The sequence below is a fragment of the Mauremys mutica genome, chromosome 9 (genome assembly GCF_020497125.1).
Source record: "Mauremys mutica isolate MM-2020 ecotype Southern chromosome 9, ASM2049712v1, whole genome shotgun sequence".
Classification (NCBI taxonomy): domain Eukaryota; kingdom Metazoa; phylum Chordata; order Testudines; family Geoemydidae; genus Mauremys; species Mauremys mutica.
The window spans coordinates 41546549-42119598 of record NC_059080.1 but is presented as its reverse complement, the minus strand read 5'-3'; the positions used below and the strand labels follow the sequence as shown (position 1 = coordinate 42119598).

At 48.0% G+C, this 573050-nt stretch overlaps 11 protein-coding genes and 1 long non-coding RNA gene across 31 annotated transcripts; 8 read left to right on the top strand and 4 right to left on the bottom strand.

Annotated features, from left to right (window-relative positions):
• The first annotated feature begins 2434 nt into the window (after window positions 1-2434).
• On the top strand, window positions 2435-15471 carry RBMX2 (RNA binding motif protein X-linked 2). 2 transcript variants are annotated; one of them, XM_045031246.1, is made up of 7 exons: window positions 2435-2577; window positions 3212-3327; window positions 6948-6999; window positions 8273-8402; window positions 10652-10810; window positions 12689-12752; window positions 13928-15471. In XM_045031246.1, the coding sequence occupies exons 1-7, from the start codon at window positions 2573-2575 to the stop codon at window positions 14389-14391; spliced, it is 990 nt and encodes a 329-aa protein (XP_044887181.1). In that variant the 5' UTR covers window positions 2435-2572; the 3' UTR covers window positions 14392-15471. The 2 variants fall into 2 exon arrangements, with proteins under 2 accessions (XP_044887181.1, XP_044887182.1); XM_045031247.1 differs by lacking the exon at window positions 12689-12752 and having other exon boundaries at window positions 10652-10832.
• An 8105-nt stretch (window positions 15472-23576) lies between these two features.
• On the top strand, window positions 23577-43866 carry SLC25A14 (solute carrier family 25 member 14). The gene is made up of 9 exons (XM_045030034.1): window positions 23577-23873; window positions 31513-31660; window positions 32722-32816; window positions 34362-34447; window positions 35446-35541; window positions 38021-38145; window positions 39246-39381; window positions 39933-40013; window positions 43392-43866. The coding sequence occupies exons 1-9, from the start codon at window positions 23810-23812 to the stop codon at window positions 43431-43433; spliced, it is 873 nt and encodes a 290-aa protein (XP_044885969.1). The 5' UTR covers window positions 23577-23809; the 3' UTR covers window positions 43434-43866.
• Window positions 43867-104093: 60227 nt separating this feature from the next.
• On the bottom strand, window positions 104094-105080 carry GPR119 (G protein-coupled receptor 119). The gene has a single exon (XM_045030587.1). It carries the CDS (start codon window positions 105078-105080, stop codon window positions 104094-104096), a length of 987 nt encoding a protein of 328 aa, XP_044886522.1.
• A 20775-nt stretch (window positions 105081-125855) lies between these two features.
• ENOX2 (ecto-NOX disulfide-thiol exchanger 2) lies at window positions 125856-268226 on the top strand. 7 transcript variants are annotated; one of them, XM_045029819.1, is made up of 15 exons: window positions 125856-126057; window positions 170423-170566; window positions 175686-175820; window positions 182925-183080; window positions 187806-188012; window positions 198387-198620; window positions 207001-207213; window positions 209251-209357; window positions 227178-227292; window positions 231457-231638; window positions 239259-239366; window positions 247667-247723; window positions 257574-257682; window positions 261547-261632; window positions 266779-268226. In XM_045029819.1, the coding sequence occupies exons 1-15, from the start codon at window positions 126021-126023 to the stop codon at window positions 266908-266910; spliced, it is 2022 nt and encodes a 673-aa protein (XP_044885754.1). In that variant the 5' UTR covers window positions 125856-126020; the 3' UTR covers window positions 266911-268226. The 7 variants fall into 7 exon arrangements, 6 of the variants coding, with proteins under 6 accessions (XP_044885754.1, XP_044885758.1, XP_044885753.1 ...); XM_045029818.1 differs by lacking the exon at window positions 125856-126057 and adding an exon at window positions 126081-126202 and having other exon boundaries at window positions 175689-175820; XM_045029817.1 differs by lacking the exon at window positions 125856-126057 and adding an exon at window positions 126081-126202.
• Window positions 268227-288571: 20345 nt separating this feature from the next.
• ARHGAP36 (Rho GTPase activating protein 36) lies at window positions 288572-355935 on the top strand. Of its 4 annotated transcripts, XM_045029194.1 has the most exons (12): window positions 288572-288753; window positions 307076-307293; window positions 308665-308821; window positions 315404-315466; window positions 318892-319148; window positions 321598-321793; window positions 324491-324546; window positions 328193-328343; window positions 337613-337761; window positions 339769-339945; window positions 348493-348590; window positions 354228-355935. In XM_045029194.1, the coding sequence occupies exons 3-12, from the start codon at window positions 308686-308688 to the stop codon at window positions 354487-354489; spliced, it is 1545 nt and encodes a 514-aa protein (XP_044885129.1). In that variant the 5' UTR covers window positions 288572-288753; window positions 307076-307293; window positions 308665-308685; the 3' UTR covers window positions 354490-355935. The 4 variants fall into 4 exon arrangements, with proteins under 4 accessions (XP_044885129.1, XP_044885130.1, XP_044885131.1 ...); XM_045029195.1 differs by lacking the exon at window positions 307076-307293 and having other exon boundaries at window positions 288572-288722; XM_045029196.1 differs by lacking the exon at window positions 307076-307293 and having other exon boundaries at window positions 354231-355935.
• A 16426-nt stretch (window positions 355936-372361) lies between these two features.
• Window positions 372362-393097, top strand: LOC123377540. Its single transcript, XM_045030586.1, has 8 exons — window positions 372362-372563; window positions 387127-387175; window positions 387421-387475; window positions 389195-389296; window positions 390911-391404; window positions 391468-391790; window positions 392115-392556; window positions 393075-393097. Exons 1-8 carry the CDS (start codon window positions 372417-372419, stop codon window positions 393095-393097), a joined length of 1635 nt encoding a protein of 544 aa, XP_044886521.1. The 5' UTR covers window positions 372362-372416.
• A 6130-nt stretch (window positions 393098-399227) lies between these two features.
• On the bottom strand, window positions 399228-412270 carry LOC123378065. The gene is made up of 3 exons (XR_006582448.1): window positions 412150-412270; window positions 409594-411492; window positions 399228-401286 (listed from the first exon to the last, which is right to left on the bottom strand). It is a non-coding gene; the product is annotated as an uncharacterized LOC123378065 (long non-coding RNA).
• A 94-nt stretch (window positions 412271-412364) lies between these two features.
• Window positions 412365-433570, top strand: LOC123378046 (caltractin-like). Of its 5 annotated transcripts, none has more exons than XM_045031507.1 (5): window positions 412365-412469; window positions 417741-417899; window positions 423808-423936; window positions 424524-424661; window positions 430563-431507. In XM_045031507.1, exons 1-5 carry the CDS (start codon window positions 412413-412415, stop codon window positions 430647-430649), a joined length of 570 nt encoding a protein of 189 aa, XP_044887442.1. In that variant the 5' UTR covers window positions 412365-412412; the 3' UTR covers window positions 430650-431507. The 5 variants fall into 5 exon arrangements, with proteins under 5 accessions (XP_044887442.1, XP_044887441.1, XP_044887443.1 ...); XM_045031506.1 differs by lacking the exon at window positions 430563-431507 and adding an exon at window positions 430193-430518; XM_045031508.1 differs by lacking the exons at window positions 412365-412469; window positions 430563-431507 and adding exons at window positions 413084-413358; window positions 430193-430522.
• Window positions 433571-434980: 1410 nt separating this feature from the next.
• LOC123376954 (glutamine amidotransferase-like class 1 domain-containing protein 3A, mitochondrial) lies at window positions 434981-444233 on the bottom strand. The gene is made up of 4 exons (XM_045029249.1): window positions 444067-444233; window positions 439714-439885; window positions 437939-438140; window positions 434981-435958 (listed from the first exon to the last, which is right to left on the bottom strand). Exons 1-4 carry the CDS (start codon window positions 444172-444174, stop codon window positions 435766-435768), a joined length of 675 nt encoding a protein of 224 aa, XP_044885184.1. The 5' UTR covers window positions 444175-444233; the 3' UTR covers window positions 434981-435765.
• A 3712-nt stretch (window positions 444234-447945) lies between these two features.
• LOC123377539 lies at window positions 447946-462929 on the top strand. Its single transcript, XM_045030585.1, has 9 exons — window positions 447946-447965; window positions 449244-449386; window positions 452398-454083; window positions 454681-454780; window positions 455480-455628; window positions 455803-455915; window positions 458423-458512; window positions 459624-459746; window positions 460321-462929. Exons 1-9 carry the CDS (start codon window positions 447946-447948, stop codon window positions 460522-460524), a joined length of 2628 nt encoding a protein of 875 aa, XP_044886520.1. The 3' UTR covers window positions 460525-462929.
• A 69077-nt stretch (window positions 462930-532006) lies between these two features.
• LOC123376982 (cis-aconitate decarboxylase-like) lies at window positions 532007-571856 on the top strand. 3 transcript variants are annotated; one of them, XM_045029318.1, is made up of 6 exons: window positions 532007-532210; window positions 565361-565415; window positions 567682-567869; window positions 568509-568598; window positions 568974-569179; window positions 570445-571856. In XM_045029318.1, exons 1-6 carry the CDS (start codon window positions 532091-532093, stop codon window positions 571361-571363), a joined length of 1578 nt encoding a protein of 525 aa, XP_044885253.1. In that variant the 5' UTR covers window positions 532007-532090; the 3' UTR covers window positions 571364-571856. The 3 variants fall into 3 exon arrangements, with proteins under 3 accessions (XP_044885253.1, XP_044885252.1, XP_044885254.1); XM_045029317.1 differs by having other exon boundaries at window positions 568506-568598; XM_045029319.1 differs by lacking the exon at window positions 532007-532210 and adding an exon at window positions 564699-564767 and having other exon boundaries at window positions 568506-568598.
• Window positions 548264-564325, bottom strand: LOC123376981. Of its 4 annotated transcripts, none has more exons than XM_045029315.1 (11): window positions 564285-564318; window positions 559508-559671; window positions 557531-558985; window positions 556417-556509; window positions 555270-555374; window positions 554812-554921; window positions 553613-553807; window positions 552024-552186; window positions 550981-551146; window positions 550691-550785; window positions 548264-550019 (listed from the first exon to the last, which is right to left on the bottom strand). In XM_045029315.1, exons 2-11 carry the CDS (start codon window positions 559662-559664, stop codon window positions 549934-549936), a joined length of 2625 nt encoding a protein of 874 aa, XP_044885250.1. In that variant the 5' UTR covers window positions 559665-559671; window positions 564285-564318; the 3' UTR covers window positions 548264-549933. The 4 variants fall into 4 exon arrangements, with proteins under 4 accessions (XP_044885250.1, XP_044885247.1, XP_044885249.1 ...); XM_045029312.1 differs by lacking the exon at window positions 564285-564318 and adding an exon at window positions 563255-563295 and having other exon boundaries at window positions 559508-559675; XM_045029314.1 differs by lacking the exon at window positions 564285-564318 and adding an exon at window positions 562239-562359 and having other exon boundaries at window positions 559508-559675.
• Window positions 571857-573050: the final 1194 nt, after the last annotated feature.

Genomic DNA, 573050 nt, shown 5'->3' with positions numbered 1-573050 from the left:
GGCGGCGGTGGAGCATCCGCCGAAATGCCGCCGAATTTCTGCAGCGTTTCGGTGGCGACGCCTCTCAATGACGTTGCTTGTTGGCAGCAAGTGGCATCATCGAGAGGCGTTGCTGCCGAATTTCTGTGGCGTTTCGGCGGTGATGCCTCTCGATGACGCCACTTGCCACCGACAAGTGACGTCATCAAGAGGCGTTGCCGCTGAAACGCTGCAGAAATTCGGCAGCATTTCGGCGGATGCTCCACTGCCAGCCAGGACGCGGGTGCATTTAGATGCCCCTGCGGGCGCCGGACCCCTGCCCTAAGAGACTGTCAAACAAGGGGGGGCAGGGGATTCCTGCTAAAAACTCTCTCCAGCTATAGGAAAAAGGAATGGGACCAATGTTAAAATGAAAGCCTTACTTGATACTTTACATTTCAAATGCTTTAACTGTTTTTCCTTTTCTGGATCTTTAATAAAAAGTTACAAGGCTGTTTAATGGCATGTTTGCCCATACATTAAGCAGGCTGATGTCTCAGTATATCAAACCCCAAACTGTGTTTAACGTTGCTTAATGTTGGACAATGACAGGTCATGTCAACACCTCTGACTCTCTGGGCCTATATATTCCATCTAAGGGGTTCTCAACCTTTCCTGATTACTGTACCCCTTTCAGGAGTCTGAAACCCAAGCCTTGCTGCCCAGGGCTTGAAGCATGTAATTGAGCTTTGCGTGGAGACTGGGACAATTGCCCTACTTGCTACCCCCTAACTCTAGCCCTCTGCTTGCATCATCCCTAAACCCATCCTGCAACACCCCTGGGAGTCATAACCCCCAGGTGGAGAAACACTGATCTAGATGAGTTGATGTACCCCCTAGAAAACCCTGTGTATCCCCAGGGGAACGCATATCCCTGGTTGATGTTGAGATGAGTTCCTGTCTGCATCCTGAAAAACTTGCCCATACCGGTATTGCCCTGGCCTCTTCTTTTGTCATTCAGTGTTGAACGCATTCTAAACCAATATGCATTTCCTCACCTTTTGGGGGCGAAGCCAGACTTTAAGGCACCTGCTCCCCTACATGGTGTTAACTTCGCTTGTGCCAATCAGAAACGAACACAAACAGGTTTTGGGCCCCGTCCCCAATGACACTTCTATGATGTCATAGTGGGTACTTTATGGCCTGCCTGCCATGTGCAGGCAGGGAGAGGAGAAAGAAAAACGAATCCTGTGTATACCCGTGTATCCTGTGTATCCCCGTAACCGAGCCTGATCACCTCGAAGCCTCTCTCTCAGCTCACGTGTTTCAAACAGAGCTTCTACGTTTGCCGATCGTTATGCGTTGGTTTGTATTTGTAAGTATCAGTTATTACTAAATGCTGCATCTTTGTTTATAAATATTGTTAGTAGATATTTTAGTCATTGTGTGTTTTAAGTTTCATTAACTCTATTAGCTAATCATACACTGCTCCCTTACCCCTTGTAATTATCCCCAATAAAACTTTTAAATTGATTAAGTTTAGTGTGTGTGTGTCTGCAGTTTGCATCGTGACCCACACTCTCCTTGCATCCCTTACCAATATAGTCTGTTGCCACATGCAGCCTGGTAAATAACAGGCCTGCATTTTCTTTTGCCCCTGAGTCCGTGGCAATCTACAGTTGAGAACCACTGATCTAAATTAACACAAGGGGGAGGGGGAGAGAGTTCCTGGCTGGTCCCAGTCTTTATGATTGGAGGGGAGAGATCTCAGCTAGTTTGGGTCTCTGGTGGGAGGACAGGGGATGGGGGACAAGGTCTCACTGCGCTGGTTTCTCTAGTGGGAGGGAAGGAGAGGGGAGGGGGAAGGTCAGTCATGGCAATGCAAAGGGGTGGGGGAACCCAGGCCTCTCAGCTCCCTCCTTAGGAAAATTCTAGTTGTGCCCCTGTGGCTGGGCATCCAGTACCACAGGGGTGTGTAGGAGTGAGAGTGAAGCAGGGGTACCACTGCCTCCCCACTTCCCACAGGCACCCAGCACCCACCTCCTGCCTCCCCAGCACCCACCTCCTGCACAATCTCCTCTGCCTCCCCCAGGATCTCCCCCACCCTGAGCCACCTGCCTCCCAGCCAGACATCCACCATCCCCCCACACCCTCCCGATACCCAGCCCCCGCAATCCGCTCGCTCCCCTCCAGGGGCACAGCCCTGTGGGCCCCCTGCCGCGCGGCGCAGGCTTCGGACAGTGCCGCCTCCTTGTGCCATGGGACATGGCCCAGCGGGACGCGCTGCCCACAGGCGCTGCGCGCTCAGCCCTTGTCGGCGCCATGATCTCTGGGCAGCGATGCCTGGCCCTGGGCGGCCCCTGGGGACGCAGCGCTCCCAGCGCGCTGAGGAGCCTGGCCGGGCTCAGGGTCACCCGCCCCCTTTTCGCTCCGCCCCCCGCAACTCCAGCAGCTCCCCTCCCCCACCCAGCAAGCGGCGACGAACAAGGGAGCGCGCAGCTCGGCCCAGGGGCGGGGCTTACCGCGGGGACTCGAGTGCGCGCTGTCTCACGTCCCTGGCGGGCTTCCCGAGAAGTGCGCGTGCGCGAGAGCTTGGGGCCTTGTAGTTGTCACGATGAAGTAGGTTGGGGGGGGCGTTCTTCCGTTGGGGCTACGGGGGCCTGTTTGTGGGGGCTACATGGAGTAGGGAGCTGCGTCGGGGGTACAGGGGGGTTGTTTGTGTGGGGTATGTGGGGGTGGGAGACTGCGTAGGGGGTGCAGGGGGGCTGTTTGGAGTATGTGGGGGTGGGAGGCTGCGTAGGGGATGCAGGGGGGCTGTTTGGAGTATGTGGGGGTGGGAGGCTGCGTAGGGGATGCAGGGGGGCTGTTTGGAGTATGTGGGGGTGGGAGGCTGCGTAGGGGTACAGGGGCTGTTCGTGGGGGCTGCATAGGGGATATGGGGGCTGTTTGTGTGGGGTATGTGGGGATGGGAGGCTGTGTAGAGATACAGGGGCTGCATGGAGATATCTGGGTGCAGGGAGCTGCATGGGGATATGGGGACTGTTTGTGGGGAGAGGCGGGAGGCTGCATAGGGAGTATGGGGGCTGTTTGGGGGTGGCTGCATGGGGATATGTGGGGGGCAGGGAGCTGCATAGGGAATACAGGGGGTGTTTGTGGGTGGGCTGTATAAGGGGGTGGAGGGGCTGTGTTTGTAGGGAGGCACTGGACAGGGCGATGTCCATACCTTGGTAACTGTTTGGCCTTTGCCCTGCAGCCCCCTGACGAAGGTGAAACTGATCAATGAGCTGAACCAACGGGAGGCTGAGCTGGGCGTACAGGAGAAGGTGTCATGGCATGCAGAGTACAGTGATAGCGCCTGGATCTTCGTGGGTATGTGCTTGGTACAGCAATCTTGGTGCTAGTTCCCCCAGGTCCTGTATCATGACCCCTGTGAGTCAGCTCTGGAGGCTGAGCACCGAGTGAAGTCTATTTCACTGTTGCTTTGTGTTGTAACAATGTCAGTCTCTGTTGAGAGGCACTGAGAGAACGTGTGGGTGCAAGGACTCACAGGGTCTTCCTCTCTGATAAATTGCATGATCTATCCCCTGAGCAATCTTGATATGCTTTTGACCCAAAGAGGATCAGGAATAAGGAGCTCTGGGATTTCTTTCTTTCCCAAGACTTCAAGACTCTTTCCTAGCTCTCCCAGGGTCAGGTTATGGACTTCAAATTTGGACATGCTGTCATGATGGACATGTTCCCCTGCTGCTGTGAAAGTGTAATCTCTTCTGTTCCTCTAGCTCTGGATTCCTGATCTTGAACCACTTCTCTTATCCACATGTTGTTAAGTGACACTGTTTTTTCTTCATCCATTCAGCATGCATTGGTTAGTAAAAGGCTGTTGTTCAGTTTGTTTTTTTCTATTTGAGATAAAATAGCATTTCCCCATTCTGTTCTTTTTGCAGTATAGCCAGTCTCTGCTGCAGGTTGTTCTTTCTGCTCCCTCAGAAGGTGTAATAACCTCCAACTCTCTGCACATCTGTCAATCTGTGTCATGCAGACAGCTTGGCTTCCTTAATACTTGCTTTCCACAAGAGGAACTTCCGCTCAGCTACCTGTATGTCCTGCAGATACCTCTCTACGCATTGTTAACTCTTAGGACAGTGAGGACACATACCCCAAGGCCCTGATTTTTCAGAGTGGGCGCACCTGTGGCTCCCATTGACTTAAGTTAGAGTTGTGGATGTTCAGTTTATCTGTAAACTGCACCCTGCATAACTGAAGATGAGTATACAAGTCCCTTAAGCAACCACAGTCCCAGCTGCTTAACTAGCCTGTGCATCCTCCACACATACCCTGAGTGCTCCAGTCCAAGTACCCTCTCTTCTGGCTGGCAAATTATTTTACTACCCTCATTAGCAGTGTACACCCTATCATCTCTCTGCTAACGTCATGCCCTGTAGTTGAATGGATTGTTAAAGGCTTCAGTGTAACTAGCTCTGTGGGTAAGGTTATAAGGTCACTTTCAGTTTAACTCCCAGGTCTCACTTATGAATAATTTTCCGAGGAAGTTTAATTGTTATCTAGTTCTCCCCCATCCGTTTATTGTGTCCATCTGTTGTCTCTTGTCTTGTGTTAAACTGGGGGCTGTGACTGTCTTTTTTGTCCTGTGTCTGTAGAGTACCTGTCACAGTGGGGTCCTGGTCTATGACTGGGATCCTGACACACTGCTATAATACAAATATTATTACTATTAATAATGAAAATAACACTTTCAATGGAAAATATGTTTGTACTGTGACCAGTGTGGGAATGTTGGTAATATTTTTATGATTCTAATATGCCTCTTAGTTTCACTCTTCTCTCAGGCCTTGTCTACACTGCCACTTTACAGCGCTGAAACTTTCTCCCTCGAGTGATGCAAGTTTCAGCGCTGTAAAGTGACAGCATAGACAGTGCACCAGCACTGGTGGGATCCGTGCTTCCCTCATGGTGGTGTTTTTTTCACAGCACTGGGAGAGCTGTCTCCCAGCACTGGTGCCACAACTGCACATCCACGTTAAAGCACGCTTTACCATTGGTAGTGAAGACGTACCCTCAGTGATGCATGCCCTGAGTGGAAAGAGCAGGAGACTTCAGGTGTTTTGTCATGTAACTGTCTGGGGTGTCATGAATGGGTTGTTCAGGACTGGCTGGGACCAACTCATATCAGTTGACTGAGACAGTGGAAACCCCAGTTACTGAACAGTTGACAGCTATCAATGTGGGAGGCTCCCAGCTTAACTGGGAAGACAATGTGGAGAAGTGACAGTAGGTGGTAAGAAGTACTGGGCTCAGAAAGAGACAGCGGGCTCTCCTGGACCTAAGACAAAGGGATAGACAGAGAAAGGAAACCAAGATGGCTTCTAGCAGCATGGCTCAAGGGAAACATGGCATTGGCCAGTATGGACCATGTCATAACCTTTGCTTCTCTTTGCTAACCTACAGACTTCCTGATGATGTGTTCCAGTTGACTAATAAACCCTATTCTGTTTTGAAAGGTAGCCTAGTGTCACTACAAATACTTCCTGAAACGCATTGATCCCTGAAGAGGGGAAAAGTCTCTTGAACCAGAGTCTGGTTCAGTTGGATTTGCTGGGCAACACTCATTTCGGGGGGGGGGGGGGCGTGTGTGTGTGTGGAGAGTGGGAGGGAAACAGGACTGCTGGAGCCCAGAGGTTTGAGTCTGGGAGGTGTTGAGGCCATGTGGCCTATCCTTGAGGAAGAGTGCGACCCCTTGGGAGTCTAGCACACTGAAGGGATACCTCCCAAAACATGTTTAAAAGTAGCACAGATCCACTGACTATTATGTTTTGTTCTCTACTCTTTCCCTTTGTATCCTTGTCTTCTCAGGGCACTTAAACACACAGTGCAGTGTCTTTTTCCTACACTAGAACAATGGCATTGCTCATATGCATTCTGTGCCCTACACTCTGCTATAACAGCAGCAATAAAGCTACAAGCAGGGTGTGCAGAGAGAGGAACGTTGCAGGAGGGCAGAAGGAAAGGTCCATAAAATCCTCCTAAACGTGATGAGGAAAGCAAAAACATGTAGCCGCTTCTAAAGTCCTGGGTGTACTATTAAAGGGGGCTCACTCAGAAAATTGAAGTATTTTAAATTAGTTTCAAAGCAATTCAGGCTGTCAGTGTCCCTTTCAAAAGGAACATTAGGCTCTCTTGGCCTTCAGGTAACTCAAATGTCTGAAGTTCACACACTGTGTGGATAAATTCCCAATGAGGAATAGTTTTATTGGGGGCTTGTGAGGATGAAATGTCACATTACTCGCTAAATAATTTGCCTAACTGCTTGTAGTGCTATTGAAGAAACAAAAGCTTGTGAGGATAGTGCTGTAACTATGTATCTAGAGTGGTGAAGATTAATGCCTAAAGAAATCTGCAGAATACAATTCTTCTATTCCTTAGTGTTACAATAAGGGGATTTCCTTTTTCCTAACTGTTTTTTCTAAAAAAACAAACTAAATGCAAAACTTGCATCATCAGGAACATTGAGGATACAAAATCAAACACACCCATCAGGAAATGCAAAGTTAAATCTGTCAACTCAATCTTAGCTTGTCCATGTTGCATATACTGGACCAAATTCTCAAGTGCTCAGATTTTCAAAAGAATTAAAAGTGTTGGGTGTTGAGTTCTTCTAAAAATCTGATTCTCTGTATAATGAGGTTAATCCAAATTTCTCCATGTGTCTAGTGCTAATTTCTAGACAGATGTCTAAATTAAGATTGTTTTATGCATTTAAGAAAGTTCTGTAGAACTTCTTCAGTATTATGAAATTGTTCTGACTAAATCAAATGACTTAAATATTTGATGAATTGTTGCCTAGAGTATGGGAACCAGAGGAGAGGCATATTGGGTTGAGGGGATCGGCATGGTAATCCGCAAGACCAGGAGGAAAGGCTGTACTGCAGTCCTATTCAGTTGAGCAGCATAACCTGTTTCCTTCTCCCCAGGAGGTCTCCCCTATGAGTTGACAGAAGGTGATATCATCTGCGTGTTTTCACAGTAAGTGGAATTTCATTTTTCATTCTCAGTAGTTTAGCAGGGTTGCAGCATGAGGCCAAATGGTTGGTGTTATGCCTTGGTACAGTAACTCCTCACTTAAAGTCGTCCCGGTTAACGTTGTTTCGTTGTTACATTGCTGATCAATTCGAGAACATGCTTGTTTAAAGTTGCGCAGTGCTCCTTATATTGTTGTTTGGCAGCTGCCTGCTTTGTCCACTGCTTGTAGGAAGAGCAGCCTCTTGCAGCTAGCTGGTGGGGGCTTGGACCCAGGGTAGACTTGCAGCCCCCCTATCAGCTCTCCGCTCCCCTAAGTTCCCTGTGCAGCAGCCGCCCAGCAGGATACCAGTTACCGGCAGTTCAGCTGTCCCTCCCCCCACTACCATGTGCTGCTCCTGCCCTCTGCCTTGGAGCTGTTCCTGGGAGCCTCCTTGCTGTGCAGGGGAGGGAGTAAGAGGGGGGCTAATGTCAGGGTGTCCCTCTCCCCCCTACTCCTGCCCCCCACTTACCCCTTCTCCATATAGAGCAGGGTGGGGACATAACAGGGCTCAGGATGGAGAGCTTGCTGGCCGCAGCTGCTGTCTCAACTTCTTGATCTTTTTAAAGGCAGTGTCCTTAGAGTGGTGTCAGCGTACTTAAAGGGGCAATGCGCATCTCTCTCCCCCACACAGGGTGTGTCTCTCTGTCTGCAATGCTGTCTCCCCTCCCTCCATTTGTGCTGCCTTGTAGAATGTGAGGCTACATTAACGTGTTAATCCTTGAGGGCTCAGCTGAATGCTAGTTCATCATTTAGCAGTAAGGCATTTCCCAGGAAGTATCCCACCCTCTTACACCCTCTAACTTCACCACCTCAACCAAGCTTCACAATCATCATTGCTGTGAACAGTATTAAATTGTTTGTTTAAAATATATACTCTCTCTGTGTGTGTGTATGTGTATGTATATATAATGTAGTTTTTTTGTCTGGTGAAAAAAATTTCCCTGGAACCTAACCCCTCATTTACATTAATTCTTATGGGGAAATTAGATTTGCTTAACATCATTTTGCTTAAAGTCACATTTTTCAGGAACATAACTACAACGTTAAGCGAGGTATCACTGTACTGCATGACACGGGGTCTCTCAGAGACACCCCTTCCCCCCCCCCCCCCAATATCATTGCAGGATGAATCTCGAGGGCTGGTGACTTTTCCTATTAGGTTTTCCATGGAATTGTCATTTCCCTTGCCTTTGGTACTAAGACAAAGCATTTGTGACTACACTTTTTTCTTTCTAGATATGGAGAAATTGTGAACATTAATCTGGTGCGAGATAAAAAGACTGGAAAATCGAAAGGTTTCTGTTTTATTTGCTACGAAGATCAGAGAAGCACCATACTTGCTGTTGACAACTTTAATGGGATCAAGGTCGGTATGTCAAAGAACAGAGACCTGCCTTTAAATAAAGTCCTGTCTGTGCCCAGATTGGCTGCTAGTATAAGGCTGTTATTTGCCATGACATTAGGGCACCCAGAGCTCCAGTTCACCATTCTTTCCATGTCCAAGGGTCCACAGTTAGAAGCATTTGTGGCTCCCATTGTGTCTTCAGAGGGAATTACAGTAGTATATTAGTGCCACAAGAGCAGAGATGTCCAGTATGGCACATGGGCTGGATCCAACCTTCAGAGCCCTTTCCTCTAGTGTGCAGCATCTTCTATAACTCGCAAAGGGATCTGGTCTCCAGCTACCCACCTAGGGCAGCTCAGGTATGGAGCAGGAGATGGAGTGATAGAATTGTGAAGGGAGCCTGTGTCTGATCCCAGGCACTTATGCCTCTCCCCACCTTAGCATCAGCCCTTTGTACAGCTGGCCTCACAACGCCCTACAATGTGACGTTGAAGGAGGATCCTGTCCAGTCTCTCTGCTCCTGCTGTGGAAGCAGGCTCCTTCCTCCTCCTTACCACATTGAAGCCTCCCAGTACTGGGGTCAGAGGTGGCTTCTTTTCTGCCCATCCCCCCGCTCCCTCACCGCTGCTGCTGGGACCCACAAGGGAGGTGGCAGCTTCTAAGTTATAGGGAACAGATCTGGGGGTGAGGAGAGAAATGTCCCAAAGAGGTAGGGTGGGGGGGGGAGGGGTGCTCAATAGTGTATATAACTGGAGGAGAATTGTTCACAAAAAGGTGTCATGGCAAAGTGGTCATGAGAAATGCCAGGAGTGGAGGAGTCAGTTTGTCTCTAAATGCCGCATTGATGTTCACTGACTAAAGAGGCTCATTTTGCAGGCAGACAATACTGCAAAACGGGCCCTGTGCCCTTAGCTCTTGAACCTTTCACTCGCCCCGGAATGTGTTTGATACCCTTGTGCTAGAGTTCTGGCAGAGAAAGCACTTCCATATTTAACCCCTGTTTTTAGGCTTGAACTCTTCAGCAAAAGATCTTTTTGCTCTCCAAGGAGAATGCTGTTCACACCTGATAAGATCTTTCTGACCATCTTATCAACATGCGGAATAAAGTGTGCCTCCAAAAAATCACAGTGAAGCAGGAGCTTCCCCAGGCCACAGTTCCAAGCAGCTGGTTCCATCAGCAGAAGTACAGTGCTCAGTGCTCTGACGACACTAATGTTGCTGTTCCCTGATCACTGTGACTGTCCTTAAGCAGAGGAGCTCTCAATCTCCTTGATAAACTTCCTCCTTATGTCCTTTCTCTGTCTGCTAGTGTTTCTGAAGCTTTTGTGAGCCAGCTGCAGCCAACACCCCCTCTATCAATGGGCACATTGGACTCCTGTTGGCACCCACTGCCTCATACAACTTTGTTGGCCTTGGTCCTAGTGAGAGTCATGAGGTTTCTTTCTTTCTGGTCATGGAGCTACTCATTTTCCAGTCCCAGCACCATACCTGCTCTGAGTGTCACTGCTTCACAAAAACTGCTATATCCTGGGCCTTGGAACTGACATGTGGTTCTGTCAGTCTTACAGACTCTCTTTGAGGGCTAGGAACGTGCAGGTTCTCCCTCTCTGCTTCTTGTTTCTCCCTAACGTATATATTGGTTCTCTTCCAACTCCAGGGATTAGGACTCACCTCCCCATTTTACGCTTCTTGGTAGCCTCTTGGGTAGCACGTCAGGAAACCCCTCTGATGTGACTGTCCCAGGAGTGTTCCCCTGGCTTTTGGGCTGTGGCTGGGTACTCTTCTTCGCAAAGCCCTCTTACTCACAGTGCTGAGGGGTCACTTGTTATTTTGCCAATGTATTAGTGATAACGTTTTTGGTACATAGAAGTATTTTACCCAGTGTGGAAGGCCATGGAAGGTGGCATGTCTCCCACAGTCATCTGATGCTGTGGTAGGGAGGAGTGCAGGGACAGGGAGAGCTCATGTCTGCCCCTGCTTGGATAGGGGATGTTTCAAACTATGGCTGGACTGATCTGGCCTTCTGGTGTCTGAATGGCTCTACTTTGAGTCCTGGGGCAGGGCATGTTCTCTGTGACCGGGGTTTGTAACAGAACCCCTTCTAATGTAATCACAAAGAGGGAGCCTGGTCATGCATTATGAAAGCAGGAGGTCTTGAGCCCAGGCTTGGAGCCCAAGTCCTGTGGCTTTCGCCTGTGTGCTGTGTACTTTCTGTAGCCTTGTCGGCTTATTGGCAGCTTTACTAATGATCCAGCCTTTCCTTTGTATAGATAAAAGGAAGGACAATTCGGGTGGACCATGTCGCTAACTATCGCCCTCCAAAGGACTCTGAGGATATAGATGATGTAACAAAAGTCCTACGTGAGAGAGGATGTGGGGCTAAAACTTCTCCACCTACTTCATCTGACTCTTCCTCAGAAGACAGTGAGGTACCAGTGAAAAAGCATAAAGGTGAAGCATGTTCGTACCAGAATCCTAATCCTGGAAACACACCACGCAAGAACTCCTCAATCCCGCAAGGCATCGAGCTGCACAAACAAGCAGTTGCCAATGGGAACAGTATGGGGATACATAGTTTTGGTGTCTAGGTTGTCCTTTGCCATCCTGCTAGGGGAATCCATTGTCCTGCATTCTGCTGGCTGTGGATCTCTTCCTCCCTCCCTTTCTCCTCCCTCTTCCAGGACCTGCATGCTCTGCTTTATCAGATGGATCCTTTATGCACAGAGCTCTCTCAGCTGAAGCTCCTGGCTGGCTGCAGGGCTACACCTGAAAGTGGTGGGGTTACCCTTTGTTTGGAGGGAAGGGAGTTGGCTTCCTGATTTTAAAGCTTAGAAGTACTTGCCTGTATCATTTCAACATATCATGTGGGCCTTACACGGGTTGCCTGGCACAATCAGATTGTGCAGAATCTAAACTTCTTTAAGTTAGAAGACGGCACAACCATATCCAGTGGTAGGAAGCTATCATTTTTACTCTGTTTTTGATGAGATTATAAATTTGATTGATAAAGGTAATAGTGTTCATGTAATATGCATAGAATTCTGTAAGGCATTTGATTTGGTACCATGACATTTTGATTTAAAAAAAATAGATATAAAATGAACATGGTACGCATTAAATGGATTAAAAGATGGCTAACTGATAGGTCTCCAAACATATTTGGAGATGAGGAATAATCATTGAGCAGGTGTGTTTCTAAAAATCCCTGTAAGGATCAGTTCTTGGCCCTATGGTATTTAAAAAATTTTATCAATGACCTGGAAGAAAATATCAAATCATCACTGATAATGTTTGCAGATGATACAAATTGCGGGAGTGGTAAATAATGAAGAGGACAGGTCACTGATTCAGTGATATGGATCGATTAGTAAACTCGGCACAAGCAAACAATATGTGTTTTAATATATCTAAATGTATGTATCTAGGAACAAAGCATGCAGGCCATATTTACATAATAGGGGCCTCTATCCTGTGAAGCAGTGACTCCAGAGAGATTTGGGGAGCATGATGGATAATCAGTTGAACTTGACCTCTCAGTGTGATGCTGTGGCCTAAAAAGCTAATGCGATCATAAAATATATAAACAGGATACTCAAGTAGGAATAGAGAGGTTACTTTACCTCTGTGTGGCCCTAGTGTGACCACTGCTGGAATCCTGTGTCCAATTCTGGTGCCCACAATTCAAAAGGGATATTAATAAATTGGAGAGGGTTCAGAGAAGAGCCATGAATTAGAAAACATGCCTTATAGTGATAGACTCAAGGAACTCAAACTATTTAGCTTAACAGAGAGAAGGCTAAGGGGTGACTTGATTAGTCTATAACAGTGGTTCTCAGTCTTTTGTACTGGTGACCCCTTTCACGCAGTAAGCTTCTGAGTGTGGCCCCACTTATAAATTAAAAACACTTTTTAATATATTTAACACCATTATAAATGCTGGAGGCAAATCGGGGCTTGGGGTGGAGGCTGACAGCTCATGACCCACCATGTAATAACCTCACAGCCCCCTGAGGGATCCCGACCCCCAGTTTGAGAACCCGTGGTCTATAAGTACCTACACAGGGAAGAAATATTTGATAATGGGCTCTTCAGTGTAGCAAATGAAGGTCTAACAAGATCCAGTGGCTGAAAGTTGAAGCTAGACAAATTCCTATTGGAAATAAAGGTGTAAATTTTTAATAGTGAGGGTAATTAACCATTGGAACAATTGACCAAAGATTGTGATGGATTCTGTATCACTGGAAACTTAAATTAAGACTGGATGGGTGTGTGTTTGTTTGTTTGTTTTAATGCTCTGATTCAAACAGGAATCCTTTCAGAGAAGTTCCTTGGCCTGTGTTATACAGGAAGTCAGATGGCATGATCACAATAGTAAGTTCTGGTCTTGGAATCTATGAAAGCCTTTAAATCAAGACCAGATGCTTTTCTAAAAAAGGTGCTCTTGTTCAAACAAGTAATGGGCTTGAAACAGTTTACTGGGTGAGGCTCTCTGGCCTGCGTTATACAGCAGGTCAGACTAGATGATCATAGTAGTCCCTTCTGTCCTTAAAATCTATGATATTGAAAAAGTAAGGCAAGGGTTGTTTTTTTTTTTTTAAGCCTTCATGGTTTCAGGGAACTTTAAAAATGTTTACCGAGTTAGCTGATATTCCTGCCTGAGTGTGCAGAGAGCCTGAAACAATGGCTTAGATGTGAGCTCTTTGGCTCTCCATTAATCTCTTTTGAAATGTCAGCTTTAAAGCCCAGTACTAATGCTTCAGTGTGAACATTAACTATTTAACTGCTAATCGATTTAGAGGATGGAACAGGGAGGTCTGTAAGAAGGAAATCCAGAGGGAACACAGAAGAGAGTCAGGAAAAGGATGGCAAAGGAAGAGAACTGCAGGGCAGGCACAGCATTGGATGTAACAGGGAGCAGATTTCCCATTGAGTGGTGCTGAATGTGGCAATAAAACTGAATACATAAAGTATAGTTACTACCTAATGGATCTATTCTCTCTCTCTCTGCCCACTGACACCAGGGAGATTGGCTATGGATGCATGATGGGGTGGCTGTATAGTATTCTGGCCCATGTCTCATAATTAAACATGGAATCTAGCCTTCTCCTTGGAGTCAAGCATCTCTGTCTTAAAGACACCCACTGGGTGGATATCTTAATTCTTATTAAAGAAAACCAGTACAAATATGTTAAGGATGGACTGCGGTAATCACTCACTCAGATACTTGGTATAGCAGATGATACCATGTCAAATCAAAATGTGCCTGCAAAGCTTAGCTGGGATGCTTGGGGGTGTGTGGTGGGGTGGGCAGTGTGAAATCAGGGAATGGTGGGAGAGCTTCTTGATTAGGGGTGCTGACAGCATGGAGTGGTGGGAACGGTGGGTGAGGCCAGCATGGGAGGCTAAGAGCCTCTTGTGGTCAGGAGCTGGAAATGTTGGAAGGAAAACATTCTAGGGTGAATGGAATGGGAGCTGCTGTAGCATGCGGGGTTGAGGCTGAGGCAGTGCTTGCTGGAGTCTCTCAAAGGGATCAATCTGTATTTCAGATAAAGAGAAGAGAAAAAGAGAGCAGAAGGAGAAGAGGAGGGGCCTGCAAGGTGTGAAGAGGGCCCTCCCTGCAGGAGAGCCGCCTGCCACAGCCTGGATTAAAAAGGAAAAGGAAGACTCTGCCTATGACCAATATGCTAACCCAAGGCAGCAGTCCCGGAATGGGTCTGGGCGAAAGCATGCAAGTAGGACTTATCTGGAAGAGGAACCTGAGCAAGAGCAATGTCGCAAGAGAGCTGTGGAGAGACGAGGGGACAAGGGGCACCAGGAGCAAAAGGGTCTGAGCAGTGCCTGGAAGGAGGAAAAGGCAGAAGACAAGAACAGAAAGGGCGAAAGCCGCAGCAGCAGACAAGAGGAATGTCTAGGGAGCACTAGATCAAGAGAGCGATGGGAGAGAAGCACCAGGGACCAGCATGCCAGGGAAAGAGAGCTGTCTAGCTCTCGGGACTCCAGCCGCTATTGACCTGCCTGTCCTGTGGCTGCAGACTGAGCAGTACTCCAGGCCACTGGTGCTCCCTGTGGAGGAATACTGTGGATAGCTAGTAATTGGAAGGGGGAGGAAAATCCCACCTGTTGAATCCATTTCTAAGCTTGCCTCAAAGCCTCTCTCCTACTAAACTCCAAGCATTTATGCCTCTGTGAGTGCAGTGAAATAGCACTGTATTTTCCTCCATCAGCTTTATATCTCTGCTCCTTGTTCCTGCAGTCCTTCCTCAAGGACCAGAGAGCCAGACACCCTCCTGCTGTTGTCTTAGCTGGTGGAAGTGGCTGAGGTCTAGGACACACACTCAAGTTGCAATCTACAGTAAATGCCCTGTGTTGTTAATAATAGTGAGATGCCTCCCAGGTAATGAGCTTTGTCTGGCTACTTCATTGCTGGCCCCTGTAGTTCTCGGAAACAACCTGTGTCATCAGTTCTCTTGGTGAGGGTTCCTTGCCTAGACTGACACAAGGGTGAATGTGTCTTCAGTAGTCCATATAACCTGGATTTATGTCAACTGAGGAATTCTAATGTGGCCATTTGCTACTGCCATGAATTCCCAAGTGTTGCATTGTGGAGTCAGGATAGCTTATTGTTTTAAATGTCATTTAATGCTTACCTCCTCCTCCAGGTCCATGGCTGTTTTACTATTCTAGGAATAATAAAACTACTTTGACCAAACGGCCTGCTTCAGATCATCCCTGAGAGAGAGAGAGAGTGTGACCAATCTGGGGCTGCTTATCAATACTTTGTTTTCTATGTGTGTCCGATTGCTGTAAGGGGATTTGCTGTATGAATACAAGGGGTTAATTTAAGAAGAGGCTGACTACCTCCAATCCTGTGCTGAGTCTGTCAGAGGGGCAGGGCTGCCCCAGTCTGGGGAATTGAGAATAAAAAACTTTGGCTGGTTTTACAAAGACTGTCTCTCAAGGATTGGGGAACAGATGGTAGGGGCCTGCCCAGGACTCTAGGTAAGATAGACATGTATGTAGCATAGTTTTAAAAAAAGTCTATGCTTTGTTCCTACGGTTAAGATTAAACAATACTTTTGATTTAAAATGAGAATGTTTTGGGTCACTGTATTCTGTGCTGGTCACAAGCTCCCGAAGGGAGGAACTGCAGGTGCCAAGTGAGACCTGCTGGGTAAGCCCAGTTGATGCAGAGTGTGGTATACCATCGGCATGGCCTAGGATTGGGAGAACTGTCATAGTCCACCTCAAGGAAGATAAACATCTGTGACTTCAGGAGGGTGTCTTCAGAGATCAGAGAGGGGTCAGAGGTGCAGCTCGTGCTGTAACTATGACAGTTTGTACAAAGCGCTGTCCTACTCCTGCTGGAAGATACTATTCTAACTTTGTATGTTTTTATTTTAAGGGTCTGGAAGCAGTCTAAGCGCTACCTTTAAACCCTTCAGGGAAGAGGCCCAATACAGCTAAGACAGCTTGTATTCCTTGGAGAGCAGGGAGAGAAATGTAGTCTGCCTCATGGTAAAACCTGCCATGGTCCACATAGCCTGTTGCTGAGCAGTGTCCTAATGTCTAGATGCCAGAAGGGACCATTATGGCCATCCAGTCTGGCCACCTGTATAACACAGCCCAGAGAATATCACCCAGCTGTTCCTGTATGCTAGGGTCCAAGTAAACGAGTACGGCCACCTTACTTTTCCAAGCTGTGCTAGCACACAATGCCATCTATAGTGGATTGTGCATTCTCTGAGCTCCACTCAGTGGTGTCCAAATATATTCATGGACTCTGCTGCCTTTTGTGGGTTTGGTTTCCCCTCACCCAAGCTCGTACCATGCTGAGCTTCTTAAGCTTCACTCCCCCTTTGGAGGCAATAGATACCCCATTAGGGTCTGCTAGTGTCATAAATATAGGTGGAAAGGTAGCAACCTTTATGTATGCAGTAGCATAAAATCCCTCCTTGACAGCTGTACTGGATTGCTTTAGCTGTAAGGGGTTAAACAATTCAAATAACCTAGTTGGCACCTGACCACAAGGACCAATGAGGAAAGAAGATACTTTCAAATCTGGGGTGGGAGAAGGATTTGTTCTCTTTTTGTTCCCTCTCCAGATGGACTAAGAGAGAAGCCAAGCAGGTACAACATCTGAAAATATACCTGGAATAATCCATCTAAAACCACAAAAATTGTAAGTAGGGCAAGGAAATGCATTAGGTCAGGGGTCGGCAACCTTTCAGAAGTGCTGTGCCGAGTCTTCAGTTATTCACTCTGATTTAAGGTTTCGTGTGCCGATAATACATTTTAACGTTTTTAGAAGGTCTCTATTAGTTTGTAATATATAACTAAACTATTGTTTTATGTAAAGTAAATAAGGTTTTTAAAATGGTTAAGAAGCTTCATTTAAAGTTAATTTAAAATGCAGAGCCCCCCCCCTCCCCCCCAGACGGGTGGCCAGGACCCCGGCAGTGTGAGTGCCACTGAAAATCAGCTCATGTGCCGCCTTCGGCACGTGTGCCATAGGTTGCCTACCCCTGCATTAGGTTATCTTTTGTTTTAGCTTGTGAATTTTCCTATGCTACAGAGGTAGATTTATTTCTGTTTTTGTGAAGCTGAGCCAGAGGGGAATCCTCTGTGTTTTAAATCTTTTATTTACCCTATAAAGTTACCTTCCATCCTGATTTTGCAGGTGTGATTCTGTTTTTTTCGTTATTTATAAAGTTCTTCTTTTAAGAACCTGATTGATTTTCAGTGTCCCGAAGACAAAGTGTCTGATCTGTGCTCACATTGCTAAGGCAATTGGTTGGTATATTATTCTCAAGCCTCCCCAGGAAAGGGGGTGAAGGGGCTTGGGGATATTCTAGGGGAATAGGGATTCCAAGTGACCTTTCCCTGAATTTTTGTGTAAATCACTTGGTGGTGGCAGGAATACTGTCCAAGAACAAGGAAAGGAATTTGTGCCTTGGGGAAGTTTTAATCTAAGATGGTAGAATATAAAATTAGGGGCTCTTTCATGCGGGTCCCCACACCTGTACCCCAGAATTCAGGGGGGCACCCTGACAGCTAGGTTCCTGGAAGTAGGGGGAGGGGATGTCACCCAAGCCCAGCACTTGTGGTGCTGAAAGAAGCTGTCACTCTCAGAAGATTGTGCAGAGCTGCACATTGTGATCATCCCTCTCCTTTCTTACATGCTTTAAGCAGTGAAATAGTTTATACTCTAATGGCAACATTTGTTATCAAGGAGTATCTTAGATAGTCTCCATCAAGATGAGTTCTGTCTCATGCTGCCAGGGCCCGGGCAGCGCACGGTCCTCTGCTGACCCTGCATGTAATGGCAAAGTTCTATCACTTCAAGCCTCGTCAGTTATAATTCTGAACAGTCCCTCTGCATAGTGGTCCAGTTTCCAGCACTATGGGATCCTGCCAACTTCTGTGAGCTAACATCACAATGGACAATGGCCAGCTGGAGCCACCAGCATTGTTCACCCAGGCAGTAAGGAAAGGATTAACAGGCCCTTTACGGGTCTTAATGCTGTGACTGAGTTTGAAATGTTTCACAATACATGACTAGAAATTTTTTTAAATTATCTAGATATTTTGCTATAGCAAATGGCAGCTAAAAATTTCTGTTATCTTCACTCAATTTGAAACAGTGAAAAGAATAAACTTCAGATTGAATAAGCTGTTTTAAACTAAAACTTATATTGAGAAAATATCAATCCATTCAGGTGAATAATGGCCCATAGATGTGGTTGGTTGGTATTTTCATGTTGACCAATACATGCTGGCTAGCATATATATTGTAGTACGTATTATCTGCACAATATACACACTAGAATGCATTGAACACAAATATTTTATAGCAGTTATGTAATCTAAATTGGTCTATACCTTTACTATAATTCTGTTAAGTATCTCATAATACCTTGCATGAGTTGAAGTAAGCTTGGGTTAAGTAGATACAAAAGCTGTCTGGATCAGGGCCTATGATTATTGTACCATAGCAACAGGTAGGGATTTTCACAGGCCTGTACCGGAGTGTCCTAAAGGAACAGGATGGATATGATTGTTCTACCTTAGTATAAATCTAGGAGGTGCCTTCATGCTCATTGGGACCTGGAATGCATGTGTTCAGAATAAAGAGATGAGGGGTACACCATGGTACCAGAAAGATAAGGTAGAAAGCTGAATAGTTAAATCTAGTTTCAGATGACATATAACCAAGGCCGGTGCAAGGATATTTTGCGCCCTAGGCTAAACTTCCACCTTGCCACCCCACCATCGCTTATTAAAAACTTTCAAAAATGAATACTGCATAATGTGGCATTGTTCATTAGAATTAACACACGTTCGGCTTGAAAATGTATTAATTTAATTATTTAATCTACATATTTAATGAAAATAAATGAATAACCTGACAGTGCTGACATTGTTATTGTTTTCACTTTGCACAACATAGCATGGAATCTTAAAATAAATCATACATTATACACAATACACTGTCACAGAATAACATGTTATAATTTAGTATTTATTTTTCCATGGGGAAGGGAAGCAGACTGGGTTCACGTCAGTGGGGGATTGGGTTTGTCTGGGGAGCAGAAGGGAAGCAGACTGGATTTGGTCAATGATGGTTCGAGTTTGGCCGGGAAGAGAAGGAAGCAGACTGGGTTCATGTCAGTGGGGGATTGTGTTTGTCTGGGGAGCAGAAGGGAAGCAGACTGGATTTGGTCAATGATGGTTCGAGTTTGGCCGGGAAGAGAAGGAAGCAGACTGGGTTCATGTCAGTGGGGGATTGGGTTTGTCTGGGGAGCAGAAGGGAAGCAGACTGGATTTGGTCAATGATGGTTCGAGTTTGGCCGGGAAGAGAAGGAAGCAGACTGGGTTCACGTCAGTGGGGGATTGGTTTTGTTTGGGGAGCGGAAGGGAAGCAGACCGGGTTCGGTCACTGGGGGTTCAGGTTTGTCTGGGGAGTGCAAGGGGAGCAGACCGGGTTCGGTTACTGGGAGAATTGGGTTTGGCTGGGGAGCAGAAGGGAAGCAGACTGGATTTGGTCAGTGATGGTTCGAGTTTGGCCGGGAGGAGAAGGAAGCAGACCGGGTTTGGGTCAGTGGGGGTTCAGGTTTGCCTGGGGAGTGCAAGGGGAGCAGACCGGGTTCGGTCACTGGGAGGATCGGGTTTGGCTGAGGAAGGGAAGGGAGGCAGACTGGGTTGAGTCAGTGGCGTATCAGGTTAGGTGGGGAGTGCAAGGGGAGCAGAGCGGGTTCAGTCACTGGGAGGATCGGGTTTGGCTGGGGAGGGGAAGGGAAGTGGACCGGGTTTGGGTGTGGAAGGGGGCGGTGAGTGGGGTAGGATTCAAAGAGCCACAAGGTGAAATGGGCACTAACTTCTCCAGTCCCTGGTATGCAGCAGCAGCGGGCCAAGTGCACTTGGAACAGGGCAATGGGAGCATGTGGCCTGCTTTGCCTTCACGAGTCCGTCCTGCGCCCGGGCTGGAGAGCTGAATGCTGGGCTCTCGCTCCACTGGGGGGCAGGCAGGACTGTGAAAGCAGAGAGTGTGCAGCCCTCATGCCAAAGCAGGGTCGGGATGGGAGGGTAGAAAGCTGGGGCGCAGGGAGGTGGGTTTCAGCGGCTTAGCTGCCCCTCCATGCAAGAGAGCCCGCAGAGCTGCCAGCCAGGGCCTCCCTCCCTTCTCTCCCCAGGGAGCAGAGCCTCTGCCCTGGAAATCCTGCAGCCCACTCTCCGAGGAGCATGCCATGTGCAAGCCGGCCCCGATTGCACCACTCTGACAGCACAGCTCAGCCCCAGCGGGGGGTTTAACACTTCCCTCCGCAAGCTGCTCCACTCTCTGGCTGCTGCTGTGCAATCTACAAGACAGAAGCTAGTACTGTAATAATGTACCTACCAACACAGCAATCTGTACAATTATCGATTCACAATCAAAGGACTTCGCTGGCTTCCTAAATGGCAGGCATTGGAGAGCACTTAATTGGGAGTGTGGTTCTTATCACACATGTCCTCCCTATAGTCTGCGATCTAATCAAAGGACTTCCCTAATCACTGACTGTCTAAGGGTATGGCTACACTTGCAGCTGTACAGCGCTGGGAGTTAAAGCTGTCTTCGTACAGCTGTGTAGGGAAAGCGCTGCAGTCTGTCCACACTGACAGCTACCAGTGCACTGTTGTGGCCACATTTGCAGCAGTGTTGGGAGTGGTGCATTATGGGCAGCTATCCCAGCGTTCAAGTGGCTGCAACATGCTTTTCAAAAGAGGGGGGTGGGGTGGAGTGTGACGGGGAGAGAGAGAGAGAGAGTGGATTTTTGGAGCTGACACTGTGTCAGCTCCCTGCCTTTCAAGTTCTGACCCCTTCCCCCACCTCTCTCTCATTCACTAAATGCAAATGCCCTCTTTGTTTTTTTCCTCACAGACCAGATAAGCAGCTGCTCCAAAACGGACCCCCCCCCCACGCCCGCCCGCCCACCCACCGTGCTGCTTCTCTCCTCAAGCAAACACTAGCTGTGAACATTCCAAAGGGATCCCCCTGCCTGCCTCATTCACTGCAAACAGGAGCTGTATTTGTTTTTTAGATAAGCAGCTCCAGGAGCCCCGAGTTCACAACAAAACAAACAGAGGCATCACAACACAACAAAGAGTATAATTTTTACTTAAAAGCATTATGGGAAGGTTCCGGAGGTCAGTTACAGCGTAGTAAGATTAATCACTGTTTACACTGGCACCCCAGCGCTGCAGCACCAGCGCTGTTCTCTTTATTCCTCTTGTCGAGGTGGAGTACATGCTGCGCTGTAGCCAGGGAGATACAGCGCTGTATGTGCCTTGCCAGTGTGGACAGGGAGTGAGTTACAGCGCTGTAAAGCCACAACCAGTGCTGTAACTCTCAAGTGTAGCCAAGGCCTAAATAGCAGAAGAGCAATTCATTGGGAGCATGGTTCTTATCTACATCCTCCCTACAGTCTGCAATCTGCAGCCTACGTCTTGATTGCTATCTGGTCCTATTTTTAGGCACCATTTTTTTGGCACCCCCCAAATCTCGGCACCCTAGGCGGCCACCTAGTTTGCCTAGTGCTTGCACCAGCCCTGCATATAACGTATCTTTTATCTGTAAACAGGTAGGGTATTAAAAGATGGCTTGAAAGGTGTAACTTTGGGAGCACACCTGCTGCATAAGGTGAATGTAACAATGCTGTACAAGTTGCATTAATGGAGATAGGTTCAATGTGATACCATTTTCCTGTAGTATATTCTTATTGGCTTATAGCAATAAACCTGACATTGGTTGTTTGGTCTCTTCAGACCAGTGGGGTACAAGAGTCTGGTAGAGGGCAAATATACTGGTCACTGGGTCAGCAGTTTTCTGTTCCCTGAGTGACCAGAACAGAGGGTTGCACTAGAGTAATCAGGAACCTGCTAGAACTAATTAAGACACCTGGAGCCAATTAAGAAACTGCTAGAATCAATTAGGATAGGCTAGCTAATCAGGGCACCTGAGTTTAAAAAGGGCCTCACTTCAGTTTGTGGTCAAGCATTTCACTATAACATTTATCAACACTTTGTTTTTGAGATAATTAAAAAAAAAACTATTTTTTTCAATCTTCCCTCATAGGTCATGTTTTCTAGGTCATTAATCATTTTGATTGTTCTTCTCTGGAGTCTCTCCAATTTGTCCACATCTTTCCTGAAAGGTGGAACCCAGAACTGAACATGATACTCCTCTTTTGGAGGCCTAATCAGAGCAGAGCAATTACTTCTCATGTCTTGCTTACAACACTCCTGCTAATACATCCCAGAATGTTTGCTTTTTTTGCAACAGCGTTACAGTGTTGACTCATATTTAGCTTGTGATCCACTATGACCCCCAGATCCCTTTCCGCAGTACTCCTTCCTAGGCAGTCATTTCCCATTTTGTATGTGTGCAGCTGATTGTTCCTTCCTAAAGGGAGTACTTTGCATGTGTGCTTCTTGAATTTCATCTTATTTACTTCAGGACCAAAGGCGAAATGGTCTAAGCCACATGCAGCCCTCTGAAGTATTCCACACTCATGGGTGCCACACCATCTAGAATGGCAGCAAGTCCTGCTTCTGTTGGCCCTGTGCCCCTTGCAGAATGGGTTCCTACAGTACTCTTGTGCCAATGTACTGCCAGTCAGGGCTGGTTTTAGGCCTATTTGACCAATTCCCCCGAATCGGGCCCCGTGCCCAGTGAGAATCCCTTCCCTGGCTAGAGGTGCCTTTTTAATTTTTACTCACCCGGCAGCGCCCCCGGGTCTTTGGTGGCACTTCGACAATGGGTACTTCGCTCACTCCAGGTCTTCGGTGGCACTTTGGCAGTGGGTCCTTCAGTGCCACCGAAGACCTGGAGTGAGTGAAGGACCTGCCGCCGAAGTGCCGCCAAAGACTCGGAGCACTGCCCGGTGAGTACAAACCCCATGGCTTTTTAAGTCATTCCTGCTGGGGCCCCATCAAAACTGTTTGAATTGAGCCCCGCACGTTCAAAAGCCGGCCCTGCTGCCAGTCTCACATCACTGCAGTAGCGATCTGTCTCCCAGGGCCATGTCCCCCCCGACTTGATTCACATTTGGCACCTTTCTTAGGTGGGTTTGGCTTCAGCCAGCCGGGCGCAGAGGTAGGGCCAGACATTAGAGCGGGCCTAGACAGGCCGGGCCGATCCCTGCTGCCTGGGGCGAAGAGGTTCCCTGGCTGCACCAGCTACTGCGGCAACACAAACCCGGCGAGACACCGGTCAGGGGCGGGGCGGACCTGCCCTGCGCAGGCGGGGAGCGCGCCCTTCCGGGCCGTCGCTGTGCGAGGGGCGGGATTTCTCCCCTTTCCCTCACGCGCAAAGGCGGCTTCACGCGACACTCGCCCTCAGTTTCCGGAGCCAGGACTCCCCGGATTCGGAGCACCAGCGCAGGCAGCCCGGGGACCACCCGAGCCGTCTGGACGGAGGACGAAGGGGGGTCCACCGTCATGCCGAGCGCGTTGCCAGGACAACTGCCCATAACAAACCTGATTGGGTCAAAAAAGTAAAACCCGCCCCAGCACTGGGGGAGCGGGATTAGGGTCCGTGCGTCACCACGCTGGGCGGGGATTGGCGTCCGTGCGTCACCACGCTGGGCCAAGGGACACCGTCCAATCGAAAGAGGCGGCTCCCGCGTGGCCCTGCTGCAACAAGCCCGACGCCGCTGATCTCCGGCCCGCGGTCGCTCACGTCACTGCTCGGCGGCGTCGCTCGCGCGGCTGTGCGTCCAGAAGGCACGACCGAAGGACGCCCTATCCCCGCCCCCAGCTTCTCTCGCGGGAACCCCGCCCAGGGCACGCGCCGAGTCTGTTCTCCCTAGCCTGTTACCGGTCTGTTTCAGGCGCGCGCCGTTGTGACGTGAAGTCCCGTGTCCGCCCCGTCCCGGGCCCCGCTCCGCCATGCGATGTCCGCGCTGAACTGGAAACCCTTCGTGTACGGCGGGCTGGCCTCCTTGGTGGCCGAGTTCGGTGAGGCGCGGGGCGCGCCTCTGGGCTGTACCCCGGGGGTTTGCCGGGGGCGGGGAGCTGCGCCCCTCCCGGCGGGCGAGGCGCTGAGCTGGACTCCCGGGGCCGCGCTGCGGGGGAGAGTGTGAGCGGACCAGGGGAGTGGCGTTGGGACTGTAGGGCTGCACGCTTCGGAGAGGGTGTTTGCAGAGAGACGCTACAAGACCGATCTGAGCCTGGTCTGGCAAACCCGCCTTCCCGCGGCAGACTGCAGGAGCAGATCTCTGTAGCTCGCCCCAGAGACAGTTGCTGCTTTTACAGATCCAGACTAACACGGTGTTACCGAAATGTCGGTCCGCCTAGCTGAGAGCCAATGACAGCCAGACAGGGATGAGGAGAGGTTGCTTTATTCTGGAGAAGGAAGGAGAGTTCTGTACCTTGGTACAAAAAACTACTCCATACAAAAACCAAGACTCTTTTATACACACTCACACACAGGCTTTGGTTGTGTTAGCATTTGATTGGTGATTAGCAGACCCTGCACTTCTACAATCTGCTCAGCAAAAACCGGCTTAGGACCAGCTTCAACTGCCTTAAGACCGATAAGGGGAGACAGTTCAAAAGTTCAGGCTACTGTGTCTGTGAGGTGTCCAATATCCCCTAATGGTTGCCAGCTTTTATAAGGTTACTAGCTGTTAGGGGGTCGCTGCTGACTATCACAGTCCCCCCTTCGGGCGTGATAATCCAAATTGTCAGGCCCGTTATGCAATTTGCGATTAAGTTGGAGGGAGAGATGTTGTTTTTTTTACAGACAGTAGAGCCCTTAGTAACAGCACTACACAAACATTTTGCACATTGCAACATTACCCAAACGACACAGAGAAAGAAAAGGAAAAAAAAAATTTATTTGACAATTTTATGGAAAAGGCCAGTAAACCATGACCCAAGGTCTGGGAGGCGGTTTTTAAAATTAAGGGTATGATTAAGAGATCCAGTGTGGAAAACAACAGCTGGATCCTTGATGGCCTGCAAATCCTTTTTAATTAAATCAGAGCGATTAATATAAAAACAGCATTTTTTCCCAATGCGAGCACAGGCCCCCCCCCCCCACTTTAGCATTTATGGTATTTAGCACATGCCTATTTTGCAGTGTTACTTCTGCTATGTTACGGATTTTTTTGTTGTAACTTTTGGAAAGTGTTTAAGGAGGCATTAGCTGCCTTTTCAAGTTCTGCAGAAATGTTTACCACTGCCCTTTCCAGTTCCGCTACCCCCAGTTCAGGAATAAGTTTACGTATAAAGGAATGAAATTCCATTTGCCTGATTACTAGGGTTTTCTGGCACGTTTAACCCGAGCCCCTTTTAAGGGTGTGAAGAGCTTGTGAGAATAAGTCCCCAGGTTGAAGATTTGGCGTGAGTCCAGTGTGGTGTTTACTTGAACGTTTGGTAATACTTTGGCCACACCACACCGGCCATGCCAACCCGGCGGGAGGGCTTTATAAGCATTATGGCCACAAATAAAATACAGACCGGGGCTCTGTAAATAAAGGGTGAGGGAGCTTCCTGCTACTCGGTGGCGCCAATTTACGCTAACATTTTGATGTTTGGAGTTGCCAAATACCCGGCCCCGGCACCGCCAATGGGATGCATTTAAATGTCCCATGGCGTGGGTGTTTAAGATACCCCTACAGTATGTAACAGCAAACAAGTGTGATGTAAAACTTATTAGCGCCCCCTGGCATTTAGAAATTTTTACAAGGGATGAGTGAGGTGATAAAATGCCAGAGGAGACATTCATATAATATGCATGAGTTTCATTTATGGGACCCAAGGGAAGGAATGAAGGAAACCACTTCTCTTGATAACGTTCGCCTGTCAATTTTGCAATATAGGCCTTTTGAAACTGGCAGGGGGGTTTCTGGGTGTTTACACCAATTTTTAAGGGGTAAAAGGTTTCATTTTTAACACTAAACCTAAGGGTTTGATTGCAGGCTTTTAAGGGGATGTAACCCAGTTCCTCCCAGGTCCCGTCAACAGCCTTAAAACATAGGGCCAGCTTATACCCAAACCCAAGAATATTGAAGAGAGGGACCCCTTGGACCTTCCAACTATGATGCCAAATCTTAGATGTTTTTCCATACTTATTGGACTGGTATTTTTCTTTTCACCACCACTCAGCTTTCCGCACCACTTGTAGGGAGAGAGTTTTAGAGAGGTTTAAAGGTACAGCCCACAGTTCTATTCCTTCCTTAGAACGAGTTCGGTGACACAACCAACAGTCAGACAAGTGTTCCAACGTGGCCAGTTGCTGAAGAGGTTTAGCCGCTGGGTGCGGGTTAGCTTGTATAAGGGGCAGGCTTAGAAATAATAGCCACTGCAGCACCGTCTGAGAACCCATAGTTACAAAGTCTCAGGATTTTGTTCATCGGAACAAAAGCTTTAGTCCCTCGAGAGGTTTAGCTTTCCAGGTATCGTCTGCTTCTGGCTTTTCCGGGTTGCGGTGGGAAGAGCTGGTGGTGTTCCCTCAAAGTCCAATGTTGTTTGCTTTTGGCCCTGGCCTAGGAGCTAGCTTGATTCGGGTGTGGTGGATTGCAGTGTGGGAGGTAAGAAGGACTTGAAAAGGGCCAGCCCACCAGGGTTGGAGAGGCTTGATTTTCCACTCTTTTACATAGACCCAATCCCCTGGCTGGATCCAGTGAGCAGGTACATCAGCGGGTAAGGACTGAAATTGGGCTGCATACCTGTGAAGAGACATGAGAGTATTTTGGAGGGAAACAACGTATCTGGTTAACTTTTTGTCCCCCCAAGTGGCTAAATCAGTCACAGGTCCTGGGTTAGCAAATCCGGTATATGGCCTGCCAAATAAAAGTTCAAAAGGTGAGAAACCAAGCCAACTCCTAGGGGCAGTTCGAACTGCCAAGAGGGCCAAAGGCAGAGCCTGAAGCCATTTTAACCCAGTTTGTGTACATATTTTGGAGAGCTTAAGCTTTAAAGTTTGGTTTATTTTTTCCACTTGCCCAGAAGATGGTGGTCTTCAAGGAGTATGTAGAAGCCAGGTGATACCTAGGGCCTTTGCAATGTATTGAATAACCTGGGCAGTGAAATGAGTCCCTTGATTAGAGTTAATAGACCTAGGAGGACCAAACCTAGGAATAACATGGTTTAATAAGGTTTTTCCCACTTTCAAGGCAGTTGCTTGTTTAGTCGGGAATGCTTCGGTCCAGCCCGTTAGTTATTCCAGTGCAGGGGCTCCTCGGCATTATGGGTTATTTGCTTATAAAGGGGCTTTGCCATTTCTTCAAAAGCTGGAATCCAAGAACGGCAAAATCCTGCAAGGCCTAAAAATCCCCGCATTTCACGTTTAGTCTCTGGCCGTGGGATGTTAAGGATTGACTGGATACGGGCACTAGATAGAGCTTGATGTTCCAGGGTGAGTACATGACCGAGGTAGGTTACCTGGTTCTTGGCAAACTGAAGCTTAGAAGGGGACACTTTATGTCCCTTATCTGCCAAGCAATTTAGCAAGTAAATAGTGTTTGTTTTGCATGTTACCTGATCAGGAGAACAAACCAGCATGTTATTCACATACAAGAGATAAGTGGACCCACCAGGTAGCTTAATATTAGCTAAATCGCATGTCAGGATAGAGGAGAAAATGGTTGGAAATTCAACATATCCTTGTGGTAGCCGAGTTCAGGTTAGCTGTTCTGCCCTCCCGGTCTCTGGATTCGTTCATGTAAATGCAAAGATATCCCAGCTGTCTTGATTTAGGGGAATACTGAAAAAGGCATTACACAAGTCTATTACTGAATAGCAAGCAGTACCTGCTGGAATGGCAGTCAGGATAGTGTGAGGGTTAGGTACCATGTTGTGTCTAGCCTGAACGACTTTATTTACTGCACGCAAGTTCTGGACAAATCGGTATACCGGTTTTCCCTCTGGATCCGTGTCAGGTTTTCTGACTGGCAGAATGGGGGTGTAGAAAGGAGACTTGGTGCGAACTAGCACTCCCAACCGCAGGAATGTGGTGATAAGGTTCCGGAGGCCTAGCAGAGCTTCTTGGGGGATGGGGTACTGACAAATTTGAGGAATTACAATGCCTGGCTTTAAGGTTATAAGGTCCGGAGAGTGCCCAAGTCTGTTTTTAAAGTGCCTCATAGGGAGGCTTTTACCTCCTGTCTGAGTTGCTCAGGTAGGATTGGGTTTGCAGGCAGGATCGAGTCCTCTGAAGCCTGGGTCAGAACAGCACACAGCTGGGGAAGCTGGTTTTGAGGTAACCGGAGGACAATCCTGTTATCTGAAAAAAAAGATCTGAGCATGCAATTTACACAACAAGTCTCTGCCCAAGAGGTTAACTGGGGAATCCGGAGCTAGCAAAAAGGCATGGGAGGCGGAGACACCAGAAATTTCCACAGTAGCCTCCTGCAACACAGAACAGTCAAATGGCTTTCCGCCTATACCCATTACCGGACTACTTTTATTCATGAGGCTTCCCTTCTTCGGCTTGACAGTAACAGTGGAGAGGGCAGCCCCAGAGTCCAGAAGACAAGAATAAACGGTTCCTCCCAAAGTTAGACGGACCTGGGGGTCATTGGAGGAACAAACATAAGTGGTAAAATTATTTGAATAGGTGACAGAAGAACCCCCTGGTTGCTGTTATTCCTTACTGTCGTTAACATCTGTTTTCCCCACAGTCATCTGGTGTTGCGGTGGGTCTGGGCGGCGGGGCTGCTGCCCAGTGGTTCAGTATGGGCACTCCCTCTTCCAATGACCAAGCTGCTTACAATAGTTACACATATCTTTGGCATGTCCTGGGGCCCCCTCCGTCCGTTTTAGGTTGCCTTTTGGGGGGTTCCCTCCACCCTCCCTGTTTTTCATTCCCAGCATTTACAAGAGCCGCCAGCATTCTCACCTGCTTTGTTTCTTGTACCTTCTCTCTTGTGTTATATACACGGGTGGCAACGCTTACCAGTTCCTCCAGGGATTTCCCTTCAGCGCCCTCAAGTCGCTGTAACCGCTTTTTGATGTCCGGGGCTGACTGAGAAATAAAGATAAGCCGGACCGTGGACTGTGCGTCCGCGGTCTTGGGGTCTAGGTTAGTATAGGTACAAAATGCTTTACAAAGTTTCTCATAAAAATCGGAAGGGTGCTCCTCTTTCCCTTGCACAGTATTATGAACTTTTGACCAATCCAGAGTTCTCTTGCCTGCCTGTTTGATACCTATTAAAATGCAGTCCCGGAATCTCTTTAAATTTGCCTGGTGGGCCGGATCATTCGGGTTCCATTGGGCCGGATTAGCAAGGGTTATAAAGTCACGGGAATGGCCGCCGGCATCCGCGGCAGCCCGGACACCCTGAAGGACCCGCTCCTTCTCCTCTGTGCATAACAAACAATCCAAAAGTTGGCCCACATCGTGCCAATTGGGATTATGAGACTGGAAAATGGTACGGAATCGCCTATGGACGACATCCGGGTCGTCCCTGAAGCAAGGCGTAGTGGTTTGCCAATTCATAAGGTCCGCTGTGGTAAACGGAACATGAACGTGATGATCCACGACATTCCCTTCTGTCGTTGGAACTGGGATGATCCGGAGTGGTGCTTGAATTAAATTGCCCATGGGTTTCTTCCCATAAACTGACCCCAATCTAGTGTGGGATGGACTACCCAAGAGGCTAAAAGACACTAACCCACTACTCGTCATCCTGCCAGTAGCCGGTTCGTCTACTCGAGCTGTAGTGTCCTCAATTTTCCTGCGTGGGGGTTTCTGTGGTAGGGCTGCTATCTCTGAACCCACAGCTGCAGAGGAAGGTATTGAGCCCGTCCCACTTGGTAGTGCTGCTGCTACCGGTGGCCGAGGTCGAGGACAGTATATGGGGGGGGGGATTTTCTTCCCAAAAATCGGCCTTTTTAGGGGCAGAAGGTTTTGGGTATAGAGGGGCTTGAATCTGTATTTTCTTTAAGTGACGATGAGCTTCATCGTCCCACAAGAACCAATAATCCATTTGTCCTGGTGCCTGGTTTTCCAGCACCAGGCGCAGAAGAGTTAAGTGAGTCGGAATGTCAAAAGATCCGAACTCGGGCCAATCGGTACCCAGGGCTGGCCAATCCTGGGTACAAAGCTGCAATAAGCGCCTCTTTGACATTCCTTTCTGAACACCGGGTAAAGGCCATTTATTTAACATGTAATCCAAAGGGCTATCCTTAGAGGGTTTCCGCTGAGACCCACCCATCCCCTTTTCTGGCACTTAAATAGAGAATTAAACAGAAAGAAGGAGGGAATAATGGTCTAATCCAAAAAATCCAAGCCAGCAATCTCTGTTTACACTGACTGCTACAGGGGACGGAACAGAAGGATCTTAATACGACCTCAGGGCTTCCTCGCACGCTATGGCTTCCACCCTGAGGAATTACGAACAAGTAGCTCAGTTCCGCCCACGCACCTAACACCCAAAGATATATAAGACAGAAATACAGTAACCAGGTAACCAGAATATAGCCAGAACCTGGGAAGTGTTTCCTTATCCTATTAGGGCTCACCTTATCGGAGCATGAACCCCAGGGGCTGCGGTGAAGTGAGGAAGAGGGGCTAAGCACCCCGGTGGCGCCGCTCCTAGTTCGCCGCAGCCGTCCGGAGTCCGATGTCCGAGCTAGGAGGGTCCCATCTGGGTCGCCAGAAACTGTTACCGAAATGTCGGGTCCGCCTAGCTGAGAGCCAATGACAGCCAGACAAGGATAAGGAAAGGTTGCTTTATTCTGCAGAAGAAAGGAGAGTTCTGTACCTTGGTACAAAAAACTCTACTCCATACAAAAACCAAGAATCTTTTATACACGCTCACACACAGGCTTCGGTTGTTTTAGCATTTGATTGGTGGTTAGCAGACCCTGCACTTCTGCAATCCGCTCAGCAAAAACCGGCTTAGGACCAGCTTCAACTGCCTTAAAGACCGTAAGGGAAGACAGTTCAAAAGTTCAGGCTACTGTGTCTGTGAGGTGTCCAATTTCCCCTAACGGTTGCCAGCTTTTATAAGGCTACTAGCTGTTAGGGGGTCGCTGCTGACTATCACAACGGCTAACCCCTCTAATACTTAAGATACCACATGCACTTGTGTGGGGAGATGTTTGGCAGCAGAGACCTCTATGTCATAGCAGACAAAGGCAGAACAAGCTCTAGTGGCTGAAAACTAGATAAACTCGGACCGGAAATGCGGGGCACATTTTTACAGTAAAGGCAATTAGCCATGGGGCCAACTTTCCAAAGATGAATTCCCTACCACAGTTTTTCAGTCAAGGCTGGATCTTTCTTTTTAGAAAGAGCTGCTCTAGTTTACCCACATGTTGTTAGTTTCAATACAGGAATCATTGGGTGAAATTCTCTAGCCTGTGTTGTGCAAGAAGCCAGTCTGACCATCACAATGATTGGTTCTGGTCTTGTAATATAAAGTACCTGTCCTTGTCCCAGTGGCACAGAGGAGGTGGGATGGGAGGCAGACTCTCTGTGTGACTTTACTCTGTGCAGCCTGAGCTCTTTAAAGCAAGAGACTTGTTTGAGGGGCTGGCCCTCCGGGCGCCAGAGACCTGACGGGTCCTAGTCTGTTTCCTGGGGTGCTGTTCCCCCTCACCTTGCAGGGACTGCAGCCTGACTGGAGCCTTTCTCCATTTGTAGGGACCTTTCCTGTGGACCTCACCAAAACGCGCCTCCAAGTGCAAGGTCAAAGCATTGATGCTCGTTTCCGAGAGATCAAGTACCGGGGCATGTTCCATGCCTTGTTCCGCATCTATAAGGAGGAGGGGATTCTGGCTCTCTATTCTGGGTAAGGTCTGATGCCTCTTTTTCCCAGCAAAAGGCTCTCTGCTTGATATCCTATGTGTGCAGAGTCTCCTACCCCACGCACCTTGCCCTGCTGGATCCTTTGGGGAGAGGACTACAGTCTGACCTGTGGCCATGTGCTCTCCCTTTTCCCACACTGAGCCACTGCCACATCTTTTTTACTGAATGTTGGTTAAAAAGCCTGGGAACGCAGCCTGTCACTGCAAGTCTAGGTGGAACTCGTTCTAGTCCTTGGACTCTCCAGCGGCTAGTCTGTTTGGTCAGTGTCCCAAGATGATGTATGGGTCTCAAATATCCAAATAAAGACCCAGGAAGTCCCAGAGAAGAGGGGGAGGGAGGCAGGCCAGCCCAGCCTCTTTGCTCTTTCTTCAAAAGCCTGCTAGGCTGCTATAGTCTAAACGTATTTGGGTCTGGCTCTTTTGGAGGTGTATTGCCAGTCCATCCCCATACCATGCCAAGTATGTGCAAAGTCATACTTCTCAGACAGCACTTTGCCTCTCTCACTGGTGTTAGGCGTGAGTGTGATAGCTGGCCACCTCTTGGGAGCTGCTGTCCATATAACAGTGACATAAAGGTGGGGAAGTAGGGGGTAACTCTGTCTCCTTGCTGAGTGTCTTGTAAAAGCCCCTTAGAAGCAGTTTTGTGTCAGGCACTAGAATGCGGACAAGCAAGTCTCCTTTTCTTCATATTCAGACGGGTTGAGTTTGGCACTCAATAAGCTTTGAACTAATAATTCTCCCATGAGCCACTTGCAGTGCAGGCAGGGTCTGTATGAGCCCATCCTGCTGAAGGGCTTATCCCTTACCATGCAGCATCCTCTGCTATTCTGGTCTTGGCCTGTTCTCAAAATCCATGGAGGTATTGTGATGCTGAGCTCCCTTGTCAGTGCACAGGAGCCCACAACAGGTGTGCATATTACATGAGCTGTACATACTGGATCCTGTATCTGAGGGGGAGTGAGCTATGCTGGAGCCTGCAGGGGCACAGTGGTGCTGACAGGCTGTGCAGCATGTAACCAGATCTTGTGTTTATTTGCCCTTGCAGGATTGCTCCTGCGTTGCTGAGACAGGCATCTTATGGCACCATAAAGATTGGCATTTACCAGAGCCTGAAGCGGCTGTTTGTAGATCGCTTAGAAGGTCAGTGTCAGTGAAGTCTCATGTTGGGGTGCCTGTGGAACTGTCACAAAGAGCACAATGTGAAATCTTCAGGCCAGCCCCCGGCCATTCCATATCTTGGTTCTTTCCCTTCTCTACCCGGCCCAGCTACCGAATCCCAAAGAAGCTGAGGTGTGTTCCGTTTCCTGCTGTCCCAACAATGGGGATAATTTGATTTTTTTTTTTAAATGTAATGAAAGCTGATAGAGGTCTCAATGTGCTGGTTGCTACTCAGACTCGTGTGAGAGGCAGGCCCTGTCCCCAAGTGCTCCCCATCTAAACAGAACAAAGGGTGGGGAAAGGAAGAATTATCCCCATTTTGCAGTTGCAGAATTGAGGCCTGGATCACACCTCGCCTTCCTCAAAGTATCTGATTCTTATTTATCATTGCAGTTTCCCAGCTGCCTTCAGGACAAAGCCGACTGCCCCCGCACAGCAGCAGTTTAAGGCTTGGTTAACTAACCTTTCCCATCTCCCTGCCAGAGGCTTTGAGCCCCAGTGCCATTGCTCAGAGATTATCATCCCCTTAGCTCTGTGTCTTCTCCCTTCTTCCAGAGCTGGGCATGTGTTAACAGTCCTGAGATGTGCTTTCCTGGCTGCTCTGGGGCAGGCCACGGGATCTCCACTCTCCCCACCTATACACTGAAGCAGTAAAAATCTAATGCTGTTTCTCTCAAGGAGCTCTGAGCGTTTGACAAACCCTGATGGATTTGACTCGCAGTCCCCACCTCAAGAGGTGGGCCCCTGAGTTACTGATGAGGAAGGACTTGCCCACAGCCATGCAGCAAGCCTGGGATAGAATGCAGTCCCAGATGCTGCCCTAACTAACAAATGATGGTCCTTCCCTGCATCTGACTCCATGGAATGTGAATTGGGTCACAAGTTGTCTGTTTCCATTTGCTGCTGCAGCACTTCCAGCTTGGTTACTGAGTCCTAAATGTTTGTTTCCCTGCAGGGCTGGGGCTGCCAGTGGCCTGGTCTCCTCTGGAGAGTGCTGCGGTCAGTACCATTGCCCTTTTCCAGCATAACCACTGCTCTAACTCTGGGCCTGGAGGCTTTTCCTTCTGAACTAATTGCTCCTAACCCACTCTGTGTGGGCTGTCCAGTCTCTGCCCTGTGTGTGTTTCGGATGCAGCCACTAAGGATTCCAGCTCAAAGCTCTACAGCACTGGATGACCCAAAAATCATTTGCAAATCCAGTGCCTTTGGGGAGGTTGAAATTACAGATAATTGTGTCTGCCAAGCACCTCATTTCTAATCTACTTCTGTCCTGATCTGCCAGGCTCTGAGTTGAGAGACTGTCTTCTCCTCTGCGGAATACTGCTGAAGCCCCAACATCCCTGCCACTGCCTTCGGGCCCTGGCAGCTAGGGGACAGGTTGGTTGGTCTCTGCACCCCACAGCTTTGCTCTCTGCATTGGCAGCTGGATTTTCCATCCTTTCCTTCCCAAAGCTTTTCAGTTTCTCTGGTAGGTCCCTGCATCACTATCTCTGGGCTCTGACCTTCTTTCCCCCTGCCTGATTGCAGATGAGACGCTGCTAATCAACATGATCTGTGGGGTGGTTTCAGGGGTGATCTCGTCCACGCTGGCTAACCCGACAGATGTGCTGAAGGTAAGAGGTGGCTGTTTTGTGGGACCATCCCTGCTGGGCCAGGTCCTGATATGATTAAACTGATTCTTTCCTTTTAAGCAGCATGTCTTCCAGCTGGAGCAGACTGCCCTCCAAGCCACTGGCCAGGCTTTGGCTTGGGGATAGAAAGAAAGCACTGTGCAGGAAGGAGATGGAAAATGCAGCTGCTGAGTTCTGTAGTGAAAGATGCTCTGGAGCCGAAGCACTGGGTGAACTGCGCAAAGGGCTAATAATATAATATATGGAGATATACCTGTCTCATAGAACTGGAAGGGACCCTGAAAGGTCATCAAGTTCAGCCCCCTGCCTTCACTAGCAGGACTAAGTACTGATTTTTGCCCTAGATATCTAAGTGGCCCTCTCAAGGATTGAACTCACAACCCTGGGTTTAGCAGGCCAATACTCAAATCACTGAGCTGTCTTTCCCCACAAGAAGGCTAAGAGTGCTGGCCAGTAGCCAGGCATGCCACAAGCCTTCTCCCCTCTTCCCCATGGCCACTACACGCAGCTCTGGTGAGGCACCTCCATTCTGATCTGTAGCCCCCCATTACTCCAGTCCTGCAGAGTGACTGCAGAGCCCAGGCTGGCCTGTTCTTTGTCCTGGTGCTAGGTCCAGGGGGCCTCATCTGGGGGAATCTCTCTTGGTTGAATTCACATGGAGCTCAGCCTCTGTTTAAAAAAAGAAATGGCCTCCCTGGCTTTGTTCTTTGTCTGACTTCTGAGCACTGAGGTCTATTAGCTAGTCCTGTAAGGTCCTGCCCTCTCCAGTCCATTGTCATTTTCATGGTGCTGCGACCTGCTAGCCACTCCTCCAAATTCACTTTCCTGGCCTCTGAATAACTCTTCCACTTGGCAGTTGGATGTTGCTCTACTATACTTGGCTATTTTTCCCTTCCTAGATGGGAGCTGAATCTGTATGTTGACATAACTCTCTGCTTGGCAGCCACTGCTACGTGATAGAATCTGTCCCTTCATTTCAGATTCGAATGCAGGCTCAAGGCAGTTTATTCCAGGGGGGCATGATTGGCAGCTTCATCGATATCTACCAGCAGGAAGGCACGCGGGGGCTCTGGAGGGTAAGCACCCACTGCTGAGAGTCCTTTCTACTCAAGCAGCAGAAGAGTAAGCTGCTTCCTCAGCTGCCATTTGCTGACTAAAGCCAGGTGGTGAGTTCACCTTCTGATCCTGGTGTGCTGCTATCCCTTGGCGTAAGTGAAGCATCTGGAGAGTGAACGGGACAAGGACAGGAGCAGCCTTGCTGTTTTATCTGCTGTCCATGGGGAAACTGTGGCTAGGGTCACTCTGTGTATGTGCTGGATTGGGACACAAGCAGGATGTGAATGGGGCAGGTCCCCTCATGCACAGAGTGCAGTCTTTTCCAAAACCTGCCCCTTTCCCAGAATGTACAGCTGCAGAATAGTTAACATGTGGAGCAGGATCAGGCAGTTTGCTTCTCTCTGCAGGACTCCTTGTTCTTTCCCCTAACTCACCTCTTGGAGAGTGACTCAGCCTGGGTATCTCTGAGTGGGTTTTGAGCACACCCTTGCAAGGTTAGTGGGGAAGAGTCTGCAGAGCTCAGCAGAATAGCTCGTAGCCTCCTCATAGAATCCTGAGGCTGAGCATGCCGTCAGGAGGAGGAATTCTCAATGTCAGCGAGTGTTTCCCTTGAATGTCCTCACCAGAACACTTCAATATAAAGACACAAATTGTTTTAAGGCAAGAAAATCCACAATTAATGTTCTACACCAACTTCAGCTCTGCCTCGTGTCCAGCCTGAGACCCCATATCCCTTGTTGCCTGGAATCTGCCCTGTGTGTATGAATGACAGCAGGATGGCAGCTTCCTGGGGACTGCTGGAAGGGCAGATTGTGAAGAAAGGATCTTGAGCTTAAAGGTGTTAAGATTCTTTAGAGCCCACTTGTTACTGTTAGTGCGTTGAGGAGTTAGCTGCACTGCTTGGGGTTTGTGATAAGATACTTGGGCCTGCTTTTACTATAGTGACCTCGCCATAGAAATCCTTCCATGAACTTCAATCAGCAAACCCAAACTGGAGAGAGCTCCAGTACTGGGATTCCCAAGTCAGATGGCTTTCCCAAATGGAGCGTTCCCCTTTATCTCTTCCTTGCATTCAGTACAATCCTTCAGAGGGAAGATACATCCCTAAGTCTCTCACTTACTCCAGAGCCTCCTCGGCTGGAAGGGAGGGACAGGGTAAGGAGTATCTCCACTGCTGGTTTTGGCTCAGTAGTTACCGTTAAGATTATTCCTGCTCTCTAGACAAACGCACACGAGAGGGAAGAGAGGATAGAAAAGAAAGGAAAACATCTGTCTCACGGACACGTGCTGCAGGCAGGATACAGTACACAGTCAGGTCAGTCACAAGTGGGTGCGTGCTAGCCCTGGCCCCAGCTCACTCTCCTGGTCTAAGAGCTGGCAAGCCCTGGCCACCTCCTGCCATCTCTCCTTTGTGCTGAGGTGAGCCTGCTTGTGCTGCCTCAGCCTGTCATACTGGAGCTGGCCAAGTTTGGAAATAGTTACACAGAAGCCAAAGAAGATAGGGAAGAGGATAGACATGAAACAGCTCGTGAGGGATGGGCAGTGGGATTCTTAAATCAACCTCCCTCAGGTCATTGCAGTTTGGTGTGGTCTGAGAGCTGCATCTCCTCATTGGCCTGTTTGCCAGCTGGATGTACTGAAGAATTCCCCCAGCATCCGCAGGCCAAAGAGTTTTCCTTTGGGTGAGATAGTGGCCTCCAGGACATTGATGCCCTTACACTTCTCTGCAGTGCCCAGAAGGGGAAGCCATCACTGTCCCATCTACTTTGCCAGTCCATTGCCCATGGTTTTTCTCTGACCCAGGAATTTCTCATCCATTGTTGTGAAAATGGGTCACCTGTTTGGAGTCCTTGAGGGTTGCTTTGCAGTCAGTTCAGGTGGCTCTTTCCAACTTACTCCTGTTTCCTTCAGCTGTTTTATAACCTGTTCTCAGGCCAGAGCGACCTTCTGCCAGCTCAGCCCAGCTTTTGCAAGTTTAATGAAACATGGACTCCCAGATCATAGGCCTTGGTGCAACAGAAACTGGGGTCCTAGCACCTCCCTGCCATGCTATGGCCCCTGCATAGCTGCATCTTGTTTCTGGTTAATCTCTGCTGGCATCTAGTTTTGTTAGGTGCTGCCCAGTGGGAGAAGTTGAGTGATTTGAGAGCTTCAGCTGGGGTCTCTTGGGGCAGGTGAGGAGCCTGATCCAGCCAGGCTACAGGCCAGGGGGCAGAGTGGCAGGACACACAATTCATGTCGCTAGTAAAGTGATGCCAGGCTGGAGGGAGCATAACTCTTTAAAACCAGGAAAGGGAGTCATGCCCAAAGGGAGGAGGGCTCTGGGAGTAAAACCAAGATAAAGCAGGATTCCCTTATCCAAGGGTAAGTGCAGCTGGTGAACTAGGGGAGGCAGCCAGAAGGCCTGGTCAGTGGGCTGCAGGGCTGACTGCCATGGGAGTGTCTAGGAGGGAAGGGGGCCCTGCCTCCAGTGGTAAATTGAGTGCTTGTGTTTGGTAGGGTGTAGTCCCCACGGCGCAGAGAGCTGCCATTGTGGTTGGAGTGGAGCTGCCAGTGTATGACATCACCAAGAAGCACCTGATCCTCTCAGGGTTCATGGGGGATACGATCCTTGCCCACTTCATGTGAGTACCTGCAATCCCCTCTGCTCTCTTTGGATCCAGTGAGGCTAGGCATTGCCAGTCAGACCTGCTGGAGAAGGGCAGGATGTAATTGTGCAGTGCAGCCTGTGGTGTTAACTCTTGACCAGTTCCTGGTTATGCTGAATACAATGCCAGCAGCTTGGCTAGATCCTACTCAAGGGGCAAGGCCTGCAGCTCTGCAGTGGCATCCACTTCTTGGGGGGGGGGGGTCTACAGAGAGCAGTTCAGCTGCCTGGCATGTGGGCAGTAGGGGGTGCAGGTCTCCTAGCTAGAATCCCAGTGGGACTTACAGGAGGAGAGGTGAATGGGGTTGGGGGACAGGAATTCTGCAGAGCATGTGAAATAAGCTGCTGCATTCCTAGCTACTTTATTCCCCATTCCTCCTCTGCCCTGGCTTCTGATTCTAGGCTGTTGCTGCAGAGTGGTTCAGTGGGATGATTCTTTTGTCAGGGTTTCTTAGCTGGGGGTGGTATGGGGCACCCACTGAGTTTGCACCACATGGCTGGAGGGAGGAAGTCACCAGGGTACAGTGAGAGCAAGCACAAGGGAGGGGAGTAGCAACATGGTTGCTTTTGCCTTGCTCTGTCCCGCTGCCATTCTCAGTGTGGGTCTTCTGCTCTTGCAGCACTCACTCTGCAGAAGCATCCCCAACACCAACTCTGAACCCCCGTCCTTGAATTCAGCCCCCGCAGGTTTCCCAAACCCACCTGCCATGACTGCAGTGCCACAGTCCTTGGCAGATCTCCATGGGTCGTGGCAAGAAACTGCAGCTTGTCCCTGAGTCCAGGTTTAGGAGAGGCTTGAAACATCCCCAAACCCCATGGGGCATTACAACCTCTGGAGCTTGGATTTAGGAGGTGGTTGCTATGATAAATGTGCTTCTCCTGCCCTAGTGATGGTGTGTGCATCTTGCTTGCACCATGGGTTTCTGGATGGCAACAGACAGCATGAGAGCAGATTGAGCAAAAAAAAATTAGTTGCACTATGTTCTTGTGGAGAGTGCTCTCTCTGTGCCCTCAGGTCTGCCTGAGGCATGTCACTGGCCTGGCCCAGAGCAGCCTCTAATGCTCTGATGCATTTAGTTCCAGTTTTACATGTGGGCTGGCCGGAGCCATTGCCTCCAACCCAGTGGACGTGGTGCGAACGCGGATGATGAACCAGAGGGCAATAGTGGGGAGTGTGGAGCTCTATAAAGGCACGCTGGATGGTCTAGTAAAGGTAAGAAGCCAGATAGTGTTGGGCAAGTGGGGTCACAGCCAGTTGAGCCTGAACAGGTTCTGATGTCACATGTGACTCTGATCTCTGCAGCAAAAGGCACCAACCACAGAGCATCCTTCTCAGGGAGTGTCTTGCAGTGCAACAAACATGGACTTGAGGAGCTGCCCCCTGGGCCTGCTCCTGTGAAATGGGACTCTGGGAGTAGCGGGAGAGACAGTCAGAGCAGGGACTGCCCATGATCTTATTAATAGATTCCAAGGCCAGAAGGGACCATTTGTCCTTTAGTCTGAACTGCCCTGAACTAATTCTTAGAGCAGCACTTTGAGAAGAACATCTTGCCTTGCACCAGCCCAGTTAAACTGGAGTTGTTCTGTATTGGAGGATGCTACATTGTATGCGGGGAGGGGAGACCACATCTGTCTCTTCAGGAATGGGCAAGAGCAACTAAGACACTACTGGAGTCATTGTAGCAGAAAGCACCCTGTTTCATTGTGCACTTGATCAGGAGCTTGGGGAGCATCTCATGGTCACTTTGTCTCTCTCTTCTCCAGACATGGAAGAGTGAGGGCTTCTTTGCACTCTATAAAGGGTTCTGGCCCAACTGGCTCCGGCTTGGCCCTTGGAATATCATTGTATCCTTTAAAGAGTGACTGGGTGACAGTGTGGGTGCAGCTATCTGGAGAAAGGCGAGGACGTAAAGAACTACGCAAGGCAGAAATGGTTCTCGCTCTAGACAGGTACCATTGTCCCCATTAACCAAATCAAGTCATGGCTCTGTCTTCCCTGCAGTGGCCCACTCAGATGTACTACCTGCCCTTCATGGACAGTGATCGTGCAGGATACAGTGCAGCTGCAACCTACTGTATGGCCAAGAAACCAGCAGGGGGCACATTGTAGCTTGTAATGTAGTCTGCTGAGTGGCTACTCCTTTGTCCCGGTTGTGTCACAAGAGCAGGGAGTTCTGCTATGGCTTCATAATTGTAAGGAACCCTTCATTAGAGTGAGCACCCTGAACTGCTTTGTTTGAGGGTCCCCATATCTGTTCTGACCCCTTTGGAGCTGGCAGTCTCTGGGCAGGCCCCTGCTTTTGGGATGAAGTCTGGGGAAAGCCTTGGGATGCATGGGGCAGGTGATCGGAACAGGCACTGTTTGCAGATAAATGTTTGCAGTTATCCTGTACCTCAAGCCCTGTACAGCCTTGTACTGGACCCTTTTTCCTTTTCTGAAAAATGTGTCCTCCCAGTGTGGGAAGCACATGTGCTGGAGAGGCAGAGGCGGCCAGCTGAGCCCTCTATCCTGTCCCAGCTGTTTGGGAGGGTTAGAGACTTCCCTCTGCTGGGCTTCCCTGGGGTTCGACAACTCCCCTTTCCCATGTGCAGGCTGTTTCTAGTCCTAGTGCCCCCTCAAGGAAGGCTTCTGGCGGTATTTTCCTCTTGGAAGTGGCAGTGTGGCCGTGCCATGTGTTGGCATTTAGCTGGATTGCGGTAACCCCTAACACTACTGTAGGAGAAATTGCACCAGACTTTGCCTTGCAGATTTTCTGTCCTTCTGTGAGCATGTGGTAGGGAATGGGGTCAACAGGACTAACCTGTTCCAGGAAGTGTACTCTAGAGAACTCCTACCTGCTGGGTGCAGCCCTACACCATTCAGACATAGCTGCCAAAATAACACAGTCAGCCACAGCAGTTTGCTTACCAATCATGTGACCAGTAGAGCTGAAAATCTCCATGCACTTTCCTACCATACAAACCTGTCCTCAGCTGCTTCCGCCGCTGCCTCACTGGTGGGCTTTGCAGCATGCCTTGGAACCTCAGCACATTAGGCCTATTGGGGCCTTGTCAGAGAGTGATCGCAAGAAAAGAGGCCCTAACAGAGAGCACTCACCCAGCCCAAGAGTCTCTGTTGGTGGCAGCATGGAATGGGCAGAGGGGTGTCTCAAGTAGGCAGCTCCCAAGCAATTCAGGGCCTTATAGGCCAAAACACATGTTAAACTCAATAGGCAGCCAGTGCAGATCATGGAGGGTGGTATCGTGAGCTGCCACTAGTGGCACTGCTTAGCACATGGGCCTGCATTGTGCACAGGGGCGGCTCTAGGTTTTTGGCCGCCCCAAGCAGTCATGCCCGGGAGGCGCCCCCGAGCCGCGGGAGCAGCGGACCTCCCGCGGGCATGACTGCAGAGGGTCCACTGGTCGCGCGGCTCGGCTGGACCTCCCGCAGCTGCGGGCGGTTCGCAGGTCCGGCGGCTCCGGTTGAGCTGCCGCAGTCATGCCTGCGGGAGGTCCAGCCGAGCCGCGGGACCAGCGAACCGTCCGCAGTCATGCCTGCGGCAGGTCCGCTGCTCCCGGGGCTCCGGTGGACCTCCCGCAGGCATGACTGCGGCAGGTCCGCCGGCCCAGCCTGCCGCCCCCCCGGGAAAGGGCCGCCCCAGGCGGGTGCTTGCCCCGCTGGGCTCTGGAGCCGGCCCTGATTGTGCACCAGCAGTTTCCAGGTAGATGAAGGTGCAGCCCCATGGTAAATTGAACTGCAGCAATTCAAGCTTAAGAAGACAATGGCCTAGATCACAATAGCAAGGTCCGTATTTGAGAGAAATCCCATCTCCTGGCCAGCTGTAGGTGGGTAAAAGCTACCCCAGTCACTGCTGCATTGGGACCCTCCAGCAGCAGATGAGCATCCACCATAGCCCCCATTCCATAGACAAGTAACAAATCTTCAGCAATCATCCTCGATCACAGGGGAGATACTGGTCTTGCCATAACTGTGGGTTGCTTCCTCCCAGCAACACCTGTCTGGATTGAGCTTCAGCCAGCTAGCTTTCATCCGTACCCCAGTCTCCTCCAGATGTTGGCCCGGTATTCAAGCAGCAGTGACAGATGAAGGTGGGCGTAATCAGCAAGCTAAAAGCACTGCAGTTTATGGCTCCTTGTTAACACACCCATTGTGGCTATTAGGAATGTCTGCACAGCCCAGCCCACCCCACCCCCTGGCTTCAGAGCCCAAGCTCCAGCCCAAGCCACAACTTCCAAGCGCTGTCTGTGCAGCTCCTTTTAGAGCTAGCATGAGCCCCACAAGCGCATGTGTGTCCATCCATGCTGGGAGGATCACTGCCATGGGCTGTGTAGATGCAGCCTTAGATACCTGGCTGGAAACCTGTGGAACTCCTTCACCACCCTCCAAGCGGTTAGTGTTAGAACTCAGAGGAGGAGGAATGGGGCATCCCAGCTTGGTTGCCTCTGCAGGATTTAATACCAGTAGCACTGTTTCTTACTGTACTTGTGCAGTGGGAAGGGGTAGTGGTGCCATTGGCAGAGAGGCACCACTGGGCCTGTGAATCTGCCCCACGAAACAGCATCTAGCCAAGCCCTGTGCCCTGGCTGGCTAGGGGTAAGGGGTGATGTATGGCAGCTCTTTGCAGTTAAGTAGCCCAATGAGAAGGTTACCTGCAGGCTTCTCACATCCTGCTTTAATTGCCCAAGCACCTATAGCTTCATACAGAATGTGGTTTCGTGTAGGTTGAGGAAACGCTTGTTGTGTCTGTGGAGGAATGTGTGACCACTCTGCAGTGGGGCTCCTTTCCACAAGGGGAGTGTGTGCCCGTAGAGTTCTGTAAAGGGACTAGTGGTGTGGGAGGTGGGCACCCTAACAGACATTACAGATTAACCCTAGAAACACCAGTGCAAGGCTTCCAGTGACCCAAACCCTTCAGTGGCTTCTACTGGGGCTCACAGGCTCTCAGAATGCCCCAGGAAGCCCTGGTTCCAGGGAGTTGTCTGCAGCTCCCACCTATGGGATATCTCGGAGACAGCTGGCCCTGTGTGGAGTGTGGGGGAGCTCCTTGGAGGGACTGACACTGGAGCTCAGTGATGATTTCCATGCTGGTTGTGAGGGTGGAGCTGCTCTGGCTTCCCTGCTGCATGTAGACTTTGGTCAGCAGCAACTGGAGTCATCAGGAGCTTGTGTGGGGTGGGGGGCTGCATGAGCATGTTGGCCCTGTTCCTTGACATGCCCCCCAGTTTTTTATCACATATGAGCAGTTGAAGCGACTTCCGTTCTAGGGCTGCCTCCAGTCCACGAGCACAGCCTCCAAGACGTGCAGTTGGGAATGAGCAGCCTGAAGTTGCCACCCCTTTTTTTCCACTCATTTCATCTCCCTGTGTCTTGATGTCTTGGCATGCATGGATTGGGACCCGCAGTCCACTGAACATCTGGTCCTTGGAGCACGTCCTGCCTGCAGTGGAGAGGAGGCCAGAGGAAGAGGTTGTGTGTTCTAGGGGAAGTATTAACTGTACCAGTGTCTGGGCCTGAAGCGGTGTCTTCTGTGAAGACTAGTGTGGTGCTGTGGCCTTGCAGTACAGGTGTGGTATGTGCTGGTTGGGCAGGTGCGCGTTGCTGTGCCCTGCCTGACGGGCGGGACAGAAGATGGAGCTGGGAGTGGTGGTGGCCATGTTTTCCTGCAGACCTGTAACCTCATTAAACTATTTATTGATAGGGCTGTCTGAGTTTGTTGCTTTTGTGTGGGTGTGAGTCCCACAGCAGATGGCCTGTCTCTGCCCTTGGAGAGGAAAAGGAGCAACCATTTAGTGCAGCTACAATGTTTGATTTTCTTAGAATATACGCTGCACTTTTTATAGCACCTTCCAGTGATGGGCCCCAGCCCCCCTTTAACTTGGGAAACAGGCCCCAAATGCCTGGAGTTTTGCCCAGACTCATACAGTATGAGTCCAGGAATGTCAGACATGGAACCTGAGACTCCTGACTCCCTGTCTGCTACTTTACCTACTAAATAAGTGGTCCCCAAACTGTGGGGTGCACCCCCCTAAGGGCAGGGAGGAATGTATGGGGCAGGGAGGGAGTGCCACCCAGCCTTGCTCTGCCTCCCCAAACCAGCTCTTACTCATAGACTTTAAGGTCAGAAGGGACCATTATGATCATCTAGTCTGACCACCTGCACAATGCAGGCCACAGAATCTCACCCCTTCTGACCTTAAAGTCTATGAGTAAGAGCTGGTTTGGGGAGGCAGAGCAAGGCTGGGTGGCACTCCCTCCCTGCCCCATACACCCCAGGCATGGTGATCAGTTAAACCCTGAGCATGTGGGCAAGACTCACCAGCCAGCACCCAGGAAAGAATTCTCTGTAGTAACTCAGATCCCAACCCATCTAATATCCCATCACAGACCACTGGGCATACTTACCTGCTGATAATCAAAGATCAGTTGCCAAATTAATTGCCAAAATTAGGCTATCCCATCATACCATCCCCTCCATAAACTTACCAAGCTTAGTCTTAAAGCCAGATATGTCTTTTGCCCCCACTACTCCCCTTGGAAGGCTGTTCCAGAATTTCACTCCTCTAATGGTTAGAAACCTTCGTCTAATTTCAAGTCTAAACTTCCTAGTGTCCAGTTTATATCCATTTCTTCTTGTGTCCACATTGGTACTAAGCTTAAATAATTCCTCTCCCTCCCTAATATTTATCCCTCTGATATATTTATAAAGAGCAATCATATGCCCCCTCAACCTTCTTTTGGTTAGGCTAAACAAGCCAAGCTCTTTCAGTCTCCTTTCATAAGACAGATTTTCCATTCCTCGGATCATCCTAATAGCCCTTCTCTGTACCTGTTCCAGTTTGAATTCATCCTTCTTAAACATGGGAGACCAGAACTGCACACAGTATTCCAGATGAGGTCTCACCAGTGCCTTGTATAACGGTACTAACACCTCTTTATCTTTGCTGGAAATACTTCGCCTGATGCATCCTAAAACTGCATTAGCTTTTTTAACGGCCATATCACATTGGCGGCTCATAGTCATCCTGTGATCAACCAATACTCCGAGGTCCTTCTCCTCCTCTGTTACTTCCAACTGATGTGTCCCCAATTTATAAATAAAATTCTTGTTATTACTCCCTAAATGCATGCCCTTGCACTTTTCACTATTAAATTTCGTCCTATTACTATTACTCCAGTTTACAAGGTCATCCAGATCTTCCTGTAGGATATCCCGGTCCTTCTCTGTGTTAGCAATACCTCCCAGCTTTGTGTCATCCGCAAACTCCAGCTGCAGCTTTACTTCGCCCCCAGCCCAGGTCTGCCCTCATTCTTGTCCGCCCCCATACCTGCTCCCCTTCTAGTCCCAGCTCTTCCCTATCCCCAATTCTGCCCCCAGCTCTGCTATCCACCCAAGTTTCTGCTGAGCCAACTGTGCAGTCATGGGGAGGAGGTGTGTGTGTGGCGGGGGGGCAGATTCCATTACTGGTAAGGGGGGGTGGGGAGATGACTGGAAAAGTTTGGGCACCACTGTGCTAGATTGTGCTGCCTCTAATACTGAGTCATTCTGAAATACTGGCAAGAAAGCACTTGAGACAAAGCAGAGCAGAATAACATGGAAGATCTCCATGCTCAAAACATCCAGGCTGGGGCAGATCAGGAATATTGAAAGGACATGGGGTTTTCACTCCCTGTGGTTCAGTAAACCTGGATAAATCTAGGAGAGATGTACATATTCTTGTCGCACATTTGATCATTGCTTTCTGGTTCTGGGAGCTGCAAAGTGTGATTCATCACTGAAAATGGCTCTCCCTTCTTAAGCAGATATTGTGTGTGTATCAGTGGATCTGCTCATTGTGGTGTCAAAAGTAAGATGTTACTGTTCTGATTCCTTGAAGGCCATAAGAGCCTGGTTCAATAAGTCTTGGTCAGATGCACGTTGGCATACCCCTCAGGACAACAGGTCTGCACAGGCATCAGTGAGGGTAGGAGTTGCCTGTGGAACCTTTATGCTGCATGGGAGGAAAGCCAAGCTTTCAGCACTCCCACATGAAAGCTCTGTCTTTTATTTACATACTGGGTCCACTTGCACAGGATTCACTGTGGGTATGTCTTGTACCTATTAGGTTCTGGGAAGTGGATGGGCGGAAGTGGGCCTGCCCACTGCTTAAGGATCCTCCCCCCCCCCCCAGCCTAAGGGGAGGATCTACAGGACCTCAAAACCCAACTGATGTCGGGGGACAACTAATAAAAGAACAGGGACAGGAGTGCGGTCAAAGGGTCATAAGAAGGGAGCCTGACGGGGACACCGAGCAGAGAACCCCGGACAGCGCCCACTGCTCCTCGAAGGCGTCAAGGGAGCCAGCGGACGCCGCCCAGAGGAACTCCGCCCGGAGACGTGAACGGACTAAGGATCGGAAACAAGCCCCACAGTCGCAGGAGTCTCCACTGGCCAACCGCCTCTCCCTGGTCACGTAGATGGCCATTTTTGCCAGGGCGAGGAGGAGGTTGACCAGGAGGTCCCGCGACTTCGTGGGGCCACGGATAGGGAGTGCATAGAGAAGGAGGTGAGGGGAAAAGTGCAGCCAGAAACATGGGTATGTCTTGTAGTGGGGTGGTCACCCGCTCCTGCCCTGAAGGGCTTGAAATCAGACCTGGGAGAGGGCTGAGACTGTGAGAGAGCTGCTGCTAGGAAAGTAGCAAGCCTAGGCTGAGTGGGGAAAACAGCCTCAGCTGGGGTCCATGACCCAATCAGGCCAAAGCTGGCTTAATAAGGGCCCAGCTGGTCTTTATAAGAGGGCAGTGGGCCAGGAGCAGATAGACCTAGTTGCCTGAGGTCTAAAGGGTACTGGAGTGAAACAGAGCTGGGGAAAAGCCAGAGGAGCTTGGGAGCTCTGGGCCAGCAAGTCCCCAGCCTGCAGGATCTTGTACAAGGCCCCTGCAGGTACTGGATTGCAGGGAGAGGCAGCAGGTCAAAACCTCCCTTGCCTATGATGTCTGGCTTATACAGATTGCAGTTGGACCCAGTGAAAGGGGACTAGATGGTGACTGGCAGTAGCCCATAGGCTGTGGCAAGGTGGGGATAGAGGGTTGGGGGTTTCCCTGGGTGGGGAGACCCTGAGACTGGGGGAGTATTGCCAGAGGGTAGCAACCCAAAGACAAGGGGCACTGGGTCCTGGGAGGGCGGTCTGCAGAGGGCGCTCTGTGCTGGAAAGAGCTAATTCCCTGAGATGACCAGCAGGAGGCGCAGCAGGGGTGAGTCTCTCACTGCCACAGTCTACACAGCAATTAAATGCCTGGGTTAGCTGACTCAGGCTTGTGGGGATGTAAAATTACTGTGTAGACATTCGGGCTTGGGTTGAAGACAGACCTCTGGGATCTCTTGCCGGGTCTAAGAGCTTGGTTTCTAGTCTGAGCCCTAACATCTACCCAGCAATTTTTAGCCCTTCCCCATGAGCCTGAGTCAGCTGATCTAGGCCAGCTGCAGCCATGCTGTGGTCTCTGATTCCAGTGTAGACCTATCCTGAGACCCCTCCAAGCCTGTGACGTACACTGGCTCATTGAGATTTAAACTGAATTGTAAAGGTGATTCTCAAAGGGGGAAAACATCACTTTTTTGCTTCTCTTTCATAGCTGCATAGAGTTAGACCACATGGGCCCATAAACTGCTGTGCCCTCCTAACTGTATAATGTACCCATTCCTGCATAGATATGATAGATGCTGCACCCTGAAGGTACCTATACAATAATTCCCCTAGTCACACACCTCAGCGGGTGAAAAACAGATCTCATCTCATAATCACAGCTTGGCCACAACTCCAGAGTAATCCAGACATGTTCTCAAACAAACCTTTACCAAGCAAACCCAACCACCATATAATATAGGTCCACCTAACACACTGACCGCACATGCAGTGTATCCAAATAATTTCCACTGGTTACTACCATCTTCTGGGGAATAGAGGGAAGATGGTGTGGACAACCTTGTCTTCCCCGCCCCCGCTTTTTTCCCTTGTCTTTTAATAGTGTTAGATGGAATCCTGTGCATGAGAGTGACTGGGTTGGGATGGAAGGTGAAGAGCTTGTATATTTCAGCTGCTGTGGGGTTGGCAGAATAAGGGGGTGTGTGTTAACTCTCTTTCAGAAATGCTGCAACATGTCTATTAAGGTTGCATGGGCAACCTAAACTGCACTTCTGGTTTCAGAAGTTTTTTTGCTCTACTCAACGTGTGTAAGGGGATGACTATCACCAAGCAGCCATAACTCTGAATTAATGGAGCAATTTTCATTGAATTGCCTAGGGGTTTTTTTTGTTTGTTTTTGTTTTTTTTTTAAAGCAGGAAAAGGTATGTTGGTGGTAGGAGTTAGTCATTTAGGCATTTGTATATCATTTGTATACCCAGCCAGCTGACACCACACCAGCCCACACCTCCCTACCTCCAGTTCACCAACATTTCTATTGCCATTACTGCCATACCCCAACTCATCTGCGAAGGACAGCTGAATTACAGCAAGACACGGTGTTAGTGGTCGAGTTTCACAAGGGTTTGAGGGTGAAGTTTGTGGCAGAGCCAGAGAGAGAAGTCACCTGAGGGCTTGGCTACACTTGAGAGTTGCAGCGCTGGTGGAGGCTTTCCAGCACTGCAACTTAGTAAGTGTCCACACCCATAGGCGGCAAGTTTGTATAATTTTTGGTGGGGCCCAAAATGGTGCCTCCCTCCCCCCGCTCCCGCCCTGTAAGCCGATATAAAATGAAGCTACAACGCGTCAGTGCCACAAGATTACAAGGGTCAATTAAAAGTGGAAAGTCAGAAGCAGCACTTGCCTGCTTCAATATACAGTATTATATTTTGTTGCATCTGTTGTGATGAAGTGGGAATGTTCTTAATATTTTCTCTGAATACTGTGTGGGTGCCTCAGCTTCCTCTGCAAGGTGCCAACTGAAGGTGTTGGGGACAAAGATCAGGTGGCCTCCTTGTCTGGAATCGAGACACAAAGGCCAGAGGAGGGAGTGTCAGTTTGGAGCTGGCTGGAGAAATGGGGAGAGACCCAGAACCTGGGTCTGGGCTCCCCACCCCCCAAGATGGACCTGACTGAGGGGTCCTGTTTTCTGTACCCACAAGCTCTGTTCTAGACTGTGAGCCTGTCATCTAATAAACCTTCTGTTTTACAGTCTGGCTGTGAGTCACATCTGACTGCGGAGTTGGGGTGCAGGGATCTCTGGCTGCCCCAGGACCCCGCCTGGGCGGACTCACTGCGGAAAGCACACAGGGTGGAAGAGCATGCTGAATGCTCTGAGGTCAGACCCAGGAAGGTGTAAGCTTCTTGCCCTGGAGACAGTATGCTTAGAGAGGAGGCTCCCCCAGAGTCCTGACTGGCTTTGAAGGAGTGGTTCCAGAGCATCCCAGCATCCCCTTTCACACCATGCGCTTCCTGGAAGTCTGCACAGGCACTGACACTCCCTCCTCTGGCCTTTGTCAAGAAGGCTAACAGCATTTTGGGCTGTATAAGTAGGGGCACTGCCAGCAGATCGAGAGACATGATCATTCTCCTCTATTCAACATTGGTGAGGCCTCATCTAGAGTACTACGTGCAGTTTTGGGCCCCACATTGCAAAGAAGGATGTGGAAAAATTGGAGAGTCCAGTGGAGGGCAACAAAAATGATTAGGGGGCTGGAGCACATGACTTCTGAGGAGAGGCTGAGGGAACTGGGATTGTTTAGTCTGCAGAAGAGAAGAATGAGGGGGGATTTGATAGCTGCTTTTAACTACCTGAAAGAGGGTTCCAAAGAGGATGGATCTAGACTGTTCTCAGTGGTAGCAGAGGACTGAACAAAGAGTAATGGTCTCAAGTTGCAGTGGGGGAGGTTTAGGTTGGATATTAAGAAAAACTTTTTCACTAAGAGGGTGGTGAAGCACTGGAATGGGTTACCTAGGGGGGTGGTGGAATCTCCTTCCTTAGAGGTTTTTAAGGCCCGGCTTGACAAAGCCCTGGCTGGGATGATTTAGTTGGGAATTGGTCTTGCTTTGAGCAGGAGGTTGGACTAGATACCTCCTGAGGTCCCTTCAAACCCTGATATTCTATGATACTCTAAATTGACCACCAAATTTAAGTAGCATGTTTTTCCCGTCAGGTGAGGACTCTGGGGCAGGGCTGGGGATAAGGAACTTGGGGTGCAGACAGGCTGCCCCAGGGCTATGGCCAGAGAGGACTCCCCTTCACCCTCCCTGGCAGCAGCAAGCTCCAGGGGAGGGACCCCTCCTCTCCCCCCCAGTCACTGCACATGCTCCTAGGGTCCCTCTCAGGTCCAGAAAGCCCACTCGCCTTCCCTATGGTGGGTACCGAGGGGGGAGGTTGCCATCACGTATGGCCTCCCCTGCTGCCACCCCTCACCATAGCCTCACTGGGGATGGGGCTGCCCCTTGCCCAGCATGGTGCAGGAGTGGGGGGTGCAGGGTGGTGGCTGGGGAGGGGCAGAGTATCACAAAATTCACCCAAGCCCCAGCTGCTTAGGTCTAGGAAGCTCCCCTCCCCAGTGGTGTAGCCAGGTTCTAACATCAGGGGGAGCGAACATGTAAAAAAAGGTGCCAGCCAACATATCCAATTACTAATCAGGTAGTAGGGTTTACAGTGCTATAACAAGAGATTATGCTATTATCATTATCCAGTCAGCTTGCACGCTACTATTTTGAATTAGTGATAATTCAGAGAGAGAGAAAGAAGAAAGCTGAATTTAGAGAACAATTATTAACCAGATTCCTGGTTATCCACCAGCCACTTTGCTCCAGCCCATGGCACAAAGCACCATAAACGCAGTAGAATCTGGCCAAGAGACTATTCACCTCAAATTGGCATCAGCTACACTCCCCCCTCCCCCGCCCCCAGTCCCCACTATTCAGGATGTAGCTGAGTGAAAAGGTGGCATTGCGGAAGCATTTAGCAGGCAATTGAAAACTCCTATAGAGCACTGCATAGTCCCTGAGAACATTGCTGAGTTCTGAGCACTGGGGCTGCAGCTAGTCAGCAGTGAGACTGAGGAGACACAACTGGCACCTTAAAGCACCTTTACCTCCACCCCCTTCACAAGCTGCACTAAGCACCATTTCACAGCCCCAGGTGCAACACTGAGGGAGGGTAAGAGGTGGGGGGGGGCAATAACCCAAAGTTGCTCCTTTGCCTCCTGGCCCTGCTGATCCCTCAGCCCCCTCCGCTGAAGAGAGACCAGGAGAAAAAAACAACCCCCCTCCCCTTTTCCTTCCCTCTCCACGGGCACCGGCTGGGCTTCAGAGCCCCCTTGCCTGCCTTGCTCTGCACGGGGCTGCTGCTCCTCAGTCCCCCGCCGCACTTGGGGGGGCTGCCCTGCGGCCCCTCCCGGCAGATCCCACCCTGGCCGGCTCAGGGAACTGGGCTGCTGCGAGCGGATGGGCGCCTCCTCCTCCTCCTCACCCCCGGGGAGCCCAGCAACCAGCCGACCTGCCTGCAGCCCCCTGGAGGAGGGCGGTGCAGAGCCCAGAGCCAGCTGGCAGCCACATGCAAAACCGGTCCGGACTCCAAGTCCGGAGCCCAGTGCTGGCTGCCTGGAAAGGTGCTGATTTTGTAAAATGTGCTCAAAAGGGAGCGGCTGCTTCCCCCCTTCCACCCCACTATGCTACTGGGTGGGCGGGGATGCTCCGGGGCTGGGGGTGGTGGTAGTGGCAGCCAGGGGCCGGTGCCTGCTCCAGGCAGGGCCAGGGGAGAAATCCAGCTCCAGTTATTGGTGGAGCACAGCCCCCAGCCCTGAATATTCCTGGGGCTGGGGCTCCTGGAGCCCATATAACCCGGCGCCTATGTCCACACCTGCAAGGCACATCCAGCACTGCAACTCCCTGGCTGCAACGCTGGCTGAACACCTGGTCTGCTTGGGGAATAACGAGTGCAGCGCTGGTGATGCAGTGCTGCTCGTCAGGTGTGGCCACACACCAGTGCTGTTATTGGCCTCCAGGGTATTAGGAAATATCCTAGAATGCTTTTAACTAAATTACTCTATTTGTTTTGTTATGCTGCTTCTCTTTGTTTTGTTGTGAACTTGGGGCTCCTGGAGCTGCTTCTCTAAAAAACAAACACAGCTCTTGTTTGCTGTGATCAATCTGTAACTGACTGTGAACAATCAATTGAGATAAACCCCTGCCTGCCTCATTCACAGGGGTTGAGTGTTTGCTTGACGACAGAAAGGGGGGGGGGAGGGGGAGAAAGGGAGTCCGTGCTGCTTATCTGGTCTGCAGGCTGTTTGCAGTTAAGACTAAGGGGTCGGGAAAATTTTCTGATTTTGCAAGGCAGGGAGCTAGTGTCAGCTCCAAAAATCCACTCTCTCTCTCTCTCTCCCCCGCTCCCTGTCACACTATACCCCACCCCGCTCTTTTGAAAAGCACGTTGCTGCCACTTGAACGCTGGGATAGCTGCCCATAATGCATCACTCCCAACAGTGCTGCAAATGCTGCAAATGTGGCCACACACCAGCGCTGGTAGCTGTGAGTGTGGCCACAAACCAGCGCTTTCCCTACACAGCTGTACGACCAGTGCTGTAACTCCCAGCGCTGCAGCTCTCAAGTGTAGCCAAGCCAAGTGAGACACGGAACACACAATCCTTTGGCCCCTCCTCATTCCCTGTACCAAACATTAGACCAGCTACTGCTGATTCTGCTGTGTCCACACCAAACCTCCCCACAAAATTAAAATATTAAACACCACTCGTAGCATGAGATATTGTATCTTTACTGCACAAGTGGACAAAGGCTCCGACTAGAAGCAGCAGCAGTGGTGGGGTGTTCCCTGGGGCATTAACATCAACACGTTCCCTCACTAAACAAGCTACATAGAAACCTTGTTATGTTTTTTTTCTTTATTGGTGCATATGCACTGTAATGCCTCCAGATTGCACATTAAATGCCATTCATGGTTTGGGTCCCTCAAAGGCTTAGGACAGTGGCGCTCAAACTTTTTTACTGGTGACCCCCTTCACATAGCAAGCGTCTGAGTGCGACCACCCTTATAAATTAAAAATACTTTTTAATATATTTAACACCGTTATAAATGCTGGAGGCAAAGCAGGGTTTGGGGTGGAGGTTGACAGCTTGCAACCCCCCATGTAATAACCTCACGACCCCCTAAGGGGTCCTGACCCCCGGTTTGAGAACCTCTGCCTTAGGAGGTGCCAGGCACCACCTGGGGTAAAAATTGAGCCCCTTTTGACTTCCATCACAGCAATAGGTTAACCTCTCATTCCGCACACACAGAAATCAAAACACACCTAGCAACATTTTGAAAAATGGCTGTTTTTTCAGGGCTGATATCTTAGGAACCTGTGGCTCAAATGACCCCAGATTTGAGTCACTAACTGTACTCTGCATGGCACAGCAAGATTCAAGAAAATCTGTAGAAGCAGCAGGCGTTTCAAGCACTTGCAAGCGTCCTTTAAACGGAGATAGAAGAACAAGGGAGAGAAACACTTCCATCTGCAGCATTGGAGATTCTTGAGGGGTGGGAAGTGGCCCATCCATCTCAATGTGAGGGTCTCAGCTGAATGAGAACACCCATGGAGATGAATGCAGTCTGAAACAATAGCCCCGAGATGTGTGAACTGCTTTATTTATCTCAGTGAGTTTCCCTTCCAGCTCCAGAGTGCTTTACAGCCTACTGAATGATATGCATGAAGTTTGTCTGTTCTCAGCTCCCCACCCAAAGGGGCAGGACTTCCCCAGATCCTGGCTCACATGTGGGCAGGGAGGGGGCCTTAGGCCTGGGCTACACTAGCGGGGGGGGAGGGGTCGAACTTCAGCATATGCAACTTCAGCAACTTCAGCAACTCCGCTTACTCCTGCCGAGGCGGAGTATGGGCATCGATTTGCAGATCGGTTTATCATGTCCAGACAAGACGCAATAAATCGATCCTCAATACATCGAACACTACCCGCCGATCTGGTGGGTAGTATAGACATACCCTCACAAAAGGGCCAGTCTCCCCTCCCCCCCCCGAATCTGCCTTACATGAGAGAGGGGGGTCCAACCCCTGTAGATTGGTATGGACCCTCAGATCCTGGCAAACATGGGGGCAGCAAAAGGTGCTCAGACACCCCAGAGGATCAAGCTCTGTATATCCCAGCTCATATGAGGGGCAAGGAAGGCTTAGACCCCTCTACAGGGGCAAGACCCAGCCCCCCTCAGCTCTGGCACACATCTGTGAAGGGAGAATTTGAGCCTGACAGGTGCTTCTGCCCAGTGATGAGCTGCCAAAATATTAACAACAGGTTCCCTCCTCACCCTACGAGGGGGTCATGGCCACCCTATGAGGGGGTCATGGCTGCCCCCCCCGGGACTCCTGCTCCATCCAACCCCCCACATTCTTTGATGCCCCCCCGGGACCCCTGCCCCATCCATCTCCCTTCCCTGACCCCTGACTACCCCCTGCTGCCCCATCCAACCCCTCCTTTCATTCCTGATTGCCCCCCAGGACCCCTGCCCCATCCAACCATTCCTTCTCCCTGTCCCCTGACCACCCCTGGAATCCCTGCCCCTGACTGCCCCCTGCCACCCCATCATAGAATCATAGAATCTCAGGGTTGGAAGGGACCTCAGGAGGTCATCTAGTCCAACCCCCTGCTCAAAGCAGGACCAAACCCAACTAAATCATCCCAGCCAGGGCTTTGTCAAGCCTGACCTTAAAAACCTCTAAGGAAGGAGATTCCACCGCCTCCCTAGGTAACCCATTCCAGTTCTTCACCACCCTACTAGTGAAAAAGTTTTTCCTAATGTCCAACCTAAACCTCCCCCTCTGCAACTTGAGACCATTACTCCTTGTTCTGTCATCTTCTACCACTGAGAACAGTCTAGATCCATCCTCTTTGGAACCCCCTTTCAGGTAGTTGAAAGCAGCTATCAAATCCCCCCTCATTCTTCTCTTCTGCAGACTAAACAATCCCAGTTCCCTCAGCCTCTCCTCATAAGTCATGTGCTCCAGCCCCCTAATCATTTTTGTTGCCCTCCGCTGGACTCTCTCCAATTTATCCACATCCTTCTTTGCAATGTGGGGCCCAAAACTGGACACAGTACTCCAAATGAGGCCTCACCAGTGCTGAGTAGAGGGGAATGATCACATCCCTCGATCTGCTGGAAATGCCCCTACTTATACAACCCAAAATGCCATTAGCCTTCTTGGCAACAAGGACACACTGTTGACTCATATTCAGCTTTTCGTCCACCGTAACCCCTAGGTCCTTTTCTGCAGAACTGCTGCCCAGCCATTCGGTCCCTAGTCTGTAGCAGTGCATGGGATTCTTCCGTCCTAAGTGCAGGACTCTGCACTTGTCCTTGTTGAACCTCATCATATTTCTTTTGGCCCAATCCTCTAATTTGTCTAGGTCCCTCTGTATCCTATCCCTACCCTCCAGCGTATCAACCACTCCTCCCAGTTTAGTGTCATCTGCAAACTTGCTAAGGGTGCAGTCCACACCATCCTCCAGATCGTTAATGAAGATATTGAACAAAACCGGCCCCAGCACCGACCCTTGGGGCACTCCACTTGATACCGGCTGCCAACTAGACATGGAACCATTGATCACTACCCGTTGAGCCCGACCATCTAGCCAGTTTTCTATCCACCTTACCGTCCATTCATCCAGCCCATACTTCTTTAACTTGCTGGCAAGAATACTGTGGGAGACTGTATCAAAAGCTTTGCTAAAGTCCAGAAATAGCACATCCACTGCTTTCCCCTCGTCCACAGAGCCGGTTATCTCATCATAGAAAGCAATTAGGTTAGTCAGGCATGACTTGCCCTTGGTGAATCCATGCTGACTGTTCCTGATCACTTTCCCCTCCTTTAAGTGGTTCAGGATTGATTCCTTGAGGACCTGTTCCATGATTTTTCCAGGGACTGAGGTGAGACTGACTGGCCTGTAGTTCCCTGGATCTTCCTTCTTCCCTTTTTTAAAGATGGGCACTACATTAGCTTTTTTCCAGTCATCCGGGACCTCCCCCGATCGCCATGATTTTTCAAAGATAATGGCCAATGGCTCTGCAATCTCATCGGCCAACTCCTTTAGCACCCTTGGATGCAGCGCATCCGGCCCCATGGACTTGTGCTCGTCCAGCTTTCCTAAATAGTCCCGGACTACTTCTTTCTCCACAGAGAGCTGGTCACCTCCTCCCCATACCGTGCTGCAGAGTGCAGCTGTCTGGGAGCTGACCTTGTCTGTGAAGACAGAGGCAAAAAAAGCATTTAGTACACTAGCTTTCTCCACATCCTCTGTCACTAGGTTCCCTCCCTCATTCAGCAAGGGGCCCACACTTTCCTTGACTTTCTTCCTGTTGCTAACATACCTAAAAAAACCCTTCTTGTTACTCCTAACATCTCCGGCTAGCTGCAACTCCAAGTGTGATTTAGCCTTCCTAATTTCACACCTGCATGCCTGAGCAATACTTTTATACTCCTCCCTGGTTATTTATATATATATCCAACCCCTGCTCCTTCCTGACTGCCCCACCAGGACCCTTGCCCCCATTCAATCCCCCTGTTCTCTGCCCTCTGACCGCCCCACCCCTATCCACCCCCCCACGACCCAGAAACTCCCCTGCCCTCTTCCAACACCCGCTCCCTGCCCCCTTACCACGCTGCCTGGAGCCGTTCGGCCGGGACCAGCACCAGCACCAGGACCAGCACTGTGGGGCCCGACCCGGGCCGGAGTCACAACCGTGGGGCCGGGCCCAGTGCCAGCGCCGCGGGGGCCAGGACCGGCCGGGCCCAGGGCTGGAGCCGTGGGGGCCGGGCTGGAGCCGCGAGGCCGGGACCAGCACTGGCGCCGCAGGGGCAGAGCCGGAGCCATGGGGCCGAAGCTGGGGGCGCTCGGCTGGGGCCGGGACAGGACGGGGCTAGGGGCGCTCAGCCGGGACTGGGCTGGGGCTGCTCGGCCGGGACCAGGAGCCAGGCCGGAGGGAGCCACAGGCACTCGGCTGGGGCCAGGACCGGGTTGGGGATGGCGGTGCTCGGCCGGGGAGTGTCAGGCTGGAGGGAGCCGCTCTCCGGGACCAGGAGCTGTGCTGGAGGGAGCCGCTGAGCCAGCCGCACCCCAGCTTACCTGCCTGCTGCTTGTTCAGGCTTCCCGCGAACATCTGATTCCCGGGAAGCAGGGGAGGGGGAGGAGAAGGGGGGCGGAGCAGGAGAGGAGGGGGAAGTGAGCTTGGGCCGGAGCTTTTGTTAAATAAAGCCCTTATAGAACCGGTTGTCCTGGAACAACCGGTTCTAAAAGGCCTGCTAAATTTAACAACCAGTTAGAATCATAGAATCCTACGAACCGGTGCGAACCGGCTCAAGCTCACCACTGCTTCTGTCCCATTCTCTTCCAGTCCCCCTGCTACTCACCCCCACATCCCCCTTCCCAGTGTTCTACCCCTGCGTTCCCCCTAATGGCCATGCCTCCCTCATCTGAGCCCTCAGTCTCTCATCTACCACCCATCCCTATTTATCCCCCCTCCCCATAACCCCCTCTCCTCACTGCAGTCCCAAACTCCCTCCCCCAATTCCCCCACTCCTCTGCTCCTGAATATCCCTCTTCTCCCAGGAAGCTGTCACATGACTATTTCCTCGCACAAATAGTTTCCATTACATCTCCCCCCCCCAAATAAAAGTCTCATCCATGACTCTCAGACTGTAGGAATCTCCAGCTGCTCCGGCCTGGTCTCTATTGAAAAGCTAGGTCAACCCAGCTACCTCGCTCCCCGGTGTGAAAAATCCACACCCCCGAGCAGCATTGTTAAGCCAACCTAGCCCCAAGTGTAGCTAGCAGGGGCAGACAGCTCTCACTTCTCTAGCTCTGCTGGACCCAGACCCAGCAATCCAAGGTACACTTGTAAACCAGCACAGGCATTTATCCACCCCCAGCCAAAGCCCTCCCCTTCCCCTGGCACACTGTAGGCTCCACTAACCCACATGGCATTATATGCACTGGTGTCCAAATGAGGGTGTAGGCAGCACCATCTCACCTGTCAGCCAAATGCACATTCCACTTCCTGCATGTACCCCCAGGGGTCAGCAATCTATGGAATGCAAGCTGATTTTCAGTTGCACTCTGCTGCCAGCCTGGGGTTCCATCTGCCAGCCCTGCTCAGCCTGCTGCTGGCCTGGGGTTCCAGGCACCGGCCCCCTGCCAGCCAGGGTCCCAGCCGCCAGCCCGGGGGGCTGCGCTGCTGGTCTGCGGTCCTGGCCGCTGGCCCCACTCAGCTTGCTGCTGGTCTGGGGTTCTGGCCACTGGCCCCTTATGAGCTGGGGTCCCGGCAGCCAGTCTCACTCAGCCCGCTGCTGGCCTGGGGTCCTGGCCACCAGCCCAGGGCTCTGCTCCTGGCCTTGGTCTGGCACTCTGCAGCTGCCCCCAGCTGTGGCCCACTGGCCCCAGCTTGGGGCAGTGAGGGGTGCAGACAGGGACAAGAGGGGGCACAGCTCAGCACCCCCACCTTAAAAATTGTTCCAACGCCACTGGGATATTTTTGCTGTCCTGATTTGCTGTTTATACCATGCTACGTGGAACAGCGCACTGCATTTGACGTGGTGTGTGCCATCTGCTGCGATTTTTTTCCCCGCTGTAAGTTGAGGGGTACATTTGACAAAATGCCACCTCCTAAGAAAGCACACTTAGATGTCCATTCATTTCAGCCTTCTTGGACAAACACATTTGGATTTATTCAAAAGAAGGCCCGTGCTGTTTGTGCTTTCTGTTGTGAAAGTGTTATTTGTCGCACATCAGGTGTTCAATGACATTTTGAAACGAAGCACAAGAAAAACTTCCTTGACAAAGCAGACTAGACTGAATTGATCAAAAAGGCAGTAGCAGGATATGAGAAGCAAAGCAGTGTTTTTAAATGCTTAAGTGTAAGTAGAAATCAAGCTACAGAAGGAAGTTACAAGATTGCACAGTGCACTGCAATAACCAGAAAGCCATTTATAGATGGGGAATATATAAAAGAAGTTTTTCTCAGATGTTCGGAGGTTTTGTTCAATGATTTGCCAAATAAAGATACGATCATATTTATGTAACCCTTCTGCCGGGCCGAAACGATAGCAGCAAGGGCCGGGTTCAATACATAGAGGTCCCTTCCCCTCAACATAATGCAAAACCAGCTCGAGCCCCCACCCAGTGACCTGGGAAAATCTTACACACACCCGTGGGCGCCTCGAGGAGGCAATACTTCCCCTCTCACAAGCACAGAGTCTTGGTGTAGCATAAAAGGTTTAATTACATGATAAACAACAAGCATTAAATTGGGAAAATACCTCAGCTAGAGTTCATAGGTCAAACCGTCAGCAAAGACCCACCCCAGCAAATTGGGCCATGTCCTTCTCTCTGGGCCCTTGAGTCCAGCAACCCCCAAATCACCCACAGTCCCAAAAGTCCCACAATCCCAAGTCTCTGTCCCGGGTCAGTGCAGCCCCAGAGTTCGAGAGTCTATCTGCAGAGGTCCCCCTCCCCAGCCTGGGTAGAAAGGGGCACCTTACGTGGTTTCGGGGCCATGCCCTGCCTCTTCGTGGGGTTCTGCTTCCACTAGTCATCCCCGCAAACAGCTCAGCTCCGCTTGCTCTGTGGGCTGCTCCGCTCTGCCAGCTGCTCTGGTCCACCAGCTGTCCTGTGATCCACTCCAGCCGTCCTCTTGAGTTGCTTGGTTTCACTCACCCAGTGGGTGCACCAACTGCTCCACTCTGCTCTGCGGTATTGCTTCAGGCTCCCCCACTCATTAGCACAGTACTCAGTGCTCTCAGCTCAGCAAGTCCAGCTCTTCAGTGATTTCAGCTCTTAGAGATTCCAGCTCATAGTAGGGGAGCCCCAGTGCCAGTGAGTTCAGCTCAGTAACCTGTATCTAGACTCTTAAGGGAATCAAAAATTAACTCTGACATTCCACAGTGGAGAGAGGCATAGGTGGAACTGGTGCTTCTGGCTCACACAAGGAGCCTGCACCACCAAGTACAGATATCTGTCCCCAGCCTCTCTCTCTCCTGACTAGGTTTTGGAACCCATGTCCCTTGTCTAGCAAGTGCTATTTAGTTGATAATGAAACCCTCTATCATAAGACAGTTTTGTAGTTCCTCATTTACTTAATCGGGGTGACAACATTTTATTGCTCCTGCCCCAATAACAACGAAATTGGGGCTCCCATAGCTGTGAAAATAACCATCCCAGGCTGCTGTGCGGTATGCTAAGTGGGGTGGGAGTGCCAATGCAAATAACTGAAATGCTAATGCGAATACTTGAAACTTCTTTCTGCACTCCCCATAATCTACCACCAGATGTCAGGGTAGAGCTCATCCGGACTCTGCTTACATTTAGAATAAAAGAACTGCGTGTCTCTGCCAGAATAGTTGAGAGATGTGTAAGCGAAATGGCAGAAACTTTAACGAAAAGCAGACGACTGCATTAAAAGACACAGCAGTGTTTAGCATTGCAGTTGATGAGAATGTGGATATAAATGACATTCCATATTTGGCAGTTGTTGCAAGATATTGTGCGTCTGATGAAATCCAAGAGGAACTTTGTTGCCTAAAACCCCTGCATGGCACAACAAAGGGGGAAGATATAGTGGAAAGTTTACCATTTGTAAACCATTTTGAAGAACGATTAGTTGACATCAGAAAAATATTTTGTGTGACAACAGATGGTGCTCCTGCCATGGTCAGAAAACAAAAGGGATTTGTAAAGTTACTTGAAGATCAAATTGGCCGCCCAACAGTCAAATTTCACTGTATCATCCATCAAGAAAACCTGTATGCTAAAATTTCTAATTCAGAGCTTAAAAAAGTGATGAATACAATGGTGTGAATTGTGAATTTCCTCATTGCTCTTCCACTTCACAGCAACATTCGATGGCTAAGTCGTGGCAAGGTATTGGTGTGCTTTGTAAACTGTTTTGATACAATCAAGACAAAAAGCACAAAACTACCCCGAACTGGATGATGACAAATGGCTGTGTAAGCTCATGTTTCTAACTGATAACACCGCTCACCTAAACGAACCCAACCTCTGTCTCCAGGGTGCAGGGCAAATGATTCTGGATCTTCATGAAGATAGGAAGGCATTTGTTGTAAAACTAGCAGTTTTTTCTTGGGATGTTCAAACTTCCACTTTCCACTACTTCCCACACATAAAAGAGCTATCGACACGTTGCACTGTCAGTGTCGATGAGATTGGAATGTACATGGAAGAACTGGAATCAGAATTTTCTGACAGATTTCAAGATTTCCAGCGATTTGGCCCAATGCTTTTTTTTCTAATTAAACCTGAAAAGTTCAACAAAAGCGACTTGGATTTGTTTGTATTTCAGTGGATGGGCGCTGAAGATTTTGAAATGCAGCTCATTCATTTAAAAAGCTCAGAATTGTGGGCATCAAAGTTTGGAGATCTGCAGTGGGCACTTGAAGCTACTGAGAGAGATCATGGGGCCTCTATTCTGACCTGCTGTACATCCCTGCCGGTGAAATTTAACTGTTTGAAGAAAATTGTATTTGCAATGCCTTCAGCGTTTGGATCCACATACCTGTGTGAACAGGTATTTTCACACATGAAATCTGTCCTCTGTCCCTCTCGGAGTTGGTTAACAACTGATCACTCAGAAGCCTGTGTGCATCTAAAAGTATCCAAATACGTGCCACACATTGGAAAACTCAGCAAGGAAAAGCAAGGGCAAGGATCACACTAAACTGATAAGATCTGCATTTTAATTTAATTTTAAATGAAGCTTCTTAAACATTTTAAAAACCTTATTTACTTTACATACAACAATAGTTTAGTTATATAATATAGACGTATAGCGAGAGACCTTCTAAAAACGTTAAAATGTATTACCGGCACGTGAAACCTTATTTTAGAGTGAATAAATGAAGACTTGGCACACCACTTCTGAAAGGCTGCTGACCCCTGATCTACCCTGTGCATTTATCTTCTGCCAGCTGCGCTCACATCAATGCGGGTACTGGGCCCCAGGGTAATGGAGAAGGTGCGGCTCCCAAAATCACATTGGGCACAGACACCCCATTGAAATCCGTATTGTTGGGTGGGAATAAAGTCCAGCTTGTCCCACTTTGAGAATGCTGAATCTCCAGAATGCTCTGGCATGATGGACCCTGCTGGTGCCTCACACTTTGGTGTCCGTGACCCTCCCTCAGCCAAGGCCTGCATTATGAATGAGTGCTGTCCTTTCTGGTGCCTGTGTCCATGTGCACTTTGGGGTTGGGGGTTGGTGGGAGATTGCTCTCCACATCCACAATTACTCTGGGGACATCTGCATCCAAAGAAGTGTTTTTTTTACCCACAAAAGCTTATGCCCAAATAAATCTGTTAGTTGTTAAGGTGCCACCAGACTCCTTGTTATTTTTCTGGATACAGACTAACACAGCTACCCCCGATATCTGGAGACATCAGTAACCTGCACCATCTGTGGGTGAACCGCAGAAATAATTGCCATAGAAACCTCCCTACCACAGCACTGGCTGCTGACTTGTCAGCATCAGACTGATTAGTCACTGACTTGCAGCAGTCTTGGGTTGCCAGCCTCCAGATGACAATAGCAACCTGCCTCTGGACTGGTAGAGTGTCTCTCACTGCGTGTCCTGGCTGTGAAGGAGCCAAGGCGAGCTCCAGGAAGGCGATCTTTCTCACGCAGCAGTTCCAGAGCGGCTGCTGGCCATCCCAGGGCTGCGTGACAATGTAGTCTCACAGTGCTGTTCTTTTGGCCCTACTCCAGACCCACTGGTCAGCATAGGGCAATTCCACAGCTATTAAACCTGCATCAATTGTCTCCATTGTGCCATGTCTGCATGCAGTCTGCATGAGTGCCTTTGCAAGGCATGCTGCTGCCTTCTCAGGGCGACAGCCCTCCACCGTGTCTCATGCCCTGTATCTGTCTCCTGGCTTCAAAGTGAGAGTCGCATTCATGCCATTGGCTTGAACAGGTCATTATCCTGAGCTGGATCCCGGCCTTGCCACCAGTTGGAACAGAGGCTGCAAACAGAAATCTAGAGTGTGCCATGCCAAAAATGGTTTATCTACTGAATTCATGGGCTAAGAGCACTCCAGGAAGGACAGACACGTTCTCCCACAATACACTGCAGAAGAATAAATAGAGCAGCACAGTTTAATGCAATACTAAGAACCAGGGAATGGGCCCCCAGCACCTAAGGGTATGTCTACACTACAAGACTATTTCGAATCAACTTAAGTCGAATTTGTGGAATTGACATTATGAAGTTGAATTTGTGTATCCACACTAAATACACTAATTCGACTGTGTGAGTCCACAGTAACGGGGCCAGCGTCGACTTTGGAAGCGGTGCACTGTGGGAAGCTATCCCACAGTTCCCGCACTCCCCGCTGCCCATTGGAATTCTGGGATTTCCCCCCAATGCATGCTGGGGGAAAAAATGTGTCGAGGGTGGTTTTGGGTAACTGTCATCATTGAACTGTCAATCACGCCCTCCCTCCCTCCTTGAAAGTGCCTGCAGGCAATCTGTTTGTGCACTTTTCTGCTCAGTGACAGCGCGGGCGCCACAGCACTGCGAGCACGGATCCCGCTGCAGTTATGGCCGTTGTCAAGTCCTCGCACCTTATCGTCCACCTCTTCCACAGTCAACTGCTGAGAAATAGGGCTACTTTTCAATGGTGCTGCGAGCAGTGGTGGACCATGGGGGACGTTTTACCAACATCAACGTCGGGTGGCCAGGCAAAGTTCATGATGCGCGTGTTTTCAGGAACTCTGGTCTGTTTAGACGCCTGCAGGAAGGTAGTTTCTTCCCGGACCACAAAATAACTCTTGGGAATGTGCAGATGCCTATAGTGATCGTCGGGGACCCAGCCTACCCACTAATGCCCTGGCTCGTGAAGCCCTATGCAGGCGCCTTGCACAGCGACAAGGAACTCTTCAAGTACCAGCGAGCAGCGTGACCTGTGACTGTTCAGTTTCTTTACAGAGAAGCTGAACCTGCCCCTGTTTCTTTACCAAGTTACTGTTGACTAGCATCTGCAGTTACATACCCCGTCCACCCCGCTTCCCCCACTTCCAACACACGTTTAAAAATAAAATACATGTTCCACTGTAATTTTACAAAGGTTTCTTTATTGATGACTTTGCGTTAAAGGGTTGAAACTGGGACGCGGACTGTGCTGGGTAGGGTGTGCGGTGATGTAAAGACCGCCTCTAAACTCGAGGAATGACAGGCTCCTGCTCCCAGAGCAGTCTGCAGTGCCGGACTGGTTGTTTCAATGGAGCCTGCCATCCCTCCTTTTTGGGACTCTGTGTGCGGGGGCTATGTGGCCTTTTGGCGGGGGAGGACGGATACAGATTCCTCTGCTGCGTGGCTCTGTGGTCCAGGACAGGGACCGTTGCATGAGATCTGTAACCCCCCTCCCCCGCTACAAAGTCACGTACCCTCCCCACCCACACAGAACCTGCAAACCACCTCCCATACCGACCAGGGTGCCTACTGACTGCACTGTGTGTGTGACCTGCTGCTGATCCTGCCCCCGTGTCTGTACCCTGGTAAAGGTGATTGTCCTGTCCAATTACCAACCCCCTTCCCCCCCTTCAAACACAGTCTCCTCTAAAAGAACATGACGGAAACAGTAATTAACAGAAAAGTATTTTTTATTATCAACTAGACAGTTAGGGGATGAAACTGAGACGGGGGCTTGGGTGAGGTGGGAAGGAAAGGACTTCTCAAAATTTAGGGTATGAGAGCTTTTGGGTACTTGAGCACTCTGCTGGGGTGCAGTGACAGTTTTCACGGCCCCTGGTGCCCCTCCTTCTGGTTATTTTGGGTGAGGGGGGTATGGGACTTTGTGGCGGGGGAGGGCGGTTGCAGATACACTGCAGGGGGGCTCTGTCCTCCTGCCTGAAGTCCTGCAGAACATGCACAAGGCGCCGGAGCGTGTCCGTTTGCTCCCTCATTAGTCCAAGCAGCGTTTGAGTCGCCTGCTTGTCTTCCTCACGCCACCTCTCCTCCCGTTCGCTGTATGAGCGCTGGTACAGAGAGAGGGTCTCCCTCCACTGGCTCTGCTGGTCCGCCTCGTCTCGGGAGCACCCCATAAGTTCAGCGAACATCTCGTCCCGTGTCTTTTTCTTTTGCTGCCTAATCTTTGCCAGCCTCTGTGAGGGGGATGCTGTGGCAGGTCTGGAGACAGTCGAAGCTGTGTGATGGGAAAAAGGGAGTGAATTCCTTGCAAAGATACATTTTTGCAAACAATGAACACAGTCTAGTCTGTCTCTGTGAATTCTGGGTTGAGATCCCAGTGCCTGATGGGGCAAAAACCATTTTCGCGGGTGGTTCTGGGTAAATGTCGTCAGTCATCCCTTCCTGCGGGAAAGCAACGACAGACAATCATTTCGAGCCCGTTTTCCCTGGATTGCCCTGGCAGACGCCACAGCGTGGCAACCATGGAGCCTGTTTTGCCTTTTGTGCCTGTCACCGTATGTGTACTAGATGCCGCTGACAGAGGCGGTCCAGCAGCGCTACACAGCAGCATGCTTTTGCTTTTGCATGACAGCAGAGATGGTTACCAGCCATACTGTACTATCTGCCATACCATAAATTGGTAATAAGATGATCATGGTTACCAGTCCTTTTGCACTGCACTATTTGCTGCTGTCATAAGTGCCCCTGGCTGAGATCAGCCAGGGGTGCAAAAGCCAAAATTGGGAATGACTCCCTGAATCAATCTCTCCTTTTTGGTATCTAAAAATAGAATCAGTCCTGCCTAGAATATGGGCAAGTGTACTAGAGAACCACTGTACCATAGAACCAGAGAGCACAGCTGCTCTGTGTCAGATCCTGCAGAAATTATGAGCTGTATGCTATTCACAGGGGGTGCTCCTGCAACAACCCCACCTGTTCATTCCGTTCTTCCCCCAGCCTTCCTGGGTTACCATAGCATTGTCCCCCCACTTGTGTGATGAAGTAATAAAGAATGCAGGAATAAGACACAGTGACTTGTTAGTGAGAAATGAGTGGAAGGCAGCCTCCAGCTGCTATGATAGTCCAGACAGGACATTAAGGAGTGTGGAGGAGAGGAGCCCAGCATCCTTCTGCTAGTCCAGGGGCAATTGAATCTTTTCTTTATACATGAAAGGTGGGGGCTGATGGAGCTCAGCCCCCTGTTGCTATGATGAGAACAGTTACCAGCCATACTGCACCATCTACCAGGAAAAATTAGGAGCAGGCGCCCTTGATTGATCTCACTGATGCTAGTCGGCATGGTTACCAGTCCTTTTGCACTGCCCCATGTGCCAATAGGCTGATGATGACGATGGATATCAGTCATATTGTACCGTCAGCCACCTATGGCGGGGGCGGGGAGCAAAGATATTGGTGTTCAGTGCTGCAGCATCGCATCTATCTGCAGCATTCAGTAAAGATAGGGTGACATGTAAAAGAGTCAACAGAGGATTGTTTTCCCTTTCACTTCTGGGGGTGGGTGGGGGTTTTTCGTAAATTGCCGAGCTATGCCCTGACCCACCATGGACACTGTGTTTGACCCTAGAAGCATTTGGAGCTCAGCCAAGACTGCAAATGCTTTTCGGAGACAGCAGGAACTGTGGGATACCTTGCATCCTCAGTCCCCCCTCCCTCCATGAGCGTCCATTTGATTCTTTGGCTTTCCGTTACGCTTGTCACGCAGCAGCGTGCTGAGTCTCTGCTACGCCGTCTGTCCGGAGATTTTTTAAAAATACTTTGGACCAGGCGTAACATTACAGTAATTCCCCTAATTAGATGCAGGAGTCTCCGAGGGAGATCACCCTGAGGACGGTCACTGAAGGAGATAGAGAGCGCATGCTGCGTGAAAGCCAGCACAAACCAGGGGCCTATGCAGCCGTGCTCGGGGAGGCAATGCTCCCTGAGTACCTCATGAAAGCCTGGCGCGGAAAAGTGTGCTACCACGGAGCACCCAATAAGGCAGCTCTCCCCAGGAACCTCCTGCGGAGGCTTTTCGATTACCTCCAGGAGAGCTTCGTGGAGATCTCCCAGGAGGATTTCTGTTCTATCCCCATATATATAGAGAGAGACCTCCTTTTCACATACTTCAGATTCCTGTTATATTAAGAATAAAAATGTACATGTTTCAAGCACTTACCGACTGCTCCTTCCCCTGATTCAGGGTCCGGGTTAACGGCCGGGGAGGGTTGGTAGGGGATCTCCGTGACGGTGATGAAGAGATCCTGGCTGTCGGGGAAACCAGCGTTGTAAGCGCTGTCGCCTGCCTCGTCCTCCACAAACCCTTAACGCTGCTAAATTCGAATTAAAGTCCTAGTGTAGACCAGGCCTAAGACAAGTGTGAACAGCACCACTGTGGACACAGTAACTCAAGTACAGCCTCGCAGTATGGACACTCACACCTGGAATAGGCTAATCCAGGAGCCCAGACCCAGGCGCTGATCATCTGGGTTAACTCAGCAGTGTAGATATACCCTAAAGGCTGCCCAACACTGTCACATATGCTTCTAGAACGTTGAGTGCACCAAGACGTAAACATCTGAAAAGCAGGAAATCCAGAGCTAAGATACACACTAGCTCTGCTCCGCGACCTTAACTCTGCCCCTTGGAGCTGGCATGAGCTAGTTGTCAGTGTGCTTCAGGTAGGACTGCGTCATAATACGCATAATAAGGAGTGACTAAGTAAATGTACCATTTTTGTGGTCCGATGTGGCCCACAGAATTCTCTGTGTCATCTGCATGCACTCAACCACCCTGTGCTGTGTTGGGGTAGCTTCATAGACTGGGGCAGGGGTCACTTTCTGCAGGTTGTCACATATCACATCGCATTGTTGGGGTCTCTGCACCCAGCGGGATCACAAACCCCTGGTTTCTGTTCTGAGTTACGTGGGTCGTGCGAGTACAAAGGTCTGTTCTTCCTGTAGGGATTTGTAACCATCTGGTAAGGCACATGACTGTGCACTCCAGGGCAGAGATAAGTGTGGGCGATGTTCCATAGAACAAGGGTGAAGGGGTGGGAACACTGGCGTCTTGGGTGGGGTGTGCAGCTGACATTCACAGAGCCTGCCCTAAATGTGACTTTTGCCTTGGTGAGGGCACAACCGGACAATTTCTCCTCCTGATTCCACAGTGCTCCAAGGTAGAGAGCTAAGATGTCTGTCAGGGTTGGGTTCAGGCTATCACCTTATATCATGGAGACTAAATTGGCCCATAGCTTAGAGGAAGCCTAGTGACAAAAGCATGAAAAGAGTCAGGAGAGCTGTGTTCTCAGTTTTGTCAAGAACAGTCATAGCGGGACCCCTGGGAAGTCAGTGCCAGTCTCTGCACATGGGTTTTGTTATCTGTAAACCAGGGATAATAAAAGAAACCAAAAAGGCTTAGCAGCAATATCTCCTCTGTGCCAGGGCTAGGCCAGAGCCTGCTCAAAAGAAGAGGAAGTGGAGACAAAGAAGGAGCCACCAAGAGCAGGAAATAGGTTAGAGGCCTGTGGAGGCCAAGAATTAATTAATAAAGGTTTGAAGGGATCTTAATGTATGTTAGCTAATTAGCAGAAGTTAAGATGTGCAGAGTGAATTGTGTGAAGAGTCGTTACGACCTTGTGAATTGCAGTCTTGTTTTCTGTTCTAGTATTGCAGACAAATAAGATAACGAATAGGCTTATGTATAAACAAATGCAAATGTTTACTTTTACTGTCTCCAGGTTTGCTAGCCACTGTCTGTTAAGAAGGTATAAAAATTGTTATGATTGTTTACTAATTGAGAGAGATCCGTCCAGGACAAGGGGCAACCCAGTTCCTGACACTCTCTCCCTCTTGTGTTCACTAGAGAAATAATAAAGTATTTGTTTTTGCTGCACCCAAACATAAAAGCGAGAACTGAGTTTTTCTTCGACAGGCCCATCCTGCTATTAAAGAGCAGTTCCCATATTGCTATGGTAATCAGACTCCCTCACTGAGATAATGGCCAGTGTACCTCTAGGTGTGTATTAATAGCTTCCTGTGCTGGTTTATCTCAGCCAGGCTCAGTGGAAATGCCCCTGAAGTATGATGACTCCTCCCTGCAGGAGCCTCTCTGGGTTGCTTGAATAAGTGATTAAGTGCCTGTGACACATGAAAGTTATGGGCACATATCTGCTTACCATGGGGGCTGGATACTTGCCCGGGTGTGAAGCTCTAGTTCAGGGGTCGCCAACCTTTCAGAAGTGGTGTGCCGAGTTTTCATTTATTCACTCTAATTTAAGGTTTCACATGCCAGTAATGCATTTTAACGTTTTTAGAAGGTCTCTTTCTACAAGTCTATAATATATAACTAAACTATGGTTGTATGTAAAGTAAATAAGGTTTTTAAAATGGTTAAGAAGCTTTATTTAAAATTAAATTAAAATGCAGAGCCCCCTGGACCGGTGGCCAGGACCCAGGCAGTGTGAGTGCCACTGAAAATCAGCTCACGTGCTGCCTTCGGCACCCGTGCCATAGGTTGCCTGCCCCGGCTCTAGTCCCTCCTTAGCTGGTGCAGTAATGCACAACAGAGGGTACCAATACAGTGACATACAGGCCAGCAGTAGTCATACTGACCCTCGGTGCTGTTATGTGCTATGGGTTTGTCCCTGCCAGCAGGTATATGGGATCTTGGGGGACAATTACCGCACGGGTGGGGTGCAAAATAAACTTTATTAAGAAAATGCAAAAACAGGGAAAATTTAATAGTGAGGGGTGTGGGGTTTGTTAAGGTAGACAATTGGGGAGGGGTTTCTTTTGGTGAACAGTATAGGGGGTTTCCAATAGTGGGGTACAATACAGTTGGTAAACAATTAACACTGAGGTATAAATGTAACAGGTAGCTAACAATTTCTATGTAGAAAGGTGTGTCACAGCAGCATATAACCAACTAACAGTTATGGAAAAATGTTAAATAACAAACAATTTTAGGTAAAAATGTGTCACAGTGGTGTAAATGTAGAATGTGAGGTGTATCAGAGAGGAAAAAGTAACCAATGGGGTTTTATGCTAGATTGGGATGGGGGAAGAGGAGCACGTGGTGGAGCAGAAGGAGATTTAAACTTAGAGAGACACAGAGAACAGACAGACTGTAAGGAGTCAGAGGGACACAAAGAAGCTGGGGGGCGGGGTTGCAGTGGAAAGACAGACTTAACCACAATTATGCAAAACACAGCAAAATCTTATCTATGATCTAAGTTAACCAAGACTACACAAATTAGCAAGTAACAAAACACAATGCAACAATTCTCTAAGCCTAACTTACAGAGTATAATGCTAAACCTAACTTAACCTAATGAGTGCACCTTATACTAGGGGTGGTTCTCCAAGGGTGTGGCTGCAGCAGTGAAGCAACTGCAAGTGAGCTGCCCAGGATAGAATCCAGGGAGGCACAGGTTTATTTCTAGCAGCAAAGGAGCTGCAGAACCAGAAACAGATTACAGATGCAGACCAAGGAGTTAACTTGGGTCTGTCTGTTGGGTAAAGAAAAGCCAGCAGCTAGAACAGGGAGGGTCTGCAAGAGAGAGTTCTTACCAATCCCCAGGACAACAGCAGAGGCAGAAGCAGGTACAGCAGCAGCAGCAGAGGACGCAGAGAGGACTCAATTTGCTCACAATAATCAGGAGATCTCCAGGCAAAATTCGTTGTTCATGGGAGGGGAGTTTAAAAACGGGGGTACGCTCAAAAACAAACGAGAGCGGGGAGAGGGCCTCCCAAAGACCCCTAGCTGATCAGACCAGGTGGCAAAGCAAGGACCTTCTCCAAGGTCTGCTTAGAAAATGTCTGGTTATATAGGCAGACTTAGGCAGTTTCCCGCCAGTAACTTTGATTGGTCCCCCTTGTTAGAGGGGAGGAGAGAAAGCAGGGAAAAGTCTTCAGGTGTGCACAGACGTGTCTGGGCTAGTTCTAAGTCACAGGCATGACTTACATGCTCAGCTATGTGGCCATATAAGGTCTTGCATTCTTGGGCAGCGCCCCCTACACCGAGCCCAGGTCTGAACAAAGGAGGCAGGGGCCCACCCCCACCTGAGCAGAGCAATGGCTCCGGTTAGTCTGCAAAGGCCATTCCACTGAGCAGGGCCAGGCTATGACTTTTGCTAGCCCCATGGCCGGGAGGGGCGGCCACACAGAGAGGAAAACAAAAAGGAATGCAGCAGGGAGGCAGCTGTAACAGACAGGGATGTGTAGTTAGTGTCATACATACAAGTGGTAAATGCACTCAGAGACCAGGCTAAGGACCATCAGCACCGCAGGGCCTGGGTTTATGAGACACTGTAACTGTGTCACAGGATGACACCAGCCCTTTAAGAGACAGCAGGGCCAGTGCACCTGTGCCACATTAGCTGACCCAGGTTGGGTTTAAAAGAGGGCACTGGGGCCTAGGGGAAGACTCAGTGAGAGAGATCTGGGCAATCAGAGTTAGGAAGTGGGGCCATGGTCTGAGCAGTGGCTGAGTCCAGAGGTGATGGGTGCCACCTGTTGCATCGCAGAGGTCACATAAATTCAAAGCCATTCTCTAGATTTATGCCTACAACTTAAATTTTCTCAAACTTCAAAAACAAAAAACAAATAGGCTCTAAAAAACAGGGGTTAGTAATGGGGAGGGGTAATATCATTTACAATCCAATTAGGGAGGGCAATACATGCTAAAAAAAAATTCCACAACACAGGGCGCAGCCTGCAAAATAAACCCCAAAATCCAATCAATACCACAGTTTTTAGCAGGAGTCCCAAATTTTTTCCTGCCAGTGTGCAATTCTTTGCTTCTTTACCAGGGTCAGTTCTCAATGTCTTTTTAGTCAGGAATTTCTAGACATTGGCAATATCAATAATGTAAGTGTTTTTTCTCCTGTTCCACCACCATCGTGGTTCAAGTTCTACGGGGGAAATTATCAGGACATCATCCTATACATTCAGGCAAAGCAAAAATTATCTCAATCAATTAAATCATTCAGGGAGGATCAAACAAAAAGAATCCTGGCATAGCAAACAAGCAGTTGTCCTCCAGGGGCTCAGGGTGTGTACATCTTGTTGCTTTCTCAGTCATTCCATCCACCATTGCAGCAGTCATCTCTAATACTGACACTGTTGCAGTTTCTTCAGTCCTACTGTTTGCAGCCTCAAATCCCGAATGAGCAGTGGTAATATCTTGGACTAGTTCAGGAAATAGTTTTCCAGGCACTGCTTCTAAAGGCTTTAAAGTTTCAGCTGAGGTTTCCATAGATGTTACAGTTTCTGCAATGATTTGTTCTTCAATTGCTGCAGCTGTAACAGGCACAAATGTTTTTTGAGCCCCAGAGCTTCCAATACTAAAAATGGGTGAGCCAGTATCTGCCAGCTGCACAGCTAAATTCTCTTGCTCCTCTTCGTCTCCCTTTCCACACACAGGCAGTTCTTGAGGACACATGTCGCTCTGTAGAGGGGCCCCATTTACAACTGCCCCTGGGCATTCTGATACTAGATTAGATGGCGCATCTCCTACATCATTCTGCATGGGGGCCTCAGCTGCAACCGCTTCAGTGGGCGCTGATTCCAAGGTAAACACAGTATCTTCTACCTCTGTCGTCCCAGGTGCCTCAGTTACCCCACTCTGCATTGCATCCCCAATAAAAGCTTCCTGAGTGATTTGCCGCCCATCGGATCCCTGAAGCCGAGCAGTTCGGGTGGGCTTGCACAAAGTAATGTCCATAGCAAAGGCAGTTTGGGGAGGGCCAGTGGATCCAAACCCTCGAGACCCGCGGTCAATCTGGGTCGGTCGGGGCACACATCCCTTGAAAGGTATTAACTGAGCAAGACGTGTACCAGCAGTTATAGTCACAGGGGGACAAAGGGCGCGTACCATTATCCCAATATTCCCCGTATAGTCGGCATCAATAAGGCCAGGCAAAACAAAAATACCTTGTTTCGATGTCGACGAATGGCCAATCAAAAGGGCACTCAGTCCAAATCCTAATGGACCATCGGTGTTGGAAGGAAGAACTTGAACCTCGTCAGTGTCCAAAACTACATCTGTCGCTGTGGCCAAGGCCACTCCGGCACTGCCACGGGTTGCTCCGGTGAGGTGTTCCAGGCAGCCGGGTTGGCGGGTGGAGGCACTTGTGTCGTCGCGCTCCTCCAAGGGGCGCTCCGTGATCCGTTTCCCGGCAGCGGTGTTCCATCCTTCGTGTAACGCGCCCAACAGTCGGCGGCGCGATGTCCAAACTTATCACATCGTGTGCAAGCGCCAGTTGCAGCTTCGGGTGACACATCAGAGGCCCGCTGCCCATTTTGCATAGGGCAGTTCCGCCGGAAATGCCCGGGTTTTCCACAACCAAAACAGGGGCCGGCTGGCCGGGTCGGTCTTCTAGCCCGCTGTGCCACCTTCAGTTCTACCTATTGGCATGAAAAGGAGACAGGTGGGGTACAACACTGCAGGAGAAAGGTGAGTTATTGACCCACCGGGGGGTGGCCCTCAGGCTTCAGCCCTGGGGTAGTCGGGCAGCAGGCTCCAGCAGCAGAACTTCAGGAGTCTGGCCATGGGGCTTTGGGTGGCGACCCCTGGAACTGTGCTGACCACTGGCTCCGGCTATGTGGCCCCGACCTCTGGCTGCAGGGCTTTCGGCTCTGGCCCCCAGCTACAGCCATACCGTGGTGGGTGCTGGCCCCCAGCTCTGGTCCCGGGCTCTGGCTGCTTGGTGATGGGAGCCCGCCCTGCATGCTGATCCTTGGCTTCAGCCGCACAGCAGCGGGCTCCGAACCTTGGTTCCAGCCCCGGCTCTGACCACATAGTGGTGGGTGCTGACCGCCTATTCTGGCCATGTGGCCCTGGCGCTGACCCACAACCCCATCTGCATGGTAGCTGGTGCCGACCTTTGGCAGCAAGAGCTGGCCCTGGGTGCCGACCCCTGGCCCTGGCTGCGCAGCAGCGGGTGCTGGCTCCAGCCATGCGGTGGTGGATGCTGACTTCCGGCTCTGACTGCCGACACTGACCCCCAGCTCCGGCCACATGCTCTGGTCCTTGGCCACACTACAGGGGACGCCAACCCCTGGCTCCAACTGCTTGGTGGTGGGACTCACCACCACCACCCATTGCCTTGGGTGCCTCCCTTGGCCCCCCTCCATCCCCCCCTCACCCCTGCTGCCTCCCCCTCTGGCCCCCCCATCCAGGGCTTAATTTGTCCTGGGGCTTGCTGAGAAAAGTGATATTAACAAACATGCAAGTATCACTCCTCACAGCAGACTTACTATATAGTTGGGAGGCTATGAGTAATACTTGTATGTTACTAAGTGTGCTGTGAAAAGTGATATTAATGAACATACAAATATCACTTTTCACAGCATTATTTTTATTTTTGAGTCTGCAAAAAAACCTACATAAATAAATTACAATGATTTGGATGTGTACATGTGCATATTTATTTATTTTTCCTAAGGTTAATTAAGTATTTTAGGAAAAAGTGTCAGTGTGGCTGCCAGCAAGAATTGGCCTCACTTTGAGGCCACCAAAAAATTTGTGAGAACGCCTGCACTAGGACAACCCCTTTGTATTAAGTCCGGGAAGCTTACTAATTGAATGCAGGGATCTTTTCAGGTCAACTTTTAACTTGAACAGTATTTTTCCAATAAGGACACTTGCTTACTCTTAACTAACAAACAATTTATTTATTCATCCAGAAGCACATTCATATACAATCAACAGTTCACAACTGAAATGTAGACACAACCAATTAGGTGTACTATACACAATATAGCCTTGCAAGCGATTATCACAGGCCGGAGCTGAGACTTGGCACTTATATCCAGGAACAATGCAAATTACCTAGATTTCTTATTACATTTACTTATGATAATAAATTCTCAGTTCCAAACACATTTATCACACTTCTGAGGATGCACTTGTCTTTAAGCCACCTTTTAAGAGTGTGGTTACTTCTCTTTGCTTCTTGTGTAGGCCGTTGGTTCAACAATAATGTTTTCATACTATCTCTTTTTGTGGATTCTGCAGTGATGCTGACGTCCAAAGCATGATGTACGTTTGTGAGCAGATAGGGCAGACAAAGTCATCTCTTTGCTTGGATTGGTCCAAAATGGATAAGTTTAGAATATTAAAACAATTGCTTAAAACAATTAATTTCAGTTTCTTTTAGGCCAATTTGCTTGGACTTATAAAGGAGTTAAAAATCCATGGTTAGGTGAGGTCTCACTAGAGAATGTAGATTCAGCAAGGTAACCTACAATTATTGATACTGAAGAATAGAATGGGAAATACAATCTTTGAAATGAAATCTCATCACTTCTTATCCTCTTAACCCTGGGATGGGAGAGAATCCTTTTCACACAGCTGTTCTGGGCATCTGTCAAGGGTTCTTCAGCTTCTTGCTGGGTTTAGTCAACTCAGTTGACACACGGTGACTTCAATTTACACACCTTAGTGTCAGGGCTCATAGGAGGGGGCCACCCTCTTATACCTACTGCATGTGCCAAGTGAGTGCCTTGATTTTAGCTCTTTCAATTTCTTTGATTCATTTCAAGATTTGTATTTCCCTACTATCAGTTGGGAAGTCCCCTCACCCCCCTTTAAGCAACTTCTCTTAATGTCCCTAAATTATACCATGGTTTTTATGTTTTAATATTTCTTCTTCCTTGTGCCAAACAATTCCTATTCTTCTAGAGTGCAAAAATTATTTACAATGAAAACCAACTCCTTAGCACTAGAAAAGGTTCAGAAAAGAGCAACTAAAATGATTAGGGGTTTAGAGAGGGTCCCATATGAGGAAAGATTAAAGAGGCTAGGACTCTTCAGTTTGGAAAAGAGAAGACTAAGGGGGGACATGATAGAGGTATATAAAATCGTGAGTGATGTTGAGAAAGTGGATAAGGAAAAGTTATTTACTTATTCCCATAATACAAGAACTAGGGGTCACCAAATGAAATTAATAGGCAGCAGGTTTAAAACAAATAAAAGGAAGTTCTTCTTCACGCAGCGCACAGTCAACTTGTGGAACTCCTTACCTGAGGAGGTTGTGAAGGCTAGGACTATAACAATGTTTAAAAGGGGACTGGATAAATTCATGGTGGCTAAGTCCATAAATGGCTATTAGCCAGGATGGGTAAGAATGGTGTCCCTAGCCTCTGTTCGTCAGAGGATGGAGATGGATGGCAGGAGAGAGATCACTTGATCATTGCCTGTTAGGTTCACTCCCTCAGGGGCACCTGGCATTGGCCACTGTCGGTAGACAGATACTGGGCTAGATGGACCTTTGGTCTGACCCGGTACGGCCTTTCTTATGTTCTTATGTTCTTATAAGCTTCTAAATTTGGAGGATGTACTCCATATATTCTTTGATTATACTTAAGCATTTCACATTATTTAGGACTTACAGTAGAACAAAATAGATTATTCACACACAGACCTGACTCACAAAGCAAAAAATAAGTCCAGTAAAAGTTATTACCTCCCCCACCCTGTTTCTCTAAGACAGAAAAATGTGACACTTCTGATTTGGGGTGAAAGACAGTATATCCATAATATACTTGATTAATATATTGATTTACAAGGAAAACAGTGTGTAGTTTATAATGTGGGGTGAAAGCATGTGCCTTGGCTTTCTTGGCGTAACAGGCAGTTTGCCTGTCATTTTTAGTTTGCTTAACTTGCAGCTTCCCCATCTTTTGATCCAGTCAAGATACAGTGGGCTACTTTGCACAGGAAAGCAGGGTGTGACTCTTGCTTGGTAACTTGGGAGTTCTTTTTAGCTAGGTTGGGAGGGAGAAAGAGGTGTTATCTGTAAGCAGATTATGAGGGATTCTTACATAGGCGATTAACAGACCTGAAGAAGAGCTCTGTGTGGCTTGAAAGCTTGTCTCTCTCGCCAACAGAAGTCCAATAAAAGATATTACCTCACCCACCTTGTGTCTCTAATACTCTCATTTAGGCGTTTTAGTTTCTATTCTTGGGGAATGTCCAATTTGGCTGATCTGTGGGTCCTTAGACAAGGTGTCTCACATGATGCGAACCATTTTCCTATCTTCATAAGTGGATTCTATTCTGGGATAAACAGAGGTGGATAGTTTTTTTTCTAATTTTTGAGGGCAAGAAGGGATCATTAGTTATTAATCATTCAAGGCATATCTAGTCTATGTATCCCTTACTGCTCTCCCATTCTTTCATCCTGGGCTCCGGCAGGCTCCCACTGGAATCAGTCATTGCAGTGCAGCAGACAAATGGAAATACTCGTTCACTCAAGCTTTATCCCTGTTCACTGCAGACTCTTGGAGACCAGTCCACCAATTTTTGTGTCAGCTGCAAACTCTATCATCGATTGTGTATTTTCTTCCATATTATTGATTTATTGATTCCAAGGCCAGAAGGGACCATTGTGATCATCTTAGGGCGACCATATTTGCCAAAGAGAAAATGAGACACCCCCTGCTGCTTGTCCAAGCCCCCTCTCCCTCCGGCAAGGCTGTCACCCCCTCACTGGAACCCTGCGGGGGGCCTCCTCAGGAGGCTGTCACCCTGTGGCTGGAAACCTGCTGCCCCCTCCCATGCTGGAACATTGCCTTCCCCCCCTCCCGGCGGGGGCTGGTATCTCTGCTCCCCCCCACACATTCCTCCACATTGCACCTCACTTTTTTGACAAAAGTGGGCATTTGTCCTGTTTGTTCTTGCCAACTGATCGAGTCAGCAAGAGCAAACAGTGCAAATCCCCCCTTTTGAGGAAAAAAAAAAGTCAGGGTGGCCAGGACAGGGCTTAAAACAAGGACTGTCCCAGCCAAAACAGGATGTATGGTCACCCTAGATCATCTAGTCTGACATCCCGTATAACGCAGGCCATGAAACTTTCCCAAAATCATTCCTAGAGCAGATGTGTTAGAAGAAACAGCCAATCTTGACTTAAAAGTTGTCAGTGACAGACAATCCACCACGACCCTTGGTAAACTGTTCCAATGGTCAGTTACCCTCACAATTTAAAATTTACACCTTATTCCCAGTTTCAATTTATCTAGCTTCAACTTCCAGCCATTGGATTGTGTTAGACCTTCCTCTGCTAGATAGTAAATATTTATTCCCTATATAGATATTTATGGACTGGGATCAAGTCACCCCCTAACCTTCTCTTTGATAAGCTAAATAGATTGAGTTCCATGAGTCTATCACTAGAAGACAGGTTTTCTATTCCTCTAATCATTCTTGTGGCTCTTCTCTGAACCTCTCTAAGGGCTTATGTACACTTAAAATGCTAGAGCGGTGCTGCTCCAGCGGTACTGCTGTACAGCTTCAGTGAAGACACTACCTACACCGATGGGATAGCTTCTCCTGTTGGCACAGGTACTCCACCTCTCCCATTGACCTAGTGCTGTCTATAGTGGGGGATTGGGTTGGTTTAATTGCGTCGCTCAGGTGTGTGGATTTTTCACACCCCTGAGTGACGTAGTTCTACCGACTTAATTTCCTAGTGTAGACCAGACCTAATTCATCAACATTCTTCTTAAATTGTGGGCACTGGAACTGGACACAGTATTCCAGCAGCAGTTACACCAGTGTCAAATGCAGAGTTAAAATAACCTTTTTACTGCTACTTGAGATTCCCCTGCTAAGGATATTGAAAAGCACTGAGCCAAGAACAGATCCCTGTAGGACTGTGCTTGCAATACCCCTATTGATGATGAATCCCCATTTACAATTGCACGCATGATCACTTGGTTTGTTAGCTTTAATCCATTTGAAATGTGCTATTTTGATTTATGATGTTTTGATCAGACTATCATGTTACTTGCAGAAGTCTATCAGATCTACACAGATACTGTCATGCAAACTTGGGATCTCATAAAAACGGATACAAAGTTTGTTTGACAGGCCTATTTTCCATAAAAACATATTGATTCGCATTAATTAGACTACCATCCTTTACTTCATTATTTGCTTTGCATGGGATTTGCCTACAGTTACTCTGGTAATCCTGTTTCCTGTTTGTAAATATCAGCACACCATTAGCTTCCCCTTGGTGTTTTGGAACTTCCCCAGTTTTCCATGATTTATTTAAAAAGCAACACAGGTGGTTCAGAATGCTCCTTGGCCAATTCTTTTTAATACTCTTGGGTGCAATATATCAAATTGTACAGATTCTAAAAATCTTTAATAGCTGCTGTTTGATGTCTTTCCTAAGTGATTGTCAGATATAAAGAATTATTACTGTAAAATGTGTATACATCATCCTGCTTCTTTCCAACTACAGAACATAAGTATTCATGCCTTTTCTGTGTCATTGATCATTTTAACATCTTCATGCTACATTGGACCTATAACATTGCTAGGATTCCTTTTGTTCCTGATGTATTTTTAAAAATTCCTCCTTATAATCCTTAACCTTAGCATCCATAGGTATTTTGAATGACACTATTAGTTTCCCTTGTCAGGTCTTCGTAGTCCCTTCATTTTAATTTATTGTCATTTCTATCAACATCCTGTGGCACTTTCTCAGGATGCTCAGGACTGTGAGTCACCTTGTTACACCCCTGCTTCTGTGAGAGGGAGACTTGCTGGTGCTGAACTGGGTGACACCCAAACATCTCCTTATGGCTCTGCCAGCCCTTACATTACCTTGCAGGTTAACATTTGTTGCACTCCAGTCCCTGACACCTTCCCCCCCGCCAAACGTCCCCCTGTAGCGTCCAGTTCCTGTCACTGGACTCTCACAATAACTACCATGTTCACTGTTCCCAAGGGAACAGAATATGCACAGCTTGACAGATACAGGTCCTTTATATCACCACAGCACAGAGATATAGTAAAATAATCTGAAGTTTATTATCAAAGATTAAGATTTAAGAGATACTGAGTATGGATAATGGGTACCTCTAAAACAAAAGCACAATATGCTTCTTAGAGTCTAAACTTACCTTTAACAGGCTGAAATCCTTGGCTAGACTAGAGCACCTTCTCACCCAAAGCTGGCTTTTCACATCACCCAGCTGGGATCCACCGTTCATGGATGTAAAAGCACTGTCCTTTTTCTCCCTCAGTGATGGACAATAGGGTGCTGTCCCTGTGCCCCTCCCCTGGTTATAGTTTAATAAACCTTGAAGTGCACCTATAAACCAGCGGTTCTCAAATGTCTTTCCCTGCAACCCCCTTCTGACAACGAAAATTACGACTCGAACCCAGTGCCCATTGTTACTCTGGTGTCAGGGGCAGAGGAATTGAGTGGGGGCCCCAGGGCCCCAGGAAGCTAAGTTGCTCAGGCTTCGGCACCAGCCCTGCACTGCAGGGCCCAGGCTTTGGCTTTTTGCTTTGGTCCACAGTGGAGTCTATTGCTGACCCTGGCGACCCCATAGAAACAAACTCGCAATCTACTTTGCGGTGGCTTGAGAACTGCTGCTCTAGACAAAGCTCTTTTCCCTGCTCTTCTTTTCCTGTTAACTTCCCATCCCCCTGTTGATTTGTATCTAAATAGACTTCCACTGTTTCGGCTTACAATGCTTAATCTACATATGAAGAGATAATATACATCCCTTTGTCTGACAAAGCCTGCCTGTGTACCTTGCTTGGGATGCAGATTTTAACACATCTTTTCAGTACATTGATGGAACTTTTAACATATACTCAGTGCATACGTTTCACAATGATAGTAATGACCAGCAGGACCCCAGCTTGCCCTGAAGATCGTTCTTTATGGCTAAATACAGTGACAGCTGTGGGGGGGGGGGGCGGGTGTAGTGAGTTTGTCAGGCCTATCAGGAGCTGCTGACACAGTGACCCCTTTGCCTGCTGGCAGGGCCTTGGAGTCACATGTCCATCTCCTAGGGTTACCAGACGTTGGGTTTCCCTGGACACAGCCTCTTTTTTGAGCCTCCGTCTCTGTCCAGGAGGATTTTTCAAATAGCAGGCAATGTCCAGGTTTTTGCAGAGCAGAAAAGCTGTAGGTCAGGGGGTTGGAGTTGCAGCTGCAAGGTGGGGGTGTTTAGGGCTCTGGGAGGTGGGTGGGGGCTTGGGGCTTCTGACCCTCGGAGTGTCAGGACTTGGGTGGGAGCTCAGGGCTTCTGCCCTACAGGAGCATCGTGGCTCAGAGCTTTAGACCTGGGGGGAGCGCTAGGGCTCGGACCTTCAGCCTTGTGGCTCCATTCCCAGCATCAGCCCTGCAGGGGGTGCCAGGGCCCAGGGCTTTAGCTACAGGGGGAGCACCAGGGCTCCCTGTGGTTCTGCTCCTGGTTTTAGCCCCAGTAGCTAAAGCTCTGAGCCCTGGTGCACTCCCCTACCCCAGCTGAAACTGGGAGCTGAGCCGTGGGGAGCCCCGAGCTCTGACGCCCCCCAGGTGTGTCCTGGGGCCTCCTGGGCTATGTGCCTGTGAAATCCCAGTGGCGCCAGATGGGGGCACCCAGAGCAGCACCTACAGAGCTGAAATAAAGCAGGAAAACTTGGTTAGCATCTCAGGTGGCTTCTGGCCAGCCTGGGCTCACAGGGAACACTCCAGGGTGTGGGTTATTAGGGCAGGCTGAGAAAGGGGTGGTGTCCAAGGTGGATCTTGGGGCTGCCCTGCCCTCCTCATTACTTCTGTGGGGTTTATAGGTCCCACATGACATGCTCTAGTCTGATCGGACAGGACAGCACAGAGGTTAGGCTGGAGCATTGCATGCTGGGAGCTGTAGTCTCCCCCGCTGCAGCTGTGCAATGAAGAGGAGAAGCTGGAAGTGGTTCCACTTCATGCAGACAGGTGTGGATGGCCTGGCAGGATCCCAAGCCCTAAATGTGCAAACCCCACGAGTCAATTAAAAACGAAAAGGAGACCTGAAAGTCTAAGGTTCGCTCCCAGAAAAGCAGCCCACCGCCAGTCCTAGTGAAAGGAACTGGCGGCCAGAAGTCATGGTCCACAAGTGAGTAGGAACCTGCACAAACAGGAGTCACCACTGCTGCAGGCACAGATGCTGACTTTTATTTTTCCCCAGGGATGCTCCACCCTCGCTCAGCCCTGAGGCCCTGACCCCACTCTGCCCCTTGCCCTGAGGCCCCGTCCTCATCCCACCTCTTCCCACCCCTGTTCTGCCCCTTCTCCTGAGGCCCCCGCTCACCCACTGCTCTCTGCTCTTCCCCAAGCCCCTTCCCAGCTGCTGAACAGCTGATTGGCACCACCGCTTAACAGCTGTGGCTATTTTTTTTCCATGGGTACTCTGGGACTGGAGCACCCACGGAGTCAGTGCCTATGGGTGCAGGTACTGGAAGCATTCCCGTGGGACACCAGTGTGCTGCCGGGATGTGGGTGAGGGAGGCTGTCTCTACACAGGCACTCAGGTGCCAGAAGTAGGTGCAGGCAGGACACCCCCTTCCCTCTCTCACTGGGCTGCTCACTTTCTTCCCCTCTTGAGCCTGATAAAACTAACACAGTCTTGACTGGAGAGACGAAGTGGCTGAGGTAATCTCTTTTTTTGGACCAATTTCTGTTGGTGAGAGAGAGAAGCTTTCAAGCTTACACAGAGCTCCTCTGATGGGCTGGGAAAGGTACCAAGAGTATCACAGCTAAGGACAAGGCAGAACAGATAGTTTAGCATAAGTAGTTAGCACATATTCTAAGAGACCATTCAAGAGCAGGCCTATATCAGTCTGTAACAAACAGACTCCATCCATTCAGTGCCTATCCCCAAGTCATTGCATGGCTGAGTTCTCAGAGAGAAGGGCATGGCTGTGCGCAGAACTCCACCCTTCCGCTCTGTCAGAGCTCTTGCTCTCCAATCTGCATCTGGCAAAGCAATGGCTTCCATCACACAGCTCTCCCCTTCCAGTGATCCTTCATCTTGTGTCTCATCTTAATCAGTCCACAGCAGTGTTCTCTTCTCTCCCATGTCAGCCTGCGATCTGGTCCAGAGACCTAAGGCATCTGCACAGGCACAAGAACATGCTTTTATACAATCTAATTTGCGACTGCTAAACTTCTGCTTTAAAGAGACCCAGTAACAGATGCATCTCCTATTCCTGATGAGAACACCCAGCTAATTGCTCCAGGATGTTGTCTCCCACCCACAATCAGACAAAGAAAGTGGTTCTTTGGGTACTTTCCCCCTTTCCGTGATAGGTTAGATATGGGGAACTTGACTTGTAACAGGATTACATTACCCTGCTGTCATAAACAGATAGTTAAGGGTTAATGTCTCTTTTACCTGTAAAGGGTTAAGAAGCTCAGTAAACCTGGCTGACACCTGACCAGAGGACCAATAGGAGAACAAGATACTTTCAAATCGTGGTGGGGGGAAGTCTTTTGTTTGTGCTCTTTGTTTTGGGGGTTGTTCACTCTCGGGTTTGAGAGGGACGGGACATCAATCCAGGCTCTCCAAACCAGTCTGAATCAGTCTTTCATGTTTCAAACTTGTAAGTAGCACAGGCAAGGCATGTTAGTCTTATGATTGTTTTCTCAACCTGTAAATGTTTCTTTTTGCTGGAAAGATTTTTACCTCTGTTTGCTGTAACTTTGAACCTGAGGCTAGAGGGGGTTTCCTCTGGGCTATATGAATCTAAGTACCCTGTAAAGCATTTTCCATCCTGATTTTACAGAGATAATTTTTACCTTTTCTTCCTTTAATTAAAAACTTTCTTTTTTAAGAACCTGATTGATTTTTCTTTGTTTTAAGATCCAAGGGGATTGGGTCTGAACTCACCAGGAATTGGTGAGGGGGGATGGTTAATTTCTCCTTGGTTTAAGATCCAAGGGGTTTGGATCTGTGTTTCCCAGGGAAGGTTTTGGGGGGACAGAAAGTGTGTCAGACACTGATTTCTGACTGGTGGCAGCGTTACCAGATCTAAGCTAGGAATTAATCTTAGAAGGGTCCATGCAGGTCCCCACATCTGTACCCTAAAGTTCAGAGTGGGGGAGGAACCTTGTCATGGTGGTAGAAGTGGGATTTTTTTAAGAACCAAAAGCCAGTAGGAATTTTGTTCTCTCCTTTCTAGCTGCTTAGAAAGCAGCCTGAGGGCAGAGGTGTTAAGTTTTTTTTAACAAGGGTCTTTGTTAAGAGAAGGCTTCAAGCTGTGAGCAAACATACAGCAAAAGGAATTTACAAGCTGAATTGTTTTCTTTCTTTCTACCTCTCGGATATAGCTAGTTAGAAAGTCTCTGTTAACCAAGCAGCCCTGAGCTGAGTGCATCCCAGTCAGTGAGCTGCAGAGGGGTGTGGCCAGCACAAGAAAGCAGGAAAATGAGTAACAGTGAAACAGTTAACAAACTCGAGCTGGCTAGGATGGACGCAGAAGAAAAAGCCAAAGAAGCTAACCACAGAAAAGCTATAAAAATAAAACAAAACAAAAAAAGATAAAAATAAAAAAAAAGATGGAAATAAAAAAAAAAGAAGAAGAAAAAGCCAAAAAGGCTGACCACCGGAGGGCTTTGGAGCTCCAGAGAGAGGCCCACTAGCAGGCCCTGAAATTAGAAAAGGCTAAGCAGGATGGAACAGCCAACCCTAACAACCCTTCTCCAGGTACTGTTCCCCATCCCAGGAAATTCCCCACCTACAAGGCAGGTGATGATACTGAGGCCTTCTTAGAAAATTTTGAAAGGGCCTGCCTTGGGTACAGCATCTCTACAGACCAATACATGATAGAGCTGAGGCCACAGCTCAGTGGACCCTTAGCAGAGGTGGCGGCTGAAATGCCTAAGGCACAAATGAACGATTATAAACTTTTTCAAACCAAGGCCAGAATCAGAATGGGGCTAACACCTGAGCATGCCCGTCAGCGGTTCAGAGCCCTAAGGTGGAAACCCGATGTGTCATTTACCCGACACGCCTACCACATTGAAAAGAATTGGGAGGCCTGGATATCAGGAGCAAGTGCTAAATCTCTGGAAGCTCTGTCCTTTCTAATGCAAATGGAACAGTTCTTAGAGGGTGTTCCTGAGGAAATAGAAAGGTACATCCTAGATGGGAAACCCAAAAATGTAACCGAGGCGGCGGAGATTGGAGCCAAATGGGTGGAAGTGGCAAAAAAGAAAAAAACTACTAGCAAGGGGAGCGAATATCAGAGGGGGCAAACCAAAAATAAACCCTATCACCGGGGGCAACCCAAGACACCACCTACAACCCAAGGAAAGCCCCAGGCCCCCTATTGTCCCACCTCACCAGTCTCCAGCAACCCACCTCGACCCAGTGACCAGTCAGCTGGGCGATGTTTTAAATGTAGTGAACTGGGACATATAAAGGCCAACTGCCCCAAGAACCCCAACCGAGTACAGTTCATTACACCACCATCACACCAAAGATCCCCAGGCCCAGATGCCTCTCAAATACCCTCGGAGCAAAGGGAAACCTTGAGAGTGGGCGGAAAAGAGGTTATCGCGTGGAGAGACACTGGGGCACAAGTGTCAGCTATCCACCAATCCTTAGTGGACCCCAAATTCATCAACTCAGAGGCCCAAGTGACGATTCACCCATTCATGTCAAAATCTTTAAACTTGCCTACAGCTGAGTTGCCTGTCCAGTACAAGGGCTGGTCAGGAATGTGGACTTTTGCAGTCTATGACAATTATCCCATCCCCAAGCTACTGGGAGAAGACTTGGCCAACCATGTAAAGCTGGCCAAGAGGGTGGGAATGGTCACACGCAGCCAGGCCAAGCAAGCTTCCACACCCATCCCTGTTCCTGAGCTGTCCACCAGGGCCCCGTCTGTGTTACCAGAGACCCAGACCGAGGTGGTGGAACCGGATTCCCTGCCAACAACTGAAACAGCCATAGTGCATCCAGTCCCAGAACCGGAACTGGAAAAGCAACCAGCACCAGAACCGTTGCCAGCACTGACTCCAGCGCTTGCAAGCCCATCTACAACTCCAATGCCAAAGGGCACCAGCGGGCCTGAACTGGCAGAAGCAGCAGACAACCCTACCCAAGAGGCTCAGCCAGAGCCTGAAATATCACCTAGTGCACCAGCGGAGAGCGGTTCACAGTCAACGGAAACAACCTCATCACCTACATCGCTTCCACAGGGACCAAGCCCAAGTCCACAGTCTAAGGAGGAACTGGTGTCTCCAGCCTCAAGGGAACAGTTCCAGGCTGAGCAGGAAGCAGATGACAGCCTTCAGAAAGCTTGGGTGGCCGCACGGAGTACCCCACCGCCTCTCAGCTCTTCTAACCGATCCTGGTTTGTTGTAGAACAAGGACTTTTATACAAGGAGACTCTTTCTGGTGGACACCAGGAAGACTGGCATCCTCAAAAACAGTTGGTAGTTCCAACTAAGTACCGGGTAAAGCTCTTAAACTTAGCCCACGATCATCCCAGTGGCCATTCTGGGTTGAACAGAACCAAAGACAGGTTGGGGAAGTCCTTCCACTGGGAGGGAATGGGCAAGGACATTGCTAATTATGTCCGGTCTTGTGAGGTGTGCCAAAGAGTGGGAAAGCCCCAAGACCAGGTCAAAGCCCCTCTCCAGCCACTTCCCATAATTGAGGTCCCATTTCAGCGAGTAGCTGTGGATATTCTGGGTCCTTTCCCAAAAAAGACCCCCAGAGGAAAGCAGTACATACTGACTTTCATGGATTTTGCTACCCGATGGCCGGAAGCAGTAGCTCTAAGCAACACCAGGGCTAAAACTGTGTGCCAAGCCTTAGCAGACATTTTTGCCAGGGTAGATTGGCCCTCCGACATCCTCACAGATTCGGGAACTAATTTCCTGGCAGGGACCATGAAAAATCTGTGGGAAGTTCATGGGGTAAATCACTTGGTTGCCACCCCTTACCACCATCAAACCAATGGCATGGTGGAGAGGTTTAATGGAACTTTGGGGGCCATGATATGTAAATTCATAAATAAACACTCCAATGATTGGGATCTAGTGTTACAGCAGTTACTTTTTGCCTACAGGGCTGTACCACACCCCAGTTTAGGGTTTTCACCATTCGAACTTGTGTATGGCCACGAGGTTAAGGGGCCATTACAGTTGGTGAAGCAGCAATGGGAGGGGTTTACGCCTTCTCCAGGAACTAACATTCTGGACTTTGTAAGCAACCTACAAAGCACCCTCCGACATTCTTTAGCCCTTGCTAAAAAAAACCTAAAGGATGCCCAGGAAGAGCAAAAGGCTTGGTATGATAAACATACCAGAGAGCGTTCCTTCAAAGTAGGGGACCAGGTTATGGTCTTGAAGGCGCAACAGGCCCATAAGATGGAAACGTCATGGGAAGGGCCATTCACGGTCCAAGAGTGCCTGGAAGCTGTTAACTATCTCATAGTATTCCCCACCTCAACCCTAAAACCTAAAGTATACCATGTTAACTCTCTAAAGCCCTTTTATTCCAAAGAAGTAAAGGTTTGTCAGTTTACAGCCCAGCGAGGAGATGACGCTAAGTGGCCTGAAGGTGTCTACTACAAAGGAAAAAGTAACGGTGGCGTGAAAGAGGTAAACCTCTCCACAACACTCAAACGTCTGCAGCGGCAACAGATCAAGAAGCCGTGCACTAGCTTCACCCCAATGTTCTCAGCCACCCCAGGATGGACTGAACGGGCATACCACTCCATTAACACAGGTAATGCTCACCCAATTTGAACCCCACCCTACCGGGTGTCTCCTCATGCCCAAGCTGCTATAAAATGGGAAATCCAAAACATGCTACAAATGGGTATAATCCACCCCTCTAACAGTGCATGGGCCTCTCTCGTGGTTCTAGTTCCCAAACCAGATGGGAAAATACGCTTTTGCGTGGACTACCGTAAGCTAAATGCTGTAACTCGTCCCGACAACTATCCAATGCCACGCACCGATGAGCTATTGGAAAAATTGGAACGTGCCCAGTTTATCTCTACATTAGACTTAACCAAGGGGTAATGGCAAGTACTGCTAGATGAACCCACCAAAAAAAGGTCAGCCTTCATCACCCATGCAGGGGTGTATGAATTTAATGTGCTTCCCTTCGGGCTGCGAAATGCACCCGCCACCTTCCAAAGACTTGTAGATGGTCTCCTCGCAGGATTGGAAGAGTCTGCAGTTGCCTATCTCGATAATGTGGCCATTTTTTCTGATTCATGGGCAAAACACCTGAAACTTGGAAAAAGTCTTCGAGTGCATCAAGCAGGCAAAACTAACTGTTAAGGCTAAAAAGTGTCAAATAGGCCAAAACAAAGTAACTTACCTTGGACACCAGGTGGGTCAAGAAACGATAACTCCCCTACAGGCCAAGGTGGATGCTATCCAAAAGTGGCCTGTCCCAAAGTCAAAGAAACAGGTCCAATCCTTCTTAGGCTTGGCCGGATATTACAGGCGATTTGTACCCCACTACAGCCAAATTGCTGCCCCACTAACAGACCTAACCAGGAAGACACAGCCAAACGTGGTTAAGTGGACTAATGAGTGTCAAAAGGCCTTTACCCAGCTTAAGGCAACACTCATGTCTGACCCTGTGCTAAGGGCCCCAGACTTTGACAAACCATTCCTAGTAACCACAGATGCATCTGAGCGTGGTGTAGGAGCAGTTTTAATGCAGGAAGAACTGGATCAAAACTTCCATCCTGTCGTGTTTCTCAGCAAGAAACTGTCTGAGAGGGAAAACCACTGGTCCATCAGTGAAAAAGAATGCTACGCCATTGTGTATGCCCTGGAAAAGCTATGCCCGTACTTTTGGGGACGGCATTTCCAGCTACAACCGACCATGCTGCGCTAAAGTGGCTTCATACTGCCAAGGAAAACAACAAAAAACTTCTTCAATGGAATTTAGCTCTCCAAAATTTTGATTTCAAAATTCAACACATTTCAGGAGCTTCTAACAAAGTAGCTGATGCACTCTCCCGTAAAAGTTTCCCAGAATCAACTGGTTAAAAATTGTCCTTAAAATGTGGAAAATCTTGTAGTTTTACATAATTAGTAGTATATGTAAAGGTGCATGTGTTTTATTAATCTGTTTATTCTAAAGTTCTAAAAGAAAATCACCACCAATGTGGTTCCACACTGTCTGAGATTTGGGGGGCGTGTCATAAACAGATAGTTAAGGGTTAATGTCTCTTTTTTACCTGTAAAGGGTTAAGAAGCTCAGTAAACCTGGCTGACACCTGACCAGAGGACCAATAGGGGAACAAGATACTTTCAAATCTTGGTGGAGGGAAGTCTTTTATTTGTGCTCTTTGTTTTGGGGGTTGTTCGCTCTCGGATCTGAGAGGGACGGGACATCAATCCAGGCTCTCCAAATCAGTCTGAATCAGTCTTTCATGTTTCAAACTTGTAAGTAGCACAGGCAAGGCGTGTTAGTCATATGTTTGTTTTCTCAACCTGTAAATGTTTCTTTTTGCTGGAAAGATTTTTACTTCTGTTTGCTGTAACTTTAAACCTGAGGCTAGAGGGGGTTTCCTCTGGGCTATATAAATCTAAGTACCCTGTAAAGCATTTTCCATCCTGATTTTACAAAGATAATTTTTACCTTTTCTTCCTTTAATTAAAAGCTTTCTTTTTTAAGAACCTAATTAATTTTTCTTTGTTTTAAGATCCAAGGGGATTGGGTCTGAACTCACCAGGGATTGGTGAGGGGGATGGTTAATTTCTCCTTGGTTTAAGATCCAAGGGGTTTGGATCTGTGTTCCCCAGGGAAGGTTTTGGGGGGACAGAAAGTGTGTCAGAGACTGATTTCTGACTGGTGGCAGCGTTACCAGATCTAAGCTAGGAATTAAGCTTAGAAGGGTCCATGCAGGTCCCCACATTTGTACCCTAAAGTTCAGAGTGGGGGAGGAACCTTGACACCTGCAAGGGCAGCTCCATCTTGATCTACATTGTCCAGTGTGTATTTACATGTCCCCCAGCACACAATTCGGTGACTGGGCACATATGCCCACCTGCACAAATTTGTTATTTAAATTGTGCATGAGTATGCTTCTGAACACTTGACTCCCTTTTCCCAAATTTCACTCCAGCTCCCTTGTGCTGAGGAGAGGACAAGAAGCAATGGGCTTAAATTACAGCAAGGGAGGTTTAGGTTGGACATTAGGAAATAGTTCCTAACTGGCAAGGTGGTTAAGCACTCAAATAAATTGCCTAGGGAGGTTGTGGAATCTCCATCACTGGAGATTTTTAAGATCAGGTTAGACAAATACCTGTCAGGAATGGTCTATCTAGATAATACTTAGTCCTGCCATGAGTGCAGGGGACTGGACTAGATGACCTCTTGAGGTCCCTTCCAGTCCTATGATTCTATGATTCAGTTCCCTTCTTTCCTTTGACCCCACATTCCTTTGAGTACGGTTCACATAATTTTCCATGACTCCTAATCACCTACAAAGAGCAGCATTCTCCTGAATTAACATAGTGGAAATATTTCAGCAAGAATCAAGTCCATTTTTTAGCAGCATCTCCCCCAACCCCCATTGCCTATGCTGTGTGAGGAGTTTAGTTCATTCTCTCATTATCCACCACAGATATCCTGGCAACTGAAATGTCAAAAGCCAAGTGCAGTTGTGACGGAGATGACTGTGTCAGTTGCCCTTCTGTAAGTGAGTGTGAGTGGGCTTGATTCACCCAGATTGCAGGTCAACTGAACTGTTATCCCCGCAGGCACAGGCTGTAAGTCAGCTCTCATAGGTAGCAGTTCAGAGTAATTTCCAGTCATTATGGAAGATATGCTGAGGAAATGAATTGCCTAACCTAGCTTATGCACTAGCAGAATTAATGTGCCGCAGGAATTCCCCAGTGCAGAAAGTGTAACTATGGTAACCTTCGAGATCAATCCCTTGTTTTCTGAATTGTTGTCCCTCTGTAAAAGGTAATGCCCAACAGGCCTTTCTCTTGCAAATTTCCATGTTCTTCCACATCTTTCCCTAGAAGTGCCACCTATTGGTGCGTTGCCATGCCAACTGACTACAGATTTTGTTCTATCGACAGAGTGCGGTTTCCAGTCCCTGCCTCTCCTCTGGGATTCTCCATGGGATGAGATGCTCCAGCCTTCCATTTTCTCTTAATTTTTCCTTTAACTTCCAAATCCAAAATTACAAAACACTCTCTTGGAATGAGTCCTGGCTGGTGTCTGTGTCCATCAGGAAAAAAACAAGCCAACAGAGGGATCTGAAGTGAGGGGGGAGTTTCCCTCCCAACTCTGCCTGACCCTAAACCCATGGCAACTCCCTCCACAGCTCCTGGGGCTGAGGAGGTGCTGGTATGCTGCTGTAGGCTGATAGAGGGGTGCAGGACAGGGCCATGGGGAAAGCTTGTTCTGTGACTCTACATCCATGACTGAGAAATGGGCTTTATGAACACCCCTCTCCCCTGGACCAATCTGCTGGGAAGTGGGGAAGGGGCTGAACATGGGGCTGTGGGAAGCCTGCTGTTTCAGTGTTAACATGGGCACTCTTAGGGGAGAGCTCGGTCTGGGGTGGACGTGTGCCCTTTGGTATTACTTCATTTATTTCCTTTGCAATGTGACTGAGGAAGGGAGTGGGGCAGACTCAGCGCTAGGGTAAGCAGGCCCGGCTGCCCATTGACTTTGATGGTTACCCAGGTCTACCCTTGCACAGTATGTCTGCTGCAGAATGCAAAAAACTGGAGGGGAGATTAAACTATAATAAGACAGTGATCAATATAATTGGTGTATACTTAGTGCAGAAACAAAACACTGGTGCAATGGTCTGCATAGACTTGTAGCTCTTATTTGGATATCTGCTGTTTAGAATTTGGCTTTTCACGGCCATTTGGTAATGGAAACTTTCTTGTGTAGATTTGATGGGCATGTTTGTTGGCATATGAAAGAACATCTGCAAAGAATAACATCAGTTGAGACCCATATTCATTACCTTAGCCCTGGTCTACACTACGAGTTTAGGTCGAATTTCGCAGCGTTAAATTGATTTAACCCTGCACCTGTCCACACAATGAAGCCATTTTTGTGGACTTAAAGGGCTCTTAAAATCGATTTCTGTACTCCTCCCCGACGAGGTGATTAGCGGTGGGGGGAGAGGTGAAGCGATCATCCCAGAGAGATATGGGTGTGTGTTGTGGGGGTTTAGTTGGGTTTGTGCTGCACGTTAACCTGAAAACCGTAGCCTCTACTTTTAAATGACCAACCCATTTTAAATGGCCAACCCAACGGGTGCTTGGTATGGGAAATGAGGGCGCTGCTGTTTGAAACCATTCCCACATGTTATGAAGGTTAAAGAAGCCAAAAGACTGTGGTTTACCATGTCTGCCTGGATGCCAAATTCTGTTGTCCACCAGCCCTGCGTGCGTGATCTCTCACACCAAACCAACAGGCCCTCAATATAAGAGGCAAAATGCGACCTTGTAAAGAAAGCACACGTGCTATGTGTTGTTAACAGCTTGGTTCACCGTGAAAGAGTCTACCCATTGTTCTCTAAAATGTGTCTTTTTAAATACTGCTCTCCCTTTTCCTCCCGCAGCTGCAAATGTTTCAACGCTCCCCGTATCATCTCCGGGGAGATTAGAAGGTGAAAAAAACGCACTTGTGATGAAATGTTCTCTGAGCTCATGCAGTCCTCCCACACTGAAAGAGCCCAGCAGAATGCGTGGAGGCAAACAATGTCAGAGTGCAGGACATCACAAAATGAACGTGAGGACAGGTGACGGGAGCAAGAGGAGAGCTGGGGGGATCAAGATGACAGGTGGTGTCAGCGTGATGAGAGGAGGCAGGAAGCAATGCTGAGGCTACTGGAGGATCAAACTGATATTCTCCGGCGTATTGTTGAGGTGCAAGAAAGGCAGCAGGAGCAAAGACCACCGCTGCAGCCCCTGTGTAACCAACCGCCCTCCTTCCCATGTTCCATAGCCTCCTGATCCAGACGCCCAAGAACGCGGTCGGGGGGCCTCCAAGCAGCCAACCACTCCACCCCAGAGGACTGCCCAAGCAACAGAAAGCTGGCATTCAATAAGTTTTGAAGTGCAGTGTGGCCTTGTCCTTCTCTCCTCCCCTCCTCCCACACCCCACCTGGTGCTTCCCTCCTCCCCCACCCCTCCCAGGCTACCTTGGCAGTTATCCCCCCATTTGTGTGATGAATTAATAAAGAATGCATGAATTTGAAACAACAATGACTTTATTGCCTCTGCAAGTGGTGATCAAAGGCGGGAGGGGAGGGCAGTTGGCTTACAGGGAAGTAGAGTGAACCAAGGGGGCGGGTTTTCATCAAGGAGAAACAAACAGAATTTTCACACCGTAGCCTGGCCAGTCATGAAACTGGTTTTCAAAGCTTCTCTGATGCGCAGTGCACCCTGTTGTGCTCTTCTATCCGCCCTGGTGTCCGGCTGTGCATAATCAGCGGCCAGGCGATTTGCCTCAACCTCCCACCGCACCATAAACGTCTCCCCCTTACTCTCACAGATATAGTGGAGCACCCAGCAAGCAGTAATGATGGGAATATTGGTTTCGCTGAGGTCTAACCAAGTCAGTAAACTGCGCCAGCATGCTTTTAAACGTCCAAATGCACATTCTACCACCATTCTGCACTTGCTTAGCCTATACTTGAACAGCTCCTGACTACTGTCCAGGCTGCCTGTGTATGGCTTCATGAGCCATGGCATTAAGGGGTAGGCTGGGTCCCCAGGGATAACTATGGGCATTTCAACATCCCCAACGGTTATTTTCTGGTCCCTTGCTGCAGCCGTTCACACAGACCAGAGTTCCTAAAGATGTGAGCGTCATGTACCTTTCCCGGCCATCCCACGTTTTATGTTGGTGAAACGTCCCTTGTGATCCACCAGTGCTTGCAGCACCATTGAAAAGTACCCCTTGCGGTTTATGTACTGGATGCCTTGGTGCTCCGGTGCCAAGATAGGGATATGCGTTCCATCTATCGCCTCACCACAGTTAGGGAATCCCATTGCAGCAAAGCCATCCACTATGACCTGCACATTTCCCAGAGTCACTACCCTTGATAGCAGCAGCTCAGTGATTGCATTGGCTACTTAGATCACAGCCGCTCCCACAGTATATTTGTCCACTCCAAATTGATTCCCGACTGACCAGTAGCTGTCTGGCGTTGCAAGCTTCCAGAGGGCTATTGCCACTCGCTTGTGAACTGTGAGGGCTGCTCTCATCTTGGTATTCTTGCACTTCAGGGCAGGGGAAAGCAAGTCACAAAGTTCCATGAAAGTGCCCTTATGCATGTGTGGAAGCAGGGAAATAATTAACAAGAATTTGAAGGGGATTTTAATGCATGTCAGTCAGTTAGCAAGAGTCAGGCCATACTGTAACCCTAATGACGTGAGACTTGTAGAAGCAAGGATAGTGCGAGGCGAGAGGACAAGAACTGTGTACAAAGTTATTACGACCTTGTAACTGATAACCAAATATGCAGGCTTGCTTTTCTTAGGAGTGAGACAAATAAGATAGCAGAATGGCTTATGTATAAACAAAATGTAGTGTTGCTCTTTATTGTCTGTATTATTGTTAGTTATTGTCTGTAACAAAAGTATAAAGGCTTGCTGTAATTGTTTACCAGTTGAGAGACCTGTCCAGGACTGGGGCGACCCTGTGTCCTATGGCACTCTCTCCCTCCATTGTAATTACTGGAGAAATAATAAAGTATTTGATTTTGCTGCACCCAAACAAAAAGCGAGAACTGAGTTTTTCTCCGACACATGCGAAAGTTTCGCAGCCACTGAGAATTATCCCAGACCTGCAACACTATGCGGTCCCACCAGTCTGTGCTTGTTTCCCAGGCCCAGAATCGGCGTTCCATGGCATGAACCTGCCCCATTGCCACCATGATGTCCAAATTGCCAGGGCCCACGCTTTGAGAGAAGTCTGTGTCCATGTCCTCATCACTCTTGTCACCACGCTGCCATCGCCTCCTCACCTGCTTTTGAAGTTTCTGGTGCTGCATATACTGCAGGATAATGTGCGTGGTGTTTACAGTGCTCATAACTGCCATGGTAATCTGAGCGGACTCCATGTTTGCAGTATTATGGTGTCTGCAGGAGAGCAGAGTGGCAGCGGAAGCGGTCATTCGATGACGATGGTTTGCAGCCCTACTGCACCGTCTGCTGCTAGAGCAGGAGAGCAGAGTGGCAGCAGAAGCGATTGTTTGATGATGACAGTTTGCAGTCCTACTGCACCGTCTGCTGCCAACAGCACCCAGGACACAACAGCAGTGGCTGAACTGAGCGGGCTGCACACTTGCTGTGGTATGGCATCTGCGCAGAAAAAAGGTGCGAAACGATTGTCTGCCGTTGCTTTCATGGAGGGAGGGGTGACTAACGACATGGCTTACAGGGTTGGCTTACAGGGAATTAAAATCAACAAAGGAGGTGGGTTTGCATCAAGGAGAAACACATACAGCTGTCATACCAAAGCCTAGCCAGTCATGAAACTGGTTTTCAAAACCTCCGTGATGCGCAGTGCGCCTTGCTGTGCTCTTCTAATCGCAAACAGCCTAGTCAGCAAACAGTGCCAGCGAGCTTTTAAACGTCCAAAGGCACATTCTACCACCATTCTTCACTTGCTCAGCCTATAGTTGAACTGCTCCTTACTAGTGTCCAGGCTTCATGAGCCATCGGAGCAAGGGGTAGGCTGGGGTAGGTGCGACCGCGCGGTGCTGTGGGCTGGGAGAGCAGCCTGAGGCAGAAGCCTCCAGTTCGCATGATATTCCAGGCAGGACTGAATCTTAAAGAATTCAGACGAAACTTAAAGAAGAGAATGACCTGGAGTCACTCCCATTTATGTCCAGGTGCCCCTGACTGACCTCACTGAGGTCAGCCAGGAGCACCCAGGAGACGACGGCTAGCAGTCGTATTGCACTATCTGCTGTCGCAAAGGCAATGAGCTGCTCTGTGTAGCAATGACGGTGAGCTGAGCGGGCTCCATTTTTCCCAATACATTTATTGCCCTGTGTTTTCTTCTGGGAGGCTGTCAGAGTCAATGGCTGCTGCAAGCAAACTGTAACTTGGTGCCCAGGGAGAATGGAGGACAGGCTGTCATGTCTACCTAGGGGCTTGAGCATGGATGGCAGGTATCATAGGCTGGGAGAAGCTGTGCCTCCCCAAACAGCCAGGCATGCCCCCCCTCACTTCCCCCTTTCCCACTCTGCGGCTCCTGTCCCCCTGTGTGATGGCCCCAGCTTGGGCTGGGGCCATGCCTCCCACCCTCCCGGCATTTGGGGGCTGGGGAGGCTGGGGCCATGCTATCCACCTGCCCTCCTAGTGCTCTGGGGCTGGGGGCACTAGCCTGGGGCAGGGGCCGGGGGCCGCAGTGGAGGGGCTCTGAGCTTCAGCATGGGGGGGCCTGAAAGGGGCGGGGCCTCGGGCAGAAGGAGCGGGACTGGGGGCTAGCCTCCCCCAGCTGGCAGTTCCCATGTCGCCCATGGGCTTGAGGGGGATGCCAAGCATAGGTAAGAGACTATGCATATAGGTCTCTGTCTTATGTTTAAATCCACTTTTGGAGCAAAATAAATCATGCTTTATTTTGGAGAAACTGTTCCTGTGTCACTGTATACTAGTAGACCATGTCTACGGGGACTCCAAGAGGGGCATGGATGAGTCAAGGCCCTAGGCCCCAGGCCCCACGTTGGTCCATTCTGTGGTACAGCCTGGGCAAACCTAGCCCTCTCAGCACAATCCCTTCCAGGATCCCCTGGGTGCTGAGCCCCAGCTCTGCCCCATTATGTGACTGTGCCTATGTGGGCAGCATAGCCTAGGAAAGCAAGAGCTTGGGCTGAATACCAGTCAGTGAGTCACGGGTGGGTGGGCAGCTGTCTCCACAGGGAATGGCTGGAGGTCTGGCAGTGAAGCTGGTGCAGAACACTGGCAGTCAGACAAAAGGGAAATGTCTGCCCTGGTGGGGAGAGAAGCTAAAAGGGAGCCAGTGCCTTCTCCAGCTTGCTTTTGCCACCACGATTCACTGGGTCCAGGATCCCACACAGGAGCTGGGGTTCATGTTGTGTGTCTCCAGCGGGATTAGTTGTGTTGTCTCACACCTAGTCTCCTACTGCCATTTCCTAGCCAGGGTTCTAGTCTCTCGGCGGTCCCTGTGGATTGTCTCACTTCCTCATGGGGGTTTGCAGTGCCCCCCCAGTTAGTATCACCTGCAGATTTCATTACTGAGCAGCTGGGTTCTTTCTCCAGATCACGAATGCAGATGTTAAGCATGACTAGTGCAGCAGTGTAGCTGGGGTGGGAGCAGGGGAGCGGCCGCTCCCCCACTGAGCACAAGTGGCGCCTTGTCAATTTCTTGGCGCCTTTTTACTCACCCGGGGGAGCGATTAAAAATAAAAGGCGCCACCTGCTGTGGCACTTTTATTTTACTCACGCGGCGGCGCTCCAGGTCTTTGACGGCACTTCGGCGGTGGGACCTTCACTCACTCTGGGTCTTCGGCGGCATTTTGGCGGCGGGACCTTCAGTGCTGCCGAAGACACCTGGAGTGAATGAAGGGCCCACCGCCGAAGTGCCACCGAAGACACCCGGAGCGAGTGAAGGGCCTGCTGCCAAAGTGCTGCCAAAGACACCCAGAGCGAGTGAAGGGCCTGCCGCCGAAGTGCTACTGAAGACACCTGGAGCAAGTGAAGGGCCCGCCGCCGAAGTGCTGCCAAAGACACCCAGAGCGAGAGAAGGGCCTGCCACCGAAGTGCCACCGAAGACACCCGGAGCGAGTGAAGGGCCTGCCACCAAAGTGCAGCTGAAGACACCTGGAGCAAGTGAAGGGCCCACCGCCGAAGACCAAGAGCGCCACCAGGTGAGTAAAAGTGCCACAGCGGGTGGCGCCTTTTTTTTTTTATTGCTTCCCCTGTTCCCTCCAACTGGCTACACCACTGGACTAGTGCTAACCTGATCTCCAGGGCCTGGCTTGGGAGTGAGGCATAAGAGTGTTGGCTCTCTGAAGGGAAGACAGACCCTCAGGGAGGAGCATAGGGTTGCCAATTTTCTACTTGCACAAAACCGAACACCTTTGCCCCACCCCTGCCATGCCCCTCCTCTGAGGCCCGCCCCTGCCCCACCCCTTCTCTGAGGCCCCTCCCCCCGCTCACTCCATCCCCCCCTTACCTCTGTTGCTCGCTCTCCCGACCCTCACTAGCTCATTTTCACTGGGCTGGCTCAGTGTGTTGGGGTGCAGGAGGCTCTGGCTGGGGATGCAGGCTCCGGGGTGGGGCCAGAAATGAGGAGTACAGGGTGTGGGAGAGGGCTCCAGGTTAGGGCAGGGAGCTGGGGTGTAGGAGGGGGTGAGGGGTCCGGCTGGGTGTGCGGGCTCTGGGGCAGGGCCAGGGATGAGGGGTTTGGGGTGCAGTAGGGGGCTGCGGGCTGCGGGGTGGAGCTGAAGGGTTTGGAGTATTGGAGGAGGCTTCAGGCTGAGGTGGGGTGTTGGGGTGTTGGAGGGGGTATGGGCTTTGGGCTGGGGGTGCGGGTTCCAGGGTGCAGCCAGAAATGAGGGGGTCAGGGTGAGGGAGGGGGCTCCAGGCTGGGGCAGGGGGGTTGGGGTGTGGCAAGGAGTTAAGGGCTCTGGCTGGGGGTGCGGGCTCTGGTGTGGGGCCGAGGATTAGGGATTTGGGATGCAGAGAGGGGGTCTGGGCTGGGGCCGAGGGATTTGGAGTGTGGGACCGGGCTCTGGGCTGGGGCAGGGGGTTGGGGTGTGGGAGGGGTGAGGGCTCCGGCTGGGGGTGCGGGCTCTGGGGTCAGGGTGAGGATGAGGGGTTTGAAGTGCAGGAGGGGGCTCCAGGCTGGGACCAAGGGGTTTGGAGGGTAGGAAGGGGATCAGGGATGGGGCAGGGGGTTGGGCCGTGGGAGGGGGCCAGGGGTGCAGGTGGCACTTACCTTAAGCAGCTCCTGGAAGCAGCAGCAGGTCCCCCCTCTGGCTCCTAAGAGGAGGTCCATCCAGGCGGCTCTGCGCGGTGCCCCGGACGCAGACGCCACCCCAGCAGCTCCCATTGGCTGTGGTTCTCAGCCAATGGGAGCTGAAGAGCAGCGTTTGAGGCAGGGGCAGTGTGCGGAGCCCCTGGCTGCCCCTACGCATAGGAGCTGGAGAGGGGACATGCTGCTGCTTCAAGGAGCCGTGCGGAGCCACAGCAGGCAGGGAACCTGCCTTAGCCCAACTGCACTGACAACCGGATTTTTAACGTCCCTGGAGCTGCTAGGGTCCCTTTTCGACCAGGCATTCTGGTCGAAAAGCAGACACCTGGCAACCCTAGGCTGGGCCTGACTGAAACTCGTCTGGAGACTGAAGAGCTGAGTTTTTTCTTGACAGACTTTGTGCTGGCGGTAATATGCTGGACCCCAGAAAGGGGAATGTTTTGAGTATCTGGCCCATGCGGACATCTTAAGGGCGCCTGAGCTAAGGCAGGCCTCAAAAGAACAACACTTGGCCAGAAGGGGGTGCTACAGGGCAGGCACACCCTTTGACAAGCCCACAAGCCAGAGCTTGGTATAGATTAGAGGCTCCCAAACTTTTCTTATTGCGTACCCCCTTCCAGCTCTACCAGCTTCCCGCATACCCCTAGCCATAGGTGTGTGCACGGGGTGTGCTGGGTGTGCCTAGGCACACCCTAATGCAGGGGTAGGCAAATGGCTCCACTCTCCCGGCGCAGCAAGCTCAACCAATCTCTGGAGCTGGGTCTCTCCCACGGCCCTGCCTAGAGCAGGCCCTGGCCCCCGCGGGTCTCCCCCCCCCCCACGGGTTTCCCCCCCTGCCCCACCGCGTCCCTGCCTGGAAGAAAGCAGCGGCTCTGGGCAGCAACTGCTGTCAGCTGCCCCAGGGTCCTAGTGCCCCTCATCTCCTAACGGCAGGGCAGGCTGCCCTTACCCTGCCCTTCCGCCCTAGCCCTGAGCCTCTCCAACGCCCCAAACCCTCATCCCCAGCCCTCATCCTCCAGCACCCTAATCCTCTGCCCCAGCCCTGAGCCCGCTCCTGCATCGTGAACCCCTCATCCCCAGCCCCACAGCCCTCACCCCTGCACCCCCTCCTATCCCCAAACTTCCTCCCAGAGCGTGCACCCCCTCCCCCTTCCCACACACCCTCTCCTGCACCCAAACTCCCTCCCAGAGCCTGCACCCCCTCCCTCTGCACCCTCTCCCACCCCCAAGCTCCCTCCCAGAGGCTGCACCCCTCACCCCCCCTACGCCCCCACCCCCTGCCCCTGCCCGGAGCCTGCACCCAGCACCCAAACTCCATCCCAGAGCCTGCACCCTGAACCCCTTCTGCATCCTAATCCCCAGCCCAGGACCTGCACCCCAGACCTCCTCCCCCCACCCAAACTCCCTCCCAGAGCCTTAGGAAGGTGGGGGACGGAGTTGGGGGGCTTGGGTTCTGGGCACCACCAAAATTTCTACAAACCTGCCACCCATGCATGGGGCAGCATGGACTCTGCGCGGAGCAAAACATGCTGCTAGGAGCCTCATGGTAAGGGGTCTGGGGCTGGGGGGGGGGGTTGGATAACGGGTTGGGGCAGTCAGGGTACAGGGATCAGGGTGGGTAGGATAGCGGGTGGGATCCTGGGGGGGTGGTTAGGGGTGGAGGGGTCTCTGGAGGGGGCAGTCAGGGAGCGGGGGGGGCTGTTGGATGGGGCATGGGCGTCCCGGGGGCCTGTCTGGGTGCGGGGGTGTGGATAAGGGTCAGGGCAGTCAGGGGACAGGTAGGGGGTAGGGTCCTAGGGGGCAGTTAGGGGACAATGAGCAGGGAGGCTTAGATAGGGGGTGGGGTCCTGCGGGGCAGTTAGGGGCAGGGGTCCCAGGAGGGGGTAGTCAGGGGACAAGGAGCAGGGGGGGTTGGGAGTTCTGAGGGGGGCAGTCAGGGGGTGGGAAGTAAGAAGGAGTGGATGGGGTGGGTGGGGACAGGGCTAGGGCGGGGCTCCCTGGGTGCACACCCTAATGAAATGTGCTGCGCACTCCTATGCCCCTAGCCTTCTCATCACTGATACTTTGTGTCTTCTTCTTAATGCTACCTGTCTTTAGCCATCTGCCCCATTTCACTGTTACGTACAGATATAGTTACAGAGCAATGTATATAACAAAAAAAACCCCACAAAACCCTGACTCAGTTCTGAGCTCACTTAGACTGGACAATTGGTGGGTAACTGAGCCCGCACTGTAAGGTGATTGGAGGTGACAGCTCTGTACGTCAGTGTCTCTGTGTTCTCATTGGTACATCTTGAAGTAAATTAACTACTGTATTTTATGTAACAAATTCCCACAGAGTTTTAAACCTTCGTCCAAATAGCCTATTGTGAAAATGTGATAAATAAAATAATAAATAAATAAAACCCTCTGTGATGGGTTGGGTCACAGAAACCCCTTTGGGACTGCCACCTGATGTGCCTAGACTACCTCGGAGCCTGTTTTCCCTGCCAGCTTGGGACTTCAGTGCCCTGCCTGATTTGAGCCAGACATGCTTGCCTGCTGCAATCCAAGTCTGAACCATGTCCCCCACAAGCTGCAGGCTTAACTGAAAACAGCTTAAGAACTGTTCCTGGATCCAGCACTCAGATACTCAGCTCCCAATGGGGTCCAAACCCCAAATAAATCCATTTTACCCTGTATAATAGAGAGATATGCACAGCTGTTTGCCCCTCCAGGTATTAATACATACTCTGGGTTAAGTAAAAAGTGATTTTATTAAATACAAAAAGTAGGATTTAAGTGGTTCCAAGTAATTACAGACAGAACAAAGTAAATTACCAAACAAAATAAAATAAAACATGCAAATCTAAGCCTAATACAGTAGGAAACAATGGAGGTAAACCTCAGAGATGTTCCAATAAGCTTCTTTTGACAGACTAGCCTCCTTCTAGTCTGGGCCCGATCCTTTCCCAGGTACAGTCCTTGTTCCAGCTCAGGTGGTAGCTAGGGGATTTCTCATGACTGCAACCTCTTTTGTTCTGTTCCACCCCCTTGTATATCTTTTGCACAAGGCGGGAATCCTTTGTCCCTCTCTGGGTTCCCACTCCTCCTTCTCAATGGAAAAGCACCAGGCTAAAGCTGGATTTCAGTTCAGGTGACATGATCACATGTCACTGTAAGACTTCATTACCCACTATCCAGCGCACAGGTACACAGAAAGACTTACAAGTAAACAGAGCCATTACAACCAATTGTCCTGGTCAATGGGAGCCATCAAGATTCCAAGCCACCATTAATGGCTCACACTTTGCATAATTACCTTAGGACCTCAGAGTTATATTTTATATTTCTAGTTTCACATACAAGAACGATACAGTTATACAAATAGGATGACCACACTCAGTAGATGATAAGCTTTGTAATGATACCTTACAAGAGACCTTTTGCATGAAGCATATTCCAGTTACATTATATTCACACTCATTAGCATATTTTCATAACATCATATGGAGTGCACTGTCACACCCTCCATTACACAATTTCTCCTGTGCAGCCTCCCAGAGATGTCTCACATACCCCCAGGGGTACACGTACCACCGTTTGGGAATCCCTGGTATAGATTCTCTGCTCCAGCCCCCTCCCTCTATTCATGTGGGAATGATACATTTTAAAAATGTCCAGGTTTGCTTGCAGAGGATTATTCTGCGCTGGGCCAGGCCTTCTCAGCCATGTTCTGTGACCTGTCCCTGCCCACACAGTCCTCACTGACCCCTCCCCAGCATATTATGCATGCCGGCTTTGGTGATGCAGGGGCGGGAAAAGGAGCGAATGGCCCAAGTGAGCGGTTCCCCCTGGCCTCCCAAACATGCAGTTTGGGTTTGAGCTTCTCTTTACTGTGTCTTCCCTTCCAGGCAGGTGCTAGCTAATGGTGCCAGGTTTACTGGCCCGCCTCACTCAGCTGCCACCCACTGCCTAGAGGGCAGGAGGAAACATATACAATCCCTGCGAAAGCACACCTGCCTGTGCCAGACTGAGCACCAAGCAGTGGGTCTTCGCTGTGTGTGCTTTTTGTGATTCTCTGGGTAAAGAGCACGGCTGCACCTAGCTGTTTTCTCTTGTCATCATTTAATTTTCCTCTGGGTGATCTGAAATAACCTCAGCTCTGGAGAGCAGGCTACAGCACCTGCAGGAGACTTAGGGTCACCCAAGGAATTAGCTAGGAAGCAGCCATGACAAGGGAGGTGTGTCAGTGGTGGAAAGGGGTCCTGAGCTGATGATGCAAGGCTGCTGTGACAAAGGACTGTTCTGAGCTGGGCTGGGCCAGATTCAGAGGACAGAGGATCCTCTTGCCCAGTGTGGGGATGCTGCACCATGGGCTGCACTAGCTTGGGGAACCTCGCTTTACAAAGAGCCAGAAGAACTTCAGAGGAGGTGACCAGCCTGATAGTGGGAGCGGAGATCTGCTGCAGGGCCCAGAGCTCATTTAACCAGAGAAATGGTACCTGGGGGGGTTGGCAAGGGGGACGCTCGCTTGAAGAGTATGTCTGCACAGCAGCTGGAGGAGTAATGTCTAGCTCAGACATACATCCACGTGATAGTTCTGCTCAAGCTAGTATGCTAGAAATAGCATGATAGTGTGCCAGCTGCCCGAATACGTACCTAGGGTCTCAGACTGTGTTGTACTTGGGTGGCTCACCCGAGCCACCACCTGGGCTGCTGCAACCATGCTACTATTTTTAGAGTGTTAGCTCGGGCAGAGCTCATGCAGGTCTGCCTATCGCAGCTGGGAATTACACTTCCAGCTTCAGTGTAGACAAACCCTAAATCTGGGAAGGGAGGGAGGAGGGCTGTTTTCACAGGACTCTGGAAGTAAAACCAAGAGCCGACAGACTTAACCTTAACTAAGGCCAAGTATGGGCATTGAACTAGGGGAAGTGTCCAGAGGGCATAGCTGGATGGACACGGAGCTGATTGCCAGGGAGTGGTTCCTGGCAAACTCAGAGCTATGGACCAAGGCTGTTTGCATAAGTGGCCATTGATTTTGGTGCCCAACTTGAGACATGCCAGATCAGTGGGTGCTTCTGAACTGTGGTTGCAACATTTACATTAGAGCTGAATTTGGCCTTGCTAGTGTCTGCAAAATGGAGCCCAAGAGCATGGCCCAGACTGCCCAGCAAGTTCCTCCCAGCTCAGTACCCTCCGAGCCTGTGACGCTACCAGGGGAGGAAGAGGAGAAAAGCCCAAATCTCCTTTCCTTACCGTATCACTCCTGGAACTGTGGGTGGGATATGGCATGAATTGGCGCTGGACCCCTGTTGGGAACCCAAGGGCCACTCTCCATGTGGAAGAGAGGGAAAACTTTCCTCTTCACGCACAAGCACAGCTGGTAGATCTGCAGCCGCACCTCCTTCTGCCAGTAGGCGTAGATCAGCGGGTTCAGCAGAGAATTGCAGAGTCCCAGCAGCCATAGGTACCTTTCAATGACATCATATGGGAGGCATTTCTGGCACACGGTCTTCACAATGCTAGCTATGAAGAAAGGGGACCAAGACAGCACAAAGCACCCAATGAGAATAGCCACAGTCCTCACGGCTTTCATGTCACTGGTGTTATGAGGCGAAGGACTGTTCCCCGACAGCCCAACCTGCGCCACTTCTCGGATGTGCTGTACGTGCAGAGAGGCAATTTTCAGGATGTCACAATACAGGTAAATGAAAATGAACAAAGCTGGGAAGAACCCGATACAGAAGATGGTGAGCATGTATGTGGGCCGGAAGACCCCAAAGAAAGTGCACTTCCCTTCATAGGTCTGCTGAAAGCCCTGCACTAGTACTGGTAGAAAGCCAATAAAGCAGGCAGCCAGCCAGAGACCCACAATGCAGGCACCAACTACCAGGCCACTCATGATTCGGAAATACTGGAAAGGTTGTTTAATGGCCAAGTATCTGTCAAAAGTCACCATAATCATGGTGAGTATGGAGGCAGCTGAAGGGGAGATGATGAAGGCCATCCTCAGGATGCAGAACATCTTCGATGGGGGGTGACTGTGTGTGGAAAGCTCGTCTGTGACCAGTCCGGTGATTGTGATGCCAACCAAAAAGTCTGCAACCGCGAGGTTAAAGACAAAATACAGCCCTGTGCAGCCGTTCTTCTGGATCAGCCGAAACAAAGCAACAGCAACAAGTATGTTTGTAGCAATAATGAGAGAGGCCAAAACAGCAAGAACCACTCCAAATGCAAAGCCATCCATAGCTAATCTCTCACCAGGGCATGGCAGGTCCAGCCTTACTGACTTGACTCCATGGTATTCCCTGGGCTTGCTACTGGAACCATTGATCAGCTAGGAATCCTGGGGAAAAACATGTCCTGGAGAAACGTCAGACAGCCACTGTGCAATGGTCCTGGGCTCAGCTAAAAGAGCTGACTTGGAAAGCTCAGTGGATGTGGGTGTACTTGTCTCCTTTCTGGTTAGGAAGCCCATAAGGTTGAACCGTGCCTATGTATTCTCAGCTGTCAGCGGACAGGAACTACAAGGTGCATGCTGCCAGCAGCAGCCAGTGACCAGGTCTAGTCCCTCCCTTTCAGGAACCCAGTTACCAGACAACTCCAGAGTAGGGAGGGGAAAATGCTCTCGCTGCTTTCCAGGCTGCTCTGACAACATGCAGGGTGGCTCAGCATCCCATCTGCATGCATAGCATCACCCCAGGGGTTGGCGGACTGCAGCAGGCTGTGCAGAGTCCACGCTGCATCTGACGAGAGCAATCATAGTGAACGATCCCGCCAGGAGCTCCAGACAGGCAATGCCAATGCTGTTTTCCATCCAGGACAATCACCCAATACTTTGTAGTTATTGTCGCACATCCCAGCTCATAATTCAGACATCCTGTGTGCCCCCTCCTGGCCCCACACATCCAGGATGCCTCCACATGCTGCTGCTGTTTCTTCTCCAATGTCTTTAAGGTCTGTCTGTTCCTTTCTCCACTCACAGCTAAAGCTGCTGGAATCAACGGGTGCTGGGAGATGACCAAACAATTGTTATTACAATTCATTGTTTTTACATCACCCAGACATGGGCTGGGCACTTTCCAGCCCCCTCAGAAAGCCACGGCCCCCTGCCCCAAAGAACTGGCCAGCTGCATTTGGGGGAAAGGAACAAGGTGTGGAAGGACAAAGGCTGCATCATCAGGGTAACAATGTTAGGCACATGAAGATCTTTGTGAAACAAGAACTGGATTCTGCTGCCCAGCTCCCTGGAACCAGACTTTGGGGTTGTCATGGTTCCCAAGGTAACTGCACCTCTGACCGCTTCATGGCCTCCGTAAGGACACCCCCACTGTCGTCTCAGGCCATCGCCTTTCTCAGGCTCCTGGCGGGATCTCTCAGCTTCTCCCTCCAGAATGGGGCCTTAGGTTGCAGACTTCCTCATTTCAATGTGATGAACTCAGCAGGGCTGGCTTCAGTTCAGCACCTGCCGTCCTGTTCTGCCAGGGGCAATGACAGGGTAAACCAATGGCCAGCCAGAAGCTGTTGAAGCCCCAGGCTGCAGAGACCAGCCATGCTAAGACCCCAGTGAGTACCTGGATGTCTGCTGAGGCCCATGGGGCGGGGGAGGAAGGAGTTGCCATAAATCTCGCCTGCTGAATACCTCAAGAAGATGGAGGACATGCAGACTTCAGACTGGGAAGGCAGGGTAGGAAGCATCCCATGGGAACCAGATATTGGTCTGGTTGTGGTACCAGGAACAGTGTCAGTGTGTTTCAGAGGGATACCTGCTGACCCAGTGGTGGGACCACTTGCCACTGATAGGGCTGGGATCCAGTGGAGTAGGGAGGACCTGGGTCCCCATACCCCAGCTGCCAACTGCACCACTGGGTGGTGGTCTGCTCCCCTTTGGGCCACAAGGGGGGCAAGCTTATTGCTGACATGCCCCAGCCAGGAGGCTGTGGGACCCTGAGGGCTGCTTGCCCCATCCTATTGATTCTGGGCCCTAGGCCATGCTATCCTGCTCCGAAGGGCCTAGGGTTACTCCCTGGCTGGTATTTGACTGGCCTGGCTGGTTTTTTTAGATAGATTTGCCAGTTGCAAGAAAAATAATTTAATCTGCTGGGTTTTTTTCATGTGGATCTAAAGATTTTCATTATCGTCACAATACACAGGGATATCTAATGTTAAAAGTTTCTGTGTTCAGCTAAAGATGCTGCAGTGTTCCCACTTCTGCAGTTTAAGTGAGAACAGATCAAAACTTGAAAATACAGTAGCCGTCTGCCAACACTCAAATGCATGGTGCATGTGTGTGAGGGAGAGGGTTTGAGTGATGTGAGAGTGAGGAGATGTGCAATGTTATCAATCTTATCTCTATGTTATCTCGCTAGATACTGTAAGTGGCTGTTGAAGGGGGGCTTGTGGAGTTGCTTTGTGGTTGGGGATTGGGATTGCGGCAGGCTTGCCTTGTGGGGGGTGTGCCATTTTTTTGCATTTCAAAGGTGATAACCCTACAAGGGCCACCCTGTTGACTTGGGCCACTGGGCCATGCTGTCTTGCACAGGAGGGTAGCCACCTGATGCTGTCCCATCACCCTGTGACAGGGTGTACTTACCCCACGACATGGCCCTATGGGGCAAAGATCTCTGCTATTCATCATGACACCAGACAAGGCGTGGGGGGAGGGGGAGGCAGAGATGGAGACAGTGAGATCTCGCTGGTGGCTTCTGCACCAGCACCCAGGGGCAGGCTACATGATATCTCACCACTTAACAATGGCCATTAACACAGTGAGCACTGAGCAAACCAAGGCTCCTAGATACCAGTAACATCTAATGTCAGGGCACAGAGGCAGCCAAGGGCTATACAATCTGTCACTGTTTGGCTTTGGCTGGAGAGCACTTTCCATAAGGTTAATGAGTAACCGGGACAGAACTGGAATGAGTGACTGGCATAGGAGGAAAGGCTCCCATTGAGGTGTCTTTGGAGTGCGCCACAGTGTTTGGTGGGACAGCACTGAATGGGGGAGTCTCAGCCACACTCCCCGAGATGGGGAAAGCCAGAATCCATGCTCCATACCCCAGCACTGTATCCGGGTTAGCCAGGGTGCTTGAGCCTGGACATAACTCTCAACCTTCATGTCTGCCAGAGTGTGACAAATGACCAAAATGTGGATCCACTGTTCTTGTGTGCATCGCCCCCTCATTTTTACATGACCATGTTGTTTAACTATGATGCTTGTTTCAGGGAAAGTTTTCCTGCTGTGTGAATTAAATAACTAAGATTTTAAAAGAGAACAAATTCCCTTATGCATGACCATGAGAAACCCCGCTTGGTTCATCAAGAGGGTTTGAGCCTTGGTCTGTTAGTCCCCCAGAACTGACCTGGGCCACCTGAGCTAGAGGAATACCAGCAGAAGACAGTTGGGATCACATTCTTTTCTAGCGCCTTACTTCATTACCTGCTAGACAGCAGTAGGAAGCAGGGGGCCAGGAGTCCTGAGTTCTGTTCCTGGATCCAGGAGGGAGTTCACTCGTACCAACCCCATGTAATGGGGGGAGGCAGCCAGGAAAGAGTTCTCTGGTAGGCTGTTTAAAAAGTCGGGGGTCTCTGAAGCTGCTCACAGCTCGGGATAAACAAAACGCTCCGGATAATGTAAAACCTCTGGAACCAGTCACCTCTCCAATCACTTGGTCTGTGTGCTTTCCCCACTCTCCACCTGCATTTACTCTTTCTAGGCTATGTTTACACTTAGAGCGAGAAGTGTGATTCCCAGCATGCACTGATGCACAGATATACTTCCACTAGCGCTCACTAGCTAGTGAGCTAAAAACACTAATATAGCTGTGATGGTAGAATGGACAGTGGTGAGTAGCAGCATGGGTTAGCCACCCCGAGTACAAATCCACCTGAACCCTGTGTGTACATACAGGCCCATGTGGCGGCCTGTATTGCTGCAGTTACACTACTATTGCTAGCTTGATGAGAACTGGCAGTAGTATGTTTACGCAAGCTGGGAATCACATGCCTAGTTCATAGGGTAGCCATAGCTGTAGACTGTATTGTGGTCTTCTAGGTAGGGACTGCATCTTCCTATGCTCTGTATGGTGCCCAGAGGGCAGGCCTGTAATGCTGTTCATAACAATAGTCCCTGCAGTGATGTATGAGCATGCAGAGTAAAGGCACATGAGAAGTGGCATTTATCAAACAGTCACAGTCAGAGTCAGGGCCTCCTAGAGGGGGGTGCACAAGTGGGGCAATTTGCTCCAGGCCTCGGGCCCCACAGGGGCCCCCACGAGAGTTTTTCAGGGCCCCTGGAGCGGGGTCCTTCACTCACTCTGGGAGCCCCGGAAAACTCTCGTGGGGCCCAGGACCCTGGAGCTTCTTCTGCTCCAGGTCTTCGGCGGCAATTCGGCGGCAGGGGGTCCTTCCACTCCGGGACCCGCTGCCAAAGTGCCCCAAAGACCAGTAGTGTAGCTAGCGGGGTGCAGGGGAAGCAGCCGCTTCCCCTCAGCACATTTTCAACAAGTGGCACCTGCGGCAGCACGGCCGGAGGAGCCATGCGGGGGGCGGCAGGCGCGGCCGGAGGAGCGAGGGGGCCGGCTCCTCAGCCATCACGCCCCATGCTCAGCGCGGCCCAAGCATCGCCACAGCCACCTCCTGCAGCGGCTCAGGGCTCAGCGGCCAAGCGCTCCCCGCCCGTTGCTAATGCGGTGGGCGGGGGGAGGTGAAAGGGCCCCTGGGCCTTTAAGGCCGCCTGGCTGGCGAGCCCCACATGGAACGCACCGAGCGCCGGGAGCAGGCCGGGGACGGGCGACGGCGCAGGACGGAAGGTGAGCGGCGGGGGTCCAGTGCCTTGCACTAGGGGGTCCGGGCGAGGGACTCCCTGGGGCCAGGCCTGCAGGGCAGGGGCGCAGGCCGCACTGTCTGGATGGGGGGCCCTGGCACGGTGCAGGAGCCTGGAGCCTGGGGCAGGGGGGACGGGACCCCACGGGTGGGGCCAGGTGGTGCAGCCTGGCGGGGGACACCTGCAGAGCACGCTGGGCAGGAAAGACTGTCCTGGGACTTTGAGCAGGGGGTTGGACTAGATGACCTCCTGAGGTCCCTTCCAACCCTGAGATTCTATGATTCTATGATTCTATGACTGCGGGGGGACAGGGAAGCCCGCAGGAGTCCTGAGCGGGGCCCGGGGTTAATCTGCGGGGGAAATGGGAGGAGCCAAGGGGGCGTGGCCAGAGGGGGGCACCTTTTTTATGTTTGCTCCCCCTACACTTAGAACCTGGCTACGCCACTGCCGAAGACCTGTGGCGGGGGGTCCTTCTGTCCCGGGACCCACCGCCGGGTCTTCGGCGGCAATTCGGCGGTGGGTCCCAGAGCTAAAGGACCCCCCACCGCCGAATTGCCACCGAAGGGGGGGCCCCCCGCCGCTGAAGACCCCAGGCCCCCTGAATCCTCTGGTGGCCCTGGTCAGAGTCAAAGAGTTTAAGGCCAGAAGGGACCACCAGTTCATGTAGTCTGACCTGTACATCACAGGCCACCACCACCACCCAGCATCCGCACACTGACCCACCAGCCAAAATGAGGCCAAAGTATCACAGCCCACAGGAGATATGACTATTATGGGCCACTAGCAGAGAATAGCAGGACTGAGGTGCACCAGTGCAGTAGCAGGGAAATGATTAAGTGAGAAGCGCCAAAGAGTCCTGTGGCACCTTATAGACTAACAGATGTATTGGAGCATGAGCTTTCGTGGGTGAATGCTCCAATACTTCTGTTAGTCTATAAGGTGCTACAGGACTCTTTGTCACTTTTTACAGATCCAGACTAACATGGCTACCCCTCTGATACTTGATTAAGTGAGAGATACCCAAATAATTCTGGTCAGTGACCTGCACCCACACAGTGCAGCGTAAGAAGACACCCACTCAGGTCACTGCCAATCTGACTTGGGGGAAAATTCCTTCCCTGCCCTGCTTATGGTGATGCTGAGCATGTGAGCAAGAACCAGCCAGCCAAGCACCTGAGAGAGAATGCTCAGTGCCACCTCAGAGCCCTGGCTCACCCTGTCCAATGTCCCATCTCCAGCTGTGGTCACCCCTGATGCTTCAGAGGAAGGAGATAAACAAAACCAGAATACATTGTGGGGGAGAATCCTGTCCTGACCCCTGCAGATGCGGCTGAAACCCTGAAACATGAGCTTTTAGGATCGTAAGACATAAACTGGAAATGAGCCCCAGGGCTGCTGTGCCCTGCTCCCTGCCATCACAAGCAATCCCATCATACAGCCAAACTCAGAAATTTGTCCCGCTCTCTCTTAAAACGAATTGAGTTGTTTGGCTCCACAATTCCTAGTGGGAGATTGTTCCAGAACCTCACTTCTCTGATGGTTGGAAACGTTCTTCTAATTCCCAGCTGAATTTCTTCATGCCAGTTTATACCCATTTGTTCTTGTGCCAACATTGTCCTTTAGCTTAAATAGCTCTTCTCCCTCCCTGGTATTTACCCCCCACTGTATTTATGGTGACATTTTCCAGGGTACCCAGGGTTGTGAGGCACCTCACTATCACCTGCCCTTAGCATGAGTCTGTGCCTGCTGTGGGTCAGCTCTCTGACTACACCAGCCTCTGGCAACACAAGCCCTCCCCTCCAGGTCATTTACAAACCCACACAATGTAACTTTCTATGCTGACCAACCCCCTTTTCCATTTCCTACAGGCTCTCTACTTACTCCTATAGCCTTTCTGAGGCTGGGTCTGGAGCCTTTCCCTATGAGTTTTCCCTTTGCTTGAGATGCAAATTTCAGATCATTTTTGTGTAGTTCAATTTGAAGACCTTCTAAGCCTCTGCCACTCTTAAGTCCTTGAGCTCTTCAGTCCAGTTGAGTTATTTAACTAATTTCCCAGAGTCTGTCCTTTCGAAACAAAGAACTATACTAGACAACCTGCGTTTGATTCCTCATCCATTTAATTGAAACCAAATCAATTCGTAATCACTCAATCCAAGGTTATTTCCTATGACCAGCGTTTCTATGATGTCCTCACTGCTTACTAAAACCAAGCTGAAAATTGCATCAACCAATGAACAAAAAACTGTCACCTATCACATCCAGGAATATCTGGGCCCTATGGGTATTAGATCTCAACCTATCTCTGGAAAGTTAGTCTCCCATTGGAATACAATGCCCCAAAATATTTATCTCTAATAATATTAAAGAGATCTCTATCCATATCCAAGTCTGACTCTAGAAGTCTATGGCAGACCCCTAACACTATCCCAGGAGAACCTTTTATAATCCTTCTCCAAAGTGATTTTGACTCAAACGGATTCAGTTTTGTTCATATTATTACATCGTATTTCTTTATGGTTTACTGCTTCATTGATGTGCAATGCTACCCCACCACCTTCACCTTTATTCCCATCTCTCCTAAACAGCACTTATCCTTCCATAGCTGAGTTCCAGTCATGAGTGCTATTCCACCATATTTCTGCAATCCCTATAATATCTGGTTTGACCTCCTGCACCAGTAGTTCCAGTTCCTACATTTTATTGCCCAGACACTTGCATTCATGTACAGTCATTTCAGTTGTTTCCCTTGGACCTTCACCCAGTTTTTCTAGCAGGATTAGATATAATCCTTCACTAACCGAAACACCTTCCTGACTATTACTCCAATCAATATTTGTATTTTCTTTCTCCTTGCTGTCCATACTCTTACCTTGTGGTGTTCCATTATCCCTTTTTATATCTTCTTTTAGCTGATTTTTCCTCCTCCTGCATATTGAACCCAGGTGTAGAGATTTCATGAGTCTCTCCCAACCTTCTCCCCTCAACTCGTAGTTTAAAGTCCTTCTTATCAATCAGGACAGCCTTGATCCCAAAAGGTTAATACCCCAGGTACTCAAGTGGAGTCCATCAGTCGAGAAGAGTCGTCTTTCTGTGAATGCCTCCCAATGGTCTATCATGCCAAAACCTTCCTTATAGCACCAATCCTTGAGCCATCTGTTGATTATCTTGTCATGCCTTCACCCTTCATCTCTAAGGACAGAAGTATTCCACTGAAAATCACTTGAGCTTCCACTTCTTTAAGTGTCTCACCCAGCCACGCATAGTCATCCTTGACCCATTCCAGGGAGAATCTAGAAGTGTAATTTATCCCAACATGCAGCACAATCAGGGGATTTCCCCCCACTCCCATCAGGATCCTTTTCAGCTTCACATCCACATCTCCTACCCTTGCTCCTGGCAGACAGCACACACTTCTGTTTTCTGTATCTGGTCTGGTGATAGGCCTATCAGTTCTTTGGAGTGTGTAGTCCCTGATCCCATAGACCTGTCTCTTCCTGGTGCTGGTATGCATCTGTTTTATGTTCTCTCTCTCAGACCCCTGTACACAGGGCCGGCTTTAGGAAGTGCAGGGCCCAATTCAAACAGTTTCGATGGGGCCCTGGCAGTGATGACTTAAAAAAAAAACACATGTAAAAAAACTCGTGGGGCTTGTATTCACTGGGCGGTGCTCTTAGTTTTTGGCGGCACTTCGGCGGTGGGTCCTTCACTCGCTCCAGGTCTTCAGCGGCACTGAAGGACCTGCTGCCGAAGTGTCGCCGAAGACCCAGAGTAAGCGAACCTGCCGCTGAAGTACTGTCGAAGACCTGGAGAGAGTGAAGGACCCGCCGCTGAAGTGCTGCTGAAGACCCAAAGCGCCGCCAGGTGAGTAAAAATTAAAAAGGCGCCTCTAGCCAGGGAAGGGATTCTCACTGGGCGAGGGGCCCTCTTAGGCGTGGGGCCCGATTCGGGGGAATTGGTGGAATAGGCCTAAAGCTGGCCCTGCCTGTACATAATTTTTATTTTCCCTTAGGGTCTGGTCCCCAGCTACCTCCATTATCGCTTTATCTCTTCTGGAGAGACTGGCTTCTCTTCTTTACTTCCCCATCACCCCATCTTCTGCCTGTTTCTCCTCCTCATTCCCCAGTGCAGCAAACCTGTTACTCAACTTGATTGCACCACCACTAGCTAGTCTTTCACTGACTTATCCTCACAGTCACATTCTTCCACAGATCACCCTCCTCTTCTGGCAGTCCTCCCTCTGGACCCCTTTGTTTGGCAGGTGTCTGCGAACCTTGAGTTGTGAGTGCCATCTTCTCTCTCCTCTTCTGCATTATATATTCAAATTCCCATCTGCATTCCAGCATCACCTCCTGAACCACCTTTGTCATGAGCTATGCCCTGAACCACCTTTGTCATGAGCTCAGACATTTCATGCATAAGTAGCTTTTATCATATACCCACTCAAGGATGATGTATATCCCACAGCTTCTGCATCTGACCATCTTCGTTGTACCTCTTTTCCTTGGGTCACTTCTAGATCTGCCTCAGTAGCCATCATCCTCTTCTCTTCCTAGACTCTCTGGGTGCCACATGGGTGGCATGTAAACTAGGTAATGCTATGTCTGTGTACACTGCCAAGTGCAAATAGGTCTCATTAGTTAGGGCCCATTCCTGTGGAGACACTTTGACCTGGAATCAGCTGCCCTTAATGGTATTTAAAATAAAACAAAATTAAAAAATAATATTTCAACTATTTCATTATCTGATTATGCATTACTACTACTGACATGTTATGAAATAATATAACCATGAAACATCATAAAATATAATTTACCTACATCCCCTTTGTGAATCTAGTCCCAAATTACTTCTGACAATCCTTGTGAAAAATAGATTGGACTTTGCAAAGAACAGTGGATATTTGTAGAGCCAGTGAAAACTGTGCTTCCCAAAGGAATCTTTTAGCAAGCAGTGAGAGAAATGAAAGGCATCTAATCCAAAATGTACCAGGAGAAAATTAAAGGGAGAACAAACTGCCAAGAGATACCAGATGTGTTGATGATAAATGGAGGGCATTGCAGCACGCAGGGATCCAGCACCTCTGGTAAGAAACCGATTCTTATATCCTGGCCCAATCTCATTTGAAACAGGTTGTAGTTGCAATCAGTTAAAAGGCCAGTCATATGAGAGGTTTCAATATCCAATTACTTCTATGTTTACAGTTCTACCTTTTTTAAAAAACAAGTGCATCAGCAGTCCTGTGCATCACACCTATATTACAATGATCTAAATATGGAAACCTCTATGTCAGTGCTAAGTTTTATTAAATTATGGCAAACAACTAACTGATAAAAAGACAACTTTGATATGCAGGACCTTTCACCAGCCATAAAAATGTACTAAATAAGAAAGCTCTGTGATTCAGAGGTTCAAAAAGATTGAGACTGATTAATAACTTGTATGTGTGTGTCACGACAAAATCAACACCTGGATAAAAATAATCACTGAAAATTATGTTTGACTGTCAATAGAAGTGAGGCTTTCAGGCTCCATGTATGCATGTCCTGGCTGAAGCACCCTGGCTATCCCAGATACAGCTTTTGTACTGAGCATGGATCCTGGCTTTCCTCATCTCGGGGAGTGTGGCTGAAACTCCCCCATTCTGCACTGACCCACCATGCACTGTGAAGCACTCCAAAGACACCTCAATGGGAGGCTTTCCTCCTATGTCATTCACTCATTCCAGCTCTCTCTCGGTTACTCATCAACCTTATGGAATATACAAAAACCTGTAGGAGAACACTTCAACCTCCCTGGCCACACAATAGCAGATCTTAAGGTGGCCATCCTCCAGCAAAAAAACTTTAGGACCAGACTTCTAAGAGAAACTGCTGAGCTTCAGTTCATTTGCAAATTTGACACCATCAGTTTAGGATTAAACAAAGACTATGAATGGCTTGCCAACTACAGAACCAGTTTCTCCTCCCTTGGTTTTCACACCTCAACTGCTAGAACAGGGCCTCATCCTCCCTGATTGATCTAACCTCGTTATCTCTAGCTTGCTTCTTGCTTGCTTATATTTACCTGCCCCTGGAAATTTCCACTCTTGCATCCCACGAAGTGGGCATTCACCCACGAAAGCTCATGCTGCAAAACGTCTGTTAGTCTATAAGGTGCCACAGGATTCTTTGCAACCTTATGGAAAGTGCTCTCCAGCCAAAGCCAAACAGTGACAGATTGTATAGCCCTTGGCTGCCTCTGTGCCCTGACATTAGATGTTACTGGTATCTAGGAGTATTGGTTTGCTCAGTGCTCCCTGTGTTAATGGCTATTGTTAAGTGGTGAGATATCATGTAGCCTGGAGTAAACAGCCCTAGAAAGCTCTCGTTTTCTTTTTTGTAAAAGCTCTTATTTAATTCACATAGAAAATAAATCTTTAAAAACAGGTTTTTTAATTAAAAGCCATTATAATTGGAAAACTGTTTTGCAACAAAGCCCAGGTGTTCCACATTTGGGTTGTTTGTTCTACATTTCATTGGCTTGTGTTACCCTGGTAGGTGTGCAAACTGAGAGGGTCACCTCTTCCTTGTCTTTCTTCCCTTCAGTTACTCTCTTTACAGCACTGCTGCATGATCGCCTTTGCCCTGGTTGAGACTCAAATTACTTCTCCTTGAAGCTATTCTGCAGAGTTTTTTCCCTTGTGCTTCTTTTTTATTTTTCTGTTACTCTCTTCCTGCAGAGATACACTGTGTTCATTTCTAACTCTTCTGTCTGACCAGGCTGGTAGTATCTTAACATTCAACCAGTCATGGGTACCAGGGGACCCCCAACACCATGAGTCATGTGCCCCTTGGTGAGCTTAGCACATGGGGAATCACACGCTTCCAGCATGCAGGAATTCACAACCAAATGGTCTCACCAGGGGAAGTGACTCTCTTGCAGCCTTGAAATTGGGTGTCTTTTTTTGTAAAAGATCTGTTCTAGCTCAGCTACAAATTATTGGGCTCAATGCATGACTCAGTGGGTGAAATCTAAGGCCTGTTTTGTGTTCTTCAAACTGGATGATCATTAGAGCTACTCAGAAAATGAAATTTCCATCCCATGGGAAATTCTGACATTTCAAAACTTGTTTTTCTTCCGAATCAGAAAGAAAATAGAAAATTTCATTATTTTTTTTTGTGGAATGGAAATTCCAAAACTTTTTGATTCTGAAACATCAGAATGACCTTATTAGCACATTTTTTGTAATAATGTCAGAATGAAACATTTCAATCTGGTTGACCAGGTGGTGGCCATTTCTAATTTAGTTTTCAGTACATCAGTTAATCAGGCTGGTGAGAAAGAGGAGGACTTACACATGGTAACAAAATAAATAAACCTAAATAAATAAAAGCTCCCAAGAAGGACTAGGATGGGAGATAAGGTGGAGGAGGGAACAAACGCGCCCCCTCCCCAGTCCAGAAAGAGGCATTCCACTCTCTGGGAACATTTCTCAGTGAGGACAGCACCCTTTAGCTAGCTGCCTACCACCAGTGAGAAAGAGGGCTTCAACACCCCCAGAGGGAGATACTGGGTCAAGACTCTCACAGTTTATCTCTGGTCAAACCCATACAGCTGATCACACCCTGGACCAGATCTTCAGCCTAGATGTCAAGATCAAGGAGATCGCAATTAGAGCTGGTTGGGAATTCTTCAGTGAAATGTTTTTCCATCAGAGAACACCGATTTGTCAAAACTGAAACTTTTCACAGGAAAGGATTGGTTCTGGCCAATATTTCTACTGAAAAATATTTTGGAACAACATTTCAGAAATAGTTGAAATGTTTCATTTTGACATTTTCAAAATAAAAAACTGTTTTTTTCTGGTTTGAAACAATTATTTATTTAGAATTTTTAGCTAATTATAGTTAATATATAGCTGTATTAAATTTAAAATGGTTGAAATCAAAATGGTATGTTTCAAAATTATAAAAATTAAACATTTCAGTAGATCTGAACCATTTAAAAGAAATTATTTAACTTTTTTTTTTTTTTTTAAGATTTCAACTCTTTGTCCCAATTAGGAAAACAACGATTTTTCAGTATCTTAAAATGTTCACAGGCTGGGAAAACCATTTCCTGCCCAGTTGTAATCAATCACACCTCAGCCATTGTCATGGACAGACTATCACCTCATTAATGCCATGGTCAGAGCCTTGCCAGCCCCCAAGGAAACAAAGACCAATATTTCTGATTCTACCAGGAAGGCTCATGGGCTCCACCAAATTTCAAAGCTTGCTAAAGGAGAGCAGCACCCAGTGACAGGATGAGGAGTCAAGGACTTAGTGAATCATTACCTTTCTACATCGGCCTTGGCCACTGACATGTCAGCCCCCATATGACCCTTTCGTCCCCAAAGCCCACACAGATCCCCTGGCTTTTCTGGCTCCTGGAGCTGGATAAAGAGGTGCAGAAACTCGAGCACTGATAGAGAAAAATGAAGGTGGAAACAGACAAGATGAAACAACAAATTCCTCCAAGCCTATGTTGAGGTTTGTTGCAGGCTGGAAGAACCTTCTTATCTGCCTCCACTGAAGCTGTTAAATCATGCCCTGAGGAGCTATCCATGGTGGTAAACCAGGTACCTCTTCAATCCGGAATGTCTACAACCTGCCTCAAAATTGAGCACCGGACACCCTGAATGTACTGAACTCTGGGAATACAGAGGTATGGGGGAGCTGTTGATTGGTGGGTGCAGAGCAGATCCAGGCTATTTGAGAAGGCATCTGAAATGTACATAACCTTTTTCAATGCAGAAGAATGATTTGGTACAATTGTAGCATAACCTGGATTTTCAAATTAAGAATAGAAATTAGTCTGTTGGGATCCAGATAGGAAGTTCCTATCACTTACTTAAAAAGATAAAACAGCCTGTCTATAAGCCTCTTGTTACAAAATTAAAAGTACAATGGCAATATCAATAATGCCTTGTTTATATTCAATGCCTTTTATCTTGAGATAGCCCAAAGAACTTAAATTACTCATAAATAAAGTCTATATAGGAGTTTCTCCACCCCACTTAAGAGGGATGTGGCAACTGTTTAACAGTGTACTGCAATATTACAGAACAGTTTTTTGGATGGGCAGTGAAGAAGACTGTTATTTGAACTGAAACTGCAAAGGAAATTTAGTCATCAGACTACAATTGTCATCTGAAATTTGACCAGAGAACCTTAGTTGAACTGAACTGTAAAGACAAAGGTCTTAATTAAATATAATTACAGTATATAGTATAAGCAGCAAAGAATCCTGTGGCATCTTATAGACTAACAGACGTTTTGCAGCATGAGCTTTCGTGGGTGAATACCCACTTCTTCGGATGCAAGAAGTGGGTATTCACCCACGAAAGCTCATGCTGCAAAACGTCTGTTAGTCTATAAGGTGCCACAGGATTCTTTGCTGCTTCTACAGAACCAGACTAACACGGCTACCCCTCTGATACTTGACAGTATATAGTATAAGTAGATTCTATGGGGAAAACATACAAGATATTAAAGGAAAAATGAGAAGTTCTGGTGGCACTTTAGCGACTAATACATGTATTTGGGCATAAGTTTTCATGGGCGAAAACCCACTTCATCAGATGCATGGAGTGGAACATACAGTAGGGAGGTATAAATACACAGCATATGAAAAGATGGGAGTTGCCTTACCAAGTGGAGGGTCAGTGCTAATGAGCCAATTCAATTTAAGTTGGAAGTAGGCAATTCTCAACAGTTGACAAGAAGGAGTGGAAATCACTTTTGTAGTGTTAATTAGGCCAGTGTAAAGAAGGTGGCCCATTTGAAACAGTTGACAAGAAGGTCTGAGTATTTAGCAAGGGGAAATTAGTTTTTGTAAAAATGAGGAGTACTTGTGGCACCTTAGAGACTAACAAATTGATTTAGTTTCTGTAGTGACCCATCCACTCCCAGTCTCTTTTCAGGCCTAATTTGATGGTGTCCAGTTTGCAAATTAATTCCAGTTCTGCAGTTTCTCATTGGAGTCTGTTTTTGAAGTTTTTTGTTGAAGAACTGCCACTTTTAAGTCTGTTATTGAGTGACCAGGGAGATTGAAGTGTTCTCCTACTGGTTTTTGAATGTTATAATTCCTGATGTCAGATTTGTGTCCATTTATTCTTTAGCATAGAGCAGTGGTTCTCAAACTTTTGTACTGGTGACCCCTTTCACATAGCAAGCCTCTTAGTGTGACCCCCCCATATAAATTAAAAATACTTTTTAATATATTTAACACCATTATAAATATTGGAGGCAAAGCAGGGTGTGGGGTTGAGGCTGACAGCTCGCAACCCTCCATGTAATAACCTGGTAAACCCCCTGAGGGGTCCCGACCCCCAGTTTATGAACCCCTGGCATAGAGACTGTCCGGTTTGGCCAATGTACATGGCAGAGGGGCATTGCTGGCACATGATGGCATATATCACATTGGTAGATGTGCAGGTGAATGAGCCCCTGATGGTGTAGCTGATGTGGTTAGGTCCTATGATGGTGTCCCTTGAATAGATATGCAGACATAGTTGGCACCAGGGTTTGTTGCAGGGTTTTGTTCCAGGTTTAGTGTTTTTGTTGTGTAGTTGCTGGTATTTGCTTCAGGTTGGGGGGCTGTCTATAAGCAAGGACTGGCCTGTCTCCCAAGATCTGAGAGTGAGGGATTGTCCTTCAGGATAGGTTGTAGGTCCTTGATGATGTGCTGGAGAGGTTTTAGTTGGGGGCTGTAGGTGATGGCTAGTGGCGTTCTGTTACTTTCTTTGTTGGACCTGTCTTGTAGTAGGTGACTTCTGGGTACCTACTACAAGACAGGCCCCCCACTTGGTACGACAACTCCCATCTTTTCACATGCTGTGTATTTATACCTCCCTACTGTATGTTCCACTCCATGCACCTGATGAAGTGGGTTTTAGCCCATGAAAACTTATGCCCAAATTTGTTAGTCTCTAAAGTGCCACAAGGACTCCTCATTTTTGCTGATATAAACATGGCTACCACTCTAAACCTGGGCATTAAAGGGTTATTTTATCTAGTAGCAGGGCCGGCTCTAAGTTTTTGCCGCCCCAAGCAAAAAAATTTTTGGCTGCCCCCTCCCCCAGCCCTGAGCTCCCCCTGCCAACCAGTGCCCCCCCACCCGCACCCCCTGCCGCTCCAGCACTGGGCTCTCCCCCAAATGTGGGTTCCGCTACCAGCACATGGCAGCTGAGCCCTGGCCCAGCTGCGACTCTGTCCCCATGCGGGTGGAGCTGCTGGGCAGCGCGGAGCGGGAGTACTTCCAGGTGGCGGTGCAAAGAACACGTCTCCCTCCCTGGGCTTCGCGGCGCTGCTGGTTGCCAAAGTGGATCAGTTCGTGCTCACCCCCCGACATGCTGGCGGCCGAGGACCTGGAAAGTCCCCCGGACCTGCTGCTCTTCAGCCTCACGGTGCCCGGCGGGCGGGAAGGTGAGGATCTCCGGCTGTGGGTCTACCTGCTCAGCACCGACGAGCCCAACCGGCCGCTCACCTCCTCACACACTCCGGGAGCCCCTCTCGCCGCCGCCCGGGCTCAGCTCCCTCCTCAGCTCCTCACACACTCTGGGCAGGGCCACCAAGAGGATTCAGGGGGCCTGAGGCAAAGCAATTTCGGAGGCCCCTTCCATAAAAAAAAGTTGCAATACTATAGTAACATGTATTTGGAAATGTAAAAAATAACTAGTGAAATACATTCAAAAATTAATTTGTAATAATTTGAAAATACACTAAATACATTATTTAAAAACATTAAATGCTTTAATGGTATGTCTACATTTGCAATTACATAATGGGCTGTTGCTGGGTGATGGTGATGGTTGGTGTCAACGGGCTGTCGCTGCCTGGGGGTGGTGCTGCTGTTGCCCAGGACTGGGTGGGGAGCTGGGCTCTGGGTTGGGGGGTGTCCGGCTCACAGGGGCTGGGCTCAGGGCTGTGGGGAGATGGGGTTGGGGGGTGTCTGGCTCAGAGGGGCTGGGCTTGGAGCTGGGTGTCAGGGCTGTGGGAGATGAGGTCGGGAGGGGTGCCTGGCTCAGAGGGGCTGGGCTCAGAGCTGGGGGTCAGGGCTGTGGGGAGGATGGGGCCAGGGGGTGTCCGGCTCAGAGGGGCTGGTCTCGGAGCTGGGGGTCAGGGTTGTGGGGGGGATGGGGTTGGGAGGGTGCCCAGCTCAGAGGGGCTGGGCTCGGAGCTGGGGGTTGGGGCTGTGGGGGATGGGGTCAGGGGGGTACCCAGCTCAGAGGGGCTGGGCTAGGAGCTGGGGGTCAGGGCTGGGGGGGATGGGGTCGGGGGGTGCCCAGCTCAGAGGGGCTGGACTCGGAGCTGGGGGTCAGGGCTGGGGGGGGATGGGGATGGGGTTGGGGGGTGCTCAGCTCAGAGGGGCTGGGCTCAGAGCTGGGGGTCAGGGCTGGGGGGGATGGGGTTGGGGGGTGCCCGGCTCACAGGAGCTGGGCTCGGAGCTGGGGGTCAGGGCTGGGGGGGGATGGGGTCGGGGGGTGCCCAGCTCCGGCCCCAGCCCCTTACCATGCCACTTACCCCCTCTCCCGGACAGCGCTGCAGCAATGTGGTGTCTCCAGCAGGGACTGAGTTCCCGCCGCTCAGCTGCAGCTCGCAGCCCCGCCCCCTTACCAGCTGAGACAGCGGGGGATGAGGGAAGACGGAGGCAGGGGGAGCCTCCGACATCTCGTGGGGGCCCCTGTGGGGCTTGGGGCCTGGGGAAAATTGGCCCACTTGCCCACCCCCAGGCGGCCCTGACTCTGGGAGCCCTTCTCGCCGCCGCCGCAGCCCAGACTTGGGTCCAGGGGACCCCATCTCCCTTCCTCCCTCCCCAGCTCCTCATACACTCTGGGAGCCCCTCTCACTGCTGCCGCAGCCCGGGCTCGGCTCCAGGGCACCCCGCCTCCCTCCTTCCCTCCCTCCCTCCCCGGCTCCTCACACACTCTGGGAGCCCCTCTCGCCGCTGCCGCAGGGAGGGAGGGAGGCGGCGCCCGGGATGCAGGGAGGGAGGAGGGGTCCTGCTGCTGCTGCCTCTCTGAGTCTCCCCAGGGCGGCGCGGCATTTCCTCGAGTGGGCTGTGCAGGGCACTGCCAGGCTGGGCAGGGGGCGTGGATCCTGGCTCGCGCACTGACAGGGCGAGTGGCTGCGCCAGGGCCGGCTCCCGGCAATGCCGCCCCAAGCAAAAAAAAAAAAAGGAGGGGGCGGAGTGCCGCCCCTTAGAAAGTGCCGCCCCAAGCACATGCTTGGAGGGCTGGTGCCTAGAGCTGGCCCTGTCTAGTAGAGAGAAATATAACAAGAATCAATAGCTGGAAGTTAAAGCCAGACAAATTCAAATTAGAAATAAGACATATTTTTAATAGAGAAGGTAATCAACCATTGAAACTAACTACCAAGGGAAGTGATGGATTCTCCATCTCTTGGTGTCTTAAAATCAAGACTGGATGTTTTCCTGGAAGCTATCCTTTAGAGAAACACAAGTTACTGGGCTCAGTGTAGGAGTAGGGGTGCCCCCACTACACTTGGTTTTAGGGGAATTGTGGGGTCTCAGTCATTAACTAATTTTGGGGGAGGGGACACATCAGCGGGAATAAGGACAGAAAGGAGAGGGCTCAGGGGTGGGGTTTATTCCTGAGGACTGTGGGGGGAGGAGGAGGAAGAGATCTGGGGAAGGAGAGGGTGAGCATTTGGGAGAGGGGGTGTATGTGTGAAGGGGAGATGGTCTAAACTAGTTGAGGGATCAAGGCTGCAATTTCCTAAGAAAGAAAACACAAGTTTCCCTCAGGGATTGGAGCCCGGGAGGGGGGGGGGGGGAGGTCTCACTGGTGTGGGGAAGAAGGCAGAGCTTGGTGTGCTGGGGGGTACTCTAACAAGGCATCCCCCTCCCACTTCCCTGTCCCATCCCAGCAAACTCTGAGTAGTGCTGAGCAGTGTTCAGCTGAGTCTCTGGTATCAGGAACCTGGGTTGGGAGCTGCCTCAGGTCATGAACTTTGGAGAGGTCGGAGCTGCACAGAGAAATGGCACCCTGGCCTGTGCCTCCCTCCTGAGTGAGGCCCCTTGACATTTTGAAAGTATAGGTTTGGTCTGCACGCTGAAAAGGTCAGACTCCCCCAGACTAGAGCGTATCTTTCAGAAAGCCTCCCAGGGAGGGATTTTTACAGGAGCCTACGTGATTTAGGAGCACAAGTCTTTCAATGAGAGTTGCACCTTAATTACTTAGTCCCTTGCTTGGCTTCAGGCACAGAAATATTCTTCCTGGGAGTTCAGAAGCACCATTGCTATCCTCTTCTTCTTCTTCATCATAATCATCATCTGTCCTTGTGTCACTGTGAGTGTCGTCACATGGCTTGAAACTTTTTAGAAGTTTTGCAGGCTGTGACCAATCTGACCTCTTCACCTGTTGCAAGGTTCTCATCAATCTGGTTCGTCTTCTCAATCTGCACACCAAAAAGATTTTGTGGCATGTTAAATACCACAAGAGGGGGCTCATGTTCATCTTCTGGACCAATGTCTTCATTTGGTGAATCCGCAGTTGACTTGGCAAGGATGAATTCGCATTTAGCAAAGCATTTTTTGATGGTGTGTGGCTGTTTCACTCCAGGCTTGATGAACCCAATATATTGTATCCAAGAGTGAAACCATTTTCAAAAGCATTGAACTGGAAGTTACATCAGATCCATTTGATGAAGAATAAATTGAATTTGCCTTTTCTGAAATTTCAGTTTTAGGGCTTGAATTACTCCAGCATCCATAGGGTCTAACTAAGGTTGCCAGGTGTCTAGTTTTTGACTAAAAGTCCAGTTGATGTACTGACTGGACACCAAAAGTCTGATTACCATGGGTGGGGGGAGGGAGGTCCTGGGTCATCAACCCACGGCAGCCCCTGCTGAGGCAGGGCTATCCTATCTGCATCTTGTGGGCAGTCACGCAGCAGGCTCAGTGTCAGGCTGCAGCTCCCATACCAGCCCTGGAGCACAGGGAACCCAGCTGGGAGTGGGAGGGAAGTGAAGAGGATTGAGTGAGAAGGAGTGAGCATGTGGCGGGGCCTTGGAGGGAAGAGATGGGGAAGGGAGGGTCTGGTTTTCAGAAGGTAGGCAACCCTAGCTGCAAAGCAGAGTTTGATGTTCGTGAATTTGAGGGGGGCATGGGGCATTATCCACAAACAACAGAATTTTACATCCCTCTAGTAGCAATCTGCAATCAAATCTTTGCAACTGTTTTTCAAAAAGCTCAGAGTTCATCCATGCTTTCTTGTTGAATTCATATTCCATGGGCAACTCGATAGTCAACTTGCCAAAGCAGTGTGGGTGTTGGGATTCCTTTTCTTTATCTCCAGTCATATTGGTGCATAGAACGAGGGTGCTTCAGCAGGACTGCTGAATGCTCAGCACTTTTGAACTCAAAACCAGTTTAATATTTTTCAAATTTTGTAGAAACATTCTACTTTGACATGCAGAGTAAACCCAGTAACTTTAAGGTGAAACCAATTTTGCAAGCCAAGGATATAGCCCTAAAGTAGGGCATTATAAGTGCAGCTCATTGGAACTGTAACCAGGGACAGACTGCCTTCTGCCGCCTCATAATTTATTATTATTAGCATTAGACTATGATGATAATCAAATTAACATAAAGAATGTAATGAAGAACTGTAAGATGCCATGCACCTGACTTGAAGGGTGAGTAAAACTGGTAGGCTGTTATAAAGTATTACTGGCACAAAAGCACGCCTCCAGGTCGAGACGGTGCTCTAATGCCATGCCGGGGGGCAGAAGCAATGGGAGTTCAGCCCTATCTGGCATGCCCTGATGTTGGGTGCTTAGGAGGCCCCTGACAAAGGGGTGCTAGAACAATCTGTACAGTAAGGTGCTGAGAGCCATTGACCCAAACTGTAAACCCTACACAGATGGAAACACTGGAGCACCCCTGGCTCCAGCCCCTATGCCCTGACTGTTCTTCGGATACTCTGGCTGCTATGGGAACCTTCACTGAGGCTAGATCTGCGGCCGTCGCCATGGTTTCCAGGCACGCCCTGGTCACGCGAAGCTACGATGGTTCTGTCAGAGGCTTTGTACGTCCCTCTGTAACGGGCCCGCGGCGCCCCCGACGGGCGCTCTCCGCTCAGACACCCCGGCTCAGGCCGGGCGGTGCCTTGTGGGCTGCGGGAGATGCGCGGGCCCGTTGGGACTTGCAGGGCGGGCTGGTCTGCTGAGGCCTAGCGGCGCGCGGGGCCAAGCGTAGTGCCGCTCTCTACACAGTCCGCTCCTGGGTACAGCCACTACAGCCTACGTTACCCAGAAGGCCTCGCGTCCGGAGTCCTGACGGCCAATCAGAGAACGAGTGCCGCCTCAAGAAACTACCATGCCCAACATGCCTCAGGGCTCACAGCGCGCCCCCGGTGAGCGGTGGCCAATGGGAGGCGGCGCACGCCGCTTTGGGGCGGGACTGTGTCTGCGGCCTGTGCGGGGCGCAGGCCGAGGAGCTGCCGGGCGTGCTGCGGATGTATAAGGAGTATCGGGGTGGCGCGGCCCGGCGGGCAGCAGGTGAGGGACTAGCTGGAGCGGAGGGGCCTGGAGGGAGCTGCCCCGTCCCGGGTATCAGCGGGGTGTATGTGTCCCGGGGGCGCGAGGCTCCGGACCGGGTTCCCCTTGCTCGGGGGTGGGGTGGGGTGAGTGAGGCCCAGGGGAGGGTGCTTGGCCGGAGCATCGCCCCACTGCCCGTGCTGGGTGGGCGCGCACGCTCGGCCCACTCAGGCTGGGTGAGAGCCGGGAAGAGAGGCCTTGCCTGGGGCCTCGTGCCCGAAGCGATGGGCTGGAGTCACTGCTCGGACAGCTGAGGCGGAGGCGTGTCCCTGAGTCTGGATAGCTCCGAGCAGGGTGAGATACCCCCGGCTGTGAGCCGTGTGTTCATTGCACAGCCCATTGCTGGCAGCTGGGGTCAGACCTGGGGGTGCACTCCTGCTGCTTGCCGATGGAAAGGGGCCTCTCTCTCATCATGCTGCTGCTTTTATGGGAGAGGCCCCCCTCCTTCCTAACTCCAGGTGCAGAGGGGGGCAATGCCACAACACAGGGCTGCAGGGGAACCTAAGTTGTGGTGTGTGCTTGGGATTCAAGACTCTCTCAGTTCAGCTGTATATACCTGCTTTTCCTTTACACCTGTACCCAAAATGCCCAGCAAGCATATCCTATGTGCACCACCCAAATGGGTATTCATTCAGGCTTTTTTTCTGTGGGTGTGGGTGTGGTGTTCCTTGTGTTTTGCAGGCCTACGTGCCCCTCAGGCCTACCTAGCTATGTAACTCTTCTTGCTGTGCCCAAATAAACTTTACAGATTTGGCAGCTTGTCCCAGAACTCTCAACTCTCTCAAAATCCCCTTCTTGTAATAAAGATCCATTTTTTCAGAGTGCAGTGTGAATTTGTTTCCAGCAAGAGAGCTTCTGATAAGACACTGAAAGTAGTGTGCACGTTCACTAGCTAGCTATTTTGTGTCTTTAACATAATTGAATGGTGTATGTGGGTCACTTTGTTTGGCAAAAGTTTAGATATTTTAGACCAGAAATTAAAATTCCAGGACAGTTGAGAATTATCAGACTTCCTTTGGTATTTCTATAATAGATAATATTAAGTTATGGGGTATTAGTTGGTGTCAACTATAGACCATGAAATCACTCTAGGGAACAGAATGACCACTTCCTTACACACCCATCTACAGTGTGCTTGAGTGGGTGAAGAAAGCTGTGTAATGATGGGAGACTTCAGTTTGAGTGATGTGCTGGAGGTCTCATGCTGCCAATACTAAAACATCCTTGGAATTTGTCAATGTTATAGATGAAAATTTCCCAATTCAAAAAGTGTTGCAGGCCACAGTGGAGAATTCTTTTAGACCTTGTCTTAACAGATAAGAATGGCCATCCAGGGTCAGACCAATGCTCTGTCTAGGCCAAGGTCCTGTCTTCTGATGGTGGCTAGTGCCAGGTGCTTCAGAAGGAATGAACAGGGCAATTATCAATAAAGAGGAACTGATCACAGAATTAAAAATTAACAGTATCTTAGATACAAGTGATCATGACTTTATTCTGCTTGCACATTATAGATGTGATCAAGTCTAGACCAGTTATATATTGGGTGTGTTTCCAGTTGGGCCCCCACAGGGATTGGTTATTGGCCTTATGCTATTTAACATTTTTAACCTTTTACCTGGAAGAAAATGTGAAATCATCACTGATAAAGTTTGCAGGTGATCCAAAAATTTAGGGAGTAGTAAATAATGAAGAGAATAGGTAATAGGATATCTCCATAAATTTATTTATCTCCTAGAACTGGAAGGGACCCTGAAAGGTCATTGAAGTCCAGCCCCCTGCCTTCACTAGCAGGACCAAGTACTGATTTTTGCCCCAGATCCCTAAGCGGCCCCCTCAAGGATTGAACTCACAATCCTGGGTTTAGCAGGCCAATGCTCAAACCACTGAGCTATCCCTCCTCCCACTGATACAGAATAATCTGGATTGCCTGGTAAAGTGGGCGCAAGCAAGCAGTGTGCATTTTAAAACGGCTAAACGTGCACAACTCAGAACAAATAATATAGGCTGTATTTACGGAATGGGGGACTCTATCCTGGGAAGCAGTGACTGCGAAAAAGATCTGAGCATCATGGTGGATAATCAGTTGAACATGAGCTCCCAATGTTACACTGTCTGAAAGTGCTAATGTACTCCTTTGATGCTTAAATGGGGATCCTGAGTAGGAGTAGAGGGGTTATTTTACCTCTGTATTTGGCAATGGTGTGACCATTGCTGGAATCCCATGTCCAGTTTTGGTACCCGCAATTCAAGAAGGATATTGACCAATCAGAGAAGAACCATGAGAATTAAAACGGATTGGAAAACATACCTTATAGTGATAAACTCAGAGAGCTCAATCCACTTAGCTTAATAAAGAGAAGGGAAGGAGTGACTTGATTACAGTCTATAAATATGTATATGGGGAACAAATATTTAATAGACTCTTCAATCTATTAGAGAAAGGTATAACACACTTCACTGGCTGGAAGTTGAAGCTAGACAAATTCAGACTGGAAATAAGGTGTAAATTTTTAAGTGAACATAATTAACCATTGGAATAGCTGACCAAGGGTCGTGGTGGAATCTCCATCACTGACAATTTTTAACTACAGATTGGATGTTTTTCTAAAAGATCTGCTGTGGAGGTTATTTTGGGAGGTGTCTACGGTCTGTGCTGTACAGGAGGGCAGTCTCGATGATCACAACGGTCCTTTATGGTGTTGGAATTCGTGTATGTATAAAGTACAGTAAAGGAGATGGAAACTCACAATTTTGATTGAACAGGATGAGATGTGACCAGGTCGCTTCTCTACTGAGTTTCCGTTATTCGAGAACAGTGGTTCTCTTTTTTTGTCGGCGGACCACTTGAAAATTGTTGAAGGTCTCGGTGGACCACTTAATGATCTTTCCAAATGTTGTTTGTACCGTTAGTTAACTATTGTAAAGGGCTTTGGATAAAAGTGCTATAGTAAAAAAAACACCTTAATAATAATTTTTTTTTGTTCTACAAATAAAAGCACATAACTCATATTTTAATATCAGTGTTCTTACCTATCTAATATAATGGACGTGTCCTCTCCCCTGCTGCGGCAGCCCCCAAGCTGGGGCAGGGAAGGGTCTCTCCCCTGCCACAGCAGCCACAGAGCTGAGGCTGTGAAGGAAGGCTGTCTCTCCCCAGCAGCCACAGCCCTGGAGCTGGGGAAAGTCGCCTCTTTCTCTGGCTGCCGCAGCCCTTCATGTCCCAAATTCCCCCCCCCCCCACTTCTCACCCCACTGCCCCCTCCCACTTACCTCCTATTCCCCCCCAAGGCCACCATCTCACCTTACATGTGTGTCTTCTCCAGGGTCCAGGCACCTAATTAGTGGAGCCACGCCTAATTAGTGGAGCAGGGTGGCCCCGAGCTGGGCACAGATCACTTAGGAAGGCTCAGGGAGTAGGTTCCCTGTGCTCAGCCTGAGTTAGGGACATTGCTTCTGCCCCTCCCCCTGCTGAGGGGTCCACTAGGGCTCCGGAGCTCTGGGGAGAAACTTTGTTGCTGTGAGTTCCCTGCCAGGGGCCCAGGGTGGCCTGGCAGTATGTGTTCCCTGCTCCTGCAGCCCCAGCTCCATGGGAGCTGGTGGGATTGACCCTGGACCAGGGAGGTGGAGGTGGGGCTGGAAGGTTCCTGCACCCAGAGGCAACGCATGGGCTGGTCATGTGCCTCAACCTTCCACCGAACTTTTAAATTGTGCCCCTCTCCCACCCTCCCCCCCCCTTGTCAACAGTTACATGTTGCCTCTGGAGATAGGGAAGTATTAATGCCATTTTCCTCTGGTAAGATCTCATCTGGTCACCCATTTTTCAAGAAAGATGAATTCCAGCTGGAACAGGTGCAGGAAAGGGCTTCTGAGATGATCAGTGGAATGGAGGGTCTATCTTATAAGAGGAGACTATAGTAGCTTGATGTGTGAAGCCTAACAAAATGGAGGCTGAGAGGGGATATGATTGCTTTCTATGAATACATCATCGTGTAAATGCCAGAGAGGGAGAAGAATTATTTAAGCCAAAGGACAATGTTGGCCCAAGAACAAATGGGTATAAACTGGCTGTGAATAAGTTTAGTCTGGAAATTAGAAGGTTTCTAACTATCAGAGGAGTGAGGTTCTGGAATGAGTGAGCCTCCCAATAGGAGTGGTGGTGGGGAAACCACATATCCTCTTATTAAGCTTGATAAACTTCTGAACAGAATTATATGGCAGGGTTACCAGTCATAGCAGGGGCTGGACTCAGTGATCCAGGAGGTCCCATCTTTTCATGTGCTGTGTACCTGCTACTGTATTTTCCACTCCATGCAACTGATGAAGTGGGTTCTAGCCCACAAAAGCTTATGCCCTAATAAATGTGTTAGTCTCTAAGGTGCCACAAGGACTCCTTGTTGTTTTTGCTGATACAGACTACCACTCTGAAACCTGTTATTTAAATAAACTTTATCAGAAACTGAATTTTAAAAGTTAGTTAGCAAAAAAAAATTCAAGTAGACTGTCCTACATTGCTTTTGTCTAAAGACAGTAGTTACATGTAGTAGAATTTGTAAATAAAGTACATAATTTATAAATAAAATATAGAAATCTAAATAACATACTCACGTAATATATTCACGTAACTAAGTTGTGTAAGTTAGATCGATTTACTGCGGTAGTGTAGAGCAGTCCTCAGTGTATGAGAATATTTGTGCATAGAAGAGAACCCTTGCTTGCCTCACTTGTATAGTTATTTTAAAAATTGTACCATATCTTGTGTGTTTAAAAGGGTGCACTGTAAGTATATGCAGGAAAAGTCTCTAACAGTTATATTGTGCCCTTACAAACTTTATCAAAACATGTAGGGTAGATGCCTATGCAAGATATTTGTCCTAGAAAAGCCTCTGTGGAATTTAATCCCTAATTCTGTTTACAAAATACACTGAGTGGAGCTAGCTTGCATGTGGTCATTTATATGTAGAGAATTGTCATCACTGTGATCAAATAACTGTGACATATAGGATTTCCTCCACGAAGTGCATCTGTTCAAAGCAGGTGAGTCCCATATTGGGCCATTTAGAATGCAGCAGAATATGCAGTCTGCCGTTATTGTGCCTTTGTAACTCTTCTGAAGTAACTTCAGTATGTATTGAAGTGAAGATTTCTTTAATATGGTTGACCTGAACAAGATACCTTTAATTTGTAATTTTCTGGTAAGTAATACTGACTCTAGAGTTCAGTCCTCCAATAAATAGGGAGGACCGTGATTGAATTCCTAGTTCTCTTCTCCCCCCCCCCCCCCAGTTATTCTCAGGAGAGGCATTTACTTCCCCTTCTGTCATGGATGTTTATGATGCAGATGGTAAAGTATGCTTCTGGATAAGGAGACCTATCAGCAAAAAACACATTTCCAGTGTGTATGGTAGAGATTCTGTAAGTGTTTAGTGTTGCAACCTTCCAAGGGATATTAAGAGAAAAAGTCATTTAATGCCTGGCTGTTCAATTTTTGTTTAAAATGATACCTGGGGTCTCAGGCCAAGAGTGTTTTTACTGTTGCTCAAGATTAATGATTTTTATACATGCTACTAGAGTCTAGGTCATGTAATCTTTTCCCTCCTGAACTCAATTTTTGGGTGAAATTTTCTGACTTCTGTTGGAGTGAGAGAAGGAGAGGACTGAGGCATACAAGTGCATTTTTATTAAATTATCAACCCATTTTACATATGCAAAGCTTAAAATACACTTAAGAAACTTATCACTTAACAACCTGGCTTACTGTGAAGGAGTCAAATCCTTTTAGGCCCCAGCAGAACATCAGCTTCTCCAAATAAGACAAAAGCCTGTGTATATATAGGTAACCTTTCTACAAGGCCTAACAAACTCCGGGTGTGTTATTGGACCAACTTGTGGGGCAGGGAAATTAGTTCTGTAGTTGAGGACTCTTTAATTTTATATAAAAATACTCTGCCCCCATCCCCTAGATCAGTGGTTCCCAGACTTTAACAACCTGTGAACCCCTTTCACCAAAATGTCAAGTGTCGCAAACCCCCTCCTAAAAATGAATCTTTCTAGGGATTTTCTCCTTTACCTGAGTATAAATTATAAAAGCAGTGATCTTGGAAATATAAAATTTGTTTTTATGACTTGCTTATTACACACTATTTATTATTTATCATTACAGTATTTTTATTACATTATGAAAATGGCAACACTCTTCCAAGATCTCACTTTCGTAGCTTGTATCACTTTGAATAAGCCTGTTATAAGACAAGACTCCTATGTTTCATCAAGGAGTATCAGATCTGAAAGAGCATGAAGGTATTTAAGAAGCCAACTCAAAGCATTCAGGTCTTGAGCAGTCCAGGCAAACAATGCACATTACAACAAAGCTTAAACTTGTTCTTCATAATAATTTAAAAAACAAGACTAGCTGCCTATTTAATTTTAAAAACAGCCAAAAATATTCACCTCCCTTTCTTATAAGAAGTCTTGAAGTGTGATAGATTTGCTTGCTTTGATCTGCGTAGCTCTTGGAAGTCCAGGAGCTCTGGGCTGCTTGCCCCGTGCTGCCCGGGGTCCCTAGGAACAGCTCTGTCCGCCATTAGGGATTTTTTTCCTGAGAACCCCCTGTAACATTTTGCAAACCCCCAGGGGTTCACGGACCCCAGTTTGGGAACCACTGCCCTAGATGTATAGATCAAAAGGCTGAGCAACCTGAGCATTCCAGGTGATACCAACTTTGGGTTAGGAGGAGAGAGGTGGCCTCTGAGAGTCTGCTCAGTGATAAAACTCTCATGTAGCTCATTGGAACAGGATCAGGCCCTAAGGTAGCTAGGACACAAACTATGTGTGGCTTAAAAATCAAAGCCAACATCTTGAATTTCCCTCAGCCATGTATTGCAAGCTGGCATGGTCTTAAAGCACAACCCAAGTGTTGTGCTGTCCATGGGAAACACCCCAAGTGAGTGGACAGCCATAGTGTGCACCAGCTGAAGTTTCCAAATGGTCTTCAGCAGTAGCTCTAAGAACACATCCCAGCAACCCATGCCGAGGAGGGAAGAGGGAGAGCATGGATGAATGTCAACCGCACATTCAAAAGAAGAGGTCATAATGTCCTCAACAAATAAATGTAAATCGGGCTGGGGAAAACATTCTTGGATCCTATTGCCAATTTACCAGTTTGGCACTTCTGAATATCAAGACTGACTTCCAGTCAAGAACACTCTCTCTCTCCCTTCCCCCCCCCCAAAAAAAACACCCCAGCTACAGATTTATCAAGACCATTTAGCAAGAGTTGTGTTGCTTTTGATATTGCATTTCTGCTAAGAGGTCCGTCATCACAGATTCCCACACGTGGGGCTGTGCTCCAGTGCTGGAGTTCTTTCAGTTCAGCTTTCTAAAGTTGTTGTTTCCAGCAGGGGCTGTCTTATGCCAACTCCTGCTATGGAACACCAGCATCTCCTGTTGCTTCAGCAGCCAGTTTCTTTCTTTCACTGGCAGGTGAAGGAGCTCTCTAGCATTAGTGTTCCTGCTAATTCAGGCCCTATAGCTGTCTGTCTCTTAACACCTCATTAGTTTCTTCTGCCACAGGATTTTATTTTAATTGTCTGCTACTTTGAATCCTAGTTTAATTTAAAAGAGGAAAATAATCAGCAATGTTAGCAGTTGGTGGTGTTGCTTCTTTGCTGGCATTGGAAAACTTGTGCCTTGAGCAGCTTTCTATATCTGTTAGCACATCAGTTCTCTTTTCTTGTTCCTTGGCACCGTGTGAGGTGGTTGACTCATTAGGACTGTACTTTAGCTTGCATGGATGACCCCTGTTTTCTCTTTCAGGTCTGGAAAAGACAAAGCCCATAAGCTTTAAGAAGTGTTCTAAATGTGGTTGGACCATGTCCGTCAAAGACTGGCATGACTGCTGTATCCTGTACCTAGGAATGAAGTGTGATAGGCTTGGCTGTTGGTCTGCCTCTCAGATATCAATGTAAGCAGTTAAGTCTTGGATGGGGTGCCTGAAAGCTCTTCTGGCTTCCTCTCATGCTTCCTGTAAATTCACTGAGATGGTAGCTGAGAAGTTCCTGAAGACTTCAGCCCTTGAATCAACTGGAGTTCATATGAAGTCTTTGTTGGTTTGGTGAGAGGTCCTGGAGCTCCACTTTGACATCTTTTTAAAATAAGTCAGTGAGAGCTAGGATGTTGGTGACACCAGTAGTTGAGACTTCAGTGCACTTTGTGCCTCAGAAGTGATCTGCAAAACTTTTTTGAGTTCATGCTTTCTTTTTCTTATGGTTCATGAAGATCCACTGCTGCTTTTTATTTATTCTGTCAAAACCCATGTCTTCATGACCTTTAAAACTGAAAATAGTGTCTCTGACCCCCCCTCTTCACTGAAAAACACAAATGAAAGGGATTTAAAATCTGCCCTCTGCTGACATGCAGAATTGTTTCAAACAGCATTCCCCTCTCCATCATACTCTTTACGTATATATTGCTATAGCCTTTGTTTAAAGTTGTTACATTGTTTAGGTTATATTGCTACCTCCCTATATAGAAAGCATGGAGGGGATAAAGCTTGGAGACTAGAAGGAGCTCTGATTAGTCAGTGATTGACGTGTCTGTAGGATTTAGACTGTCACTGTTTCACAGAAAACGAAGTTCAACAAGTTGCTGAGGCTAGTGGGGTGTGTCCAAAAGGCAAACTTCGAGGAGGCATAACAGCCAAATTATAATAATAATAAAAAAAAAGTGGGGTGGGGGAAGAGTTTAGGACTTGAAAAAATATGGGAGCAGTTTGATGAATATTTCTAAATTTTGCAGGTCAACTTTAATGTGTCAGTCCTGTGTATTGTACCAAAGCTTCATTGAACACGACATCACTACTTCTGTAGTCTAGAGAGAAGTGTCTCTTTGATTGCAGGTATGCAACTGGCTCTATCCTCTACTTCTGGCAGCAAGCACCTGACATCTCTAGGGACCCAGGCCCCAATTGCTAGTAAGTTGGTGTACCAGTTATTTGTCAGAAATAGACAAAAGAATGTATTCAGACTGATGTCTTCATTTAACCAGACTGCTTTGCTTGTGTCAAGGCTGATTCCCCACTCTGGCACTTTGAGTGCAGAAGGCGGGGGCCTGCAAGGATTCTAAAAATTAATACTGGCCACTCCAGGCTGGTATCAAACTCCCAAGGTTACAGCTTTTCTCTGACCTTGGATGGGTAGATGCTGTCAGCACCCAAATGCAAAAAATCCCTTTTTACCCAGGAAGGTGCATTTGAGAATTCCTCCCTGTGGGGTACCCTCAAGCCCTTTCATACCCCATCCGGGGAAAGAGCTGAGAAAGAAGAACAAAGGAAATCAGCTGTTGCCACCAGCTAATTAAACAACATATGCACAAACCTCTTAGGACGCAAAAAAACCCCAATCCTTAAAAAAGGGAAATGTTATTAAAAACAAAAAGAAAGAAAATACATCTAGAACTTAGGCTATTGCTAGATTTAAAAAGAGCAATTATAATCAATCATCAAGAATGGTTTTCTTGAGGTCCAGCTTAAAGTTTACAAGCAAAACAAAAGCATTTGGGGTTAGCCCAGAGGAGTCCACAAGCATTAATCACATCTTTTTAGACATTTTCTGATCTACTTACATATCTGGGGTTTCAAATTGAGTAGTTTTAGGTATGATCTGGTGATTTTCATAACTGGTTCACAGCTTTTTACAGCATAGCTTCAGCCCTGTTTTGCTCTATCTCCTCTCTCCAGAGAACAACAGACAGACAAAAGGGGAGTCTTGTTTCAAGTTTAAAAAGTTCTAGCCTTCCCATTGGCTCTTTTGGCCCTGTGCCCACTCATGTCCCTTTACCTATACATGTAGTCAGACTTTTTAACCCTTTACAAGTAAAGCAAGTGGAGAACAGCTAGTAACAGGGATTTTATAGCTAGCTGGCTGGCTGGCTGTCCATAAAAGGTAGCTCTTCTCCCCCTCCCCCCCATTTATCACAGCTCGCACCAAAGATTTTGTGCTAACGCAACTACATTTTATTCTATAAAGGTTTCTATACTGCACTCACAACTAGTATCTTGTCCTGACAGTACTAGGAAGCCTTGACACTGCAAGAGTGTTTGAATTGTAGCTTGTGCCTCAATTATTCTGAAGCAGTTGGAGCTTCTCTTGATGCTGGCTTTGACATTCAACTGACATGTCAGCAGGATCAAGCAGATTTGTCTGGCCTGCGCACAGAATCAGTGCAGTAGTCTGCGAGGCCTGTTAGAGACAAAGGGGAAATTCTGACAGATGGAAGAATCTTCTGAATACAATTATATTTTTACTGGAGGCGAAGGCAGAGGGAATAACACTCCTGCAGATGATAGTGTTAATGTCAGTTTGGTTATGGCCTTGTTTCACTTTGGAGACAGACCAGGTCCACAAAGCAGATTTTCAAGGCATCTGGAGATGGTTCCCTCTGAAATGTTTATCCAGTACTTTCTGAGCTTGTTGATGAAGGTGTGGAAGGAAACCTATTACAGGTACTTGATAGAGAGTATCTTCTGCTTAGAGAACCCAACAACTAGTCCTCACCATGATAGCCTGGTGCTGGTGTTTGCAGTGGCGTTAGACAAGACTTAGTAGATTTTCAGTATACTGTTTCCGGCTTTTTCTGACATCCTTGATGTTTTTTGACATATTTTTGAGAGCTGCAATGCATGAAGTTCCACTGTGAAATGTCGGTTCCTCATGGGCAGTTTAAACTGTAGAAGAGGCCTTGCTTTCTTTTTTTAAATGTTTTTGTTTCTGTTCACAAAAGAAAAGCAGGACCTCGCTCCTTATTTGATACAGCTGCATATAACCATTAACTCCATCTAGAGCATCTCCTTCTCCATTTTAAATTGAAACACTAGCAGGGTATTTTTTCCTGAGAGGTTCTCAGCTTTTACAGTGTCTTAAAATGTCTGTCTTCATTTAGCCTGCAAGAACCTGGATTTGTTAACTTTTCCAGCATGCACTTGCTTTTTGGGAGTGAAGGCATGTTTGTGGAGGAGTTAAGTTGGGAATGTAGAGGGTTTGGATCCAGGGTGTGGTGGTACAGCGTAGGATTATTGTTGATGAATGGGTACTTTTGGAAGTAGATAAATGGATTAAAAAAAATTACTTACAGTTGTGTGGAAACAGCACAATATCAAGAGCAGGTGATCTTTGCTCATGGTAAATCAGTGAGGGCAGCTGTCTCTTGTCTATCTCAAGTGGCTCTATTTAGCAGGTCTCCACCTGGAGGTTCAGCAGTAGCTGTAGGCCCTGCCATATGATATGGGGACTTTTGAAAGGGGGGGGAGGATGGGTGAAGTAGGAAGTCACTTCTGCAAAACTAGCTTCTTTCCTTTCAGGTGTGATGTTCAGGCATTGTCATAGGAGAGAATATAAGATTTATATGTTCACAACAAAAATTGCTTCACTTACCAAAGTTTGGGTGACAGACTTGTTGCGATGAAGGGGTATCAGGCTTCAAGGTGTTGCTTAGTCCTTTTCTTACTGTTATGGCATTAAGAAGTTAGCCGTGCTTCTTGGGCTTTATGGTAAAGTACTTGGCCTGCTTTTCCCATAGTGACCTGACTGCAGAAATCCTTCCATACACTTCCAAACATCCAACAGACCCAAAATGGAGAGAACTCAAGAACTGGAATTCCAAAGTCAGATGGCCTTTCATTTAGAGAATGTTCTCTCCCCCCTTCTATTTATTTAATGTAATAATAATAATAAAAAATCTTTCAAAAGAAACAAGTTGTTTTGAAAATCTGTTGCTGATACCAAAAAAACTCTATACTTGAAAGAGAGAACACTAGTCAGCCATGCAAGCTAATGGAGTCCTAATGTGTCAACCCACACGTGTTGCTAGGGAACACAGTTAATCTGCTGTTTGGATTTTGGCTAACCAGTAATTAAGATTATCGCTGCTCTTTAGACAAATGCAAGAAGTATGGATAACTTTTGTGTTATTGTTCTATACTGCAAGCAGGAACAGTGCACAAACAAATCAGTTATAAACTTTCCTGGTTTTAGATGACATCTGCCTGGCATGTCCTGGCTAATTCATACCAGTTCTCCTTCCTGTGAGGAGAAGGCTGTTTACACTGTTATGTCAGATGTAATCATGGTAATACAGAAATGCTTTAGTTTTCTCTTGATTGGACAGAAGCCAAACAGCAAACACAGAGAAGAGAGAGAATATATTAGGAATTAAGTGATGCTCTTTCCTTCCTTTCTTTCCCAGGAATCTTAAATCCTGACACAGCAGAGGTTTTTTTTGTTAGGATTCAACTGACCTGCTATCATGATGTCCCCACTAGTCCAGATGAATCAAAATTTTTCCCCAGGGTGGCAGATGAGATCAACTGATGTGAGAAACTGTAGCACCATACTGCTGTATTCACACCCTATCCATTACTGTAATAATGTTTGTATAAGGTATTCCTTGTAAGGGATCATTTGAAAACTCATAATTTGCTGGTCTGTATTGTCCTGGTAAAATAAGTTGCAACATTGTATGTGAAGTTATAAAAATCTCCTTTAGGATGTACATGTTTCAAACACCACATTCCTGTCCATGCTGAAGCTGACAAACAGGTCTGTCCTAAACAAAGGAATGTGTGCTCCTCTTAATTTGCATTTAAGTAGTAAACAGTCATGAAGCAGGTAGGAAAGACAAAGGAAGTTCAAACAGGTTTAAAACCAGCAGGGAACATCTTTCCACATAGATTCTTTGTTTCCTGATTCTCAGCTGAAAATGTTTTCAAGAGGGGGATTGAAGCTATGTCTACACTGCAGAGTTTTGTCGCCAAAAGTTATGCCGTTTTAATTAAAGTGCTTTAATTAAACCACTGTTGCATGTCCACACTGTGCTCCTTGTGTTGGAAGAGTGCATCCACAATAGCAGGTCTTGCATTGACACAGAGCAGTGCACTGTGGGTAACTATCCCACTGTGCAACTGGCCGCAGGGTGCTTTGGGAAGGATTTACAATGCCTCATGGGGCAGGTACAGCATCACATAATGCAGGTTTCTCAATTCATTTGTTCCATGGGCATCCTACTAGATTGCCAGCTGCTTTTCAACTCAAGTGTGTGTGGAGGGGAGGGGCAGAGTGTGTGATAGGAAGTGTGTATGTGTGAAGAGAGACTGTGCTGGGGGAGTGTGTATGTGAGAGAGAAAGAGTGAGTGTTGGGGGAGTGTGGATGTTGGAGAGTCAGCTTGTCGGCACGCTGACTTGTAAGTTCAGACAGCTGCCAGAAGCAGCCAGTCCTGAGGCAGTGGACGAGGGACACCCCTGATATCAACCCCCACCTCCCTCCCTGGCTCTGCGCAGTGCGCACACACACCCACACACAGATTCCACATTAATGATTTGCTCTTTGTTGCCCAGAGCAGAGCAGCATGCTCAGCTGTCAGAATGGAGCTGTGAAGGGGGAGTGGTGCATACCTGCAGGGCTGCTGAGTTCAAAACAGTGACCAGAACGGCACTGTGGGATACTGGGGTAGGCAGTTCTGGCGATACAACGAACAGGAGTGTCTATGCTGACACTTTTTTGTCAAGTGGTTTTATTTTGTCGTAAAAACTGAAGAGTTTTGTCGCCAAAATTTTCACAGCAGTGTGTTCACCTCGACTGTTTTGTCTTTTGGTGACAAAACTCTGCAGTGTAGACAAGGCCTGAAGCTATTAAAAGGAGGGACAAACACCCCAAGGCATCCCTCTGTCTGTCCCTACCCATCACATTCAGTATATCTGAAGAGACAAATGACGCAGCTGTTGGATTCTGGGAGAGAGGTCCTGACCCACACAGTTTAGTCAGTTAGACTGCTGAAAGCATGTGGTGAGAAACTCTGCTTGGAATCTAATATAGTTTGTTAAATTAGGCACTAGTAAGTGTTTTATCTTTATTTTTCTTGTAACTATTTCTGACTTAAGCCTCATTACTTGTACTCACTTAAAATCTCTCTTTGTAGTTAATAAAGTTGTTTGATTGTTTTATCTAATCCAGTGTGTTCAAGCTGAAGTGTCTGGGTAACTCCATTTGGGGTAACAAGTTGCGTGCATATTATTTCCTTAAAGGAATCATATATTTAATAACTTGGCCTGTCCAGGATAGGCCTGGGCAGTACAGGAAGTACATTTCTGGGGGGAAATCTGGGGCTGGGAGTATGTTAGGGTCACCCTGTGGTACTCCTTAAGGCTGGTAAAAGCCAACGTCTGGCTGGCTGACTGCAGAACACACAGTAGGCAATGATTTACATGCTGGATGCTGTTTGTGAGCTGTCTGGGTTGGTGGCTATAGCAGCAAGGCATTGTAAAGGGCACCCCAGGTTAGAGAGCAGGAGTGACACAACTACTCAGTCTGGATTGTACCCTCGTATGTCACAGTGCTTGCTAGTCCAGATTTAGCAGAAAATTTCCCCATGGTGGTAGAGGAGATCAACTGATGTGAGAAACTGCAGCACCTCTCAGGAGTTCTCACTCAAATGTGCAGAAGGGACATGATCAACCATCCCTGTCCAGTTTATATTTGGGGCAGAAGAACAGTCTAGACACTTTTTTCTATTTCAGGGAATTCCTAGCTCATCATTATGCTACCTTGTGACCTTTGGGAATCCTTGGATGTCATTTGAGCCTAAAACAGCTCAGTTACCATGAATTAAGTAAGGGGCCACCAAATGAAATGTAATAAGTAGCAGGTTTAAAACAAACACAAGAAATTATTTTTTCACGCAACACACTGTCAACCTCTGGAACTCCTTGCCAGAGGGTGTTGTGAAGGCCAATACTATAACGGGGTTCAAAAGGGAGCTAGCTAGATTCATGGAAGAAAGATCCATCAATGGCTATTAGCCAGGATGAGCAGGAATGGTGTCCCCAGCCTCTGTTTGCCAGAAGGTGGGATTGGGTGACAGGGCATGGATCACTTGATGATAACCTGTCTGTTCAGTCCCCTTGGGGCACCTGCCATTGGCCACTGTCAGTGGACAGGATACTGGGCTTGATGGACCTTTGGTCTGACCCAGTATGGCCGTTCTTATGTATAATTAAAGGAATTGCGTTGTTTTTTAAATTGTTGATAAAAATTGTGACACATCTACAGATATTTTGCCTGTTTTGGCTCATCATGGATTTTTTTTTTTTAAAGATAGCTAAACTTAAAAAACAAAATAACCCCCCTCAGCACTATTTTTTCAGTGCAATAGACCACATTCCTTACAGTTTCTTTTGGCAGATATTTCATACCTACATTAAACTGGCTGAAAGTTTACTAGTCCCCCCCCATTCCTTAGACATTGGGTTTATTAGGGCTTAGACATTTCTAATTAGAATGCCGTCTGTGGTGCTGTTAATATGGTTCTGACTAAGCTGCTGAAGGTTCCTTTTCAGCCACTATGTGCTCAAGTTTCTTAATTTAAGGTCATTTTACTGGTATCAGAGACGTGGGCTCATAAACTGACTGAAGTCTAGGCTCTAAAGTGACTGATCCGCCTTATGTCAAGAGTCTTCAGGGATAAGGTGGTACTAAAGAAGCATCCTATATTCCTTCCAATGGTGGTGTCAGTACCTTACTCTACTTCTTCAGCTATCCTGCTAATATTTGCCCCATGCCCCTATATCCGTCCCAGCGATGCTTTTCTTTGCTGCCTCCAGGCCCCAGCTGCTTTTGGACTCCATAGACAGGGACTAGGCCTCTTGGCCCCCAGCCTGCTATTGTTCCTGTTTCCATGGGAATATTGGTGCCCTCTGAATCCCTAGACTGCTCCAGTCTCCATAGAAGGGGACAGGAGTGGGGATTCTTGTGCTTCCCAGCTGTAGCATCAGAGGTCAGTGGGGAATGCCACCTATACCCTGTACCTTCTGTCTCTGTTCCTTACCTGGATTCTGTGGGGAAGGGCGGTCTACCATCTTTCCCCCCATAGGCTAGCTGCTCCAGGTCCTGTAGGCAAGTGTTTATCACTCATCTAGTTGCCCTCTCTCTCTGTGTCAGGTTTCATGGAGGCACATGTTACGGTAAACACCTTCCTGCAGGGCTTGAGGCAGAGCACGTGTGATCTCCACTCCTCCCAACAGGGCATGGGCAATGTTCTCAAACTAGTGCACAGGACAGGCAGCAGGGTGGCTAACCCCAAGTATTCAAAAATCATGAATCAGGCCTAAAAACCCACATGACATTGGTTTAAAATCATGTGTTTAAGAATTACAGGTCTCTTTCTTTGGCTTCTGAGTTTTCAGGCTTCACTTGCTTCATCTTTTCAAGCTTTTCTTCCTAACCCTGTGGGCCAGATAATTTTCATAAATGAAAACTGAGATTCACAGATTCCAAGGCCAGAAAGGACATCTAGTGTGACCTCCTGTATATCCAAATCATAAAACTTTCCCCAAATAGTGCCTAGAGCAGATCTTTATTTTTATTTAAAAATTGTTAGTGATGGGGAATCCACCATGACTTCCTTATTGCCAATCTGTTTGTCTCACTTCAGCTTCTAGTCTTTGGATTGTATTATACTTTTCACTGCTAGATTGAAGAACCCATTACAAAATATTTGTTTGCCATCTAGATACTTGTACACTGTAATCAAGTCACCAATTAACCTCTTTGTTAAATTAAATAGATTGAGATCCTTGAGTCTCTCACTGTAAGGCATGTTTTCTAAGGCCCCATCTATACTGGCAAGTTTCTGCGCAGTAAAGCAGCTTTCTGCACTGTAGCTCCCAAGGTGTACACACTGCCAAGCCACTTAGTGCACAGAAACCGTGCAGTTGTAGCGCTCTAAAAAAACCCACCCTGACAAGAGGCGTAGAGCTTTCTGCGCCGGGGCTACAGCGCTGCGGTCCCAGTGTAGACACCATGGCGGATACAGTGCTGCAATTGGCCTCCAGGAGGCGTCCCACAGTGCCTTTTCTCACCTCTCTGATTATCGGTTTGAAGTCTACTGCTCTGCCTTCAGGTGACCAACCGTCATCCCCACTCCGTACATTCCTTTGCAAATTTGAAAGTCCCCTTCCTGTTTGCTCGATGATGCGTGCAGTGGTCTCAGCGCATCTTTCCAGGTGGCCACGCCTGCTCCACACACCAGGTGATCCCCTGCTTGGAGCAATGCCGAGCTGCTGGACCTCATCAGCATCTGGAGAGAGGAAGCTGTGCAGTTGCAGCTGCGCTCCAGCTGTAGGAATTATGATACCTACAGACAGATTTCATGATGCATGATAGAAAAGGGCCATGACTGGGACACACTGCAGTGCAGGGTCAAAGTGAAGGAGCTGCGGAACGCCTACCACAAGGTGTGGGAGGCAAACCGCTGCTCTGGTGCTGCACTCACGAGCTGCTGGTTCTACAAAGAGCTAGATGCGATACTCGGTGGCGACCCCACCTCCACCGTGAAGGCCCCTGTGGATACTTCATTGGCTCATGTGCCAGTCGAGATTGGACTGAGCCAGGAAGAGGAAATCTTGGATGAAGAGGGAGCAGGGGACCCAGTGGCAGAGGATGGCTCAGAGGCCAGAGATTCATGCAGTCAGGAGCTCTTTTCTACCCCGGAGGAGCCTAGCTAATCACAGCAGTCGGATCTTGGCGAAGAGCAAACAGGAGAGGAGGCCACAGTAAGTGGATCTGATTTTGGGAATTGCTGAAGCGATTTGTTGGGGGCAGGAGGGTTGCAGAAAGCAGGCTTGTCTCCCACCGCATACCTAGTCTGAGTGGCGGAACAGGCTGTTGATAGACTCCCTCACTTCATGGGAATCTCCTTCAGAGATCTCCAGGAGACTCTCGTGGAGATACTGGGTAATCTGCTGCCTCAGGTTCCTTGGCAGAGCTGCTTTGTTTCTTGCACCATCAACGGTAACTTTCCCGCGCCACTGTGCTGTCATGGGGGAGTGGGTGAGGGAGCATTGCTGTACACAGGTGAGCAACATAGGGGCCAGGGCAAAAGCCGCAGGCTTGAAGAAGACCCTCCCTTGATTCCCTGCTGACCCTCAGCAGCGAGATATCTTCCATAATGATCACATCCTGTGGAAAGTGTGGGGACAGGAATGATTATCAAGCCCCCTCCCACCATAGTGCTGGCTCTCCCCAAGAGCCACATGCCTAGTGTATAGCAGAGTCCGGGAAGAGTGATTCACCCTGCCCCTGCAGCTACTCACCATTTTGAGGGTTTTGTGGCTGATGTGTGCTTGCCTGGGGTCAGCCAGTTAGTGACAGGTGTGTGAGTAGTGGCTGTGTTTTAAAGCACTGAATCAGCGTTGTCTGTGTTGTGAACAATACTGCTTCTGTAAAATGTTGCATTTAAACGTCACAGAGATGACCTTGGGAGGCCAGCCTTCCTTATTGGCTGCAGAATGGCTGAACAGAATTAGAAAGCGGACATGAAGAACTAAGGAGGACTTTCTCCGTGAGGTAATGATGCAGTCCGCCGACGAGAAACAGGAATTGAAGGAGTGGCAGGACAGCAAGAAGAGGGACCGAAAGGAGAACACAGCAGCACACCAGAAAGAAGCCATGGAGCGGCTCTTAAAAGTTATGGAGCACCAAGTGGACATGATCCAGGCGATACTAGCTCTTGAAACTGAGCAGCTCTGCACCTGCACTCCCCTGCAGACAAAACTCTTTCCCATGTGCGCCTCCCCCTCACCCCCCACACACCACCAACAGAGTCTTATCAACCTCCTGGCTTCACTTTCTACCCACAGCATTCCTCTCCTCCCTCCTCACAGTCCAGCAGTGTGGACTCCCACTACCCATTGCACTCAACACCCATCCCTCTGCAGTTTGGCATTGCTGAAGTACAGCACCCACTGCACTGTACTCCAAAGGAGAAGGTTGGGTATGATCCCTGGACATACACAAATCTGTAGCTGTCCTGGGACCCCTCCTCTGGAGACATTGCCTCTCCCCACTTCTTCACCCCCCCACGCAGATGTATTTTTGTTGTTTGACTCTCTCTTCCGGTTGTTATCTTTTAATAAAAGAATTGTGTTGGTTTGAAAGCAATCTTTAGTCTATTAAGTGAAAGCAAAAAGAGCACTGTAAAGCAACATACAATTATGTTAAGGCCCCTTCTTGCATCATGTACACCAATCAGCTCCTAGCATTACAAGCACTGCAATCCTGAGCATAGCAACAAATATTAGTGGCTTTCAGCCTCAAATTGCTGCGTGATAGCATCCCTGATCCTTATGGCTCTGTGCTGTGCCCCTCTAATAGCCCTGGTCTCTGGCTGTTCAAACTCAGCCTCCAGGCGCTGAGCCTCTGCGGTCCAGCCCTGAGTGAAGCTTTCACCCTTCCCTTCACAAATATTATGGAGCATACAGCACACGGCTATAAGCATAGGAATATTGTCATCAGCCATGCCCAGCTTTCCATCAAGGCAGCGCCAGCGGGTTTTTAAACGGCTAAATGCAAACTCAACAGTCATTCTGCACTTGCTTAGCCTGTTGTTGAACCGCTCCTTGCTGCTGTCAAGTTTCCCTGTGTACAGCAGCTTCATAAGTTACGGCATTAAGGGGTAGGCAGGGTCTCCCAGTGGGCATTTCTACTTCCCCTATGGTGATCTTCTGGTCTGGGAAGAAAGTCCCTGCTTGCAGCTTCTTGAACAGGCCACTGTTCCAAAACATGTGTGCGTCATGCACTTTTCCGGACCAGCCTTTGTTAATGTCCGAGAAACGTCCATGGTGATCCATAAGTGCCTGGACAACCATTGAGAAATACCCCTTGCGATTAATGTACTCGGTGGCTAGGTGGTCTGGTGCCAGATTTGGAATGTGCGTGCCATCTTTCACCCCTCCGTAGTTAGGGAAGCCCATTTGTGCAAAGGCATCCACAATGTCATGCACATTGCCCAGAGTCATGGTCTTTCGGAGCAGGGTGTGATTAATGGCCTGCACACTTCCTTTGACACGAGTTCAACGGTCGGCTTTCGCACTCCGAACTGGTTAGCGACCAATCGGCAGCAGTCTGGAGTAGCCAGCTTCCACAGTGCAATTGCCATGCGCTTCTCCAATGACAGGGAAGCTCTCATTCTCGTGTCCTTGCGCCGCAGGGCTGGGGTGAGCTCATCACATAGTCCCATGAATGTGGCTTTCCTCATGTGAAAGCTCTGCAGCCACTGCTCGTCATCCCAGATGTGCATCATGATGTGATCCCACCACAAAGTGCTTGTTTCCTGAGCCCAAAAGCAGCGTTTCACTGTGGTCAGCACCTCTGTGAAAGCCGCATCGCAATCTTGTGTCGTAGCTGCTATGTGTGGTGAGATTAACGTTGCACTCCTCTTACCTTTGTAGTTTAAGGAATAACTCCACTGCCACTCATGACGTGTTGGTCAGAGCGAGCAGCATACTGGCTAGCAGTTTGGGATCTATTCCTGCAGCCTGAAAGAGGCAGGGCGTGAAGTACACAAACAGTTGAAAGATGGCGCCAAATGCAGACGGAAGCACAGGGATTGCTGGGATGCGAAGCAATGCATCACGGGGCATTGGGACTGGACCCAGGATGCCTTGTGAGCCCTGCCGCCTTCCCACAAGTTTTAGTGGCAAAACAGAAAGAGGTGCTTTGTGGGATAGCTGCCCAGAGTACACCGCTCCAAATAGTGCTGCAAATGCCCCAAGTGTGAACACGTTATTGCGCAGGCAGCTGTCGGTGTGAACACACAACAGTGGTTTTCCTTCTGCGCTCTCTGAGCAGTGCTGTAACCAGGGGCGGCTCCAGGATTTGCGCCGCCCCAAGCAGGGCGGCACACCACGGGGGGCGCTCTGGCGGTCGCCGGTTCCGCGGCTCCCGTGGACCTCCTGCAGACGTGCCGCCGGAGGGTCCGCTGGTCCCGCGACTCCGGTGGACCTCCCGCAGGCACGCCTGCGGATGCTCCTCCGGAGCCGCGGGACCAGCGGACCCTCCACAGGCACGTCTGCGGGAGGTCCACCGGAGCCGCCTGCTGCCCTCCCGCGGGACGCCGCCCGAAGCGCGCGCTTGGTGTGCTGGGGTCTGGAGCCGGCCCTGGCTGTAACTGCTGATGCTGTAACTTTGACAGCGTAGACGTGCCCTATTCCTTTAACCATTCTTGTGGCTCTTCTCTGAACACTGCAATTGATCAACATCCTTCTTGAATTTTGTGCGTCAGACCTGAGCAAAGTACTCCAGCAGTGGTCATGCTAGTGCTAAGTACAGAGGTAAAATAACCTCTCTGCTCATGCAGTCTCTTGATTTTTAACAACTGGGGCCTTATGAATACCAAATAGGCCTAGAGATAAGATCATGAGAGTTGGCCACACTAAGGAAGTACAGTTAATCATCAACACAACAGTTAAACTGACCAGATACAAAATGTGATTGAGGCACAAAGGTGCAGAGAAGAGCTACCTGGACGATCAGGAAAATGGAGGGCCTATTTTATGAGAGGACACTGGAAGAGCTTGACTTGTTTAGCCTAGGAAAAAGAAGCCTAAGAAGAGATATGGTCTCGGTCTATAAATATATTAGGAGGGTAAATATCAGGGAGGATGAAGAGCTATTTAAACTAAAAGACAACTTTGGCTTCAGAACAAATGGGTATAAACTGGCCATGAAGAAATTCAGGTTGGAAATTAGAAGGTTTCTAACAGAGGAGTGAGGTTCTGGAACAACGTCCCAACAAGAGTTGTGGGGGAAGCCAACTTAATTAGTTTTGATAGATGGACAAATTTATAAGTGGGATTGTATGATGGGGTTGCTTGTGATGGTAGGGACAGGGCTTGGTAGTCCCTTCTAGTTTTATGTCTTATGTTTCTGAAAGCTCATGCTTCAGGGCTTCCGCTGGTCAACTGCAGGGGTCAGGAAGGGATTTCTACCCCCAGTGCGTATTTTTTTTTTTTTTGCCACCTTACTCTGAAGCAACAGAGATAGATATGTCCGGAGACAGGACACTGAGATAGGATCCAGTGTTCTGAAATGGCATTGAGTGTTCACTCTCTCTCACACTCATGATCTGATTGCCATATGTAGGACTGGGGAAGAATTTTCCCCCAGGTCAGATTGTCAGTGACCTAGTTTTTTTTTCTTTTGGTCTTCCTCTGCAACATGGGATGGGTGTCACTTGCCAGGATTATCTGGTTATCAGGGTCTTCGGCACTGGTGCACCTCTCTCTGTCTCCTATTCTCTTCCTGTGGCACATAATAGTTTGGTCTCCTTTGGTCTTCAGTCTAATTTTGGTTGTTGGTTTTCATGTGAGGCCTTTGAGTGGTATTATACATGAGGTCAGACTAGGTGATCCCTTCTGGCCTCTATGACAAAACACATTTAAAAAAATACCACAAATTTAATTCTGTCAGTAATCTTTCATTTCTCTGCTATCTTAAATTGAAAAGGTGCCGCAGGCTCTAGAGGTTCCATGCTCTGCTGTCCTGCCAAAAATTGCTAATATACTGTTTCTATTCCATGAACTGATGCTGTTTAGCTGGGGCCACCAGTACAGCTTGTCTGACCTGCCTGTGCGGGAGTAGCAACACTCTTTCCCCCAAAGTGATGGCTGGGCACACTTTTGGTGCCTGAACATGATTTTATAGCATGCAAAATACAGGGTGGTTGGAGGTGTGGTCTGAGTGATGGGCAGCCCAATTGCATTTCGGAAGTATGCAGAGGGTGCAGTGGTAGCACCAGCCACTTTCAATGTAGATCTTGTTCAGGTACAGGTAAGCAAGGATGTGTTGGTTAGGCTGGTCTAACAGCTGTCCTCTAGTGGCTGCTCTGCATATTGGTCATACTTAAAAACAAAAAAACCAACCAAACCTGAAAACTAGCAGCTGGAATAGAGGAGGGGACACTTGTGCACAAGTGTGAATGAGATGTGGGGCCAGATTTTGAAGAGCTCTGTACCTCCAAGAGCCTCTCTAGGAGTCTAGCTGTCCTGAAAATCTAGCTCCAGTTGGTGCTGACTGAGCCTTTTTGAAAACTCTGGTCATAGAAACAGACAAGTGAAAGAGCCAAGAGGCCCAATTCTAAATGTGGTCAGTGGAGTTGGACTGGTGTAAGAGGAGAGGAGATACTCACAAATATCTTCACCCAGTCCTGTGTGTCACTGGTTTCTGACTACCTGGTTTTAAAAATCTAGGTCTTTATAAACTGCTTGGGGATAAATTGCTTATCTTCCTACGCATGTCCTTGGCTGTATGTTGGCAGGTAGGCAGGCCAGCATTGCATAACTGACCCTCATGGAGGAGGGATCTGAATGCCTGTGTTCTGAATGTCTCGTTGTAGCTGGGTTGGTCCCAGGATATTAGAAAGACAAGGTGGGTGAGGTTGGGTAAGATATTTCCTCACCCACTGTGTGTCTCTCATAAATGCAGGTCTGTTACAGTTGTGCATGCTCCCTTGACCCCCGAACGCTGAAGCTATTCTGGGAAACATACATACCAAGCAAATGATTTTAAAACTATCTATAAATCCTAGAGGTAGCTTTACGTGCTGTGTCCCTCTACCTAGCCAGAGTGGGCATTCAGAGGGAAGTTGGGAGAGTGTGAAAGTTAGCTTGCTGTAGCGCTATATTGGCAACAGAAACAAACATTCTATGCTGCAGAATGCTCAGCAGTGTGGATAGGCTGTTGTCAGGGCAATGGAGGATGCAGTGGGGAACGGTGTCCCAAGGGAGGGGCAGAGACACATACTTTTAAAAATATTTCAAGTAGGGCTGTCAATTAATCGCAGTTAACTCACATGATTAACTCAAAAAATAATCACAATTTAAAAAATTAATCACAGTTTTAATCGCACAGTTAAACAATAGAATACCAATTGAAATTTATTAAATATTTTGGATGTTTTTCTACATTTTCATATATATTGTATTCTGTGTTGTAATGAAATCAAAGTGAATATTATTTTTAATTAAAAATATTTTCACTGTAAAAATGATTAAAAGAAATAATATTTTTCAGTTCATATCATACAAGCTCTATAGTGCAATCTTTGTCATGAAAGTGCAGTTTACAGATGTAGATTTTTTTTGTTACATAACTGCACTCAAAAACAAAACAAAGTAAAACTTCAGAGCCTACAAGTCCACTCAGTCCTACTTCTTGTTCAGCCAATTTCTAAGACAAACAAGTTTGTTTACATTTACAGGAGATAATGCTGCCCTCTTCTTATTTACAATGTCACCAGAAAGTGAGAACAGGCAATTTGCATAGCACTTTTGTAGCCGGCATTCAAGGTATTTATGTGCCAGATATGCTAAACATTTGTATGCCCCTTCATACTTCGGCCCCCATTCCAGAGGACATGCTTCCATGCAGATGAAGCTCGTTAAAAAAATAATGTGTTAAATAAATTTGTGACTGAACTCCTTGGGGGAGAATTGTATATCCCCGCATTCTGCCCTATATTTCATGTTATAGCAGTCTCAGATGGTGACCCAGCACATGTTGTTCATTTTAAGAACGCTTTCACTGCAGATTTCACAAAACGCAAAGAAGGTACCAATGTGAGTTTTCTAAAGATAGCTAAGGCACTCGACCCAAGGTTTAAGAATCTGAAGTGCCTTCCAGAATCTGAGAGGGACAAGGTGTAGAGCATGCTTTCAGAAGTCTTAAAAGAGCAACACTCAGATGCGGAAACTACAGAATCCGAACCACCAAAAAAGAAAATCAACCTTCTGCTGGTGGCATCTGACTCGGATAATGAAAATGAACATGTGTCGGTCCATACTGTTTTGGATTGTTATTGAGCAGAACCTGTCATCAGCATGAACGCATGTCCCCTGGAATTGTGGTTGAAGCAAGAAGGGATATATGAATCTTTAGCTCATCTAGCACGTAAATATCTTGTGACGCCAGCTACAACAGTGCCATGCAATTAATTGCCTGTTCTTACTTTCAGGTGATGTAAACAAGAAGCAGGCAGCATTATCTCCTGCAAATGTAAACAAACTTGTTTGTCTGGGTGATTGCCTGAACAAGAAGTAGGACTGAGTGGACTTGCAGGCTCTAAAATTTTACATTGTTTTATTTTTGAATGCAATTATTTTCGTACATAATTCTACATTTGTAAGTTTAACTTTCATGGTAAAGAGATTGCACTACAGTACTTGTATTAGGTGAATTGAAAAATACTATTTTTTTTGTTGCTTTTTTACAGTGCAAATACTTGTGATCAAAAATAAATGTAAAGTGAGCACTGTACACTTCGTATTCTGTGCTGTAATTGGAATCAATATATTTAAAAATGTAGAAAACATCAAAAATATTTAAATAAATGGTCTTCTATTATTGTTTAACAGTGCGATTAATCACACAATCAATCACGATTAATTTTTTAATCACTTGACAGACCTAATTTCAAGTAAAGATTTATTTAATTTCATATTGGCCCAGTCTGAAGGCGTAAAGGGGTCAAAGATCCCTTGCATCACCACGCCTATATTACTTGGTAAAGCAAGCCTCTCTCAGTTCCTGCTGTAGTTGACTGTATATCTCTGTTGGTCCATGACAGTAGATTGTCTTGAAAACCACATGGAGGCGCCATTAGGCATACCATAGGGGGGATTGTAGATACACTCTGCAGCATAATCCTGAGTATATCTCTGGTGTGTCCCTCTGGAAATACTGCATGGGGTAACTGGGGGTGGGAGGGATATAGCTCAGTGGTTTGAGCATTGGCCTGCTAAACCCAGAGTTGTGAGTTCAATCCTTCAGGGGGGGATTTGGGGGTTGGTCTTGCTTTGAGCAGGGGGTTGGACTAGATGATCTCTTGAGGTCCCTTCCAAACCTAATAATCTATGATTCTATGGAACAGAATGAAATGTTTACACCCCTTTTTCCCCCCCCCACAAATGAACAGTTGGGTGAAGTTGACATGAATTCACAAAACCTTTCAGTGTTGCTGAATCTGTATTTTTTGCCAAAAAAGAGTTGTCTGTGAAACTTTTTATCCAGCTTTGAGTTGTGTGCTCTTCATGCTGCTTGGAAGCAGGGAGAATGCTAACCAATTATCTGAATTAGATGAGGGTCTGTTCAAGACAGTGGTTGTATTGTGATGTCTTCTATCTCCACATCTGGTTCAAAAATTGTTTCTAATGTGTAGCTAGCTCTGTGGGTTGGACTGGAAATGAATATGAAAAGCCTAAGGAGGCAAGAGAGGCAAAGAGCTTTTGGGCTTTTGCATCAGAGCACTTGTTGATGTACATTTGTTGAAGTCCCCAAGACATGGATACCTTTGCCACCATTGCTGACAGCAGCCATCAGCTCTGTTCTCAACCCCTAAGTCTGTGGAGATCTGTAGGTGACTAAAAAATCTTTGTTGGCTTTGGTTCTGGTTTCCATTGTTAGATGTAGGACCCAAAAAGTCCTAGTATTTCTTGGAATTGTTTTGCTTTTGAAACTGGTACAGAAGATAAATCCCATGCTGTGCTGACAAAGGGTACAGATAAATGGAGTCCTGTAACTTGGCATTTTCTTGTCTTAAGGGTTTGCGTTGAGGGAATGTGACATTCACCCAACCTCAGTCCCCTTTTAAGGTAGTTTTTCTTTCTGGCTATTGTGATTTTACAGCCCACATTCTTCATAGAAATATGGTTATGATAGGATATGGCATAACTAAGATATACTTTATGCAAGATGGCTCATGTAAGATATCATTGGAAAGGTTATGATTTACCGAATGTGATTATCCAAATGGTATGCATGTATTATTTCTGTATCTAAAGTTAGGAATATTGACTATGTAGCAATTACCACTGTGTGTGTATTTGGGGGAGACACAGCAGACAACCGGCCATCACAGCCTTGATGGGCTGTTAGGAAGAAACAATAAATTGACTGTGAAGATGTTAATCTCTTTCCTTCTATCCTGGGACATAGCTGTATCAGGTGATCACCTGATACAAAATACCACCTTGGACACTGCCGGTACTTTTCCTCTGTAAGGGATGGGGATCAAAGAAAGGATTCCTGCCTTAGGTAAATCCTTTTTAAGGGCTGGGGAGGGGGGTTGATCTAGACTCTCATTCTTCTTGGGTAGGCACTGGATGATTGCTGAAAGTACCTGAGGGAAAAGGCAGGGGTGAGTCCAGACTGAAACAGGGATCCATCTGTAAGAAGAGATAACTGGAACTCTAAGCTACAGAAATTCTGCATCCTGCCTAATTCAACATTTAGGGTGAGAAATTACATTTTGTAACCTGTTTTCTTCAGTGAATCAAGCTTAGTTTGCTTGTTTTATTTGCTTCATAATCTGCTTTGTTCTGTTTGCTGTCCCTTATATTCACTTAATACTTTTTATAGTTAATACATTTGTTTTGTTTATTATTAAACCCAGTTTTTGCAATCCATATCTGGGGTGGGGCAAGAAGCTGTGCATATCTCTCTTCACATTGAGGGAGAGGGTGGATTTTTATGAGCTTGCCTTGTGCAGATCTTTCTATATACCTTTTGGGTCTGCTCTCCAAGGGAGGTGGGCACCTGAGGGCTGGGGCAAGTCCCTTAAGCGGAGCCTTCTCAGAACTGATCTCAGTGTCTGTGTCTTTCTGCAGCTGGGCGTGGCCCTGCCTGTGTGTGTGCTAGAGGAGGCTTAAGAGCCTGACTCAGCAAGCCAGGGTAAAGGGGACTCAGGCTGGCGGAACAGGCGGGCTCAATGGTATCCCAGTACATCAGGTGTCACCTTAAAGAGAGGCAACCTGTCACAGCTATATACATTTTTTTTGTAGCTCTGTAAATATTTTAGATGAGTTTCATTAAACACTAAACCCAGACTATTCCTCCTTCCTTCTTTCAGCCTGAAGAGGTTGTGTTCAGTAGAATTTCTTTTTCATATCTATACTGGAGCTTTTTTAAAATGACCACTTTTAGGGAAATTAGATGTTCTATTGGAATGTGAACTTTTTCAGAACAAAAGGAGTGCTGTGTTCTCTGGCACTTGAAATTGTGTCCAAAGCATTACCAGTGCTTAGCTGATCTCTGTGCTAAGGCAGCAGCTTGCAAGGCTTGCATGTTGTGAAGTTCAGATGTCAGCTGCATGCCACTTTTCAAGTCACTAACATATGAAATCCCTTACCAATTCACACATGAACATGCCGCTAATTGCTTCTCTACCTGCTCTTCAATCTTCCCCCCATCCAAGAGTCAGCCTATAATTGTCAGTCACTGGAGACTGATGGGAACACATGCAGCAGTGACAGTAATTCATAAAAGCCAGTTCAATCCCTCACCCTCGCGATTCCTGGATTTTCCACTGCTGCCTTTTGTGTAAGTGTAGTGTCAGTTGTCCTAGCGTTAGGATCCTTCATTTGCTCTAGTTGCTGTAGGTCAGCTCCATACAAGTAACTGAACTCAACAAGAGCATCCTATGTATGCTGAACTATTGTGATCTTTTTTTCTTTTATTGTGGAGTTGAGAGTGGCAGGGTAACTGTAGGATCTGTTGAGGAATTTTGCCAGCAGCATCTTGCAATGTTCCTGTTACAGTATACAGGTACAGTATATACTTTGCTCTCTTCCCCCATGAAAATACATTTCCCTGTGGTATTGCTAGGTGATCATTGTTATATTGGCTTGATAGTGGCAGTCATGTGTTATGCAGACCTTATCTACAGTGGGTCTCGCAGTTTTCTATGTATTTTGAACTGATAATCCTGATTCCCCAGTTGTACATGGGTTTCTTGCCTTGAATTGCACGTCTGAGGTCTGCTACTACTATTAGGTTATCACCTGGGGAGCTTGCATTGAAAAGCAATTTTCAAGCATTTGGCATTTTTCTGTTCCCCTCCCATGTTTCTTCACTTTACATTTTCTAGTTTATTGCAATAGATTTGGAATGCACTTTAGAATGAGGACTTAAAGTGAATTCAGAATAGCAACTTCTAAACATTTTCCTATCTATTCGATTTTGAAACAAATGGCATTTAAACAGAGAACTATCACGTAATTTCTTCCCCAACAGCTACTGACAGAAATAAAAAAAGAAATAAATTGCTAGCAAAATGGTTACAGAGAAGCAGATCATCTTTTGGCATCAAGTTATTTCATGGAATAGACCTAAGAGAAACCCATTAAATATCACAAAATGTCACCTTTGTGTAATACCATAAGTATTCAAGATTTCCTTGACATTTCTAAACACAGACATTGTTGCATTGTTAGAAATAAATGTGATGCCAGAACAAAGACTACAAGGCTTATAGTTCAGGCTGGTGAATATTGCTTAATGTTGGGGAAAAATTTTTTCTAGTAAGTCCTGGGCCAGTTCATCCACCCCTCCATCCCACTGTGCAGTGTCATTACTTCTATAGGGTATTCTTTTGTAAGTTTGTGTTCAAATAAATGATGTTGATAAGAGTAAAGGAAGTGAAGAATAGGACCCATTTCTGTTTTCACTGAGTGACAGTCAGGTAGTATTTAGACTTGAATATGTGCATTGATTTTTTTCTCTCTCTGCTAAGTGGATATCAGGGAGATGAAGTGTAGGGATCTGAGTCACAGTGTTTCAAGATTACTGTTTCAGAACAATGCAGTAAATCAGCTGTCTAGTCCAGCAGCTGGTGAATTGAATTGTGTTCAGTTAGACCAATAGACTTGTATACAGTGTCTGTGCCTCCAACTGATTGAAAAAGCTTCATTCTCTTTTCTGCATTGGTTAGCTTGTTTCATTAAAGACACTTAAAACTTTTGCCAGCATAACTATGTCTATTAGGAGTGAAAAAATCACACCCCTAATAGGCATAATTACAACTCTGCTCCGATATAACGTGACCTGATATAACATGAATTCGGATATAACGAGGTAAAGCAGTGCTCCAGCGGGGGAGGGGAGTGCAGGGCTGCACACTCCGGTGGATCAAAGCAAGTTCGATATAATGCGGTTTCACCTATATCGTGGTAGCATTTTTTGTCTCCTGAGGACACCGTTATATTGAGGTAGAGGTGTATGTCCACAAAAGCTCTAAGTTATAGCAGCAAAAGACCTTTTTGCCAGTATAAATAACATCTCCAGTAGGGGGTATTTGGTGGTTTAGCTCAGTGGCTCTCAACCTTTCCAGACTACTCTACCCCTTTCAGGAGTCTTATTTGTCTTGCATACCCCCAAGTTTCACATCACTTAAAATCTACTTTTTTACAAAATCAGACATAAAGATACAAAAGTGTCACAGCACACTGTTACAGAAAAATTGCTGACTTTCTCATTTTTACCATATCATTATAAAGTAAATCACTTGGAATATAAATATTGTATCTACATTTCAGTGTATAGTATATAGAGCAGTATAAACAATTAATTGTCTGTATGAAATTTTAGTTTGTACTGACTTCGCTCATGCTTTTTCTGTAGTCTTTTGTAAAACTAGGTAAATATTTAGATGATTTGATATACCCCCTGGAAGACCTCTGCGTACCCCCAGGGTTACGTGTACCTCTGGTTGAGAACCACTGGTTTAGCTATACCAGCAAACCTTTTCCAGTGGAGACAAGGTCTAACTAAGTGTTGGAGATCTGCTTGCCTGATGGTTTCAATGTCTTATTGAATAATTTTTATCCAACAGAGCCATGTGCACATCCCTGAAAGAAAGGCTTCTGTGTTTTCTGTAGTTATGACTGAATCAAAGCAGTACATTCTCTTTTGGGATTTTACAAAACAAAAAATAAATAGGAAGATGCAGAGCATGATAGAAAATATGTAAAGTGTTTTTCCTAGAAATAGGATAATTTCTTACTTAACTGAATAATACAAATAAGACTGACTTGAGTTCTCACACTATGGTTACTATCTTACCAGAAGAACTTTTTCTTGGCAATTCAGTGCCTTGAAGAATATAGCAGTCACTTACTACAGTCATCATGTCAGGAGATGTATTAAATAATGAACAAAACTGAAATTCCAGAGCTTTTAGGTTTAAAAATCTCATTTCCAGTAAAGAACTACAATTCCTTGTGATTCTAGGGTCATGTTAATCAGTGAGAACCAAACTTATTTAAATAAATCTTTAAGAACCAGTGCAGCTGGTGCTTTAACAATGAACTAAGTCAGTAGTTCTCAACTATTTTTGTTGGAATCCTGCTGAGATAGATTGACAGATTCTCCCCCGCCCCATCCTATGTCATGTAATGGTGCAAATTTGCTACTTTCTCTATTCCACTTTCTATGATTGGGTCGTTTTTCAGAAGGATCTGCACTAGGAATTATTTTGGGGGAAATTCTATGATCTGTGCTATACAGGTCATCAGACTAATGGTCCAATAGAATCTGTGACTTCAATAAAGTTTTCCCTTACTCAGAATGGCTGCCAGTGTCTATAACTTGCCATGGGATTGAAGCTTCTGATGACCACTACCTCACTACTGTGACGGGGTGCCTCTGGTAATGATAGCTGCTATTTCCATTTGTTTCAGTTGGGATTGAAGCCCAGGCTACCCTTGGGAAGATGGATGCCATTTCACTGCCTGCCTTTATGCTTCTCGACCTTCAAACCTGCTGGCGTGTGACACACCCCATATAAATGTGTGACAAATGACTGCAATACACAACAGAACACAGGGATTGCACATTGAGCCTAATTATTATTTTCATTTATTCATATTACAGTAATGCCTAGGCCTGGTCTATGCTGGAAAATTAGGTCATTTAACTATGCCACTCAGGGGTGTGAAAAATCCACACCCCAGAGCATAGTTTAAATGACCTAATCCCCGGTGTAGAAGCACTAGGTTGACAGAATAATTGTTCCATTGATTTAGCTGTTGCCTCTTGGAGTGGTAGATTACCTATGCTGACAGGGGAACCCCTCCCAGTGACAAAGGTAGTGTCCACACTGATGTGCTGTAGTGGTGCCAGTGTAGCATTTCAGGGGTAAACAAACCCTGAGATTGAGACCCCATCGTGTACAAATCTTGACTAAGCCTGGAAGAGTTTACTGTCTAAATAGACAAAGGGTTGAAGAAGAAAGGGATATAAATACAAACAAAATGAGTAATGTGATAGTTGGGAAATGTTATGTTAGTACACCTCTACCCCGACCTGATATAAGGCGGGTTTGCATACAAGGCGGTAAAGCTCTGACACGCTGCTCTGAGCAGCGTGTTAAGGGTGCCAGGGCAGGCCAGGGCCGAGGGGTTCGATAAGGGGCAGAGGGTCTCGGGGGCGGTCAGGGGCTCTCCCCCAGGGTCTGGGGGGCAGGAGCTGTGGGATGGCACTTTTGGGGGCCCTGCAGTCCCAGAATGGCCCAGGGGACTAGCGGGGGGCCGGGAGCAGCCTGCTTTGCTTCCTTCGCCCTGGCCCCAGCCGTGTCGCTCAGGGGAGAGGGCTTGGGGCAAGGAATCCCCCCGCACTCACCAGCAGCATCGGAAGCGGAGCATCCTGGCCCCAGCCCGCTCCACTCTGCCACCTCCGAGCCGTGACGTTCCGCTTCCCGCCGCAGGTGAGTGTAGGAGGTGTCCTTTCCCCAACCTCTCTGCACTCACCTGTGGCGGGAAGCGGAGCGATGCAGCCCCAGCCCGCTCCGCTTTCCTTGCCCCGGCCCTAGCCCCAGCCGTGTCGCTGGGGGGCGGCTGGGGAAAGGTCCTGCACTCACCTACCCGGTGGGAAGTGGAGCTGGCGGAGTGGAGCTGGCTGGGGCTGGGCTGCTCAGCTTCCCGCCGCTGGTGAGTGCAGGGAGGTTGGGGGAAGGATGCCCTCCGCACTCACCTGCGGCGGGAAGTGGAGCGCCACGGCTGGGAGGTGGCAGAGTGGAGTGGGCTGGGGTGGGGATGGGGTTAGGGGTCAGAGCAGTCAGGGGACAGGGAGGTTGGGTAGGGGGTGGGGTCCTGGGGGTGATTAGGGACGGGGGTCTCTGGAGGGGGTGGTCTGGGAACAAGGAATGGGGGGGCCAAAGCAAGTTTGATATAACACGGTCTCACCTATAACACGATGAGATTTTTTTTGTCTCCCGAGGACCGCGTTATATCGGGGTAGAGGTGTACTATTTTTGTTTAGTGTTTTTTTTTTTAACAACCTGAGAAAGGGGGCTTTGGATTATGATTTTTCACAATAAACTGTTGTCAAGATTGCTATCTCCCTGCAACTAAATAATGAGAACTGGAATTCTGTCATGTGCTGCTATAAATTTGTCTTTTATAAATTCAACATGGAATGAAAATCTTTGTCATTACAAAACAAAATTATTTCATTGTTAACACCAAAAAGTTATTTAGAGATTCAATACTAACCAAGTTCATATTTGTGGTCATTTTTTTATACACAGCCTGGAAAATATTGTTGTTAATGCATCAATATTAATGTCATAATGCAAAATTTTAAACGTAATTCACAGTTTACAAGAGTCATCTGTATTGACTCAGGGTGCTTTCAACATTAAAATGCTTAAAAAAGAAAAATCAGCCTTGAAGCCAAACCTGTTTCCATGCAGTTTCAAAACTTTTAGTGCACCCAGCTGAACGAAGAAAACAGTCCTCCAACGCCAGCCAAAGAAGCTGTAGCAGTCAACAGCTGAGATGCAATTTCCATGTATGGCTGTTCTTATACCTGTCTGTTCATTCCCTTTGGGGCACCTGCCATTGGCCACTGTCAGAGGACAGGATACTGGGCTTGATGGAGCTTTGGTCTGACCCAGTATGGCTGTTCTTATGTTCTTCTTATGTTCTTATATGTTGTCACTTGGCTTGCGTGTGTGCATGTGCGCAGATAGCTGGTATAGCAGACATCTAATGTAGTTGAGTGCTGATGGCTGGAACGTTGTTGACGTAGTAACGCTGTTCAGACTTCTCAGTGCTTCTGTTTTTGCTTATTTTTTGCCGCAGATAAGGCGGTCTGCTTGTTCAACAGACTTTGATGTTGCTTATAAAGAAAGACCACAGGCATTGTTCAGTGACAAAAGGCACTTGGCCAGGTTTATTGCTAATACCCTGGTTCTGTGAGACCTGGCTCCATGGTTACAGGTGCGCTAATACAAGAGCAAAGAACAGCTCAATCAGCAGCTGGAATTTCTGCTGTCCCCGTGGCCGAATAAAGGGTTAAGGCAAAGTACCCCTCCAATTATAGGCTAAGGCAAACAACTGGAATACACAACTTACATTATATTCATACTCATTAGCATATTTTCATAAAATCATATAGAGTGCAACGTCACACCTGGTACACTAGCAACAGCTTTGCCAAGTTCATGTACTAGAGAGTGAACTTGCAAGCATCTGCTTTAATACATGGCCTAACTTTGGTTCGCAGCATCTGGTTCAGGCCTTAAATCTTGCACCAGGCCCAGTGCTCCAGGCTCTGCTACACCACAATCACGTCCTTCTTTGAGCAATGCTCCCTATATGTATTCCACATGTTAGTGCACATGTGTGCCATGCGCCTGACTTTAGAAGTTTCTTTCCCAGTAGTGTCTGTTGACCCACACATGCACAGTATGTCTCCTTGTGCGCCTGACTGATTGTACAAGGGACAGTGTGGGTTGACGCCACTACAGTTTCCTCATAGAATCATAGGATTGGAAGGGACCTCAGAAGATCATCTAGTCCAACCCCCTGCTCAAAGCAGGACCAATCCCCAGATTTTTACCCCAGTTCCCCAAATGGCCCCCTCAAGGATTGAACTCACAACCCTGGGTTTAGCAGGCCAATGCTCAAACCACTGAGCTATCCCTCCCCCTTCAGACTGCCGCATGGCCTGAGTCTGAGCCCCTATTCCTCCTTCACTCTTATCCAGAGAAGAGAGTTACCTTTATTGTAAATAATTTAGACTTAGCTTATGCTATATAGCTTATTGGGAGAGTTAATATAGTTGATATAGTGATTATAGTTGTAGCATAGTCTGTAGTTTAGTAAAACCCCTCCCCAGTTGGGGGACTCGATCCCTCATCACTGCTCAGGATCCTGGGTTTCAAGAGCTTCGTCTCCTGCCCTCATTCCTTTTCCCTCTGTAACGAGCAGAGAAGCACTACTGCCTGGGAGAAGCACACATCTCGGCGAAGTGTATCATCTGTAAGTCCCCTCTGCCCAGAACCAGAGAGGCCAGTGGGCTCCGTCTCTGCACGTTCCTGATGGAAGAGGCAATGAGGCCTCCAATTCACTCGGCTTCTGGCCAGGGAGACCACCCTGTACAGTGGCCTCCACAGTCTAGCAATGGCCCTCTGAGCATGAACCATTGGGTGGAACTGTTGGCACCGAAAAGTAAGAACAAGTCCCACCATGAGAGCAAGAAACACTCTCATGGGCACAAGAGCAGATCCCTGCAGAGGATTGCGTATAAGAGGCATGTTTCCTCCCAGAGCTGTGCCAGGTCAAGAACAAATAGTCTCAAACCAACCTAATAGCTTTCTTTTACAGGGTAACAAGGGATGGGGGGAAGTGGTAGATGTGGTATGTCTTGACTTTAGTAAGACTTTTGATACTGTCTCTCATGACCTATAAACCAACTAGGGAAATATAACCTAGATGGAGCTACTATAAGATGGGTGCAGAACTGGTTGGAAAACCATTCCCAGAGAGTAGTTACCAGTCAAGCTGGAAGGGCACATCAAGGGGAGTCCCACAGGGATGAGTTCTGGGTCTGATTCTGTTCAATATCCTGATCAATGATTTAGATAATGGCAGAGAGAGAACACTTATAAAGTTTGTGGACACTACCAAGGTGGGAGGGGTTGCAAATGCTTTGGAGGATAGGATTAAAATTCAAAATGCTTTGGACAAACTGGAGAAATGGTTTGAAGTAAATAGAATGAAATTCAGTAAGGGAAATGCAAAGTACTCCACATAGGAATAAACAATCAGTTGCACACATACAAAATGGGAAATGACTGCTTAGGAAGCAAGACATGTGAAGTAATTCTTTCACTCTACTCTGCATGGATTAGGCTGCAACTGGAGTATTGTGTCCAGTTCTGGGCGCCACATTTCAGGAAAGATGTGGACAAATTGGAGAAAGTCCAGAGGAGCACATCAACAGTGATTAAAGGTCTAGAAAAATATGCTCCTCTAATGTGGTTAGTTACTACCCTTTACCTTGTACATGTTGGTTCGATCAAAATATCTCTATCCATCACCCTGTCATCCTGACCTTATCTTTAGGAGGGGTTAGTGTGTCCCTGTATTATTTTTGGGGAGTGTATTTATACTAAATTTGGTATTGGAGTATTCTGGTACTACCCATCTGGAATGTGTTCACATGAATACTCAGTGCCTAGGAGTGCTTGTGTTTTTGCAACGCCAGCCCAGTTCTTGCCAAGTTTATGTATTGAATAGTGAAACTGCAGGCATCTGCTTTGTAACAGGGCCTGACCTTTGCTCGTAGCCTGATTCTTGCTAACTTTGCTATATATCAGTAGGACCTGCCTTTAATTTGGGCCTTAGGCCTTACACCAAGCCCTTATACCTGGCCTCATGTCTCAGGCTCTCTTTTTCTGCTACATCTGGGTAATGTCACAGCCTCCCTACATCAGAGAGTGGGGTCTGACAGTTTTACTCAGCCCCTCCAAAGAATATTTTCACCAGCTGAGGGGAGAGTAGAGTGGAGCGTGTGAATTGAGTGTGAGGAGAGGCAGGGGAAGTGATGCGGGAGGAGACAGGAGAAGGAGGGTAGGGGGCAGGTTTAAGATGGGGGAGAAAGTGGATGGGGGAGAGGAGGGGCAGAGGGCAGGTGTAAGGTGGGGCATGGAAGGGAGAGGCAGGGCTCCAGGACTATAATATTTAGCACTGTCACTATTAATATCTGAGCATCTATTGTCTCTTCTGGTGTTAAATTCTAGGAATCTATGAAAAGCATAGGTAGGGAAAGTGTCCCCACCAGGAACCCCCATAACTTGCACACTATGGAGATCCCCAGCATTTTCCCCCAGTGCTACATAGAGCAGCTGGAGAGTGAGGCCAGAGCTACAGGAGACAGCTGCAGTGGTAGGTTGGGTACTCTGGGCACCAGTCAGCACATTCGTGAATATGCTTGGCAGAATTTGATTTTTTTAAAATATAATTTTGATGGGTAATATCAATGTTTGTTTTTCAGCATTTTTTGTATTTTTATACATTTAAATTTTCAGTTGCATAAAATTATGGGGTTCAAGCATTTTTTTCTGGTTTGTATTGATATAAATTTTCAGAGTGGTGAGAACTTATGAGGGACCAGACAAAAATTACGTAATGAGAGTAGACATTGAGATTTAAAAAGCTAACGTTTTATGACCATTAAAATACAAATTGTCAGCATTACATGTCAAAATAGAAAAAGCTAATATACTTAAATCAAACTCTAAGTTCTCATTTTACTTACTTTGCCTATCTGTAAATTTCAACTATTATGGATGGAAATATGTTTTGTGTGTGTCTAGTGAAATCAGTGTTTGGCGACATATACTAAGAAGAATCGATTCCTTCCAAGCTTGTTCGTGAATCATAGTTGGTGGTGGAAGTGCTGATGGGGTTAGTGGGCTCATAGGGCAAGACAGGATGTGGAGTGGGTCTTGATTAGGACCAATCAAAGTCCTCTTGTCCCCTTTTCAATGGATGCATTTTGAGAGAGATTCATTGGTTTCTTTTGCACATTCTTATTTACTTAAGGAAATTGGTATACTGTGCACGGAATGTCATTTACACACATTAGTAATTTTATAATATAAAAAACCAGCTTGTTTAATTGGCAAAGAATGTATCCTAAATGGAGGGCTATGAGAAGGCAGAGTCTGAACTTCTGAAACAAAGCTGGTGTTTGGGAGTTATCTGTGTGAGGGAAAAAATACTGAACATTTTTTAAACGTCAAGCTCTTTTTAATGCTGATGCTGACATACTTCAATAAATCCTCTGGATTTTGTTCTCTGTTTCCGAAAAGCTTCCACCACTGAACTGGAGAGTGATCATAATTTCTGTCCCAGAGGAAAATGAGCAAATCACAAGCTTCTGGAAAAGGCGTTTAGAGAAGACCAGTGTTGCCACTCCTGACACTAAGCCCAATAGTCTGAAAACAGTTATTCATAGATTCTAAGGCCAAAAGGGACCACTGTGATCATCTAATCTGACCTCCTGCATAACACAGCCCATAGAACTTCTCCAGAATTGTTCCTGTTTGAAATAGATCAGATCTTTTAAAATGGCATCCAATCCCGATTTAAAAATTGACAGTGATGGAGAATCTACCACAACCCTTGGAATGTTGTTTCAATGGTTAATTACCCACACTATTGAAAATTTGTGTTTTTATTTCCAGGTAGAATGTGTCTAGTTTCAACATTTCCAGCCTTTGTCTGCTGTAATGAAGAGCTCATTCTCAAATATTTGTTCTCCTTGTAGATACTTATAAACTGATCATCACATCTTAATTTTCTCTTTGTTAAAATAAATAGATTGAGTTCCTTGAGTCTGTTACTAGAAGTCATGTTTTCCAATCCTTTAATCATTCTCGTGGCTCTTCTCTGAACCCTCTGCAATTTGTCAACTTTCTGTGAACACCAGAATTGGATACAGTCTTCCAACAGTGGTCGCACCAATGCCAAATACAGAGATATATAATCTATCTACTCCTATTTGAGATACCCCTGTTTATGCATCCTAGGATTGCATTAGCACTATTGGCCAGAACATCTCACTGGGAACTCAGCTGATTATCCACTGAGCTCCCAAGTCTTTTTCAGAGCCAGTGTTTCTCAGCATAGAGTCCCTCATTCTGTATGCATTTTGTAAAGTTGCTCTGCCTGGTTGAAGGAACATAAATCCACACCGTGTAGAGGTTAAGCATAGGAGTTTATTATGCACAGCTCAGGCGGAGTGTCACCTTGCTTATTAGGCTCAGAGACACTGTTACAATGGAATATATGGATTTTTCCATGGGCGGGGGAAAGTGACGGGGTAGGCAGTTCCACACCCCAGGATAGGTTTAGCCGCAAGACAAGATAGCACATTAGCCAATGGTTAACAGGTCACATAATGGCTCCGCCCATGGTCTCAAGTTAACATTTAATTAATACTGTGATAAAATGTTATTAGTATAAAATATATATGTTGAATTCTGATTTGGGGTTCATAGGAATGAAGCAACTCCTTTGATTGTTCAACAGGTACATTTCTAGGGGTTAAAGCAAGGAAACAGTGGAAGTATATGACAATAAAGATTGTCCCCTTTGTGTTTTAAGGCAGGCATTCATCCCTGGCAAAGGGAGGTGGGAGGAATCCATATCTTATACTGACTTGTGCCAACCTTTCATAAACTCAAGGTTGGATCTGTGGGAACAACATCTTCCTAGAAAAGAAACTAACAACTGAAACAGGGCTTCTTTGTTCAATCTGCAACTTTGAATAAGACACAATTATTTAGTTCTCAGCTCCAGCACCTGGCAATTTGCTGACTAGGCTTATTTTGGCAAAGCAAGGTTATCTTTTGTTTATTCTACTTCTCTTAGCTATTCACTATTTGCTAGGCCTCTGGTCTCTTGACCAAACTCTGGATTTTGGGCCTGGAAAAGAGCTGGCACAATCCATGTACCAGGTTGTTATATAAAATGCACATGGATTTTAATAAACCCTTCACTGGTGCACACTATCTAGATGGTGACCCAAACCAGGGGCGTCGATATGGGGTGGGCAAGGGGCCATGGTCCTCCCACTTTTAAAAGTGGATGGGCCTGGCCCATCCACTTTTTGCCACTGGCCCTTCCCCTCCTCTTACCCCTGAGGCCCGGAGAACCTGGGCAGCTGTGGGGAGATGTGGACCATCCACATGCCTGGGGTGGAGGGGCCTGAGAGCAGCCCCTGGCCCTTGTCCCCACCCCCTGGACCTCCTGCCCAACAGCTGCTTGGACGGCTGTTACCATGGCCTGGCTGCAGCGCTTCGGTCTCCAAGACTCCATCCCCAGGCCAAGCCGGAGTCGGGATAAGAGCCGCATGGGCAGCTGTGGGGAGCTGCCAACCCTCCACCTGCCTTGGGAGGAGGTCAAAGACACGGGCTAGGGGCTACTCTTGGGGGGCCCTCCCATCCTAGGCAGGGGGAGGGGCCCAGGCTCCTTGGCTACAGCTTGGCCAGGGGGCAGGGCCTTGAGGGGAAGAGGAGGGGCAGGGGCAAGGCCACAGAGGTGCAGGGCCTCGTTCCCCACCCACTTTTAGGAAGAAACTCATTCCTGGCGCAAACATGGGATGGTATTCTGTACAAAAGCTCCCACCAATGTTAAATTGGAGCTGCCCCATGTTAGAGCAGTGATGGGACAATTCCCTGGTATTTTTAGTGCAGGTGCCGTGAGAAAAGCAGATTTCTGAAAAGAATTCCAGCCCATTGTACGAGGTAGAGAGGTTGAGTTGTTCTGAAGTAAAATATTCTGTCTCTTGGCAAGCTCCATTTGCCATTTTCACACAGACACTGGAAAATGTTTGTTTTGCATTAGGTCACCATATTTCTTAAGTGACAAATTGCTATACAAGGTGGGAACTCTGTCTTTCTATGTGTTGTACAGCATCTAGGACAGTGGGGTCTCAATCCTGACTGGAGCTTCTGAATGCTACTGCATAGTTATTTTCTTAGTTAGCTGTAGTTTTTGTGCACTAAACCTATCATCCCTCTTTTGCACAAGGAAAAGGCACTGCTTCCTTTAGCCCAGAGTTTGCAAATCATTTACATTTATATATAACATATTATTGCTTGTGAACTTCATGACCTGTCAAAGTTCAGGTATTTATAATGAGGTTTCAGACGTTTATATGGTGATATTTAACCCTCACAATAGGAATATCAGAGCTCAACCTTATAGGTGTTTTAAGTGTGTGTTGAAATCAAACACTCGTTCTACGCAATAGGGGCTGAAATAGTAGCCGGCCACCTGTCCAGACCGTGCATGGTTTAGCTTGGAATCCTTGCCAAGATTCCAGTCACATGTAAACACTTGTAAATGAAGAAGTTGGAATACAGCATAGCATAAAGCGGTGAGGGAAGATGAACTCCACTGTGCTCCATGATGAACTCCACTGTGAACAGTCTCATACTGTTCCTAGCAGCTTTTGCTCCGCTGTTTCACATTGCTCCTTAGACTCTTGTTGTTTAGCTGTGTGATAGGTACATAACTGAGTATCTCTTGCAAAACTCTCAAACTCAGAGTCTAGTGCTGCTTCATGTAGCGGAATTTCAGTTGAGAGGCCTCTGCATAGTCCAACTTGTTGGACAAGCTTCCAGAACGATCTGGTGAGTCGTAGCCATTGGAGCACTCTCCCTTCCTTGTCTCCCCACTCATGGAAGGTTCCAGAGGTACACAAGGGGGAGAGAAAGCCCTTGACTCTGAGCGATTTGCCAAAGCGTTTCTGGCCATCAGGCATCTCTAGGTTAAGAGAATCTAGTATTGAGGGCCTGGTCCTGTCTTCTCTGGAGAGCCACTTACCAAAGTGGTTCTGTGCCCAGAGGGAGCAGCGCTGATGTCCTTGGATACCTCCAGGTTGATGGAGTCCAGTAATGAGAATCTGGCATCCATTGTCTTTCAAGAACCACTTGCCAAATGGTTCTGCGCAGGGGCAGCGAGTTGTATGGGCCCGTAGTGCCCGGGCTCCAGCAACATTCAAGGCCCAGGGGCCTGGCTCCACCAATGTTTGGGGCTGGGTCTCGTCCCCAGCCCCACCTGCCACCCCTCCCCACACCTCTCCTGAGTGTCCCCCGACCCCACTTGCTGCCCCTCGGTCCCAGAGTGTCCCTGCCTTTCCCCTGCAGCTCCAGGCCGACTCCACTCTGCTGGCTCCCAGCAGCAACTGCTGCTGCAGGGTCCTAGTGCCCCCTATCCACTAGTGGCACGGCAGGCTGCCCTTACCATGCCCTTCCACCTCAGACCCTTACATTTTCTGGCAGGACCCTCCACCAGCACAGGGGGGCCCCCTGCCTGCAGTCACCGCTCCTGCCCCACGCTGGGCAAGGGGCAGCCCCATCCCTTACCCCCAGTGAGGCTACAGTGAGGGGCAGCAGCAGGGGAGGAGGTGCACATGTGATGGCAGCCACCCCCCGGCACCCACCATAGGGGAGGCGAGGGGGCTTCCTGGACCTGAGAGGGGCCCTAGGAGCATGTGCAGTGACAGTGATGCGGGGTGAATGTTGCCGGGGGGAGAAGGGGACCCCTCCTTCAGAGCTCACTGCTGCCGGCGGGGATAGGGCTGAGGGAGGGAGTCCTCTCTGGCCCCAGCTCTGGGGCAGCCTGCCTGCACCCCAAACTTTTCATCCCCAGCCCTGTCCCACCCCAGAATCTGCACCTCTCCACCCCAACCCTTTGCCCTAGCCCTGAGCCCCTCCCACACCCCAAACCCCTGATCCCTGGCCCCAGCCAGAGCCGTCATCCCCCGGTACCCTAACCCTCTGCCCTAGCCCTGAGCCCCCTCCCAAACCCCTCATCCCCAGCCACACCCCACAGCCCTCACCCCTGCACGCCCTCCCTCTGCACCCATTCCCATCCCCAAACTCCCTCCCAGAGCCTGCACTCCCTCCCACTTCCCACACACCCCCTCCTGCCCCCAAACTCCCTCCCAGAGCCTTCACCCCTCCCTCTGCACCCCCTCAAACCCCCAAACTCCGTCCCAGAGCCTGCACCCTCTTACCTCCTCCTGCACCCCCACCCTCTGCCCCAGCCTGGAGCCTGCACCCAAACTCCTTCCCAGAGCCTGCACCCCCACCCCCTTCCCAAACACCCCCTCCTGCTCCCAAACTCCCTCACAGAGCCTGCACCCCTCACCCCCTCCTGCATCCCCACCCTCTGCCCCAGCCCAGAGCCTACACCCAAACTCCGTCCCAGAGCCTGCACCCCTCACCCCTGCCTACGTCCCCACCCATTGCCCCAGCCCAGAGCCTGCACCCAGCACCCAAACGTCATCCCAAAGCCTGCACCCCAGAGCCCCTCCCCCACCCAAACTTCTTCCCAGAGCCTGCACCCCAATCCCCTGCCCCAGCCCAGCGCCTGCACCCCAGACCTCCTCCCCCAACCCAAACTCCCTTCTAGAGCCTTAGGCAGGTGGGGGCGGAGTTTGGGTGGGTGGAGTTTGGGGGGTCAGGTTCTGGGCACCACCAAAATTTCTACAAACCTGCCACCCCAATTCTGTGGTTCTGCTGCTGCACCATCTCACCACTGTTGTCTCTGTCACTGCCCCATTTGCTGCTGCTCACACTGCTCTCACTGCCACTGCTTGCCGTTTGCTGACGTCCCTGCCTCTTGATGCAATGCTGTGTTCCGAGATTCCATCCTTTAGCCCAGTTCTTAGAGATTTCACTGGCTAGTGGGGAACCCAACTGCTTCTGTGTGCTTTGTACTGTCTCTCACTGCGACACTGTCCCCACATCAAGTGTAAGGTTCAGCCCCTAGACCGCTCATCTGTGATTTCAGCTCTTGTGATCACTGAACTGAAATAAGGACTCTAAATTGCATCTGGTCTGATCAGATCCATCTTTAAACACTGGAGGGGGAGGGTCAAATGTAGGGTGACCAGATGTCCTGATTTTATAGGGACAGGCCCGATTTTGGGGGCATTTTCTTATATAGGCAACTATTGCCCCCCACTCCCTGATTTTTTTACACTTGCTATCTGGTCACCCTAGTCAAATGGCGTCTAGAACTCTTTAAACAGAGTTCAAGACTAATGTGAATTTTAACCCAAAACAGCTGGAATTTATCACTTTGTCAAAGCAGATCTCTGCTGATCATCTAGGCCAGCATTTCCCAAACCGTGGGTCACAATCTCAAGTGGGGTCACACCATCAGCATAGGTGGTGAGGTGGTCCCAAGTGTGCGCAGTATGCCATTGTGCTCCATGCATGTGTGCGAGTCAAGGTTCATGGAGGATGTCATTTGGCTGTACATAATGGTATCTGCACAGCAGGATGTCACACACCATATGTATGAGCGTATGCTGTGCAGAGGATACCATTATGTATAGCCAAATGACATCCTCCATGCTGTCCGGGGTCATGGGGAAAAAATAGTTAATTAAAATGGGGTCATGCCAGTAAGTAGCCGGGGAGCCTCTGACCTGAGTAAAGTAAGTGTGTCTATGCAAGTACAGTCAGTTCCTTATGTCTTTTCCCCCAGTTCATCAACAGGGCAGGGAGGGGGAACTCATTCAACCCTGGCTTGCTGTGATAGCTATCAGACAAATCCCTGGAGAACAGAATGAGGGAAAGAATCCTGCACTAGCCCCTCAGGGCATGCAGTATATGGTATCTGTTGTGTCTTTTCTTCTCCAATTTCTGAGATACTCTATGAAGATCACGAAAATCTGAAAATATCCCCCTAATGAGTTATTTCTCTTTTACAGGATTAAGCCAGCTGCCCTTTGATCCTGCCACTAACAACGGACCTCTGCAGTTTACCAACACCACTGGCCCTCTGGTTTCTGAAAGTGCAGTTGAGAATGGAGGGGAGTCAAGCAAGAAGAGAAAGAGAACAAACATTCCTGCAAGTGAGCCAGACAGAAACATTATGTATTTACTGGGGAAGAGTATCTGAGGGAAACAACTGAGGCTTCTGCTTAAAATGGCAAAGCAAAGTAGCTTTTAGTTCCTGCTGTGTCAGTAATTCAGAGTTACTGGGGGATCTGTTTCTGTCACTTGTCACTGGATAGCTAGAAATAACTGGAATCACAGCTTGGTACGTGCTCAAGGCTGGATTAGCCAGCAGTAGGTTTTCTGTTTTGGATCAGATTGGTGTGAAAAATTGGTCATGGCTTCCTGTGTGCTCCCTTCACTTCTGTATATTGAGGCTAGTTGCCATTTATATATAGATATGAGGGTGTCTTCATCTGGAGAAGTGGATGTGCCAGACTCCAACACCCTGTGTGTTGTTAATCATTTTGAAATCGTGACTCAAAAATGATGACTCAGGCTCCCAAAATTAGGAGACTGGCTAAAATCATGAGCTATTAAAACACAGTAAAGGTTGAGTGCCTTTCATTTGCTTTCTGGTCTTTGAGCCTTCAGAATTCACATTTTCTTATATAGGCAACTATTGCCCCCCACTCCCTGATTTTTTACACTTGCTATCTGGTCACCCTAGTCAAATGGCGTCTAGAACTCTTTAAACAGAGTTCAAGACTAGTGTGATTTTTAACCCAAAACAGCTGGAATTTATCACTTTGTCAAAGCAGATCTCTGCTGATCATCTAGGCCAGCATTTCCCAAACCGTTAAAAAAATGAAAGCTGAGATTCTTATGTAATCTCATGATTCCGGGGACTGGGGCTTTAAGAAAAACACCAAATATTATGAGACTCTCAGTAAAATTGTGAGTTGGAAACAGTGGGTCTTTTCTCAGCTCTGCAAGCCTGCCATGTGCTGCTCAGATTGCATGTATCACTATCTGCAGAGTACCCACACTGAATCCCACATGCATTGATCCTTTTCTTGTAGGCTTGCAACCACAGGGAAGGCAATATTCCTATTCAGCCAGGTAGAATGGGAAAGAGACAGCCCATGTTATGAGGAAGACAGAGGGTCCCCAGTTCAAAAAGCTTTAAACTACACGGTCAATTTACTAGCTAATGTCTGTTTAGGTTTCTTAATATTTTTTTTTCCAGACATTATTCTTTTTCATTCGACCCATATCTATATTATCTTTGCTAAATTTGCATTGATTTCCACACTAGTTTTCCAAATCATGCAATGTTCTTGCAAGTAGCAGTGGATGGAGTTCAGGCTCCATAGCAGGTTATTATTGAATTGTGGTAATGTGATTTTTAGATCGTAACGGAATATACAGAATATCCGTAATGGTTTATTCTTAGAAATGAAAGTGGAAAAGTAAACTTTCTCTTTTTATTTCCTAGATTTGTATAGTTTGAAGGGGAAAAAAGTCCAAGATCAACCTTAACTAATGTTCAAAAAAGTTTCAGAAAGCATATTTCTCTAGTTTTCTATGATAGTAAAATAGATGGTGAATAGAAATAAATGCAGGATACTTATTTAATGTGTATACCAATTTTTACTGATGACAGGTTAATAATGAAACTTTACTATTTTCTCTGAGAAATAAAAAGCCATGAAAAATGAAAAAAAAATATAATTGGGAAAACTAAATTGTTATGGAAAATTCTCCTTTGACTTCATATTGACAATTAATTGAAACCTGTCAGAAACTGAGGTAAGAATGCTCAGGCCTAGTGGTCGGAGCAGTGGCACTCGGGCCTTGGGGTCAGAGCCGGAATTGGGAGTCAGGAGCAAGGTTGAAAGAAGGCAGGGGTAGGGCTGGGAGCTAGGCTGGAGCTGATCAGGGTTGGAACAGGACTAGGGACAACACTGGAGCAAGAGCAGGACTGGACCCTGTGGAATCTGTCACCACTGTCAGGCAGAGGAGAGTTCTAAGCCATGAAGTGATGCTGAGCAGACTGAGCTGCTGTTTTACCTGTGAGGTTTATATACCTGGTTGGAGTATCCTCAATCAGACTAGCTCCTGGCTTGTGGATTGGCTGGAGCCTAGTGCAGGAATGACTCTCACTGCATGTTGCTTGATCAGGCTACAGTTCAGGGTTGACTCCTCATTCCACAGATCCTAAGAAATACTGCTGCTGCTGTTAGGTAGATAGGAATGTAAAGACATTCCTTGTATGCAAATGAAGGTAAATGAATCCACTTGTGTGTGAATTTTCCTCTGCCAATAGACGGATAAGTAAATAAGAATGTTGTTTGACAGCTATAAAATAAATAATAAAAGTCAACATCTGTCTTCTATTTCTTTTATGTGAAATAACTTTATATCTGGAAAATAAAATAGGAAATCTATTGGTAATTGTTTCAATGAGAGAAGAACTATAATAACAATAAACCAGTTTATATGTATGCCAACTGGTTTGAACACCTCTGCTGGGCCTCTCTCTGTGTCCACCCTGTCCACCCAACAATTGACACTCCCCTCCCCTTCCTCTCCTGAGAAGGGCTTTTTAAAGGTTCTTTTGATCTCTTCATTCCCAGATTAGCAGAACAGCTGTGTCACTTCAACCTGGAGCCAGGAGTCACTGTCTTGTAATTGCCCTCCTTGTGTGTTGGGAGGCTGCTTGTCTTGATCTATTGTGCTCTTTTCCTGCTTGTTTTACTCATTGCCCCCTATTAAGCTTGAACAACACATTCGTATAAGGAGGTCTTATAACCCAATATACAATAACTCCACTTCAGTGGCTAGGTAACACACAGTGTTCATAAAATTATAAATTTCAGTATTGTTAGATTATTAGATACCAATTCAATGTCTGTCAGAGATTTGTCAGCAGTGACCTAATATTAAAAACCAGAACATTCAAAGTAAAGGTTCCAGTATACAAAACAAACCCAAAACATTCCAAAGCATTCACAATTTAGGTCACTAGAATTACCTTCATTTGCCCAATAGCTCTGTCAGCCTCCCACCTTCCCAAATACCAAGTTTGGAAGCTGTATTATTTCTGGATGAAAGCTTTTCTAACAGCTTTAAGAAATAATTTGAATGGCTTGAGTCATAGAGTTTAAGGCCAGAAGGGACCACCAGATGATGTAGTCTGACCTCCTGTATACCACAGGCCACCAGTACCACCCAGCCACTCATAAACTGAACCCAGCAACTGAAATGAGATCAAAGTATCACAGCCCACAGGAGACTAGACTGTTATGTGCCACAGGTAGAGAATAGAAGGGATTGAGGTGCGCCAGTGCCCAAGGCCCCTGCAACAGCAATAATCTTGGGACGTGACCCACACCTTTGGGACAATTCAAATTCAGAAGAGTCCCAGTGCTGTACTAATATCTTCCCCATCACTTTTTCAGAAGAGCATAAAGTTCAGTCATATGCTGAAGACCTCGTACATTTGGTGAAGGCCCTGTACTTGTAAAGTTAGTGGATGGAATATTGTAAACATGAACAACAGAGCACTGGCATATAGCAGGCTTCATACATGTATGCCTTTGACATGAAATATGATGCTTTGTCACCACATGAATCTTTTTTCTATATATATATAGGTGCTATAAATTCATGACTTTGGCCTAGCTTAGTTATATGGGCTTTGTGTCTAGTGATGTTGATTTACTTGCTGGCACATGGAATCTTTATGAACAATGGGAAATGACTGCCCTCAGCATGGATTGTGCATGGTTATAAAGAGGACCACTGTGCAATTAAGAGTAAGGGCTTTTCAGCATTATGTTGTACACGATGTGGGGTAGAGGAATAAACTCCCCTCTTCTGTGTAGTTCTGTACTCCTCCTCTTTAGACTCTTCGCTGAGGTCTGTTACTATGTCCCTCTAACCCCTCAGCCCCATCCAGCCCTATCTTCGGTCCTCCCGCCTTCTCCTTTAACTGATCTCTCTTATCTAGTTCCTATTCCTTTTGCTCTTGAATCGCTTGACTGGAGAAACCTATCCTCAGTGCCATCTCTCCTCCCCCGTTATTGCCCTTCCTTTTGTCTTCAGAGCCTTTCAGCAAGTTCACAGATTCATAGGTTCGAAAGCTGGAAGGGACCATTGTGATCATGTAGTCTGGCCTCCTGTATAACACAAACCATAGAACATTCACAAAATAATCCTTACAGCAGATCTTTTAGAAAAACACCCAATCCTGATTTCAAAATTGTCAGTGATGTAGAGTCTACCACGACTCTTGGTAAATTGTTCCAGTGGTTAATTACCCTCACTGTTAAAAATTTACACATAACTTCCAGCGTGAAGGGAAATATACTGAAAGTGGTTAATTTTTTCTGCTAATATGAAATAAATGTTTCCAAATGGGAAGGGACCAGCGCCTCAGCTGGTGTATATTGGCCGTGACCTCATTTGAGCTATGTGAGTTTACAATCCCTGAGGATCTGTGCCCCAGTTTCTATGCTTCTGTCAGAAGATGAAAAGGCTGCCTCCCCCACAAAACAGCACATCTACAAGGGCTCTGTGAGCTCCTCTCAAGAACAATGGAGGAGCTACACCTGAAACTAATAGTCATGGGGATGACACCAACCTTTTTTCTTTGGAAAGTCTTCTACAGCGTATGATGGCAGCAGCTCTTTCCCCAAGTGGCACAGTGCTGGTGCTGGGATCAAGGTCACTGTTGGTGCAGATCAGTGATTCTCAACCAGGGGTACATGTACCCCTGCAGGTACGCAGAGATCTTCCCGGGGGTACATCAACTCATCTAGATGCCTAGTTTTACAACATGCACATAAAAAGCACTAGTGATGTCAGTGCAAACTAAAATTTTATACAATGACTTGTTTATACCACTCTATATACTATACACTGAAATGTAAGTACAAATATTTATATTCCAATTGATTTATTTTACAATTATATGGTAAAAATGAGAAAGTCAGCAATTTTTCAGTAACTGTGTGCTGTGACACTTTTATATTTTTGTGTCTGATTTTGTAACCAAGTAGTTTTTAAGTGAGGTGAAACTTGGGGGTACGCAAGACAAATCAGACTCCTGAAAGGGGTACAGTAGTCTGGAAAGGTTGAGAGCCACTGGTGTAGATACTGCAGAACCTTGTTGGGTAATGTTTGCTTTGTAGAGGAACAGGCGAAGCACCAAGTTTCCAAACGCTCAAATTAATCAACTTCTCCTTTTAGCAGATGGTGTTAGAAATCTGAATGCAGATTCCACCCCAATGGGCTTGCCTATGTCAGACCTCACTGCCTGGGCCACTGCGATGAACAATCTAGGGATGGCACCGATGGGAATGTCAGGGCAGCCACTGCTGCCTGGTATGTAACTTAATTGATGCTATGTCTGTCATTAATTTACTAACTGCTGTCAGCACTGAGGACATATTTAGAGGAGTTTACCTAAACTGATATTTATTTCTGCCTCAAAAACCTACAAAGGTGATGAATGCCTAAAATACACAGACTGTGCAAGGTGACTTATCTAGAGGCCAGAGTCTAAACCAGGGGTCGGCAATCTTTGGCATGCAGCCCCTCAGGGTAATCCACTGGTGGCACAAACCTGAATGAATGTCATCAGACACCCAATGTGAAAGTTTCATAATAAAAACTTACAAATTATCATCTCAGTAATTCATAAACGATGAATGGCAGCACATTGCCAGGCTGAATAAAATACAGAACACGCCTTCATATTCTTCATGAAAGTGTTTCCAGAACTCATGATTAAGGCTGCAATTTAGTCATGGAATCCGTGACTTCCAGCAACCTCTGTGACTTCAGCCTGCCGTGGTCGGGAGCTGCAGGTTCCCCTCCTGCCTGCTGGGGCAAGAAGCTGTGGGGGCGGCAGGGAATCCGTCCAGCTCCCTACCGCGGGAGGCAGTGGAAGGCCCCCCTCCCCCCAGCTCCTGGCGGGAAGCAGCGGGGGACGCCCTGCTCCCTGACAGCAGTGGGGGAACCCTTGAGCTCTGGACTGTGGGAGATGGCAGGGAACCCCTGAGCTCCCGGCTGTTGCAGCCACCAGGGGTGGCAGGCAGCTCCGAGCTGCTGCGGAGGAACCCAAGATCCTGGCCCCTGTGGATGCTGGGAGTTGCAGGTGGGAGGGGTATCCTACAGTTCCCAGCTGCTACAGACAGCTCCTAGTCCCTGCAGCTGCCCTGCTTGAAGTAGTGTGGGGATCCGCAGATCCCCATTTTGTCAGGGACATTTTTAGTGAAAGTTAGGGACAGGTTACAGCTTCAGTGAATTTTTCTGTTTTGCCTAAGATCTATCTGTGACTTTTACTAATAATATCCGTGACAAAATCTTAGCCTTACTCATGATGCACAATACCAATATGTTTTCCAAAATCTCTCTCACACAACAACCTCAAACACCATTTCATTCCCCTCATGCGTGGAACTGTGCATACCCGTTATAAGAATGCACAAAGCATCTGTGATTTCCATTGCACATCTGGATTCAGCACCAGTCAGAACCAGTGCACTGTCTGACTGTGTGTACCGGTTCAGAAATCCAGCAGTGGCTTGAGTCTGCTCCTGGCGAAAAGCTCCATCTTCTCCTCACAGGCATTGTGCAGAGCATAGCAAGCCACATTAACACAGAGTGTGAGGAAGCAGGGCCTGCTGCAGAGCCAGCCTCTGGGCAACCTAATGAGCACAGCTAGTCTGTAGTAGGCTGCCTGATTGGCCACACCACCTGATTGATTGGAAGAAGCAGAAGACCAGCTCTGAAGTTCAATGGCTGCTCAAAGCATTTGCCAATGGCTATGATAGCTCTTGTGCCGGCTTGTTCCTAGCCTTGCCCCTGTCTTGCCTCACTCATGGTAACTCATTTCTGACCCTCAGCTCTGCCACTTGGCCTTTGACTCCGGCTCTGATCCTGGGCTCCTATTCCTGGCTACACCCCTGCTCTAATCACTAAGCCTGACTCCTGCTCCAACCACATGACTACCTGTATCTCTGACTCTGCCAGTTTGAGCAGTCCAAAAAACCCACCAATAATAAGAGAACTATACGGTAAGCATGGATCCTACAAAGGCCACTATCTCTGATACAGATAGTGGGAGCCTTGCAGACCTGAGTTGCAATCCTGCAGGTGCAGAATGTGGTGCTGCAAGCTCAAGCCGTGTTGCCTTCAGCTCTGGCCCCTACTTCCCATGAGCCCAAGCTCCTCCCGCTTGTCAAATTTTATGGCAATCACAACAAATTTCATGGGTTCCTAAATCACTGTGACCAGGAGCAGCAAATGGGAGCTTTGTGTGGGAGTTCAGAGAGGGAACATGAGCTACATTCTCTTAAACCAGAGCCAATTGCCAAAAAAACTCACAAACAAAATGAAATGGACAATGTACAGAGTCGAGCAGCAAAAATGATTAACGGTATGGAACAGCTTCCATCTGAGGAGAGATTAAAAAGCTTGGAAAAGAGATGACTAAGGCGGGGATATGATAGAGCAGGGGTGGCCAACTTGAGCCTGAGAAGGAGCCAGAATTTACCAATGTACATTGCCAAAGAGTCACCGTAATACGTCAGCAGCCCCTCATCAGCTCTGCCCCCACTCCCAGCGCCTCCCACCCACTGGCAGCCCTGCCGATCAGCGCCTCCACCTCCCTACCCGCACATCCCGATCAGCTGTTTTGTGACATGCAGGAGGCTCGGCGGGGGGAAGGGGGAGGAGTGAGGGCATGGCAGGGTCAGGGGAGGGGGCAGGGCCCGTGGCAGAGCCAGCGGTTGAGCAGTGAGCACCCCCCAGCACATTGGAGAGTTGGTGTCTGTAGCTCCATCCCCGGAGTCGGTGCCTATACAAGGAGCCGCATATTAACTTCTGAAGAGCTACATGTGGCTCCGGAGCCACAGGTTGGCCACCCCTGTGATAGAGATTTACAAAATCATGACTGGTGTGGTGAAAGTGAATAAGGAGGTGTTATTTACCCCTTCATATAACACAAGAATTAGGCGTCTCCCAATGAAATCAATAGGCAGCATCTTTAAAACACAAAAGTAAGTACTTCTTACACAATGCACAGTCAACCTGTGGAACTCATTTCCGGGGATGTTGTAAAGGCCAAAAGTATAACTGGGTTCAAAAAAGAATTAGATAAGTTCATGGTGGATAATAGCCATTAATGGCTATTAGCTAAGATGGTCAGGGTGTAATCCCGTGCTCTGAGTGTCCCTAGCCTCTGACGGCCAGAAGCTGGGAGTGGAAGATGGAATGGATCACTCAATAATTGCCCTGTTGTGTTCATTCCATCGGAAGCACCTGACATCAACCACTGTTGGAAGACAGGATACTGGGCTTTATGGACCATTGGTCTGACCAGTGTGGACCCAGTATTCTTCAGTTCTCTTATGTTCTTAGTGGTGAACAACATCTTCAGTAAGTGGGGAGCCTCAACCTGGGACCTGTTTGCCTCCCAGGAGAATAGGAAGTGCAACGTACACTGCTCCAAGGGAGTTCAAGGCCAGTAATTCAGAAGCAATGGTCTCCTACTCCCTTGGACAGACCGCTTGAACTGTGTCTTTCCTCCTACCCCACTGCTACCCTAGGTTCTTTGGAACATTATGCCCAAATGGCCCAAAAGTTCTGGTTCCCAAGTCTCTTGCAAATCTCAATCTGTTCGCTCATCAGCATTCAACCTTTCCTGGATCTCTTTGATTCAAGAGAACAGCAGGGTCAGGAATCTCAGCCTGGATGCTCTTCACCTTAGAGCTTGGTATTTGGGTGAGCATTGGACCTAGAATGCTCCTGCTCTGAAGCTGTGCAAACCGTTCCCAGTAATAGCAGAAAGGACACTACAGGAAATGCTACCTAGCTCAGTGGAAGTGTTTCTGTGTGTGTGCCCAGCAGTATCATAGGTCTCTAAAGACAGCAGGTATTGCTGCTAGCATAGATTATCTCCTTACCCTTAAGACAGCAGGTCTTTCCCTTAGTTCGCTACAGGGTCACCTGGCGACAATCAGCATGTGTCACCCACCAGTGGGAGGGCTACTTGTCTTTGTTCACCCAGCCACGTCTAGATTCTTAAGAGTTTTACTTAGAACTTTTCCACTGATGAAGCCAGCCCCTCATTGGGATCTTAAATTAGTATTTTCTACACTCACTAAGCCACCTTTGTGTTGGCTTAGCTATGTGTTCAATGTTTTACCTGTCAACCAAGGCCACCTTCTTTGCTGCCATCATCTTGTCCAGGGTAGGTCAACATGGAACCATAATGACCGATCCATTATACACTATATTCCATAAACACCAAAGTCTCACTGTGACTACACACAAAATTGAAGCTGAAGGCAGCTTTGGAGTTTGACATAATCAGACTATCCACTTACTTGTATTCACCCAAAGACCCATGCTTCTGTTGAGAAGAGACATCATTCCCTTGATGTAAGACAAATGTTGGCATTTTAGCTGCAGAGGACAAAACAGATCAGAAAGTCACCTAGGCTGGCTATTGTCACAGCTGAACGAGTCAGAGGACAAGCTGTTTCTTCCCAGGTAATCTGTAAGTGGATCTCTGGTTGTATCCTACTTTATGAGCTGGCACATCCTCCTCCTATGACGTATGGGCTTACTCTATGAAAGCACAAGCATCCTCAGTAGCATCACTTCAAGAGATACCCCTGCCTGATTGACATTTGCAGGGCTGCTACATGGAGCTCCATCCACGCATTCATGAGACATTACACCTTGGTCCAAGCCTATTTCGCTGACGCATCTTTTGGAACAGTAGTTCTACAAGCAGCCATACCACTTACATCCTTGCACCCTCCTCCTCTCTGCATACTGGCTGTCAGTCATCCAGAGTACAATACACGTAGGGACCAACACTCGAAGAAGAAAGGAAAGTTATTTACCCTTTGTATAACTGGAGTTCTTCAGGATCCCTCTCTGTATTCCACTACCACTCAACTTCCCCTCTGCTTCAGATTGTGTCTATTCGTGGTAGAGAAGGAACTGGAGAGGCTGTCGCTCTGCACCACCCCTGTTCCTAATGCCCTTGGTGCAGAGCAAGAGGAGTGCGGGAGTGCACAGGCGTGAACCTATGGACAGTACTTGCAAGTATTCTCTGGTCTCAGGTGCATGGAGTGCTTTTGTACCCACAGTGGAATACGGATAGGGACCACATGCTTGAAAGAACTCCAGTTACAAAGGGTAAATAACTTCCTTTTCCTAAGTGTTGATATTAACTATTTCATTACCTGTCATTTTATCAGAAACATCCAGCTAATGTGCTGCCCATTATGGTTAGATGCCATGCAGTTTGGGGGAGAAGTAGGGTGTCTGGTTCCTCTTAAGGGTTTGTGAGCTGGATCTGGGAGCTGAACTCTTTAAAAGCATCAGGTAACCTCTGCCCCTACCAACAAGAGGCCGGGATAGAAGAGAAAGATTACCTACCCAGAGTTAGAGCTTCAGACACCTCCTGGGTGCTGAAACCCAAACTGCCCTCCTTGGTACCAAAACCCTAGCAGCCCATCTCCGCTGCCCCAACATCTGCATTGTCAGTATGAACCCATGTCACACTAAAAGCTTGGGCATGGTGTAAAATAAATGGAAAAATGTGTATTGAATTTAAGCAAAGCCAAATTAGGCAAGCAAAACTGAGCCATGTATCGAGCTGCTGCAGAAATGCAGCCCTGGGAAAAACATGGCAGGATAAAGCAGAAGAAAGTAAAACTCATCTACCAGAGTCAGCCATCAGTTGTGCCAGGAACAACTACAAGTGGCCAGCATCCAGGCTACCTTCCCAGCTTAGGGACTGGCTTTTGTGGGTTGCCCGACAATCTTCTGCAAAGAAACAAGAACTGATTCTCTAACCTTGGCGCAGCACATGAAATGCTGCCACCTTGTGGCCAGAGGAGAACACATGCAGCCCATCATTCAGAAGAGCAGAATTAGCTGACATTTAGGCAGGTTGAAGTGAAGCCCACCACCCTGAATGGAACAAATTGAACACACAAATATCCTCTAACTTGCTACATTTGTTTTATCCACCTACATCCAAGACCTCATGGGCCCCACCACAAGCTGGACCTAAATTCTACAGCCTAATTCCAGGACTTTGCAGTCTTCTAGTGGTTACTGTTAAAAAAAAAAAGTGAGGTTGTAATGAGTTAAATGTGAACACGAATAATGCACTCGGGCCCCCGTGTTGTTTTTGATATTGCATCCAGTTTGTTTTACGCTGTCCCCACACACCAAGGAGTTTTGTATTGATAAAGCAATACTTATCATGGGATAGAGTTGGGGCTTTGATACCTGGGGAGACATAGGCACAGTTTGAAGCTGAGAGACAAGAAGTGTGACTGGAGGTTTCTCTTCCAAAATCATCAGCAGTGCAGTAATTAACAACAAAGATATTTAAGTTATCATGTTTAGGGTTTCGATTTAAAGTCCTGTTGAGTTGAATGATGCAGTTCTTCCTCTGCAGTTCCAGGCTGGCATCAGACTCAGGAAGAGCACACTGCACTGCCTACACTTTGGTCACATTTTCAGGTTTTCTTTGCAATCTTTATTTTAAAATTATATTCTTCATGTAAAATGTCCACACCATTCTGTCAGTGAACCTCAGTCTTGGCCCACAGCTCTCTTGCTGTTCCATCCTGGGCTCCCTCCACACAGCTGTGTCAATGCACCTGCAGCCCTGCCTCTCTCCAGCAGAGACTGCCTAAATGGGCAGGTAGGCATCTAGCTCATTTTCATCTGGGATGGAAAAGATTTGAGGCAGCTAAGACATGAGTGCAGTCTAATGCTGTGCTGCCAAGAGCACCCTCTGTTATCATTGCACAGATTGGGGGTGGAGGAGAATCACTAGTGAATTTATCTTTGGTGCAGTATATGGATCCATCACATTAAGTATCCATGTCAATTTCCTTTGTGCTGTATTCCTGTCAGCAAACAGTGAAGCACTGGGTTGTAACAATCACTTGATTCTGAGCTGGAAATTGTAATATCTTCCCTGCACAACTTCTGTTCTTGCTTCTGGGGGAAGGTAGTGGGTCATGTTGCACCTGCAGAATGTGTGTTTGGGGTGTGTAGGATAGAAAAATTTTCCTAGGTGTGCATGAGAAAGCGAAACATTTCCAATTTTCTGATAGAAAATGGCTTTGACAACATTTCTCATAGCTCTAGTTGTGAGTCTCTCCCTCTTTAGTTAAACTAATGCCCCAAATTACTTGTGTGCTGTACCACATCTACTCACATATTCTTCTCTTTTGTCCTTCCCTTCCTCCCTATGTTTTTCTGTTTACTCACCTGTCATGTATGGTGTAAATCCTAGAATGTGAGCACTCTGCTCCAGGGCCTGTCTTTGCGTCATTTGTTTGTGTGCCACCTAACAGAATGGGGCCCTGTTTGTGGTGCCTAAGCACAATTGCAGTAGGAATAATAAATAGTAACACTCTTCCTTATTCTCTCCCATTTCAGACTTTGACCCTGCACTTGGAATGATGACGGGAATCCCACCTATCAACCCCATGATGCCTGGCTTGGGGATAGTTCCACCACCTAATCCTCCAGATATGCCAGCAGTGAAGGAGATTATTCACTGCAAAAGCTGCACCCTTTTCCCACCCAACCCAAGTAAGACTCTGCTAATGTTCTGGCCCATCACCTCTGTAAGTTGGAGCATAAGAATGAATGTCTTTCATTCCTCTTTCTAAATAAGAAGCCAGAAACCACAAGAAAGTGTGATTCATTTAGAACATGTGAGAGCCTGTTCCCTGTACAACCCACCAGCACAGTTTGCGGAGGATGTGCATTTTAAAGGGTCCCTTGACTATAAAGCAAGTTATAAGGCAATAGCACAGATTGGTCCTAACACCTTGTCACTGGATGTTTATCATTTCACAGGCTCTTGACAAGCAGAAGGAATTAGAGCTTTTTCAGTAATAAGCCTGGGAATTGGTAGCAATCCACGTGTACTCCTGCCCTTTGAATGTTCTGGGTCTAAACTCTATGGTGTGGTTTTCTGCACACATAATTGTGTCACAAAGATGGGAAGATTCTGGAGTAATGGTATAGAAAGGCAGCTTTTATCTTAGACAGTTGCTGGTGGGAGGCTGAAGAGAGAGTGCTGGTTGATCCATGTTTCAGTTCTGTAGAGAACTCTGCAGGGGTGGGCTGGGAGTATGAATGGACTGGTGGAGCCAAGCTTGGTATAGCACATGCAAGATAAATGCATATAACAGTCTGTACAAATCAATAAGAATCACAGATGGGAACCAATGGAAACCCCAAGACAGGAAGACTAATACACAGAGAAGCAGATGACCAGGAGTCTGAAAACCAAATCTATCAGGCTGGAGGGGAGCCCAGGTCCGCCCATGCCTCTGGGTACCAGCTCAGGGCCCTCGAGCTGGATAAGCAGGATCAGGGTTCATCGACTCTGACAGTGCCCTGAGCTTCTTCCTACCTTCCCCTGGGTCTCTGCAGGCTCTCCAGCCTGTCAGGCAGTTCATCGCCACCTGGGCTGTTGTCTGTGGGCAGCTCTTTACTAGCTTGCTGGCAGGAGTTCCTTTCTCCAGCCTGCTCACTCCTCTGGTAGCCACCCTGCCCCTCTGCTTCCCAGCTCTTTTATCCTCCCACCTGCTGTCAGGCTTCCAATCAGCAGTGGCTGGCAGTGCCTGTATTAACCCTTTGGTCGCTGGGCCAGCGTGGGATACACACACCCCATGACCGTCCCTGAAAGCAGGTGTGGGGTGCTGCTCTTCAGATTGCACGGAGGGGAGGGCTCAGGACGGAATCAATCAGGCAGGGGCATTAGCAGTGAGTTACAGAATGGCCAGCAGGGGAGATGTGCAAGTTTCCTGGCTTGCTTTGATTGTCTTCAGGACACCAGCCTCTCCTCAGCACATGTAGACAGTGCTGGCTCTTGGGAGGAGTGCTGGGCCCTGTATGGATAGCACCTGATGTGCTCTAGAACAGTGGTCCCCAACCTTTTTGTGGCCAGTAGCACATTCATGTTTTCAGAAGAGTGAGGTGGGCGCCAACAATTTTTCAAGGCTTATTTTGTATTTGTACATTAATACAAAAAACATCATATGTAATATTACATAATATATGAATCCAGAGAGAAGAGAGAAGCCGCGAGGACAGAGAACACCGGTGCCTGCAGCCTTGGAGTTCTCTGTCCCCAGCAGGCGTGGGGCCCTGGCTTCTTTCCCCTGCTAGGCACTAGGCGGGCCCCACACCTGCCTGGGACCGAGAACACCGGCGCCCACAGCTTGCAGCCCCGGAGTTCTCTATCCCTGGCAGGAGCGGGTCCGCGGCTTCTCTACCCTGCTGGGCACTAGGCGGGCCCTGTACCTGCCGGGAACAGAGAACACCGCGCCCGCAGCCTGAGTTCTCTGTCCTCGTCAGGCGTGGGACCGTGGCTTCTCTCTCCTGCTGGGCACTAGGCGGGTGCCCATAAATGCCCCGGCGGGCGCCATGGCACCCGCAGGCACCGCGTTGGGGACCACTGCTCTAGGGGGATACTATTCTTCCAGTTAGAGGTGCATGTGAATGCTGTGGGCAGAGCTAGTACCCCCTGTGCTGGGAGGTCTTGGTCTCCATTCCCCCGGCTCTCCGCTTTGATCAGGTTCATGAGGAACATGGATTGTGGCTCCAGTAGAGGGCTGTCAGGGTGAGGCATGGGCTCAGATCCCTCCCTCCAATGTCCTCTCCCCCTTCTCTTCCTCTGCAAGGGCAGGATACCAGTTGTCTCTGGGGTCCTGGCTGGTTTGGCTAACTACTTAGAGCTGGGGTCTGGCAAGTGTGCAATTGTGTAGATGTTTCTGTGTGAGCAAAATAGACAATACAGCTTGTCACACATTCAGCCCCCACAGACACAGGCGTTCAGTTTCATGGATATTAGTCACAGGGCTGAATATCTGCATCACCCTGTTCCCAGTGCAAGGCATTTGGCATCTGAATCATAATCAGGATGGGGAAGAGGATTTACAGCTAGCAGTGGTCTGCCTTTCTGCTGTGGAGCTGAAGATCTGGACATATGGGGAGCTGCTAGGCACCAGGGCAGCATCAGGAGAAACAATTACACGTTTACAGCCAGAGAAACAGCCAGTCAGGCCTCCTCCCGGCTAGAGAGCGGGCTCATGAGTGAGGTGTCCGCACCCAGCCTGCAGTTCTGCTCTCTCATGGGAAGGAACTTTTCCTCACTTCTGCCCTTGAGCACCCTTTTACAATGACTGCAAGGTCAACTGTCTTCTTCACTACTCAGGGGACCTCTTCCAAGCCTCCTTCAGAACCCACCCTATCAGGCATCTCTGCCCACAGTTCAGTAAGTGGCCTACATGTGCCCCAGAGCAGGAGGCATCACTCCTCAGTCACCTGGGTTAGTATCGTTACCTTTTGCTGAGGAACATTTGCCTTCTTATTCTAGACTCACCTGGCCTAGAAACACCACCAGAAGCAGAAGCTTACATGCTGAGAGCAGCTGTCATTCTCAGCTTCTGAGTGTCAGCTAGCAGCTTTTCATAATCCTGGGTTAGGCATGGAAATCAAATATAAAGAAATATTTTTTCTACATAATACAAAATTAGACTGTGGAACTCATTGCCGCAGGTTGTTGGTGAGGCCAAAAATTTAGCAAGCTTCAAAGAGAAATTGGACATTTATATGGATAACACAACTAGCCAGAGCTATCATAGTTAATGTTAAAAAGAGAATTGGAAGGGAGATAAAATCTCATGTTTAAAACAATCCACGGGGAGATTATCCCACATCTGCCTACTGTGAGGTTCTTGCACCTTCCTCTGAAGCAGCTGGTGCTGCCACTGTCAGAGACAGGATACTAGACTAGATGGACCTCAGGACTGACCCTATCCAGCAGTTCCTATGAAATATAAGTGCAGCACTGAAAAAAACATTGGCTGCAGAAGTGATGCTTACAGAAGAGAAGGGTCAGAAAGGCATGCACATTTCATAAGACCATAGCAAGCTATAAAGTCCTGTGTATGCTCCATTGGGCAGTTTACTAAGGATGTCATGGCACTCTCAGGTATTAAGGACAGGGTAGTGCAGTGTCAAACTGGGGTCGCCGCTTGTGCAGGGAAAGCCCCTGGCGGGCCGGGCCGGTTTGTTTACCTGCCTTGTCCGTAGGTCCGGCTGATTGTGGCTCCCACTGGCCGCGGTTCGCTGCTCCAGGCTAATGGGGGCTGCTGGAAGCAGCGCGGGCCAAGGGACTTACTGGCTGCCGCTTCCAGCAGCCCCCATTGGCCTGCAGCGACAAACCGTGGCCAGTGGAAGCCGCGATGGGCCGGACCTGCGGATGAGGCAGGTAAACAAACTGGCCTGGCCCGCCAGGGGCTTTCCCTATACAAGCGGCGACCCCAGTTTGAGAAACACTGGGGTAGTGGCTGTATGAATTGACTGGAGCAGGATGTTCCCCACATAATGTGCTGCATGGAAGAAGGCGCTGAGATGTTGGTGGGGAGATGAAGCCAGCATGGCTGGGGATCTCTGGAGCATGACTGTGCTTCTGATCTGCTCGTTCCTGTGGGTGTTCCTCTACTGTGTATGTGAGATACTGAGCCAGCACAGCCTCCCAGACCTCCCAGACCGGGGACTCCCCAGCTGCCCAGGTCAGAAGGAACAGGGTCAGACACTGGTGCCTTCCGTTGCCTGTCAGTCTGGTTTTTGTAGTTTGGCTGGATTTCTCCTGTGACCAGAGAGTGCAATGGATATTGATTCTGTTGTGGAAAATGGATTTGATGTCTCAGTGATTTCAGGTTTTGTATCTATTTCAAGATGTTCTTTTAGTCTTCTCGCTTCAGCGGGATTCTTTGTATTCACATGTAAGGGATATGTCATCTTTTCTGGTTTGTTGTTCTAGTGTCAAGATTTTGAAATAATAAATTAAAGAAAAGCAAAGTAAAAAGCATGTAATGAGTATCTTCTTTCTTTACTAACATTGCTGTAGGGACTACTGTGCATCTGCCCTACTGTCCAGGGCTGAGGCGCAGCCTTTGGCGGTGTTCATTGCAGTTGGTTTTGTGTTATCAGTACCCCTGAAGTCCAGCGCTCTCCAGAGTGACGTGCCTCACATTGACTAGGGAAATGCTTATTAACACTGGGGAATCCATTCATGGCTCTAAAAGTCCAGGATATATCAGCAAGTGAACAAGTTCTGCTTGATAGGCCCTGGTGAATACCATAGATGCCAGTACTCGGCAAAGTGAGATATACTGGGATTAAGCACATGTTCAAAGAAAGTGATGGTTGGCTCTGAGGACTGATAGGTGGATATGTGGAGCACTTGGAGAGCAACCGTCTAACCTACAGTATTTTACCCCTTGCTATGTGCAGATCTTCCTCCTCCTGCAACAAGAGAGAGGCCCCCAGGGTGCAAGACGGTGTTTGTAGGTGGACTACCAGAAAACGGGACTGAGCAGATAATTGTGGAGGTTTTTGAGCAGTGTGGAGAGATCATAGCTATTCGGAAGAGTAAAAAGAACTTCTGCCACATCCGCTTTGCTGAGGAATTCATGGTGGACAAGGCGCTCTATCTCTCTGGTAGGCATGCCTTTGCTTCGAATGATGGTTTTGGAAACTGGGACAGAGAAATAGCTGTTTCTGTGTAGTTATATGTGACATGCTCTGTTTGTTATTGCTATCTGAAGAGGCGTTTCCTCTTGTTCCCTGTGGTTACTTCTTTCACTGCTGTGGGGTTTGACATCCTCATGCTGGTTTAAATATCTGAAAGTGCCTGCTGGTGTCTTGTTCCCCACAAAACTCTTCAAAGTATCAGGATGAAGTGAGGTATAGGCAGAAAATTCCTCCTGCAGTCCTGTGCATTAATGTCCCACTGGGTCTGTTCCAGCAGACTCCCCAAAAGATAAATAAGGGCCATTTAGAATCATAGAATATTAGGGTTGGAAGAGACCTCAGGAGGTCAGCTAGTCCAATCCGCTGCTCAAAGCAGGACCAACACCAACTAAATTTGAACATTTAAACAGTAACACTTCAACATTTCAGGTATTGGAGCCTTTAGACGGGGCCCTTAGGTTTCATCATCTTTCCAATAATACACAGAGCTCCAACAGCACAGAGCATTCCTCCTCCTCTGGAGCAGTGGTTCTTCTTCGAGTGCTGTCCCTGTGGGTTGTCCACTCTAGGTGACTGTGCGTCCCGGCGCTGTTGATCGGAGATTTTTGGTAGCAGTGCCTGGTTGGGGCGCATGCACTCAGATGGTATCTCCCGTCTAGTTGGAATCTTCCTGAGTGCGTGCGCCCCACATCCTCCTCAGTTCCTTCTCAACCGTCCTTGGCTGAAGATGGGACTCGGGGCAGTGCTGCCTTTTCTTCCCTGGTCTCTATAGGAAACAGTAACAAAGAACATAGAAATAATTATTAATTACTTCCCAGTTGTTTCCCTTCCTTTAGTATAGTTAGTTACTTAGTTTAAAAAAAAACCAAACCAAAACAAAAAAAAACCCCTCAGGCTTGTCTCCTGTTGAGACACTCTCCTCGGCCATCTCTAATTCATAATGCCAGGAGCTTCAGGATTCAAAAGATGCATCTCCTGTCAGGACTCCATGCCACTGTCAGATGGGCACTCACACTGTGTGAAGTGCCTTGGGGACACCCACATCCCCGCGAAATGTCTCCATTGCGCAAGTCTCAAGTCAAGAGCTCTTCGTGACAGGGATCTGCGGCTCAAAATCATCATGATGGAAAAATCCCTGCAGCCGCTGTCGGAGACGGGAAAGGTTAAACCCGCTCCCACACGCTCCCCAGCCAGATCGGAACCGGTGGGGAGCGTTGCTTGTGCTGGTGCGTTGCTTCACCCTCCCTGGAGCGGAGGCAAGAAGCACAACAGTCTCACAGAAGAGACTCTAACAAGGGTAGGGGGTCTCCCGCGAGATCCCTACCCTCTGTGCTGACAGCACCAAAGGCAGGTGCCTCAGCCTGTTCTAACGCCTCAGCCACGGCTCTGACAGAGCACAGAGGCAGGGACCCGACCTCCCGCACCAGGAAGGTCCTTGTGGATCCGGTCCCCTCAGCGCCGCAAACGGCCGCGGCACGGACACCTCGCTCTTTCTCGGCACCGCAAACGGCCACAGCACCGGCACCGCGCTCCTCCTTGGCACCGACAACAGCCGCGGTGCCGACAGCGCGCTCAGCCGCAACAGCGAAAATGGCCGTGGTGCCGACAGCGCGCTCAGTCTTGGCGCCGAAAACGGCCGTGGTCCCGACAGCGCTCTCTGCCTTATCAGCGAAAACAGCTGCGGTTCTGACAGCGCACTCAGCCTCGGCACCAAGAAGAATGTCGGCACCGAGCCAGTCTTCTACCCGTGCACCAGCAGCAGACCCCCCTGCAGGGCACCTTTAAGCAGAATGCAGCAATACTCTCATTCTCACTTTCTCCTACTAATGAGCTAGAGCAGAGAGAAGGTTCAGCCCAGCCCAGGGAGCAGGAGCAACAGTTTCTCACTCAAAGTGACCTTTCAGTGCCACCCAAGCCTCACTCTCCGCTCCTAGATACACAGGACTCATTTCTTGAACCGCCGCTCTCTCCACCTGAACTGGCTTTCACTGACGGTGAACTTGATTTACAGCAGCAAGCAGAGTTCTCCCCTCCTGCTTCTCCTCCACAGGTGCCTCTACCACCTCAGGTCATGGCTGAAGGTCAACAACCTCAGTTTCCCTACTTTGCCCCCCCGTGGGTGGCACCTGGGTTCTCCTACCCTATGCCTTGGCCTCAGTGGTACCCGTGGCAACATCCTCCTACCAGTCATCCTCCTCCTGTGCCTCAGTCTCCTGCTCCATCCACTTCTAGGGTGCCTGAGCCCCCTCCTGAGATTGGGAGCTACGCACCATATCCTGACTCACCGACCCCTAACTCTCCACTAGCCTCGGATGAAGCCCTCCTCCCTTCACCTCCACAGGCCATGGACGACTGCAAACAATTTCAAGAACTTTTTAGGAGAGTGGCACTCAGTCAAGATATCCCCTTAGAAGAGGTTCAGGAGATGCAACACAAACTCCTCAGAATCCTTCAACCGTCTGCGCCCTCAAAAATCGTGCTCCCTATAAACGAAGCAGTCATGGAGCCAGCTGACACTCTCTGGCAAACCCCAGCTTCTTTAGTACCAACTTGCAAGAAGGCTGAACGTAAATACTATGTTCCTGCAAAGGACGCAGACTTCCTATTTTCTCATCCACCACTGAACTCTCTTGTCATGGATGCAGTTGCACAGAGGACGAAACAGTCACAATATCGACCCACCCCGCAAGACAAGGACCTTAGGCGCCTTGATGTCCTGGGCCGCAAGGTTTATACATCCTCTACACTACAATTCAGAATTGCAAACTATTCTGCTCTCCTCGCCAGTTATGATTTTGATAATTACAATAAACTTTTCGAATTTGCCTCCTACATTCCAGAGGATAGAAGAGCAGACTTCAAATCAATCCTGACTGAGGGACAACTGATTTCCAGAATGGCCCTACAGGCATCTTTAGACACAGCGGACACAGCAGCCCGTACCACTGCAACTGCTGTGGTTATGTGCAGATCCTCATGGCTCTCCGCGTCCGGCATTCCTAAAGAACTCCAGACCAAAGTGGAGGATCTCCCCCTTGATAAGGACAAACTCTTCTCCAAAAAAACTGATGAACTCCTCCACACCATGAAAGATTCTAGAGCGACACTGCGCACCCTGGGCATTCACCCATCTCTTCCCAGGAGATGACGATACCAACCTCACCAAAGACCACGCACACATCAGTACTATCGTCCTCAACCCAGACCATATGACACAACTAGGAATCATACTAGACCCCCCAAGCGCAGACAAAATCAAAACCAAGCCACCACTTTCCGTCCATCGGGCAATAAACAACAGTTTTGAAACGTTGGTCGGGGGCCTGCACGACCACCCCTTGATTCCACCACTTAATTGCCCATTTGGCCACCGCCTCCAGAATTTCCAACATGCCTGGCAGCGGATTACACAGGACCGCTGGGTCCCCGAAATAGTTCAGGCCGGTTACTCCATCCCTTTTATATCCTACCCTCCTACCCTTCCCTGTCCCTCTTCAGGGACCCTTCTCACGAGCAATTACTTTGCACAGAAGTGGCACATCTTCTGCAACTAGGCGCAGTGAAACCTGTGCTGACGCAACACCAAGGGACAGGTTTCTACTCCCATTACTTTCTAACGCAGAAAAAGACTGGAGGATGGAGGCCTAAACTAGACCTATGCCGACTGAAAAAATTTGTGAGGATACAAAGATTCAAGATGGTCACACTGGGCACAATAATACCTGCATTGGATCAAGGGGACTGGTTCACAGCCCTCGACCTACAGGATGCTTAGTTTTATATATCAATTCATCCAGCTCACAGACGCGTCCTACGATTCACAATCAGTCACAACCATTTTCAATACAGAGTTCTTCCTTTTGGACTCTCCACAGCTCCAAGAGTCTTTTCCAAGACTCTAGCCGTGGTTGTGGCTCACCTCCGCAAACACAGGGTCACACTGTTCCCCTACCTGGACGATTGCCTCATCAAGGGCGACTCCTATGGCGAGACACTTCAAGCTACGTGTTTCGCCGTCTCCCTCTTTCACAGCCTAGGCCTCCAAATAAAAATCCAAAAATCCACCTTGACACCTACGCAACAGATCGAGTTCATCGGAGCTCATCTTGACTCAACCCAGAGCAGGGCCTCGCTCCCATACAACAGATTCCTCGCTATCACGCTCTCTACTCGTCCCAGGACGCAAGCAAGAATCTGCCTAAAGCTTCTTGGTCACATGGCAGCCACCACCTTCGTGGTTCAACACGCCAGGCTACACATGAGATGTCTCCAGGGCTGGCTCAACTCCAGTTTCAAACCCAACAGACACACCTTAGGGATGCTGCTAACTCCTCCTCCCAATGTTATAGCTTCCCTACAGTGGTGGACAAGTCCAGAAAACCTCTGCACAGGGGTTTCCTTCCAGCAACGGTCCCCAATGCTCATGCTCACCATGGACGCTTCCCTGATCGGTTGGGGAGCGCATCTAGGGGGACACAGGGCTCAAGGCTGGTGGTCTGCATCAGAGATGCATCTACACATAAATCTCTTAGAGCTCAGAGCAGTGAGGAGCGCATGCCTTCACTTTCTTCCCCTCATAAAGAACAAATATCTGCGGTTCTTAACAGACAACATGGCATGTATGTACTACATAAACAGACAAGGGGGAGCCTGATCACATTCCCTTTGCATGGAAGCCATTCGACTATGGAATTCGTGCATACGACATTGAATACAAATCATCGCTTCCTACCTACCAGGCTGCCACAACACTACTGCCGATGCACTCAGCAGGCACTTCTCGACAGAACACGAATGGGAACTGCACCCCGCAATACTCCAACAGCTCTTCTCCCGCTGGGGCACCCCGTCAATAGATCTCTTTGCCATGACCCAAAACCGAAAATGCCCCCTGTTTTGCTCCAGGGCGGGACTGCATCCCTAGGAGATGCATTCCTCATCCCATGGAACAACTACCTCCTGCACGCCTTCCCACCAATCCCTCTATTACACAGGGTTCTTCGGAAGATCGCGGACGACAAGGCCCAGGTCATCCTTATTGCCCCGGCTTGGCCAAGACAGACGTGGTATCCCTACCTTCTCCACATGTCCTCCTGTCACCCATGGGCTCTCCCCAACAGGCCAGACCTCCTTTACCAGGGCAACGGACGAGTTCTTCACCCCCAGCTCCAAAAGCTCCACCTCACAGCCTGGTTCCTTCATGGTTCCAAACCCATGAACTAGCCTGTTCCGAGCAAGTCCAGTATGTCCTCCTGCACAGTAGGAAAGACTCCACTCGTAAAACCTACCTGCAGAAGTGGAAGCGTTTCGCTCTCTGGTGCTCACATAATCACTTAGCACCCAATAACGTGACCCTCCCTAACATTCTAGACTACCTCCTGAAACTAAAACAGGACGGACTTTTGCTCAGCTCCATCAAAGTGCACCTGGCAGCGCTTACCACCTTCCATGACCTATTAGATGGGTACTCACTCTTTACCCACCCCACCATTAAACGCTTTCTCACGGGCCTGCAAAATCTCTACCCTGAAATTCACCCAACAGTGGCTACATGGAATCTTAACCTCGTTCTTCATGCTCTCATGAAACCTCCATTTGAGCCCTGGCTACTTCCTCTCATCTCCATATGTCCATGAAGGTGGCTATCTTAGTTGCCATAACATCGGCAAGGAGAGTTGGTGAAATGAGTGCCCTGATGGCCCACCCTCCCTACACAATCTTCTCCAAAGACAAAGTCATTTTGAGACCACATCCTAAATTTCTTCCTAAGGTGGTATCGACCTTCCACCTCACCCAACCTATATATTTACCTACTTTCTATCCCAAACCTCACAAAACTCCGCAAGAGGCAACCCTGCATACTCTCGACGTCAGGCGAGCAATTGCCTTTTATTTAGACAGGACTAAACCATTTTGCAAGTCTCCACGACTCTTTGTTTCCATTGCTGAAAGATCGAAAGGTACGGCTATCTCTAAACAACGTCTATCCAAGTGGATCTCTGACTGCATCAGATCCTGTTACCGTGCGAAAAATCTTCAACCGCCCGAAGGCATTAGAACTCATTCCACTCGAGCCATGTCGACATCCATTGCCTTCCTACACAACATTCCCATTCCTGACATCTGCAAAGCGGCTACATGGTCATCTGAACACACGTTTGCAAAACACTATGCTCTCACGCAAGACACCACGGCAGACACAATAGTAGGCCATACAGTACTATCTATAGTACTCACTGCCGCATCTCCAAAGTCCCACCAACCATAGTGGGTACTGCTATACATTCACCTAGAGTGGAGCACCCACAGGGACAGCACTCGAAGAAGAAGAGAAAGTTACTCACCTTGCAGTAACTGAGGTTCTTCGAGATGTGTGTCCCTGTGTGTGCTCCACTCCCCGCCCTCCTCCCCTCTACTTTGGAGTACTGGTATGATTCTCCACGGTAGAGAAGGAACTGAGGATGGTGTGGGGTGCATGCACTCAGGAAGATTCCAACTAGACGGGAGATACCATCTGAGTGCGTGCGCCCCAACCAGGCACTGCTACCGAAAATCTCCGATCAACAGTGCCGGGACGCACCGTCACCTAGAGTGGAGCACCCACAGGGACACACATCTCGAAGAACCTCAGTTACTGCAAGGTGAGTAACTTTCTCTTCTCAACCTGTGCCCCAATCAGCACACACTGCAGCCCTGTGACATCCTCAGGGCCATACTGGTAGTATATATATTGTGTGGATGCGACCCATGTAACACACAGAGAACTGCATATGTGGCCCACAGGTAAATAGGTTGAGAACCACTGGTCTGGAGACATCTTCCCTGCCCCCTTTGTTTTTTTGTGTGATCCACACATCTCTTTTAGTCATGAAGCTAGCTTTCCTGATGTCAAGAGTCACTGAAGAGTTCTCCTTTACCTGCTGGACTCCATCTGAAGAGGTTTCTCTCCTTACCATTCCCAGGCTTTATCATTAGGAATTACCAAGTACCCTTTGAATGTATTGCATCTGCAGACCTGCATCACTAGGATTCACACAGTCTGATGCACCAGACTCAGAGCCATCTCCAAAGCAGTGACTCCTAGCAGTGATGAGTGTGTGCACTGAACTGATTGTGCATGGGCATAAAAGGGGGAACCAGCCAGAAAATAACTCAGCTACATTCCAGTGCTTGTAGGCTGCAGGAGCTGACCTCCATCAGACTGTTATTTGTTTTCTGCTTTTCCCTTGTTTTATTGGGTAATGTTTAACACTAGCTGCTTGGTTGTTTCTCAACTCACTGCATGAGAGTGGGTGCACATAGTTATAGGTAGAGTAGATGTGTAGAAAGCTTTCCTCTGAGGATAAGTGGTGGTGCTGGGGGCTTTGTGCAGGGCCCTAAGGCCTCACCACTTCTAGGGCACCAGCCTCTTTTCAGTTGAGACTAACACCAAGTTGTTGTTTTTCAAGTAATGCTGGCTCTGCAAGGCTTAAAATTCCCCTCACAGACTGCTGTGCAGGATGCTTGAAATGCCTTGGAGCGTGTCTCCAGCAAGAGCTCTGCGTCACACAACGCTCCCAAACTATGCCTATTCGGCAGTTTGTTTGCTGTCCGTTACTTGTGTGAGGCACAGCTGCACATGAAACACTTGTGAGCTCTCCTGCCTGACCTTCATTTTGCCATATTCCAGAAAAAAATAAGGTGGCTCCTTGTCCCTAATCAAAATTCCTTCCTAAAATAGTTTTGGATTTTCCTTTGAGGCATTCATGGACAGAGGACTGTTCTCTTGGGATGGACTTCATCTGAATAGGGCAGGAAAAACACTTCTAGGGTGGAGGCTGGCACAACTGATTAAGAGGGCTTTAAACTAGGAATTTGGGGGAGATGGTTGGGAGATGTACAGGTAATCTCCACGCTGGATTTTGACATTGAGAGGGAAGAAAACAAAGTAAGAAAGGATACAGCCATGAGTAGGAGAATGGACATAAAGAGGAAGGGTAGTGTAGATACCAGTCTAATAGGAGGTACTGGCAGTAGAATGTCAATGCCTAATCGGGGAAAAAAGCCACACAGCAAAAATTAAGATGCTCATACGCTAATACAAGGAGCCTAGGTAACAAAATGTAGGAACTAGAGCTACTGGTGCAGGAAGTGAAATCAGATATTATAGGGATAACAGAAACATGGTGGAATAGTAGTCATGACTGGAGTACAGATATTGAAGGGTATGTGTTTTCTAAGACATACATAAAAGCAAAGGTGGTGGAGTAGCATTGTATATCAATGATGAGGTAGACTAAAGAAATAAGAAGTGATGGGATAGATAAGACAGAGTCTGTCTGGGCAAAAATCACATTGGGGAAGAAAGCTACCTAGAGTCTCCCTTTGGGATAGTGCTTGGGGTGTGCTACAGACCGCCGGGATCTGATTTGGATATGGATAGAGACCTCTTTAATGTTTTTAATGAAGTAAATACTAATGGGAATTGCGTGATCATGGGAGACTTTAACTTCCCAGATATAGACTGGAGGACAAGTGTTAGTAATAATAATAGAGCTCAGTTTTTCATGGATGCGATAGCTGATGGATTCCTTCACCAAGTAGTTGCTGAACCAACAAGAGGCGATGCCATTTTAGATTTTATTTTGGTGAGTAGTGAGGGCCTCATAGAAGAAATGATTGTAGGGGACAACCTTGGTTCGAGTGATCATGAGCTAATTCAGTTCAAACTAAATGGAAGGATAAACAAAAATAGATCTGTGACTAGGGTTTTTGATTTCAAAAAGGCTAACTTTAAAGAATTAAGGAAATTAGTTAGGGAAGTGGATTGGACTGAAGAACTTGTGGATCTAAAGGTGGAGGAGGCCTGGAATTACTTCAAGTCAAAGTTGCAGAAACGATCAGAAGCCTTCATCCCAAGAAAGGGGAAAAAATTCATAGGCAGGAGTTGTAGACCAAGCTGGATGAGCAAGCATCTCAGAGAGGTGATTAAGAAAAAGTAGAAAGCCTACAAGAAATGGAAGATGGGAGTGATCAGCAAGGAAAGCTACCTTATTGAGGTCAGAACATGTAGCGATAAAGTGAGAAAGGCCAAAAACCATGTAGAGTTTTCCCTTGCAAAGGGAATTAAAACCAATAGTAAAAGGTTTTATAGCCATATAAATAAGAAGAAAACAAAGAAAGAAGAAGTGGGACCGCTAAACACTGAGGATGGAGTGGAGTTTAAGGGTAATCTAGGCATGGCCCAATATCTAAACAAATACTTTGCCTCAGTCTTTAATGAGGCTAATGAGGAGCTTAGGGATAATGGTAGGATGACAAATCGGAATGAGGATATGGAGGTAGATATTACCACATCCGAGGTGGAAGCCAACCTCAAACAGCTTAGTGGGACTAAACTGGGGGGCCCAGATAATCTTCATCCAAGAATATTAAAGGAACTGGTACATGAAATTGCAAGCCCATTAGCATGAATTTTTAATGAATCTGTAAACTCAGAGGTTGTACCGTATGACTGGAGAATCGCTAACATAATTCCTATTTTTTAAGAAAGGGAAAAAATGTGATCTGGGAACTACAGGTCTGTTAGTTTGACATCTGTAGTATGCAAGGTCTTGGAAAAAATTTTGAAGGAGAAAATAGTCAAGGACATTGAGGTCAAAGGTAATTGGGACTGCCCCCCACCTTCCCATCCAACCCCTCCTCTCATTCCTGTCTGCCCCCCCAGAACCCCTGCCCCCATTCAACCCCGCTGTTTCCGGTCCTCTGACCGTCCCAACCCCTGTCCACACCCCTGCCCCCTGCCCACCCACCCAAAGTCCCCTGCCTTCTATCCAACCCCGCCCCACTCCCTGCCCCCTTACCGCTCTGCTGGAGCACTGGTGGCTGGCGGCGCTACAGCCGCGCCGCCCGGCTGGAGCCAGCCACACCACCACGCAGCACAGAGCACTGGGTCAGGCCAGGCTCTGCAGCTGTGCTGCCCCAGAAGCTTGCAGCCCCGCTGCCCAGAACATTGTGCCGGTAGTGGAGTGAGCTGAGGCTGTGGGGGAACAGCACAGGAGGGGCCGGGGGTAGCCTCCCGGGCCAGGAGCTCAAGGGCTGGGCAGGAGGGTCCTGCAGGCAGGATGTGGCCCACGGGCCATAGTTTTCCCACCTCTGCCCTAGCTGCTGTCTCTGTTTCTCTCTGGCAGGAGAGGATCCATGTGCATTGTACCCTACACTATAATCACTGTTACTGGTTGATTGGGTAGCTTTGTGGAACCAACAGGCAGTCTCTGTAGATCTGTATGAGCTAGAGGCACAAACACCATATGGGTTAGTTATTGTACAAGCTGTCTTTGAATTTTTTGTTGTGACGATTAGGTTATCGCATCAGGCTAGGCTCCAGCACTGACAAAAAGGATACTGGACGCCTCCATGTGGACTTTGCTCAAGCTCGGGATGATCTGTATGAGTGGGAGTGTAAACAGCGGATGCTGGCACGAGAGGAGCGCCATCGCAGAAGAATGGAGGAGGAGAGATTCTGTCCTCCTTCTCCACCCCCTGTTGTCCACTACTCTGACCATGAGTGCAGCATTGTTGCTGAAAAGCTGAAAGGTATGTAGTTCTGAAGACTGGTTGTTTTTCATAGCAAATACTAAGAAATGAAACACACTCAGATTTCAGTAGCTTCCTTTACTAGACTGAATAATACCACCACCTGGTACCCTGTAATGGGGTGTTTACCCCTCACAAGGCAGGACTGATAAAGTAGAATAATTAGCCTAATAGGCTGCACCTGGTGAAGAGCCAAGGATTGGAAGAATTGACTGAAGATGGACTCCAGCTGGGGAGGAACAGGAGGGCTGGTATAAAACCAGGAAGTTGGCAGCAGAAAAGGGCTGCAAGAGAAATAGTCTGCAGTTACTCCCTGAGAGAAGGGAGCTGTGTTTGGGTCTACGGTGCCAGGTAGCCTGCAGTTACTGTCTGGGAGGAGAGAGTTTGGGCTGGTAAACATGAGGGGGAGGAGCCAGAAGTAGAGATGAGAAGTAGGAAGATGTAGGAAGGAGTTCAGGGGAAGAGCAATATGGTCAGGGAGTGAGCAGGCCACCATTGCTAGTGATAATTTGGTCCCCTACTAGCCACTGGAGGAGTGGCACAGTCAGGGCAGTGAAGGGGAGCCTGCCGTTTTGTATAGCGGGACTTTTGCGTTATGGGGTCCTTGTATTCCCCTGTCTTGATGACTGGCTCCTAGTGGTGCAATCCAGAGATGAAATTTGGATCTCGACCTCCATGTTGCTCAGACTCCTTTCCTTCCTAGAAGTCAGAGTTTGTCGAAAAATCAACTTTGGTTCCTGCACAGTCCTGAGTCTTCAGAGAGGCCTCCATCAATTCAGTTTCAGCATGAGCTTACCTACAAAAGGACAGATTCCAGACTCTGCAAGAACTCATGACCCAAGTAGTCAACAGTCCATCTGTCCCACTCAGAAGTTGCCTATCCCTCCTTGGCCACATGGCAGCCTGCATGTATGCAACCACCTTCGCTTGCCTCCACCTCTGTTGCCTCCAGATATGTCTTCAGAGAGTTTACTTGCCCATGCAGCACACCAGGGACCTTATGCTGACAGTCCCCCCTCGAGGTGCTCTCTTCCCTCCTGTGCTGGATGGCCTGTCACATATCTGTGTGAGGATTCCCTTCCTCCCAGGACAGGATGATCATCACACACACATCCCTCTTAGTATGGGGAACACACATGGGAGACCACATGATGCAAGGCACATGAGCCCCTGAGGAATACTGGATGTATATCAACATCCTGGAACTCTGGGAAGTATAGAGAGCATGTCAAACTTTTCTCCCATTCACCCACTCCCATCATGTTCTCATCATGTCAGACAACACTTCCACCGTTTGTTACATCAACAAACAAGGGGACACAAAATCAACTGCTCTGTGTGTGGAGGTAGTCAGTCTGTAGGATTAGTGCATTGCCCACAAGATCCTGCTTTTGGCAGCCTGTCTTCTGGGGACTCAGAATGTGATTGTGGACTCTCTCTCAGCAGAAGATTTGTGGCCAATCATGAGTGGAAACTCCACAACACTGTATTAAACGACATCTTCAACCAATGTGGGACTGCAACCAGAGACCTCATCACCTCCTAAGCCAACCACAAATGCAGCACATACTGCTCTGGGGGTGCATTGGTCCCCATTCTCTGGGCGATTCTCTCGTACTCCGGTGGTTGGAGCAGATCAACTACACCTACCCTCCTCTACCACTCCTGCCACGAGTACTCCACAAGAGTAAAAGAGGTCCTCCTGATTGTCCCATTCTGGCCAAAACATTTCTGGTTTCTTAACCTTCTCCACATGTCAGTGTGTCCCCCTCTTCCCAGTCCCACTTTCCCTGAGTGGTTAACGCAACACAATGGCAGGATCAGACACAGATGCTTCACCCCACCTCAGAGTGTGGTATTTGGATGAGCATCTTCTCTAGAATGAGAATGCTTATCAGAAGTGCAAGAAAGAGTCCACTAGGCATCCCTACCGGGCCAAGTGGAAATGATTCACCTTCTGGGCCCAACAGAAAGGGCTTTCCCCAGAGGAAGTGGAGATTCCCCTTCTTTTGGATTATTTCCTATCTTAAAGATGTTGGAGCTAACCCCAATCTATTTCAAGGTCCACTAGTGGCAACCAGTGCCTTCCACCCTCCTGTGGAAGGACACTGCATATTTACACATCCGTTGATTACTATGTTTTGGAAAGGCCTCCTCAGAACTTTTCCACCTGTACAACCTATTGCTCCACACTGGGACTTCAACCTCGTTTTATTGGCACTGATGAAACAACCCTTTGAGTCACTGGCTTCATGCTCTATGTCCCTTCTTTCCATGAAAGTCACCTTCCTTGTGGCTATCGCTTTGGCAAGAAGGGCAGGGGAAGTTGGGGCCATGATGGCAGACCCCCTTTTCACCACTTTTCATAAAGACAAAGTCTCCCTGCACCTACATCCTAAGTTTCTACCAAAGTTCATCTCTCAGTTTCATGTCCACTTACCTGTTTTCTTTCCAAAGCCTCAGATCTTGGAAGAGGAACATCAACTTCACTCCCTTGACATCTGCCAGGCCTGCAGAGGACAAGATCAATCAGAATGTCTGCTAGATTGTTTATCGCAGTAGCGGAGAGACTGAAGGGGCAAGCAATTTCCACACACAGAATCTCCAAATGGATTTCCAGGTGCATTACACCAGTGGCTCTCAACCTTTCCAGACTACTGTACCCATTTCAGGAATCTGATTTGTTTTGTGTACCCCCACGTTACACCTCACTTAAAAACTACTTGCTTGGGGTCACCAAATGAAATTAATAGGCAACAGGTTTAAAACAAACAAAAGGAAGTATTTCTTCGCACAATGCACAGTCAACCTGTGGAACTCTTGCCAGAGGATGTTGTGAAGGTCAAGACTATAACAGGGTCCAAAAAAGAACTAGATAAATTCATGGATGGTAGGTCCATCAATGGCTATTAGCCAAGATGGGCAGGGATGGTGTCCGTAGCCTCTATTTGCCAGAGGCTGGGAGTGGGCGGCAGTGGATGGATCACTTGATGATTACCTGTTCTGTTCATTTCCCTCTGGGGCACCTGGCATTGGCTGCTGTCGGAAGACAGGATACTGGGTTAGATGGACCTTTGGTCTGACCCAGTATGGCCATTCTTATGTTCTTATTACAAAATCAGACATAAAAATGCAAAAGTATTACAGCACATTATTACTGGAAAAGCTGCTCACTTTCTCATTTTTACCACATAATTATAAATCAGTTGGAATATAAATATTGTACTTCCTTTTCAGTGTATAGTATCTAGAGCAGTATAAACAAGTCGTCTGTATGAAATTTTAGTTTGTACTGACTTCTCTAGTGCTTTTTATGTAGCCTGTTATAAAACTGGGCAAATATCTAGATTAGTTGATGTACCCTCTGGAAGATCTCTGCGTACCTCAAGGGGTACACGTACCCATGGTTAAGAACCACTGCGTTACACTATGCTATCAGTTGTTAGGACTGTCTCCAAACCTCAGTGTGAGGGCCCATTCCATGAGAGCCCAGGCATCCACCAGGGCCACCCTCCACAATATGCAGCTTAGAGACATATATAAGGTGGTCACATACCTTTGCTACACATTACAGCTTGATTCAGAGCTCTGCAACGGATGCCTCATTCAGCACAGCCGCCCTCCACTCCCCTCTTCTGCATTAGGTACTGCTGGTTAATCACTCTTAGTGGAATACAATAGGTACCATCACTCGAAGAAGAAGAGGAGGTTACTTACCTGTAAGTGGAAGTTCTTTGAGATGTGTTGTCCCTATCTGTTTTCCACTTGCTGCCCTCCTTCCCCCTCTGCTGTAGATCTGTTGGATTTGCGGCGGTGAAGGAACTGGAGACTGTTCATCTGACCTGTCTGTTATCACCTCAGATTAAACCATGAGGTAAAGAAAGGGCAGAACAATGGACACTACTACTTTCAAATTCTACAGCTCTGGATGAATGCTGCACATGTGTAAACCCTCAGTGGAATACAGATAGGGACCATGCATCTCAAAGAACCTCCACTTACAGGTATGTAACCAAATGAAATTAATAGGCAGCAGGTTTAAAACAAATAAAAGGAAGTTCTTCTTCACGCAGCGCACAGTCAACTTGTGGAACTCCTTACCTGAGGAGGTTGTGAAGGCTAGGACTATAACAATGTTTAAAAGGGGACTGGATAAATTCATGGTGGCTAAGTCCATAAATGGCTATTAGCCAGGATGGGTAAGAATGGTGTCCCTAGCCTCTGTTCGTCAGAGAATGGAGATGGATGGCAGGAGAGAGATCACTTGATCATTGCCTGTTAGGTTCACTCCCTCAGGGGCACCTGGCATTGGCCACTGTCGGTAGACAGATACTGGGCTAGATGGACCTTTGGTCTGACCCGGTACGGCCTTTCTTATGTTCTTATGGTCTTCTCATCTAATGACTGTTTGGTGTCCTGTACACAAGGTGAGTCTGTGGATCTAGTTCCAGCCCGTTGCCTCTCACAGGCGTGTTTATCCTGCCTCAGAGAGATGTCCTGGTGCGCTTCCCAGCAGTTACCTATCACCAAGATCTGCTGATGCAGATTCTTATAAGGTGCCAAGATCCAGAAAAATTCCAGCTGATGGCTTTGAACATGAGGGGCTGAACCTCTGGAAGCTCAGATATTCTGATCAGCTGCTGGCCTCTGCCAGGATGCTCTCTGGCCAGGCTAACTCTCCAACTCCTGAAAGGATTCCATACACAGAGCTTAAATACTCAGATCTCTGGAAGAGCTGCAAATTCTGGAGTGCACAACATGGAGCTCTGAGTGTTGTGTGGTGACTCCATTAAAAAGCTGAGTCTCAGCAGTGGCTTTGGGTTCTTCTTTGAGTGATTGCTCATGTGTATTTCACAGTAGGTGTGCATGCTCGCTACGTGCACCGGTGCTGGAAGTTTTCCCCCTAGCAGTACCCGTAGCGGGGAGCACCCCCCGCGACCCCTGGAGTGGCGCCTGCCTGGCGCGGTATAAGGGGAACTGCGCATTCCCCCCACCCTCAGTTCCTTCTTGCTGCCAGTGAAGGTGCGTCGGAACTGCTCTGCTCCAGCTTTGCTGTAGCTTGTCCCCAGAACTGTTCATTCATTCAGCGTTAGTACCCGTAGTTAGTTAGCTGTTTAGTTAGTTTAGTTAGTCAGTGAGCCCGGGCCGGGGCATGCCCCGCACCCCGGGGTTTAAGTCGTGCGGCTCTTGTAGGTGTTCTATGCCAAGAAGCGCCCCGCATGCAGACTGTTTGCACTGCTTGGGAGAAACCCATATCAGCAAAAGGTGCAAGATTTGCAAGTCGTTTAAGCCTTGGACAAAAAGAGAAAGGGACATTAGGCTACGGGCCATCCTGATGGAGTCGGCGCTGATTTTGACCTTAGCACGCCGCTCTGAACCGGTACCCGGCACCGCAGCGTCAGTATGTGGTGACCCTCTGGTACCATCGACCAGTTGGCACCACTCTCCATCCACGGGGCACGCCAAGAAGACTCCCTCTTTGCAGCAGCACCGAGGGAAATCTGGGACAGAGGCTAGGCCCATGTCGGGCAGTCCTCGATCCCCACCGGGCCCCAGGCCACCAACTCAAGATGAGCGGAATAGCCCGGCCCCTTCGGAACAGGCCTCTCCGGATGTCCTGAAGCACTCCAGGCGGCCCGGGACGTCATGTCCATGCCGGTGCCCGGAGCACGGCTAATGTCAGCCCCACGCTCCAGAGGCAAGCTGCTGCTGGGATCTCTGCAGTTGCCTCCGGCCTGGTACCGGTCTCAGTTGAGGGACTGTTCTCGACGCCGATCACCGCCCAGCGACCGCTCGGGGCAGGGTCCAGGTGGATCGCCCTCGACGCCAACCAGACTGTCTGGCTGGGTTCCATCCAGCCGGGACTCGTGGCACCGCTCGTCCTCAACTAGGGAATATCGACAGGACCGCGGTGGGCATCGCCGTTGGTCCTCGTCTTGGAGAGAGTACCGCAGTCGGTCATGGCACGGTCATCGACGCCATTCCCCCTCAGACTCCTGCTCCAAGTCTCCGTCAAGACACCGCAGCCCCAGGCATCGATCACCGGTGTCTAGCCGTCACGTTCACCTTGTACTATGCGATCGTCCCCCAGACCAGGCGTCACCCTCCTTCCCCTCTGTTGGAGTTGTCTGGCAAGAAGGAACTGAGGGTGTGGGGGAGCATGCAGCTCCCTTTATACCGCGCCAGGCAGGTGCCACTCCAGAGGTCGCGGGGGGTGCTCCCCCTATAGGTACTGCTAGGGGAAAAGCTTCCGGCACCGGTGCACGTGGAGAGCATGCACACCTATTGTGGAATAGACATGAGCAAAACATCTCAAAGAACGCCAGTTACGGAACAGGTAACTGTCTTTTCTCCCACGTCATCTGACAAAGGCAGTCTGGCTTCTCTCCTACACATCTCCCGGTTTCTTAAAGCAGTGGCAACGATTTGTTTTCTATTAAAGCTCCTGTACTAGCTGGAAGCTAAACCTTGTTATGGAACACTTCACAGAGCAGCCCTTTCAGCCGATGGTTAACTCATGATATTTCCTCTCTATCAAAGTTTCCTGCTTAATTGCAGTCACATCTGCTTGAAGGATTAGCAAGTTAAATGCATTGTATGTCAAGAGGCTTTTCTGCAGCTTTCCTCCAAAAGTAATACTCCGATTTCCTACCTAAAATCCGTTCTTCTCACCAGCTCAATCAGGACTCCGTTCTGTCTTGAGCCCTCTCATCCTCAGGAAATAGAGATGACACCATTTGGATGTCAGCAGGACCATCAAGTTCATCTTGGGTAGACAAAGTCATTCAGGAAATTGGATATTTGGTCCATCACTTATGTCACCAAGAACAAGGGACTAGAAGTTTCTGAGACATCCTTCTCTAGGTAGAATTGAACATGTTTGTGGTTATTTAGGGGTTAAAGCTGGGGCATTTTTCAGCTGAGGTGGTGACACTTTCCAGGCTAACGTGGGAGGAGCAGCAAAGGCATCAAGACATTAACAGCTACCTTTGTGGTCTTGGGGGTATGGTTAACCGACTTAGAGTAGTAAACTCTCTGCTATGAAAAGAGACCTTTACAACAAAGTTAAGTTATCTGGTTTTGTGTGGCATAAATCTACATAGGGCATATATATTAAACAGGCCCAGATTTTCAAAATCTAGTGGCATTGGGTGCCCAACTTGTGACTCCTAAAATGGGCCTGAATCTGAAGGGGTGAGGGTGCTCAGCACTTTCTGAACATCAGCTGCTTTCAGGTATCTCATGTTGGGCACCTAACATCACTAGAGACTTTTGAAAATTTGGGCTGCAGTTTCCCACCTGGTCAGCATGGAACCTCTGCAGCCTAGCGAGAGCCAGTTCCTCCTCCCAACAGCTAGAGAGGGTGATGTAGGCTGAGAACAGCAACCCCTTTCACAAAGGCTAGACAACAGCCTTCATCTGGCAAGTCCTCTCAGTTACTGTTACCTGAGGCAGATATGACCCAGTGACCTAGAGGTAAACAGCTTTTGTGGCCAAGCATCCCCCTGAACTAACCATTCACCCGTCCCCTGAGCCAGGCACTCCCCAGCACCTTGCCCTGGAGCCAGTCACTCACCAATTCCTGGGCCAGCCATTCACCAGTCCCCTGAGCCAGGGACACCCTGCTGCCCACCCCATAGTCAGCTGCTCACCTGGCCCTCAGCCAGCCTTTTGCCAGTCCCCTGAGTTGTAACATTTGTTATTGTTCTTTAATAGCCTGAAAGTGACACCTTTACTCAGGCAAACTGTCTTTGAGTCAGTGGGCATTTTGCCAGGGCAAAGAGTGACTAAAACTGGGTAGGCATTTCAGGGTTTGATCCATGCCTTTGTATTGTCTCTTCAGTAGAGCCGCAGTTAACCTAGCTGTGCTCCAGCACTATGGTTGTGAGCTAGCTGGGGGCCTTGCCTCCTCTGTATTGTATTTCAGCAGCTACTTTTTTTTCTTGATTTCTCTGCAGCAAAGAGGCAGATTTAAAACTATGTATACTTCTGAGGACAATTCAGATAATAATTTTAAAACAGGTTAGGCCTGTGGCCTAATGTAATGCATTTCCCCTTTAAAATACGGTCATAATTGGAGAATATTTAAAAATCGTAGTAGCTAGCCAGATTCATAAATTATCATAAAATACAGAGAAACCAGTAAACATCTTAGATAATCTTTGCAAAGCATGCTTTCCATAAATTGCTGTTCTGACAGCCCCAATGTATTTGATGCTTGACTGAAAGCTGGCCACGTTGTGTTTTGAGGAATCTAATCCTGCCACACTAAGCAAATAGTTCAGTGCTGACTGCTGCGAAGGTGGCTGCTAAACAGCTGTGCCACTGGAAATGACTCTGCAGATTTTCCCTGTTCTAAAGATTTTCTGTTTTGACCCAGATGATTCCAAGTTCTTGGAAGCAGTGCAGACCTTGGTGACCTGGATAGAACGTGGGGAAGTGAACAGGCGGAGTGCAAACAACTTCTACTCCATGATCCAGTCAGCTAACAGTCACATTCGCAGATTGATGAACGAGAAAGCAGCCCATGAGAAAGAGATGGAGGAAGCTAAGGAGAAGTTTAAGCTTGCTCTCTCAGGGATTCTAGTCCAGTGTGAGTAGTATTTCCGCACTGAGCATTGTTCATGTATTACTGGGAGATTTTTTTGTTTTTGAAGGGGCACAGCAAATACAGCAAGATCCCAGAAAAAATAATCACCATGGCTGGACAAATACAGTTAATTTACAGATATATGTCATTTACCTCCATAAATTTCTTCTGGTGTATCGTGGAGGAAGCATTTACGCATGGGGGAATGAACTCCTCATTTGTTCTCTCTCAAATATATTCTGTTAATTATTCTACTGTAGCAATGCCCAACATTCTTTACCTTGGTGTGCAGTCAAGGTAAGTCCCCAGCAGCCCAGTGCCTCAGTGCAATGTTCAGGATTGACTCACCAAAGGTAGGATGTAACAGAATGTTTTCAAAGTCCTGTTTCATAAAAAGAGGCTCCATAAATAGGAGATTAAATCAATTTCTCATGGTGATGTCGGACCAAATTTTAAACTAGTGCCTTTTGCATTTGGTTTTCCTTTCATGCTTAATCTTGTTTAATCTTGATTCAGATTTTTTTCTATTCTTAACATAAACAAATATGGGCATTGAATCCAAGAGATGGAGTGTTTTCCTCAGAGTAAGTAGTAATAGAGAGAGTAGGAAGTGTTGTGTAACAGACTGGTCATGGGCAATAATGAAAAATTCACAGAAGCCTGTGACCTGTCCTTGACTTTTACTAAAAATATCCGTGACAAAATGAGTAGCCTGGGCAGCTGTGGGGGGAGCGAAGGCGGGCAGGGAGTTCCAGGGTCCCCCCCCACTGCAGCTGGGAGCTGCCGGGCCCCCCTGCCACCTGTGGCAGCCGAGAGCTCCATGGATCCCCCTGAGGGCAGCAGAGGGAGCAGTGGGATTCCCCCCGCCGCCCATGGCAGCAGGGAGCAATGGGGGTCCCTCTTGCCACCAATGGGGATGGGGAGCGGCGGGGATTCCCCCCGGCCACCAGGACCCCCTGCTGCCCTTGGGGCAGGGAGTGGCGGGGATTCCCCCTGCTGCTGGGTCCCCCTGCTGCCCGCAGTGGCTGGGAGTGGTGGTTCCTTCCTGCTGCCCATGGTGGCCGGGAACAGTGGGGAGCTGCGTAGTTCCCCCCTGCCACCTGCGGTGGCTGGGAGCTGCAGGGGTACCTCACGGTTCCCTGCCTCCACAGGTTGCAGGGGACCCTGCAGCTCCCAGTCACTGATGTCTTTGGGAGTCACAGATTCCGTGACCTCCGTGACTAAATTGCAGCCTTAGTAATCAGTCATTATAGCACACCCATTAGTATTCTTATTACAGCTGCACTGGTTAATCTAAACATACTGTACACTGAGTTTTATTTCATAAAAATCATGCCCACTGCAGCAGGCCAAATATACAAAGCCAATTCTAGCTATGCTCCTTGTTATGAGGTGAATCTACCCCCTTGCAGCGGAAGATCACATACTTCCTTTAAAAACTTCTCCAAAAATTGGCAGGAAAAATATTTTGAAAGAATGACTCCGGAGCCCTGGTTTGACAGGTGAGTGTCCAGGGAAAGGAGAGAGCTTCCTGGTTTTGCTGACCTGTGGTGAAGGACCCTTCCCTGTGTTTATGTGGGTGGTGTGTTATAATGTCCAGGTTATGTCTCTGTGCTTTGGGACTGAAACAATGGGACAGAAGAACATCCATAAAGCCAGCTACACAATCCTTCCATTCTAAAGAGTACGAGACCCCGTTCTGCTGGATTTCCAGGAAATCCTATTTGACTTGTTGGCTCCACCTCTATAATGTATCCTTCGTGCATTTAACCCTGTTTCGCTTTTGTTCTGTTGAGAATGATGCTGGCTTCTCCAGTTGTTAATCACTTGATAGACACTTAGGCTCTGGCCTTCTGGAGTCCCCTCTTTCCTTTCTGGGCACCAAGTCCCTCCTGAGCATGGCCTCAGCACAGTACAGTGTTATAACAAAAGATTAGCCAAACCACCTGCCTGATTCCACTCTTTTACTCCTTTACTCCTCTCGTTCGCATTCTCTGGATGATATTCTGGCCCGATTTGACTGCTGATTTCACACTACAGTTGAGCAGATAGTGGCTGTGTACCATTCCGCCTCCAAACAAAAGGCTTGGGACCATTTCACGAAAGCTCAGCGTAAGAACATCAGCGTGTGGTGCAAACAAGCCGAGGTTGGTAATTTTTTATTGTGTTAGATCCTCCAGAGTACAGTCTCTTTCTTAACAGGATTTTGATTTTAAGTTTACGTGGGCACTGTGCTCACATGGACAGAAACAGCCTTAATGAAATGATGCAGTATGGGCCTTACTTAGAGGATCTGCTGCAACAAAGGTAATATGTGTTCCATTGATGTCTCTGACTGGAGAAGAATCCTGCATATGCTAACACAGCCCTAATAACGATAAATTGAGCTCTGTAAGCCATTGGTATTGTGTACAAGAATAACTATTGGGCCACAGTTTCTGTTGTGGTATTAGGGCTGTAAACAGTTGTGTACTGGTGTGGAAACTGCATGGAGTCACCTGAGAGAGAATCCTAAAAAGGACTACATAGTCCTTTATGTAATCCTTGTAACAGTTTTTAGAGGTGCAAAGTTTAAAGCTGGCACAAATTCAGCAGGTCTGATGAAGGACATCATTATACTTCTGTACCTATAGAATGTAATTAAGGTTACGTCTTCACTGGAGACCTTACAGCGGCACAACTGTACCGCTGCAGCTGTGCTGCTGTAAGGTCTCCTGTGTAGCCACTCTGAGAGCTCTCCCGTTGGCGTAATTAAACCATCCTCAATGAGCAGAGGTAGCTATGATGGCTGGGAATTTTGCCAGAAGTTGGGAATGGGCGACGGGATGTATCACTTGATGATTACCTGTTCTGTTCATTCCCTCAGAAGCACCTGGCATTAGCCACTGTCGGAAGACAGGATACTGGTCTAGATGGACCTTTGGTTTGGCCCAATATGGCCGTTCTTATGTTCTTATGATGTAGCGCTGTCCACACTGCCGCTTCTGTCACTGTAACTCAGTGGTTCTCAGCCTATTTATCATTGTGGTCCTCAGGCTGAGAACCACAGTGCCCCCCGCCCAGAGACCCCTCAATAGAGTGGGGCCAGGAGTGGAGCCCTGGGTGCAGGGACAGGCATCTGGACCCCAGGCCCTGCCGTGCAGGGCTGGGCAGCTGGAGGTCGGACCCTGGACCCTGCCGTGCAGGGCTGGGCAGCTGGAGGCCGGATCCTGGACCCTGCCGTGCAGGGCTGGGCAGCTGGAGGCCGGACCCTGGACCCTGCCGTGCAGGGCTGGGCAGCTGGAGGCCGGATCCTGGACCCTGCCGTGGAGGGCCGGGCAGCCGGAGGCCGGACCCTGCTGCAGGCAGCTGGGCAGCCAGGACCCGGATTTTTTAGCTCACAGCTGGGCTGCAGCTATGTGCTAATTAGGCCGCATACGGCCTGTGGGTTGAGAACCACTGGTGTAACTTATGTCAGTCAGGGCAGTGTTTTTTCACACTCCTGACTGACAAAAGTTTTACTAACAAATGTGCTAATGTAGACATAGCCTAAGTTTACAGTGTAACAGTGGAATTAATTTGGGTTGTGATTAAAACTGCAGTTCCCTCTGAAGTGAGAATAAAAGATGAGAGAGATAAGATGGGTGACGTAATATCTTTTATTGGACCAACTTCTGTTGGTGAGAGAGAGAGAGAAACTTTCAACCTTACATGGAGCTCTTCCTCAGGCCAGAAGAAGAGCTCTGTGTAGCTCCAAAGTTTGTCTTTCTCACCAACAGAAACTGATGAAATAAAATGTATTTCCTCACCCACCTTGTCTCTCTCATATCCTGGTACCAACACTGCTACAACGCTACAAACAATAAAATATGAGGCAGAAGAGATCTGTTCTTACCTGGCCCCAGTATGAAGCACCTTCACAGGTTAGTTGTGGAGCAAATTAAGATCACCGAACACTTCTTTTTATGGAAGTGATATTCTCCCAGGATTTGTCTCTTAGTTTCTAAGGATAGAAAACTTGGACACTGCAGCCCATTCTTCCATCAGACCACTAGAAAGGGTCATAACACTAGATCCCTGCCTGTAGAGTTCATCTAGCTTCTCTTTGGCATGCCTGAGGAAGTGTGCAGGAGGAGACTCTGCTATAGTGAACCTTGTAAGGTCTGCAGGAGTGGCTGCAGAGATCTGCTTTGCTGAGGAGATCTGTAGGCATGAAGCTCCTCTCCTGAAAACCTCATAGGATGGGGTTCCTCTCACGCTGAGTCCCATTCTTATGCCTCTCCCCTTAGGAAAGCTGATGTCAAAAGTGGTGTCTTCCAAACTATTATCCCCCCAGAGTATAAAGAGTGATGTAGAACATGCAAATAATTCAGTTATTTTCAGCTAATGAAACTTAAACAGAAGTCTGGGTCTAGATTTAATAAAATCCTCCAGTGAATCAGTCATCAAGTCTCACAACAAAGACATTCATCAGCTGCAGAAATCCAAAACAGGCTAGGCTTGTGAATCAAAGTTCAAGAAGGAATAATTTTAAAATACTCCTGCCTCTTACACTGATCAGGGGAGACATTTGTGAATTCACAAAGTCCATTCTTTATTCACAGAGGAAGTGCTGTAAGTTTAGAAATCATCTTATGTTTGAAAAATAAAATAATTGAGTCCCTGCTAATCTCAACATAACCTTAACCATGGAGGTGCCCTGGCAGCTGCATAATGAGCAAGCTGAGCCCATGCGGGGAAGTACAATGCTGTTTTAATAAGAATCTGCAACTTGGGTAAGTATTTGTAGCCATTGTTTACAAAATTCGGATGGATGTAAGATGGGGTATTGACTAATCAAAGCTTGGGACGCGAAGTGAGGAGATCTAGGTTATACACTCCAGTATGCCACAGACCTGCTGCGAGGCCTTGAGCAACTCATTACATCTCTAGGTCTCAGTTCCCTGTTGGTAAAATGGAGATCTATCTGTTTCTGTGGTCCCAGCAATGAGATATCTGGACACATCACAATCATTAATGAACTGATCCCTGAGTATACCAGTACTATCAACACTACCTTTTTACACATGGGAAGCTCAAGCACAGAGTAATTAGGTGGTTGCCCAAGGTCACACATGAACTTTATGACAGACAGGACTTTTGTCTTCTGAGTCCCAGTTCAGTGCTTGAACCACAAGACCATCCTCCTCTCAGGATGCTGTCAGGCATAGTTAAATCCTTTGTGACCCACAGAAGGAAGTGGGCAGCAATGTTCTGTCTTTCCAGGCTGACAGTGCTCCCCTGGTTTAGAATTGGAATGACAAAGGTGTGCAGCTCTCTGAAAAGATCCAGGCCGGACCCTTCCTCACCCCATACAATTCCCTTGCCACCTGGGCAGACCCTGCCTCCCACCAAGGTGTCCTATTCACCTCACTTACTATTATTTACATTTTGCACAGCCCCACAGTATGCTGTTGCCAGGCTGCTGCAGCCTCCCACTGCCTGGAACACACAGAAGACTGTTCTTCTCTAACTGTAATTCTCAGAGGTCCTGGTGCTAGTTGTGGAGTGTTCCTGTCTTTCTGGCCATGCTGTGGTGTGTGATGTCAAAGCTGGCCACTGGGGCTGTGAAAAATGTAAGCACCAATCCAAAAGCAGACAGTGCTCCTCTGGCTTAGAATTGAATGACAAAGGTGTGCAGCTCTCCGAGAAGATCCATACTGGACCCTTCCTCACCCCATACAATTCTCCTGCCAGCTGTGGCACCGGGGCAGACCCTGTCTCCCGCCAAGATGTCCTACTCACCTCACTTACTATTAGCTGACCAATAGGGAGAGAGTTTTCACCCTCAACAAAACTTTTAGGGCAGCTGGCTTGGACATTTCCCCAGCTCAACATCTTTGTGGATAATGGAGGCACATGTTCCCCATCCTTCAGGGGAGCATGCTGCTGGGCTGTTCACCTCTCATTTCCCCATTTGGGAGTGTCAGTTCCAAGAAATCCTCTTCAGTACAGTTTGCTTCTTATTTTGCAACCATCCCCACGCTGTACGAGAGACTCCTGTGGGTATGTTTACACTGCAGTTGGAAGGTGTGATTACAACACGTGTAGACATTCCCCAGCTAGCATTGATCTAACACAAAATACACTTAGACATGCTCTTCTAAACTTATGCCTTTAAGTAGTACTAGTAGCTGAAAGCCCATGCCGTCACAAAATAATCCACCATCCGTGTCTCCCTCATACAGCCAATGAAACGGTTGCATGCAAATTAGCTGTGGAGTAAGGGTGCTGATTGGTTCAGTTACTTCTGATAACACAGCTACACACTACTTGCATTTGTCATATTGTGTAATACTTTGTCTACCCTATGTAACGTTGATAAATATTTACAACATACACATTTGTATCATAATTACAGGAAGTGCACACTAAAACACACAGCTTTCAAGAATAAAAGCTCATCCTGCTCAACAGATAAAGCAGCCCAGAATACAAGCCCTAGATGTGTGGCTGAGCAATTCTGAGGTTTTGTTTGTAAGCGTGTGGAACCCTTTACAAAGACACAATGAGTCACTTGTCCGTATTTTATAGACTGGACTAAGGGACTCGGAGATGACCTCTTTACCACCAGAACAGTAACACCTCACTTAACGTCCTCCCGCTTAACATTGTTTCTTCTTCGAGTGATTGTTCACGTCCATTACACATTAGGTGTGTGCATGCCGCATGCATGGACGTCAGAAACTTTTCCCCTTAGCGGCTCCCATCGGGGTGGCAGGGGAGCCCCGCCAGAATGGCGCCTCATGCTGGTGCATATATACCCCTGCCGACCCAACCCCCCTTCAGTTCCTTCCTACCGTCCGTGGCGGCGTTGGAACAGCTATCTGTTCCAAGGGGCATGCCGCAGGCCCAAGGCTTTAAGACTTGTGCCACGTGCCGCAAGCCTATGCTGATTAGTGACCCCCACGACTCATGTCTTCGTTGCCTGGGGAAATCGCGTCAGACAGCATGCTGCAAGATCTGTAAGGCTTTTAAGCCAAGGATTAAGAAAGAAAGAGACTTTTGCTACAAGCAGCTACTCATGGAGGCCGCGCTGCAATTTTCGGCCTCGGTGTGGAGTGCCCTGGCATCAGTTCGTGATCCAGCACCGGTGGGGCCCCCTAAGCATGCCGCACCGAGGCAACAAGAAAAACCCCGGCACCGTTCGACTTCACCGGCACGGTCGAAGGGCCAGCCTACAAGCCAAGGGCGCTCCCCACATAAGAAGCCGGCACCGCCCAAGCAAATGAGCACTCAGAAGGGAAGCGCTGCCCTAGGACACACTCCGGTTCTGGTGGCTCTGGCGCCAAAGAGCCCATTGAGCGCCAGGCTAAGCGCCTTAAGTGCAGAGGAAGGGCTGGAGGAGCTCCTAGAACAGCCCTCCACACCAGACACGTTTGAGGCAGCAAAGGACCTCATCCAGTTGTCGTCGGTGAAGCCTCCGGCACCGTCTCCTAGAGTGCCGTCAAGAGGCAAGCCGGCAATGGTGCGCCGATCGAGGTCATCATCCCGACATCGGTCCTAGTCAAGCTCAGCCTCTGCGGATTCCCAGTTGCCCCTGACCCACCGGGACTTGAGGGCACCGGATCCCAGCCAGCATACGGCACTGGCCCCGCCAGGGCATCACTCCCTGGCGCCATTGCCGGGTTGGCTCCGAGACATCACAAGATCGAAGTCCCTGGGCCTGAGCAGAAGCCAACAATCCCGGTCCCGGGAGTATCAGTACCGGTCCCGATTGGCAAGGAGCCGTTCTCCAGCCCCCCGGTCGCACCGTTCTATGGCACCGCCTTGGCCTTCTAGGTCGGCGTCCTCAGAATCCAAGGTGGACTCAGGCTGCTCTAGCTATGCCCACAGGGCACCGGCGAGCAGGGAGCCCCAAGCCCCGTGGCATCCCCAATGGGGCTCGCCAGGGCAGTGGCCCTTTTGGACGCCATGGGCCTATCACCAACAGCAGGGGCCCTCCTCCAGAGCCTCAAGATCTGGCTATTTGGTGCATCACTCCCAGTCCCCGCACAGGCACCCCTCCGCGCCCAAGGCGGCCACGATATCCAGGCCACCAGACGCTTCTCCTGAACACAGGAGAGTGGAAGCGGCACCGAGCCCGGTGCCGTCCCGGAGGCAGTCTGTCAGGCAGGACCCGGAGGAGCCCCCAGCATGTGAGGAAGAACAAGAAGGTCTGGAAGACGAGATGCAGAAGGCCCTCACCTCTTTGTCATCCCCAGACGAAGCCGTGGCAGGCACCGTGCTGTCAGGGCCTCCTCCGATTGACCACAGAGTGCACCTGGAGCTGCTCCGCAGGGTAGCCCAGAACTTGGGTCTACAGGCGGAGGAAGCAGTAGAGCAGGAGGATCCTATGGTGGACATCTTAAGCCCCGAAGGCCCCTCCAGATTTGTGCTCCCGCTCATAAAGACAATCCAGTCAAACTACAAGATGGTCTGGCAAACCCCGGCCTCTAGCACGCCAACAGCAAAAGGCTTGGAGTGGAAGTACTTTCCCCATCCAAGGGATACGACTTCCTCTTTTGTCACCCAGCCCCCTGTTCACTGGTCGTCTCAGCGGTCAATGAACGGGAATGACATGGTCAGCAAGCCCCGGCTCCTAAGGCCAAGGAGGCTAAACATCAAGACCTATTTGGCAGGAAGGTCTTTTAATTTTAATTCCTGGATGGCAGCTTCCAAATTTAAAGACTCCTTGCCCCAGGGCTCTCAGCTTGAGTTTGTGGCCCTCGTGGATGAAGAAAAGGTGGTAGCCAAGACCTCTCTGCAGGCCTCTCTCGACTCAACGGATGCAGCAGCCAGAACAATCGCCTCAGGAGTGGTGATGAGGCGCTCGGCGTAGCTGCAGGCTTCAGGCCTTCCGCCAGAGGTCCAGAATACCCTTCAAGACCTCCCCTTCGAAGGGTCTGGCCTCTTTTTGGACCAAATGGATGCCAGGCTGCATAGCCTCAAAGACTCCCGGGCAACCCTCAAGTCATTGGGAGTGCACACCCCGGTGTCGCAGAGGAAGCCTTTCAAGCCCCAGCCGCCTCAGCAAAGATAATACCAGCCCCGCCCTAGGCAGGAGCCGTATCGTAGGAGAGGCAGAGACAACAGGCGGAGGCGGAACAACACGCCTAGCCAAAGCCAGGGCCAGGGCAAGCCGCAACCCGGCAACAAGCAAGGGTTTTGAAGGTGCGCTCGAGGACAGCGTACCAAACGAGTTACCAGATCTTTCCTGAACCACTTGTCCCGCTTCTACCCTGCGTGGTCCCGTATAACATCGGGCCATTGGGTCTTTCCCACGGTACAAGTGGGATACATGCTTCAATTCTCCTCCTTCCCTCCCTCCCACTCCCCTTTCCCGTCCCTCTTCAGGGACCCCTCTCACGAGCAACTCCTTATGCAGGAGGTACAGATGCTCCTCAAGGCGAGGGCAGTGGAAGAGGTCCCTCGAGATCTAAGGGGGAAAGGGTTTTACTCCCGTTATTTTCTTATTCCCAAAGCAAAGGGGGGTCCTTGATCCATTTTAGACCTGCACGGACTCAACAAATTCTTAATTAAGGTCCGCTTCCCGCATGGTCTCCCTAGGCACTATTATTCCGTCCCTGGATCTGGGGGATTGGTACGCTGCCCTCGACATGAAAGATACGTACTTTCACGTCGCTATTCATCCCGCTCACCGGCGGTTCCTGCGGTTCACCATAAACCAGCACAATTACCAGTTTACGGTCCTACCCTTTGGCCTGGCGGCAGCCCCCCACATGTTCATGAAATGCATGTCGGTAGTGGCAGCCTTTCTACGAAAAAGGATAATTCGAGTATACCCGTACCTAGACGACTGGCTTCTCATGGGTCGGTCCGAGAAGGAAGTCCATTCCCATGTGGTGGTGGCACTGGATGTATTCTGCAGGCTAGGCCTTCTATTCAACATGCCCAAGTCCTCCTTGATACCTACGCAAAGGCTGGACTTCATTGGGGCAGTCCCGGATTCGGTACAGGCATGAGCGAGCCTCCCAGAATCCAGATTTCTGGCCATCCAGTGTGCCATAGACTTAATGCTGAGGTTCCCCACATCCATGGCCAGATGCTGCCTGCAGCTCCTAGGACACATGTCGGTGTGCATCCACATAGTCAAACACGCTTGACTACGGCTCAGGACTTTGCAGTTGTGGCTAGCCTGGTCATATCGCCTGGGCAGAGACCCTTTAAACCTTGTAGTGACAATCCCTGCCCAGGTGTTTGACTCCTTGCGCTGGTGGCTCAACCAGCAGGTAGTTTGCGAAGGGATTCCCTTCGCCACAACGCAACCCACGCTGACGCTGGTAACAGACGTGTCAGACCTTGGCTGCGGAGCACACTTGGGGGACCTTTGGACGCAAGGCTTGTGGTCCAAGGACAAAATGTTGCTCCACATCAATGTAAAGGAGCTCAGGGCAGTTCGCCTAGCCTGCCAAACCTTTCACGCTGCTTTAGAAGGTCACAGCGTGACAGTTCTGACAGACAACACTACCGCCATGTTCTACATAAACAAGCAGGGCGGAGCCCGATCCTCTCCCCTCTGCCGAGAGGCCCTTTTCCTATGGGACTTTTGTATAGCCTGCTCAGTACACCTCGTAATGTCATACCTCCTGGGGGAGCAGAATGAGCTGGCGGACCGCCTCAGCAGGTTGTACCCCATGCACGAATAGTTGATGAGACCAGATGTCTTGCAATCGATCTTCCAGAAGTGGGGATTTCCCCAAATGGACCTCTTTGCCACTAGGGACAACAGTCAATGCCCACAGTTTTGCTCTTTCCAAAACCACAGTCTGGGCTTGGTCGCAGATGCCTTCGCGATCCTTTGGAGCGGGAGCCTGAAGTATGCCTTTCCACTGCTCCCGCTCATCCAGAGTTCTCCTCAAAGTTCATAGAGACAAGATGGTAATGATTCTCATCGCCTCAGCTTGGCCCCACCAACGTTGGTTTACGACTTTGCTGGAGCTGTCAGTAGCTGACCCGATTGCCCTGCCCCTGCACCAAGATCTCATCACGCAGGACCACAGGCACCTGCTCCACCCGAACCTGTAGTCTCTGCATCTCATGGCATGGAAACTCTGTGGTTGAACACGATGGAGAGCCATTGCTCTCTTCAGGTGCGACAAATTCTCCTCGGCAGTAGGAAACCTTCCACTAGGGCGGCATACCTGGTTAAGTGGAAGAGGTTCTCCTGCTGGTGTGAACCAAAACATATACAGCCGCTTCAGGCCTCCGTTCCAGTTATCCTAGAATACCTGCTGCACTTTAAACATCCAGGTCTCGCCCCCTCCTCAATTAGAGTACATCTGGCTTCCATTTTGGCATTCCAACCGGGGGAGTTGGGGCATTCTGTGTTTTCCAACCCCATGGTAGCCCAGTTTCTCAAAGGGCTGGAGAGGGTGTTTCCCTACTCACGCCCTCCGGTCCTTCCTTGGAACTTTAACCTAGAATCATAGAATTCAAGATCAGAAGGGACCATTATGATCATCTAGTCTGACCTCCTGCAAGATGCAGGCCACATAAGCTGATCCCCCCACTCCTTTAGCAAGCGACCCCTGCCCCATGCTTCGGAGGAAGGCGAAAAACCTCCAGGGCCACAGCCAATCTACCCTGGAGGAAAATTCCTTCCCGACCCCAAATATGGCGGTCAGCTGAACCCCGAGCATGCGGGCAAGACTCTCCAGCCATACCCTCTGGAAAACGGTTAAGAATATCATATCATTGACCCATTGTACTATTTACCAGTGTGGCACTTAATTAACCTATTGACTAAGCCCGGTATCCTATCATACCATCTCCTCCATAAACTTATCTAGCTTAATCTTAAAGTCATGGAGGTCCTTCGCCCCCACTGTTTCCCTCGGTAGGCTGTTCCAGTATTGCACTCCCCTGATAGTTAGAAACCTTCGTCTAATTTCAAGCCTAAATTTCCTGACCGACAATTTATATCCGTTTGTCCTCGTGTCCACATTAGCACTGAGCTGAAATAATTCCTCTCCTTCCCTGGTATTTATCCCTCTGATATATTTAAAGAGTGCAATCATATCTCCTCTTATCCTTCTTTTGGTTAGGGAAAACAAACCGAGCTCCTCAAGTCTCCTTTCATACGACAGGCCTTCCATTCCTCGGATCATTCTAGTGGCCCTTCTTTGTACCTGTTCCAGTTTGAATTCATCCTTCTTAAACATGGGAGACCAAAACTGCACACAATACTCCAGATGAGGTCTCACCAACGCCTTATATAACGGGACTAGCACCTCCTTATCCCTACTAGAAATACCTCGCCTAATGCATCCCAAGACCACATTAGCTTTTTTAACGGCCACATCACATTGCCTGCTCATAGTCATCCTACGATCAACCAGGACTCCTAGGTCCTTCTCCTCCGCCGTTACTTGCAACTGGTGTGTCCCTAGCTTATAACTAAAATTCTTGTTAGTCATCCCTAAATGCATAACCTTACACTTCTCACCATTGAATTTCATCCTGTTACTAATACTCCAGTTTACAAGGTCATCCAAATCTCCCTGGAGGATATCCCGATCCTTTTCCGAATTGGCAATATCTCCCAACTTGGTGTCGTCCGCAAACTTTATCAGCCCACTCCTACTCTTGGTTCCCAGGTCAGCAATAAATAGATTGAATAAAATCGGACCCAAAACCGAACCTTGAGGAACTCCACTGGTAACCCCCCTTCAACCCGACAGTTCCCCCTTCAATACTACCCTCTGCAGTCTCCCCTTTAACCAGCTCCTTATCCACCTCTGGATTTTCATTTCAATCCCCATCTTTTCCAATTTAACCAGTAATTCCTCATGCGGTACCGTATCAAACGCCTTACTGAAATCCAGATATATTAGATCCACTGCATTTCCCTTGTCTAAAAAATCTGTTACTTTCTCAAAGAAGGAGATCAGGTTGGTTTGGCACGATCTACCTTTCGTAAATCCATGCTGTAAACTATCCCAGTTGCCATCGGCCTCCTGCTCCGTAACCACTCTCTCTTTTAAAATTTTTTCCATGATTTTTGCATACTACAGATGTTAAACTAACAGGCCTGTAGTTACCCGGGTCACTTTTTTTCCCCTTCTTGAATATAGGAACTACATTAGCTAATCTCCAGTCAAACGGTACAATCCCCGAATTTAGAGATTTATTAAAAATCATCGCTAACGGGCTAGCAATATCACTCGCTAATTCCCTTAATATTCTAGGATGAAGATTATCCGGGCCCCCCGATTTACTTCCGTTAAGCTGTTCAAGTTTGGCTTCCACCTCCGATACCGTAATGTCTACCCCCATATCCTCATTCCCATCGGTCCCTCTATCACTATTCCTTAGCCCTTCATTAGCCTCATTAAAAACCATGACCAAGCTCATGGGACCCCCTTTCGAGCCCCTAGCCTCTTGCTCTTTCACTCACCTCTCCTGGAAGGTGGCGTTTTTGGTGGTCATTACGTCCGCAAGGAAGGTGTCCGAGTTGAGGGCTCTCACCTTGGAGCCCCCCTTATACAGTTTTTTATAAGGACAAAGTGCAACTTAGGCCACACCCTAACTTCCTCCCTAAAGTAGTCTCACAATTTCATATGGGACAGGACATTTGTTTGCCAGTGTTCTTTCCCAAACCCCACACGGACTCGAGTCACCGTAGCCTGCATACTCTGGATGTCCGTAGGGCCCTGGTGTTCTGTCTGGAGCGAACTAGACCTTTCCGCAAGTCGATACAGTTGTTCGTCGTGTGGCAAAGTTCCTCCTCTCCTCTAGTAGGTCCTGCGCTTTTTGGCGGATTTCTTCCCCTCAGTGGTTTTCCCCTTGGATGAAACCCATAGTCTGGATCAACTACTCCTATGTCTGATTAGGAGTAGCGGGGCTAGGGGGGAACCCGGGCCCGCCCTCTACTCCGGGTTCCAGCCCAGGGCCCTGTGAATTGCAGCAGTCTCTATAGTGCTACTTGTAACCGCTGTTTGACCGCTACAGCTCCCTGGGCTACTTCCCCATAGCCTCCTTCAAACACCTTCTTTATCCTCACCACAGAATCCTCCTGGTGTCTGATGCTGCTTGATTGTATGGTGTTTTCCTCAATCCTCCAGTAGTACCCCCTCTCAGTTCTTAGTTCCTTGTGTCTCTGGCTCCCAGCTCCTCATGCGCCCTTCTTTCCTCTGGCTCCTCCTCCCTAGACTGGAGTGAGCTCCCCTTTTTATACCAGGTGCCTTGATTAGCCTCTCCTGATTGGCTGCAGGTGCTCCAATCAATGTAGCTCTCTCCGGTGCCTTCTAGAAAGTTCTTAATTGGCCCCAGGTGCCTTGATTAGCCTGGAGCAACTGCCATTTTGGTTCCCATGGTACTAGGGATTTGCTTAGCCTGGAGCTAACATACCTGCTCCTCAGTACTTTCCTGTAGCCATCCGGCCTTGCTCCATCACAGTCGCCATTGTGGAGAGAATGAAAGGATTCCCTGTTTCAGCGCAGCGAATATCGTCATGGATTGTGGATTGCATCCGCACATGGTATGAGCTCGCCAGTGTTCCGGCCCCGGTGATCACGGCTCACTTGACTAGGGCTCAAGCGTCCTCAGCAGCTTTCCTGGCGCAGGTTCCACTCCAGAAGATCTGTAAAGCAGCCACCTGGTCATCGGTGCACACATTCACAGCCCACTATGCAGTCCATCAACAGGCCAGAGAGGACGCGGCAGTCGGCAGGGCTGTGCTTCAATCAGTTGTTTCATGACTCCTACCCTCCTTCTATGGTATGCCTGTGAGTCACCTAATGTGTAATGGACGTGAACAATCACTTGAAGAAGAAAAAATGGTTACCTATCTTTTCGTAACTGTTCTTTGAGATGTGTTGTTCACGTCCATTACACTTCCCACCCTCTTTCCCCTCCGTCGGAGTCTCCAGCAAGAAGGAACCGAAGGGGGGTTGGGTCGGCAGGGGTATATATGCACCAGCATGAGGCGCCACTCTGGCGGGGCTCCCCTGCCGCCCCGATGGGAGCCGCTAAGGGAAAAGGTTTCTGACGTCCATGCACATGGCGTGCGCACACCTAATGTGTAATGGACGTGAACAACACATCTCGAAGAATAACAGTTACGAAAAGGTAGGTAACCGTTTTTTCAAAGTTACGTTGCTGCTCAATTAGGGAACATGCTCGTTTAAAGTTGTGCAATGCTCCCTTATAACGTCATTTGGCTGCCTGCTCTGTCCACTGCTTGTAAGATTCTGTGGAAGAGCAGCAACTTTACAAGGGAGCATTGCACAAGTTCCTCTTCTCCACCTCCTCCCCTACCTGCCAGTGCTTCCCCCACCACCAAACAACTGTTTGGTGTCACTTAGGACTTTCTGGGAGGGAGGGGGATGAGCGGGGAAGTGCTGCGTCTCCACTCCTCCCCCTCCCTCCCAGAAAATCCGAAGTGCTGCTAAACAGTTGTCTGGCAGTGCTTAGGACTTTTGCAGGCGGGGAGAGGACCGGGTATTTGGCATGCTCTGGAGAGAAGGTGGAGTGGGGGTGGGAAGAGGTGGGCCTGGAGTGGAGCGGGGACAGGAAGAGGCAGGTCTGGAGCATTCCTGGGAAAGTCGGGGCCTGTTCTTCTCCGGGGAAGCTGCTGTTGCTGCAAGGTGCTTCCTAGCGTCCTTGCCTGTAGCGGGCTGTGCCTGTGTGGGGTAAGCCAGGGGCACTTCCCAACCACAGTACAGTACAGTTCTGTACAGTGTATAATGCCTTTTGTCTGCCCCCCGCCCCCAAAATCCTTTGAACCTACCCCCCCCGCATTTACATTAAATCTTATGGGAAAATTGGATTCATAGAATCATAGAATCTCAGAGTTGGAAGGGACCTCAGGAGGTCATCTAGTCCAACCCCCTGCTCAAAGCAGGACCAAACCCAACTAAATCATCCCAGCCAAGGCTTTGTCAAGCCTGACCTTAAAAACCTCTAAGGAAGGAGATTCCACCACCTCCCTAGGTAACCCATTCCAGTTCTTCACCACCCTACTAGTGAAGAACTTTAAGTGATTAGTTTAACATCGTTTCACTTAAAGTTGCATTTTTCAGGAACATAACTACAATGTTAAGTGAGGAGTTACTGTACTGCATAGTGTCATGGAAAGGCAATTTGTTTTTGTTTTTCCTTTCATGAGAGGTACTTGGTGGCTGGTTTTCATGCAGGAAGTCACTGCTTATCTGTGAGAGAGCTCTGTGGCTCATAGATTATTCATAGATTTTAAGGCCAGAAGGAGCCCCTATGATCATCTATAACTCACCCAGTAAACTCTGTATCAAGCCCATAACTTCTGTGTGAGCCTATGACACTATGGGATTTCACCCAGGCCAAGGGGTTGTGTCACCGGTTGCCCTGTATCCCTGGGTGCTTCTGTGCTGTGCTGCTTTGGCTCAGAGCCCAGATACCAGCAGCCTGTTCACAGAACAATGGCCTCACTCTGGCTTTCACCAGCTGGGCTACTCCTTGCAGGGTGACACCAACAGCCTCTCCAGTCCTGCGTCTCAAAACCGTCTCCCTTGCAGTGTTCAGTCCCTCTCACTGGAATCACACATCTATGGGCTAGTCCACACTTACCGTCCGGGTCGACGCGGTGAGTTCGACTTCTCGGAGTTCGAACTATCGTGTCTGATCTAGACGCGATAGTTCGAACTCCGGAAGCGCCGCGGTCGACTCCGGTACTCCACCACTGCAAACGGCGGTGGCGGAGTCGACCTTGGAGCCGCGGAGTTCGACCCCGCCGCGTCTGGACGGGTGAGTAGTTCGAATTAGGGTACTTCGAATTCAGCTACGCTATTCACGTAGCTGAACTTGCGTACCCTAATTCGAACCCCCTTTTTAGTGTGGACCAGGCCTATAATTCGTTATGTGCTGCCCTCACATAGATCACTCAGTAATATCAATGAACAACGTGTTACCACTTGGCATATGATACCTCACATGATACTCTTTAGAAACAGATTATGACAACAGGGTGTTGGGGCAATGAGTGTGTCAGGCCTGATGTGAGTTATGTTATGGTGTGTTCTCTGTCCATGGGCATTGAGGGACTCCCTGGCTCACAGAGCTATAGTAGCTGTCTTAGAAAGAAAGCCAGTCTTGTATTAATGCCTTCCAGTGATGGATAATCCACCAGGTCCCAAGGTAGGTTATTCCAGTGTAGCAAGAGCATAAAACAAATTAGTTTTGATGTTACATTCAATAAGAGGGGCTGCTGTATTGTGTGTATTATTCAGTCCTGGATTTAGTTTATTCTAAGTAAAGCTGCCATAGCACCAGAGTGCTACAGAGTTAGGTCCTGCTTTCAGTTGAGCTCAACAGACAGGTTATGCTGTAATGTGAGGGTCTGAGAGGTGGCTTGGTGACTTCTTGTAGGGGAGAGGGATAGCTCAGTGGTTTGAGCATTGGCCTGCTAAACCCAGGGTTGTGAGTTCAATTCTTGAGGGGGCCATTTAGGGATCTGGGACAAAAATCTGTCTGGGGATTGGTCCTGCTTTGAGCAGAGGGTTGGACTAGATGACCTCCTGAGTTCCTTTCCAACCCTGATATTCTATGATATGTTGGAAGTCATTGCAATGGCTGGGGTCAGGAATAGGCCCTATTCAGTACTTTGCCTGTGAGGGCCTGCTGGTGCGCTGAATGCTGCTGCTGAGTACAACTACTGAAGGAGTCAGTACATGCTGGCATCTGGTGAAACTTTGTAGGCCAGGGTAGCTACCTAGCTACCAAGCATCTTCCCTTGAATGAGATCTCTCTTAAGTACCTGCACCCTGCCCTCTCTCCAGCTCCACCCTCCAGAACTCCCATTTTGGGTGCTGGCCAGCCCTGTCCCAGACCTTGCTATGCACCCTGGGCAATGCTGGCTCCTCTGCGCCTCTCTGGCTTCAAGGCCATCAAGAATGCTAGGTATTAAAGTGTGTGAATTAATGCATTTAGGAAGATTTCCCTCCTGATTCCTGTTCCCTGTCACATGTACCTTTCCTATGGCCTCCCCATTGCACCGATCTGAGAATGTTTTTGTTTCCCACGGCTTGGCTGCCCTTTTCATGGGTAGCCGAACATGAATAGAGAGAACGCTTATTGGCTTCAGGCTCTTGTGGTAAGGTTGCCTCTTGTTTTGCTTAGTAAATGAGACTTCTCTGCATTCTCTACAGTCACTATTTATGGGACACTCAATCTTAGCAAAGCTCTTTCTGGTAAGTTGGCATTAGGAGGGGCACTTTGCAACCTCTGACGGACTTTGGTAAGTAACTTTGGCATCCTAACACCTGAACACATTTACCCATCTCTCTTCCTGTGTGGTTCCTGTATTGATATCGTGCCCTGTAACAGCACCGTGGGTGTGAATGACACTTTGCAGCGAGAAGGTCAGAAGTTGGGAATAGGCGACAGGGGATGGATCACTTGGTGATTGCCTGTTCTATTCATTACCTCTGGGGCACCTGGAATTGGCCACTGTCAAAAGACAGGATACTGGGCTAGATGAACCTTTGGTCTGACCCAGTATGGCCATTCTTATGTTCTAATGAAGCTGCTGGTCTGGCTTCTCCGCTGTCTTGAATGTGGCGCAGGCAGACGTTTACACCTGTGCAAAGTGGGGGTGAACCGCTGCCATTCTCCCCCAGTACAGGTGCAAATCAATACAAGGCTGAGGACAGTCAGGCCCATGGCCCTGCCCTGAGCAGCTGCAGGCTAGGCTGGCTCTGACATCACGTGATGAGAGCAGAGTTGAGGCAAGGCAAGGGCAAGGTGGAGGCGGGTTGGCACCCAGTCCCTTTTGCAGCCTGGTTGCGCCATCGTGATTCCTACCCCTTTTAGCTCCAAAATCTGATGTGGGAGGGCAAGTTCCTGACAGAGAGTGGAAAGGAGGGAGGGAGGGGTTGATAGAGGAACAGGAAGGCTGCATGGTGCACAGGCCCAGGGCGGGCATTGCAGGCACAGGGGACAGAATGGGAGCATGCTAAAAAGCATAATGCACAGAAATCAGATCAGCATGGCCCAGAGCATATGTGGGAGTGTGTCCCTAACTCCCTCTCATCCTAACAGCTACCCCAACTCTCTCTGCAAACAGGCTTCCCCTCTGCATCATTGTGCAGGTACAAAGGGGCTCCCTTGGCTGTGGGCTAAAGAGGCTGCACTAAGAGGTTAGCATAGGTGTAAAACATTCACTCTTCTGGGTCATTTGTATGAAACCCTCCCATGCAGTGAGCGAAGAGCTGGCTGTATTCTGACTTGCTAGCTTTAGGCAACATTGTCATATCTCCTGGGTATCACTTGGCTGTGTGGCTGTCAGAAGGCTTTGGTACCTTCCACAATTGGGAACGGCTGAATGAACACAGTGTCCCGTCCTCAGCTGGATCCTTAATGGAGCTGCAGTAATGGTTCGTGGCTCCATTGCTCCAGCTTCACGTTGATGGAGCAGGGAGGCAAATACAACCCCCTTGAATGATTCATTATTTCCTCTTGTGAGCAGCTGGACATCAGCAGCTCATACAAGTGATGGCTCAAATCTGGTTCCTGACTACCTCTCAGCTGCTTATCAGTACAGTACAATACAAAACCAGAGAAGAGGTTTCTCCCAGCCTGCAGCACCAGAACTGGCACTAAACCACTTCATAGACCTGCTTTGCAACCTGGGCAAGTGTAAAGAGGATGTATGGCAGGGCAGGGCTGAGCAAGGGTGATGGGTAGGGACAAGATGGGGCATTGCTGAGCAAGGTGCATATTGGGGAAACTGGGTGAGGGCAATGATTCAGGTGGAGGACAGTGCTGGGTGAGTGTGCTGGGGAAGTTAGTGGAATATTTTATGCCAGGAGTGTTTTACAACGTGAATGGTCTTTGCTGTTATGTGGTTGGGGCAGTGAAGTACTCCTCACATGCTCTTTTCTGGTAGCACTGGGTCTGTTCCTTGCAGACTCTTTTAAAACAAACAAGTGGCTTGTAACCTTACACTGAAAGATCTTCTGTTTAAACCTTAGGAAATCCGCAACATTCATAATGATGAACTCATGGGTATTCGAAGAGAGGAGGAAATGGAAATGTCTGACGATGAGCTAGAAGATCCTTCAGAGACGAAAGAAACAGAAGAATCAGGTACAATCATTTGCTATGGCCGATAAATATATCTGCATGTGTGTCTGCATTGTGTGAATTCCTTGGGGAGCCCCGAATGACTAGCTCATTTCCACAGCTAGGAACCTATCACCGAGTCTGAACAATGGAGCTTCTATTGCAGTTTTCTACAATTAGGATTTAGAAGCCCAAAATCTCAGGAATATTGGACTCTGGGCTTTGGTTATCCTTGGGCTAATGTGCTTCAGATTCCTGGAGAGTAGAAACAGAGGAACTGCCAGACTGCATCAAAGCCGGGGTCCATTTAGCCCAGTTTCTCATCTCCAACAGTGGCCAGCACCAGCTGCTTCAAAAGGAGGTGTAAGAACCTTGCAGAAGCAGATGTGGGGTAATACTCCTCCCCATCAGGCTCTGATCCTAATCCCTAGTAGTCAGATTGGCTTGAATCCTGAAGCAGAAGGTTTTATAGCCACTCAAAATGGCTGTTAATATTAACTATTATAACTCTGGATATTCTTGTTAGTGATACAAAAGTCTAATTCCTCTTCGAATCTTGCTAAAGTTTTGGCCTCAATGACACCTTGCTGTAGTGAGTTCTACAGGTTAATCGCACTTTGTGTTAAAAGGTATTTCTTTTTGTCAGTTTTGAATTTGCCACCTTTGAGTGTCATATTCTTGTGTTATGAGGCAGGGAGAATAGAAGTTCCTAATCTCCCTTCTCTAAACCGTTCATTATTTCTCTAGTTTTATCATGTCCCTGCTTATTTGTCTCTCAGCCTTTTCAATCTCTCTTACAAGAGTTTTTCCAGGACCTTGATTATATACTTCTCTGAACCCCTTCTAGTTCTGTAATATCCTTTTTGAGACAGGGTGACCAGTAGGCTGACCAATTTACATAATAGTATTAGAATATCTTCTGCATTATTCAGGGGCAGCACCAGCCTCTTCCCGTTGGGGGCTAGACAGAAAATTGGGGGAGGGGGACTGCTCCCTCCTCACCACAAGGCCCAGCCCTCTCCATGGCCCTGCCCCTGCTCCTCCTCAGTTAAGTGCCACCCCACCTTCTTCCCTCCAAAACCCCAAGGTTGGAAGCCAGAAGTCAGAGCTGGGCAGCGCAGGGTGGCTGCTGTGCTGTCTGGTGCCATGGTGCAGGAGACCCTGTCTCCTTCTCCTGATGCTGCTTGGGGCCCTGGGGCTATGGCTGCTCCTCAGCTCCCCACTGCCCTTTGACTGCTCACAGCCCGTAAAAGCCGCCGCCTGGGTGGGGGGACCCAGCTCTGGGGCTGGCAGAACCTTCGGTGAGCAGCAACCACATGGGGTGAGGCTGAGGAGCCTTGGCCAGACCGGGTCAGTCTGGGCTGCTGTGGGGAGTCCCGGACTCTATACCTGCTGTGGGCAGTGCACGCCACTGGGCAGGGACACAGGCTGGGGGCTGCTGTTGGGCACCCTAGCCCCTGCCTAGGCTTACTTCTGCACTGCTGCTGGCACTGTCTTCAAAGCTGGATGGCCTGAGAGCAGCGGCTCTGGCTGGGTGCCCAGCTCTGAAGGCAGCAGAGAAGTATCAGCAGCAGTGAAGTATCTACGTTTGACCTTTGCACTGGGGGGGTGCCTATAAGGGGAGGCTAAGGTAAATTTTGTGGTGGCTATAGCCCCTGCAAGCCCCCCTCTAGCACTGCCCCTGGTATTATTCACCTCTGCAGTCCTTATGCACCCTAACATCTTGTTTGGTCTTTTGACTGCAGCAGCACACTGAGCAGAGGCCTCCATTGAGCTATCCACAGGGATGCCCTTTCTTGAGCTGATGTAGTTAAGAATTATAGCTGAGTGAGAGCTTTGCTATCGTAAAGGTTAAGACCCACTTTCAGTTTAAGGGTTGGCAGTTCTAAGTGCTCTAAACTCTATACAGTTAATCAGATTGCCTTGAAATTTAGGGTGTTTCATGGGGGTGCAGGGTACAGTCAGTGATCCAAATTTGGAGCCATTGGACATACTATCTCAAGGTAGTCCTGAGATATAGTCCCCTAAATACACCTTTACACATACTCTATTATTATTATTTTAATACATACACACAAGATTTTAAAAGGACATTATTAAGGTTGCAGTATCAAACACTCAAAAATGCCAGACTGAAAATTGCCCATGCAGCACATTCACCGGCCCCTCTCCGTGCTTTTGCATTATGATACATCTTAATTACATGGTCACAATTTTTTCCACAGGATCCCTGCCTCATTCAGTGCACAGGATAGATAGTGCTTATGGAATTAGCAGCTATTCACTATTTTGTTTTGTCCTTATTGTTCAGTGTGTGGCCTATGCTTTATTTACTGACCATTGCTCAAATCCTGCTCTGAAGGATCTCTCAATTAATTCCTTATTTGTTCATCGATATGATATCTGAATGCTTCACAAATATTTGTGAATTTATCTTCACAACAACTTGAGATGAGGGGGTAATATGATTACCATTGTGCAGATAGGGAACAGAGTGATTAAGGTCACACAGATATCTGCCACTTGAGCTAATGGAGAAATGGATAGCAGTAGTAGATTGTCATCCTTTGTGTGGGCCAGCCACAGAGGGGATGGGGCACTTTGCCATTGGGTTTGCTGACAGCAGAGGACTGGTGAGACTCAGGGATACTGGATTCCTTTCCAGCATCCAGAGGGGAGTGCATGCTAGTGGGCACAGACCCTTCTGTCCTCTCCCTTCCAACCTGTCCCAGTCCATTTTCCCCTCTCCTGGCTCTTCATCCCAGATCCAGTTTTCTTAGCCAGTAGATCCTAGTCTCCTCCTCTCTGGATTCCATGTACCAGTTTTCCCTGCACTTTCAGTCCCAGTCTCCTGGCCCAGTCCCAGTCTCCTCAAGTCCCCAACTCCTTGTCTCCATTCTCCTTGTCCAGCCAGTCCCAATTCTCCCCCTGCATCTTGGCTCTTCATCAGATCTGTCTCCCCACACTCCTCACCTCCCTCCTACAGATTGTCATTCCCAGTCTCCTTGTCCAGCCAGTCCCAGTCTCCCCCTCCTCAGCTCCCAGCTTGAGTTTCCCTCTCTCCTGCCAGCCTCCAGTTCCTGTCTATCCACCACCACCCCTTGGTTTTTTGTCCCATTTAGTCCCCCCGCCCAGGATTCAAATCAGGCAGCTTTCTCCTCCACGCTGCCTGGGCCTATGGGGCTTGGAGTGGGGGTGGGAGGGGTCGCTGAGAGCACAGGAGAGAGAGTCTACCTTCTCTCAGTTCTGATGCCCTGCTCGGGGCCACTCCATGGTAGCCCAGATCTGTAACTGCCCGCTCAGCTGCGGGATAGAGCATGCCCAGTATAGCCAGACTCTTTGGAGATATTAGCTGTTAAAATCTAAGATGTCTTTACTGAGCATGTGCAAACTGCTATCTTTCAAAGTCTTGTAACTTGGTCAAATTTGGGCAGATTTTCATGGGAATGACAAAATGCACATCCTTGATACTAGATTTCTAGTACTTGCTCCAAAGTGTGGGGTGCTAGAGTTGTTTGAATGAAAAGTCACCAGAACTTTTTAACATTGGCAAAACAGTGTATTTTCCCCCAGCCTTGTCAGAAACCACTGAACTGCTTTGGCTGGGTGGGGGGGGGGAGAGGGAGGAGGTTCAGCCTGGGGCAGGTGCCTGGCATGGAAAATTTCAGCTCAGATAGTTAAAGTTTGGCAAAACGCTATGCAACTGAAAACAGGGTCTTGTAATGGAAGTGTCAGGCAGCCTTAATAACAGATAGTGCTACCAGCCCTGCCTATAATCACATTACTTGTAAGACAGTTGTACCTAGAGGCTTCTGTTGATATCAGGGTCCATTATGCCAGGAACCACACAGACACATACTGACAAACAGCCCAGCCCGAAAGAACTTACAGTCTAAATAGACTTCGCAGACAAAGGTTGGGAGGAAGTAAATTGTGTTATCCCCATTTTACAGACGGGGTCGGAGGCCCAGATCCTCTGAGGTACTTAGGCACCAGACCTCCATTGATTTCAATGGGAGTTAGGCACTGAAATAACCTTTCAGGATCTGGGTCTACGTGATTGGCCCAAGGTCATGCTTTGGGGCAGAGGCAGGAACTGAACGCAAGACTCTTACTCACAAGACCGACATTGCTTTCCTTTTATTTATTTTTTTTAATGTTTGTTCCCTGTCTTCATCATTCTCCTAGCACTGATATCCCAGGCAGAGGCCCTAAAGGAGGAAAATGACAGTTTGCGCTGGCAGCTGGATGCCTACAGGAATGAAGTGGAGCTGTTAAAGCAAGAGCAGGGTAAAGTGAACAGAGATGAAGACACAACTAGAGAGCAGCAGTTAAAACTCCTCCAGCAAGCTTTACAGGGAATGCAGCAGGTAAGGCTACTCTTTCCTATAGTAACGACCTTGCTACAAATGCAAAGTGGCCTCAGCTTCTCTCCATGGCTCCAAAATGGGAACAATGGCAACACACTCAAAAAGCCACTTTCCTTTTTTTCAGCTGGAGCACCAGCTAATATCTTGGAAGTTTATATTCAGATGAAAGCAGCTTTCTGCCATTTCCAAGGTTACAAAAACAATAGAACTCCTGGGTGGATATGAACTGATGACAATCACCTGGAAGTCTAGTTTTGTTATTTACACATTAATGCATCCTACAGCTGTGTCTGAAATGTAGGTGTCAGAGACCCGCAGGGTCTGGTCTTTGCCCCTGCCTGTAATGAGTCCCTTGGGAGTGATACCTTTGATTCTCCAAAGCCCCAGGGTTCACACAGTTCCACACCTGTGACTGCCAAGACTCCAAAACTGGACCTTTGGGCACCTGTGATCCCTGTTTCTCTCTATGGCTTCTTGCCAAGGCAGACTCCTGTGGGGCACTTGCACAGTACCTCTCCAGGCCCCAGTGCTCTCAGTGGGTATGCCTAGACTGCAGTGTAAGCCTTGGCGCAGTCTCAGGATTGAGCCCAAGCCCTCCTTCCATCTTAGACACAAATCTGTCAGACTCGGGCTCAGACCCGAGGGCCTAGGATCCTACGAGAGTGGAGGGTTTGAGCCTGAGTCAAGCCAGTACCCAAGGTTTGAGCCCTATTGCTTTGCACTGTAGACGCAACTGCTCTGGGATAAACCACATGCCTGATTGCCTCAGAAACCTCTGCCACCATTTTACCCACAGTCGGCGTTCCAACACCAAACTTGCTGGCAATGAACCTGTAGCAATCTGGGATAGCCAGCTTCCAGATGGTTACAGTAACTCGCTTCTGCACCAGCAAGGACGCCCTCATACATGTGTCTTTATGCTGCAGAGTTGGGGCAAGCTGCTCACAGAGCTCCAGAAATGTAGCTTTCTTCATGTGAATGTTCTGGATCCACTGCTGGTTGTTCCAGGTTTGCAAGACAATGTGGTCCCACCAGTCTGTGCTTGTGGCCTTGCACCCGAAGCACTGGTCTATGTAGCAGCTATACCAAGCATCATGAGCAGCATCAGCCAATTCGAGTCTGCGATGTCTGTGTCCTCCTTCTCCTGCTTCATCATTAACTCTGTCAGGTGCCTTGCATGGGTCAGAAAACTCTGGTGAAAGTTCACCAGCGTCTCACGGAAGCTCTGCCCACCTCCTGAAACAGGAGTGAAAGCCCAAGCAGTAGTTCTTCAAATCTCTTCTCCATTTTGCTGGCTCCAGTTGTTAGGAGCCTGCAGACTAAAACGATGGCTTAGCAGAATCTGTTTGATGGGCAGTTCAAACTTCCAGTAATGTGCCAGGTGGGCAGCCAAATTTTCCCATGCTGCACCTCAAACAAAGGGCTAGAGCAGCCACATGTCGAGAGGGCGCTAGGGAGTCTGGAATACAGTCAGTTGGATTTGGGTCTGCATACTGTAGTGCTGACGCCAGAGCCCTGTGTTCAGGTCTGGGTTGGAAAATCCTTGATTAAGGGCTGGCAATCAGTGTAGATGCTCAAGGCCATGGTTTTCAAACCCGGGGTCCTCTAACTCAAGTTCCACTAGCCCTGGGCTTACATTGCAGTGTAGCCATACCCAATGAGCATTTGCAGCACTATCAAAACAGAGTAGAGTTTATTGGTCAACTGGAACACAGCATTGGGATGTCCATAGATAAGCCTAGAGAAGCAAAGGTTAAAACAGAGTCCAAGATGGCCAATGCTGGGACTCTCTTGAGTCATGTGCTGAAGGAAACATCTTGGTTTCCTCTCTCTTTCTCTGTCCCTTTGTCTCTCAGTCCCAGGTGAGTTTGTGAGTCTCTGCAAAGGCCAGCTCTGAGACCAGCCACCTGATACCTTTCTCCTTTGTTCTCCATCTGGGACCTTTGCTCTGCTTCCCTGCCGAGGTGTGGGGGAAAATTGTCTTCCTCTTGGTTTTTGGTTGCTGAGTGTGAACAGCCTGGCCATTGGGGTTCCTGTTGTTTTTCCAGATCCTCCATTTCTCTGGGTCACTTGCAGCCAGTCCTTTAATGACCCATTCATACCACCCTGGACAGTTACAATGCCTCATGTCCCCTGCTCTGCCCCAAGAGCAGCTTTTAACTCTTTACACTCTGTGCATAGCAATGCAAAGCACAGAGGAAAACTGAGGTATGTGCATGAATGATAAAAATAGCACCAAAATTCCTACTTTAACACAATAGGGTCTACGGTTAACATCTCAGTAGCCACATGGTGTAAACTATCTACTTATTGTTAACTTGGCTGTGCAGGAAAAGTGGGAATTACAAGCTATTTTTGTCTTTGTTAATGGAATGTTCTGGGTTTCTAATACAGCGAGAGGGCACTGGGGGCAAACATGTTCCCAGTGACTTCCCCTCTGGTGCATGGATACATGCTATAACTGGAGGTAGCGAGGAGAGAGAGAGAAAATATGAGGCCTTTGCAGCTACAGCTCTAATCTCCCGAATGCCAGCACGGCGATGCTTGTAAATCTTAACAGGAGCCTCAGACAGTTCAGGCAGACTGACCTCCAAAATTCATGCAGTCCATGACAGACCAGTGGGCCACTCTGTTGAAACAAGAGTGTCTGAGGTTCTGAGTGAGTTGGATATCACTGGGGGATGTGTTGCAGTTTGCTATGTGTTGAGGATAGCGGTGAAAGCCTTATGGAGCATTGGCGTGTGTTGTTGGCACCATTGTAGGTCAGGCACAAGGGATGCAAGGCACTATTCCCTCAACTTTATATTTCCATATTTTAACGATTGTGGGGAGGTGGGATTGGTCCTGAAGCAGCCTTCCCAGTCTTTTAAGCACTGTCGCCAATGCTCACAGCTGGGGACAAGTCTTGTGAGATTTGGTGGGGGATGGTTTTAGGCCGCAGCTTCTGGTGCCACGTGATGATGTGAGACTCAGCTTTCATTTACAGAAAAGTAAGTTTCTAGCTCAGATGGGCAAATAATTGATTTGATTCGTTGGCAGTGTCTTCAAAAATTGAAAAAATTCAAAACCAAAGTTCATCAGAATTTTTAGTTAATTGAAACACTGGAAACATTTTTCCTTCGGGTTGGTAGAATCATTTCATTCAACACAAACGGAAATGTTTTGTTTCAGAAATTTTTAAGAAAACCAAAGGAAATGAAGGGGTAAATTAAAAAACTGCCATAGGAAGAGGCGGAGTCCTCTCCTCCCCCATTAAAATCTTTAGCTCTGTGGTTAAGACATTCTCCTGGGATGCGGGAGACCCAGACTTTAATCCCCATTTTAAGACCAGAAACTTAAACTCAGGTCTTCCAGCTACCATGTTAGTGGACTAACCAGCAGGCTATAAGGTATTCAGAAATAGGGCTCTCCTACGTTGAAGCTGTTCCACTTGTATAAGATACAGTCATTGGTCCAGAAAGAGAATGTGTGACACTGACTCTAGCCCAGTGGTTGGGGCTCTCATTGCTGGGGGAACACCTAGCTTCCAGTCCCAGCTCCACTCAGGGTACGTCTACACTACCTGCCAGACTGGCGGGTAGTGATTGTTCTGTCGGGAATCGATTTATCAAAATTGATCCTTGATCGCTCTGCCGTCGACTCCTGTACTCCACGGCAGCGAGAGGCGGAAGCGGAGTCAATGGGGGAGCGGCGGCAGTCGACCCCGTGCCATGAGGACGCGAGGTAAGTTGACCTAACATACATCGACTTCAGCAATGCTATTGCCCCCAGTGTAGACCAGGCCTTAATATCCCACATCCCAGGTGAGGGCCCTAACTGCACCACCTTCTCCTCCTGTGTTTTGGGGCCTAAATCCCATTGTGTATCTAGCCAGAAAAATCAAAAGAAGACTTTTGGAAATGTCAAAATTTTGGCATTTCCAGGTTTTTTTTTTTCCATTTTTGACCAAAACTATTTACCACAGGTGATGCAAATTTATGAAGTGTTTCAGTCGCTCTATAGTTGCCTTTTTCATCAAAAACAAGTTTCAGTCAAAAAATTTCACCCTGCTGTAGTTCCTAGCCCTCATGCTGCAAAAACAAGCTTGAAAATATGATCCAGGTGCAGCCCAAAGGCTCAGTAACTAGAAGGCAAACCCAACCTTTTTTTTCTTCTTCTTCTTCTTCAGATCTCATGATTTTTAAGCAAATCTCATGATTTTAGGGCCTGACTCTTGATTTTAACTGCTCAGGGTTGGCTGTGTTGCTTAACAAGGCTTGTGTTTGTGCTATATAAATAATATCCTAATGTAAAATACGATAGCGTCTCTCAGCCAAGTTGCTTCACAATAGGAACTGTGCAGAATAGCCCACCACAGGTAAGACCCCCAGGACCAGCAACCTCAGAGATCTCTCACCTTACCTGGTGCTGGGTCAGTCCATTGCCTTTTTAAACAGGTAAAGGTCACAGAGGAGCACAGGTCACAAAAGCACCCGAGCTTTAAAAAAGTGTTAATATTTTAATGATTGCTTGTTCCTGGCCTCCCCATATCTACAGTTCTCCTTCCTGGTTGTAGGGAAAGCCAGATCCTCTTCTGTCTCTTCTGCTTCAGCTGTTGGGCTCAGGGGGGCAGAATTTGCTGCAGAAGAGAAAATCTGCTTCTGCAGGAAGATGATCAGGAGAGCTAAGGGACAAGCAACCACAGGCCCTTGAAGCAGGAGCACTGCTAGCCTGCAGGAACCAGGGATAGGGCCGTACTTGGCACACGGTTTAACCCAACTCTTGCAACCTCCCAAGTGAACTGTGCTGGAGGAACTGAGAACGTTCTGGAAGGGCCGGATTAACTTTTTGTGGGCCCGGCGCCAAACATATTTGTGGGCCCCCATGGGGCAAGGTGAAGGGGGATGGGACAGTCAGTCTCCAGAGTGAAGGGTGGGCTGGGGGCAATGTGGCACACTGTGGCGGGAGCAGCCCCACTCTGCCCAGCCCAGCAGGAGAGCTCTGTTTACAAACCTGCAGCTGCCAGACGCACACTGGCCTGCCCAGCCCTGTGCTGCCAGCATGCCCCTTCCCCTAGAGGGCAGGCCCCCACCACACCGCCCCCCTGCCAAGTGCCCCACCCTTATGCCCAGCACCCACTCGCCCAGAGACCTCCACCATAGATCTCTGTGCCCATATTTATATTTATATTCATTATATTTATATTATATTTATATTCATTATAAATCAATCCCTGTGCTGCCATAGATCTCTGTGCCCATATTTATATTTATATTATATTTATATTCATTATAAATCAATCCCTGTGCTGCCAGCATGCCCCTTCCCCTAGAGGGCAGGCCCCCACCACACCGCCCCCCACCCTCCGTCTCAGAGACCTCCCTCACTGGCCTTCCACCACAACTGCACAGCATCCTGCACACCACACCGCTCGCCCAGCACCCCCCGCCCATAGACCTCCCCACTACCCACCACCTTCCTCAAACTCCCACCACCACAGCTGCACAGCACCCCATAGCCCTGAGGGGATTCTGCACCAAAAAATTAATTCTGTGCACAATATTTTAAAATTCTGCAAATTTTATTTGTCAATAAATAAATGTGGAGGCTCCAACATGGCAGTGGGGAGCACAGGCTACTGGTTGCATGGAGGTGGGAGATTACCCTGCAGCCTCCCCCCACCCCACCCCGGGACAGGGACTTGGCAGTGGGGCTGCACCCGACCCTGACACAGTGCAAGGGCCAGGCCTGCCCCAGAAGCACCCTGGGGCTCTGCCCCCCTGTGCCAGGCATACCAGGTGTGGGTGAACAGGCTCAGTCTGGCAGCAGGATCCAAGTGCAGAGGGACTTAGTGTGGGGGGATCCAGATAGGGGTAAGAGAGTTCTCCATGGGGCAGTCTGGGTGTGAGCGGCTCAGTGGGAGATCTGGATGCACAGATGCTCATTGGGAGGTTCCAGGTGCAGGGACTGTGGGACTCTGCAGGGGATCCAGGTGAAGGTGTTTGGGGCTCAGCAGGTGGGGTCTAGGTGCAGGGGAGGTGGGGTTCATTTGGTGGGGGTCCAGGTGCAGGTGGTTGGGGCTCAGTGGGGAGGGCGTCTAGGGGGACTCATTGGGGTGGTACAGATGCAGGGGAGGTGGGGATTGTCAGGGTGAGGGTTCAATGGGCCTGCTTAACAGGAGAGCTCCAGCTTCTGCCAAGGGGATGCCACATGCTGGGCTCCAGCTTCCCTCATGCCCCTGCTTCCCCCATTCCCTTCTCTTCCCCATCCCATGCCCCTTCCCCACCGCTCCATCTCCTCCTCATCCCACCCCCTTCCTTCCCCCGCCTCTTCCCCCCTACCCCCACTTCCCCCATCCTCTTCTCCACTGTGCCATCTCCTCCCCATCCCACCCCCTTCCTTCCCCCTGCCTCTTCCCCCCTAGCCTCACTTCCCCATCCCCTTCTGTTCCCCATCCCATGCCCCTTCCCCACTGCCCCATCTCCTCTCACCCCTGTCAAGACCTGGGGCCAGGTCGCTCTACTTCCCGCTGCCCGATGAGTTCAGGGTGGGCCCAACCCCTGCTGCAGTTCCCCAGGATGCGTAGCTCAGGGAAGGGGCCTTGCGGCGGATGGGGTGGAGAGGGGGCAGGGCTGGGGCGGAGCAGGGGTGGGAAGAGGCGGGGTGGGGGCAGAGCAGGTGTGGGGGCAGCTTTCCTGGCTGGCTCAGCCTGCCGGGGGATTGGGCTGGCCAGGGCCCCTTCTGATTCTGGGCCTGGCGCCATGGTAAACCCGGTACTGCGTTCTGTGACTATATAGATACCAGGAGGAACTCCCCAGAAGCTAAAAGATATTTGTTTCCTATAGAAAGACAAAGCAATCTCATTATAAATCAATCTTTGGAGGTTTGCTATGAGCAGATGATAATTATTCTGAATTGTAGCAAAATATGTTGTTATTTCAATAATTATTATTCTATGGGTGGGGGTGAAAAAAGTGTTCTCAAGCTGGACAGATAGGGGAAAAAATGGGCTATTTTAGGCCTGGAAAAATAGCTAGCCTAAAACAGAATTACACAAAAAGGAGTTGACCGTTTGCCTAGTGTTCCTGAGAAACGCAGTTTCTGCATGAACATTTTCTCTTTCATGCAATCGTGTAGTTTTATTGTGTTGTCTAATTTTTATAGGTGCTCATTTAGGAATTATGTGCAGTTTTGCAAATCACTATTATGCATATCCTAGAAATATAAAACTAACATTACAAAAAGTAACACATCACTTTTAGTTTAGAAAAAACATGCAACAACAATAGAGTTATCATGGTGTTTTTCTGTTAGTCTGGATAAAACAAAGTACAAGACAAACCACCCTACACAACCTAGGATGTAGTGTTTTGGGGTATTTTCTTGAGCTTCAAGAAAGTTCTGCCTTACCTCATGTTAACAACCCAACATATTTTTTTAATATCTAGCAATAGTCAAATAAGTTTGCAAGATGCCATAGGATTTTGTGGAAGTTTTTCTTCCTTTTATGGATGGAAACTTTTAAAATGTTCTGAATTTGACCCACATCTTTGTCTAAGAGTTTGTTACTCATTCCATGTTCTTTAAAACAATGAAGTGTGAAAGTCAGGCTGTGGTCTGAATTGACCTTTTCTCTTCTAGCATCTTCTGAAATTGCAAGAGGAATACAAAAAACGAGAAGCCGAGCTAGAAAAAGTGAAGGAAGACAAAGTACAAATGGAAATGTTGTTAGAAACCCTGAAGGAGCAGGTATGTACAGTCTAGGGGTACGTCTACACTACGGGATTATTCCGAATTTACATAAACCGGTTTAGCAAAACAGACTGTATAAAATCGAGTGCGCGCGGCCACACTAAACACATTAAATCGGTGGTGTGCGTCCACAGTCCGAGGCTAGCGTCGATTTCTGGAGCGTTGCACTGTGGGTAGCTATTCCATAGCTATCCCATAGTTCCCACAGCCTACCCCGCCCCTTGGAATTTCCGGGTTGAGATCCCAGTGCCTGATGGGGCAAAAATCATTGTCGCAGGTGGTTCTGGGTAAATGTCGTCAGTCACTCCTTCCTCTGGGAAAGCAACGGCAGACAAGCATTTCGCGCCTTTTTTCCCTGGATTGCCCTGGCAGATGCCATAGCATGGCAATCATGGAGCCTGTTTTGCCTTTTGTGACTGTCACCGTATGTGTACTAGATGCCTCTCACAGAGGCGATTCAGCAGCGCTACACAGAAGCATGCTTTTGCTTTTGCATGACAGCAGAGATGGTTACCAGCCATACTGTACCATCGACCATACCATAAATTGGTAATAAGATGATCATAGTTACCAGTCCTTTTGCACCATTTGCTGCTGTCATAAGTGCCCCTGGCTAAGATCAGCCAGGGGCGCAAAAGCCAAAATTGGGAATGACTCCCTGAGTCAATCTCTCCTTTTTGGTATCTAAAAATAGAATCAGTCCTGCCTAGAATATGGGCAAGTGTACTAGAGAACCACTGTACCATAGAACCAGAGAGCACAGCTGCTCTGTGTCAGATCCTGCAGAAATTATGAGCTGTATGCTATTCACAGGAGATGCTCCTGCAACAACCCCACCTGTTGATTCCGTTCTTCCCCCAGCCTTCCTGGGCTACCGTAGCATTGTCCCCCCACTTGTGTGATGAAGTAATAAAGAATGCAGGAATAAGACACACTGACTTGTTAGTGAGAAATGAGTGGAAGGCAGCCTCCAGCTGCTATGATAGTCCAGACAGGACAGTAAGGAGTGTGGAGGAGAGGAGCCCAGCATCCCTCTGCTAGTCCAGGGGCAATTGAATCTTTTTTTTACACATGAAGGGTGGGGGCTGACGGAGCTCAACCCCCTGTTTCTATGATGACGATGGTTATCAGCCATACTGTACCATCTACCAGGAAAAATTAGGGCCAGGCGCCCTTGATCAACCTGACGGATGCTAGTCAGCATGGTTACCAGCCCTTTTGCACTGCCCCATGTGCCAATAGGCTGATGATGAGGACGGGTACCAGTCGTTTTGCACCATCAGCCACCCATGGCAGGGGGGAGCAAGGATGTTGGTGTTGAGTGCTGCAGCATTGCGTCTATCTGCAGCATTCAGTAAAGATAGGGTGACATGTAAAAGAGTCAAGAGAGGATTGTTTTCCCTTTCACTTCTGGGGGTGGGTGGGGGGTTGCGTAAATTGCTGAGCTATGCCCTGACCCACCGCGGACACTGTGTTTGACCCTAGAAGCATTTGGAGCTCAGCCAAGAATGCAAATGCTTTTCAGAAAGACTGCAGGAACTGTGGGATAGCTTGAGTCCTCCAGTCCATGAGCGTCCATTTGATTCCTTGGCTTTCCGTTATGCTTGTCACGCAGCAGTGCGCTGAGTCCCTGCTATGGCGTCTGTCTGGAGATTGTTTAAAAATGTTTTTTAATTCGTCTTCTGTAACGGAGCGCTGATAGAACAGATTTGCCTGCCCTTACAGCGATCATGTCCGCATGGTCCATGCGGGAGCTCTTTCTTTATTTTGATTTTTAACTGCATCACCACACATGCTGATCGGAGCTCCACGCTGGGCAAACAGGAAATATTCAAAAGTTCGCGGGGCTTTTCCTGTCTACCTGGCCACTGCATCCGAGTTCAGATTGCTGTCCAGAGCAGTCAGTGGTGCACTGTGGGATACCGCCCGGAGGCCAATACCGTCGATCTGCGGCCACACTAACCCTAATCCGATATGGTAATACGATATTAGCGCTACTCCTCTCGTTAGGGAGGAGTACAGAAACCGGTTTAAAGAGCCCTTTATACCGATATAAAGGGCCTCTTACTGTGGACGGGTGTGGCGTTAAATCGGTTTAATGCCCCTAAAACCAGTTTAAACGCGTAGTGTAGACCAGGCCTAGGCCTCCCGGCTTCTGTATGACGTTTCAGTAATAGACTGTTGCTAGGCTTGTGGCCTTTGGACGTCATCACAAGGTACAGGTGGAGGAGATGGCCTGGGCCTGACCTGGGTGGCAATGGCCTGCTTTGTTTGAACAACTGGCAGACTCCTAAAGAGATTTGCTACCACATTTTATCAATGTGGACTTTGTGGATATTTTGGAGCTGGAACCACCGCATTAATATACATGGCAGAATTTCTGGTGCTTACAATGCTGTTCAAACATCCATGCCTCTTTTCATGAAAGTAAAGTTGTTTTATGCACCTTTGCTTTCCATAGCAAAAGGGAACAAAACTCTAAGGGCACGTCTTAAGAGAATGATTTGCAAAATGCAGACTCATCTGCCAAATGTTTGTGAAAACTAAAGTAGTCAGCATGAACACTGTTACTTTCAAGAGCAGGCTAAATTCCTTTCCCCTCCCAAATAGATCTTCATAGAGGAAAGCTAATAAGGGCCTAAAATGCTGCAAACATGGAGCCACATTTTACATTCCTTAGTCCAACAGAATTCTATTGAAGACAGAATTTCCAGGCACCATCTGTAGTAGAGAGAGAACGAGAGCTGGAGCACTGGGCTTGGGTGCAAGATCTGAGTCCTGAACCAGAGGCTGTGAACTAAAGTGAGGCAATGTATTAAAGTAGATGCTTACAAGTTCACTGTTTGGTACATGAACTTGGCAAAGTTGTTATTAGTGTACTAGGCACTAGATACTTATGTAAATATATTTTAGAAGGCTAGTATAGATATATCCCAATCTAGTACAGATAAGGTGGTTTGACAGAACAATGAATAGGAATGTTTTGTCCAAGATATCAGGAACAAGGAGCGATGATAAACAGACGTCATGAAACACTCCAGGTGGTATGTAAGTTGCTTATCCCAGTTGTTTGGCTTAGTCTGTAAATGTCGGGGTACCTTGCCTTAGTCCTTTGTGTGGCCAAGAGGACAGCAGAAACTCCTGCTGCTGACTGAGGCGCTCCTTTCCATCTGGCACTCGTGTTAATGTGCTTGTGCAAGTTGTGCGAATCTTGAGGACAATAAACCTGGCTGAGTACCTTTGTCACCCAACCATGACTGTGGTCTTTCCCTATGAGTAACATTGAGGTCTGCTGAATTAGCAGGCTGCGCTCTCTGCTTGTACTGATAACAGTGGAGTTCCAAGGACAGAAGCACTGAGCAGCTATAACAGTGTAGTGGCCTTGACAGCGTCACAGCAATAACATTCTTTAGTGCTCGTCTACACTACCTGCACCTTTTGATACAAGAATTCCAAGGAGAAATTGTAGACGAGGGGGGAGGGATAGCTCAGTGGTTTGAGCATTGGCCTGCTAAACCCAGAGTTGAATTCAATCCTTGAGGGGGGCATTTAGGCATCTGGGGCAAAAATCTGTCTGGGGATTGGTCCTGCTTTGAGCAGGGGGTTGGACTAGATGACCTCCTGAGGTCCCTTCCAACCCTGGTATCCTATGATTGCAGTTCAGAGTCCTTGTGCAGGGGAGAGAAATCTGTCCATAGTTTTCAGGCTCACAAGAAGGACATAGAAACATAGGTTTTCCACCAGAAAGTACTACATAGTGCATTGGGAGTACGGCCCACCTACCAGGGACGCTTAGGAGGCACAACAAGGGTTGCTGATTGTGGCTTCTGAAAGGAGGCCCTGTACCTTGTCCAAAACCCTGTGGGACTAAACTCATTGATCCAACTTGCTCTTAAGCCACATGGAAGCATCCAGAGTGTCAGTTCTGAAATGCACAGATGGTGGAGCATTCCCTAGAGAGAAACTGATACTGTGTTTTTTGGGTGTCCATGCACATTGAGATGTTGTAGGATTGATTTACCAGAAAAAAATCCTTTCGAGCTTCTGCTTGCACAATAAGAACAGGAGTACTTGTGGCACCTTAGAGACTAACAAATTTATTTGAGCATAAGCTTTCGTGGGCTACAGCCCACTTCTTCGGATGCATAGAATGGCCATATATTTGAGGAAATATATATACACATCCAGAGAGCATGAAAAGGTGGGAGTTGTCTTACGAACTCTGAGAGGCCAATTAAGTAAGAGGAAAATTTTTTTTGAAGTGATAATCAAGATAGCCCAGTACAGACAGTTTGATAAGAAGTGTGAGAATACTTACAAGGGGAGATAGATTCAATGTTTGTAATGGCTCAGCCATTCCCAGTCCCTGTTTAAACCTAAGTTGATTGTATCTAGTTTGCATATCAATTCCAGCTCAGCAGTTTCTCGTTGGAGTCTATTTTTGAAGTATTTCTGTTGCAAAATTGCCACCCGCAGGTCTGTCATTGAATGACCAGACAGGTTAAAGTGTTCTCCTACTGGTTTTTGAGTGTTATGATTCCTGATGTCAGATTTGTGTCCATTAATTCTTTTGCGTAGAGACTGTCCGGTTTGGCCAATGTACATGGCAGAGAGGCATTGCTGGCACATGATGGCATATATCACATTGGTAGATGTGCAGGTGAATGAGCCCCTGATGGCATGGCTGATGTGATTAGGTCCTATGATGATGTCACTTGAATAGATATGTGGACAGAGTTGGCATCGGGCTTTGTTGTAAGGATAGGTTCCTGGGTTAGTGTTTTTGTTCAGTGATGTGTGGTAGCTGGTGAGTATTTGCTTCAGGTTGGGGGGTTGTCTGTAAGCGAGGACAGGTCTGTCTCCCAAGATCTGTGAGAGTGAGGGATCATCTTTCTGGATAGGTTGTAGATCTTTGATGATGCGCTGGAGAGGTTTTAGTTGCACGTCACCTACCCCTCTCCCTCTCATCTGAATCTCGTTTTGGCCCCAGAAGGACTGGAAATGTCACTGAAGATGCACTGTGCTGAACTGTTACCTGCATAGCATGAGGATTTACGTCAGCAGTGAATCTGCCTAATGGTTCTTCTTTCAGGCTGCAGTGAGGCAAGCTTCCCTAGACACTTGTGTACATTTCCAGGCTAGCTCTCATGTTCCAGTGCACATCATTTCAGCTGGAACGTTTGTTTTTCTATAACAGCATCAATGCTTAATATGGTAAAGAATACATTTTAAAGAGATAAAGAGCAGTTCTACATTATCCCCAGTAAATCCTATACTTGCATTTAAAGATATGTTCTGATCTACATTCTCTAAAAGATGTTGATGGATTTAAGCTTTCCAGCAATGTTGCTACAATATATTTACATTTATTTTGTATGACATGAAGGGAAATTATAAGTACTTCTTTAGAATGAAAGCTTTTACATTAGAAGATTTTATTTCTAATCACAGAACTCTCTTGGATAGTAATTTGTTTTCTTGCTGTCGGCTCAGATAAATGTGGCAGTCCATTAATTAGGATTTTGTGATCTCAGAAGCTTGATCAAATGGATATGCTAGCAGAACATGATGCTGTAGAGAATTATTACTTCATCTTGAGTTTGACACAAAGTGTCAATTGAACAGTTCTTCAGTAGGTCACCTCATGTAGATGCTGCATTCTGTGATCAATATTGCAGAATCTATGAACCTATATCTAGATTGCAGAGCTAGGAGTTGGTGCAGAACTTCTGTATGAGAAGCTAGAGGGCCTGGCTCAGTGTTATCAAAATGCTAATACCAATTTTAAGCCATCAGATGGAGGATTCATTGCTATTTGTGCTGAAAGACAGCTGAGTAGGCAATAGGCTGGGATTTGCAAGGGGTGTTAGGTGTCTGAGTTCCAGTGAAATTCCATGGATGTTGGGGATCCAATCCCTTTTTAAATCCCAGCCTAAAATTCTGCAGGCTTGGAGTTAATTGTTTTATATTGTTCTTACTCCTTCTATCCTTCCAGATAAATGTTTGTATCAAAAACACCACTATAGCCTGTTAAATTAATGTAAAATAGATGACTTTGCATTATTTGTAATGTCTTGATTTAAATCAGTGGTTCCTATGCACTGAGACTGATCCTCTCTACTCATCCCCACTTCTTTGAGGATGAGCCTCTGTAATGTCCCTCATAAACAGCTGTTACCCACCTCCCATTCAGTTGCAATGTGCAGTTGTAACAGCCTAAAATCCACTGTGGCTCAGAGGGTAGGGTTAATGGGAGGCAGTGGACTGGAACATCGGGTGAAATGTAACTCTAAACAGAAAGGGCTGGGAAGCACTGCCCTGGACAAATACATTCCTGTAGCCTAGGCAAGTGACAAATAGGAAGGAATAATGTTGAAGAACAATAGGTCGCAATCCTGAGGCACTCAGCACTACACAGGACTGGGCCCATTACTGACTCGTCCACACAGCACCCATTTAGATAGAATTTAAGACTAAATTGGACTAAATTTTGGAGAAGAGCATCTTGATGAATGGAAGTTACCTTACTGTACTCCTGGTGAGAGACGATCAGGGTTAGGGCAGGAGTTGTGGCCATGTGGGCAGAGAGGATGGGTCCAGTCTTGGAGATGTGCAGGTAGAAGCCACAAGATTTAGCCATGGGCTGTGCGTGTGGAGACAAAGAGAGGGACAAATCAAAGAAGCAGCTGAAATGTTGGGATTGAGCAACACGGAGGATGGTGGTACTCTCCACCATGATAGAGAAAGTGGGGAGGGAGAAGGACTTCGGGGGAAGATCAGGAGCTCAGTTTTGCCCATATTCAGTTTCGGAGATGACTGGATACCCGCAAGGAGATGTCAAGTAGCCAGGCTATTAGTGTGGATGGAGGGAACAGGTCCCAAGCAGCAAGGTAGATCTGTGAGGTGTCAGCATAGAAATGGTTGCCAAAACTGAGTTTGCAGAGATGATAACCTGGAGAGAGGCTCTGAGGGAGCTGAAGAGGAGGCCTACAGTGGGATGCCTCATGAAGAAGAGGGGCAGGCACAGGAGGTGCACCTTCTGTTTGAGATACTGAGGGCTTGAGAGGTTAGAGAGTCAGGAGAGGATGAACTCACGGAAACCCAAGGGGGAGAAGATTTCCAAAAGAGCCTGGCTGATGATGTCAAAGGCAGCCAATAGGACAAGGAGGGAAGGCAGAGGAAACAGAAGGTAAAGGCTGTGAAGGGTTCCACAGCGTGAACTTCTGGCTGTGGCTTATTGGATCCCCTGCACCAGTCCTGGCCTGTTGAGAGAGAGAGAAAGAAGGGTTTGCTGCTCCAAAAATGAGCACTGATTGAGCTCCTTGGTGAGCTGGAAAGAGCTGCCTGCTCTGGAATGGCCAGCATGTTCCCAAGCTTCCCAGTTGGCCCCCATCTGCACTGAAGCTGCTGTTGTGAGTGCCACAGGGAATGCCCTGGCAACCATTGTCTAATTAGTGATCTGGACTCAGAACCCGCAGCCAGGATTTGGGACTTGGCTTTAATGAGGATTCAAAAGTCCAGAGCATTTCAGCATGGGCTATCTGTGCTGGGCTGTGAGTAGAGGAGCCTCTTGGCCAGCTCTTACCATCACATGTAGATTCTTGCTGTTGTTTGACTGCTCCCATCTACTGACTGCACCTTGTAGTCACACCCATTTGTCAGTGCTGGGCCCAGAGAGAAGTAGAGCTCCCTTAACTGTTAGCTGTTCCTGTGTGTTGCAGCAAGCTTGCTAAGACCACCCACTGAGGTCTCAGGGACATGGGTATGGTCAGCAGGGGAAGTGGGAGTTGTTTATGAGTCAACGGATTGATTTGCTGTTGGCTTTATAAAGTGTCACCTTCCTCTCTCTGCTCCTCTCCCAAACCACCTCCTCCCCCATGTGCTCTGCACTAGCTGTTTTCATAAGGTATATCTTGGCTGGTCATTGCTTCCTCAGAGCACTGTCTGTTGTGTGCTGGGAGGGAGGATGACAGCCATTGTGTACACATCCTCACGAGAGGTGAAGGCCCCACACAATTCTGTTAATTGAGTACAGTAGATCCAATTGGACGTGATGGCACAGATCTGGTCAATACCTCCCTGACATGAGAATTCGCCCTCCCCCGTGCCTTAGCTAGTGCTATGTTCTGGAGCAGGAGTTACACACAGTAATTGTCTTTCTGGTTGTTAAAGTATCTGAATCTCAATTAGATTGCTCCAGTTTGAGAGCTTCATTTGCAAAGATCAATGAACAAAGCTAATATTTTACCAACTATGCTAAAGATTATAACCTTTTCCCTTTCTGTAACTGAATGTAGCAAGAGATGGCAGATGAAGAGGACAAGGAGAGAGACGTGGCTGATAATCAAGGAAATGTAAGTCAGCGTGTTTCTTTCTGCTATTTTAGGTAGAGCATCTTACTGAGAGAAGTGGTGACAGTTCATAATAAATGGATCCACTGTTAGGAGCTGAGTATATAAGCCTGACTCCTCTAGACTAGGAAACAAGAAACCATCACATTAAGCAGCATCAGCAGTCTCAGGCTGGCAAAGAAGTACATTTCTGCAGAGCTGTGGTATGGGGAGCAGAGGGTATGAGATGACTTGCTGCATCCTAATGCCTTGTCCCTCTGCAAAAATATCTGTTCCCTGATTAAAGAACAGGAGTACTTGTGGCACCTTAGAGACTAACACATTTATTTGAGCATAAGCTTTCGTGGGCTACAGCCCACTTCATCAGATGCATAGAATGGAACATATAGTAAGAAGATATATATACACATACAGAGAACATGAAAAGGTGGAAGTTGCCATACCAACTCTAAGAGGCTAATTAATTAAGATGAGCTATTATCTGCAGGAGAAAAAAAACCTTTTGTAGTGATAATCAAGATGGCCCATTTCAGACAGTTGACAAGGTGTGAGCATACTTAAAATGGGGAAATAGATTCAATTTGTGTAATGACCCAGCCACTCCCAGGCTCTCTTCAAGTCCAAGTTAATGGTATCTAGTCTGCAAATTAATTCAAGTTCAGCAGTTTCTCATTGGAGTCTGTTTTTGAAGCTTTTCTATTGAAAAATTGCCACCTTTAAGTCTATTACTGAGTGACCAGAGAGGTTGAAGTGTTCTTCTACTGGTTTTTGAATGTCATGATTCCTGATGTCAGATTTGTGTCCATTTATTCTTTTGTGTAGAAACTATCCAGTTTGGCCAATGTACATGGCAGAGGGGCATTGCTGGCACATGATAGCATATATCACATTGGTAGATGTGCAGGTGAACGAGCCCCTGATGGCGTGGCTGATGTGATTAGGTCCTATGATGGTGTCACTTGAATAGATATGTGGACAGAGTTGGCATCCAGACAGAGTTTCTGATTGTGCCTCGAGGAAAATAATGTGCCCCCTTTTATTAATTTAGTAATATGTGATCTGGCTCTTCTACCTACAGACTGCAGGAGACCCCTGTATATGTCTCTCAAAGGGCCACACTCCTTGCTGGCTATCTGCAACAATACAATTAGGAAAGCAGGCTTCGTAGGGCTGCTACATCTCCTCCCCACACAGGAGGGTGTGAGGGGGCAGGAGTGGGCAGAGCATGCACCCATCTCTGTAACTTCACTGGCATGTTGGGGAGTGTATGCTGCCACCGAGTATAGACCCGGTGCAGGTTATTCCCTTTCTGGAGCAGCAAGAAGACTGAGAGGGAAAGTGGGACTCTGCTAGTCCCAATCTCCAGGCCAACACACTAGCCCTTTGGTTAAGTAATTGGAGTTAGAAAGTAGCTTCTTTGCAGATTGATTAGTTCTGGGGTTTGACCCGTGTCTGTCACTGGTTCAAATCCAGCCACATCAGGAGTGACTGAAAGTCATTGCCAGCTGATGGCTGTCTGGTCTATAACTAGTGAGGATAATGGATTCATTTTCAGCACCTACCAACAACTGGCCAAGTGACTCTCCTTTTGTTGGTCTCTGCAGAGAGGTGAAAGGTTAACTACCACACCTGGCTGAGAAGGGTTGATGTACAATGGCAGGAGATGATGTAATAGGCAACACTTGCATTTTAATGCTTTGCTACACCTATTCTGTGGATAAACAGACTATTCGTTCCCTAGAGAAGTCTCTGTCCCTTCTTAGGGCTGGTCCACACTAAGAAGCGGGGTCGAACTAGGGTACGCAAATTCAGCTACGTGAATAGCGTAGCTGAATTCGAAGTACCCTAGTTCGAACTACTCACCCGTCCAGACGCCGCGGAATCGAAGTCCGCGGCTCCAAGGTCGACTCCGCCACCGCCTTTTGCAGTGGTGGAGTACCGGAGTCGACCGCGGCGCTTCCGGAGTTCGAACTATTGCGTCCAGATTAGACGCGATAGTTCGAACTCCGAGAAGTCGAACTCACCGCGTCGACCCGGCTCGTAAGTGTAGACTAGCCCTAAGATCAGTCAAGAATTCAGGACAACACTTAAGTACATGCTTAACTTTAAAGTGTGGTTACATTGTATTGATTGTTGAAGTGCTTTCTTGAATCAAGGCTGCAAGGGGAAGTTCTATTCTGAAAAGGGGACGATGTAAAAACGGCAGCTCCTTTATCAGCAGAGCTGCCCTAAGTGTGTATTGAGTTAGATCCATTCAGTTTAGTAATAATGAATTACTGCTTTTTATTTCATAGCCTTGCTGAGCTGACACAGATCTGGGAAAGTGAGCTAGAGTCTATTCCATCTTATCATAGAATCATAGCAATTTAGGGCTGGAAGGGACCCTGAGAACTCATCAAGTCCAGCCCCCTGCACTGAGACAGGACCAAGTAAACCTAGACGATCCTTGACAGGTGTTTGTCCAACCTTAAAAACTCCAAAGATGGGGATTCTACAACCTTCCTGCGAAGCCTATTCCAGAGTTTAACTACCCTGAGAGCTAGAAAGCTTTTCCTAATATATACCCTAGATCTCCCTTGCTGCAGATTAAGCCTGTTGATTCTTGTCCTTACTTCAGTGGACATGGAGAATAATTGATCATCATCATCTTTATAGCAGCCCTTAACATATTTGAAGACTGTTATGAGGTCTTCTCAGTCTTCTTTCGGCAAGACTAAACAACCCCAGTTCTTGTTGTCAGGTTTGCTAAATCTTTTAGCATTTTTGTTGCTCTCCTCTGGACACTCTCCAATTTGTCCACATCTTTCTTAAAGTGTGGTGCTCAGAATTGGGCACAGTAGAATCATAGATCATAGAATATCATGGTTGGAAGGGACCTCAGGAGATTATTTAGTCCAACCCCCTGCTCAAAGCAGGACCAATCCCCAGACAGATTTTTACCCCAGATTCCTAAATGGCCTCCTCAAGGATTGAACTCAAAACCCTAGGTTTAGCAGGCCAATGCTCAAACCACTGAGCTATCTCTCCCGCAAGTAATTGTTCTTGACAAATGCATACTGGCTGTTCCTTATAGCCTTAAGGCTGTAAGGCTCTCAAAAGGATCAACGTGTCGAAGCTGAAGAACAGCCGCATCACTGAAAATTTAGCAGAAGACCTAGAGAATGAGCTTGCTGATCTTCGTATTGAGGATGACGCTGAGAGAGACTGGGAACAATTCCGCAACACTGTCCATACAGCTGCATCGAAGGCATTGGGGCCCTCCACACGCAGGCGGCAAGACTGGTTTGACGAAAATGATGCAGAAATCCAGGTCTTACTTGCTGAGAAGCACCACCTGCATCGCGCATATCAGAACGATCCATCCTCAGCGGCAAAGAAGACCACCTTTATCAATGCTCGCAGAACAGTACAGAACCGACTGCGCAAAATGCGGGACTTGTGGCTGAGCGCGAAAGCAGATGAAATACAGGCGTACGTGGACAGGAACGACTATAAGCAGTTCTATGAAGCCCTCAACACGCTCTATGGTCCACAGTCTTCTGGGAGTTTTCCCCTCCTGAACTCTGATGGCACTGTGCTCCTTACAGAGAAGACGCAGATTCTCCAGAGATGGGCTGAACATTTTGAAGCAGTTCTCAACTGCCCCTCAGTCATCAATGATGAGGCCATTGACAAGATGCCCCAGGTTGCAGTCAATGACTCCATGGATGCTTCACCAGAAGAGGACGAAGTGAAGAAAGCCATCAACCAGCTGTCAAGTGGCAAATCCCCAGGGTCAGATGCCATACCAGCAGAGGTGTACAATGTCGGTGGACCTGTGCTGCTACGGAAACTCACTAAGCTGTTTCAGTCCTTCTGGAAGCAGGGATCCATTCCACAGGAATTTAGAGACGCGTCCATCGTGCACCTCTATAAGAGGAAGGGCAATCGCCAGGTATACGACAATCACCGTGGAATCTCGCTGCTCTCTACAGCGGGGAAAGTTCTTGCACGGGTTTTGTTGAACCGACTGATCACTCACCTGGAGCAGGGCTTACTGCCAGAATCACAGTGCGGCTTCCGCAAGGGGCGTGGGACTATTGACATGATCTTCGCTGCGCGTCAGCTACAGGAGAAATGTCAAGAGCAGAACCGTGAACTCTACGCAACTTTTGTGGACCTCACGAAAGCGTTCGACTCTGTCAGTCGCCAGGGCCTGTGGAGGATCATGTCGAAATTCGGCTGACCAGACCGATTCATACGAATGGTACGTCAATTTCATCATGGTATGATGGCTCGTGTCCTGGATAATGGTGAAACATCTGAGGCCTTCCCAGTCACCAAAGGCGTCAAGCAAGGGTGTGCTTTAGCACCCACTTTGTTTAGCATGATATTCTCTGCCACTCTGACTGATGCCTTTCAACACTGCACTGAAGGAGTAGGCCTGAAGTACAGAACCGATGGGAAACTATTCAATCTGAGGCGACTGCGTGCCATCACCAAGGTGAAGGAAACTGTACTTCGAGACTTTCTCTTTGCCGATGATTGTGCTCTGAATGCTAGTACAGAGCCAGAAATGCAAGCCAGTATGGACAAGTTTTCATCTGCATGCAACAACTTCGGCCTTACCATTAACATCAAGAAGACTGAGGTCATGCACCAGCCAGCTCCCCACACTCTGTACTCAGAACCGTCCATCACTGTAAATGGACAGAGACTTCAGGCAGTGGACCACTTCACGTACCTGGGCAGTACCCTTTCTCGAGCAGTGTCAATCGATGATGAAGTAAAGTGCAGAATTGCTAAAGCCAGCTCTGCATTTGGCTGATTGCGCTCCAACGTCTGGGAACGTCGAGGGATCAGCCTACCAACGAGGCTGAAGGTCTACCGAGCAGTGGTGCTTCCAACTCTGCTGTACGCCTGCGAGACGTGGACTGTCTATCGGAGTCATGCACAAAGGCTCAATCACTTCCACATTTCCTGTCTGCGAAAGCTTCTAAAAATCAGATGGCAGGACAAAGTGTCCAATACTGAAGTTCTTATCAGAGCCAGTCTGCCGTCAGTTCACACACTGCTGATGAGAGCCCAGACCAGATGGGCCGGACATGTCGTAAGAATGTTAGATGAGCGCATTCCTAAACAGCTCTTCTACGGAGAACTTGCCCAGGGAAAGCGCTCCCATGGAGGACAAAAAAAGCGGTTCAAGGACACGCTGAAGACCTCTCTGAAGTCCCTTGAGATTAACACCGCCACATGGGAAACCCTCGCACTGAACCGTCCAGCATGGCGCAGCCTCATTCACACAGGCTCTGAGGCGAGGCATACTGCTGAGGCTGAAAGAAAGCGTGAGCTGCGCAAGTCCAGAGCTGCCCGCACATCATCGACAGTGCCATCACATGTCTGCCCGACGTGTGACAGGATGTTCCATGCCCGAATCGGACTGATCAGTCATCTTCGGACGCACAGAGTCCGGTCATCGAACGAATGAGTTGTTGAGGTCTTCATCGACAACGATGGACGAACATCATTATCTTCTAGGTGCTTACAAATTGATTGTTTACAAATTTGTTCCAATATCTTTCCAGGGATTGAAGTTAGGTTGATCAGTCTATAATTTCCCAGTTCCACCCCTTTTTAAGGATAGGTGCTGTGTTTGCCCTTCTCTAGCCCTCTGGTCCCTCACCCATCCTCAATGAATTCTCAAAGACAATCGCTAATGGTTGAGAGATTGCCTCAGCTGGTTAGTTCCTTAATTGACCTAGGATGAATTTCATCAGGCCCTACTGATTTGACTACATCTAATTTATCTAAATATTCTTCCGGTTTTTTTGGCTTATGCTCCTTCTCCCTTGTTAATATTAATTGTGTTGAATATCTGGTCACCATTAAGCTTTTTAGTGAAGACTTAAGCAAAATAGGCATTAAACACCTCAATAGACATTAAACACCTCAACCTTCTTGATATCGTCAGTTATTAGTTTTTCTTCCCTGCTAAGTAGAGGGACCTACACTTTTCTTTGTATTTCTCTTGCTCCTAATTTATTTAAAGAACCTCTTCTTATTACTATTATGTCCCTTGTCAGGTGTAACTCATTTTCTGCCTTAGTGTTTCTGATTTTGGCTCTACATGCTTGTGCTATTTTTCTGTACTCCTTCTTAGCAATTTACACACATTCCCATTTTTTGTAGGATTCATTTTTTGATTTTCAGGTCATTAGAGAGCTCTTGATGGAGCCATATTGGCCTCTTACTGTTTTTCCTATCTCTCCTTCACATCGGGATAGTTTGCAGTTGTGCTTTTAATATTGTCTCCTTGAGAAACTGTCAGCTCTCTTGAACTTCTTCATCCTTTAGATTTTCTTCCAAGGGGACCTTACCTACCAGTGTTGGGATTTCCTCCAAGATCTTTCCACTCGTCTTATCCAGAACACCTTGTCCAGTTTTGGAAGAAGACTTATCCAGTTCTCTGGCATCCAAAAAATTCTGTTGACTCCAGCTCATCATTCAGGTTACTTTTTAAGGCATGTTACAGCTCTTTGCCTAAGCTGGCCAGGCCCAGATGCAGGGCGTTTAGGTACAGGGTGTACCACAATTCCAATTCATGTCACTCATCACACAGTTTATATACATCTTTCCTAGCTACTAACGTCTAATAGCTAATTAGCAGCTTAATGGGACGAAATCGGGGGGCCCAGATAATCTTCATTCAAGAATATTAAAGGAACTGGCATATGAAATTGCAAGCCCATTAGCAAGAATTTTTAATGAATCAGTAAACTCTGGGGTTGTACCGTACGACTGGAGAATTGCTAAAATAGTTCCTATTTTTAAGAAAGGGAAAAAAGGTGATCCGAGTAACTATAGGCCTGTTAGTTTGACATCTGTAGTATGCAAAGTCTTGGAAAAAATTTTGAAGGAGAAAGTAGTTAAGGACATTGTTAATTGGGACAAAATACAACATGGTTTTACAAAAGGTAGATCGTACCAAACCAACCTGATCTCCTTCTTTTAGAAGGTAACAGATTTTTTAGACAAAGGAAATACAGTGGATCTAATTTACTCGATTTCAGTAAGGCATTTGATACGGTTCCACATGGGGAATTATTAGCTAAATTGGAAAAGATTGGGATCAATATGAAAATTGAAAGGTGGATAAGGAACTGGTTAAAAGGGAGACTACAGCGGGTCATACTGAAAGGTGAACTGTCAGGTTGGAAGGAGGTTACTAGTGGAGTTCCTCAGGGATTGGTTTTGGGACCAATCTTATTTAATCTTTTTATTACTGACCTTGGCACAAAAAGTGGGAATGCTAATAAAGTTTGCAGATGACACAAAGCTGGGAGGTACTGTCAATACAGAGAAGGACCGGGATACCATACAGGAAGATCTGGATGACCTTGTAAACTGGAGTAATGGTAATAGGATGAAATTTAATAGTGAAAAGTGCAAGGTCATGCATTTAGGGATTAATAACAAGAATTTTGGTTATAAATTGGGGACATATGAGTTGGAAGTAACAGAGGAGGAGAAAGACCTTGGAGTATTGGTTGATCACAGGATGACTATGAGCCGCCAATGTGATATGGCCGTTAAAAAAGCTAATGCAGTTTTAGGATGCATCAGGTGAGGTATTTCCAGTAAAGATAAGGAGGTGTTAGTACCGTTATACAAGGCACTGCTGAGACCTCATCTGGAATACTGTGTGCAGTTCTGGTCTCCCATGTTTAAGAAGGATGAATTCAAACTGGAACAGGTACAGAGAAGGGCTACTAGGATGATCCGAGGAATGGAAAACCTGTCTTATGAAAGGAGACTCAAAGAGCTTGGCTTGTTTAGCCTAACCAAAACGGCTGAGGGGAGATATGATTGCTCTTTATAAATATATCAGAGGGATAAATATCAGGGAGGGAGAGAAATTATTTAAGCTTAGTACCAATGTGGACACAAGAACAAATGGATATAAACTGGACACTAGGAAGTTTAGACTTGAAATTAGATGAAGGTTTCTAACCGTTAGAGGAGTCAAGTTCTGGAACAGTGTGCCAGGGGGAGTAGTGGAGGCAAAAGACATATCTGGCTTCAAGACTAAGCTTGATAAGTTTATGAAGAGGATGGTATGATGGGATAGCCCAATTTTGGCAATTAATTGATCTTTGATTATTAGCATGTAAATATGCCCAGTGGTCTGTGATGGGATGTTAGATGGGGTGGGATCTGAGTTACTACAGAGAATTTTTTCCTGGGTGCTGGCTGGTGAGTCTTGCCCACATGTTCAGGGTTTAACTGATCGCCATATTTGGGGTCGGGAAGGAATGTTCCTCCAGGGCAGATTGGCAGAGGCCCTGGAGGTTTTTTGCCATCCTCTGCAGTGTGGGGCATAGGTCACTTGCTGGAGGATTCCCTGCACCTTGAGGTCTTTAAAGCATGATTTGAGGACTTCAGTAACTCAGACATAGGTTAGGGGTTTGTTACAGGAGTGGGTGGGTGAGATTCTGTGGCCCGCATTGTGCAGGAGGTCAGACTAGATGATCATAATGGTCCCTTCTGACCTTAAGTCTATGAGTCTGTACTTCTTGCATGTAAAGACCAATTGGTTTGCAGATTGTGTAAGGGAAGTTTATAAGTTCAGGGTGTTTCTGCCTACTTTGTTTACTATAAACACACTCACAATAGTTAGCTGTTTCAGCAGTTATGTTTTCAGGCCTGTTCAGCAGTTGCTTGTTCAGGCATGTCCTGTCTTAAGTTGGGCCTGCTCATGTCAGCTAAACCACACTTACAGTCAGTTGTCTGAGTTTGTTAAAGTCTGCTGTTTTGAAGTCCATTGTCCTTAATCTGCTGCTATCACTCCTTCCTTTCCCCAGAATCATGAAATCAATCATTTCATGATCACTTTCACCCAAATTCAATTTTCACCTTCAGATTTACAACCAATTTCTCCCTTTTTCTCAGAATCGTCTAAAATGGCTGTCCTCCTCCTAACTTCTTCCTCCATTTTCTTAAACAAAAAGTTGTCCCCGACTCATTCTAAGAACTTAGTGAAAATGTTGTGTTTTTCCCGATTATTTTTCCAACAGATGTCTGGGTAGTCCCCCATTACTATCAGGGCCTGTGTTTTCGATATTTCTGTTATTTGTTCTAGAAATGCCTTATCCACCTCCTCTTCCTGATTTCCTTTACTGCAGATTCCTACCATGACATCACTCATGTTTTTTTCCTCTTATTTTGAACAGCATCAGCTGAATTGTATACTAAGTTCCAGTCATTTACTCCTGTGGAAAACTGTTGGAGGCAATGAGGTTACATAGGGATCGCTAGGGGCCTACTATGGCCTGCCAAGGCCTTTATTAATGGTGAGGATGCATGTGTTGGAAAGAACCCAGCTTGATTTTCCAATCCCAGTGTGACTTAAATTCAGGGAATTTAATACCTAGAGAAACAGAACACGACTGTTAATAATAATACCAAGCTCTTATATGGTGCTTTTCATTCATAGTTCTCAAAGTGCTTTAGAAATTAGGTTAGTGTCATTATCATCATTAGTCTTACTGTTTCCATTTAAGATTTATTTTTAAGCTAATAGTCTGTTACATGCAAAATACTGTAAAAACACCTTTTTCTAACAGTGGAAGGAATTGATCAAGGCAAATATAAAGGTTCCCACAGCAATATGACCAATGTCCCCCATTGCACATCCCATGTGTTTTGTGGGATGCATTTTATGACATAAACAATGTATTAAGTGACACATTGAACCAGGAAAACAAAAATTGCAACTCTGTAAAAACTGTTCAAGTTAAAAACTAAGCTGGCATTTAATTAATTAGAATGAGTGCTGTATTGTGCAGGTATGGAGTGCACGGTGTTGTTTTTGCAGGAGAGCAGTACTTACAGGATCTGTGCATCTAGCCAGGAGAAGGAGTGCCCACTTGAGAGGACCCTGAGCTGTAGCCCTGTCAAATCTGAACGAGAAGCTTTATTAGTAGGTAAGACTCATGGTACAGTATGTCTGCTAATGATAAGACTGTTGTAATGCTGCCATCCATGCTATATAGATTCAGACTCCATGAGAGATGCTCTCAGGAGGTATTGTAAATGCAGCTCTTCCAGTCTCACTGTATGTGCTTCTTTCCTCAGTTTCATGGACTGCTACAATAGCAGGCCAGGAGTGAAATGCTGGTCCATGGCAAAGCTCCCACTGACTTCACTGGAGCCAGGATTTCACCCTTTGTGTATTGCCCACGTAGAGGTCTCATGTCATGTACCTAGATCTGTTCTTGTCACCCAATGACACATGCTGTACACTTGTGCACATTGGTACTGTGTATGGGATGGTGACTTTCATCTGATATATAGATATGTTATGCACCTTTGATCCTCTTGCCTGCACTCTCCCTGCTGGGCTTTTATCACTTTAGCACTTGCTAAAGTGCAGTTGCGTTGTCACAGGTCGAACTAGGGCTAGCATCATTCCACTGAATCCTCATCTAGACAAGGCCACATCTGCCTCCCTGGGACATATTTTCACATTCCAAACCTCTGAGCAGTGTCAAACACTTTCCATTTTTTTAAACAACCTGCTACTAAAAAGTTTCCTCCTTTTTCTCCAATTGACAGTGCTCTGAAGTACAGGATAGACAATATATAGTCCTGGACCCAGGATCATGTTTAAGGTCCAAAATCTCATGGACCATAAGTGCTCCTCCATCATAGCAGCTGCTAAATCATGACCCACTAAACTGTTCTAGACTGAATTATGTTGTTAAACTACACTTGCCTTCACACATGTCCACAGCCTGGCACCTCCTACTGTGAAGAACCATTAGCCTGTTCTCAGAGAAAATTGCCCACACTGGAATTGGGACACCAGGAAACGTATAATGAACTTATGTTGATAATGTGATCCCTTCCTTCTCTGCATTTGCTCTATTCACACAATAAAGTCTTAAAAAGTACTGCAGGAAAACTGAGCTCCCTGCCATGCTGATCCAGTTCTTTACTAGCTAAAGCATCTGGGATGCATAATCATTGAGATTAACAACTTTTCATTTGAGGAAAGAAATCCACTACCACCACTTCAGAAGCATGCTAAAATTCAACCAACTGACCACTCTCCAGCTACCACCCAGCGTCACCCATGCTGGACTAACTAACTAAGAAGTTCACCCAGGGTCGGTCGCACGACAGCCAAGATCCTAGACCAGGGGTCCCCAACGCGGTGCCTGCGGGGGCATCTAAATGCGCCCGCGTCCTGGCCGGCGGTGGAGCATCCCGCCGGAATGCCACCGAATTTCTGCGGCATTTCGGCGGCGACGCCTCTCGATGACGCTGCTTGCCGCCGACAAGTGACGTCATCGAGAGGTGTCGCCGCAGAAATTCAGTGGCATTTCGGCGGATGCTCCACCGCCACCAGACGAAAAGGGTGGGGACCACTGTCCTAGACCCTTACCAACAGGCTTCAGTCCAGTTCATGGAACAGAGACCGTGCAGTGAGATGATGTTCTCTTGGCAATGAACAAGGGCCACACAGCCAGACACTCAGATAATATGATGAGAAGACCCTTAAAGTTTTAGACAGAGCAGAACTGACTCACTTACACGATCTGATTCTTGGATCCCATGGTGCAAAGGGGCTGGAAACTCAGTAGATCTGGCCAGCTGGAAATTCACCTGGTGTAGAGAGAGTCCCCATGTGGTATATTCCAGTGTACTTAGGTATATTCCTATGTTGTGTCCCCAGCTCCCCTAGTGCTCCCCTGGTGTAGGGGCAATGGCTGGCTTGTCTCTGTGCCAGTTATTCCCAGCTGCCCAAATGATCTGCTGGGGACATAGGCAGCCAGGTATAAGGAAGAATAACCCTCGGGGCTGATTCTGCTTTTGGCCAGACCCAGGCGAGAGTAAATGTGATGTAAAACCTGTTTTGCCACCCATCACCCTGTGCTAAGCAGAGCTCTGTCTGCCTCCAGAATCCAGCCGTTAGATTGTATCAAGCTCAATGTTATTGGCTACTTTTAAAATGTATTAATATGTTAATTTCTGTTGTACTGACACTGTTAAACATAACTCTGGCTTTGTCATGATTATTGCTGAGAAATATTTTGATCATCAAATCAACTTGTCATCTCAGGGTAGCTCCAGAATTGAAGCTTCCATTTAAAAGATCTGCTTCTAGACCTCATGGTGAAGAGGAACCCTTGATTACACTCCTTTTTTTCTTCCAGTATTAAATGAGATTGGTTCCAAGACCAGTCCATAACCTCCCTCCCATCCGATAATTCACCTTTCAGCACAGCTCGTTGCTTTTTCCCCTTTAATCAATTCTTTATCCACCTTACAATTCTTGGACTAATCCCCATTTTCTCTATTAATAATTTCCCATGTGGTACCATGTCAAATGCTTTACTGAAGTCCAAACATATTATTTTTACTGCATTTCCCTTATCTAAAAAATCAGTTCTTTTCTCAAAGAAGGAAATCAGGTTAGTCACCCCTTTTCCGTTTACCTCATTAATTTAATTATTCTCTTCCACAATTTGTTCCAAAGTCTTGCATGCTACTGAGGATAAGGACATAAGAATGGCCATATTGGGTCAGACCAATTGTCCATCTAGCCCAGTGGCCAATGCCAGATGCTTCAGAAGAAATGAAAGCAGAGATTTTCGAGCATCTGATATGGTTGTTTTGTAATTTTTCACGCCCAGCAGTTTTTGTTGGTAATTTTACATTGTTATCACTCGTTTTAGAAATACTGAGTTTAGACATAATGATGTTGAGTCTTTCAAGTCCCCCTGTGTCTGAGACAGTCTTAAGAAGAGGTAATGGGCAGCTCCTAACCCAGGTCCTTGACAGCAGACTCTTGACAGAACGCTGCTTAGTTGCTCTCAAAACACATGCCAGGAAGAAAGTGGAGAGTGCTGCCTTGTTAAAGCACTCCCGACCCTCAGGGCATGCCCAGCTCTGCCTTCTTTCCAGTCCCAGTGAGACCCCCAACCTGGCCCCGGTTCCTGAGGGAAACTTTCGTTTCCTTCCCGGGGAAACTGCAGTTTTGAGCCCTCAAACCAGCCTCTCTCCCCCTGCACACCCTGTGCTCTCCCGTACTCATTCTGTCCCACCCCAAATCTGTTCCTCCTTTCCCCATGCTCCTCAGGAATAAACCCCACCCTCCAAATCCTAATTCCCTCTGAGCTGTCTCCTCCCTGCAAATCAATTAAAGTCAACTGCAGAAGATTTCCAAACTGCTGTCTTAGAGGTCAGTTCCAAAGATTTGAAGCCTGGGCTGTAGAGGACCATGTGTCTCTGGGTGAGAGACAGAATCCTAGGGCTTGGGTCTCATGGGCCTGGGCTCGTTTTGCTTCTGGTGCTGTGGGCACTGCTTCACGGATATGCTGGGGGCCTGTCTGTTTCATCTACCTGCTGCCTGCTTGCTCTGTTGATGGTCAGGTGGTTTCTGCTCCTGTTGGGCACAGCCAGACCTGCCTTCATTTGGTTCATCAAAATGTTTGGGAACTAATTTGCATACCTGCCACTACCTCCCTCCTCTCTGTCTCCCACCCTTCTCCCCCTGTGTCTCCTTCCACCTCTTTGAGGGCCCGTCCTCCTCATGTTGATGCAGACCCATTGCTGCATCTCATAGTGTTTCATGTTGCCCATTGCAGGAGCTTCCCAATCACTTTGAGAGTTGTCTGTATGGGACTGAGGGATATTGCTGTCTGAGTTGCTGCCCAAAGAAATGCTTTGCTCCACATTACATTGCAGCACACAGGCCAGGACTCGGCACAGTGTGTGCAGGGAAAGCCCTTGGTGCTCCCAGCTGAATCACAAGAATGACCCCTGCCATGTTATTTCCCTAGGTATAATTTCAACATTTCTTCATGTTCACCCATTTGGAGCAAGCATAGAATACATCTGTTCCTACTTACAGCGGCTCGACGCCAAGGTAGGTGTGCTGGGGTCTCTGTCTCTCTGGGCAGACTCAGATGGGAGGAGGGTCACTCTCTATCTAGGGAGGCCTGACCCAGGAAGGTGGTTGTTTTTCTGTGTGGTTGGGCAAGGGTCTCTTACTCTCACTCCCCAGAACCCAGGCCGCCATCTCCTTACACCCTGCGCTGTCTGGTCACTGACAGCTTCAGCTGCCACTTCTTCCCCATCTCCAAGGACCAGCTCTGGGTGAGAGAGACTGGCTGGAATCTCCATTCCCTCCACTCCACTCCCAGCAGATCTACCAGGACCAGCTGGGGACTCTCCCCACTTCCTCCACCTTCTCACCGGAGAGACCAGGACATCTCCCCCCTTCCTCTCCCAGTAGAGAGACCAAGACTGGTCAGGACCTCTCTGCCATCCCCTCTCACTGGAGAGTCTGGGAATAGCTGGGACCTCTGCACCCCTCCCACCTGAAAGACCCCTCAGACCTGGCTTCTGGCTTCCCAGAACCCCAGGTCACCATCTCCTCATGCTGCCTCCTCCCCCTCTTCCACTTCTGGGCTCACTCCAGAAGTTGAGATAGCAGCTTGGTGAGGACATTCACGTGAATTTGTAGTAGCTTCTAGGGCTTGGTGGGGGGACCCCACACTTGTTGAACACCTCTCTGTGCCCTAAAGATCTAGCAATGTAGATTACAACAGAGCAGAACAGGTGGATGGAACAAACAAATGGAGGGGGAGAAAGGTGATGAAAATAAGAGCTAAACAAGCAAGTTGTAGCACAAGGAGCATGAGTCATTTGTTCTGGCTTTTGTTTTGTGCAGCATCTCTTAACCAGTTTCTGATGATGTCTGGCAGTTTTTCTTTCTCACTCCATGTCTTGGTTTGCTTAATAGCCTTAATAGTGAGGGACTTTGCCAAAGGCTTTTGAAAGTCTACGTTAATTATGTTTTCCTATTCGTCTCTATCCGCAATTCTATTGACTTGCCTTTATGGTCTGTCCCTGGTGTACAATATCATGTTCATCAAGGTTGTTTTATAACTCTCTTATTAATTAATTTGCAGATAATTTTCCTGACTGGGAAGTAGAGCTCATTGTTCTGTATTTCTCCAGGATCACTCTAATGCCTTTTTAAAAGATGCAAAGAATCCTGTGGCACCTTATAGACTAACAGATGTTTTGCAGCATGAGCTTTCGTGGGTGCATCCGATGAAGTGGGTATTCACCCACGAAAGCTCATGCTGCAAAACGTCTGTTAGTCTATAAAGTGCCACAGGATTCTTTGCTGCTTTTACAGATCCAGACTAACACGGCTACCCCTCTGATACTTTTTAAAAGATGTATACAGTATTCACTCCCCTCCAGTACACCAGTGTAGTATCCCGTTACAGGACAGATCGTGTATTTTTGATAGCAACATAACCACGTAATTCTTAATTTCTCTCAGCTCCCTTGAGAAATGCTCTCTTGTCCTTTTGGCTCATTACCATTGCTTCCAGCGTTTTCTGTTTGGACAGCTCAATCTCTAAGAGAGCCTCACCTTAATTACTTTGGAACAGGTATCTTCGCATTATTCTCTGTGGCAAAGACTGAGGCACAGAAGTCATTTAGCTTCTCTGCAACTTCCTTATTCTCCTTGTTGTTCCCTTAACTTCCTCATGGACCTGTTGATTCTCTTCCACATTTTCTGCTGCTGATTTAGTGAAAAAAGTTCTTGCTATTTGTTTTTATATCTTAGACTGTTTGCTTTTCAAATTCCATCTTGGCCTTCTCATTTCCCGCTTGTTTGTGCTTTCCTCTTAGCGATGGTGGAGCTGGATACCGGCCTGGCCTGGTGGGGATGATGATTTTCTGTCTCGGCAGACACAGAGGTGGATGGGTGGAGGGGAGGTTTGGAGTATCTCTCTGGGTACAACCAGCCATTGAGGGGATAGAGATGGGCTTCCCTCTGGGTATGTAGGTCTGACCTTTTGTGTGGGGTGGGGTGACTGTGTATTCTGGCCGTGCTGCATTGGTGGTGATAGCAGGGTGTGTGAGAGCATCTCTCTTGATAGGCCCTGTGTGTCAGGTGCTGCCTTTTGGTAGTCAGGCCTGGTGGTTGGAGTGGAGGTCGAAGCTGGATGTAGGGTCGGGACTGGGCCAAGGGTGGCGCTGGAATCAAGGTCTGGGGAGTTGGAGGTCAGAACTAAGATCAGAGTCTGTGGACAAGCCATGTAGCTGGAATCCAGGTGCAAGCCTGGGGTTGAAACTGAGTGGCCAGAGTCCAGGGACAAGCCAAGCTGGCGTCCAGATACAGGCCAAAGGTTGAAGCCGGGCAGTCAGAGTCCAAGCATCCAGGGAAAGCCGGGAAGCGGAGGCAAGGCTGGAGTGGGTTGGTAACAGGGCTGGAGCAAGATCAGAATAGGGCAAGGACAAGACTGGAACAGGGCTTGGGCAGGTCTGGGGCAGGAACAGAAACAGGATCAAGAGCAGGCTGGGAGTCTCTAGAGTCTGTTCTCCTGCCGCCTCACAGTGTGGTTCTTGGCTTAGTAGGGCTGTTGCACAAACTGATCTGCAGCTCTGGTAGGGTTGGGGAAATAGCTGAGCCAGGGGTTATCTGACCCAGACTTGGCTCAGGACTAGGTTGCTGCCTTATGTAGGCTCTGTTGGAAGGGTAAGTCAGTTGCCGCATGCCTGAGTGGTGACTCACCTCATCTCCCTTGGACAGGCACATGTTGAGCACTGTGGAGTTACACCGCAGATTGCTGCTCAGTAAGTGTTCACATAGACATGCCCTGGGAGTCCAAGATGCTCACTTCTGTCACCTCCTGGATGGTGTCCAAATTATGGTCAAGTCACATCGAGCCCAGGGAGGTAACAGCCCAAGCTCTGTAATCTTTACAAGATGATGCTGTCGCAGATCCACAGGGTCTGGTCTGTTTTCCAGCTAGTAACCAACCAGAACTTTGGGAGTGACCCCTCAACGCTCTCTGTGAGAATTTGCAGCCGCAGCAGGCAGCCTTCTCGAAACAAGGTGACAGTGTATTAGGCACCTGGCTACATAATCTGAAAGTCCTTAGGTTAGCAAAGAGAAACAAAAGTTAAGACAGAGTTCAGCCTGCCCAGTGCCAGGCCACAGCTCCCTGGAGCCATGCTGCCACTGAAGCCATCTTGGTTCCCTCTCTCTGTCTCTATGCCTTTGTCACTCAGTCCCAGGTGAGTGTGTGAGTCTCTGCAAAGGCCAGCTCTGAGCCCAGCCACCTGACACCTTTCCCCTTTGTTTTCCAAAGGGTAGGGGGGAAAATCACCTTCCTCTTGGTTGTTGGTTGGTAGATGTGAACAGCCTGGCCATTGGGATTCCTGTTGTCTTTCCGTACCCTCCCTTGATATGGGTCAGTTTCAGCCAGTCCTTTAACGATGCATTTATACCACCCCAGACAGTTACATGACACAACAGCAAGTGCCAAGAGCAGCGTTTAACCCTTTACATTCCGTGCGTAGCAATGCAAAACACAGAGGGAAACTGAAGCATGCATAGGAGTCATAAAAATATTACCAAAATTCCCACTTCATCACACATAGACACATGCTAAATCTCACAAAGAAATCTTTCAATCAGCGTAGCCAATCCAGGTGCCTCCTTCACACCAGTGTCCCTTAAACTTTTCAGCTTGGCAAGCACTAATTCAAAACATTTTCATAACCCCTTTACATTTATTGTTTTCATAGTAAGAATATAAAAGCCTCTATGATGTGTGTTTGGGAGGTTGATAGAGAATATTCAACCTTGAAGGGGAAGGGAGTGGGGAGCCAGATTTTCTTTGCTTTAGATTGTAATATAGTATCTAATGTCTCTTGTCCCCCTGATTGCCTTTCATGACCCTCCTGGGATGCCGTAACCCTCTGGTTGAGGCGCACTGCTTCACAGGAAAGGCCACAGAGCTTAGCTCACGAGTACCATCAGTCAAACCAACAGAGAGAGGTGAAGTGATTTGTTCAAGGCCATGCAGCAGGTCAGCCGCAGAGCTGGGACCAGAACTCATAATACATCACTCCATAAGAAGATAGCTGGAGAGTGAATCCAGAATTACAGTTCTCCCAGCCCCGAAACGTGCTACTCTGTGCTAACCTAAGGGCTTCCCGGTGCTGCATTCCAGTTGACTAATAGACCCTAGTCTTGTTTTGAAGAGGCTGTCAGGTGTCACTGCTAATACTTACTAAGGTTCATGGATCCCTGAAGAGTGTAAAAGTCTGACCAGGAGTCTTTCTCAGTTGGACTTACTGGGCAGAACTTACAGTGCAAAACAGCAGTACTGGATCCCAGAGGCTCAGTTTCAGACGTGTTGAAGCTGTGTGCCCTTCCCTTAAGGAAGGGTGGGACCCCTTGGGGGTCTGCATACTGAAGGGGTTCCTCCAAGGGACTATTAAAAAGCTGGGACATAGCGCAGGTCCTGTGGATCCATGACAGAGAGCAGCAATATGTGTTTCAACTTCTGGATTTTCCAAAGACTGTTAAGGTCTTCCAGGGAAAGTCATGTCAGGATCTGATATTTGTAACATAAAAACAAAATTTTGTGGGGGACAAAGCAGAAACTAGCAGGTGGCCTTTCCTGTTCATCCCAGTGTAACAGAAAAATCAACAAGCAAAGTAGGGTTTGATTTGCAGTTCCCCTTTGAAGGGGCTATCGGTGCTGCGATTGTTTAGTGTCTCTCTAGAACTCCATTTGCTGATTAAGTGGTTCCCCGGCTGTTAAAGACAAGCACCTCCAGTAGATGTACATCGAGATGTGACTTGAATATTTTGCTTGTCTGTAATTCCTCTCCCCCTTCAGAAGATGTTCTTGAGTCCATAGCAATATTCATTTGCATTTTGTTTCTATTTGAATCCATTATTTCAAATCTCATAATTAAATAATGAGAAAAGTTTTTCTTCCTCCTCTTTTTAGTATTCCTTATGTCTGCAGCCATCCCTCCTCAAACTGTGATGACAACACATCTCATAACTTAACCAGGAGCAGGCTGGGTCACCATTAGCACTTGGACGGGAGATCTCGGGAAATCCTAAATACTGCAGAAAGTGGTGTTTGTGCTTGGGGTCAGCATTTACAAAACTGCAAACATGTTGGGATTCTCAAGCCAAAAGTCAGTTTATTTTCAGTAAAAGTTTCACTTCTTTCCCACAGATTTGTCCCACTGAAGTGGAAGTTCTGATGAGCAGACTGCAGCACACCTTCAAACAAGAGCTGAGTGGAGTTGGGGCTAGCCTGGAGAAAAGATGGAAATTTTGCGGCTTTGATGGACTGAAAATGACTTGAATTTTCAGTTTGATTGGCTTTGGTCATTGAAAACAATCACAGAATACGTACCCCACCCCAGACAAACATAGGATATTACTCTAACCTACATGTACAATGGTTTTCATGAATAAATTATAGATACTTTTATGGAATATCCCATGACTGAAATCACAGATGTAAGACAGCACCTAGCAGGAGACCCATGGAAGAAATTTAAATGAATCTCAGGTGCTGTAACATTTTCGTTCAGTTTCTTTTGTCTTATACTTAAGTACTGTCCAACATGTTCTATGAACAAACTCTTTGCTACCGTTTGACTTTTTGATATATTTTAAACCCAGCTAACTAACTAATGTTTTGACAATTTGTATGTGTTTTGTGTCCCCAATCTCTCTCACCTTGCATGTTTTTGCTGTTGAGAGCAGCCATACACTGTAATATGGAATAGCAAAAAAGAGACTTTCTGGCTTCTAGCATTAACAGAATGGGAAAAAATCAGTATTTTATACAATTATATGCTAGAAATTCTGTACATTTTAAAAGAGAAGAGGAGGTTTATATGACTTTGCAAAATACTTATGAGCCTAAAGGTCACTTACTTTACAAAGCTATTTTCTCTACTATATCAGATATGAGACTTTTTCAGATTTAAAAGCAAACCTAGATTAAAGCCAGTGTCATGGCAGCAGCACAGTGTGACATGTGTCCACGCTGTGGGAATCATTTTGTAAATAATCTGATTTTAAAGGGGAAGGGTATTTAATTTTCTATACAGCTGGGAAACAAGAGTCCTAGTAAATGCCTGTATTTTAATAGTGACCTCTCCTTTAGGTTTACCATTGTCTGTCTTCCGTTGCCTTTGTCTTGCTGAACTGTGGAAGAACTGCTGCTGCCAAGGTCATAAACAGAGCATTTCCCTTCTCCTGAATGTTTCTCAAGAGCGGATCTGTGTATTCATAGCAAACTGTGAACTGCTCAGACCATGGACAGGGATTCCTGAGATATGGGGAGACATGAGAACACAACCTCCATTTACAAACAGTGCCTATGGCACACACATCCTGCCAGACACCACCCCATTGGCATGGTTGTGTACCCCATGTAATTTCCTGTGGAGATGGAGACAACTAATGGAACTGTTCTCTTCAGATCTGCTCTGTGAGATTCAGGCTGCGTTGGCCTGTGGTGCTTTGGGGTGTGGATCACTCGCTCTCACAAGTCCTGGTGCTTGCGCTGACTACGCAGAAAGCAGGTGGAAAGCATTTCAGGGAACTTGTAAATGCCCATGTCACAGCTGTTGAAAGTTGTATTTTTTAAAAATAAAACTTTTTTACATCCTAGTTTTGTCTTTGTAAATTTCTTGATTCCTGTTTTACTTATTCTCTACCTAGGAATAATAGAATAATAGAAATGTAGCACTAGAAGAGACCTCGATAGGTCATCTAGTCCTGTCCCCTGCACTGAGGCAGGACTAAGTATTATCTAGACCATCCCTGACAGATGTTTGTCCAACATGTTCTTAAAAACCTCCAATGACAGAGATTCCACAATCTCCCCAGGTAATTTTTGTCAATGCTTAATTACCCTGACGATAAGGAAGTTTTTCCTAATGTCTAACCCAGGGGTTCTCAACCTGCGGCCCATGGGCTTAATGCAGCCCAATTAGCTCACAGCTGCAGCTCAGCTGTGTGCTAAAAAAAAAACCTGGCCCTTGGCGGGGTCCAGATCCCGCTTCCCAGCCCCGCGCCTGGGGCTCTCCATCTGGTCCTGCTCTGTGGAGGGGTGTCTGGGTGGGGGTGCTGCAGCCCACAATGATAAATAGGTTGAGAACCTCTGGTCTAACCTAAATTTTCCTTGCTGCAATTGAAGTCCATTATTTCTTTTCCTGTCCTCAGTGGATAAGGAGAACAATTGTTTACTCTTCTCTTTAAAACAACCTTTTACATTCTTGAAGACTGTTATCATGCCCTCCCTCAGTCTTCTCTTCTCCAAACTAAACAAACCCAGTTTTTTCAGTCTTTCATCATAGGTCATGTTTTCTAGACCTTTAATAATTTTTGTTGCTCTCCTCTGAACTTTCTCCAATATGTCCACATTTTTCCCAAAATGTGGTGCCCGGAACTGGTTTTTAGAGGTTTTTAAGGTCAGGCTTGACAAAGCCCTGGCTCGGATGATTTAGTTGGGGATTGGTACTGCTTTGAGCAGGGGGTTGGACTAGATGATCTCCTGAGGTCCCTTCCAACTCTGATATTCTATGATTCTGTGATTCTATGAACAGGACATAGTACTCCGGTTGAGGCCTTGCATGTGGAAGAATTACTTCTTGTGTCTGGTTTACAACACTCCTGCTAATACATCCCAGAATGATGTTTGCTTCTTTTGCAACAGTGTTACACTGTTGACTCATATTTAGCTGTGGTCCATTATGATCCCCAGATCCTTTTCTGCAGTACTCCTTCCTTTCTAGGTAATCATTTCCCACTTTGCATTTATGCAATTGATGATCCCTTCTTAAGGATAGTACTTTGCATTTGTCCTTATTGAATTTCATCCTGTTACTTCAGACCATTTCTCCAGTTTTTCAAGATCATTTTGAATTCTAATGCTGTTCTCCAAAGTGCTTGGTATCATCCACACACTTTATAAGTGCACTCTAAGTCATTATCCAAACCATTTATGAACATATTGACTAGAACGGGTCCTAGGACAGATCCCTGTGGGCCCCCACTTGATATGTCCTTCCAGCTTAGATTGTGAACATTGACAACTACTCTGAATACAGTAACTCCTCATTTAACATTCTAGTTATGTTCCTGAAAAACTTTAAGTGAAACGATGTTAAGCGAATCCAATTTCCCCATAAGAATGAATGTAAATGTGGGGGTTAAGTTCCAGGGAAATGTTTTTTGCAATACAGTACAGTACTGTAGTTGGGAGGTGCCCCCGCCTTACCCCACACAGGCACAGTCCACTAGAACTGGAGACAATGAGGCAGGCAAAGAGGCTGAAAATGCTGTAGGCTAGGAGAAGCACGTTGCGCAGCAGCAGCGGCAGCTTACCCTACTCTGCAAGCACCAGAGGTGTGGGGGGGGGGTCAACCCTCAGCCCGCCCACGCCACCCCTTCCCCCAGGCCTCCATCCTTAATCCACCTCTTCTTCCCCTCTCCTCCCCCTTTACTCTGCACACCATGTCCTCGCTCCTCCCCCCTGCCTCCCCTGCCTCCTGCCTGCGGCAATTAGATGGCATTCAGGAGTCAGGAGGGAGGGGGGAGGAGCAAGGACATGGCTTGCAGGCTCCCACTCCCTCCCCTGCCTCCTGAACACCGCAAGCCAGCTGTGGACAAAACAGGCAGCCAAATGACATTATAGTGAAGCATTGCTCAACTTTAAATGGAGCATGTTCTGTAACTGAGCAGGGATGTAAGATCGAAACAACATTAAGCGAGAGGATGTTAAGCGGGGAATTGCTGTACAGTGTACACTTTTCCAACCAATTGTGTACCCACTTTACAGTAGGTTAGTGTATATTTCCCTACTTTGCTTATGAAGAAGTCGTGAGTGTATCAAAAGCCTTACTAAAGTTGAGATATATCACATCTGCTGCTTCTCCCCTATCCACAAGGCTTGTTACCCTGGCATAGAATGATATTAGGCTGGTTTGACATGATTTGTTCTTGACAAATCTATGTTGTTTATTACTTATCATCTTATTCTAGTGCTTACAGATTGTTTGATTATTTGCTCCAGTGTCTTTCCGGGTACTGAATTTAAGATGCTGACTGGTGTATAATTCTCTGGATTGTCCTTATTCCCCTTTATATAGATAGGTACTATATTTGCTCTTTTCCAGTCCTCTGGGATCTCTCTTGTCCTCCATGAATTCTCAAAGATAATCATCCAGTCAGGGCAGTGCCTCTGGCTACAGGATGTCCGGGATCTCAGAGCAGTCTCCCCTGGGATGCACGGCCAGGACTCAGGAGCACCTCCATGCCTGGAACCCAAATACAAAGCTCCCAGGTTTTTACATTGGTCTCTGGGCCCCATAAGTCACACAGAGCTACTCATTCCCTACACAGGAGGATCCTGGGATGGAAGCATTTTCTTTCAGGCCCCTCCCTCATTGCAGGCAGCTTTCTCATATGTCTATATGGGGCCTTATACCAGGCCCATCATTGTGTTATAGGGCGCCCCTGCAGTGTGACTGGCTCTTTGTTCTCTGATAGTGATCTTTACAGCTCCCTTGACATGGCATTGAGATGCTCTCTATAAATTCAGATTTAAAGTCCAGATTTAAAGTGAATTTTGCCACTAGATATCCTGAGGCAGTAGCTCTGTCTAATATTGAGACAGAACCTGTGGCAAGAGCCCTTCTCACTATCTTTAGCAGAGGGGGTTTCCCTACAAATAATTTATGTGACTGTGGGTCAAATTTCATGTCTCAGCTATTCAGTGAGCTATGGAAGTTATGCCCCATATCACCCAGAAAAAAATGGTTTGGTGGAAAGATTCAATGGGACACTAAAATCCATGGGGGGAATATATGCAAATAAAAGGTTTCAAAATTGGGACTAATTGTTACCATTTCTGCTGTTTGCTTATAGGGAGCTACCCCAAGAATCAACAGGGTTCTCCCTGTTTGATCTCCTATATGGAAGGAAAATGAGGGAACCCCTCAATCTCATCAGAGACCCCTGGGAAGGGAGCACTGAGGTGAAGGAAGATGTGCAGTGACTGAATATGTGCAGAGGTTCAGAAAAGAGTTAAGATGTGATGAGTATTGTTCAAACTAATCTCAAAGACAGTCAATCCAAACAAAAGATGTGGTATGATAAAAATACTTGTAAACATTCTTTTGTAATAGGAGAGCTGGTATTGTTATTGAGCCCTGTGAAAAAGTACAGAATGCAAAATTCTTGGGAAGGACCCCTTGAGATAATAGAAATTGTAAATGAAAAATCATGTTAAAAAGCCCCATGGTAATGCTGTTCCACAGCTAATACATGTGAATAGACTTAAAGCCTCTCACAGCAGAGAAGCCCTGGTAAACATGATCGGCTGTTGAGAAGGGAAAACTGAGGCACACCACCTCATTTATTGAATGGCTGAATGCCACACTGACTCAACTCGGGAAAGCAGTGATATCTGTAGTGAGTTAACATCAGTTGAAAGGGCAGAGGCATTGTCAGTGTTGCAAAAATACAAAGAGGTGTTTGTCCTTTGAGTTCAACAATGACCACGACATCACTGATTGGTTTGGTTTCTGTGAACACATGTGTGGCTAATCAGGCTAATTTGAGCTTTGAATGGTCTGTGGCACACTGAACAAGAACAGCGGACATGCTTCTATGGGCCATCTTAATTATCACTTCAAAACGTTTTTTTTCCTCCTGCTGATGATAGCTCATCTCAATTGATTAGACTTTTCCTGTTGTTATGCATACTTCCACCTTTTCATGTTCTCTGTATGTATAAATATCTCCTGTCTGTGTGTTCCATTCTATGCATCCGAAGAAGTGAGCTGTAGCTCACGAAAGCTCATGCTAAAATAAATTTGTTAGTCTTTAAGGTGCCACAAGTACTCCTGTTCTTTATGCAGCTGTTGTGAGATTTACTGGTGCTTCTACTCTGCCTCTCCTCATAGACTGTAGCTCCAATATGGATGAAGCTTCACCAGGTAGAATGATCATGAGCAAGATGACCAAAATCTTCTAGGTCAGTGTTGAAATGCCTCAAGGATGACTTGAGGGAGTCTTTGAAATGTTTCTTCTGGCCTACCTGAGAGCGCTTTCTCTCCTTTAGCTCACCATAAAATATCTTCTTTGGCCATCACTCATCTGACATTCTGGTGACATGGCCTGTCCATCTCATGTGTGATTTCATCAACAGAGAATGGATGCTTGGAATGTCTGCCTGTATGAGGACCTCAGTGTCTGGAACCTTGTGTTGCCATCTGACCCTCATCAGTTTCCTCAGACAGCCCATGTGAAAGTGATTCAATTTCACAGCATGGCATCTGTACACCATCCAGGTTTCACATGCATAACTCAGAGTTGGCAACACGGTGGCTTTATAGACCTTCAATTTTGTTTGTAGACTGATACATCTGTGCTCCCATACATTTGCATATAGTCTGCCAAAGGCCACCCTTGCTTTGGCAATTCTGGCATTGGTTTCATCATTGTTGTGAACTGCACATGACAGCATACTGCCGAGGTAGATGAACTTGTCCATTGCCTGGAGGGCTTGGTCATTCACTGTGATAGTAGGCTCTACATAAGGCTTTCCTGGCACAGGCTGGTACATCACTCCTGTCTTCTTAATGTTGATTGTGAGGCCAAAAGTGTCACAAGCTGAAGCTCTTCCTGGAGTTTGCTAACTTTTATAGGAGTTTCATCTCCAGGTTTTCATGCCAAATCACCCAACTGACAGCACTGCTCCACAAAAGCACTGCCTTCACCTGGTCTCCAGAGGGAAATGGCAGGAAACAGAACAATTAGCATTTTAGCAAACACAAGTGGGGGAAGAAAAAGCATGGAGTTTCCTTCACGACCAGACTCCATGTCTTTTTCCTCACTGATTGAATGAACTTTGCTTTGAGGGATAACCTTCAGAAGAGTCCATTTGAAAGGGTCATTGGACTATAAAAGAAAGAGGCAGAAAATCCCAAGTTTTCTCTTTTTCACCTAAGAAGAAAAAGGCACCAGCACCTTTAGGTCTCTGGGAGAGATCCTGACCATCTTGCTGGAAGATTGTTGATGAGAAACGCCATCTTAAGCAAAGCCTTCAACCAAAACTTGCTATATTAAGTTTTAGACTTGGAGATGCATGTTTTCATTTTTATTTGCTTTCTAACTTTATCTCTTACACTTGAATTCACTTTAAAACCTTTCTTTTGCTAATACACTTGTTTTATTTTTAATTTAAATTGTTCAGGAGAGGGCTGGACAGTGAAGAACACACAGTTGTAGGAAAATCCGGGATTGGGAGTGTGTTGAAGTCATCCTGCACATAGTAACCAATGCTGCTAGAAGCCAGAGTGTGGCTGGTGTGTTGCTGGCAAGCTGCTGGGATCAGAGCTGTTGGATCAGGGCTGCAGCTACACACAGACACCCAGGGTGTGACCTGCATGCTGGTAGGATGGTTGTGAGCAGCACAAGTTGGGAACTAGAGAAGAAAGCATTGTGATGCACACAGGGTTACAAAGCGTATGGTGACACAACCCCTTACTGGTCTGGACTGCACCCCAGAATGTGACACCCACAAACTGATGGTCAGTCCAAATGAATGAATCAAGTGTTAGAACAACACTTGTGCCTCTTCAAGAATTTCGACCAGATCAACTGGTCGAGCCTCCTACCCCAAGCAGAGTTTGCTTACAACAACACTGACCACATCCTCACTGGGCAGAGTCCATTCTACATAACCTGTGGCTTCCACCTCCATCTCCACCCAGCCATACCCATCAACTCCACCAATCCCGATGGTGGGGTGTTATCTCGGGTTGCCCCTTCTGGTATCCCTACCAACTGCTACTAGCTTTCTTCTTCTCCACCACCTTCACCCATTTGGCTCCGATCTCCCCCGCCTCGATTACAGTTTTGGGCCTCATATCTAGGATGTACCTTTGTATTTCCTTGGGAACACCCTCTAAGAACTGCTCCATTTGTATTAGGAGAGACAGCTCTTCCAGAGACTTAACATTTGCTCCTGATATCCAGGCATCCCAATTTTTTACAATGTGGTAGGCGTGTCGGGAAAACGCCACGTGTGGTTTCCACCCTAGGTCTCTGAACCGCCGACGGGCATCCTCAGGTGTTAACCCCATCCTAATTCTGGCCTTGTTTTTAAAAGTTTGTACTCGTTCATGTGTTCTTTAGGCATTTTAGCTGCCACCTCTGCTAAGGATCCACTAAGTTGTGGCCTCAGTTCCAGTATATACTGGTCTGTAGGTATGTTGTACCCAAGGCAGGCCCTTTCAAAATTTTCTAAGAAGGCCTCTGTATCATTGCCTACCTTGTATGTGGGGAATTTTTTGGAATGAGGATTGGTACCTGGAGAAGGATTGTTAGGGCTATCTGATTGATCCAGCTTAGGCTTTTCCAGCTCTAAGCGCTTCAGCTCCATTTTGAAACGCTTCATTTCCAAGTGCTTCGCCTTTCTCCTCTCCTCCGCTTCTGCTTCCAAGCGTTTTGCCTCTAGGAAGAAATTCTTTTCTCTCTCAGTTAGAACGCGGCCTGGGTTAAGGACATTCCTCCATCCTGGCACCTGGATCTCGGGTTGGGGAAGGCTGACCCTTCCCTCCTGGGAAGTTCCCAGTCCCCCATCCCCTCCCTGCATTTCTATCATGGAGCTAGATGTCTGAGCTTGATCTGGGTCTGTCTTCTCGGTGGTGTGCTGATTTGGGAAGACTGTTTTTTCTAAGGTTTCGGTGCCTGACCTCAACCTCATGCACAGGCTGCCCTACTCTAGCCTAGCTATTTCGTTGCCACAAAGCTAGAAAAAAATAAACTGCTTGTTGGACTCCCTGGCCTGGCAGGGTGAACTCTTTGCATGCCTGTTCTCCTTCAGGCAGCAAAGGAAAAGAAAGAAAGAAAAAGAGAAAGAAAAACCTCCCTGGCTTTTCAGGCTGTCAAAAGGAAAAATGTGTCCTTTTAAAATCCTGAGGTCTGTGCTTCTGGTTTAAAATGATCCTACCACTGCCACCATGTCAAGGCCGATTCCCCACTCTGGCACTTTGAGTGCAGAAGGCAGGGGCCCACAAGGATTCTAAAAATTAATACTGGCCACTCCGGGCTTGTATTAAACTCACAAGGTCACAGCTTCTCTCTGACCTTGGATGGGTAGATGCTGCCACTGCCCAAGTGCAAACTCCTCCCCTCTTTTTAGAGAACCCAGAAAGAAACACTTGGGAATTCCTTCTTGTGGGGTACCCTCAAGCCCTTTCACACCCCCCCCACCCCGGGGAAGATCTGAGAAAGAAAAACAAAGGAAATAAGCTGTTGTCACCAGCTAATTAAACAACATATGCACAAATCTGTTAGGACACCAAAAATCCAATCCTGTTCTTAAAAAAAGGCAAATTTTATTAAAAACAAAAAAGAAAGAAAATACATCTGGAACTTAGGCTTTTGCTAGATTTAAAAAACCCAATTACAAAAATTAAACATCAAGATAGCTCTCTTGAGGTTCAGCTTAAAGGTTACAAGCAAAACAAAAGCATCTGGGGTTAACACAGATAGGGTGACCAGATGTCCCGATTTTATAGGGACAGTCCCGATATTTGGGGCTTTTTCTTATATAGGCTCCTATTACCCCCCACCCCTGTCCCGATTTTTCACACTTGCTATCTGGTCACCCTAAACACAGAGGAGTCCACAAGCCAATAAGAAATAAAAGAAATAACCCTAATTGCGTCTTCCTAGACATTCCCTGATTTACTTACATAATTGGGGTTTCAGATAAGTAGGGTTGAGGTAAGATTTGATGCTTTTTCATACCTGGTTTTAAAGCTTTTTACAGCATAGCTCCAGCCCTGTCCTGCTCTGTTCCCTTTCTCCAGAGAACAACAGACAAAGGGAAGGGTTTTTTTTGTTTTTTTCCCCCCAATTTTAAAAAGTTCTACCCCTCCCATTGGCTCTTTTGATCAGGTTCCCACTCCCTTTCTTTTACCTATGGGCTTTTTTAACTCTTTACAGGTAAAGCAAGTAGAGAATAGCTACTAACAGGGATTTTGTAGCTAACTGGCTGGCTGGGTGTCCATAAAAGGGAGCCCCCCGGACTTCATTTATCACACTTACTTTGACAACACCTCCACTCACTGAGCTCATCAACCACTGTCACCTCTGGTGCAGATGCAAACACATGACTAGTATGAGGTCCACAGGATACTGGATTTGAAAATCAACTGTGGTTTCCTCTGATACCTTGTAGATTGGGAGAGCTATGGGGCAGACAAGCGATCCCAGGTCAATGGTCCTAGCCTTTTGACAGCCTTTGACCCAGGCAAACAGTATCCCTAGAGGCTCAACGTAAGGGTCTCAAACCTGTGCCTACTAAGCTATCAAGCAGCAGACAATGCCATGCAGCCATGGTAACCAGCTCACACTCCACTACCGTGACAGTAAGGTGGATAGAAAATGGATGGTAAGGTGGATAGAAAACTGGCTAGATGGTCGGGCTCAACGGGTAGTGATCAATGGTTCCATGTCTAGTTGGCAGCCGGTATCAAGTGGAGTGCCCCAAGGGTCGGTGCTGGGGCCGGTTTTATTCAATATCTTCATTAACGATCTGGAGGATGGTGTGGACTGCACCCTTAGCAAGTTTGCAGATGACACTAAACTGGGAGGAGTGGTTGATACGCTGGAGGGTAGGGATAGGATACAGAGGGATCTAGACAAATTAGAGGATTGGGCCAAAAGAAATATGATGAGGTTCAACAAGGACAAGTGCAGAGTCCTGCACTTAGGACGGAAGAATCCCATGCACTGCTACAGACTAGGGACTGAATGGCTGGGCAGCAGTTCTGCAGAAAAGGACCTAGGGGTTACGGTGGACGAAAAGCTGAATATGAGTCAACAGTGTGCCCTTGTTGCCAAGAAGGCTAATGGCATTTTGGGTTGTATAAGTAGGGGCATTTCCAGCAGATCGAGGGATGTGATCATTCCCCTCTACTCAGCACTTGTGAGGCCTCATTTGGAGTACTGTGTCCAGTTTTGGGCCCCACACTACAAGAAGGATGTGGATAAATTGGAGAGAGTCCAGCGGAGGGCAACAAAAATGATTAGGGGGCTGGAGCACATGACTTATGAGGAGAGGCTGAGGGAACTGGGATTGTTTAGTCTGCAGAAGAGAAGAATGAGGGGGGATTTGATAGCTGCTTTCAACTACCTGAAAGGGGGTTCCAAAGAGGATGGATCTAGACTGTTCTCAGTGGTAGAAGATGACAGAACAAGGAGTAATGGTCTCAAGTTGCAGAGGGGGAGGTTTAGGTTGGACATTAGGAAAAACTTTTTCACTAGTAGGGTGGTGAAGAACTGGAATGGGTTACCTAGGGAGGTAGTGGAATCTCCTTCCTTAGAGGTTTTTAAGGTCAGGCTTGACAAAGCCCTGGCTGGGATGATTTAGTTGGGTTTGGTCCTGCTTTGAGCCAGGGGTTGGACTAGATGACCTCCTGAGGTCCCTTCCAACCCTGAGATTCTATGATTCTATGATACCCACGATTCGCTGTGGATGCAGACCCTGGGAAGTCACACCTCAAGGGGTCTGACAGGCAGCAGCCTCATGGTTCCCTGCCCTAAATAAACGGAAGGGACATTCCAGGAAGAGTGTAGGCAACAGTGTAGATCTCCTGTAGCTGTTCTGACTATTCCTGCTCAAACTCCTGGCTTTGACTTTGGCTTCATTAGGACCTTGTCTCCTGACCCAGATCCTGAAACCTGACATGGACTCTGATCCTCAGTACTGACCCTGGCTTGGAACTTGACTATGAACTCCTCTGCTCCTCTCAGCTTCAGGTTTGACCCTATTCTGATCCTTGGTCCTGACTGCCCTTGTCAGGATCCTGACACCAACAAGGTGTATGAGGTGTTCAAATGATTCCTTCCAATGTGCATTTGTTAATGCAATGTCCCGAGGAATATTGCATTAATATTATTATGGTCTTCAATTCTTTTCCTCAGAAATGAATTGAAGACCATAATCATACCTGATTTTTTCAGGTCATTCATACACAGATAACAAATTAAGTAATGCTTCCTCAAATTTAATACCAGACGGGTCTCGTTGTGAAGATCACTGAGGCCAAGAGTTTAACAGGGCTAAAAATAAAATAAGGGTTAAATATTTCTAAGGCTTGATGTTTACATTACAGAGGCAAAAGTAGAAGGGCTCTAACCCCTCCTGTGTGAGGGCATTAGCTGATGTGCAACTGAGAGGGCTAGGGAAGCAGTTATCCTGTCATTGTCCAGGCTGCACTTTGCACTGAAGCAGTTGTTACAGGCCATTGTTGGAGAGAAGTGAGGGCTCTTTGTTCTGATCCATGTCACAAAGCCTACTGATCAGTAGTGATGCAAAAATGGTCATTGATAGAAAGATAACTTATAAGCATTTGATGTTATTGCAAGCTTGTCTTTTGTTTTCATTGGATTTTATGAGCTAATGACTCTTGTGTTCGTGCACAGGATGTTCGTGGTAGTTCACGTTTATGTTCTTGGATGTTCATGCTGTGAAATAGTAGGATATAACCATGCTAAGAATTCCCTTGTAGAAAACCCAGCTTTCTGTCAACCAGTGACACGTGTCAAAAGCATCAGAGGATGAGACCTTCTTAGCCAGGAAACCCAATTTATCCCATCTCAGTGTGTTTGCACAGACTCTTGAATCCAGCTTTATAACTTCTATTTTGCTTCAACAGCCTGTTATTTTCCTATAGATCATATCTGAAATACATAGATAAATGTCAGTTACGGTGACCTCTGACTTGCATAGAGTATTTGAGAGGAGTCTTTGTGATTTGTAAGTGTACTGCAAATGGTACGTTATAAATGTCAGAAAGGCAAACAGACAACACGTGTCTTCTGGAGAGCAGAACTTCCATCTGTGCAAGACATCAGTCTGGTACAGACACAACCTATAAAAAATAAATAGCCTGGGATATCTATGTCCTGACGGAGAAGGCTGGCTCTGTAAAAGAATATTAAAAGGTTCTTATTTAGGAAAATCCAAGTAGGAGTGATGTTTATAGACTGGCGTTACAAAGCCATAAAACCTAAGCCAGGGCCTCTTTGTGCCTCCTTTCAACCCCCCTCCCCTCTGCTTTTGCCTCTCTTCAAAGACAAAGCACTGAGTTTTGAACCCACACAGAGAAGTGTATGTATTGAAATGGATTTCTTGTGTAAACTGTCTACAGTCTTTGTCCGTCTTAACTTTAAGGAGACCACTTATAGTTGGGACATGTTTTATAGAAGTTTTTGGTTACTTCTTACCTCATGCTTCTATTTTATGGCAAAAACCTTTGTTTATTCCTTGCTTGTTTAAGATGACATGAACTTCTTTTGGGATTTTTTTTTTGTAAGTGTTGTGTATCTATGCCCTTCATATGGTAACTCCCAGATATTATTATTCTGTGAATAGTGAGATGTTTTATGTACAAATATGGAAGCAAATGGCCTTGCTATGAATGGTTACTAACATAAGAATCCACTGGGATATTACAATGCTATGTTTAGTAATTTTTTCCTGTTAAACACCAGTTTGTTTAGACTGTGAACTCCTGGAAAGGAGAGATCAGCTAACCTTGGTTAACAGAGCGAGAGTGGAATTTCATTTCAATCTAAGTGGTTTTGACTTTCATTAATTTGCCTGTCTCAAGGCCACTCCTTAAAGTGAGTTGGTGGGATTGTATGTAACATCGCTATTTTAAATGAACGATTTATTGAACAGCTTTTTTTAAGGAACTGACTCACAGGGCTCAATTAAGATTATTTACCTCTGCCCATTGACAAACTGTTTAGGTTATCCATGAAAAACCAAACAGGATTCACTGACCTGTAAACAAAGCTCCTCTGCCCGTTCATAAACTGTTTACCTCTCTTTAATACACTGAGCTAGGACTCCCTACTGATACGGGGGAATAACATGCATTGGAGCATCCCGCAATGGAATGGACCCACTGTCCAAGGTGCAATCTCTGCTGAAAGAGCTCCACAGGTAGACAGTCAGAGGGGACTGTGACTGAAGGGACCCTTTTGGTTTGCGTGCTGGTGTTCTGATTTTTTTTTTCCTTTTTCTTTCTTAAGAAGTTATTCACAGTTACTTTGTGTATATTTGTCTTTAATCATAGTGTCCCCTGAGGCCTAGTAAGAATGCCATGTCTCTGAAGTACTGGAGGTCACGCACACAATTGGATTGTTGAGGTTTGGCCCAACCTTTTCTTGTTTCTCTAGACAATAACATTTTAGTAATTTACTGGATACATTTACTCAGTAGTCAATGCCCTAAAACACCCCCTTTCTCATCTACACTAGATCTCTGTTCATTCCGTTTGAATGGGAGCTGCAACTGCTCTGCCTCTCTGAGAATCACGCCCAGTTTATTGAAAGCTGAACACCCCAAAGAAAGAATTCACTGTTTTGAGTCTCATTTTTGGGGGACTTCGCAAGCTACTGTGCCTTTTTTTAGACTGCCTGTGTACCCCTTTCACTGAGTTTAGACTCATTGAACACTCTAGGCATACGTGAATAATTGTATTGCAGTAGGCCCAGCCCCATTGTGCTAGGAGCTGTACAGACCTAAAACAGGGATATGGGCAAACTTGCTAATAGCATTTAGCTTTTGACTTTGAATCAAAGAGAGGCTCCTAAACCCCAGATTTTCAAAAGTACTTATGTGCCTAAAGATGCAGACAGGCTCCTAGTGGTATTTCAGCAGGAGTCAGGCCCCTAATCTGTCAGGTACCTTTGACAATCCCACTAGGTCCTATGTGCATTTTTAGGTGCGTAAATGCCTTTGAAAATCTGGCCCTAAATCGCAATTAAAAATGTTTCTTGGGCTTTGTGACACTAAACACCCCTGTATTCACACCCTACACACTATTGTAGTAATCTTTGTACAAAATGTGCCTTGTGAGGTATCATTTGAAATCTAATAACTTACTGATCATTAATATTGTGCTATGTATATGGTGGGTATTAAGAGTTATGGACATACACTGGGATGATAACTAAACTGTGTTCAACCAGATACATCATGGGGGGTTGTTAAACAGATTTATCCTAGAGGAATGTGTGTTTGCCTCAATTTACATAAAAGCAGTAAACAGATCCATCAAGCTAGCAAGGGGTGGAGGCAAACCTAACACTAACAAGTTGGGGAGAAGATACCATGGTGTCTACACCCAGCAGGAGTGAAAAGCTTGTAGCATTTAAGTTCAGAAAGGGGAACTGCACAAAAATGAGGAAGCTAGTTAAAAGGAAATTAAAAGGAACAGTCACAAGAGTGTGTGACGGGGTTGGATCACAGAAACCTCCCTGGGAGCTGCCAACTGATGTGCCAAGACTACCTCTGCTCCTGTTTTCCCTGCCAGCTCAGGACTCCAGCACCCTGTCTTGCTGAGCCAGACACTCCCGTCTGCTCCAACAAAGACCCAGGGTCTGAATTACTTGCCCTTAAGCTGCAGGTTTACCTGAAAACAGCTCACAGAAGTGTGCTTGTCTTTAGCACTCAGATGCCCAATCCCAATGGGGTTGAAACCCAAATAAATCCGTCTTACCCTGTATAAAGCTTGTGCAGGGTAAACTCATAAATTGTTCGCCCTCTATAACACTGATAGAGAGATACGCACAGCTGTTTGCTCCCCCAGGTATTAATACATACTCTGAGTTAATTAATAAGTAAAAAGTGATTTTATTAAATACAGAAAATAGGATTTAAGTGGTTCCAAATAGTAACAGACAGAACAAAGTAAGTCACCAAGCAAAATAAAATAAAATGCGCAAATCTATGTCTAATCAAACTGAATAAAGATAATCTCACCCTTAGAGATGCTTCAGTAAGTTTTTTCCTCAGAATGGACACCTTCCAGACCTGGGCACAATTCTTTCTCCTGGTACAGCTCTTGTTCCAGCTCAGGTGATAGCTAGGGGATTCTTCATGATGGCTCCTCTCTCTCCTTTGTTCTGTTCCACCCCTTTATATATCTTTTGCATAAGGCGGGAATCCTTTAGTCCCTCTTTGAGTTCCCATCCCCTCTTTCTCAATGGAAAGACACCAGGTTAAAGATGGATTCCAGTTCAGGTGACATGATCACATGTCACTGCAAGACTTCATTGCCCACTTGCCAGTACACACGTATACAGGAAGACTTACAGGTAAAACACACCCATCTGCAGACAATTGTCCTAGTTAATGGGAGTCATCAAGATTCCAAACCACCATTAATGGCCCACACTTTACATAATTACAATAGGCTCTGAGAGTTATATTTCATATTTCTAGTTTCAGATACAAGAGTGCTACATTTATACAAATAGGATGATCACACTTAGTAGATTATAAGCTTTGTAATGATACCTTACAAGAGACCTTTTGCATGAAGCATATCTCAGTTACATTATATTCACTTCTTATTAAATTTTTATAAAACCATATAGACTGCACAACGTCACACCCTCCTCCTGAACTTACCGCCAGAGACTTGGACACTGACCATGGCGGAGGCACTATATCTAAAATTTGCTTTGGGGCTCCACTATGGGGCAGACACTCCTGTGTCCCCCAAATGGGAAAGAGACCCTGATCCAGCTGTAGGCTCACAGCTACCAGCTATGACAGACCTTTCACTGGCCAGCAAAATCCTCCCCCTTTCACTCAGGTTGGGTTTGCTTCCAACTAGAGTCCTTGGGGTTTGTTCCCACCACAGCAGTCACCAGGACTCCAACTTCCAGCTCCAGGTTACATGTCTCTGTGCACCTCTTCCACTCCATTACAGCCAGCTCATGCTTTTGAGTCTTAATTGCTTTGTCTCTTAACTCCAGGCAGGTGGGCAGCCTTTTCTTTTTTCCAGGGCAGCCCTTTCCTGGGCAAATTGTACATCAATTTCCATTTGTCTTCCCTGGAGACCATCGTTACTTGATGAGCTGGGATACCACAGAGAATCCCCTCCTGCCAGAACAGGCACCCCTCCACTCTGTCTTGCTACATTAGACACTTCAGTCAGCTTCAGCACAAACACAGAGGTTGGGCCACACCCATCTGCAGTTCACTGAAACTGAGATGCACTCAGCTCAGGGGCTTCTTAGTTAGCAGAGACCTTCTCAGAGCCCAGTGTTTAGCCTTTCTGGGCAATTTGCAACTTGTATAGTTCTAGCTTCTTCTGATCTTTAATCTTTAATACAGATAATCTCACCCTCATAGATGCTTCAGTAAGTTTTTTCCTCAGACTGGACACCTTCCAGACCTAGGCACAATTCTTTCTCCTGGTACAGCTCTTGTTCCAGCTCAGGTGATAGCTAGGGGATTCTTCATGATGGCTCCTCTCTCTCTTTGTTCTTCCACCCCTTTATATATCTTTTGCAATAGGCAGGAATCCTTTTGTCCCTCTTTGAGTTCCCACCCCCTCCTTCTCAATGACCACACTCAGTAGATTATAAGCTTTTTAATGATACCTTACAAGAGACCTTTTGCATGAAGCATATCTCAGTTACATTATATTCACTTATTAAATTTTTATAAAACCATATAGACTGCACAATGTCATAGAGTGAAATGCCTGCAAACTACATGGACATTTTTAAAAACCACCATAATAGAGGCTTGGAAAACACAAGCCCAACTATACATACAAAATGAGGGGTTCTAAATTAGCTGTTACCACTCAAGAAAGATCTTGGAGTCATCAAGAATAGTTCTCTGAAAACATCTGCTCAATGTGCAGCAGAAGTCAAAAAAGCAAACAGAATGTTAGGAACAAATAGGAAAGGGATAGATAATAAGACAGAAAATATCATAATGCAACTCTGTGAATCCTTGGTATGCCCACCCCTTGAATAGCTTTTAGGAGCTTTCGAAAATTTCACCTATGGTCCTTTCCTCTCGGAATTTTCAGTCTAAATAGAAGATGAGAAAACTGGTGGATACGACAAAGGGATGGGGGAGCACAAGGTCCCATGTGACAGTGCTGCTCGGTAAGACAAGCAGAGGTCTCAGCGCACCAGTTCCCTAATCATTGTTGAGATTTTTGTAGACTTCTTAGGGAGGTACGGTAAGTTTTCAGGAGGAATGTGAAGGATGATCTTGCAGTGGCCTTGCAAATGCTACAAGAGAGCGTGAGGCATACAGGGCGGTGTGGAAGAAGATGCAAAGGGATTTGTTGGACAACTTAACAAACAGGTGCCTTGGCGGAACAGGAGCAGAGTTGGGGCCACACTCTGCAGTGAGGCCATGAGGGAAAAATGAAAAATAGATAAATAATGTTTTTACAAATCAGTTTCATCCAGTCTGGACCAAGCATGCTGCTAGGAGCCAGCCATGACAATATGGTTCTTGCTGCGGTCTCTGCAGCTGCCGTGTCCCTGACACCTTCCCAGCATTGCCCTGTTGGCCAGTGGACCTAGCAAAGCTCAGAGCAGCACAGGTCGCTGCCTTGCAGCAGTGCTGCACAGTTATCTCCTAGGGTGCTATGCTACCATTATTGCTCTAAGTAGCTCTCCATTCCTAAAGCTCATCTCAATGGGCTAGAATGTGAAACCTTTGAGGCTACCCAGCTGAACCTTGGTTAGGATGTGTAGCCTCAGGTGATGTTTCATATTCTAGCCCAGGTGGAGAGGAGGGATGGGTCAGTTGACAGGGCACTTGCTTAAGGCTTGGAGACCTGGATTCAGCTCCTTGTTCTGTCACAGACTCCCTGTGTGACTTTGGGCTAGTCCCTTAGTCTCTTCGAGTGTGTCTACACTGCAATAAAAGATCCACGGCTGGTCAGGGTCAGCTGACTTGGGCTGTGGGGCTATAAAATTGTGGTGTGGAAGTTTGGGCTCAGGCTGGAGCCCAGGCTTTGAAGGGGGATTGTCTCAGAGTCCGAGCTCCAGCCCCAGCCTGAACATCTACATTGCAACTTTATTGCCCTCTGAGCCTGTGTCAGCTGACCCGGGCTCTGAGATTCGGTACTTCAGAGTTTTTATGGGTGTAAACAGTCTCTGTGCCTTAGTTCCTTGTGTGTACAATGGAGGCGACAGCCATGCCCTGCCTCACAGGTGTGTGAGGGCATGTGCCTACAGATGCTATGTTGATGGGTTGCCAGGTAAGTACCTTAGATAGTTATTGTACATGTGCAGTGTCTGAATGCTAAACTACAGCCAGTGCTCTGGGGAGGGGAGGGAGACAGAAGACCCTGCAAACTGTGCCTAGTAAAAGGCTCCCTCTGTTTGTAATTTTTTTGTTCATTTTTGAAAGAAAAGATCCAAGCAAGCAAATTCCATCAGCGTTCTCAAACATCCGGCTGGCCTGTGAGCTGGACCCAGAGGCTCTGAAGCATTCCCCACATGCCAACTAGCTCCTGCTCATTTTTTAAACAAGGCCACTGCATTCAATATTTACCATCCATCTCCTCAAGGCAAATGGACCTTAATAAATTGAGTTGTGTTTTGTGCTGGAGCCAAGAAAAACTGTGGGTGTGAAAGAGATCGAATGAGGGCAAGCTGGGACTGAAGAGTACAGCACTGGCCCTTTCACAAACAAGGGTCCTTCCGTGAAAGGCAGGGCGACACCAACCGGCAACTGCAGCCACCTGCTGCATGGGGGACTGGTACATGAGTGACTGGTAGGAGCTCGGTGCAATGAAAAGCCAGCGGGGCAGAGCCTCGCTGACTTTTCCTCTGGGTGTTTCTGCTTTCTGGATCATGAAGTTGTGTTGTGTGGTTTAGGAGCTGTTCTGATGTCAGTATGGCTGTTTGTTCCCCAAGGATGATTGAGGTAACACAATCCATTGAGAGTAGCTTGTGGTTTAGTGGGCAATGGGGCTGGACAATGCCTATGTGCTTGGGTGCATCGCCTCTCACACTGGTGTCACAGGGAGTTGGAACCTCCCTTCTCCACGTGGAGTGGCTTGTTTCTCAAAGTGGCTGAGCAGCTCTGGCTGGGCATGGACCCCCCTGACCCCAGTCCCTCCCTTGTTCCTCAGCGCACATGGCTGGGTGTTTAGCTACAGGCAGTGTGTACTGTAACGCCAATCACTAGTGCGTCTGTCTCTGTCTCACCCAGGGCCTCCTTGTGGGGGTTCACATTCATTTTCAACAGTGACCTTGGGAGATATGTGATTAGCCTTGGCCAAGGCTCTGCTGGTGAGTCACTGCTCTGCCTGTGCCTGCTGAGTAGGGTGACCAGATGTCCTGATTTTATAGGGACAGGCCTGATTTTTGGGTCTTTTTCTTATATAGGCTCCTATTACCCCCCACCCTCTGTCCCGATTTTTCACATTTGCTGTCCGGTCACCCTATTGCTGAGGAAGGTACCCTCAGGTATGACAAACCAGCAGCAAGTGCCTGAGCGTGTCACCTGTTTCAGACTACTATCCTATGGCTGTGGCCAGCTTACACACCCCTGCCTCCCTCTCCCTCCACTGCACAGAGGAGGTCGAGTACTCCTGCCTAACCCACTCTGGAAATGCTGAGAGGCCAAAAGCTCTGTGCAGCATTGCGAGTGCACAACCAGCCCCCTGCACCAGCTCAGCACTTTGGGATATCCTGGCCTTAGTGACAGTTGAGGGTGCATCCAGGCACAGCCACCCACATGCTCATCTCTGTAAAAGCATGACAATCAGAAGCCCCCCAAATTGCTGTCAGTAATGTCACTCTGAGCCTTTCGCTGCCCTCCCCTACCAGGGGCGGCTCTAGGTATTTTGCCGCCCCAAGCACGGCAGGCAGGCTGCCTTCGGCGGCTTGCCTGCGGGAGGTCCTCAGTCCCGCGAATTTGGCGGCAGCCTGTGGGAGGTCCGCCGAAGCCGCGGGACCAGCGAACCCTCCGCAGGCATGCTGCCAAAGGCAACCTGCCTGCTGCCCTTGCGGCAACCGGCAGAGCGCCCCCCATGGCTTGCCGCCCCAGGCACACGCTTGGCGTTCTGGTGCCTGGAGCCGCCCCTGTCCCCTACACATACTGACATGCAATATGTCCCCCAGCTCAGCCAACTGACCATCTCATGCACAGCCTTACCTGTCAGCTCATGAGTGCTGAGGAAGAGGAATCTGCCAGCAGATACACGGCCAGCAGGTTGGTCAGATGGTGTGATCTGTTGGGACAACCAATTATGAGGTTACTGTCAAGGCTTTGCCTGTGAAGTACACTGTGAACCAGGTTGTTATGAACTGAAAAGCAGTGAGAAAAGTATGGGATGGAAGAAACATTATAGGATGGAAGAAAGAGAATTGTGGGAAATTGCCCCAAGCTCCCATAATTCCCTGAGTGTAGTGCTGGTATCCCACAACACACTGGCATAGTGTTCCACATGGCAGTGTGCAGGACAATGGCACAGGGAACAATAGGATGCCTAGCCACGGTGTGCCATGTCTTTTGATGACACAACCTCATGCAGTGAGGATGTGCTGCATCAGCCAAAGCAGCCACATGCGTATACTCTGTCAACGTAGTGACGTCAGCGGATGTATGGCCGCAAAAGTCCTGCTAGTAAAACTTTCTGGTGTAGAAGTGCTGCTTGCATGTCCTTTGCTGCTGAGTGCTCTGTGCCCATTCCTTCTCAGGGAGCAGAGAACAGCCCTAATAAATGTGTTCCTGAAACACCCGTCTTTCTAAACATAGCATATAACCCTCCAGTAGCGTGACTGCAATCAACAGTGACTGCTGAAAATCAGCCTATTATGAACAATACTGGCCATTTCAGGAGGATCTTGTAAGTTCTTTGTGCCCATGAATTAATGGGATCTTTGCCCGTTCCCTAATTTTTTATGGCTAATGGTAAGAAAAGAATGGGAGCAATTAAGACTGAGACCAGAAATGAATAATGATCCCTTTGCCTAAGGAATAAACACCAGTAGCCCTGCGAGCTGTATTTCTCTTTTAAGCTAATCCTCCCCTCTTCTACACATGATGTTTCTGGCTTTTATTTGTCTTGGCAGGAAATTCATCTCTTCTCTTTCCTTTCCCACCCCCTTCTTTCTCTGTTGCCAGATGCTGTTCTTCCCTGTCTCACTTCTCATCCTGCTAAAGTTGGGGTAAGCTCATCTAATGCACGCTGCATGGTGTCTGGGGAGACGGGGTGGAGACAATGGTTTAAAGCAAGCATCTTAACGATTTCCAGAACTTCACCTTGAGAAAGGAGCCCAGATGTAAGTTGTGAGCTGAAAATGAAGCTGTAAGGTAAACAAAACTCCTTTGTTCCTGTTTGTACGGGTGGGTGGGGGGAAGGTATTTAGCGGCTGAAGGGCAGTGGCAAACGCAACTCTGGGTAAACTGGTCTACAAACAGCTTTGGAAACAGAGGAACTGATGCATCTAAGACTTTGCTGTTTGATTTAATGAATCTCACAAAGATCCAGCCCTAAAAACAGGTGGAGAGGATTTCATTGTAAAGAGGAGAGAGTTTGTAAATTTCGCTTGGAGGGAAAGATTTGCTCACATTCATCAAACTGAAGTTTGCAGTGGATACTTAGCACTTCTGCTTTTAAAGCTTCCAGGGGCTATTCAGCCATTCAGTTACAGACTAATTAAAGCCTCAGAGCTTCTTGCACACTGTGATGTGAGAGTTGTGCTGCCAGTTAGCTGCTTGGAGTTTATTCTCACCCAGTTTTATATCTGCTGGACAAAAATGAGCATCACCGATCTCGGTGAACATGGGAAGGCAAATGGGAATTTCTTCTGATGTCTCTTTCTTTGCTGCAGGGCTAATGGGGGCTGGAGAGCAGCGCAGACTATTATGGGGTGAACAGAAGCATAGATATTAAGGCAACAAGGTACCCTTAGATTATCTGGTCTGAATCTTTTGTATATCACAGGTGACAGAACTTCACCCAGTGATTCCTGCATCGATCCCAATAGCTTGGATAAAATGGGTATGCTCAATGCACAGCCTCTCATGTGGGTAATGGGGCACACACTATGGTCAAACTATAACAGGACTGAAATGTTGTGTTCCAGGATGCAGGTTAATGGAGGTCAGGTGGGTTAGGTCACCGGTGTATCCTTACTGGGGTTACCAAAGGTTTAGGTGGGCAGGACCTATGCACTAGCTCTTACAGAGCTGCTGGGGCTCATGGAGGCAGGCACCATAGTGCAGTCTGTTACAGGGTTAACAGCAAATGGGGCAGGCCCTGGCAGGAAAGCTGTTTTTCAACTCTAGTGTTGCGTTCCTTGTTACAATGAGTGCCTGACTGTATTCTCTCTAGTTCAGATTGCTCAAGAGTTTCCATTATAGCCTCCTATTTTCACATGCAGATAACTGGGACTATATACAGAGTCTGCTGCAGCTGGCCCCAAATCTATCCTTGTTCTTTCCCCCACCCTCCTCTCCATAGTGTGAGCACCCTCCAGTTATGCAGCAAGTGCATGACTAACATCTGTCACATGTGGTTCATTCTGTCTTTCAGCCTCTTCCCAGGGGAAGTGTGGGTGCAGTGCAGTGTTTTGGTTTTGTAGGGTGCTTTTATTATTCTTATATGCACATGCTGCTCTGTGTTTCCATTAGCAAAGGCAGGTTGGAGCAGTGTGTCGTGCACTGAGGAGATTAGTGATGATCCTTAGCTCTTGGAGGAGTTCATTTCTCCAGTCTCAGACCATCCCCAAAGAAAGCTCTGTCTCATGCACAGACTAGCTTTACCCTTGCAGTGGCCCATGGGGGCCTTGGGTAGAAGGAAGGTGGCTTCTACAGGGTAGAAGTTTCTCTCTGGTGGCTTTAAAGGTTATAAGTAGAGGAATCTTCACTGGGAAGTACATCTGGGGCAGCATGATGGAGTCAAGAGGGTATCAGGATGGACATTGACTGGCCAGATCTGAGTAGTGGGTCAATGGAGAGACAGGCAGCAGAGGTGGATGTGATAGTAGTATACCACTGTGTCATCGATTCTCTTTAGGGTGAACGGTTGGTCTACACTAGTGGAAGCATCATTGCTAGAACAGATGAAAAATTCTCTAGCCTGGTGCACTCCACTGGCTCCTGAGGCCAAAATGCCCTTCCCAGCCCAGTGTGCTCCACTGGTTTCTGGGCCCAGTGCACAATATATCCTCGCTGAATAGCCCAATATCTCCCTTCTGTTTTGGGCAACCAAGTTCCTCTAAAGTAATGTGTGATTTCTCAAGGGGCTGACTCAGGAGATATCTGAGCCATTAGCGATTATCTTTGAAAACTCATAGAAGATGGGAGAGGTTCCAGAGGACTGGAAATGGGCAAATATAGTGCCAATCTATAAAAAAGGGGAATAAGGACAACCCAGGGAGTTGCAGACCAGTCAGCTTAACTTCAGTACCCGGAAAGATAATGGAGCAAATAATCAAGCATTCAATTTGCAAACACCTAGAAGACAATAAGGTGATAAGTAATAGTCAGCATGGATTTGTCAAAAACAAATCATGTCAAACCAACCTAATAGTTTTCTTTGACAGGGTAACAAGCCTTGTGGATGGGGGGAAGCAGTATACATTGTATATCTTGACTTTAGTAAGGCTTTTGATAGTGTCTCACATGACCTTCTCAAAAACAAACTAGGGAAATACAACCTACATCAGTGGTTGTCAACATGCGGCCCGTGGGATGCTTGTGGTCCAATCAGTACATAGCTGCAGCCCATGTGACATCCTCAGTGCCATACAGGTAGTATTGGATACCATTTGCCCTACGAACCTGGAGCCCATTGTCAGGCCTGTGCCCAAGACACTTTCGAGTGCAACAGCACCAGAAGTTCGCCGTAATCCACCTAGAGAGAGAAGGTCTCCTAATAGCTGGATCTTTAGCTAGGGCTAACCCATGGTTATGGGGCAAAATAATCCCTGGGGTTTAGCCTGGAATGGAGGCAGTCTACCCTCCTTCTCTAGTTTAGTGTTTGTTTTATTTAGGGGATGTTCTCATTAATGGGGGAGGAATATATTGTATATTTGGTTGTCGTGGTACTAGAACCTTGTTGTTGCTATGGCAACTGAGTTAGATTATTAGGGGATAGCCCCGCCAGTTTTGGCTGGTTTGGTTAGTTCAGTGTGTGGCAATAAATGGCTGCTTTTAAGGTTTACAGCTCTCGGTGTCTCAAGTGATTTCTTCCTAAAACTGCTGCCCCCAAGGATACAACAGAAGTGATTGCCTAGGAAGGAGTACTGAGGAAAGGGATCTGGGGGTTATAGTGCATCACAAGCTAAATATGAGTAACAGTGTCACACTGTTGGGGGAAAAAAAGTGAACATCATTCTGGGATGTATTAGCAGGACTATTGTAAGCAAGACACGTGAAGTAATTCTTCCACTCTACTCTGTGTTGCTAAGGCCTCAGCTGGAGTATTGTGTCCAGTTCCAGGTGCCACATTTCAGGAAAGATGTGGATAAACTGGAGAAAGTCCAGGGAAGAACAACAAAAATGATTAAAGGCCTAGAAAACATGACCTATGGGGAAAGATTGAAAAAAATGGGTTTGTTTAGTCTGGAGAAGAGAAGATTTGGGGGGTGGGGTGGGGTGGGGTGGGGTGGGGGGGAGAGACAGACATAACAGTTTTCAAGTACATAAAAACTTGTTACAAGGAGGAGGGTGAAAATTGTTCTCCTTAACTTTTGAGGATAGGACAAGAAGCAAAGGGCTTAAATTGCAGCAAGGGAGGTTTAGGTTGAATGTTAGGAAAAACTTCCTAACTCTTAGGGTAGTGAGGCACTGGAATAAATTGCCTAGGGAGGTTATGGAATCTGTCACTGGAGGCTTTTAAGAACAGTTTAGAGAAACACCTGTCAGGGATGGTCTAGTTATTACGTAGTTCTGCCTTGAGGGCAGGGGACTGGACTAGATGACCTCTCGAGGTCCCTTCCAGTCCTTCACTTCTATGATTCGTCCCCTGCCATAAAAGAGAAATGACAATTCTGATTAGGCTAATACAAATATGAGTATTTAAATAAAGGGATGCAGCTGGGCAGGATAACCACATTTATTACACTGCTCTGTCCAATAGTGACCGAGGGAGGCTCTCCCATCTACTAACATCTCCCCCCAAAATTTACAGTTAGTTGCCAAGTTATCTTTATACATATCCCTTAATTCTAAAGTATAGAATTTTCTCCTTTGCTTTTTGGGAGGGAAATTCCTAGGAAGGTAGTCTGGATATTCAGATTTGTAATAGTTTATTTTATACTCTGAGTGACTCTGGTTGTGTTATGAAAACAAGCATCTCATTCCCATGCAATGCCACTTCGTGTGCCTACCCAGCTGTTTCGCTACCTCTAACTTTTTCAGAGAATCTTCTGGCTGGGCTAATACTCCTCTTCAGTTGAATATGAGGAGGGGTTGTGGGCAGCCCTGACTTGTAGCTAGTTCTAGCTGAAAAAGATGTGATGTTTTCCACTAAGGACTAGAGGCTTGTGGGGAATTGTGTTGTTCTGTTTCATAGATTAGCCTCCTACATCCAGTTTTTTGCAGTGTGATTATCATAAAAGGCAATTACACCAAATGTAAAGGCCTTTGTGGTATGTGTGTTATCACTGTTGATGGGTTGTTGTAATGTTTTGAGTGGGGAGTTCGGTTAAGTAGCTTACTCAGATCACTGGCTGCTTTTCTCTGTGACAAATCCTGCCCCAGCAATTGTAAAAGCTGTCCCAGGAGATCCGCTATTACCTTTGTTAGAATCTCTGCATTCCTGTTTGATAATGACATAGGCGGACATGCATCGCATAGGGCCTTTGTATGGCTTTGGCATTAACATTGTATGTGCTTCCCCTGGGAAGCTAGTAAGTAGGTTGCTATTCCCAAAGCTATTTTATAAACATATTCAGCCTGGTTTTTACTGGATATATTCAACCTTTTTGTATTAGTCACTGCTGAATCCATCTGATCTTGGGGCTTTACCTCTAGTCAGAATTTTAATGGCATTTCTAAGAGCCTCCTGTGTGATTTGCTCATAGAATAATTTTATTTTTGTGTTAGGGGTTAAGTAGCAAAGGGCCAGATTTTCAAAGGTATGTAGGCACCTAGGGGTGCCTAACTCCCCTTGATTCCCATGGGAGTCAGCAGCCTAATCTGCCCATGTGCTTTTTCAAATCTCACTAGGAACCATCAGCATCTTTAGGTGCCTCCGTACCTTTGAAAATCTGGCCCAAAGTTTCCAATTACCCTTTTTATGTCTCTATTCACTCAGAGGAGGAGAGTAGCTTTTGTAATAAACTTGAACTATTTGAAGAATGCCTTTAATTTTGGTTATGAATTCCCTTGATTCTGTTTAAAGATAGAATATGCAGTTACTGGCTTGCTTTATTTTCGTAAGATTAGCTAGCAAATGCTGTGATTTGCTGCTGTGCTTGAAATAGCTCTGCTGTTGGATCATATAACTATATTGTGGCTTTTGAAAGACAGGGGAGTCAAGAGCCTTTCTCAGGACATCCAATCCCTTTAGCTTGTCCCTGCCAAGGTTCTCATAATAGTCTTTTTCCAATTTATATAATTTTACTAAGTCTCTTTAACTAACTAACTAATTCAAAACCCCTATCAAACCAGAATATAAGAACGGCCATATTGGGTCAGACCAAAGGTCCATCTAGCCCAGTATCCTGTCTACCAACAGTGGCCAATGCCAGGTGCCCCAGAAGGAATTAATAGAACAGGTAATCATCAAGCGATCCATCCCCTGTTGCCCATTCCAAGCTTCTGGCAAACAGAGGCTAGGGCAGGGCCAGCTCCAGGGGTTTGGCCACCCTAAGCAGCCAAAAAAAAAAAGAAAAAGAAAAAGAAAAGCCACGATCGCGATCTGCAGCAATTCAGCGGGAGATCCTTCGCTCCGAGCAGGAGCGAGGGACCCTCCACCGAATTGCCGCTGAATACCTGGATGTGCCGCCCCTCTCGGGAGTGGCCGCCCCAAGCAACTACTTGCTAAGCTGGTGCCTGGAGCTGGCCCTGGGCTAGGGCCACCATCCCTGCCCATCTTGGCTAATAGCCATTGATGGACCTGTCCTCCAGGAATTTATCTAGTTCTTTTTTTGAACCCTGTGATAGGCTTGACCACACACTATACTACACACCCCATTCTCCTCTGAGGAAGCGCATGAGAAAAAGAGTGAACTGTTCATGAAAGCTGCTAATCATTTTGCTCCATGAATGATTGGAAGGTGCTCTGGGCTAGATCACAAACTGCTTCTAAGTCCACCGGCAAGGCACCACGGACATTCTCAAGAGCACTGCTCAGCTAGGTGCCCAAGGTTTCACTGGCAGTCATGCACTAAGCCACCTTAGATCTAGGCCCCAGTAGGATTCTCAAACGAAGCATTTCCCCTGCTTATCTTGCCAGCAGGGCCCATTCCTGCAGGCAAAATCAAAGCATGCCTAAGACTGATACCTGTCATAAAAGGCAGCTGGGGCAGAGCAAGTGAGGTGTGTGCCCAATCTTAGAGGTTAGGCCACTTACTAGACTGTGGGAGATGGAAGTTCAAGACCTTATAAAAATAATTAAACATTTGTTCGAGCAAAGTGGAACTGCTCCAGCAGGAAAGATTTAGAGACACGTTCCATGGTATACTCTGTAGCCTGGGGGTCAGGGCACTCCCTCGGGAGGGGAAGAATCTTCATTTAAGTCCCACCTGCAAAGCAGGGACATGAAAGCAGGTCTCCCACGTCCCAGGTGAGCGAGGATTCACTTAGCATGGTGGCTGGAGGTTTACTGTTGTGGGCTTACCCCTCAGACACTGTGGTGTTAAGGGTAGTAGTGTTGAATCTGTATAGAACAGACTCTTTGAGCAATTTATTTTTAATTAACTATTTCACAGTATTTTTCTCCATCACAGTTTTTAACTCAAGATTTTTTAATTTCTTTTTCTTTTAACTGAATATTTTAACCCTTTTTGGGGAAGCATTCTTATTGAGTGACCTCTGTTCTGGCAAGGGATGTTTTTCTGCATGGCTGATGATGACACTGCTTCCATTCGGTGTATGTGTTCTCAATTTTAACTCCATCTGCATCAAATTTTTGGGGTGGGGATTTCCTTCTGAGTTAGTGACATGCCTTGGGATCAAGGTAGGGAGAAGCTGAGGCACCTTATGGAGCCACTGACTTCCCTACAGCAATGAAACCAGGTGAGCAAGGAGGTTCTATAGAGCACAGGGATCCATGGTGAGGCAGGGATCAAGGAACCAGGAGAGTTAGGAGCTTTCCTGAGTCAGCTTCTGAGTCATTTTCCCACTACTTCTCAGGCTCCAACATCCCACATCTTGACTCCTGCTTCCCCACACAGCACTGCATACTTGTGAACTTCCTGAAGTCCACAGGACCTGCTGCAGACTTTAGTAGGACTGCGCATAAGCCCAGTGTAGACACTACACAGATCCACAGCAGCTCCTCCTCCTTGGTATCTGGGACTGGGAGTAGGCATAATGGTATGGAACTGGGGGAGCTTTAGGCAGGGGCTAGATGACTCAAGGAAGATGGGGGTGAGCCATGGAAACAGGAGAACTAGCCTGGCCAAGAAAAGGCTGTAGTGCCTAGGAGCTCTGCAGCTGTGCTGAGCTGAAGTGAGGGGGGAGAATCTGGGAGTTTAGGATTTATGCAGGGTTAGAAGTGTTCCCGAGGCCAGAGGACATCCATGTGGCTGCCTATACGGGGCTGTATACTGCTGATGGCTGCCGTTTCCTACAATTCCCCTTTTCACACAGTGGCATGTTGTAAGGCGGCTCTTCAGAATGGAGTATTCCATGCTTCAACCTCATCCCAGTGCCAGGGAAACAGATTGAGGTGCTTTGACACAGTACGGTTTCTGCACAGGGAAATAGCACCTCATCAGTCCATCCGAGTTCTTCGAACCTGGACATAAAATTAGGGTGACCAGACATCCCGATTTTATCGGGACTGTCCCGATATTTACTTGTTTGTCCCATGTCCCGACCGAAGTTCGGTCGGGATGCGAATTGTCCCGATGTTTTGCCCTCCAGCACACAGGTGGAGGGGGCTTGCGCCCCAGCTCCATCCTGGCCCCACCCTGCCTCCGCCCCTCCCTCCCCCATTGGATCTCTCCCCAAATCCCTGCCCTGGCCCTGCCTCTTCCCCAAGCACGCCGCATTCCTCCTCCTCCCCCGTTACTCCCAGGCTTGTGCTAATCAGCTGTATGGTGGCGCAAGCGCTGGAGGGATGGGGGAGAAGCAGGACGCGGCAGCCAGCTCAGGGGAGGTGAAGGCAGAGCGAAGGCTGCCCACCAATTTTTCCTATGCTCCGGCAGCTCTTTTTTTTTGCTTTTGTTTTTGTTTTTTCCTCCGCCACCAGCTCTTGGGGTTTTTGTTGTTGTTGTTGTTGCTCCTCCGGCACCCCCCTCCGCCCCCGCATCCCGATATTTCACGTCTCTCATCTGGTCACGCTACATAAAATAGTAGATCAAAGAGAACTGGGTGACGCTATTTATTTGGACTTTCAAAAAAATCCTGACAAAGTGCCTCACAAGAGAGCAAAGACAGGGCCGGCTCCAGCTTTTTTGCTGCCCCAAACGGCAAAGCGGAAAAAAAAGAAAAAAAAAAAGATAAAGTGGCACTTCGGCGGCAGCTCTACCGCGCCGCTTCATTCTTCTGCGGCAATTCGGCAGTGGGTCCTTCACTCCAAGAGGGACTGAGGGACCCACCGCTGAATTGCTGCTGAAGACCCAGACATGCCGCCCCTTTCCATTGGCCGCCCCAAACACCTGCTTCCTTCGCTGGTGCCTGGAGCTGGCCCTGACCAAGGGGATGGAGCAGTCTTGAGGAGAGAGGCAAAGTACCATCATGCAACTGGAACTGGCTAAGAGATAGAAAATAAAGACTAAGAAATGGAAGAAGCAGACAGATTTGGAGGCAAAGCAAGGGGAACAAAAAGTTGCTTCCATTTCCTTTTTTAAAATGTAGAACATTCCTTACAAAGTAGCTACATTAAAAGAAATGAAAAGTAAGGCCTGAAAAGTCAGGAAATGACTAAGTTACAATTGCCTGTGAAATCTTAATCCTGCCTCCTTGTGAGTTTGCCTTAGGATACAGCTTTTTTAAATTAACATGATCACATGGTCTTAAAATGAAAAGCCTGAATATATTGCTCTCTGAACATTTTGCCATAATCTAATTGTGGTTCAATAAACATTTTTTCAACCTTCTTGTGCACTTTAGCACCTTCAGGAATTGAAGTGAATTCCTCTGCGCAGAAACAAGGGGCGTTGCTACTGACTTCAATGTCTGGAGTAATTCCCCAGTAAACCTTCAATTCCCCACTAATTCCCCAGCCCAATATTTGCTGCCTTCTGGCAACCAACCGATTCATCGATTCCAAGGCCAGAAGGGATCATTGTGGTCATCTAGTCTGACCTATGTAATGCAGGATGCAGAACTTCCCTGAAAAAATTCCTAGAGCATATTTTGCAGAAGAACATCTAATCTTAATTTAAAATTGCCAGGGATGGAAAATCCACCGTGACTCTTGGAAAATTGTTCAGTGTAACCAACTCTTGCAATTTTATCTGAGTTGTGAGATATTTGGTGTTTTTCTTAAAGCCATAGCTCCTGGAGCCATGTGACTTCATGGGAATCTCAACTTTCATTTTTTTTTAAATTGAAGTTTCTAGTCCTTGTGGTTTCAGAGAAGCCTGAAAATGTAACACCTAAATGCTCAACCTCCCCTGCCCCCAAAAGAACCCAAAACTTATTATTTTAAAAATCTGACAACTTTAAGCCAATCTCTATTTTGGGGGCCAGACTTGCGATTTTTCAATACTTGGGTTTGGCCGTATTGTAACGTCTTATCTATATTTGGATCACAAATTAGGTATGAACCAACAATGTGATGCAGTTGCATATAAGGCGGTTTGTATCTGGCAGCTGCAATGCATTTATTGTGAAAGAATTTGCACATACAGGTCCTGATGCTACAGGGGTGATCAGTGCACATGTGAGGGACCCCACTGAACTCCAGGTGCAAATTTTAACAGTAGGGGTAAAAAAACAACAACCTTTGAATGACTGGCCTGGGGATGGGATGGACTCACTGTCACGTGGAGTCTTTCAATCAGGATTGGTTGTAGTTTTCTAAAAGGTACGCTCTAACTCAGTGTTCCTCAGCGGCTGCGGCACGACCCACAAGTGACCAGGAAAGGCAATCGGAGGGGCTGTGAGGTGCAGAAAATTATTATAATTATAAAGCAAAGAAAATAAAATTTCCAGAATAACTTTGGAGCAGCCTAAACATTAAAAACCTATCTCGCTCCCCACACTACCTGCAAATAAGGCCTTTCAAGACCAAATATTCTCTGGCAAGCTCTCAACATACACAGGCTAGAATTGTTCTCATTGATACATTTTTACTCTGACTTTTATAGTAAATATAAGCAGGGGAACGGGGCTTGCAAACATTTTTGACTTCCAGTAAGGGGTCGCCAACCTGGAAAGGTTGAGAAACGCTGCTCTAACTTAACCACAGGACTCTGGCTTGTGCTGTGCAGGAGGTCAGACTAGCTGAGTATAATATCCCTCCTGGCCTTAAAATCCTTGACTCTGTGAAAATCTGGCTCTACAGAGGCACCGGAGTCTGGTCATGTACAACCCACTGCTGGATCAGGACCATATCTAGTATCATCTCTCATATTCTTTCTATCCGAGTCTTTTGAGTGCAATTTTAGAGTAAGCCCACAATGGCCCTATGTTACTACATGAATATTTTTCTTGAAAAAGCCTCATCTTAGCCATGTGGATCTGTCACAAATCTAGTCACACGGCACTTATGCTCTTTCTCGTGTCTTTAGATTGTATCACTAGTGACTGTACCCAAATATTCCAGTGAACGGGGATGATCAGTTTGTCACACTTGTAAATAGCTCCTCCCTCAGTAGTTATTTTTGCACGCCCAGTCGGCTTGCTGTGTACATGACCTCAGTACTCGGCCCCGCACGCTCAGCAGACAGTATCTAAATACATTCTCTTGGATCACTTCAGCCATTGTTACCCTGACACAGGATGGAGCATTTCAGCTTTCTTGACAAGTGGAAATTCAGTGTTTTGGAAGACATGTTGGTTGCAAATATAGCACAAGCTATTTGCTTATCTATTTAGTTTTTGAATCAGTCACAGTAAGGATGCTAATGATGCCAGTGCTGCAGAATCATTAATGCTGTTAGTGCTGCTGCTGTTGGAGCTCCAGTTTTAGCTGCATGAGCAGACGGTGCAGCTTGCTGATTCAGCAGACCACCATGTTATGCATAAAGAAAGACCACAGGCTTGGTTCGATGGCGAAGGCGCTCAGCCAGGTTTATTGTCAGCAAAGCATGGTACTAGCGCCCTGTCCAACAGGTCACAGGGACACTAACACATGTATGCCCATGACAAGCTAAAGCTCCATCAACTTAACAGGATGCTGTCCCCTCAGCCAATCCAAAGACACCCCTCCTATGACTTGCCCTTTTGTAATTGATACAAACAAGTTACATGTTATGCTCCTGATGTTAGTTACCACCCTTCTCCCTGTACCCGCTAGTTCAGGAGTTCTCAACCTTTTTCTTTCCGAGGCCCCTCGCAACATGCTATAAAAATTCCAAGGTCCACCTGTACCATAACTGGTTCTCTGCATTTACAAGCTACATTGCTCAGGGTTCGGCTTCAGCCCCGGGTGGTGGGGCTCAGGGCCCTGAATTTCAGCCCCATGCGGTGGGACTTCAGCTTTCTACACTGGGCCCCAGCAAGTCTAATACTGGCCCTGCTTCGCAGCCCCCCCAGTTGAGAACCACTGCACTAGTTCAAACAAAACATCCTCATCCCTTATCCTGTCATTCTATCCATCTCTTATGAGGGATCGCTGCGTTCCTGTACAATCTCCTGGGAATTTGTTTATGTAATTACTTGAGAGATCTGTGTGTCTTTGTACCATCCCCTCCGGTCAGGAATGTGCTTACTCAGTTAGCCAATACTTGGTGTGTTACTATTCTGCCAAGGCCAGGCCTGCTCTGGTTTGCAGCCTTTGGTTCACACTGTTAGTTATGTCTACATCCTGGACTTGTCTTTTTTGGCCCAGATAAGCTTTATGTGTGAAATTGCTTAGTAGAGGAAACCTCTGTGTAAAATAGAAAATTCTACTAACAATTAAGAAACAAATTAAAGTGATTTAAGACTATAAAATGGGACGAAAGCAAAGGAATAATGTAAATAATCCATGTATTTAGATAATATCTATTTAAATGAAGAAAAATCTTGATTTAATAAAAAAATACAATTTTAAATTTAAAAACAAAACCAGGATTCAAATGCACCTGATGGGAAAGTATTAAGATTGCACATCTCTAGGATGAGCCATTTCCTTCTCTATCCCAGTATGTAGGAGGCATGTTGAGGGAGGGAGGGAGGAAGGAAGGGGAATGAATGGAGTGCAAGTCACTCAGGCAGTTGCAAGCTGTTTCTCAGCCTGTAGGAGGCTATTGCAAGCTGTCTTAAGTTAGAGCAGTGGTCCTCAACCTTTCCAGACTACTGTACCCCTTTCAGGCATCTGATTTGTCTTGTGTGCCCCCAAGTTTTATCTCACTTAAAATCACTTGCTTACAAAACCAAACATAAAAATACAGAAGTGTCACAGCTCACTGTTTCTGAAAAACTGCTGACTTTCTCATTTTTACCATATAATTATAAAATAAATCAATAGGAATATAAATATTGTACTTACATTTCAGTGTATAGTGCAGGGGTGGGCAAACTACGGCCCGTGAGCTATTTGGCCCTGCTCCATTGCTCCAGCTGGGGCCCTGGGTTTGGGGGGCCCACTCCAGCCAGGGCACTGGGTTTGGGGCCACACCACGCGGCTGGGCCCCACTCCGGCGCTCCGGCTGGGGTGCAGGGTCGGGGCCGCACCATGTGGCTCGGCCCTGCTCCGGCCGGGGCGCAGGGTCGGAGGCCGCACCACACGGCTCCCAGAAGCCGCGGCATGGCCCCGCTCTGGCTCCTACGCGATCCAATGGCCCCCTCCGGCACTCCAATGGGAGCTGCAGGGGTGGTGCCTGCTGATGGGGCAGCGTACAGAGCCATCTGACCGCACCTCCACGTTGGAGCTGGAGTAGGGACAAGCCAGTGCTTCCGGGAGCCGCTTGAGGTAAGTGCTGCTCAGAACCTGCACCCCTGAGCCTCTCCTCATGCCTCAACCCCCTGCCCCAACCATGGTCCCCCTCCCACTCTCCAAACCCCTCTATCTCAGCCCAGAGCACCCTCCTCCACCCCAAATCTCTCACCCCCAGAGCCCACACCCCCAGTTGAAACCTGCATCCTTTCCTGCACCCCTGCCCCATTCCTAATTCCCCTCATGCCCTCCGAACCCCTCGATCCCAGCCCAGAATACATTCCTACACCCCAAACTCCTCATCCCCAGCCCCACTCCAGAGCCCACACCCCAATCCCAATGTTGTGAGCATTCATGGCCCATCATACAATTTCTATTCCCCGATGTGGCCCTCGGGCCAAAAATTTTGCCCACCCTGGTATAGTATATAGAGCAGTATAAACAAGTCATTATCTGTATGAAATTTTAGTTTGTACTGACTTCGCTAGTGCTTTTTATGCAGCTTGCTGTAAAACTAGGCAAATATCTAGATGAATTGATGTACCCCCTAGAGAGAGTTAATGTACCCCCTGTGAACCCCTGGGGCACCGGTACCCCTGGTTGAGAACTACTGAGTTAACACAACCCTGAGGTGGCATCAGGAAATGAATTCTCTTCATGGCACAGCAGAACTCTGTATGCTAAGAGTAAATGTCACCTGGGCAGTAAAAGCTCACAGGCACTACATACACTTGCCCAGCATTCAAACACTGAACCTAATACGCAACAGGACACCACAGTGTTAACAACCACTTCATTCCTTTTTACAGCCTCTTCATACTTGCACACAGGATACATCCCCTTTTCCCCTATCCATTGTTATATTTACAGGCTGCTGTCATGTGCACCCCATTACTGACAATCCCCAGGGCAAGAAGACCCCACTGCCCTGCTACTGACACAACCTACGCAATTCTCTATTGAAATGATGCTGAGCTATTGCCAGGCAAACTTAACTCTGCATTAACTAAGCTTTTTTGCAATTTAATTTCCTTGTTTTTTTTTTAAACAGAAAGAGAAATGTTTGTCTGTAGGAGTTTAGGGTCATCTAGGCTTTGTCTACACCACAGACCTTACAGCATCACAGCTGTTACTGCTGCATCTACGCCACTGTAAGTTCTCCTGTGTAGCTGCTCTGTGCCAACGGGAGAGAGCTCGCCCGTCGGCGTAATTAAACCGCCCCAATCAGTAGCAGGAGGTATGTTGGCAGAAGATGCTCGCCCGCCGACATAGCGCTGTCCACACTGGTGCTTCTGTCAGTGAAACTTACGTCACTCAGGGGTGTGTTTTTTCACACCCCTGACCAACAAAAGTTTTGTGGACAGAAGTGCTAGCGTAAACAAAGCCTTAGCCAGTTGCAGTTCTCACCTAGGTTTGCAGTTGATATGCTACTGTGGCTAGGTAATAATCAAAAGACCTACTTTTTATATGGTGCTTTTCACCAGTAGATCTCAAGGAGCTGTACATCCCATTTTACAGATGGGAAACTGAGGCAAGTGCTGCTCCTCCATCCTGTGGTTTAGTTACAGTGGAATGGGGATATTGGCTGTGCTTTGAAATGGTTGCAGGGTATAGTTGCTAACAGGGCCAATGAGATAAATCTCATCTGTGGTCTGTCACAAAACCATATAACAGGTTGTTACAGTAACTGTGAGCAGGTGAGAGCAGGCTGGTGTGTCTCCTTCTCCACCCTCTGCCCACCATTCACCTCCAACACTTCTGCCGCCTCCTCCCATTCCTGTCCCATGAAGCCATTGGCTGGCCCTGCAGAACCCATTACCAGGTAAGAAGTTGCTCCTTGCTGTCTCCTGCCATGTGCTGCTGTGTACAATATCACAGGCAGCAGCTCACTGAAGGCCTGCACCCTAACGTGGGTATGTAGCCGGAGCTGCACGCTGGGCCCCTCAATCCCATTAGGCATCTTCATCTGGCACTCCTGCCTCTGCTTCTGTCACACTTCCCCAGCCATGTCCCTAGCCCCTGCCCCCAACCTGCTCCCCGCCAAACTGGGTCCCCTCCCCCACCCCACACAGGGGCATGAGTATCTTAACTATTCATTTTCTGGATTTCAGATGTTTAAATTTGTTACCTTCATTCCCTACACCCCAGATCCCAGCTCACGTGGAGGGAAAGGGAGAGGGGCTGAGACAAGAGAAGCAGGGTCCCCAAGATCCCAGAGAACACAATAGGTGGATTTATAGACTCATAGACTTTAAGGTCAGAAGGGACCATTATGATCATCTAGTCCAGGGGCGGCTCCAGGCCCCAGCACGCCAAGCGCGTGCTTGGAGCGGCAAGCCACTGGGGGCGCTCTGCCGGTCGCCGCGAGGGCGGCAGGCAGGCTGCCTTTGGCGGCTTGCCTGCAGAGTGTCCGCTGGTCCTGCGGCTTTGCAGGACCTCCCGCAGGCATGCCTGTGGAGGGTCCGCTGGTCCTGCGGCTTTGGGACCTCCAAAGCTGTGGGACCAGTGGACGCTCTGCAGACAAGCCGCCGAAGGCAGCCTGCCTGCTGTGCTTGGGGCGGCAAAATGCCTAGAGCCGCCCCTGATCTAATCTGACCTCCTGCACAATGCAGACCACAGAATCTCACCCATCCACTTCAATAACAAACCCCTAACCTATGTTTGAGTTATTGAAGTCCACAAATTGTGGTTTGAAGACCTCAAGCTGCAGAGAATCCTCCAGCAAGTGACCCGTGCCCCATGCTGCAGAGGAAGGCGAAAAACCTCCAGGGCCTCTGCCAATCTGCCCTGGAGGAAAAGTCCTTCCCGACCCCAAATATGGCGATCAGTTAAACCCTGAGCATGTGGGCAAGACTCACCAGCCAGCACCCAGGAAAGAATTCTCTGTAGTAACTCAGATCCCACCCCATCTAACATCCCATCACAGACCATTGGGCATACTTACCTGCTGATAATCAAAGGTCAATTACCAAATTAATTGCCAAAATTAGGCTATCCCATCATACCATCCCCTCCATAAACTTATCAAGCTTAGTCTTAAAGCCAGATAGGTCTTTTGATCCCACTACTCCCCTTGGAAAGCTGTTCCAGAACTTCACTCCTCTAATGGTTAGAAACCTTCGTCTAATTTGAAGTCTAAACTTCCTAGTGTCCAGTGTATATCCATTTCTTCTTGTGTCCACATTGGTACTAAGCTTAAATAATTCTTCTCCCTCCCTAATATTTATCCCTCTGATATATTTATAAAGAGCAATCATATCCCCCCTCAACCTTCTTTTGGTTAGGCTAAACAAGCCAAGCTCTTTGAGTCTCCTTTCATAAGACAGGTTTTCCATTCCTCAGATCATCCTAGTAGCCCGTTTCTGAACCTGTTCCAGTTTGAATTCATCCTTCTTGAACATGGGAGACCAGAACTGCACACAGTATTCCAGATGAGGTCTCACCAGTGCCTTGTATAACGGTACTAACACCTCCTTATCTTTGCTGGAAATACCTCGCCTGATGCATCCTAAAACTCCATTAGCTTTTTTAATGGCCATATCACATTGGCGGCTCATAGTCATTCTGTGATCAACCAGTACTCCAAGGTCCTTCTCCTCCTCCATTACTTCCAGCTGATGTGTCCCCAATTTATAACTAAAATTCTTGTTATTAATCCCTAAATGCATGACCTTGCACTTTTCACTATTAAATTTCATCCTATTACTATTACTCCAGTTTACAAGGTCATCCAGATCTTCCTGTAGGATATCCCGGTCCTTCTCTGTGTTAGCAATACCTTCCAGCTTTGTGTCATCAGCAAACTTTATTAGCACATTCGCACTTTCTGTGCCAAGGTCAGTGATAAAAAGATTAAATAAGATTGGTCCCAAAACTGACCAGTGGAGGATGGCTCAGACCCCTACAGAAGGATAGGACTCCCCCTGAGCCCAGCACACACATGTAAGGGGCAAATTCAGGGCTGATAGGGCCCCCACTCCTAAATTTCCAACTTCCTCTGCTACCTCAAATTCACCAGCCCCTCCCATCTTCTCCCCTTCCCCTTCCCTGAGCCCCCAACCCCTCTTCCCATCCCCATCACACATAGAATCATAGAATCTCAGGGTTGGAAGGGACCTCAGGAAGTCATCTAGTCCAACCCCCTGCTCAAAGCAGGACTAAACCCAACTAAATCATCCCAGCCAGGGCTTTGTCAAGCCTGACCTTAAAACCCTCTAAGGAAGGAGATTCCACCACCTCCCTAGGTAACCCATTCTAGTGCTTCACCACCCTACTAGTGAAAAAGTTTTTCCTAATGTCCAACCTAAACCTCCCCCTCTGCAACTTGAGACCATTACTCCTTGTTCTGTCATCTTCTACCACTGAGAACAGTCTAGATCCATCCTCTTTGGAACCCCCTTTCAGGTAGTTGAAAGCAGCTATCAAATCCCCCCTCATTCTTCTCTTCTGCAGGCTAAACAATCTCAGTTCCCTCAGCCTCTCCTCATAAGTCATGTGCTCCAGTCCCCTAATCATTTTTGTTGCCCTCCGCTGGACTCTCTCCAATTTATCCACATCCTTCTTGTAGTGTGGGGCCCAAAACTGGACACAGTACTCCAAATGAGGCCTCACCAGTGCTGAATAGAGGGGAATGATCACATCCCTCAATCTGCTGGAAATGCCCCTACTTATACAACCCAAAATGCCATTAGCCTTCTTGGCAACAAGGGCACATTGTTGACTCATATTCAGCTTTTCGTCCACTGTAACCCCTAGGTCCCTTTCTGCAGAACTGCTGCCCAGCCATTCAGTCCCTAGTCTATAGCAGTGCATGGGATTCTTCCGTCCCAATATCCACCTCCTCATAATACCCCTCCCTCACTTCAGACTGTGACCAAATGCACCCATGTATTCACACCCTACACACCATTGTAATAATCTCTATCCAGGTGTCAGCAAACTTCATTGGCAATTACCTGTCCAGTGGCCATTCTTTGGCAAGGAAGGGGGCAGGAAAATATTGAGGTGTATTTTAGCAAATAACAGCATGGAACCTCTTTAACCAGGAGACGCCATAGGAAGGAACTTTATGTAGGGGTAAACCTCAGGAAAATGCATTTCAAAGGGGGACTGGAGTATAAAATTGAGAGGCAAAATATCCTTGGGATTCCCTCTCTCTCTCTTGCTCACTCTTTCACCTGAGAAGACAAAGCCCTTTGGGGGCAGATCCTGATTTAAGAATTTGGTCTGGTATGTTGCTGGAAATATGTGATAAGAATTTTACTTTGAACCAAGTCTCATTTGTTAAATTTAGTTACTAGAAAACATTTATCTTTATTTCTTTTGTAACTGTTTCTGACTTTAATGCCTTGTACTCACTTAAAATCTATGTCTTTGTTGTTCAATAACCTTGTTTTATTCCTTAATTGAAACTAATCCAGCATTGTGAATTGTTTGGGTAACTCCATTTAAAGTAGCAGACTGTTGTATATTCTTCCCTTACAGGGGCAATGGAACTAAAATATCTAAACTCTCCAGGAGAGGGCTGGACAATGCAGGACACATGTTTTGAGGGGAAATTCAGGACTGGGGGTGCATTGGGGTCACCCTGCAAGTGGTAACCAAGGCTGGTGGAAGCCAGAGTGTGACCGGTGTATTGCAGACAGGCTGCTGGAGTCAGAGTTGCTGGACCAGGGCTGTGGCTATTCACAGACACTCAGGAGGTGAGCTGTGAGGTAGCAAGCTGTTTGTGAGTGGCCTAGGTTGGGAGCTACAGCAGCAAAGCACTGTGAGGCACCCCAGGTTTCAGGGCAGGTGGTGACACAATCCCTCGTTAGTCTGGATTGCACCCCTGAATGAGAGACAGACCCAAACCCTTCTTCCCCTATTCCCACCTGTTCTTGCATCCCTGATCACCATCCCCACCCAGGGAGCATGTGCTTATGTAGTTTGTTTTCAAAACAGTTTTAACATTTTCTGAATATTCTGCTGTATTCAGATTACACTTCACCAAAATAATAAATAAAAAAAACGTCGGTGGAGGCAGATTGGAGCAATATGCTTACTCTTTTACTTCAGAATTCTGCCCAAACTGGATTTGAACTTACAGTGCCAGTGCTCAGATTCAATGAGCCGAATATAACTCCTGTTACACAGAAGTCATTTTCCAGATGGTTAGCCTCTCTCTCTGCACATGCTCAGTGTAATCTGTTAGGCATGCAAATAGGCAAATGAGCCTTCCCAAGTATCTAAATGGAGAAGCAAAGGGGCTGATGGTTGCCAGGCACTCTGGTGGGGTAATCTTTGAGCAATGGAGACCCTGGTGTGAAGATATGAGCCCTGGTTTACTCACTATCTGTGAACAAAAAAGGTTACCAGAATCTGTCAACTTTTTTAAAAAAAGTTTTACCCTGGGTGCTGTATTTTGGGAACCCGTTGGTTAAATGCCCCCAAATTTGGATCACTGACCTTACCTTGCACCTCGGTGAGGCATCCCAGATTTCAAGGCAATTTGATAACTGTACAGATTTTAGAGCATTTAGAACAGAAAGCTGGTTTTGACCTTAACTACAGCAGACCTGTTTCTTTGCTATAATAAAAAATAATAATGGCACTTACTAATAAAACAACACACTGCCAAAAAGAAGACAGTCCACTGCATATGCTTCTTCCCTTGGGAAGAGGATGAGAGAACAACCAACATGTGAGAGATGAATAGTCACATGGCTTAATGCACTGCTGGAAGGTGCTCAATCTGTGGTATAAAACCGTGTATAGAAGAGAACTAAACTGGCCCTCTGCTGCGCTCAGGATCAGGAATGCACAGCTTGGCTGGACCCAGAGATCTGGGCTTGTACTGTAGTGATACATGTGCCCCAGAAGCCAGAGTTAAGGCTGGCTGCAGAACCTCAGCTGGCCTTCCACACTTCTGAGTGCTTCTCTTTGCAACCTGAACATCATTAATACATTTTTTGGTGTAATTGGGGGTAGTTGGGGTTGAAAGTTTCTATACAGTTGTCAGATTTTTACCACTCCTCTCCCAGGCAAAACAGTTTCGATTTCCCACCTTCCATGTTTTCTCATTTATATTTCAGGGGAATTTTACCAAAGCTTCTATGTTGGGACAGAGAGTCAGAATGCAGCCTGTGCCCCTGCATAGCCTCTCCGAGCTGGAGAGAGCCTGTCTGCAAGAACTCTCCTTTTACCAGCTGCAAAAAAAGAACATGATCAGTGGTATCAGCCTTTCTAAAGGTAAGGAGAGGAGACATGCCTTATCTAAGGGCAATGGACTCCATCAGTGGTTCTCAACCAGGGCTCCGGGACCACCTGGGGGGCCACGAGCAGGTTTTAGGGGGTCCACCAAGCAGGGCTGGCATTAAAATTACTGGGGCCCAGGGCAGAAAGCCGAAGCCCCACTGCATGGGGCTGAAGCCTAGGGCCCCGAGCCCCGCCATCCAGGGCTGAAGCCAAAGCCTAAGCAATTTAGCTTTGTGAGTCCCCTGTGGCATGGGGCACTGAGCAATTTCCCTGCTTGCTACCCACTAACGCGTGCCCTGGCTTTTATATGCAGAAAAACAATTGTGGTGGCACAGGTGGGCAATGGAATTTTTATAGCATGTTGGTGTGGCTTCAGAAAGAAAAAGGTTGAGAACCCCTGGACTACATAACTCTAGTCATTGTCATTATCTATTACGGCTGCTGTTTTTAATAATAGCGATAATATATTGGTTGACATTTTGGACATCTCTGCATAATTGTTTCTTGGTTTTGAACCCAATTGTTACTGTTTTGGGTCACAGCCATCCTCACTGCATCAGCCCTGCTAATAGGACTTGCACTTCCTTTGGAGCATGGGAACATGACCTTGCCTGTTCTCTGCCTATGACATGATCCCTTTAATCTCACACAGATGTAAAAATTTCTGGCAGATTCTTCAAATGGGAACAAATTAATCCATGTTGTATGGGACAGATTCTCTCTGCTCTGCTTTGGAGAATCCTGGATTTCAGCACAGAGTCTTGGTTCTAGGAGATTGATGCTTAGTTAGACTTATTAAAATACACAACTAGGAAATGTCACTAATACGATCTGACAGATAAATATAGCAGGTCCACAGAGACAGTTTCTCTGCATCTTGGCATAAATAGGAGCTGCCAGACTAAATGAGACCAGACCAGGGCTCCAGCTACTCAAGTATCCTGCCTCCGACAGTGGCCAGTGAAAGCTGCTGCAGAGCAAGGTTCAACAAACTCTATGGTGGCAGCTGTGGAATAGCCTGGTTGCTGGGAAAGTTTCCTCTTCACCTCATCAATTAGAGTTTGGTCGATGCGCTGAAGCGGGAGGGCTTAAAGCCCTTCCAAAGCATTTGGTTATTTATTTCATCCTTTCTATTACAAACCCTGCTGTTCTTAGCCATTAAATAGCCAGTCCTGCTCAGAACCCTACTAAGATCCTGGCCTCAATGGTATCTTGTGGCAGTGAGTCCCATATGCTATTTCTGCATTGTGTGAAAAAATATTGCTTTGTATCAGTTTGGAATCTGCTGCCTTTCATTCATGGCATCCCCTCGTTCTTGTGGCAGGAGAGCAGGGGTGAGGTGCACACACACAAGAAAGCAACATTAGAAACACTGAGCCTTAAGATGGCTCTGAGTAATCAGACTGTCACTTTGATGAGGGTACATGAAAACTCTGTGATCGCAAAAGAAACCAGGAATGATGATTAGTGGAATACATAACCAAATTTTTTGTTAATTGGATTTTTACAGGTACCACTGGATATATATTAATAGTTCGACTAGGGTGTATAGTTACTACATATGATCTTTTATTTAGGGTAAAATTTACCAATTTTTACCATGCCATTAATTGCTTCTCCCTTTCTGTAACATTTTCCCACAACAACGTTTTTATTTCCAAGGCAAATTTCCTTGCATGCCTTCCTGAATTATTTGAATAACTAACTGCTGACTTATTTCCTGGGCCTGTATACAGGATACATTTTCTTGTATTGTATCCATAGTCCCTGCTAAAAGTAACAGATTCTTTTTTCCTTGCAGTTGCCATACTGGCGGTATTTTAGAAAATAATTGTTGCCCCATTTCTAATTTTGGCAAGGATACACTGATGGACTTTTCCAATTCTTGTATTTTAGCTGCAACATAACTTTGTTTGTTTGCAATTACCTCTGTGTTAGTAGCATCCAGTACTTCAACTCCTAATCCAGTTTTACCCAAAGCAGTTTAATACACTTCTTGGGAGCCCTTTTTTTTAGGCTACCCACCCCTCCTGGCTGCCAGGCAAATCCAATAACCTTTAGTAGTTTACACTGAGATAGTATTAGGGCAGCTATACCTTCACTGTGCCTTTATGTACTGCCCCTTATAGTAATCAGGGAAGGTGTTGCACTAGTTACCCATGTCTGGCAAAAAGTGTCTGTCAGTTTTGCTACTTTGAATGAAAGATTCAAATGGATTTTAGTGGCATTATTTAAAACAAAACAAAACCAATTCAACTTAAACCTCCAAACCAGGAGTGTTGATTTAGGTCCTTAAAACCTCTCATATCTATCCATCCATCCATCCATCCATCCATCCATCCATCCACACACAGAGATACATACATACTCTTCTGTTTAACATCCCTTACACTGCTTTAATTTGTACACAGCTGTACATAGATTACATTTGTATACATTCGGGGGCAGTTAAGTTCCAACAGAAACCCCTTATGTTCTTTTAGCGAATTTTAATAAATTGTTTATAGTCAGATGATTTAAATCAGATTGTCTCTTTGCCTGGCTGATTTACAGACATTCCTTTGGAAAAGGGCCCATTTTTCCTTCAGAATGGCTGCAAAGAAACCAAGAATTCTTTTCTTATAACACTTTTCCTTTTTAACATTTTCACAACATTCAACTGCTTAATTCCCTCCAGCCTCTGCAGAATTAACTTCTCACTCTCTTTCCTTAAATCACTTGCTTATTTCCCAAAATGACACCTTCATTAGCTCAGATTTCACCATTTCAAGTATTGTTCCAGGGATCTGAAATCCCCAGGCCTGTACTTACTCCTTTCCTTACTCCTGCCACTATGCCCCTCAGGGCTCCCAACCTGTTTTCCAATCTCTTTATCTGCCTTCTTGTTTGGGCCTGATCCTGCTTTCCTTGCTGAACCGTCCTTTCCCATGGGCACAAGCTTTGTCCCACTACCCATTTAGCAAGGAGGGTGGGCGCCTCAACTAGCCTCCGCCCCTCCTGGTCCCTTTTCTTCATTTCCTTTTTCTCTTGTTGTTCTGGGGCGGTCATTCTGCCAGATAGAGAGCGAATCTTTCTGACAGAAGGCTCAGGTACTCTGCTGTTATTTACTGTGTTAGACTCTATCACAGGGGTGGGCAAACTTTTTGGCCTGAGGGCCACATCGGGGTTCCGAAACTGTATGGAAGGCCGGGTAGTGAAGGCTGTGCCTCCCCAAACAGCATGGCCCCCACCCCCATCCACACTTCCCACCCCCTGAATGCCCCCTTCAGAACTCCCAACCCATCCAATCCTCCCTGCTCCTTGTCCCCTGACCCCCCGTCCTGGGACCCCACGCCCCTAACCGTCCCCCTGAGACCCTACCCCTATACAACTCCCCTTCTCTCTGCCCCCTGACTGCCCTGACCTCTATCCCCACCCCCACCCCCGACAGGCTTCCCAGGACTCCCACGCCTATCCAATCCCCCTTGCTCCCTGTCCCCTGACTGCCCCCGGAACCCCCTTGCCTCTTATCCAACCTCCCTGCTCCCCACCCCCTTATCATGCCACTCAGAGCACCAGGACTGGCAGCCGCACTGCCCGGCTGGAGCCAGCCATGCTGCTGTGCTGCCTGGCTGGAGCTTGCAGCCCCGCCGCCCAGAGCACTGGCGGCATGACAAGATGAGGCTGCGGGGGAGGGGGGACAGCAGAGGAGGGGCTGGGGCTAGCCTCCCTGGCTGGGAGCTCAAGGGCCGGGTAGGAAGGTCCTGTGGGCCAGATGTGGCCCACCTCTGCTCTACCAGTTCAGAACAAAAGACTTTAGGCTGCCCGCATTCTCCACCAAATTTGTTACCTGCACACATTAGGGCACCCCACCTTTTTCCAGTCTGTAGGGCTCCAGGCATAACCTGGTTAATTTAGGCACCCCCACTTTTTCCCAATTCGTAGGGCTCCAGGCAAAAAGCACCTACCCTTACCCAATCCATAGGGCTTAGGGCCACCCGTACCCAATTTGTAGGGCTCAGGGTGTAACTAACCTGGTCAATTTAAGTACCCACACCCTTTCCCCAATACATAGGGCTCCAGGTGTACACTACTTCTGCAGGTGTGCAGGACCTTTTACCAGTGAAAGAGCCTTACACAGTAATATACTACATAACCTCTGTTTATTAACAATCACCAAAAAACAGACTGCACATGCTACACATACAGTGCTCACCGCTACCAATAAGACAGATGAACTTTTCTTAATGGCCAGTCAGAATCAGGTCCATCTGGGGGACTCTAGTTTCCGCACAGTATCATTGGCAGAGTGTTAAAGTCTGGCAGCTCTGATCTTTGGGGCTGTGTCCTAGAGTTGGTGCCCAAAGAACTTCCTTTTGGACCCCAGTTTATATAGTGAAATTTGAGTCCTTTTTAGCTGTACCTTAACCAGTCATTTTACTGTAATCTATCTAACCAATCCTAACATATTGTAACATAATTCTTTGATCAATTATATCCCACTACCCTAATTAACTTACACCTAAGAACATTAATTATACAGCAGACAGAAACAATTAAAGAACCAGAACGAGACCATACAGGTAAACAATAGGGAAGTGGGGACCATAATGACAAAACAATAAAGAAATGAGGATTTCACAACCACAACTATTGATAAATGATTTCTTGACAGACAGAATGCTATCAAACTAAGTTTTGTTTCACCATCTTAAAATCTGTTTCTTTATCTAGTAATAGTGGTTGCTATTAGGGCGGGTGTGATGTTGCACTCTATATGAAAATATGCTAATGAGTATGAATATAATGTAACTGGAATATGCTTCATGCAAAAGGTCTCTTGTAAGGTATCATTACAAAGCTTATAATCTACTGAGTGTGGTCATCCTATCCGTATAAATGTATTATTCTTGTATCTGAAACTAGAAATATAAAATATAACTCTGAGGGCCTATTGTAATTATGCAAAGTGTGGGCCATTAATGGTGGTTTGGAATCTTGATGGATCCCATCAACCAGGACAATTGACTGTAGATGACTCTGTTTACTTGTAAGTCTTCCTGTACACCTGTGTGCTGGCAAGTGGGTAATGAAGTCTTACAGTGACATGTGATCATGTCACCTGAACTGGAATCCATCTTTAACCTGGTGCTTTTCCATTTAGAAGGAGGGGTGGGAACCCAGAGAGGGACAAAGGATTCCTGCCTTATGTAAAAGATATATAAGTGGGTGGAACAGAATAAAGGGGGCGGCAATCATGAGAAATCCCCTAGCTGCCACCCGAGCTGGAACAAGGACTGTACCAGGGGAAAGGATTGTGCCCAGACTAGGAAAGCGTCCAGTCTGTGATAGAAGCTTATTGAAACATCTCTGAGGGCATGGTTTACAGCATGCTAGGAAGTTCAAGGAAAATGTAGTTCTCAGAAAGTCTGGAAGGTTCCACAATATTCTACAAAGGTCTAGAACATTCTAGGATGTTAATGAAAAATGAATCCACATATGGAATACCTGGAAGATTTTACTTAAAATATTCTATTTTCACTCTTGTTGCTAACAACAAAAACAGCACCCCGAGCTCAGCGTCCCTCAATCCCGGCAGCCCAAGTGGTCGCCTGGGTAGCCTGCCCCTAAATCTGGCCCTGATCCATCATATCATCTACAAAAGAGTAAAACAAGAAACTTCCCCTCTAAACAACTCTGTACAGTTAAAGGAAGAAAATAAGGAGAAGTATTACACTGGGAGCCTTGACTTGGGAAGTTGCAGACACTCCTTTGGCTGTGTGCATAATAAACGATTAACAATGAGACACACCAGCAATAACTGGATGCAAAGCTCCAAACCTGGCTGTTCATGTTGTAACAGTAAACTAGAGTTTTTTCTTTAACTGGGCCCCAATCGCTCCCCCCTTTATTGACACAAGGAGGTGCAGGATAGATGGAAGAACCAGGAAGCTGGCCCCAGAGGGAGGAGCAGGGTGGGTTGGAGGGGATGTGGTGAATGGAATATGAAAAGCTTTCTACTAGTTTCCCTCCCACTTTGAGCTGGGTTCAAATGTCTAGGAGTTCCTCTTAAAATATAACACACATCACAGAATCAAGCACCCCCTGAGAAATCTGGGATTGAGCTGCAAGCGGCCCATGGGCTGCAGGTGGAGAACCACTGCTCTGGTAAATCCTTGATGTAGCACTTGGAGGATGTGTGGGTAGAAAGCTTATGGAACTGATCTCTCTCTGCAGCTTCTCTTCCCCCTGTTCACCACCAGATGTGGCAGGGAGCTCTCTACCACAGGGCTTATCATTAAGACACTTGCTCTTTATAACAAAAAGAGACAATAATGAAGAGTGGCCACAGGCTGCAGGGAAGGGTGAGATGGGGGATGGGAATTCTGGTAGGTCCTGGTGAAATGCAACCCCTAATCCTCTTATATTTGGACACTTGAACAGAAGCCTGTAGTAGCCCTTTTGCTGAGTATGGTGGCTTTATGCTGCAAGAGTGGATAGCACAGGGGTAGAAGGGCTGTGGATGTATTTGGACAGGCCATGTATTGAAGATGACCTAATGACATGCAGACTCTTCTCACCCCTTCCCCTCACCAGCTGGACCCAAACGCAACAAATTCATCAGAAGGAAACTGGAGAACTCCTCCAAGGAGAAGAAAGGTGAGCAAATTCCACATTTCAGTCTGGCATTGTGCTCCTCAAAGCCATCGTGGTCTTTAAAAATAATCGAAGCCAAGGCACCCTATCTACCTGCATTCCATTGTGAATTTCTCCTTTGTGGCATGTTAGTGCCCCCCATCCCCCAGTGTGTGCATGTGCATGTATAAGTATACGGTCATAGGTGCGTATGTGTGGGTATGGGGGAGTGCTGGTATGTGAACATGTTACTTCCCAGGGAGCCTGTTCTTGAGTCTCTCCTGCAATGGATTCCCCTTGAGGAGACTGTTCTTCAGTCCAGGTGCTCCAGCTGTTAAGAACTTTCACCTAAACATTCCTTCTTTCACTTCAGGCACTCGCTTCTTGTCCTGCCTCCAACCAAGCTTCCATACCACTGCACGCACACTGACACATACACCCATCACTCTAGTACAGGGTTGGCCAACCTGAGCCTGGGAAGGAGCCAGAATTTACCAGTGTACATTGCCAAAGAGCCACAGTCATACGTCAGCGGCCTCCCAGCAGCTCCCACCACCTGCTTCCAGCGTCTCCCACCCACCAGCAGCCCCGTCAATCAGCACCTCCCCGCACCTCCCAATCAACTGTTGTGTGGTGTGCAGGAGGCCTCTGGGGTGGAGGGAGGAGGAGCGAGGGCACAGCAAGCTCAGGGGAGGGGTGGGAAGGGGTGGAGTGGGGGCAGGGCCTGTGGCAGAGCCAGGGGTTGAGCAGTGAGCACCCCCAGGCACATTGGAAAGTTGGTGCCAGTAGCTCCAGCACCGGAGTCGGCACCTATACAAGGAGCCGCATATTAACTTCTGAAGAGCTACATGTGGCTCCGGAGCCACAGGTTGGCCACCCCTGCTCTAGTATATGAGTGCTTCCCTTGGAAAATCAACAGCAGTGGCACAGGCCCTAGGGGACTCCATAGAGTTTCTGGCACATCTCCTTTTTCAGGGTTGGTGGAGTGGCTCTGCTTGGGATAGGGTTTTGGTCTTTGGTTTGTGTTTGTCTTTTTATGGGTTTTGACTTTGAGGGACATTTGTTTATTTTATTTTTGTGTGTGAATAAAAAGACAGACTATTCTTACGGGAATTCTTATAGGAATCACCTGGAAATCAAAGATTCCTCCTGCCCCAAACTGTTTTCTGAAAGGTGTCTATAAATGGGTTTCCTCCATGGGCAGGGTCATAAATACAGTATTTCCCGGTTCCCTACTGATATATTCTCAGCACCGCCCTGTGCTCTTCTTGCCCTGCAGGAGCAGCGGCAGCTCCAGGCACCAGCACTCCAAGTGGTTAATCTATAAGAGTCCTGTGGCACCTGATAGATTAACAGACGTATTGGAGCATAAGCTTTTGTGGGTGAATACCCACTTCGTCAGATGCATGACACATGTGAATGGTCACTGGGGGAGGGGAGGGTAATTAGAGGTGCAAAAGTAGGTGGGAAGAGAGCTTGGGTCTTCTCAATGATTGATGTGTAATTGGAATGGATAGCAGTGGAGGGCAGAGAGTTTGGGGTGCAGGTAAGGGAGACAGGAGGGGTTGGGGGAGAGGGGTTTGGAGACTGTGAGGGGTAGCGGAGGAAGTTGGGGGTTTAGCGGGTTACCTTGGGCAAGTCCCTCAACCCCTCTGTGTCTGTTTCCCATCTATAAAATGGGGATCATTATGTAAACGTTCTTTGAGATCTACTGGTGAAAACATGATATCAAAACAGTGTCTTTGGATTATTACCTAGCCAAGGAGAGAATGACAATGGTCTAAATGATAAACCTTTCTGTCTCTTTAAAAAACTGGGCAAGTAAATGGCAAAAAACGTTGTTAACCCAGAGTGAAGGTTGTCTGGTGATACTTCACGCCCTTCCAGAACATTGAGCTAAGCAAAACTCTAACTTCTAACATCCAGGAAATAGAGTTAAGGGAAACGCCCACACAACCATGACTCCACCTCTTTGAGTGATGCCCTAGTATGCCCATAACACACACACTCCCGCACTGCCTTGTCACTGTAATGGACAGACGCTACTTGCACTTGCTTTGCGCTCAAACACTGAGTCTGCTCCCTGACACCACACTTGTAAAATGTAACATCCCCTTCACACAGGATATCACCTAACCCTGTACTGTCCCCTCCCCATGATTAAACCCAGCCTGCTTTTATATCCCATCTCATGACTGAAAATTCCCAGGGCAAGACCACCCCACTGCCCTGCTCCAGACCAACCTCCATTGAAATGGTGCAGACTGGAACCTCAAGGTCTATGTGCACCTCTTTCCTTTGATCACACACATGGGGTGGTCTCAGACCCAGATCTCCTCATGTCACAGCTCTCCCAAACTGCTCCAGTTTATTCCTCCACCATTCAGAACCACTACACCCAGCACACTGAATGCAGCTGCAGTGGATTTAGATATTTCCCAGTGGCTGCTTGGGATGGGGGGCAGAGTTAAGACTCTATGGGCATTCACCTTAACTCAGTTTTGCTGAACTTCCATTCCATCACCTGGCAACCTTAACACTGTGTTAACAAAGTGTTTTGCTATTTCATTGGCTTTAAGGCAAAAAGAGGCCATTAGATGGTTTAGTCTGACCTCCTATATAGCAGAAGCCTTTAAATTTCATCCAGAAAACCCTGTACTGAGCCCAAGTAATTTGTGTTGCACTGTGTACTAGAAACGCATCCAGGATTTGAAGACGTCAAGAGGTCAGGTGTTCAGAACTGAAGTCAGATTTTCCAATGTGCCCAGCACCCAATGTGCAACTGATGCACTGACCTCTCTTGGAAATCTGGCCTACCATGGTACTAGACTCTCAAAGTTTATCTAAATAAAATGTTTCTGAGCCTCTTGAGGGCAAGAAAAATCTTGAACACATGGCCACAGTGTTACTGATGCAGTGACGCCTGCCTGAGTCAGTCACTCTGAGCGGGGAGTTGCCCTGTTGCATTGCCATAGGGTGTTAACTCTGAGCTCCTCTGATTGGAGGATGCTCCCATCACCACCATCCCAGTATGTGGGCTCACCCTATCGTGGCTCTTCTGTGTTGGTAGGATTCCCTCCCCACGGCCCTCTGCTTTGTGGGTAGGAGTTGAACCCTTGTTCATTCAAAAAAGAGCCTGACTCACCTGCAGGCAGGGAGCTGTGGCCTGGAGGTGGGGGAGACCCCTGGCTGTTTAAAGAGGAGTGGTGGTGAGCAGCCTGCAGCTCAGCTGATGGTTCTTTAGTGTCTGGCTCCCCACTGCCCCTTGAATAGGGTGGGACAATGGGAACCCCAGATTGCCTGACTCTGCTTTTGTTGCTGCAGAGTATAGTTCTGCTGTGCTGCAGAGTGCGCAGGCTCCTGGCTGGAGAGCGGGACTGCTGCTACGTCTCTGTCTCGTTTCTGTCCACCTACAGGTCACAGTCCCTAACTGTCTCGTGTTGTTACAGATTGTTGTCCCCAGGCCTTTGGGATCTCGCTCTCCCAAGTCATTGCCAATGACTGGACACACAAGCAAATGCAGGAAGCAGTGAAAGGCAGCCGCAGGGACTGCCTGGAGGTGGAAGCGACAGTGACTAAATTTCGAGCTCAGTTTCAGAAGAAATCCCCTGTCGTCGGAGGCTGCGTGCTGGGGCTCGGTGGAGAGTTTGCCGATGAGCCGCTCTCTCCTACTTTCCTGCACACTGTGTCCCGGAGCCACCGAAGGGTATGGCTGCAAAACAGGTTGAGTGAGAACTAAACTGTGTGCTGGGAGCAAGCTGCCATCAGGCCGGGCAGGAGGGGGGGCGTGGCACCCCAACCACTGAGGCTGTTTCCCAGGGGCCCTGGTTACAAGGTCAAGTTGTGCTAGCTTGGCCCTCTGGCTGCTTTCAGCCTTGGGTTGGCTTCTGTTGGGGAAACTGCGGGGCTTCCAGCAGCACCAAATCCTGTGGGCTACTGTGTAAATACAGAATATAAAACAGTCCCTGCCTAAGCAGCTTGCACTGTAAGAATAAGACAAGCGACAACACTGGATTCAGATGAGGGAGGAAAAGGAAACTGGCACAAACCTGTTCAGCATGGGAGAATGCATGAAGGTGCTTCTTTGAAAATGTAACATGAGGGCGACGGAAGCTGGCATCATGGGTCAGTGATAGGGGGAGTCAATCTCTTGGTCAGATCTGAGCAAAGACAGGTGAGTGAGGGTAAGCCGTGCAAAGAAAGGGGTGACATGGTAAAGTGACAAGCCAGGTCTTTGCAATAGCAGTCTGAATGGAGACTGGATTTACGGAAGCCAGAGAAGAGGATGTTTCAGTGGTCGAGACACAAGATGATGAAGGTCTGGACAGGGGTTTTAGCTGTGGATGGAGAGGAAAGGTGGCTCTGCGAACTGCAGAAAGCACTGGTAAGTTTTAGATACGGCTTGGATGCGAGGCTCTTGACAGGGGCCCATGTCAAAAATGACACCCAGGGTATGGGTCTGAGTGACAAGAAGGATGGTGGTGTTGGGAGAGGAGCAACAGGAAAGAACTCAGAGAGCAAGATTACGGGAACTGTTCTGACTGTCTGAGCTTGAACCGACGGCTGGATGTCCACGAGGCGGTGTCAGAGAAGCAGGCTGAGAGTGCAGTTTGGACAGGCACAGACAGGTCTGGAGTAAAGAGGTAGATCTGTGCACCATCAGTACAGAGATGGCAGCTGAATTAGTGTTTGGTGATGAGATTACCCAGAGCTAAAATGCAGAAGGAGAAGAGCAGGGGACCAAGCTCTGAGGGCTGTGAGGAGCATCCCCTGGACAACATGTTGAGAAGCGATTGGAGAGGCTGGAGGGGTCACACAGAGCACGGAGCCCTGCAAGCTGAGGGAAGACGAGATTTCAATGAGAAGAGCATGGTCAGTGGTGTCAGAGGTGGTCACCAGGCCGAGGAGGACAAGGATTCACTCAGCCTGTTGTAGAGGTGCAAGCTTTTCTGCCCGCTCTGCTGGGCTGAGACAGGGAGATACAGCTGGGCAGAGGAAGCATGTTCTGTTCCATGCAGGATGGTGATATCTTCAGTTTTGTTCTGATTGGGAGCCAAAACCAAACATTTTGAAATTCTCTGCAAAGTAAACAGAGCCCCAGGACCTTTTGTACGTTTGGCTGCTCCAGAGCTGCAGATCCTGGACCCTGGCCTGATCTTGGTCAGACTGTCTAGGCACTACTGTAATGTGAATAACTAAATCCAGCACATTGTACTGCCAGGAGATCACTTAATATATCAGGCGAATCTGGTAACTAGCCCCACTTTCCTGCTGTCCCTGCTCCCGACGAAGCCAGTATGTCACCACGTTGGCTGGTGCCTCAAGCCCAAGATGATAGAGATGGGCCTCCAGGGTGCAGCACCCAGCCTAGAAGGGCATTTTCTGATCCTGCTGCTGCGTGGGGGTGGGCAAGGGCAGGCAGACAGCCCACTATCCTGTCAGGGCTTCTATGGGTCTGGGGCAGAGGGAGCAACTATTACCTTGTCGTCACCCTGGAAAATTAAAATGGGGGGGATATGGGAGCCAGCATCAGCCAGCAGCCCCCACAAGGACTCCAGGCCATTGAGCCTTTCCAGAAGATACTCCAGCCAAGCGGGAAAGGCAGAGCAGGGGTAGGGTAAGAAGGAAGTAACTCTTGGCTCTATGGGAAATTTCACTCTGAACAGGAGTTTTGCTGGAGTTTGGTTGGAATTTAGACTGAGGCACTAGCAGCTCTGGCAGCAGTAGGGGTGTGTGTAGAAGGGGGAATTCCAGCAGTGGCAATGTGTATAAACAAGGGTTTGTCTGCACAGCCACTGGCAGTGTTCTTCCCAGTGTGGATAGATGGACACATGCTAGCTGTGTTCGAGCTAGCACACTGAAAATAGCAGTGTGGCTGCAGCAGCACTGGCTAGCCACCCAAGTATGTACCCGGGGGCTGGATGGGCTTGTACTCAGAGTGCCTGGGATGGGAAAGCTCCCTCTGGCTTCTCACTTCCCTTGCTCATCCTGGGGTCACCCATACCTGGACTCTGTATTTTGTTGGCCAGGGTATGGAGTCTTGTGAGGGTTCATTTTAGTGCCGAGGTTCTGGGATTTGTGGGGGCACCGGGGGCTTATGAACTGAGGGCTCCGGGCACCTTGCTTACCCAAGTCACCTCTGTGTCTGATTTCAGGGGGGAGTGTCTGTGGACTCCATCACTGATTTGGGTGACAACACCTCCAGGCTGCTGGAAGCTCTGCAGCTGTCACATCCCAATGAGCTGGATCTCAGGAGAACCTTGGAGAGGAACAAGACGTTGAGCCTCAATCCCATCTACAGGCAGGTCCCGCGAGTTGTGGACAGATGTTGCCAGCACATTGAGGCATACGGTAAAGAAGCTTTTCCCTCTAACCAAAGGGATTTCTTGAGAATAATGAAATGACATCACGTTAGCCCCCCTGAAATCAGTGACAAACCCCCAGTGAGCTCAGGGAACAGGCCCGGTCCTTACCTTCTGAGCTTTGGTTTGCTTGCTTGTGGGCTAGCCTTCCCTTTGGCCTTTCAAGGTGGGTGCAGCTCAGGCCTGCAGAGAATCCTAGGCAAGGCTTGGTGAGGTTTCCACCTTTTTATTCTTATGAATCTCATTTTTCTCCCATTTAAATTCCTCTCTCCATCCCCCTGCTAGACATGGGGAGGAGACAGAGGCTCTCCAACTCCAAGGCCCATAAGAACCTTCCTTAGGGATGGACAAACTGGCTCAGAGTCGTCCCACAAATCTTCACCCCTTTGGTGGATCCAAACCAAGACCTTTCCCGAGTCTCTGATGCTGTTTGAGGTTTCTCTAGCCCCCAAGATTGCTGCATTCATTGATCAACAGGGGACACTTTGTGACAATCCAGACTAACGAGCAGCCGTGTCATCCCTGCCCTGCAACCATGGGTGCCTTACAATGTCTTGTTGAAGTAGCTCCCTTCTGGGTCCCTCACAAACAGCCTCCAGCATGCAAGCCACATCTGAATGTCTGTGGGTAACGGCAGCCTGCCAGCCTCACTTGCGTTACACTCTGGCTCTCACCAGCTTTGGTTACATTGCAGGGTGATCCCAACACACCCCCAGTCTTAGATTTTTTCCCATAGAAATGTATGTCCTGTACTGCCCAACCCTCTCTTGGACAGGACAAGTTATATTAAATACGTTAATATTAAATCCATTATTCCTTAACTTGGAGGTTAAGTCCATTAATGGCTATTACCCAGGATGGGTAAGGAATGGTGTCCCTAGCCTCTGTTTGTCAGAGGGTGGAGATGGATGGCAGGAGAGAGATCACTTGATCATTACCTGTTAGGTTCACTCCCTCTGGGGCACCAGTAGACAGGATACTGGGCTGGATGGACCTTTGGTTTGACCCAGTATGGCCGTTCCTATGTTCTTTAAGAGAATAATATCCACATAACTTGTCACTGCATGTGGAGATGCCCAGACACTTCAGTTTAAACACAGTGGATTAGATAAAACAATAAAACAAGTTTATTAACTACAAAGAGAGAGATTTTAAGTGAGTACAAGTAGGCATATAGGAGGCATAAAAGTCAGAAATGGCTACAAGAAAAATAAAGATAAGACATTTATTAATACCTAACTTAACTACATTATCAGAGGGGTAGCCGTGTTAGCCTGGATCTGTAAAAAGTGACAAAGAGTTCTGTGGCACCTCATAGACTAATACATCTGTTAGTCTATAAGGTGCCACAGGACTCTTTGTCACTTTTAACTACATTAGAATCAAAGCAAAGTTTTTCTCACCACATGCTTTCAGCAGTCTTACTGACCAGACTCTCTAGGTCAGGACCTCTCCCTCAGAGTCCAACAGCTGCTTCCTTTGTTGCTTCAGGACAGGGAGGGGATGTCTTGTGGTGTTTGTCTCTCACATTTATAGTTTCAGTTCATTTCCAGCTGAGAACCAGGAGTCAAAGAGTTGATGTGGAAGGATGTTCACCGCTGCTTTTTTCATCTGTTTGAACTTCCTTTGTCTTTCCTTGCTGCTTGATGGTTCTGTTTATGGCTTAAGTGCAATGTATGCAGAGCACACATTCCTTTGTTTAGGACAGACCTGTTTGCCAACTTCTGTTTGGGCAGGACTATGGGGTTTGGAACTTGTGTCAATTTCACTATACCAGGAATTGCATAACTTTACATACAATGTTGCCACACATATTTTAGCAGGACAATACAGAGCAGCAGATTATGGGTTTTCAGATGATATCTTACAAGGCATAAATTACACAAACATTATTACAATAGTGTGTAGGTGTGAATACAGGGGTACATTTGGTCTCACTTGCATAGCCAAGAGAAACTGAGTCACTAACCCCCAATTTTCAAATCTCTGTCAAGTCACCTTTGCAACACAGCTCAGGTGTTAAAAATTACATCAACCTAGTTACATCTGCTCAGGGGTGTGAAAATGTCACACCCCATAGCTCCGTAGTAAGCCAACCTAGCCTCTGGTGTAGATGAAGCCAGGTCAACCTGGCTACTGCTGCTCAGAGAGGTGGATTACTTATATTGATGGAAAACCGTCTTCTGTCACTGTAGGAAACATCTACACTATTGTGCTACAGTAGCACAGCTGCAGCATTGTAGCTCTGCGGCTCTAACGCCTGTAATGTAGACATAACTTCAGTTCCACCTGCCGAAGACAACTCTAGAGCTACTCTCAAAACCAATCTTTGTCCCCAAACTCAGTTTGAGTCTGGGCTGTGCCACCCCTGGCACTCAGATAATAGAGGAAGTAGCACAGGCTGGAGGCCAGGGACCCAGGAGATTCAGGGAGTGGTTAATTAATTGCAGATGATACCCTAGGGACGAAGGATGGGGTTGCATGGAGGTGGCAGATTGTAGGACAGCACAGGGAGAAGCCTTTCATTTACCTATTCTTCGTGAGTTAACAGAGTGAAGCAATGTCTTCTCTTGTAGCTAAAGGTAAAGAGCCCAGTGTTCCACATGGCACAGACAAGTCAGGGCTGTGGACAAGTAAAGAAATTCATTTGAATACAGAGCTGTTTACAAACCCATTTTTCTTTCAGGACTCCAGACCGTGGGCATTTTCCGTGTTGGAAGCTCTAAGAAAAGAGTTCAGCAGGTAGAGTGCCCAAGTCACCAAACCATCTGTATAGGTGACAAGTGCCACAGGGACCTAGAGGGAGAATGGGAGATGGGAACACAGACTTGCCTACTCTACAACAAGAACCAGATTTAAATGTGGCTGTATCCAGAGCTGTGAGCCCCGTGTGCTGTAACACATTTTATTCTGGCTTGTGTGCACAGCAAAAAAATGGTCTCCCCATGTGGCAGGATCAGGAATCCCCCTGAAGGATCTGCCAGGGCTAGAAGATGCTTCCCTGAGCCAGTTATACTGTATCTCTTCTCTATCACACAGGCAAGTAAAAAATCAGTATGGCTGGTGCTGTACAGAGAGCATTGCTGGGAGGCAGTTGGGAAGAGGCAGGCAAGGCGAGGAAAGAAAACACAATATAGGAAACAGAGTAAGAAGCTGGAGTGAGTCTGTCCCCTGTGTGTCCAGGGCAGCTGCCCCTGCAGTCTCTGTGCCCTGTGCCCACGAGAAGTATGTGCAGAAGGAAGAGAGAATGGAGCTGAGGAGTGGGGGAGAGAGAACAGGGTAAGGGCGAGCACATGGGAAGGAGAGAGGAAGAAAGTGGGGTATGGCCCAGCGAAGGAGGGATGAGTACAAGACAATGAAGGGAGGAGACGAGACTAAAGCTTAGACACTTGAGAAGATCAGAAAGCAGAGGAGAAGGAAGCCAGAGTATATGTGAGGGGCAGGGCCGCCCAGACGGGGGGCAAATGGGGCAATTTGCCCCAGGCCCCGCAGGGGCCCCCACGAGAGTTTTTTAAGGGCCTTGGAGCGGGGTCCTTCACTCGCTCTGGGGGCCCTGGAAAACTCTCACGGGTCCTGGGCCCCCGGAGCTTCTTCTGCTCCGGGTCTTTGATGGCAATTCGGTGGCGGGGGGTCCTTCTGCTCTGGGACCCACCGCCGAAGTGCCCCAAAGACCCACGGTGGGGGGTCCTTCCGCCCCGGGACCCGCCGCCAAAGTGCTGGGTCTTCGGCGGCAATTCAGCAGCAGGGGCCCCCCGCTGCTGAAGACTCCAGGCCCCCTGAATCCTCTGGGCAGCCCTGGTGAGGGGTAGAGAATAAAGTAGGGCTTGGAATACCTGAGTCTAAAATTACATTGACATAGTCCTGCAGGAGCAGAAAATGCAGTGCAGAGGCTTGGCCTAGGAAACCAGTAACAAGGGCTCAGAGGGAAACACAGGCCTAGATCCTTGGGTCCAGCTGAGCTATCCTGGAGGCAACTGGGGGCTGATTTGGCCCTTGCCATAACTTAGAGATGCCTTGGGGCTACTCTAACTTACTTTGGCTCATAACAACTGGATTGCTATGTGCTGTGGCCATGCCTCCATCATGCCCTCTACTCTGGGTGGGACTGTGAAGAGTTGGTATAGCTGGCTCCATGCCAGCTGGCAATTCCCCTATGTAAGGTGAACCCCAGCTAGTCTTTCTTCTGATATGTGGGCCAAAGGTGATTTATTGGGGCCAGAGACATCACCCCTACTATGTTCTTCCACCCCTCGCTTTATTGTATTATTTCTTGGAACCAATTCATAGATATTAAGGCTAGAAGGGACCACTCTAATCATATAGTCTGACTTTCTGCATAACACAGCCCAGAGAATTTTACCCAGTGATTCCACATCAAGCCTATAGCTGTTAGTTGAGCTAGAGCCTATCTTTTAGAAAGACATCCAACCCTTACAGATTTCAAGTGATAGAGCATCCACCATATCACTATGTAAGATGTTTCAGAGATTAATTATCTTCATTATTAAGAGTATGTTCCTCATTGTGAATTCGTCTAGCTTCAACTTCAAGCTATTAGAATTTGTTCTGCCTTTGCTACATAGACCCCCTCTGCTATCATAAGTGAAAAATGTCTGGCCAGTAGAATGAATGACAATTAAAAAGGAATTCTTTAAATACTTCAGGAAAAAAAGAAATCCTAGTAATGTTATACATAGGGATGGTAAAATTGTCGATAATGATGCAGAAAAGGAAGTATTCAAGAGATATTTCTGTTCTGTATTTACAGTCATATACATACAAATATTTTCTATTCCAACATTATCTAGACTGGAGGTTAAACAGCTACTACTGAACATAAACATTTTTAAATCTGCAGGATCAGATATCTTACCTAAGGGTTTTAAAAGAATTGGCTGGGAGTTGTTTGAGCCATAATATTGATAATTAACAAGACTTGGAATATTGGGGACCCAGGTATAACTATCGGCTGGTTAGCCTGGGCAAACCAGTGAAATGGCTGATACAGGATGCCATCAATAAAGAATTAAAGAATGGTAGCATTGTTATTTTAGTAATCCACATGATTCTGTGAAAATAGATCCTGTCAAGTGAACTTGATGTGCTTTGATGAAATAGCAAGTTTGGTTGATAAGGGAAACTGTGTTTACACCATATACTTGGACTTCAGTAAGGCATTTGAGTTAGTGCCACGTAAAATTATGTTTTAAAAAACCCCAGTACCCTACAAAATCATTGCAGCCCATGTTAAGTGTATTAAAAACTGGTTAACTGATCTCAGAAAGTAATTGTAAATGGGGAATCAGCATTCAGTGGGGGTGTTACTAGTGGGGTCCTGCAAGGATCTGTTCTCGGCCTGATACTATTTAATATCTTTATCAGTGATCCGGAAGAATACATAAAATCATTGCTGATAAATTTAGCAGGTGACAGAAATTGATGGAGTGGTAAAAATGGGTACAGGGCAGTTGTACAGACTGATCTGGATTGCTTGGTAAACTGGCCTCATTTGAACAATATGTGTATTAATACAGCCAAATGCAAGGTCATACATTTAGTGCCAAAGAATGTGCATCACACATACAGAATGGGGGGGTTACATCCCGGAAAGCAGTGGCTCAGAAGAGGACTTGGTGGTCTTGGTGGATAGACAGCTGAACATTAGTTCCCAGTGCATTTTTGTGGTTAAGAGGCTGAACGTGATCCTTGTGTATATATAAGCAAGTCAATGTGTAAGATCACCACTGACAAACCATCTGGTTCTTGTATTCACAGTTTAAAAAAAAGATATTGAAAAAATTGGAAAGAACCAGAAATAATTTGCTGGCTGGACAATCTGCCTTAGAGCAAGCAACTTAAAATGGTCAATCTATTTAGTGTATCAAAGAGAAGGTTAAAAGCTGACTTGATCATAGTCTAGAAGTCTCTGCATGGGGAGAAGATTCTAACAGCAAAGGGATCTTTAATAATAGCAGACAAAAGCAGATCAAGATCCAATTGAGCCAATTAGTTCAGACTAGAAAAAAGGGCCCATTTTAAGTGGGGTAATTAACCACTGGAGCAATTTCCATAGAGATGTGGTTAATTCTCCATCACTTGTCATTTTCAAATCACAATGGGTGTCTTTCCAAAAGGTATTCTCTAGTCCAACCAGCAGCTTTGGCCTGCATTACACAGGAAGTCAAACTAGATGACCATAAAGGTCCCTTCTTACCTTAAAATCTATTAATCATTCTGCGAACTGAACACACTCCAATCCCCTTCACTACAGTGGGAAATGCATGCCCACAGCCTTCATGGGGATGGGCCCCAGACTGCTAGATGGAGGAGTGACTGATTGCTTCTTGCCTTTTTCCTCTTTCTTTTTCTCTTTTTCCCATTATTTAAGCTGCGGGAAGAATTCGACCAGGGATTTGATGTTTTCTTGGATGAGAGTTATTGTGTCCACGATGTGGCAGCTCTGCTCAAAGAGTTTTTCCGGGACATGCCTGATTCCCTGATTCCCAAGGAACTCTACTCAGCCTTCGTCAGTACAGCCTGTAAGTAGCCAGAATCCCAGCACCCCACTTCACTAGACTGGGGACTAAGGGCTTGAGTTTCTTTTTTAAAGAAGAAATCTGTAAATCAATGTAGTTCTTATTAAAGTGATCGGCTAGTTACTGGGCTCAATACAGGAGTAGCTGGAGTAGGTCAGACTAGATCAGTGGTTCTCAATCCACTTGCGGCCCAATCAGTACACAGCGGCAGCCCATGTGACAGCCTCAGGGCCATACAGGTAGCGTATATTGTGTGGATGCGGCCCACATAACACAGAGAGCTGCATATGTGGCCCACAATGGTAAATAGCTTGAGAACCACTGGGCTAGACAATCTCATGGTCCCTTCTGGCTTTAAACTCCATAACTTGACAAATAATATCATGTGCACCTGTAATTCAGACAGCACTTGTGCAAATTCCTCCACACAGCTCTGTCACTGGCACCTCAGTCCACAGCCACAGCTCTCCCCTGACCATGTTATTTTAGTCCTGGAACCCCCATGCCCTTCCCAATCCTGCTATTCCAGCTCTCCCACTCCCATATGGCTTTGCCAATGCATCTCAGCGCTGACTAGCAGCACCCCCTGTTATTCACTGGTGCTGGATGAGACCAAGGCATGGCAAATGAGTCATGGCTTTGCACTGCAGTATGACATTTCTAAAGGTCATTTTAATTTGGAGGTGCCCATGCAGAGACACCTCCTTGAGAAGTAGGGAGGTGAGAGTCCCTCTCTATACAGCTCGTACACAACCAGATCTGCAATCTTACAGTGGCTTCTTGACATCTTCTGGTTTCCTGAGCAATAAGCTAAAGAGATGTCAGCAGCTATCTATGGTATTTGGGTGACCAGTTCCCATTAGAAGTAATGGGGCTTTGGCAGTCACCTCCTCTCTCTGGCTTTGGAAATCTCAACTAACGTGCTGGCTGCAAGGTAAATGAGCAGCCGTTAGGAGGTGACTCTTTTGATGGCTGAAGGAACCAAGCATTTTTGTACAGATGTTGCCTGCATGATACTGATGAAAATGATGAATATGGGGAAGAGGGGGTTTTCAAATCCCCTTCCTCCATGTCCTACTGTAGCAATGTTGCCAGGAAAACGAGTTACCAAAAACCTCGTCCCATTGGCTGATAGCCTGTGAGATATATCTGAGAACTGCTGCATTGCAGAAAGTGCAGGAAGCCTGGAGAAAAGTTTTCCAACCTCTCGTTTGGTTGTGTCAAGGAAACAGTAATGATGCTTCTAGGACATTTCATTGCACTACAGAAGCACATCCCATTTCAGCAGCAGATAATGACTATCTGGAGAAACCTTTGTGAACTTTACTCTAGCACTGTGGGGCTGTGCAGAAACCGGGGAGCTGGCTCTATCCCAGGATAATGTGATCTGAGATGAGTTGCCTGAGAAAGCAGTGCATGGGTGAATTCAGGAGTGCAGAAACACAGTTTGCATGCCCTGGCTAGAGCTGTGAAGCTGGGATACACATAGAGAAGCATTTAAGGAGACACAGGGCTTGATTCTCAATTTGTCCCTGCACTTGAGGCAGGGAGCAAGTGAGTAGAAAGGGGTTGTGATGTTTTGGGGTCCAACCCAGAGCAGTGAAGTTGCCACCTTACTTCTGCACTGCTGCCTGTAGAGTTGGGCCCTCAGTCAGCAGCCGCCACTCTTCAGCTGCCCAGCTCAGAAGGCAGCAGCGCAGGAGTAAGGGTGGCATGGTATGGTATTTTTGCCCTTGCTTGTGCGCTGCTGCTGGCTGTGCTGCCTTCAAAGCTGGGTGCCCAGCCAACAGCTGTCGCTCTCTGGCCACCCAGATCTGAAGGCAGCGCAGAAGTAAGGGTGATAATACTGTGACTCCCCTAAAATAATCTTGTGACCTCCCTGCAACTCCCTTTTGGGTCAGGACCCCCAATTGGAGAAACACTAGTCTCTCCCCTGTGAAATCTATATAGTATAGGGTGAAAGCACACAAAAGATCAGATTTCATGGGGGGAGACCAGATCTCATGGTCCGTGATGTGTTTTTCATGGCCGCGAATTTGATAGGGCCCTACCAATAGCCCAAATCACATAGCTAAAGAAGGAGGAGTCATTGCTCCACATGCTGATCACTGCAACAAAGGTTGTCTGTGGCAGGGAGGTATGGAGAAAGAACAGGATCACCCATGCTCCGGCTAAAGCTACCTTTGTGCTGGGCGGTGTGATTCCCAGCTTGCATAGACATACCCCTGCTAGGTCTGCTCAAGGTAGCACCTAAAAATAGCAGTGTATCCACGGCAGCATGGGCAGTCGCAAGGGCTAGCCACCTGCGTACAATCACACCTGACCACCTGGGTACGTACTTGGGCAGCTAGCCCAAGTTGTTGCCTCTCCCACCCCGGACACACTGCAAATTTATCCCATATACCAGCTCCAATGTATATGTACCCTGAGTCTTCAGCTTCTATCTGCAGGGGAGTTAGCAATGATTTTCCCCCTCTTTGCTTCCTCAGCTGGAGCATATCCTCATACTGGGGCTAGTTTTACTGACCAGGAATTTAATAAGCTTAACCAGATTACATCCCAAATACAGGGGAAAGAGGCACTTCTTTTGCCACTGTATGGAACCCTGCTAAGCTGGGTCATAAGGTCATGATGTCACCAGATACCCCCTTACATGATTGTTGTGCTAATGTGCTGCCATTATAGATCCTGGTTGAATTTGCACCAAAGAAACATCTGAGCATCCAAATGGGTGTGGGGGAGGGGTCAGTACTGAAACCAACCAACCAACCAAACAACCCACTCACCCACCCACACTTTGGAAACCATAAAGGAGTCCTGGAGCTGGAAGTATTGCTGCTGCTGTCTGAGCCAGGCCCCACACCATCATAGAAGCAGGCCCTCTGGGCACAGGCTCCTGACATCTGTTACCAACCCCCTCTAGACACATGTAGAGAGTCCCTCCCGCATGTAGAAGCCCGTGTACTCCCAGGAGGTCAGGGCAGCCCGGGAGTCTCTTGATTAGTGAGGCAGCCTGGAGAATCCCATCCCATGGAGCAAGGAATCTAGAAGCCTGGAGAGCCCCAGCTGGAGTTCCCAGGGGCTTTTGGGGCTTCTAGGTTCTCCACTAGAACAGGGAGCCTGGAAGTGCTTGGGGCCCAGCACAAGATAGGGAGCCCTGCAGCCAGGTGTCTGGAAGCCTTGGCAACCCTGGGAGCTCAAGCTGGGACTCTCAGACTTCTAGGTCCCTGCTCCATGGCAGGGGACTCTTCAGGCTTCCCCCCACTCCAAGGGCTCCTAGGTGGTCTGCAACTCCCTAGGGGCAGCCCAGAGCATCTCCCAGAGTTGGGGCAACCAGATGCTGAACTTTGTTTGGAATAATTGAAGTGCAACATTTTGGGTTTTTCACAAGACATCGTCCAGGAATTTCTGTTCCTCAGGAAACATAGACATTTCTAGTATCAGAGGGGTAGCCGTGTTTGTCTGGATCTGTAAAAGCAGCAAAGAATCCTGTGGCACCTTATAGACTAACAGACGTTTTGCAGCATGAGCTTTCGTGGGTGAATACCCACTTCGTCGGATGCAAGTCTGCAAAACGTCTGTTAGTCTATAAGGTGCCACAGGATTTTTTTGCTGCTTTTATAGACATTTCTAGTTTTCGTTCTAATTTGGAACAAAAGCCTTTTTGAAGTGTAGAATTTCCCATGGAATAGAAATTCTGAGTTCTGACCAGCTCCAATCAACATTCCCTTTACCTCAGCCCTCTCTGGGGCACACATTGCAGACAACCTGCCCCCTTTAACAGGGAACCACAATCCCTTATTTCCCCAATTCCCCACAAACACCCCCCCCACAATTCTGGGCACATGTCCTATTGCTCCCCTCCCATTGGTCTACATGCGACTGAAGCGCCCCACTGGCAGGGTGGAGCAACTGGGCATCTGGAGATAGAAATACTTGCACACTGATTCTCAGCTCTTACTGTCACCCTGCTCTGCGGGTGAAGGATGCTCTGCACTGATCAGAGCCTTGCCTCACCTTTAATGCTCATACAGCCTACTGCTGTGGCTACCACAGCAAAATGGTTTTGCTTACACTCTGGTGACATTTTGCTCCAAGTTCAGTCATTCCCTCTTCCATGGGAGGTTATAACCTGCAGTTACTGTCAGTCGCATGTCTCTGATTGCTGGGGCATTGCTCCAGTTCTGCTGCTGCACATGTATCTTCGCTTCGAGCCCATCTGCATGGAGGCATGACTCACTCCTCCTAAAGCCTTGCCATTCAATTTTGGCAATGCGAAAGCCCCCGGAGTAGGGAGAAACAGCCTTCTTCACACTGAGATCCTTCTCGAGCCCTTCTCCCAGCCCCCAGCACAGGATGGGGACTAGGCCAATGTCAGGATGTGACCAGAGTGCTCTGTGCTACTAGTACTCTCTGCTTCCCAAGGCCTGCAAGCAGGTCACAGGAAGTAGAGTGGTAGCTACAGCAGACCTGAGGCTGCTCTAAGTTACACTGGGAGTCAGGCAGGGACTGCGGAATATGGTGTCTAAAAGTCTCCCTGTGACTGTAAGAGCCTCCCTCTGCCAGAAGGCAAGGGGCTTCCTGGTGTCTAGCAGTAAGCTGCAACTGGCCTGACCTGCTCAGTGTACCCCAACTCACTATTGCTATAACCTGTCTCTAAAATACCATACATCATAGGCTGCAATTCCCACCGTCTCTCACAGATGAAAGGATGCCAGCAAGTCTCTAAAAGGTGTCATGTAACATGTCATTGGAAAACTAAAGCAGGCAGGTCATTGGGGAGTTGATAAACGGGTTCTTTCCAGACAAAGAAATAGGGATCCAGCTTGTATGTGCCTCCCATGGAAATTGAGCAAGGTGGGACAAAAGACAAAGGAAAGCACATGTTCATTTCAGGTAAACAAAGCCAAAGAAGAGCAAGTGAAAGAAAGGCATCACTTAACGCACTCAGTGGGGGATGGGGACTGCACCCCCAAGAAGCCTGCCTGCCTCTGGAAGCAGGGTCAATGAACTTGGAGAAAGAGACTTCGCAAAGGTTTATTGGGCTCTACCGAGAGAGGCAGAGAACCCCTACATTATCCTCCACCTGAGGAGACCAGGAAAACCAGCACCTTGCACTCTGGGGAGCCTAACAGCTACTCAGCCATGGCTGGAAAGGGAAGACTGGTGAGGAAACCACCTGGAACAAAGACTGTAGCTTGTTACGCTGGGGCTGAGCCATTAGAAAGTGTATTTTTACTTCTGTTTGTAACCCTTTCAATCCTTATCCCTTGTACTTGAACTCACTTAAATCCACTCTCCTTTTAATTGAATAAATGTTTGACTTCTTACCAAAGACAAGTCCGTGCTTTGATTGAACTGAAGTGACTGTCATGACTCATGATAACAAGCTGCTGTTTCTGTCTCATTAAAGGAGCAGCAAACCTAATTACTTTCAGGAGAGGCCTGGACACTGCAGGGAGACTGGCTGGGGGAAATCTGAGAGTGTTGGAGTCACTCTGCAAACAGGAACTGGGCAGAGGCAGTGTGACCTGTATGCATGTACACTGGCTGTTGGTATCTGGGCTGCAGCATAGCATTTAAGTCGTGCCATCTTTACTTCTGTGCTGCTGCTGGTGGTGTGGCTCTGTCTTCAGAGCTGGGATCCCGGCCAGCAGCTGCCGCTCTCCATCTCTGAAGGCACCACAACCAGCAGCGCAGAAGTAAGGGTAGCAGTACTGCAACCCCCCCACTACAATAACTTTGCTTGCCCCCCCACAACTCCTTTATGGGTCAGGACCCCTAAAATTACAGAACTGTGAAATTTCAGATTTAAATAGCTGAAATCATTACATTTACAATTTTTAAAATCTTATGGCCATGAAATTGACCAAAATGGACCGTGAATTTTGTTGGGTCCTAGCTATTGTGGTGGCAAAGGCCCTCTGACTATATTGGGCCCATTTGGACAGACTCTGACACCTGCACCCCCACTGAATCACCAACCCCAAGAACTCAAAAATCATGAGTTTGTCTTAAAAATCAGAAGATTTCTAAACAATATTGACTATTGGTTTTCCTTTGCCTTCTGGTCTCTGAGCATTTTGCCTCCATTCAGGTCACATTTTCCAGGTTTTCTTTACAGCCACAAAGGCTAGAAACGTACCTACTTTAGCAACATAGGAACTGCCTGACTAATCCATCTCATTCAGTATCCTGTCTCTGACAGAGACCAACCACCTGCTGCTACAGAGGAAGGTGTAAGGACCCTGGAGTAGGCAGATGTGAGATAATCTGCCCCATGGAGCTCTCATTTTGATCCCTAATAGTAAGAGATTGGGTTAAACTCTGAAGCATGAGATTTAATTTTCCTTCCAAAACTTGTTGACATTAATTATGGTAACTCTTGATATTCCTGTTGTCCATACAAATGTTCACTTCTTTTTTAATCATGTTAAATTTTGGCCTCAGTGACTTCCTGTGGCAGCGAGTTCCACAGTTTAATCACATGTGTGACAAAGTCTGTCCTTTTAGTGGTTTTTAATTTTCCAGCCTTCATTTTCATTATTGTCCCCTTGGTCTGGTTTTGTGACACAGGCAAATTTCCCAACCTGCTGTATCTAGACCAGTGAGTATTTTATATACTTTTATCATGTACCCTTTGATTCATTGCCTTTCTAAGGTAACAATCCAAATCTTTTCAGCCTCTCTTCAACTGAGAGTTTTTGAGACACTTGATCTTAATTTTGCAAGCATCTTATGGACACAGGTGACCGATACTGCATGCAATATGCAAATGAGGCCACCCTATATAGAGGCATTCTAATATTCTGCATATTACTCACCATCCCATCCCATATGCATCCTAATATCTTATTAGCTTTTTAATCTTTTTGGTTTAGACGATTTTAAGTGAAAACAAATTATTGAATAAATGTAAAATGCATAACTAAGGTAGGGGCATGAAGCCTTGGCTAATGAGGATTGTGAAACACACCGAAATCCTAACAGTTAGTGGCACAGCAGACACTAAAACTCATGGTCTCTTTCCCCAGAGCTCCTGGGAAGGGAAAGGAGGAAGAAAAGATGACTGTCTCTCAAAAATACATGGCATTTTACAAGTTCTATGGTAAATGAAAGACCTGGAGAGGAGTGAGCATCCTGTGACACCAGGCAGCCCTGTAAAGACACAGAGAGCAGTTTCTCCCTTCTTGCTATGTTATTTACAAAGGCGTTACATTCAAGAATAAATGGAACAGACGAGTATTGATCTCCAGATCAGAAGTGCAGCAGAACAGCAGAAGGCATAATGTTTCCTCTTAAAAAAGAGGAGGGGAAAAAAGGCAAAAGAAGGCAACAGGGTCTTCTTAAATGTCAGATAAAATAAGCTGCAGGAAGATATATCTGTCTTCTCCAATATTGAGTTTAACCCCGAGAAAACAGCCTGTACATCGAAGAAGATGCAAAAGACACTTACTGAAGATAAGGTCTATAAAAGGTGAAATTCAAGCCATCATTAAAAATCTTTGAAGTGTCATAGAAGAATTAGCTGCCTGAGTCACCAGACCACTAGCTGGCTGGAATAAGCACCATCACAGGCATGGATGAAAGGTTGGAAAAGAAAAAAATTATTGACCAAAAAAAGCTGCAAAAGACAAAACAACGTGTTGCTGAGAGAACAAAAAAGAAAGGAGCAGAAAACTCCTCTGTGCAGACTTATAGAGCCCGTAATGTTGGTTCCTCCCATTCTGCACCAACAGTCTTCCCTAAAGGCTACAAGCCTGATCCTACTCCCATTGAAATCACTGATTTTACCATTGACTTTTATGGGGTCTGGATCAGACCCTTTGGGCCTGATCTAACAAATATTTAAGCATATACATAACTTTAAGCATATAAGTAGTGTCACTGACATCATCAATGCATATATTTTAAGGCCCAAAGGGACCATCACATAGGCCAAATAAATCCATCCAGTGATTCCTACATCAAGCCCATATCTGGTAGTTGAGCTAGAGTACCATATATTTTTTAGAAGGAGACAATGAATCTTTATTCAAAGACTCCAAGGGATGGAGAATACACCACATCCCTAGTGAAGTTGTTCCAATGGTTAATTGCCTTAATGGTTAAAAGATTATCTCTAGCCTGAATTTATCTAGTTTCAGCTTTCAGCTGTTGGATCTTTTTCTGCCTTGGTCTGCTAGATTGAAGAGCTCTCTTCTGTCAGAAATCTTCTCCCATTGTAACTACTTACAGACAATGATCAAGTTGCCTCTGGACTTTTTGCTATGATAAATAAACCAAATAGATTGAGGTTCTTTAGTCTCTCGCTGTGAGGCTTGTCCAGATCTCAGATCTTTCTTGTGGTCCTTTTCTGAACCTTTCCAATTTTGCAACATCCTTTTTGAAGCCTGGACACCAGAACTGGATGCAGTGTCCAGAATCGGTCTCACCAGTGCTGCATATAGAGCTACTCCTGTTTGATATGCCCATATTTATAAAGCTAAGTTTCATATTAGCCCTCTTAGCCACTGCATTGCACTGGAGCTCATGGTTAGTTGGTTCTCCACCATGATCCCTGAGTCATTTTCAGAGTCGCCACTTTCCAGGACACAGTCCCTCCTCCTGTAAGTGTGACCTACGTTCCTTGTGCCTAGCTGTATGGCCTGAAATTTGGCTGTATTAAAATGCAGGTTGTTTAAATGAGCTCGCTTGACCAATCAGAAAGTTAGGAGCTATGGCTGCTTGGCCGTGAGGTGGTTGGAGCCCAGCTGAAGTGGGTGTATAGAAGGGATGGGTGGAAAGTTAGACAGACAGGTTATTTCTGGTGTTAAAAATGCTTGTTACTGGCACAGATACTGTGTGGAGAGGGAAGAGGAGCTCACAATATGGGATAGTTCATATTAATCTTAGTGGAGGCAATAAGGGACTGCACTGGCAATACGACTTTTCAGTTGTGGGAATCGTCCTGCTGAGAATGATGGTCCTCAGAACCGCAGGATTCTCACCCCCAGACTGCTTGCTTAGGCACAGAAGAAGAGAGAAATTGACAGACTGGATCCAGCCCAGTCTCCTGTCTCTAACAGGAAGGTGCATGAAACCCTGCAGGGGGCAGTTATGGGATCACCTGTCTATGGGAAAGCCTGGGTTCCTGTTACTAAACTGGTAAACAACAGATATGCTGCTTGTTTGGCTGCTTAGGAAATCTGATGTGAGAGTGAAATGTCTGGAACATTCAGGCTGTTTTGTCAGTCGCTGGTCTCTTGAATTGCTCATTTTTCTCTGAATAGTCATGGAACACATGGCCCAGCTCTCCATGCTGCAGCTGCTGGTGTACCTCCTACCTCCCTGTAACAGTGACACCCTGTACCAGCTATTGCAGTTCCTGAACAAGGTGGCACAGCATGCCCAGGATTCCACAGGTCCAGAGAGACAAAAGGTACTGGCTTCAAATGCTTGTGCACTGAGACTGTATGTATCTTATTATATGGAGATATACCTATCTCATAGAACTGGAAGGGACCTAGAAAGGTCATTGAGTCCAGTCCCCTGCCTTCACAGCAGGCCCAAGTACTGTCCCTGACAGATTTTTGCCCCAGATCCCTAAATGGCTCCCTCAAGGGCTGAGCTCACAACCCTGGGTTTAGTAGGCCAATAGCTCAAACCACTGAGTTATCGCTCTCCCACAAGTGTCCAACCTGCAGCACCCCTGCAGCACAGCTAGGGCCTGAGAAGGAGCCCTGGGACCTACAAGGAACAGACTGTGAACTGCCCTGACATCTTCTGTAGGGATGGTAACATAGGAAGGACAGTGGCAGTTGCTTGCCAGTGATCTGTGCCTCTTTACTTTTCCAGATTATGTAGCATCAGAGTACGAAGTGTTCTAAAAGGATTTCCCATGTTTTCTGAATAGTGGCTTTGTGTTGTGATGGGATCCCATATAAGCTACATCCTTCCCACATTATGCCATGGCCTCAAAAGGCATTACTCTTGTACTTCTATACCTCTGGTTTCCTGCACTGTATACTGGCTGGCAATATATGTCAAAACTGAAGGGCTCTGGTTAATTATTCTGCACCCAGCACTCTGCAGTCCTTCTTCTGCAGGAGTCCTGTTCACATTGCTCAAGGACTAGGGGGTTTGAAAACAGTCAGTTTCAGGGATAGTTCTAAATGGTTAAGCTAAACATGGAAATCTGGACTCCCCCCATACTGAAAACAACCTGAGCCATCCCAGTTCCTCGGTGTTCCTCCAGCCATACCACCTTGTGCTGTGAGCCTGTCAGATCTAGCAAGCTAAATAAGGTTGGGTTAAAAATTCCCAGAAAAACCTACACAAAGTAGCATTTGGTGTTAGTGACTAGGCAGGAGCACCCTTCCTGCTGTGTCAGCACAGAGCCACTTGACAGCACAGCACTGAGGTAGCTGCAGGAGGTGCTTTGTGCCAGATGAGATATACAACTGAAGTCCTGACCATCTGTGGTCATTTAAAGATCCCATGCAAGAATTGGGAAAGTATCCCTGGTATCCTGGCTAAATTTCCATTTAGAGGCTGTAGGCAAGATGAATTACCTGCAGCATCCTTAAATTGCCTGTGCAGCTACAATTGAGCATAATACATATTATATGACATTGTCTACTTCCTGTCCTGAAGTGTTCTATACTGTTTCTGTGTATTGTTTAACAACTGTCATGTTCCACTTCAGAGATGGCGGGTGAAGTTGTTCTTGTATATAGACTGTAGAGCAGGGGTCCCCAACGCGGTGCCCGTGGGCTCCATGGTGCCCGTGGGGGCATCTAAATGTGCCCACATCCTGGCCGGCGGTCAAGCATCCGCCGAAATGTCACCGAAATTTGGTGGCATTTTGGTGGCGACATCTCTCGATGATGCTGCTTGCCGCTGACAAGTGGCATCATCGAGAGGCGTCGCCGCCGAAATGCCACCGAAATTCGGTGGCATTTTGGCGGATGCTCGACCGCCGCCACGGTCCTTTGTCTGGTGCCCGCCAGACGAAAAGGTTGGGGACCACTGCTGTAGAGTGGCTTGGGATGGAACGGGCTATGGAAATGTTATTTGTTACTTTATTATTTGAGCTGTGAAACTGAGATCCCAGCATGTGGGACAGGTAGAAAGGTCGGACTGATGTTTACAGAAGGTGGGAGGGAGGGAGCTTTCAGACACTGCAAGCCAGCTCAAAAAATTCTCCTTGGCCTGCTTGCTGATCTAGTAGAAGCACAATGGCAGATAGAGTCTTTGCTTACAGGGTAGCAGAGAGTAGGGTGGAGAAGGAGCATCTCACTGTGCTAAGAACAAACCCTGTTCTTCTCCTGGGAAGTGGTACTCAGCAGCCTTCCTTTCGCCTCAGTCATGGGGCAAGGGAGAGCACCTGGAGCGAGTTGTGTTACTGGGTCGATATCTGAAACTAATTTTTGTGTTTGGTTGTTAGATTCCTGGAAATAAAATGACAGCCTCAAATTTGGCTACAATTTTTGGCCCCAACCTGCTGCAAAGAGAGAAGCTTCTGGAGAGAGACCCCAGTGCCCATGCCGTGGAAATCGAAAACAGCGCTTCTATCATCCTCGTGCTCCAGAGTTTAATTGAGAACTATGAAGCCTTGTTCATGGTAGGGAAGGAGGCATTTACAATGAACACATTTCCTAATCTTACCCTTCTCTTTGCAGTCTCCTGTCATGGCAGTCAGGGGCGGCTTTGGCGGACCTCCCTCAGGTGTGCCGCCCCTGATGGCAGTGGAGCGGTGCAGCGACCACAGCCTGCCTTCTTAGTAGGGAGCTTTGTAACTGGCCTCAGAGACTTGATTTGTTCATTATGTAAGCGGGAGAATGGTCCCACTATTGTGGGGAACTTTCCTAGCTTCTGCACCACCCCGGTGAAATGGGCTAGTGGATGGATCTGAGTCCTCGCTCCCACTTCCTTTACCCAGAGGTCTCCCTGCCCTTGAGGACTCCCCTTGCACTCTCCTGTCTGGCAGAATCCTCGTAACCCGACAAGGCTGGGCCCAGGATTCCTGGGGTCCTCGGCCTCCAACCCTGCTGTGGTCACCTAGGACAGGGACTAGGGTGTCCCCACTCCAAGATGCTTTCTCTGCACTGGGCACCTCCCTGACCCACTGATCATTTCATACAATTTAAAGCAAATATAAGTTATTTAATCAACAATTAATTGAAAAAAGAATAAGGAAAAATGGGAAAGATTAAAGGAAAACACATCACTCCGCTCTGTGGCAGGGAACATTACAAACAGTGTCTCTGCAATGTCAGGGCCGTTCACAGTCTGTTACTTGTAGGTCCCAGGCCTCCTTCTCAGGCCCTGGCTATGCTGCAGGGATGCTGCGGGTTGGACACTTGCTCTGGTGGTGGCCACACAGCTCCGGGCTTTGGGTGGTGGGACCCTTCTTCCCAGCATCAGCCCCCCGTCGGGTTAAGATCCCCCTCCCAGTCTGGCCTGCAAGGACCCTTGGCTGGGGGTGTCTTTCTGTGCTGGGCCCGTTGTCCAGGGTCCCTCCTCGGCTGGCCCCAGTTGCTCACCGCACCCGGCTTCAGACTGCTCCAGCTCCACTGTTCTAGCTCCGGCTCCACCTTGCCTCAGCACGGCTGCTGCAGCTCTGCCTCCAGCCCCCGGGACGCTTCTCTGGCCCCTCTGGCTATGTGGCTGCAGCCCTGCTCCCAGCACAGGGTCTGCTCTGTGGGCTGCTTCCGTGATTCTGCTCCCAGCTCTAGGGTGAACAGATCACCACACTGAAATATGTGCCATCAGCCCCGCCCATAGTCCACCCCCGTTCCTCCCAGGCTCCATCCCCACTCTGCCCCAGGTCCCGCCCCCTCCCCACGCCCTTCCTCATCCCCTGGCCTGATGCTGGCTTGCTGCATCCCTCCTCAGTCCCCCCACCCACTGCTTGCCTACCTGCCCGCTTGCTCGCCTGCCACTCACCCACCCCCACCTCTTTCCGTCCCTGCACCGCCCTCGCCCCGCCCCCATTCCACCCCCTTCCCCCAAGTCCCAGCCCCTGCCCTGCCTCTTCTCCGCCTCCTCCCCTGAGCACACCATGTCCCCACTCCTCCCTCCTCCCTCCTGGAAAGTGCTAAGTTCCACCAAACAGCTGTTAGGCGGCAGGAAGTGCTGGAGGGGGGGAGGAGCGAGGATGCGGCGCGCTGGAGGGAGAGGGGGTGAAGGAGGCGAGGAGGGGGGGACGTTGGCTGCAATTTTTTCCCATGGGTGCTCCAGCACCGGAGCACCCACAGGGTCAGCACTTCCCCTCCCACTCACTTCCTTACCTGAATATTGGGACAAACCGCATCCTGATCGTACATTGATCGGGATGCGGGACAAAGGGTTAAATATCGGGACAGTCCCGATTTTATTGGGACATCTGGTGACCCTACCCAGCTCTGACCTGTTTCCCGGGCTACTTTTCTGGCCCCTCTGGCTCGGCCCCATTCTGTCTGATCCAGGCAATTCCAACTCACATGGAGGACGGGACGCACCCTGGCCTCCTTACTCCCTGATTAGCCTGCCCGCCCTGTCAATCAGGCTGACCTGGAGCATTGGCCTCTCCCCATTCTTTAGTATTGGGAGCTAGCCAACCAAAACACCCCCACTGAATGTTAGCAAGCTCTGTGACCAGGAACTGCTCACCTCTTACCACTTTCTGAGACCAATCACCTGGATGCGGGAGAGGAGTGGCAGGACCAAGGGTTCAGCCCCATTGCACTGCCCTGCCAAGCCATGCCAGCTCCCTGGGAGAGGGATTTGCACTATCCCCATTCACAGATAGGCCAGAAGGGACCCTTATGGCCATTAGTCTGAGTTCCTGCAGGCACAGGCCAGAAAGTCATCCCAGAATTTCTCCCTGTACACACCCCCACTGCACAATTGGCCAGACCTGTTCTGGGGTTTGGTTTTTTTTTACCTTCCTCTGAAGCATCAAACATTCTCCACAGCTGCAGCTGAGACACCAGACAGGGTGGAGCAGTGCTCTGAGCTGGTACAGAGAATTCTCTTTCTAAGTGTTTGGCTGGTGTGCCTTGCTCACATGCTCAGGGTCAAACTGATGGCCAAGTTTCTATTTGGGAAGAAACTTCCCACCAGGTCAGAGAGACAGGGACCTTGTTTTTTCCCCCACTTTCCTTTGCAATATGGGGTGTAAATCACCTACTGGGATCACCTGGGTATCTCACATTTGGGTGAAATTTGATGGCCTGTGATATACAGGAGGGCAGACTAGATGATCTAATGGTCCCTTCTGGCCTTAAATTCTATGAAAACGATGAAAATCGGTGAAGATCATTTCCAGGCTCTGCAGAGTGACATGAAACAACTCTGACCAAATGTTCCACCTCAGTGAGAAAATCAGGACTGCTTTTGAAAGACAGGACAGATTCAGGCACAAAGAAAGAACTTACCGTATTTTTCCGTGTATAAGACTATACTTTTTCCTAAAATCCTTAGCCTAAAAATTGAGGGTAGTCTTATACACGGAAGTAAGCCTCCTGTTCCCTGCCCTCTGACCCCCCCCAACCCCTATCCACCCCCCCCACCCCGGAACTCCCCTGCCCTCTCTCCAACACCCCCTCCCTGCCCCCTTACCGCGCTGCCTGCATGTGGCTGGTGGCGCTACAATCCATCCGCGGCTGGAGCTGGGAGTGCGGGGCCGGGCAGTGTCCGGAGCCGGGCATCCGGGTAGGTGGGGTTGCGGCCGCCGCAGTGCCCGGACCGCACTACCGGAGCCGGGCAGCCGGGGAGCCGGGCGGCCGGGGACGCGGGGAGCCGGGCGGCTGGAGAGCCGGGGAGCCGGGCGGCTGGGGAGCCTGGCGGCTCCCCAGCCGCCCGCTCCCCGGCTCCCCAGCCGCCCGGCTCCCCGGCTCCCCGCGTCCCCGGCTGCCCGGCTCCGGTAGTGCGGTCCGGGCACTGCGGCGGCTGGGGACGCGGGGAGCCGGGCGGCTGGGGACCGGGGGAGCCGGGGACACGGGGAGCCGGGCGGCTGGGGACCGGGGGAGCCGGGGACACGGGGAGCCAGGCGGCTCCCCGGCTCCCCGCCTCCCCGGCTGCCCGGCTCCGGTAGTGCGGTCCGGGTACTGCGGCGACTGTGGACGCGGGGAGCCGGGCGGCTGGGGACCGGGAGAGCCGGGCGGCTGGGGACCGGGAGAGCCGGGGAGCCGGGCGGCAGGAGTCGCGCGGCCGGGGAGGGACACGGCAGGAGCCGGGCAGGGCTGCCGCTGGAGACCAGCCGGGCGCATGGCCCTCCTCCTTCCCTCTACCTCTACCTCCACGTCCTCTTCCTGGGCCTGAGCAGCAAAGTCGGGGGGGACAGCTGCAGTGCGGCTGGAGGGAAAAGAAAAGAAAACAAACAAACCTGGGGCATGGCCGGAGCGGCAAAGCAGGGGAGAAAAAAAAACAAAAACCTGAATTTGGGGTTAGAAAAGTGGGGGCGTCTTATACATGGGGGCGTCTTATACATGGAAAAATACGGTATGATAGACTATTTCAGGACCAAGAAAGAGCTGACCCATGAGGACAGACAGGGTCAGAGGAAACTACCTAAAGGCTCAAAGGAGATGACAACACAACTGTCATAGCAACTAGCTTCTGCACATGTGCCTGTATCACCCGCCCAGTGATGCAGGTCAATAATACATGTGGAGCTGTCGCCTGCTCTCTAGCTTACTCACACCTATTCCAAAGGCATTCCACTTCTGCATGGGGACAGGGAAAACAATTGGCATCTCCAAGATATGCAGCCCTATGTGTTTGGGTTTGTATAATAAAGTCTATTCAGAAAATATATCTCTGGGTGAAGAGGACATCAATCATACGAAGGCATTTGATTTGGTTTGGAGGGAAGCATTATGGAAAGTAGCAAAATCATATGGTGTTCCAGATAAGATAATTGCAATTATAAATGTTCGGTACAAAGAGTCCTGTAGTGCTATAAGAATTAAGAAGCTGGTTTAAGTCAAAGTTTGGTGTAAGACAAGGGGGCATGGAATCACCACTGCTTTTCATCATGTTCTTTAACTGCATGGTAAGAATGTTATATGAGTGGGAGGGTATGACATTGGAGGATCTAGAATCTTTTGCTTATCCAGATGACATTGTACAAGTGGCAGACACATTTGAATTAATGATAATACTCTTTGCTCCCTTGGAAAATTGTTGTAGTCCTTGTGGACGTACAATAAATGCCAAGAAGATGAAGTGGTTGTTCCTTGGAAAAGGGGTAATAGATAAAGTGTTGAAAGGTAGCAGTGGTGATGTTGCAGAACAAGTAGAATGCTATGTGTATTGAGGAAGCTTGGTCACTCCGCCAAGGGTTCCATCAAGGATGAAGTTAAAAGGCAATGTGCCTTAGCTACATGTGCTGAACTGATGAAATTTATGGATTGATGAAAACATTCTGTTTGGTTCCAAAGTGCTGTCAGGGTTACTCACTGGTCTGGAAGCAGCATCATTAAATAAAACAGACATCAGAAAGCTGGAGGCAGTTGAGATGAGTTCTTTGAAAGATGGCGGGTGTAAGGTGGAACAATTTAAAGACAAATGAAGAAGTTACAAGGAGAGTAGGAAGTGAAATCAAGGTACAGGATTGGCTACAATTGACAAAATTATGATGGGGAGGACACTGCAGAAGACAAACAAATGAAAGGATGACAAAGAAAATAATCCAAGCAGAACCAAGGTCAGTTCAGCTTAAAGGCCGGCCAATGACTAGATGATGAAACATGGTATGCAGGGACATGACCAGGCTAGGCAGGGGAAAGGTATCTACATAGCAAAAGTATGAGCCCACCCATCAGTTTCCTCCTCTTAAACATCAAATCAAGGGGAAAATGTAAAAAAGGTTGCATCTAATACATAAGGAAAAACCCACAACAAGCAATGAGCTGTAATAGCAACTGGAGGTAACTTGTACCTGTATCTCAGTGATCAGTATGCTCCATCCCCAGTTCCCGAGTGCACACAGTGTTTCTAATTGGGCTGCATGCTAAACACAGGCTCTGGCAGTTAGAAATAAGTCTTAGGGGACATGGCTTGTCTTTTTGCTGCTCATCAACTGCATCAAGTGTGGTTGGCTCCTGACTCCAACTCACCTTTGTTTTAACACATATGATACAATAGGAAGATGTATCAATCACCACATGAGTCCCTGAACTGTTACAGCTCAGCCATCTCCACTTGACTTTCAGCAGCCCACACTAGCTGTGCATATAAGTGAATCTGCAGTGCCACAAGGTATGTAATCTGGGGATGGCTTCATGGGCCATGGCAAAAGCAGCGATGAAGACCCCATTAATGTTGTGCTGTGGGAAAACAGTTCCAGTCTCAGCCCATTTTTAATAATTCTAGTATCATGCACTTTGTCTCGTACTCTATGTACATGTTCAGGAACCTGCTGTGATGATTCATTGAGGTCTACGTCACTAAATAGTACCCTTTTGGCCATGTTCTCATGGGCTTGTGTCAAGGTTCCTTCCCCACTCTGAACTCTAGGGTACAGATGTAGGGACCTGCATGAGAACCTCTAAGCTTAATTACCAGCTTAGATCTGGTTTTACTGCCACCACCCAAATCCTTTAAGAGTTATTTGGGAAACTCTGTCTACCTTCCCCCCAGACTATCTCCCTCCCAGTAGCCTTGAGAGACTTCTCCACCAAGTTCCTGGTGAACACAGATCCAAACCCTTGTATCTTAAAACAAGGAGAAATTAACCATTCCCTCTCCTTTCCCCCTCACCAATTCCTGGTGAGTGCAGATCCAACCCCCTTGGATCTTAAAACAAGGAAAAATCACTCAGGTTCTTAAAAAGAAGACTTTTAATTAAAGAAAGAAAGAAAGAAAGAAAGGTAAAAATCATCTCTATAAAATCGGGATGGAAAATAACTTTACAGGGTAATCAGATTCATAGAGCCCAGAGGAACCCCCTCTAGCCTTAGGTTCAAAGTTACAGCAAACAGTAAACCCTCTTAGCAAAAGGAACATTTACAAGTTGAGAAAACAAAGATAAAACTAACACACCTTGCCTGGCTGTTACTTACAAGTTTGAAATATGAGAGACTGGTTCAGAAAGATTTGGAGAGCCTGGATTGATGTCTGGTCCCTCTTAGTCCCAAGAGTGAACCACCCCCAAAACAAAGAGCACACAAACAAAAGCCTTCCCCCCACCAAGATTTGAAAGTATCTTGTCCCCTTATTGGTCCTTTGGGTCAGGTGTCAGCCAGGTTACCTGAGCTTCTTAACCCTTTACAGGTAAAAGGATTATGGTGTCTCTGGCCAGGAGGGATTTTATAGTATTGTACACAGGAGGGCTGTTCCCTTCCCTTTATAGTTATGACAGCTTGTCTCTTTGCAGGCACAGAAAGGGCACATGAGTTCAGTCTCTAGTGCAATACAGATTGGGAAGCCCAGTTATTTAAACCCCTCAAAGACTTTTATTGGCCTACCTTGATTTTATGATTTTGGGCTACTTCTATGTAATGCCATCCAACTAGAGCTGAGCAAATTGATATTTTTTTTTTGGCTCAGGAGGCCAAACCAAACAATCCTGAAAATATTTCAGTTTGGTTCAAACAAAAACTTGCATTTATTTTTGGTTTCTCTCACTGAAATGAGAAAACTGGAAAAAAATCATTTCAGTTTGAACAAAACATTTTGTTTGACTCCAAACAATTTTTTCTTCATTTTTTTGTTTTGTTTTTTACAACATAAATTAAATTTCTAAACAAAATGCCGTTTTTATATCGTAAGTCCAAACATTTAATTTCAAAATGGCTGAAATGAAATGTTTGACTTTTTTGAAAAAGTTTTCCATTTTTTTACTGCCCGAAACTATTTGCTGAATTCGATCTGAATTTATTAGCCTCCATCCAGCTCTAAATGCAAATTTCCATGACAGCAGCACCCAGGAGGAACTGTCTGGGGAAGCTAGTTTCCACAGCTCAGTCCTTCCAGTTGTGGTCAAGAGGCAGATCCCTAAGCAGAGCTCCACTGCCTCAGTGACTACCATCCTGGAGTGCGGTACAAAATAAACTGCTCCATGAGGAGGTGCGGGGGTGTTGTTGCCAGGGCCGGCTCCAGAGCCCAGCGGGGCAAGCACCCGCCTGGGGCGGCCCTTTCCCGGGGGGGCGGCAGGCTGGGCCGGCGGACCTGCCGCAGTCATGCCTGCGGGAGGTCCACCGGAGCCCCGGGAGCAGCGGACCTGCCGCAGGCATGACTGCGGAGGGGGCGCTCATCCCGCGGCTCGGCCGGACCTCCCGCAGGCATGACTGCGGCACCTCAACCGGAGCCGCCGGACCAGCGAACCGCCCGCAGCTGCGGGAGGTCCAGCCGAGCCGCGCGACCAGCGGACCCTCCGCAGTCATGCCCGCGGGAGGTCCGCTGCTCCCGCGGCTCGGGGGCGCCTCCCGGGCATGACTGCTTGGGGCGGCCAAATTTGTAGAGCCGCCCCTGGTTGTTGCAACAATAACTCCCTTCACTGCTGGTCTCACTGTCTGGCTCTCCACAAGTCCTGCAGCAACCTCCTCCGCCACCATGCTGCAGAACCACAGATACCTGGCGATGACTTTCAAAGCCCCAGCAGAAATCTCTCTGGGTGACAAGGCATGCAAGTTGAGCCATCTTCCTGGCCTTTATTTTGAGACAAAGACTGAGAAATTATACCTGTTGCTAGGGCCTTATATGAGTGTCCTATGGACTTACGGGAGTTTGACATCTTCTCCAACAATTCCACATGGGCTCCCAGAAGGCCTTATGAAATCTCCCAGAAGCCACGGCTTCAGGAAGATGTGCTGGAAAGTGCAACCACAACAGTAGAGTTAGTTTGGGCCCATGGTGCTCCGGAACCACACTGGTCAGTCCTACTAGTTCAATGATCAATTCTTTACCGTCCACCTTGCCCATTGTCTAGGAATCCCTGCAGAGTAATCTCCCAGTTTGACAATGCAGCCTTGTTCTCTGCTCAGACTCGCTAGGGAAAGTGTGAAGTAATATATTAATGTAAAGTCAGTGCATTGTGTTTGTGGGTAAACAGCACAAGTCTTTAGGCCCTGCATCAAACCCTTGTGTGTTTGGAGAGTAGTGGCTTAGTTGTTTCTGCTTGTTTTTCCTCTGAGAGGAGCAGGTGCCATATTTACGGTACCTGTCTCTGTGACTCTTGCAGGTGTCTTCAGAGGTGCAGCATGACATCCTAAGGAGGCTGTTTCAGACAGAGCCTGATGTCATTGACTATCTCTTGCGCAGGAAGTTCAACACCACTCTGTAAGTCCTTGTCAAGAAAGAATTTGAAGTGCTGCTGCTGGGGTGCCTGGGCCATTAGCTTTGCAGAAACCAAGCTTTTTGCAAAATGGCAGCAAATTCACATCAGTGACAATTTTGCAAATTATTCCTTCTGTTCTCTTCCCTGCTACCCTCACTCTCTCCCTCCTCTCCAACAACCCTTTCTGTCCCTTCCCTCTGAATTCCCAGTCTTTTGTCCCCCAGGCCCCTCCTTCTCACCAAAATATTCCCTACCCCTACTGCTTCCTGTCCCCCTCAAACAGCACGTTCCCCCTCCATCTTCCCCAGGCCATTCCCTCCTTCCTGCCCTAAAAGCTGCCCTCTTCATCCCCCCACAAAAATTCCTCCCATCTTCTGTTTGCTCCCCCTCCCAAATATTCCTCTGCTCCCAGTGTCTCTCTGAGGCAAGCACCTACAGTGCCCCCCTCACTCAGCCCTCCTGTCTCCATACCTCTCAGGGTACATCTACACTGCAATAAAACATCTGCGTCTGGCTGTGTCAGCTGACTCAGACTTGCGGAGCTCGGGCTGCGGGGCTATAAAATTGCAGTATAGATGTCTGAGCATGGGCTGGAGCCCAGGCTATGGTATCCTCTCCCTCTCCAACCCCTTCCACAAACCCATTCCAGACTACCTTCCTGGATGTTGGCTGTGCCTGTATGCATGCACCTGTTACTGTCTGCCTATGCCTACATGCGTGTGCACCTGACAGTGTCTATGTGCTCCTGTGTGAAGCATGCTTGTGCCTGTGAGTTTGGCTGTGTATGCATACGTAGACTGTGTTTGTGCATGTATCTGTGTATGTGCGGGCATCTGTGCCTCTGTGTATACGTTCATAGATTTCTAGATTCCAAGGCCAGAAGGGACCATTGTGATCATCTAGTCTGACTGCCTGGATAACATAGGCCAGAGCACTTCTCCCAAATTATTCCCAGAAAAACATCCAAACAATTTAAAAATTGCCAGTGATACAGAATCAACCATGACCATTGTTAAATTGTTCCAGTGGTTAATTTCTCTCGCCATTAAAAATATATGCTTTATTTCCAGTCTGAATTTGTCTAACTTCAACTTCCAGGCACTGGATTGTGTTTTACCTCTCTGCACTAGATTGGACAGCCCATTATTAAATATTTGTTCCCTGTGTAAATACTTATAGACTGTGATCAAGTCACTCTTCAACCTTCTCTTTGTTAAACTAAATAGATTGAACTCCTTGAGACTATTACTATAAGGTATGTTTGCTTAATCATTCTTGTGGCTTTTCTCTGACCCTTCTCCAATTTATCAACTTCCATCTTGAATTGTCAATACAAGAACTGGACACAGGATTCCAGCATCGGCCGGCCGTACCAATGCCAATTAGGAGGTAAAATAACCTCTCTGCTCCTACTTGAGATTCCCCTGTTTATGCATCCCAGGATCGTATTCGCCCTTTTGGCCACAGCGTAGCACTAGGAGCTCATGTTCAGCTGATTATGCACCATGACCCCTCAAGATCTTTTTCAGAGTCATTGCTTCCCAGGATAGAATCCACCATCATGTAGAGATGCCTACAATCTTTGTGTAGATGGATACACTTACATTTGGCTGTTTTAGAACACACATTGTTTGCTTCTGCCCATCTTACTAAGTGATCCAGATTGCTCTGTGTCAGTGACCTGCCCTCTTCATTATTTACCACCCACTCCAATCTTTGTGCTATCTGGAAATTTTATCAGTGATGATTTTATGTTGCTATCTTCCAGGGCATTAATAAAAATGTTAAATAGCGTAGGGCCAGGAACTGATCTCTGCAGGACCCCACCTGTAACACACCCGCTCGATGACGATTCCTTGTTTACAATTCATTTTGAGACCTATCAATTAGCTAGCTTTTAATCCATTTAATTTGTGTTGAGTTAATTTGATATTGTTTTAGTTTTTTAATCAAAATGTCATATGGTACCAAATCAAATGCCTTACAGAAGTCTAAGTATATTAACTATTATCTTTACCATCCAAATTTGTAATTTTCATCAAAAAAAGATGTGTTAGTTTGACAGGATCTATTTTCCATAAATCCATGTTGATTGGCATTAATTATAGTACCCTCCTTGAATTCTTTATTAATCAAGTCCCACATCAGCCGCTCCGTTATCTTGCCTGGGATCGATGTCAGGCTGACAGGCCTATAATTACCCAGCTCATCCCGTTTACCCATGCACCAGTGGCTGTGTCTGCTTGTGTCTATGTGTTGTGAGACTCATAGGCCAGTTAGCTCAGGTATTTTTAGGTTGACAGTCTGCTATCCACCCAGGGCTTCAAAGATTCTCAACCCATGTGGCTTATTAAAAGAAATGTGACTGCATCAAATTTATACACTTTATTAAAATGCTTAAACTAAAATTAGACCAAGAAAACATATCACCAAACCTAAACTATTATTAATAAATATTAATTTAACTTAAAAATAAAGGAGCTATCAAATCATGATCAAATCAACAACCCAAACAAGTTAGTCTCTATATTGGATTGGTATGCAAGCATCAAATTAGTTAAATCATCACATTAATAACAAAAACAATCAATGCTTATAAATTCGACAAAAGAATCTGAGAGATGGCTGTCCATTTGGTTATAAATTCCAAGTAAAGAATTTCACTGATGTCAATGAAATCTATAACTTAAAGCTGGTTCAACCTCTTAATACTGAAACCAAATTATTATCTAAGGTCCAAACCACAACTTCAAAGCCAATTATAAGGATTCATTTTTAGACTTAAGTTCTACCCCCCCATGCGCCTCCTCTTCCTCAAAGATGTTATAATACAGACTTTAGCAGCATATTTGTGAAAAGCAGAAGTTTGACGATTATTTACCAGAAATAACAGATGACCACTTCAAATTTCTCAGGACCTTTCGACACAGAACACACTTTCATTAGCGTTTTTATGAGACAATATTTAGGGCTGTTGAAAGCTGGGAACTTTTCTTTCTGGGGTCTTCCCCGTGTGGGCTTTACGGGTGATTAAACACAGGCACACAGTCACATGTCCACCTTCACTCCCTAAAAATAAAGAAAATTAAAATGCTGGGATGTCTCCCAGTTAATAATAAACAAAAGATATATTTTTTAAAGAGAAGAAAAATAAGATACTTATGATCACTGGGGTTCCAAACCCTCCAGCTCTCACTGTCTTCTGGAATCTCCTAGAGCAGGAGCTGAAGCTGCAGTCAAGGAGCCAGAGAGTGATGATCTGCTGGCTGAGTGGTCCTGGCTAGTAGGCCTCCTTCAGGGTAGGGAGGCTGATCCAAGACTGGAGTGGCCTGGCTGTTGATGCCATAACTATCTCTCCCCAAGGAGGCCAGTCATGGATGTTCAGCAAGGTTAGCCTGCCTTTAGGGAGCTTGTTGACTGGAAAGGTAATGCTTCTTGGACTCCCTTTGGTTCTTCTGGTGTATAAACTCCACTTGCTGCACCTCTCCTTCTGGTCTTCAGACAAACTAGAAGCAAGGCCCAGTTTGCATGGGCGGCGAGTTATATACCCACGTGGTGCCCGGGCACCAGCAATATTCAGAGCCCAGGGGCCCAGCTCCACCAATGTTTGGAGCCGGGTCTCCCCCCCAGCCCCACCTGCCGCCGCCCCCCCGCACCTCCCCCAAGTGTCCCCTGCTGGCCCCATGCATGTCCCTGGGCCCTGGAGGGAGCAGAGTGTCCCTGCCGCTTCTGTGCAGCTTCATGCTGTCTCCCTGCAGCAACTGCTGCCGCAGGGTCCTAGTCCCCCACATATCGACTGCCATATCATCCTCCTCTCTGGCCCCTGTTCCGGAGAAGCCTGCCTGCACCCCAAACTCATCCCCAGCCCTCCCCACCCCAGATCCTATACCCCCAGCCAGAGCTTTCACCCTCCCACCGCACTCTCAACCCTCTACCCTAGCCCTGAGCCCCTCCAGTACCCCAAATGCCTTATCCTCAGTCCCAGCCAGAGCCCTCATCCCCCTGAACTCCAACCCTCTGCCTTAGCCCTGAGCCCCTCCAGCACCCCAACCCCCTCATCTCCAGCCCCAGTCAGAGACCTCACACCCCACACTCCTACTCTCGCCCTGAGTCCCTCCCACACCCCAAACCCCTCATTCCCAGCCCCAGCCAGAGCCCTCATCCCCCTGCATCCTAACCGTCTGCCCTAACCCTGAGCCCCCTCCTGCATCATGAACTTCTCATCCCCAGCCCCACCGACACAGCCCTCACCCCACACCCCGACCCTCTGCCATAGCCCTGAGCCCCCTCCCACAACCCAAACCTCTCATCGCCAGCCTCAGACAGAGCCCTCATTTCCTACACCCCTACCCTCACTCTGAGCCCTCCCACACCCCAAACCCCTCATCCCCAGCCCCACCCATGCACCCCCTCCTTCCCCCAAACTCCCTCCCAGAGCCTGAACCCCCTCCCTCCACACCCCCTCCCATCCCCAAACTCCCAGCACCTGTACCCTGCACCCTGCACCCCAGACCTCCTCCCTCACCCAAACTCCCTCCTAGAGCCTTGGGCAGGTGGGGGGCAGAATTTGGGGGGGACGGAGTTTGGGCAGGAGCGAGTTCTGGGCACCACCAAAATTTCTACAAACCTGCCACCCCTGCCAGTTTGACACCATGTGAGCTGGTCTAGTCAAGTTTGAACTAGGACAGCGTTAGCGAGCATCAATTGGGAAAGTCCAACTTAGCTAGCAATCTAAAAAATATCTGGTGGTTGCTTATCACAGAGACCACCCAGAGGGTTGGTCTCTGACCCTCCCGAAATACTGAAAATTCAGACAGGTGAGACAACTTTTGGTTTTATTGAGTGAAAGTTCAATATACAAACATTTATAAAAATAGCTAACGGGAAAACCCTAGCAACAGAACCAGTCGCTGAACAATAAATTAATTCATCAGCAAAATTAAAATGAATTCATACTTAAGATAAATGTAGTCATCTACAGTTTCTTCTCTTATTCTAAAAAACAGACAAATGCTCTGATTCTTCTTGCAAACAAGGCAATTACAGGAAAGTGTCTATTTTGGAACTAGTCTCTAGGTCAAACAGCTTGTCATCTGAAATCTATATAGTGACAGGAACAAGTATAGCTCATCGAGATGAAATCCATTTTAAATATGTGTGTATTTTATATAAAGTCTGTATGCTTATACAAGCTATTCTCCTTGCAGTATGCATGCAGCGTGTGTGTGTGTGTGTCTGTGTGAGCACTGCTTGCACGCGTCTGGCTCTGTGTTTGTGTGTGCATATGTCTTTGGGTGCATTTGTCTGTAGTCATTGCTGCTGCCTTGCTGGTTAAAGTGAGGGTGCTTTGTGGGTGAGCTCGACCCCTGGACTGCAGTGGGATGGAGTGGGAAAGTTCAGTGCTCCAAAAAGTGCTGACCAGCACCACAACAGCAAAGATAAAAACAGTCAAGCAGGCTAGCCAGTAAGGGGTAGCAGCAAGCTTTGCCAGTGCCCCATACGAGCTGTGCCATCTGACTGAGCCTGCCCAGTAGGAGGAGACAGCCCACTGCTTGGAGCCACTCCCGACAGCCTTTCTGAAACTTGCTTGAAGGTCAGAGTGGTTTGAAAGGTCACCCATGGTTTCTCTTTTCTCCTAGAAGCACAGACAGTGATACATCTACAGAGAAGCATCCTCGCTCCCTACTGGCCAGCCAAAACTGCATGCTGGCAAGCGATCAGGTTTCCTCGCATCTGTACAGCCACGTCTCATTCCTGAACCTGCACATTGAGAATAGGCAGACCCAGGGCAGCTCAAGCTCCAGCCTCACCTTTAATACGTACCAAATGGGGCAACTTGTCCACCACAAAGAGAGAGACTTGGTCACCCAGGAAAGAGTGGGGACATCTTGGGAAGCATAAATCTCTGAGGGGACTTCTCCATTTGCAGTTATCAGCCTTCTAATTCATATCAGTGCAGCTCCCCAGGTGGGAGGCACTAGTATAAACTGCACAGATGTTTCACTGCCATATAGCAGAGCTAGACCAGATAGTGCTAAACATGTAGGAACCCTGTCTACATTAGTACTCTCACTGCTGCTGCCCCAGGGAATTACATTTTTATTTTTGCCAATGTAGACAAGCCCTAAGGATACATTACGCTGAATTCCTGCCTGGCCTCGCCAATGATTAGCAAGGACGTACAGAACATGTAGAGTTATTTAAAGGGTCTTTTGTAAAATTCTTGTTTGTTGAAGTCTGCTGGAGAGTTAGCATACCACAAAGCTCTATGCATGTGTGTGTTCAGGAGGCAGTGTGCGTGCAATGGCAGGGAAAGCACAGTTTGTGTGTCTGTGAGGCATGATGGCAGTGTGTGCCTGTTGCAGGTAGCAAGCCTAAAAAGCCCTGGGGCTGCATTTTCATCTATCGAGAAACCTAAGCTGGTGCAGAATATGGCGCCTGCTTGCTAATGTAAGCAGTGCATCTAGTGGCAGCTCACATTTCCTGCACTCCAGGATCTGCCCATTGGTTTCTGGGTGGAGTTTAAGGTGTTGGTTTTGGCCTATAAAGCCCTGACCTGCTTGGAGCTGCCTACCTGAAAGGCATCGCTGCCCATGCTGTGCTGCCACTAGCAGAGGCCCTTGAGCTGGAGCACACTCTCTGCTAGGGCCCCTTTCCTTCAGATCACTCACTGACAAAGTCCCCAGTAGTCCCAACCTGTCGACCTTCCAAGGCATGTTGCAAAGCTCATTGGATGGGATGGGCACAGGGGTAAGCAGAGGCAGCTAAAGCCAGGTTTGTCTAGGAGGAAAGTGCACTGGGATTTTCAGCTAGACAGGCCACACAACATGGGGGGTTGGGGGTTAGACAAGGTCGGGAAGGAGAAGTGGTGCTGCTCTGGATGGTGCTTTGTAACTCCCAGGTTTGTAAATGTGTGGTAAGCATCTGCAGAGCTTTAGATGGGAGCTCTTTTGGCTGAATTTTCTTTTAAGTCAAAATAAATAAATATATATGCAAACCAAAAATAGTAACTTTAATATCTTCTAAAAGGCATAGTAGTACCTCTGTGTTAAGATTAGATGCAGTTTTTCATTTGAAGCAAAATTTCAACCTCTTTGTTTTGTATGGAGAATGCAATGTATCTCCCCCAAATTTACAGCTCATGAAGTGTGGGTAAAGACTGAATTTTCTGAGCATTTTCAACTACATCTGTGTATGAGTTAATTACAAATTAATAATAATTAAAATTGAAACTTTGAGATGTTTTTCAGACTCTGCCCTTTTTTCATAACCCTTTTCCTAACAAATGGCGGATTTGTGTCATTCACAATTTCTATCTAATTAAAACTCCTTGCCAATTATCCTCAAATGGATATTTATAGTAATTAGACTGGAATAAAAGGTAACATTTTTTTCTATTTTCCTTATAGTCATATTTTCCTTTACTCAGAAGAGGTGCCATTTCCTATAATTTACAGTGGGATTGAAGCGGCCAGTAATAATGGTTACTACTTTGAGGGGGACTGGGGGAGGAAAGTGAGGGGAGACAGAAGGACAGTGCCCCTAGTAAAGATGGCCACCATTTCCCATTTTTAACAATGGAACTGAAGCTGACCAGAGCTGCGCTCAAGAAAAGTGGCCCTCATTTTATTAAAGGCTTTGCTATCATAATTCTCAATCTTCAGACTTGCCAATGTGTGACAGAAGGCACTGCAACGTATGAAAAATGTCTGACATTGGGAACACTTGTGTTTGTTCACTGTGCTATAATCTACAGAGTATAAAATGTTTAAGGACATTCTCTCTGTTTAATTAATACAAACTCCTTTTTAAAACAGGAGTTTTACCATGTGTCACCACCAGGCACCATCCCGCTCCTCAGCACCATTTGAACACTGCACTTCTATATTCTTAGCAAGAGTGTTACTACTTGAGCTACAGTAACCACCTTTGTTACTAGAGGAGAAAGTCACATATACACACACACTCTGAGACCACTACAGGGGGAAGCCTGTCTCTCTCTCTCTCATCCTCCCCCCGCCCCCCCGACTCCTTGAACCAAGGACTCTGTTTAATTCTCAGCTGTCTGAGACGGCTGTGGTCTTGTGGTTTAAGCAGGAATAGGAGCAAGACATTTTGGCCTGTATTCCCAGCTTTGGGAGGGAGATATAGTGGTAAGAGCAGCAGTTACAGGCAGCATATTCAGATTCTGTGTGAGGGGCAGTGTGGAAGCAAAAAGGCTCAACTTTATTCTTAGCTCTGCTGGAAATGAACTTGTTCAATTTCTCAGTTATCTTATTTGTAAAATGAGGTGGCTGATACTTGATTGCAACATATGGGAGATGTATGAGGTTGTTGCTGAGTAACAAGCTCTGGGAAGTGGAACAGTTGAGCTGTGATTGTGTGGACCCAGTGAACCTTCCCCGAAAGGGCATTTCCATGAGGGTGTCTCCTTGTCCTCTAACGTGGGAGCCTGCTTCAGCTGAAATGTAGTACACTTGAGAGCGCTGCTTGTCATGAAAGTCAGGCTGCTACTAGTCAAGAGGGCCTTGCCTCTTGGCTCTTTTGTTAGCAATGGGACCAGAACCACAGGGTATGTGGAGCAGCTGTTGTTTTGTAAGGAGCTGGAATGTGCCTGGGGGGTTACCAGGGTTTCTCTCTCTATATGTCTATACTGCACACTAAGCCCAGATCTGAGGGACTCCAGCTTGTGGACTCATAGTTTGAAGCCCAAGCTTGAGCATCCACAGTGCAGTGGGAACCCAGGCCTCACAACCATGCTGGCAAAAGTACAGGAACGCCATGGAAGAGAACCATTGCTCTTGGTGAGGGAATTAGAGCAGGAGTGAGATGACCTTCAGGCCCAGCTCTGGCAAATCCAGAGTAGGAGGCATCCATGCCCCTGAGGGCTGCAGTCTTGAGGGGGAGAGTAAGTGATGGGGTGTTCACCACACACCAGCCCTGAAGGGGTTAACAGGGCTCACCAGGGACTAATGAACCTGGTGGGCTACACCTAGAGGAAGATTTAGGCTTGACTGACAAGCAATAATTGAAGATAGAGCCCATCTAGGCAGGAGTAAGCAGGGGCTTGTATCAAAGCAGGAATGAGAGCAGAAGAGGCTGCAGTGTGGAGGCTCATAGCTACTCTAGTCTACTGAGAAGAGAGGCATGAAAGGGCTGAGGGAAACAGCAAGAACTTGAGCAAACTATGGCTGCATAGTGTTCAGGGCATAGTGTCCCTGGGCTGGAACCTGGAGTAGTGGGAAGGCCGAGGTCCCCATACCAGCCACTGGGAAAGTTTTACAGATGTGGAAGTTGCTCTGAAGACTGCCTGAGACAGGTTATAGGTAGTTTGTTGCAAAGAGACAGCAAAGTGAATCCTGGAGAGCAAGTGAGGGCAAGCAAATGATGGAAGGGGCAATAGATTCTATGAGAGCGGATTCTTAGACCCAGTCACAAGGAGATGTCCCCTGTGGTGAGTAAACCCATTTACACTCACCCTCTGCTGCTCCCTAGCACCCACTGTACAGTATAGCCATCCTAGTCGCTCATCCTCTGCCAGCCCCTAGCACCCATAGCTGCTCCATCCTCTGGTCTCTTGCCCTCTAGCGCTCATACATGCATTATGCAGCATAGCTACTCTGACCCTTGTCCTCTGCTTCCCCCTACTGTCCATTGTGCAGTATAATTGTCCAATCCCTCACTCTCTACAGCACCCTAGTGTCCATTATACAGTATAGCAACCCCAGCCCCCTACCCTCTGCCACCCCCTAACACCCATTATACAGTATAGCCACACTGTCCCTGTCTTTTTCCCCATAGCATCCATTATGCAATACAGTCAGCCTGGTCCTGATCCCTTGTCCTCTCCTGCCCCTAACACTCATTATATAGGATAGCCATGCCAATCCCCTCATACCATCCATAATACAGTATAGCCATCCCATCCTGCACCCTCTCCTGCTCCCAGAGACCGCTTGTGACATACCCAGGGTACAGTCTAGACTGATGAATAGCTGTGTCACCCCAGCCCTCTTAGCTGGGGTGACCTTTATACTGCTTTGCTGCCGTAGCCTCCAGTCCAGATGGCTCACAAGCAGCTTCCAGCACCTAGCACTCCCAGCTACATCTGTGTGCACTTGTGACCTGCCAGTCACACCAAGGTTTTTACTTGCATGAATTATTCTACAGGGTGACCCCTGTACACTCCCAGACTTTCCCCCAAAATGTGCATCTTGTACTGCCCCCACCCTCTCCTGCACAAGCTCATATAAAGTCTTATTTTATTAGGGAATTGCTACAATTAGGAATCTTAAACCTAGCCCAGGAAGCTGCTATAGTCCCAGGCCTAAACCTAGCCCACAGACACCTACCCTTAGTAACCCTAACTCTAGGTTGCGGAGCCCTACTGACCCCAGGTGTAACCCTAGCCTAGAGAGGCCTACCATTAGTAACCCAATCCCTACCTTGAGGATCTTACTGGCCACAAACCTAATCCTAGGCCAGAGATCTCTACCCTTAGTCATCTTAACCCTAGTCTGGTGAGCTCTAGTGACCTCAAGCATAGCCCTAGCCCAGAGAGACCTACTCCTCCAGTAACCCTCACTCTAGACTGAGAATCCTTACTGGCCCCAAGCTTAATTCTAGCCTGGGAAACTCTACTGGCCACAGGCCTAATCCTAGCCTAAGAATCCCTACCCTTGGGTCTCTAACACTAGCCTGGAAAGCCCTACTGGTCCCAGATCTAAACCCAGACTGCAGAGCCCAACCCTTAGTAAGCCTAACCCTAGGTTGGGAATCCCTACTGACCTGATGCCTATTCTTAATAACCATAACCCTAACCCAGGGAGCCCTACCGTAGGGCCCCTACCCTTAGTAATTTTAATCCTAACCTGGGGAGCCCAGCTGGCTCCAGGCCTAACCCTAGCACAAAGACCCCTACCCATAATAAACCCCGTCCTAGCCCCAGGAATTTTACCCATAGTTACCCAAACCCTAGGGTGGGAAGTCTTACTGACCTGAGGCCTAACCCTAGCCCAGAGACACATACCCTTTGTCACCCTAACTCTGGCCCAGTGATCCCTTCAGGCTCAAGACCTAAATATAAGATGGGAACCTTTACCCTTAGTAATGTTAACCCTAGCCCGGGGAGGCTTAGTGACCTCAGGCATAGCCCTAGCCCACAGAGGCCTGCCGTTAGTAACACTAACCTTAGTGTGAGGATCCCTCCTGGCCACAGGCCTAATCCTAGCCTGTGGAGCCCTATCCTTAGTAATCCTAACTCTAGTGCCAGGAGCCCTATGGGGCTCAGACCTAATCATAGGCCAGGGATCTCTACACTCGGTAACCCTAAGCAGGGGACCACTACCCTTGGTAAGGCTAACCCTAGCCTGGGGAATCATACAGACCCCAAGTGTAATCCTACTCTAGAGAGGCCTACTATTAGTAACCCTAACCCTAGCTGGAGTGTCACTACTGGCTATAGTTCTACTCTTAGCCTGGGGATCCCTGGCCTTAATCACTGTAATACTAATTGAGGAAGCCCTACTGGCCTCAGGCCTAAATCTAGCTCCTAGAGGCCTATGCTAAGTAACTCTAATCCTAGTCCAGGGTGTCCTACCCTTAGTAAACCTAACCATAGCACCACAAACCCTACTGGTCACAGCCTAGGGATCCCTTGGTAACCCTAACCTGAGCCCAGGGAGCCCTAACCCTAGCTCGGGGAGCTGTACTGTTGCCAGGTATGACCCTGGCCTAGAGAGGACTACCATTAGTAACCCTGACCCTATCTTGATGATCTCTGCTGCCACAGGTGTAATTCTAGACTGGGGATCCCTATCCTTAGAACCCCAATTTTAGGCGAGGAATCTCTAGTGGCCCAAGGCCCCTAGCGCAAGTCACATCAGCTGCAGCCTGCCAATCCCATAACGTTGTCCCACTGCACCTCAGGAGTTGCCTGCCAACACCAACTCTACCACCCAGAGCCAGCCAACTCAGGAGCTGCCCGCCAACCCCTTAGGCCTGCCCTCTTTGTGCAAACTGCCTCATGTCACCCACCAACCAACTTACCCCAATGCCAAACACAACCCCTCTCAGGAGCGGCCTGCTAGCCCCACCCCCACTGCTCCACAGAAACTGAGCCAGCCTTCTAACCTTCCCCCTGCCCAGCACAAGCTACTTCAAGAGATGACCACTGACCTCCTAGCCCCATCCCCTGTGCAAGCCTAACCTTAGCCTGGGGAGACCCTCCTTTAGGGTACCCCAGCTAGGGTTACTAATGAGCCTCAGGCCTAACTCTATCCTAGAAATCCCCACCCTTAGTAACTCGACCACTACCCTTAGGGTACGTCTACACTACAAGACTATTTCGATTCATCTTAATTCGAATTTCTGGAATCGACCTAATGTAGTCGAAGTTGTGTATCCACAATAAATACAGTAAATCGACTGTGTGAGTCCACAGTAACGGGCGAAGCGTCGACTTTTGAAGCGGTGCACTGTGGGAAGCTATCCCACAGTTCCCGCACTCCCCGCTGCCCATCAGAATGCTGGGATTTCCCACCAATGCATGCTGTGGAGGGGGGAAACTGTGTCGAGGGTGGTTTTGGGTAACTGTCATCATTCAACCGTCACTCCCGCCAGTGGGAAATCAGTTCGCGCACTTTTCCTGCTATAAGTGACAGCGCGGACGCCACAGCACTCCACTGCGACCATGGAGCCCGCTGCGATCATCGCTGCACTTATGGCTGTTGTCAACTCCTCGCACCTTATCGAACACCTCTTCCACAGTGAGATGCTGAGAACTCGGTCGAGAAGGCAACGGCAGCGTGGTGAGAACATGAAGTCTCAGAGTGGCACAGACCTCTCAGAAAGCACGGTACACCGCGCCGTGGAGATCATGGTGGCAATGGGTCATGTTCATGCTATGGGACGTCGATTCTGGGCCCGGGAAACAAGCACGGACTGGTGGGACCGCATAGTGCTGCAGGTCTGGGATGAATCACAGTGGCTGCGAAACTTCAGGATGCGTAAGGGCACTTTCCTTGAACTGTGTGACTTGCTGTCCCCTGCTCTGACGCGCAAGGACACCCGGATGCGAGCAGCCCTGACTGTGCAGAAGCGAGTGGCCATAGCCCTCTGGAAACTTGCAACGCCAGACAGCTACCGCTCAGTAGCGAACCACTTCGGCGTGGGCAAATCTACCGTGGGGCTTGCTGTGATGCAAGTAGCCAACGCAATCGTTGATCTCCTGCTCTCGAAGGTGGTGACCCTGGGAAACGTACAGGTTGTCATAGCTGGCTTCGCCGCAATGGGATTCCCTAACTGCAGTGGGGCTATAGATGGGACTCACATTCCTATCCTGGGACCGGCCCACCAGGCCAGCCAGTATATAAACCGCAAGGGCTACTTTTCCATGGTGCTGCAAGCACTCGTGGACCATAGGGGACGGTTTACCAACATCAACGTCGGGTGGCCGGGCAAGGTTCATGACGCACGTGTGTTCGAGAACTCTGGTCTGTTTAGACGCCTGCAGGAAGGTAGTTTCTTCCCAGACTACAAAATAAATGTTGGGGATGTGCAGATGCCTACAGTGATCCTCGGGGACCCAGCCTACCCGCTAATGCCCTGGCTCATGAAGCCCTATACAGGCGCCTTGGACACTGACAAGGAACTCTTCAACTACCGGCTGAGCAAGTGCAGAATGGTGGTGGAGTGTGCTTTCGGACGTCTGAAGGGGAGATGGAGGAGCTTACTGACTCACTCGGATCTCAGCGAAAACAATATCCCCATTGTCATTGCAGCTTGCTGTGTGCTCCACAATCTGTGTGAGAGCAAGGGGGAGACGTTTATGGCGGGATGGGAGCTTGAGGCACATCGTCTGGCTGCTGATTACGCTCATCCAGACACCCGTGCGATTAGAAGAGCACAGCGGGAAGCCGTGTGCATCAGGGAGGCTTTGAAAGCCAGGTTCCTCAGCAAGCAGGGTAACCTGTGACTATTAACTTTGTGTATAGAGAAGCGGAACCTGCCCCTGTTTCTTTACCCAGTTTCTGTTGACTCTCCTCTACAGTTTCATATCCCGTTCACCCCGTTTGCCCCCTTCCAACACACGTGTACAAATAAAGTTAATAGAGCATTGTTCAGCAACAACCTTCTCTGGACTACTGACTTCGCGTGAAAGGGTTGACACAGGGACGCTGACTGTGGTGGGTTGGGTGTGCAGTGATGTAGAGACCACTTCTAGACTATAGGACTGATAGGCTCCTGCTCGTACAGCGGTCTCTGTGGTGAGGACTGGTACAGGTGCGTGTGCAGGAATGGGTGAGGGGTGCAGGCTTTGCGACGGAGTTTGGGTGCAGGCTCTGGGCTGGGGGTTGGGGGCGTAGGAAGGTGTGAGTGGTGTGTGATAATGGGGAGGAGGTGTAGGGGGTTGCGGGCTGGGGGCTGATGGTTTGATGCATTGTAGAGACTCAGGGCTACGATAGAAGGGCAACCTGCCTTGCCGCTTGTGGATGGCATGCTCAATGACCCTGGGGCAGCAGACAGCATTTCTGCGGGTAGCCTCTCTACTGTGAGACAGGGACGCGGCGCGGCGGGGTGTGCGTGAGACGACACGCCGGGGGAGGGGTGGCAGGTGGGGGCTGGTACCTGCTCCAGGCAGGGAATTGACGGGGCTGGGGGAGACCCGCGTGGGACAGGGCATGATCCAGGCATGGCCGGTGGAGAGACCCACCTGCAAATATACCTGGCGCAGGGCACCTTCCGCCTATGAGCAGAACATGAAAATCACCCCACAGACTGACCAGGGTGACTAGAGGCTGCACTCTGTGAGTGACCAGCTGTTGATCTTGCCCCCATATCTGTACCACTATTAACGGTGAAAGTCCTATGCAATTCCCAAACCATTCTCCCCCCTTCACGGAAAGTATTCTGCAAAGAAACCTGATGGGAAACGAAATTACCAAAAAATAAAAACTTTTTATACTGAACAGCACATTAAGGGAAGGACTTCTCAAAAGTAAGGTACTGAGAGCGTTTTGTAAGTTTAGCACTCTGCTGTGGTGCATTAACATTTTTCACGGCCCCTGGTGCCCCTTCCTCTTGTCATTTTGGGTGATGGGGGGATTGGACTTTGCGGCGGGGGGCGGCGGTCGCAGATGCAGTGAAGGGGAGCTCCGTCCTCCTTCCTGCGGTGCTGCAGAACATCGACAAGGCGCCTGGATCAGGTAGGGATACAGTTGCACCTGTGTGACGGGAAAAAGTGAGTGAATTCCATAGAGAGATATTTTTGGTCAAAAAAGAAACAAAGTCTACTCAGTGTATGTGAACAAGAGCAAGCACAGCACCTCTCTCATGAGCACTCACTCGGGGAAAGTTCGATTTCTCTGGGTTCGCTTTCATTGCCTGTGGTATTGCACTGCAGACCAGAGAAGCGGGGCAGGAAAGAAGAATCCATGGAGTGGCCAGGCATGGTAAGCCTAGTTTTTTTTGCAGCTTTAAGTTGCATCTACAGCACTGTCCTCCTGCTGCAGGCAAACATGAAAGCAGAATCGGTGCCCCTGTTGCAGCCCCTCGCGGCCGTTCCCTGTTAGAGATCCCTATATTCTCCCACTCTGCAGCCTCCTACACGTGGCTGTAGAGTGACGCTTCTTGTTATGCAAAGGAACAGTTAAGCACAACCATTACTAATGGTACACAAATTACTCTAATTACATGCAGGAGTCTGCGCGCGACATCACACTGAGGAGAGTGTCACGGAGAGAGAGAGCGCGCATGCTGGAGGAAAGCCAACACAACCCTGGGGCCTATGCTGCCATGCTCGTGAAGGCGCTGGTCCCCGAGTTCCAGCTGAGAGCGTTGCGTGGAAAAGTGTGCTTCCTCGGGGCACCCAATAAGCAAGCCCTGCCCAGGAACCTCATGCAGAGGCTTGGCGATTACCTCCTGGAGAGCTTCCTGGAGATGTCAGAGGAAGATGACTGTTCCATCCACCTGTACATAGACTTGTGTTCGCCTAGTTGTTTTCCCAGTTTATTTAAAAAATAAATGTTAACATGTTTGAATGCTGTTACCGCTTGATCCTTCTCCTGATTCAGGGTCCGTGGTAACGGGTGGGGAGTGTTGGTAGGGGATCTCATTGACGGTGACGAAGAGATCCTGGGTGTCGGGGAAATCTGTGCTGTAAGCGCTGTCGACTGCCTCGTCCTCTTCAACTTTCCCGTACGCGAACATCTCCGAGGAACAGTCCGTCGACAGTATCCCATCCTCTCAGTCCACGTTCACTGGTGGGGCAGTGGTGGCAGACCCACCGAGAATGGCATGCAGTGCCTCGTAGAAGCGGCATGTCTGGGGCTGGGCTCCGGAGCGTCCGTTTGCCGCTCTGAGTTTCTGGTAGCCTTCTCTCAGCTCCTTGACTTTCACGCGGCACTGCGTTGTATCCCGGCTGTATCCTCTGTCTCTCATGGCTTTGGAGACCTTCTCGAAGGTCTTTGCATTCCGTTTGCTGGAGCGCAGCTCCGAAAGCACAGACTCATCGCCCCACACAGCAATCAGATCCGAGACTTCACGGTCAGTCCATGCTGGGGACCTCTTTGTAGTGTGAGATTGCCTGGACTCCTCTGGTGGAGAACTCTGCATCGTTGCCGGTGCTGCTGAGCTCGCCCCGATGAGCAACCAGGACATGGGATTCGAACTGTCCAGACAGGAAAAGGAATTCAAATTTTCATGGGGCATTGACTGTGTGGCTGGTCAGAGCATCTAAGCTCGGACTGGCGTCCAGAGCGTCAGCAGAGTGTTGCACTCTGGGATAGCTCCCGGAGCTACTAAGATCGATTCGCATCCACACCTAGCCTAATTCGACATAGCCATGTTGAATTTAGCGCTACTCCCCTTGTCGAGGTGGAGTACCGAAGTCGAACTAAAGAGCCCTCTATGTCGAATTAAATGGCTTCCTGGTGTGGACGGGTGCACACTTAATTTGATTTAACGCTGCTAAATTCGATTTAAAGTGTTAGTGTGGACCAGCCCTTAGTCACCAAAACTGTAATCCAAGGATCCCTATCAGCTCAAAGCCTATGTATACCCTGGGGACCCCTAACCTTAGTATCCCTAGCCCAGGCAGATCCAGCAACCCCATGTGTTGCCTTATTCTGGAGTGGATTCTCCTTAGCAACCCTAACCCTGCATTGAGGCTCCCTAGTGGCCATAGGCCTAATCTTACCCTGGGAATCCCTACCCTTAGTAATGCTAACTTTAGCCACGGAGGCCAACCTTTAGTAACCATAAACCCTAGCCCAGGAACCCCAACCATTAGTAACCCTAACCCCAGCTCAGGGAGCCCTTTAGAAACCCTAGCTGGAAGACCCCGGTGGGCCTCAGGCCTAACCTTAGCAAGAGAGAACCCAAGTCTCTCTTCCCCCAAATAAAGTTGCCTTCACCACATCCACAAAAGGGAGATTCATTCCCATCCTGCCAAAAGCTTGAACTGCTTCTTGACTGCCCAAGCCTACCCTGTCCTCACACCTTCCCCAGGAGTCAGTATAATCAACTTTTCCCTATGCAGCTGCTAAACTGTTAGCTTCCATCCTGCCAAGAAGGGACAGTGTGGAACTAAAGTTAATATAAAAATATAATTCAAGGCATACTGAAATGATTGGGTTCATTTTCAAGTTTAATTTGATTTTAAAAAACCCTCATTTAAAGAAATCTTCCTGTCTGCCTCTATGAGATTGGAGCAGTGTGTGTGTTGCCTGAATTAGTAGGAAAATAACACCAGAATACGTTATTATGAAGTGGCAAAAGAGCCTAATTACATGAGTGCTTAAAAAGTAAACCCACTTTCAGTTAAATGTGGGAAGTACTTATAAATTACATAAGGAGACTTATGTAAATAAGTTACACATGAAAAAGATTTGATCATCCAGTATTTAATGCTTCTGCATGCACTATCTGTACTGCTGACCTCTCCCTCAGCCTTCCCTCTCTCTTCTTCAGAAATGCATCCTCTTACAGAAAGTGCCATGGGATTTCAAATGTCCATGCAGCGTAGGCAGGACTTCAGTTTTTAAGGCCTCAGCCCATTATTAAATGGCATGATCATACAGATGGATCTTGAGAGGAAGCAGGTACCAGTGGCCAGGTGTGTACTTTGACCAGGCCCACTGCTGCAGAGGGTGTAAATCAGTGCAGAATTTGCCCCATACATTCTCTATCCTGTAACTTCTATTCACATTTCCCTATACAAGACTGCAACACTTACGAAATTCCATCTCCTCTGCAGTTCAATACAAGTAATGCAGCATACTGAGTTTCTAAAGGTTAATGTTGCACTCTCTCCATCAGCTGCACTGTTAGAAAAGTATCACAATCTCTGAAGCACACAAATGGCATGATTCCAGTACATCTTGCTATGCTGCCTAGTCACATGAAGTGTTGACACAGCACAGGATGCATGAACATACCTAAAAACCAAAACACAGCTGGTTTAAATTCAAGTTTAAACATAGCCACTCTACCCCACCTCTTTAAAGAAAAAACAATACAGAACTTTGGATAGGGGTTACATGACAGGAATGTATTTCCCACTGAGATTTCTTGTATATATTGCTGTAGTCCGCCAGTAAACTTTATTTGCTAGAGAGTTTATTTCCATCAAATCTCAGTGCGGGGAAATCAGTACTCACACAAAGCTGTGAGCAGGCCCATCATGAAGGCAGCCACGGAGAGGCGCAGTTTGTCTTTCTAATTAGTCCTCAGCTTGTCTTCTCTGGAATCACTAGGCAGGGTGACTGTCAGACACTGCTTTGGGTACTCGCCTGTCTGGAATGAGTCCCCTGGCCTCTTTAGTGATCCATCTGTTAAAAGGGTGGTGGCAGGGGGTACAGGCAGGAAAGACGCTTCTCGCGCGGCAGCGGAGGGGAGAGAGCGCAGCTTCCCTGGGTGGCTGTCCTTCCGCCCACAGAATGCAGCAGTAGGATTTCTGCTGCAATGAAGGAGGCTTCTGTTTATTTCAATTACCTTCTTATATTTGAGCTTCTCTCCATGCCCTGATGGAAGCAACTCAAACACCGAAACCCACAGAGAGATCCGGGCTAGGCTGCCCTCGGAGCGCCCCGTACGCAGCCCCACGGGATGGGGGGGCGGGGAAGGAGACTGCCCCGGAGCACAGCAATGCTGTCCCAGACGAGCTGTGCAGGCACAGGGGGCACCTCACCCCCAGCCAGGCCCAGGCTGATCGGCGCTTCCCGGGGCTGAACTCACAGCCCCACCGCCAGGGCCGGCTCTAACCTTTCTGCCGCCCCAAGCAAAAAAAAAGAGCGCCGCCCGACCCCTCCCCGAGCGTCGCATCGCGCCGCCCAAGTCCCCGCCCCCCCAGCGTCGCATCGCGCCGCCCAAGTCCCCGCCCCCCCAGCGTCGCATCGCCCCGCCCAAGTCCCCGCCCCCCCAGTGTCGCATCGCCCCGCCCAAGTCCTCGCCCCCCCAGCACCCCGTCACACCACCCAAGTCCCCGACCCCCAGTGACGCATCGCACTGCCCAAGTCCCCGCCCCGCCCCCCAGCGCCGCCTGGCCAAACCAAAAACAACAAAAACAAACCCCGATCGTCGCCCCCTCCCGAGGTGCTGCCCCAAGCATGTGCTTGGTAGGCTGGTGCCTGGAGCCGGCCCTGCTTACCACGCAGCTCCGAATGAGGAGGAGCTCAGGCCCCGCCCGAGCCACGCCGCTTTAGCTCTGTCCAGGGCCGCTTGTGGGTTACCCCTGCCTCTCCTCTCTCTCAGCGCCTCAGTGCACCGCATCCAGAAGCTACCCTGGCCCCTGGACAGTGCTGCAGTGGCATGGCTCCGGTGGGACCAGAGCTCACAGCCCCGCCCGCTTACCATGCGGCTCTGAGCAGGGAGGAGCTCAGGTATGCTCCCTGATAAAATCCTGCAGGCTCCATTGTTGTTCCACCTGCCAGGTCAGGAAGGCCTGCTTCTCGGACTGTTGGGCCAACTGGAGGAGGGGAAAGTGATCAGGAACAGTCAGCATGGATTCACCAAGGGCAAGTCATGCCTGACTAACCTAATTGCCTTCTATGACGAGATAACCGGCTCTGTGGATGAGGGGAAAGCAGTGGATGTATTATTTCTGGACTTTAGCAAAGCTTTTGATACAGTCTCCCACAGTATTCTTGCCAGCAAGTTAAAGAAGTCTGGGCTGGATGAATGGACGGTAAGGTGGATAGAAAACTGGCTAGATGGTCGGGCTCAACGGGTAGTGATCAATGGTTCCATGTCTAGTTGGCAGCCGGTATCAAGTGGAGTGCCCCAAGGGTCGGTGCTGGGGCCGGTTTTGTTCAATATCTTCATTAACGATCTGGAGGATGGTGTGGACTGCACCCTTAGCAAGTTTGCAGATGACACTAAACTGGGAGGAGTGGTTGATACGCTGGAGGGTAGGGATAGGATACAGAGGGACCTAGACAAATTAGAGGATTGGGCCAAAAGAAATCTGATGAGGTTCAACAAGGACAAGTGCAGAGTCCTGCACTTAGGACGGAAGAATCCCATGCACTGCTACAGACTAGGGACCGAATGGCTGGGCAGCAGTTCTGCAGAAAAGGACCTAGGGGTTACGGTGGACGAAAAGCTGAATATGAGTCAACAGTGTGCCCTTGTTGCCAAGAAGGCTAATGGCATTTTGGGTTGTATAAGTAGGGGCATTTCCAGCAGATCGAGGGATGTGATCATCCCCCTCTACTCAGCACTGGTGAGGCCTCATTTGGAGTACTGTGTCCAGTTTTGGGCCCCACACTACAAGAAGGATGTGGATAAATTGGAGAGAGTCCAGCGGAGGGCAACAAAAATGATTAGGGGGCTGGAGCACATGACTTATGAGGAGAGGCTGAGGGAACTGGGATTGTTTAGTCTGCAGAAGAGAAGAATGAGGGGGGATTTGATAGCTGCTTTCAACTACCTGAAAGGGGGTTCCAAAGAGGATGGATCTAGACTGTTCTCAGTGGTAGAAGATGACAGAACAAGGAGTAATGGTCTCAAGTTGCAGAGGGGGAGGTTTAGGTTGGATATTAGGAAAAACGTTTTCACTAGTAGGGTGGTGAAGAACTGGAATGGGTTACCTAGAGAGGTAGTGGAATCTCCTTCCTTAGAGGTTTTTAAGGTCAGGCTTGACAAAGCCCTGGCTGGGATGATTTAGTTGGGTTTGGTCCTGCTTTGAGCAGGGGGTTGGACTAGATGACCTCCTGAGGTCCCTTCCAACCCTGAGATTCTATGATTCTATGACCAAGGTCTGCTTCATCTCCTCCTGCTGCTTCACCAGCCATTTTAGGGTCTCTTCCATCTCCAGGGTCACCAACCACAGTCGCTGGCGTCAAATCCTGGATGAGTCCCCACATGTAACACCAGTCTAGGCACCAAAAACACCCAGAGACCAGCTGAGGCACTGCACCCGTGTCCTTTTATTGTTTGTGTCCGTTCCCACCACCTATTATTTACAAGTATTTACAGAGACCAACATTCCTGGAGACTACTAGCCTCCCAGCCAGCAGGGATCTCGACCCCAGACCCCTCCCTTTCCTGTCTCTTAGCCAGCTTTATAGGGCAGGCTGGCTACCCAGACCTGCAGGTGAAGCCACTCTGGTAATTAGGGCATGGCCCCTCAGCCAGCCCAACTAACCCTTTTTCCTCTTGAACAGGGCTAACGGGCCTGGCTTGCCTTTCCTAGCCAGCACCCTGTTGTAGGTGCCACAAGTACTCCTGTTCTAAGCAACTGAAGCTCTTCGAGTTCCACTGAAGTCAAGGCACTTTGCTGAAGTGGGGACCTCAGTAAACAACCAGCTGGCTGTAACCTTGGTCCTTCTTTATCCATCTCCTACGCACCGCTGTTTGCCCCTGCCCCCTGCCATGTGCCAGGCTGGAAATTACATTGCCAGCCCATTGGCACAAGGACCAGGGTCTAAATCTTATCATTGAGCGTTAGTTGCCTAGACACCCTTTGAAGATATAGGCCCATGTCATTACATCTGAGCCTAGCACACTTCTCCCTGAGGCCCTGACCCCACACCACCCCTTCTCCCTGAGGCCCTGACCCCACCACTTCTCCCCAAAGCCCTGCTCCCACCCTGCCCCTTCTCCCTGAACCCCTGCCCCCATCCCACTCCTCCTCCTCAATCCCCTGCCCCCACGCGGCCCCTTCACCCCGAGGCTGTGCCTCCATCCTGCCCCTTCTCCCTGAGTCCCCCACCCCACACTGCCCCTTCTCCCCAAGGCCCTGCTGCCACCCCACCCCCATGGGGGCCTGCATGTACCTTAAAAATAGCCTTGGTTTAATGATGTCCCAACATGCAGGTCTAGTACCCAGAAAAAGTGGATGATTGTGACCTAAACCTGACGAGAAATGTTACGCTGAGTTTTATATTGCCTGCTCCGACCAGAGTACAGCGTACTGCCAAAGACAACGGCAACGCCTGGCAGGTTGTGTCAGGCAGAGTTGTAGCCCATGAAGGGGTACCTGCATGCACTGTCTGCCTGTCGCTCTCTCACAGACACACACACATACACGCTACACAAGGTAGGCTGTGCATCAGCAGACATGTCTCGTCAAGCGACCTGGCTCTAGGCTCTGTGTTGCTTGGCCCAGTCAGCAAATTCAGCAAAAATATTTCTTTTGAAAATTTGGACCAGCTCTAATAATAACACAGGAATGGCTGTCGCTCTAATTCCCAGATTTATCAAAAATAAAACTCCACAACTCAGTTTACTTTTATTTATTTAAACTCTATATGAAAAATAACAGGGTTATAAAGAGGTCACAAATGTGTTGCAAACAGAAGTTTGTACTATATAATTTCAGTATTATGACCCTCCAGAGTGCAAAAATCTTGAGTCAGGTCCCATAAAAATGGAGAGATTTGTTCCAAAACCATGATTAAAAAATAAATAACTTTGGATTCTGTTTATTCACCTTCTGGGTTTTCAATCTTTAGGATGCACTTGGGTCACATTTTTTCTTTTCTGAACAACCATGAATGCCAGAAACTTACTTATTGTTGTCATGGAAGCTGAGAGTCTCATATAATCACGTTACTCCAGCAATTGAGGCTTTGCATCAAATGTCGCCAATCTCCTGATAAAATGCAAGCATGGGCAATGTTGTGTGAATGTGTACAGTAAATGGAGATATCCTTAGTCATACTGAGCAGAGAATTGCTTAATCAGATTTTCTTCTGAAAATTCTCCTCTCCCTGTCTCTAAATTGAACAGTGCCAGGGTGGAAGATGGTGGCACATAAGAACGGCCATATTGGGTCAGACCAAAGGTCCATCTAGCTCAGTATCTCGTCTTCTGACATTGGCCGGTGGATGTTGACAGACAGACACCCGGTCTGGGGACCAGTCCCATCCAGAGCCTCACAGCGCCTGCCTGATTCACTGTGGTGTTACTCCAATTTAATGCCATTCTCCAAGGGCTTATGCTGGTGAATGCCCTTCCAGAAGGATGTTATCAATGAAAGAGAAGTCAGAAAAAAGCCTCAAGACTGATTCAAAGGTTAGAAACCCTGCCGCCTAGTGAGAGACTCAGGAGCTCAATCTCTTTTGCTTAATGAAGAGAAGGTTACGGGGTGACTCAGTCACAGTCTCTAAGTACCTTCATGGGGTGCTGGGGAGGGACTGCAGGGAGCCAGGGTCTTGCCCACCTCTGATGCCTGCAGTCCTTTTGTGATGTCAGGACCCGCCTGGTCCTGGCCCTTTATGATGCGTCACTGGAACAAACAGCCCCTCAGGAGAGATCCAGCCACAGCAGCAGCAGGGAGTGTAGCATCTCCACCCCCAGTGCGCGTCCAGACCGTCCTTCCCAGCATGTTTGACGCGGTAGTGGGGATCGTGCAGAGCTGGTTCTGTGCCTGCTGGGACAGCTCCTGGGTGATGTACACCTGCGTCCTTCTGGTCCCGGTCATCTGGGTGGCCATGGTGACTCAGCACAGCTTCTCCTGGAGAAGCAGGATGGTAGGAGGACCCTCCCCAACCCCCCTCAGCCGCAAGCTGTCCTGCGCTCTCAGCAGAGCTTGCCTGGACACAGCCCCATGGAAGGGAGGGCCCGAGGCCCCCTGTTCTGACCAGGCCCTGTTGGGCTGATGGGGCACACCCACAGAGAGAGACAGGGCCACAGACAGAGCTCGTGGCTCCATTCATTGGTTGTTCCTTACTGCTCCGACCACCGGCTAGTGCTCGAAATGCCAGGGCTCTCCCTCGTGGTCCCAGGGTTCCTGGCACCCCTGGCACTAAGCCGGCTCTAGCCAGTTATTTCCCTACACTGGGGGAAGCTGAACAAACCCTCCCAGCTCCCGCCCAAAGCCACAAGCTTTCCGGGTCCCTGGCCTCCCAGCCGGCCAGGGAGAGGGCAGGCAAGAGGTGTGGGGAGAAAGGGGGAATCCAGGACAGATATTTGGGTTTGGTCAGTTGGGGATCCTGCCCAGGGCCGGCTCTAACATTTCTGCCACCAAGCAAAAAAAAAGAGCGCCGCCCGACCCCTCCCCGAGCGTTGCGTCGCACCGCCCAAGTCCCCGACCCCCGAGCGTCGCGTTGCGCCGCCCAAGTCCCCGCCCCCGAGCGTCGCGCTGCGCCGCCCAAGTCCCCGCCCCCCCGAGCGTCGTGCCGCCCAAGTCCCCACCCCCCCGAGCGTCATGTCGCGCCGCCCAAGTCCCCGCCCCGAGCGTCACGTCACGCCGCCCAAGTCCCCGCCCCCGAGCGTCCCGTCGCACCGCCCAAGTCCCTGCCCCCCAGCACCCCGTCGCGCTGCCCAAGTCCCCGCCCTCCCAGCGCCGCCCAAGTTCCCGCCCCCCAGCATCGCATCGCACCGCCCAAGTCCCCGCCCCCCCCAGTGCCGCCTGGCCAAACCAAAAACAACAAAAACAAACCCCGATCGACGCCCCCTCCCAAGGTGCCGCCCCAAGCACATGGTATTGAGCCAAAGGTGTGGCATAGCAAAAATGATTGTAAATGGACACTTGCAATGAATTTGTTGTTATTGCTAATGGTAATTTTTGTATCTAATGTGCTGCTATTACCAAGAACTGTAAAAATGAACAATGTGCCTAATCTTTTGGCAAGAGATTATAAAAGGCTGATGCCTCAACTCCATCTAAACATAGCACTGATGGCCGATCCCTGCTGTGGATGTACTCCAGAGACTTGATTTGAACCTCCAGTTCCGCCAGTTCAGCCAGCACCAGAGAGAGACTGCCATATTGGAAGGGCGCTGAAGATCTCTTCCCCGAGGGCTGATGTTCGCAGGCCTGCTTTGGCTACCTGCAGCAAGCAGATAACTGCCAGGAGAAGGATCCCAGCCTATTCAAAGAACAGAGTGCTTGCTGCTTGGTCAGCTCAGGAGGGTGTGAGGACATAAATGCCAAATAAGCAGCGCATGCTTTCAATGCATAGGATTAGTGGCCCGTGTACCTTTCAGTACTGAAGAAATCTGTATGTTAGATACTGTTATTTTTCTTTGACTGGTATGTGCTGTATTGCTGTAATGATAAGAGCATGTTTCGATTTATGAGGCGTCTTAGTTAACCCACGGATTGTCGTCTTATCAACAGAAGGATTTTTTTTGTTTAGTTTGAGCAGCTTTACTACACTGTGGTGTCTTTCCTCCACATCGGAGCAACTCAGGCTACTGGCATCCCCAACTGTCCCAATTTGCATATTTGTGGTGGTCTCCACAGGTGGGAGTTCCGCTGTCAGAACAGACTGAACCTGCTCACTGTCCCTGCAATACAATGGAATTATTACGGGTACGGGTGTAATCAAAGTTTGGTGGGTTACACTCAGGCCAGGCCCTTGTCTCTGGCTCTTTAACGGAGCCCTGACTCTGCTCTCCCAGGAGCCCCTCTCTGCCTGAACACTGGTTGCTCTTACAGGCCCAGCTCACTAGGTGACATCTACCCTGTCTTTCCATCCAGACTCCATGGAAGACTGGAGAACTGAGCAGGATTATGACATCACAGGTATCAAGGAGGCTGAACAGCTGTAACATAAGAATGGCCACACTGGGTCAGACCAAAGGTCCATCTAGCCCAGTATCCGGTCTTCCGACAGTGGCCAATGCCAGGTGTTTCAGAGGGAATGACCAGAACAGAGAATCATCAAGTGATCCATCCCCTGTCATCCATTTCCAATTTCTGGTAAACAGAACCTAGAGACCCTCAGAGCATGGTGGAGCATCCCTGCCCATCTTGGCTAATAGCCATTGATGGACCTATCTTTCATTAAATTATCTAGTTCTTTTTTGAATCCTCTTATAGTCTTGGCCTTCCCAACATTCTTTGGCAAGGAGTTGACTGTGCATTGTGTGAAGAAATACTTCCTTTTGTTTCTTTTCGACCTGCTGCCTATTCATTTCATGTGGTGACCCCTAGTTCTTCTGTTCTGAGAAGGAGTAAATAACACTTCCTTATTTACTTTTTCCACACAAATCATGATTTTGTAGACGTCTATCATATCCCCTGTAGTTGTCTTTTCTAAGATGAAAAGTCCCAGTCTTATTAATCTCTCCTCCTATGCAAGCTGTTCCACACCCCTAATCATTTTTGTTGCCCTTTTCTGAACCTTTTCCAATTCCAAGTATCTTTTTTGAGATGGGGAGATCACATCTGCATGCAGTATTCCTACGCTTTGTTTCCTATGGTTCTGCCAGTTACTGATCCTTGAGAGGACCCTTCCTCTTATCCCATGACAGCTTACTTTGCTTAAGAGCCTTTGCTGAGGGACCTTGTCAAAGGCTTTCTGAAAATCCCAGTATGTCAGTGCACTGCAAGGCCTTCAATGGCTTTTAAACTTTCCCATGGGGACATCGGAGACATGGTCCAGTTAACTTGTGTTCAGGCCTAACAAGAACTCAGATGCAACCTGCTGTGAGAAACTCATTTTAACAAGGATGCCCCTGTACCAGCACAGACCACAGGTCAAAATGTGTAACTTCAATAACGACGGTATTGGAAGAGCCCAAAATAACCATTACAGGAATGTATTGACTATGATCCCTTACTTCAAATGCACTGTGGCCTAGTGGATAGAGAACTAGATGGAACTCAGGAGACTTAAGTGCTAGTCCTGGCTCTGCTATTGTCTTCCTGGGTGACCTTAGGCAAGTCACTGCTCTTCTCTGTGCCTCAATTTCCCATCTCGAAAAGGGGGCTAATGCTACAGACCTCCTTTGTAACGTGCTTTGAGTTCTACTGATTGAACATGTTAGATAAGAGGTAGGGCTCTTTATTATCTTATGATATAGGGTGCTTTTCTTAAAGCGCCCACTGCTGGAGTCAAGTGATTTATCTGAGAATCTCTGCTCTTTATTTTATTTTATTTGTTAGCCAATTTTAAGCCCTCGTGGTTGCAAAGAGAAGCTGGAGAACATGAATTGAGTGCACCCTAGCGGCTCAGATACCAGAAGGCAAATGAAGAGGTCCCCAGATGAATGTTTTTTGAAGATCTCATTATTTTGAAGCCAATCTCATGATTTTGGTGGGGCCCAGCTCATGGTGTTGGAATGCTTGGGTTGGCGATACCATGAACGTTTTTCTGCACTGGTAGCACTAGAGAATCACTTCAGGGCTGCTTCTCACTTCAGGCTGGGAGATTCTGCCTCAGTCACAAGGGTTTTAGGAGTTCCCACAAGTAGGGAAAAAATGTCCCTTGCCTAAGGGCTTGAGAATCATAGAGCTCGGAAAAGACCCAGGGTTTTCCTGGGAAACCTGATGCCCTCTCTCCTGCCTTATTCTGAGCTCAGCCCACTTGGGCGGTTGCCCCATCCCATCTCCTGATCTAAGTACAGCATTGACACCTCACAGACTAGCGGGAGATTGCAGGAGGGCAGCCCCATTGTGACCTAGAGATGACATCAGCGCCTGCCTGGTGCCAGAGCAGCAACCTGCCCTCAGGTGTAGCCTGGGTACTTATTGCTGCTTTGAGAGTGCCTGTATTGAGAGTGTCTTAGTGCCTGAGCCCGGGGAAATGAGTTCACTCCTCCTCTGTCTGCTCTTTGTAGTCTTTTATGCTGTGCTGAGGCTTGCCAGATCTGAGGTAAGTGAGACTCCTAGAGAGATAGAAAAGCTGGATTGATGCCAGCTGAATGCAGGAACCAAACATAAGTATTTTTCAATCAGCAGGCTCGGATCAAACTAATATGGGAATCAATCAATAAAGAATTAAAGGACGGGAATATATTTAAAGCAGGTTAACAATGTTTTATGGAAAATGGGCCATGTCAAACATAGATGTAACAAACTTAGACTTGTGTAAGGTGTTGTTTTTCATAGATTCCAAGGCAAGATTGGCCCATTGGGATCTTCTAGTCTGACCCTCCTGTCTAACTCAGGCCAAAGAACTTCCACACAATAATGCCTACTGCATACCTTTTATTAGAATGTCCAATCTTGATTTTAAAAATTGCCAGTGATGGAGAATCAATCCACCATGATCTTGGTCAATTGTTCCAATGGTTAATTCCTCTCACTGTTAAAAATGGACGCCTTCTTTCCAGTCTGAATTTGTCTAGTTTCAACTTCCAACCATTGGACATGTTAGACCTTTCTCTGCTAGATTGAATTGTTTCTTCCCCAGGTAGGTATTTATAGACTTTTCCTCAAACCACCCTTAACCTCTTTAAGCGACATTGACTGAGCTCCTAAAGTCTATCACTACAAGGCATGTTTTCTAATCCTTTAATCATTCTTATGGCTCTTCTCTGAACCCTCTGCAATTTAGCAACATCCTTCCTGAATGTTAGACACCAGAACTGGACACAGGATTCCAGCAGTGGTTGCACCAGTGCCAAATACAGAGGTAAAATAACCTCTCTCCTCCAACTTGAGATTCCCCTGTTTATGCATACAAGTACCGCAGGACATTTGGATTAAAAATCAGCACTATACAATATCAATGGAGCACAGGTTAAAGGGATTGAGAACAGGCTAATGGCTAACTGAGAGATCTTAAAAAGTAATTGTCAAAGGGCTCCTCGAATGAGGGTTTTTCTAATGGGGCTCTGCAGGGATCAGTACTAGGTCTGAGGCTATTCAACATTTTTTCAATGACTTGGAAGTAAATACAAAATTGCTGCTGATAAAAATGTACTGATGACACAAAGATTGGCAGAATGGTAAATAACGATGAGGACAGGGCAGTCATACAGAGAGTTCCGGAGAGTTGGTTTGGCAAATGGAGCCCATTCAAACAAAATGCATTTTCACACAGCCCAACACAGAGTTATACATCTGGGAACAAGGAGGGCCTATTCAGATTTGGATTTCACGATCTTTAGTTTTGTATCATCTGCAAATCTGGCCACTTCACTGTTTCCCCCCTTTTCTAGATCATTTATGTATATGTTGATCAACTCTGGTCCCAGTACGGATTGTTGGGGGACCTTGCTATTTATCTCTCTTCATAAACTCACCATTTATTCCTACCTTTGGTTTCCTATCTTTAAACCAGTTACTGGTCCATGTGAAGACCTTCCCTCTTATCCCATGACAACTTACTTTGCCTAAGAACCTTTGATGAGGGAACTTGTTAAAGGCTTTCTGAAAGTTCAGGTACACTATATCCACTGGATCGCCCTTGTCCACATGCTTCTTCACCCCTGTGACATTACGCCCCATATTCTTCATAGAAATATTGTTCTATGAATATGGCATAACTAAGGTATGTTTTATGCAAGATGGGTTATGTGAGATATCATTGGAAAGGTTCTGATTTACTGAATGGGATTATCCTATCTGTATGGATGTATCATTTCCGTCGAATCGTGGAAATCAACGAATGGCTACGCAGATGGTGTCGGAGAGAAGGGTTTGGATTCTTTGACAATGGGATGGTCTTCCAAGAAGAAGGATTGCTAGGCAGAGACGGGCTCCACCTCACGAAGAGAGGGAAGAGCATCTTTGCAAGCAGGCTGGCTAACCTAGTGAGGAGGGCTTTAAACTAGGTTCACCGGGGGAAGGAGACCAAAGCCCCGAGGTAAGTGGGGATGTGGGATACCGGGAGGAAGCACAAGCAGGAGATTACAAGAGGGGAGGACTCCTGTCTCAGACCAAGAAAGCGGGACAATCAGCGAGATATCTTAAATGCCTATACACTAATGCAAGAAGCCTGGGGAACAAGCAGGGAGAACTAGAAGTCCTGGCACAGTCAGGGAATTATGATGTAATTGGAATAACAGAGACTTGGTGGGATAACTCACATGATTGGAGTACTGTCATGGATGGATATAAACTGTTCAGGAAGGACAGGCAGGGCAGAAAAGGTGGGGGAGTTGCGTTGTACGTAAGAGAGCAGTATGAGTGCTCAGAGCTCCGGTATGAAACTGCAGAAAAACCTGAGTGTCTCTGGATTAAATTTAGAAGTATGAACAACAAGGGTAATGTCGTGGTGGGAGTCTGCTACAGACCACCGGACCAGGGGGATGAGGTGGACGAGGCTTTCTTCCAGCAACTAACAGAAGTTGCTAGATCACAGGCCCTGGTTCTCATGGGTGACTTTAATCACCCCGATATCTGCTGGGAGAGCAACACAGCAGTGCACAGGCAATCTAGGAAGTTTCTGGAAAGTGTAGGGGACAATTTCCTGGTGCAAGTGCTGGAGGAACCAACTAGGGGAAAAGCTCTTCTTGACCTGCTGCTCACAAACAGGGAAGAAATAGTAGAGGAAGCAATAGTGGATGGGAACCTGGGGGGCAGTGACCATGAGATGGTCGAGTTCAGGATCCTGACACAAGGAAAAAGGGAAAGCAGTAGAACAGAGACCCTGGACTTCAGAAAAGCAGACTTTGACTCCCTCAGGGAACTGATGGGCAAGGTCCCTTGGGAGAATAACATGACGGGGAAAGGAGTCGAGGAAAGCTGGCTGTATTTCAAAGAAACCTTATTGAGGTTGCAGGAACAAACCATCCCGATGTGTAGGAAGAGAAGTAAATATGGCAGGCGACCAGCTTGGCTTAACAGTGAAATCCTTGCTCGTCTTAAACACAAAAGAACAGCTTACAAGAAGTGGAAGATTGGACAAATAACCAGGGAGGAGTATAAAAGTATTGTTCAGGCATGCAGGTGTGAAATCAGGAAGGCCAAATCACACTTGGAGTTGCAGCTAGCCGGAGATGTTAGGAGTAACAAGAAGGGTTTCTTTAGGTATGTTAGCAACAGGAAGAAAGTCAAGGAAAGTGTGGGCCCCTTGCTGAATGAGGGAGGGAACCTAGTGACAGAGGATGTGGAGAAAGCTAGTGTACTCAATGCTTTTTTTGCCTCTGTCTTCACAGACAAGGTCAGCTCCCAGACAGCTGCACTCTGCAGCACGGTATGGGGAGGAGGTGACCAGCTCTCTGTGGAGAAAGAAGTAGTTCGGGGCTATTTAGGAAAGCTGGACGAGCACAAGTCCATGGGGCCGGATGCGCTGCATCCGAGGGTGCTAAAGGAGTTGGCCGATGAGATTGCAGAACCATTGGCCATTATCTTTGAAAAATCATGGCGATCGGGGGAGGTCCCGGATGACTGGAAAAAAGCTAATGTAGTGCCCATCTTTAAAAAAGGGAAGAAGGAAGATCCAGGGAACTACAGGCCAGTCAGACTCACCTCAGTCCCTGGAAAAATCATGGAACAGGTCCTCAAGGAATCAATCCTGAACCACTTAAAGGAGGGGAAAGTGATCAGGAACAGTCAGCATGGATTCACCAAGGGCAAGTCATGCCTGACTAACCTAATTGCCTTCTATGACGAGATAACCGGCTCTGTGGATGAGGGGAAAGCAGTGGATGTACTATTTCTGGATTTTAGCAAAGCTTTTGATACAGTCTCCCACAGTATTCTTGCCAGCAAGTTAAAGAAGTCTGGGCTGGATGAATGGACGGTAAGGTGGATAGAAAACTGGCTAGATGGTCGGGCTCAACGGGTAGTGATCAATGGTTCCATGTCTAGATGGCAGCCGGTATCAAGTGGTTGGGCCCTAGGTTCGGTGCTGGGGCCGGTTTTGTTCAATATCTTCATTAACGATCTGGAGGATGGTGTGGACTGCACCCTTAGCAAGTTTGCAGATGACACTAAACTGGGAGGAGTGGTTGATACGCTGGAGGGTAGGGATAGGATACAGAGGGACCTAGACAAATTAGAGGATTGGGCCAAAAGAAATATGATGAGGTTCAACAAGGACAAGTGCAGAGTCCTGCACTTAGGACGGAAGAATCCCATGCACTGCTACAGACTAGGGACCGAATGGCTGGGCAGCAGTTCTGCAGAAAAGGACCTAGGGGTTACGGTGGACGAAAAGCTGAATATGAGTCAACAGTGTGCCCTTGTTGCCAAGAAGGCTAATGGCATTTTGGGTTGTATATGTAGGGGCATTTCCAGCAGATCGAGGGATGTGATCATCCCCCTCTACTCAGCACTGGTGAGGCCTCATTTGGAGTACTGTGTCCAGTTTTGGGCCCCACACTACAAGAAGGATGTGGATAAATTGGAGAGAGTCCAGCGGAGGGCAACAAAAATGATTAGGGGGCTGGAGCACATGACTTATGAGGAGAGGCTGAGGGAACTGGGATTGTTTAGTCTGCAGAAGAGAAGAATGAGGGGGGATTTGATAGCTGCTTTCAACTACCTGAAAGGGGGTTCCAAAGAGGATGGATCTAGACTGTTCTCAGTGGTAGAAGATGACAGAACAAGGAGTAATGGTCTCAAGTTGCAGAGGGGGAGGTTTAGGTTGGATATTAGGAAAAACTTTTTCACTAGTAGGGTGGTGAAGAACTGGAATGGGTTACCTAGGGAGGTAGTGGAATCTCCTTCCTTAGAGGCTTTTAAGGTCAGGCTTGACAAAGCCCTGGCTGGGATGATTTAGTTGGGTTTGGTCCTGCTTTGAGCAGGGGGTTGGACTAGATGACCTCCTGAGGTCCCTTCCAACCCTGAGATTCTATGATTCTATGATTCTATGATTTCTGTATCAGAAGTTAGGAATATGGGCTCTGTATAAATTACAAAAGTGCTTGCACTGGGGGAATGCCCCCAAACAGTGGGCAATCAGCCTGGATGGGCCATTAGGAAAGACAATAGGACTTGAAAGATAGTAATCTTCCTCCTTCCTGAGAAGTTTCATGGGATGCTGCTTTGACACTGCAGCGACATGTGATCATGTCACCTCATAGAATCATAGAAGGCCAGGGTTGGAAGGACCCCAGGAGGTATCTAGTCCAACCCCCTGCTCAAAGCAGGACCAATTCCCAACTAAATCATCCCAGCCAGGGCTTTGTCAAGCCTGCCCTTAAAAACCTCTAAGGAAGGAGATTCCACTACCTCCCTAGGTAACCCATTCCAGTGCTTCACCACCCTCCTAGAGTTGCCATGGAGTGTGGGGGAGTCAGGCCCTGCACCCCCGGGCTCCCTGCCGATTCACCAGGACTCTCAGCCAGCCAGTAAAGCAGAAGGTTTATTTAGACGACAGGAACACAGGTCTTGCAGGCACAGATAACAGGATCCCCCCGGTTAGGTCCATCTTGGGGCCTCAGGAGCCCCACAGCCCCCATTGGGGATCAGAGCCCTGTCTCTGCTTCCCTCCTTTCCCCAGCCAGCTCCAGTCTGCCCAACCCCCTCCGGCCCCTCCTCTCTGCTCACTCCTTTCCCGGGCCAGGAGGTCACCTGACCCCTTTGTCTCCAACACCTTTAGTTGCACCTTTGCAGGGGAGGTGTCCAGGCCATCAGTTGCTAGGAGTGTCAGGCATTCGGTTGCACTGGCCTTTTGCTTTGCTAGATACTTAAGATCTGCACCCAGCATTCCCAGCCCCCAGTACGAACAGTCCCACTTCGTCACACCTCTCCCCGCTTCGAGACCGAACTGAGCGGGGTCACTCCAGCCAGTGACCTGGGGAAGTTCGAACCCACCTACATTCCCACAGAGGCCCCAGGGCCCCGCCAGTAATGGGGGAAGCGTTACCCCAGGCCATTCCAGTTTCCTGCCCCGCTTTAGGTCGGGGGGACTCGAGGGCGCTCGCAGTCTGCAGCTGAGAAGGCTTATGCAGCTCGTGCCCTTTCCCCACCCCAGTACCCCTGGGGTTCAAGCTGGGCTGGGGGCTTCTCCCCACGTTCCAGGCTGAGGGGCTGCGCTTCGGGCTCTCTTGGTTTAGAGCCCCCCTTTTGACCCTGGTCCCCCTCTGGAAAGTCTCCTCTGTGCTGGGCAAGGGTCCTACAGGCATTTTCCCCCTGTCCCAGGCCTTCCTCCTCCCTCCCCCCCCCGGCAGGGGTCACAGGAGCGGCAGTGCTGCCGGACATGGGTAAAGACCCCAGGCCAGTAAAAGTTTCGTAGCAGCCGCTGCTGGGTACGCCAGGCTCCCTGGTGGCCTGCGAGGGGGATGTCATGGGCCCGGCACAGCAGCTGGCGGCGATACTTCTGGGGAACCACCAGCTGCCTCCTGATCCCCCCTGACTCCATTTTCCCTGGGGGAGCCCATTCTCGGTACAGGAACCCCTTCTCCCACAGGAACCTTTTCCGGCCACCTCCCCCCATGGTCTGTCCCCCACTGAGGTCGGCCAGATCCCTTATCTTCCGCAAGGAGGGATCTTTCTGCACCTCGGCCTGGAACTCAGCAGCTGGGACAGGGATGGGGACCTGCTCTCTCTCACCGGCTGGGTCTGAGGCCGCAGCCTTTCTGAACCGTGTCCGTGGGCGTTCCCTCCCCACCAGGTCAGGGCCCTGCACCTCGGGCCGAGTACCCTCCCCGTTGTCAGGGTGCAGTGCCCTGCGCCGACTCTGACTACGGGTCATGACCAGGGCACCCCGGGCGTTGCTTGGCCAGTCCTCGAGGTCCCCCCCATTAGCACCTCTGTGGGCAAATGGGAATGTACCCCCACGTCCTTGGGGCCCTCCTTGGCCCCCCACTTCAGGTGTACCCTCGCCACGGGCACCTTGAATGGGGTCCCACTCACACCTCTCAGGGTCAGGAAGGTGTTGGGCACCATCCGATCTGGGGCCACCACCCCGGGCCGGGCCAGTGTTACCTCTGCACCCGTGTCCCAGTACCCAGTGACCTCCCTCCCGTCTACCTCCAGGGGAACAAGGCACTCTTTCCGGAGGGGTAGCCCCGTGCCCACCCTGTAAACCCAAAACTCAGGGCCGGGAGCATCCAGCCCCTCGGAGGGGCCGACCCGGGGCCCCCCTCCCTCCTTTGCAGGTGGTACGCGGCCAGCCCCCCTTTCCTGCGAACGCTGCCCCTCATCCGGCTGGGTATCTACCAAGTTGACCTGGTGTGGGGTTGGTCTGCTCAGTTTGTCCCGGAGCTTGGGGCACCGTATGTGGCCTCGTTGGCTACAGTGATAGCAGCCCATGTCTCGTGGGTCCCCTCGAGTGGGACGGCTGGACCTGATGCCGGATGTTTCCCTTTGGTGGGGGCTCTCCCTCGGCCCCTTCTGGGAGGTCCCATGGTGACTCTCTCTCTGTGTTGAGGCAGACCTGCTCTTTCGAGACGCCTCCCTATTATCCCCTGCCCGACTGTCCATGTATTGGTCGGCCAGCTGGCCTGCATGCTGCGGGTTCTCCGGCTTCTGGTCCATCAACCACAGCCTCAGGTCAGACGGGCACTGCTCATACAGGTGCTCCAGTATGAATAGGTCAAGCAGGTCCTCTTTAGTTTGGGCCCCAGCTGTCCACTTGCGGGCATATCCCTGCGCCCGGTTGACCAGTTGTAGGTATGTGACCTCCCAGGACTTATGTTGACTCCGGAACCTCTTCTGGTACATCTCCGGGGTCAGCCCAAACTCGCGGAGCAGGGCCTCTTTGAACAGGTTGTAGTCCCCCGCCTCCGCCCCTTTCATTCGGCTGTACACCTCCATGGCGGTGGAGTCCAGTAAGGGGGTGAGAAACGAGATCCTGTCTGCAGGGTCAACCCGGTGCAGCTCGCAGGCGTTCTCAAAGGCCGTCAGGAAGGTATCTATGTCCTCCCCCTCCTTACGCCGGGCCAGGAAGCTCTTATCAAAGCTCTTTGTAGGCTTGAGTCCCCCCTCACTCAACGCAGCCGGGGCCTTACTGTTGTTCAGCTGGGCCAGTTCCAGCTCATGTTTACGTTGCTTCTCCTTCTCCTCCCGTTCCTGCTGGCGCTGGTTCTCCTCGTGTTTACGCTGGTTTTCCTTCTCCTCCCGCTCACGCTGGCTTTGTCTCTCCTCATGTTCCCTCTGTTTCTCACGATCCTCCAGCTCTCTCAGTTTTATCTCTCTCTCCCAGTCCAGCCGCCTGCGCTCCACGGAGGCCGAGCGTCGCCGGGACGATCCCCTGCTGGGGGGTGAGCTTTGCCTGGCCGATCCCCTGCTGGCCGGGGGGGTCACGGTGCCCTCGGTAGCCGCTGGGCTCCTCCTCCCTCTCCCCCTAGGCCTAGGGGTGGGGGGTCTCGGGAAGCCCTCAGCGGCCGGCTGACCACTCCCAGCGGGGACAGACACTGGTGCCTGCGCTGCCTCTGCCAGACTGTTTCCCTCAGAGACAGGGATCGGTTCAGTCACGCGATCTTCGTCCTCCAGCTGGGCAATCAGCTGGTCCTTGGTGAGCTTCCCACTGTGCAGCCCCCTCCGCTTGCACAGCTCCACCAGGTCACACTTGCGCTGCTTGGCATACATCTTCCTGCTGGCCACTCGCAGGCCGGGGTGTTCGCCGCTCCCCATGGGTTCTAGGGGGACCCCTAGTGTGCCAGTCCTTGAGGTCACCACCTCTCTGCCAGGGTCGAGCTGCAGACTCCTCCGCCCCTGGGACCGCTCGCTGCGATCCCCCGGGGGACCCTGTTACTGCAAAGTCCTTCTCTCTGGTCACACTCTCCCAGGGGTTAATCCCCCTTCGTTTTACTGCTCCCCAGTCACTTACTGCAGGAAGCGCCGTCCACGGGGTGCAGTAGATCCCACCGTTAACACCAGTTGCCACGGAGTGTGGGGGAGTCAGGCCCTGCACCCCCGGGCTCCCTGCCGATTCACCAGGACTCTCAGCCAGCCAGTAAAGCAGAAGGTTTATTTAGACGACAGGAACACAGTCCAACACAGGTCTTGCAGGCACAGATAACAGGATCCCCCCGGTTAGGTCCATCTTGGGGCCCCAGGAGCCCCACAGCCCCCATTGGGGATCAGAGCCCTGTCTCTGCTTCCCTCCTTTCCCCAGCCAGCTCCAGTCTGCCCAACCCCCTCCGGCCCCTCCTTTCTGCTCAGCTTCTTTCCAGGGCCAGGAGGTCACCTGACCCCTTTGTCTCCAACACCTTTAGTTGCACCTTTGCAGGGGAGGTGCCCAGGCCATCAGTTGCTAGGAGACAGAGTGTCAGGCATTCGGTTGTACTGGCCTTTTGCTTTGCTAGATACTTAAGATCTGTACCCAGCATTCCCAGCCCCCAGTACGAACAGTCCCACTTCGTCACACCTAGTGAAAAAGTTTTTTCCTAATATCCAACCTAAACCTCCCCCACTGCAACTTGAGACCATTGCTCCTTGTTCTGTCATCTGCCACCACTGAGAACAGTCTAGATCCATCCTCTTTGGAACCCCCTTTCAGGTAGTTGAAAGCGGCTATCAAATCCCGCCCCCCATTCTTCTCTTCTGCGGACTAAACAATCTCAGTTCCCTCAGATGGACATCATTTGGGACTGGTGGTATTTTTCCACTAGGAGGGAGTGAGGGGTCAAACTGGGAGACAAAGGATTCCTGTCATAGCCAAATCCTATTTAAGGCTTGGAAGGGAGTTAATCTAGGCTCTTCTCCACCACCTCCCTGACCCAAAAGGAAGACTGCTGAAAACACCTGGAGAAATAAAGGAACTAAACTGTGGGGGAGGGGGACAGGGGCTGAGCCCAGGCGAGAAAGATCTAGCCTGTGAAAGGAATACCTGGCTAGTTAAGCTGCAAGCAGTGCGGTTTACCTTCAAGAAACTTTGCAGCTCCCAGGCAAGTGGGCTGAACTCATGCCAAACTGTTGTTGTTTTTTGGTGTAAAAGAGCTGCCGTTTAAGGATGATATTGGGGTTATATCAGCACTTGTTTGGGTGCATTTGCATAACCCATTCATGGCTTCACCACTCAGGAGTAGCATGGCCATCCCAAATGCATGCAGATAAAACCCCGATAGCATGCATTCCCTAAATATGTATCTAGGAAACACTGTTGTCCAGAGGTTGGATTTCTCCCCCAAGGTCTGAATTCCGTGCATGGTATCTGGGGTTAGTTGCATACCCTGCAATCCTAAAACCTGCAGAGTTTTGTCATCTCTGCAGGAAAGAGAACTTTGCAGGCTCTCTCCTTCAATGCTTATAAACTCTGCAGGCTCCGGGTACCAGCAATCGCTGTTTCTCCAACCCCTGGATTGTTCCAGTGACCCCCTGTTTTGGGTTGTGCTGTGTGCCCTACATTGTCTGCATCACAGGAAAGCACAATGCCTACCCATGAGGCCTCATAGTGCAATAGTCTTCCACAAAGAAAAACTTCCCCCTGGCCCCACATGGCAATCACCTCTGGCTCATTGTTCTCTCAGGTTTATTGAGGAGTTCTCTTCTAACCCTGCTGCTTTCTCTGTGTGTGGCAGGCTCTTCGGAGGAAGAGGAGACACAGAAAGAAAAAGCAGAAACCAAAAGGTAAGCAGCCCCTGACCCCACAGCTGTGGTGGCAGACTCAGGCCCCATGCAAAGCAGAGAAATAGGGTCTATTCCCCCACCTGCCTCCCCTCTTCCTGCGAAGGCACAGTCATGCCCAGAGTCGTGCAGAGGCACTGGCTGGGGCTCCATTCACAGGCTGCCTCTGAAATCTGGGGCAATAGGCTGCTAGGAAGCAGAGGGTGCCCAAGCAGCTCAATGTCTCCTTTATGTCTCACTTCTGGCAGCTTTTGGGTGCTGTGAGGAAGAGCTGGAGGAGGCTGGTGCATCCCTAGAGACATGGTAAGCAATGCCCCCCTCCATAAATCTGCAGTGGGTCAGTCCTCTCCTTTAGCATCATGCAATTCACCCCCACCCGAGTAATCCCTCCCCTGCCCCGACCTATGTACCACGCAAGGAACTCTTCTCCTTTAGACTCATGCAATTCATTCCCACCCAGCAGAAGTTGCCATCTCTAATCCACCCCCCCACATCATACTGGGGAGGGATAGCTCAGTGGTTTGAGCATTGGCCTGTTAAACCCAGTGTTGCCGGCACAGAGGCCCGAGGACAGCAACAGTGGTTCGTTGCCCGGTGTGCTTCGCTCCAATAAACACACCAAGGTGGAGAAGCAGACAAAGTTTATTTGAGCCCAAATAAGGTGCAAGGGAGACATAGCAATCTCAAATCCTGCACACAGATACAAGCCGTTTTTCCCTTCTTATACATGATTTCAGCTAAGCATTCTCATTACCCCCCTCTCCCCCTCTCCCCCCACCTTTCACTCCCATGCAGCAAATACACTTTGCAGTAGCAATTACATTAAGCAGTTAAGTCATACTTGGCAAAAAAACACTGTTAGTCTATAAGGTGCCACAGGATTCTTTGCTGCTTTTACAGATCCAGACTAACACGGCTATCCCTCTGATATTTAGCTCGTTAGTAACTCTTCTGTGAACAGTTATCTTGTTTTATTTCTTTGATCTGTTATTTTGCCCCTTAGCCAGAGGCATACAGGCCTCATTATTATTTCCTAGTACCGGTGTGAGTGGGGTTGCACTTGATAACTAGCTGTTACACATTCCATTCTATGTTGCTAGCTTGTTAGGTCGATTAAAGTTCAAACATAAACATGGAAGCGCTTTGGTCAGACATGGAGTGACTTTAGTTCATTCAGGCCTACTACAGAAGGGCTTCATTGATACTGTGGTTTTCCACCCTCCTGAGTTACCTAGAGTCATGCCTAATGACACCAACACCAGGGTTATGAGTTCAATCCTTGAGGAGGCCACTTAGGGATTTGGGGCAAAAAATTGGTCCTGCTAGTGAAGGCAGGGGGCTGGACTTTCCAGGTCCCTTCCAGTTCTAGGAGATTGGTATATCTCCAATTATTAGCGTGGGTCATTCCCTTCCTCAAGCATCATACAGTTCATTTAACCTGGGGCAGTGGTGGTGGAGGGGTAGATTGTGTTGTGACTGGACCATCCTCCCCTCTTGGGAGGGGGAGAAAATGTTTTCTGGGAGCAGCCCCGTGCACCCCAGGGAGGTGAGGTGGACAGATTGGGCAGAAGGCTGGCCTTTCTGGTACAGTGAGTAGGGTGAAAGGGATCCAGCAGCACTTGTGTAACGGCCCCTTCTCCAGTCCCCCAGCAGGGGTTCCCAGCAGGATTTGAACCCTGGACCTTCAGCTCTGCAGCATAAAACACCCCTTAGAGCTGAAGAGGTAGCTGTATTAGTTGGCAGCTATAGTAGACTGTTATCCTATATGTTGATTAGCTTCTGTGGGCGGGACATGACACACAGGCTGCCAGTAGGATACACTCTCACCTCCTCAGCACTAGACAGGGCTCACCTAACAATCCAGCTAACCCCAAACCAGAACATCCAAGGCCTGGGTATTGCAGGGGAGGAGGCTGCCTCAGTGGAGAATGGGACAGGGAGCCTTTCGGTGCCTCCCCTCTGGGTAAAAGAGGGCCCGAGGGCAGGGCCTGCACTCAGCTATCTGCTCTCTCTGTTCCACAGCTGCCCTGTGCACCTGGAGAAGTTCGGCTTGGCTCAGAGCCTCAGGCTGGTTGAGAGGAGGCTACAGTACGTGGCCAGACACCTGGATGAAGTTCTGATACCGTAAGGCAACTGACCAGGGGGCACCAGACTGGGGGCTGGGTGGGAGAGGAGAGTGAATGTAGAGAGGAGGGAGCAGGGAAAACCAGACACTCCAGGATCCTAAAATAACAGGGAAAAAGTCACTAAGAGGCTTTAGCTTCCAAGGTGAGATACCAGCGAAAGTGAGGTGAGGGATTATCAGAAATTAAATGCAGAGACTACAAGTTGGGGTTGTGAGTAGGATCAAATCCTTCCGTACGGCAATATCTGCCAGCAGGCAACTGTCAAGAACCTGCCCGTGCTGTGTTTGAAAGAAAAAGCAATCAAATGACACCCTGTGAGGGGGTGTCCACCCCACATAGCACTGGAAGGGGCTAAGGTGGCCAGGCAGGCCCATTAACTCCACAGGGTGCACCTGCAGGAAGAGCCGGGGAGCAGGGAATTGATTCCAAGCAGGCTCAGCTGGCAGGAACAGATGGGGCCTATAAAGCCAGGAAGCTGGCAAGAGACAGGGGCTGCGGCTGGGAAAGGGCAGCCCCTCCCTGGGAAGAGGGGGAGTGTTTGGAGCTGGTGCACCCAGAGCAAGGAGGGGAACCAGGAGTAGTAGGAAGCAGTCCAGGCTGGGAGAGGAAAGCCCAGAACTGCTGGGTTGAGGGTCCCTGGCCTGGACCCCAGTGTGAAGTGTGGGCCCAGGTTTCCCTACCAGCCCCCGAGGGCATGGCCTGGACCGGCAGGGCAGTGAACAGGAAAACTGTCTGGGTCATTGTGGGAGTGACAGTGACCACATGCGACAATTGGAAGGGGCATTGACACCGAGAGCTAATCCCATCCCCAGAGTAGGCACCAGACAAGCAGTAAGTGGGACACCACGTGATACACCCTAAACACGAGTCATCAGCCAGGACTTTCAGGACCATAGCACAGACCTCCACCACCGGAGAAACTCCGTTAACTGGGAGCAATAGTAAGTTGTTAGTCTCTAGGGTATCAGCCATTAGAACAGGACAGTTTTCCAGTGGGTTAGAATGTAAGAACATAAGAACAGCCAGACTGGGTCAGACAAAGGTTCATCTAGCCCAGTATCCTGTCTTCCAAAACTGGCCAATGCCAGTGCAGCAGAGGGAATGGCCAGAACAGGGAATCATCAAATGATCCATCCCCTGTCGCCCATTCCCAGCTTCAGACAAACAGAGACTAGGGACACCATCCCTGCCCACCTTAGCTAATAGCCATTGATGAATTTATCTAATTCCTTTTATAGTTTATAGTCTTGGCCTTCACAACATCCTCTGGCAAGGGTTACACCCACATGCTCACATCTTCCTCCCCCAAACCAATTGTTGTTAGCTAATCTTTCTATTAAAATAGCAGTAGATCCCCGATCATGCTGAAGGCCCCATTGTGCTAGGTGCTGCACATGTGCGTGTGACGAAGGGGTTATCGTTCTAGATAAAATGAGTGCCAGCTCCCCCTCTCAGTCCTTTGTTACCCAGCTGATGTCCTTGTGTCAGGGTATGGTGTGCAATGCATGCCTAGGCACTGCCCCACTGCGTTACTGTTGGAAGGCTGTGCCCAAGCCCTGCCTTTGCTCAGGAGAGCCATGTCCCATCTGTCCCTGTCTGTTCTTTCCCACAGGCCGAGTGTGTCGACATCTGCCATGAGCCAGTTCTCCTACTCCTCTAGGGAATCCACCACCTCTGCCCTCTGGAGTCCCAGCTCCTTTTCCCTGAGAGAAGCCGCCATGATTCAGTCAGAGCCCCTCTGCCACACAGGGGAGATCATGCCTGTCGGGGGCTGGGAAGGATCCGCACATCCCATCCAAGCCCAGCCTCTCACCAGGCCTCCTGCCCACAGCAGACGAGACCGGGGAGAGCAGACCATGGGTCTGGACCAGACGTCAGTCCGTGGCTTAGACTTCAACATCCGCCAGAAGCATCTGCAGAGTCAACTGGGGGCTCCTACCCCATACACAGAGTTGCTGGCCAAGATGATCCCTAACGTCCCTGCTCTGCGCCCACCAGACAGAGACCCCAGGGTGAAGTTCAACATGAGCAGGGTCCCTTTCCTAAGCTGTGAAGTCCTGGAGGAACTGGACTGTCACGTGCACACAAAGAGACGGCCTTTCTTATGTTCTTATGAGCAGGGCTTACCCCTCACCCCCCAGAAACCCCACACAGCTCTTCTGCCTCCAGCTCCACAAACCCCCATCCCGGGGGAGCCATTGCTGGATGAGCGGGACACCAAGCTGCAATTGATATTAGACACAGATCGGCCCAAATATGGATTTCCAGCAAAGGTCCCGGAGCCCCTCAGATCCAACACCAGCCCTCAGCATGCACAGGTGATCCAGGAGCCATGTGTCTGCCCCTCTGGACCCCTGCCTCAAAAGGCTCACAGGATCCTGGCATCCCCTGATGCCATCCTGGCCAGGCTTGTGCCCACGGTGGTGGTCAAGCTGCAGGATCACATTGCTCAGAAATGCTCAGAGATCCAAATGGAGGCGTTCCCAAAGATGGTGAGAGAGTCGCACAGAGATGCTCCCCTCGTGAGAGAGACGGCAATAGCAGAGAAGACGCTCACAGCCACACTCCACCTCTATAGGAGCGAGTTGAGAAAGCCCCTTACCAGTTTGAGCGACACCAAAGGGACTGAAGAGAAGCTGGAGCTGCACATGGAGAGGAAGGTTCTCTTGGGAGAAGGCTCTTGTCTGGGGCCAGGGGCACAGGCAGGTGAGGGCAGGGCAGATCATCCCAGGACCCAAAGCCACCAGGTTGCCCCAGAGGCCCCAGGCTCTGAGCAGCTAACAAGATCCACCCTTGACTCTTTCATTGCTGGGCAGGCTGCACACGACCTGCAGCTGAAGCACCTGATGGAAACGTTGAGCAGCTCCCGCCCCTTGGCAGGCCAGGTCTCAGTCTGCCAGCAGTGCCGTAAGACATATCCAGGAAAGATGAAGGGTAAGAAAACTCAGGAGGAGACATCTGCTGAGCTGCATGGTCTTCGAGACATCATGGATCCACATGGGCTCGATGGAACTGTGAATTCAAAGCTCTTCAGGGATCAGCTGCCAATTAGAGTCTGCAAGAAGTGCAGTAAGCGTCAACGGAAGAGACCAGCTGGCTCTGCAGGTGCTGACTTGCCTGGAAGATCCCATGGAATTCCACAGCGATGGACTCCAGGAGACTCCTCAGCATCATCCAACCACAAAAAGATGCCAGTGGTGTGGCTCCTTCCAGCAGACAGGAGAAAGACGCAGGATGGAATGGGGAAAACGGCTTCCAGTAAGCAACCAAAGATGGTGTCCATTGCTACAAGTACAACAGGGCTTTCGCAAGCTGGGGAGAAAACAACTGGGAGTCCTGACGGTTCTCCCCCAAAGTCACCAAAGGCCTCTAGAGCTAGGACATCATCCCCTTCAAGGAGCAAAGTTCCAATTCTCAAATGGATGTTAATGTGCCTCAAGAAAACCTGCACTAAGCTTCAAAACAAAGTGAAGTCCCAAATGTCCAAGGACTCTCGTTCAAGAACACCTGATGCTAAATTTACAAAGCCATCCCTTGGGAAGGCAAGGGCCTCCAAGGGTGTCTGGTAGTAGTATAAGGGCCCTACCATCAATAAAACACTAACCCCTCCCCTTGACCCCTCAAAACCCGCTCCTTGACCCCTTAAGCCCCAACCACCTGTCACTGGAAGTCCCACCCATGGCGGACACATGACCGGAAGCAAAGTGTGTCATGTGACCCCTCTAAGAACTCCTCCCACTGCCCTCTACCAATCAGGATAGGTTTCGCCCCCGTAGGCCTGCCCCGAGAGGAGATTTGACCAATCAGGGGGTGTTCCGGGCCAGGGTGACCTGTCCAGAAGTGGTTCGTGTGACCCCTCTAAGAACTCCTCCCACTGCCCTCTACCAATCGCGATGGGTTTTGGCTGCATAGGACAGCCCTGAGAGCAGGTTTGACCAATTGGGGGTGTTCCAGGGAGGGGTGACCCCCCAGGAGCGGGTTCTGTGACCCCTCTAAGAACTCCTCCCAGTGCCCTCTGCAATCAGAGTGCAGTACCATCACCCCATAAGTCCCAGCACCGAGGCAGAAGAGGCCCTCTTTTACCCAGAACGCGTGCTTTAGAAATCATGGAGACATGGACTCCTTCACCACCCCCGTGAGAACGTCAGACTTTGTTTTAGCCCCGAGGGCCTTTGGACTTGTGTGGGAAAAGCGCTACATCAGCGAGAGTTGCGACGAGGGCCCTTTGACTCAGCCGTTGATGGATACGCTGGAACCCGAAACTCAAACCCTCGTGAGGCACTCCAATGAGCGTGACCGCCTCTCATTGTCCGCTCCCCTAGAGGAGGAAGGCGAACGCAGCTCGGGGGAGTCACCGGAGGACAAGGTGAATGGAAAAGACATCACTCAGGTAAATGAATGATTAGGGGGCTGGAGCACATGACTTATGAGGAGAGGCTGAGGGAACTGGGATTGTTTAGTCTGCAGAAGAGAAGAATGAGGGGGGATTTGATAGCTGCTTTCAACTACCTGAAAGGGGGTTCCAAAGAGGATGGACCTAGACTGTTCTCAGTGGTAGAAGATGACAGAACAAGGAGTAATGGTCTCAAGTTGCAGAGGGGGAGGTTTAGGTTGGATATTAGGAAAAACTTTTTCACTAGTAGGGTGGTGAAGAACTGGAATGGGTTACCTAGGGAGGTAGTGGAATCTCCTTCCTTAGAGGTTTTTAAGGTCAGGCTTGACAAAGCCCTGGCTGGGATGATTTAGTTGGTGTTGGTCCTGCTTTGAGCAGGGGGTTGGACTAGATGACCTCCTGAGGTCCCTTCCAACCCTGAGATTCTATGATTCTATGATTCTAAGTGACGGTTGATGATGGGGTGTAATGGGTTAGGAACCGCGGGGTTGCGTAAATCTAAAAACAAGCAGTGGGGGGCTTACACTGTTTCTTTTCTGAAAATCTCTCAACAGCTCAATGATGCCTTTATCAAAGCCTTTGAGAACCAACCACACAAACACAACTCCAGTTCCTCAGCGGCCACCACCACACCAAGCCCTGAGAAAACTGTGTGTGCGAAAATGCCCATATTCACAAACCCGGAGCACGCGCTCTAGGGGTTGTGAATAAAAAACCAAGGACTGACAAACCATTCTCTCAACACCATAAACTCGTCACAGCTTCCCCATAGTCTAGTGTTTGGGAAAAGTATGATGCTTCATTCAGAAAACTGATGAAGATTTGGGGAAAATATGATGCTTTGTTCAGAATACTGGTGGCTGCTATATCCTCAGGGGATCTAAAAGAAAGGAGGGCTGGAAAGACCCTACTTATAAAGCCCAAAATGCCGTTAGCCTTCTTGGCAACAAGGGCACACTGTTGACTCATATCCAGCTTCTCGTCCACTGTAACCCCTAGGTCCTTTTCTGCAGAACTGCTGCCTAGCCACTTGGTCCCTAGTCTGTAACAGTGCATGGGATTCTTCCATCCTAAGTGCAGGACTCTGCACTTGTCCTTGTTGAACCTCATCAGGTTTCTTTTGGCCCAGTCCTCTAATTTGTCTAGGTCCCTCTGTGTCCTATCCCTATCCTCCAGTGTATCTACCACTCCTCCCAGTTTACTGTCATCTGCAAACTTGCTGAGGGTGCAGTCCATGCCATCCTCCAGATCATTAATGAAGGTATTGAACAAAACCGGCCCCAGGACCGACCCTTGGGGCATTTCGCTTGAAACCGGCTGCCAACTAGACATGGAGCCATTGATCACTACCCATTAAGCCCGACGATCTAGCCAGCTTTCTATCCAGCTTATAGTCCATTCATCCAGCTCATACTTCTTTAACTTGCTGGCAAGAATACTGTGGGAGACCGTATCAAAAGCTTTGCTAAAGTCAAGGAATAACACGTCCACAGCTTTCCCCTCATCCACAGAGCCAGTTATCTCGTCATAGAAGGCAATTAGGTTAGTCAGGCATGACTTGCCCTTGGTGAATCCATGCTGACTGTTCCTGATCACTTTCCTCTCCTCTAAGTGCTTCAGAATTGATTCCTTGAGGACCTGCTCCATGATTTTTCCAGGGACTGAGGTGAGGCTGACTGGCCTGTAGTTCCCCGGATCCTCCTCCTTCCCTTTTTTAAAGATGGGCACTACAGTAGCCTTTTTCCAGTAATCTGGGACCTCCCCCGATTGCCATGAGTTTTCAAAGAGAATGGCCAATGGCTCTGCAATCACATCCGCCAACTCCTTTAGCACCCTCGGATGCAACGCATCCGTCCCCATGGATTTGTGCTCATCCAGCTTTTCTAAATAGTCCCGAACCACTTCTTTCTCCACAGAGGGCTGGTCACCTTCTCCCCATACTGTGCTGCCCAGTGCAGCAGTCTGGGAGCTGACCTTGTTCGTGAAGACAGAGGCAAAAAAATCATTGAGTACATTAGCTTTTTCCACATCCTCTGTCACTAGGTTGCCTCCCTCATTCAGTAAGGGGCCCACACTTTCCTTGACTTTCTTCTTGTTGCTAACATATCTGAAGAAACCCTTCCTGTTACTTTTAACGTCTCTCGCTAGCTGCAACTCCAAGTGTGATTTGGCCTTCCTGGTTTCACTCCTGCATGCCTGAGCAATATTTTTATACTCCTCCCTGGCCATTTGTCCAATTTTCCACTTCTTGTAAGCTTCTTTTTTTGCCTTTAAGATCAGCAAGGATTTCACTGTTAAGCCAAGCTGGTCGCCTGCCATATTTACTATTCTTCCTACACATCGGGATGTTTTTTTCCTGCAACCTCAATAAGGATTCTTTAAAATACAGCCAGCTCTCCTGGACTCCTTTCCCCCTCATGTTATTTTCCCAGGGGATCCTGCCCATCAGCTCCCTGAGGGAGTCAAAGTCTGCTTTTCTGAAGTCCAGGGTCTGTATTCTGCTGCTCTCCTTTCTTTCTTGTGTCGGGATCCTGAACTCGACCATCTCATGGTCACTGCAGTTTCATACCGGAGCTCTGAGCAGTCATACTGCTCTCTGACATACAATGCAACTCCCCCAACTTTTCTGCCCTGCCTGTCCTTCCTGAACAGTTTATATCCATCCATGACAGTACTCCAGTCATGTGAGTTATCCCACCAAGTCTCTGTTATTCCAATCACATCATAGCTCCTTGACTGTGCCAGGACTTCCAGTTCTCCCTGCTTGTTTCCCATGCTTCTTGCATTTGCATATAGGCACTTAAGATAACTCACTGATTGTCCTGCTTTCTCAGTCTGAGACAGGAGTCTTCTCCTCTTGCACTCTCCTGCTCGGGCTTCCTCCCGGTATCCCATTTCCCCACTTACCTCAGGGCTTTGGTCTCCTTCCCCCGGTGAACCTAGTTTAAAGCCCTCCTCACTAGGGTAGCCATCCTGCTTGCAAGATGCTCTTCCCTCTCTTTGTTAGGTGGAGCCCGTCTCTGCCTAGCACTCCTCCTTCTTGGAACACCATCCCATGGTCGAAGAATCCAAAGCCTTCTCTCCGACACCACCTGCATAGCCATTCATTGACTTCCACAATTCGATGATCCCTACCAGGCCTTTTCCCTGCACAGGGAGGATAGACGAGAACACCACTTGTGCCTCAAACTCCTTTATCCTTCTTCCTAGGGCCACATAGTCTGCAAGGTCATTCTTGGCAGTATCATTGGTGCCCAAGTGGAGAAGCAGGAAGGGGTAGTGTCTGAGGGCTTGATGAGTCTCGGCAGTCTCTCCGTCACATCGTGAATCCTAGCCCCTGGCAAGCAGCAGACCTCTCGGTTTTCTCGGTCGGGGTGGCAGATAGATGACTCAGTCCTCCTGAGAAGGGAGTCCCCAACCACCACCACCACCCTTCTCCTTCTCTTGGGAGCGGTGGTTGTGGAACCCCCATCCCTAGGACAGTGCATCTCGTGCCTTCCAATTGGTGGAGTCTCCTTCTGCTCCCTTCTCTCAGATGTATCATTGTGACGGTGCTGCCCGTGGGAGCCAGCTGAGGTCACTCAATCAGGGTGAACTGGAAACCAAACTGGGCAGACAAACCCCAAATGCAGGTGGTTATTCCAATACTTAGATTTACCAACCAGCACAAAACAGCTTCTGTAGTACCTTACTGGTTACTCAGAAGTCCAAACCACGCAGTTCCCTTAAAGTGCCCAGCCTTAGGCCTCCATCCAGACACACCTGTCAGATATGCTGATGATTCCTGAAAATCTTATCTCATCATATAAAAGAAAAGGTTCTTCCAATCCCAAAGGATCAGCCACACACCCAGGTCCAATTATAACTTAGATCTTACCCAAAATACACGCTACAGCCAATTCTTATTAACTAAGCTAAAATTTATTTAAAAAGAAAAAAGAGAGAGAGTGTTGGTTAAAAGATCAAGATACAGACAGACTTGAATTCAACTCTTGAGGTTCAGATACATAGCAGAGATGAGCTTGTAGTTGCCAAAAGTCCTTTTAGAAATAGTCCATAGGTTATAGTCCAATGTCCGTATTCAGGGTGACTCCAGTCAGTGACTGGGGATCTCAGTCCTTGTGGCTTAAGGTTTCCCCCTCTTGAAACCCAAAGCAGATCTAAGATGAAGCAGGATCGTGTCCCAGGGTTTTTATACATTTCCAGCAGCCTTTTGGCCTGAGAAAACAATAGGCTTACCTCTCCTTCTCCCAAACATCCTGGCAATTAGCACAGGGTAATTTATCCATTAAACAGTTCAGATACAGGTTACCACAACCTTCAAAGAGACACATAGACAATAATACTATTTCACTCAAGTATCTTCCTAAATGTTAATATTCCTTTTTTGATCTTTGAATTCAAACTATAGCAATAGACAAGACTTGTTTGCTTACATCACAAGCCCTGAGCAAACATCTACCCTTTTACCGCTAACAATGCAGACTTGCATTTCAAAGCTCTATTAATTTACATATCTTCCTAACCAGTCCTTAAGGTTCACCCATGGGTCAGGTCAGTCTGTGAGTTGATTAACTCTTTCTGGCCCTGTCACCTTTCAATGAAATATTATACCACACTCATAACGTCACAATCATCTAGTCCACTCTCCACATTAGTACCTGTGGAAAGAACATGAAAACGGTTGCTCATCTGCATCTCCATTGCTGGTACATGGACGCTCCTTTTTCTTCTTCTGGAGGTCACATGCTGCCAAATTTCTTCACCGTCCCTCTCTCCCCTCTGCCCAACCTGCTCCGATTCTTCAGGATGTTGTGCCTGTAGAAGCATATCCTGACGTCTGTCCAGGAAATCTTCATTTTCTCTTATGAAACGCAGGGTCGATACTTGTTTCTCCAGACCTTGAACCTTCTCTTCCAATATGGAGACCAGCTTGCACTTTGTACAAACAAAGTCGCTTCTGTCCTGTGGAAGAAAGACAAACATGGCACAACCTGTGCAGGTTACAACACCTGAACGCTCACCTTCCATAATTTCTTCCTTCTAAGAGCTTCCTCAGCTGTTGCAGCAACTTACAGAAGCCCGCAAGATGAAAGCCTCAGTGGGCTCTCCCCAGGCAAACTCCCTCTGTTCGCCGCTCAGCTGCTTCGCTGCTGACTGCCTTTTTATAGCAGTCAGGCCCACTCAAGGCCCACCTGGAACAAAGCCCTCCCAATTCACACCGTTCAAACAATCAAACAATGAAGCACACGGTCCAACTGACAAACTGTCCCCTGCAACAGACACTAAGGGCTTGGCTACACTTACAAATTTGCAGCGCTGCAGCAGGGTGTGAAAACACACCCTCTCCAGTGCTGCAAATTGCGGCACTGCAAAGCGCCAGTGTGGTCAAAGCCCCAGCGCTGGGAGCGCGGCTCCCAGCGCTGTACGTTATTCCCCACAGGGAGGTGGAGTACAGACAGCGCTGGGAGAGCTCTCTCCCAGAGCTGGCGCTTTGACTACACTTAGCGCTTCAAAGCGCTGCCGCAGCAGTGCTTTGAAGTGTAAGTGTAGCCAAAGCCTCAGATACTCACCAACACAGCCCCCCAATGCAGCACTTAGCGGACCTCCTCTTGGACAGATCCCAGGCAAACGCCTTCTGTTAGCCTCTGCTGTTCGCCGCTCAGCTGGTTCGCTGCTGACTGCCTTTTTATAGCAGTCGGGCCCACTCAAGTCCCACCTGGAACAAAGCCTCCCAATTCACACTGTTCAAACAAACAATCAAGCACACGGTCCAACTGACAACCCTAAACGCCAAATGGCTAAACTGTTTTTAAATTCTCTGTGGGGTAAATTTGGCCAAAGAACAAACCTATCCAACAGCTGCATGGTGAGAGACCCTGATGAACGCTTTCAGTACCTGAAAGTGGGTACGAAGTGGGTATTCACCCTCGAAAGCTCATGCTCCAATACGTCTGTTAGTCTATCAGGTGCCACAGGACTCTTTGCTGCTTTTACAGATCCAGACTAACACGGCTACCCCTCTGAAACTGTTTCAGTACCTGTTTTCCCCCAGTTACGAGGTTTCATCCTGCGAGTTTATCGATGATGAAACCGCATGTGTGTCTTGGAAGCTCGCAAAAGACCAGTACTCTGTCTCTGGCAATACCAACGTCTTCATAGCCTGTTTCACCACCGCTTATGCCCGCTTAGAACTATACAACCTCCTAGACAGGTTGCAAGAGCGGTGCCTGTACCACGACACTGACTCGTGATATTTGTGAAAAGGGAGGGTGACTGGAATCCCCCTCTGGGGGATTATTTAGGGGACCTCACAAGCGATTATTTTTATTAAAAAAATAATAATCTGTGTCCTTTTTTCTGAATTGGTCATTTTTATTTTTTAAAAACAAACCCCAAACATCAATTGTCTTTAATCCCCTCACCTGGGGGGCTTTATTGGGTAATAGGGCTATGAAAATCATTGCAAAATACACGTCTGGGCTTGTTGAAGCACGTGTTGAGCAAGGCTAGGCATGCCCAAGGAATATCTCATCGGTAAACATCTGTTCATAACCTTTTGAAAAGCTTTTTGGTTTTAAATAGTCTCACATGGTCGCCTTTTCTAAAAGAGGCAACAACCGGTTTTATTTTAAAACCATCTCTGTAAACCGTTTTCCATACCTTCAGAGAATTTGAAGGGCTAACATCAGCGGGTCTGGTACGTAGAGTTCTGTGAAAACTCTGGTTGTAACTCTTTATAAACTCAGGTAACACGTCAATGTAGCAAAAGGTGATATGGGCTGTAAAATATCTCCACATCCTCTACAACCCCTGCTTTGACTTCCTTATTAGTAACAAACTGGTGAACTCCATGCCACTTTAACAATCTGCTTAAAGGTTTGTTTAAAAATTCTTTCCCCCGATCGGTTTGTAATTTTTGAGGCATGCGACCTTTGCTGAAAATAGCTTTAAAGGCCTTGGATACCTCACCATGCGTCTGGTCTTTTAGGCCTAAGGCCCAGGCAGATTTGGATAGAATGTCTATCACTGTTAAGATGGATTTAAAACCGATGTTGCATTTGGAGAACCGATGCATCTTCACCGAATCTGCCTGCCATTGCGCATCCACATCTGACCCAATGGTCTTGTTTCTTTTAAAATGTATTCGAGCCGGTTTATGTAAAGTGTAAGCGTTTTACGAGGCTTTTTGGCCACTTGAAAAAGAAGGGTCACCCGCCGAAGCTCCCAACTTCCCCAGGGGTGTAATATATTTTCTTTAACAGAGCGGCCGGTGTAGACATGACTGTTACTGGCACCGTCTTTTACTAACACAAATATGAAGGGGGACACATTCATATTGACATATTTAAATACGTTTTATTAATCGCCTGGTTTAACACAAACTTTTACAGCCGCCTGCCTGTAAAAACGGACACCATGACCCCTGCCATAAGGGAGTCTGAGCTGGTTCATGCTTCCATTTTGTCCTTTTCCGGATTTTCCTCTTGAGATCTGTGTCTCAGACATGAGCAAAAACAGCTGATGCATGATATATTTACTCCAACGTGGCTACCGATCTGTGAGTTCTCAAAGGCCTCTAGAAAGACATCGAGCTGTTGAGAGATTTTCAGAAAAAGAAACAGTGTAAGCCCCCCACTGCTTGTTTTTAGATTTACGCAACCCCACGGTTCCTAACCCATTACACCCCATCATCAACCATCACTTCTTATTCATTCATTTACTTGAGCGACATCTTTTCCGTTCACCTTGTCCTCCAGTGACTCCCCCGAGCTGCATTCGCCTTCCCCCTCTAAGGGGGCAGACAATGAGAGGTGGTCACACTCATTGGGGTGCTTCACGAGGGTCTGGGTTTCGGGTTCCAGTGTATCCATCAATGGCTGAGTCAAAGGGCCCTCGTCGCAACTCTTGCTGATGTAGCGCTTCCTCCACACAAGTCCAAAGGTCTCGGCGCTAAAACAAAGTCTGACGTTCTCACGGGGGTGGTGAAGGAGTCCATGTCTCCATGATCTCTAGAGCACGCGTTCTGGGTAAAAGAGGGCCTCTTCTGCCCCGGTGCTGGGACTTATGGGGTGATGGTGCTGCACTCTGATTGGTAGAGGGCGCTGGGAGGAATTCTTAGAGGTGTCACACGACCCTCTTCTGGGTGGGTCACCCCAACCCAGAACACCCCCGATTGGTCAAACCTGCTCTCGGGGTGCTCCTATGTGGCTGAAACCCATTGCGATTGGTAGAGGACAGTAGGAGGAGTTCTTAGAGAGGTCACACGAACCACTTCTGGACGGGTCACCCCGCCCCAGAACACCCCTGATTGGTCAAATCTCCCCTCAGGGTGGGCCTACAGGGGCAAAGCCCATCCTGATTGGTAGAGGGCAGTGGGAGGAGTTCTTAGAAGGGTCACATGACACACTTTGCTTCAGGTCATGTGTCCGCCTCGACCCTGGAAGTACTATCCCCCATGGGTGGGACTTCCGATGACAGATGGTCGGGGCTTAAGGGGTCAAGGGGCAGGGTTTAGGGGCCAACGGGCAAGGTTAGGGTTTGATTAATGGAAGGGCCCTTATACTCCCTCCGGTTCCCATGCTACTGAATCCCACCCTGCCAGCAGGCCCACTAACAGAAGGGCCCACAAATTCCACCATCTCCCTACCATCCAGCGGGCCTGGTAAGCATGGGCCAAAGTGGCTGAGAACAATGGCGTGTTGTCCTGGGACACAGAGACTGACGTATAAGAGACTCTCCTTGGGGTGTGACGTTTAACCCCGGATTCCAAGATGAAAGCGGGGCCTGGGGTTTGGACGAGACTGATGGTGTGAACAGCTCACTGGATTTGTTACTTGACCTCCTCTGGTTCAAGAATCAATCCTTCCTTGGCAGATGCATGGCCAAAGTCTCTTCCTTACAGATGTTTTGGCTACATGTGTGAATAAAAGCCAACAATCCATGGAGGAGAACAGCAAACCCTCTAAGTTCTCAGAAGCTGACCTGGTGTTAGACATCGAAGGGAGGCAGCAGTGGGGTGAAATGCCCCAGAGATGTTTATACTAGAGGGTGGAAAGCAGGGGACTCCATGGGGCACTTGGTTTGCACAGGGCTCAGAAGAGAAACTTCCTAGGAGATAAGGGGCAGGGCTTTCCTGGGGTGATGGAAAGATGGAGTTTGGCATTTCCAAGTTGGCAGACACAAGACCCGAGGAAGGGGCTGGGGCAGGAAGGAAGTGAGGCCCTTGACCCAAAGAGCGAAAGAAGGCGAGATCTGCCACAGACCCGAGGGGAGTGCCATCCAAATGGAGTATGTGTGTTGCCGGCCCAGAGGGCCCAAGGGGGCAACAGCGGGGTTCGTTGCCCGGTGTGCATCACACTAATTAACACACCAGGGTGGAGAAGCAAACCAAGTTTATTCAAGATCTTGAAAAGGCACTAGGAGAAGCAATATCTCAAATCAAGTGCACTGATAAAAGCAAGTTCCCCTTTTTATATTCCAAGTTGTCTGTACTGGCCTTTGTTTCTTCCTGTCTCCCCCTTCCTCCCTCCCCTTGCAGCAGATACATTAAGCAATAAATTGTAGCTTGTTAGAAACCTTCCCATTCGCATGTTTATCTCTGGCCTTTACGACACAGACGCATGCAGACTTTCCCCCCCCTTCTCCCCCGTATCACTACCGCTTTTTGCTGTTTCAAGCTGTACTGCAGCTGCGAGCTAAGAAAGCTGACAGTTACAAATTTTTGCTTTTTGGCTGTTAGCAGTTTCGGCTGGTTAAAGTTCACAACATGGAAGAACTTTGGTTCACTCAGGCCTAGAGCAAGAAGACTTCATCGACACTCGTGGTCTTTCATCCTCCCGAGTTACCTAGATTTATGCCTAGTGACACCAACAACTGTGACCCCATTTCCCCTCTCTACAGCACGCCGTCCAAGAGCTGAGATGTCATGGGGCTGGGGTGTCGGAGCAGGGGAGGAAGTTGCTAATAATTAAAGGAGGCTTTAGTATAATGAATGGCCACAGTCAAGCTGTGGAAAACAGATCGCAAGACCTGAGGCTTGGATAGTTGAGGTGCCCTGCAACTTAAACCCCAGTCCACTGCGCCTGCATTCCACATATTAGCTGAGCTTCCTGGGCTCGAGTACCTGCAGCCCAGGAACAGAGCAAGGCCAAGGTCTGGAGAGCAGAACGTGGGCGATCTACCGAGTGGCTGGAGAGAAGGTTCTGCTAACCCCCTTCGAGAGGCAGGTACTGTTACAGCAGGACTCTCCGGCCTTAAAGGGACAGCAGCCTCAAGCACAAGCAACCCATTGGCTAGCCATCCCCAGCATCACTGGGCGGAGGGAGAGGCTGGATGGGGTGGCACTAGGGCCCAGGGAAGGTGTTGTAGCTGATACCTCTACAAGGAGCTTCTCAAGCCTGGGAATTATTGAGGTATCTAGCCCAAGGAACCTGATGAGCTCAATTTATAACAACACCAAGTACTGCTTGGTTTGCCCCAAGCCATAAAGGCCTGGGAAGGTTATGGGTCTATTACAGGAGGGGATGGGTGAGGTTCTTTGGCCTGCAAGGTGAAGGAGCTCAGACTAGATGATCCCAATGGTCCCGCCTGGCCTTAAAATCTATGAGGAACTGTAACGATGCTGGTTCTGGCGGGACCCAACAGAGAGTGCCAATTCAGGACAAATTGCTTAACACAGGGCAGTTACAGCCCAAGGCTGGGGTTTTTCCACCTCTAAGGCAAACCAAACCAGCCAGACAAAGAAGACTTTGGTCTCACCCCACTGGCTAACCACAAGTCACACAAGCAATTCCCTTAGACACTCCAGTCTCCCAGTATCACCATCAGTGCCACTCGTCCTGGGTATGAATGGTTATGAAAACCAACACCCCAATAAAAGAAAACGGTTCTCTCGATCCCAAAGAATCAAGCCCCAGCCCCAGGTCAATATACAAATCAGATCTTACTCACAAATCATGCTGTTGCCAATCCTTTAGAATCTAAAATCTAAAGGTTTATTCATAAGAGGAAAAAGATCTAGATGAGAGCTAGAATTGGTTAAATAGAATCAATTACATGCAGTAATGGGAAAGTTCTTGGTTCAAGCTTGTAGCAGCAATGAAATAAACTGCAGCTTCAAATCAAGTCTCTGGAACATCCACAGCTGGGATGGGTCATTCAATCCTTTGTTCAGAGCTTCAGTTTGTAGCGAAGTCCCTCCAGAGGTAAGAAGCAGGATTGAAGACAAGATGGAGATGAGGCATTAGCCTTATATAGGCTTTTCCAGGTGTAAGAACCTCTTTGTTCTTACTGTGGAAAATTACAGCAAAATGGACTCTGGAGTCACATGGGCAAGTCCCTGCACTTTGGTGAGTTACAAGGCGTATCTGCCTGCTCTCCATGGGTCAGTTGTAGCTGATGGTCCTTAATAGGCCACCAAGCAGGCTAGTCAGAGCTAACACCAACTTGATTTGCAATAAATACTTGCTATAAATTTGTTATTACTAATGAAAATTTTTGTAACTAACGTGTTGCTATTACCAAGAACTGTAAGAATGTGCAATGTGCCTAATCTTTTGGAAAATCCCTTGAACACGTTAAGAGGAATACACGAGAACACACTTTATGTTAGAAGGCCTTGTAATGCTAATGTTGCACTGTTAATGCCTGTAAACAGTCTTGGAACTTTTCACAGGGAAAAGACGTTCCAGACCTGATGTGCTGTATGAAAGGGAAAACTGAGGCATGCGACCATACTGCTTTCACGGCCAAATGCCAAGAATCCTGTACTATGAACAACAGGCGAACAGGGGCTGCTAACAGAGAGTTTCGCAAAGGAGTTTGGAAGGGCAGTGGGAAGGGAGCGGGAGTCCCTCGTCGGTCCTAACCCTTCCCCTGTAGTCCCACTTAAAACCTATAAACCAAACCACATTTCAAAACCCCTTTCTGTAAACCACCCTTCCATTAACTAGGAGACAATGCAGGCTGAAGCCCAGCAGCAGAGTGGGGGCTATCCAGTTTATTGCGCTGAGTGTTGCATGTATGATTACCTGCCCTGTGGGCGGGTGGTGTATGTGTGCAGTCGGTGCAAGGAGCTCCTGGCCCTCAAAGACCACGTACGGACTTTGGAGGCCAGGGTGGCGGAACTGGAGGAGCTAAGAGAGGCAGAGAGGTATGTTGATGAGGCTTTCCGGGACACTGTACAATTGTCCCACCTCCGCTCAGACAGCTCCTGTGCTGTTGAGGAGGAAGAACGGCCCAGGGAAGCAGAGCAGTCAATGGGAGCAGAGGGAAACCTTCCCGTAGTTGGGACCCTCCTTCCAGAGGGTGCTGGGGTTGCCTCTCGCACTGAGGTTACCTCTCCGGGGGAGGGAACTCCAATTTCTAGGAAAAGGCAGGTGTTAGTAATGAGAGATTCGATTATTAGAAACATAGATAGCTGGGTTTGTGATGACCGGGAGAACCGTATGGTGACTTGCCTGCCTGGTGCGAAGATTGCGGATCTCTCGAGGCATCTAGACAGACTTATGTGTAGTGCTGGGGAGGAGCCGGTGGTTGTGGTACATGCAGGTACCAATGACATAGGGGAGGGTAGGAGAGATGTCCTGGAAGCAAATTTAGGCTGCTAGGGAAGAGACTGAAATCCAGGACCTCTATGGTGGCATTCTCAGAAATGCTCCCAGTTCCACGCGCAGGGCCAGGTAGGCAGGCAGAGCTTCAGAGTCTCAATGCGTGGATGAGACGATGGTGTAGAGAGGAGGGGTTCACGTTCATTAGGAACTGGGGAAACTTCTGGGATGGGAGGGGCCTATACAGGAGAGATGGGCTCCACCTAAACCAAAGTGGAACCAGACTGCTGGCACTAAACATTAAAAAGGTTGCAGAACAGTTTTTAAACTAGGAGATGGGGGGAAAGCCGACTGCTGCAGAGGAGCATGTGGATCGGACACAGACTTCTCTTAGGGCAGAGTCTGATTATAGAGAATCTCCAGGTTATAGCCAGGAGCAGAGGACGGAAGAGTATTATGTAAGGGCCGGGTCAGATGATAAACAGTCACATAAAAAAGAATCTGGCACATCAGAAAAGGGAAGACAAATAAACAGGGGCAAGTTTTTAAAGTGCTTGTACACAAATGCTAGAAGTCTAAATAATAAGATGGGTGAACTAGAGTGCCTGGGGTGATAAAGGAGGATATTGATATAATAGGCATCACAGAAACCTGGTGGACTGAGAGCAATCAATGGAACACAATCATTCCGGGGTACAAAATATATCGGAAGGACAGAACAGGTCGTGCAGGGGGAGGAGTGGCACTATATGTGAAAGAAAATGTAGATTCAAATGAAGTAAAAATCTTAAGTGAATCCACATGTTCCATAGAATCTCTATGGATAGAAATTTCATGTTCTAATAAAAATATAACATTAGGGATCTATTATTGACCACCTGACCAGGGCAGTGATAGTGATGATGAAATGCTAAGGGAAATTAGAGAGGCTATCAAAATTAAGAACCCAATAATAGTGGGGGATTTCAATTATCCCCATATTGACTGGGAACATTTCACTTCAGGATGAAATGCAGAGATAAAATTTCTCGATACTTTAAATGACTGCTTCATGAAGCAGCTGGTACGGGAACCCACAAGGGGAGAGGCAACTCTAGATTTAATCCTGAGTGGAGTGCAGGAGCTGGTCCAAGAGGTAACTATAGCAGGACCGCTTGGAAATAGTGACCATAATACAATAGCATTCAACATCCCTGTGGTAGGAAGAACAGCCCAACACTGTGGCATTTAATTTCAAAAGGGGGAACTATACAAAAATGAGGGGGTTAGTTAAGCAAAAGTTAAAAGGTACAGTGACTAAAGTGAAATCCCTGCAAGTTGCGTGGGCCCTTTTTAAAGACACCATAATAGAGGCCCAACTTCAATGTATACCCCAAATTAAGAAACACAGTAAAAGAACTAAAAAAGAGCCACCGTGGCTTAACAACCATGTAAAAGAAGCAGTGAGAGATAAAAAGACTTCCTTTAAAAAGTGGAAGTCAAATCCTAGTGAGGCAAATAGAAAGGAGCACAAACACTGCCAACTTAAGTGCAAGAGTGTAATAAGAAAAGCCAAAGAGGAGTTTGAAGAACGGCTAGCCAAAAACTCCAAAGGTAATAACAAAATGTGTTTTAAGTACATCAGAAGCAGGAAGCCAGCTAAACAACCAGTGGGGCCCCTGGATGATCGAGATACAAAAGGAGCGCTTAAAGACGATAAAGTTATTGCGGAGAAACTAAATAGATTCTTTGCTTCAGTCTTCACGGCTGAGGATGTTAGGGAGATTCCCAAACCTGAGCTGGCTTTTGTAGGTGACAAATCTGAGGAATTGTCACAGATTGAAGTGTCACTAGAGGAGGTTTTGGAATTAATTGATAAACTCAACATTAACAAGTCACCGGGACCAGATGGCATTCACCCAAGAGTTCTGAAAGAACTCAAATGTGAAGTTGTGGAACTATTAACTAAGGTTTGTAACCTGTCCTTTAAATCGGCTTCGGTACCCAATGGCTGGAAGTTAGCTAATGTAACGCCAATATTTAAAAAGGGCTCTAGAGGTGATCCCGGCAATTACAGATCGGTATATTAACATCGGTACCGGGCAAATTAGTTGAAACAATAGTCAAGAATAAAATTGTCAGACACATAGAAAAACAAATTGTTGAGCAGTAGTCAACATGGTTTCTGTAAAGGGAAATCATGTCTTACTAATCTATTGGAGTTCTTTGAAGGGGTCAACAAACATGTGGACAAGGGGGATCCGGTGGATATAGTGTACTTAGATTTCCAGAAAGCCTTTGACAAGGTCCCTCACCAAAGGCTCTTACGTAAATTAAGCTGTCATGGGATAAAAGGGAAGGCCCTTTCATGGATTGAGAACTGGTTAAAAGACAGGGAACAAAGGGTAGGAATTAATGGTAAATTCTCAGAATGGAGAGGGGTAACTAGTGGTGTTCCCCAAGGGTCAGTCCTAGGACCAATCCTATTCAATTTATTCATAAATGATCTGGAGAAAGGGGTAAACAGTGAGGTGGCAAAGTTTGCAGATGATACTAAAATGCTCAAGATAGTTAAGACCAAAGCAGATCGTGAAGAACTTCAAAAAGATCTCACAAAACTAAGTGATTGGGCAACAAAATGGCAAATGAAATTTAATGTGGATAAATGTAAAGTAATGCACATTGGAAAAAATAACCCCAACTATACATACAATATGATGGGGGCTAATTTAGCTACAACGAGTCAGGAAAAAGACCTTGGAGTCATCGTGGATAGTTCTCTGAAGATGTCCATGCAGTGTGCAGAGGCGGTCAAAGAAGCAAACAGGATGTTAGGAATCATTAAAAAGGGGATAGGGAATAAGACTGAGAATATATTATTGCCCTTATATAAATCCATGGTACGCCCACATCTCGAATATTGTGTAGATGTGGTCTCCTCACCTCAAAAAAGATATTCTAGCACTAGAAAAGGTTCAGAAAAGGGCAACTAAAATGATTAGGGGTTTGGAGAGGGTCCCATACGAGGAAAGATTAAAGAGGCTAGGACTCTTCAGCTTGGAAAAGAGAAGACTAAGTGGGGGATATGATAGAGGTATATAAAATCATGAGTGATGTTGAGAAAGTGGATAAGGAAAAGTTATTTACTTATTCCCATAATACAAGAACTAGGGGTCACCAAATGAAATTAATAGGCAGCAGGCCCCTGGGCACACCCGGCCAGCCATGGCACAGCAAGGCTACCGTCCCTATGCTACTGGTGGGGACTGGAGGCCCAGTGCCTGGCCAATCTATGGTGGAGCAGGGACATGAGCCCCAGTCTCCTGAATCCTCATCGAATGCTCTGACCACTGCGCCTCCCTCTCCCCTCACCATGGGCCGTGTGCTCTCTGGAGCCCGGGGGTGTGGGAAGCTCCCGCACGGTGACCGGTCTCTCCTCTTGTAGGGGCTGCGCCCCCCATGCCGGCCCCAGTGCCCAGCGAGGACCTGGCCGGCAGCGAGAAGCCGGCGGGGGGAAGAGGAAGGCGGAGCTGCGAGCAGAGTGCCGGGCCAAGCAGGAGGCCGACTGCGCTCTGAAACAAACCAAGAAAGTGGAGTCAACCCCAGCAGCTGTGCCGGCCAAGCCCAGGCTGCAGCCCAGCGAGCCCCAGTCCAGTAAGGACAGAACTGCCATGCCATGGCTGCTCCCCTCCTTGGGATTATGGGCTCAAAGCGGTCAGGGCAGCACCCCGTGGGTGGGGCTGGGTGAGCCGGCAGGTGGCCCGGGGCAGCGCCCCCTGGGTGGGGCTGGGTGAGCCGGCGGGGGTCAGGGCAGCGCCCCCTGGATGGGGCTGGGTGAGCCAGCGGGTGGCCCGGGGCAGCGCCCTCTGGGCGGGGCTGGGTGAGCCGGCGGGTGGCCTGGGGCAGCACCGCCTGGGTGGGGCTGGGTGAGCCGGCGGGGGTCAGGGCAGCACCCTTGGGTGGGGCTGGGTGAGCCGGCGGGTAGCCTGGGTCAGCGCCCCCTAGGTGGGGCTGGGTGAGCCGGCGGGGGTCAGGGCAGTGTCCCCTGGGTGGGGCTGGGTGAGCTGGTGGGTGGCCTGGGGCAGTGCGCCCTGGGTGGGGCTGGGTGAGCTGGTGGGGGTCTGACTCAGCACCCCCTGGATGAGCCAGCGGGGGTCAGGGCAGCACCCCCTGGATGGGACTGGGTGAGCCGGCGGGTAGCCTGGGACAGCGCCCTCTGGGCGGGGCTGGGTGAGCCGGTGGGTGCCCTGGGGCAGCACCCCCTGGGTGGGGCAGGGTGAGCCGGCGGGTGGCCCGGGGCAGTGCCCCCTGGGTGGGGCTGGGTGAGCCGGTGGGTGGCCTGGGGCAGTGCCCCCTGGGTGGGGCTGGGTGAGCTGGTGGGGGTCCGACTCAGCACCCCCTGGATGAGCCGGCGGGGGGGTGTCTGACTCAGCGCCCTCTGGGTGAGCCGGTGGAGGGGGGGTGGGGTATGTGTCTGACTCAGCAGCACCTGGGTGGTTCTGCCCCATCTCCCCTGTGCCCAGGTCGCTGTGATTGTGCTTTTGCCCTCATCCCCCACCCCCTTCCCGGGTCCCCAGGCTCTTTATTCTCCCCACCCCTCCCCCGGAGCCTGGGTGGCTCTGTGTTGGGGTCATGCCCTAGCCCCCAGCTCAGCCCATTCTCCTTGCTCCTGCTAGCGGTGAAGCGGGTGCCGGAGCACGTGCAGGTGGACGACCCAGCAGCACAGAGGAGACTGGCAAAGAAGCTGGAATGGCAGCAGGTACAGGGTGCCCGGGCACTGCCACATGCAGAGGGACTCGCGGGGGGAAGGGCCTGGGGAGAATCCTGTGGTCTCGTCTCCGTGAAGGGGGATGCCCGAGGCATAGTGGGCTAGACAACTGTGCCCAGCGGGGGTCAGGGGCAGCTGGGCTGGGCCCAGTGGGGCAGGAGTTAGGGGGACGGGCCTGGGGCAGGCTGGGTGGCACTGGCGGCAGGGCAGGCGGGTGGGGTGGCTGTGGGAACGGACAAGGTGTGCGGACGCAGGTAAATCCTTCTATCTTAGTGCGTTCTGTTATACCAGGGCTCTGCCCGCCCCCTCCCTGGCGGCGTTCGGCTGTGACCCAAACTAAGGGGCTCCCTTCATGCCAAGCGAGGGAAGTCACTTATCTGCTTAGTAGCAATAACCAGCCTGTCCCCACGCTCGTCAGGCTCGTCGCTGGTTCTGTTCGGAGGGGCCGTCATGACCTGTCGTAGCCCCATCCCTGTTCTGTATCCAGATACCAGGGACGGTTCCTAGTAGGCCAAATGGCTGTGTTTGGTACTGCTCCCCAAAGGGTTAATCCCGGGCACCCTAAAACCTGGCCCCCCCATTGTATAGGTTATGTTCATGTAGGTTACTAAGCAGCACGTGATATCAATGTGTATATGGATCCTTCACATATACATAGGTCCTAATCGCTAGCTCACCTCCTGACGGGCAGGTTGGCTGTGCCAAGTGAGGGGGTGTCAGGGCTGTGCCCGGCGGGGTAGGGGTGGGGGGTGTCCCATGGGCAGGCTGGGCCCACTGGGGAGGGGGCAGGTACAGGGCCGGCTCTAACATTTCTGCCGCCCCAAGCAAAAAAAAAAAAAGAGCGCAGCCCCCCCCCCCGAGCGTTGCGTCACGCCGCCCCAGTCCCCGCCCCCCCGAGCGTTGCGTCGCGCCGCCCCAGTCCCCGCCCCCCCGAGCGTTGCGTCGCGCCGCCCCAGTCCCCGCCCCCCCGAGCGTTGCGTCGCGCCGCCCCAGTCCCCGCCCCCCCGAGCGTCATGCCGCCCAAGTCCCTGCTCCCTCCCCAGCACCGCCTAAGTCCCCGCCCCCCATCGCACCGCCCAAGTCCCCGCCCCCCATCGCGCCGCCCAAGTCCCCGCCCCCGCCCGCGCCGCCTGGCCAAACCAAAAAAAACAAAAACAAACCCCGATCGTCGCCCCCTCCCAAGGTGCCGCCCCAAGCACGTGCTTGGTAGGCCGGTGCCTGGAGCCGGCCCTGCCCGCCACCACTTGCTCCCGGCCGCTAGATTCTCCTGCGAACCCCAAGGGCTTCCCTAACGTGCGTCACCGCCACTTCAGCCAGTCAGCGCCGCTTCTGGCGCCCCGCCCACTCCGTACGTCAGCCAATCCCCATGCAGAGTGGGCTCTGCCTTTCGTTGCCATAGTACCGGCGAGGACTGTATTAGCCAATGGGGTGGGGTGGGATTGTTGTCGGCCTGCTGCGCCTGCCGCGAGCGGGCGGGATGGTGAGTAACGCTGGGGAGATACGGGACCCTGTCCCCGGTCCCTGGGGTGCGTCCACACGGCTCGGTGAGCGTGTCCAGAGGCGGAGTAAGGTCTCCTGGGGCCCTGGGCCGGAGCAAGTGAGGGGAGCAACGGAACCCTGGCCCCGCGCTCCCTTTCCGCCCGTTAGGCCTCCCCCCCAGCCCCGCCCTGTTCAACCCCTTCCCCCCGACCCGCCCCATTCCGCCCACAGCCCCGCCCTGTTCAACCCCTTCCCCCAGCCCCGCCCCATTCCGCCCCCAGCCCCGCCCTGTTCAACCCCTTCCCCCGCCCCGCCCCATTCCGCCCCCAGCCCCGCCCTGTTCAACCCCTTCCCCCGCCCCGCCCCATTCCGCCCACAGCCCCGCCCTGTTCAACCCCTTCCCCCGACCCGCCCCAGTCCGCCCCCAGCCCCGCCCTGTTCAACCCCTTCCCCCGACCCGCCCCATTCCGACCCCAGCCCAGCCCTGTTCAACCCCTTCCCCCGCCCCGCCCCGCCCCATTCCGCCGTACCCCCCGGCCCGCCCTGTTCAACCCCAGCCCCGCCCTGTTCAACCCCTTCCCCCCGACTCGCCCCATTCCGCCCACAGCCCCACCCTGTTCAACCCCTACCCCCACAGCCCACCCCATTCCACCCTTCCCCAACAGCCCCGCCTGATTCTGCCCTACCTTGCGGCCCTGCCCTGTTCCACCCACAGCCCCACCCTTTCCCGCCCCTTCCCCCTGCACCATTTGCCCTTCCCCCATGGCCCCATCCTCACTTGCTCCTTACCGCTGCCCTGCCTGTAGCCTGCAGAAGCTCGGTACCCATGCCGCAGCCCCTGGGCCATGGTGGAGAGGAAGAGCTCCCCCAGTCCGGGGCCGCAGTGGAAGGTAGGGTTGCCAGGTGTCCAGTTTTTGCCCAGAACACCTGGTCGTAAAGGGATCCTGGCGATTAAAAGTCCAGTCGGCGGCGCAATGGGAGCCCGGGGCTAGGGCAGGCAGGGAGCCTGCTTTAGCTCCGTGTGACTCCCAGAAGTGGCTGCCAGGCCTGTGCGGCCCCTAGACACGTGGGTGGCCAGCAGGGCAGGGCCGGCTTTAGGGTGATTCCCCTGATTCCCGGGAATCGGGCCCCGCACCCTCCGCCGAAGTGCTGCAGGAAACAGCGGCAACTGATTGAGCAGCCACTGAATTGCCGCTGTCTTCAGTGGCATTTCGGTGGTAGCTCTTCCGAATCGGGCCCTGCATGTTCTAAAGCCGGCCCTGGTGGCCAGGAAGGCTCCATGCGCTGTCCCCACCCTTATTGCTGGCTCCACAGCTTCCATTAGCCAGGAACCATGACCAATGGGAGCTGTGGGGACGGCGCCTGCAGGCATGAGGGCAGCGCACGGAGCCTCCAAGGCCACCCATGTGCCTAGGGGCTGCAGGGACCTTGTGGCCATTTCCTGGGAGCTGTGATAAGTGCCACTGGGACTCGGCACCCCAACCCCCTGTCCCAGCCTGGAGTCTGCTCCTGCACCCCGACCCCCTCATCCCAGCCCTACCCCCAGCCAGAGCCCTCACCCCCCCGCCTCAGCCCTGAGTCTCCTCCTGCACCCCAAACCCCTCATCCCCATTCCCAACTCATAGCCCATACCCCCAGCTGGAGCCTGCACCCCCTCCCTCACCCCAGCTCCCTACCCCAACCTCTCAGCCCCACCCCAGAGCCTGCACCCCCAGCCAGAGCCCTCACCTCCTCCCACACCCCAATCTTCCCCCAACCTGGAGCCCTATCCTGCACCCTGAACCCCTAATTTCTGGCGCCACCCGAAGCCCACATCCTGAACCCAGAGCCCATACCACCCACACCCCAACCTCTGGCCCCAGCCTGGTGAAAGTGAATGGAGGTGGGGGAGAGTGAGCGACGGGGAGAGGGGGATGGAGTGAGCAGGGTGGGGTCTTGGGGAAGGGATGGGTCTGGGAGTCGGGCAGCAGTGTTGTTTTGTGCCATTGGAAAGTTCACAACCCTAGTGGAAGGAGAAAAAGAATATTCTATCTTATCTCCCCCGCCCCTGTTTTTCATTCTTTTTTTTCCTTCATCCTCCTCCTATAAGTAATAGCAAGTAAATGAAAATAAAGTGAGGTACCTTGATTGTTCTTGAGTTTAACTTATTTTTCCACAGACCACTTGAAAACGCGGAGGGTCTCGACAGACCACTTAACGATCTTTCCAAATACTACTAGTGTAAAGCGCTTTGGATAAGAGCGCTTTATTAAAAAAAGATTTAAGGGATGTGCCACAGAATGTATTTTTTGTACCAACAGAGTTACCATACGTCCGTATTTTCCCAGGAGGAATTTTTAAAATTTAGCCTGGCATGTCCAGGAAAATACGGATGTATATTAACCCTACCTAAAGTTCTTTTTTAAAAAGATGAGCCTGAACTAGAAATGAGCTCCGTTTCACATGTGTGGGTCCCTGCCACTCCTTGGGGGTGTGCTTGAGTGACCAGATGTCCCAATTTTATAGGGACAGTCCTGATTTTTGGGTCTTTTTCTTATATAGGATCCTATTACCCCCCCCACCCCCATCCCAATTTTTCACACTTGCTGTCTGGTCACCCTAGGGTGTGCACATGTGTGGGTCCCAGCTGCTCCCTGCCCCCACTCATTGAAGCAGGTGTGCAGGGTTACTGCCCTGGGAACTGCAGGACACCAGTGGACATGGGGTTGGCTGGAGGCAGGGCAGGGACTGACTGGAGGTAGGATCTGGCCCGAGGCAGGGCAAGGGGTGCGGGATTGGCTGGAGATAGGTGTGTGTGCGGGGGGCTGGCTGGATTCAGGCAGGGCCGCTGTGGGGTGTGGCAGGGGTTGGCAGGGCTGGAGACAGAGGAGTGCGGGACTTTCTGGCTTCAGGCAGTGGGGTGCGGCAGGGGTTGGCTGGAGACAAGGCAGGGGGTGCAGGGTTGGTGTGGGCAGGACAGGGGGTGCAGGGCTGGTGCGGGAAGGGCAGAGGGTGCAGGGCTGGCTGCAGACAGGGGGTGCAGCAGGGGCTGGCTGTGGGCAGGGGGTGCAGCCCACCCTGTATGGTGAGTGCCCCCTCCTCCTTCCTTCCACACCGGGGTAGCAGCAGCAGCCCGGGGCTCCCCTGCTTCCACCGCCCCGGCCCTGTAAATAGCCAAGGGAGCCCTGGAGAAGCGGTGGGGCTCCTGCGGCTATTTAAAGGACCAGGGCGGCAGAGGCAGCTGGAGCCCCCCTGCTACCCCAGGGCTCTGGAGGCTATTTAAAGGGCCTGGGGCTCCCCTGCTTCTACTGCCCCAGCCCTTTAAATAGCCGCAGGAGCCCTGGGGAAGCAGCGGGACTCCAGCAGCTATTTAAAGGGCCGGGGCAATAGAAGCAACAGGAGCCCCGGACTTTTTAAATAGCCCCCAGAGCCCCGCAGCCCTACCCCAGGGCTCCAGCAGTGGGGCTCTGGTGGCAATTTAAAGGGCCTGGGGCTCCAGCCCCTGCTGGGAGCCCCAGGCCCTTTAAATTGCCCCCTAGGGAAGCCGGGCCACCGCGGTACAGCGCACCGGCTCTTGCCCGTACGCCGTACTGGGACTTGGGCGTGGGGCCCTCTTAGGGGCGGGGCCTGATTCAGGGGAATTGGTTGAATTGGCCTAAAGCCGGCCCTGATATGGGGGGGTGCAGGAGTCAGGGCTGGGGAGGTATGAGGGGGTGCAGGAGTCAGGGCAGGGGGCTGGGGAGGTGTGTGTGGGGGATTCAGGGGTCAGGTCAGGGGGCTGGGTGTGTGTGATGGGCGTGGGGGACAGGGCAGGGGGCTGGGATTGTGTGAGGGAGGTGCAGGGGCTAGGGGTGTGTGCTGGGGGTACAGGAGTCAGGGTGGACAGTGGGCTGGGGTAATGGGGGTGCTCTCGGCAGGGGGCTGGAGGGGGTATGCCGCGATTCCAGCCCCTTCCCGAAGGCCCCGCCTCCGCCCCTTCTCCTCCCGGGAGCAGCGAGTGTGCTGAGGCTCCACTCTTCCCCCTCCCTCCTGCTGGCAAACAGCTGATCAGCCGCAGGGAGAGGGAGAGGGGGAAGGGAGGGAATGTAGCACCCTCTGGGGAAGAGGTGGGGGAGGAGCTTGGCTGCCGGCAGAGCCTGCCCTGCTGTAGCAGGAGCAGGCAGCATCAAGCTTCTGCCTCCATAGGAGAGAGTGTGTGTGTGTGTGTGTGTGAGAAGAGCAGGCCGGGACGGAGCCCCTTTGGACTGTGGGCCCAGCGCCATGGTGCCAGTGGCACCATGGTAAATCCGGTACTGGTTGGAGTCCCAGCCCCCTGCCCTCCACACACACATCGGTCTGACTTGGGTCAGTGATAGGATGAGGGTGACTATATTTCCCAAATGGAAATCAGGACACCATGTGGTATTTAGGGTTGTCCCCCTCCCTTGTATGGGGCTGGCCTTAGGGGGTTCCCTTGCCCCCGTGTGGGGCTGGCCCGAGATGTCTGGCATCACTGCTCACCCAAGCCCCACTGTGCGGGGCTGGCGTTGCCGCTCACTTCTCCCCTGAACGTTTTTCCACACTTCACTAGGGGGGCAAAAATTGGCATTTGTCCTGTTCGCTCTTTCCAACTGATCATCACTTGGCAAGAGCAAATGGGACAAATGCCCAGTTTTGCCAAAAAAAATCAGGACGTCTGGGACAGACCTTAAAAAGGGGACTGTGCCAGCCAAGACAGGATGTATGGTCACTGTAGTCAGTGAGCGCTCTGGGGAGCATGGATCAGCATTCACCTTGTGCTCCCCATCAGTACCCGGCCCAAGCTGGGGTGAAGCTAATGATCCAACCAGTGGACCAAATTCAGTGAATCCTGGTCACGTGCCACCTGAGGCATGTTGTGCATACGCTAAGAAGAAGTGAGCAGTCTAGACCTGGTTCCTAGGCCCTGCTAGTGGGGGTAGGTCAGAACCAAAGTCTCCCTGATACTCGGGTCCAAGCCTTGCCATTTTGCAGTGTGGATGCAACTCAAGAGGCAGATCTGAGTCAGAAGGTCTGTGTAGTGCAGTATGGCTGCAATAGCATGGTTGTGAGACCCAAGTCCAGTAATTCTAAGCCCAGTTTACAGTGCAGTGTGGATACTCAAGTGTGGGCTTGGAAATACTGAGTCCACAAGCTCGGGTCCCACAGACCCAGGTTTATAATGCAGTGTAGACATACTGTGGGAGGTGCCCTTTGTGAGACAGGGTGGAGCAGGCAGGCTGGGTCCCTAATGATAGTCATTCACGTGGTCTCTTGTTCTACTAATGTTTCCAAGGCTTCCAGCCCCAAGAAAGTGATGGAAGGGGCAGCGACCCGGAAGAAGAAGGTGGCACCCAAGTTGGTGCTCACTGAAGAACAGAAACAGCAGTTGCGAGAGGCCTTTGATTTGCTTGATACCGATGGCACCGGTACCATTGATGTGAAGGACTTGAAGGCAAGCAAGAAATCACAAATACACTGTGTGCTTGTTGCAAAAAGGCCTAGACCAGCAGATGGTAAAACAGGTCTAGTGCTGAAGCTTTCAATGCTAAAAACTTGTGTGTTCTAGAAAACTCAGAGGTTTGGGTAAGAGAGGGTTTCCTCCAGTTCCATTCTTCTCACCTGACTGCTACTGGCTCCCCTGCCAGCTGCCCCTTTCTTCTCCAGCGTCACTCTTTGGGGTATAGCTCACCAGACAAATCAGGGACATGGATCCAGAGACTCAGTTTTGAGGTTGTGGGTTAGAGTCTAAGGCCTGGTCTACACTACGAGTTTAGGTCGAATTTAGCAGCATTAGATTGATTTAACCCTGCACCCGTCCACACGGCGAAGCCATTTTTGTTGACTTAAAGGGCTCTTAAAATCCATTTCTGTACTCCTCCTCGACGAGGGGATTAGCACTGAAATCGACATTGCTGGGTCGAATTTGGGGTAGTGTGGATGCAATTCGATGGTATTGGCCTCCGGGAGCTATCCCACAATGCTCCATTGTGACTGCTCTGGACAGCAATCTGAACTCAGGTGCACTGGCCAGGTAGACAGGAAAAGCCCTGCGAACTTTTGAATTTCATTTCCTGTTTGCCCAGCGTGGCGAGCTGATCAGCACAGGTGACCATGCAGAGCTCATCAGCACAGGTGACCATGCAGTCCCAGAATCGCAAAAGAGCTCCAGCATGGACCGCATGGGAAATACTGGATCTGATTGCTGTTTGGGGAGATGAATCCGTGCTATCAAAACTCTGTTCCAAAAGACAAAATGCCAAAATATTTGAAAAAATCTACAAGGGCATGATGGATAGAGGCTACCAACAGGAACCCGCAGCAGCGCCGCGTGAAAATTAAGGAGCTCAGGCAAGCCTACCAAAGAGGCAAACGGCTGCTCTGGGTCAGAGCCCCAGACATGCCGCTTCTATGATGAGATGCATGCAATTCTAGGGGGGGGGGCCCTACCCCTGTCCATGGACACCTGCAAGGGGGGAGTCTCACACAACAGGGATGAGGATTTGGGGGGCGAGGAAGATGAGGAGGTGGAGGAGGATGAGGATAGCTCACAGCATGCAAGCGGAGAAACCATTCTCCCCGACAGCCAGGAACTGTTTGTCACCCTGGACAATACCCTCCCAATCCAGGCTCACGGACTATGAAGCTGGAGAAGGCACCTCTGGTGAGTGTACCTTTGTAAATATAATGCATGGTTTAAAAGCAAGCATGTTTAATGATTAATTTTCCCTGAAGACTTGGGATGGATTCGCGACCAGTACAGCCCCTCCTTTTAAATGGTCAACCCAATGGGTGCTTGGTATGGGAAAGGAGGGCGCTGCTGTTTGAAACCATTCCCACATGTTATGAAGGTTGAAGAAGCCGAAAGACTGTGACTTACCATGGCTGCCTGCAAGCCGAATTCTGTTGCCCGGCCCTGCGTGTGTGATCTCTCACACCAAACCGACAGGCCCTCAGTATAAGAGGCAAAATGCGATCTTATACCCAAAGTACATGTGTTATGTAATGTTAACAGTTTGGTTCACCATTGTTCTCTAAAATGTGTTTTTTTTTTAAATACTACTCTCCCTTTTTTTTCTCCCGCAGCTGCAAATGTTTCAACGCTCCCCGTATAATCTCCATCCCAGAGGCTAGCGCAGATAAGAAGGTGAAAAAAACGTTCTCTGAGCTCATGCAGTTCTCCTGCACTGAAAGAACTCAGCAGAATGTGTGGAGGCAAACAATGTCAGAGTCCAGAAAAGCAGAAAATGAACACGAGGACAGGAGGGATGAACGAGATGAGAGGTGGTGGGAGCAAGATGAGTGGAGGCAGGATGCAATGCTGAGGCTACTGGGGGATCAAACTGATATGTTCCAGCGTCTGGTGGAACTGCAGGAAAGGCAGCAGGAGGAAAGACCACCCTGTGTAACCACCTGCCCTCCTCCCCATGTTCCATAGCCTCCAAACCCAGATGCCCAAGAACGTGGGGGGGGGGGGGACGACACACACCGGGCACCCAACCACTCCACCCCAGAGGACTGCCCAAACAACAGAAGGCTGGTATTCAATACGTTTTGAAGTGTGGCCTTGTCCTTCCTTCCTCCCCTCATCCACCACCCCGCCCAGTGCTTCCCTCCTCCCCCACCCTTCCCAGGCTACCTTGGCAGTTATCCCCCTATTTGTGTGATGAATTAATAAAGAATGCATGATTTTGAAACAATAATGACTTTATTGCCTCTGCAAGCAGTGATTGAAGGGGGGAGGGCAGTTGGCTTACAAGGAAGTAGAGTGAACCAAGGGGGTGGGTTTTCATCAAGGAGAAACAAACAGAACTGTCACACCGTAGCCTGGCCAGTCATGAAACTGGTTTTCAAAGCTTCTCTGATGCGCCGCGTGTCCTGCTGTGCTCTTCTAATTGCCCTGGTGTCTGGCTGCACGTAATCAGCGGCCAGGCAATTTGCCTCACCCTCCCACCCCACCATAAACGTCTCCCCCTTACTCTCACAGATATTGTGGAGCACACAGCAAGCGGCAATAACAATTGAAATATTGGTTTTGCTGAGGTCTAAGCAAGTCAGTAAACTGCGACAGTGTGCTTTTAAACGTCCAAATGCACATTCTACTACCGTTCTGCACTTGCTCAGCCTATATTTGAACTGCTCCTTACTACTGTCCAGGATGCCTGTGTACGGCTTCATGAGCCATGGCATTAAGGGGTAGGCTGGGTCCCTGAGGATAACTATATGCATTTCAACATCCCCAACAGTAATTTTCTGGTCTGGGAAGTAAGTCCCTTCCTGCAGCTGTTCAAACAGACCAGAGTTCCTGAAGATGTGAGCATCATGTACCTTTCCTGGCCATCCCACGTTGATGTCGGTGAAACGTCCCTTGTGATCCACCAGTGCTTGCAGCACCATTGAAAAGTACTCCTTGGCATTTATGTACTGGCTGCCAAGGTGGTCTGGTCCCAAGATAGGGATATGCGCTCCGTCTATCACTGCACCACAATTAGGTAATCCCATTGCAGCAAAGCCATCCATTATTAGCTGCACATTTCCCAGAGTCACTACCCTTGATAGCAGCAGCTCAGTGATTGCGTTGGCTACTTGGATCACGGCAGCCCCCACAGTAGATTTGCCCACTCCAAATTGATTACCAACTGACCAGTAGCTGTCTGGCGTTGCAAGCTTCCAGAGGGCTATTGCCACTCGCTTGTGAACTGTGAGGGCTGCTCTCATCTTGGTATTCTTGCGCTTCAGGGCAGGGGAAAGCAAGTCACAAAATTCCATGAAAGTGCCCTTACGCATTCGAAAGTTTCACAGCCACTGGGAATCATCCCAGACATGCAACACTATGTGGTCCCACCAGTCTGTGCTTGTTTCCCGGGCCCAGAATCGGCGTTCCACGGCATGAACCTGCTCCATTACCACCATGATGTCCAAATTGCCAGGGCCTGTGTTTTGAGAAAAGTCTGTGTCCATGTCCTCAACACTATCATGATCATGCTGTCGTCGCCTCCTCACCTGCTTTTGCAGGTTCTGGTTCTGCACATACTGCAGGCTAATGCGTGAGGTGTTTACAATGCTTACAACAGCAGCAGTGAGCTGAGTGGGCTCCATGCTTGCCGTGGTATGGCGTCTGAAGGAGAGCAGGAGTAGAAGTAGTGAATGACAATGGATGCCACAAGAATAGATATTTATACCGAATGACGAGAGGACCTGCGAGGTGGATTCATGGCACCAGGAAAGCAGGAGGGCAGAGTTGCAGTGGAAGTGGTGGAGGACGACGGTTAGCACCGCACACATTTCCCGAGGAAGAACACACGTTCCCGGGAGCCCATGACAGACAACATGGAGAAATTTGCTATGGAGACACGAGCAGGAGAGCAGAGTTGCAGCGGAAGAGGCGGATGATGACGGGATGCCATGAGAATAGATATTTATAAAGAACGACGAAAGAACCTGCGAGGTCGATTCATGGCACCAGGAGAGCAGAGTTGCAGCGGAAGCAGTGGTTGGATGATGACGGTTAGCAGTCCTACTGCACCGTCTGCTGAAAGCAGTGTGGCGTCTGCACGAAAAAAAGGCGCGAAATGATTGTCTGACTTTGCTTTCACGGAGGGAGAGGCGACTGACGACATGTACCCCAAACCATCCACAACAATGTTTTTTCCCCATCAGGCATTGGGAGCTCAACCCAGAATTCCAATGGCCTGTGGGAACTGTGGGATAGCTACCCACAGTGCAATGCTCTGAAAGTCAACGCTAGCCATGGTACTGTGGACGCACTCCGCCGACTTAATGCGCTTAGTGGGAACATGCACAATCGACTGTATAAAATCGCTTCCTAAAAATCGACTTCTATAAATTCGACCTAATTTTGTAGTGTAGACATACCCTAAGAAATCTCCTTCCACTGTCATGCAAACCACTTTGTTTCATATCCAAATTAAAGGTCTCTTTCGCATTCACATTTGCTGCACCAAGATAATATAGTCTATACAGCAGGAACTTTCTTAGAATCATAGAATATCAGGGTTGGAAGGGACCTCAGGAGGTCATCTAGTCCAAGCCCTGCTCAAAGCAGGACCAATCCCCAACTTTATTCTGAGGTTCCCAGAAACCAGGTACTGCTGCATAATATACTTTGTGTGATTCTTTACAACTAAGGGGTAATACTGCGTAAAAATGAAACACATTCTTTTTCTCCGTCTATGTATATAACCTGTAGTGGTGAAATAAAGTTTCCCTAATCATCTATAATTGGTAGGTGTTTGAGGGGATTAGATGCTTCAAAGGCCTGGAAATAGGATGAAGTGCTTTTCACTTCCAGGTTGCTGGTTCAAATCCCACCCAAGGCAATAATGACTGAAAGGCATTGCCATTTGATGGCATAAATTTTGTAGAGTGAAATAAATTGTGTAGAGTCTCAGTCCTGGTATCCCAATCACAATAGAAAACCACACCATAAGTGGCATTAATTGATCTTGTTGGCATCTCAGCAGAGGTGCCAGTTTAAATGGACCTTGCAGACTGAACGTGCTCAGACCTCTTAGCGGTAGTCCCTTCAGGGAAAGTTTGAGGCACATTGAAAAGGCAGGGTCGCAGAAGTCTGCATTGCTGCAGTCTATTCTGTATCTGTTTCTATGTTCCAGATAAACAGATACAGCCTTCAGGGCTGTTGATCTGGCATGTTTCACCAACACTAAATCCTGTCTCTCTTTCATATGCTATTTAAAGGACACTGTCCGCTTAAAAGTCACAGTTCTGTCTGAAAATGTGAGACCTACTTTTGTTATATAAATCACCTAAGGTGAGTGTAATTGAACAGATTAGAGAAGGAAAAACATTTTCTTCTGTTCCCACCCCCTCCACCCCCCCAATTTGTTTACATAGTGCTTCTGACAACAATTTAGGAATAGTCAGTTTCACTGTTTCCTCTGTCTGGTAAATCAGTTTCCCCTGTGTGTATCTGGGACTGTCACACACAAGCAAAGGAAAGAAAAGCATTTTAAACTGGGGTGGGGGCTGGGGGGGAAGTATTGTGAAATTTCAAAAATTGGCAGAGAGACTGAGGGCTTGGTGTAGTATAGTATCATTCATTGGTATTGTAAACTAGATGCTTTAACTCTGAATGCCAAAAAGCAAATGTATAAGGTCAAAGACATCAAGGTCTAGTCCGGAATAACTGCTCCACATGCAGCACAGGCCATCTGGGACACCTGCTCTGTGTCAGATCCATTGCCTTGCTAGCGTTTATTATTTGACTTGCAGTAGCACCATCCCCATTTTTTTTCATAGTGTGCAACGTGGTTTCAATTGTCTCCCGCTCTTCGCTTCTGTTTGCATTGCCAGCCTATTTTCCATGTTTTCCATGTTTGCAGGTGTCCATAAGGGCCCTTGGGTATGAACCCAAGAAAGAAGAGATGAAGAAAATTATATCAGAAGTTGATAAGGAAGGGTCAGGGAAGATCAACTTCGATTCCTTTTTGTATGCGATGACTCAGAAAATGGTATGTGAATCGGGTTAGCCACAAAAGTCCTGGGCATCCTTAATATGAAAGGCTTTGATGGGAATTTAGAGCACTTAGGACCCAATAGAGTCCAGCATTTCCAATTCAAAATACTAACCAGAATTCAATAATATTAGAAAGAGAGAGAGAGGGGAAGCCAGGTTGGCTGCTAAAGACAATCATGAACAAACAAGTGATAAATCAAACAAACAAGAACAATTTAACATCCATAGAGAATCCTTATGTAAGACCCACTGAAACACTTCAGCCTACCTGTTGTGCCATCTCTGACACCTGCCCTTTCCCTGAGTAGATCTAATCCACCTCAGTCTGAACTTGGACCACTACTAGGATATTCCAGTCCTGGTCTCTCAGATTCTTCTTGCAATTTTGTTGATGGCTTTTCCTTAAATGATAAAAGAGAATGACAAATGTAAAATAGTGGCAACAAGTGAACTCTGCAGTGGCCAGGTGCCATCCAAGATATCCTCTTAGCTTAGATTCTTAATAATGTGCATGAGAAGGGATGTTAGAATTCTGGTGGATCACCTTCACCTTTGCATATCATTGTTCTGCGCTTCTTTAAGTCTGAGCCAGAATCCAGAGAGGACATTCTGAAAGCCTTCAAGCTCTTTGATGACAATGGAACTGGCAAAATCTCTTTCCAAAATCTCAAACGTGTGGCCGGTGAGATTGGGGAAAACCTCACAGATGAGGAGCTGCAGGTTTGTAATCTACATCTCTTTGTCTCTGCACAATGTTGACATGAGTCTTTGTTTCATGGAAGATTAATTTAACTATTAGAGGAACTGTGCAATGTTCTGAAACATTTTACCTTCCTAGTGGCACGTTCTCATTACTAGTTTGTGGGTGTGTAATGCTGACAAACCACGGTCATTGGTGGGCAGGATCAAACCTGTGGCCTCTGGAGCTTAGTGCATGAGCCTTTCCGAATGAGCTAAAAGCTATATGGCTATTAGCTAAGGCTGTAGAGCAGACTCATTAATCTCTCGCTCTCTAAGTCAGTGGTCTCCAGCCTTTTTATGCCAAAGATCACTTTTTGAATTTAAGGGCAACCCAGGATCTATCCCACCTCTTCCCTGAAGCCCCGTCCCTTCCCCAAAGCCCTGCTCCACTCATTCCATATCCCCGTCTCTCCATTGCTCGCTCTCCCCCACTCTCTCTCACTTTCTCGCTGGGGCAGGGGATTGAGGTTTGGGAGGGGGTTTGGGGTGCTCTGGGAGGGGGGTCAGGGCTGGGAATTGGGGTGCAGGAGGGTGTTTGGAGTGCAGGGGGGAGTGCTGGCTCTGGTAGGGTGGTCTGGGCTGGGGATTGGGGTGTGGCCTCCCACCGGATGGCACTTACCACGGGCGGCTCCCAGTCGGTATCACAGTGAGGCTAAGGCAGGCTCCCTGCCTGCCGCGGTCACACACTGCTCCTGGAAGGGGCCAACACGCCTCTGCGGCCCCTGGGAGGAGGGTCATGTGGCTCTGCGTGCTGCCCCTCTCTGCAGGCACCCCCCCAAAGCTCCCATTGGCCACAGTTCCCCATACCCAGCCAATGGGAGCTGTGGGGGTGGTGCTTGCAGGTAGGAATAGCAGCACGCAGAGACCCCTGTCACCCCCCACCCCCCGGGGCTGTAGGGGCATGCTGGCCGCTTCCAGGAGTGGTGTGCAGCTGTGGCAGACAGGGAGCCTGCCTTAGCTGCAGCCCTGCTACACCACCAGAGATTGCGATTGACTGGGAGAGTCCCCAGGATCGACCAGTCAATCATGATCGACGGGTTGGTGGCCACTTCTCTAAGTCGTCTCAGTGCCACTAGATGGGACAGAACACCACACCCACGAGGTGTGTGGGTTACATACTTCTACTAGTTGAGGAAGCATGTCCTGAGCTTCAGAGACTTCCCAGTTCAAATCCCAGACGAGCCCCCACTTATAACACCGACAGACCCCGGTCATCAGCAGGTGGAATCGAACCTGGGGCCTCTGAAGCTTAGTGCATGAGCCTCTGCTGCAGGGGTCTCAGAGTCCCAGCCCACAGGCCAGGGATGGCTCTAGGCACCAGCAAACCAAGCATGTGCTTGGGGCAGCACATATTCAGGGGCAGCATTCCGGCCTTTTTTTTTTTTGCTTCGGGTGGCAAAAGCCTAGAGCCGGCCCTGGCAGCAGCAGCAGCATGTCGTGCGTGGGGGGCGCCCTGGGGCCACTGCGGTTCGTGCCGTGGGGGAGCAGTGCCTGCACCTTGTGGCTGGGCCAGGCAGGCTCCGAGCGGGGACACTCGGGCTGGGGGCCGCCCCGCAAGGCACATGGAGCCGCCTGCAGGTGCCACAGGGCGGCTGCCCCCCAGTGCTGCAGCTGGGGCTGGGCGAAGTGGCCCGAGCTGCCCAGGGACTGCAGCAGGGCGGTCAGAAGCAGCAGCAGCAGTGGGGCCATAGAGGACAGGGTGCTGCCGTCAGGGCCGGCTCCAGGCACCAGCCTACCAAGCATGTGCTTGGGGCGGCACCTTGGGAGGGGGCGACGATCGGGGGTTTTTTTGGTTTTTTTTTGGTTTGGCCAGGCGGCGCTGGCGGGGGGCGGGGGCGGGGACTTGGGCGGCGCGATGGGGTGCGGGGACTTGGGCGGTGCGACGCGGCGCTCGCGGGGCAGGGACTTGGGTGGTGCGATGGAGGGCGGGGACTTGGGCGGTGCGATGCGCCGCTCGGGGGGCGGGGACTTGGGCGGTGCGACGGGGTGCTGGGGGGCAGGGACTTGGGCGGTGCGATGCGCCGCTCGGAGGGCGGGGACTTGGGCGGTGCGACGGGGTGCTGGGGGGCGGGGACTTGGGCGGTGCGATGCGACGCTCGGAGTGCGGGGACTTGGGCGGTGCTGGGGAGGAAGCAGGGACTTGGGCGGCATGACGCTCAGGGGGGCGGGGACTTGGGCGGTGCGACGCAGCGCTCGGAGAGGCGGGGACTGGGGCGGCGCGACAAAACGCTCGGGGAGGGGTCGGGCGGCGCTCTCTTTTTTTTTGCTTGGGGCGGCAGAAATGTTAGAGCCGGCCCTGGCTGCCGTGCGGGGCCCGTGTCCCGCTCTCCGGGGCTCCGCTTCCTCTGGGGCTACCCTGCCCTGGCTCCTCAGCCCCCTGCCGGGGCGGTCCCCCAGCTCTGCCCTCCCAAGTCCCGGCCAGTCCTGGAGGTGGGAGCCCTGGCTGGAGGGACCCTGGGCTGAGGTATGGCCCGGGAGCCCCGCTGCTTACCCCAACTTTTCCAGTGCTGGACCGGCTGGAGGCAAGGGGGGAGTGGGCAGAGTCAACACTGGTAGGGGGGAGCCCAGGGCAGGGGCAGGGAGAGCCCAGCAGTGGGGCAGCAGGGGGTGTGGGTGGAGGGGGGAAGAGAGAGCCCACGGCAGGGACGGCAGGGGGTGCGGGTGCGGGAGGGCACTGTTGGTGGTGGTGGGGGGTGACAGCCCAGGGCTGAGATGGGGGGGAGCCAACATTTTTTTGCTTGGGGTGGCAAAAAACCTAGAGCTGGCCCTGCTGCGGGCCATCTGTGGCCCAAGAACCTCCCTACTGCGATCTGCGTAAACTTTTTAAAAAGTTCTTTCATCTAGCCCTCATGGCTGCTGGCGGGGTGCGGGAGGGGAGCGGGCAGGACAGATTCACATGTCCCTCCTCCCAACGTTGCTCCAGCCTGCTGCTCCTGGGACCCTCCCAGGGGTTGCACTAGGCAACGCGTCATTCACCTCGGGCAGTTCTGCTCCCTGCAAGCAGTTCCCTATTTCTGCTGTTGCTGGCAGAGCCACAGAGGAGAGAGACCCATGCAGCCAGGCAGCTGGCTGTCTGCTGTGGGCACCGCTCCCCCGCACCTCCCATTGGCTGTGGGAGGGGCAGAGGTATCATCATGAGTTGCTGGGCAGAGTCAGCCATGGAGGCAGCATCACTAGTCACCAGGCAGTCAGCAAGGGCAATATGAAGCCAAGGGAGTGAGGGAAAAGGTTGGGAAATGGGCTGGGAGGTGGTGTGAACACCATCTTTAGTGACATTATTGGCCTGCTGGGAGTATTTGAGGACTGGCACTGGCCCTAAGATAAATTGAGTTTGAGACCCCTGCTCTACTGCATGAGCTAAAAGCCATATGGCTATTAGCTAAGGCTATAGAGCAGACTCATTAGGGTGACCAGATGTCCTGATTTTATAGGGATAGTCCCGATTTTTGGGTCTTTTTCTTATATTGGCTCCTATTACCCCCCATCCCGATTTTCACACTTGCTGTCTGGTTGCCCTAAGACTCATTAATCCAGTAGTGGGCAAACTATGGCCCGTGGGCTGCATCCAGCCCACCAGACGTTTTAATCCAGCCCTCAAGCTCCCACTGGAGAATGAGGTCTGGGGCTTGCCAGTGCTCCAGCTGGGGAGCAGGGTTGAGGGTTGCTACGTGCGGCTCCCAGAAGCAGGGACATGTGTTCCCTCTCCAGCTCCTATGCGTAGGGGCAGCCAGGGGGCTCTGCTCTGCACACTGCCCCTGCCCCAAGTGCTGTCCCCGTAGCTCCCATGGACCAGGAACCATGGCCAATGGGAACTGCAGGGGCAGAGACTGCAGACAGGGCAGTGTGCAGCAGAGCTGCCTGGCCATGCCTCTGCGTAGGAGCCGGAGAGGGGACATGCCACTGCTTCAGGGAGCTGCTTGAGGTAAGAACCACCCTTAGACTGCACCCCTGAGCCATCCTCCCCCACGCCCCAACCCCTTGCCCCAACCCCAATCCCCCTCTTGCCCTCCAAACCCTTCGATCCCAGCCTGGAGCACCCTCCTGCACCCCAAAACCTTCATCTCCAGCCCCACCCCAGAGCCTGGACCCCCAGCGAGAGCCCTTGTCTCTCCCCCCCCCCCGGTGCACCAACCCCTTGCCTCAGCCCTGATCCCCCTCCCACCCTCCGAACCCCTCGGTCCCAGCTCTGAGCACCCTCCTACACCCCAAATCCCATATCCTCAGCCCTGCACCCCCAACCAGAGCCCTCACCCCCCGCATTCCCCCTCCACCCCAGCCCCCTCCTGCACCCTGAACTCTTCATTTCTGGCCCCACCCTGGAGCCTGCACCCCCAGCCAGAGCCCTCATCCTCTCTTGCACCCTAACCCCAATATCCTGAGCATTCATGGCCCGCCATATAATTTCTATACCCAGATGTGGCCCTCGGATCCAAAAGTTTGCCCACCCCTGCCTTAATCTCTCTCTCTCTCTCTGGCTATGTCTACACTGACAATTGAACAACAAAAGTTTTACCACGACAAGTGCAAGTGTGAACAGCGCGTTGTCTGCAGGAGCACTCTCCTGCTGACAATGCAAATACTGCTAGTTGAGGGTCGAAGTTTTTTGTTGGCAGGAGAGCCGACAAACAGCGGTTAAACTGTACGAATTTTAGCTAAAAGCTGTGTAGTGTAGACAAAGCCTAAGTGGTCTTGGTGCCACTAGAATGGGACAGAACACCACATCCAGGAGGTGTGTGGGTTACAAGTGGGGAGAGGGGATTTCTGCCTTCATCTGAAACATCAAATATTGGCCAGAGAGGGAGGTAGGATATTGGATTTCACACACAGAGGAACTGCTGTGACAAATTATTTGTTACTTAGTGCTGATAAGCAATAATCATCCCCCTAATAGATGACAAGACTGGAACATCCCTTTCTGACCTTTCTATTTGCTTTAGGAGTCTTTCCTGGAACGCTCCCATTTCCAAAAAGGTCATTCACTTTTTTTAGTTCCTATGCAATGAAGGGGCAATGCAAAGTGATGTATCATGGCCAGATATGGTTACATCTCATCTGATGAGAGCATTGTTTCATTTGTAGTATATGGCTACTCTCATTTGGCTCTGCGATTCTCCTTTTTTGCACCACTTAGACCATGATAGTGCTTCTCAACTGTATGTATTTATATAAAAATCATCACACATTGTAAAGACCGAGCAGTTGGAATTTTACAATTGATCAAACTCCAGGAATTTAGACCAACATGCCTGGACATTAGCAGAACCGGTAGAATATTTTCTGACCATAGAGAATCTTGCTGATAAAATGATTACAAGAAATCTGTGCTTAATAACAAAATGGATAAGGAAAAATCCTGCTGGCAATCTTTTTTTTCCTTCTTAGTCTGACATTTACAGCCCTTTTCTGGGTGAGCACAGAGTTCAACATGTAAAAGGATTCAGTAGCACATACACTATTGCAGCCACTTCTTACAGTTCGTAAACTCCGACTCTTTACTGTGTCCTCACCAGTGGCTTAGCGGAGTTGCAGTGCTCTGGATTTACACTGTTGCAATACTTCAGGAACTTCTTCCCCAACACTGTATTACCCAATACATAGCTTGAAATAGGGTAAGTGCTTTGAATACTTTGGATGTGAAAGCTGCTTGAATAAAACCCTGTTTGCTTTCCATTCCTCTCCCCTAATCTGCTTTAATGTGCTTCTTCTGGGTGCAGTTTGTCCCTTTGTAGAGATCCAGCACAAGACCTATGCACTGCTTAGGTCCCATTTAAGCCCTATGTTGAGTGCTGCATAGACCTTGTGCTGAAGCTCTGTGAACGGGTGAATTCCATCTTCTCTGAGCCCACCTAATCTGGTCTCTGAATCCTTATTGTCCTGCAGGAAATGATTGATGAAGCAGATGTGGATGGAGATGGGGAAGTGAATGAACAGGAGTTCCTGCGGATTATAAGGATGAACAGCATGTAGCTAGATGTTGCTCTTTTCTTTTTACTCACATTTTTAAATACAGTTGGTAGGTACATCTGTTTTTTCTCCAGCCTCTCTCCATTCTCCTGGGGTTAAAAAATGGGGGATCACTATCAGAATTTTTCAAAATCATGGTTGCAGTGGGACTGAATTACTGATTTTTAGCTGTCTATATCCTAATGTTGGATTCCATTGCAGAATTTTTAAATGATCTCAGGTAGCATTCTGGTTGTAGATAAAATATTGACTTGTTTATTGATTGTTTTCATGTTCCAATGTGATAACTCCATTCCCCTTTTAATTGCTTCCAAAAAAGGCAGGGGAACGGACTTTCGTGAATAACGGAAACATTTTTCAAAATGTACTTTTTAAGAAGGAGCCAATCCCAGAGACCGATCCCAGAAACCCGATCATAATCTGTTCCTGGCACATACTTAGGCCCTGATCCTGCAATCAGATCCATGCTGGTGGACCCTGTGCCTATGCAGAGACCCACTGACTTCACAGGGCCTTCCTGCAGGGGTCTGTCCATTCAGAACCAATTGCAGAATGGGTCCTAATTTGTCTGTAGCATTCACCTAGAAAGTGAGGTGCATGTATCTGAGACTTTTAAGTTGATTTTGATTTAGCCCAGTGTGGGAATTTGAGATGTTTCACTTTAGCAATGTGAGAGTCCCAGTGCAGTGAATTGGTATAGAAGATGCATTGCAGATGGTGAACTCTGTCATCACCCTTCCTGAAGTACACACTGAGTTGTCATCAGTATTTTATCCCCTGGCCTGATTTTACACTGTTTTCATTTGTTATATCCACTGGTGCTAATTATTTTCTGTATCCCAATAAAACTTGTTTATAACTTTTTCTCTTCATGGATTAGTTCTCTCCACTGCTTTGGACTCTTCATCCATAGCATGATATTCCACCTAAATGTTTCCCTTTTATAATTTCAGCTCTTTGCTGTCTCCACAACCCCACAGGGATTACCCTCAAAAGTTAATTCTGATGGTGTATGGATGAACTTTGGTACCCAAGTCCACTGCATTGTGGAACTCCTGCACCCACTGAGAGCAATTCTGGGGCTAGTGGGAGAGGACTCCTGCTTTCTGTATGCTAGAGAGTGCCTTGGAGAGCAAGGACTGTAGAGGCACAGGGTCTCCATACAACTCACTCTGGCCACTGCAAGTTCCCTTGAGATCCATGCATAGCATCATGGTATTTAATAATAGGGTTTTTGGATGAGGCCTTAAAAGTGGAGTGTGATGTATTAAGCATATGTCTATGTCAAACTGTGAACTCCTTTTTGTTCTGTGAACACCATTTCTGATTGTAACCTTCATTGTGGGGTTCCCTTTACTTGTAACCTCCATATTGGATTAAGGCACCCACTTTGTGCTGAAACCCAGCCTGGCCCTGACAAGACTGTCTGTTCTAGACACTGTCCTGTTCACGCTCGCTTGGCTGTAGGACACTTCAAAGATGTGACAATGAGAGAGCCATTAAGGGCCATCAAAGTTGAAAGACTCTTTTCTAGTGGAACAATGGGTTTTCTATCAGTAGCACCATTGACTTTGAATGACTGTCTACCCGGAAGTCTCTTGTGGGGCTGGAGCATGGAATTCCTCTAGATGAAACACATGGGCAAAAAGAGGGAAAAGATTGGTGATTTTCTGAGCCAGGGGACAGACCACCACCACATGCCAGATGACCAGGCTAAGGAGAGGAAAGGCAGAAAGGACTGCCTAGCCTATGGATTCTGGCCAAACCTAGGACTCGCAGGAAAGGTAAGATCAGACTTAGGGGTGTATTCAGGACTCTTGTTTTTTCCCCCAAAATTTGTAACTCTCTAGTGCTTTTAAGGTTAAAAGCATCTGTAGATAAGAAATTCCTTTGCTAAGCCTGTGCTCTTTGCTTGCCTGCCATGTAGTCCCTGAAAGGGTTAATCAAGCTCAGAATGGTGGAACTCAGATCTAATGTGTATAAACAAGTGTGGGCTCAGGGGGTCTGAGGCACTGGTTTCAGGGTTATGGTGTCTGGGCTGCAGAGCCCCACGTCCCAAGGAAGGGATTCAGACATGAAGCGTTGCCTGGGAATGTGCCTTAAAGACTCAGAGCTAGGTACAGCGACCAAGCTCTGATCAGACCCAGTTGGCTTACGAGCATGTAGATCCAGAAGTTGGGTCCAGTCACAACAGACTAGTGTTTGTCCAGGGAGGAGGGCTGAGCCATGTTATGACATTGAGGTCCTGTTTGGTCTGCATGGATATTAAAGACCCCGGGCAGTTTAAATGAGAGCAGAGGTTTGGCCCTGTGATCCTTGGCCAAAATCTCCCTTCACCTCCACTGTGGTGTTGTGTCTTGTTTGCAGATTGGGTCTTGTCCTCTTCCCCAGAGATGGTTGCATTTCAGAGGGTGCCATATGTATCTAGTTTGCAAAGTACTCCAGGATCCTTTGGAATGCAGATTGCTATATAAGTGGAAAATGTTTAGTTAGCAGAAAACAACCAACATTTCAGAAGCTTATCTACATTTTTATATCATGTGCAGCACTTCTCAAGACCAGATTTATGGGGGATCATTTTGGATCTGCTAAGTCAGGACCTCTCTAACTGTGGCTGTGCCTTCACCAGTTGGCTAAAGGAAATGAGATACCCCTAAGTGGGGGTGTATGTTTGACCACATTCTGGGAGGCAAGTGTGTGGTTGTATTATTTGAATTTGTTTCAATGAATCATGTGTATATATACTAGGTTTGTCTCCTGTAGCACAAAAGAAATTCTAACAATGGTGCAGGCCCATTGCGATAGACCGTAATCAAGTCACCCTTTAAGCTTCTTGCCTAGGTTGTTTTCCCAGGGCATGTAACTGGTAATTCCCTCCATCCCCGTTCTGCTGGAGCAAAGGCAAAGCAATGACATGCACAGTATTCATTAATATAATGTGAAATACACAAATAAATTCTGGTGTTCAAGCAAACAGAGGCCAGCATATATAAGATGTTTGTAATTTTATTCAGTAGAAATGACACGTTTTTGATCTGAGTAATGAATACCAGTTCATGTCTAGTTATCAGTGTTGTTGGTGTCTCATGGGGAATACAAGCCCTGCAGTGTCTTTCAAGGGAATCTAAGTCATCTAAAAATTAAATACTCTTTCCCAACCATAGATGCCTGAAATGGATTTAGAATAGGCAAGTCTAACTTTGCCTGAATGAGGAGGAGAATGACGGACTCTGAAGATGGAGCTTTGTACACACATTTTTTTGGGTTGGCTTCCAAGTTCCACAGAAAAAGTCAAAAACGAAATTTGGATAGGAAATAGCTCCCTCCTTAGATGTTTTACTCTCTACATCCCCATTTCTAAGAAACTTTCAAAGCTTACATTCCTTTCTATTTCCGAGGTGGTGGGAGGTGGGGGGGACTGAAGCGTTATGTTTGTGTATGACATCCCTTTATATGTTGGCAAGATGGCAAAGATGCATCATATCTCAGAAGGGAAAAAAGCCCATTAATATCAACATTCTAGGACTTTAGATAAACTGATGGAAATTTCAGATCAATCTCTCAGAGTCTGGAACAACCCAGAAAACTCCTCTGCCATTCAGCTACCTAATGACAATTGCTACATGTCAGGCCACTAGAAGCCTGACATAAGCACGAGACTGTGATGCGCCTAAGTACTATTATTATTGCCAATGCTTACATTTCATTGCCAGTGTACGACAGGGTATCTGTGGGTAAAGGTGGCAAGATCTTAGCGATAAAGATGCCCAGGTTTGTCTAGAGGAACATTTCTCAAATGCGGCCACCATGGGCTTTTCGTGCGGCCACGACAGCCTCCTGGGTGGTGATGGAGGGTGGGGGAAGCATCAGCCCCTCTCTCCTTGTTGCTCCTGGATGTACCATCCTGCACCACCTCTAGAGAGAGGTGGGGCACAACGCTGCAGGAGCAAGGTGAGTTCTTGACCCATGTTGGGGGGAGGGGGGGTTGGGCGGCAGGCTCCAGCGGCAAGACTTCAGGAACCTGGCCGTGTGGCCCCAGGCTCTGACTGTGGGGCAGTGGGTACTGACTTCCCCAGCTCTGGTCATGCAACCCTGGCCTCCACCTCCTGTCTGCCCCTGCCGGGGTCTCCTGCCCCATCCAACCCCCCTGTTCCCTGATGGCCCCCCAGGGACCCTATCCAACCACCCCTTCTCCCTGTCCCCTGACTGCCCCTGGAACCCCTGCCCCTGACTGCCTCCCGGGACTCCTGCCCCCATTCAACCCTCTGTTTTCCCCCTAACCACCCCAACTCCTACCCACACCCCCGCCCTCTGACCACCACCCCAAACTCCCATGCCCTCTATCCAACACCCCCTGCTTCCTTCCCCCTTATTGCACTGCCTGGAGCACTGGTGGCTGGCGGCGCTACAGCCGCACCACCCAGCTGGAGCCAAGCCACATTGCCACCACCACCATGCAGCTCAGAGCACTGAGTCAGGCCAGGCTCTGCAGCTGTGCTGCCCCAGGAGCTCACAGCCCCGCCGCGCAGAGCATTGTGCCAGCGGTGGGGCGAGCCGAGGCTGCGGAGGAGGAGGAACAGCGGGGGAGAGGCCGGGGGCTAGCCTCCCGGGCCAGGAGCTCGGGGGCCGGGCAGGACAGTCCTGCAGGCTGTAGTTTGCCCACCCCTGCACTAAGCCCTGGATGGGGGGAGGAGGGGCTTAAAGGGGGGAGGCAGCATTATTTTTGTTATTGAGTCTGCCAAAAAACCCTACAAATATACATTACAATGATTTGGATGTGTATCTGTGCATATTTAATTGTTTTTCCTAAAGATAATTAAGTATTTTAGGAAAAAAGTGTCAGTGTGGCCACCAGTGAGAGTTGGTGGCCGCACTCTGAGGCCACCAAAAATTTTGTTGCGAGAACCCCAAGTCTAGACTTCTCCCTCCTTGGTAGCTAGCAGCAGTCCAATGGGAAAGGGCCCAGTGTAATTAGAAATAAGCTTTGTGGAACAAGGGTGTAGGGAGAAGCAGAGCAGTGGCCCATTCTCAGTGGCTGCTCTCCATTACTATGTATCCAAAATTTATTTCAGAAGACTTGGATTCCCATCATTTTCCAGCATGTTCTGTAGTCAGGCATTCAGGCAAGTTTCAGCACTTCTTTGATCATCTTTCCAATACCATCATAGACCTCATGGACTGGGGCATTGCACATGAAGGCACTGGTCGTCACCAGCTTGTTCTTCACATCCACATGAATCTCATCTACATGCTTGTTCACGTGTTTGCAGCCAAGTTCCTTCATGGCTTCTGCAGTCTTTGCATAGGGCCACCTAAAGGAAGAAGTGAGAATAAATCAAGTGTGTGTAGGGGATCCTGACAAGAGAGACTCTGCCAAGGCCTTCAGTGGAAAGGATCCTTTCTCATTAGGTGTCCCACAGTAGTAGCTAGGAGTCTGCCATCGCTAAATGAATACCCCTCAGGTAAGAGACCACTCTGTGGAAGACAGTGTATACTGTGGCAGAGGAATTCCTCAGAAGTCAAGGAATTAAGCAAACTCTATACTACTCCCTCTCCCTCACTAAAATAATCAAAAAGCATCAATAAATTTAAATGTTAAGGGTATGTCTACATTATGAAATTAGGTCTATTTTATAGAAGTTGATTTTTAGAAATCAATTTTATACAGTCGACTGCGTATGTCCACACTAAGCGCATTAAGTCGGCGGAGTGTGTCCTCACTACCGTGGCTAGCATCGACTTACGGAGCGTTGCACTGTGGGTAGCTATCCCACAGTTCCGTCAGTCTCTCCCGCCCATTGGAATTCTGGGTTAAGCTCCCAGTGCCTGATGGGGTAAAAACATTGTTGCGGGTCGTTTTGGTTACATGTCGTCAGTTGCCCCTCCCTCTGTGAAAGCAAAGCAGACAATCGTTTTGCACCTTTTTTCCCTGCAGATGCCATACCACGGCAAGCATGCAGCCTGCTCAGCTCAGCTCACTGACACCACCGGTGTTGTGTCCTGGGTGCTTCTTGGCTGCTACTGGCAGCAGACAGTGCAATAGGACTACAAACCATTGTCATTGTCATTCACTGCTTCTGCTGCAACTCTGCTTTCCTGCTCTCCTTCAGATGCCATACCACAGCAAGTGTGTAGCCCACTCAGCTCACCGACACCACCGCTGTTGTGTCCTGGGTGCTGCTGGCAGCAGACGGTGCAGTAGGTCTGCAAATAATCGTCATCGTCATACACCGCTTCTGCTGCAACTCTACTCTTCTGCTGTTGTAAACGAGCTCAGTCTCAATTGAGTAAATGATGACTGACCTCAATAGAGTAAATGAGCTCAGTCATCCACCGCTTCCACTGCAACTCTGCTCTCCTGGTGCCATGAATCCACCTCGCAGGTCTTCTCATCGTTCGGTATAAATATCTATTCTCGTAGCATCCCTCATCATCCACGAATTCCGCTGTAACGGTGCTCTGCTGATATTGCCTTGACAGCGAATTTCTCCATGTTGTCTGTCATGGGCTCCCGTGTCCTCAGGAAATGTGTGCAGTGCTAACCATCATCTGCCACCGCTTCCACTGCAACTCTGCTCTCCTGGTGCCATGAATGCACCTCTCAGGTCCTCTCGTCATTTGGTATAAATATCTATTCTTGTGGCATCCGTCATCCACTGATTCCGCTGCAACTCTGCTTTCCTGCTCTCCTTCAGATGCCATACCATGGCAAGCATGGAGCCCGCTCAGCTCACTGATGCTGTTGTGAGCATTGTAAACACCTTGCGCATTAGCCTGCAGTATGTGGAGAACCAGAACCTGCAAAAGCAGGCGAGGAGGCGACGACAGTGCGATCATGATAGTGATAAGGACATGGACACAGACTTCTCTCAAAGCACGGGCCCTGGCAATTTGGACATCATGATGGTAATGGAGCAGATTCACACAGGGCTAAGACTCTAGCATCCCTCGGTAAAGCTGCAAGTAGCCCTCCTCCCCCAGGTACCTGTATTGGGTTATTGACCAATTCTACTCAAACAAGTTAACTCTCCCTCAAACAGCAGATGCCAGCACAATACATTTCCTGCCACGGGGATAATTCAGCACCAGCGTTGAGGCCCTTTACTACAATGGTCTCAGCCTGGTTAGTGGAAGAGAAGAGGTATTGTGTCAGTATGTACCATAAATGATGTAATGAGCATTGGGAATCACTACCCTGGTGTCTTTCCTACCCTTGGGTTGAGAGAGGTGGACCGGTGTGCTGCATCGATCCTTCAGAGTCAGATTTTGCACTAGGGCTCTGCGACACTTACTTCTCACATTCTTTGTCCTGTCCAACCGTCAGCTCGCATCCTGGGAAGATTTTGGCTGCCAGAACTGGGGAGATGCAGCACATGCCAATGGGTTTCTTGGCAGCATGGAATGCCTTCAAAGTGTCCTCCACAACTTTAGAGATTGTGCAGTTCTTCCCCTGTGTTGCCCAAGTACTGAGGTTCTTAGCCACTCCAAAACCACCTCAGAATAGGGAAAGAGATTAAAAATAGGTGATTGTTTGAATGTAGGATTATTTTTTTTGCCAACTCAGCTATTTCACTAAAATGCTTAACTGAATTTGGTGCAGTGTGGCATTTATCCATGGTCCAAACATATTTCAATAAAACCTCAGCACACCACCACATCCACTGAATACCTGCAGCTCCCTCTTAGGCCTGGCATAGTTTTGCTGGCATAGCTAAGTCAGTTAGGAGTATTGGGGGAAAAAATCACACTCCTGACGGATATAACAATGCCAGCAAAAAAAGAGTAGAGACAGTTATACCAGCCAATGAGTACCTTATTCAGTATCGCTTATTTAATTCAGGCAACTGGTATAAGCTGTACTGGCACTAGAATTTGTTTGGCAGCATAAACTGCATTTCTGCTAAATGGGTTTGCTGGTATAGCTCCACTGGTGTAGTTATACTGGCAAACCCTTTGTAGTACAAACAAGGCTGCCAATTACCGTCCAATAGAAACTGCAAAGAATCTTCGTGGTCTCTAAACATCTGGAGATGTATTAGTGCTTTATTCACGAACCCACTCCTCTTCCATTCTCTTATTTTTCTAAAGTTATGGTGGAACACGTTGCCAAAATAGTTCCTAATTAAATCCTCATCTGGGGTCTGAGCCTGTGCTCATTGAAGTCAACAGCCACACTTCCATTAGTTACAACAGGTGCAAGAGTGATTGAGCTTTTCATCATTTGCTCTTTCACTACCCCTCCGTGATTCTCCTGTCTGTTCTAATGGCTGTACCAGGTACATCTTGATGATGTTGTCTACTAAAGTCAAGGAAAGAAAAGCATGGCAGGTACCGTGGTGGTCCAGAAGTAGTGTGGCCCACTGACTAGAGCACTCAGGAGGGCTGGGCTGTAGTTCTGGCTCTGCCGTTGGTCTGTTGGGTGACTTAGAGTTAGTCCCTTCACCTATCTGTGCCTCAGTTTCCTGTCTGTAAAATGGGGATAATGATACTGATGCTCTCTGTAAAGTGCTTAAGATCTACCAGTGAAAAGCTGTAGATGAGAGCTGGGTATAATTATTTCCTCCTCTTCTCCCAAATAAGCACCTTCACTTCTACAGCCAGTTAAAATAGAAGTCACATCAAATCACATTTATACCAAGCAGTCTGTTAGTGCAGCTCTCCTAGTGTGCTGCAGCTTTTCTTTAGGGCAACAGATCCTTTCTCTCCCAACCTCCAAAAACCACCACCAACAAAAAAACTCCTCTTCCTCGTGACTCATGGCCTTTCCATATCATGCCAATGGAGAGCTGCTCCCTTCCATGGGCTCTCTAAGGGGATGTCTATGCATCAGCTGAGAGGGCATTTCTCAGTACAGGTAGGCAGACACACTCTAGCTCTGCTTGAGCTAGCATGCTAAAAATAGTGGTGTGGTCTCGGCAGCTCACGCTAGCCACTTGAGTACAATCCTGCCCACATCCAGGCAGCTAGCCTGTGCTGCCATGGCCACACTGCTATTTTTAATCTGCTAGCATGAGCAGAGTTGGTGCTTGTCTGCCTACCCATGCTGGGAGTCCACAATCAGCCCTACCTGGTATGATCAGGGCATCCAGTTCCTTGACATTAAGTGTGGCTAGGTCCTTGATGTTGCCTCTGGCAATTCTGGCACTCTCGACCAGCACGTTGCGTTTCTCCTGAGTTGGCTGCCCTTTCACATGGTCCACCACATGCATCTGTTCTACATCTGGAGCATAGAACTCCCCCTGGGACAGAAGAAGAGAGATTTTTTTTTTTTAACTTGGGCATTGTGTGGAAAAAATTTTTAAGTCATAATCCAGATTTGGTGACCCTGAAACATTGTGTGAATTCATGTTGAGTGTCAAATTGTGTTACAGTGTTTTCAAAATATAACATTTCAAGTTTCTGCTTTGAAATTACTTTTAATTTAAAAATTTCCTCCAATTTTATTTTTTAAATAATTCAAAAATACTTTAAAATATTTGAAGCTGAAACAAAACATTTCAGTTTCGTCACAACAAATCATCTCATTTGACCTGAAATGAAAATTTCAACTTTTTGATTTGCCAAGAATTTTAAAAAAATTAGGGCTGTCAATTAATCACAGTTAACTCATGCGATTAACTCAAAAAAATTAATCACAATTAAAAAAATTAATCACATTGCTAAATAATAGAATACCAATTGAAATGTATTAAATATTTTTGGATGGTTTTCTACATTTTAAAATATATTGATTTATATTACAACACAGAATACAAAGTGTACAATGCTCACTTTATATTACTATTTTTTATTACAAATATTTGCCCTGTAAAATGATAAACAAAAGAAGTAGTATTTTTCAATTCACCTCATACAAGTACTGTAGTGCAATCTCTTTATCCAGAAAAAGTAACTTACAAATGTAGATTTTTGTTTGTTACATAGCTGCACTCAAAAAACAAAACAATGTAAAACTTTAGAGCCTACAAGTCCACTCAGTCCTACTTCTTGTTCAGCCAATCGCTAAGACAAACAAGTTTGTTTACATTTACGGGAGATAATGCTGCCTGCTTCTTATTTACAATGTCATCTGAAATTGAGAACAGGCATTGGCATGGCACTTTTGTAGCCGGCATTGCAAGGTATATACATGCCAAATATGCTAAAAATTCATATGTTCCTTCATGCTTTGGCCACCATTCCAGAGGACACGCTTCCATGCTGATGATGCTTGTTAAAAAAACCCAACACATTAATTAAATTTGTGACTGAACTCCTTGGGGGAGAATTGTATGTCTCCTGTTCTGTTTTACTTGCATTCTGCCATATATTTCATGGTATAGCAGTCTTGGATGATGACCCAGCACATGTTAGTTTTAAGAACACTTTCACAGCAGATTTGACAAAAGGCAAAGAAGGTACCAATGTGATATTTCTAAAACTAGCTACAACACTCAACCCAAGGTTTAAGAATCTGAAGTGCCTTCCAAAATCTGAGAGGGACAAGGTGTAGAGCATGCTTTCAGAAGTCTTAGAAGAGCAACACTCAGATGCAGACACTACAGAACCCAAACCACCAAAAAAACAATCAACCTTCTGCTGGTGGCATCTGACTCAGATGATAAAAATGAACATGTGTTGGTCCGCTCTGCTTTGGATCGTTATTGAGCAGAACCCATCATCAGTATGGACGCATATGGACATATGAATCTTTAGCGCATCTGGCATGTAAATACCTTGCGATGCTGGCGACAATAATGCCATGAGAACACCTGTTCTCACTTTCAGGTGACATTGTGAACAAGAAGCAGGCAGCATTCTCCAATCTCCTGCAAATTGTAACCATACTTGTTTGTCTGAGTGATTTGCTGAAGTAGGACTGAGTGGACTTGTAGGCTCTAAAGTTTTACATTGTTTTGTTTTTGAATGCAGTTATTTTTGTACATAAATCTAAATTTGTAAGTTCAACTTCCATGATAAAGTGATTGTACTACAGTACTTGTATTAGGTGAATTGAAAAATACTATTTCTTTTGTTTTTTACAGTGCAAATATTTGTAATAAAATAAATATAAAGTGAGCACGGTACACTTTGTATTCTATGTTGTAATCAAAATCAATATATTTGAAAATGTAGAAAACATCAAAAAATATTTAAATAAATGGTATTCTATTATTGTTTAACAGCGTGATTAATCGCATGATTAATTGCAATTTTTTAAATCGCGCGATTAATCGTGATTAATTTTTTAATCACTTGACAGCCCTAAAAAAAATTTCTTGTTCTTACCCAAAATAATATTTTGGGGGGGGGGGGCAGGGCCATCTGGAACACCCGGATCCTGCATCTAAAGCCCCTTTCGGAATGTTGCCCTGCGAGCACGGGCCGGAGGACTCAGGAGGAGCAGGGGCAACCACGCAACCAGCGGCCAGAAAGAGAGAGAGAGAGAGGGGAAAGCACCGCTTCTCTCCAGCCACTGGCTGCACGGCTGCCCCTGCTCCCCCTGAGTTCTCTGGCCCATGCTCGCAGGGCCGCATTCTGAAAGGGGCTTTAGTAATGCAGGCCAGGGCCCCGGGGCCCCCTTAGCCCAGGGCCCTGCAGCCTCTAAAGTCCCACCCTTATGGGGGGAGCAGCTTCCAGAATTGCGGCTCCCAGAATCGTGGCCATGGGGGTGGTGCTGTGTTGCGCAGAGACACCTGCACACCCCCTGCACCAAACAGGAGCTGCCCCAGGTAAGTGCTCTGCACCTCCTGCCTGCCCCAGCCCTGAGCCTCCTCCCGCACCCCTACCCTGAGTGCCCCCCACACCCTAACTCCCTCCCAGATCCTGCACCCCCAGCCCTGAGCCCTAGGGGTAAGCCAGGGGCACCTCCCCACCACAGTACAGTACTGTGCAGTATATAATGCCTTTTGTCTGCCCCCCCCCCAAATTTCCTTGGAACCTAACCCTCCGCATTTACATTAAATCTTATGGGAAAATTGGATTCAACATCGTTTCACTTAAAGTTGCACTTTTCAGGAACATAACTACAATGTTAAGTGAGACGTTACTGTAGTCCTAAACTCTATGGAGGAAAAGTTATACCAGTTTCCTCCATCAGAGGGCTCCTTTGGTTAAGGGATGAAGAAGGGACCAGCAGCACTCTGAATAGTCTTTCAGTTTTGTGAAAGAGGGAAAGTGAAAAATACAGGAAGAAAAGAACAAGAGGAGAAAATACAGTTTCAGAAAGAGGGAGACAGATGCCTTTTTTTATAAACAGGAACTGAGAATGTGAAACTTGAAACCTTTATTAGATCCTTAGCTGATATAAAACAGCATTGTTCTATTGCAGGGATAGGCAACCTATGCCACGTGTGCCAAAGGCAGCATGCAAGCTGATTTTCAGTGGCACTCTCACTGCCCGGGTCCTGGCCACCGGTCCGGGGGGCTCTGTATTTTAATTTAATTTTAAATGAAGCTTCTTAAACATTTTAAAAACCTTATTTATTTTACATACAACAATAGTTTAGTTATATATTATAGATTTATAGAAAGAGACCTTCTAAAAACATTAAAATGTATTACTGGCATGCAAAACCTTAAATTAGAGTGAATAAATGAAGACTCGGCCCACCACTTCTGAAAGGTTGCTGACCTCTGTTCTATTGACTTCAAAGGAGAAACAATCATTTATAGAAGCTGAGGATTGGGCCCAGATTTGTCCTCTGCTGGGAGCAAAGGGTGATCTCATGCAGTGTTCTTGCACTCAGACAATTTGGCTACAGTTACTAATTCTGTATTATCAGCTTCTTGCTGGCTGCTATGATTTTCTGTTTCAGATTAACTGGCAGAGCCCTTCCAGTGGCTTCTGTTTTTATTTTCTGCCTCAAACAGGAATTTAAAAAGCAGGTGTGGCAACTGGCCACTTAAAAGAAACAGAGAGAACTGCAGAAGTGAGCAAATGTCTAGGTCAAAAAGAACACTAGAACTGCAGTGTAGCAGAGGAGGGACATATTAGGGAAATTGCTTAAGGAGATTTTAGATTTTCATGTATACAATTGAGTCCAGACAGTCCATATTCTACTGCAAGATTTCTGGGTGCTAAAGTCGTGAGCTCTGGATAGAAGAAGAAAGATACAGAAATAAGAGACTACCTAGGTTTTTTTAATCACATTCCCCTAGTGATCAAGTTCGCTGGTGCTGGGTGCAGTGCACGAATTTAGATAGATAGATAGATAGATAGTATCTTATCTAGATTTTTGTACTGTACCCACCACCTGATCACTAGGGCAATTTGATTATCTCAGCAGCAACAGGAACTAACACCTAAGGAAACTATGACTTACTGCTCCAATGAGCCCCCAAATGATTCCTGCAGTGGAGGAGATGGTAAAGAGCAGTCCAGGGCAAAAGGATATATAGCCAAGATAGACCTTGGCTCCAGAGCCAGGGTGCTTCTTACCTGTGCCCCCTCTCTGCTGAGATGCACCAGCACGGCAGAAGACTCATGGATTTCACTGCCATCATACACCCCACAGCCAGACAGGACAATGGCTACCTTCTTGCCCATGTTCAGACTCAAAATAGGTGGATTCTCTGGGAGGCTGGAGTTGCTGTGTCTCTCTGTTCACTGCCCTGAGCTTTTTATAGCAGGAGATCCCGCCCCAGGACAAGGCGGGGCAGTATGGGCTGCACAGAGCCCTTTACTGGTAGGAAGTTTTCTATTTCTCCAAAGCAGGCTTTGATGTGTACATAAATATTGTGCAATCAGCAGCTCCCTGTTAGCTCTCCTTGTGCATTGCCACAGGGGGAATTCCCAGCTAGCTGGAGCTGTGGCTACCCGTGCTCATCTTTCCTTTCTCAGTCAATTTTAAATTGTGTTGCAGACTAATGCACAGGGACTTTTATATGTATAATGGCATATAACAGAGCCATGCATTGGGCTAAACCCCTAGTTTAAATCCATTCCAGTCAGTGCAGTTACACCAGGGATGTACTTTTAAAATTTTTTTGCTACGCAGGCAGTGTTCCCTTTCCATTGTTAAATGTGCTCCATCTCTAAGCTCAGTCTCCAAACAGCAGGCTTTCTACAGACACTTTAATTCTTTGGACTTTGGGACATGAATTTAGAAACAAGGGGCTGGGTTCTTTGCACCTTCATGCTAATGTAACTCTACTGACTACAGAGGCAAGGGCCTGGGAAAATCCATAGAATCATAGACTATCAGGGTTGGAAGGGACCTAAGGAGGTTATCTAGTCCAACCCCCTGCTCTAAGCAGGACCAATCCCCAGACAGATTTTTACCCCAGTTCCCTAAATGACCCCCTCAAGAATTGAACTCACAACCCTGGGTTTAGCAAGCCAATGCTCAAACCACTGAGCTATCCCTTCCCCCTGTCAAGGTGAGCAATCATCATTTTGATACACCCACCATTCTTTCAGTTTATAGGGATGCTCTCAGCATGCAGAGGTTCCTACATTTCCATTCCTTAAAGTCTCGTGCAGCAGCCCTAAATAAGGTTAGATAGTGTCCTGAGATTATTTATGAAATACCTCTTGTTTGGGTCTCTATTGAGATATAGGCTTTCTTTAGCAAAAATACAGTTTGGGGTGCTAATTATTTATTACAAGTATATATATCGTGCCCATCACCACAGCATCTGTGTCTGCATACTTTACAAAACAATGGCATGTGTTCACGGCTATTCCATGTATAAACCAGAATAAGTAGCGCAAACATTAGAGAAGGAGAAAAGTCCAGTTAAGGTCCATTTAATCCCAATGCACATTTGGTCCCTACAGTGCTTTTACTAGTCCCAACGCAGGTGACCTGCATGATGGGTGTGGAAAAACCCAACAGGTATCTATGGATGCAAATAGTGTGCAAATTCACTCCTTCCTGGTTTAGATACAAAACTGCCAAGTCATGCTGTAGTTGAAAAAATTATTAGTTCTTCCTCCTTAAGACAGTTAGATGGAGTCATATTACTGAATACATATAGCGTGGGAAAGGTGGCAGATCCAAACAAATCTAGTGCACACTGCAAACATAATCTATTTGTGTATGTTACAAACTGGCCGAGCTGTCTCCCATTTTACAATACCGCCCCGTGCTATATGGTGCTTACCCCACTGCACACCTGTTTATCATATATTAAGGCCTGAGCCAACCGCTGTTAAAGTCAATTAAAAATTAAAAATTGTCTACAGATGGAGTGACTCCAGAATAACTATCCTTGGTGGGTCCTGGTTTACCCTGGGAGAGAGTAGAGGATCGATCTAAGTTACGCAAGTTAACTTAGATCTAAGTTAACGGCGCTGGAATACAGGAGTCGACAGAAGAGCACTCGGGGGTCGATTTATCACGTCTACACTAGACGTGATAAATTGATCCCCAGTAGAATGATTGCTACCTGCCAATCCGGCGGGTAGTGAAGACATTCTGTAACAATCTTATTCTGGAATAAGAGTGCCTTACTCCAGATTATCTGAATCCACTTTGGATAAGAGTGTCTACACATGGAGTTATCAGGAATAGCTATAGCACTTTAAATTCATGTGCTTTGTTAATCTGAATTAAATTTCAAGTGTAAACAAGCCCAAAGGTATCCCACTGACTTGAAAGGGCATTATGCTGTCAAAGAGGGGTGAGTATAATTAAATGTAATCATTGCCTCAGGTGTTTAATGAAAACCAACTCTGGAACAGTAATGGGGAATTAAACTGCTCTAGAGGGGAGATTCTAGGATGAAGCACAGCACAGGACTGGGAGCCCTTAAAATACTAACATTTGATCATACTCAGTCCTCATCATGAGAAATGCTGAGTGCCCCCAATCTAACTAAAGTCAATGGAGATTCAGCAGGAGCTCAGTTCCTCTCAGGATTGGGTCCTATGTTAGTAATTATGTAGATACAAATCGGTGGGAGGAAGTGTTTAAATGCTGGCCAATGCTGTAGAAATTTTCCCACAAAGCTCTATTAAGGCCCTTGCTTACCACTGTTTTCTGACCAACTTCCACTCTATGTGTAATTAACATCACCACTTAATGCCATATCTGGATTTGGCCCAATAGATACATTATACACTGTGAGCACTTGAATTGCTGTTTGGTTCTGGTCTGTCTGAGCATCTTTGACTTTTGTGGCTGTTACTTGTTCTGCCATGGCCCACTCACTTCTCTAGCAAGCTGTATTCATCAAGTGATTGCTCAGTAAATGTGGCTCTGAGACTATCCTAGCTGTTAACTCCTCAGATTAAGAGCATGGCTACACTTGCAGATGTAGAGCACTTTGAGTTAAACCATCCTTCGTAGAGCGCAGTAGGGAAAGCGCTGTAGTCTGTCCAGACTGACAGCTGCCAGCGCACTGGCGTGGCCACATTATCAGCTCTTGCAACGGCCACAGAGAGCAGTGTATTGTGGTAGCTATCCCAGAATGCAAGTGGCTGCAATGTGCTTTTCAAATGGGGGTGGGGTGGGGAGGAGTGTGACAGGGAGTGTGTTGTGTGTATGTGGGGGGAGAGAGAGTGGGTTTTTGGGGGTTGAGAGCATGTCAGCATGCTGTCCTGTAAATTCAGACAGCAGCAGACCTCCCCCCCGCCTCTCTCTCTTACACACAGCATTGCACAGTAATGGTTGCTTTGTCTCAGAGCAGATAAGCATGCCGGCAAACGGAGCTTTCAAAGGGCATATCCAAAACAATGACAAGAGTGGCCACTTGACTTACAGGGATTATGGGACGTTTCCAGAGGCTGATCAGAGCACAGTAATGCAATACCTCGTTCACACTGACGCTGGGGTGCTCCAGCGGGGGCGCATCAAATGTTATTCTACTCGCTGAGGTGGAGTACCAGGAGCGCTCTAGCCATGGAGTCAGAGCGCTCTACGTGCCTTGCCAGTGTGGACGGGTAGTGAGCTAGTGCGCCCGGGGCTCCTTTAATGCGCAGTAACTCGCAAGTGTAGCCAAGCCCTTACATGATGTTGCTTTTATAAGACAGGCCCGTCACATAATGGGCAATGGTCTGACCTGGCAGCTACTTTCTTGTAAAGAAAATGTGACGTTCTAATGCAGATCACAGCTATTCTTGGCATTTTAAAACACCTTTGCCGAGCAGTTTATAGCCCCATTCACACTCCCACTGGACTGTAGGATAGCTGTCCCACACATCTGGCCATCCCCTGAGTATCCGTATACAGAACTGCACCCTCTCCCATTTTTCTGCATTGTCACTTGCTTTGAGGTACATCTGGAAGGGTAGCAACTATCTTTTCCAGTTCTCTGCCAGGTTCCCTTTTGGACTGGCTTCAATTTTGTTAATACCTTGTTCTCCGCTAACCTTATGTCAACACAGGAGTGCAGGTAAGATTGGAGTTCACCTGACGTGGCTCAGAGTTACAATGGTTAAACCACATCATAGGCTAGGTCTCAGCACCTGTTGTTTCAGTGGTAAAGGCAGTGGGGCAACGAAGACATTCTTATTGTGGGAGAAAAAGACACAGGACATCCAGGCTGGATGGAATCATGTTCTCTTTGTAGGGCAGCCTGCAGGGGGCGGCATAATCACATATTCTTGAGCAGGCCTGATTCCATCCAGCTAACAACAGCAGTGCACACACCAGCCAGTGTTGGCATTTTCTAAATGTGTTAGGAATTAAGGGGAATACTAAGTCCAAAATCAGGAGACATAACAGAACCCAGGGCCGCTCAGAGAGTGAGGGTGTGCTTGTTAGCACCAGCAGACGGATTTTTTTAGAATTATTTTATTCAGTACCCAAACTGTCCCATTGGCAATAGGGGAGCATGAAAATAACCTCTGCCAATCATTTATAAGGTGTCCTTTTAGCAAGAGTTAAGAGTAAAATTAAAAGGCCTTTGGGCAAAGATAGGAGCAGCACAGGCTGAGTCACAGACTGAAGTTTATTACGTTTAACAGTCCACTTGCATTTCCTTCTCTGCTACTCACAAGGGAAATATAACTGAAGCTGTTGCTGTTAGGGAAAGGGGTGGAGTGCTGTCAGTCAGTGGGGTAGGTTTGACTATAAAGAGCTAGGAAAAGGGATAGAGACAGCATTTCAGACTGCCTTTGAGTCTTCAGCAAACTTGGTCATGGCAGAGGGACGGGTCCAGTCACTTCATTACTCCATAGGGATCCTGGGCATTGCTTCAGGTAGGAATCAAGTTTACCTGGCAAGAGAGGCTGGTGGTGGAATTGACTTTCTTGTACAATGAGGTTACACATTTTAAATAGGGACTAACTAGATTCTGTTATGAAAGAAAGAGTTCTTCCCAGCAATGGGTTCTCTGAATCTTCCTTGCTTGGATAAAACCCTTAGATCTATAAACCAATCTGCATAAAACAGTCAATAACATGTTTGTCTTGCCTTTCAAACACTGAGCTGAACTTTTCCATTTGGTTGGGAGTCAAACCTAAACTTTCTGATACAGTGTAGTTTCTAACATAATTCTTTATTGAGATTCACTTTCCTCTTTCTTTTCTCCTTCTGTCTCTCTTCCCTGGATCCCTCTTTTCCCTGATTGCTTTCTGTTTCCATTCCTCTTTCTTGATTCCTTCTTCCTTTGCATTTTTCTGTTCCTTCTTTGTCTCCCCATCTCCCATTTTACTGGAAAGCTTTTAAGATGTTTCTTTTCCCCTGTGTTCAATGCAGGATCCCTCTTGCTAGCTGTGCACTCCTACAGCTTCACCAGCCCAGCCCCTCTGATCCCCAGCACGGCTCTGGGCGTCCTTCTGTTTGTTATATCGGCTCTCTTGGCATATGCAGGTAAGACCAGGAGCACTGGCATCTAACAGCCCTTTATACATATTTTTATACTGACCTCTATTTGCCAGCAGGTAACCTTGTGAGACTACGGATTCTCTCACCTGGAATGATATGCCAGGGCACCAGTTTTGTCAATGTGCAGAGGGACTTGAGAAAGAAACATCAGTTCTAAATGAATCATTTACTGAGTTAGGTTCACTGCACTGGAGGTTCGCTCATTATAAATACAATTTCCAAGCTCTGTAAGAGTGATAGTTTAAGGACAGTCAGTGAATTAAACAGTGTGTTATTAAGTAGTTTGCCAAGGTTGTAATCAGTTTAGGGGGAAATCACAGATTATCATCACAGGTTATCAAAAGTTTCAAACTATTTTGACTGACTAGGGAATTACTCATGTCTCCCTACCAGGGGGAATGAAGACACTGATGCTTAGGCCTGGTCTACACTAAGAAGGGAGGTTGAACTAGGGTACGCAAATTCAGCTACGTGAATAGCGTAGCTGAATTCGAAGTACCCTAGTTCGACCTACTCACCCGTCCAGACGCGGCGGGGTCGAACTCCGCGGCTCCCCCGTCGACTCCGCCACCGCCATTTGCAGTGGTGGAGTACCGGAGTCGACCGCAGCGCTTCCGGAGTTCGAACTATCGCGTCTAGATCAGACGCGATAGTTCGAACTCCGAGAAGTCGAACTCACCGCGTCGACCCAGAAGGTAAGTGTAAACCTACCCTGAGGTTTCAATATATTTATTTTTAGGGAGGCATTAATGGGATTGCCTTGTATTGGTCCTGGCATTTTTCTAGATAGTAAACAAAATGCTAACCAGAGGGGAGTGGTCATGGGTAACAAAGCTTTTAAACTCTCAGTACTGGGTTCAGATCTACTCTCTGCCAGTGCTGGCACAAAGCTGCCCTAAAGCCTGATCTAGAGCCCGCTGAAGTCAATGGGAATCTATTGATTGGCCTCACTGGGCTTGGGATCAGGCCCTTAGCATGGAGTAGCTTTTTGAAGGCCCTTGTGAAATGGGTTGGTAGCCTTGGTTCAGCCCAGTGGGCAGGTGCTGTCTTCACATTAGGCGGTGATCAGTCATGACAGAGGCCAGTGAACACCCTAAGGTTGCCAGGTGTCTGGTTTTCAACCGGAATGCCCAGTCAAAAAGGGCTGTTAAAAGTCCACTCGGTGGCGCAGTGGGGCTAAGGCAGGCTCCCTGCCTGCCCTGGCTCTGCGCAGCTTCTGGAAGTGGCCGGCATGTCCGGCCCCTAGGTGCAGGGGCAATCAGGGAAACTCCGCATGCTGCCCCCACCCCCAGTGCCAGCTCTGCAGCTCCCATTGGCTGCAGTTCCCAGCCAATGGGAGCTGTGGAGGCGGTGGTTGCAGGCGTGGGCAGTGCGCCCTGCGTAGAGCTGCCTAGCTGTGTCTCTGCCTAGGGGTCGGACATGCCAGCTGCTTCTGGAAGCAGCGCAGAGCCGGGCAGGCAGGGAGCCTGCCTTAGCCCCGCTGTGCCACTTACCGGGGCCACCTGAGGTAAGTGCCACCTGGCTGGAGCCCACACCCCAAACTCTCTACCCCAGGTCGGAACCCCCTCCCATACCCTAACTCCCTCCCAGACCCCGCACTCCGACCCTCATCCCAACCCCCTGCCCCAGGTTGGAACCCTCTCCCACACCCAAACTCCCTCCTAGACCCTGCACCCCAACCCTCTACCCCAGCCCTGATCCCCCTACCAGAGTCTGCACTCTGCACCCCCTCCAACACCTCAACCCCTTACTCAGCCCTGAGCCTCCTCCTGGAGCCCGCACCCCCCCCCCGCTCCAACCTCCTGCTCCAGCCCTGAGCCCCCTCCTGCACCCCCAAATCCCTCATCCCAGCCCCACCTCAAAGCCCACACCCCCAGATGGAGCCTGCACTCCCTCCCACACCTCAACCTCCTGCCCCAGGCATGAGCCTGCTCCCGGATTCCAAACCTCTTGGCCCCATCCTGGAGCCCCTTCCTGCACCCCAAACTCCTCATCCCCAGCCCCACCCCAGAGCCTGCAGCCCCTCCCGCACCCCAACTCCATGCCCCAGCCTGGAGCCCCCTCCCACACCCTGAACCCCTCCTTTCTTGCCCCACTCTGGAGCCCACATTCCCAGGGGGAGCGTTCACCCCTGCCTGCAGCCCAACCCTCTGCCCCAGCTCAGTGAAAGTGAGTGAGGGTGGGGGAGAGCGAGCGACGGAGGGAGGGTGGCTGGAGTGAGTGGGGGCAGGCCTCAGAGAAGGAGAGGAGAAGGGGCGTGGCCTCAGGGAAGAGGCCAGGCAGGGGCAGGGGCAGGGTGAATTGCCTAATTATTACTCGAGTAGTTTTGGGGCATAAACACAAAGGGTTAAATTATGGCCACCCTGCACGGATATAAGCGTGGGGAGCCTCTTAGCCCCTAACACAGTTGTGCAGGAGCAGCCATGACTGGGTTGCTGTCTACATGGGAGCACTAAAGGAGAGGTTAGTCAGCACTGCAGTCTCCGGGGGAAGTGGGGTGATAGCTGAATTCCATTCAAACTCACAGTCTCTCTAATCAAGTTCTCTGTCCACTTTTGGAGACAGGGCACTGTATTAGATTGACCTTGGGTCTGATCCGGTCAGGCAGTTCCTATGCTTCTTTGTGAATGACTGGTTATTAAGTGCCAACAAGGTGCTCTGTGCTGTAATACACACAGGCTCTGCCCCAAAGGGCTGGAAATGTAAACTAGACAGAAATGGAGCAGACAATAATGGCTTGGGGGACCCAGACTGGGCAGGGCCATCCATGGACAAGGGTTGGAGGTGTGGAAAATGGCAGAGTTAGTTGTGGAAACTTGTGTAAGTTCATTATCATTAAGAATTGATGCAATTTACATCAAAATGTGGTGCTGGGACGTGTCATTCTGGCACACTGACAAATACACCCTATTGTCTTGGTGGTGTCTCTACGAGCTGGTGGCTTCCAAGACATAGTGACCTGGCATTCCTGCTTCCTTTGTTTATTTCCCTTGTAGGAGTTCAGAAGAGCCTGAGAAGTGCCTCCTTGTTCGTGTCGCTGTGTCTGACCATCTCAGTGCTATGGTGCAGCTATGGAGTCATCCACATCCTGGCAGGACAAGGGGTCCTGAATGGCACTGGTGATTTCCGCAATGCCGTGGTGCCCGGCCTGGCGACATTTACTCTGGGGCTCCTCATCATTGGGGTGGTGGGCTTCCTTCAAAGACAGCTCATCCTTGCCATGGTTGCTTCTTGCATTTCGCTTGCCTGTGCCCATGAAATTGCCATGCTTTATAACACGGCTTTCGGTTCCTCGGCAGTGGCTTGCAATTATATGATTGTCTGCTTCCTTGGGGGCTATTTTGCTATGGGGAGGGGTCTTTATTTCCTCAGCAAGAAGAAAATCACCCTTCCTGGCACAGATCTGGGCATGAGTAAGACCAATGAGCAGGTCCAGGCCAATGGTGCCAACACGAATGACTTGGCAGTCATTGGTCTGATCTTGAACATGTTGTCTGCCAGCGTCTTTGGCTGCAGGCTCCTGGGAGTGACCAGCAAGCTATTTGTGGGCCAAGTACCTTGGCTTTGGGCAGCTGGGATTTACCAGATTGGGGTCTGCATTTTCTCTTACCGTGCGCTGGATACGTTGGCTGCCACATTCTTTGGTTTCACCTCTGTGCTGAAATTTGCTGGAGGCTATTCCCTCCTGTACCGGATCTGGCAGCAGGATGAGCCGGTTTTCCCCGTCCCTTTCTTGGTGGTTTTTGCTATCCTTTTTGCTGTCTTGGCCCTTTTCACCACCATTAAAAGTCTGGTGGATGGCCTGTATTTGCTCTTTTACGTGGCCTACTGCATCGCCCTAGCCTGTCGCCCTCATGGTTTTTTTGAAGGTGGTCCCCAAGGCGTGGATGTGGCCATCTTTGTGGCCTCAGCCCTTATGGCTCTCATTTACCAGTACAACATGAAGGCGAGTGCCAAAATCCCTACAGGGGAGGGAATGGTCAAGGCCTTTCTCTCCCACAACAGTCATCTCAAACTTCATGAAGGGAAAGACCTTCACACTCCCTACCTTGGCTATTCCAAGTATGCCGATGCTGAGGTGCTTGGCTTTGCGTGCAGCGTCCTTGCTTCCTTTGCTATCACAATGACGGTGGACCCAAGGGCACCACTTGCTACTGTTGTTATACCCTGGGTGGTGGTAGCCGGAGGGATCCTTAAGCTTTTATGTGGTTCAGTGGCCTTTGCCCGTGGTAAGACCTTGGAGAGCAGTGCCTTCATTCTCTACGGGGTCATTTGGATCATCTGGGGCTTAACCAGATATGGTGGTCTCTATGGCACTAGCAGGGGCTTCCAAGTAGCTGTAGGCATCATTGCCCTCATGCTTTTCAACTGCTTCATTGTTTTCTGCACTGTTTTCCTAAGCATTTCCTGGTTCATTTACTCCCTCACCTTCTTACTCATACTCATCAGCTTCTTGCTGGATGCAGTCAATGCCATGCCAGCTGGTTATGATATTGCTGTCACCATCATCTTTGGGCTGGCCAGCTTCTATTGCTTCCTTTCTGCCCTTTTCAACAGTACCTTTGAAGGCTCTCACTTCCCTGTGGGTAGGCCTATTGTGCAGCTCAGTGGTGTTGGGGGAGGAAGCACCAAATGCCTTCACTTGCCTGCCAGGAAAGCTTCCTCAGTCAAGCAAATTGCAGGTAAGGAAAATATATAGTGGAGAGAACAGGGGTCGGAGTTAACTGAGGGGTTTCATATCGAAGGAAGTCATGATAGAAGAAGAACTACATTTTTTCCCCCTGTCTGAATCTAGAAACTTTGATTATACTATGGCATTTTGACCAAGGCAGTATGGTCAAATGGTTAGAGCAGGAGAGTGGGAAGTAGGGGTCAAATGCTCTGCTAGTGTAAGTGGGAGAAATTCCATTGAAGTCAATGGCTTTGCACCCACTTATGTGGTTCAATGTCTCCTGGTTTCTGTCCCTGGCGGGCCATCCCATCTGCTTCATACAAATCCCACAGGCTGGCACTGCAGCACGACACAGCCTCTGGGAATCCTTTCTGGGATATTTCAAGGGGTAGACGGGGAGAGTTACTCTCTGGATAGTGGGACGCCTCCTTGCCTGTCTGCATGTAACCTATAACTCTCCTTTAATGAACACTAGAAAATATACTGTAGTGGGCAACCCTTTAGCAGCCAGTGGATGAAGCTGAGGGCCCATAGTAGATCTCTCCCATCTATATCTCTTTTGTGAGTTTATCACCCAGCAGTTCTCTGGGTTGTTTCCTGTTGTTAGAGATCATGAAGAATGGAGGAGCTTGTGGCATCCCCACAGACACAGTGTATGTTCTGGTGGCAGCCTGCAATCGACCTGATGCTGTGGAGAAAGCTTACAAGTAAGTGTTTTCACTACAGGCTTAGGTGAGGACTTCTTCTAATAGTCTAATGGAGACTCTAGCCACAGGCTGTAAGTGGCAACTGACAGCTGCTGTTGGGCAGTGTCTGCTGCAACAGGTCTGAAGGTACAAGGGCCACGATTCAGCCCTCATAAGAGCAGTAAGCCTGTGGGTGAAGATCAGGGTTAGAAGAGGGAACAACTAGCTGGGTAATTGTCCCCTGGAATATACAGCAGGAACATCACCTCTGCCAGCTAATGGAACCAATTGGCTGGAAGATCACAAGACTGTACAAAGAACAAAAAGTGGAGGCAGGCAGTGGGAACGCACTGTCAAGATAAAAATCATATTCATGGGAAAAACTCCTCCTCTGGGTCTGATTTCTTTTTCACGTTGGGCCCCCAAAATTAGTGGACACTTTTGAGAATTTGGGCCTAAGTGACTTGCTCACAGCCACACAATGAGTCCGTATCATAACTTGGACTATATCCCAGCTCTCCTTCCCCCCCGCCCAGCTGAGGGCTTTATCCGCTGGACCATGCGGCTTTTACTACAAAGGCTCTTGTGCTTGGCTGAAGTGTGCAAGGGCATGTCTGAGGCGAAACCTCCCCCAAACTGCTTCCATTGCAATTGGAGGAAATAATTCTCAACCTCCCGTTGTGTGCTCAAGAGTGTTCCTTTCTTTTGTCTTCTTACCAGGACTAAGCGCCAGGCTCAGGATCGCCCCATGTCACTCTGGATTTCTAGTCTGAAGCAGCTGGAACCTACAAAGCATTTGTTCAACCCCATACTGTGGGATTTCATGTTGGCTGCTTGGCCATCTCCCATTAGCCTGGTGGTTCCCAGAGGTGAGAAAATATTGTTGCTGTCAAGCTTTCCACAAGGCAGAGAGTACTGCTGATCCAAAACACAGCGAAACTGTGCACCGATGCTGGACCATTGCTCGTATAGTTATAGGGTACCACCACTGTTTGTAGACTCTACCCCCATCAGTAAGTGTTGTGTGGCTCTTTCCCTTACAGGGGAATGGGTGGACTTTCTGGGGATGAAAGACTCTGCCAAATATGTCGGTACCTCTCAGAGCATCGCCATCCGTATCCCCGACTGCTCCGTCACCACACATCTCATTGATCTGGTGAGTGACCAACACGCATCTCTCTCGGCTTGCTAAGGTCAAGCAGCAAGAAAGGTGATGGGTCTAATGATCACATGGGCCACCGTGAACAGGTTTGGTGTCAACAACTAGCATTCAGCACATGGTGCATTGGCTAGGAACTGGTGTCAGGAGACCTAGGTACTTCTCCCAGCTCTGCCACTGTCTAATCTTGGGCAAGTCACTTCACCTCACTGTTCCTCCAAATGTAAAATGAGATGATGTAAAGCTGGTCAGGAATTTTTTGTTAGAAAATTGCCAATTTGTCAAAGCCAAAACATTTAGTGGAAAGGATTTTGAAAAAAAAGTTTTGGAAGTGTCAAAACCTCCTGTTTCAATATTTCCAAAACAAGAAATGCCAGTTTTCCTGTTCTGAATGACTTTTTGTTTTGAGATTGAAGCTAAGTAAATAATCATAAAAGATCAAAATTGAAACAAAAAGTGTTTTGACTGACCCAAGCCAACAGTTTTTTTGGATTTTTGGTTCCCGAAAGTTTTGGAGATTTTGACATTTCATTCCAATTCAGGATGGAGGAAAATGGTCAAAATCTCAACATTTTTCATGGGATCGTACAATCCTTTCCAGCCCAGCTCTTGGTGATACTCACTTTTGTAAAGTTCTGGGGAAGAAAAGTGATGAGTATTATTATTACCGGCCCAAAATCTTCATTAAGGTTAAGGTTGCAGGCACACATAGCAGTTATTTGATTGAACATTTGCTTACAAGAATGTTTCAAAAAACCCAACAATCCAAATGTTAGAAATCTAGAAAATGCATAATAATCACCCCTCTTGTCCGATTCACTGTATATTTACTAGAAAAGTTCTACCTCCGTTTCACATCTAACCTTGTATTTTGAATGCAATATGATCCTTTTTTGGATTGTAGGTGTGGACCGTGGAGCAAATGATGCTTATTCAACCAAAATTATGGAACCAATGCCATTGCTCCATAAATTACCCCCAGCAGTGGTAGGTAGGGTGACAACATCGCTGCCCAAGTGCACCTGCGTTAGTATAATGCAGAGGTGGACAGCTGTATTTACCATACCAAGTCACAGAAACAGCTTAGTCCAAGGATGTGATCCACATAGCTACCATCTCAAGGCAACTCCTCTCTCTAATGTCACAATGCCATATGCTGAACACGCTTTGTTTTCCCATTTGATACATCCCTAAGGCCATTTCCTCTGGCCTTTGCCAGGCAGGGCCGCCCGGGGGGGGGGGGGGAGCAAGTGGGGCAATTTGCCCCAGGCCCCGGGCCCAGCAGGGGCCCCCACAAGAGTTTTTTGGGGCCCCTGGAGCGGGGTCCTTCACTCGCTCTGGGGGCCCCGGAAAACTCTTGTGGGGCCCGGGCCCCCGGAGCTTCTTCGCTCCCGGTCTTCGCTGGCCGGGGGTCCTTCCTCTCTGGGACAGAAGGACCCCCTACCGCCGAAGCGGAACCCGCCGCCAGAGTGCAGCCGGGTCTTCGGCGGTAATTCAGCGGCGGGGGGGTCCTTCCATTCCGGGACCCGCCGCCGAAGTGCCCCGAAGACCCGCGGTGGGGGCTGCACTTCGGCGGCGGGTCCCGCTTCGGCGGTAATTTGGCGGCGGGGGGTCCCCGCCATGGGTCTTTGGGGCACTTTGGCGGCGGGTCCAGATTGGAAGGACCCCCTGCCGCCGACTTACCGCCGAAGCTGGGCCCCGCGCCGCCGAAGACCCCGGGCCCCCGGAATCCTCTGGGCGGCCCTGTTGCCAGGTAGAAAAGCTTTTGCCCTTTCCTGCTTGGTGATCAGCGCTTCTCCTGCTGTCTTCCTTATGAACTCTTGGTGGCAGCAGCAAATGAAGGTGTGGTTGGGTGCAATTCAGTGGCGTAACTGCTGCATAGAGCGCTGCACGTGGGAAACTTCCTACAGCAATGCTGACCATTGCACCTATGCCCCATTGATACAGCTCCAAGTGGGGCCACATTGATTGCCCAGAACAGTGGGATGGCTGGTGCTGCTGTACTAAGGCAATTTATTTGGAACCTGATCCTGACCCTTCACAAATCAGACCCCTTCCCCACCACTGTGTGGGCCTTTGCTGACGCAACCATGACACCCTGCCTGCTCCTTTGATAATTTGCTTGCTGCCCATATTTGCATTGGGGTTCCAGTGTAATTTACTGTCCCATGAAATTAAAATGTTTCATTCCTTCCTGAGGAAATGTGCTCCAGGAATTATCTTGGGGCAGTTCTCTGGCCTGTGTAATAACCCAAGAGGTCAGACTAGATGATCACAAGGGTCCCTTCTGGCCGCAGAATCTATGAGACCTCCTCAATTCAGCCTAGTTTTCCATATCTTCCTCACTGTACTGCTGTCCTCACACTCACACTCTGGCACCCTCCTTCAGTTAAAATGGGTTTCAACAAACAAAGCATAAAGTGAAACGAGTCCAAGAGCATTATTGTTTCTGTGTTGGAAGCTCTGATCAAAACCCACTTTCTCATTTTGCTCTCATTTACCAGGTTGGCCCCATTGCAGTCACATCAGCCAATCCAACTGGAGAAGCAGACACCACCCACCACAATCAGGTGTATGCCAAACTGGGAGACAAGGTAATCACCATGTGCTTCTTCACATTCATTTTGGGATCTGAGGGAGATGTGATTGCAAGGTGATATTGATTTGCTCCCAGCTGGCAAGTCAGTGGTTAAGACTAAAATCCTGAGATAGATTGTAAATTACAAGCTCATTGAGGCTTATCTCAGAAGGGCCAGGGAGGGAGAGAAAGAAGGCTGGAAAAATAAGGAATCAATATTAACACAAACATTTTTGTATTTAATGCACAGTCTGTGACCCACCACTGTGGTTGGTTTCTCTTCAGATCCATAAGGATGTGGGTGCCATAGAGCATTTCTGGACCTAGAAGTGATAAAGCCCTTGACATTCTAATGTTCCAAAGCCCTTGGGGATGTCAAAGATTTTAGAACCATTGTTGTCTTTTGTTTTAGTTTTCAGAACTAAAGTTCTAAATCTATGACCAATGCTCTAGAGACTAGAACCATTGGGAGTTCTAAAACTTTCTGAATCTTAGGGGACTCTCGTCTTCCCATGAGTACTGCCAATTAAATTACCAGATTCTTGTATTTTCCAGTTTTTAAACTCTGAAAGCAGAGTTAATGCCTTAAGTAATCTCATGAATGTACTGGATATTTCCCACTGAAAGTACTGGATATTTCCCACTGAAAATACAGAACTTGAGACAAGAAGTTAATGGCAAGTTCATGTGAGGATGACTTAGGCTCAGAGTAAGGGGGCCACTGTTCTTTCACCATTCTCACATCTGACCATTCTGACGTCCTACGCATACAAAGGCAACCTTAGAGATGTTCAGCAGATGTAAACCAGCATAGCTCCGCTAAAGTAAATGGAATGCAGCCGATTTACACCAGCTGAGGATCTGGCCCTTGAGTTTTACTTAGTGCATTAATTCCAATTTGCATTCATCAAAGTCACCCAAGATCACTGGGTAACTGCTGGAAATCACCAGAGATTTCTGGTGACTTTGGCCAATGCAAGGTGGAAAAAGGAGAGGGAAGGGATGGGAATCTGTAGCATGGCTAGAACCTGTAGATAATGCTAAATCCATTGAGAAAGGGGAACTCTCCCCCCTTTAACCAACTGCCTGAGAAGGGCCCCATAATATGAGTGTTGCTTACTATCAAGGTGGATGCAGTTCTATGCGATGGGCCTTCTCCAGAGAACATTGCCTCGACTGTTGTGGACTGCACCAAGATTGAGAGTGGAAACATAGGGTTCTTCAGGGTTGGCATTGTTCCCAAATCCCAGGTAAGCCATCTCTTTTCTGTATTTCTCTTTCCCTTCTCTCTCTCTTTCCCTTCCCCACTAAGTGGGTACTGGAATGACAGAGAGGCACCTAGATCCACAGAGAGGCAAAGATATCTCCAATAGTCTAGTGCTGGAGAGCCAGGGAGTGAGAGTTAGGGTGCCCGTGTCCTATTCCTGAGTCTGGTGTGACCCTGGGCAAGTCACTTCCCCTCTCTGTGCACGAGCTTCTCCATCTGTAACATGGGGTTATGATACTTGCCCATTTATGTAAAGAGCTTTGAGATCCAAGGTTGAAAGGTGCCTCATATGTTAGTGCAAAGGGTTTTCCTTATTCCACTAGCTTAAAAGATGGTGGGGAATCCATTGCCAGTCAGCAGCTGGGACTTTGAAGTGTACGTTCTTCACTTGTGCCAATCCAAGAGTCTTTGAGCTGAAGTGAAGGCTGGGTGCAACTCGCAAGAGAGAAGGGCCAGCCAGTGTGGCTTTAAAAACATTATGGCATCTTGTGATGGCAAAAGAAGCTAGTGCTGTGGCTGCTCAATATCCAACTCCCAATCCTGTTTGTCAACTCCAGGTGCTACAGATACTGGAGCAGGTGCAGAGGAAACACATGCAGGGCCATACCAATGGCAGTGTCACCATGGCGAGCCAGAAGAAGCAGCAGCACCTCTCCCATGCCATCTCCAATGGGATACATGCTGCCAGCCCAGAAGAGAGTGCATTGACATCATTCACTAACGGTGCATTCAGCGCTGATGAGGAGGGAGGAAAGCTCTGAGCAGCCCAGTTACACATTCACCAGGGAAGGGCTTTCCAGTAAGTGACATGCAGATAAAAATAGAGGATGGAAGAGAGATCCCTGTCTCAGGTGCTGTGAATCCACCCTTCTATGGATACTGCTAAACTGCCCCTGCCTGGGGGTGATTTATAACCCAGGAATGTACAGTGCTATTTTTCATCATTGGAGTCCACCAGATTTCACCAAATACTATCTATGAACAAATAGGAGTGCCGCCAGCTTTTTTGGTGCCCTAGGTGGTGGAAGGTCCCGCCCCTGAAATGGCACCCCCGACAGGCGGCGGAAGGTCCCGCCCCCAAAATACCGCCGACGACCGCGGCGGCCCCCAAATGTTAGCGCCCTAGGTGACCACCTAGGTCGCCTAATGGGTTGCGCCGGCCCTGTAAACAAACATTCTTACTGGAGTGGCTTACGGGCCCCAGGTCTTTCTTCAAGGGTTTATTCTTCATCCCAATATGAAGACTGATCATATGGCCTCTGATTTGGTAAAGTCTTTCTGTTCATGTTACTTATATTGATTTGTTTAGGGGGAAACCATACATGAAACAACTGGTGAACCCTGCCCCCCACCCCAAATAGACCTTTTCAGAGGCTTGAACCCAGGGGTCATGAGTGCAGTGTAAATATCAAGGTAGATCGGAGATGGCACCTGGATATTGGCACCTTCTTCCAAGAAAGGCAGGTACCTAAAGTTTAGCTACTTGGCTCAAAATGAAGATTGCAGAAGTAGTGGAGTTTCAGGAAAGACCCTCCTTTCTGAGGGAATGATATCACCCTGGGAGCTGATATTGTCGACACTGCAGGCACATTTTTGAAGTATCAAAACTCTTAAACCTGAGAATGCAGCACCTGACCCTTGTATTGATTTTTCAGTTTGCTGGCTGAACCAACCAAATGTTCCAGGTCAAAATGGACATTTTAATTTTTAGAATGAAATGTTTTGTTTCAAATTTTTAAAATTAAAACTGAGGTAAATTTTGAAATGCAAAGTTGTTTCAAATTGAAGAATCAAAATGTTTCATTTTGAAAATGTCAGAATCAAGCATTTCAGTTTTTTTCAACATGAATTCACAAAATGTTTCCGTTGATCCAAGTCTGCAGCTCTCATTGTATATGCCTTATACTGTAAAGTTGCACATTTGTACAGCAAGTTTCATGGCTCCAGTGCAGGTTCTATATGGAGTAGTGGATGCTGAGCTAGGGGAGGTGAACAGGAGATTCAAACTCACATGAGAAACTGTTCACAGGATGAACCCTAGTTGGATATGGAATTCAGCCACTATTGTTGCCTTCACCTGCCCTTCCTCTTTCCAGCCAAACAAGTGTTGAGCCTGATTCTGATCTCACTTAGATAGGCGTGAAGGCCTGATCAAACTCCAACTAATGTCAATGGAAAGGACCTCGCTGACTTCAGCAGGAGTTTGATTGGTCTTTGAACTGGGTGTTAAATTCAGTGAGGTCTGGAATTATAGTAGTATACATTTCACAAATCCAGAGGATCGGTGCTACGCCAGTAGCTTTGGAAAAATCTCTTGGAGGAACCCCTTTGATGTGCCAGATCCCCAAGGGGTCTCACTTTTCCCTCACAGTAGGCCAAGTGGCGTCACTGCTTCCTTAGACTGAGTCTTCGGGGCTCCAGCTGTCCTGTTTCACATCATGAGCTCTGTTCAGCAAGTAGAGTTGTACACTCCTCAAGGATTAGTGCATCTCACCCAGTATTTACAGTGACACTCAGGCAATGTTGTCAAAACAGTTGAGTTTATCAGTAAACTAGAACACACCATAAGAAGTCCTTAGGTTAGCACAGAGAAATGAAGGCTAAAACAGAGTCCGTTCTAGTTAGCCTAGAGCCCAACCAAGCTGCAGTAAGGCTCCATTTTCTCTCTTAGTCTGACATCCATAGTCAGCTCCCAGGTGAGAGAGCCCCCAGATTCCTCCAGAAACCAACGCATATCCCCCACCTCACACCTCTCAGGCTTTTGTTCTTAACCTAGGGGCTTTGCTCAGCTTCCCTGCTGAGAGACAGGGAAATCCATGAATCATTGGAGCTTGCATTGTCTCTCTGTCCTCCTTGTTGATTTGGGTCGGGTTCAACCAGTTCCAGCTCTCCATTCCCTCCAGGCAGGGAGTTGACACTCACCTATGTAGCTTAGTCTGCCCTGAGAGCAAATTTAATCCCCCTCCCCCTCAGTGGATAACAATGTGGCATATGGGGAAACTGAGGCACACATAGGCTTCATAAAAATATTACAACAATTCCCACTTTGTTACAATACTGAGGGAACAACAAGGCCTTCTTGACTTGTTGAGGAGATGACTTCCTTCTATGCAATGTTGCATCATTGACTTAGTTAATTTATTTTGCAGAGTTTCTCATTGTAACTTTTTACTGATCTTTCAAAAAAATCAATAAAACATTTCTAATAAAATATACAGCTTGTAACACTGAACAGCATTACCGTGCATGGTGATTATCAGACCATCTGCACACCAGGAGCCATGGCTTTGAAATGAATTTAAACACTTCACAGTGCCCTAATCTGTTATCCAGATACACCTCAAGAATGTAGGGAATTGTTCGTACCCTTCACAAAAGCTGCCCAGGTCTCAAATAGGAGAGAGGTCATAGATAACATCAAAATTCATCTGTGGGATGGTTTCAATAGGATTGCACTTTGAATGTAAGCTCTTTGGGGCCTTTGTTCTGTGTTTGTACAGCGCCTAGCGCAATGGGGCTACTAGGTACTATGGTATGCTAATAATAATGCCCCGAGATGAAATGTGCCCAATTTCTTAACCAGGTTAAATAACAAGCAGGCATCACTGAAGAAGATAAAGTCCAAGGTGAGGAATTTCTGAAGAGGGTTAACCCAGAAAGGTACCTAAGTATCACAGACCTCTTTCCCAAGCACATCTAATAGGGAGTTCCAATGGAGAGCTTCTGGATTCATCGTTGTTATGCACCTTGAATAGTCCTTTATACCAGTGAGTTCAAAGTGGGTTGACAATTCTGGCCCCTCTCAAAAACCCCAGTCTGGATTCTTTCCTCCTCTCCAGGACAGCTCCCATTGGCCAAGTGGCCAGCCCCCATGATGTTAAATTATGTCCTTGGCCTCCTTTAAACCCTTAAGTCCAACTGGAAAGACTCACAAGTGCCTCATTTTGCAACAGCGTCTTCTTCTGGCTCTGTAGGGAAGATGTTAATGAGCTCCAGAGGGCTTCCCTTCTAGCCCTGCTCAGCAGGAAGGGTGTTGGGTGCACCACAGGTCCACAGGCCAGGGAAGCTCAAAACTCCATCAGAGGGAGGTGATTAAAGTACACCATGACATTATCAGTGATGGGCACATAGGTCCATAAGTTCAGAAGGTCCATAGGGTCATTTTGGTTCCAGCTCTGAATCCCTTGGGCCTGAAAACTTTGGCTGGAAATCACATGTGAGATTTTCAACACTTCCTCTTCCTGGCTGGGGTTGAAACTAATCCTTCCAGAAGGGCCTTCCCAGCAGCACTTTGGCCTTTGCAGTCCCAGAAGTGCAGAGGCAGCCATGACAATGAAAAACAAAACCCAACACAAAATGAGTATTTGTCATTCTCAGGAAAGATCAACGTCACCGTCTGCTCCTGCGTATCTGATCTGTTGGCAATGACATCTTAAAACGGGCCTGTTGGCATTGCAACTGGGTCTAGCACCATAGCAGATGGACTAGTTCAGCTGGAAAGCATGATATGAGATCCACCTCTCCAGGGAACCAGTCCTAGGAGGGGAGGGACACAGGGGCAAGGGAACAGGTTGAGTTAAAGTCCTGCATAGCAAAACCATATCTGATCAAATCATCCCTGAGCCCAAAGGCCTCTAGTCACACTGACAAAATACTAAGACTGTCAATCCTTGTAGAGGGCAACATAGAGCCGTTGACTTTTCCAGCTCAGGGAATGATCAAGCCAGTGGAGGAGCCCCCTCAAATTCTTTTCCCTGGGTTAAAAAAAACAACCAGCTAGTAGCAGAGAACAGTTCTGTGTCCTAGTCAATCCTCCCCAGATGAAGTGCAGCTCAGAGCACACCAGCTTTGAAAGGGCTCTCTATCATTTGTTGGAAGGCTTCCCATAGTTCCAGGTCTCAGTCCCCATGTGACAGAGAGAGAAAGCTAGCACATTAGCCAGAACTCTGGTCACTATTAATACTAATTAGGTTCTCCTGGAGAAGGACAGAGATGTATTTGATTACTGGGCTAGTGAGTCAATGAGCCAATTAGTCCATTAACAGGGAAGCTGTATAGAAGGAGTGCTGAGCAGGGAAGAGAAGGAGAGAAACAGGGAGACAGACAGCTAGGAGAGCCTGACAAAGGGGTTTTCTGTGTAGGCATCTTACCTCCTGCCTCTTTTGGGGAAGGGATTAGAAAGCTGAGATGTGTAAAGGTATGGAGACACTGATTTCTGCTGGTGAAGGGATTAAACGCTAAATAACCTACAGGGAGTGTTCACAAACAAGGTCTCAGAGTGGTCTGGGTGGGTGGAAGAGATGGGGATGTAGCACACTGCCTTGTCACACCTCATCTTCAAAGGACTTTGTGGCATGGGCCCAGGGTATCTCAAAGACCCTGTAAAGCTCTGAGATGAAGAACATGGATGACAATTTAGCTCAGGGGTTCTCAAACTGGGGGTTGTGACCCCTCAGGGAGTCACAAGGTTATTACATGGGGGGTTACGAGCTGTCAGCCTCCACCCCAAACCCCACTTTGCCTCCAGCATTTATGATGGTGTTAAATACATAAAAACATGTTAATTTATAAGGGGGTGGGGGTTGCACTCAGAGGCTTGCTGTGTGAAAGGGGTCACCAGTACAAAAGTTTGAGAACCCCCCAATTTAGCTCCTCTGGCACGCTGGAGCTCTCTACAATAAGAGTAAAGCTCATCTGTGTGAGAGACAGAGCTTTCTCAGGGGTGGGCCCCAGGCTGTGGAATGAACTCCCCCAGGAACTAAAGGACATCACAGAGTTCAAAACCTTCTGGTCCAAATGCAAGGTACGTGGCTCTGACTGGCCTTCTCTAATATAAATACGTAGTGTGAAGATGGGGTGTATACCTCACACTGGCACCTAAAAGGGTCAATGGGGACTAGAGAGGCCAGTTATACTACCTGGCTGCATCTGGAGGGTCAGCCAGGCCTCATTAAAGATGAAGCCCAGCTGGCGAAGCAGCTGGCTGGTTTCTATAACAAAAGGAAGCTTGGAGTAGAAAGGGGTGCAGGGTGACATGGTAGAAGCCTGCAGTCCCTCTGTGACTAGCAGGGATGGGAACCTCAAGAGATATAAAGATGCCACCTAGGTGGCGCATGCTCCAGTGGTGAGCCTTGCTAGAAGAAGGGCAGGACCTGGACCTCCAGGGAAGAAACCCAGGGCAATGTTCCACTGAAGAGAGGCTTCGGGAGGGAGTTTACACCCTGGGGTGAGCCCTGATGGAAGAGGGCAGTGGGGGGTGAAGGAGACTCCTGGAATGGGCCTGAGAGAAGCCACCCCAGAGACAGATGGCCTTAGGGGTGGACTGGAGCAGAGCAAGACTCCAGGGAGGTAACCTCTGACAGGCAGCATTCTGCAGAGTCACGGAGAGCTGGGGAGGAGCCCCTGAGGGAGGTGGCAGAAGTTGCTTTTGTTGTAGTTTGTGTTTTGCTTCTGAGTTTGGTTTAAAGCCTCCAGGGAGAAGCCCTGGGGCCCCTGCTCTGACTGAGGAGCGGGACAGAAAAGGGGCCCTGCAGAACAGACCAGACCAATGACTAGTGCCACAGGGGACACTGATACCTCTGAAAGGGAGAGACTTTAAAGTGACCTGGCCAGAGGGCTGAATCATGAGAAGAGAGACCACCATATGAGTCAGAGCAGCTGTCAGTAGTGGGGGCTAGATGAGGGAAGAGCTGGTAGGCCATGCCCAGCCACGAGGCGGCACCTGTAGTGAGTCCTCTCTGTTACACATAGCAACAGAACAAAACACTCCACTGCATGCACGTCTCTCCCTGGGGGGAGGAGGAGAGAAGAAACATGTGGCTGTGACATTGCTTAATGCTTTACTGGAAGTGGGTAGCTCTGGGGCTTGGCAAGTTTGTGACTGGAAGCAGGATCCGGATCCAGGAGGTGACCTCAACTCAGGGCATTTGCTTGGGAGAACTACAGGAGGCTTTGGCAGCTGGGATAGAGTTGAGTCATTTGGTTGTAGGGGTTTGGCATGGAGAATGTGAGCTGAGGTTGGATCACTTTGAGGTGAAGGTAGACTAGCTGGTTAGATTTGTAATTTAGAAAGTGGCTTAAAGTCACTTGTTAGGTATGCTGCCAGTGATAGCTCCCTCAGGGCAAGCAGAGTTGTTACTCCAGGATCAGAGGCTATGGGCCACACTGCCTGTTGCCTTGTACCACATTTCATCACTTGCACTAGTGTAAAGAGGGTGTACGCTATCACTATTCTGATTTGGTGATGTTTTCACACCTACTTTGCACTCATTTTGGACTTGTATAAATGACTCGATGAGGTGCAAAGTAACACAGATTCCAGCCTAAAGACCTTGGTTCTCCTCTGCTTTACATTGTTGTAACTCCATTGACTTCACTGGAGATACTCCTGAGTTACTCATCTAGCTAAGAAGAGAGTTCTAATTAATTCCTTCAGAGTATTTGCCTTTGCCAAGACACAGGCTTTAACCATGAACTTGGCAGGGCATTAGTTATAACTGTAAAAGCCAAATTGCAAGCACATGGTACTCCAGTCTCTGAGAACTCTGAATGTCTAGGATTCTTCTGATAACTTAAAGATAGGGTGGTCTAGTTACATACATCACTGAAAAATAAGGTCCTCAGAGCGCCATCGGAGCTACTCCAGTTTACATCAGCTCAATATTGTAGTTAAGGGGGTGCTCTATCAGTTTCTCTATGGCTGACATGCAGTAGCTTATAGTCCTTGGATGGGAGGCCACAGTGGAAATGGCCCTGATTAACCCCATGTTCTCCAAGAATAAAGCCAGGACTACAAGGCTTATCACAGATGAAAATCTGTGGTACTGATGCCACAGTTAAGGTTGAAAATCTTTCCAGCTGATTTTTGAGCCACCTACTTAGTTCCACAATAAAAGGTCTTTGCTCCTTGAAATTTTTCATGCACGGTCTCCTATCAGAGGAGATTTGTTCTCCATTCATTCATTTTGCAAAGTTTGAGGTGCTTGGCACAAGCCATTTGTGAGATGTGTGGCTTTAAAACATAGCCGGTACCAGTGCTTTACTCTTAGAATAGCCTTCTGCATGGGCAGCCCCTGACCCTGCTGCTGCTCTGGGCACCCTCATGACAGGGCATAAAGGGCTCTGGCCCCTCCAGCTCGCATGTGAATTTCAGTGAGTTGTTTGTCTGGGACAATGTTATGTCAATATGATCCATGAGTCAGAGAACAGAGATGTTTGGAGGAAGATAGAACCAGCAGCCTGGGCTTATCTTTCTGTCCTGCTGTGAACTCCCTCTCTATAATTACATGTGATTATTGTTCAGTGCTATCAACTACCTGTCTCATAGACCGTGACTCACTCCCACTCCTTGACGTCTGTGAATACCAATGCTCCGTGAGGACTAAAATAGGAGTTCTTGATTAACACCCACAGAAAGCAGCCAAAAGGTCAAACTGTGCCGATGGGCTGTCCATCTTGTCAAGACATGCAGCTTGGGTGCTCTCATGCCTTGGATTGCAGACCCAGGGTGCGAAGGTTAGAAGGTGCAGGAAAGAAGATTAATTAATCCTCATTTTTCCAGGATGTGTGTGGGGGAAACATTTAAAGGGTAATTTGTGACCATGGGTGACCCAAAGTGGGGCAGTTAATGGAAGTTGTGTCCTTGGCCCCATCTTAAATTTTTGTTAAAGCCAACCAACCAAAAAATGTGTATTCAAGACTAGTTCAGGGAGCTGGTAAAGGGAACAAATTCCCGATTGGGTAAAACACATGGAGCCAAATATCAATCAGACTCTGCATTCTGGGAAAGCTTCTCTTATCAACTCTCAAAATTTGTCTGCTAGAGAGATGTGTGTTATCCTGTATGGGGAAAGGCATTACACAATGACACAGAACTATTGCAAGTTGACAAAATGTAAATGTGTCTTGTAGCAATTTAATTAGTTTCTTGGGGAATTGCAAAGTGGGTAGGGTGACCAGATGTCCTGATTTTAGGGTCTTTTTCTCATATGGACTTCTATTATCCCCCACCTCCTGTCCCCAGACAGTTTTTTACCCTAGTTCCCTAAATGGCTCTCTCCAAGATTGAACTTGCAACTGTGGGTTTAACAGGCTAATACTCAAGCTACTAGAGCTATCCCGACCCTACCCTACCCTCATAGTCCAGTCCTCTTCACTCCTAGCAGGACTAAAATTATCTAGACCATCCCTGACAGGTGTTTGTCTAACCTGCTATTAAAAATCTACAGCAGGGGTCGGCAACCTTTCAGAAGTGGTGTGCCAAGTTCACTGTAATTTAAGGTTTCCCATGCCAGTAATACATTTTAATGTTTGTAGAAAGTCTCTCTCTATGTCTATATTATATAAATAAACTATTGGTTTTAAAGTAAATAAGGTTTTTTAAATATTTAAGAAGCTTCATTTAAAATAAAATTAAAATGCAGCTCTTATCAATGTAGTGCGATCCTTGCCTGGGATCTTTGTCTGGGGTTCCAGCCACCAGCCCCGCTCAGCCCGCAGCCGGTCTGGGGTTCCATTCACTCAGCCGGCAGCAGGCTGAGTGGGCTGGTAGCGGGCTGAGGGGGGCCGGTGGCCAGGATCCCAGCTGGCAAGGGGCTGGCAGCTGGAACCCCAGACCGGCAGCGGGCTGAGCCTGGGGTCCTGGAGGCCCTACTCAGCCCACCGCCGGCCCCGCTCAGCCTGGTGCCAGCTGAGTGAATGGAACTCCAGACTGGCAGCGGGCTGAGCGGGGCTGGTGGCTGGAACCCCAGACAAGGATCCCAGGCCCTGCTCAGCCCGCTGCCAGTCTGGGCTGAGCGGGCCCAGTGGCGGGCTGAGCGGCTCAGTCTGCTGCCGGTCTAAGGTCCCGGCCACTGGCACTGCTCAGCCCACTGCCAGCCTGGGGTTCCATTCACCCAGACTGGCAGCGGGCTGAGCGGGGCCGGCGGCTGGGACCCTGACTGGCAAGGGGCCGGCAGCCGGAACCCCAGACCGGCAGCAGGCTGAGTGCTGCTGGGACCCCAGACTGGCAGCGGACTGAGCCATTCAGCCCCTGCCCGGCCCTGCTCAGCCCGCTGCTGGCTGAGTGAATGGAACCCCAGGCCAGCAGTGGGCTGAGCAGCTCAGCCCGCCGCCACTCTGGGGTTCCAGCTGCCGGCTCCTGCCAGCTGGGGTCTCAACTGCTGGCCTGCTCAGTCCATTGCCAGCCTGGGGTTCCCTGGGGGTCCCCAGGCCACCAGTGGGTGCTGAGGGGGGGGCGGCGACCAGGACCCCAGCTGGCAATGGGGCAGCAGCTGGAACCCCAAAGTCCACCGCTGTGTGCCATCAAAAATTGGCTCGTGTGCCACCTTTGGCATGCATGCCGTAAGTTGCCGACCCGTGATCTACAGTGATGGAGATTCCACATTTATTCTAGTGCTTAACGACCCTGACAGTTAGGAAGTTTTTCCTAATGTCCAACCTAAACCGCCCTTGCTGCGATCTAAGTCCATTGCTTCTTGTCCTATCCTCAGAGGTTAAGGAAAACAATTTACCTCCCTCCTCCTTGTAACACCTGTAACCCTTCTGCCCCTCTGAGTTGGCAGCAACAAGGGCCGGGTTCAGTATCCAGGGGTTCCGTTTCAATAACACAATGCAAAACTGGCTCGAGCCCCCACCCAGTGACCTGGGACAATTACATACCACCCCCCCGGGCGCCTCTAGGAGGCAATACTTCCCCACTCGCAAGCATGGAGTCCAAGTGTAGCAAAGTCTTTTTAATAAAGGAGGGAAACAATGCGGCATCACCATTGGAGAAACACCACAAACCGGATTATAACACAAACCATAAGCAAAAAAAAACCCCAATCCACCTCCAAGTACGTTTGGCAATGTCCTTTCCCCCTTAGGGTCTTAAGTCCAATCACCCCAAAGTCCAACAACCCAAAAGTCTCTGTCTCTGGTCAGTGCCACCCCAGAGTTCAAAAGTTTATCTGCAGAGTTTTACCCCCCAGCCTGGGTGGAAATGAGGGGGGCACACACACAGGGTGTTAAGGGGCACCTTACGTGGGCTGGGGCCATCTGCTCCGCCTCTCCGTGGAGTTCTGCTGCAGCCTTCACCACAACTGGCTCCACTCCTCCAGCTGTGCCACTCCTCCAGCCAACCTGTGAACCGCTTCAGCCGTCCCCACAAACCGCTCCACTCCGCTCACTGTTCCATGGGCTGCTCCAACATGCTGCAAACTGCTCCACTCTGCCAGCCGCTTAGCGATAGATCTTCAGGCTCCCCCACTAGTTAACACAGCACTCAGTGATCTCAGCTCAGTAAGCTTAGCTCTTTTAGTGATTTCAGCTCTTAGTGATTTCAGCTTGTATTAGGGGAGCCCCCGTGCTGGTGCACCATTGGCCCAACATGAATTCAGGTCAGCAGCCTGTAGATGGACTCCTAAAGAATTCAAAATTAGCTCTGCTCTTCAACAGTGGAGAGAGGAGGCTGTGCAGTTGGTGTTCCAGGCCCTCAAAAGGGGCCCATACCATCAGGTGTACACACCAATCCCCAACCTCTCTCAATTCACTGGGTTTTGGCACCCATGTCCCTTGTCTAGCAAATGCTACTTAATGGATAGTGAGACATCTCTGTCCTAACGCAGTCTCATAGTTCCTCATTCACATAATCAGGGTGACAACACTTTATTCCTCCTGCCCCAATAATCAAAGAAATTGGGGATCCCAGAGCTGTCAAAATAACCATCCCAGGCTGCCATGGCTATACTGGGTGGGGTGGGTGTGCCAATGCAAATACCTGAAATTCCTTTCCACACTCCCCATACTTCACCACCAGATGTCAGGGTAGAGCTCATCCTGACTCTGCTTACACACCCTTTTATGTACTTGAAAACTGCTACCATGTTCCCTCTCAGTCTTCTCTTCTCCAGACTAAACAAACCCTGTTTTTTCAATCTTCTCTCATAGGTCTGTTGTCTAGACCTTTCATTATTTTTGTTGCTCTTCTCTGGACTTTCTCCAATTTGTCCACATCTTTCCTGAAATGTGGTGCCTAGAACTGAACACAACACTCCAGCTGAGGCCTAATCAGCATGGAGTAGAGCGGAAGAATTACTTCTCGTGTCTTGCTTACACTACTCCTGCTAATACATCCCAGAATGATGTTTGCTTTTTTTTTTTCAGCAGTGTTGCACTGTTGACTCATATTTAGCTTGAGATTCACTATGACCCCCAGATCCTTTTCTGCAGTACTCCTTCCTAGGCATTCATTTCCTATTTTGTATGTGTACAGTTAATTGTTCCTTCCTAAGTGGAGTATTTTGCATTTCTCCTTATTGAATTTCATCTTATTTACTTTAGATGATTTCTCCAGTTTGTCCAGATCATTTTGAATTTTAATCCTGTCCTCCAAAGCACTTGCAACCCCTCCCAGCTTGGTATCATCCACAAACTTTATGCCATTATCTAAATAATCAATGAAGACATTGAACAGAACTGATCTCTGTGGGACTTGATATGCCCTTCCAGCTTGAACCACTGATAACTACTCTGTGGGAATGGTTTTTCCAACCAGTTATGCACCCATCTTATAGTAGCTCCATCTAGGTTGTATTTCCCTAGTTTGTTTATGAGAAGGTGATGCAAGACAGAATCAAAAGCCTCACTAAAGTCAAGATATACCATGTCTACCGCTTCTTCCCTGCCATCTGCAAGGCTTGTTACCCTATCAAAGAAAGCTATTTGGTTGGTTGGACATGATTTGTTCTTGACAAATGAAGGTCTATGTATCTTTGGCCCCTTTGTGGCTTCTGTCTACAAAACTTTGTGTGGTTAGAAGAATTCAGAATTCTGCTGAATGAAATGGTACTTAACCACATGAGCAGCCCCAGAGGGCGCCAAGGGATGACCTGCAGTCCTGCATCCTGGTATGAGAATTAAAATCAATGGGAATGTAATCGCTGACTGGGCAGAGATATAACCTGGACTGGCTCTTTCAAGGTGATATGGCTAATGTGCCCCAGATGAATGGAGTCTATAGGATTGGATCCTGTATTTAGAGGCAGAAATCTGAAGTCAGGCACCTTCATCCTCAGAACCCTTATTCTCCACAATGTCTGCCCTGAAGTAAATAACACAAGCCTTTCATAACAAGAGATTTCTTGTGAGTTACTGTAAATAGCCAGCCTTGCATTCCTTCTCTCGCATGCAAATGATTGGTACCAGATAAGGCAGTAACTGTCCCCTTCTTCACCTCAGTACTGGTTCATTCCAGACACTAGTTCTTTCATCTGCTAAACTACTGACAGACTCATAAATACTGTTCATTGGTCAACACCGAGTCATGTCCTCTTTGCTGTGAAGGGCAAGACTCCCATTGGCTCCAGTGAGAGCAGGAACTGCTCATGTAGGTTTTACTTTCAATCAGCTTGTGCCTAAGAGTCCTGAAAAATGAGTACATTGTTCCCCACTGTCACTGGACTGACCCCCTCCTAGGTTCATAATTTTCCCATAATCCCCCTCCCCCATGAGTCTCAACACTCTTCCACCTACAGCCCCGCTAAGGACCATGTCCTTCCAGGCCAGCTGTCCAACTTATTTGACATCTGTACCTTAAGAAGTGCCCCAGTCCCCTTTCTCACCTGCTAATCACCCTACAATTCAATGTGCCATCCCCACCAACAGCTGCTCAATGCTCACACTTCCCAGGTGTCTTTCACCACCAAAATATGTTGAATCTTTAATGCTGATGCAGTAATATCCTGGTACGAGGATGTCTGAGCACCATGTGGGAACAATAAACTAAACAGAACAACAAAAAGCAGAACATCAGGTAATACCAATATTCTCAACACAGCTCAGAATAAACATGGAAACGAGAATGTTTCATTCTCTTATTGAAGGATACCTGGGATGGATTGGCAGGTACCCAAAGGAGAGCGCTAGAGGAGTGGGCCCTTGGTGGGGGAAAAAAAGCCATTCATAGTTCTATCTCAGGACTGTCAGTAGCCTCAGCCCTAAAGCCTTCATTTTCCATAACAAGACATAAGACAGCCTCAGGGAGACTGGCAGCATATTATTTTAGGGCAGTTAGATACTATATGCAAATGCTGGCATTATTATGACTTATGCAAGGTATTACCATGACACTAATTTAACCATACATTCTTCTATTAAATTCAAAGGCGATTTGGTATTTGTATTATATGCTCTAAACATGCCTAAATAACAAGCGATTTACTAAATCCAAGACTAACAAAACATTTATAAGCATTTGATCAAGGTACTTACGAATGGGCTAAACCCAGGAGTTCTTAGCCCCATATTGGCCAGGCAGGTATTAACAGTGAACCCCTCAAGAGGTCACTTTTTTACACCATTTATAAACAGCTGATGTCATTGCCAAGTATTGGACCTTAGCTAAAGCCAGATGAAGCAGGTTCTTATGTAGCTAATTATTTACTGCACCTGCAACCCAATTAACCATGTTTTATTTTGATTAGTTCAACCCAAACCTTAATATACCATTATCTTATTTGAAGGGCCTCTACAAGTTCAACACAACAACTCTTCTTTCTCATGATCTCATTCTTTTGGTCACATGCTGGGGCTTATTGCTCATGTTAATATCCCAGCTCAACTTAAAACCACAATTCACCCAACTCTAATGTGGACTTATGTTCCTACAGCAAACCTTGGCATGTACTTACACACTAGCTCACAGATATTGCTTCAGTTTGATGTGGATGTCACTGATTCTCAAGCACAGGCGCATTGACAAGCCAGACTGCCATATTCTGGGACAGTTGTGGTCTGATGGGTTTCACAGCTAGCCCTCCAAATAACAAATGTTACAGTCCTCAAGCCCAGAGGTCACTAAGGTGTGAACTACTGAGGTAAGGGTCTTCCCTGCCTGGAAAGAGATGAAAACAGGGCTTTGAGGGTCAACCCATGGTCAGCAATGACCCCACCTGTAATCAGATCAACCTGCTTGGCCAGACCCCATTAGAAGACATAGTTACCAAAGGGCAGGAGAATTCCTCCAGAAACTAGCTTCACAAAGGAATTAAGCAAGACTAGTGCACCTTATGATTTGTAGGATCTAGCTATTAGTAATTTTTGGGCTTTGGCCTTGATAATGCCATTGCAGTATTTACCTAAAGTACTTTATCAGTCCCCCATTGCCATGGTAGCTGAGCGCTTCACAGTCTTTAATGTACTTATCCTCAAAATACTCCTGTGAGTTGGGAGATGTGATTATCTGCAGTTACAGATGGGAACGGAGGCACAGATTGATTAAGTAACTGCCAAAGGTCTCACAGGGAGTCCATGGCAGAGCAGACAATTGACAAGTCTCCTGAGTCCCAGCTAGTGCAAAAAACACTAGACAATGGTTCCTCTATGCCATCACTTACTGCACATATGTGCCAGTATACTTATAACAAAAGATGATAATGTACAACTATCTACTGCATAGTGTATAGTCAGCCAACCGAAATGTAGCAAAGCAAATATTTATTGTAAAGAATTTATTTACGAGCTTAATAGAAGTCCAGTTAAAGCAGGTAATTTGCATAATATCAATCTATTCAATTAGAGTTTAATCCTGAAATTCCTGGAAAAGCATATACTTGTCACCTTTGTTCTGTAAATAATTCAGAGATGACCTGCTGCATAACTATATAGAATCCTTGAACATTTTCCTGCTTGCATTTTTGTGGAATCTATATTCAACCACTCCTTCATATATCTGAAGGTCATATGTAAATCAGGTCAAATATTGCAAAACGATGTCTGTGAATATTAATTGGAATTCTGAATGACTATTCAGTTCAGTCTGACTTCACTCATGTCCCCTTATTGCTCAGTATTTGCAAACGGAGCTGAAAAACAGGAAAATTATTTAATATAAAATGTTGACATTTCAAAGATGCTTCCACGTCCCAGCATTTGAAATGGACCCATTTTCTGTTTCTTTTCACAATATTTTCCACAATAATTAATTGACGTTTTTATTTTTATTTGTTTTAATCAAACTTGTTACAGTAACTTTTTTAATTTCACAAACCCCTAGTTACCTTTAAAAATAAGGTTTTTGTAAAATGAAAAACATTGAGAACAATTGCAAAAATGATTTTGTTAACAGTTTCAATTAAAATTTCAGGTAAAAAGATACAGAAATGTCCTGAAAAGCAGAAAAATTCTATGATGTAGACAATTTTTGTGAAAAGTTTTGTTTATGGGGGAAAAAGCCGTAAAATAACTTTGTATGAAAAATGTTGACCAGCTATATTAGTGAAAATAGGTTTCTGTTGGCACAAATACTTGGGGAATTAAAGTTCTTATCCATATCTGTATCTTTATACAGACAAGGGGCTTTCTGCACCAACAAAGATCTTTCTTGTTCTCCCTGTTCAAAAAGCTTTAATAAGATCAATAGAGATCATGTGATTTAGGTGACCAATCATAGATGATGAATAAATTGCTATTTGTTCAATGGAACTGTTTGTGAACACATAGTAATATGACAATTGTTCACTAAAATGACCCAGAGAATAGTCAGAAACAATCCACAAAGATGTTTAGGTACCTAACTCTCATTGATCTGGGCCCATGTGCCAAGTTCAGAAGTAATGTACAAGGTGAAGTACAAGGTGAAGTAAGTTGGGTGCCTTTGCACTAATATAGAACCATTTGCTTTCTGCCAGATCTACTGCCCATGCATTGGTGTAACTTACAAACTACTTAAATTAAAGTAGTTGGGGCTACTTTAACTCAGACCTTCACCAGCTATTCAGTACATAAGCTACACCAACGGAGACTCCCTTGCACATCAGAACAGTGGATGTAATCAGACCTAAGGGAGTTTAATGAAATATAAGGGGGAATTAGCTCATTGTAACTTACATCACCTTATGTGACATGTCTGAATTTGGCTCGCTGAAGACATCTCCAGAAAACCAGTCTCAGCATAAACTGGGCTAGGTCCACAATAACAATTACTCAGTGAATAATTTGACCAGCTCTAAAAATAGCATTGGTAAATCAGGTGGTGGGTTGCTACATATCTTTGCAATGCTTTGAATCCCAATCAGAAATGGAGTTGAACAAGAATATTTGGCAGATTGTAATCAGGGCATACTTCCATTCCTTTCAGCTTTTTCCCCAGGCCAAAATAGAGAGACCGAGAACTCATGTCCTGATAACTGCAGTCACAGCGATCCACCTCCCAAACTTAAACTGTCTTAAAAGTCCAGATTAGGGCTGGTCAAATATTTTTTTGTCTATACTGTCTTTTGAAGGAAAACTGGATTTTTTTGACCAAACCGTTTTTTTCCTTTTGTGAAAAGTGTCTGCTTTCTCTGGAAAATTTAGATTTTCCCTGAAAAACAGAATGCCTGAAAAGTTTTAATGATTGGCCAAAATCCAAAATATTTTGATTCTCAAATACCACTGAAGTGCCTCATGAGAGTTGAAGTTTGCATGCCTCATGTTCCCATTCTCCTCTAGGGACTGGACTCCCCGGCTGGACTTTTTCCCCATGATGTATTGGGACCAGGCAACTTCCATAATGCATTCCCTCCTCTCAGCAAGGGGGACACCATGGTGCACTATGGGGTAAGTAGCTCAGCTGAGAAAAATGGGAGTAGGAGACACCCAAATTACAACTCCGCTAAGGCACAACCGTGGCATTTTGGAATTGAAATAATTCAGTTTTCAGCAAGATCTTGATTTTTTTTTAATGAAAACTCAAAATTTTCTGCAAGGAAATACCCATTTAATGACAAGCTTGATAACAAACCCTTCCAAATAGAGATGAGGCTAACAGCTTCCTGTTTTATCTAACTCGCCATTGTAAAGATGTACATTCCCTGCTAGGGGATTAGTCTTGTAATTGTAACCCATAGTCTTGGGATCAAGTATCAGAGGGGTAGCCATGTTAGTCTGGTTCTGTAGAAGCAGCAAAGAATCCTGTGGCACCTTATAGACTAACAGACGTTTTGCAGCATGAGCTTTCGTGGGTGAATACCCACTTCTTCGGATGCCATCCGAAGAAGTGGGTATTCACCCACGAAAGCTCATGCTGCAAAACGTCTGTTAGTCTATAAGGTGCCACAGGATTCTTTGCTGCTTCTATAGTCTTGGGAAAGTGTCTAGCAAATGCTACAACAAAGGGAAAGGTATAACTAACCTTCTGCTCCCTGACTCAAAGGGGTGAATCGGGGATAGACCAACAGACATATCAACCAGCTTGAAGGTTATTTGATCCATCCTGTCATTTGGAATCTCAGGCTATACACAAATTGCACAGGTTTGACTTAGAGCACAAGTAAAATCAATGCAGTTGTACCAATGGAAATAGCTTTCATTCATTCCATTAGATCTCAGTGTGATATCCTGGCTTATACTGATTTAGCTTAACCCCTTCCTAACTGATTTGGGCCATGGCTGCCTAAGAAAGTTGCACTGGTTTAGTCAAACCGATGCAAACGTTTGTGCAGGTAGTTATTCCGGTTTAAGAGGACTTTATTTCAATTTATCTTAAATGGTCTCCTAATTGACTTAGGCTGAGCTGCAATAAATTGTCTGGTTGAAAATTTTCAAACAAAACATTTTACTGTCAGAAAATGGGGCTTTTGTCAAAATAAAAATTTTCCCCAGGAAAAGATTTTGGTATTTCTGGAAGGAAAACTATCTACTGACAGTTCCCACATCAAACTGAAAGGGGATTCTCAGACCACCTCCATACTGCATTTAATTCCTAAAATAACATCGTTATACTTTGCAACACTTTTGACTAGCAGACTCCCCAAAATAGAGTTAGATGGCTTCACTGAGCTATGATGTGCCCCAGATTACACTGAAGAGGACAATTTCAGTCGGTTGAGAGAGAGACACGTCACTTTTGGCTCCATACACTCTTTTCCCACATTGAACTCTCATACACATACAATCAGATAACAAGTGCATCCAAACAGATACGACCCTACCAGGTTCCTGTAAGTCGCACAATCTGCAGTGTTTCATTAGGTACAAGGTTGAGTTCAACGTTAAGGAAATATCTTGTGTGTGAGGGTAGTAAAAGACAAATTAAGTCACGTACCAGGAAGTTTTGGATTTTGATCATGTTTATATGATATGATTTTATCTTAAAATCTGCCAAAGCGTTTGTTTGAACACCCTCATTCTCTAAATATTCCCAGAAGTGGTATGATGTCCTTGTAATTACACTGCACCTAACCTTTCTATTTTTTTTAAAAGGGGGGGGGCAGATCCTCACCTAGTGTAAAATGGTGTAATTCCATGAAAATCAAGAGAGTTACATTCATTCATCCTAGCTGGGGATCTGGCCAAACAGTTAAAAAAGTTCTCCTTGGAAAAGTGCATGAGAAGAATAACAGAAAAACTGTTCTTTAAGAGCTGGATCCCATGCCCACTGGAGCTGGCAGAAAGACTACCATTGATATAGCATCAGGCCATTGACTCTCAAATTCCTCAGGCAGGAACAGAATTGTATTGCTAGTGAATGGGAAAACCCAGCTGGGTCTGGGGTTTACTTTCTTGGTTATAATTTACAGAGTGACTCAATTTTATCACCACTTTTTGCGTGTAATTTTCCATTAATAGCATAAGAACTTGCTTTCCTCTTGTTTAAAATTTCCTTTCCTTTCCCATCCCTCATTCCAATTTTCCCCGCTACGTTGTGGTTTTCCCCTCTCTCTGAAGGAGAAGTTCAAATGCACATCAGCCTTCTCACAAAAGGACTATTGTTCCACCTGTGAGTGGCTTAGGCCCCCATCCTGCACGTTATTCCATGCAGGCAGGCCTGTGCCCACATAGAGCCCTGCTAGCTTTGGGCTTGGGGCAGAGGCAGCGTGCTGAGCCCCCTGGGTACGCCTACATGAGCCGCACAGAGCCAGGGCTGGCAGGAAGCCTGCCTTAGCCATGCTGTGCCACCGACCGGACTTTTAATAGCCCTGTCAGCAGTGTTGACCGGAGCTGCCAGGGTCCCTTTTTGACCAGGTGTTCCAGTTGAAAGCCAGAGACCTGGCAACCCTACTTGGAGATGGTAGCTCCAAGTGAGGTGAAATGCTCACTGCCACAACAACAGCAGGGAGGAAAGAAGAAGCTACAGGCTGGATGGTGGTGATAATGAGTCCTGGTGCTAACTGCATTGACGGAGATGTTGGGTATGTGGCTGAAATGCAGAAGGTGGCTGGCATAAGGCCCCATTCTCCTGCCATGAGGAACAAAGAGCTGCCTCTGAAGTCAGACTGTTACTGGTATCTGTTAGAAAGGGTGAGCCATCAAGAGACCATGGAGAGGCGCTCCACCTTTCTTTCCCCACTTCAGTCAGATGCAAACGGCCATGTCGTCCATACATAAACTGTACCAGCTCACCTTGAGGTTCCACCTTTGTGAACAAACAGAATTTCCTCGAGGATAATGCAGCATCGAGTGATAAATATTAGCTATCGATTTAATGGAGGGCCCCTGAATTTAGCATCCTTCAGTGAGGGATTGGACGTCTATACTGCTAACAAGAATATCCAGAGTTTTAATGGTTAATGCTAACAAATTTTGGTAGTTTCTGAAATTTCATGCTTCAGGATTTATGTCAATTTCTAATTATTAGGGATTAGGATTAATCTTTAATGGGGTGTGGGTGGATTATCCCCCATTTGCCTACTGCGGGGTTTCTTGCCAGGGCTGTCCTTAGGTATACGCGGCTGTATAGGGCACCCAAAAATTTGGGGCACCACCAAGACAACAGGTAAGAGCAGGTCGGCTCCCGCACACACAGCATGTGCTGCAGTCTCCTTAGGCAGGGGTCATATTTGCAGACCTGAATGCACCAGCGCAGCGCATTCTGCGTGAGGAAAGGGTACTGGGGTCTCTGTGGGGAACTGTGACTCTCTGCTGCCCTGAGGCGGGCCAGGCAGCTCGGTATCCTTTGCTGCCTCTTCCCTCTCTCTCCCCCCACCTCCGGGCTGAGAGCCTGGCCTGCTGCAGCATCTGCTGCATACAAAGCTTGGCGTTGTTTCAATACTTCTTCATAGTAATTTCCAATAAAATGTAGACAACTTAAAAAATTGTATTATGTACATAATTCTGTCAATAAATCAGAATTTTTTCTATAGCGCTACTTCTTTAGTGCAAGTATAGTCCATCAGTATTATAGTGTGCTTAATTTGCTTAAACTGTTTTTAATAAAGTGGATGTGACAAGTTTTCCAGTACTGTAAGCTTATGTTTGTGTTGCTGAGAGCAAGTTGGACATAGGGGCACCAGTTTAATAATCCAGTGTAAGGCCCATAAATCCTAAGGATGGCCCTATTTTTGGCACCTTCCTCTGAAGCATCTTGGATGGGCCTCTGTTGGGGACAGGATTAATGGGATACATGGACCTCAGGTCTGAACCCATCTGGCAATACCTATGCACAGAACTGGACATTAAAGGCAAGAGGCTCCCATTGGTATTTTTGGACTGAAAACACCACAGCTATTTAACAACAGTTTCCTCATAAAATTGGGGGCAGGGGGAGGGAATCACAGAGCTAATCCCAGTTAAAATGCCCCCAAATAGCTCTTATCCCCCAATACTGTATCTTATGTCACTGTAACACATGGACACTGTCATAGATAAAGTGGGATGGCAACATTTAGCAGATTCACCCAGCTGGAGGTTTTTTCCTAAATGCCACTTGACTTAATTTTCCAGCCATTCCCAAGACAGAGAAAGGGAGGTGGTGGTGGTGGAAAGAAGGGGACTAGGAGAGAGGTGGGGGTTAGAGTTGGGCAAAGAAATAGAACTCACTTCCCGGTATGTTGTAAACAGATATTCATCCTCACTCCCAAATAGAAATTATCTTAAAAATTCTCTACAAAACAAGCATGCATAAAACATATAACATAATGGCCCACACCTCCTTACAAAGCACTAGTCCGAACTCTCCAGCTGGTTCACAGTGGTCACAAAATTGCCATTAGATGGAAATGTCAATCAATGACTGGTGGCATGGGCTGAACTTTAAATAGTGACTTAGAGATGAAAGACTAAATATCCCTGGTGAAATCCTAGGCCCATTTAAGTCAATGGAAGTTTTGTCTTTTGCCATCTATGGGACTAGGATGTCACTCTCCAGCACCAGTCTTCTGAGCCATTCAGTCCATTTGGGAATTTGTCATCTTCATTAATAGGCCTGTATCTCAGATGCACAGGATTGGTGCTAAAACCCCAGCTTTGGAACAGTCTGTTGGAGGACCCCCTGCACTGCCCAGACTCTTTCTTACTCCAGGGTAAGCCCTGCGGCTTCATCACCTCCTTAGGCTGGGCCTCTGAGGCCTGGTCTACACTACAGAGTTAGGTTGATGTAAGGAAGCTTTCGTCTACCTAACTCTGGAAGTATCTACACTAACATGGAGCTCCCACTGATGTAACTCGCCCACTACACTGACTTAACTCCACCTCCACGAGAGGCGTAGCGCTTATGTCAATGTAGTTAGGTTGATACAGTGTCAGTATAGACACTATGTTGCTTACATTGACTGTTGTTGCCTTTCAGAAATCCATCCCACAATGCCCCTCACTGGCAGTTAAATTGATGCAAGCATTGGTGACACAAGGAGCATAGAGTGAATGTCTCTCCCTGATTTGGTGGTCTATAATAGACCCCTACTTTGACATTACCCCTTTTTTTCCTTCTGTTTATCTTCACTCAGAGACTTTCACCTGGCCTGCCTCTCACTTTCTTCTGGACCTCAGAACACGTGTATATATTTGTGATAGGTTCGGTCACAGAGACTCCCTTGGGATTGTCACCTGACATGCTGAATTTACTGCTGAGCCCGTTTTCCCTGCCAGCTTGGGACTCCAGAACCCTGGCTTGTTGAGCCAGACATGCTAGTCTTCTGCAACACAGACCCAGGTCAGGTCCATGCCCCCAAAGCTGCAGACTTTAACCAAGGTAGGTCACCTATCTCCAGCACCCAAAAACCCAGTTCCCAATGGGATCCAAACCCCAAATAAATCCATTTTACTCTGTATAAAGCTTATACAGGGTAAACTCATAAATTGTCTGCCCTCTGTAACACTGATAAAGAGATATGCACAGCTGTTTGCACTCCCCAGGTATTAATCACTTGCTCTGGGTTTACTAATAAACAAAAGTGATTTAATTAAGTATAAAAAGTAGGATTTAAGTGGTTCCAAGTAATAACAGAAAGAACAACGTAAGTTACCAAGCAAAATAAAACAAAACATGCAAGTCTAGGCCTAATACAGTAGGAAACTAAATGCAGGTAAATCTCATCCTCAGAGATGTTCCAATAAGCTTCTTTCACAGACTAGTCTCCTTCCTAGTCTGGGCCCAATCCTTTCCCCTGGTACAGTCCTTGTCAGTTCCAGCAGGCATCTTGGGTGGAAACTAGGGCTTTTCTCATGACTAGAAGCCTCTTTGTTCTGTTCCACCCACTTTTATAGCTTTGGCACAAAGTGGGAATCTTTTGTCTCTCTGGGTCCTCATCCCTCCTTCTAAATGGAAAAGTACCAGGTTTAAGACGGATTCTGCTTTCAGGTGACATGGTCACATGTCCTGTGAGACCCCCAGCCACCATTCTTCCTGGGCTGGCCTACAGATACACAGGAAGGGTTGCAAGTAAACAGAGCCATTTACAGCCAATTGTCCTAGCCAATGGGAGCCACCAAGATTCCAAACCACCATTAATGGCCAACGCTTGGCATAATTACAATAGGACCTCAGAGTTATACTTCATGTTTCTAGTTTTAGATACAAGAATGACACATACATACAAATAGGATGAACACACTCAGTAGATTATAAGGTTTGTAATGATACCTGTGATAGACCCAGGCCAGTTGGGTACAGCAGAATAGCAGAAGGCAGATATACTGGCCTCTGGATTAACAGTTTTCTGTTCCCTGACTGACCAGAGTAGGGGCTGCTCCAGGCTAATGAGAACACCTGACTCTAATTAACCTATAAAGAGTCAGGTGAGGCCATTCAGTTAATGTGACCACCTGACTCTAATTAAGGCCCTGCTGATACTATAAAAAGGGCTCACTCCAGTCAGGCAGGGGAGTCAGGGAGCCAGAGGAGAGGAAGTGCGGCTGAAGGGCTGGTTACTGAAGACACCCTCAAACCATCGTTAAAGGAACCCTAAGGTAAGGGCGAAGAAGGGAGAAGCAGGAGAGCTGTGGGGAAGTGGCCCAGGGAAATGTAGCAACTCTGGCAGTGAAAGGTTGGCTGCCAACAACTGCTACCATTAGGGTCCCTGAGCTGGAACCCAGAGTAGAGGGCGGGCCTGGGTTCCCCCCAACCCACCACTACAGGAACATCTCCTGGAAGGGGAAGTCAGGTCCCTGTCAGGACAGGAGGCTGAACAGAAACTGTGGGAGTTCTCTCACCAACCTCCTTGCAGCCTATGATGAAAAGGGCTCAGTAGACTGTAACCCTGGCCCTAGAGAGAGAAGGGCTACGTGGAGGGTCACAGTGAGCCACTGAGGCTAGCATAAACCGCCTAGAAGTGCAGGACCCACGAGAGCAAGGTCAGAGCCCTGCCACATACCTTACAAGAGACCTTTTGCATAAAGCATATTCCAGTGATATTATACTTACACTCATAAGCATATTTCCATAAAACATGATGGAGTGCAACATCACAATATTCTTGATGTATAATGCAACACTTTTTTCCCTGCCTGTCTTTCATGAATGTGCTATACCCTTTTCTACTAACTTTCCTGTCATGAGATTTACCCCACCAAGTCAATTAAGTCACAATTTATCTTGTTAACTATTAACTATTAGTTAGTTATTAACTAATACTCCCAGTTCTTCCTGTTTATTCCCCTCACTCCTTCCATTTGTTTATAGACATCTAGGATATTGAGCTATTTCCCCCCCATTTTCTCTCTTGTTGCTTCTATGATCCTGCTGTAATTTGCCATGTCACCCCAATCCCCCCCACATCTAACCTTCTGTTATGGTCACTATTTTTTATACCTTCTTTTGGGCTTTTGTCGCCCTTTGAACCATGTTTAAGGGCTGCCTCACTAGGCTGGTGAGTTGGTGCACGAAAATGCTCTTCCCCTTCTTGATCAAGCGGTCGCCATCTTTGCCCAGTAGATCTTCTTCCCGGAACAGCATTCCATGGTCAAAGAAGCCTGAATGCGTCTCCAGGATGTTTGTGTCCCTGCCTGGATCTTTACCCTCAAAAAGGAGGATAGATGAGAGCACCACCTGCCATTGAGTGATATAACCATAGCAGCTTATTGCCCTGCAGCGTTGGCTCCAGGACATATTGTATTATTCATAAAAACTCCACATCATTTTCCCCCTCTCACTTGCAGCAGTGTAAATCACTGACTTAACTGAAGTGACTCCTAATTAAAGGTGAGATCTGATTCTCTTTGTAGCCAATGTGAAGGTTCTCACTGACTTTGGTGGGTGTTGGATTGGGGCCGCACACCAATAGGAGTGCAGAATAAGGCACTTGCCCTACAAGGGAAGTTCTGACCTGAAAAAGTCACTCTGAAAAAGAATTATGGGATTCTGGCCCAGATCCTCAAAGATATTTAGGTGCCTAACTCCCATTGAGGATTTGGGCCTCTGTGTTCATTGTCTTTTCATGGCTCTGGATAAAGGTTTGCCTTGTTGAAACAAAGATGATTTTGGCCCAGATCTTCAAAGATATTTAGGCTGCCTAACTCCCAGGGATGCATGTGAAATGGCACAAAGAAGCTGTAGCTGAACACAGTGAGAATGTATGTATTTATAGGATTATAAATTATAATGAAATGGTGAAACAGAATATTAAGTCCTAAACAATGTGGGTCCCGTATTTCTCAGCAGCATTAATCGCTTCTTTGAGTCCTTAGTATCTCTCTGCATTGTCACTGTGCTATAATCCTCATATTTCATTGCCTCAGGGCTCTGTCTCCAGTTAATACTGCATCATGGAAAAAGTGCTTGTCCATCGGCCCTGAGAGCACCTTGGCGATTTACAAACAAGTGGCAGAAAATCTTCCTGTTGGAGCACTATTGCTCCATCATCCCTGTCAGTATGCAAGATCAGAGGTTCTCTAACTGGGCTCTGGGGATCACTGGTGCCTCACAGAGCACTTGCTGGTGGGCTGGGGAGAATGGGTTGGTCCCAGGTTGCTGGTTCTCCTTTTTGTTTCCAGCTGCTAAATCACATTACACAGCAGCTAAAAATACATGAAAACCTTTCATCACATTTCTTAGCCGTGTAAACAATTGTTGTAGTTGCCATTGGGATGTCATACAGCTGTGAATGGGAGGGGAGATGGCCCACACGCTAGCCAAAGAGGTGCTAGCAGTCCATGAGACACTCTTAATTAAGAACTTGTCCCTACAATACAAAAGTTGGGAAATCCCTAGTTTCAGTAATCTGATGCACATGGGATGACCATGCAGAGTCCCAGTGAAATCAGTGGGAGATGGGGTCCACTTGTATGGGTCAAACTGAAAGAGCTGAAGCTCCGATTATACACTGACATATAAGTGTCACTGTGAGAGTTCCCTTCCTGCAGTGGTTGACATAAATGATGATGATGATAATTTAATACTCCATAAATTAGCACATTTGCAAAGACTGCAAATATCCCAACTAGAACTGAGTGCTTTTTTTCCTGAAAATAGTAAATTCACCCAAAATTGCATTTCCCACGGCACCGAAATTATTAGCAAATTTGGGTCCAATTCTGCAAATAGTTATGACCTTCCCCCAAAAAATAGATACCCCCCCCCAAAAAGTCAAAATGGTTCATTTTGACACAAAACATTTCACCTTTGCATTTCAAAATGACATTTTTGTTTAGGAATTAAGCTATATTATTAAAGCCCAAACCAAACTAAAGAAAAGAGAGTGTGAAAAATACCCAGAAATGAAAAGAAAACAAACAAACAAAAACCCCTGAAAAAATTCAGTTTCTGTTGAAAATGAAACTTTTCCCCCCAGATTTTTCAGTATAACCCTCCGATAGTGGTACTGGAACTAGGAGTGCTACCTGGCTTGAAGTAATGACAAACACCAAAACCATGGTTTCCATCACCAGCGCCCCCACTATAAAAGTTGTTCCCAAGCCCAAAAATCTATTATTCATTCATCTCTAGTCCCAGTCAAACTGACAGCGGAATGTCTGATGTTAGTAGTGAGTGATCGCATGAAGTATTCAGCAGGACAGCCTGGCTCATCTGAGAATCCTGTGGCACCTTATAGACTAACAGACGTTTTGCAGCATGAGCTTTCGTGGGTGAATACCCACTTCTTCTTTGCATCCGAAGAAGTGGGTATTCACCCACGAAAGCTCATGCTGCAAAACGTCTCTTAGGTGCCACAGGATTCTTTGCTGCTTCTACAGAACCAGACTAACACGGCTACCCCTCTGATACTTGGCTCATCTGAGATTGTCTGAGTGAAGCCAGAAAAGGGACACAGAAAGAGACAGGTGTATAAGACACAGACATAACTGAGGGGAAACCAATCTCACTTGCAACATATTTTCGCTTCACAGAACCTCTCCTCAATGCACAATCTGACACCAAGTGTTTATGAGCAGGGGAAATGAATAGCTTCTGGTTTGATCTTACTCTCTTTAGGCTAAATCCTGTCCTGACTTACAGCTTGTGCAAGATCACTTAAGCTAATGGCATGACATGGGATGCATGTCACGTCAGTATCTTTCAGTACAGAGATGCATGAGGATGTGGATGGTGGCTATTAGCTGTAGTATTTTTGTGGCATGCACATAAGAAGATGGCACCAAGAGCTTCATGTTTTAACTGCTTTTCTCAGAGTAGAGGTGAATATTCGCCAGGAATTCACAATACATGAAACAGATCCCAATCAAAGAGATATGATGCATTCAAAGTGCATTTGACACGATTGTCTCCTACAAGTACCTACATGTGGAAGAGATTTCGGTTAGTCTAGGTCAGGACACAAAGGCATAAGAATATCCTAAAAGGTTGGAAGCTGAAACTAGGCAAAATGGGACTAGAAATAAGGCTCAGATTTTCATTAGTGAGAGTAATTAACCATTGGAGCAACTTATCAAGGGATGTGGTGGAGTCTCTATCACTTGAAGTCTTTAACTCAAGTCTGGATGCCTTTCTAAGGGTACGTCCATACTTACGGCCGGGTCGACGGGAGCGCGTTTGACTTCTCGGAGTTCAAACTATCGTGTCTAATCTAGACGCGATAGTTCGAACTCCGAACGCACTCCCGTCGACTCCGGAACTCCACCACTGCGAATGGCGGTGGCGGAGTCAACGGGAGAGCCGTGGACTTCGATCCCGCGGCATCTGGACAGGTAAGAAGTTCGAACTAAGGTAGTTCGACTTCAGCTACGCTATTCTCGTAGCTGAAGTCGCGTACCTTAGTTCGACCCCCCACCCTAGTGTAGACCAGGCCTTAAAGATATGCTCTAGCTCAAACAGAAGTAATAGATTTGATACAGGAATTAGTGGGTGAATTTCTATGGCCTGTATTATGCTGGTATGGCCGGCTTCAGGCACCAGCGTAGCAAGCAGGTGCTTGGGGTGGCCAATTCAAAGGGGTGACACTCCCTCCAGTATTGGGGCAGCACATCCGGGTCTTTGGCGGAAATTTGGCAGCGGGTCCCTCATTCCCTCTATTCCTTTTTGAGCTGCCGCCGAATTGCTGCCAAACAGGAAGAGAGGGAGGGCCCGCCGCTGAACTGCCACAGAAGAAGCAGCGCGATTGAGCTGCCGCCAAAGTGCTGCCACTCGTCTTTTTTTTTTTTTTTTCCCGCTTTGGGTGGCAGAAAAGCTGGAGCCGGCCCTGTATGCTGGAAGTCAGACTAGATCAGGGGTTCTCAAACTGCGGGTCGGGAACCCTCAGAAGGTCACGAGGTTATTACATGGGGGGTCGTGAACTGTCAGTCTCCACCCCAAACCCTACTTTGCCTCCAGCATTTATAATGGTGTTAAATATATTAAAAAGTGTTCAATTGATAACCGGGGGTGGGGGGGGGGTGTCACACTCAGAGGCTTGCTATGGGAAAGGGGTCACCAGTGCAAAAGTTTGAGAACCACTGGTCTAGATGTTCCCTTCTGGCCTTAAAATCTATATATCTCTGAAATGATGCCACACAGCTGCAAATGGATGCAATGGGTCCAGTTGTCAGTTGCCCTGCATCTTGTGCAGCTATTTACATGAGTGCAAAGTGCCGTCAGAGTGACAACATTTTACAGCCACTTTGCATTGGTGCAAATGGCCACACAAGGTGCAAGGTAAGCATCTCGCTCAGTCTAAACTGTCCGGAGACAATATTTTCAAATGGGCATTTTATTCAAAGCCACATTAAATCAGGTGGCCAAAAGTGGATCATGTTGGTTATTTACTTTGATAATGAAATTGTGCAATTCTATCAGCCCTACTAGTCTGTGGTCATCTGCAGGGCAGTCACAAGGACATTCCCATAATTACTCTGGGCCATTAGCCACTCCTTGTCCTGATTTACTTTCAATGATGAGCTGTATAATTATGGAAATTCAGTAGCTGTCTTTAGGAAATCTTATATAATTGATCCAAGTCACTGAGGTGTATTGTTCCTCTTCTTGCTTTAGCAGCTTGAATTGCATATGTGATTTTCCGGGGAAAAATATCCCCTCGATAACCCTATATTTAGCAGGCAAAAGCAGAATTACCAGGGTAATGGGATGGCTATGGCCAGTTATGGTGCGGTTCTATGGATCACACAGGTATAGAAGAGTTTAAACAGAGAAGCAGAGACTCACAGGGTGGTTTAGCAATGGCAGGAATACCAAGAAGCATTGGAGGTGGCCAAGCTGGCATCATGCACAGGGCCCACTCCAGGGCAAGTTTTGAAACCTGCCTGGTAGTCAGGGGTCCATTGGTACTTTGGCCAAATTTAAGTGTCTCTGCAAAATTTATTGATATGCCCCATTGGCAACAAAACAATATTTTGTCTGAATTTTTCTGACCAGCTCTGTCAAGGTACTCAGCGGAGACGCAGGACATCCAGGGTCTGAATTTCTGTTGCCCTACACATTATGTGGTTATTTATACCAGTCCAAAGTGGTTGTAAAATCCTACCACATCTGAATGGTCGTGATTTGCACTACTTTGCACTGGGGTAAATCATGCCAGAGAACGGAGAAGCAGGCATCTGAGTTCTATTCCTGGTTCTGCCACAGACATCTTGTGTGACCTTGGGCAAATCACCATCTACATCCGCGTTTCAATTTCCCTCCTATGAAATACAGATAATAGTACTTCTGTACCACACAAGAAAGTTGTGAGGTTAAATTCATTAAGGCTTGTAAGTCCAATAGAATAGCCTATGACTATTTAATGGGAAGAAGAAACCTGAATGCAGTGCTGCTGCTTTCATAAAGGAGGTTTTGCTGGTAAAGCACAGCACTGGGAGTCAGGAGATCTTGCTTTCTTTCCATGACAGTGGCAACCTGAGCATGTCACTCCCTTCTCTGTGCCTCAGTTTCCCCCTCTGTGTAATGGGGATAATTCTTACATAGCAGGGGGGAGGAATAGCTCAGTGGTTTGCGCATTAGCCTGCTAAACTCAGGATTGTGAGTTCAACCCTTGAGGGGGCCATTTAGGGAGCTTGGGTAAAAATCTGTCTGGGGATTGGTCCTGCTTTGAGCAGGGGGTTGGACTCGATGACCTTCTGAGGTCCCTTCCAACCCTGATATTCTATGTTAAGAGAAATAAATGAATGGTTGTAAAACTTGTTGAGATTCCTGAATAAAAGGGACTATAGAAGTGCAAAGGATTATGGTTAGGGCTGCCAACTTTCTAATCACACAAAACTCTAGCTCCTTCCCTGAGGCCATGCCCTGGCTCGCTACATTCTCCCTTTCTCAGTGGCTCGCTCTCACTCACTTTCACTGGGCTGGGGCAGGGAGCTGGGGTGTGGGAGGGGGTGAGGGCTCTGGCTGGGGGTGCAGATTCTGGGGAGGGGCTTGGAGTGCAAGAGGGGGCTCTGGGTATGGGGGGCTCAGGGCTGGGACAGGGGGTTGTGGCACAGGCTTACCTCATGTGGCTCCCAGTCAGCAGCACAGCAGGTTAAGGCAGGCTCCCTGCCTGTCCTGGCTCCGTGCTGCGCCCCTGAAGAGGCCAGCAGGTCCAGCTCCTAGGTGCGGGTGCTTCACGCGCTGCTCTCACCCACAGGCACCGCCCCCACAGCTCCCATTGGCTGGAGTTCCCAGATTGCATCAATTTAACAAAAATGGATTTTGTAAAACAGATGAAACATTTCTCATGTAGACAAGTCCTCAGGTTTTTCTACCTATTGATCTATACCTTGTAAATTGTTTTAATTTAGCTACTCTTTGTCTAACTGATTCCCTCCCTTACTGATTAATTATCTAGTTAATAGCCCAATTAATTCACTGCCTAATGACTCGTTAGTTAGCTCTCCTTCCTCCACACCCCTTCCTTGGCATTGGCCCTATGCTCCTGCAAAGACCAATTCCAGTCCCTCTGCCTTTCCAGCCCATTGCTTCCCAGGGCCGCCCCGGGAGGGGGAGGGGCAGGGGCGGGGGGGCAAGTGGGGCAATTTGCCCCAGGCTCCAGGCCCCACAGGGGCCCCCACGAGAATATAGTATTCTATAGTATTGCAACTTTTTTTTTATGGAAGGGGCTCCCGAAATTGCTTTACCCCAGGCCCCCTGAATCCTCTGGTCAGCCCTGTTGCTTCCCTCCCTGGTTGCTCTCCGGTCACTTTGGAGGGGATCTAAACCCTCCAACTTCAGGGCACAAGCCAGTGTCTAACTAATGGGGAGTCAGGAAGAAAGCGTCACAATGGAAGGGTTTCCTGCACCCTCTGCTGAAGCAGCTGGTACCGGTCACTGGCAGAGACAGGCTAGTGGACTACATGTACTGCTGTGCAAATAACTGACTTTTCAATTCGCCAGCATTTCCAAATAATTGGGGGTTAGGGGGGAGATTATTTGGGCTTTATCCAAAACAAGATATTTTCAAAAATTTTGGCCACCTAAAAGTTGAAAAAATATTCATTTTTGGTCTAACAAAAAGCTTCACTTAGTTTTTGAGCTTTTAAAAATCTTTTATATTTGATGTCAAAACAAAATAATTTGATTTTTTTTCAGATTCTTTTAGGGTTTTTTGGACCAAAACAATTTGGTCAAATGGACACCTGTAGCGGGGTGGTTCCTGAACAGGGTAAAACAGCCCTGGGAGAGGGCGGTGGCAGGGGAAAGGCTGGGCTGATTGGAAAGCAGGCACAGTGGTGGCTGGCTTCATGAGGGCCCAGCTGGCCTTTATAAGAAGATTGTGAGCCAGAGGCCCAGGAGGAGCCTCCCTCCAGGCTGGGAGAGAGCAGGGCCTGGCTGCCTTCAGAAAGGGTACTGGCAGGGCCGGCTCCAGACCCCAGCACGCCAAGCATGCGCTTGGGGCGGCCTTTTGCCGGCAGGGCGGCAGGCGGGTCCGGCGGACCTTCCGCAGTCATGCCTGCGGGAGGTCCAACGGAGCCGCGGGACGACCGGACCTCCCGGAGGCATGACTGCGGCGGGTGCACTGGTCCCACGGCTCGTGTGGACCTCCCGCAGGCATGCCTGCGGAAGCTCCGCCATAGGCGCGGGACCACCGGCACGTCTGCGGGAGGTCCCACGGAGGCGCGGGACCGGCGCCCGGCCGCACGAGCGGCGCAACGCGCCGCCCTGCTTGGGGCGGCAGAATTCGTAGAGCCGCCCCTGGGTACTGGGAGTGAAGCAGGGCTGGGGAGAGCCAGGGGAGCTCCAGGCTGGCAACTCCCCAGGCTGCAGGGCCGGTCCAAGGCCCACAGAGGTACTGGGAGGCAGAGGAAGGCAGCAGGTCCAAATCCCCTCGCCTATGATGAGCGGCTTTTACACTGCAGTCTGCCCCAGGGAGCAGGGGCTAGATGGTGACTGGCAGTAGCTCATGACTGAGGCAAGGTGAGGCTAGAGGGTTGGGGGTTCCCCTGGGTGGGGAGACCCAGAGACTGTGGGAGTATTGCCAGGGGGCAGCACCCCAAAGACATGGGGCACTGGGTCCTGGGAGGGGTATGGGGCCAGAGGCAGCAGGACACTGGCCTGCAGAGGGCACTCTGGAGGCTGGAAAAGAGCTAATTTGCTGAGATGACCAGCAGGAGGTGCTGCAGGGGTGAGTCCTGCACTGTCACAATTTGCTAAATGTTCCAATCTACCCGTTTCCTTTTTTTTTTTGTGAAAAACATTTTGCCCAAAAAATTCCCTCCACTCTAACCAGACAATTGTGCAGGTCTGATCCAATCTGGCAATTCCTGTGTTCCTATGTTCTACTGTGATGGGCTGGGTGACTTTGGGCAAATCACTTCATGACTTTGTGCATCCATTGTCTCATCTGTAAAACAGGGTGAAGGATGCCTCCCCCACTGCGAAGCACTTTTATATCCACAGGTGAAAAAGTGCTGCCATCTACAAGCGACAAGTATGATTGTGATGGTGCTGTTGAAGAATGGCATTATTGTGACAGCTGTGGGGTGCCAACTTAGTGACGGGCTATACTCCCCTCCCACTGGAATGCAATCACAAATAGAACGACTCTGCAGACCTATGTTGTTGTTCGGTCACTGTGCTTGCTTTTCCTTCCCGGTGCAAACTCTAATAAGAAAGGCATCCTCTGAACTACCTCCCATCATGTCCTGACGTGGGCTGTGCAACAACCCCTACTCCCATCCACATACCCTGTAGTCTACACATCTGAATGTTTCAACACAACAGGAGGCAGCCTGCACAAAATGGGTCCCATCTCTAGCTGGGATCAGCATTTTCTAAGGTTCCCCCAGAGTGGTTCTGGAGACCTGGCTGTGTTGTTCCCTAATAATACCAGCTTGTAGGACTACTCTCTGGGTGCAGACCACTTGCCCTTGGGTTGTAAATATAGTTCAGCAACTCCTGAGAATATCTTCAAGTGGAGGAGTTACTATCCAGGTTCTGATGTTGACTATACAAGGTGACTTCCTGGTAACTTGTTTTGCCGTTCCCATTAAACGCACTAGGATTTCTTTTGTATACTCACCCAGTTATATTACAGATCCATCTGTAATCCACTTGTTCTGTTCACAGTGGGGGGAAATCCTGTCCCTACTGAAATCAGTAGGAGTTTTACCATTGACTTCAACAGAACCACCATCTCAGCCAATGAGACTCATTTGAAAAAATATTCATAGCAATCTCTTAGGACTGGAACATTGTCCTATTGAAATCAAAGAGAGTTTGGCCATTGATTTAAATGGAACTAAGATTTATATGTTTTGTGACACTCTACATACACTTTGGGGGCTATAATTTTTTTTTTTTAGGAAGAGTGTAGTGGGGTAGTCACCCTGCTCCTGCCTGGAGGGGTTAAAACAGCCCAGGGAGAGGGCTGCTCTGGGAAGAGAAAAACCTAGGCGGATTGGGGAAGCGGCCTGAGCTGGGGCCACGCCCCAATCAGGCCACAGGTGGCCCTTATAAGAGGGCTGGGGCCAGAAGCCAGGGCAGGACTCCAGGGCCACCCAGAGGATTCAGGGGGCCTGGGGTAAAGCAATTTCGGGGGGCCCTTCCATAAAAAAAATTGCAATACTATAGAATACTGTATTCTCATGGGGGCCCCTGCGGGGCCAGGCGCAAATTGCCCCACTTGCTCCGCCCCCCCCACAGGCGGCCCTGGGAAAAATAAACCTTCTGCATCTCGGCACAAACCCAGTTTTTAGAAAACTTCTTTACAAGGTTCACTGGTTCTCAGCATCAGCTAGTGCTAAAAGGCACTAAAGCTCATTAAAAGGGTTGGACAAATATTTTCCGTCAAAACCTTTTCTGGATCGAAAACTAGGGGTTTCTAAAAAGCAGAAAAAAATCACGGACAATGTCTGCTTTCCTTCAAAATGTGTTGTGGTTTTTTTAATTGAAAAGCTGAAATTAGTCTGCCAAAACCTGAATATGGTTTGGGGTTTCAGAAGTGTGTGGCCAAATATTTGCTGCTTGCTGTGTTTGATTGTTTAAAGAAACAATAAAAAAAATTCTGCTTAAAAAAAGTCCAAAACTTTTGAACCACCTCAGCTTGTGACCAAACGCCTGAGCCCATCCAGTCAGAGATTTTTCCAATCTGGCTTCCTTGACTCATATCCGTCTCCATAACTTTGGGTTCATTTAGGTTAGAACATAAGAATGGCCATACCGGGTCAAACCAAAGGTCCATCCAGCCCAGTATCCTGTCTACCGACAATGGCCAATGCCAAGTGCCCCAGAGGGAGTAAACCTAACAGGTAATGATCAAGTGATCTCTCTTCTGCTATCCATCTCCACCCTCTGACAAACAGAGGCTAGGGACACCATTCCTTACCCATCCTGGGTAATAGCCATTAATGGACTTAACCTCCATGCATTTATCTGTTTCCTAGAGACTGGCTCCATGGGGTCCCTCACAAACTGGAGACGGTTACTGTGGGTTTGTCTTTAGCATAGCTCAGGGGTCCCCAACGTGGTGCCTGCGGGAGCCTTGGCGCCCGCAGGGGCATCTAAATGCACCCGCGTCCTGGCCGGCGGTAGAGCATCCACCGAAATGCAGCCGAATTTCGGTGGCATTTCGGCGGCGACGTCTCTCGATGACGCCTCTTGCTGCTGACAAGTGGCGTCATCAAAAGGTGTCGCTGCCAAAATGCTGCAGAAATTCGGTGGCATTTCGGCAGATGCTCCACCGCTGCCACGGTCCTTCGTCTGGCGGGCGCCAGACGAAAAGGTTGGGGACCACTGGTATAGCTTATGTACATACGCCACGAACTGAGCATTTGAGCTTGTTCCAGAATCTGGGATGAGCGTATGTTGTGAAAACTGAAATGCTCAAAATAGCACATGCATGTGAATGGACACAAGGTGCTAAAATTAAATTAACCCAGGGGTTCTCAAACTGGGGGCTGAGACCCCTCCAGGGGTCACGAGGTTATTACTGGGGGGTCGCGAGTTGTCAGCCTCTACCTCAAACCCCGCTTTGCCTCCAGCATTTATAATAGTGTTAAATATATAAAAAAGTGTTTTTAATTTATAAGGGGGGGGGGGTGTCGCACTCAGAGGTTTGCTATTTGAAAGGGGTCACCAGTACAAAAGTTTGAGAACCACTGAATTAACCCCTCTGAAGCCTCAGGGAATGCAGGGGAGGGGGATCTCCCTTGGTAGGGTTGGGAAGGATAGTGCTCTTCTCATGTGATCCCTCCTCCCAGTGGCTAATTTTAAATGAAGCTACCCTCCCTTGACATGAATCTCCCTATGGCACTGAAATTAAATGTAGACTATAATTTGGCATTTGAGAAGTGAAAGGGATGGTAGCCCTAATGGAAAAGCTAACAGCTTGGCTCTTCAGCAAGCCTCAAACTGCTGAATGAGTTGGGGAGGGAGCCTCAGGCATTCTCGTGGGGGCCCCTGCGGAGCCCGGGGCCTGGGGCAAATTGCCCCACTTGCCCCCCTCCTCTGAGCGGCCCTGCAGGACTCTCCCTCTAGCTCTTGAGGGACAAGGGCCTGTCTGCCTGTGAGCTGAGCAGGGTACCTAGACTGGAGCAAGGCTGGGGGAAGGCCAGAGGAGCTGGGGAGCTCCAGCCTGGAAACCCCCCAGGCTGCTGGCCAAGAACAGGTACTGGGGATACAGAGGGGTAGCCTGGGGTGGGCAGAGGCAGCAGGTCCAAACCCCTCTTGCCAGTAATGAGTGGCATTTACACTGTAGTCTTGCCTAGTGAACGGGGGCTAGATCGAGACTGGCAGTAGCCATAGTCTGAGGCGAGGTGGGGCTAGAGGGTGGGGGTTCCCCGGGGAGGGGAGACCCAGATCTGTGGGGGTACTGCCAGGGGGCAGCACTGCAGCCTGAAAGGGGCAGCGGGGTCCAGGAGGGACTCAGGCCCAGCTGCAAGTGGGACATCGGCCTGCAGAGGGCACTCTGGAAGCTGGAAGAGCTAAATCCCTGGACGACCAGCAGGAGGCACCACAGGGGTGAGTACTGCCCCATGACATCGTGGTGGAGAATGCAAGCACATGCAATCCGCCCCTGATACAAGGGGCAGGGCAAGGACTATGGGACTGTTGCCCAGATTCAAGCGTTAAGAAATGGAAGGTGGAGATGGAGATGGACTATTACTGGAGAGCCTGTGTGGCCCGGCTCGCGGAGCAGCAAGTGGAGCTGCTTCAGTTGCTGCGGGGGAGAGCACATGGACCTCAATGGGGGCTAGGCACCAAGGGCTGGAGGCCAGGGCCAGGACCCAAAAACAGTTTTGCCTGTGGGCGACTGGGACACTATAAAAGGGGGTGTCCCTACCAGGATGGAGCACAGAGGCCCCAGCTGGAAAAAGCAGGAACTGGGAGAGTGCCACCTGGGAAGTTAACAGCGGGGCCCCAAACATGTTGGGCCTGTGGGGAACCAGGGCACATTCAGAGGGACAAAGTTGGTTCAAGTGATCATGAGCTAATTCAGTTTAAAGTAGATGGAAGGATAACAAAAATAGATCTGGGACTAGGGTTTTTGATTTCAAAAGGGCTAACTTTAAAGAATTAAGGAAATTAGTTAGGGAAGTGGATTGGACTAAAGAACTAGTGGATCTAAAGGAGGAGGAGGCCTGGAATTACTTCAAGTCAAAGTTGCAGAAACTATCAGAAGCCTGCATCCCAACAAAGGGGAAAAAATTCATAGGGAGGAATTGTAGACCAAGCTGGATGAGCAAGCATCTCAAAGAGGTGATTCAGAAAAAGTAGAAAGCCTACAAGGAATGGAAGATGGGAGTGATCAGCAAGGAAAGCTACCTTATTGAGGTCAGAACATGTAGGGATAAAGTGAGACAGGCCAAAAGCCATGTAGAGTTGGACCTTGCAAAGGGAATTAAAAGGTTCTATAGCCATATGAATAAGAAGAAAACAAAGAAAGAAGAAGTGGGACCGCTAAACACTGAGGATGGAATGGAGGTTAAGGATAATCTAGGCATGGCCCAATATCTAAACAAATACTTTGTCTCAGTCTTTAATGATAATGGTAGGATGACAAATAGGAACGAGGATACGGAGGTAGATCTTACCTCATCCGAGGTAGAAGCCAAACTTGAACAGCTTAATGGGACTAAATCGGGGGGTTCAGATAATCTTCATCCAAGAATATTAAAGGAACTGGCACATAGGGTGACCAGATGACAAACATGAAATATCGGGACGCGGGGGGGATGGGGGGGGTGGAGCAAAAAAAAAAAAAAGCCAGAGCGCCCCATCTCCACCCAACTCTCAGCTCTGACCCCCAATACACTCCCAGCTCCCCCATCCCCTCGCTCCTGGGCCCCGAGCTGTGCAGCCGAGCCACGCTCCGGACCCCTCTTGCAGCTCCCGGCCCAGCCGCTCCCGGGCTTCATTGCACCAGCCCCACAGCAGAGGCTGCTCCACTCTGCCCCGCCTGGGACACTCGCCCCGGGCAGCCCCGCTCCGGCTGCAGGGAACTCGGGGACCCCCCCCCCGGGCAGGGGGCGAACCAGGCAGCCGGGCCCGGCCCCTCCTGGCAGGAGCGTGTCTGCCCCACACGTGTCTCTGCCCCCTGCCTGCTCCGCGCTGCCCTGCAGGCTGCAGGGCTGGAGCAGCCTCCGTGCTGCACTCCCAGCCCCGGCCATGGCCCGTGTGCAAACCTGGGAGGGAGGAATGCTGCGTGCTTGGGGAAGAGGCGGGGCCAGGGCGGGGAGTTGGGGAGGGATCCAATGGGGCAGTGAGGGGCAGGGTTGGGGCGGGTCCAGGGCAGGGATTTGGGGAGGGGTCCAATGGGGGAAGAAGGGGGATGGTCAGGGGAAGTGGGGGGTGAAAGCCCCTCCGGGCTCCGTCTATGCACCGGAGCGGAGGGCAAAATTGCTTGTTTGTCCCGTGTCCCGACCGAACATCGGTCGGGACGCGGGACAAACAAGCAAATATCGGGACAGTCCCGATAAAATCGGGACGTCTGGTCACCCTACTGGCACATGAAATTGCAAGCCCATTAACAAGACTTTTTAATGAATCTGTAAACTCAGGGGTTGTACCGTATGACTGAAGAATTGCTAACATAGTTCCTATCTTTAAGAAAGGAAAAAAGGTGATCTGGGCAACTACAGGCCTGTTAGTTTGACATCTGTAGTATGCAAGGTCTTGGAAAAAAATTTGAAGGAAAAAGTAGTCAAGGACATTGAGGTCAATGGTAACTAAGACAAAATACAACATGGTTTTACAAAAGGTAGATCGTGCCAAACCAACCTGATCTCCTTCTTTGAGAAGGTAACAGATTTTTTAGACAAAGGAAATGCAGTGGATCTAATTTACCTCGATTTCAGTAAGGCATTTGATACGGTTCCACATGGGGAATTATTAGCTAAATTGGAAAAGATGGAGATCAATATGAAAATTGAAAGGTGGATAAGGAACTGGTTAAAGGGGAGACTACAACGGCTAGTACTAAAAGGTGAATTGTCAGGCTGGAGGGAGGTTACTAGTGGAGTTCCTGAGAGATCGGTTTTGGGACCAATCTTCTTGTTTAATCTTTTTATTACTGACCTTGGCACAAAAAGTGGGAATGTGCTAATAAAGTTTGCAGATGACACAAAGTTGGGAGGTATTGCCAATACAGAAAAGGACTGGGATATCATACAGGAAGATCTGGATGATCTTGTAAACTGGAGTAATAGTCATAGGATGAAATTTAATAATGAAAAGTGCAAGGTCATGCATTTAGAGATTAATAACAAGAGCTATTGTTATGAGCTGGGGAGGCATCAGTTGTTGGAAGTAACAGAGGAGGAGAAGGACCTCGGAGTATTGGTTGATCACAGGATGACTATGAGCCGCCAATGTAATATGGCCGTGAAAAAAGCTAATGTGGTGTTGGGATGTGTAGACGGGTCAGGACTCACCCCTGCGGCGCCTCCTGCTGGTGACTCCGGGAATTAGCTCTTTTCCAGCGCTGGAGCGCCCTCTGCAGGCCAGTGATCCGCCTGTCCTCTGGCCCCCGTGTCCCTCCCTGGACCCGGTGCCCTTTTACATGGGGGTGCTGCCCCCTGGCACTAACCCCTTTCTCTCTGGGTTTCCCCTCCTTGGGGAACCCCCACTTTCTATCCCCACCTTGCCTCAGTATATGGCTACTGCCAGTCATTGTCTAGCCCCACACTCTGGGGCAGACTGCAGTATCAGCCTACTCATCACAGGCAAAGGAGTTTGGACCTGCTGCCTTGGCCTACCCCTGGGCTGCCCTCTGCAACCCTCAGTACCTGTTGGCCCTTTGCTAGGCCGCAGCTTGGGGCTTTCTAGGCTGGAGCTCCCCAGCCTTTCCCCAGCCCTGCTTCACCCTAGGTACCTTGCCTATAGCCCCTGCAGCCAGGCCCTTCTCTCTCTGAAGGCAGAGAGAGACTGTCTGGGCTTCTGGCTTCCCTGGCCTTCTTATAAGGCCCTGTTCAGTTTGGGGAGTGGCCCCAGCTGCAGCCACTTCCCTAATCAGCCCAGCTTTTAGAGCCACCGCTCTCAAGCCCTGCCAGGCCACTTTTAAACCCCTCAGGGCAGGAGCAGGGTCCACCCTGCTACAGGATGCATCAGGCAAGGTATTTCCAGTAGAGATAAGGAGGTGTTAGTACCGTTATACAAGGAACTGGTGAGACCTCATCTGGAATACTGTGTGCAGTTCTGGCCTCCCATGTTTAAGACAGATGAATTCAAACTGGAACAGGTTCAGAAAAGGGCTACTAGGATGATCCGAGGAATGAAAAACCTATGTTATGAAAGGAGGCTCAAAGAGCTTGGCTTGTTTAGCCTAACGAAAAGAAGGCTGAGGGGGGATGTGATTGCTCTCTATAAATATATCAGAGGAATAAATACCAGGGAGGGAGAGGAATTATTTAAGCTCTGTACCAATGTGGACACAAGAACAAATGGATATAAACTGGCTATCAGGAAGTTTAGACTTGAAACTAGATGAAGGTTTCTAGTCATCAGAGGAGTGAAGTTCTGGAACAGTGTGCCAGGGGGAGTAGTGGAGGCAAAAGACATATCTGGCTTTAAGACTAAGCTTGATAAGTTTGGGGGGGGAATGGTATGATGGGATAGCCTAATTTTGGCAATTAATTCGTCTTTGACTATTAACAGTAAATATGCCCAATGGCTTGTTATGGGATGTTAGATGGGATGGGATCTGAGTTACTACAGAGAATTCTTTCCTGGGTTTCTAGCTGGTAAGTCTTGCCCACATGCTCAGGGTTAACTGATCGCCATATTTGGGTTCGGGAAGGAATTTTCCTCCAAGGCAGATTGGGTTTTTCACCTTCCTCTGCATCGTGGGGCATGGGTCACTTGCTGGAAGGTTCTCTGCACCTTGAAGTTTTTAAACCATGATTTGAGGACTTCAATGGCTCAGACACAGGTTTGATACAGGAGTGGGCGGGTGAGATTCTGTGGCCTGCATTGTGCAGGGGGTCAGACTAGATGATCATAATGGTCCCTTCTGACCTTAAAGTCTATGATTCTGTGATTTGCAGGGCCCAGATTAGGCCCTACCCCAGAGAAGGGGGAACTGGGTGAGTGCCCTCTGTGAAGGCAACAGGGGGCCTCCAAACTGGTTGGGCCTTGGGGGAGCCGGAAGACAGTGGGAAGGCCATAGCAAGGGGAAAGCACAGTGGAGCAGGGAGGGGAAGTTCCCCTGAAACTGTGACAATAAGCAATTACTAACAGCTCAATAGAAATCACTTGGTGGTATCTGACATAGCCCAGTGTTTGCTTGTATGTCAGAAGGAAAGAACTATAAGCCAGCTCTGATTAATCTCTTAGCAAAATCTGCTAAGTGTATCTGTGTCTGGTCAAGCTTCCATCCAAGTATTAATCAGGCCTGGCCCTGCATAGTTCATGAACTAGCCCAGCAGAGGTGCTGTCACTGAAGTCTTGGGTGAGACTGAGCATATCTGCTATTGTTAAAAGGAAATGCTTTTCTCAGAATGCACAGTTGGCCTGTGGAACTCACTGCCACAAGAGACCATTGAGGCCAAGGACTACCAGGACTTAAAGAAAGATTGGTCATTTATATGGCTAACAAGAAAACCCAGAGTTATTATGATAAGCATTTAAATACCTAAAGGTTTGGAAGGAATATAAGCTTTTCTCATCTAGAGGCTGAGAATCTTCCTGGCCATTGAGTAAATGCTTGCTGACATCTTGTCAGTGGAGTAGAGTTGGATTGTGGGGAACAAGGGGTTGGAATGTCAGAATCGCCAGCACCAGCTACTTCAAGAGAAGGGTCAAGAAACACCTGTGGCAGGCAGGTATGGAATAATCTGCCCAGAGGAGAAACTTCTTCCTAGCCTCACAAGGGGGCGCCTTCTGCCCGGCCACAAGGGGGTGCCTAGTGGTGAGCAAACTCATTTATAGTCTCCCACCTCTTTCTCCTCCTCTTTGCCCCATTTGATCCCAGGATCAATGCCAGATAGAATTGATTGAGCAGGCAGGGAGAGGCTTCCAGTGCAGGATCTGTCCTTGCCAGGGTTTTTCTTTGTTTCTTACTTTTTCTCTTTCTAACTAAGAGCTTCAGGAACAGATACTTAAGACCCCATGCCACGACATCCTGATTTTGATGGGCGACTTCAACGCTAAAGTCGGTTCCAATAACGACGGGTATGAACCATGTATGGGGCGGGAAGGAGTTGGAGAGAGAAATGATAATGGTCAACGATTTGTAGATTTATGTCTTGAAAATGGACTGGTGATAGGTGGAACAATTTTCCAACACAAGACAATACACAAGTTGACGTGGATATCACCGGATGGGAAAACCAGGAACCAAATTGATCACATTGCGATCTATCGAAAGTGGAGAGGGTCGTTGTTGGACACCAGAGTATCAAGAAGTACAGATGTAGGTGGCGATCATCACCTTGTATTGAGTAAGCTTCAGATAAAACTGAGAAAGACGAAGAAAGTTTATGGGCAACAAATTTTCGACTCAAGGAAGTTGAAAGAACCGTCGGTAAAGGCACAGTTCATACTGGAGCTCTCGAAAAAGTTTCAACTTCTAAATGATTTGCAAACTGGTAATATAAACACTATTTGTGACAACATTGAGAAGGTATATGCGGAGGCCAGCAAAACAGTGCTTGGCTATAAGAGAAGAGAGCGGAAAGTATGGATTTCAGATCATACATACAAACTCATTGAGGAGAGGAAGAGAGCAAAATTACGTATGCTGACTGGAAGTGGTGAACAACAGAAAGCTGCGAATGAAGAATACAGGGAGAAAAACAAGGCTGTGAAGAGAAGTGTTCGAAAAAATAAAAGGGATTATATTACCAGTCTGTCAAGAGAGGCACAGTCAGCAGCCGTGCGGGGCGACACAAGAACTGTGTATAGAATCACGAGGACTTTGACAGGAGGGTTCAGCAATAGGTCAACAGCGGTTAGAGGAAAGGATGGGAGAATATTGATAGAAGAGAAAGAACAAATTAATCGATGGGCAGAGCATTTTAGAGAGACTCTAAATAGACCAAATCCTGACGAGGTAGCTGAAATAGAGGAAACGAGTTTTCAGATGGAGGTAGAACAAGGGCCTATCACAGAGCGAGAGATAGAAGAGGCCATTAGACAGACAAAAGAAAATAGGGCACCAGGCGAAGATAGAATAACTGCAGAAATGCTAAAAGCCGACCTGAATATGAGTGCTGGGATTCTAGAGGAGCTGTTCAACAAGGCATGGAAGAAGAGAAAGTACCTGAAGCATGGAAGAAAGGTATCATTGTGAAATTACCAAAGAAGGGTGATTTGTCTTTGTGTGATAATTGGAGAGGTATAAACCTGTTATCAGTGCTCGGGAAGGTTTTCTGCAGAGTCCTGTTACAGAGAATAAGACAAGCAGTAGAGGAGGTCCTGAGGGAAGAACAAACAGGATTTAGGAGTGGGAGAGGATGCGTTGATCAGATATTTGTATTACGTATGATAATGGAACAATCCCTTGAATGGAACTCGCCACTGTTCATTAACTACCTTGATTTCGAGAAGGCATTTGATAGCGTCCACCATCCATCTCTCTGGAATATCCTAAAAACATATGGATTCCCTCCGAAAGTTATTAACATCCTCAAAGATATGTATGCCGATAATAAGTGTTGTGTTCACCATGAAGGACAGCGGAGCGAGTGGTTCCATGTGAGAACGGGAGTTAGACAAGGATGTGTTATTTCGCCCATCCTATTTCTTGTGGTTATAGACTGGGTGATGCGGAAAGCCACCGAAGATAGGCCAAGAGGGATCGCATGGGGATCCTCTGGTCATATTGAAGATTGTGACTTTGCGGATGACATCGTCCTGATTTCAAGCTCTCAGATGGACCTCCAAGAGAAGACTTATAGAGTAGGTATAGCAGCAAGGTGTGTGGGACTTAATATCCATGCCGGTAAGAGCAAAACAATGAAAGTAAAAACAGCCAGCTCGACGACGACAGTAGTATGTGACGTAGAATTGGAGAAGGTGAACGATTTTAAATATCTTGGTAGTTACATATCGGCTGATGGTAATATTCAGAAGGAGATATCTACCAGAATCGGTCTTGCAGCAACTGCATTCTATAGACTTCAGAACATTTGGAGGTCGGCCATCTTGCAAATGAAAACCAAGGTAGAGATCTACAGGTCGAACGTCCGCTCTGTGTTGCTTTATGCGGCGGAAACATGGAGGACCAACAAGAAGATAGAAAGTCGGCTTCGGGGTTTTGAAGGAAGGTGTCTTAGGCGAATTCTTAACATACACTGGCCGCAGCGTATCACCAATGTTGAAGTGAGTCGATTAACGGGCATTAACAACATAGTGGATGAAGCCAAACAACGAAGATGGAGATGGTTGGGGCATGTGTTGAGAATGGGTGCTGATAGACACCCTCATATTGCCCTACGATGGACACCACAAGGAAGGAGGAGGAGAGGTAGACCATTGGGGACGTGGCGAAGGACCATTGAAGAGGAAATGAAAGGCATGGGAATGAAGTGGGATGAAATTTGCTGCCTCGCTCAAGAACGAAATGAATGGAGGAGAATGGTTGACGCCTTATGCTCCACTGGGAGTGAATAAGAGGAAGAAGAAGAAGAAGAAGAACTAAGAGCTGCTGGTGTCGTTGCTTTGAATTCCCTGCCCTGTTCATGGGAAGGTGAGCTGCAGTGATTTCCCTTCACCCCCCCCGGGGGGGTGTACACCCCCTTGAATTTCCCCAACACCCCCGCCCCCAGTTTTTTTAACTAGTTACATGCCAAACCTGGTGGCTGAACTTTGCGACTTTGTCCTCACCCACAACTATTTCACATTCGGGAACAATATGTACCTTCAAGTCAGTGGCGCTGCTATGGGTACCCGCATGGCCCCACAGTATGCCAACATTTTTATGGCTGACTTAGAACAAAGCTTCCTTAGCTCTCATCCCCTAACGCCCCTACTCTACTTGCACTACATTGATGACATCTTCATCATCTGGACCCATGGAAAAAAAGCCCTTGAGGAATTCCACCATGATTTCAACAATTTCCATCCCACCATCAACCTCAGCCTGGAACAAGCCACACAAGCGGTCCATTTCCTTGATACTAATGTGCTAATAAGCGATGGTCACATAAACACCACCCTATACCGGAAACCTATTGACTGCTATACTTACCTACATGCCTCCAGCTTCCATCCAGAACACACCACACGATCCATTGTCTACAGCCAAGCTCTAAGATACAACTGCATTTGCTCCAATCCCTCAGACAGAGACAAACACCTACAAGATCTCTATCAAGCATTCTTAAAACTGCAATACCCACCTGCTGAAGTGAAAAAACAGATTGACAGAGCCAGAAGAGTACCCAGAAGTCACCTACTACAAGACAGGCCCAACATAGAAAATAACAGAACACCACTAGCCGTTACCTTCATCACCCAACTAAAACCTCTCCAGCACATCATCAAAGATCTACAACCTATCCTGAAAGATGATCCCTCACTCTCCCAGATCTTGGGAGACAGACCTGTCCTCGCTCACAGACAGCCCCCCAACCTGAAGCAAATACTCACCAGCAACCACACACCACAGAACAAAAACACTAACCCAGGAACCTATCCTTGCAACAAAGCCCAATGCCAACTCTGTCCACATATCTAGTCAAGTGACACCATAATAATCACATTAGCCACATCATCAGGGGCTCGTTCACCTTCACATCTACCAATGTGGTATATGCCATCATGTGCCAGCAATGCCCCTCTGCCATGTACATTGGCCAAACCAGTCAGTCTCTACGCAAAAGAATAAATGAACACAAATCTGACATCAGGAATCATAACATTCAAAAACCAGTAGAAGAACACTTCAACCTCTCTGGTCACTCAGTAACAGATTTAAAGGTGGCAATTTTGCAAAAGAAAAGCTTCAAAAACAGACTCCAACTAGAAATTGCTGAACTTGAATTAATATGCAAACTAGATACAATCAATTTAGGCTTACATAGAGACTGGGAGTGGCTGAGCCATTACACACATTGAATCTATTTCCCCATGTTAAGTATCCTCACACCTTCTTGTTAAACTGTCTTAAATGGGCTATCTTGATTATCACTACAAAAGTATTTTTTCTCCTGATGACAATAGCACATCTTAATTAATTAGCCTCTTAGAGTTGGTTGGGCAACTTCCACCTTTTCATGTTCTCTGTATGTATATATATTTCCTCACTATGAGTTCCAGTCTATGCATCCGATGAAGTGGGCCCACGGAAGCTTATGCTCAAATACATTTGTTAGTCTCTAGGGTGCCACAAGTACTCCTGTTCTTTTTGCGGATACAGACAAACACGGCTGCTACTCTGAAACATACCAATTTAGTGACTGTTTGGAAATTTGAATTGATATTGAAACATTAATACACACTTTAAAAGCATATACAGTGTATGATAAAATACCTGTATCTGAAAGTATAATAGATTTGAAAAGTATGAACATAGACTAGCTTCCTTATACAGCTGTTGTTTTTTATGACAATGTCAGTGCATTCATTTCAGTGATATTGGCAAACCTAATAATTTCAAATGATGATTTGTAAGCAAAGTCTAAATGAGCTCTCCCTGACAGCTAGTAATGAGGTGGAGGGAAAGGCTTCAGGACCAGATTGTATTTACATTCACACCTAAGCTACCTAGGTATCCAGCAAACAGAGCTGTGTTGCCCAAGTGTTATATTTTGGCTGGGGTTGGGTTACAAATCACTTAAATGCAGGGGGTGAGGGTGGGGGTGGGGGAATGAAATGTTGTTCTTCTTATTGTATGAGTAAAGGGCAGTTGAACTGTACTTAGCCTGTGTTGATTGAGGGCATCAAAAGAGAGGGTAGGGACTTGTCCCTCTCCACTGTTTAAAGACAGAGCTGATTAGGCTCCATAGATAGTATTTTGTTCTGTTAAGTGACCACTGCAGCTGAAATCACTGATAATCAGGTCTAAGTGCTTAGTCCTGTTGTGGGGACAGTGTTCCTGTGGGTACAGTGTTTTTGTGTAAGAGACAGCCCAGACTGCACTAGCAGCAAGGTTCCCCCACTGAGAGCTCAGCTGAAATCACTGAGAGCTGGGTGGAACCTCAAGAGACCAACTTGCAGAGGTCACAGTGGTAGGTGGCAGCAGAAGGTGATGGCACAGGGCCATTGGCAACAGAGTGATGGAGTGAACGGTGGCACAACAAACAGCCGTGGCCAGAGCGAATAGTGAGCAGCTGGAGGAACAAGCAAGGTGCCTTCTTGCCCCCCACCTGGGAGATGTACTCATGTGAAAGCACCTCTGAACTCTGAGTCTCCACTGACCAAGGACAACACCGGTGAGTGGGGTGCAATGGAGGGAAAAGTGAGGGGCACGTTAAACAAACATTTGTTTGTTGGACTATATTTTAGTGACTTTGCTCCAGAATGCTAGATTTGTGACTGGGAATGGAAACTTACATAAATATGTTTCCTAGTAGGCCAAGATTTTTAAAATGCATTATTAGCCAAGGTTGTTATCTCACATTGTTGCTATCTTGAGAGGTCATTATGTTGGGGAGTTTCTGTACTAAACATTTTTATTATTATAATTAATTTTTACATAAGAATGGTCATACTGGGTCAGACCAATGGTCCATATAGCCCAGTATCCTCTCTTCCGACAGTGGTCAAGGCCAGGTGCTTCAGAGGGAATGAACAGAACAGGGAATCATCAAGTGATCCATCCCCTGTTGCCCATTCCCAGCTTCTGGCAAACAGGCTAGGGACACTCAGAGCATGGTATTGCATCCCTCCCCATCCTAGCTAATAGCCACTGATGGACCTATTCTCCAGGAATTTATCTAGTTCTTTTTTTAATCCTGTTATAGTTTTGGTCTTCACAGCATCCCCTGGCAAAGAGTTCCAGGGGTTGACTTTATGTTCTGTGAAGAAGTATTTCCTTTTTTTTAAAAAAAAACCCTGCTGCCTATTAATTTCATTGGGTGACTGCTAGTTCTTGTGTTATGTGAAGGATTAAATAACATTTCCTTATTCACTTTCTTCACGTCAGTCAAAATGTTATAGACCTCTATCATAACCCCCCCTTAGTCGTCTCTTTTCTAAGCTGAAAATTCCCAGTCATTTTAATTTCTCCTCCTGTTTCATACCCCTAATCATTTTAGTTGCCCATCTCTGTACCTTTTCCATTTCCAATATATATTTTTTGGGATGGGGTGACCAGATCTGCACACAGTATTCAAGGTGTACACGTACCATGGATTTATATAGAGGCAATATGATATTTTCTGTCTTATTATCTATCCCTTTCTTTAAAAAAGCAAAGGTTTCAGAGTAGCAGCCATGTTAGTCTGTATCGCAAAAAGAACAGGAGTACTTGTAGCACCTTAGAGATTAACAAATTTATTTGAGCATAAGCTTTCGCGGGTTACATCCAAAGAAGTGGGCTGTAGCCCACGAAAGCTTATGCTCAAATACATTTGTTAGTCTCTAAGGTGCCACAAGTACTCCTGTTCTTTTTAAAAAAGCAAACAGAATGTTGGGAATCATTGACTGCTGCTGCACATTGAGTGGATGTTTTCAGAGAACTACCCACAATGACTCCAAGATCTCTTTCTTGAGTGGTAACAGCTAACTCAGACTCCTTCATTTTGTATGTATAGTTGAGATTGTTTTCCAATGTGCATTACTTTGCATTTATCAACATTGAATTTCATCTGCCATTTTTGTTGCCCAGTCACCCAGTTTTGTGAGATCCCTTTGTAACTCTTCACAGTCTGCCTGGGACTTAACTATCTTGAATAGTTTTGTATCATCTGCAAATTTTGCCACCTTACTGTTTACCCATTTTTCCAGATCATTTATGAGTATGTTGAACAGTACTGGTCCCAGTACAGACCCCTCAGGGATACCACTATTTATCTCTCTCCATTCTGACAACTGATAATTTATTCCTACCCTTTATTTCCCATCTTTTAACTAGTTACTGATCCATGAGAGGACTTCCCCCTTTTCCCATGATGGCTTACTTTTCAAAAGTCAATTTAAATTAAACACTTTTTTTTTTAATTTATATTTTTTTAGAAATCTAGACCTGTTATGTGTTTTGGTGTAACTTGCATTATTCTTATGTTAAATTTGCATCATCCTAACAAAACATTTACTTTATTCATATTTCTTTCATATATCTCATTGGTCCTGCCCCCTGTAAATTCGAATACCCCCCTAATTTCAATTCCTGGGGAAACCACTGGTGAGCTGTACCCTAGTATCAGCTGGCACATTATTTCCCTAACTGAGATTTTCATGTCTAATTCATAGCTACTCTCAAACACGTAGCCTGCAGCATTTATAGGATGATGTGTCTCTTCCTGGCATACAAATCTACCTATGAAACATTCTGTCTATTGCTTACCTTGCGTGACCCACTTGAACCTAGCCTTACAGGATGTGCTCAGCCCAGCTCCTGGTCACATTGGGTGTGTCAGGAAATATCTCAGTATCTATCAAGTAGTGCAGTTCTTGTAAGATTGGATGGTTTATTTTACTCCCCTAAGTTGAATAACAGAAATAAACTTTAGACTTTTCCTGATCTTTCATTGCACGAACAAGCAGCAGGAGTGAAGGGTCACTGGTTCCAGCTCTCAGTGACCCCAGAAGGTTTCAAAGCCTGTGATGGATTCCATTAGTGCAATGATGCATTGTTCCACCACCCCTAGAGAAGCCAGATCCCGCACTCACTGTAACAGAAGGACTTCTGTGCTTGGGAGGAACTTTTTCCACCATGCCTTAGAATGATGCCAGGGTGGGTAGAACTGAAGAGGCCGGGATGAAAAAGGGACTGTCCAAAATCGTGACAGTCAGTGGAACTTGTGAATGAGATGGTCAATAAAATTCAAGTTGGGAAATTTTTCAGTAAGAAAAAGGCATGGGTGTTTAATGACAATTTCACAAAAAATGGTTCCTGCTTTTCCAGTAGGTCTACTTCATAGTCACTTATGTATATTTGAAAACCTCACCCTAATCTTGGGACAATCAATATTTTACAAAGGCATCATTTTTGCCATTTCTTTCCCAACACTCAGCTGTTATGTTGTAAATAGAATTCCCCCCCCTTATCCACCTGCTTCTCTGATTTGATTCATTTGGGGGTAAAGTTCACATCTGATCTGAAGGCTTAAATGGAGCCTTGGAGTATATCTGCACTCACGCTGGAAGTGTGGCTCCCAGCCTGGGTTGATAGACACACACTAGTTCCACTGAGCCAGTGCACTAAAATAGCTGTGTGGCTGTTGCAGTATGGGAGGTGACACAGGCTAGCAGATGGAGAACCAACCAGTCTGATGCCCTGGGTCCATATGTGGGTGGCAAGCTTGGACCAACACCCATGCTGCAGTGTTCACACTGCTATTTTTAGCCCCTAGCTCGAGTGGAGCTAGAACAAGTCTGTCTACCTGGGCCGGGATGCATGCTCCCAACTGCAATGTAGACATACCCTGGTGTCTTCCTGGCCTTCTGCACTAGGGCAAATTTGATTCATGATAAGCACAGAACCATAGATAGAAGGGCAAGAAATGTTTTTATCTTGAATCATTCAGGATATTCCATAGAGTTGTATTTGCATGTGTCTATTTGATTGTGTATAGCACCCATTGCCATGACAGCGGCACACCTCACATTCAGGACTAAAATAAACCAAATACATGTTAGTTACCCAAATGGATGAGTCAGGAAAATTAAACATAGCACCCTTGTCTTAGTGATGCCTGGTTCATTTAATAAAATGCATGAACAAACAGGTGATGTTTGTACACGGCCCTGATGGTCTGTCAAATGGAATAGGTCTCATCAGTGAATGAGTTCAACAGAAAACACCTTATCCACTAATCACGGACAATTCAATTCCAAGAGCTGACAGCAGGAGAGCCCCTGCAGATCTTAACCAGTGTGATAGGGCACAGAGGGAGAAGTGCAAGTTATGGCATTTAAAATTGTAACCATAGCTCAAACTGGAACTGCCACCCAGTGTACTGCTCAGAGCATGTGTCTTATACACGCCTAGTGACAGCCAAGCTACTGCATTATCCTCTTGCATATCTTCCCCAGTCCCAGCATTTATGAGCATACTGTGTTCTTCTCTAGTGCCTTTCATCCGAGCATCTTAATACTGTACAAATACTAATTAACAAACCTTCTATGAGGCAGGTAAGTATTGCTGCCCTCATTTCATCCAGAAAGTTTTTGGAGAGTGTTGGAGACAACTTCCTGATGCAAGTGCTGGAGGAACTAGCTAGAGGCCATGGTCCTCTTGACCCGCTGCTCACAAACAGGGAAGAATTGGTAGGGGAAGTACCAGGAAAGCCAAAGCAACAGAGAGGGGAAAGGGCCTTTTGGGTGTGGTGGGCTTGTCTACTCGTGGCTGGTGCAGGAGGAGGAACAGGAAATGTTAATTTTAGCCACCAGAGCTGGCTTGAACCAGCAAATCCCAGAGTGGCTGGGAGTTCCCTGCCACGTCTGCTTTGGGTGCCAGGCAGCAGTGATCACCGCTGAATGCTGGCAATAACGAAGTAAGCTGGAAGCTTCTGGTTGGCTGGGGGCAGATAGCAGCTCCCTGTAGACTGTGGGGAACACCAGGAGCAAACCAAGGCCTGAATCTTAGCCAGGTGTAGAAGTGGTGGCAACCTGGGCAGCAGTGACCAAGAGATTGTTGAGTTCAGGATCCTGACAAAAGGAAGAAAGGAGAGCAGCAGAATACAGACCCTGGCCTTCAGAAAAGCAGACTTTACTGCCTCAGGGAACTGATAGGCAGGATCCCCTGGAAGGCTAATATGAGGGGGAAGGGAGTCCAGGTGAGCAGGCTGTATTGAGGGCACAGGAACAAACCATCCTGATGTGCAGAAAGAATAACAAATATGGCAGGTGACCAGCTTGGCTTCACAAAAAAATCTTCGGTGAGCTTAAACACAAAAAGGAAGCTTACAAGAAGTGGGAACTTGGACAGATGACTAGGAAGGAGTATAAATATAGTGCTCAAGTATGGAGGGGTGTAATCAGGAAGGCCAATGCACAACTGGAGTTGCAACTAGCAAGGGATATGAAGGTAACAAGAAGGGTTTCTAACAATATGTTAGCAACAAGAAGAAGGCAAGGGAAAGTGTGGGACCCTTACTGAATAGAGGAGGCAACCTAGTGACAGATGATGTGGAAAAAGCTGAAGTACTCAATGCTTTTTCTGTCTCGGCCTTCACAGACAAGGTCAGCTCCCAGACTGCTGCATTGGGCATTTTTGGGAGGAGGTGAACAGCCCTCAGTGGTGAAAGAACAGGTTAAGGACTATTTAGAAAAGCTGGTCATGCACAAGTCCATGGGGGCCAGATTCAATGCATCTGAGGGTGCAGAGGGAGTTGGCTGATGTGATTGCAGAGCCATTGGCCATTATCTTTGAAAACTCATGGCGATTGGGGGAGATCCCGGACGATTGGAAAAAGGCAAATATTTAAAAAAAGGGAAGAAAGGGAACCCGGGAAACTACAGACTGGTCAGCCTCACCTCAGTCCTTGGAAAAATCACAGAGCAGGTCCTCAAGGAAACCATTTTAAGGTACTTGGAGGAGAGGAAGGTGATCAAGAACAGTCAACGTGGATTCAGCAAGAGCAAGTCATGGGAAGAAGAAGAATCCAGGGAACTACAGATGCTCAAGGCAACCATTTTAAAGCACAGTAACTCCTCACTTAACGTTGTAGTTATATTCCTGAAAAATGTGACTTTAAGCGAAACGATGTTAAATGAATCCAATTTTCCCATAAGAATTAATGTAAATGGGAGGGTTAGGATCCAGGGAAAATTTTTTTCACCAGCCAAAAAACTATATAGATATACACACCGTATACATTTTAAACAAACAATTTAATACTATTCACAGCTATGATGATTGTGAAGCTTGATTGAGGTGGTGAAGTTAGAGGGTGGAAGAGGGAGGGATATTTCCTGGGGAATGCCTTACTGCTAAATGATGAACTAGCACTTGGCAGAGCCCTCAAGAGTTAACACACTGTTGTTAATGTAGCCTCTCACACAAGGCAGCACGAACATGAGGGAGGGGAGACTGCATAGCAGAGAGAGACAGACACACACCTCGTGCGTGAGAGAGAGAGAGAGAGTAAGCTGACCCACTCTTAAGTGCATTGTCTTTTTAAGTGGATCAGGAAGCTGCTTCCCCAAGCTCTCTCTGTCCGTGTCCCCTCTCTGCTCTATATGGAGAAGGGATAAGTGGGGTGCAGGAGCAGGGGGACACCCTGACATTAGCCCCCCCTTCCTCTCCTGCACAGCAAGCAGGAGTCTCTGGGAGCAGCTCCAAGACAGAGGGCAGGAACAGCACATGGCAGTGCGGGGAGGGACAGCTGAACTGCCGATTGCTAGCCTGCTGAGCAGCTGCAGCACAGGGAACTTAGGAGAGCGGGGAGCTGATAGAGGGGCTGCTGGTCCACCCTGGTTACAAGCCCCCACCAGCTAGCTGCAACGGGCTGCTCTTCCTGTAAGCAGTGGACAAAAGAGGCAGCTGCCAAACGGTGTTAGAAGGGAGCATTGCACAACTTTGAACGAGCATGTTCCCTGATTGATCAGCAATGTAACAACGAAACAATGTTAACCAAGATGATTTTAAGTGAGGAGTTACTGCACTTGGAGAAGAGGAAGGTGATCAGGAACAGTTAACATGAATTCACCAAGGGCAAGTTATGCCTGACCAATCTGATTGCCTCCTATGATGAGATAAATGGCTCTGTGGATATGGGGAAAGCAGTGGGCGTGATATATCTTGACTATAGCAAAGCTAATGATATGGTCTCCCACAGTATTCTTGCCAGCAAGTTAAAAAAAGTATGGATTGGATGAATGGATTATAAGGTGGATAGAATGCTGGTTAGATCATCAGGCTCAATGGGTAGTGATCAATGGCTCGATGTCTACTTGGCAGCCGGTATCAAGATGAGTGCCCGAGGGGTCGGTCCTGGGGCCAGCTTTGTTCAGCATCTTCATTCATGATCTGGATGATGGGATAGATTGCACCCTCAGCAAGTTTGCGGATGACACTAAGCTGTGGCGAGAGGTAGATATGCTGGAGGGTAGGGATAGGGTCCAGAGTGACCTAAACAAATTGGAGGATTGGGCCAAAAGAAATCTGATGGGTCTGGGCCATGCCCCCAAAGCTGCAGACTTTAACTAAAAACAGCTCAGCAGGTTACCTATCTCCAGCACCGAGACATCCAGCTCCTAATGGGATGCAAACCCCAAATAAATCTGTTTTAATCTGTATAAAGCTTATACAGGGTAAATTCATAAATTGTCTACTCTCAATAATACTGATAGAGAGATATGCACAGCTGTTTGCTCTCCCAGGTATTAATCACTTACTCTGGGTTTACTAATAAACAAAAGTGATTTTATTAAGTATAAAAAGTAGGAATTAAGTGGTTTCAAGTAATAACAGACAGAACAAAGTAAGTCAGAAAGCAAAATAAAACAAAACATGCAAGTCTAAGCCTAATACATTAAGAAACTGATTACAGGTAATATCTCACCCTCAGAGATGTTCCAATAAGCTTCTTTCGCAGACTAGACTCCTTCCTAGTCTGGGCCCAATCCTTTAATAGAATCATAGAATCTCAGGGTTGGAAGGGACCTCAGGAGGTCATCTAGTCCAACCCCCTGCTCAAAGCAGGACCAAACCCAACTAAATCATCCCAGCCAGAGCTTTGTCAAGCCTGACCTTAAAAACCTCTAAGGAAGGAGATCCCACCACCTCCCTAGGTAACCCATTCCAGTGCTTCACCACCCTACTGGTGAAAAAGTTTTTCCTAAGTCCAACCTAAACCTCCCCCTCTGCAACTTGAGACCATTACTCCTTGTTCTGTCATCTTCTACCACTGAGAACAGTCTAGATCCATCCTCTTTGGATGGTACAGTCCCTGTTAGTTTCAGCAGATATCTTAGGTGGTAAGCAGGGGGTTTCTCATGACTGGCCGCCCCTTTGTCCTGCTCCACCTTCTTTTATAGCTTTGGTACAAGGTGGGAATCTTTTGTCTCTCTGGGTCCCCACCGCTCCTTCTAAATGGAAAAATACCAGATTTAAGATGGATTTCATAATCAGGTGACATGGTCACATGTCACTGTAAGACCCCTAGTCTCCATTCCCCATGGACTGGCCCACACATACACAGGAAGGCTTTCAAGTAACTAAGGCCATTTACAACTGATTGTTTCTGGAGCACTCTTAATGGCCTCCACTTAATATGTTTACATCAGTGATACAAGTTTATATCTTATTCTCCTAGCTCCGGATATAGAAATAATATATGCAAACAAATAGGATGAACACACTTAGTAGATTACAAGCTTTCTAATGACACCATACAAGGGATATTTAGCAAAGCATATTCCAGTTATGTCATATTCATAAACATATTTCCATAAAGCATATGGAGTGCAATGCCCACAGCAGTGTTGCAGAAAAGGACCTGGGGATTACAGTGCACGAGAAGCGGGATATGAGTCAACAGTGAGCCCTTGTTACCAAGAAGGCTAACGGCACATTGGCTACTTTAGTAGGAGCATTGCTAGCAGATTGAGGGAAATGATTATTTCCCTCTATTCGGCACTTGTTAGGCCACATCTGGAGTATTGTGTCCAGTTTTGGGCCCCTCACTACAGAAAGGATGTGGAGAGAGTCCAGCGCAGGGCAATGAAAATGATCAGGGGGCTGGGGCACATGATTTATGAGGAGAGGCTGAGGGAACTGGGATTGTTTAGTCTGCAGAAGAGAAGAATGAGGGGGGATTTGATACCCTTCAACTACCTGAAAGGGGGTTCCAAAGAGGATGGAGCTAGGCTGCTCTCAGTGGTGGCAGATGACAGAACAAGGAGTAATGGTCTCAAGTTGCAGTGGGGGAGGTTTAGGTTGAATATTAGGAAAAACTATTTCACTAGGAGGGTGGTGAAGCACTGGAATGGGTTACCTAGGGAGGTAGTGGAATCTTCATCCTTTGAGGTTTTTAAGGTCAGGCTTGACAAAGCCCTGGCTGGGATGATTTAGTTGGTGTTGGTCCTGCTTTGAGCAGGGGGTTGGACTAGATGACCTCCTGAGGTCCATTCCAACCCTAATCTTCTATGATTCTATGATTCCTGGCATACCAATCTACCTATGAAACATTCTTACCTTGCGTGAGCCACTCAAACCTAGCCCTACAGGATTTGCTCAGCCCAGCTCTTGTCACATTGGGTGTGTTAGATACCGAGATATTTCCTAGTAGATAGTGCAGTACCCGTAAGGCAGGATGCTTTATTTATTTGTTTTTACTTCCTAAGTTGAATGACAGAAATAAACTTTGAACTTTTCCAGCTCTTTCATTGCATGGAGAAGCAGCAGGATTGAAGTGCCACTGGTTCCAGCTCTCCATGACCCCAGAAGATCTCAAAGCCTGTGATGGATTCCATTAGAGCAGTGATGCATTGCTCCACCTCACCTGAATAGATAGCCACTGTCATGGAGTCCCCGGGTGATGCTCTGGAACTGCTCCCCACAAAGCCAGTCAGGACTTTGGGGAGCCTCCTCTCCCTTGGAGCAGACTGTCTTCAGGGCAAGAAGCTCACACGGCTTCACCTTCCTGGGTCTGACCTTGGAGCATTCAGCATATGCCCCTCCGTACACTTCCCACAGCGAGTCCGCCCAGGCGGGGTCCTGGGGAAGCCAGAGGGTCCTGCACGCACCCCCACTTCGCAGTCAGACATGATTCTCAGCCAGCCAGTAAAACAGAGGTTTATTAGATGACAGGAACATGGTCTAAAACAGAGCTTGTAGGTACAGAGAGCGAGACCCCTCAGCCGGGTCCATTCTGGGGCCCAGCAAGCCAGACACCCACGTCTGCCCTCACTTCCCATCCCCAGCCAGCTCCAAACTGACTCACCCTCCAGCCCCTCCTCCCTGGGCTTTGTTCCTTTCCTGGGCCAGGAGGTCACTTGATTCCTTTGTTCTCTGACACCTTTAGCTATTTCCTTGCTGGGGGAAGGGCCCCAGCCATTACTTGCTAGAAGACAGAGTGCCGGACATTTATGGGCACTGGCCCTTTGCTCTGCAACACTCTCACCCCCTAGAGACTTAAGAAATGTATAGGGGAAACTGAGGCACTCAGTATTCAGAGGAAACATTAAGAACAGTCCCACTTCATCACAGCAACCCATTTGTTTCTTTTATTACTTGATTAAAATGAAATAATTTGTGTGCGTTCCATTTCCTTTTACCTGCAGATGGCAAACAATTCTGGAAGTTTAGATAATAAAATGAAGAGGATGGTTTCAATTGGCCCCAGTGTCAGTGCAGTCATGTGAATGGAGTTATGCCAGTGATTAATATAGCCTATCATGTTTTACTGGAATTCAGGCTTTACTGGAATAGGTAAATCATCTGATGGGATGTTGCTATGCAGCTAGTTTCACAGTAATTACAGCTTAGATCTTGAAAATGTGTGGATGGCGTTCTACTTTATTTTTAGTTTTGCCACACACTTCACTCATAGTTACTGTTAAACGCTTCTTTCTATAATCCTCAGAGGTCCTAGCCCTCTTTTCCCCACGCCCTATTGTGCCTGGACACAATAGCTCTGCTAATTTATGGATGGGGGAAGGAAATATTGCACTATTGAAAGAACATATCCCTAGCCCAGTATGCAGCATGAGAAATGACCAAAGGATGGTAATGTAGAAGGCACGTTCCAGAGAGTTGGGGCATGATGTACCGGAACATCTGACTTTTCGATCATTTCCTCACCTTTATTTACCCCTTTGTCCCTGGGGAGGAAGTTTACTGTTGGTAACACCCTCAGTAAGTGGGATGTCTCCAAGAAATAGAACCCAGTTCTTTACGGGTCACTTGTAGAGATGTAAAGGAAAAACAGGCTCGGAGATAAGAGCTGGGTAGAAAAAGGTAATCTCGTTTTGTGGAGGATTTGACTATTTCAAAATCTGGTTTCCTTCTGATTAGGATTGAAAACCAAACTTTTACAAATTCTCCACAAAAGATGAATACACCCTGTTCTGGGCAGTCTGCATGTGGGTGCCCTGGAGCTGTGGACCCTAGAAGCCTGGGGTTCCTGGCTCTGGGGTTGTCTATGTGGCAGGTTGCCCAAGACAGAGCCATAGAGCCTGGAAACCTAAGTTCCTCAGGTGAGGAGCCGGGTGGGTGAGCTGGCATGTTTTGTCTGAATTTTTCTGACCAGCTCTGTCAAGGTACTCAGCGGAGACACAGGACATCCAGGGTCTGAATTTCTGTTGCCCTACACGTTATGTGGTTATTTATACCAGTCCAAAGTGGTTGTAAAATCCTACCACATCTGAGTGGTCGTGATTTGCACTTCTTTGCACTGGGGTAAATCATGCCAGAGAATGGAGAAGCAGGGGTCTGGGTTCTATTCCTGATCCTGCCACAGACATCTTGTGTGACCTTGGGCAAATCACCATCTACCTCCGTGTTTCAATTCCCATCCTATGAAATACAGATAATAGTACTTCTGTACCACACAAGAAAGTTGTGAGGTTAAATTCATTGCGGCTTGTAAGTCCAATAGAATAACCTATGACTATTAAACGGAAGAAAAAACCTGAATGCAATGCTGCGGCTTTCAGAAAGGAAGTCTTGCTGGTAAAGCACAGCACTGGGAGTCAGGAGATCTTGCTTTCTTTCCATGACAGTGGCAACCTGAGCACATCACTCCCTTCTCCATGCCTTAGTTTCCCCCTCTGTGTAATGGGGTTAATTCTTACCTGCATTTTGTTAAACTGATGAAACCTTTCTCATGTAGACAAGTCCTCGGGCTTTTCTACCCATTGACCTGTACTTTGTAAATTGTTTTAATTTAGCCACTCTTTGTCTAACTGATTTCCTCCATTATTGATTATCTAGTTAATTGCGCATTAATCCACTGCCTAATGATTCATTAGTTAGCTCTCCTTCCTCCACACCCGTTCCTTGGAGCGAACATTAAGGAAAAGCATGCAAGTGGTGTTGGCCCTCTGCTTCTGCTAAGACCAATTCCAGTCCCTCTGCCTTTCCAGCCCATTGCTTCCCTTCCTGGTTGCTCTCAGGTCACTTTGGAGGGGATCTAAACCAGGGGTCTCAAACTCAAATGACCATGAGGGCCACATGAGGACTAGCACATTGGCCTGAGGGCCGCATTTACTGACACCTCCACCCCACCGCCATCAGCCCTGCCTCCAATCCACCCCTTCCATGAGGCCCCGCCCCTGTCCTGCCTCTTCCCACCCCTTCTCTGAAATCGTCACCCCAACTCCGCCCCTCCCTGCCGCCAGGGGGGTGCAGGAGGGGTGTGGGGTGTGGTGGGGGCTCAGGGCAGGGAGTTGGGGTGTGGGGTGCAGTAGGGGGCTCAGGGCAGGGGGTTGGGGTGCAGGAGGGTGTGGGGTGCAGCAGGGGGTTCAGGGCAGGGGGTCAGGGGTCAGGGGGCGGCAGGGGGCTCAGGGCAGGGGGTTGGGTGGGTGCAGTAGGGGTGCGGGGTGCAGCAGGGGTTTAGAGAAGGCAGTTGGGGTGCAGGGTGCAGCAGGGGGCTCAGGGCAGGGGGTCTGGGTGCAGGAGGGGTGCATCAGGGGTCTCAGGGCAGTGGATTGGGATGCAGGAGGGGTGCAGCGGGGGCTCAGGGCAGTGGGTTGGGGCAGGGGCAGCTCTAGGTATTTTGCCGCCCCAAGCATGTCAGGTAGGCTGCCTTCGGCAGCTTGCCTGCGGGAGGTCCCCGGTCCCGCAGATTCGGCGGCACGCCTGCAGGAGGTCCGCCGAAGCCACGGGACCAGCAGACCCTCCAAAGGCATGCTGCCGAAGGCAACCTGCCTGTCACCCTCGTGGCGACCGGCAGAGCGCCCCCGTGGCTTGCTGTCCCAGGCACGCGCTTGGCGTGCTGGTGCCTGGAGCCGCCCCTGGGTTGGGGTGCAGGAGGAGTGCGGGGTGCAGCAGGGGGTCGGGGTGCAGAGGGTGCCAGGGGGTTAAGGGCAGGGGGTTCAGCTGCAGGAGGGGTTCAGGGGGCGGGCTCCGTCCTGACGCGCACCGGGGGCAGGGACGCAGAAAATAACCCCGCGGGCTGCGTGTTTTGAGACCCCTGATCTAAACCCTTCAGCTTCAGGGCACAAGCCAGTGTCTAACTAATGGGGAGTCAGGAAGAAAGCGTCACAATGGAAGGGGTTCCTGCACCCTCCGCTGAAGCAGCTGGTACTGGTCACTGGCAGAGACAGGCTAGTGGACTACATGTATTGCTGTGCAAATAACTGACTTTTCAATTCACCAGCATTTCCAAATAATCGGGGGTGAGGGGGAGATTATTTGGGCTCTATCTAAAACAAGATAGTTTCAAAAATTTTGGCCACCTAAAAGTTGAAAAAATATTCATTTTGGGTCTTACAAAAAGCTTCACTTAATTTTTGAGCTTTTAAAAATCTTTTACATTTGATGTCAAATCAAAATGTTTTGGGTTTTTTTTTATTCTTTTAGGTTTATTTTGGACCAAAACAAACTGGGTCAGCTAGTAAGCTTAGGGAGGACTAATGACCCACCAGAGTTTGGCAGAAAGTAGCACGTTTATTATATTGATAGCCAAACTCAAAGCGGGCGTGGGAGGGGGGTGGTGTCACACTCACACTCGCATACTCTCACTCCCAGGACAGGCACGGCACTGGAGATGTCAGGATCCTTCAAGGTAAGTGTCCCACAGCACAATGATGGATGGTGTGATGAAGGTAAGTCTTCCCGAGGCACGATGGAATGCAACGCAGCAAACCACGGGCCAGGCGGTCTGGGCGAAGGGCCTCCACAGGAGGTACAAGCTTGTGAGTGCACTGCTGAGCACATGGCCCCTTCCCCTTTTGAGGACCTGCTCCTCATGGCCTGCGACTAGAGATGACTTGGCTGCGTCTGGTTGGTCACACTCCACCTCAGCCAGTGTCCATGCACTGGGTGTGTGAGCACTGCCTAATTAGAGTCCCAGACATCTTGTCTATCTAGGAGCTCTACTGATCTTCCAGCTGTTTAAGCAGCCTATTCATCCCACAAGCACTCCAGGAGGGATGGGTGGGGAAAAGCCACTTCACAGGTATTCAAAGAGGGAGAGGAGACAAGGGAGGCGGGGGGCACGTAACAGACCTTTTGAGCATACAGGTTATACAGAGCATACAGATCACTGCTGCTCCTACAACAGACACCAATTTGCAAAATGTTCGGATCTACCCGAATCTGTCTATTTTTCATGAAAAATGTTTTGGCCAAAAAATTTCCCTCCGCTCTAACCAGACAATTGTGCAGGTCTGATCCAATCTGGCAATTCCTGCATTCCTATGTTCTACTGTGATGGGCTGGGTGACTTTGGGCAAACCACTTCATGCCTTTGTGCATTTGTTGTCTCATTTGTAAAACACTGTGAAGGACATCTCCCCCACTGCAAAATATTTTTATACTACAGGTGAAAAAGTGCTGCCATCTACAAGCAACAAGTATGATTGTGATGGTGCTGTTGAAGAATGACATTATTGTGACTGCCGTGGGGTGCCAACTTAGTGACGGGCTACACTCCCCTCCCACTGGAATGCAATCACAAATAGAACTACTCTGCAGACACAAGTAGAACTACTCCACCAAGTTTCTGTGATGCCTATTATATCAATATCCTCCTTTATCACAAGGCACTCTAGTTCACCCATCTTATTCTTTAGACTTCTGGCATTTGTGTACAAGCACTTTAAAAACTTGTCACTGTTTATTTGTCTGCCCTTTTCTGATGTGTCAGATTCTTTTTTATGTGAATGATTATCATCTGATCTGGCCCTTACATTATCCTCTTCCATCCTCTGCTCCTTACTATAACCTGAAGATTCTCTATCAATAGACTCTCCTCTAAGAGAAGTCTGTGTCCGATCTACATGCTCCTCTGCAGCAGTCGGCTGTTCCCCATCTCCTAGTTTAAAAACTGCTCTACAACCTTTTTAATGTTAAGTGCCAGCAGTCTGGTTCCACTTTGGTTTAGGTGGAGCCCATCTCTCCTGTATAGGCTCCCCCAATCCCCAAAGTTTCCCAAGTTCCTAATGAATGTAAACCCCTCCTCTCTACGCCATCATCTCATCCATGCATGAAGCTCTGCCTGCCTACCTGGCCCTGCACATGGAACTGGGAGCATTTCTGAGAATGCCACCCTAGAGGTCCTGGATTTCAGTCTCTTCCCTAGCAGCCTAAATTTGGCCTCCAGGACATCTCTCCTACCCTTCCCTATGTCATTGGTACCTACATGTACCACAACCACCAGCTTCTCCCCAGCACTACACATAAGTCTGTCTAGATGCCTCAAGAGATCCGCAACCTTTGCACCAGGCAGGCAAGTCACCATACGGTTCTCCTGGTCATCACAAACCCAGCTATCTACATTTTTAATGATCGAATCTCCCATTACTAACACCTGCCTTTTCCTAGCAACTGGAATTCCCTCCACCGGAGAGGTAACCTCAGTGCGACATCCCTCTGGTGGGAAGAACATCTCAACAGCCCAACACTGTGGCATTTAATTTCAAAAAGGGGAACTAAACAAAAATGAGGTGGTTAGTTAAACAGAAGTTAAAAGGTACAGTGACTAAAGTGTCAAGTGTCAGAGGGGTAGCCGTGTTAGTCTGGTTCTGTAGAAGCAGCAAAGAATCCTGTGGCACCTTATAGACTAACAGACGTTTTGCAGCATGAGCTTTCGTGGGTGAATACCCACTTCTTCGGATGCAAGTAGTGGAAATTTCCAGGGGCAGGTTTATATATGCAAGCAAGAAGCAAGCTAGAGATAACGAGGTTAGTTCAATCAGGGACAATGAGGCCCTGTTCTAGCAGTTGAGTGAAAACCAAGAGAGGAGAAACTGGTTCTGTAGTTGGCAAGCCATTCACAGTCTTTGTTTAATCCTGAGCTGATGGTGTCAAATTTGCAGATGAACTGGAGCTCAGCAAAAAAACCAGGAGTACTTGTGGCACCTTAAAGACTAACAAATTTATTTAAGCATGAGCTTTCGTGAGCTACAGCTCACTTCTTCGGATGCATAGAATGGAACACACAGACAGGGGATATTTATACATACAGAGAACATGAAAAGGTGGAAGTATGCATACCAACAGGCAGAGTCTAATCAATTGAGATGAGCTATCGTTAGCAGGAGGAAAAAAACTTTTTGAAGTGACAATTAAGATGGCCCATAGAAGGTGTGAGGAGAACTTAACATAGGGAAATAGATTCAATTGGTGTAATGACCCAACCATTCCCAGTCTTTGTTTAACCCACAGTTAATAGTATCTAGTTTGCATATTAATTCAAGTTCAGCAGTTGCTCTTTGGAGTCTGTTTTTGAAGTTTTTTTGTTGCAAAATTGCCACCTTCAAGTCTGTCACTGAGTGGTTAGAGAGGTTGAAGTGTTCTCCTACTGGTTTTTGAATGTTATGATTCCTGATGTCAGATTTGTGTCCATTTATTCTTTTGCGTAGAGACTGTCCGGTTTGGCCAATGTACATGGCAGAGGGGCATTGCTGGCACATGATGGCATATATCACGCTGGTAGATGTGCAGGTGTATGAGCCCCTGATGGCGTGTCTGATGTGATTAGGTCCTATGATGGTGTCACTTGAATGGATATGTGGACAGAGCTGGCATCGGGCTTTGTTGTAAGGATAGGTTCCTGGGTTAGTGTTTATGTTGTATGGTGTGCGGTTGCTGGTGAGTATTTGCTTCAGGTTGGGAGGCTGTCTATAAGCGAGGACTGGCTTGTCTCCCAAGATCTGTGAGAGTGAGGGATCATCTCTAAGGATAGGTTGTAAATCTTTGATGATGCGCTGGAGAGGTTTTAGTTGGGGGCTGTAAGTGATGGCTAGTGGTGTTCTGTTATTTTCTTTTTTAGGCCTGTCCTGTAGTAGGTGGCTTCTGGGTACTCTTCTGGCTCTGTCAATCTGTTTTTTCACTTCAGCAGGTGGGTATTGTAGGTTTAAGAATGCTTGATAGAGATCTTGTAGGTGTTTATCTCTGTCTGAGGGATTGGAGCAAATACGGTTGTATCTTAGAGCTTGGCTGTAGACAATGGATCGTGTGGTGTGTCCGGGATGGAAGCTGGAGGCATGAGAGTTTCTCTTTGAAGTCTGGTCCTGAAGTTTTTTTGCTGCAGGATGGCCACCTTAAGATCTGCTATTGTGTGGCCAGGGAGGTTGAAGTGTTCTCCTACAGGTTTTTGTATATTGCCATTCCTAATATCTGATTTGTGTCCATTTATCCTTTTCCTTAGAGACTGTCCAGTTTGGCCGATGTACATAGCAGAGGGGCATTGCTGGCATATGATGGCATATATAATATTGGTGGACGTGCAGGTGAATGAATCGGTGATGGTGTGGCTGATCTGGTTAGGTCCTGTGATGGTGTCGCTGGTGTAGATATGCGGGCAGAGTTGGCATCGAGGTTTGTTGCATGGATTGGTTCCTGAGTTAGAGTTACTATGGTGCGGTGTGCAGTTACTGGTGAGAATATGCTTCAGGTTGGCAGGTTGTCTGTGGGCGAGGACTGGCCTGCCACCCAAGGCCTGTGAAAGTGTGGGATCATTGTCCAGGATGGGTTGTAGATCCCTGATGATGCGCTGGAGGGGTTTTAGCTGGGGACTGTATGTGATGGCCAGTGGAGTCCTGTTGGTTTCTTTCTTGGGTTTGTCTTGCAGTAGGAGGCTTCTGGGTACACGTCTGGCTCTGTTGATCTGTTTCCTTATTTCCTCGTGCGGGTACTGTAGTTTTGAGAATGCTTGGTGGAGATTTTGTAGGTGTTGGTCTCTGTCTGTGGGGTTAGAGCAGATGCGGTTGTACCTCAGTGCTTGGCTGTAGACAATGGATCTTGTGGTGTGCCGGGATGGAAGCTGGAGGCATGAAGGTAGGCATAGCGGTCGGTAGGTTTTCGGTATAGGGTGGTGTTAATGTGACCATCAATTATTTGCACCGTAGTGTCTAGGAAGTGGACCTCCTGTGTAGATTGGTCCAGGCTGAGGTTGATGGTGGGGTGGAAGCTGTTGAAATCGTGGTGGAATTTTTCCAGAGTCTCCTTCCCATGGGTCCAGATGATGAAGATGATGAAGACTAAAGTGAAATCCCTGCAAGCTACATGGGCGCTTTTTAAAGACACGATAATAGAGGCCCAACTTCAATGTATACCCCAAATTAAGAAACACAGTACAAGAACTAAAAAAGAGCCACTGTGGCTTAACAACCATGTAAAAGAAGCAGTGAGAGATAAAAATGCTTCCTTTAAAAAGTGGAAGTCAAATCCTAGTGAGGCAAATAGAAAGGAGCATAAACACTGCCAAATTAAGTGCAAGAGTGTAATAAGAAAAGCCAAAGAGGAGTTTGAAGAACGGCTAGCCCAAAATTCCAAAGGTAATAACAAAATGTTTTTTAAGTACATCAGAAGCAGGAAGCCTGCTAAACAACCAGTGGGGCCCCTTGATGATTGAGATACAAAAGGAGCACTTAAAGATGATAAAGTCATTGCGGAGAAACTAAATGGATTTTTTCCTTCAGTCTTCACGGCTGAGGATGTTAGGGAGATTCCCAAACCTGAGCCGGCTTTTGTAGGTGAAAAATCTGAGGAACTGTCACAGATTGAAGTGTCACTAGAGGAGGTTTTGGAATTAATTGATAAACTCAACAGTAACAAGTCACCGGGACCAGATGGCATTCAGCCAAGAGTTCTGAAAGAACTCAAATGTGAAGTTGCAGAACTATTAACAAAGGTTTGTAACCAGTCCTTTAAATCGGCTTCTGTACCCAATGACTGGAAGTTAGCTAATGTAACGCCAATATTTAAAAAGGGCTCTAGAGGTGATCCCGGCAATTACAGACTGGTAAGTCTAATGTCGGTACTGGGCAAATTAGTCAAAACAATAGTTAAGAATAAAATTGTCAGACACATAGAAAAACGTAAACTGTTGAGCAATAGTCAACATGGTTTCTGTAAAAGGAAATCGTGTCTTACTAATCTATTAGAGTTCTTTGAAGGGGTCAACAAACATGTGGACAAGGGGGATCCAGTGGACATAGTATACTTAGATTTCCAGAAAGCCTTTGACAAGGTCCCTCACCAAAGGCTGTTACGTAAATTAAGCTGTCATGGGATAAAAGGAAAGGTCCTTTCATGGATTGAGAACTGGTTAAAAGACAGGGAACAAAGGGTAGGAATTAATGGTAAATTCTCAGAATGGAGAGGGGTAACTAGTGGTGTTCCCCAAGGGTCAGTCCTAGGACCAACCCTGTTCAACTGATTCATAAATGATCTGGAGAAAGGGGTAAACAGTGAGGTGGCAAAGTTTGCAGACGATGCTGAACTGCTCAAGATAGTTAAGACCAAAGCAGACTGTGAAGAACTTCAAAAAGATCTCACAAAACTAAGTGATCGGGCAACAAAATGGCAAATGAAATTTAATGTGGATAAATGTAAAGTAATGCACATTGGAAAAAATAACCCCAACTATACATACAATATGATGGGGGCTAATTTAGCTACAACGAGTCAGGAAAAAGATCTTGGAGTCATCGTGGATAGTTCTCTGAGAATGTCCACGCAGTGTGCAGAGGTGGTCAAAAAAGCAAACAGGATGTTAGGAATCATTAAAAAAGGGATAGAGAATAAGACTGAGAATATATTATTGCCCTTATATAAATCCATGGTACGCCCACATCTTGAATACTGTGTACAGATGTGGTCTCCTCACCTCAAAAAAGATATTCTAGCACTAGAAAAGGTTCAGAAAAGGGCAACTAAAATGATTAGGGGTTTGGAGAGGGTCCCATATGAGGAAAGATTAAAGAGGCTAGGACTCTTCAGCTTGGAAAAGAGGAGACTAAGGGGGGATATGATAGAGGTATATAAAATCATGAGTGATGTGGAGAAAGTGGATAAGGAAAAGTTATTTACTTATTCCCATAATACAAGAACTAGGGGTCACCAAATGAAATTAATAGGCAACAGGTTTAAAACAAATAAAAGGAAGTTCTTCTTCACGCAGTGCACAGTCAACTTGTGGAACTCCTTACCTGAGGAGGTTGTGAAGGCTAGGACTATAACAGCATTTAAAAGAGAACTGGATAAATTCATGGTGGTTAAGTCCATAAATGGCTATTAGCCAGGACGGGTAAGGAATGGTGTCCCTAGCCTCTGTTTGTCAGAGGGTGGAGATGGATGGCAGGAGAGAGATCACTTGATCATTGCCTGTTAGGTTCACTCCCTCTGGTTACCTGGCATTGGCCACTGTCGGTAGACAGGATACTGGGCTAGATGGACCTTTGGTCTGACCTGATATGGCTGTTCTTATGTTCTTAGACCTATGTTGTTGTTCTGTCACTGTGCTTGCTTTTCCTTCCCGGTGCAAACTCTAATAAGAAAGGCATCCTCTGAACTACCTCCCATCATGTCCTGACGTGGGCTGTGCAACAACCCCTACTCCCATCCACACACCCTGCAGTCTACACAGCTGAATGTTTCAACACAACAGGAGGCAGCCTGCACAAAATGGGTCCCATCTCTAGCTGGGATCAGCATTTTCTAAGGTTCCCCCAGAGTGGTTCTGGAGACCTGGCTGCAGGGGTGAGCTGGAGCCGGTTCGCACGAACCCGTTGTTAAATTTAGAAGTGGTTTTAGAACCGCTTGTTAACTAGCTTCCCTGCGAGGGAAGCTTTGATGGGCTCTGCCTGGGAAGCCTGTAATTCCTCCTCCCGGCCGCCGGGAGGCGCTGCGCTGTGCTGCGAGAGCCATGTGAGCTGCCTCCTGGCCCTGTTGCTGCTCCTGCTCTTTGGACCTCTGGCCCTGGGGCTCCTGCTGCTGCTGCCTGGTGAGTCCCCGGCTGCGTCCTGCTGCTCTCAGCCCCCCCCCCTGTGTGAGTATCTGCGCCCCTCCCCCGCCTTCCCTGCCCCCAGCCAGCCCCTGCCCCCAGCCACCCCAGCCACCCCCAGCCGGCCCCTGCCCACAGCCACCCCCCCTGCCCCCAGCCCCCCCGTGTGAGTATCTGCGCCCCTCCCCCGCCTTGCCTGCCCCCAGCCAGCCCCTGCCCACAGCCACCCCAGCCACCCCCTGCCCCCAGCCACCCCCAGCCACCCCCTGCCCCCAGCCACCCCCAGCCAGCCCCTGCCCGCAGCCAGCCCCTGCCCCCAGCCACCCCCAGCCGGCCCCTGCCCATAGCCACCCCCTGTCCCCAGCCACCCCCAGCCAGCCCCTGTCCCCAGCCAGCCCCTGTCCCCAGCCAGCCCCTGCCCGCAGCCACCCCCTGCCCCCAGCCACCACCAGCCAGCCCCTGCCCCCAGCCAGCCCCTGCTCACAGCCACCCCCTGCCCCCAGCCACCCCCAGCCAGCCCCTGCCCCCAGCCACCCACAGCCAGCCCCTGCCCCCAGCCACCCCCCCTGCCCACAGCCACCCCCTGTCCCCAGCCACCCCCAGCCACCCCCTGCCCCCAGCCACCCCCAGCCAGCCCCTGCCCACAGCCAGCCCCTGCCCCCAGCCACCCCCAGCCAGCCCCTGCCCACAGCCACCCCCAGCCACCCCCTTCCCACAGCCAGCCCCTGCCCCCAGCCACCCCCAGCCACCCCCTGCCCCCAGCCACCCCCCTGCCCGCAGCTACCCGCAGCCGCCCCCTGCCCACAGCCCCCCCCGCCCACAGCCACCCCCAGCCACCCCCGTCCCACAGCCAGCCCCTGCCCCCCGCCCCCCCCAGCCACCCCCTGCCCCCAGCCACCCCCCTGCCCGCAGCTACCCGCAGCCGCCCCCTGCCCACAGCCCCCCCCGCCCACAGCCACCCCCAGCCAGCCCCTGCCCCCAGCCACCCACAGCCACCCCCTGCCCGCAGCCAGCCCCTGCTCCCAGCCACCCACAGCCACCCCCCTGCCCACAGCCGCCCCCTGCCCCACCCCCTGCCCACAGCCACCCACAGCCAGCCCCTGCCCGCAGCCAGCCCCTGCCCACAGCCAGCCCCTGCCCCCAGCCAGCCCCAGCCACCCCCTGCCCGCAGCCACCCCCCTGCCCACAGCCAGCCCCTGCCCACAGCCGCCCTCTGCCCCACCCCCTGCCCACAGCCACCCGCAGCCAGCCCTTGCCACAGCCGCCCTCTGCCCGCAGCCAGCCCTTGCCACAGCCACCCTCTGCCCGCAGCCAGCCTCTGCCTGCAGCCCCTGCCACAGCCACCCCCTGCCCACAGCCACCCGCAGCCCGCCCGTCTGCATCACCTGCCCACAGCCAGCCCGTGTCACTCCCTGCCTCCAGCTAGCCCTGCCCCACGCCCCTATCTGCAGCCAGCCCCACATCCACTGGTGCCCTGCAGTTCCCAGGGCAGTAACCCTGCACACCTGCTTTAATGAGGGGGGGGCAGGGAGCAGCTGGGACCCACACATATGCACACCCTAGAGTGACCAGACAGCAAGTGTGAAAAATCGGGACGGGGGTGAGGGGTAATAGGAGCCTATATAAGAAAAAGACCCAAAAATTGAGACTGTCCCTGATCACCACCCACACATGTGAAATGGAGCTCATTTCTAGTTCAGCCCCATCTTTGTAAAAAAGAACTTTAGGTAGGGTTAAAATACATCTGTATTTTCCTGGACATGTCAGGCTTTTCCGTTCTTAATCACCTCCTGGGAAAATATGGACGTATGGTAACCCTATTGGTACAAAAAATACATGCTGTCGCACATCCCTTAAATCAGAACTTTTTATAGGGAACCCGTTGTTAAATCAGAACTTTTTATAGGGAACCCGTTGTTAAGATTTTGGCAGCTCATCACTGCCTGGCTGTGTTGTTCCCTAATAACACCAGCCTGTAGGACTACTCTCTGGGTGCAGACCGCTTGCCCTTGGGTTGTAAATATAGTTCAGCAACTCCTGAGAATATCTTCAAGTGGAGGAGTTACTATCCAGGTTCTGATGTTGACTATACAAAGTGACTTCCTGGTAACTTGTTTTGCCGTTCCCATTAAACCACACTACGATTTCTTTTGTATACTCACCCAGTTATATATAATCTCTTAGGGCTGGAACATTGTCGTATTGAAATCAATGAGAGTTTGGCCATTGATTTAAATGGAACTAAGATTTGTATGTTTTGTTTCAGAGTAGCAGTTGTGTTAGTCTGTATCCGCAAAAAGAACAGGAGTACTTGTGGCACTTTAGAGACTAACAAATTTATTTCAGCATAAGCTTTCGTGAGCTACAGCCCACTTCTTCGGATGCATACAATGGAACACACAGACAGGAGATATTTATACATATTTATACATACAGAGACCATGAAAAGGTGGAAGTATGCATACCAACAGGAAGAGTCTAATCAATTGAGATGAGCTATCTTATCTAATCAATTGAGATGAGCATACATCCACCTTTTCATGTTCTCTGTATGTATAAATATCTCCTGTCTGTGTGTTCCATTCTATGCATCCGAAGAAGTGAGCTGTAGCTCACGAAAGCTTATGCTGAAATAAATTTGTTAGTCTCTAAGGTGCCACAAGTACTTCTGTTCTTTTTGTATGTTTTGTGACGCTCTACATACTCTTTGGAGCTATACATTTTTTTGGGGGGGGGGAAGAGTAATAAATAACATTTATCTACTGCAGGATTTTCTATACTGCTCATCACAGCAGTATTTATGTATTCTGACATCACAGCATAACATGAATCATAATAATTTAAAATGAATTAGATCCTATTACATCAGCCTGATCAACATCTTTTAAATACGCTTAGTTTCATGCAATGAGTAACTGAGGGTCTATGAAACCAGCAGAACCAGCCTTAGGGCAAATGAGGCGAACTTTCTTTGGCACCTTTATGTATTGCTCCCCAAGCAATAGGCAGCCGCTCAGTGGGTCTTATCCCCACCTCCCTGGCCCTGTGGGTGCCCAAGCTGCCTCTGAACTCCAAAGCCCAGGCAGGGAGTGATACTCTGTGTCCTCCCCTTCCCTTTACCTCTATGCTGGATGGTGGGAGAGCAGCAACTGTGGCAGAGCAGCAGCTGGTGGCATGGCGGTGGTGCTGCAGGAGTCACACTGCCGGGAGGGCAGAGAGGGGATGCGTGTGAACCCCTGGCTGCTGTCATGAACCCCTCTTTATCCCTTCCTCTGGCTCCCTAGATGGGCACAACCCTTCTGCAGCCTCTTAACCATGGCACCTGGGCAGTTGCCCACAGCACCCAACCATAAGGTTGGCCATGGAAACCAGATATATTTTGAATAGTTCATGTGTTTTACTCCTTTGATAAAGTACACTGTGATTATAACAAAGGAGAATATCTTCCTATCTATGGGCCAGGGATTGTATGCAACTCCCGGCAGGAGGGTTATCACGGCTCTGCTGGGAACTAAAAAGTGTGTGTGGGGGAGTGAGATGGGGTGGGGAGTGGTGGGAGCTGATTAAAGTGTTACTCAGGTTGTAATGCTTCCAGAGGATTGCCACCGCCTGTGGAGGCTTGCACATCCTGGTTCAAACTGGGTTTTCCAGAGACTGACAGAAAAAGAAAGGGCTTTTGGCTTTAAAAGGCTGCATTTAAACTGACTTGGATTTCTTTTTTTCCAGCAACAGACAGGACCTGTCCGGGGAGGATCTCAACCATTGCAGAACAGTTGGAAAACTGTGGCCTACTGGGGCCCTATATAACCAATGGGTGACCTCTGGCAAGCTTTTAGCGTGTGTATAGGAACTTTTCTTGGTTTTTTTTTTTCATATATTTTCTTGTTCATGCTTTTGCCTTCAGAATGAATGTGCTTCTTTATAAAGAGCAGTGTGGTTATTTGTAACTGCTGGCAATATCTCTTGGAGAGGAAGCAGTGCACAGATACTAGCTATTACACCGTGATATCGCCAGCAAGCCAGTCTAAGGTAGGGAGCTGTGCAGCCTTAAAACCTGTGATCAGAAGAAAGTGGCACAAGGGTCATCCCTGCCCAGAGACAGGGGATGGATGGAGACCAGAGAGGGTATTCCTGGAGTGGAGCAGGGAGGGGAAGTTCCCCTGAAACTGTGACAATAAGCAATTACTAACAGCTCAATAGAAACCACTTGGTGGTATCTGACGTAGCCCAGTGTTTGCTTGTATGTCAGAAGGAAAGAACTATAAGCCAGCTCTGATTAATCTCTTAGCAAAAGCTGCTAAGTGTATCTGTGTCTGGTCAAGCTTCCATCCAAGTATTAATCAGGCCTGGCCCTGCATAGTTCATGAACTAGCCCAGCAGAGGTGCTGTCACTGAAGTCTTGGGTGAGACTGAGCATATCTGCTATTGTTAAAAGGAAATGCTTTTCTCAGAATGCACAGTTGGCCTGTGGAACTCATTGCCACAAGAGACCATTGGGGCCAAGGACTATCAGGACTTAAAGAAAAAATAGGCATTTATATGGCTAACAAGAAAACCCAAAGTTATTATAATAAGCATTTAAATACCTAAAGGTTTGGAAGGAATATAAGCTTTTCTCATCTAGAGGCTGAGAATCTTCCTGGCCATTGAGTAAATGCTTGCTGACATCTTATCAGTGGAGTAGAGTTGGGTTGTGGGGAACAAGGGGGTTGGAATGTCAGAATCGCCAGCACCAGCTACTTCAAGAGAAGAGTCAAGAAACACCTGTGGCAGGCAGGTATGGAATAATCTACCCATAGGAGAAACTTCTTCCTAACCCCACAAGGGGGCGCCTTCTGCCCGGCCACAAGGGGGTGCCTAGTGGTGAGCAAACTCATTTATAGTCTCCCACCTCTTTCTCCTCCTCTTTGCCCCATTTGATCCCAGGATCAGTGCCAGGTAGAATTGATTGAGCAGGTAGGGACAGGCTTCCAGTGCAGGATCTGTCCTTGCCAGGGCTTTTCTTTGTTTCTTACTTTTTCTCTTTCTAACTAAGAGCTGCTGGTGTCATTGCTTTGCATTCCCTGCCCTGGTCATGGGAAGGTGAGCTGTGCCCTAGTATCAGCTGGCACCTTCTTTCCCTAACTGAGATTTTCATGTCTAATTCATAGCTACTCTCAAACACGTAGCCTGCAGCATTTATAGGAAGATGTTTTTTTTCCTGGCATACAAATCTACCTATGAAACATTCCTTCTATTGTGTACCTTGTGTGACCCACTTGAACCTAGCCCTACAGGATTTGCTCAGCCCAGCTCCTGATTACATTGGGTGTGTTAGATACTGAGATATTTCCTATCGGGTAGTGCAGTTCCCATAAGATTGGATGATTCATTTTACTTCCCTAAGTTGAATAACAGAAATAAACTGTAGACTTTTCCTGATCTTTCATTGCACGAACAAGCAGCAGGAGTGAAGGGTCACTGGTTCCAGCTCTCAGTGACCCCAGAAGGTTTCAAAGCCTGTGATGGATTCCATTAGTGCAATGATGCATTGTTCCACCACCCCTAGAGAAGCCAGATCCCGCACTCACTGTAACAGAAGGACTTCTGTGCTTGGGAGGAACTTTTTCCACCATGCCTTAGAACGATGCCAGGGTTGGTAGAACTGAAGAGGCCGGGATGAAAAAGGGACTGTCCAAAATTGTGACAGTCAGTGGAACTTGTGAATGAGATGGTCAATAAAATTCAAGTTGGGAAATTTTTCAGTAAGAAAAAGGCATGGGTGTTTAATGAAAATTTCACAAAAAATGGTTCCTGCTTTTCCAGTAGGTCTACTTCATAGTCACTTATGTATATTTGAAAACCTCACCCTAATCTTGGGACAATCAATATTTTACAAAGGCATCATTTTTGCCATTTCTTTCCCAACACTCGGCTGTTATGTTGTAAATAGAATTTCCACCCTCTCCTATCCACCTGCTTCTCTGATTTGATTCATTTGGGGGTAAAGATCACATCTGATCTGAAGGCTTAAATGGAGCCTTGGAGTATATCTGCACTCACACTGGAAGTGTGGCTCCCAGCCTGGGTTGATAGACACACACTAGTTCCACTGAGCCAGTGCACTAAAATAGCTGTGTGGCTGTTGCAGTATGGGAGGTGACACAGGCTAGCTGATGGAGAACCAACCAGTCTGACGCCCTGGGTCCATATGTGGGTGGCAAACCTGGAACAACACCCATGCTGCAGTGTTCACACTGCTATTTTTAGCCCCTAGCTCGAGTGGAGCTAGAACAAGTCTGTCTACCTGGGCCGGGATGCATGCTCCCAACTGCAATGTAGACATACCCTGGTGTCTTCCTGGCCTTCTGCACTAGGGCAAATTTGATTCATGATAAGCACAGAACCATAGATAGAAGAGCCAGAAATGTTTTTATCTTGAATCATTCAGGATATTCCATAGAGTTGTATTTGCATGTGTCTATTTGATTGTGTATAGCACCCATTGCCACGACAGCGGCACACCTCACATTCAGGACTAAAATAAACCAAACACATGTTAGTCACCCAAATGGATGAGTCAGGAAAATTAAACATAGCACCCTTGTCTTAGTGATGGCTGGTTCATTTAATAAAATTAAATTTAATAAAAAGTTATGGCACTTAAAATTGTGACCATAGCTCAAACTGCAACTGCCACCCAGAGCACGTGTCTTATACGCGCCTAGTGAAAGCCAAGCTACTGCATTAGCCTCTTGCATATCTTCCCCAGTCCCAGTATTCATGAGCATACTGTGTTCTTCTCTAGTGCCTTTCATCCGATTATCTTAAAAGCACTGTACAAATACTAATTAACAAACCTTCTGTGAGGTAAGTAAATATTGCTGCCCTCATTTCATCCAGGAAGTTTTTGGAGAGTGTGGGGAGACAACTTCTTGTTGCAAGTGCTGGAAGAACTAACTAGGAGCCAGGATCCTCTTGACCTGCTGCTCACAAACAGGGAAGAATTGGTAGGGGAAGTAGAAGTGGGTGGCAATCTGGGCAGCAATGACCATGAGATGGTTGAGTTTAGGATCCTGACAAAAGGAAGAAAGGAGAGCAGCAGAATATGGACCCTGAACTTCAGAAAAGCAGACTTTCACTCCCTCAGGCCTGGTCTACACTAGGACTTTAATTCGAATTTAGCAGCGTTAATTCGAACTAACCGCTCAACCGTCCACACCAGGAAGCCATTTAATTCGAACTAGAGGGCTCTTTAGTTCGAATTCGTTACTCCACCCCAACAGGTGGAGTAACGCTAAATTCGACATGGCTAGCTCGAATTAGGCTAGGTGTGGATGCAAATCGAACTTAGTAGCTCCGGGAGCTATCCCACAGTGCACCACTCTGTTGACGCTCTGGACAGCAGTCGGAGCTTGGATTCTCTGACCAGCCACACAGGAAATTACCGAGGAAAATTTGAATTCATTTTCCTGTCTGGGCACTTTGAATCTGACGTCCTGGCTGGACATCGGGGCGAGCTCCGCAGCACCTGCAACGATGCAGAACTCTCCAGCAGAGGAGTCCGGCCAATCCAAGAATAGAAAGAGGTCCCCAGCATGGACAGACCGGGAAGTCCTGGATCTGATCGGTGTGTGGGGCGAGGAGTCTGTGCTGTCGGAGCTGCGCTCCAGCAAGCGGAATGCAAAGAGCTTCGAGAAGGTCTCCAAAGCAATGATAGAGAAAGGATACAGCCGGGATGCAATGCAGTGCCGCGTGAAAATCAAGGACCTGAGACAAGGCTACCAAAAAGTCAGAGCGGCAAACGGACGCTCCGGAGCCCTGCCCCAGACATGCCGCTTCTACGAGGCACTGCATGCCATTCTAGGTGGGTCTGCCACCACTGCCCCACCAGTGACCGTGGACTCAGTGGATGGCATAGTGAACCTGGACAGTTCCTCCTCAATGTTCGCCGATGGGGAAGATGAGGAAGGGTCTGTGGAGGACGGCGCAGGCGACAGCGAACACAATACCGCTTTCCCTGACAGCCAGGATCTCTTCATCACCCTCACAGAGATCCCCTACCAACCCTCCCCGGCCGTTAACCCGGACTCTGAATCAGGGGAAGGATCAGGCGGTAAGTGCTATAAACATGTAAACATTTATTTTTTATAAAACAGGTATAAAAAAATAGAAATACTATATATAAAATTTTCAGTGAAAAACTATATGAAAAGTAGGTCCACACATATAGGGATTGAACAATAATCCTCCAGGGACAATTCAAGAAAGGTCTCATTTAGGTCCTCGAAAAGCCTCCGCAGGAGGTTCCTGGGGAGAGGTGCCTTGTTGGGTGCTCCGTGGAAGCACACTCTTCCGCGCCAGGACATCCTTATGTAGATGGGAATCATCGCCTCCACAAGCATGGCCGCATATGGTCCTGGTCTCTGCAGGGCTTCCCTTAGCATCCGCTCTTTGTGACTCCGAGGGACCCGCATCAGGGTGATCTCGTTCATGAAATGCTGCATCTAATTAGGGCAATTAGTGTATTGTTACTGTTGTGAATGGTTGACTTTTACTTTGCATAACAATGACCCTCGCTTAACAGCCACGTGTTGTAGGCCACATAGGAAAAGCATACATTGATCTTTCCCGTGCACTGGCGGGAGTGGCTGGAAAAGGGTCAGAGTATATGATTTCCAGATTGCCTTTAGCGGGAGGGCACAGCTATCCATTAACTGATAAGCAGAATGTACTGTAAGGCTTACCAGGACTGTCTGCTAGACGGATTCAGCTGTCTCTCCCCACTTGTCCGCTCTCCTGTGCAATGCCGCAGCCAATGAGAGCGTATTCCGAAATCTCGAACTTGTCCTGAGATCTCGTGAGACTTGTTGCCCTGTGTGGTCTTGTTCAGAGAAACTGACTAGACTGTGTTCACTGTTCGCAAACATGTATCTGTTCAAGGAAATCAGTTACTTTTCCCATCACACAGCTTCGGCTCTTTCCCGGACTGCCCCGGCATCCCCCTCGCAGAGGCTGGCGCAGATTAGGTGGCGAAAGAAAAAGACTAGGGACGAGATGTTCGCGGAACTGATGGCCTGCTCCAGAGCCGAGGCGGCAGAGCAGAGACAGTGGAGGGAGACCCTATGTCAACAGCATCGCACACACATCGAACGGGAGGACAGGTGGCGGCAGGAAGACCAGCAGGCGACTCAAACGCTGCTTGGGCTAATGAGGGAGCAAACGGACACGCTCCGGCGCCTTGTTGATGTTCTGCAGGACCGCAGGCAGGAGGACAGAGCCCCCCTGCAGTGTATCTGCAACCGCCCTCCCCCGCCAAGAAGTCCTGCCCCCCCCTCACCCAAAAGTACAAGACGGAGGGGCGGTAGGGGCCGTGAGAACTGTCACTGCACCACTGCATAGTGCTAATGTACCACACACCTCTCACGCTATAAATTTGTAGAAGTGCTTCCCTTACAGGCTCACCCAGTCCCAAATCCAAGTTTCATCCCCCCACTGTGTATTAGATTATTAAAAGCTGTTTGCTGTTATTCACTGTTTCGGTCACGTCTTTCGTGTCAGAGGATTTTTTTGTGTATGGGGGGGGGAGGGGATTTATAATTGCACGGTATAGCCTACATTACCAGGGTACAGACTTGGGGCCATGATCAACTGCAGGGCACACACACACTGCAGTCAGTAGGCACCAGGGTCACTCTGTGTGGTGTATGCTGCCCCGGGTCATTCTGTGATGTGTATGCTTGTCCAGGGTCCTAGCGCCTGCCACCCCCTTAATGTTAAGGCACGCTGCCCTTACCATGCACTTCCACCGTAGCAACGAGCCTCTCCGCTGCCCTGAGCCCCAACAAGAGCCCTCATCCACGGACAGATACTCACCCTTCCCCCACACCCCTCACCCCTTCCTACGCCCAAACCCGCAGCCCACTGCCGTCATCCAAACCCCTATCCAAAGAAGGCACCATTCGCCCCTTCCTGCAAACCCACCCCTTCCTGCAAACCCTCCCCTTCATCCACAACCACTTGCAACCGTCCCCCACCCCAGAGACCTATGTAGGAGCAGGAGGATGTCATTCCTCTATGGAACAAGCGGTCTGTACATCAGTGCACACCGTGCCCAGCACAGTATGCGTCCATGTTTCAACACCTGAACAGAAATGCAAAGTAAAACAAAGATTTATTAATAATGAGTGTTACAATTAATTTGCTTTAAAACGTGCTTTGGAAGTGGGGGAAACTTGGAGAACGGGGTATGTAACCGCAGATCGAAATCGACACATACAGACACAGGCCCAGGGTCAGTTTCTCTTGAAAGCAAGTGGAGAGTCATAGGTTACCCTGCTCTCCGAGGAAACTTGCTTTCAAAGCCTCCCGGATACACAGCGCTTCCCGCTGGGATATTCTCTCGGCACGGGTGTCTGGCTGAGCGTAAACTGCAGCCAGGCGATTTGCCTCAACCTCCCATCCGGACAAAAAGGTCTCGCCCTTGCTCTCACAGACATTGTGGAGCACACAGCAAGCAGCAATAACTACGGGGATATTCTTTTCGCTGATGTCCGAGTGAGTCAGTAAGCTCCGCCATCTCCCCTTGAGACGTCCGAAAGCACACTCCACCACCATTCTGCACTTGCTCAGCCGGTAGTTGAAGAGTTCCTTCTCTCTGTCCAAGGCACCTGTATAGGGCTTCATGAGCCAGAGCATTAGCGGGTAGGCTGGGTCCCCGAGGATCACTGTAGGCATCTGCACATCCCCAACCGTTATTTTGTGGTCCAGGAAGAAAGTACCTGCCTGGAGGCATTTAAACAGACCAGAGTTCCTGAACACACGCGTGTCATGAACCTTGCCCGCCCACCCAACGAATATGTTGGTAAAACGTCCCCTATGGTCTACCAGTGCTTGCAGCACCATTGAAAAGTAGCCCTTTCGGTTAATGTACTCGCTGGCCTGGTGGGCTGGTGCCAGGATAGGGATGTGAGTCCCATCTATAGCCCCACCGCAGTTTGGGAATCCCATCGCGGCGAAGCCATCTATGATGTCCTGGACGTTTCCGAGAGTCACTACCTTTGAGAGAAGTTGCTCAACGATTGCGTGGGCTACTTCAATCACAGCAACCCCCACGGTAGATTTGCCCATGCCAAAGTGGTTCGCTACTGACCGGTAGCTGTCTGGCGTTGCAAGTTTCCAGAGGGCTATGGCCACTCGCTTCTGCACACTCCGGGCTGCTCGCATCCGGGTGTCCTGGCGCTTCAGGGCAGGGGACAGCAAGTCACAGAGTTCAAGGAAAGTGCCCTTATGCATCCTGAAGTTTCGCAGCCACTGTGATTCATCCCAGACCTGCAGCACTATGCGGTCCCACCAGTCCGTGCTTGTTTCCCGGGCCCAGAATCGCCGTTCCACACCATGAACTTGACCCATTGCCACCATGATCTCCACGGCGCGGCGTACCCTGCTTTGTGAGAGGTCTGCGCCACTCTGTGAATTCCTGTTCTCACCGCGCTGCCGGAGCCTCCTCGCCCGATTTCTTAGCAGCTGACTGTGGAAGAGGTGGACGATAAGGTGCGAGGAGTTGACAACGGCCATAAGTGCAGCGATGATCGCAGCGGGCTCCATGCTCGCAGTGCTGTGGCGTCCGCGCTGTAACCGACCAGAGAAGGGCGCGAACAGATTTCCCGCCGACGCTTTCAGGGAGGGAGGGCGTGATTGACGGTTCAATGACAACAGTTACCCAAAAGCACCCTCGACACATTTTTCCCCCAGGAGGCATTGGGAGCTCTATCCAGCATTCCAATGGGCAGCGGGGACTGCGGGAACTGTGGGATAGCTTCCCACAGTGCACCGCTTCCAAAGTCGACGCCAGCCCCGTTACTGTGGACTCAGAAATTCGAATTAGTGTATTTACTGTGGATACACAAATTCGACTTCATAAGGTCGAATCCACAAATTCGACTTAAGTAGATTCGAAATAGTCTTGTAGTGTAGACAAGGCCTCAGGGAACTGATGATCAGGATGGCTAACATAAGGGGGAAAGGAGTCCAGGAGAGCCGGCTGTATTTTAAAGAAGCCTTATTGAAGAAGCAGGAACAAACCATCCTGATGTGCAGAAAGAATAGCAAATATGGCACACGACCAGCTTGGCTTCACGGAGAAATCTTCGGTGATCTTAAACACAAAAAGAAAGCTTACAAGAAGTGAAAACTTGGACAGATGACTAGGGAGGAGTATAAAAATATTGCTAGAGCATGCAGGGGTGTAATCAGGAAGGCCAAAGCACAACTGGAGTTGCAGCTAGCAAGGGATGTGAAGGGTAACAAGGAGGGTTTATAACGGTATGTTAGCAACAAGAAGAAAGTCAGGGAAAGTGTGGGACCCTTACTGAATGGGGGAGGCAACCTAGTGACAGATGATGTGGAAAAAGCTGAAGTACTCAATGCTTTTTTTGCCTCCGTCTTCAAAGACAAGATCAGCTCCCAGACTGCTGCACTGGGCAGCACAGTATGGGGAGGAGGTGAGCAGCCCTCAGTGGTGAAAGAACAGGTTAAGGACTATTTAAAAAAGCTGGATATGCACAAGTCCATGGGGCCGGATGCAATGTATCCGAGGGTGTTGAGGGAATTGGTTGATGTTATTGTAGAGCCATTGGCCATTATCTCTGAAAACTCGTGGCGATTGGGGGAGGTCCTGCACGATTAGAAAAAGGCAAATATAGTGCCCATATTTAAAAAAAGGGAAGAAAGGGAACCCGGGAAACTACAGACTGGTCAGCCTCACCTCAGTCCTTGGAAAAATCACAGAGCAGGTCCTCAAGGAAACCATTTTAAGGTACTTGGAGGAGAGGAAGGTGATCAAGAACAGTCAACATGGATTCGCCAAGGGCAACCTGATTGCCTTCTATGATGAGATAACTGGCTCTGTGGATATGGGGAAAGCGGTGGACATGATATATCTTGACTTTAGCAAAGCTTTTGATACGGTCCCCCACAGTATTCTTGCCAGCTAGTTAAAAAAGTATGGATTGGATGAAGGGACTATAAGATGGATAGAAAGCTGGATAGATCGTCATGCTCAACGGGTAGTGATCAATGGCTCGATGTCTACTTGGCAGCCGGTATCAAGTGGAGTGCTCCAGAGGTTGTTCCTAGTGCTGGTTTTGTTCAACATCTTCATTAATGATCTGGATGATGGGATGGATTGCACCCTCAGCAAGTTCGTGGATGACACTAAGCTGCGGGGAGAGGAAGATATGCTGGAGGGTAGGGATAGTGTCCAGAGTGACCTAGACAAATTGGAAAATTGGGCCAAAAGAAATTTGATGAGGTTCAACAAGGAGAACAAGTTATCCTGCACTTAGGACAGAAGAATCCCATGCAGTGTTACATGCTGGGGACTGACTGGCTATGTGGCAGTTCTGCAGAAAAAGACTCAGGGATTACAGTGGACGAGAAGCTGGATATGAGTCAATGGTGTGCCTTTGCTGCCAAGAAGGCTAATGGTATATTGAGCTGCATTAGTAGGAGCATTGCCAGCAGATCGAGGGAAGTGATTATTCCCCTCTGTTCGGCACTTGTGAGGCCACATCTGGAGTATTGCATCCAGTTTTGGGCCCTCCACTACAGAAAGGATGTGGACAAATTGGAGAGAGGGCAACCAAAATGATTAGGGGCTAGGGCACATGACTTATGAGGAGAGACTGAGGGAACTGGGGTTATTTAGTCTGCAGAAGAGTAGAGTGAGGGGTGATTTGATAGCAGCCTTCAGCCACCTGAAGGGGGGTTCCAAAGTGGATGGAGCTAGGCTGTTCTCAGTGGTGGCAGATGACAGAACAAGGAGCAATGGTTTCAAGTTACAGTGTGGGAGGTCTAGGTTGGATATTAGAAAAAAACTATTTCACTAGGAGGGCAGTGAAGCACTGAAATGGGTTACCTAGGGAGGTGATGAATCTCTATCCTTAGAGGTTTTTAAGGCCAGCTTGACAAAGCCCTGGCTGGGATGATTTAGTTGGGGATTGGTCCTGCTTTGAGCAGGGGGTTGGATTAGTTGACCTCCTGAGGTCTCTTCCAACCCTAATCTTCTGAGATGATTAATAATAAAAGTTTTATTAAATAAACACATTAAAAGTGCAAAACCAAAGGCTGGTTGCATGTTAACTGTATCCCCTTTGGGTTCAGTGATCCCATTAGAACAGGGTCATGCTATATTGAGCATGGTAGAATTCCTGAGGTTCTGAAGGAAGCAAACCACTTGTATTATGTGATCATAGAATATCACGATTGGGAGAGACCTCAGGAGGTCATCTAGTCCAGCCTCCTGCTCAAAACAGGACCAATCCCTAACTAAATCCCCAAATGGTCCCCTAAAGGATTGAACTCACAATCCTAGGTTTAACAGACTAATGCTCAAACCACTGCATTATCCCTCCCCCCAATAGCACAGTGAGCATTGCAAACAGGCTTTGGGAATGGATGCATAACTGATTGGAATTCCTCCAGGATAGAAACACAACCACCACCATGATAGGCAGAGAAGGGAAATGTTATCAGTGTAACCCTTCTGCCCCTCTGAGCTGGCAGCAACAAGGGCCGGGTTCAGTATCCAGGGGTTCCGTTTCAATAACACAATGCAAAACCGGCTCGAGCCCCCACCCAGTGACCTGGGACAATTACATACCACCTCCCGCCCCGGGCACCTCTAGGAGGCAATACTTCCCCACTCACAAGCACAGAGTCCGAGTGTAGCAAAATCCTTTTAATAAAGGAGGGAAACAATGCGGCATCACGTTGGAGAGACACCACAAACAGGACTATACACCAACCATAAGCAAAAAAACCCACCTCCAAGTACATTTGGCAATGTCCTTTCCCCTTTAGGGTCTTAAGTCCAATCACCCCAAAGTCCAACAACCCAAAAGTCTCTGTCTCTGGTCAGTGCCACCCCAGAGTTCAAAAGTTTATCTGCAGAGTTCCCCCCCCCCAGCCTGGGTGGAAATGAGGGGGGGGCACACACAGGGTGTTAAGGGGCACCTTACGTGGGCCGGGCCAACTGCTCCGCCTCTCCGTGGAGTTCTGCTGCAGCCTTCACCACGACTTGCTCCACTCCACCAGCTGTGCTGCTCCTCCAGCCAACCCGTGAACCGCTTCAGCCGTCCCCACAAACCGCTCCCCTCCGTGTTCTGTGGGCTGCTCCAACGTGCTGCAAACTGCTCCACTCTGCCAGCCGCTTAGCAATAGATTTTCAGGCTCCCCCACTGGTTAACACAGCACTCAGTGATCTCAGCTCAGTAAGCTTAGCTCTTTTAGTGGTTTCAGCTCTTAGTGATTTCAGCTTGTAGTAGGGGAGCCCCAGTGCACCATTGGCCCAACATGGATTCAGGTCAGCAGCTTCTAGATGGACTCCTAAAGGATTCAAAATTAGCTTTGCTTTTTAACATTAGAGAGAGAAGGATGTGCAATTAGTGCCCCAGGCCCTCAAAAGGGGGGCCCATGCCACCATCGCCATCCTTCCTCCCTTTCTCTCTCTCTCACACACACAGTTCACTGGGTTTTGGCACCCATGTCCCTTGTCTAGCGAGTGCTATTTGCTTTATGGAGAGATTCTCTGTCATAAGGCAGTTTCATAGTTCCTCATTCACATAATCAGGGTGACAACACTTTATTCCTCCTGCCCCAATAACAAAGAAATTGGGGATCCCACAGCTGTCAAAGTAACCATTTTAGGCTGCCGTGGGCTATGCTAGGCGGGGTGGGTGTGCCTATGCAAACATGATCAGTGCCTGAAACTCTTTTCCACACCCACCATAATTCACCACCAGATGTCAGGGTAGAGCTCATCCTGACTCTGCTTACATCTGCTACTCCTTTTGCTCCAGTAATTCATGGTAACAATATAGAAACAGTTTAGAAAGGCCCAGTTAATTTTTGAATATCTAGTAATTACGGCCCTGATTCATCAGTCCATGTATATTCTTGAAGGTACTAAAGCTCGTGTTTAAATTTAAGCATGTGGTACTTAACCATGTTCTTAAAGTTTAGCATGGGCTTAAGTGTTTTGCTGAACAGTAATGAATTTAAGCCTGTGATTAAATGCTTTCCTAAACTGGGTCCTCTGAAAGGAACTCATTGTGTAAAGACATACTACTCTGTTTAATTATTAGTCATAGTTAAATCTCTTTGTCTGTCTAATCTATTTATCTAATTTATTTATGCATTTTTAACCAAAAATGTTATGACTGCATCTGCTAAAGGCAAAATGCTGCAGCTTTGAATTACAGTTTTTTCATACTGTAAGTGTGATAAATGATAATTCCTTTTCCATTCCCTGCAAGGCAATATGATTTTTATAGTAGACACTGCATATATAACTGACTGCTAGTGAGTATATTACTTGGTCCATGCTGAGCATGAACAACTTGTGAATGTGAGTCTTTTCCACCTTCTACCTTAGAGCCTGCCCCTTTAGCTTAAGCTGCAACATTTTATTCTTTTAGCTCTGTAGGCCACCAGTTCAATCCCTACTATCAGCCAAGATGGTGGCCATCACAGATACATTCCATAGATGATACTACAGTGCCCTGATGCAACACAATTACAGCTGGCCAGGAAATGATCTTTTTCCTGTGGAAAAGTTTCAGCTAAATTATTTTGTCAAATAATGTTAGGTTTTCATTGAACATACAAAAATTTCCATTGAAAAAGGACTTTTTATGTGTGAAAAATTCTGCAGTTGGAAAAAGTCAACTTCTGTGTGAAAAAATGTTTTGACAGATTTTTTTCTGAGATTCTTTAAATGCAATGCAAAAGATGCTGCACATTGACAGAGTATGTGGGAGGCAGAGGTTTTGGAGTGATCAAGCAGCAAAACTTTGACTTGTTTCTGAAATAACATAATTTCCCCTTTGGCTGCAAACAGAATTGAGAGGATTGGTGGCAGTGGTTCTGTTCAAATGAGGTTATTTCAGGCCGTGATACAGTGTACAAACCCTGCACTAAGTGGGAAGTTGCCCACTTCCTGGAACTCAATACAACTACCCGGGAAGGGGTTAATGAGAACCTGTGGGCTCAATTAACTCCCTTTGCTTCACCTGTGAACGGCCAAGCCTGGAGGGAGGATGTTAAAAGGCGAAAAACCCAGCTCAGTGTGGGCTGGGGGGGTAGGGAAGAGGTTTTTTTTGTGGGAGCTCACTGAAGAAAGGCCTAGGTGAGGTTGGAAGATAACCAGACACTGTTAGACACTGGGCTTGGCATGGGACTCTTACAGGTCCTTTGTTCCCAGGACTATGGGCTTTTTCCTTTTGGGTTCTGTAGAGCAGCGAGCCTGGAAAGGGGCTGCTGGAAAGGCCTAGAGGCTGGCTGTGGTGGGAAGCGGTGTGTCTGAATAGACAGACTTTGGCTACTTATTACAAGGTTGCTAGGCTGGAAGCCAGAGAAGATGGAGGGCTTGGGTTCCCCCCTGCATCCTCTCCTTGGCCACAGACAAAGGTGGTGGAGAAGCCCTGGAAATGATATAAGTCTGTTGCTGGGCTATAGATGTACAGGACTTGGTTTACCCTGGCAGGGGTGAGACTGTAAGTGAGCAGGCTGAGTGATGAGGAGATGTGGAAGGCAGAGCACTGTGGTAAGACAGATTAGAAACTGGAGAGGTGATGCTGCTGCTATTGGGCCTGATTCTCCTCACTTTCCCTCTGGTTTTATGCTGCCTAACTCCATAGAGTCTAGTTCTGTTTTCTGTCTGATTCCAGTGGGACAGATGGAGCTTGGACTAAGCACCTGATCAGGGGAGTAAGGAACCCCTTTACTGCTTTGTATGGGCTACCTGGTTCAGGTGCACAGGGCTATGGGGCAGTGCACACCTGCTTGCATCCCTCCCAGCCAAGGTGGGCAGGGAAAGAATGGCTCTTTGACTGTGTCCCACCATGCCAGCCAGCAGAGCTAAACCAGCATGGGGGAGATGAGCTCACAACTTGCCGTGTTATAAGCCTATTGCTCACAATTCCCTCAGAATCCTGGGAGCAGGAGGGAAGCTGGGCCCATGTATCCCCCGGAGGTCTGTGCCCTGAGAGAAGAGTGGTCAGGAAAGCCAAAGCAACAGAGGGGAAAGGGCCTTTTGGGTGTGGTTGGCTTGTCTACTCCTGGCTGGTGTGGGAGGAGGAACAGGAAATGTTAATTTTAGCCACCAGAGCTGGCTTGAACCAGCAAACCTCAGAGTGGCTGGGAGTTCCTTGCCAGGTCTGCTTTGGGTGCCAGGTAGCAGTGAACGCCCTGAATGCTGGCAAGAATGAAGCGAGCTGGAAGCTTCTGGCTGGCTCGGGGCAGACAGCAGCTCCCTGCACACTGCAGGGAACACCAGGAGCAAACCAAAACCAAGGCCTGAATCTTAGCCAGGAGTCTTGTAGCTGCCTGAGTAAAACAAGAGCTCATCCCCTGGAGCCTGAGGGAATGTTGTTGTTTATGGTGCCTTTTAGGGGCAAACAGAATTGTGGCCCAAGTCTTGGGATACTTCTGTCACACACAGGAAATTCATCTGGACAACAACACTAGAGCTAAATAGAACTGGAGTAATAATTGTTTACATTTATATAGCACCTTGTATCCTAAAGCCTGGGACAAATTCTTCACTTGGAATCCACGCCACAAATCAACTCATCAATGTAGGAGCTTTTACAGTGCAGGAGGTCTACAAGGGAGATGGGGAATGGGAGAGAGCAAGGCCTGGGAGGAAGGAGCCCCTGGGGGTTTTCAAGCCAGCAGACGAGGGAGTAACCTGATCCCCATGGAGAAGAAGTAGTGTGGCCAAACTCTTTTCCTGATGGACAAGTCCTGCCTGGTTCAAGGGAGTGGGAATGAACAAAAGGAGGAAAACAAGTGGGGCAGAGGGGCCCAGCCCTTGGGGTGAGGGGAAATGATCAGCCCCACCCTAGTCCTCTGTGTAATAATGGGGCCATGTTCTCCAACATCTCATGATATACCAGGAATTGAAACAAGGGGTGCATATCCTTTCAGAAAAGTGTGATTCCTAACTCCTGCATGGTAGAAAGAATCCATTTCCAGCACTAGATTTATGAGCTATTGCTTTGCTTCAGGTTGGAATATTGCCCATCTAGGGCCTTATTTCAGGGGAAAGAAACTTTTTTTTTAATGGTGCTTGTTTCTGCATTCATGTCTGTTTAGACAGAGAAGTACAAGAACGGTCCTGGCCAGCAGTCCTTTACTAAAGGCTAAGGGCAGTGCATAAGCTTCATTGTCCCAAGACCAGCCACAGGGAAGGAATCACACTATCAGATTTTGCAAATTTATTGTGAGTCTTGTGATATTTGGTGTTTTCTGAAAGCCCTAGCTCCTGGAATCGTGATGAGATGAGAATTTCAGCGTTTGTTTTTTAACAAGTACGTTTCTAGCTTTTGTGCATGCAGAGAAATGCTGGAACACAAGGCCCCCTGAAGGCTCAGAAACCAGAAGAGAAATAGAAAAATGATTTTTAAGCCATTTTGATTTGCGGGGGACCTGACTCATGGGTTTTTTGTTTGTTTGTTTTGTTTTTGTTTTAAGCTTGGGGGTTGGCAATACTGCAGTTTTTTACTCTGAGTCCCATTCTCCTCCCTGGTTGCCATTTGCCCCAGTGGAAATTAATTGGTTGTCACCCCAAACCAGGAACAGATTACATCCTGCTCAAGGGTGTATCAGCTTTCATGGCCAGTGCTTGGGGGTGAGGTTTGTGGCTGAACCTGTTCCCTGCCCCACTCTTCCCACGTCCCATCCATCTGCACAGAGTGGGAGTAGCAGCCCTGTGGAACCTGTTCTCCCCATACTCTTTGCCTTATATCTTTCCATTATTTTCAGTGGGCTTTGGATCAGGGTCCTGAAGCCAAGGGCTTTGATCACTTCTGTGTACTAATTCACCTGTGTCTGGAGTCATTGTTCAATTTCCCAGGGTGCGAATACATCATCTTCTCTAAGTCCTTTTCAAGGAATGTATCTGCTTATTCATTGTCTTTGCTCCCAGTTTCAGCCATGGGAATCACATGACTTTTAAAAGATGAACCCCCCATAAAGATCAATTAAACTGAAATAACATTTCCTTTAGATTTTTATTTAGATTTCCAGTAGATTTTATTGAACAGAATCTGGTTGCGTTAAATAATACAGGCTTCAAATGCTATGGAAACAAGTACAGCAATATACATTAAATACGCAGGCCAAGGTATACACAAAATATAGGCAGTCTGGAATGCACATATAGCGCCTGATCCTGCAGGCGCTCTGCGTGTGAATTCCCATCAACTTCAGGTTGAAGAGGTTAAAATAATAAATAACAGGGGAGAGAGACATCAAGGAGCATAGCAGACAGAGGAAAAGTGAGCTTCCAAGTGAGATTAGAATACACGTGTGCAGTGCCGAGTGGGTGGGGCTCTGATCTGTTTAAGACTCTAGCTGGTACCCCAGTATCAATGTGAAGGGAGGTGGGAAGTTTTGATTGCCTGCTCTTTGGGCAGCGACTGTCTTTCTGAGTACAGAGGTCCTGATCCTGAATGGGGCTCTAGCTTTGAATGTCATAGCAATAATAAAGGGGATGGGTTGGGAGTCAGAGTTAATGGGGCCTGTTCTAGATGGCAACAGTTGTAGAGAAGGCAGAGCTCTCATCCCACCAGCAGTGAGACTGTGACAGAGCAGAGAGGAAGTCAGTGCTATGAAGGCGATCTGGTGAGCAGGGAGAGTCCATGGCACAGACTGGAATAAAATCATGGATGGTTTAAAAACAAGGGAGGCAAATCTGAACTAAGCACCCAAATAAACTTATGAAAGATGGGGGGGGGGGTGATTTAAGGACTGTACCTAGGACTTGAATCTCCATTGCACATTTGCAATCATTTACACTAGTGCAAAGTGGGTCCAAAACACTACCTCTCTGATCTGGTAGCATTTTATATCTGCTGTGCATTGATGTCAATGCTCATACAAGGTGCAGGGCAATGGAGAACTAGTGAATAAACTCATCTGAATTAAGGCCACTTTTATTCTAATAATGTCCACACAGGTGTTTAATGTAGTTAATTATAGATGTTAAATTCATACTTCTAGTTAATTTGGATTAACTTCCCAGAGTGTCCCTATATAACATGTATAAATGAAACATATAATTCCTATTGGAAATGGCAGTTTTATTTTTGCGTTTCAACAGTTCCAAACTGAATTTCTTTTTGGAACATTTCATTCTGGGGAAATTTTCAACACTTTGTCCCATTTTGGGATCAAACAAATGTTGAAATATCAGAATTTCCTGTGGGATGGCAACTTTGGTTTCCAACAAGCTCTAAGGTGTGCGGTCCTAGAAAAGAATCACATCTAGAAACAGAGATACAAGGAAGGCTCCTATGTTTGTGAATTACATAGATCTCTGCTGCACTATAATTGTGTCTGAATTCCTCAAATAAGACTCTCCACTTCAGTATGTTCACCTCTGCAAGTCATATTGGGCTGTTGTTGCTTAATCACTTTTCATCCTGGCATCTCAAAGCACTTTATGAATTAGACCTCATGTAATCTGTGTGAGATGTTGGGGATAGTTTTGTTATTTCAAAAGTAGGTAAGTGGATGATCAGAGAAGCTGTGACTTTCTCAAGGTCCCTCAGTGTGGGATCTGGAAGGTAACATATAGCAGTGCACTTTTACATTGTAGGAGAAAATGTGGGCTAATTGAATCAGATCTTTCAAACAAGGATTGGCCCCCTTAACCTTGGTGTAAGGAGAGAGCATCTTGCTCTTTGTTCAGTGAGATTTTTTCAACTTCATGCATCTCCGTTCTTCACCCTTTCAAATATCTGCCGCACCTTGGCTGTGGGCACACAGCCTTCTCTCAGGATGGTGATGCCACCTGGGGAGGAAGCACCAGAAAATTAGGTGAGTTGCTGATCCCTGAGTCACAGAAGCAGGGAAAGGAAATGGGCCATGGAGGAAAGCATGCTTGAGACAGCACCACAAGGGTCAATTAGGGCCAAGTTTTCTCAAAGACCCCCCAATAGGCCAAATAATTGAAAAACCCATGAGGATCTGGAGCTGATCCAGGAGCAAGATGGCTCCTCTAGAAAACCAGCAGCCCCGCACACCATACAAACACATTGGGTCAACCCTTAGTCAGGGGACACCGCACCTCCCACTGAACCACCCCTTCCATCTAGACTTCAGGTTTTCATTAGCAGTGACATAGCCCAGCTCTTCTAAGAGCTAGCAAAGTGCTATGTCCTTGTGTCCTCAAGCTCTTATAAGTTCTACCATTACTCCAATGGCCTGGAAAGGGATGTGTTCCTCAGGCCCCAAAAAACTAGCTCTATACTTGAAACACTGTTCCTTTTATAAGCCTTAAGTTTCACATGGCCCATTGTTTCTACCTTCCATCTCCTGTGCTGTGATCCCAGAGGAGATTCCCTTTTTTAACGGGCTGGTGAAAGTACAGAGCTTGAGAGCCATTTCACTCTGCACACTGTTCTGAGTGGTTGAGGCTAATGGTGGCAGCTCAAGAAAAAATGAGGTGGCTCTAAAACTCACCTTCATCGATCTTTGTGCAGTTGACCACCGTGGATGCCACCACCTCGTTGGATTCCCCATCACAGAGAACCCCCTCTAGCTTGTGGCCAAGACGCCTGGTGGAAAAAAGGAGAGAAAATACAAACCAGTTCATACTGTCTTTGGGTGAGATTTACCCCTCTGCACAGGGCCAACTCAAGGCCTAGTCATCACTTAAGGCCTATGGCTATAAGCACTTCCTCCATCTTTCCTGTTGGCTATAGAAATGTCAGCTACTATTGTAGCCCTTGATTAATCAACAGGATACTCACGAGATGACCATGTCGTGGTGGGTGCTGTCAGTCTCTCCACTGGGATTAGCAGAGGTGATGGCCAAGGGGCCTGTCATGTCTATGAGATGGACGGTGACGGTTTGGTCAGGCACTCTGATCATTATGCTGTCCTTGGTCCCGACTCGGTCATAGCCTGCTCCAACCCCTTGTCAGAGAAACAGACCGGGTTTGCAAATCAGAGTTTGGTGCAGTACATTGTACATCATCATACAATGCATCATATCTACTTCCTCAAAGTTTGCAGTCCCCAATACTACAGGTATCTTTGTTCAAGTTAACAACTGTGAATTGCTGAGGATTAGTAGCAACATAGAGCAGAAATGGCTGATAGTGAGTTTGTAAATATGAGGAAAGAATTTGTGAAATAAAACATAAGACAAAGAGCCAGATCTTCAGTGGCTGTAGGCTAGCATGGCTCAGCTGAACTGAGCACAACAGTGCTAAGTTCCAGCAGCTGAGGAGCTGGCCCCAAATAGTTAATTATTCTTTATTTCAAATAATCCCCTAAAACATCTTTAAACATGGTCAGACTGTGACTCAGGCTGCTGACAGAAATGTGATTTTAAAATATCTTGGGTGTTGCATCTCGTCGGGAACTCTAAAGGAGTTGGTTGGAAAACAGGAGTATGAAACACCCCATAAAAGTGTCCACTTGGTTCTCCTATATTTCCGAACCACACATTGGAGCCATTGTCTTGGGGTCAGTAGCTGTAAGCAAGAGTAGTGGGGTGAGAGCCCCAGGTACACTGGACCTTCCTAAAAAGGTCAATGCTGAGGCTGTTTGGCTCCTGATGTCGTGACTCTCATCGACCCACTCCACCTACACATGGTGAAGCTCCAGCTAAACTTTTTAGGAAGAGGAATGAGAGCAGCGCTGGAGATGCCTTAATTTTACCAGGGGCTGCAATGGATGGAATACTCTCAAGTCATTGCCCAGGGGAAGATGTGAACTTTGAAGATGCAAAGCCAGAGATCTGGAAAAGGAAAGAAGCAATAAGAGAGAAGATGCCCAATTTACTCACCTAACTTCTTCAGCCATTCTCCTTTCTTGATGATGCATCCAATGCCTCCAGGGTAAACGTTCTCCATAAATTCCCAAAGCAGAGGGCTGAAGGGAGGAGCAGCAGCTCGCAACTGGTCCAGGTTTGAAATGAAGATGCAGATGGGCTTCTCTTGAGGCCTGTCCTGTGAAAACCAAAAAGAGGAGGAGGAAGATGTTTTAAGAAAAATGTAGAGTGTGAAAATCTCTGCAAAGTGCATCCCTGCAGTCAAACAACCTGCTGAGTCCTGCACTGCAGCCACCACTCCCAGGGACAGTGGGTTCCAGCATGCAATGCACCATCTTGATACTCAGAGCATGAGGGACAATTGCATACTGGGACTTGTGTCATTGCTGGGTTTAATACATGGATATTAAAGAAGAGGGAGAGGTGTAACCTGCCCTATTTTGTGCATATTAGGTGCAGATTTCAGGCTCTTGTTGAGTTATCTTTACGGCCCTGAGTTGGATAAAGATGGGAAATCCCCTTTTCTAGACCCAACTAGCATAGTATAAAATAACCTTCCTGTAGTCATCAAGCAAGTTCTTAATAGTTTGTATCCAGGACCATTCTTTTCTTCTCTTACACTGGTGTAAATCAGCTATAATGACACTGAGTCCCACTAGTTCTCATAAACTAATCTGCACCTGGAAACCTGTTTGGGTCAATTCCCTGCTGCTCTGACCTAAACACGTGAGAAGAGCCCTGTGGCATTAGCAAGTACTAGTTATACCTCTCAGTCTTCACAACCTGCTTTGATGTATATCATAGATCAGGCTGTGGTGGAGGAGAAAAGAAAGACACTTTGGAGCGCTCAGTTCTTGAGTTACATCACTTTTGGTGAAGCCAGGTGACTAACCCAGCAGGAATGTATTTATATTCTATTTACACTACTCCATTGACTGCAAGAGCTTAGACTTGGCACTGAATGAGGAAATATAAAGAGACCCTGTGTTATTGACACTTACTCTAGATGTCTGGTCAGAGAACCTATAACTCCTGTTTTTCTGGGCTAGCTAAGAAAGTGCCTAATGGAGAACAGACGGGGAGGCAAACACTAGTAGAGATGGGCTTAAGCTGCAAAGTTTGGATCTGGATCCAGTGTATTGAATTTTTCCAAAATGCTGGGATGTTAAGAACCGGGATTCTGGCTCAGCCCTTTATAGAGGAAGAGGATGAATTCAGATTTGGACCCAGATGTCACAAGTTTCAGGGCTATTTGGATTCAGGCATTAGTTTTGGGCCCATCTCTGTTTACCAGATAAACTAGAGTGAAGCAGCTCTTAGCTGACTAGATTCTGCTCTCAGTACACAGCTGTGTGTATAGAGTAACTCCATGGAAGTCAATGAGTGAATCCTGTTTGACAGTGTTGTAACTAAAAGCTGAATATGGCTCATGGATTTCTGTTATGCTTATTTACGAACTTCATAGTAAAACTACACTGTTGAGCCAGACTCCAAACTGACAGACTGAGGGGCATGCTGTTCACACATCTGTACAGGTCTGGCTAGTTTACAGATAGATGCACAAGTTCTAGGTTGAAAGACAGCAACCGATATTGTGTTGACACCTTGATTCTGTAGATTTTCTCAATGGCTTCTGGCTGTTTGCAGGAAGCTGCCAGAGCATACACTGTGTCTGTAGGCACTCCGCACACTGCACCTTCATTCAGCAAGTTTGCAATGCTCCTCAGGCTGCTGGTTCGATGGGAGCTGGGGCAGAAACAGGGTGGAGGATCTTTAGTGTCCTCCTTAGTCATCTCAACCTGGAAGTGGTCAGGGAAACAACAAATGCATAACTCTATGAACATGCTAACACATTAAATCCAGTATCCCATGCTGTGGCCAGAGAAAGAAAATATAGAAAATTGTCCTAAAGAAATGGCCAAGGAAAGTCCCATATGATTCCCACAGATATTTGTTGAAGGGTTGTGTTTCAAGAGCTTTCTTATTAGTCTAAACATAAAGAAACAACCAACCTGTCTGACTGAAATGCAGTTCCTCAGGAAGGAAGAATCAACCCTAATTACATGGGACAGTCTTGGTCATGCCTACAATACGGTAAAGGATATTTAAAGCTAACAGAGACAATGGAACACTCTGGGAAGAGACACAACATCCCATTTAAGATGCTTTTCATTCCCCAAAAGTTTGTGACATCCTACATTCCTTAAAGCTGTAAAACTCCTGGACTGTGGTCCACTCATTCTACTAGGTCCTGGAGTCCTGGTTTTGGAGTCTGAGAGGAGTGGGAATTATATGTAAATGTGCCTCTCCTCTCTCCATGTTTCCAGTCCTTTTATTTGTGAAGGAAGAAAGCTTATTTTCAGTCCATAGCCCACTACAACATGGCAATGCTACAGCTGTAGTGAGTTAGATGTCCAAATCCTATTGGAGTTCATTAGGCTGTTTTGACGATCTCAGGATAACTGTTTATTTAGTATACCCATAATGGAGAGTAAGCTCACAGTGGTAGAAGATGACAGAACAAGGAGTAATGGTCTCAAGTTGCAGAGGGGGAGGTTTAGGTTGGATATTAGAAAAAACTTTTTCACTAGTAGGGTGGTGAAGAACTGGAATGGGTTACCTAGGAAGGTAGTGGAATCTCCTTCCTTAGAGGTTTTTAAGGTCAGGCTTGACAAAGCCCTGGCTGGGATGATTTAGTTGGGTTTGGTCCTGCTTTGAGCAGGGGGTTGGACTAGATGACCTCCTGAGGTCCCTTCCAACCCTGAGATTCTAAGCTCATTATACCATGTAGCTGGACTCTTACCCTAAAGAGAGGGGGTCCCATCATTATGAGGTCTTTGCCAAATATGCAGTTTGCCAGTGATGACGTTGCTCCATAGATGCAGATAGCACCGAAGACAGACAGCATCACAACTAGGAAAACAGAAAACTCAAGATGGGGAGTGGGGAAGGGATCAGGTTCTGCCTTTTCCTTGGAGGAATCTTGTTTCATGTATGGCAGCTTCATATAATTAAAAAAACAGATTAATTTGCAATCTCCCATGCAAAATTGCATTGGCAACATGTGGGAATCAAAGCATGTCACATTCTTGCAAGCTTGAATTATTTTACAGCATTAACCATTTGTTTCCCATCGAGAATGCACAGCAGTTTCCTGCTTCTTTTTCATTCTGAACATGCTCAGAACACTTTCCCCACCTAGATACAGTGTGCTGTGTTCCTTAAGTTAGGAATGCTCTGCAACTTCTCACCCGGACTTACTCTCAAGGGGCACTGGGAGGTGTTCCACCGTAAACAGCAGAAAACAAATGATCAAAACCTCCATCACAAAGGTCAGGCAAAGGAGCACCAGGTTCGAATAGGAAGCTGCAAAAAGAGAGGCAGGAGGGAACATGGCCCATGTCATGGAAAGGTCTGCAAAGATATTACAGTAACACCCACAATTCTTAACTCAAAGTAATCGAATCAGAGGGCAGCAAACCTAGGACTTCTGATCCATCAACCTTCCCTTTGGTGGGGGAAGATGAGTTCTGGCTCCAGTTTAGTTAAGCCTCAGGTTTTGAAAGCAATGCTACTGAACCCACAATCTCTCATTTTTATTGTTTTATTTATTTTATGGAAACATGTATAATGGCTATAAACTGATCTACAGCAGATGGCCATTAAGTTGGAGTGGAGTTACACCAGAGAGAAATTTGGTTCTGTCTAGCACGTCAACCTTATTTGAACCTTATCTCTTGAAATTATATTTGGTTCATGTGACTTTCCCTTCCAAATCCCCTTCTGGATCCTTCAGAGAGGCTTAATCCTTTGTAACCAAGATCTTCCACTCCACTGTTACTGAGCTCAATGGCTAAAAAGTGTTTGCCTAGAAATCAAGAGACCTGAGTTCTAATTGCTGCTGTGTGAACTAGGACAAGTTACTTTGCTTCTGTGTTACCTCTTCCACCCTTTGTCTCTCCACTATTTAGAATGAAAGATCTTTGAGTCAGAGTCTGTATGTTTGTATAGCACCTAGCACAGGGGTCGGCAACCTTTCAGAAGTGGTGTGCCAAGTCTTCATTTATTCACTCTAATTTAAGGTTTTGCATGCCAGTAATACATTTTAACATTTTAGAAGGCCTCTTTCTATAAGCCTATAATATATAACTAAACTAGTGTTGTATGTAAAGTAAATAATGTTTTTAAAATGTTTAAGAAGCTTCATTTAAAATTAAATTAAAATGCACAGCCCCCCGGACCAGTGGCCAGGCAATCTGAGTGCCACTGAAAATCAGCTTGTGTGCTGCCTTCGGCACTTGTGCCATAGGTTGCCTACCCCTGACCTAGCACAATGGGGCCCCTGCTGAGACTGAGGCATGTTGGTGCTAACCTAAAACAAATAATTTATGAGAGCAGTAAGACTTACCTATAACCATTAAAAAGATGTTGACTACCAAAAAGGCTATGGATCCTGCTGTGAATCCTCCATCACTCGCAGCATCAATGTTCAGTAAGTGACCTGAAATAGCACCAGCAAACTTGGTTGTGAGCAAGTACAATGCAACACAAGAACAGGGGGAAATTGTAATCTGAATTAGTGTATGGTGACCTCTTTAAAGAAACACAAAGGATGAGAATATATCTGAGGTGAAAAGCATTTGGAGTGTATTGTCTTTAACACAGAGGCAGTACCTGGTGATTCTATGACAATGAGCCAGAAGGCTAAGAAAGCCACTTCATTTTACCTGCCCTTTGTAAAAAGTGAGGCAAGGTGGGTGAGGTAATATCTTTTATTGGACCAACTTCTCTTGGTGAGATAGACAAGCCTTAGTGAATTGCTGTTCTCAGAGGGGTTGAGAGATAGAAATACAAAGTCCATAGTTCATTCTTGGAGCAATTCAGCTTTCTCCCATACTCCCTATGGGTCTCAGCCAGCTCCAGATAAGCCATTGGCTTTAATGGGAGTTGGGGTGGACATTGTATGAGCATGCTGCTAACTTTGAGCTACAAAATGGAATTTTGGCTTCCAAGGTCACTTCTCATTAGAGCTGCTTTGGAGATGGTAGCTAAGTGTATTGAATATCAGAAGGTTTTTGAAGCATAAAGTTGGAGTTTATCCTGGTGCCTGAATCAAAGTTTTATAAGGTCTTATTTTAGGAGAGTCAGATTGCTGATTCAAAAATCATTAGGGGTGAGATCCTGGCTGCACTGAAGTCAAAGGCAAAACTCAGTTGAGTTCACTGGGACCAGGATTTCACCATAGAATTCTGAAGTTGTCAGAACATGAAGTAATTAGACCAACTGCTGCTATGGTCATTTCTGTGGACACAAATCAGAACACTTCTCGTGTTATCACTTTCTTGCCTCTTTGCAATGGTTTGGGTAGGAATCTCCCAGCTGAATGGACAAGTTATAGGAATGCTTCTGGTTCAAGAAGGTTGCTAGTGTAAAGAAGACATGAAAATTACATTCCACTTGGCGAGTTGCTTCTTAAAAGCATTGGCATGGTCTGAATAAGCAAAAGTAAAAACTTTTGTTACCTGCAAAACGGAGCCAGGTCCATGTTGCCCAGATAGCAGCATAGCAGAATGGAAGAACGGACCCAAATCTTCTTCCTCTTTGGACCTGGATCCTACACACATACAGCTGAAATATGGCTCCTGGGATTAGCACGGAGGGAATAGAGAGATGCTGTCTGATGGGGTCATTTAAAGTACCCTGGATGGCAGAGACAGCAGCCAGGCCATTGCAGATGTAGAACAAGGCATCGGGGACCTCACAGATGGTGGCCCCTGGGATATTCTTAGACCTCATGAGGTAGCTTTTGACACTCATCAGTACACTCTGGAGCGTTGAGCTGGACATAACTTGGGCACCAACAGGGATCAGCGCCTTTTCACCTATTGAGTTAATGAGGCTTGCAAAAGTGGCGTAGAGCGAGATAGCCGTGTAAAGGCTGCAGGAAACCCCAAAGAACACATAAGCGCCTCTAATTGGAATCTGGTGGATGGTGGAGATAGTGAGAAGAATGAAAGCAGCATTTTGCAGCACCTCTAGAACATCCTTATTGAAGGCCATCAGGAACAGCATGCAAGCAGTGGCCAGGAAGAACCAGTCCCCAATCATTCCCATCCTGCTTTGCTGCACATTGTCTATGCTGATGAAGACAGTCAGTGTGAACTCTTCCCAAGACATCACCAGCCAGTACAGACTGTGGACACCAAACTTGGTGGTATAATAAACATCGTCTCGCAAGTAGCTATAGAAGCTGGAGAAGAGCTGGCAGATGGAGATGATGCTAACCCATATGGCTCCTACATAGAAGGTCTTCATGTACCCAAAAGTGTAGAAGGCAAATATGAAGGGGGAAATGGTGTCACATAAGTGGTTTAGGGCCATTGGCTCAGCATACTTTGTGTTCTTTTTCTTCTCCTCCCCAGTAGTCTTGGAAGAGCCACTGTTAGCTGAGCCCAGCAGCAAGACATTGAAGAGAGGGTTCCCGAAGCCCGGCAGAACATACCTTTGAGTGATGCCTTTGAAAAGGAGAGCTACTGCTCCATACAGCCCACAGACAACAATGACCAGCTCCAGGACCCCTGACACAACCAGCGCCCACTGGCCAAAAAGCCCCACCCCTTCGAACACCAAGGTGAGGGTGATGGCTCCAAACACGAAGGGCATGATGTAGTTCACGGTGGCTGAGCAGAAGGAGAGGATAAATGAAATGAAAATATAAGCCACCAACCCAGCGACAGCACTCTCACTGGTGGAGAGCTGGGCTGCATCAGTGTGGAGGAGAAAAGTGGCATTTTCTGAGGCTAGCGTTGTGTTGTTTAAGGGGGGATATGCCCCTGAAATGACCCGGGTGGCCCCATAACTGCTCCACAGAGCTGCAAATGCCAGGAAGGCTGTGCCACCCAGGTGGTCATACTTCCGGAAGGCGAGGAATCCAGCCAAGAGTTGAGACAGGCCTCCAATCAGAATGAGGTGGACCCCTAAGAGAGGCAAACAAAATGACACAGAAGTGTCATTAGCAAATAAACAATCAACAGGTGCTTTGCACAATGAAACACTGTTGCCAAATATACATGAGCTACTTAGAGCTGATGCATGTATTACTACTGGTCCTGCAGTCTTTGACAACTGGTTTTCTGAAGCTCCTCTTCCTACCTTAATGATGAGTCTCTAAATTGAGCTCTGGTGCAATGCTCCTGCCCCCCCACCCCAGTACAATCAGCCCAAGTTCCATTGTGGGTTAGTGCACACAGCTAAGCAGAAGATGGGAAGGCACTGGCTGGTACAGCAGGGGTTTAATCTGGAGGGCACAGCTGCCCAGGAAGATGGGGGACATTCTTCTAAAGCATGTGCATAACCTGTATACTTCAATCTACATACGTCTGGGCTCAACTCTTGTGTATCCCCTCAGCAGAAAGGCTATAGGTGAATTCTTTCTTGCTAGACTAAGGCCAATCGGACTGCGATCCATTGTTCCAGAAGACAGCCCATCTCCTACTCACCTGCCAGGATGTTTTCTACTCCCTCAGGTCTGATGTTGGTGTGAGCAAAGGAAAAGTTCTGCAGGCACACGAGGAAAGCGCTGATCACATTCGAGAGGAGCCCCAGCACTGATGGCTCACTGTAGAACACAGCCGCAAACCCCTCCATGCTCGCCATGACCTGTCTTCCTTCCAGACAAAACAATGGCTAATGTCAATAAGTCACATCACTAATCAATGTGTGTGTGTGTGTGTGTGTATATATATAAAAAACGTGGTTGCCCTTTTTGCCTGCGTGGTTGGCCAATATTTGGGGCCTTACTGGGTTGTTTCCTGGAGGAGAAATTGATGATACAAGTCAGGTATTTCTGTGATGCAATCACAGAGAATGTATGTAAAGTCCTGTTTCCCTGAACACAGTAGAAATAAACAGCTACGGCAGTTTCCTTGCTCAAGTCTGCCCTTTCAAGTCTGCTGCTTCTGTGCCCCAAGAAGCTGGGTCTCTCTGCTCCCTCTCAGGGCCATGCTCACCACTGCTTCTCTCATGGTCTGCTGGGTGTCTCTTGGCTCTATGACTCTCATACACACTTTACAAATGCAGGGTCTAGGAGATTGCTTGGTATAATCAGTCTCAGGGAAACCCCTCAGAGGATATGGCTTAGTCCAGCTCTGACTTTGCAATGCAACCCATTGCTTTGGGCAGTAGCTTCTATTGGCTCTAGCTATCTTATTCCATAAGTAGGCTTAATTGTTCCTTCCATTTAGCCTGAAAGAAGCGTGGTTACCACACCCATCAGGTTTAACCAGGTCTGTGGTTATGTATAGATCAAACACCCACTTGAGGGCAGCCATTAACCACTTCCTGGAGAACAATATAATATTTGTCAAAATGAGCCACTATTTCAGCTCCGGAGAAGTTTTGAAATCAGGTCAAAGGAAAAATCCTGGTTCAGTCTTAACTGGGGAGCGAAGCACTTTGGAAAATTAGCTCATCTATTCAGGAGCTTAAATCAAGATTTAAGACCCTAAAATTACAGTTCTATTTTTGAAAATCGTGGCCTTAACCTCTCTGTATCTCAGTCCCTCACCTTTAAAATGGGGCTTTCACTCCCCTGCCTCCTGGGGCATTGAGGATAACACCATTAAAGCTTGGTAGTCACTCAGGCCCAGATCCTCAAAGGTATTTCGGTGCCAAACTTCCATGAAGTTCACTGAGAGTTTGGTGCCTAAATACCTTTGGATCTGGGCCCCAGCTATTATAGTAATGGAGGTCACAGAAATAACTTGATCAATAAGTGTCATCTGTCTGACACGATGTAACCCAATCCTGTTTTACAAATAACAGGAAGCTTTCCTGGAAGTGTTTTTGGGAAGCAAGCTCAAAGCAATTCAGAATCCTCTTTGAGAACAGGAGTGGCTGGGTTTGGTGTTTGTACAGCACCTAGCACAATGGAGTCCTGTTGCTACTTGCTACCACAATATAAATAATTATAATCCCCATGCAGTTCAGAGCTTCTTGGTTCTAACACTGTCTCAATCCTACAGAGAGACCCTCTTCGTTCCCTTGATTATCGCTTCCTCTTGTCTTGACTGTTATGATAAATCCATCATGGGTGAGCTGGAGCTGAGAGTTAAAAAGTCTCATTCTGAGCTGTGAGCTTACAGTGCCTTGTACAGCGCTAGTCTCTGTCTTTCCCCATGCCCCCCGCCCCTTTCAGCTGGAATTTCCCAGCTCCTGGTGAGTAATGGTTATATTTCAAACCCAGAATTTCCATTCACTTGCACATCTCAGTCTCATGAGCAGGAGTTTGTTCTGTGGAGGTTTCCTCAGGACACAAAGCCTAAAATAAAATCCCACTTTTTAAAAATTATTATTGTTTTTAGAGCAGTAGGTGACCTTAAGGAGCTGGCAGTGGGAGAGGTGGATGGTATCCCGTTCCCAACCACTTCCAAAAATGCCTCTTGGAAAGAATGCAGAGCTGCTATTGATACAAGAAGAGAAAATAGCATATGACAGATGCTTCTCTAGGGCAAGGAACAACCAGGGAAAATTGAATGACTTTGGCCCCAATTCAGCAAAGGTACTTCAGCATGTGCCTAACTTTAAACGTGTGAGTATTTCTGCTTCCTGAACTGACGCCTCAGTGCTATTGCAATGATTGGAACCCTGGCTTAGTGCGCTACACAAAAAACTCATTTTTCTTCCCTTTCACACGCATTACAAGGGCTCGTATTTTCACAAAATCAGGGAACTAAGTAGAGATGGACCAGCCTGGATGCAATAAACACTGCACAGATCTTTACCTAAAACACTGACTTGAATCTGCACCCAAAACTTTCATGAAGTTTGGAAAAAAAAAACCTTGGTTAACATTTTAAAAATAGCTCCCCCACTCCCTCCTTTTTGCCCTTTTATGACCTTGTAATCATTCTGTTAATTATTTAATTATAAGAAAGATTAGACCTCTGCATGAGTGTACTCTTATAACAGAGAGCATTTCAAGGTCCCATTTCAAGGAAGCATCTTGGTTCAGGAAGAGTGCTTACAAACATGCTTAATTTTAAGCAGGTACTTAGGTGCTGTCCTGAGTTGGGATTGAATGGTACATCTACACTGCAGCTGGGAGTGTACTTCCCAGCTCAGGTAGACAGCCATGTGCTAGCTCTGCCTGAGCTAGTATCCTAAAAATTACAACATAGCCAGAGGTAGCATAGGCAGTTGCTTGTACTAGCCACCTGAGTACAAACCCACCTGGACTTGAACCACAGAGTTAGGCTCCTCTAGATGTTTTGGTCTGAAATAGATCAAATCTGGTGGCTTTCCAGGCATGCTGCAAAAGGCATTTGTTTGATAGGATGTCTAGAGAAAGCTGAGGGTATGATAAAGTATGTTAAAGGCCCACTGAGTTCTTGTAGAACTGATTTTAATGCAACTGAGAGTTAATTCACTGTTACTTCAGGTCCCCATGCAAGGGAGCGGAGATGGAAAGGGAGTGGGAGGAGGTACACAGAAATACAGGAAACGGAATCTGGCATTTATGTGTGTATAACAATCCTCTTCATCTCCTTTTCAGGCTCCTAGGACTCCCCATTTCTACATCTATCTCATGCTGACAGACCAGCATTAGGTAATAGAGACTAGTCCTACCTCTGCATCACCCAAAGCACTAGACACCTTCTGTCACTTTCCATTAGATCATACTGTCCAGGATACAGCATAAAGAAAGACCTGGGCTGGTCTTAGGGGTATGTCAAACAAGTGGCTTCTTGGAAACATTAGAGGCACTTGCTGATTCAAAGAATGCCCAGGGTCACTAATCACTGCTACCCCTTTCATTTAGGACAGCCACTGCCTCTGGCACTTCCTAAGTACCTGTTCCTCTGCCTGCACATCAGTAGTGCTGATAACATCTCTGCTTGCTTTCTTATGCACCACAGTGAGGATGGGGTTCCCAGAGCATCTCTCCTCTGAGCTAAAGTCAGAAAGTTGCATTTTGTGAGTGAAAACCTCAGCCACAAACATCCCCAGCTTTGAACCCAGATGGGGTGGATATAGTTTAGTTTTCTATGGTGAGGGTATCTTTGGCCTGCAGGCCACATAGCAGCATAAGGCACAGTAAACTATAGACCTGCTGCTTTGTCCTACCCCTGGGCCGCCCTCTGCGACCCACAGTACCTATTGGCCCACTCCTAGGCCGCAGCCTGGGGCTTTCTAGGCTGGAGCTCCCCAGCTCCTCAGCCTTCCCCAGCCCTGCTGCACTCAGGTACCTGGTCTCTCTTTCCCAGCAGCTAGGCCCATCTCTCTCTGAAGGCAGAAGAGAGACTGTCTGGGCTCCTAGCTTCCCTGCCTTTTATAAGGCCCTGCTACTCAGTTTGGGGCATGGCCCCCAGCTGTAGCCACTTCCCCAATCAGCTCAGCTCTGTCAGGCCACATTTTAAACCCCTTAAAACCCCGGAGCAGGGTCCACCCTGCTACAGGCACCTTACTGGACTGCACTGAAGAAAATGGGATGCTCACACAAAATATTGTACATCTATGCAAAGGTGAATAGAAGAGCATAAAATATCATCAGATACATTTTAATTCCAGTGAAATTTTGTTCCACATGTTTCACTGTGGGACACTTATCTCCAGTGACTGTTTGCTGCCATTTTATATCATAAAGATAATGACATTTTATAGAGCTATGCAAAGACGTGAAATGAAACAATTTCTGGGTAATTACATGACAGGTGTTTAACGGTGCACAGCAACACTATACTACGGTTAAAAAAAGAAGTACGTATCATGACCCAGATCTTCAACTGGTATAAATTAGCATGAAGTCAACCGAGCTACATTGATGTACACTAGCTGAGGAGCTGGCCAATGGTAGATGTTTGATAGTGAATTAAAGGTTATCTGTGTGTCATACTGTGGAGTTAATCATTGTGTTAAATTAGCACTGTATATATAATAATTTGTTCAATATGAAATTTTCCCATATTCCATTTGCCTCTGGGACCAGTGAAACAAAATGTCAATGACCTGAAGTACAGACATGACTACAGTACTTGTTAAATAGGAATAAAATGTTCAACAAAATCCACAATAATGTACAACATAAAATAGATTTGACTTCTAGATGAATCTGATGATGAACCTGCAGAGCATCAAAAGGTAAAATGGAAGAGCTTATGATCGAAAGAAACAGAATTATGAGACAATGAAGGCAAATAACAAAACAGAAAATAATACAATAGAACCTGCAGCAAAGAATAGCTCATATGAAACCTATGTCTCTCATGCATGAGTTACCTGCAATGAAGATACTTCAGCTGAGTGGCAGCAAACTTTCTTCTCCCTATCATTTCCTGGTAAGAAACAGTTTTATAGTCCTCATTAGAGAGTAGGAGGAGTCAGGGCAGATTACTTCACACATTGATGCCTTTGGTATTTTAGAAGCTGAGTTTTCCTTGAATTTGATCACTCCTTTATTGTCCTAGCTGTTTTTTTCTTCTTGGTATTTCCTGAAAAGATAGGGGTTGTCCTTCAATCTACTGCCCCACAAATGGAAAAACCCACAATATGTAGTCCCAACCAGCCCAGCTGCTGATGTCACCAGTGTTGAAATTCATTTGTAGACAAACACAAAGGCAAAATTCAAATGGCTTTGGAAGGGTATATAAACCCTGACACCAAACAGACACCTCTACCATCGCTTGAGGAGACCTTCCCAGTGCTCAAGAGAAATCAATAGACACATTTAGAACCATCAGAATGGTCTACTCAATTTTACAGGTAATGCTATTTCATGCTGAAAATCTATCCCTAGCTCATTCAGTTGTTTAGGTGGTTTGATTTTAATTAGGTTTTGGGGAGCTCCTCAGCTGGTTCCACTGACTTCACTGGATCTATGATCATTTAATTTTACACTAACTGGGGATCTGACCCATGTTTAAAAAATTAGCTGGTTTTCATTGACCTACCTTTTGACCTACTAAAATGGTCCATGTTTTATCTATTTCTTCAATGTATTCCATGTATTTCTGTATAGGGGTATAATGTTTTTATGAATGATCTGTACTTCATATTCTTAATATCTATTCAGAATTTGTCCTGTTCCCAGTTGAAAGGGCTTGCCTGGCAGTTCTGAATCTTAAAACTTTATCCTGCAAATTCCAACCGAGTGCTTCCTTTCCCTGATTGTTCTTGGCACCCTTACCAGACTGGTTTCTAGTTAGCTAACGGCTTTGAAACAGGGTTCAATTTACCTACTTCTTGTTTGAATTGTCACTTTTTTACAACTCAGGATTTACAATGCAAGCAATGAAAGTGTTCTTAAAATGCCTGGTTGCTTTATATGACAAACAGTATCTTTCTCTTGTCTTTAGAGATCCCAGAAGGTTTTAGCAGCTTCCCGACAGGTACACAAAATTTCTGCTCAAGGTTTGTATCTCTCAGTTAAAGAAATGTTTCTCTTTCTATCTTTTTTTTAAAGTCTTCTGATATGTCAATATGTAAACATAATTCACAGGAACTGGGTTAAACTTAGAAAAGTATCTTAAATTCTTGGAAGCCAAAATGTATTAATTATGATGATTATTATTATTGTTATGATTTCACTTAAAGACCAGTTTAAATAAATTATTATTACATTTCAAGCTGAATTAACATGAACAATATAACATACAGGTAAATAAAGGTGATTATCAGCCCTGTATCAAAACACACATTTACCTATTTTAGAGCCAAATTATGCCATTTTTAATTAGGCAGAGATGGCACTAGTGTCATAGGGAATCTTGCCTGGAAAAAGACTATGAATATTTCACTTGTACTATAACCATGTACTTAAATATTTAAATGGTAACTATCCTATCCTATGCTCCTGCATTGTCATTTATTACATATTTAATCTAGGACTAGTTATTAAAATTGTTTAGACTAATTCACTATGTGGTCCTACTCATTGTATGATCCTGTTATTCTATTCCCAGCTACAGTGGTATAAATCCAGAGTTCCTCCACTAACGTCAGAGAGCAGAATTTTGCTGTATAGATTTTTTGTTAAGTCCTAGAGATTCTCATAGTTGGTCATTTTACCTTTTTTCATGTTTACACTAGATGTAACAAATGTTGATCAAAGAAAGTGACTAAATAAAAAAATACAGTAATTAAAAAAAATCCATGGACAACCGTCGACTCTAGCCAAGTCTAAGCTATACGAACTTTTTATTAACCTCTTATTTTTAAAGAGCACATATCACAGATGGGAAAAAAATGCTGCTCTCAATATTTATATACTGATGGAAGGGTGTATAGATATTACTTTACACTGAATTCCCAGAGAACATTTTCCTGTTGTGAAGGAAGCTACTGAAATGCAGCTGCAGTCATGCTTTTCCTACTATATCTACAATGTTGCTTTGCATCATTGCTTCACTGCCCTTTAGTGACCTGATGCTTTATTTGTAGCATGCATGGGATGCACTCTAGATCTATGGAGGGGATACAAATGTGTAAGGCAGAGGTTTGCAAACTGCTACATGTGGTAGGTTCATAGTGCAATGTTTTATACAATCTCTATACATGTATGAATCACTGATGAGACTCACAGCTGTCTTCACAAGTGGAATATGAGCCTCTGGATTTGAGTGAGACTCATACATATTTTTAGACAAATTGTGGGTCAGTTGCCATGATATTTGAAAGTGAAAGTTTCAAATGTGACTTTACTCCACATTAGAGCTGTTCAAAAATATTTTGACAGAACAGCGTTCAGTCGAAAAATGCAATTTTGTCAAAATCCAAATGTTTTCTGGGACCATATCAATCTTGATGAAATGTTCATTTCATTTAAATAATGATGAAATGTTTCATTCTGACTTTCTCATTTAGAACCATTTCATTTTGGTCTTATATTAAAATATTAATTTCAGTATTTCAAAATAAAAGCCCTACAATTTTAAAATAAAACGTTACTTTCAATATAATAGTATGTTTGTAAATTTGGGCAATTTGAATCTATTTCTTCAGTTTCGGCTTGTTCCTGCCTGGAGATGAGAGCTCTGATCTGAACCAGCAAAGCACTTAAGTAAGGGTTTTCTGTTACATGGCACCATTGACTTTAGTAGGGCTATCATGGGCTTCAGTGCTTTGCTGGATTGGTCCAGAGTGCTGAGCACCTTGCAGGATCAAGCCCTTTATGCTGCTCCAGATTAAACCAACAGAAGATGCTGGATCTAACCCTGCTTTCCTGAAGTCAAGGTAAGTTTTGCCATTAACTCAATGGGAGCAGGACTGAGCCTATTTTATTGAAACATACCTAGTTCATTCACCAGGTAAAGGAGCAGGCATCTCATTTGTCTCCTCTGCCCTACACATGGGAAACTGAGGCACAGAGCTTCTAAGTGATTTGCTGAAGGTCACACAGGGCAGGAACACAAACTAGTTCTCCTAACTCCTAGGCTTACCTCCTTTCCACTAGACCATTCTTCCTCTCAAAACAAGGGCTATGGAGGTTCAGCCACATTCACTCACGTTAGGTAGTGACTCACTCCCTGAGCAGCTCCACTGAAAACAATAGGACTCTTTGACAAGCAGGGTACTAGTTCATGGGAGCAGGGGTGGCACAATGGGGCCTACGTGTTAACTCTTTGGGTACAGTCCCGCAACTTGGCTGATCCTTGCCTCTTTCTACCTATCCCCACAGTGCTGGAGAAGACTGCTGCAGAGGAGACTGTGACCAGCAGCTTTGCATCCTTCATCCATGGAGTCCGGCCAGAGCACCTGTCTGAAGTTGTTCGTCACCGGAGCAAGAGGATGATCCTTGACAGCATTGGGGTTGGCCTTGTGGGCAGCACAACTCATGTGTTTAATATCGCCCTGCGGTATTGTCAGGTAGGAGCAATACCCAACCATGCCCTTGTTGCCATTAATACGGTACTGCTGTGCTGCATGGGCAGAGAACCAGCACAAAGTCAATGCAGTGCTTAAGTCTCTTTTTTTATGGCATAAGTGGGATGTAATCATGCATAGCCATTGCAGCAGAGTAAATTACGCTTTCAATGCACAAAGTCACAATCATGGGCTCATTTCCCCTGGAAAATGTCGAGAGCTGACACCAAAGCTCTTGCTGCCAACAAATTGATCACAGCTCTTCTCTACAGAACAGCAGCAAGTAACACTGGGAGGGAGAAAACAGGACGTGCTGGCTGAAATTAAATCCCTAGAGATCAATGACTGGAAAAAGCCATTGTTGTTTTTGGCTTCCCTGCATAAAGTGATAGCAAATTCCTTTGCTAGCTACATACTTTCAGATGTTCAGGTTAGTTTAATGGGGGAAGAAGTTAAGCCCTTTAACTGAAATTTCATTATGTTTTTATTATGATGAGACTCTGTTTATCTGAGAGGTGCCCATTGCCTGGAATCCCATGTGGTGAAAATAGCACAGAGGCAGCACAACTGCTTTAGGTGACTACTCTCAGAATGCAACAGTGCCCTGCTCTCCCTTACTGGATTCTCTCCCTTCTACAGCAGTTGTATGCTTCAAATGCCGTTAGCTCTGTCTATGGCAGGAAAGGGTTAAAGCTGTCCCCTACACTGGCTGCCTTCACTAATGGAATTGCGGTAAGGCTTTCTCTTCCAGAAGAGGCTGTTTAATGGGACAGAATGCTTTGGGATAGCCACACCCCCTGATGTACCTGAAACACCAAACACTGGTACTGGCCCGTCATGTGACTGAGGCATGGGCCTTTTGTGACTGGGACCCCAAAGAGAAGTTCACGTGTCTCTGCTCTGCATTCCTGTGAGTGGCACTTTTATCAGAGTGCCAGTTAGCACCAATACCCCAATGATGTTGTTATGAAATTCATTATTAATATTAGGAGCTGCATGTGTATTGTGGTTACCACCTGGGAGCTCCAGTCATAGACCTGGACTCCATTGTGCTAGGTGCTGTACAAACATGATTTTCACCTGGCTGTTGCCTCTCCCCTGTGGCAGGCTCACTCTATGGACTTTGATGACACCTGGCACCCTGCCACTCACCCCTCAGGGGCTGTACTGCCTGCTCTTCTAGCAGCTTCACAGATGCTACCTCCAAGCTCCAAACCCAATGGCCTGGACTTCTTGCTAGCATTTAATGTGGGCATTGAGGTGCAAGGAAGGCTCATGCGTTTCTCCACGGAGGCTCACAATATTCCTAAGAGGTAAATCTATTGTGCTTCAGTGAAGAGGGCAGCGCAGCTTAGCAAGAGTTAGCGTGCAGCATAGCAAATTAAATCAGAAATTCTGGAGTAGAGCCAGACCCATCCTATGTGTGATTCACTTAGCACTGCAGTCTAGGCCACTTTATTAAACTCTTCAGGAATCTGAAAAGGAGAGACACTAGCCCAAAACAGCCAGTCTCTCTCAGAGTAAATGATATTATAATAAAGAGTCATCTCATCTATAGGTCTGCACGAACAACAGAGTTTTTGGTTAGTTGGAGATTTTGAAAAATAGGGAAAAATTCTTTTCAGGTCAGCCTGAAAACAAACATTTTTGAAATTTTCTGCTGATCAAAAAGTCATTTTTTTTTGGTTTTGGGTTGAATGAAACATTGGTGTCACTGAATCTACATCTTTTTTTGTGCTGAAAAGAAGTTTGGGGTGAAAAATTACCCCCAGATCTATTTTAATCAATAGCTACAGTGTGTGGAGCAAGGTCTAGTGGGCTTATAAAAGGAGTCAGCGAGGAGTCTACACATTTAGGTCCAAATCCTTGATCAATAATAACTCCCAGTGAAGCCAAACTGCTGACACTAAGGAACTCACGGTTTGGCCCACACACTTGCAGGTGGTTAGGCATCATTAATCCAGTGTTGCACCTTAAGAACCTCTGGTGACCTTACTATAGTCCTCTGTGATGGGGCAAGTGCCAGCTAACTAGTTTTGAGGAACAAACACAAGGTCATGGTGAAATCACACTCCGTTCACTCTAGTTTGTCCTTTGTTCTTAATGTCCTCAGAGGTTCTGTCACAGAGTAGATCTGTACTGTCAACTCACTCACATCCACCATTAGACAGCAGGGCTTGGTCTCCTCCCATGTGTCATTGGCACCTGCCAAGCGTGGGTGTGAAACATCACCAGATCAGAACAGTAGCATTTGTCATCCACTTTGCGCTAATGTGAGCGATGATACCTGGTGCCAGAGAGCAGGGAATCAGACCCTACGTATTTAGATTCTTATGACTCAAAGCAAAGATGGGATGCCTAGGCTCACTCTGGTGTTTTCCCGCTCCCACAGTAAATCAGCATCAGTGTCAGTGGAGCAACAGCTTACACTAGAGGAGGGTCTGGCCCTCTGTTTTGCAATGGTATTGATGCCATGGGCATGCCCTTCAGTGGCACTTGGAGGCTCCCTATGCAAGAGGCAGGCAGGCCTTTCCAGCCCCCTGCTGCGGTGAGATCATTGCTGTGGTTTCCCTTTCAGGTTCCATCCTCCCTCTGTGGTGGGCACCATGGGCAGCGCAGCTGCCACAGCAAAGCTTCTTTCTCTGAATGTGACCCAATGTGCCCATGCCTTAGCAATTGCTGCCTCCCTGGCAGGGGCACCGATGGCAAATGCAGCCACCCAAGCCAAGCCCCTGCATATTGGCAATGCCACCCGCCTGGGGTTGGAAGCAGCGCTTCTGGCTGCCCGGGGGATGGAGGCCAGCCCCCTCATTCTGGATGACATCCCTGGGTGCTCTGGATTCAGTGCGTTCTATGGCGACTATCGGCCCAAACCGCTGCCCCTGCCAGCAAACAGCCATGAGTTCCTCCTGGAGAAGCAAGACGTCGCTTTCAAACGTTTCCCAGCCCACCTAGGGATGCACTGGATTGTGGATGCTGCCGTGTCAGCCAGGAACCTGCTCATCAACTATTCCGGCTCCTTTTCTCCCTCTCTGATTTGTGCCATTCTGCTGAGGATCCCAGTGTCCAAGTACATCAATAGGCCCTTCCCAGAGTCTGAGCACCAGGCTCGACACTCCTTCCAGTTCAATGCCTGCACTGCCCTGCTGGATGGCGAGGTGGGCCTCAACTCCTTCACTGATGGCTGCATCCATCGTCGGGAGCTGATGGAGCTGCTCGCCAAAGTGCTGGTAGAGCACCCTGAAGACAACATAGCCAACTTCGACAAGATGTATGGGGAGGTAGCACTGGTCCTGGAGAATGGAGATGTGCTGACAGGCAGATGTGACACTTTCTATGGGCACTGGAGAAAGCCCCTAAGCAGAGAATCGCTCCTGAAGAAATTCCGATCCAATGCGTCTCACGTGCTCCCAGAGGACAAGGTGAACAGCATCATCACGACAGTGGAAAACCTGGAGAACCTGCCAGACAGCTCCCAGCTGGCCTCTAGCCTGTAAGAGCACGATGTTTGATGAGTGAAGCATCATCACATTGGAACACTAATTCCCTTCTTTCAAGGACAGAGTCTATCATTCAAAGTGAACTGCAGAGCAAAAATGAAGTCCAAGCACAGATTTCAGCACCTAATGTGTGTGTGTGTGTGTGTCTGTGTCTGTGTGTGAAAGAGAAATATGTTTTAACAAATACTTGGTGCTGCTTGATTTGCTGAAGGTATCCCAAGACAATACCCAGAAGTCTTACTGATCTCCAAGAATGATGCAATCTGGGATATCTGTGAACCAGCATCTCCAATAGGGGCAGAAGATTTTTTCCCCAAAAAGATTAATTAAAACTTATTTCTGTGCAGAAATACGTCAGTGAGGATTCTCAACACCAAAATTTGTGCTTATCTTAATGTTCACCTGCACAGTCAACCTATGGAACTCTTTGCCACAGGATGTTGTGAAGGCCAAGACTATAATAGGGTTCAAAAAATAACTAGATACGTTCATGGAGGATAAGCCCATCAATGGCTATTAGCCAGGATGGGCAGGGATGGTGTCCCTAGCCTCTGTTGCCAGAAGCTGGGAATGAGGAACAGGGAATGGATCACTTGATGATTACCTGTTCTGTTCAGTCCCTCTGGGGCACCTGGCATTGGCCACTGTCAGAAGACAGGCTAGTGGACTAGGCAGACCATAGGTCTGACCCACTATGGCCATTCTTATGTTCTTGCACTTCTCTTAATGTTCATCTCTGCTCTTCCAGTCATCTTTTAGATCATTATTAGTTAGTTTTGCTGGTCAAACAGAAAATATGGCAGCATTAGGGTCAACAGCCCAGTATTCTAGACCCAACAAATGATCTGTAAATCTATTGATCAATGTAATGTATGATAATTTAATCTTTGATTGAAAAATCTTGCATTGTTTTGGGTTACTGTTATATACTGTATGGTAAGACACACACCACTCTTTATATAAGGAGATATAGGAATATACAATGTATACAACATGCTCATTGAGCAGAAATGAGATTATTGATTAATGCTACATGTTTCCAATATAATTTTCATGCAGGCACATTTTATATCACTTGGATGAAATTACCTGTACAGAAAATTATTACTTGGTGATGATTTTGATAGAGCTAGACTCTCTGCTGTAGTTAAGGATGTGGGCTGGTTCCAAACTTGTGCCTTTGCCAGCATGGGGGATTTCATGGAAACAAAGAATTTCCTTGCCACTTATTTATTTTTTAACTGTCTACATTGCTGCTAATCCAGACTCTTATGTCATTTTATTTATACAGCTCTTTCAAAATAAAGACTTGAAGTACAAGCTTATTTGCGGAAATATTTATTGCTACAGTGTATTCATCACAAGAAATCCTTACTTTATTCCAAATACTTATAAATAACGGTCTACTTGAATTGTGAGATGATTGTCAAAAAAATTGCAGCTGAGTTGCAGACAAGCCATGGAAAATTGCAGGAAAGTAATAATGGATGTTATTATTTACATTATTACTTTTCTGTGATTTTCCGCTGTTGGCCGCCTGGAGCTGAAAGCGGGTTCTTCTGCTGTCTAATATTGCAGAATCCACAATTTCTGCAATATTGCAGGTTAAGTAGGGCCTTAGTTATACAAGTATATAATGGCTTTTACAATAAATGGTTGGCCACACCCATGGATGGAGTAGTAC

Excerpts from the sequence above, each read along its gene's own strand:
- RBMX2 (XM_045031246.1), top strand. Across the intron at positions 10,811-12,688 it reads CTTCCTCAGAAGACAGTGAG|GAATCCTTTCAGAGAAGTTC; the intron begins GTACCAGTGAAA and ends TGATTCAAACAG. Across the intron at positions 12,753-13,927 it reads CAGATGGCATGATCACAATA|ATAAAGAGAAGAGAAAAAGA; the intron begins GTAAGTTCTGGT and ends TCTGTATTTCAG.
- GPR119 (XM_045030587.1), bottom strand. The coding sequence starts at position 105,080 with ATGGATGGCTTTGCATTTGGAGTGGTTCTTGCTGTTTTGGCCTCTCTC.
- ENOX2 (XM_045029817.1), top strand. The coding sequence starts at position 126,160 with ATGTATAAGGAGTATCGGGGTGGCGCGGCCCGGCGGGCAGCAG. Across the intron at positions 247,724-257,573 it reads TGGCTGATAATCAAGGAAAT|GAGAGCAGTACTTACAGGAT; the intron begins GTAAGTCAGCGT and ends TTGTTTTTGCAG. Across the intron at positions 261,633-266,778 it reads TACAGCGGCTCGACGCCAAG|ATTTGTCCCACTGAAGTGGA; the intron begins GTAGGTGTGCTG and ends TCTTTCCCACAG.
- SLC25A14 (XM_045030034.1), top strand. The coding sequence starts at position 23,810 with ATGTCCGCGCTGAACTGGAAACCCTTCGTGTACGGCGGGCTGGCCTCC. Across the intron at positions 32,817-34,361 it reads GTTTGTAGATCGCTTAGAAG|ATGAGACGCTGCTAATCAAC; the intron begins GTCAGTGTCAGT and ends GCCTGATTGCAG. Across the intron at positions 35,542-38,020 it reads GCACGCGGGGGCTCTGGAGG|GGTGTAGTCCCCACGGCGCA; the intron begins GTAAGCACCCAC and ends TGTGTTTGGTAG.
- LOC123376981 (XM_045029312.1), bottom strand. The coding sequence starts at position 563,285 with ATGGGCCTAGCTGCTGGGAAAGAGAGACCAG. Across the intron at positions 556,510-557,530 it reads GACCTGGCTCCGTTTTGCAG|GTCACTTACTGAACATTGAT; the intron begins GTAACAAAAGTT and ends GTGCTATTTCAG. Across the intron at positions 554,922-555,269 it reads CCTCCCAGTGCCCCTTGAGA|TTGTGATGCTGTCTGTCTTC; the intron begins GTAAGTCCGGGT and ends CTGTTTTCCTAG.
- LOC123376982 (XM_045029317.1), top strand. The coding sequence starts at position 532,091 with ATGTGCTTCTTTATAAAGAGCAGTGTGGTTATTTGTAACTGCTGGCAA. Across the intron at positions 565,416-567,681 it reads ACACAAAATTTCTGCTCAAG|TGCTGGAGAAGACTGCTGCA; the intron begins GTTTGTATCTCT and ends CTATCCCCACAG. Across the intron at positions 569,180-570,444 it reads GCTCACAATATTCCTAAGAG|GTTCCATCCTCCCTCTGTGG; the intron begins GTAAATCTATTG and ends TTTCCCTTTCAG.
- LOC123378046 (XM_045031506.1), top strand. The coding sequence starts at position 412,413 with ATGGGGTGGGGTGGGATTGTTGTCGGCCTGCTGCGCCTGCCGCGAGCG. Across the intron at positions 412,470-417,740 it reads TGCCGCGAGCGGGCGGGATG|GCTTCCAGCCCCAAGAAAGT; the intron begins GTGAGTAACGCT and ends AATGTTTCCAAG. Across the intron at positions 417,900-423,807 it reads TTGATGTGAAGGACTTGAAG|GTGTCCATAAGGGCCCTTGG; the intron begins GCAAGCAAGAAA and ends CCATGTTTGCAG.
- LOC123376954 (XM_045029249.1), bottom strand. The coding sequence starts at position 444,174 with ATGGGCAAGAAGGTAGCCATTGTCCTGTCTGGCTGTGGGGTGTATGAT. Across the intron at positions 439,886-444,066 it reads TCAGCAGAGAGGGGGCACAG|GGGGAGTTCTATGCTCCAGA; the intron begins GTAAGAAGCACC and ends CTTCTGTCCCAG. Across the intron at positions 438,141-439,713 it reads GGATGCCCTGATCATACCAG|GTGGTTTTGGAGTGGCTAAG; the intron begins GTAGGGCTGATT and ends CCCTATTCTGAG.
- LOC123377539 (XM_045030585.1), top strand. The coding sequence starts at position 447,946 with ATGTCAACACAGGAGTGCAG. Across the intron at positions 447,966-449,243 it reads ATGTCAACACAGGAGTGCAG|ATGTTTCTTTTCCCCTGTGT; the intron begins GTAAGATTGGAG and ends AAAGCTTTTAAG. Across the intron at positions 458,513-459,623 it reads ATGCCAAACTGGGAGACAAG|GTGGATGCAGTTCTATGCGA; the intron begins GTAATCACCATG and ends CTTACTATCAAG.
- ARHGAP36 (XM_045029195.1), top strand. The coding sequence starts at position 308,686 with ATGTTGGGACAGAGAGTCAGAATGCAGCCTGTGCCCCTGCATAGCCTC. Across the intron at positions 339,946-348,492 it reads ACTATGAAGCCTTGTTCATG|GTGTCTTCAGAGGTGCAGCA; the intron begins GTAGGGAAGGAG and ends TGACTCTTGCAG. Across the intron at positions 348,591-354,227 it reads AGGAAGTTCAACACCACTCT|AAGCACAGACAGTGATACAT; the intron begins GTAAGTCCTTGT and ends CTTTTCTCCTAG.
- LOC123377540 (XM_045030586.1), top strand. The coding sequence starts at position 372,417 with ATGTTTGACGCGGTAGTGGGGATCGTGCAGAGCTGGTTCTGTGCCTGC. Across the intron at positions 387,476-389,194 it reads GGTGCATCCCTAGAGACATG|CTGCCCTGTGCACCTGGAGA; the intron begins GTAAGCAATGCC and ends TCTGTTCCACAG. Across the intron at positions 392,557-393,074 it reads AATGGGGAAAACGGCTTCCA|GCCTGCCCCGAGAGGAGATT; the intron begins GTAAGCAACCAA and ends TCGCCCCCGTAG.